The sequence below is a fragment of the Schistocerca nitens genome, chromosome 7 (assembly GCF_023898315.1).
Source record: "Schistocerca nitens isolate TAMUIC-IGC-003100 chromosome 7, iqSchNite1.1, whole genome shotgun sequence".
NCBI lineage: Eukaryota > Metazoa > Arthropoda > Insecta > Orthoptera > Acrididae > Schistocerca > Schistocerca nitens.
In genome coordinates, this window is record NC_064620.1 from 166835020 (window position 1) to 167411735 (window position 576716).

Below are 576716 nucleotides of genomic sequence, written 5' to 3' on the forward strand. Positions count from 1 at the left end.
TCGTTTTTAGACTTAATATATAGCGATCTACACATTGCGCTGCTCAAAATCTTCATATCTTTAATTATTAATTAATTATGGGCAATAAATGTTAATAATAATTCGCAAACAATGAAAACTATTGCAACTTAAGTGTATAGTATAATTTAACTAGTTTAAAATACGTGTGATGCCACCCAAAATATTATGTAGTGCCGTTCCTTAGGTCATGAATTTTCTATTAAATTTTATACACAATTTTCCCTCAAACTTTGTTTATTGCTCTTTACGGGCTTAATTATTTATGAATCTTAACATATGACTACGGCACTCGATCCGCTATGACGAAAAGTTTTTAATGAGTGCTTGCTCATCCCTGTAAGTTGTTATTTACTATTTTTATTAATCCTTCATTATTCGTGATATTAATCGATTATGAGGTTACTATAACTTTTGCATCTCGTGACTTGAAAAAAAGATCGATCTTTCGGAAGGTGAATATTCAAAAATGGTTCAAATGGCTCTGAGCACTATGGGACTCAACTGCTGAGGTTATTAGTCCCCTAGAACTTAGAACTAGTTAAACCTAACTAACCTAAGGACATCACAAACATCCATGCCCGAGGCAGGATTCGAACCTGCGACCGTAGCGGTCTTGCGGTTCCAGACTGCAGCGCCTTTAACCGCACGGCCACTTCGGCCGGCCGAAGGTGAATATTGCTGACCACAATCCACTGCCGCATCGCTCTTCACCGTAAGTTACATAGTTTTCGCATAATGCTCGAAAAACCAAACAATGCCCGGCGGCGGAGACATCCCACCGACACGTTGAACATCTCGCGGGGGCGCGCCACGCGCTTCCGCGAATCGCGCACCATGTCGCGCGCTTGCTCTCCACAAAGCAATCCTTGCATACTAGACCTATTCATCTAGTAACGGGGGTTGTACCGTCACACTCTGCAGTTCACATTTAAGTGCCGGGCAGAGGGTACTTCGCACTCGCTTCAGACTATTTCGCTGCCTTTCCACTTCTAACAGCGCATGGGAAATGAGCACTTCACTCTTTCTGTACGAGCTCTGATTTATCTTATTTTATTATTATGATACGTTGGCGACAGTAATATATTTTAACATTCAAAGGAGAAAGTTGGTGTTTGAAATTTCGTGAAAAGGTCACTCCGCAACGAAAGGTGCCTTGGTTTTAATAATTGCCATCACAACTAGCTTATCATATTCGAGACGCTCCCTTTGCTATTTCGCCACAATACCCAATGACCTGCCCTTATTTGAACTTTTTCGGTGTCTTCCGACAGTCCTATCCGGTAAGGATCCGATACAACACAGCACACCAATACTCTAGCAGTGGACGAATAATCATAATGTAGGCAGTGACTTTAATAGACCTGTTGCGTCTATTAAGTGTTCTTTCAATAGAACGTAATCTTTGGTTTGCCTTTCACGTGACATTATGTATGTGATCGTTCCATCTTTCTCGTAACTGTAATTCCTAGGTATTTGGTCGAATTCATAGACGTTAAATTTGTGTAATTTACTGTGTAATTGAAATTCAATGGACTTCTTTTTGTGCTCGTGTGGATGATCTCACTTTTGCTTAGTGAGAGACAACTGCCACTTTCAGTATCATTGAGACATTGTGTCTAAGTTATTTGCAATTCTGCTGACTTGTAAGACGGTAAATGACACCATCGTCTGCAAACAGTCTAAGAGGACTGCTCTGATTCTCCTAAATCGTTTATTTAGATAGCAGAAGAGGTCCTTTAACACTTTGTTGGGGTCGCCGTATGTCACTTCTGTTTTACTCGATAACTTTCCCTCCATTACTACATATTGTGACCATCCCGAGAGGAAAGTGGGCAATTGTATATGATTGCTAAGTATGGAGCTATTGTACCAACGTTCTCTGAAAGGAACCTTCTTGGAATGCTATATGGACCGGAAGGGTTCCCTTTATTAAGTGCTTTAAGCTGATTCGGTGCACCTAGAGATTAGATTAGATTAGTTTTTCGTTCCATAGATCCGTGCTGAGGAGATCCTCGTGGATGTGGAACATGTCAATTTATTTTTATTTTTTTATTTTTTTAAAGCTGAAATAACAATATTAATAGTATGAGTATATACAATACATCATTTTTTAGCTGAAATAACAATACTAATAGTATGAGTATACACAATACATCATTTGTTTCTATTAAAAAATTCGTCAATGGAGTAGAAGGAGTTGGCCACTAGTAAGTCTTTCAGGCTCCTTTTAAACTGATCTTTATTTGTAACTAAATTTTTAGTGTTTGCTGGCAAATTATTGAAGATGAGTGTTCCTGAGTAGTGGACCCCTTTTTGAACTAAAGTAAGTGCTTTTAAGTCCTTGTGCAGATCATTTTTGTTCCTGGTATTGTATGTATGAACTAAGCTGTTTGTTGGAAAAAAGAGATATATTATTTAGGACAAATTTCATTAAGGAGTAAGTATACTGAGAGTCAGTAGTTAGTATACCAGTTCTTTGAAGAGGTTTCTACAGGACGTCCGTGAATTTACTCCACAGATTATACGTATTACACGCTTTTGGACTCTGAAAACTTTTGTTTGACTTAAAGAGTTACCCCAAAATATTATACCATATGATATTATGGAATGAAAGTAGGCAAAATATGCAAGCTTTTTCATTTTTATGTCGCCTATATCTGCTAACACTCGAATTGCAAATACAGATTTGTTTAGGCCTTTCTGCAGTTCTGTGGTGTGCTCCTCCAAACTGAATTTATTATCAAGTTGTAATCCCAGGAATTTGATACTGTCAACCTCTTCTATCTTCTCTTCTTCATACTTTATGCATATACTGGGTGGAAACCTGTTAGAGGTTCTGAATTGCATACAGTGAGTCTTTTCGAAGTTTAATGTCTACTCCTAAGTTACTAATGTTGGCAGTTGTTCACAATATTTACTTCTTCTTTGGTGAAGAAATTTTTGGCAACTGTGTTTGAAAACTGTTGTTCCCATATATCTTACCAAGCGCGTTTATACCCCTTCTGTTCCGAGGAATAGCTTCCCTTTGTGCTGACGTTCAGCAGGAAATGCTGTCTCACCAACACCAGCGACGCTGCGCTTCTGAAGCGCCTGCGGTATACCCCCGTTTAGCCTCCGAGCTTACCGACAACTTTCTCCCGCTTGCCCCGTAAACGCCGGACCGGGGAATTAATTTCGTCTCCCGACGCAGCGCCGCCCACCAGCTGCCACGGCTCCCGCGGCCTGCCTACTGCCGTAACCGTTACTACGGCGAGATGTTTCGCGTTTTTAGGTTCTTGTTGCTCCTGTCAAAATCGTAAAGAACCCAACTGTTTCTTCCGGATAACCACCGCCGGGAATATATTTCACGTTGCGCCAAGGCAGGCTGGTCAGTTTCTTTTTAAAACAGGGGGGCCTGCAATATGACGAAGTTTAATGTTTCTTGAAGGCTCTCGTAAGTTACCGCATCCGACTACAACTGAACGAGCTCCGGCCACCAAAGACGCTTATATTTATTATGCAGTTCACAAAAACAAACATTATGAACTGTCAGCCACTTCTTCTTTGTGAATATGGTTCTTCGGAGTATGTCAACTAATTTCGATAAACATGAAGGGAAGTTCTTTACCAGCCAAAAGATACCAACTCGGTTCACGATCTTCACATCAGTCATGTGTCACATTCATGCTTGTTCTTATAACGCATCAAAACACTTAGATTTAGTTCTCCTTGACTCTCTTTTGAGCATTTTGCCTCCCCCCCCCCCTCCTGCGGGACTTAAAGCTTTGAAAGAGATCTTTTCCAATTCTGAGATACACTTTGCTCAAAGTAGCTAATTAAAACTTCATTGGTCAAGCATACCGAAATACATGATTGTAATTAAGTGGCGCGTCAATAATTAATAACAGTAATAACAAGGACGTTTAATTACATTACCTAAAAAAAGATGTACTGCTTGAGAAGTGCAGACCTTTTTCATACACAGGGTAAGGCCAATCTGTATACAGCACCTGATCAAAAGTATGTGAGCACCCCTATGTAATACGGAATTGTCAACTATATATGAAGAGAGATAGGCTGCCAATATAAAAGGCGGCAGAGGGAGTTGTGATGTCAGTAGATAAAACGTAACAATAAAATGTTAAAAATCATTTAAAAGCTAAGCTCGCACAAAATATTTTTTATTCAAGACAGCCGGTTTCAACAGTTTTAGCTGTCATTTTCAAGTCTTAAAAATTTGTTTTGGTAGTCAAACATGTTCGTTTTATGCTGACCTCATGCACCTTATGAAAGTTTGTCATCGCTAATATATTTAAAAAAACGCACAGGACCATGTCCATACACGTATACATAGTGCTCCATTTGACATCTTGTGTATGAGGTCAGGAAAATGAACATGTTTTAGTACAAAAAAAAATGTTTAAGACCGGAAAATTTTACTGCTAATACTGTTGAAACCGGTTGACTGAGTAAAAGCTATTTTGTGCGATCCTTGCTTTTGAATGGTTTGTAACAATTGAAACTCATAATGAGTCGGTCACGAGAGCTCAGTGACTTAGAAAGTGGACTAGGATGTCACCTGAGTAACAGATACATCATGGACATTTAAAGTATTCTGAAGCTGCTCAAGTCGATTTATGATGATATGTTTGTGAAGTACTCGAAGAACAGCTACAGATAAACCAAGACAATGTGAACCTCGTGTAATGACGGTCAAGGGCCGCTGAGCATTCCGTAGGACGGTTATAAAATATCACATAAAATCAGCGGAAAAACTAAAAAAAAGGTGTTAGAAGGGATGTAATCTTTCATTCCGACTAGTCAATCTGTACACTGAACAAGCAAAGAAACAATGATGGAAATAAAAGAAAGATTGGGGAGTGGAATTAAAATTCAGGGTGAAAGGACATACGATTCGTTGTTGACATTGCTATCCTGAGTGGAAGTGAAGAATAATTACATGATCTGCTGAATGGAATGAAGTTTGATGAGTACAGAATATGGATTGAGAGTAAATCGAAGAAAGAAGAAAGTAATGAGAAGTCACAGAAATGAGAACAGCGAGAAACTGAACATCAGTATTGATGGTCCTGAAGTAGACAAAGTTAGGGAATCCTGCTACCTAGGCGACAAAATAACCAACGACGGACGGAGCAGACTAACACTTTCGAAAGAGCATTCCTGGCCAAGGGAAGTCTATTAGTATCAAACATAGACCTTAATTTCAGGAAGAAATTTCTTCGAATGTACGTTTTGGGCACAGCATGTATGGTAGTGAAACATGGAGTATGGGAATACCGGAACAGAAGAGAATCGAAGCATTTGAGATGTGCTACAAACGAATATTGAAAATAAGGTGGATTAAGACGGTAAGGAATATGGAAATTCTGCGCAGAATCGGAGAGGAAATGCATATCTGGAAAAGACTGACAAGGAGAAGGGACAGGATGATAGGACATCTGTAAAGCAACAGGGAATGACTTCCACGGTACTAGAGGGAGCTGTAGAGGGCAAAAATTGCAGAGGAAGACAGAGGTTGGGATACATCCAGCAAAGAATTAAGGACATACGTTTCAAGTGCTACTCTGAGACGAAGAAGTTGGCACAGGAGAGGAATTCGTGACGGGTCGCGTGAAATCAGTCTGATGACTAAAAAAAGTCAATTGAACTGACTGTTTCTTTTGCTTAGTTCTTTAATAGAAAATAAATCCGCACGCATCTTCGGGGCTCCTACCTGGTTGCCGGGACCGGCGGCGAAACGTCAGAATGGCTGCGGGTGGAATGCAACCATACACGACAAACAGCTTACTATGAAACAGAGAGCTAGCTGTATATGTACATCATGTGGCCTTTAGAAACTGGCAACGTTGCAAATTTGGCAGGTGGAAATATTTTAAACATTCAGTGGCACGACGAAACAAGAAAGCGTCCATGAGTTACAATGATTTTAACCAGTAATTAAAATTTTTCACCATCCGTAAAAACAAACTCATCTGCTTACAACACCAAAACGACTGCTTCAAGAAGATAATTAAATCTCTGATGGACGACGCACTTAAAACTGTAGCAACAACTTGCGATTCCTCAGTTTTTGTCGGTCGGCACACACTCACCTACACACACACGCACACGACACAAGATAGCATAAACACAAGTAACTAATGGACAAAATATTCAAAACCAACGTTGATAGATCACACGCAGTAAGTATACTCCAGTTATTAAAGTTACTGGTTTCAGTTCCCTGACGAACAGGTTTCAGGCGTCGACTGTGATAAACACCCTGAGCCAGATGCAGTAGTTTCCCCCGTTCCAGGGGAAGCATATAGGCCTGTAAGTTCTGGGCATTCACAGAGGATGGGGTTACTGGCAGGTGACAGCTCCAACATCAGGCGTGTAACGGGGCTCCTTAGGGATATAGCTGCCGATGAGTGGAAGGAATCCAGTGGGCACCGTGTGTGGATACCGGGAGGTGTCATCCTAGATGCGGAACAGACGCTTTCGGGTGCCATGATGTGCACAGGGTGCAGCCAGCTCCAGGTGGTGGCTCAAGTCGCTACTAACGAGGTGTGTCGCTTTGCCGCGCAGGGTAGCCGATCGGTTTAGGGCGTCTTGTCAAGGTTCGCGCGGCTTCTCCGTCGGAGGTTAGAGTCGTCCCTCGGGCATGGGTATGTGTGTTGTCGTCAGCGTAAGTTAGATTAAGCAGTGTGTAAGTTTCCAATTTGTGTCGCTTTGGATCGGAAGAGATTGCTTCCATTTCTTAAGCTGGTGTATTAACGATGTGCTCTTGCTTCACATGTGTACTAACGGCGAATATACGAATGTCTGATATGCTTATTTCTTTTTCGTATCATTGTGTAGATCCATGAAACATTGAGCGAAATACCTTTTAGTGGCAACTTGTTCGGTAGATGTGTTGCTTCTAACATTTTGTATTTTATAATTATTTTTGTTTTCCTTTTTTCGCACTTCTTATTATATGATATCGTACTCATTTACTACTTGAGATTTCAAGACTCAGAGGGGCATTATTTTCTGGTTATGTTTTATAGTGGCGTTCAATAAAAATGGTTATCGAGAAATAAATTCAGAACCATAAGAAAATACATTAGAAGCATCAAGTTCCTAAATAGTTTTAACGGTTAACTAGACTTTATTGAGCGTGCCAGGGATATGGAGAAATGGTGTTTCTCTAGTCTGATACCTAACAAAATACCAATTGATGTAACACTCTCGTGTGCTGCAGATTGTTAAACTCGCATGGAAAGGTAATTTTAGGATGTCTTGAGGTTAACTGGAGAAATTCACCTGTGACTGCTCTAGTCGTAAGCTCAGTGTCTGCTGATACCGGCCGGCATAAGTCTAATGCATAATTAGAAATTATATGTGGTCTTAATTAATTCCATAAAATTTTTTAATGTACATTCTTAAATTAGATCAGAGACATACACACATCAAAAAAAGGTTTGCATCACCCCGGTTACCAGAACTGCTGAAGATAAACGTTGACTGTGGATATTGTATCACAGACACAGTATCTTTGACTATTCAGAGATGTCACGAAACCCGCCCAGAGATGTAAACAACCACGCATGAGCAGCGCCTATTAGAAGGAGGGGGTCCGACAGCCGATCAGTTCCAGTCATTTCACCAGAAAGTCGGTACACGGCTCGTGTTGTCGATCATGTCCGCATTGTTACTTTGTGTCACGAAGGGCACTTAACAAGAGAAGTGTCCAGGTGTCTCTGAGTGAACCAAAGCGATGTTGTTCGGACATGGAGGAGATACAGAGAGGAACTGTCGATGACATGCCTCGCTCAGGGCTACTACTGCAATGGATGACCGCTACCTACGGATTATTGTTCGGAGGAACCCTGACAACAATGCCACCGTGTTGAATAATGCTTTGAGTGCAGCCACAGGACGTCGTGTTTCAATCAAACTTTGCGCAGTAGGCTGCACGATACGCCACTTCACACCCGAGGTCCATGGCGAGGTCCATCTTTGTAACCACGACACCATGCAGTGCGGTACATATGGGCCCAGCAACATGCCGAATGGACCGCTCAGGATTGGTATCTCGTTCTCTTCTCCGATGAGTGTCGCATATGCATTCAAGCAGACAATCGTTGGAGGCGTGTTTGGAGGGAACCCAGTCAGGCTGAACGCCTTAGACACACTGTCCAACGAATGCAGCAAGTTAAAGGTTCGCTGATGTTTTGGTGTGGCGTTATGCGGGGCCGACATTCGCCCCTGGTGGTAATGGAAGGCGCCATAATGGCTGTACGATACGTGAATGCCAATCTCCAAACAACAGTGCAACCATATCGACAGCATATTGGCGAGGCATTCGTCTTCATGGACGGCAATTCTCGCCCCCATCACGCACATCTTGTAAATGACTTCCTTCAGGATAACGACAGCGCTCGACTAGAGTAGCCAGCATGTTCTCCAGACATGAACCCTATCGAATATGCCTGTGATAGATTGAAAAGGGCTATTTATGGATGACGTGACCCACCAACCGCTCTGAGGGATCTATGCTGAATCGCCGTTGAGGAGTGGGACAATTTGCATCACCAGTGCCTTGATGAACTTGTATACAGTATGCCACGACAAATACAGGCATGAATCAATGCAAGATGACGTGCTACTGGGTATTAGAGGTACTGGTGTGTGCAGCAGTTTGTACCACCACCACTGAAGGTCTTGCTATATGGTGGTACAACATGCAATGTTTGGTTTTCATGAGCAATAATAAGGGCGGAAGTTATGTTGACCTCTATTCCAATTTTCTGGACAGGTTCCGGAACTCTCGGAACCGAGGTGATGCAAAACTTTTTTAGATGTGCGTATAATGCTGCCCTTTAAGTAACAGCGAAGACTATTCTGGAATTGTGATACACCTTTCGATTTTGTTCTGTAGGAGTTAGCACGGTTTGCCAACGGCACTGAAAGGCAAACGTTACTTATCGTCACAAATTTCGGAAAACAGGTAATGATGACACGAAGTGCTGTAAAATTGTTCTAAGATTTTCGGAGTGTAGTATAACAAAACATTATCCTCTTCTTCGTGTACTCTTTACTAGAAGAGGACTGCGTAATGAACTTCCTTCATAGTATTGAACTTCTCTTTAGCAACCCCAACAATCCCCGGTGAACATGATGTCCTTTAAAATATTACTATCAGTGGTTATGCTCTTTCGTACCATGAAGCTAGGCGGGAGCCGATCAGTTTCGTGCCTGATGGTAAGTCCGTCAGGTTCACGTGGTTATATTGAGAAACAGACCATTCTACTACGAGGAGGACTTCACTTACCACACTCGACCACACAAAAAAATTTATGTGTGGCATAAGGAAACCGTTACATGATATTCATAATGATCCGTACCTCTAAGAGATCATATTTAAAGATCTACACCACTGGCGATTAAAATTGCTACACCAAGAAGAAATGCAGATGATAAACGGGTATTCATTATGCAAATATAATACTAAAACTAACATGTGATTACATTTTCACGCAATTTGGGTGCATAGATCCTGAGAAATCAGTACCCAGAACAACCACCTCTGGCCGTAATAACGGCCTTGATACTCCTGGGCATTGAGTCAAACAGTGCTTGGATGGGGTGTACAGGTACAGATGTCCATGCAGCTTCAACACGATACCACAGTTCATCAAGAGTAATGACTGGGGTATTGTGACGAACCAGTTGCTCGGCCTTCATTGACCAGACGTTTTCAATTGGTGAGAGATCTGGAGAATGTGCTGGACAGGGCAGCAGTCGAAAATTTTCTGTATCCAGAAAGGCCCGTACAGGACCAGCAACTTGCGGTCGTGCATTATCCTGCTGAAATGTAGGGTTTCGCAGGGATCGAATGAAGGGTGGAGCGATGGGTTGTAACACATCTGAAATGTAACGTCTACTGTTCAAGAGGTGACCGAGACGTGTAACCAATGGCACCCTATACCATCACACCGGGTGATACGCCAGTATGGCGATGACGAATACACGCTTACAATGTGAGTTCACCGCGATGTCGCCAAACACGGATGGGACCATCATGATTCTGTAAACAGAACCTGGATTCATCCGAAAAAACGACGTTTTGCCATTCGTGCAACCAGGTTTGTCGTTGAGTACACAATCGCAGGCGCTCCTGTCTGTGATGCAGCGTCAAAGGTACCCGCAGCCATGGTCTCCGACCTGATAGTCCATACTGCTGCAAACGTCGTCGAACTGTTCGTGCAGATGGTTGTTGTCTTGCAAACGTTCCCATCTGTTGAGTCAGGGATCGAGACGTGGCTGCACGATCCGTTACAGCCATGCGGATAAGATGCCTGTCATGTCGACTGCTAGTGATACGAGGCTGTTGGGATCCAGCACGGCATTCCGTACTACCCTCCTGAACCCACCGATTCTATATTTTGCTAACAGTCATTGTATCTCGACCAACGTGAGCAACAATGTCGCGATACGATAAACCTCAATCGCGATAGGCTACAAACCGACTTTCTCCTCTTCACACGAGGCATCACAACAACGTTGCACAAGGCAACGCCGGTCAACTGCTGTTTGTGTATGAGAAATCGGTTGGAAACTTTCCTCATGTCAACACGTTTTAGGTGTCGCCACCGGCGCCAACCTTGTGTGAATGCTCTGAAAAGCTAATCATTTGCATATGAGAGCATCTTCTTCCTGTCGGTTAAATTTCACGTCTGTAACACGTCATCTTCGTTGTGTAGCAATTTTAATTGCCAGTAGTGTATAATGTTATGTAATCCAATCACGAGGTACATTAATCCGGTCCAACCTCCTAGATCAGGAACTACTGGCGCAAGTTTATGTCGCCTTGTCGACGGTGCCAGTTCTTCTCAAATTTCCTGCTTATGACTTCCTTTCTAAAAACTAAGTTAAAATCTTCTAATATCACCTTCACACTGATTTGTCAATAATTCCTTTTAGGAACAGGCTACCTCTAACGGCCCTACTGTTCTTTGCCAGTGGGGGCATAAGCACTGACCATCAGCAGCTCTTGCGTTTGTACCGCCACCGCTGCGGTCTGGTAGTTTACCTCGTCCTTTTGTCAGTATGGCAATGTCGGCTGCACGGATGTCATCAGCGGTTGTCTAGTTATTTATTGATGTTAGTTATCTCCATTTCTTGTATCTTTACAATATTCACATCAGCCATATTTAAATACGGTAGGAGGCTCTCTAGTTTGACCGGTGATGTGATTGATGTTCAGTCGCTCATCTTCCTTATTTTTTATTATTCTTGGTTCTTCATTGTAGTCTTCGGTTTCATCTATGTTAAACGTCAAGGTGTGACGGCTTTCTGTAGGTGGTTGCGCATTTTCTGTAAGTGTGGTTTTAGTCATATTAAAAGTTCAATAACTCTACGCGTTCCCGAGCGTTGCATCGATACATTTCCTCCGTCTCGTATTCTTTTCCGACAGCTTGTCTTGCCCATTGGATCGTTGTACTGTTCTTTGTGTCTTGTGCAAGTAACGTTGGGGTCGTTGCGCTATTGATCGGTCCCTCTTGCATACAGACTCGGTGGGGCTGCGGCTCTTCACATTCTCTACATGTGCGTAAAGCAATTAATTATTCCTTGTGAGTCTGCCCGTGAAAGGGAACTCTGATTTTTCCGTGCCGGTCAGACTCGAAGATAGGGTGCTTATAGGTGATCTATCGACCAGTGAACCACCAAACGCAATGAGTGCATTGTCTTCTTTTACCATAATAAATAAGTGTATGCGCCTGTTAAGGACGATTTTGATATTTTTCGTGTCTATGTTAAATGTTTATTGCCAGACCACAACTCCTCTTAATTTTGTATGACTATTCCATATCTTGCACAGCTTTTAAAATGCGACTTTTCTAAGAACTAATCCTGTGTAACTGACGGTAACTTCACCACTGAGCCATTAAAGGCAGGATACACCGACTATAACTATGACCAAGCCTGACAAAGAGTAGGTTGATAGCCATTTCGAACGGGTGCTTCCCCCTTCAACTCGATTCGTGTCGTGACGTCACGGCCCCGATACAGCCACGCCGTGAGACTATCAGTCACTGTATATCGTAAATTGATTAGTACCAACGCCCTGAAAGCAAACTCAAAAGACATACAAGATGATTTTTATTTAGTTATTTATCTCAAACTCTTACACTTACGATACGTTAATCAGATATTTCAATATTTTGGTTATATTTATTTAACTTGGTCTTGACAAGTTCTGCAATTCGATTGCAGTTTACGCTATAGACAAACGTAGTTTATGTTCCAGCGACTCATTCCACCCTGCATTACGTTGAGGAGATTTAATATACTTCATTGAATGAAATGTACTTTCAAAAATGTATGTTGACCAGAAAAAAGATTTTATTTGAAGAGCGAAGTCGCTGATTTTTGGGTACCAATCTTGTGGCAGAATTAAAAAATTTTTTCATCTCTTTTTGTTCCTAATGATCTATTTTGTAACCTAAAAGCTTCTAATTTTCAGTGGATTACTAAACAAAATAATATCTTGCACTAAGCACTTACAATCTTTGAAAAGACTGTGAAACTCATTAAAGACATCACCAATAATTGAAGTAAATCAGGAAAATTTTAGTTCCGTGTATTCTGTCTTCACTTCACATCAACTCGGGAAATAACACAAATTTCCTTTGTTTACTTGCAACTTTAACCATGTAAATTTACGCCGGAATCCGTAAACATATCACAAGTATTACACTCCTTTCCTTCTAAATGTAGATTCAAATTATTTGAATGATTTGTAAAATCTATTAGAAATTCTCATTCTGATAAAGAAGTAAATCATTCAGCTCATCTTATAATTCCGTAATAAAAGATTTTATGTATCTATTCAAATACCTGAAATTTGTATACTGTAACTGGGCTTCCTCTTTTGATGCTAATCAATTGTCAGGATGACCATTACTGCAAAGGGGCATTTGATTTTAAGGCATTATTTAGGCTGAAAAACACTACATAAATTACTTTTTCTCTCTTAACAACATGTGGGCAGGGTGGGTTCCTCCTTGGCTGGGGTATGAGGTAGAATGAAACAGCATTTTACATTAGATAACTTTTATTGAAAGTTTTGTACAACGGTTTCCTTACTGGATTGTTCTAGCTGGGAGAGCGGCAGCTGCGTCGTCTATGAAGCCTTCTGCTGTGGTAGCGGCGGCGTCTGATTACGCCCGGCGGTATGCATCTCGTGTCGCCATTTCGCCCAGTTGACTGGAGACGCACCCCATGCGGTGGCCCGTTTAATTATTAAGAACGAAGTCGTGAATCGTATAGCGATACCTTGGATGTGGCGCCCCAGTGTTTCTCTACGCTATGCGGCCGCGTGTGTCGTGCGTCGGCCAGCGGAGCGGCGCGGCGGGGGAAGGCCAGTGTCCCGGACTCGAACAACGGACTCCCGCTTGCCAGTCTTCGGCTGTCAGATCTTCATCCCAGCTCACAGGTGACTGCTGATGTGAGGCCGTCTCCTTCCCGTCCTCACGAGTCACCCGGGTACGTAAAAATCAGTCTTCAAATACCTTCTATCTTCTGTCTTCTGGCATCGAGGCTGCTGCTTGCTATTCCATTACAGAGGCGGACTTGGTGCGTCGGTGTATGATGTAGTCTCTTCTTGCATGATGTTCTTCAGCACCGAAACCGAACTGAAAACTACTGCTGTCGGGCCCACTGCGTCTCGCGTATTTATTCCCTGGAAGTGAATGACTTCTAGGTCATTGCCTCTTCTGTCACGTTGAAAAGTTTCTCGAAGAATCTTCTTAACGTCGGTCATTGGTTCTTAGAATGTAGGCGAGGACCTTTGATCACACGTGACAATTGAGAAACATGTGAGCCGGTTGGGCGGTGCCCTGACGGCTGAATCGACAGCTCTTGGAATGTAGGCGAGGGCCTTTGATCAAATGTGACAACTGAGAAACACGTGAGGTGGTCGGGCGATGCCCAGACGGCTGAATCGACAGCGTACGCTTATGTGGGGAGGGCGATGGCTTCTCCTAAACGTGCTGACTTGCAAGCGGTCATTGCCTCAGCTGTTCTGCCTTCTGTTTCCCATTGTGTAGCTCTTCTAATCTAAACTAAGTTTTTAATTTATTTTCTAATTTCTACTTCACTTCACATTGATTTCACTAATTTATTTACCTATCCTAAGTACCACTCAACATTCCTCCACTCGCCAGAGAAATTCGCCCTAGAATTTACAGCTCAACATTCCTCCACTCTTCACACGGCAAAAGCACTAACACAAGCAATGAAAATTCTCGACTCAGATGATTACACGTGCTTCACATTATGTGTGTTTAAAATAATTTATCACTTTACTGAAGCACTGTATGCCTATGAATCACAGTTTATATATGTATGATATAAAATTATATAATATAATAAGTGTAACAAATCTTGATGACAATGAATAAACAAAAATAGATTTTTCACTTAGAAAATTACATAGCAACACGTGTTTAATCAACCCTATATAAATCAAGAATATCTATTCTACAATATTGTTTATTTTAACATGAGACTGTTTAATCAAGACTGAAGTACAATAAACAAAATTAATACAGTAATGCTCAAAAGTAACCACTGAAGTACACCAGTTAAGAGTGTGGTAGCCAGTTAACAGGGATTTGATGAAGTGGTGTATTATTATTTGGGCTATTTTTTCGTCTTAAATAACACAAAAGTGTACAAAGCAGAAACACCAACACAAAGGTTCCAGATATACCCGTTCCTAGCATTATAATTTTAGTTTTGTGTTCACTTTTTAACTTTAAGACATGTTACATTATAACATTGGCATCAATTTTGCCTTGCTGTGAGTTTATGAACATATCTAATGACTTCTGAAGGGAACTGTCAAGGGAGTTATTGAGGCAGGATAGGTTTTGTGTAGGAAATGCTTGCATGGCATTATAGGGAAGGATGAATTAACATTAGTTGTACCAGTGATCTACGTTCAACTATTTTTTCTTGAAAAAAACCTATTATCACTTATTAATTATTTACATTTGTATAGTATCCACAGTCTACTATGATTCAACTAGGACATTAGCACCCTTGGTCGAAGATTGTATGGTGCCATGTCTGTATGTTGTGCTGGCGTGGCCACTCTTTATCCTTTTTGGGCACTTCCTCCACCTTTCGGAAAAGCAGACACTATTGTTTAAGGAATTACCTCTGGAACGCCCTTAAAGAGTTTTAAACGACTTGCATGGACAATAGTAGTTCTAGTGGGCAATTGCAATTTAACGTTGACTGGTGACATGATCTCAATAATTTGATAAGGACCTCTGTAGTTTGCTACAAATATCTTTATTTTTCCTTTCGGAATGTATGGGGTTGACAGCATCACCCACTGACCGATTTTGTAATTTGGATATTTAGCTTGGGCATTACCTAATCTTTCCTGTCGTTCCAAAGTCTTTGTATTAGATTTTTGAACCTTTTTCCATACATCCTTCATCATTTGACGGAAATCTTTTCTGTTTCTCCGACTTTTCCGTTTTTCTGCCTCATTACATCAAAAGGGGACGTCATTTTTCTCCCACAGACCACTTAATAAGGTGACATGCCAGTTGCTTAATGCGTTTTGGCGTTGTATACCGACACGATTATTGGTAAATACGTATCCCAATTAGAATGTTGTTCGTTAATGTAATAACTAAGCATCTTGCCAATTGTCCGATGAACTCTTTCCGTGCGTCCGTTGCACTGAGGGTGTAACGGAGTTGTGCGTAATTTACGTATTTTTAGTAAGTGGCATAGCTGTTCCATTAATACAGACATAAAATTAGATCCCTGATCTGTGATAATAGCTTCAGGTACGCCAAATTTAAGTATGCAGTTGTTAACTAAAGCTTTGGCAACTGTATTTGCTTGCTGATCTGGGAGAATCACCATAGCTAGCTAGAGTGAAAAGTGATCTATAATCGTACGTACATACTTATTACCAGCAGGTGTTTTATGAAATGGTCCGTAGAGGTCCATTCCACAGATTTGAAATGGGCATGAAGACTCGGGAAGTCTCTGTAAGGGTATTTTTAAACGAGAAAGTTCAGCTCGTTGTGCGCATGCAATGCAATTACGAACGTACTGTGCAACATCCTGATTTCTGGTTTGCCACCAAAATCGCTCTGCTACGCGTCTTTCGGTTGTCCGCTGTCCACCGTGTCCTGCAAGGATATGATCGTGGGCCTCTGCCATTATTTCTTGTCTAAGGTGTTGGGAAACAACAATGCGCGGTCCAAGTTTTGTTTTAAGGCATAATACACCATCTTCAAAGCAAAATTGTTTTTGAGTTGCGTATTTTTTGCATTCTGTATCCTCATCTTGTGCCTTTCTCCAGTCCTCAGTATCTCGGCCTGTTGCTTCCAAAAGTGCTATTTTCCGACTTAGGCAATCTGAATTCGTGTGTTTTTGGCCTGGTTTATGGATACTTCGAAATCCATTTCGGTAAGACATAGGGCCCAACGGGAGAGACGACTAGATGGATCCTTTAACCCAAGCAGCCATTTTAGAGCTGCGTGGTCTGTAATAACCTGGAATTTCCTACCATACAAGTAGCATTTAAAGTATTTGATGCCATAAATAACACTTAACGATTCTTTCTCCGTTGTGGAATAATTTCTTTCTGTCGTTGTTAGTTGTCTCTAAGCATAGGCTATGGGGTGTTCAGCACCATTAATATTCTAGCTCAAAACAACTCCTACTGAATGACCACTTGCGTCACAGGATAAAATAAATTCTTTATTATAATCTGGGTAGGCTAATATTGGACTGTGTGTTAACTTATCTTTAAGGGTTTGAAATGCTGATTCACAATCTTCAGACCAATGAAATTTTGCACCCTTTTTCAATAACTGGGTTAAGTGTAGTTGATTTAGCCTTCTGGTTGGGGAAATCTTGCGGCAGTGGGCCCTTTGCAGCGGTGTCACCTAGGTGGAACACCAGCTAAGTTCTACAGTTTGCTGTCTGAGGTCGATTTTAGCGTGATGTTTATTCAGGAAATCCAGCGCTAGGATCGCGTCGTACCCGTCAGTTACCTTTGTTACCACTCCTACATCTTCTTGATATTGTACACCATGAATATAGAAAATCAATGATGTACATCCTAATGACTTCACTATACCTCCTCCTACCCCACTCAGTCTATACCTTGGAGGGTCATATTTCTTTTCTCCAATGCTATCATTACTCACTATTGATACGTTTGCGCCTGTATCCACCAGTATCCTTGCCTCTTTATCCTATATGGTAGCAGATAACCAGCATTCCGCCTTCACATTCGCCTTAATGGCATGAAATTTTATTCGGAACGCCTGGTGGCGGCTCCGACATTCCCGTTTGAGTTCAACTGATTTAAATCTCCAGAAACTTTCTTAGACCTGCATTCCTTGAATGTGTGACCTGTTCTTTGACAATTAGTGCATTGAGGTTGTCTGCAGTTTTTTGCTATATGTCCCTGTTGATCGCACCTAGAACATCGTACTCCTGCTGAAAATACATTTCGCTTCTCCTTGTATCTGGTGGCAATGTCTATTTCTTCGAAAGCTGTCTTCACAGATACAGCTTCCGCTAAATTTTTAGGAAACTCTGCCCTGACACGATGGGATGTTTCAGGAGGTAACCCACGTAAAAATGTGTCCAGAGCTCTATCTTCTGCCTCTTGTAAAACAACTTTATTTGCTTCATCACTAGTTGTCAACTGATAGGTGTTAATATTAACTTTTCGAACCCTATCTACAAAGCTTTCTAATGACTCGTTTTGCCTCTGAGTGATAGTGTTTAATTTTACCCTATAAAATCTACAGCTGTTCTGTTTTTGAAAACGTTTAAGTAATCCTTTCTTCAATTCCTCAAATGTTGGAGGATTCCGTAATTCTTCATGGTATAATACGTGTGCTTTAGCCTCTCCTATCACACTTAACTTTGTCATTTGTAAGAGCTGTTCATCTGACCATGATCCTAACTTTGTAGCTGCTACTAAATCATCAAAAAAGGCTGTTATGTCCTCGCCAGGTTTACCTGAAAAAGGAGTTACCGAGGTTGCTGCTCAGGAATCTAGGGTGGGAGGGATTGAACCGGTTTGTCTAAACTCACACAACTGTTTAAATAATGTATTATTATCATTTTTAAGCTGTGCTATTTGATTAAGTAATCTCTGAATAGCTTCCTCAGTAGAAACCGCTTGTGGTGCTGACTCTGACTTTGTACGATTTCGTGTCATCATTTTACAAACTATTAGTTACACTGAATTAAAAAGATGTTTCAATATTTTCGACAAACTCTTAAAATTATGAGAGAAAATACACTTCTAAATAAAGAAAATATTACGACTGCTATGCAAACTTCTGTCCTTTCACACATTAAACAATACTAACTGTGGACCTTTAGTGACTGTCATTCACACCTCATATTGAACCAAGGGTTTTTTCTCTAACACCAAATGTAACTGGGTGCTCTCTTTTGATGCTAGTCAATTGTCAGATTGAGCACTACTGCAAAGGGGCATTTGATTCTAAAGGTTTATGTCAGGTTGAAAAACACTAAATAAATTACTTTTTCTCCCTTAACAACATGTGGGCAGGGTGGGTCCTTCCTTGGCTCGGGTATGAGATAGAATGAAACAGCATTTTACATTAGATAACTTTTATTGAAAGTTTTGTACAACGGTTTCCTTACTGCATTGTTCTGGCTGGGAGAGCGGCAGCTGCGTCGTCTATGAAGCCTTCTGCTGTGGCAGCGGCGGCGTCTGATTACGCCTGGCGGTGTGTATCTCGTGTCGCCGTCTCGCCCAGTTGACTGGAGACGCGCATCGTGCTGTGGCCCGTTTAATTATTAAGAACGAAGTCGTGAATCGGATGGCGATACCTTGGATGTGGTGTCCCAGTGTTTCTCTACGCTATGCGGCCGCGTGTGTCGTGCGTCGGCCAGCGGAGCGGCGCGGCGGGGGAAGGCCAGTGTCCCGGACTCGAACAACGGACTCCAGTTTGCGAGCTTTCGGCTGTCAGATCTTCATCCCACCTCACAGGTGACTGCTGATGTGAGGCCGTCTCCTTCCCGTCCTCACAAGTCACCCGGGTACGTAAAAGTCAGTCTTCAAATACCTTCTTGCTTCTGTCTTGTGGCGGCGAGGCTGCTGCTTGCTATTCCATTACAGAGGCGGACTTGGTGTTTCTGTGTACGATGTAGTCTCTTCCTGCATGATGGTCTTCAGCACCGAAACCGAACTGAAAGCTACTCCTGTCGGGCCCACTGCGTCTCGCATATTTATTCATTTCAGTTCACTGGAGGTGAATGACTTCTCGGTCATTGCCTCTTCTGTCATGTTGAAAAGTTTCTCGAACAATCTTCTTAACGTCGGTCATTAGCTCTTGGAATGTAGGCGAGGGCGTTTGATCACATGTGACAACTGAGAAACACGTGAGCTGGTCGGGCGATGCCCAGACGGCTGAATCGACAGCGTCCGCTTATGTGGGGAGGGCGATGGCTTCTCCTAAACGTGCTGACTTGCAAGCGATCATTTCCTCAGCTGTTCTGCCCGCTGCTTCCCATTGTGTAGCTCTTCTAAACTAAACTAAGTTTTTCATTTATTTTCTAATTTCTACTTCACTTCACATTGATTTCACTAATTTATTTACCTATCTTAAGTACCACTCAACAATACTAAGTGCAAAAAAGGAATTAAACATTTTTGTGCATTCAAAACACTAATTTTGAAGTGAAGAAGTGCCTCCGGATTCCGAGTCAGCTTCTTCGAAAATTTTTTTAAAACTTTCAAAGAGATAGTGAGTGATTTCCTCATCGTATTTTACTCATATTTTTCGTTGTATCTTTCATTGCGTACAGCAGTCTGACTATTCCCAAATAGTGCTTCCTGATGAATACTGTAAAGAAATATTAAACTATTCGTCTTTTCTTAACTCACCAACATAAACCATTTTTGTTACCGACCACAGATCGTGCACTATCGACGCAAAATGCAGAGCGTTTTTTAAAACCACCAAGTTCGCCAACGCATTATTAACTGCATTAAAAATATCAAAACCTGTTGTTATGAGCATCAGAACAAACGCGAGTAACTCTTCTTGTGCAGAAAATTCGCCCATTATTAAGTGAAAAACGTGATGATTAAGATCTATTCCATCAGTACTTTCACCTATACACAAAAATAATACCAACAGTTTGCAGTTAAACTGTTGTTTGTTTGCTACGCTGCGGCCCATATCATGAATTCAATGTTACATGGCAAAGCAGCTGTTTTAAAGTGTATGGCAGCATCACCGAGACAAAGTGCTTTTGTCAGTTCGCTTGCAGATTATTTCACAAATAAGCCGCCCCTGAATAATTTCTGAGATCCTGTTAATTTTAATCATGAGACACACGAAACTGCTAAACTATTTTCCTTAATATTTGGTGGTCCAGGCAACTCTTGTAGCTCTTTGTCTAAGTTACCGTCACGAGAGTAACGCCTGTGTATTGTTTCACGGAGTGAAGGGAGATGTCTAGCTAGATTACTACCTGTGCCTTCAGTTAAGCATTTTTACATAATAAACATTGAGGGTTTTCATCGGAACTGAATGCAAAAGAGTACTTACTCTCCCGCTCCCCCCGAAAAGGAAAAAGCTTTTCAGTATTCTTTTTTTTTCGATATTCTTAAGAACCGTAGTAGAAAAATAGCTGCAGAAATAACAAGGATCAAAACTAGAATGATAGCCAGATGATAAAAGTGTGGTACAGTGGCGGGAAAGATCAACTACTCCTGAAGAGATATAACATTTCATCGGTGTTCAGGCACCCAGCAAAAATTCTTCAGCTCATGAGACCTGTGAAGGACGATCTAGGACTTAGAACGCCTGGAGTGTACAAGGTACCATGTCAGTGTAGCTGTTACTACGTCGGCCAAACAGTACGCACTGTGGAGCAACGCCGGATGGAACACGAGAGGTGCTTACGCCTACGCATCCAGAAAAATCAGCCGTGGCGGAACACGCCTTAGAAAATGGACACCGAATTCTATTCGACGAAACATCTGTCGTTATGAAGACGAACGGATTTTGGGATAGCGTCATAAAAGAAGCTATTCAAATAAAAACCTCTGAAAACACCATCAACAAGGACGGCGGTTTGCACCTCAGCACAGCCTGGGACCCGGCTATCGCGATGTTAAAACGGGAGTGACGAAGGCGGGATGAGGACATTACCATATATGGTGAGGAAGAGAGCACCAGTGACGTCACAGCCAGCACTGCGGCTATATAACGACGCGGCCACGGCGACACAGCAGTCAGTCTTTCCACTTGACAATGACCGGGGAGAGCTCGGTCGAAAGCTCGTGGGATTTTAGCCGCCTGACGCGTCTGGAAGCCCGAGAAGATTTTATTAAATTTTATTAATTTTATAGTAGGCACTGAACTAAAAGCGCCTATGACAATAGAAGACCAAGACACACCCCCAGGCTACGCGCCGTTAATGCCCCCTAGGCAGCGGGCACGTAGGCCGCGGCCGCCGACGACCGAGCTGAATCTCAGTACCTCAGTACGTCGTATAGGGACTCAGTGCAGCTCAATACGTCGCTTTGTGCTCTGGTCTTCCACAGTGGTAATCATCACCTCGCACCTTAGCTAGCTGTGAGGGAACGTCAGCATTGTGTATAGTTGTGATAGGGACACGGAGAAGATTCAAGAATCAGTACATGATATTTGATTGCTGTTGACCATATAACTTCAGATTGGACATCATTGAAGCTAAGTACTCAACTGGTTCCTGTAATAAAGTGTATTTCAACCACGCGTGCATTTTGTGTTGCAGTTAGAGGAAACCGTGCAACCTCTTATTATACCACCCTCTCCTCATCCAGTCAGGAACCAGAAAACATTAAAAGAGGGCACAGCCCCAAAAAGTTGCGACGAGTCTGATTAATACTGAGTTGTGCGCGGCTGGTGGTCATTCCGTTTATTGTTCGTCATCTTGTTTTTGTGGTTCTGTCGCCTCGTTTTTCTTTTAATTCGATTTACTGGTGTCACTAGATTGCTGGTTTGCTTGCCCATGAGTGACAGCAGCAACGCTTCTCGATAAGGGCACTGTCGTACCATCTCTGGAGCGACCGCTAGTATTTACGGGTTGTCGTGTGTCTGGAGTTCAGTCGGGATGGAGCGCCAGTGAGGTGGGGACAGCCAGTACTTGCTCACTGTTGGCTACACACATGAACTGTCCAACAGAAGGAGATTGGATCGGGAACGACCGCTGGTTGGTCGTCTAATTAGGTGACGTGTATTTGGTCATTTGACCATTTCTGGGCCTCGTCAGTTGGTCGTCTTGCCGGACATTGGTTGGTTCCTTCCTTGTGCAGAGATATCAGGTGGGCATTGGGCAAGTGTTCCCTTTGCTTGGTTGAGTCCCAGCCAGTGTCTCCGGGTCGCCATGTCTCCGAGTTTCAGACGGAGATCCAGTTGAGTTGGGCTGGAGCTGCAGTGAGCTCCGTACAGCCAACACTCGCCCGGCCGTTGCCGACACTCGTAACTTGAGTGGGGACGACCTTGGTTGGTCGTTCGGTTGGTCGTCTCATTGAACGACGTGAATTTAGTCGCCGACTGCTTATGGAAACTTTCTGTGTGTGTGACTTGTCATTTCTCCTTGTTGTTCCATGGTGATTGGTTTTAAGGTTGTCAGAGTTCTTGGTGAAAGTGTTTACATGGAACTGAGTGTAGCTTCTGTGATTTCTGCTGAGCAGATGAATGCTTTCTGCGTACTGGAGTAGGCAGTTTGTGGGTTGCGACAGGGCAGCGAGGAAGTCTCCGCAGCGTAAGGTCAGGCCGGGGCCACGGGCGGTGTGCACAGGCGGTCGGAGTTGTGTGGCACTGGCTATGAGAGCTGCAAAGTTCGTTCCCCATCGAACCAGCATACTGGAGTTGAGAAATCAATGAACTTGTTATGAAATCTCAGCTGCTGTGACATCTCTTCGTTGATCTCTGGTTGTTGCTTCCTGGGCTCTTCCTGCAAGCAGCAACATGATGGTGTGCTGGAGTCGGCAAAATTTTGCAGCTGTCTTCCTGTATGATGTTTAACTTTTGAAATGATTAAAAATTATTAGTGAATTGCACCAGCGGTATGTTCTGCCTTGTGGCCGTTAACGTTCCGGTTACCTGCCCTGGTCGTTGGCGTAGTTTTGCAGCAGTGTTTTTTCCTCACTGTGTTGATGCTGGCCGGCACGGCATGTAGCTCGACAGCCTGATGTTGTTCTCCCTTTTTCTTTGAATGGTTGTTTTGCCTTGACTGTGTTTAGACGCCAATTATTAATACATAGTCCTGCTTCGATTCTCGTATTCGCTGATATTTTGGTTGTGTCATTGGTCGGGTGGAAGGGAATTGATTAGGTTGTTGGTTGGTTCTTCAGCCGTCCCTAGGTCGTGCTGCCTCCCGATTATTTCGTGTTACGCTTGGCTGCCTGTCTCACCTGTTGTTAGAGTTTCCTCCCCAGGCCGACCCTTGGAACACTTCTGAGCAGTACTGTTCTGTTGTTTGTGATTGTAATTTCCCTTTGTCGCAAGTACTGTGCCAGGCCTTCAGCAGTGTATTAATTTGTCTGTTCTATGTTCAGTATATGGCCTTAAGCCGAACCTTATGTGAAGTATTTTACATTAGGCCTTCAGCCATGTTTTATTTAAAATTCTTGTTTGCTCTGAATTTAGGCCTTCAGCTGCGTTTGTTTTAAAATTTGTGGCTTCCAGCCGTAATGTATAAATTTCTGTCTGTAAGGTTTCTCTTTAATTATCTTGAATTCTTAAAATGGCCTTCAGCCTTATTGTGTAAATGCTTATCTTAACGTTTGTCTTTAATTACTTTGAATAATTGTTTGGGCCTTCAGCCATTAAGATATTTCAAGTTTTCTTAAGATGGTTTTCTGTTGTATTGTGTAAGTCCTTGTCTTTAAAGGTTGCCTTTTATTATGTTGAAATATTATTGGGCCTTCAGCCGAGGAAATAATTCAAATTTTCCTTAATATGGCTTGTAGCAGAAATTGGTAAATGCTTGCCTTTTAAAGAATTTCCTTGTAGATCTGAAATATTATTCGAACTTTTAGGTGAGAAGATATTTTCATTTTACTTAAGTAAGGCCTGCAGCCATTTGTCTAAATTCTTGTGCCTTAAAGGGAATTACTTAAGGATTTTTTAATTTTACTTAAGTAAAGCTTTCAGCCGTTTCTCTAAATCTTTGTGTTTTAAAAGGAATTATTTAAACCTTGTTATTGAGAAGTTTCTTCGGCCCTCAGCCGTGAATTGATCCTTGTTGTTTTAAAGAAAAAACTGTGCATTGTGTTTTCCAGAAATAAAGTTCTTTGTTCTTGTGTAACTAACAGTAACTGATCTTGGCCCCTTTCCACAACCCGATCCTTTCTGTTCTGCGAACCCAGATTTCAAATACGTTTTGTTCGCTTTTCATGTGTTCTCGGTTGCAGCAGGGGAGCTGTCGTTACAGTGATTCTGTTTGATAATTTGTTCTTGTTGTTACAGGAGGAGAGCACCAGAACTCATTTATTTCTGTTTTCAGAGGCTCTGCAAATTGCTTTTTTTATTTGAATTTTCATATTTTGCTGTAATATTCAGTCGGAATGGCTACCCCACTCCCTGCCATTGCGCCTCAGCCGCAGACTGCTCCTGCTCTGGAACTAAATCAGATTTTTCGGTTTCAGAGTCTGAAAACTGCCACATTTCTGTCTTCTGTTCAGAAACTGATTGCCGCACAAGCTGCGTCACTTCCCTGTGTAGCGTGCATATAGTCCGCCGCCGACGACGACCGGGCTCACTCAACCTCTCAATTTCAGTACCTCAGTACATCGTATCGGGACTCAGTTCGCATTGCACCTCAACAAGTCGCACTGTGCTCTGGTCTTCCACAGTGACAGTCATCGCCTGTCGCCTTAGCAAGCTGTGAGGGAACGTTAGTCATTGTATATAGTTGTGATACGGACATGGACAAGATTCAAGAATTATTACATGTTATTTGATTGCTGTTAACCACAGAACTTCAGATTAGACAGCATTGAAGACAAGTACTCATTTGATTCCTGTAATAAAGTGTATTTTAACCACGTGCGCATTTCGTGTTGTAGTGAGAGGAAACCGAACACCATCTCCTCACCCAACCAGGAACCACAAAACATTACAAGAGGGCACAGCCACAACATTAGCGACCTTGGCTACAGAGGGGGGTACCCTTTATATCGTTGTTGTTGTTGTTGTGGCCTTCAGTCCTGAGGCTGGTTTGATGCAGCTCTCCATGCTACTCTATCCTGTGCAAGCTTCTTCATCTCCCAGTACCTACTGCAACCTACATCCTTCTGAATCTGCTTAGTGTATTCAACTCTTGGTCTCCCTCTACGATTTTTACCCTCCACGCTGCCCTCCAGTGCTAAATTTGTGATCCCTTGATGCCTCAGAACATGTCCTACCAACCGGTCCCTTCTTCTTGTCAAGTTGTGCCACAAACTCCTCTTCTCCCCAATTCTATTCATTAGTTATGTGATCTACCCATCTAATCTTCAGCATTCTTCTGTAGCACCACATTTCGAAAGCTTCTATTCTCTTCTTGTCCAAACTATTTATCGTCCATGTTTCACTTCCATACAAATACTTTCAGGAACGACTTCCTGACGTTTAAATCTATACTCGATGTTAACAAATTTCTCTTCTTCAGAAACGCTTTCCTTGCCATTGCCAGTCTACATTTTATATCCTCTTTACTTCGACCATCATCAGTTATTTTGCTCCACAAATAGCAAAACTCCTTTACTACTTTAAGTGTCTCATTTCCTAATCTAATTCCCTCAGCATCACCCGACTTAATTCGACTACATTCCACTATTCTCGTTTTGCTTTTGTTGATGTTCATCTTATATCCTCCTTTCAAGACACTGTCCATTCCGTTCAACTGCTCTTCCAAGTCCTTTGCTGTCTCTGACAGAATTACAATGTCATCGGCGAACCTCAAAGTTTTTATTTCTTCTCCATGTATTTTAATACCTACTCCAAATTTTTCTTTTGTTTCCTTTACTGCTTGCTCAATATATAGATTGAATAATATCGGTGAGAGTCTACAACCCTGTCTCACTCCCTTCCCAACCACTGCTTCCCTTTCATGCCCCTCGACTCATATAAATGCCATCTGGTTTCTGTACAAATTGTAAATAGCCTTTCGCTCCCTGTATTTTACCCCTGCCACCTATAGAATTTGAAAGAGAGTATTCCAGTCAACATTGTCAAAAGCTTTCTCTAAGTCTACAAATGCTAGAAACGTAGGTTTACCTTTCCTTAATCTAGTTTCTAAGATAAGTCGTAAGGTCAGTATTGCCTCATGGTTGCAACATTTCTACGGAATCCAAACTGATCTTCCCTGAGGTCGGCTTCTACCAGTTTTTCCATTCGTCTGTAAATAATTCGCGTTAGTATTTTGCAGCTGTGACTTATTAAACTGATGGTTCGGTAATTTTCACATCTGTCAACACCTGCTTTCTTTGGGATTGGAATTATTATATTCTTCTTGAAGTCTGAGGGTATTTCTCCTGTTTCATACATCTTGCTCACCAGATGGTAGAGTTTTGACAGGGCTGTCTCTCCCAAGGCTATCAGTAGTTCTAATGGAATGTTGTCTACTCCCGGGGCCCTGTTTCGACTAAGGTCTTTCAGTGCTCTGTCAAACTCTTCACGCAGTAACATATCTCCCATTTCATCTTCATCTACATCCTCTTCCATTTCCATAATATTGCCCTGAAGTAGATTGCCCTTGTATAGACAATCTATATACTCCTTCCACCTTTCTGCTTTCCCTTCTTTGCTTAGAACTGGGTTTCCATCTGAGCTCTTGATATTCATGCAAGTGGTTCTCTTTTCTCCAAAGGTCTCTTTAATTTTGCTGTAGGCAGTATCTATCTTACCCCTAGTGAGATAAGCCTCTACATCCTTACATTTGTCCTCTAGCCATCCCTGCTTAGCCATTTTGTACTTCCTGTCGATTTCATTGTTGATACGTTTGTATTCTTTTTTGCCTGCTTCATTTACTGCATTTTTATATTTTCTCCTTTCATCAATTAAATTCAATATTTCTTCTGTTACCCAAGGATTTCTACTAGCCCTCGTCTTTTTACCTACTTGATCGTCTGCTGCCTTCACTACTTCATCCCTCACTGATACCCATTCTTCTTCTACTGTATTTCTTTCCCCCCTTCCTGTCAATTGTTCCCTTATGCTCTCCCTGAAACTCTGCACAACCTCTGGTTTAGACAGTTTATCCAGGTCCCATCACCTTAAATTCCCACCTTTTTGCAGTTTTTTCTTTATATCAGCTGAATTAAATTCAATGCATTGGAATAGCTGGAAATTACATGAAACTGTTTTAGTGGAAACCGTTCACAAGTGGAGGACCTGCAATATATCGTGACAAATGAAAATTTCGAACTCGAGCCTTAATCTTCTGCTTATTAGGAGCAGTCGCCTCAACTCTTACGCATTTGAGTTGCATGCCCACTGATTTCATCCCCACTGACTGCATTCATTTCATTTCACTGAATTTAATCCAACTGAAGACCTTCTGTAATAAAACAATCCGCAAGTTTAGGACGACCTTGTATTTAGCCCTTAGGAAAAATGATGAAAAGTCCCTCATAAATGTAATCAGACATCTTACCTATTCATTCTTCTTTGACGAATATTGTAATGCACAACGTGTACTGTGATGATGTGATAAAATTTGCCCTCGGGGGAGAAATACTCGAGACTTCATTGTGTCAGGCGTCATTTGTCTTCAGAACAGAGGAGGAACCATGCATTTAAACTCAGCCACAGGGTCATTCTCGGCTACTGACCTATTCCTCTATTTACCTACCTCTCAGCCACTGTTCAGAGGGAAGTAAATACTGATCTTTACTTTAGCGACCTCTTTCACGACCGGATACACTTTCGTGACAGAAAAGACACTGTAAGACAGCCGCCGAAGAGCTGGTTGAGCTGAGCGAACTGGACATTGTGCAAGCATCTAAACAGTTTTGAATGTAACATCCATACCCAAAACCTGTTAATACGTTAGAAGGCTGACAGCACTGTGATGGAACGATCCCCAAATGCCGCTCTGCAATCAGAGAGAATCGTAAGTTCAGGGTCATCCATCGGTAGATGATAGTTGAGTCTCCATAGAGATTTGACGCGTAATCAAACACAGAAATAGTAACGAAATTAATGTATTGGAGAAATATTTGGCAAAACATACGTAACAGGAACTGAATTACTCAAGTCAGAGCTACACCATAGGAAGCACTGAACTGGACCCTAGCCATGGCCGAATGTTTTCTGAATATCAGACCACGAAAAAGCTTCTACTGGGACGGGCCTGGCCGGATAGTTTAGCGTCTTAGCACGCTGTTTGTGGGATTCTGACAGGAGAGCCTGCCCTATATCGAATCCACCTCGCGGGTTATTGATGAGGTTTGGTGAGCCTTTAAGACAACACTGGTCTTATGGTTTGATTTGGAAGACTACAGACTACTCCAAATTTAAACCCTGACAGTAATGGCATTAACTTGTAAGCCTCCCATATGTGTACCTGGCCATGCGTCTTCTGTATTAAATTTGTCCTCTGACAGTCGTTGCTATTGCTGGCCTGCATTAGAGGTTATCACTTTTTATCAGAACTTTAAATAAAAACTGAATGCCGGCCAGCCTGTATGTAGTTTTTCGGTTGTTAACTTCATCCAGGTGGATAAGTACCGGGCTGGTACCCATGTCCCGCCTGAGATACACTACGGTCTACTCAACCACTTCTAAAACGTTCACACACTCGAACATCAGATTTATGCTAGACACAGACAGATGGGGGTATACTGTTCCCATCCGAGGAAGTGGTGCGGTCAGGAAGGATACCTGACCATCCATTGTCACTAAAATTGCTTCAACCTATAAAACAGCTCGGATAACTTCCTCTACCTCGCTCGCGTTTGTGTAATAATTACAACAAAAATAATTTTGTAGGCACAGAAGGCCGAATTAAAAGTTAATGTATTAAAGAGCCGTTTCTTTTTCTATGCAGTTCTGACAAAGACGATTTCTCGTGGTGACTGTTTAATAGTTTTCTTCGATGTAGTTCACAAACTGCAACATCTTCCAACTCTTCACGCTAATTAAGGCCGTAGAAGTATGGTTCTTACCTAATACGCTTGTAATCAAAAAGCGATTCCGGTAGCCGGAGTCGGAGGTTTTTGTCAGTCCTGCTCCCCTAACACATATTTGTTTTTACTAACTAAGAAGTCAAACACGAATTTTCACAGATTCAGCTTTAAAAATATCTTCAAAAAATTTTCATCCCCTATTTCACCCCTTCAGAGGTTGAATTTCCCAAAACACTGAAACATATATTTTATTTCTAATCGAGAAGCCAAATATAAATACTGAATTTTTCAAAACTGGGTAACATTTCTTTATTTCCAACCGAGAAGCCATATACAAATTTTCAAAGATTTTACTTCAAAAATGCACCTCATGAAGTTTTCATCCCGTATTTCACCCCCTAGGGGTTGAATTCCGAAACATGCTAAAATATGAACTTTTTGTTTCCGGCTGAGAAGCTTCAAAATTATCTTAGTAGCAACATAAGTTCGAAAGGACTTTCACTCCTTGTTTACCCCTTACGGATGCAAGCAAATCCTGCAGTATAAGGTCAAAATCCTGTTCAAATTTCAAATATCTATCTATAGCGGTGTGGTCTGGACGATGATGAATCAGTTAGGCCATTTTCTTTTATATATAGAGAAGATGCCAATCCAGACTGGGGAAAGGCGAAAAAGAAGAGATCCTATTGCGACCGTTGTAGCTTGAGTAAGCGTGGATAAGTGAAATGATCGACTTTCGTCATTCGTAAATTATTGTTATAGCCTACCCAACCGTTAATTTGCATGGGTACTAAGATAGTGTCAGCTTAAATCATAAACTCCTGTCAACAGGACGCAAACAAATCGGAAAAGCTATATTCTCTTAGGGAGCTTGTACGAACCTAAGAAAAATGGAAAGTACACTACTGGCCATTAAAATTGCTACACCAAGAAGAAATGCAGATGTTAAACGGGTATTCATTGGACAAATATATTATACTAGAACTGACATGTGATTACAATTTCACGCAATTTGGGTGCATAGATCCTGAGAAAATAGTACCCAGAACAACCACCTCTGGCCGTAATAACGGCCTTGATACGCCTGGGTATTGAGTCAAACAGAGCTTGGATGGCGTGTACAGGTACAGCTGCCCATGCAGCTTCAACACGATACCACAGTTCATCAAGAGTAGTGAGTGGCGTATTGTGACGAGCCAGTTGCTCGGCCTCCACTGACCATACGTTTTCAATTGGTGAGAGATCTGGAGAATGTGCTGGCCAGAACAGCAGTCGAACTTCGTGATGCAGTAAAGAGAACCTGGATTCATCCGAAAAAATGACATTTTGCCATTCGTGCACCCAGGTTCGTTGTTGACTACACCATCGCTGGCGCTCCTATCTGTGATGCAGCGTCAAGGGTAACCGCAGCCATTGTCTCCGAGCTGATAGTCCATGCTGCTGCAAACGTCGTCCAACTGTTCGTGCAGATGGTTGTTGTCTTGCAAACGTCCCCATCTGTTGACTCAGGGATCGAGACGTGGCTGCACGATCCGTTACAGCCATGCGGATAAGATGCCTGTCATCTCGACTGCTAGCGATAGGAGGCCGTTGGGATCCAGCACGGCGTTCCGTATTACCCTCCTGAACCTACCGATTTCATATTTGCTAACAGTCATTGGATCTCGACCAACGCGAGCAGCAATGTCGCGATACGATAAACCACAATCGCGATAGGCTACAATCCGACCTCTACCAAAGTCGGAAACGTGATGGTACGCATTTCTCCTCCTTACACGAGGCACCACAACAACGTTTCACCAGGCAACGCCGGTCAACTGCTGTTTGTGTATGAGAAATCGGTTGGAAACTTTCCTCATGTCAGCACATTGGTGTCGCCACCGGCGCCAACCTTGTGTGAATGCTCTGAAAAGCTATCATTTGCATATCACAGCATCTTCTTCCTGTCGGTCAAATTTCCCGTCTGTAGCACGTCATCTTCGTGGTGTAGCAATTCTAATGGCCAGTAGTGTAAGTTAACTACCGAAGCTTATCGAGAACAAGTTTCGAAGTCTATATATTCCCATCATAACAGAATAATTACATCAAGGTATTCGGGTCGTATATGAACAGAGCATTATAGGGCTTCTTCACCGTTTCGCACAGCTGTGTTTAGCCTTTACAAGTACAGTATTGCTCACAGCTGTGCCCTAGTTTACCTGAGACAAATAGAAGAATTAGGTTCAGTTTCGACTGGGCGAAGCAGTTGCTGCAGTTTTACTTTCCATCTGTCATCTGCAGACCCCCGTGTATTTTTCTCCCTCTAATACAATCATTAACGCGGCCACTTGTCCCGCTCGTGCTGTTTCCACGGTCAGTAATGGGCGGAGGGGGCGCACCACAAATTGAAAATTACGGAGGACCCGGTTATCGGTCGCCTCGGCGCGGCGGCCTGCCGTGGGCCGGCGACCGGTCCGCCCCCAGTAATTACCGATGTCCAGCCGAAAAGAAAGACGGCGGCCTCAGCCCTGAGCTCGAATATTTAACCGCCAAATTGCCTGACGCGCCGAGCATTCTGAATCGCTCGCATGTCTGACAGGGCGGATAAATTGCTCTGGAATCGCTTTCTCGAATTAAGACACGAATGGCGTGCAGGTGAAATCGGTAATTTGCAGCTTCAGTGGACACGCACTCTGCAAATATTCGGGAACTCTCTGGAAGCATAGTGAGCGACGTCAGTAAGAGATGGGATGAGGTTTCACAGCAACGCTTTGTGGTATGTCGATAGCAACGAAATGTAGTACGAGACAGTGCTATCTGAAGGGTAACGGGGGGGGGGAATGAAGTGCCCGCAAAAAAGGGAAGGGGAGAATAGGAAATGAAACTCAACGCGTCGAAAGGGTATGTGATGTTGTTCGAGTGATTATTCAATGGAGTCAGATTTACAAAGAATATGTTCGCATAACCCCACTATCAGTATGGGACTGCACCCCCTCTGACCTAGATGTAAGCACTGATCCTGTTGGGATGCCTGTCGTAAGGTGGTCGTATCCTCGCCTGAGGCAAGCTGGCTAAAAACTACGGCAGTTGACCATGTCATGAATGGTTTTATGTGGAAATCCCAAACTGTAGCCGTGTTTCTCGATTTGGAGAAGGCCTACGACACCTGCCGGAGAACTGGTATCCTCTGTACTCTTTACACGTGTAGCAGCCGTGACCGCCTTCCCTGATTCCTTCAGGAATTTTTAAAAGACCGAGTTTTCAAGGTACGTGTGGGTTCTCCCTTGCCGGATACCTTTATCCAGGAAATCGGTGTGCCTCAGGGTTCCGTCCTGGGCGTTGTCCTCTTTGCTATCGCCATTAACCCTATAACGGCCTGTCTGCCGCCAGGCATTTCCGGCTCCCCTTTTCTTGACGATTTTTCCATCTATTGTAGTTCTCCAAGGACCTGTCTCACTGAGCGGCGTCTTCAGTGATGTCCTGATCGTCTTTACTCCTAGAACATCGACAACGGCTTTCGTTTTTCCACTGACAAAACCGTCTGTATGAATTTCTGGCGGCACAAATCGTTTCTCCCACCATCTTTACATCTTGGGCCTGTTGCTCAAAATGGTTCAAATGGCTCTAAGCACTATGAGACTTAACATCTGAGGTCATCAGTCCCCTAGACTTAGAACTAATTAAACCTGACTAACTTAAGGACATCACACACATCCATGCCCGAGGCAGGATTCGAACCTGCGACCGTAGCAGCCGCTTGGTTCCGGACTGAAACGCCTAGAACCACTCGACCACAGCGGCCGGTTGGGCCTGTTGCTCTTCCGTTTGTTTAAATTACGAAATTCCTGGGGCTCATACTCGATAGTGTCGTGGTCCTCCCATGTGTCTTACCTGGCAGCCCACTGTACGCGGTCCCTCAGTATCCGATGTGTCCTCAATGGTACTTCCTGGGTTGCCGATCGAACCACCCTCCATCGTTTGTACCGGTTCCTTGTCCATCCGAAACTCGACTTTGGGTGGTTTCTTTATGCGTCCGCACGTCCTTCCCTCTTACGCCCTCTCAACACTATCCACCATCATGGTATCCGTTTGGCCATTGGTGCCTGTTACACTAGCCTGGTTGAGTGTCTGTATGCTGAAGCTGGTGAACTACCACAGTCCTACCGCCGTGACAGCAGGTGTGCATGCCATTTGTCTACCTTGCGTAGCCACCCATCCTATGCCTCCTTCCTTTGATCGCCAGTATGGGGCGCGTCCCTCTTTTCTGTTACCTCCCGGAGTCCGCTTTCGGCACTTGCTACGGCTTAACTTCACACTACCTGCTAATTTTCCCGGTGGGTGTAAACCCTTCACCACCGACCCGCATCGTGAAGCGGCCTGTGTTAACCTTGACCTTCATTCGCTTCCTAAGGACACTACTCCAGCCTCGCTCTATCACCTTCAGTTTCACGACCTTCACATGGAACTTTGCGATAGTACCATTGTGTACAGTGGTGGCTCTCGGAATGACCGTGGTGATGGTTGTGCCTTCGCCATTGGCGCTCATGTCTTTCGATATCGGCTTCCGGCACACTGCTCAGTATTTACAATCGAGCTCTTCGCCTTGTATCAGGCCACGGAGTACATCCGACGACACAGACTTTTCACTTGTGTCCTCTGCTCATACTCTCTCATCGCCCTTCAAACTCTATGTGAGCTGTACACCGCCCATCCCTTAGTGCAACGGGTCCAGGAAAACTGTCACTTGCTCACTCTTGGTGGGCCACTGTGATGTTTACACGGTTTCCTGGTCGCGTCGGTCTGCCAGGAAACGAGGCTGCTGACGCTGCTGCCAAGGTTGCAGTCCTCGTTCCTCAGCCCACTGGTTCCTATATTCCCTGCAGTGATTTCTGTGTTGCCGCCTGTCAAGAGGTGGTGTCCCTTTGGCATCGCCAATGGTCCTCCGTTCACGGGAATAAGCTCCGGCTTATTCAGCCTCTACCAGCGGCTTTGACGATCTCCTCTCGGCCCTCCCGCCGGGAGGAGGTCATTTTAACTAGGCTGCATATTGGGCACTGCCTTTTAGCCATCGTCATTTGATAGGTGGCGCTACCCCGCCACTTTGTACACATTGCGCCCAATTTTTAACTGTCCGCCACTTCCTGCCGGAATGCCTATTTTTTAATCGTTTACGTTCCCGCTTGGGTTTTCCGTCTGAGTTATCGGCCGTTTTGGCAAATAACGCGTGGGCTGTTGATCGCGTTTGTTGGTACTTTTTATCCCCCAAATGAATATGGTGAAGGCCATCTAATTTTTTTCTTGGACCTCCCTTTCTGTATGGTCTCTTTTTTAGCCCTTTCTCCACGTCCCTGTTTCTCGTTGTCTGCTGTCAAATGGGACTGACATAATATGTCCGTTTTTTTACTCCTCTCTGTCTTCGTGTTCTATAGCTTTCACTTGGGCACGTGTAACCCCTGTTATTTTTGCGCCCTAAAGCGAAACAACAACAACGTAAAAACTACTGTAACTGGTCGTTAATATCCGGGTTACTGGCACTAGGGCAGAGTTGCCGCCGACGTCTAAGCTGGTCCCACATACTTTTTTATCAGGGAGGGATCTGGGGATCTTACTGGCCACAGGAGCAATTAAACATCATGTACGAAGTTATGTACAACATGTGGACGAGCAAGCGTTGAAAAATCCTACCAAGATACTCTATCATGAGAAGTAGCACATGAAGATGCTGGATGTACGTGACGTACCGTTGTACCGTCAGAGTTCTTCCAGTCGCCACCGACCGTGACGAGAAGTCATACTGAACGGCTCCCCACGCCGCTATGACTTTACAAAACTTGTGAAGAATGGGACTTCGCCTCAGATCGCAGCCATACTCGCTGTCGTCACCGGGGGATAATGCAGAACAGCGATTTGTAGCTGAACATTACACGACACTTTTCTTCAGCAAGCCATGTTTCCCAGTCATGGCACCAGTCCAAATGCTGTAGTTTGTGTTGTGGTACTAACGGCAGCCTGCGCGTGGAATGGTAATTCCCTAGTCTGGCTGTTGCTAGCTTCCGACTAATTGTTTGGGATGACACAGAATTTCGCAGTGAGACCAACTTGTTCTCGAGTGTCAGGGTCAGACCTGACGGGATTACGATGTTCTTTGTGCACAACACGTCGATTGTCCATTGTTGTGGTCAGATGTGTTCCACCGGAACCTTAACAAGTTTGTCTGTCTTCACGTTTCCATGCAGTCCAACATTGGGCCATTGTCGCATTCGAATGTCCCACAAATAGGCATACTGTACGATTCGACAAGCCGACCAAATGGATACACTCAGTGAGCCACTTTCCAACTCTGTCTGGTGATAATAACGCTGTCTCACACGACTACCTGGCACCTCCGTGTCCTTCAGAGCGATCACTCAACATCTGACGCTTTTCACACCCGGTTATAAACCCTACAAGGCCTGGTAACAACAATAAACACTAGCAATACTAGTGATGTCACAGACATTTATAACTCTGTTCATTTACATAACCGCCGATGGTGTGTAAGTATACGAAGTTCATTCACATCCTACCATGTAATCTGGATGCGTCACTTTTATTTGTTAGGTCGTGTACCTATACCTTGTAGTCGGGTTTACCGATAAATCAGGTATATGTACAGTATTTAACAATCATTTTTGGAGCATCGCTGGTGAATTAAATAAAAATTTAGTTTCTACAGACATAACTCTCTTGGCAAATGCGTTTCCGAGATTGAGGTCTGAAATACTCCACAGTGGTAAAGACAAGGGGGAGATTGAGTCAATAATTAAATCACAGGAGACTAAGGACTCCCATGGATATGATGGAGTGCCTAGCAGAATATTAAAGTGCTGTGCTGCACATGTTAGCCCTATACTTACCCATATTTGTAATTTTTCCTTTTGGAATGGTCAGTTTTCTGAACGATTAAAGTACTCAGTAGTAAAGCCGCTTTATAAAAAGGGAGAAATGGATAATGTAATTAATTTTAGACCTATTTCTATGCCATCAGTGTTTGCTATAGTTATCGAAGAGGCAGTTTATGTAAGGATGATTGATCATTTTATATCATATAATTTGCCCTCAGATGTACAGTTCGGCTTTAGAAGTCGTTTAACAACTCAAAATGCTATATTATATTTCCTCTCTGAGGTACTGGATGGGTTAAACAAAAGGTTTCGAACGCTAGGCATATTTTTTGATTTAACTAAGGCGTTTGATTGTGTTGATCACAAAATATTGCTCCAGAAGTTGGACCATTACAGAATACAGGTAGTAGCTCACAATTGGTTCACCGCTTACTTAAACAATAGACAGCAAAAGATCATTATTCACAGTGTTGAGAATGGCTGTGACGTGGGATCTGAGTGGCGTACGGTCAAATAGGGGGTGCTCCAGGGATCAGTGTTGGGGCCACTCCTGTTCCTTATTTATAAAAACGATATGCCCTTTAGTATTACAGGTAACTATAAAATATTTTTGCTTGCTGATGACACTAGCTTAGTAGTAAAGGATGTTGTGTGCGACATTAGGTCGGTTTCAAATAGTGAAGTTCATGACATAAATTCATAGCTTCTAGAATATATAGATAAATCACAATAAGACTCAGTTTTTAGAGTTTCTAACACACAATTCAACAAAACCCGACGTTTTAATTTCACAGAATGGGCATATGTGTAGTGAAACTGAACAGTTCAAATTTCTAGATCTTCAGATACATAGTAAACTGTCGTGGTGTCGTGGAAAGCCCACGTTCAGGATCTTGTTCAAAGACTTAATACTACCATTTTTACTATTCGAACGGTATCTGAAGTAAGTGATCGTTCGACATGAAAATTAGTCTACTTTGCTTATTTCCATTCCCTTATGTCGTGTGGTATTATATTTTGGCATATCTCTTCTCATTCTAAAGGAATGTCTTTGGCTCAGAAACGGGAGGTTCGGGCAATAAGTGGTGTCGAGCCCTGTTCACTAGTCTGGGTATTCTGACATTGGCCTCTCAATATACATATTCTTTTCTGCCGTTTCTTGTTAACAATATCAGCTTATTCCCAAGAATAAGCAGCTTTCACTCAGTTAATACTCGGCAGAAATATAACCTGCATTTAAATCGGACTTCCTCAACTCTTGTGCAGAAAGCTGTGCGGTATACTGCTGCATCCATTTTCTGTAAGCTACCACAAGAATTCAAAAATCGTAGCAGCAATCAACGCGCTTCCAAATCGAAACTGAAGAGTTTCGTCATAGGTCACTTCTTCTATTCTTTTGAGGAGTTCCTTGAAAAATTAAGCTTATGTTATATTGTCGATTGGGTTTACTTAAACTAGTTGCTTGACTTTTTGGGTTCATAAACATTTTATTTTTGTCTGTTATTACTTTTATGTTGTAATCTCATGCACTGACACGTTCCATGACCTTGGAGATTTGCCCCTCAATTTGGTCCTACGGAACTTGAAGTGTAAATATAATATAAAAAAGCGGAAGTGCCCTCAAAAGACTCTCAAATCTAAGCCCCCATGAACATACGTAACTCGTGACAGTTGGTTGTCGAGTGTTTCAAGTCTACGAATCCATTTTATGTTTGAGGATATTTATCTTTGTAAATAAGAAATCAAAACTTTGAGTTATACATGTTTGTTACTGTTCAGTTCAACGAAAAAATACCTTCCATATGGATTAGTAAATATTGCAACATATTTAATGAAATCAAAAAATCAGAAAGACTGGCATAATTAACTCAGCACTCTCCCAAACTGTTCTCACAACTGCCAATGTTCAGCCGACGCTGCTTCTCTTACTCTGGCGGTTTGTGACGTCATTCTTATGGCGCCAAATAAGGCCTTCGTCAGAATCACGACATGTCTTGTAATTTTAAGCTATGCTGATGGCCAGCTATGTGGATAATTCAGTGCCCTTAAATGACCTTCGGAGTCTCTCACAAACTACTGGTTCTGTTCACATGCAAATCGTGTTGATAATATACTGATTAAACTGGCTTGAAAGGGGATTGGAACGGCTAAAGAAAGCGAAAGAAGGAAAGAACGTCGGCCGGCCGCTGTGGCCGAGCGGTTCTAGGTGCTTCAGTCAGGAACCGCACACCTGCTATGTTCGCATGTTCGAATCCTGCCTTGGGCATGGATGTGAGTGATGTCCTTAGGTTAGTTAGGTTTAAGTAGTTCTAAGTCTAGGGAACTGATGACCTTAGATGTTAAGTCTCATAGTGCTTAGAGCCTTTTGAACAATTTTTTTGAAGAAAGTTGCCGTAAATAAGAGTTTCTTGTGGCTACCAGTCTTTTGTTTTTTAAGTAGTGGGCAAAAATGTCTCTTATGTTAAATCAGAATCAACTTTCATCACGTAAAAATGATAGGTTATGCTTTAAAAAGAAGTTTTCATCTGAAGAAATCGGTATGGAATAAATGGAGAGGTCGGGAAGTCATCTCGGGTTTGTGAAAAGATCGAGTTCAATAAAATTATATCACCGTAAGATTGTTGTTTATGCTACATGCTTTCAAGGTTCCCTTATTGTGTTAGCATATCACCTTATAAATCTCAGTTTAGAGAGAGTAATTTATCACCCAAACTGAGCATGACTTTGGGAACCAAGGAGTATTATCATAACCGCTGAAGATAAACAGTACTCTGGTCGCTGTGCAGTTTGAATCATTATGGTCGATACTCTGAACAGTGAATGATGGGTATAACTTCATAAATCTGTGAGAGCCTTACGTACGTCCTACATGACAAAATATGGACCGGACACGGTACTTAGGCCTTCGGGTGCAATATTGTTGTAACTGATCTGTTCCGTAAGTCAACTTCACAGAATATTCCATAGAGACCAGAAATATCCGGGTCCACGTCATCCCCTTCCTTTTTCACATAGCTGCGTCATATACAATTCCATTCTAATGGACTTGTTGGCTGAAGTTGGTAGCGCTCGGCTTAAGTCTCATCTCCCTTTGGTTTTATAGAAATGATCTTTACACGGGATTCGATTGTATTTCATATTTTTAGACGTGAAAGATATTAGTTTTGAAAGCTATGCCTCTCCTCATACACTTAGTCAGCTTTCGGGTGAAGTCTAATACAAATTTATGTTTAAGTCACTCCTACAACACGTGCAGAACGAGTCTCACCTCCGATATTTATCTTGTTCTCATACCTTGCAATTTTCTTTGGTCCACCTGATTCTTAATTCATAAAATTATAGTAGGTATGTCAAATGTTTATTAGAGACTGGCAAGTGTTCAGTTCTGTCAAAGGCTAGCAATAACATCCTAATTCCTTGCATACTTTCAAGAGCAGCTGTGCCCAGCGAAAATGTCACTCCTATTGGCACAAGCAAGATAGCTGTACTGAAAAACATACGGCTAAACAATAATTTAGAGTTATTAGTCATTTTTACTTATCAAACTCTATTGGTTATGCTTCCCAGTTGTAATATTAATGAAAAAAATAAATACCTTCAACTATTAAGCTACGGAAGCAGCGTTGATACGGCGTGGTCATATTTACTTCTCACGTGGAGACTAAATGGGAAAGAAATTATTCGAGGATCACATTTCATTCGCAGTTCCATTATTGATGTTAGCAAAAATATGTAGAAGAGGAAACAGATGAGCCATACACCCCGGGAGACGTATGTGACAGAATGACCCAAGGTAAACATGTGGAACACATTGTACTGCACACGTAGAAGTAACGGCCAACAGCACCACTTACATATTCTTGAAAAAACAAAAACAAAAATGACTTCCAGGGTTATAAAAAGCAGGGCGCTTGATTTCTTAGAGCACTGGATCGTGAAGTCTGCTGCCCTCGTAAATTAAGAGAACAAGGCCCCAAGGAATTTTAAACGTTTCTGCTTCTTAAGAAAGTGAAAGTTAAAAAACCAGAAGACGGACGATGGAATGGGTGTCGAATGAGAGATTAATTCTGTTCCAATATTCAATTTTTACCTGTTGGTCCATTAAGCTATGTTACGGAATCAGTGAGAACGCTAGTTATGAATTATTAATTAAGACAGTGGTTTACGTAAGACGGGAAGGAGAAGACGCTACAGTAGGGGAAGCATGTCTAGGGATATGCGGACAAGGAAACTTGCAGACATTTAAGATTTTCGGACACAACAGACTTCCGAAGAAATTTACCCTTTATGTTGTCCGAAGGGATGGTTGCCCTGTCCCCTTCAGCCCCTGTACATAAAAATAATAGTGAACCATTGGCTGTTTTCTGAAATTGCAGTCTTATCTACCATGTTAGGTAAGTCGTAAAGATCATTAAGCTCACAGAACAGCTACTAAAACGACATGGTGGCGTTTAACATGAAAAAGGACTAATTGTTTTTGTAGTGGACTGACAAGGCAGCCAGTCAACAGTGACGGGTAGCCGAAAGGGCACACGTACACGCACGCCGACTGGCGCGAAGTCTGGAACAGGATTCGTGATGAATGTGATAAAGAAAAGAACGTAGCTACTAGAACACTTAACTTTTATATCGTCCTTTGGTATACAGAATTCTTGATGATACAAGTGAGACTATCTTGAGATACATGCAATGGTACAAATGGCGCCTTGATAGGTCGTAGCCATTAACTTAGCTGAAGGCTATTCTAACTGTCTCTCGGCAAATGAGAGAAAGGCTTCGTCAGTGTAGTCGCTAGCAACGTCGTCGTACAACTGGGGCGAGTGCTAGTACGTCTCTCGAGACCTGCCTTGTGGTGGCGCTCGGTCTGCGATCCTGACAGTGGCGACACGCGGGTCCGACATGTACTAATGGACCGCGGCCGATTTAAGCTACCACCTAGCAAGTGTGGTGTCTGGCGGTGACACCACAGTTTTCTAGTCTATAAACGAGCAGAAAACGTTGTTTGGCTGCAGTATGTCTGAAACCACATTATATGCTGCCATGCGCGCCCTTGTACTACTCATTTAAAACAGAAAAATGAACTCACTCCTCAAAATGAGTTTTTTGAATAGTATTTTAATACAAAATCCTTAGGTAACATAATTTCTGCAATATTAATTACATTTTAAACGTCGATTTAGATGCTTATGAAACGCATGTAGGAAGTACATGATAGTTTGGAACTGTATGTGTGTTAACTAGTGATGTAATTACATTCAGAAGCTGCAGGGCGCTTCCACATAACTGTTGTAGACGATGTAAAGAGCTATTCACAAGTATCTACGGGTTTTAGAATATGGCTACATGAAAACTACTTGACGTACAGAAGATAGACACATGTCAGAGCATCTTGGATTGCGAATATTGTGTAGAGAATCTCTTCAAGTTCTTAACTCATATTACAGGTGCTCAGTATAGGCTGCTCTAGTGATGCGGCAAACACAACATGATAATGAACAGGCCGTGGTCGATAGCAACGACTGATTTAATTATCCTCCCATACAATGTTTCCAAATCAAGTGACAGCGGAGGCAGGAACTCACGATCATTGACATAACCCCACAATAAGAAATCACTTGGTGTCAGGTCAGGTGAATGTGGGTACCATGACGGGAAGTACGTCCATTCCTTCTCTGAGGCAGTTTGCCATTGACGTTGTGAGAGTAGACCTGAGCCTTGAACATAACTCTATGGATGTCAGAATGATCCGCATCGTTTGGACAGACCAGTAGTCAGATAACTCCCCGTGGACTCATAGTCATTTAATAAAAGGCGTCGCATAACGGATGACTGATAGGACAGGGGTGACCCTAGTAAACATGAAATATTGGTGTTGTACCTCACAAAAGATGACAGAAAGGGTGATCACCGAACTATGAAAAGAGACAGTGGTCCACGTTATTCTTGTTTATTACAATGTTCCCTGCTAACATACATGAATAACAAATTATTACAGGATCTGTTCGATCATAAGAAATTTAGAGACTAAGAAAATTGATACTTGTTGACATCGAGTAGTATTTATCAATACTTGAATGTCCTAGTAAGGACTGGACAGCTTAAGTATATGTGGGAAAACCATAATCTATGCATGAATTAACATTAAAAAGCTACATATGCAAATAACATTGCTAATTGAGTCATAAATGAACCTTGAGTCACTCGAGGAAAGCATTAGATTCGGGCAATGTACCTAACCCTAACAACGCACCTACACTAGCACTGTAATTATCATTCCCTGATTGTCCAAGATGCTATTTCTCACCATATTCCTCTCTAGGTGAGCAGAGCCTGCAACATATCAGCTCTGTTCTCTCTCATACTGTGGGCAGAAATGCTCTCCTCATGAATCCCAGGCTAAGTGTTTCCGCAGTATCCCAAACCAAAGTGCGTTCTCCACTAGCACAGAATTCCTTCTCCTCTCTACAAGTCCGAAACAATTCCTGTTCAGCAATTTTTGTCAACAAGACAACTCTCTCCCCTCTTAGCCAAAGTTTTACAGCAGTGTTTCAATCGTTACACTCAAACGGGTACCAGTTGTAACAGACACATGTCTATATTTCTAGAACAATTGTAGTTACTCCCCCACTCCTCAGCTAAGTGCTGTGCTTCAACCAATACGCTCGGCTCCATTTTTGCATTTTTCGAAAATTGGCGTCCTGACTTCTCCTATTCAGCTGTTTTTTCTAGAATAACCAACGAAGAGGATTCTTACAATTTTTCAGGCCGAAAGTTATTCGCCCTGTGGAAAACGGAGGCGCGGAAAGTCAGTTTATCGGCTCACAAAGAGGTAAGAACCCTTGTCTACAATGCAGGTCCTTTGCTTCTCACAGAACGCTGAGGTCTGTCATTGACTTCCCTTGGCCCGGCGTTCTTAACGTTCTAATCGGCACAAAACAAGGTTCCTCTAAATGCATTTTGGGTGGATGGCACTGCTTATAAAAACTGTGTCTCTGCACGACTTCAGGTGTTCGTTACACCCCATATCAGCACGAACCCGACTCTTGGTCGACGGCTGCTATTTCCCCTCACTGGTCAGTTCCTCCCATCCCCTCACACTTTGAAAGGTGAACTGCAACTGCTGGGAGAGGGAAGGGGGGAGGGGGAGGGGGGACGGAGGGTTAGGGACTTTGACCAGATAACAAGTCACTGCCTAGGCTACAGTACCCAGCCTAGCTCACCACGTACCCAGGTAAACTACGAGAATACTGCATGCAAAATAGCCACTCTAGGAAAGGGAAGGAACTAGCTGAAAGTAGACAGTTTAATTCTGGCTATTACTGACAATATTAATTACAAGGGCTATTTTATTAATTGTTTGGAACTAGGATAAAGCTGGAAATAATTTTAAATAAATTGCGGGCAACACATGTGACGTGCCAGTTCAGTAATTGACAAATGCATTTCAAAGTAATCATGAATGCCTGAAAGAAATTGTGGTGGAGCACTATCTTGTTGCAAAACGAAACCTAAATTGCCTTGCTGTGTGGCATAAGTCATTGTTGTAGCGTGTGCAGGTACACAAAATCCGCCTGTTCTCTCCGCAAAGAGAAATGGTCTAAAAGCTTTTAAAGAGGACATGGCAGGAATGTGATAAACAAATTCGTGTGGATGTTCTGTGGCCCAGACACGCACTTAATGACAATTCACCTTTTCAGAGACATGAAACGTGGCTTCGCATCTGAAAACCACCTTTTGTGAAAAACCGTCTTCCTCCATTAGCTACTGCAACTCATTGCAAAGGTCAGAACGAAGCTGATTGTCTCAAGTAGTGAGCAAACGTAACAACTGCAGGCGGTACAGCCCCGCACGCAGATGTTTGTGTAGACCGCGCCAGGCCGAACGAGTTGGCGTGGTGGTTAGCACACTGCACTCGCATTCGGGAGGACGACGAGTCAAACCCACGTCCGGTTATCCTGATTCAGGTTTTCCGTGATTTCCCTAAATAGCTTCAGGCTTATGCTGGGATGGTTCCTTTGAAAGAGCACGGCCAACTTCTTTCCCCATCCTTCTCTAAACCAATGGGACCGATGTGGGACCAATGACCTCGCTATTTGGTTTCCGCCCTAAAATCAACCATCTAGCCAGAATGCGTCAGGCCGTTGACTGCGGTATCTGCAGTGCTTTGCTCGTATTTGTCGTGGATTTCTTCGGGCTGCTCACGAATGCACACGCTCCGCCTCCGCTGACGTTCACAGCCGTGTCACGTAACTTGTTGTGCCACCCATGAATTGCTTTGTCTATTGTAGCTTTTGCCTGATATCTGACAACACGTCATCACTTAACCGTCATAACTGGCTTTCATTTAACGTATTAAAGGACACGAAACGCATGCTTCGCTCCTGTACCCGCCATGTTCTGCAGAGATAGGCACTCAGCTCCTGAACTGATCCAAAGAGCCAGATATTTCTAAAGAGTGGTTAATGGGTCATTCGGAAAAAATGAATGGTAGCTAATCTGATTTTAAAATGCGTTTCTGGTGGCTGTAATGCGCGGGAAGAAAATTTTGTGCTAGGCTGCTGCAATGGCGCCCCACGTCACATCCTTAAGAAAACATTTCCCAAGTTACAAGAAATGTGTTATGGACCACGTGTAATTACAAACCTTATTAGTAGATGAGGCTTTTCTCATTCATAAAAACAGAAAATAAATAAAGTTCCATTTTTTTACCAAATTTGTCTGTTGGGCAGCCATTTCAATAGTAATGCCTATTATGAAAATATGAAAGTGAGCACAACACAACACCCAGTCTGTGAACGGGAAAAAAATCAACTTTGCTGGGTACTGAACCTGGGAACTTTCACTTCGTAATTTGCTGTTCTTTATATATATATGAACGATCTGGAAGACAATCTGATCAGCCGTCTTATGTTGTTTGCAGATGACGCTGTCGTTTATCGACTAATAAAGTCATCAGAAGAACACAACAAATTGCAAAACAATTTAGAAAAGACGTCTGAATGGTGCGAAAATTGGCAGTTGACCCTAAATAACGAAAAGTGTGAGGTCATTCACATAAGTTCCAAAAGGAATTCGTTAAACTTTGATTACACGATAAATCAGTCTAAGCTAAAAGCCATAAATTCAACTAAATACCTAGGTATTACAATTACAAACAACTTAAATTGGAAGGACCACATAGAAAATGTTGTGGGGAAGGCTAACCAAAGACTTTGTTTTATTGGCAGTACACTTAGAAAATGTAACGGGTCTACTAAGGAGACTGCCTACACGACGCTTGTCCGACCTCTTTTAGAATACTGCTGCGCGGTGTGGGATCCTTACCAGACGGGACTGACGGAGTACATCGAAAAAGTCCGAAGAAGGGCAGCACGTTTTAGATTATCGCGAAATATGGGAGAGAGTGTCATAGGAATGATACAGGATTTGGGCTGGACATCATTAAAAGAAAGGTGTTTTTCGTTGCGACGGAATCTTCTCACGAAATTCCAGTCACCAACTTTCTCCTCAGAATGCGAAAATGTTTTGTTGACACCGACCTACATAGGGAGAAACGATCACCACGATAAAATAAGGGAAATCAGAGCTCGCACGGAAAGATATAGGTGTTCATTCTTTCCACGTGCTGTACGAGATTGGAATAATAGAGAATTGTGAAGGTGGTTCGATGAATCCTCTGCCAGGCGCTTAAATGTGATTTGCAGCATGTCCATGTAGATGTAGATGTAATTCGTGTCGCTGACCACACAGCTACCGAAACAAGGGAAAGTCGAGGTCTTCAGAACGTTACATTAATGCATAAAACACTTGCAGCATTTTTCTATTATTAATTTCGAAATAATATTTCAAATCAATAAACGTTTTCATGCTTTCGAATGGTTACTTCTTATTCTTTGACGTAGCAACACTCGTAATGTGTTGACAGCGATCATAAAAGCTGTGGCCTTCGACCAGCGCGTGGTCGGACTGGGTCGCAAAGCGATCCAGGCATCACTTCCCTCCCAATAGCTCAGCGTTTCCCCATCACTCTCACCGATCAGACTGGTAGGCTGTCCCACTAGCTCACTGCTCCGCACCACTCTCAGGGAACAGATTGCAAGGTGTCTCACAAGCTCACTGCTCTCCACAATTCTTAAGGTTCGTGTTGGAAACTAGCTCACTGCTCCCCACCAAGGTAACTAGCTCACGCGGACGAAATCGCACGGAGCAGACAACACGGCGACTTGAACAGTCACTGTTCTCTGCGCTCTAAGGACACTTAAAGAGCTTTCAACTCGCTTTCATGACTGAACACGTCTCCTTAACGTCTTGTACCCTTATTTGATCTATTCTAATCGTCATCTTCTTATCTTGTGTTTTCTTGTTGTGTGAGTGTTCTTGTTGGGTGTACTATTATGTTTTCTTCTATGTCTGTTGCATTTACAGTTGCTTTTCTTGGTATGTCGGTAGCCTTTATGCACTTTTCAATTACTTTGGGTGGATAGGATTGTAAGTAGGCTGTTTAGGTTTTTATGTTGGTAACGTCACGTAGCGCTCTGTATGAAAATCACTGGCTGTGCTGTGTGCAGTCTGTGGCTGCTTGACGTTGTTGGAATATTCGCTATTGTAGTGTTGGGTAGTTGGATGTGAACAGCGCGTAGCGTTGCGCAGTTGGAGGTGAACCGCCAGCAGTGGTGGATGTGGAGAGAGAGATCGCGGAATTTTGAGAGCGGACGATCTGGACGTGTATCCATCAGAAAGAGTAAATTTGTAATACTGGATATCATATATATGATGACTTTTGAACATTACTAAGGTAAATACATTGTTTGTTCTCTATCAAAATCTTTCATTTGCTAACTATACCTATCAGTAGTTAGTGCCTTCAGTAGTTAGAATCTTTTATTTAGCTGGCAGTATTGGGCCTCGCTGTATTGCAGTAGTTCGAGTAACGAAGATTTTTGTGAGGTAAGTGATTCATGAAAGGTATAGGTTATTGTTAGTCAGGGCCATTCTTTTAAAGGTTTATTGAAAGTCAGACTGCGTTGCGCTAAAAAATATTGCGTGTTTAGTGTTGATCAGAATAAGTAAAGAGAGAAATGTCTGAGTACTTTCAGTTCTGCTCAGCTGTTTGAAAATCAAATAACGTAAGGGGTTAACCAGTACAGTAATTGATAAAATTTTCTAAGGGTACGTTTCAGGATACTAAATATAACGGTTATTTTACATACTTGATACTACATGTATACAGGTTGTCTGAGGAGGAATGCTGAATATTAGGAGATATGACAGGATCGTTAATTTGAAGCAAAAAAAATAAATATGGACATTTGCCCTATTCCAAATGGTTTCTGAGACGAAACATATACTATGTGATCAAAAGTATCCGGACACCAGGCCGAAATTGAGTTACAAGTTCGTGGCGCCCTCCATCGGTAATTCTGGAATTCAGTATTGGGTTGGCACGACCTTAGCCTTTATGACAGCTTCCACTCTCGCAGGCATACGTTCGATCAGATGCTGAAAGGTTTCTTGGGGAATGGCAGCCCATTCTTCACGGAGTGCTGCACTGAGGAGAGGTATCGATGTCGGTCGGTGAGGCGTGGAAAGAAGTCGGCGTTCCAGAACATCCCAAAGGTGCATAGGATTCAGGTCAGGAATCTGTGCAGGCCAGTCCATTACAGGGATGTTATTGAAGTGTAACCAATCCGCCACAGGCCGTGCAATATGAACAGGTGATCGATCGTGTTGAAAGATGCAATCGCCATCCCCGAATTACTCTTCAACAGTGGGAAGCAAGAAGGTGCTTAAAACATTGATGTAGTCCTGTGCTGTGATAGTACCACGCAAAAACAACAAGGGGTGCAAGCTCCATCCACTAAAAACATGACTACACCATAACACCACCACCTCCGAATTTTACTGTTGACAATACACATGCTGGCAGATGATGTTCGCCAGGCATTCACGATACCCACACACTGCCATCGGATAACCACAATGTGTACCGTGATTCGTCGCTCCACACACTGTTTTTCCACTGTTCAAGCGTCCAATATTTATGCTGCTTACACCAAGCGAGGCGTCGTTTGGCATTTACCGGCGTCATTTGTGGCGTATGAGCAGCCGCTATACCATGAAATCCAAGTTTTCCCACCTTTCGCCTAACTGTCGTAGTGCTTGCAGTGGATCCTGATGCAGTCTGGAATTCCTGTGTGATGGTCTGGATAGATGTCTACGTATTACACATTACGACCCTCTTCAACTGCCGGCGGTCTCTGTCGGTCAACAGACGAGGTCGCCCTGTACGCTTTTGTGCTGTAAGTGTCCTTTCACGTTTCCACTTGACCATCACATCGGAAACAGTGGACCTAGGGATGTTTAGGCGTGTGGAAATATCGTGTACAGTGACACCCCATCACATGACCACATTGGAAGTCTGAGTTCTTTGGAGCGCCCCATTCTGCTCTCTCATGATGTCTAATGACTGCTAAGGTCGCTGAAATGGAGTACCTAGCAGTAGGTGGCAGCACAATGCACCTAATAGGAAAAACGTATGTTTTTTGGGTGTGGGGATACTTTTGTTCACATTGTGAACTTCAAGTTACTTTTGTATGTTTCTTCTTGAATAACACGAAATTCGCCGCCTCTAGCGAAAATTTGTCGCAGCACAAAATTAAACTACATTAAATTTCTTTTAATATGGTCCTATTCATTTTTTTCTGAAGGCTTTTAGGTTGCGTGAAGAAAGCGAGAGAATATGGAAACTCTTGCACAATGCTCAGGCATGGAGGTGTACGTAAGCCAGTTTGAAGTAGTTTTGCGAGTTGATAGATCACGTGTCCTATATCAAATTATTCGTCTGGAATTCGTCCACACTACAATGGTATATGTACTGAATAATAAAGAAAATAAGTAACAATGTATATTAAGTATGTTCTGTCTTGGAAACCAGTCAGAAGAGTGCATATGTCAGCATGACATTTTTTGCTTCAGATGATCCTTCCTGTCATATAGCTGAATATTGACCATTCATTCTGGGGCAACCTGCATATTATGTTTAATTTTTTATCTGTTCATTTAACCTGAACAGATTAATGCCCTCAGGAATCTTCTTACAGCAGACCAGAGTTTTATATGTAATTACAAAACTTATCAAAATCACAGTTAGTTAAAAAAATCATAATATTTTAAAAATGATATCGCTTCTTCTTCTTTCTGCATGTAGTAGGCATTTGCTTGTTACGCCCTCTTGGCTGAAATTGTTGATTTTCCTCGGGCTTCCTAATCATCTTCTGCCCACTGGGTAATAATTATTACCAATGTTAGTAATCTGTCGTCTTCCATTCTTTTGACATAAACATTCTTTGATTTGGTCATTTACGTTTTTCACTCTCAATTCTTTTCTGATGTCTACATTCACTCTCCCCGCAGACAAAATGTACCCAGCTACTCTTCTTAGCAATCGGATCTCTAGTGCTTGTATTCTGATGGGAATGAGTGTTTCCATTGTGTTGTCCAGGAAAGAGCTTCAAGGCCTAGGGAGGAGTAGTTATTGTGAGCAGTAGTGGATCAACAATAAGGTTAAGTGTTTGGACTGCGACGCTTTCATGTGTAGTAAATGCTGAGCTGAAGGATTTTTCGACAGCATTGTCAGCTGTAGAAATAATTTTTCGCAACTACCGTCATCTACCTCTGCGAAATAATCAGTAAGTCTATGTTGTGTTTACGGTTCACTGAAGGTTAGCGTTAAAGTCAAATACTGGTTTAGTTCCTTGGTTGAGACAATCGGATCAGCTGCAGCTTGTACTTTGCGTACTCTTCCCCAGATCACACAATCTTTTCCATAGAGCATCTGGTCTTTCTTTAGATAAATGTATTGGCATGTCTTAGTTATAGTTTCTCTCAGTTTGATTGATTATTTTTGCTTTCTGTATGTAATCAATTTTATTTTCAAGGGTAGGACGTATTTTGTGAGTCCGATGGGCAATGACTCTGACATACAGTACTGGCCATTAAAATTGCTACACCACGAAGACGACGTGCTACAGACGCGGAATTTCACCGACAGGAAGAAGATGCTGTGATATGCAAATGATTAGCTTTTCAGAGCATTCACACAAGGCTGGCGCCGGTGGCGACACCTACCACGTGCTGACATGAGGAAAGTTTCCAACCCATTTCACATACACAAACAGCAGTTGACCGACGTTGCCTGGTGAAACGTTGTTGTGATGCCTCGTGTAAAATTCGTACCATTACGTTTCCGACTATGATAAAGGCCGGATTGTAGCCTATCGCGATTGCGATTTATCGTATCAGGACATTGCTGCTCACGTTGGTCTAGATCCAATGACTGTTAGCAGAATATGGAATCGGTGGATTCAGGAGGGTAATACGGAACGCCGTGCTGGATCACAACAGCCTCATATCACTAGCAGTCGAGATGACAGGCATCTTATCCGCATGGCTGTAACGGATCGTGCAGCCACGTCTCGAACCCTGAGTCAACAGATGGGGACGTTTGCAAGACAACAACCATCTGCACGAACAGTTGGACGACGTTTGCAGCAGCATGGACTATCAGCTCGGAGACCATGGCTACGGTTACCCTTGACGCTGCATCACAGACAGGAGCGCCTGCGATGGTGTACTTAACGACGAACGTGGGTGCACGAATGGCAAAACGTCATTTTTTCGGATGAATCCAGGTTCGGTTTACAGAATCATAATGGTCGCATCCGTGTTTGGCAACATCGCAATGAACGCACATTGGAAGCGTGTATTCGTCATCGCCATACTGGCGTATCGCCCTGTGTGATGGTATGGGGTGCCATTGGTTACACGTCTCGGTCACATCTTGTTCGCATTGACGGCACTTTGAACTGTGGACGTTACATTTCAGATGTGTTACGACACGTGGCTCTACCCTTCATTCGATCCCTGCGAAACCCTACATTTCAGCAGGATAATGCACGACCGCATGTTGCTGGTCCTGTACGGGCCTTTCTGGATACGGAAAATGTTCGACTGCTGCCCTGGCCAACACATTCTCCAGATATCTCACCAACTGAAAACGTCTGGTCAATGGTGGCGGAGCAATTGCTCGTCACAATACGCCAGTCACTACTCTTGAAGCTGCGTGGGCAGCTGTACCTGTACACGCCATCCAAGCTCTGTTTGACTTAATGCCCAGGCGTATCAAGGCCGTTATTATGGCCAGAGGTGGTTGTTCTGGGTACTAATTTCTCCGGATCTATGCACCCAAATTGCGTGAAAATGTAATCACATGTCAGTTCTAGTATAAAATATTTGTCCAATGAATACCCGTTTATCATTTGCATTTCTTCTCGGTGTAGCAAATTCAAGAGCCAGTAGTGTACATGGGCTGTTTTACCTCTTCCATTAGCCCAGGTGCACGTTTTCCCTTCAGGTTTGCAGTCTTTGGGGGAGCACGTTTCTTAGGTAACAAAGTTATGTTAGCAATGATGTTGTGAGCTGATATTCCAGGTACGAATTTCTTTGCTAGTGGATTTCGTGGCAAATATATGACTATACGCTGCACTGTGGGTAGTTGCAAGCTGAAATACTGTTGCATTTGAAGAAGAAACTAAACGCTTGAATTTCACGGTGAAGGGGCAGAATATTTATATTAGTTTTCCTAGCATTATTTGTGTGGTCGTGAGTCGAATCGAATTTTGAAAGTTCAGTTTTGAAAAAGGCGATCCTGCCTATTTTCGGAGGTCTGTAGGGGACACACACATTATGCAAAAATTTTTAAGGGGTTTGATATTTACGAACATATATTTGTCTTCAGTACGAGACTTTCACTCTGCAGCGGAATGTGCGCTGATATGAAACTTCCTGACAAATTAAAACTGAGACTCGGTCCGGCACACAGTTTTAATCTGTTAGGATATTATATATTTGTCTTGTTTTTGTTTGTCTTCATTAATATTGGATGTGAGTAGTTTGGTCGTTAATTAGTTAAAGTGTTTGTTTGCCACTAGTCCACCTCTTCATTGTTACTTATGTGATGTCTACAATCAGGGAACCGGAGAGTAGGCTCGGCTTGAGCCAGGTGTCCAAGTTCCTTAGAAGAAAGACATGGATGTAGATATTCTGAAATATTCGGCGGAGTTCGTCGAAATGAGTTGAAAGTGATGGCCAACTAGGTTCTACAGTAACAATACAAACACGCTGGTAGAAACGGTGGCTTCATGAGCTGACAAGTGCGTAGCTCCTAAAGCGCAGACTTTAGAGTTCAATTGTTTTGCTTTTTTCCAGCCTTTATCCCCAATAGTATCCTGTCCTCTCTTGTTCAGGCGCTTTGTAGCCCAAATTCGGATATCACATTATTCAAAATTTTTATCTTTCAGCAGTGAAATCCTCGCATATTGTCAGACTTGTCTTTGCGAGTATCTTGATCACTATGACTGTTTCAGACCTCGTATGTGATTCAAACTTCACGATTATGGCTCTAGGTTTCGTTGATCACAACTTCCTACATCCTACTCTAGGAGTATAACTTCTGATTATGTAATGTGCTGCATGTATATTTGTTCTCACTTTAAGCTTTAAGCTCTACATTTAAAATGGACATGTTAATAGGAAATGTTTTAATTTTACCAGTGTACTTCAGTGCTGCACAACAATATGTTATCCACATTGCCTTCGCCTAGAAGAATTACGAGCGATATTCGTTACCATTTTACCAAAATGGAAGAAAAAGGAAAATTCCGCTACCGTCATGACTTCTGGTTCACCATCAGTCCTGAAGAGACATCTAAACTCCAAGCACCCTACAGTACCCCTGGAACCAGGTGAGTCAGGAAACCGATCAAGATCACCATCAAACGATGCAGAAATTCGAGAAATAATTTCTCGTGAACTGTCCTCACTGACGTCCGCTTCCACCTCGGGTGAAGGTATCCTCCCAAAAAGGCAAATTGAGTCTCAAGAACTATGCAGCCAATCAGTGTAGTCAGGTTCTGGATTAAGTCCTGACTTCCTATGTGATGCCCTCACCCTCAACTGCTTTTCATTTACAGCAACCAATAAGTAATTTATTTAAAATTACAAAGTCATTCACATTTAGTAAATTTAGATGTACAGCTTTTAAAAATCATTTCCGGTAAAAATCGAAAATTTTGCGGCCACCGACAAGGCAGTCTACCGTACGTCTGATGCGTGTGCCGTACACCTGATGCGTGGACGAGTGTAAGTAACATTAGTCTGAGAAGAGTGATCTAAAGTCATACCTTTCACAGTGCTCACAATTCGAAGACAGACAGACTGCAGAAAACACCTCAAACTGGGTAAAGTCTGTTATCCCAAATACAATATCAATTTTAAAATCACTTCCATAATAACAGAAAATGCGTCAAATACGAAATTAACTGCAAAAATTTTAAAACTTACACATATCCCATGCTTTACACGTTCTTTAAATCCCACTGCACAGCACGCAATTCAGAAGTCCATACAGAAAACCGTTGTAGAGTTAAAATGCGTTGTTGTGTTTCTTAAGGAGGAACCCTTTGCTTTAAGAAAACTTGCTGAAATCGGAGAAAATTTAAAAAAATACCGACTGAAATTGAAACAAGATGTCTCAAACAGATGGAACTACTTACGAAATGCTGAAAAAGGTTACTTTAAATAAAGATCCCATAGTTTCTTAGCTGGAAAGTCGATCACCTTAAACTTAAAAGCTACAGACTGGGAGATAATGGAACAGACTTTACAGATTTTGAAAGTTTTTGGTAAGGTAGCCGAAAAGGTGCGCTCACAGAAAACAGCCTCGGTTTCAATAAAAAAAAAATCTTGCCAAGATTAATGGAATAGCAACTATAGCCTTTTAAAGACAAAAATGAAGAATGTCCTCAAAAAACAAAGTCGCTGGCTGATAATTTGCTTGAAGGGTTATTAGAGTGGTTTGGTGTTAACTCTCCAGCAACGAAATGATTTGTCAGGCAACAATACTGGACGCCTGATTCAAGGACAAGGATTTTCAGATGACAAAATATTTCAGGACGGCTACATGAAGGCTATTGCATAAATGAAAGCGTTGGATGTTCAATAAGAAGGAAAAATGATCTCATGCCTCAACAAGTTACCAACGTTACACGTTAGACTTCTTCAATCCGGTAGGAGTTCAGTGAAACTATTAGTCAACTTATAGTACGTCACAACCCGGAAAATGAAGCAGTTGTAGAATTGGACAAATATTTAGCGGAGGGATATTTGCCTAGAAACAGCGATCCTTTAAACTGGTGGGAAACAAAAAGAAAAAAAAAAAAATGCTGTCGGGGGCGCTGTATCAGTTGGTTCAAAAGGTATTGTATATCACAGCAACATCAGTGGCATGTGAAGGAAGATTTTCAAAAAGCAGGACAAATATGCACTGAGAAAAGAAAGAGACTCACATCGTTTGAAATGGGTCAGATTTTATTCATAAATTACAATAATGATTAATCTTTCTTTTATGGGAACATGTATAGTAACACTGACTGTAAATGATGATTGCAGATACACTTAAATTACAGTTGTTATAATTCTTATATTGTCTTTTTCCAATAAAAATATCAAAATATAAGAATCTGTCTTCATTCTTAAAATTTTTCCACTTGATAAAAAATATTTAGGTTTTTCTTGTAATATTTATAACTTTAGCAGTAGACGAAATTAAAAACTCTTGTATCTGAAAATTAATAGGGACATAACACAAAATCATTGCTCCTCTTCATATATTATTTCAGAATAGGACCAAATGAGATACGTATACAGGTTTAATGACATGAATTAAAAGGCAATGTACCTTCCTTTTACTTATTTTTGTGAGTGAATGGTGAGTAGTGAGTCATAAAAAAGAACTAGTTCATTCCAGTAAGTTACCAATTGTGATCCAATCTCTGAAAAATAACAGTTTTGCCCATATCTAGTGTTCTGACATGCCTATCCCCTAGCGGTGTCCTCTGCAACCACGTTATGGCGTGTATTACGAACCGAAAAGTGGAGATATGCTCAGTTAACTGATAAGTACAAAACCGTAATTCTGTTTATCTGAAAGCTTACTCTATAAATCTTCCTGTTCTTGGCGAGAAAACGCTATTGCAATCCACTGTACGAAAGTGCACATTAATATGCTCATAGTATTTGCTATCATTACAGCACTCAACATTGTTTTGATTGATTGTATTGAATAAATCATTGTAACTGTCCGTTTAATTGGTAAAACAGTTTCCACTTAAAACTGAGTTTCAAAGAAGATATTTTCTATAATTAATAACTATAGGGACGAACAGAATCTTCGTTATTACCAACGCTGCAACCGAAACAGTGTGCTGACACTGAAAGAAGCTGACTCAAATTGCATTTGCAATACATTTCTCCGTAGCGTGAGGCGGTTTCATGGTGGAACATAAACAACAGACAAGCAACGTTTCAAATACTTTTTAACCAGAGTGATGAAGGCTGCATGCAATAAACGTCGAAACATGCTGATTCTCTTTGCTGCACACGATTGTCCTTAAATGGTGCTGCCTTGACAAGTTTTCATTTTTTTTCCAGCCATTTTTGTATATGATGCAAAAAATAGTGACATCAGTTATATAATCTCAACTAGTATTTCGTTACAGATGTTGATGCCGACAAGAAATTTTGCAGCAGTTGTTGCCTTTACGAATTCGGACGTCATGGTCGTTTACGCACATGGATGCTAAATTGTTTGATTTTGTCTGTATAAGCAGTAAATAGTCGAAGTCTATTACGTTTGTTTCGTTCATCGTGTGCAGTGAAGTCTACTTTGTATCTGTCTGACTTAGGTTGTGAAGCAAGGAATGAAGAAAGGTGGGAAGATTCCAGCTTAAGATCCCAGTCGCGATGAGGTCGAAGTTCGTATTTGGTGAAGTATAGGAAAGGAAATCGGCCGTTTCCTTTCAAAGGAACCATTCCAGCATTAACCTTAATAGATTTTGGAAAATTGAAGGGTTCCTAATTCTAAACGCTGGTCGGTGATTTAAACCTCAGTGCAGCGCCTACCAACTGCCCACTTCTCACTCGGCTTAAGTGACTAAGGACAACAAATACTTGATGATACAAACTGGTAGCGAACTGGATACATATCAGCAAGTGACCGTGTTTTCAACTCGGTTTCTTTGAATGCGAAAACGTTGGTTATTTCATTTCACATCGTGAGGCGCTCACATGCTATGTCACTGAACCGGAATGCATGCGCACCACGTTGTTGACGATGAGCTGGAAGATCGTGGTCGTTGATGTCGCACTGGTCGTTGATATCCCTTGTTCAGATCAGTGTGAATATTTCACATTTTTCCAATCTTGTCATTACATACAGTGCCTGCCACAAATATTCAGCCACCTATCTTTTTTGAAGTTGTCAATTGTTACACCATTGGAAATAGCAACAGAAAATAGTACGGATACAGAACGAAATGGCTAAGCATCACAGGCGTATATTTCAAGCATTTAATTTCAACAGGCTAAGCGTTCCATACCTTAAGATTACACAATGCCGACGGGACGCCATGTTATCTCCTGTCTGTATGTGGTACAGAATGGCATGGAGTCAGCGTACACTTTCATAACTCCGGATCCGTATCGTGGAGTACCTTTTTCTCAGTGGAATAGCTCCCCAGTTGGCATCACAAGTCTCTCGTTCCAAGAGAAATTCCCTGAAGGTACCGGGCATTGAACAGCTCTGTCCTCCACACATCTGAACGTTATAAAATATAAGATATAACGTTATAAGATGCGCAAATGAAAACAACATTATAGATGAAGTGCGGAACTACAAAAGTCCATTTCAGTAGTGCATCAAGCTGTCTTTTTGTAAATGCACTGGGTGATTGTCTGATGCAATCAGCGCTGCGTTTTCTCTGGTTACGATATACTGTTGCTGTCTGCACAAGACATCGGACGACCGAGAAAGGCGACCATTTATTGTTCTTGATTTTAATGGAATAAATAGGTGTGCTGGCAAGAAAGGAACAACTTGTAGCACGTAAATATGCTTCTCAGTGTTACGACAATTTTATGTCCACAAATTGTATGGTATAGGAGAGAAACGACATTATTCCTTGTTTAAAAAACGATCTGCATGAGGGGCTGAATGAACATCAGAGGTGCAATTTGTTCGGATAATGATCTGATGAGCAAAACTCTCGTAGAACAGCGCCGGTTGTTGTATAAAACAATCGAAAAGTTTCTGCTAAGCCTGAGGTCAATCCAAATGGAAGTACACTCCTGGAAATTGAAATAAGAACACCGTGAATTCATTGTCCCAGGAAGGGGAAACTTTATTGACACATTCCTGGGGTCAGATACATCACATGATCACACTGACAGAACCACAGGCACATAGACACAGGCAACAGAGCATGCACAATGTCGGCACTAGTACAGTGTATATCCACCTTTCGCAGCAATGCAGGCTGCTATTCTCCCATGGAGACGATCGTAGAGATGCTGGATGTAGTCCTGTGGAACGGCTTGCCATGCCATTTCCACCTGGCGCCTCAGTTGGACCAGCGTTCGTGCTGGACGTGCAGACCGCGTGAGACGACGCTTCATCCAGTCCCAAACATGCTCAATGGGGGACAGATCCGGAGATCTTGCTGGCCAGGGTAGTTGACTTACACCTTCTAGAGCACGTTGGGTGGCACGGGATACATGCGGACGTGCATTGTCCTGTTGGAACAGCAAGTTCCCTTGCCGGTCTAGGAATGGTAGAACGATGGGTTCGATGACGGTTTGGTGTACCGTGCACTATTCAGTGTCCCCTCGACGATCACCAGTGGTGTACGGCCAGTGTAGGAGATCGCTCCCACACCATGATGCCGGGTGTTGGCCCTGTGTGCCTCGGTCGTATGCAGTCCTGATTGTGGCGCTCACCTGCACGGCGCCAAACACGCATACGACCATCATTGGCACCAAGGCAGAAGCGACTCTCATCGCTGAAGACGACACGTCTCCATTCGTCCCTCCATTCACGCCTGTCGCGACACCACTGGAGGCGGGCTGCACGATGTTGGGGCGTGAGCGGAAGACGGCCTAACGGTGTGCGGGACCGTAGCCCAGCTTCATGGAGACGGTTGCGAATGGTCCTCGCCGATACCCCAGGAGCAACAGTGTCCCTAATTTGCTGGGAAGTGGCGGTGCGGTCCCCTACGGCACTGCGTAGGATCCTACGGTCTTGGCGTGCATCCGTGCGTCGCTGCGGTCCGGTCCCAGGTCGACGGGCACGTGCACCTTCCGCCGACCACTGGCGACAACATCGATGTACTGTGGAGACCTCACGCCCCACGTGTTGAGCAATTCGGCGGTACGTCCACCCGGCCTCCCGCATGCCCACTATACGCCCTCGCTCAAAGTCCGTCAACTGCACATACGGTTCACGTCCACGCTGTCGCGGCATGCTACCAGTGTTAAAGACTGCGATGGAGCTCCGTATGCCACGGCAAACTGGCTGACACTGACGGCGGCGGTGCACAAATGCTGCGCAGCTAGCGCCATTCGACGGCCAACACCGCGGTTCCTGGTGTGTCCGCTGTGCCGTGCGTGTGATCATTGCTTGTACAGCCCTCTCGCAGTGTCCGGAGCAAGTATGGTGGGTCTGACACACCGGTGTCAATGTGTTCTTTTTTCCATTTCCAGGAGTGTATGTTTTCTGGTCTAAGACGGTTAATTGTAAATGTGATCTGGCAAGTCAAAATCAGAAAACTCAAAATAATGCCGCAAGGGGCACACGATAAAAGCAGAGCGTTAGATCGTGCTGCTAGCTGGGCGGGCTTAATGGTAGATACTAATATTCGCATCTAGTTTCAGGATCACGTGCCATGTCACATGACTGTTTGTCATAATGAGCAGGTAGATAGCTTCCGATATTTCATTACTTAGAACAAGAAGTTATTTGAGTTTTCCATACCTCGTTAAGACGTTTTAATTTCCTGCTCGTATTATGGTTGTGCTGAGAAAAGATGTCACATTGTGTCCCAGTAAGACAAGAGACGGACGAACTGAGCAAAATCTGTGACCGCAAGAGAATTGGTTGATCTTGGCCACCGTAGTTATAGGTATTATGACTAGAAATGGTGAACAAAGGTGGTCCCGGTTCGGATACATGTAAAGGAGGTTTCGGTATTTCACACAGGTATTGGCCGAATTTGAAAGTCTTAGATGCTGTCGTAATCTACTCATTAACAGCTACAATCTTATGTTACCTTTTTAACACAATAATTCAAGTGTTACAAACAGAAACTGTGTGAATGACTTGAGGCAGCATAACTAATGGCGCACAAATTACCCGGACTATATTCATCCGGTATTGGAAGATGAGAGCACTTAGCGACTTCCAGCAAATATTACACTTTATTTTAAACCTTTACGAAATTTTTTCTCTCTGACGTCCCTCCTCCCGCACAAACATACACACACACACACACACACACACACACACACACAATAATAGAAGGAAAAATGGTTTCTTTCTTACAGAATTTTCGCTACTGATGCAATAGAACTTAAACATCGAGCATGACGTTTCAGTTTATTATTTCTTTACTAATAACTCTATTTGTAACACTTTTTATGTCGAATCTGCATATACCACTGAATGTAACTGCAAAATTTTATCACTGCACTACCCATAGTTCGGGAGGTACGAAGTTTTGTACGTGTGACTTAGAGTTATTAAAGAATTGGGGGTGGTGGTTCATTGGAATTCGCTGTCAAGCTAAATTTTGGTGGATTAAATTGCTTTCTATTGCATTCAAATATTTCTGTCTTGGGCAGATGCAATTTTCAAGCTTGTATTGTATTGTATTGTATTTTAACCGGGGACCTAAAAACGACGGAGAGGCTCCGTCCCCGCTGCAGCCGCAGTGGTCCACAACCCCACGACGACTACCGCAGTCCACTTTATCCCTCCGCTGCCCCACACCGAACCCAGGGTTATTGTCCGGTTCGGCCCCGCCACCGGTGCACCCCCCCCCCCCCCCCCCCCGGGAACGTCTCACACCAACGAGTGTAACCCCTATGTTTGCGTGGTAGAGTAATGGTGGTGCACGCGTACGTGGAGAACTTGTTTGCGCAGCAATCGCCGACATAGTGTAACTGAGGCGGAATGAGGGGAACCAGTCCGCATTCGCCGAGGCAGATGGAAAACCGCCTAAAAACCATCCACAGACTGGCCGGTTCACCGGACCTCGCCACAAATCTGCCGGGCGGATTTCTGCCGGGGACCAAGCGCTCCTTCCCGCCCGGAAAGAGTGCATTAGACCGCACGGCCAACCGGGCGGGCCAATTTTTAAGCTTAGTCTGATGCAATACTGAAACTTAGTGAGATGCTATATCAGTCTCAGATGTAATATAAAATATTGGTTGAATATATTTGAATATTCGACGTCAGCTTCACGACTTGAACACAAAACAACTTCAGTATGACGAAAAGGACGCGCTACTGGATGCTAAGTAAGAAAAAGATTGAGTTTCAACATCCAGTCGATGACTGAGCCATAATAAACTGTGCTCGAGCTCGGAAAGTGGCGCTGTCCTTTTCGAAACAAAACTGTACAGAGCTAAAACTTGACAACAACGGGTCGTTGTGATTGAACTGATACATAGCCTCGCCTCATAAGCGACTTGTGCTTCTGTAATCACTAGTTCTGTTAATCTACAAGCGTCACTGCAGAGACTTAACAGGTAAATGACATTAATGGATGTTAGAACAGTTACATATCCGAATTTTAGAATCTTTTTTCTTCAGTTTTAACGCTTTTTCGACAGGGAACCAGCAACTTCATGAAATTCCTTGAAGCATGCAAAGATACACACACGCCTTTTACGTAGTCAAATTTGATTTTGACTTGATAAGAGGCGTGTGTGGATCGCGGCGTTCATTTTCCAAATTTGTATAAAGTATGTGTTGCACTTTGCTGTTTATTTTTAAGACCAGGCACTGTCAGTGCAGCCTCAGTAGCCCAGACTCGAAAATGAACCTGTAAGGTTCGGAACTTATCGCCTAATACGAATACTGCGGCTATTGACAGATTCCTTAATAAACGCTTTAAAAATCATTTCTAGTCGGTTGTAGACCTTCTATCTGGAGCTTCATTTTAGTAGACACAAAACTTATAAGTATTAAGCGTTCAACAAGATATTCGTCCCGTTACGTATTCGTCCCTTTATGTATTATTACATGCAAAAAAGCTTTTCTGTAACTCTGAAAGCTTTTGAAGCATTGGAAGGGAGAAGGGGCAAGACGGAGACAGAGAGTGGGTGAGGGAGCGATTTCCAACATACCGATCCAGAAGTTGCAGCCATCTCGCTCGGCTGGTTTCCGTGAAGTGCCGCCCTGCTGGATACGTGACGCATATCTTCTGTGGCCTTGTCGCTGCCGCCTCCGAAGTTAACGATATAGGCACCACTTATTGTCCTTTTTATTTACTGGAATTTACTGGCGCGAAAACTCGTTGATAGGCGACAGTCTAATTTTAGTCTTAATAAGGCGCGTGCCGCTGAAGAACACGTAAAAAGCAATCTGTACGAGCAACAAAACGACAAGCGCCAAGCAGTTGTTATAAAGAGTTAGTAGAGTCCGGCAAGGAGTAGAAAGCGATACAAAAGGAGCAATCAGGACTGCGCGTGATGCTTGCTCGTATATCTTTGGGGCTTCTCTGATGCGTGCGGACTGTTTCATGTTGCCGAATCGTGCATCGCGGAGTGATAATAAAGGACCATATGTCCTCGCAGTCCGTCTCCGTAGCAGAGCTGATAAGAGCGTGTGGCTGCTATGCCGAGGACCTAGGTTTAGTTCCCGATGCAACAAGGGATATTTCCTTAGTCGCAGAACTGAAGTGTGATGCACTCATAAGTAAACCTACCCAAGGGATACACTTCGATTCTGTTCGGCTTTCAAAATGTTGTAGTGTAGAGCAAAATAAGAGACACACAATTTTTATATGTGCACTTACGAGGTGAAACAACCGCTTGACAAAAAATGAGTTTAATATATCTGAATAAGTACCTTTGTAACGGTGACAGAATTTAAGAAAGAGAAAAGATTTCAAATAAAAGTTCTGTTGTTTTTAATGTACGTTACAACGGTGCACCAAGATTTGTCGAAAACCTCATTCCCTTCTAAATCCATTGTCGGTGGTGGTTTGCTGTCGATTCTGATAAGAATAACCCTATCACTGAACCGTTCGCAGTAACTCACTCTCTGCCCTACCTTCCTATTCATAACGAACCCTACTCCCTTTACACTATTTTCTGCTGCTGTTGATATTACTCATCTGACCAGAAATCCTAGTCTTCTTTCCATTTCACTTCGCTGACACCTACTATATCTAGATTGAGCCTTTGCATTTCCCTTTTCAGATTTTCTAGCTTCAGTGCCACATTCCAGCTTCTGACTCGTAGATTTGATTTCGTTGATTATTCAATGTTTTTCTCATGGTCACTACTTCTTTGGCAGTCCCCTCCCGGCGATCCAAATGGGGCTATTCCGGAATCTTTTGCCAATGGAGCGGTCATCATGATACTATTCCAATTACGTCTGCATCCTCATGCCGTTGATCATTGCTGAGTCTTCCGTCTTTAGGAGCACTTTGCCACCACAATAGCAAGAGAGTGTCCTGAGTCTCTGTCCGCTCCTCCGCCCTCGTTGACAAGACCGTTGGTAGAATGGTAATGACTTCTTAAGCCGGATAATTAATCAAAATTTATGGGTGACGGGTTTCGAACCCGGGACCAAGGACGTTTTGAGTATCAGTCAAAGGCACTACCCCTAGACCACAGGTCATAGCAATACTTACACACTTCCAAAGTATCTCTGTCTGCCTTATTATTTCCTATCTAATCGCCTTTGTCACTATTAACCATACTAACTGCCATAACTTCCATCCCACTAAAAGCATGCCCAAAGGTTCTGGCTTCTCTGCGACCCCTTTTATGTCCTATATAATAGCGGTATGACCAAACCACCGTCGCTAGTCCACCTTCTCCAGTATGCTGATGACACCACTTTCCTAGTCCTCTACTCAGCACGGTAAAAATTCCTACAATACCACCAAAGCTACCTTCACCAGTTTACGACCAGGTGCAACCAATGCCTCCTCAAGATCAACCCCTTCAAAATCCAGGCAATAATTATAAGAAGCACCATCAGTTTGCACCTCCATTACTTCTGCCTTACCATTTACAACAATCCTAGCCAGTTAACTAATACACTAAAATATCTTGGAGTACCTTAGACTTGGAACTGACATGGAAACTTCACCTACTAGCCATTTAAAGGAAAGCCCACAACAGAATCAAGCTACCTGAACTGTTCACTGGCCGAACTTGGGAACGGCACCTCTTCAATCCTCCAAGCCTACAGAAGCTTGATCCAACCCATCCTCTACTATACAAATGTTATATGGATATCCGTTCCACCAAAGTCTAATCAGTCCCTTCAAATCATTGAACGTCATACACTCCTGGATATCAGCTACGCCTGTGTCTTATCGGTCCCTATAAATCCTTGAAACATCATACACTCTGCATTCCTTTCCATATCCGTTTACCCTTCCCATCTTGGATCCTCTGCCATCTCATCAAACTCTCATCCCTTCTCATCCACATTGAACACCACCGTATATCCTACTCTAATAACCCAATTTTTCCAATTTTATCACCAATCCTAGAAGGCTGCCACTCCTTTAACAATATCTCCCATCATACCTACACCTACACACGCTCCATGTTCTATCCCCACGCCCCTTTAATCGAGTCCTTCTCCCAGGCAAAGAAATTCACTCCCATATTGATCTATCCTTCCCATCTAATCCACTTCATATTGGGGCTCCCATCTCCCTCTTCATTCTTCTTATCTTCCGTCCCTTCCATTGGGCCCTGCCCACTCGCCAGATGCGCCTCACCTTCTGTCTTCCCACTATTCACCTCAATACATATGTATATCTCCATAGTTACTACCCAAAGGACCCCCTACGTTTCACCTCACACTGCTCAGCACGTAGAGCACATTTTTCCCCTGTCCAAATCCTTTTCTCCTAGTTCAGGTACTTCAGCTTTTTTAAGTGAACATGCAGTACTTTTTTTAAAAGTACGTCACCATTTCTTTAATGTGTTTTATATACTTTTAGTTTTTTATTTTAGAGCTTTGATTTTAATTTAAACGACAGAGAAGATCAATGATCTTAGTGATTTATGCAAGAGACATCGAAATTCATCCGTTTTATATATATTTTAAAGCCATCTGTAAACTTTTCACCTTTTAATAATTTTTGCTTTGTCTTTTGTTTATACACTGAGAGCAACAAAAAAATCACAACAGCGAGAAGGAGTTGCGCAACATAAACTATAGTTGGTAGGAGTTTTTATAAATCTGAAAGATGATATCTAATCAGATTTGGCCCAGTCGCCTGAGAGTGGCGCTATTGACGGAACTATGAGGATGTAAATCAGGTTTGCGTACTGTAAAGATCGTGAGCATTAGTTACATTTGAGACTGGACGTGGTGATTTGATGTTAGTCAAGAATGTCTTTAAGGCGACAAACAGGTAATTACCAACGCCTCACTGAGTTACAATGAGGTCGTGTAATAGGGCTACGAGAAGCTGAACACTCCTTCTGCGATATTGCTGAAATAGTTGTCAGGAATGTAAGCACTGTACATGATTGCTGGCAGCGGTAGTCACGAGAATGTACGGTCGTAAGAAGACCGGGCCCTGGACGGCCAAGTGGCACTACCGAGAGTAGTGCATATGGCTATAGTGCATCGTAGTGCATCTGCAGCAACTATTTGAGCAGCATTTGGACCACAGTGACACAACGAACTGTTACAAATCGGTTACTTCAAGGACAGCTCCGAGCAAGACGCCCTGTAGCGTGCATTCCACTGATCCAAGAAAAATGGTTCAAATGGCTCTGAGCACTACAGGACTTAACATCTGAGGTCATCAGTCACCTAGAACTTAGAACTACTTAAACATAACCAACCTAAGGGCATGACACACATCTATGCCCGAGGCAGGATTCGAACCTGCGACCGTAGCGGTCGCGCCGTTCTGGACTGAAGCGCCTAGAACCGCTCGGTCACTCCGGCCGGCCCCACTGATTCCAAACCACTGCTATGTGCATCTTCAGTGGTGTGAAGCGAGAGTTCATTGGAAGGCAGGGTGGAGGTCTGTTGCGTTTTACGGTGAAAGCTGGTTCTACCTAGAGGTAAGCGAAGGCCGAGTGTTGGTTAGAAGGAGGCCAGTTGAGGACCTGCACCCACCCTTCCTCAGTGCTAAACCCTCAGGTTCTACACCTGGAGTTATGGTCTGCTGTGAGATTAAGTATTACGGCAGGAGCCCTGTCAAGGTTATACCACGCACCCAGACTGCAAAACTGTACGTCATTCTACGACCTGTGTTGCTGCCATCCATGAACAGCATTCCATGGGGTACTTTTCAGAAGGATAACGCTCGCCCACATACCGCTGTTGTCGTCCAACATGCTCTACAGACTGTCGAAATGTTGCCTTGTTCTGCCGATCACCATATCTTGTCTCCAATCGATCACGTATGGGACATCATCGGAAGACAACTCCAGCGCCATCCACAAACAGCAGTAACCGTCTCTGTATTGACAGACCAAGTGCAAAAATGTGTTCAAATGTGTGTGAATTCCTAAGGGACCAAAGTGCTTAGGTCACCGGTCCCTAGACTTGCACACTACTTAAACTAACTTATTCTGAGAACAACACACACACCCATGACCGAGGGAGGACTCGAACCTCGGCGGGAGGGGCCGCGCAGTCTGTGACATGGCGCCTCAAACCGCGTGGCCACTCCGCGCGGCCAAGTGCAATTGGCAGGGAATTTCGCTGGTATTCGGCACCTGCACAACACAATGCATGCACATTTGCGTTCAACATTCTGGCGACTACACTTTTTATTAGTGTGCCAGCATTTCACATTTGCAGTGGCTTATCTCGCTCTTACATTAACCTTTGCTCCTGCCGGCCGCGGTGGCCATGCGGTTCTGGGCGCGTCAGTCCGGAACCGCGCGACTGCTACGGTCGCAGGTTCGAATCCTGCCTCGGGCGTGGATGTGTGTGATGTCCTTAGGTTAGTTAGGTTTAACTAGTTCTAAGTTCTAGGGGACTGATGACCTAAGATGTTAAGTCCCATAGTGCTCAGAGCCATTTGAACCATTTGAACCTTTGCTCCTGAAACTTGAATAGTAGAGAAATATATTGATTTTTTCCAGTCATTATATTTTTTATTTTTGGAGGTTCTATTTTAATTTAAACGACAAAGAAGATCAACGATATTAGTGATTTATGTAAGTGCCAATGAAATTCATCCTTCATATAGCTTTTAAAAACATCCATAAAATTATCATCTTTTAATCGTATTGTTTTGTCTGTTGTTTATATTTTTAAAGCTTTTGGCTGAAGACCGGAAAGTTGTGCCACTGACAGCTCATATGGTAGGAGGAGGATGGAAAAGCAGAGAAAAAATAATGAGCTCTGTTGGTTGGGTAACACGAGGGAAATGTGAAGTGCCGACGGGAGGCGATGAATACGGAGGCGTCATTAGGTGCGAAGAACAAATGGGGAAAAAATTTAAATGTCGGTTGTGTCTTAGCAGTCGAAGAGAAGAATAGGCAAGACGGGCTTGTTGATGCCATCTTACTTGCGCAGCAAGGGAGGCGCCATGACGCGCTGAGGTGACGTGCCTGAGCTCCTGCTGGCGCGGCCACAGGTAGGAGTCAGCGTGATTCACGGGACTATTTTGTGCGTGCTGTGCTTATTGTGCGCAACGGAGCCCTGTGGGCGCCGCCGGTGGAGGCGCCGCGCGCAACATCGCTGCCCACAGACGTGGTGTGGCCGGGCCCACCCACACGAGCAAGACGAGGCGGCTGGCGCCAATGCCGCACCGCTGCTTACGTCGTATGCCCCGCGTAGGAAACACGCGAATGGAAACACATCTGAAAACCATCGAAGAAGCGAGAACATTGCTTTCCTACCATTCTTGCTTGATGTCATGTGATAACAGCTTGATCAGCAGTACAGAGTGAAAAGGATTCATCCGATTTGACTCGACTACATCTTCTACTCGACTGAATGTCATAATAAACAAACTGGATTCAGGAAACGGAGAAGTTGTGGTGACAAAGGATTTATATTACGACAAACTTTGTGGAACCACTGTCTGCCTTCATAGTTGAGTGGTCATCATACTGATTGCCACATGGTTGACGCGTGTTCGATTCCCGGTACTACCAGGAAACGGGGAGCGAATTGCACTCAGCCTCGTGATGTCAGTTGAGGAACTATCTGATCGAGCATCAGCGACTCCAAGTCAAGAAAACTGACAACAGCTGGGAGAGTTCTCTGCTGACACCTACGCCTCTCCTACCGCATCCAGTGGTGCCACTGGTGGAGGATGACACCGCTGTGTGTCGGTACCGTTGTCCCACCAGGGCCAGGTGGCGATGTTTACGTTTGCGTATATGAAAACACAGCGATTACAATAAAGACTTTTTTAAAATTTATTTATTTATTTATTTACACGTCAAGTTCCGTAGAAACAAATTGAGGAGCAAATCTCCAAGGTCGTGGAACGTGTCAGTACATGAACTTTCAACATAAAAGTAATAACAGATAAAAAATAAATGTTCCTGAAACTGAAAAAAAATCAGTCCGTAAGTTTAAGTAAACGCTATCAGCAATACAATAAGAATCAGCTTAATTTTTCAAGGAACTCCTCGACAGAATAGGAGTGACCCATGAGGAAATTTTTCAGTTTCGATTTGAAAGTGCGTGGATCACTGCTAAGATAATAATAAACCATCGGTTCCGAGCAGTTCTGCTCCGAAGAGTGGGCTACCAGAGCGATCAGGACGCTCAACGGCTTGGTTCAAATGGTCAATTTTCACCTAATAAATAGGTGGAGCCCCTCCACGCCCACACCGGCATGATGGCCAGCTCGAAAGGTCTACTGCCATCACTGCATAAGGCTTAGTATTCACTAAAGTGAGGTGTCGCAGGTTGTGGGTACTGTGATGTTTGCGTACGTCAGGTTAAGGTTAACCATTTATACGCGCTCATCTGGAGATAGATTCGGTAGAAAGTCGAAGGGTAGAGGTTTGAAGGCCAGAGGGGAAAAAGTGCCAAGGCAAGCGCCAAGGGAAAAAAACCTCTGCGATAATTAGGTTCGGGTAGTAAGAGCTGCGATAGGTCATGCAAGGATGAGTTAAGTTAGAAGCGGATATCACGCTAGCGGATACCATGTCAAGCCATATATTTGTTATAAGAGATCAGTTCGTGAACGTGATGCAGCACGGTGTGCTGCGGTTAAGCTGTGAGAGCCCCCTGCAGCGCTGCGTCAGTGGGCGGGGGAAGGCCCAGGTCGCCCATTGGTGTGTGGTGGGCGAGCTTCAAAGCCTAGCGCTCGGAGATGTGCGGTCGCATAGCGGCACCTCACTCGATGGTTGCGCTGGCAGGTTCAGTGAGGGCCGCGGCTGGGTCTTCCCTGTGTTGCGGACGACGTAGTTCAGGCCCTTGAGCGTCTTGATCGGTCTGGCAGCCCATTCGTCGGAGCAGAGCTACTCGGAAACGATGGGCTTCGGCGTTCCTCCGGCGGCACACGTGTTCTTCTTCGGCGTGTCCGTCGCGCGGTAGTTTTCCTCCTGCTGCTCCATGAGGGAAGCGGCAGCAAGTGTCTTATGTTCACCTGTGGCGTCGGCAGAGATGTTGTGCGTCAGCTGCGGGCGCAACTGCCGCAGTTGGTTGCTTGCCTCCTCCGTCTCTGCAGACAGGCTGGCCTTAAAAGCTGTCCCATCTGCGTCCATGGCGGCTTTGAAGGCCGCAATCGCCTCCTCCCTCGCGGCCGCCAGCATGGCGCGCATGCCCTGCACTTGCGGCGCCTGCTGTGCAACTGCCGGCGGCCGGTCGCCCGCGCCACTCTCACTAGCGCGGTATTCCGGCCGCCTGCAGGCAGTGGGAGCTGTCTTCATGCCTTTCGGTTGGTTCTTCGTTCGGCGGCGCTTGCGGCGCCGTCGCCGTGTCTTCTCGGTTTGCACCTTGTTTCCAGCGCAGCCGTCGCTTGCGAAAGCCGGGCAGCCACGTCAGTTTACCACATGTGGCGCGCCGCAGCGAGCACTGGTTGGCGCCTCTTCTCGTCGTCCGTCACCAGCGAGGGTGTCGTGAGCACCGGCTTACTTTACGCACCGCGGCGAGTTGCGGCAGTATTTAGCCACACGCCCTTCAGCTTGGCACCTGAAGCACTGTGGCTTAGGGTCCATGCCTAAGGGACGAGCTTCGACGGTCACAGGGAAGCCTAGGAGCTTTCTCATCCCGAAGACGTCTTTGCCATCCGTCACAGTTTCCACTACAACGATGTACAGCGGCGGCCTCTTCTTATTCGCCCGGTTGTGCAGCTTAGTATTTGCACCCCGGAATCCAGCACGTGACAGATCCTCTTCGATCGTCTTCTCATCACATATCCAAGGCACACCCCTGATAAGAGCCTTGGAGTGCTTGTCACACCCCTTCATTAACAGCGAAGACTACGTTTTTCCCAACAACTCGGGCAGAGCTCTTTGCACGAACCCCAATTACAAAAATGGTTCAAATGGCTCTGAGCACTATGGGACTCAACTGCTGAGGTTATTAGTCCCCTAGAACTTAGAACTAGTTAAACCTAACTAACCTAAGGACATCACAAACATCCATGCCCGAGGCAGGATTCGAACCTGCGACCGTAGCGGTCTTGCGGTTCCAGACTGCAGCGCCTTTAACCGCACGGCCACTTCGGCCGGCCACCCCAATTACAGGTGGCCATTCAGACGACTAGGTATTGCCGCCTAGAATGCCGCCCAGACATTCACAATAAAACGTACTTGATGGTGTGACTTTACTACAGCGTCAGGGTTTTCCTCATCCCACACATGGCCATCAGTGCTGTTCGAAATACCATCACGATCAAATGAAGCCTCGTTAGTAAACAGCACGATCTGGAAGAAATCTGGTCGATCAATCCATTATTTGAGCAACCGCTGACACGATGAGACCCTTGGTGCAAAGTCAGTCACAAGCACTGCATGGACTCGTTGTGGGTGATATGGGTGTAATTGTCGTTCGTGGATTACTCGCCACACATTAGTTTATGCAGCGCCCATTTCACGTGCAATACGACGAGTAGTTGTTGTGGGGTCCGCTGCAACACGTAACAGCACCTTCTCTTCAAACTCGGGTGTGAGAGTGCTACTCATGTTCCCAGGTCCCTCATCTCTTCTTTCCACTGAACCAGTCTTCCACATTCGTCGATCGAGTGAAATAAACACTCGTTGTGAAGAATGACGCCTGTTAGGAAATCGTTCCCTGTATGGCGTTTCAGCAGTGAGAGCATTGCAACTTACTTCCCCACGCACAAGGTACATGTCAGTGAGTCCTGTGAAACTGTACCGGTACTGTTACTTCTTATTGTACTGTACTTCTCTGAATATCACTGAGTAATGAATGGGTCTGTCGTTGATTCATAGCATGTTCTGTCATGAGATAATGCAAATATGATACAACAGAGCCATGTTATGGACAAGAAAACAAAACCTGCATTGTAATCAGGCTCGTCCTCCTTGTTCCCTTGCAGGAAATAAGGAATGTAAAAGCAAATAAACCACACAGTACTCGTAAACTTGTGCGAATGTTAGTTGTAAATAAGCTGGAAAACAGACAGTAATGCTAGACAAAGCAGCAGACAAGTCTTCTTCCATATCTCCTTAAACTCTCCAACCCCAGCTTCCCGCTACGGTCGCAGGTTCGAATCCTGCCTCGGGCATGGATGTGTGTGTGATTTCCTTAGGTTAGTTAGGTTTAAGTAGTTCTGTGTTCTAGGGGACTGATGACCTCAACAGTTAAGTCCCATAGTGCTCAGAGCCATTTTTGAACCTAGCTTTCCTGCTTCAAATTCTTCAGTGGAACATTATCTATGTACTGTTACATTTTGCACGCTCTTACGGAAACAACCTGTGTATCTTATTTAGTCATTAGTCTTCAGACTGGTATGACTCGTCATCCCAGAGTATTACCCCCAGCCTACCACCTCCATTATTTTATGGATCAAATGTCTTTTATTCCAGTCTTTGATCATAATATCAATTATTTTGACGATGACCGTTTTCAGTCAGTAATGACCATCCTCAGATCTACAATATAAAAATATATACACCTAGTGAGCAGTGTGTCTTTCAACGCAATACAGCATTACGTATCACAATATACTATCATACAGCCAGGGAAATGTACAGATAAAATACAGTAAAACGTACCTTTTCTACAACATGTCCTAAAGTGATAAGGCCGTAATGGCATCGTCAAAACATATAAATGTACTCAGCACAGCATCGTCACATAGATCTAAAACAAGGTGTAGAATAGGCCACATCGTCCACACAATCATTTTTGCAACTGGTTACTGAAGTACAGTAGCTACCAGAAATATGTTTGGCTACATCCTACATAGATGTCGCTACTGAGGGCTTGGATGTAGTCATCATTTACGTAAGAAACATAATCTGATGAAAACACATTAGGGCAAATACATGTAGCAGACTTTTAAATATTGATAACTATTATAGAAACCAATTGTGGATGCAGTAAAAGACGAATACGGTTACCCATATAAAATTATTAAAAGGAAATATATAAAGATAATAGGTCTGACACTTTTATGGTGAATTTACGATCAAAAACTAATATTCGTATTACGTTGCCTGTAGCAACCTATAAATTACCTATGAAAGATAAAATGTCTGTATGACAGCTGAAGAAAAGACAGATCAATTATCTGGATGCATTCCAGTCTCTGTCTTCCTCTGCAGTTTGCACCCTCTACAGCTTCCTCTAGTAACCTGGAGATTATTACCTGTTGCCTTAACAGATGTCCTATGACCCTGTCCCTTCTTCTTGTCAGTATTTCCCACATATTCCTTTCCTTGCCGATTCTTCGGAGAACCTCCTCGTTACTTACCTCATCAGTTCACCTAATTTTCAACATTCTTCTGTAGCACCACATCCCAAATGCTTCGATTCTCCTATTTTCCCGTTTTCCCAAAGTCCTTGTTTCACTACCATACGATGCTGTGCTACAAAAGCATTCTCAGAAATTTCTTCCTCAAATTGAGGCCATTGATGTACACAATGCCGAAATTGTACAACAATCGAAGATTACACAGGCGATTTTCACCAACAAGCTGTATAACAATTATGCTACTTGCAGACGATGAAGTTTTAATCTCGAACGGTGAAGATGGACTACCGAGAGAGTCTGTGGACTATACAAAATCTGTCTATAACACGTCATGCTAACGGACAAAGAAAACCTAGTTCAAAATGACAAAATTGAAAAGTTCAATTACCTAAGCGGTACGACCAGAAGATCTCTTGAAAGGAAAGAAACTCAAGTTAATGTAAATAATAATTTTTAATATCTTTTATACAGCTTATGTAGCAGCACGTGACATGCAGGATATAGACCAGTGGCTGACCAGTGTTTTTAAACTCCGGCCGACTACTCTGCAACAACTTCAGGCCGGCCGTGGTGGCCAAGCGGTTAAAGGCGCTACAGTCTGGAACCGCGCGACCGCTACGGTCGCAGGTTCGAATCCTGCCTCGGGCATGGATGTGTGTGATATCCTTAGGTTAGTTAGGTTTAAGTAGTTCTAAGTTCTAGGGGACTGATGACCTTAGAAGTTAAGTCCCATAGTGCTCAGAGCCATTTGAACCATTTGAACCAACAACTTCCGCTTTCATAGTATTTCCACTGGCTTTTGTTTACACACTTGCTGGACTCTGACTTGCTTAGCAGCTGGTATTGGGAAATGATAGCTTCACTATAGCCGGCCGCGGTGACTGATCGGTTCTTCAGTCCGGAACCGAGTGACTGTTACGGTCGCACGTTCGAATCCTGCCTCGGGCATGGATGTGTGTGATGTCCTTAGGATAGTTAGCTTTAAGAAGTTCTAAGTTCTAGGGCACTGATTACCTCAGCTGTTAAGTCCCATAGTGCACAGAGACATTTGAACCATTTTTGAGCTTCACTATGTGTAATCTACCTATGCGTGTGTTTTGTCTGATGAAGAGGGAGTATTTCCTGCTACCACAGTTTACTGCCTTTGCTTGGATAGCACAACATGCTTCAGATCACAGTGTTGTAGACATGTAGGCTCCTAAAGCGATGCAATCCTCTTACTATGCGATTTAACAGTTTTATTATATAGTGAGTGTTTTTCTGAATAATTATTAGTCGGAGCTCCAAATCTGTGTCACGCCGAGGCTAATACACTACTGGCCACTAAAACTGCTACACCAAGAAGAAATGCAGATGATAAACGAGTATTCATTGGACAAATATATTTTAGTAGAACTGACATGTGATTACATTTTCACGCAATTTGGGTGCAAAGATCCAGAGAAATCAGTACCGAGAACAACCACTTCTGACCGTAATAACGGCCTTGATACGCCTGGGCATTGAGTCAAACAGAGCTTGGATGGCGTGTACAAGTACAGCTGCCGATGCAGCTTCAACACGATACCACAGTTCATCAAGAGTAGTGACTGGCGTATTATGACTAGCCAGTTGCTCGGCCACCATTGACCAGACGTTTTCAATTGGTGAGAGATCTGGAGAATGTGCTGGCCAGGGCAGCAGTCGAACATTTTCTGTATCCACAAAGGCCCGTACAGGACCAGCAACATGCGGTCGTGCATTATCCTGCTGAAATGTAGGGTTTCGCAGGGATCGAATGAAGGGTAGAGCCACGGGTCGTAACACATCTGAAATCTAACTTCCACTGTTCAAAGTGACGTCAATGCGAACAAGAGGTGACCGAGACGTGTAACCAATGGCACCCCATTCCATCACGCCGGGTGATACGCCAGTATGGCGATGACGAATACACGCATCTAATGTGCTTTCACCGCCATGTCGCCAAACACGGATGCGACCATCATGATGCTGTAAACAGAACTTGGATTCATCCGAAAAAATGACGTTTTGCCATTCATGCACCCAGGTTCGTCGTTGAGTACACCATCGCAGGGGCTCCTGTCTGTGATGCAGCGTCAAGGGTAACCGCATCCATGGTCTCCGAGCTGATAGTCCGTGCTGCTGGAAACGTTGTCGAACTGTTCGTGCAGATGGTTGTTGTCTTGCAAACGTCCCCATCTGTTGACTCAGGGATTGAGACGCGGCTGCACGATCCGTTACAGCCATGCGGATAAGATGCCTGTCATCTCGACTGCTAGTGATACGAGGCCGTTGGGATCCATCACGGCGTTCCGTATTACCCGCCTGAACCCACCGATTCCATATTCTGCTAACAGTCATTGGATTTCTACCAACGCGAGCAGCAATGTCGCGATACGACAAACCGCAATCGCGATAGGCTACAATCCGACCTTTATCAAAGTCGGAAACGTGATGGTACGCATTTCTCCTCCTTACACGAGGCATCAAACAACGTTTCACCAGGAACCGCCGGTCAACTGCTGTTTGTGTATGAGAAATCGGTTGGAAACTTTCCTCATGTCAGCACGTTGTAGGTGTCGCCACCGGCGCCGAAGTTGTGTGAATGTTCTGAAAAGCTAATCATTTGCAGATCACAGCATCTTCTTCCTGTCAGCTAAATTTCGCGTCTTCAGCACGTCATCTTCGTGGTGTAGCAATTAAATTGCCAGTAGTGTAATATGTAAAAAGGAGAAGAGTCTTGCAACACGGACACTGAGAAACGCAGGGGATTTCTTCAGTGCACACAACAGCACCTTTCCGTGCGAAGTGAGTCTCATATGTATCTATTGTGCGCAGGTGACTGTAAGGTGTTCTGTTTAGTGTGCTGTCATGTGTGTGGAATGAGAAGGGAAGCGGTGCCAACACATAGCCTACACCTTTCGCATTTCACCAAGAGCACTGTCGGGATTAAGGTCCACATCTGCCCGACGGAACGCCATCATTTGTGTTACATGCGCTCGCTTCGTGAGACACGGTGCGGAGGTTCAAAATTTCATCCAGGATATTGACGCAAACTCTTGTGATCATGAACTTAACGCCATCACCCAAATATTTGCGGTGAAAATTAATTCCGCCGCCAGGAATGGAACCAGCATGCGTTAGCGATCGGAATCACCCTGGCTGCGGTGCTAGACAATAAAGGTATTTTAGTATGTTTTTTAGATGGATTGGACGGTTTTAAATGATCTGTTAAAAGTCGCTAGGGCAGCAACTATTGGTGATTCATCTTGTGTGTTTTACACGGCTTACTTCAACCAAAAGAAAGTTTATATTTTTCTACTACTATTCATTTTACTACAGTAATTAGGGTTACGATATCAGTACTTCAGCGTCACGGCGACGAAAGAACTTAAAATGATTCATTAAAATTAAAGAAATTGAACAACGTAGTTGATGGAGCTGTTCAGAATGAAATGAGTGAGAGTAGTCTTGATAAAAGATGTGCTGCTTCTGATAAATGCCGAAGTGTGGATTGCGGTTATGCTGGAAAATAAGTAAAATCGGTATGTGGATGTTAGGCGTTTGACCTGGATCATGTGAGAGTGTTTTTTACGAGTTTTGTGTTGATATTAGGAGCGTCCATATTTACGAAAAGGGAGTCGATGCTAATGGGGCGTTGTTACGCAGAGATATTAGAAAAGACATTAGAGAGACAATTTTGACGTTGCTGTTGATAACTGAAGCAATAGTTGAGAAAATTTCAGACTCGTTCACAGGATCTGTCGGCCTCGAAAGAGTGTTCGACGATGTAAAATGAATCAAGATGGTCGCAATTCACAAGAAAGTAGATGATAGCTATAGGGAAAGACTGGTAATATACAATATGTACGAGAAAAAGATGGAAAAGTAAGTATGGAAGACAAAGAACGAAGAGCTCAGATTAGAAAGAATATAAGACGGGAATTTAATCCTTCGCCCTTAATGATCAACCCGCGCACTGAAGAAGCTAAAACAGAAATAAAAGAAAGGTTCAAGAATGAGATTAAAATTCTGGGTGGAAGAATATCAATAATATTAGGCTCTGATTTTGCTATCTTCAGTTAACGAGAGCAAGAATCGTAGGACCTCCTGAATGGAATAAAAGTAATGAGGAGTAGCAGAAATACACTCCTGGAAATTGAAATAAGAACACCGTGAATTCATTGTCCCAGGAAGGGGAAACTTTATTGACACATTCCTGGGGTCAGATACATCACATGATCACACTGACAGAACCACAGCCACATAGACACAGGCAACAGAGCATGCACAATGTCGGCACTAGTACAGTGTATATCCACCTTTCGCAGCAATGCAGGCTGCTATTCTCCCATGGAGACGATCGTAGAGATTCTGGATGTAGTCCTGTGGAACGGCTTGCCATGCCATTTCCACCTGGCGCCTCAGTTGGACCAGCGTTCGTGCTGGACGTGCAGACCGCGTGAGACGACGCTTCATCCAGTCCCAAACATGCTCAATGGGGGACAGATCCGGAGATCTTGCTGGCCAGGGTAGTTGACTTACACCTTCTAGAGCACGTTGGGTGGCACGGGATACATGCGGACGTGCATTGTCCTGTTGGAACAGCAAGTTCCCTTGCCGGTCTAGGAATGGTAGAACGATGGGTTCGATGACGGTTTGGTTGTACCGTGCACTATTCAGTGTCCCCTCGACGATCACCAGTGGTGTACGGCCAGTGTAGGAGATCGCTCCCCACACCATGATGCCGGGTGTTGGCCCTGTGTGCCTCGGTCGTATGCAGTCCTGATTGTGGCGCTCACCTGCACGGCGCCAAACACGCATACGACCATCATTGGCACCAAGGCAGAAGCGACTCTCATCATTGAAGACGACACGTCTCCATTCGTCCCTCCATTCACGCCTGTCGCGACACCACTGGAGGCGGGCTGCACGATGTTGGGGCGTGAGCGGAAGACGGCCTAACGGTGTGCGGGACCGTAGCCCAGCTTCATGGAGACGGTTGCGAATGGTCCTCGCCGATACCCCAGGAGCAACAGTGTCCCTAATTTGCTGGGAAGTGGCGGTGCGGTCCCCTACGGCACTGCGTAGGATCCTACGGTCTTGGCGTGCATCCGTGCGTCGCTGCGGTCCGGTCCCAGGTCGACGGGCACGTGCACCTTCCGCCGACCACTGGCGACAACATCGATGTACTGTGGAGACCTCACGCCCCACGTGTTGAGCAATTCGGCGGTACGTCCACCCGGCCTCCCGCATGCCCACTATACGCCCTCGCTCAAAGTCCGTCAACTGCACATACGGTTCACGTCCACGCTGTCGCGGCATGCTACCAGTGTTAAAGACTGCGATGGAGCTCCGTATGCCACGGCAAACTGGCTGACACTGACGGCGGCGGTGCACAAATGCTGCGCAGCTAGCGCCATTCGACGGCCAACACCGCGGTTCCTGGTGTGTCCGCTGTGCCGTGCGTGTGATCATTGCTTGTACAGCCCTCTCGCAGTGTCCGGAGCAAGTATGGTGGGTCTGACACACCGGTGTCAATGTGTTCTTTTTTCCATTTCCAGGAGTGTAGGTTTAGCAATAAACTTAACATCAAAAAGTGGTCATGAAATAGACAAAAGTGTGAGAATTATGCTACCTGGAAAGCAAGATGCATTACGGATGAATCAAGGAAGACATAAAAGGTGGTGAAATCAAAGATTGCAATATAAATTGAGAATATACATTGACGGGCAAAAACTTTATGAACCCTTCTTGAGATCTTGTTTGCTCGTCTTTGGAACGAAATTCATGACTGATTCTACGTATCAGGGATCCAACAGTTTGTTGGTAGGTCTGTGGACCAATGTGGCATTAGATAGCTACGCACAGATCATGTAACTTGCGTAAACAACGGGCCAGTGACTTGCATGCGCGGTGATGCCTTCCGATAGCGACTCAGCTGGGTTCAATAGGATTTACGTAAGGCGAATTTGGTCGCCGAGACATCAACGTGACTTTACTATAATGCTCCTCAAACCACTACAGCACAGTTATGGCTCCGAGGCACGGACAATTATACTGCTGAAAGATGACATTGCTTTCGCGGAAGACCCCAAACATGGAGGGATTAGGTGGTTCGCAGCTGCCAGCGTGTCTTCGATTATTACCACAGGTCCCATGCAAGCGCAGTAGAATGTCTCTCGTGGTATAATGTTGGTCCCACTGTCCTTCGTCCATGGCACGCTGCACGTTTCGAGCCGCCGTTCACCTCGATGACGGCGTTTGTGTTGACGAACATCGAAGAAGTGTAGCAAGAAAGGGAAACTACCCGAAGAACCGATACGTTTCCAATGATTGACGGTCGAACCCTTATGGTCCCGTGCCTACTGCAATTGTAACTGACGATGTCGTTGGGTCAGCAGTAAATACACAAGAGTTGTCTGCTGCGGAGCTCCATGTTCAACAATGAACGATGAACGGTGTGCTCCGAAACAATTGTGCTTGCACCAGCATTGTGCTCTTTCGAAAGAGATGCCACAGATCACCATCTATCGTACTCTACAGAGCAGACAAGTCTCCGAACCCCACGTTCTGTGAATAGTCGTGGACGTTCAAACATTTAGCGCTGTTGCGTGCCAACCTCGTATAGGGCAGTATAAGGGGTAAAATTTTCAAAGTCTTATAGCGAAGCAATCTCGCTACATTTCGGCTATGTCGACGAGGCGACTGCAATGAAAACATTACGTCACCGAGACTGGGTCATTGCAAAACACAACATCGGCGTTTCTGGCGAGCCACGCAGCAGATTACAGGAGAACGTAGTCGGTCAGAGCAGCCAAACAGGATCACTTGACCTTCATTATGTTGTAAAAGAAAGGCCAAGGTCAATGCAAACGGTATGAAGAACTTTTACGAACAAGTTCGATACTACAATGAACTCGCTAAACAAGCACGGCAGAAGGAAAACCGCTGACACCTTCCTAATAGCAAGACCTCTGCGGTCATGACGAACGGTGTCGGGTAAACATTAGCCACTGCTTCACTCCATTAGTACCCCAGCAGTTTAGCTCGTAAGGCAGTCGGGCAGACGAATTGAAGGCGTACATGTTCGCACTCGATTCCCTGATCGCAGCGAAGCTACGTCTGACAGAGGTCTGTTGTAGATTTCCTGTACGCTACAGACAACAGCCGCTACTGGGAGAAATGGCTACCTCGCCATATAATCACCAGTGTAGGCGCTGAAGATATCACCACAGTCTGCCTCTCTCGCAGATGAGAGGGCCTGGAGGTTGTTCCACAACCTTCCCACTAGGATGAGGACACCAGCGTTCCTGACATTCCGGTGGACTGAATAGGGCCCACCTGGATGGCAGACCAATATTGTCGAACTTCACAGCTACACAGCAACATTCATCACTGTACGACGGATGACGAAGGGGTGAGCGGGAGGGAACAGAGCACCTCTCAAGTCGTTTGTCTAAGTACAGAACACGCGCCGCCGGCACTCACTGCCGCGGCGTCGCGGTACACCAGGTGCGGGGGCTACCGCAAGCGGCGAACTGCCAGCGCAGCAGCCGGCTGGAACAAAGTGTGCCTTGATCGGGTTGAAGGCCGCGGCCATTGACAGACGATGCCAACCACGAGAGAGGACGCTACTTGTATTTTTATGGAAATAAATAACTAATCCTGAATCTTCTCCCACTTCGCATACGAGCGATCACAGATCACTACCATCCTTCCGAGGAAAACTGACAAGGAGTGGACTGCGAGAGTTTCTCCAGACACAGAAGCAACTCTACGTACGCCCTTCCACTAGTCGCCTCTTGCAACGCACAATGGTAACTTCACTATCCTTTTACCTCCTCCCGTTGATGTTCACTACAATAGCACGTAAATTTTCGACCAGCTTCACAGATTTCGAGATAGTCGTTCACAAGGTCTGCGTAATATTAATCTGCCCTTTGTCAAAGTCGCTTAACTCAATGGATTTCCCCATTTGCAGCTCATATCTTCGCTAGGATGATCCTCCGTCCGTGTCTGTTCCGCTTACGTACTTTTGGTACCATGTCACGTGCCCGCAAGGCCACCAGGCGGCACCCAACGTCGTGGTGGGCAGTGGTCGTAATGTATTCGATTATCAGTGTAGTCAACAAATATGGTGGACGTTGGCTGCAAATGCTTGTCTGGGATGAAGATATTTGCACAGGAAACCAATCAGGAAAAAGAAAAAAGAAAGGGAAGGAAAGAAAGAACTGTACGTGGTTTGAAGTAAACGTTTGTCCAGAGAGTCCTGCATTCGGAAGCGGTATTTCGTTACAGTTAGCTTCAGACAGAGCGTTAAATCAGTTGAGTTGTGTGAAAGGAGGAACAGGTTAGTACAAGTGCACCAGTAGCCGGCGTTTAGTGAGGAGTGACGAGATGAAGAGATTTCCCGGCTCACAGTTTCTGGGAGGAATGAATGTGCCATGTGCAGAAGGCGATGTGCAGTGCATAATATTCAGGGAATTACAGTGAGTGAAAGAGTTTCGGGTTACAGTAAATTCAAGAAAGATGTAGGTAGATCGGATAAGGTTTTCGTAGGATACGAGTATTGGTGGAGAGATGCAATAATCATAAAGGATTGTTATTAATTTTAGTAGTTTTGTAATGCAGTGTGTTCGTTGTCTTCGACAGTTAGTGAGCCTTCCAAGAAGGTTTAATGTTGGTTATGTCACAGTTAGTTTTGTGTATTTGAAGTTGTACAGGACAATATAGGTGATGAAATAGAAGTTAGATGGATAGGTAGAGAGAATAGGCAGGTAGTTTGTTCAGACGCAGTTTGCATGCATTTTAATGTGCATGTCAACAGCTACAACGAGACGTAAAATTGTTAAGTTGCATTCAAGAGACCTTTCACAAGAGTGAAACGGTGGATGGGGGAGACGGAAGCGGTTCGCTCTGAATTACTCATGCAATTACTAAAATGCCGTTTGTTCCTTCATTAAGAAGGTCAGGTATATGTACAAACATTCCATTGCATGTCGTAAATTCCGATCCCCTTAGTAAAATTTATCTTCCTCTACCGCATACCGTCAACTAACAGAAGTGTTTTTAGTTTGGATAGAGGAAGATGGAGTGAAAGCAAGGAGAAGTGATAGGCTTACAAAATGTGAATCCATCTATTCCATATAGAACAGTGAAATACCATACAACATGATTCAAAAGTGTTTGCAAACCTCAGGATACAGAGTCGATGCTGTGCTACTTCTTCAGGTGCTGGGAAATGAGATAGTTGAGGAAGTGATCAGTGGAAGAGTGTGCGAGGCGCAAAGATTAAGTAGTGTTTTTTGACACTTTAATTCTAAGGAATCTGCATGCGGTTTGATCACCCACTCAACTCCCCCTTTCTAACTACATTACAACAACTAAATAGCAAGGATAAATACAGGCGGAAACAATTAGTGAAGTGACCCTGTAAATGACAGTTACAAAGAGTTGCAGACAAGCGATAGTTTAATTAAATTATAAAGTAATTACTTTCCTTAGCAGTCATTAATCAGTATAGGTGGATAAAATGATTTATTGAGCTAAGGACATGGAAAAATACACTATACATTACAATAAATGTTCATAGTAAGGGATCAAAGATTGAAATATTTAGTAGAAAATTTTGGTGGTATTTTCGACACCGAAAACACGTACTACTTGTAAAGTGTCAGGCAAATCCAACACCTTCTATGAAAACCCTGACATGATAAGCAAATCCAGTAGTATGTCCGAATAAATCGTGACATTAAATTAACCAAAGTAATACGAGTAACGAGTGAGCAAATGGAATACCACAGCCTAACACAAGAATGCCTAAATGCATGTCATACCTTCCCACCATTCCGAGGGGGAAACGAGAACAGAAGCCGAGAGCAGAACCGTGTTAAGCTGAAGTCCCTACGATAAGGTACGGACACCCACGTCGCCAGCTAACCGCTAGGACCACACCCCAGTCGCAAGTTTTAGCGTGAGACTTTTTCGCGTCTCTGTTACGTCAGGACCACCCCCCCCCCCCAGCCCATGTTAAAGGATAGAGCCCTCCAGAAGCACAGTATAGATCTTACGATAACACCAAAAGGACCACACCAGCTGCAAGTTTTAGCATGAGACTTTTTCGCGTCTCTGTTACGTTGCAAACCTTAAAAACATTGCCCCACCACGAAAAGTATAACGTTCCTCATTGGATGGACAGAATTTTTGTAGGTGGAGCTTAAGGTTAACATTGAGACCCTGATTGGTCAGATGAAAACACAGCCAGATAGTTTTTTTAAACCAACATCGGTAAATTGTAGTAAGGAGAGGTTAGGAGGGAGTTGCTTCCGAGATGGCGAGGTGAGCGGAGCTGTGCTGCCCGCCACCTCCTGACGAACACCGACAAGGTAATGAACGCACGCGATGCCGCATAACAGCGCATAAAGCTTCACTCAGAACTGCAGAAGTCTCATCTGCTACACCCCCTTTTTGCGTAATACTAGTGTTGATCGTCAATTAAAGCTCATGGTGTTCACATTTGCCACTTGAAGTAAAAATCTGAAACGCGATGATTTTCTGTTATATAGTTACTGAGAAGCCACATCAGTCACTGTAATTTACGACAAGTTAGATAAGTAATTAAAGATAATTGAGGGTCACTGTAGACCATTTTAATAGTTTTCTCTTTTGTGAAACTTAATTTAAACCTAGATTATAGATGTGATACGGCATAGGTCATCCTTCGATCCATTGTAGAACTTGGAAACCCATTCAGGGAATATTCGTTCACAGTTTAGTTGAACGCAGTTGGTTTTTACCATCCTGTATTAAAACATTTCCTTTTATCAATAGTGCAATTTATAAACAATGTTTTGTGAGTAGAATAAAATTTCCGCCGGCCGCTGTGGTCTAGCGGTTCTAGGCGCTCAGTCAGAAACCGCGCGACTGCTATGGTCGCAGGTTCGAATCCTGCCTCGGGCATGGATGTGTGTGATGTCCTTAGTTTAGTTAGGTTTAAGTAGTTCTAAGTTCTAGGGGACTTATGACCACAGCTGTTGAGTCCCATAGTGCTCAGTGCCATTTGAACCAATAAAATTTCCAATGGTAAACATAACTGCTTTTTCGACGTTATTTTACCAACTAACTAAAAATAGGAAAGCCTTGAACCCCTTCCACTAAATTTAGTTAGTATTAAGATTCTTTTACAGCGAGTGCAGTGGAGCTGACGCTGAAATCATTAAGTATTTGGTTATATCATCGCTAGTCTCACTGAACTCTTCTGAACTCTACATGTCATATGTGGTCTGACGTCTCCTTACCAGCAACAGGTCCCAGGTTCAAACTAGTCAATTCCCTAAAAAACACACTCAGAGCGTCGTTGCGTGAAAGTGGTATGGAGACACGATATAGAACAAACAGACACCACGCAGAATGTTAGAGAATGGCGACCCTGCCAGGATGGTAAAATACCATGATTGAAGGTCGACCACATGCCTAACTAGGTCAGAAAAATATCCTGTTGAAAAATTTTCGTAGTAAAAAATTTTTTTTCTTAAGTTATTCATAGTCGAAAACAGTAGATGCAGCGATAGATAGTAAAAGTATTCAATAGAAAGTGAGTCTGGCAGAGACAATAGCATAATTAAGTTATGAATTTTAATATTGTTAGAATTAAGTTTTCTCTCCAATGCAAGCGTACAGGTGGCAGATACATCGTTGACAAGTTGGTTCAGACCCAACAAGTAAGTGAATGGATTGTCAAGTCGTGTGTGCAAAAAGTTTATGAAACGCGTGAGATCGTATGAGCGCATGTTGACTCGAAGTAGGGCGCGTGAATTGCTTTTAAAACAGAAAATAAGGGATTCGGAAAGATTAGCAATGGCTGGTCGAGACCTTGACCGAATTGAGGTAGAGACCCAACATGAAGATGGACAGAGAATAGAGGCCAGTACAACAGACGATGCAGTATCGCGAGAAATAGGACATATAACGCACCATAACGAGGATAATGTACGTCAAGGCATAGAAAACGTAAGCCATCATACGACAGAGGAGCAGGAAAGTAGAGAGACAGTCGATGACGATTCTAACTTGCGTCTTGAATACGTAGAACCCATAGTTCAAGTAATCAGAGCTCCCTCACCACAGAGTACAAGGAATGCGAGCAGAAACGTGTCACAGCACAGTTCAATGCAATCGGTTGCAAACCAACAATTGGGCGAAAACACAGAGCGTAGGACGACGGAAGAAAACGCAATAGGACCCACCAATCTGGCAGAATTATTACAATTAATGACGGAAACCATGACAAGACAAAATAAAGAAATTGCGAATCAAATTAAAATTCGGAATGCAGAAATGACGAAACAAAATGCAGAAACCACGAGACAAATGTGTGCGATTAAAGAACAAAACAAAAAAATTCAGTTACACCTAAGCCATATTGAAGACGAGGCAAAAGAATCTCGAGAAGTGATAGGAAACTTAATAAGTTACAATCAATTGAGAACAGACATTGACAAGCTACAAGTGGACGTACAAACATTGCGTGATGACACTCAGGACGAGATCAAAACATTACGTAACAACACCCAGGGAGAAGTCAAGAAACTAGAGAAACAGATAAACGAAATTACTAGACAAGCAGCAGGTACAGCGCGTGAAATTGTTGAAAACAGTGTGTTACACAAACGTATCACAAAAGCAGCGCTGAAAAGATATGATAACCGCATAGTAAAATAGAAGTGCAAACGAAGCGACCATTTCAGAAATTGCGAACAGAGTTGTTGCAAACCATTGAAGAGCGTAGTGAACAGGATCGAACAAGCACAGAGTCTGCAACCATATCCGTATCTGTAACAGCACCGGAAAAACAAGCAGTTAACGAAGATATTACAAAAAAATGGTTCAAATGGCTCTGAGCACTATGGGACTTAACATCCATGGTCATCAGTCCTCTAGAACTTAGAACTACTTAAACCTGACTAAACTAAGGACAACACACAACACCCAGCCATCACGAGGCAGAGAAAATCCCTGACCCCGCCGGAAATCGAACCCGGGAACCCGGGCGTGGGAAGCGAGAACTCTACCGCACGACCACGGGATGCGGGCAAGATATTACACATTTGCGATTCCAATCACAGGCGGAAAGTAACATACGTGAAATCAGACAGCCTGCACAGCAACAAACACGTTTCGAAATTCTTGATGAACAAACGTCTTCACAAACACATGCGGAACCACAAATGTATGTTTCAAGACAGTTTGGATCGTGCAATGAAGCAGCAAGGTTAGCCAGACACGATACCGAACCAATACCTGAGAATGGAAAGCCAGGTCGCGAAGAATACAGTGCAATGCATTCAGCTACACGTTCACAACCGATGGAAGAAAATTGTTGCGTACCACTCCAACGATACTACGCGTGGGTAGGCGAAAGTTACAGTGGACAATATCCAATGGATCTATCACAACTGGAGAGAACGACGGGAGAAATGATCAGAAACAAAAGTGGCGAAGAATCGCGTATTTCATATGGAACTATGACGAAGTACGACAACGATCATTTCCTCACAGTCAGAAAATTTCAATACTTTCGAGAAAGAAACTCATTACATCCACGAACCTTATTGATCAATTCCGAGTAGGATTACCAGAACACTGGACGCTAGCACACAAATTAGACTTTATATGTGCACACATGTCAGGAACAGTTACAGAAACCATGCAGAATGTTGCAACGACATGCCGATCGTACGAAGATTTCAGAGAGAAGTTTCTCTCACGATATTGGTCCAGCGAAGCACAGAACAGAGTGAAGCACGAATTATTACAGAACCCATATTTTGAAAATTCAGGAGAGAAGAGTCCCGTGAAATTTTTCGAATTAATGGCAAAGAAAAATCAATGCTTAGATGTACCATACAGTGACGGAGAGATGATTAAATTATGCGCGATGAAGCTACCATTGAAATACCAGCAATGATTAGTAGGTCGCGGAGGCAATGACGTCGAAGCATTTAAAGGTATTCTAAGGGAACTAGAGTTCATATTTTCGGAAGATGACGCAAGAAAAAGATGAAACGCACGTGAAAACGAAAGCAAAATGCAGTGGAATCCACAAGACACAGTACGAAGAAACAATAATTACGAACCACGTGATAACTTCGCACCAAGAAACGACAATAGATTTCAACAAAGAGCCGGTTTTGGATTTAGAAGAGAATATGGCAATAACTATAATTCACCCAGGAACGGAACAAACTATCACAGAAGGAATAACGACAACCGGAACGGGTACTGGAGAACCGATAGACCGACAAATTATCAACAAAGAAACCACTATCAACAAGCTGAACAAGAAAAGAGAATACAGATAGAAGAGGTGGAGGTAAGACCACCAAACCCCGATAAACGTTCGAATTGGCAGCTAAGCGCCCATGCCAAAGAGAATGACGCACCGACCCAGGACAATTGCAGCACCTTGAACAGAGAAGTAAAAATCTTATCACGAGAAGAGAAGAAGGAAGAAACAAATCCGCAGGGACCAGATGAAAACGAAGACAAGAAAATAACAATATCGTGTTGAGACGAAATTAATTGTGAGAATACTGACGAGGAAGATGAATTACCAGAGGTATGCACGACGAATGTAGGCGGAAAGGACGAAGTAATGAGTATTGCAGAACTATTTGAGATGGAAACCAGGGAAAGCGAATTCAATGAGGATAATGCGCAGTCGACGGAAGTTGAAAATAAGTTACGAGTGGGCACACAGCCCAACGTATATAATGAAGGAAGTTATGAAGCGATAATTAGAGCATTTAGATGAGATTATGTGGAAGTAGCGACGAAGAAGGAGAAGATAGACGAGGATGAGGAAAAAGTAATGTTGAAGAAAGCGTAAATGTAGGAAGAAATAGAGAAGAGGAAATAAAAGAGAGAGAAGTAGCAGTCGAAGCTTATCCTACAGAAAGTTCGAATTCCCAAGGGAAATTCCTAAAAAAACTCATGCATGATTCAGTGGAGGATTCGTTGATGCAAGAAGAAGAAGAAGAAGAACAGAACCAACCCTTTCAAATTCAACCAATTGTGAAGGCCATGGTAAAGCATATCCCAGTCAATATTGTAATTGATAGCGGAAGTGAACTGACTGCGATCTAAGAAAATTTATTCATGCAGTGTAATGCCAATGAGGAATTGCTAGTTCTGAAAACACGTTAGATTAAAGTAAGAGGTCCTATTAGAAACAATGCTGCGGAAGTTACGAGACAAACAAGGTTAACTCTTTCGTGTCAAGGTCAAAAGATCGAAGCCAACTTCGTGATTATACCTAAACTAACTGTAGATTTGATTATAGGTGCAGATTTTTTAAATGAGAGACGAGCGATAACAGATATGGGGAAAGGTAGCGTAACATTCGGGAATGTCACACTTCTCTTTGAGCAAAAACTAAAATTAGAAGAAATACCAATTATAAACAAACAATTAAGAATGACGTGAGATAAAGAGGATGAAGAATTAGAATGGTATGCACAAAAGGGGGAATCGCCTCAACTCATATTAGAAGTCCATAAAGAAATCGACGAAAAATTGCAAGAATTTCAAGGTATTTCGTAACACAGTAAAAGAGAATTAGAGGGTATTTTACGAGATAAAGCAGAGGTATTTTTACCTAAGACTGGCAGTATTAAACACTTTCAGTACAAGTTTGAAGTAAAACAGCACAAACCATTTAGAGTGCCACCCTATACAATCCCATTAAGCTACAGGAATAAAGTATTCCAGGAGATATCTAAAATGTTACATGACCATATTATTGAACCAGCTACCTCCACATATAACAGCCCACTCTATATTGTACAAAAACGAGATGGGAGCATCAGGTTAGTGCTTGATTCCAGACAGATCAACACAATCATAATCACTGAGACAGATCACCCAGAAAAATTAGAGGAACTGATACAAAACTTCCACAGTGCTAAGATATTTTCATCAATTGATTTACGGAGTAGTTTCTGGCAAATAGAATTGGCCCCAGAATGTAGAAAATTTACAGCATTTATCGTATTCGGTAGATGTTACCAGTTTAAACGATTGCCATTTGGTTTAAACATATCATCAGCAGCGTTTATTAGGGGATTTAATACTATACTCAGTCCTGAAATTTTACAAAAAATTACTTGTTATGTTGATGAGGTGATTATAGCAGAACCCTCTTGGGAACATCACAACGACACATTAAATCAGTTTTTACAGATAATGAAAGAGCATGGGGTCACAGTAAATATAACAAAATCCAAATTTGGAAGGCGAGAGGTCAAATTTCTAGGACACACAATTTCCGAGAAGGGGGTAATGCCCGACCCAGAAAAACTAACGGCAATCAAAGAATTCTGTACTCCATATAATAAGAAAACTCTCAGAGGATTTCTAGGTCTCACCGGATTCTATAAAAAATTTATTTGGATCGACTCTCTCGCAACACCACGCCTATGTGCATTGACTGGAAAAAACACGCCATGGGTATGGGATCAACTAGCCAATGAAGAATTTTTAAAAGTGAAAAACGCACTAACAACAGCACCGATTTTAGCACATCCTGATCTAACACAAAATTTTTGTATGGCCACTGATAGCGCGAAAACAGGTTTAGGAGTTGTTTTATTCCAAGAATATGGACAGGCAGGGCTAATATCATATAGAAGAATTGCATTTGCCAGTCGGTTACTCACAAAAAGCGAGAAAAACTATTCAGTCACGGAGCTGGAAGCACTGGCCATTGTATGGGGCTTCCAACGTTTTCGATACTTTCTATTCGGAAGAAAAACAAAAGTATACACTAACCACAAAGCATTAGAATTTCTGTTATCCGCCAAAGTAACTCATGGGAGGTTAGCCAGATATATGTTAATACTACAAGAATTTGACTTCACTATTACACACAGACCAGGACCAGCGAATGTATTAGCAGATGCTTTATCACGATGTCCACAGGGTGCATCCAATAACATAGGTTTGGAAGCAGCAGGAGACCAGTTTACAATGTACTATATGAAACAAGTACCTTTCGAAAACTACGTTACGACAGCATTGAAAAACATAGACAAAGAACAGGACAAGGATCCCGAAATACTAGGAATCAAACACCAGTGGAGAAGTAAGGCTTTTCCAGACATTCGACAGCACTATCTCGTAAAAAACAATGTTTTATTTTTTAGACGAAATGTTGCAATGAATGAATGGTTAATTTATGTCCCAGATGAACTAATTAATAAGTACATATGGTATACACATTTAAGTAATGGCCACTTTGGATCAAAGAAATGCTTTTTAAAAATAAAACAAACAAGCCATTTTCCTAATATGGAAAGACGAATTAGAACAGTATTAGTCAAATGCAAAAAATGTATGAGGGCTAAACACGTCACTTTCCAAACCAAACCACCTATGTTTCCAATAATCCCTAAAAGATTAAAACAAATAGCTGCAACAGATCTGATGGGGCCCCTCCCACGCACAAAAAATACATATATTTTCATATTTGTCGTTTTGGAACTTACTTCTAAATATGTTACCTTGACACCATTAAAACGGGCAACAGGTCATACCATAAGTAAAGCATTTAGATAAGATTTTCTCAGACAAGTAGGTCGAGTGGAACGAATAATTTCGGATAATGGCCCACAATACAAATCAGTGCAATGGCAGAACACGTTAAAACAACACAAAATAAAACCCATCTACATATCTAAGTACAAACCTAGTGTAAATCCAGCAGAACGATCTATGAAGGACATAGGCACTTTATGCCGATTATATGCAGGCAAAAGACACAACACTTGGGATATATACCTTAAAGATTTTCAAGAAGTAACAAATAAAATGCCACATAGCACTACACTACTACCTTCAATTACTGTACTTAAAAATATTGAACCCCCAAACACAACCAGAGAAAATGTTAGATTTCCTATTGTACCACGTAGACAGCACTCTCCAACATCAGAAAGGCAGCCATTAAAAGAAAAGAAAGAGGAGATAGAACAGCAATTAAAAGAACATTCTCAGTAGGCCAGAAAGTATTTGTAAAAACACACCATCTCTCCAGCATACATGAACACAAAATACATAAGTTTTACACTGCATACAAAGGACCTGTCATAATTAGCCAAATTGCTCATGATAATGCTGTGGAACTAATGAACCCAAAAACAGGGAAAACCTTAGGACTTCACCATGTGAGCCATATCAAAAAGTTTGAAGATTAATTTTTTCACAAGTAAATAATTAGCAAAATTTTCAAGTTTATGTTGCAGATAAGATCGTCAGGAGAAAGAAGAATGAAGAGAGAGGAAGGTGGGAAAAAGAAAGTAGTTTCAATAAAAACAAAAACAAAAATAACACCAATAGTACCATAGATTAAGATGGGATAAAGCGTAGATAGTCTAACAGTATGAAATACTAAAATGCTATACACCACGACCCTACACAAAAATAAAAACAAATTTGAGGTCTTGTATAAGTTAAGACTCAAAATATCTTAGAATTGTAACATGGAAAGGGCGCCGAAATTTGTAAAGCTTTTTAAAAAAGCGTAAAACAATGTTGATACTAGACATATGTTAGATGATTATAAGTAAAACTTTTTGTAAGAACCATTGTAAAAACTCCAGCAAGGACGAGATGCAACAAACCACAAGAGAGAACCATGAGAGAAGTATCAAGAAAGAAAAGGACGTAATTAGCAAGACACGATTCCTACAAGGCAGAAGCGTCGAGAGAAAGGAAAGGACAGCAAGACCAACAGAAGGCCCTTGTATTGAAAGTGGGTAATAAATCTGCCTGCTAGGCGGATCCCTGCTGGGATGGAACACGGAGCCGCACAGTGGAGGAGCCCTGCAGAGATGTGCCGCGACGCTGAACGCTGGAAGGGTCTCCGAGCGCCCCGACTCGGCGGAGTGACCAGAAAACGGCCTGACGAGAAGACGGCTTGGGCAAGCAACCACTGGCAAAAAATATGTGTTAAAGTCACACTACTGCTATTAAACAGCACGCTGATGCACGAAACTGAAGAAAACTTCCACAAAGTAAAAATGATATGTCCAAACAATTTATCAAACTGTTACTAAGAGGAGAACTTCAAAGCAACTAGTTATCAATAAATATTTCCATATCCTGCCCATAGAAGAACCAAGAAGCAAGTAAGAAGCAGAGAAAAAGCAGGAAGAGCAGAAGTTGAAGATTCACAAGATTGAGACCAAGAAAGAAGATGGGTGAAGAATAGACGACATACCTTCCCAAATGCCTATCCTATTGTAAACTAGTTGTCTGCAAAGTATTACAACGAAAAACGACCGCTTTCAGCGACACATAACGATGACTTTCACACATACAAAGCCAGTAAACCACGAGATTCTGCACTCACAGCTCCATTCCATTATGAGACCTCCACAACAGCAACACACACTTGCAAAGCCAACAAGGAACGATGAACGAAGCTGTACATATAATACTTGCCCACATCCATCTCGCTCAAGTCCATCACCTTCGTGCAAAAAACATTCGCCAACCTCAAGCTTAAACATTCATAAGATTGTGTGAATGTGTGAAATCAAATTATGTGATGTAGGAATTGTGGAAAAGAAACATGTGAAAAACTAAACAAGTTAAGCACACCAGACAGCTAATAAACTACAAAATAACAGTCATTGACTATGGACTTAAGTAAAAAATAGACTATCGATAAAAATAAGTCATTAGTTCTGAAATGGACAGTATATAAAGAACAAAAGTAAGGCATAATAAACACTAAAACTATATACCACTTATTTTCTCCTCATAAAAATAAGAGAATAACTATATTTTACTTGTTTTCTCCTTATAAAAACAAAGAATAAAAACTTATCTTGTTGGAGGTTTTCCCTTTTTTTTAAACATTTGTACCATTTGTTAGGATAATATCTGAATACTTGTGTATGTATATTTATTTGTCAAAGCAATTCTTGGAAATAATTCTTATTTGTTAGTGTAACAATGTTGAAATGAGTGTCTAGAAACAAAAACATTTTACTTGTACATGATATTCAGAAAATGTGCTAGGAATAGATTTTTCTTAATTACTACATTTATAAAAAAAATATATTTCTAAGAAAATCGATGTGAAAGACTCCTTACTTTCGATAACAAACTTCTTAAAAAAACTTCACACTTAAATAAAGAAAGAAAATAATTAAAAATTAATAATAGCATAAATATATTCTTCTCTTGTCATTTTTGAGAATAATGTGGAAGAATATAAAAATATAAATTAGTAATACAAACTAGCATAGAACCAGAATAACGTGGCTGAACAGTAGGCAACAAAATTTAGATAAAGGAATAATTTTTGACTGACTTAGACAACGACTCAATCATTGCCTAAATTCAGTGCAAAAATTAAGGTCGAAAGGTGGTGATATGTAAGGTGTCAGGCAAATCCAACACCTTCCATGAAAACCCTGACATGATAAGCAAATCCAGTAGTATGTCACATAGCTCCGAATAAATCGTGACATTAAATTAACCAAAGTAATACGAGTAACGAGTGAGCCAATGGAATACCACAGACTAACACACGAATGCCTAAATGCATGTCATACCTTCCCACCGTGAGACAGATGCAGTTCCGAGGGAAGAAACGAGAACAGAAGCCGAGTTAAGCTGAAGGACCTACGATAAGGGACGGACACCCACGTCGCCAGCTAACCGCTAGGACCACACCCCAGCCGCAAGTTTTAGCGTGAGACTTTTTTGCGTCTCTGTTACGTCAGGACCACCCCCCAGCCCATGTTAAAAGATAGAGCCTTCCAGAAGAACAGTATAGATCTTACGATAACACCGAAAGGACCACACCAGCTGCAAGTTTTAGCGTGAGACTTTTTCGCGTCTCTGTTTCGTTGCAAACTTTAAAAACATTGCCCCACCACGAAAAGTATAACGTTTCTCATTGGATGGACAGAATTTTTGTAGGCGGAGCTTAAGGTTAACATTGAGACCCTGATTGGTCAGATGAAAACACAGCCAGATAGTTTTTTTTAAAACCAACTTCGGTAAATTGTAGTAAGGAGAAGTTAGGAGAGAGTTGCTTCTGAGACGGCGAGGTGAGCGGAGCTGTGCTGCCCGGCGCCCCCTGACGAACACCGACAAGGTAATGAACACACGCGATGCCGCATAACAGCGCATAAAGCTTCACTCAGAACTGCAGAAGTCTCATCTGCTACACCCCCTTTTTGCGTAATACTAGTGTTGATCGTCAATTAAAGCTCATGGTGTTCACATTTGCCACTTGAAGTAAAAATCTGAAACGCGATGATTTTCTGTTATATAGTTACTGAGAAGCCACATCAGTCACTGTAATTTACGACAAGTTAGATAAGTAATTTAAGATAATTGAGGGTCACTGTAGACCATTTTAATAGTTTTCTCTTTTGTGAAACTTAATTTAAACCTGGATTATAGATGTGATACGGCATAGGTCATCCTTCGATCCATTGTAGAACTTGGAAACCCATTCAGGGAATATTCGTTCACATTTTTGTTGAACGCAGTTGGTTTTTACCATCCTGTATTAAAACATTTCCTTTTATCAATAGTGCAATTTATAAACAATGTTTTGTGAGTAGAATAAAATTTCCAATGGTAAACTTAACTGCTTTTTCGACGTTATTTTACCAACTAACAAAAAATAGGAAAGCCTTGAACCCCTTCGACTAAATTTAGTTAGTATTAAGATTCTTTTACAGGGAGTGCAGTGGAGCTGACGCTGAAATCATTAAGTATTTGGTTATATCATCGCTAGTCTCACTGAACTCTTCTGAACTCTACATGTCATATGTGGTCTGACGTCTCCTTACCAGCAACAGGTCCCAGGTTCAAACTAGACAATTCCCTAAAAAACACGCTCAGAGCGTCGTTGCGCGAAAGTGGTAGGGAGACACGATATAGAACAGACACCACGCAGAATGTTAGATACTGAGGGCTTCAGTGCAAAAACTTTTACCAAACTCCCGCAGTGCCGGAGCAGACAAGATACTTTAACACAAGCGTTTTCAGTAGTACGAAGTTGGCAAGCAGCAGAGAGGTGGTGCAGTCGTTGAGATCAGCTCCGCCAGAGCTTCTAATATGCTCCAGGCGCGATAAACAAACCGACACAAATTATGTCCGTCCTGGTAACCGAGACACTGCACTCGTTACCTCGCGATAAAGTGGCTCCAGGGGAAGACACAGAGAAGAACACCTAAAACGAAATCTTGCACCTGGACATTACCAAGGCTAGATCCAGAATGAGACTCGGCCCCTAATGCGCAATGATCTCACCCTTTCCAACTTGTGCCATCCGTGACCAATACAACTTTCGGAAGTTCCCAATCTACGGCGGCAGCGGCAACATGCGCCAATTGTAAGATTCAAGGTGCAGTGGAAAATTCCGCTAAACTGGCGAGCGACATGTATCCATGACCCGTCATTTTAAGGGCGAGGTTCTCTGACGTTACAGAGCGTCATTGTGGGCTGCCCAATCGAATTCCTACACCTATGCCGGAGCCCTTCCCACCGCTATATACATACGACAAAAATTTCATCGAACTGCCAGCGCCAGAGTGTCGCACTCAGTGGGCCGTCTAGCATCCTCTTCTGTGAAGACCAGAACACATTATTCGCTGGTGGTCTCTACCAAGTTAGGCCGACACGCAAGACTGTGGTAAAGTGATTACACCAGTTCTGGGCTGTCGCCTTACCAGTCACGTCACAGTGTGTACTATAGCCGCTATTGCCCGCGAATCCTAAAGAACTCGCAGAGATGTCGCCTGAGAGTTAGCTGGTCTCTACTTTTACTGGCCCCCGCAGGTATCCCGACTCTGCCATAGACCATCGGAATGAAGGCTAACAGTATAACAAAGAAAACATACAGAGTCCCACACCAAGGTTGGTTAGAGTTCTCATTACTATTTGAAATAACCGGAATGAAATTATTTGGCTTCCTGCCATAGAGAAATAGTATAAATGATGATAAAGATTGCAAAAATGAGAGGAGAAAAACAAGAAAAGTCATGCAAAAGGCGCGTCGCCTCCCAAGTGCTTGGGACAGAAGCCACTCTGGGTGGTGTTACGTTGGAAGATATCGCTACTGCGTATCAGATCTTAGTCGTAGCTGTCTCGACAGGCGATCAGAGGTTGCGCAGGGATGTCCCATCAGATAGGAAATACGGTGAGCTTCTGCTAAAGAAAAGAACCCAAGCATGTCTGCAAAGTTGGATCATGGAGAGAATACACATCAGATGGTGTGCGGCCACGTTGGCACGAGTTGTGCAGCGATATATCTGTTCAAAGTAGTACTGTGCTATCCTAACTAGCACACTTTTTTCAATAAGAGCGATCAAATTTAATTTAAAAACGGAATGGTTAACTTGCATGACACTGTGAATACTATACCTATAGCTGAGTGAGTTGTTCGATCTACGTATGGATTATATTAGGGACTGAAAAAATAGTAAACTCAGTATACTTGTAAACTGAGTAATTCCAAGAACCTTATACATCATAATGCATCTAATAAGAAAGTTATAATGAAGATTCTCTGTGTTTGAGAGGCCATGTGTCACAGATATACGTGGTCAAGAAGGTTCATATAGTGATATGTGTACCTCGCAGGTAAATATGTCTGGTAAGGCTGTCTGTGGAGAATATTAAGCTGAGTCAAAACACAACAAACTGTAAGTAAAATTAAACAATATTAAAATAAAGTTGTCAAAATTATCGGACGTCTTGCAAGGTTTAGGGGCCGTTCAATGGTGTTAAATATTTGATAAGATTCGAGAATCTCTCAGATGACAGATGTTGCGCTAATGGGTCCATACAAAATGGTTTCAGTGGGGGGTTTCTAGGGTTCCGGGAATAAAAAGATCATGGATGTATCTGGGGCCTAAGGACAGAAATTATTGTACTTGTAGAAACAGAGGATGTTCTTTCTGGTGGTGGTAGATTACGAGGGTTGTTCGGAAAGTAAGGAACGATCGGTCGCGAAATGGAAACCAGAGTGAAAATCAAAACTGTTTTCTTTGCAAATTTAACTACACCTTCCAGGTACTTCTCTACATAGCCGCTACGGTTTAGACATTTGTTGGAGCGTTATACCAAATTTCCAACTCCATAGTCATAGAAATCAGCCACCTGTGCTTTCTGATAATTCTCTACGCTGGTCTATAGCGCGTAGCCTGCGCCGAAGTGTAGCCGGCACAGTAGCTAAGCGTGCTTGGTCAGAGGGTTAGCTACCCTCTGCTATAAAAAAACTGAGTGGACGGATCAACAAAGAACCTGAACTGCTGTCATCGGAAGTCCACCATGAACAAATTCATCGACCAATATAAAGCAAAATGAGATAAAAAAAAGTGTTATCTTCGTATCCAGCGTTTCACTGAACAGAAATGATGCTCAGGACGAGCCAATTAGTGCTGTGTTGTGGGTAATCGAACACTTACCATCGAAAACACTGCAGGAGCGTCTTCACTGCCCCTGCAGAGTACGGCTGAGAATTGCCACGAAGAAGGAAGTGCGTGGCAGTTGTGTTAGGTGGGCTGCATTGATTAAGGTGAAGCCTCTCAGCGGGCCCTTCGTGGGAGACATTGTTGTTCTAGGCACCTTTACTCGCTCACAGTGTGCTCACAACCTAAAAGAGCGTTTTGATGCGATCGACGGGCATACTAGAGACACTGCCCAAAACGTCTGTGAAAAGCCTCTTCTGATTTTCTACATCTACATCTACATTTATACTCCGCAAGCCACGCAACGGTGTTTGGCGGAGGGCACTTTAAGTGCCACTGTCATTACCTCCCTTTTCTGTTCCAGTCGCGTATGGTTCGCGGGAAGAACGACTGTCTGAAAGCCTCCGTGCGCGCTCGAATCTCTCTAATTTTACATTCGTGATCTCCTCGGGAGGTATAAGTAGGGGGAAGCAATATATTCGATACCTCATCCAGAAACGCACCCTCTCGAAATCTGGGGAGCAAGCTACACCGCGATGCAGAGCGCCTCTCTTGCAGAGTCTGCCACTTGAGTTTGCTAAACATCTCCGCAACGCTATCACGGTTTCCAAATAACCCTGTGACGAAACGCGCCGCTCTTCTTTGGATCTTCTCTATTTCATCCGTCAACCCGATCTGGTACGGATCCCACACTGATGAGCAATACTCAAGTATAGGTCGAACGAGTGTTTTGTAAGCCAGCTCCTTTGTTGATGGACTACATATTCTAAGGACTCTCCCAATGAATCTCAACCTGGTACCCACCTTACCAACAATTAATTTTATATGATCATTCCACTTCAAATCGTTCCGCACGCATACTCCCAGATATTTTACAGAAGTAACGGCTACCAGTGTTTGTTCCGCTATCATATAATCATACAATAAAGGATCCTTCTTTCTATGTATTCGCAATACATTACATTTGTCTATGTTAAGGGTCAGTTGCCACTCCCTGCACCAAGTGCCTATCCGCTGCAGATCTTCCTGCATTTCACTACAATTTTCTAATGCTGCAACTTCTCTGTACACTACGGCATCATCCGCGAAAAGCCACATGGAACTTCCGACACTATCTACTAGGTCATTTATATATATTGTGACAGTGGTTTCCATTTCGCGACCGATCGTTCCTCACTTTCCGAATAGCCCTCGTATAACATCATGAGTAAGATTTGTGTTTTTTGGTGAGAAAAGTTCTGAAACTTTTAGCTGCGGTGAGTTTTAATGGTGCTTTGTTACCTGGAGAAAGTGTGGAAGACACGAAGTTAAGTTGTGTATTAGCGAACGTAGCGAATGAAAGAATCAAAGATTATTGTCAGTAATTTTTCCGGATTGAATGTCTGTGGTAAAAGAAAATCTATTCAGAGGTTCTCCTGGTTCCGCTGAGTCTGGTATCGTTAAGACTCCGCGGGCCAGGAGCACTTCTGAAATGTCCAGCGGAGCTATGGACGAAATGCGATAAACGGAAATGTTTCATGGACTGCGCACATACAACCTAGAAGACTCACCAGAAACAAATACTTGTGGTCGTGAAAGCCTTCGTCGCACAATTAAACATTAAGTTACTTAGACTGTGTTGAACCATGCTGCTCCAGTGGTAGTGATAAGCAGCCCAGCGTGTGCCGACAGAACTGCAGCTTTGCGCCGGCAGACGCAGCGATGAAAGAGCCCATATAAGCCACATGCGGCCGCAGCAGTTTGCGGCGCGCGCCGCGATGCTATCAAAACACTTAGGGCGGCCCTAACCGCAGAAACACTTCATTAATCACGCGGCACGGGCGGAATGCGGCGGGTGCCCGCGGGCGGCCCGCTAATTGCATCTGCCGCCGCGCAGGGGTCGCGACCCGCCGCCAGGCCCTCAGCACGTGAGCCCAGCTGCAGGGACGCGCGGAGGTGGCTCTTCTGCCAGCTGATCCTCTCCCCGGGAAACTGCTCGACACTAGCGGAAACTGAAGGGCTACACCACTAATAGCTGGACCAAACGCTACCAAACATACTACAGTAGTTCCGAGAAGAAATGCAGATGATGAACGGTTATTCATTGGACAAATATTTTATACTAGAACTGACATGTGATTACATTTTCACGCAATTTAGGTGCATAGATCCTAAGAAATCAGTACCCAGAACAACGACCTCTGGCCGTAATAACGGCCTTGATACGCCTGGGCATTGAGTCAGAGCTTGGATGGCGTGTACAGGTACAGGTGTACAGCTTCAACACGACACCACAGTTCATCAAGAGTGACTGGAGTATTGTGACGAGCCAGTTGCTCGGCCACCAGTGACCAGACGTTTTCAATTGGTGAGAGATCTGAACAATAACTGCTGTTTGTGTATGAGAAATCGATTGGAAACTTTCCTCATGTCAGCATGAAGTAGGTGTCACCACCAGCGCCAATGTGTGAATGCTCTGAAAAGTTAATCATTTACATATCACAGCATCTTCTTCCTGTCGGTTAAATTTCGTGTCTGTAGCACGTCATCTACGTGGTGTAGCATTTTAATGGCTAGTAGTGTAGAACACAGAGCGTTTCAGAAACAATGACCTGACTTAGGACGGTAATAATTACGAAACATGAGAGGTGCCGGCAAGGAAATGTGTATTGTTTGAGTGGGCGTGGCCAATAGTTTTAGGAAATCGCCGTCAGACGTCAGTCGATGCCTCTCCTCAGTTTGCAGTCAGTCAGAAGTAAGGTGGTGTCGAGTCAACAGAAGGCGTTTTGTGTGCTGCAGTCTGCAAAGAGTGAGTCAGAGATTCCGGTCCAGCTTGCTTTTCGTCGGATTTTTGGCACTGATCCGGCTACACCCAAAAACATTCGTCGTTGGTATCGCCAATTTGAAGAGGCAAGTTGTTTGTACAAATGTAAGAATACATTTCCAACTTGCGCTTCTGATGATGTGGCAAACGCTTGAGCAGAGTCCACGGATCTCTACTCACGACGCAAGCAGAGAATTGGCAACGCTACATGCGACTGGCCCGCGTGTGTTAATTAATTTTTTGGTCTACACTCATGCTCATAAATTAAAGATAATGCTGATACATGGTGAAACAACGCTCTGGCGGGCGGTTTGCGGGCTTAAATCACCTCGGGGTATGACCTTGCGTTGCATTTGACCTGCGGTCGTCGCACGGTGGCACTGGCAGCAGTCCACATACGCAGAGGTGTGTTGGTGCATGTCAGCGTACGGTGCAGTGAGTAAGTATGCAGACGTTTTCCGACGTGATAATGGTGACTGTGTCTTGAAAATGGCTCAAAGAACGCATATTGATGACTTTATGAGGGGTAGAATACTAGGGCAACTGGAGGCTGTTCAAACACAGCAGGTCATAGCACGGGCCCTCCGTGTGCCACAAAGTGTGATCTGAAGATTATAGTAACGGTTCCAGCAGACAGCAAACGTGTCCAGACGCTACAGTACGGGACGTCAATAGTGAACAACACCACAATAAGACCGATATCTCACCAACAGTGCCCGCAGACGGCCACGGTAGGTATCCTTACCACAGCCACTGGAACAGCTGTCACCAGACACACAGTCAACAGACGACCGAACAGACATGGTTTATTCGCCCAGAGACCTGCAAGGTGTATTTCACTGAACCCTGGTCACAGGAGAGCCCGTAAAGCCTGGTGTCAAGAACACAGTACCTGAGCATTGGAACAGTGGTCCCAGGTTACGTTCACAGACGAGTCCAGGTATAGTCTGAACAGTGATTCTCGCCGGGTTTTCATCTAGCGTGAACCATGAACCAGATACCAATCCCTTAATGTCTTTGAAAGGGACCTGTATGGAGGTCGTGGTTTGATGGTGTGGGGTGGGATTATGATTGGTGCACGTACACCCCTGCATGTCTTTGACAGAGGAACTGTAACAGGTCAGGTGTATCGGGACGTCATTTTGCACCAGTCCGCCTTTTCAGGGGTGCAGTGGGTCCCACCTTCCTCCTGATGGATGATAATGCACTGCCCCACCGAGCTGCCATCGTGGAGGAGTACCTTGAAACAGAATTTATCAGGGGAATGGAGCGGCCTGCCTTTTCTCCAGACCTAAACCCCTTCGAGCACGTCTGGGGTGCTCTTGGTCGACGTCCTCAAACCCCTACGACACTTCGGGAGCTCCGACAGGCACTGGTGCAAGAATGGGAGGCTATACCCCAGCAGCTGCTCGACCACCTGATCCAGAGTATGCCAACCCGTTGTGCGGCCTGTGTATGTGTGCATGGCGATCATATCCCATATTGATGTCGGGGTACATGCGTAGGAAACAGTGGCGTTTTGTAGCACATGTGTTTCGGGACGGTTTTCTCAACTTATCACCAATACCGTGGACTTACAGATCTGTGTCGTGTGTGTTTCATATGTGCCTATGCTATTAGCGCCAGTTTTGTGTAGTGCCACGATGTGTGGCACCACATTGTGCAATTATCCTTAATTTATGAGCATGAGTGTATAAACAATACAGACTACAACTAGTGCAAAATTTTTGGGTTGGTGATAAAAGGATAGGTTTTGACTTCAGCAGTGCTCTGCTGGAGAATATGGAAGATGGTACATTTTTACAACGGTTAATTTTCAGTGATGAAGCAACATTTCGTGTTACCGCAAAGTAAACTGACGTGTCCATATGAGGACGCCAGAACTCTCGTGACGTTATTGAGCACGAAAGAGACCCATCTAAAGTGAACGTTTGTTGTGCCATTTCTCATGGAAAACTGTGCGGTACGTTCTCTTTTTAGGAAAACAGAGAGATTGGCTTGAGCTGTCGTCATGACTTTATTTTGCAACAGGATGAAGCTCCAGTACACTGGCACGACAACGTACGTCAGTTTCTCAATGACACTCTGCCTCAACTCTGGATAGTGCCCACGGGACCCCGACACACTGCCCTGCATTCTTGAGCTCCAAGATCTCCTTACATGACACCAAGCGATTTTTTCTTGTAGGGATATGTGAAGAAAGGGGTATGCATCTCCCCTTCACCACGTGACGTAGAGGAAGTGAAGAACGTAATAACAACCACCATAACTTCTGTAAAAGCAGATATACTGCGCAAAGTTTATCATGAATTTAGGTATGGAATAGGTGTTGTTCGTGCTGCTGCTGGTGGACACGTAGAACGTTTGTAATATCGTAGCTATAACTTTAAGATTTTTTTGAGTATTTTGCAATTCATCTCATGTTTGTAGTACGTTTTATCAATAAATATGAGTTTTGAAATCAGGTTATTCTTTTCGAAACACGCTGTAAATTGTCAACAAAATTCTTCTGGGCTCGAGGCCGCATTGTCATCTGTAAAATTCCGACGTTTCGGCGACTGTTGCAAGGCCCCTTCCTCAGGGTGTACTGCTAACTGCTAAATGAGCACTAGTTTGCATACTTATATACTAATGAGGAGTGCTGTCATTGGATGTGAGGGTGAGGAAAAATGGTACATTGACATCCCTACATCTCTCCAGGAACGCAAGATCATTCAGCAGTTTACCTCTTTTCAGTCTCAGTGATTCGAGCTGCCTGATGTTTGCGTAGATCTCCTGCCCGTACAGGTTCGTTAAATGTAAACGTAGGCTTCCGCAGCCGTTGTCACAGTCAATAAAATTCTTCGGGGTTTGAGGCAGCATTGTCATCTGTAAAATTACCACGTTTCGGTGACTGTTGCTAGGCGCCTTCCTCAGGGTGCCAATGAACCCTTCCTCCTCACCCTCACATCCAATGACAGCACTCCTCCGTAGTATACAAACTAGTGCTCATTCAGTAGTTGGCAGTACACCCTGAGAAAGGCGCCTTGCAACAGTCGCCGAAACGTCTGAATTTTACAGATGATAAAGCGGCCTCAAACCAAGAAGAATTTTATTGACTGTGACAACGGCCGTCGAAGCCTACGTTTACAAGCTGTACAGTGATAGCAGTGTGTCTTACATACTAAAATTTTTCGGGCGAAGATCGAAACACAGCACACCCAAAGTACAAGCAAGTGCAGTTTACTGCTATTTTTAGAACTTTGAGGAAGGTTGAATAATGGGTACCAGGGGTATGAGACAATTGTTCTGAATGACTGCAGAGTAGTGACTGTGGAGCGAATGGCGATAGCAACAAGAGTAGGCAGGCAAGTATGCTACACCACGAGAAGACAGTGGGATTGTTCGTCTGTGTCTCACGAATAGAGAGATGACAAGCGCTTTTGGAACAGATTACTGGAAGCTGGCTTGAGATCTCGAGTCGTCATCCGTCGTTTACTGCTGACACCATAGCACAGAAAACTGAGGCTCACGTAGTGTAGAGTTGATAAAAATGGGGACTCTCAGTGTCATTTTATTGTGTCCAGCGATGAACGTGGCTTCTGTTCATGGCGTTATATCTAAGCCCATATGGTGAAAGGTCACAGGAAGCAGAGACCCTCGAGGCTCATTTAACTCTGCCTCCTGGAATCATGATGTGGGATTGATTTGGTAATTATGGAAGGAGGCTCAATCGTTGCCAGTATATGGTAAGAATGGTAAACCCAGATTTCATGACCATCATGTCCACTCTACATATGCCTTGAGGAATGTACAGAATCTTGGATGGGCTGCCAGATACACTGGGTTGTCACCCACAAACCATGTCTCTTATGTGATGGGAAGACGTACACTTTCATACCGGCTTTTAGAGAGAAATCTTCATGAAACGCCCCAAAATGTTTTTCAAGCATGTCAATAAACACCTCACGATGACAGTAATAGGTTGTTTGCTTCCATGCCATAGCGTATCTGAAAGAGGATGATTGAGCAATGCCTCTGAAAATGTACTGTCAGTCACGTTATATTCTTATTTATATTTTAATACAAGAGCGTATTCATCCTTCTTGGTGATTATTGCTGCTGATGATGATTACGATGAATGTGTTTTCCCAGTGGAATGAAAGTTAATCATTTAATTATCCTTATGTTATATAATTCACCATAAATTTTAATAAATACCGAACTAGATCCTCATGAAGTAACACCTTCCATATACACTATGTGATCAAAAGTATCCGAACACCTGGCTGAAAGTGACTTACAAGTTCGTGGGGTCCTCCATCGGTAATGCTGGAATTCACTACAGTGTTGGTCCACCCTTAGCCATGATGACAGCTTCCACTTTCACAGCCATAAATTCAGGCAGGTGCTGGAAGGTTTTTTGGGGAATGGCAGCCCGTTCTTCACGGAGTGCTGCACTGAAGAGAGGTAGCGATATCGGTCGGTGAGGCCTGGCACGAAGTCGGCGTTCCGAAACGTCCCAAAGGTGTTCTATAAGATTCAGGTCAGGACTCTGTGCAGGCCAGTCCATTATAGGGATGTTATTGTCGTGTAATCACTCCGTCACAGGCCGTGCATTATGAATAGGTGCTCGACCGTGTTGAAAGATGCAATGGCCAGAAGGTGTTTAAAACATCAGTGCAGGCCTGTACTGTGACAATGACACGCGAAACAACAAGGGCTGCAAGCCCCCTCGATGAAAAACACGACTAAACCACAACACCACCACCTCCGAATGTTACTGCTGGCACTACACACGCTGGCAGATGACGTTCACCGAGCATTCCCTATACCCGCACCCTGCCATCGGATCGCCACATTGTGAGTCATCACTTCACACAACGTTTTACCACTGTTCAATCATCCAATGTTTACACTCCTTTCACCAAGCGAGGAGTCGTTTGGCATTTACTGGCGTGATGTGTAGCTTATGAGTAGCTGCTCCACCATGAAATCCAATTTTTCTCACCTCCTGCCTAACTGTGATAGTACTTACAGTGGATCCTGATGCAGTCTGGAATTCGGGTGTCATGGTCTGGATAGATGTGTGCCTATTACACATTACGACCCTCTTCAACTGTCGGCGGTCTCTGTCAGTCAAAAGACGAGGTCGGCCTGTACGCTTTTGTGCTGTACGTGTTCCTTCACGTTTCCACTTCACTATGACATCGGAAACAGTGGACCGCGGGATGTTTAGGAATGTGGAAATCTCGAGTACAGACGTATGACACAAGTGATACCCAATCACATGAGCACTTCAAAGTCCGTGAGTTCCGCGGAGCACCCCATTCTCCTCTCTCATGATGTATAATGACTACTGAGGGCACAGATGTGGAATACCTGGCAGTAGGTAACAGCACAATGAATCTAATATGAAAAACGTATGTATTTGGAGGTATACGGATACTTTTGATCGTATAGTGTACGTCAGAGTAGTTCTACAAAAATGTTTAAGTTCCGAATATGGTGATGATCTTGGGTGTCCTGGGCCCAAGGCTCAAACTAAGCCACTAAGGACTGGTGGCCCAGCCTCCTGGTAAAAGTCACTTTCATTCTGCCAGTGGCTTTGTCAAAGAGAGCGGAAGAACAGACAGAGTTTCAGGGCGACTTCTTGTACTTGGGAATTGGAACTGCCTCTAAAAGGCGGAAGAATCAGAAACGATCAATAGCACGATGATCCAGAAGGCAATGGAAACCATTGCATTCAAGGTACACAATTTGTACCCACAGGAAATGTGGCCTGTAAGTGAAAAAGTGTCGTGATGGCAAAAGATTCCGGACTAGTCGCCGATTCGGATCTGCAGAAGGGAATTGCCAAGGGGGAGGTAATAGTGAGAAAAGATTTAGTAGCCAATGAAAGGATAAAATACTACAGGTAGGAGCATGGAAAGTCAGATGTTTAAAAGTGGTGGGGAAGATAGAACATCTGAGGAAGGAAATGCAAAGGCCTAGTCTAGAAACTTTGATGCCTCCTCCGGTGGCCACTTTTGCTGACTCCCAGAGACAGCAGGTCAGGACGAGGGGAAACTCGCATCTTATTCAGCGGGCAGGAGAGACGCACATATGGGGGCATTCTGCAACCGCTTGGGGATCAGAGTGACGGATTCCCTAGAATCGCTTAAAGAATGGACACACCTTACAAAGGGCCTGGTGCACAGCGAGAAAAGTGCAGGTATTTGTGGACTCCTGCAGGCACTCAGAGCGTAGACAGAAAAGCTCCAGGTATGCTTACTTGGAGACGTGTGAAACTACTGGCTGCCAGTAGCCGTTTCCACCTGCCTTGAAAAGCAGGAGATATGCCTGTAATTGGTGGACCCCTGCAGGCTCTGAGACAGAGCGTAGACACAAGCGCCAGGAATTCACACAGGAAGGCATCTGAAATAATGGAAATCAGAAAGCAGCCAGCTTGCTTATAAAATGTTTTCGGGACGTCAACAGATTCGTACACAAGCACAAACCTGAGACTGTCGATACCTCATGCAGAGACAACCGTTAAGAAGAAGTGTCGTGTGGCTGCTACCACATTAACTAAGGAACGCGGAAAATCATCGGAACGACGTGCTGGGTTGATACTAAAGCTGAATACGGTGTCGACAGTGAACGTGTTGGAGAAAAGCCATTTCCCGAGTCATACACCAGCTAACGCACGGAATACTGTAGTCCAACGCCCTCCGTAACATTGGAGAGCCTTGGCAAGACTGAGGATTTAAGAGGGGGGAAATTGAGATGGGCTGTGGTGTGCATTGGAGTCTGAGTTAGCGAGCTCATTCCACTATGATTGTCTATGTAGCTGTGTTAGCCACAGTGCTAGGGTGGTGTAGCTGATAGCACATCTGCGTCTCAAGCAGGACACCTGGGTTGTAGTCCTGGTCATGGCTCAAATTTTAAATCATTACTTCAGCTTCTATCCTTATTGAAGACAAAGTTGAGACTTAACATGTCTCTAGGAATTGTAATTAGATCAGACGTATAGATTACCTACAACTGTGACAAAGGATTTCCCCGTTAGGTACTAAGCTGGGCTTCTATTCCAGTAACAGGGAGCCTCGGCAATACTGACGATTTAAGAAAGGCAAAATTGAGATGGGCTGAGATGTGAATTAACTAGGGAATTCCGTGCAGTCCCTATACCAGGGTGGTGTAGTGTGTAGCATATCTGCCTTGTAAACAGGAGACCTGGATTCAAGTCAGGGTTTGGTACAAATTTTAAATTATTACTTCAGCTTCTATCCTCTTCGAAGATGGGACTCAATATGTCTCCAGAAAATGTAATAACGAATTTAGTTCAGTTTAATGTTTCTGACTGTTCATTCGTTTCCACACACATTAGGTACGAATTCAATGTTCGGTTCTGGAGTGAGGGAAGGGGCGAGAGGGCACAGTGAGTGATATTTCCCCTCTCCCCATGTCAAATTTATCTTTCAGTCACTACCATAACTTTTAGGATGCCGCAGATGCCTATGGCTATAATAAGAATAACAGTATGATAATTTACGTAATAATAATTTGCTTATACAAGCACGTACATTGCGTATCACCACATACATTGCGTCAATAAAACTTTCAAGAAATTCCATTTCAGAGAACTGCATCATATGAAAATCATTCTTCGAAAATTAAGAGAAGTACTCACGTTATTGTTTAAAGTACTGTAATAGCATCAAACTCTCACGATTTTGGCAAGACCAAAATTTACACAATATAAAATAATTTTTTTGAAGTACATCGTCTTTACGCCAGTCACTGTTATAAGTTTTTATTACACAATTGCAATTTCGGCCTTGGGCCAATATCAAGTGCTGGTGTTATGGCTTTAAGCCATGTCAACGTAATGTAAGCTGATACATTTGTATTACGTTGACATGGCTTAAAGCCGTAATATCAGCACTTGATAATGGCCTAAGACCGAAATTGCAATAGTGTAATAAAGACTTATAACAGTCACTGGCGAAAAGGTGATGTCCTTCAAAAAAATGTTATGACTGTGATTCCCAGCAAAAACAAGTTTATTCAATATACACTCCTGGAAATGGAAAAAAGAACACATTGACACCGGTGTGTCAGACCCACCATACTTGCTCCGGACACTGCGAGAGGGCTGTACAAGCAATGATCACACGCACGGCACAGCGGACACACCAGGAACCGCGGTGTTGGCCGTCGAATGGCGCTAGCTGCGCAGCATTTGTGCACCGCCGCCGTCAGTGTCAGCCAGTTTGCCGTGGCATACGGAGCTCCATCGCAGTCTTTAACACTGGTAGCATGCCGCGACAGCGTGGACGTGAACCGTATGTGCAGTTGACGGACTTTGAGCGAGGGCGTATAGTGGGCATGCGGGAGGCCGGGTGGACGTACCGCCGAATTGCTCAACACGTGGGGCGTGAGGTCTCCACAGTACATCGATGTTGTCGCCAGTGGTCGGCGGAAGGTGCACGTGCCCGTCGACCTGGGACCGGACCGCAGCGACGCACGGATGCACGCCAAGACCGTAGGATCCTACGCAGTGCCGTAGGGGACCGCACCGCCACTTCCCAGCAAATTAGGGACACTGTTGCTCCTGGGGTATCGGCGAGGACCATTCGCAACCGTCTCCATGAAGCTGGGCTACGGTCCCGCACACCGTTAGGCCGTCTTCCGCTCACGCCCCAACATCGTGCAGCCCGCCTCCAGTGGTGTCGCGACAGGCGTGAATGGAGGGACGAATGGAGACGTGTCGTCTTCAGCGATGAGAGTCGCTTCTGCCTTGGTGCCAATGATGGTCGTATGCGTGTTTGGTGCCGTGCAGGTGAGCGCCACAATCAGGACTGCATACGACCGAGGCACACAGGGCCAACACCCGGCATCATGGTGTGGGGAGCGATCTCCTACACTGGCCGTACACCACTGGTGATCGTCGAGGGGACACTGAATAGTGCACGGTACATCCAAACCGTCATCGAACCCATCGTTCTACCATTCCTAGACCGGCAAGGGAACTTGCTGTTCCAACAGGACAATGCACGTCCGCATGTATCCCGTGCCACCCAACGTGCTCTAGAAGGTGTAAGTCAACTACCCTGGCCAGCAAGATCTCCGGATCTGTCCCCCATTGAGCATGTTTGGGACTGGATGAAGCGTCGTCTCACGCGGTCTGCACGTCCAGCACGAACTCTGGTCCAACTGAGGCACCAGGTGTAAATGGCATGGCAAGCCGTTCCACAGGACTACATCCAGCATCTCTACGATCGTCTCCATGGGAGAATAGCAGTCTGCATTGCTGCGAAAGGTGGATATACACTGTACTAGTGCCGACATTGTGCATGCTCTGTTGCCTGTGTCTATGTGCCTGTGGTTCTGTCAGTGTGATCATGTGATGTATCTGACCCCAGGAATGTGTCAATAAAGTTTCCCCTTCCTGGGACAATGAATTCACGGTGTTCTTATTTCAATTTCCGGGAGTGTATAATCAAACTGAACGTTCGCTATTATGAACATATCACTTAACAGTAGAATTATGAACGCAAGTCTGCACAATATAATTACATGAGCTTGTAAATGAAGCAAATACTAATATTTCGTCATTTCTGTCTACGTTCCGGATGTCAATCTTTCTGCAGTTTTTTTCTTCGTGGGTCGCGGGCTCTTTCCCTTTCTGTCTTTCCTTAATCAACTTACTATGGTTTGCCGCTTCTGTTTGTGGATTCACGTACCGTTTCGGATTTGTTGTTGCCAGCAGGTACAGTCAGCCTTTCAACAGGTGCCTCTACGTGCCTAGAGTGTCCTCTGCAGGCAGCCCCATCAAGTGGGAGACGAAACTGAAAAGTAACTTGTAATTTTCTAGAATTCCTTGCCATTTTCAAGACACTTAGTTTTTCTCCTACATTATTCTCCAAAAATTAGCTGAGATATTTGGAAGCTTATGAATCATCGACCTTTCCGAGATGGAGCTGCTGGCATGCGTCAACGATACTGATAGGTGTTCTGTAGGTGCAACAATAACGGAAAGGTATCTGTGGACAGGCCAGATTATGCTATGGTACCTGAAGAGGGGCATCTGCCTTTTAGGTAGCTGCAAGAGCAACAGTCTGGACGACTGACTGAACGGCCTTGTAATACAACCCAATATGGTCTTGCTATTTTAGAACTGCGAACGGCTAAGACCAAGGGGAAACTACAAACGTCATACTTCTCGAGGACATATAGCTGCTGTGGCCGAGCGGTTCTAGGCACTTCAGTCCGGAACCGCGTTGCTGCTATGGTCGCAGGTTCGAATCCTGCCTCGGGCGTCGATGTGTGTGATGTCCTTAGGTTATTTAGGTTTAAGTAGTTCGAAGTCTAGGGGACTGATGACCTCAGATGTTAAGTCCCATTGACCTTAGAGCCATTTGAAGCATTTTTTTTTACATATAGCTCTGCCATATGGCTTCATAGTGATGGCATCGTAATGGATAAAATGTTCCGGAGGTAAAATAGTCTCCCTTTCGGATCTGCGGGTGGGGTCAACTCAGGAGGGCATCGTGATCAAGGAAAAGAAAACTAGCATTTTCCGGATTGGAGCATAGGATATGTAGTGTTTTAATCGTGTAGGTAAGTCAGAGAATTAAAGAAGAAAAATTAACTTTCCTATTTTACTTCTCCAGGACATAAATTATTACGGTACTGGTAGAGCATTAACAACACACTGAAGTTAATTACATAAAAAGTGTCAGTCGCAGAGAAAATTCAGTAACAAAGAGAGAGTAATAATAATAAAAATACAACGATTAGTATGTGCAACAAAAGTTATTTTAAAAATAAAGACAGGAACAAAAAAGGCAGACAGTAAGATATTATAAAACAAGTATTTGGCCATTTTTGACTGCTGTATCTTTAGCTGCAGCAAGATCATCGGTAGTACATGTATCCAGAATATTCGTGCAGACTAGCACATGTCGTCGTTCCTGTCGGTTGGCACAATGGCAAATGTCCTAGGGCTGACTCTGCATCATGACACCCCAGTTCTCAATCTCCTCAGTGGCCAAGTCATATAAGGCAGTATGAGCCTCCGGATGGTTTTCCTTTGACATTAATTTTGTGTGCTTCAGGCAATGAATCTCGTCAAAATTCCACTCAGCAAGTTCCGGGAGATGAATGGATTGCTGTACTTTGCTACACGAATCCCTTTCTTGATCTTAGTCTAAGACGTTGAGGACCGTGTCCAAACAAGGGACGTCTAAGATCAGTTTCCTCTTTGTTCTTATCCATTTCTGAAGTTCCTTTCCCTCAAGTACTTGGTGATCTATACGCATAAAAATGGTTCAAATGGCTCTGAGCACTATGGGACTCAACTGCTGAGGTTATTAGTCCCCTAGAACTTAGAACTAGTTAAACCTAACTAACCTAAGGACATCACAAACATCCATGCCCGAGGCAGGATTCGAACCTGCGACCGTAGCGGTCTTTCGGTTCCAGACTGCAGCGCCTTTAACCGCACGGCCACTTCGGCCGGCGATCTATACGCATAGTTTTGTACAGTTTACTGACAGAAGTCTGTCACATTGCGTCCAGTCTCGTTCAAACCAGTATCGACCTGTTCAGCATGTAGCGTTTGCAGAAGCTTGCCAAACTGGTGCAGAATATTCTGCTATGGAGAAACATAGTGCCTGACCAGATGTTCGAAACACTTTCGGCTGAGCACCGCATGTGGTTCCTGTAAGTTTACGGACGATGTCGTTCTGTGGAGATACTTTGAGCTTTATGTCTTCACAGTGAGCTTTGAACGTAAGGGAATGGTCTGTCTTTACTCAAACGTATTCGGGTGTGTCATAGTGAAGTATCTGTTTGGTTCAAATGGCTCTGAGCACTATGGGACTTAACTTCCGAGGTCATCAGTCCCGTAGAACTAAGAACTACTTAAACCTAACTAACCTAAGGACATCACACACATCCATTCCCGAGGCAGGATTCGAACGTGCGACTCTAGAGGTCGCGCGGCTCCAGACTGTAGCGCCTAGAACCGCTCGACCACCCCGGCCGGCGAAGTATTTGTTCTCCTCTCCAAGTAATGTTCAGTTTTCTTTTAGCTTCCTTGCTTGTTAGGTGAAATACGCGAACTCGTGTCTTTCCAGATATGGCTTCACATGATTATCTTGGCACTTAGCCAGATCTTTGAAAGCTCTTGTCCGTTTTATCTCTATCTCGTCAAAGGTTTTGCCCTGGGCAGCCTATCACTGCACTGCTTCATCAGCATAAATATAAGCTTTAGTTCCAGAGCTGTCTAGTTGGAAATGGATTGGCGGAAGTTAGATATAGTGAGAATTAGTGAAGTGCTGTGGCAGGGAGAAAAGTGAAACGTTGAGAGCGAGTAACTGGGAGACCAAGAAAATATTTATATTATAGAAATATTTTTATGCCAGTATGTCACCAAAGCAACGAAAACAGCACGAGTTTATTGGCATGAGGCTTATAAATAAATACAACAAACGTCCCAAAACATATTTAAATAATTTATAATCTTGATAACTTCGTGCAGTAACTGGCCATGTTTGGTAACGGCAACATACAAAAGGCAATTGTCATGAATCGCGGAAATGAGTAAAAGATATGTAATAATAAATATTTTCCGTACGGGAAGGAGCGCCTGGTCCCCGGCACGAATCCGCCCGGCGGATTTGTGTCGAGGTCCGGTAAACCGACCAGTCTGTGGATGGTTTTTAGGCGGTTTTCCATCTGCCTCGGCGAATGCGCGCTGGTTCCCCTTATTCCGCCTCAGTTACACTATGTCGGCGATTGCTGCGCAAACAAGTTCTCCACGTACGCGTACACCACCATTACTCTACCACGCGAACATAGGGGTTACACTCGTCTGGTGTGAGATGTTCCCTGTGGGGTCCACCAGGGGCCGAACCGAACAGTAACCCTGGGTTCGGTGTGGGGCGGCGGAGGGGTGAAGTGGACTGCGGTAGTCGTCGTGGGGTTGTGGACCACTGCGGCTGTGGCGAGGACGGAGCCTCTCCGTCGTTTCTAGGTCCCCAGTTAACATACAATACAATACAATAATAAATATATGAAAATAGACTACTACAGATTACATAAAAATCATGTAGAAACAGAGTACTCCTCAGAGCTCATAATAAACATAAATAAAAATCTAATAATATTAAAACTATTAATATTTAAGAACTGTCTAATAGCAATAATTACGTTGACAGAATAGCACAATTAACTTACACATACAAAACACACCTTAAATGCTATGGAAGTCATTCACAACCCCTTTTATCACTCTGGATGAGGAGCAAATACCGTGAGAACACAGCCAGAGACGGACCGCACTACCACAACACTACAGTTAAATTAAGCCGAGCAAGTTACATGAAAGTTAGTTAAATTTCGTCTTGTGGTCAACGAAGCACACCAGCCACTCGGTGTGGTACACAGGCAACTGGTGTCATGTGTTATACCATTATTCTTAACAGCTAACTGTCTTCGGTGGTCCGCAGGTGGTCACCAACAGCTAGTTCCTCAGCTGCACCTGTTCTTGGTCTCTAAGTAGTCCGACCATTCGGACTGCAGCAAGTCTCCTCATAGTGCGGGACAAAGAGTGTGTCTCTCAGAGGACTAGTTTGAGCAGCTTGACGCACTGTTGCCGCTAAGCGAGCTCCCCCTCTACTGCGCAGCTTCAGCAATAAGATTCCAAGGCACATAGGGAGCGATCCTCGCTGTGTGTGTGTGTGTGTGTTTTGCTTATCTGATCACCTTTGTCGATTTGCACTTCTGTAGTGTAGAATACGTGTAAAGTGTTTGTGCAAATTATTGATTGCTTCAGCCAGCGAGGGTTTGGTCACATAACTGGGTTCTTGAGCCTGGTGTTGTTTAATTTTGTTTTCTTCTCATGGGTGGATTTGCAGGACTGATAATCTTTCTACGTCTTAACGTCTTGGTTTATGGAGCGTCGAACACTATTGATTTGGAAATTTTGCACTCGTGTCTTGGTGCGCAGTCAACTGTCCCTACTGAACCTATTTGGTTGGCGTTCTATTTCTCTGGGCGTGTTGAGCTCGTTGCTCGACTTTGTGGCCTTGTTTTTCACTTTATCTGAAGTATTTATCGCCGAGTATGCTGTGAAGATCTCTGTTTCTCATCCACCAGAGGGATTCTGTGACGCAACGTCAACAGCGACGTAGAAGAGAAGCAAGTTCTTGTAGTTTGTCTCGCAAGTTGTTACCCATGGCGCTGATAGGTATAATGACGTTGACACTAGTATGACGTGGTAAAATTGTAGTTTTGTGCGCGGATTCAGATCTGTGGTCTTGTTGAATGAGAGTAGTGCGCTTTTCATGCTTAGTCCAGGGTCTTTCTCTCTCAAGTGCGTATTGTGAGCAGCAGCTTCTTGTCAAGATGAACGCCTACGTATTTGACTGTGTTGGACCATGGAATTGGTTGACCAGAGTATGGGGGTTTGTCATCGATTATAGGTCTCTTCTTCGTAAATATGACAGCCTTCGCATTGTTTGGGTTCACCTGTATTTTGTTGTTATGAACCCACTGCTCCATGACATATAGTTGGCGTTGCATTCTCGTTAGAAGTTGTATAAAGGCACATTTGCATGCCGTGCGTGAATTTCCTCGGAAACGCGAAATCTTAATTAAATAATTAATCTCTGACAAATAAATAAAGCCTATGGCACAGAACTGCAGCGCTATGTCGCTGATAAAACAAAATACAATTAGGACACTCTTATGTTTGATTAAGAAGAAGGAGGTCTTGTACAACAACTAGTGCGGGAAGCACGTTTATTTTATTAACTGGCACACCGCCATATTTGATGTTATATAAGAACACTGCGAGTTGCAATCTTACTAGGCACTCGATTCTGTAAAGAATTTATATTTATGAAAGTAAGTAGAATTATTTAACTGTAGGCTTATTCGTTGAATATAACTGATTTAACTAACTGTGTAAACTTTTTATGTTTAGTAGACAGTCACCTCTGTACGACGTATTGACAAGGCTGGCAAATTATTCTAATATTGAGATTTTGAGTCCGCACCTACCGCGGCAGTCTTTGGAAACGATTTAAATACGAAGTCCGATTATTTGAATCACATTTCACGGTCAACTATGAATAACATTGCATTTACGAAAAAGCCATTGTCAAGCGTCTGATACCAAATAATTAAACGTCCACGTTCCAGATAAGCAAATATTAATTACAACCAATCACTATCATACATATACAATAATTAATATTTTATTTATTTTATTTATTTTATATTGGCGACTGCGTGTCGGACTTGTTATTTTGTCATTGGTTACATTGTTCTCTTTGTTTCATGTGAAAAATCAACTTTCTGGACCTGGACGTGAATGTACGAGAAATAACAAAAATCTGAAGATATTTTCCAATTCTAAAATTTTGCGGGAAGACGCAACGAAGCTTCCAGCAAAATAAGGTAAGACGCAGCATCTTTGTATTCGCAGGCTTGACCAGACGCATAATTCAGTGTATTAGCTCTTCAGTAGATTCTGTAGTATTTCTTTCGCGCGTAGCAGTTTTCAGTGATCAATTTCATTCTCAGTGCTTTTCCTTAAACAATAACTTCTGCAACAATACCAATACACGAGTGTACAATATGGCCGACTTCTGTACGATACGTTGTAACATGGCCAGCACCCATTAAGAATAATCCGATATTCAGTTTACATTTTTAAATTAACAAACAGCCTTTGTTGCTACGAGCGATTCATGTTCAACTGCATTTTATTTTAAAACCAGTGTCAAACTTTATTTTCTTGAAGCATACCATACGTGTGGCATGGTCATAACTAGAAAACAATACGCAAAGATGGAACAGCAAAGACATACTATTCAGACGCAATCCGACTCGGACGAGAGACAAATGTTAGAAAATGACTTTACGACAGCAACCGGTAGTGACGATTCATCAAATATTGACGCAAGTGTTAACGGAAATTTTGACAATAGGCCGTCCACCACAAAAATTTCAAAGTCTCAGTCAGAGCCCATGTTAATACATGACGTCACGTCTAATGACGCGGCGGGGGCAGAGACCTTGCAAACAGTAAACATTGCCAACATGTTACAAATGCTAATGAAACAAAACGCAGAAAATATGGCAACCCTAAGGATGCAGAACGCGGAAAACCTGACAACCTTAAAAACACAAAATGAACAGTTAAAGACACAAAATGACGAAATTAAATCTAACCTCATAGCAATCAAGGCATGTAATGACACTTTATGTAAACGTGTGGAACTTATAGACGCCACACTGACCAAACAGATGACTGAACTCAGTACGAAATTTTCCAAGCTTAATACGAGACAAGAAAAGACTACAAATGACGTGGCACTTTTACAGACACAAGTAAAAAACCTTAATGTCACGTGTGAAGCTCTTACTGAACAAATTCAAACATATCCTTCAGTACATGACAACCTTGAAGAACGAATTACTGACGTGCAGAATAAATTTGGCGATGTTGAACAACAACTGTCTGACAGATTACAATCTGATGCCACAGCTCATTTTCAAAACATTAATAAAGAATTTCATGATTGGGTAGAGAGCAAAGACAAACATTTTGATAGATGCATACGTGAAAATTTACCAACAATTGTGCACGACTCCGTGGCGGAATACATCACTAATAACAAACAGCTGATTAGTGACGCGGTACAATCCGTCACTGCACCCATGAGACAATTCACCGATCAACCACAGTCTGAATGTAACGAAAATATCAGTCAAAATGTACAGTTCAGAAACCAACATACATTCGAGTATGACGCACACATACCGCACACGACAAACACACAAGAACAAAACACACCACGACTACAACACATACCACGACGTGCAAACACAAACACAAGCTATTATCATGGTAAACCACAGCAACATTATCGGAATTACTCGCCATCTGAACATTACAGTAATTACAGTGGAACAAATCCATATCATAATGCAAAGGAAGAAGAAAGCTTAATAAAACACAGGCAATTTCAGACTTTTATCCCAGAAAAACGAACCATTCATCCGGTGATTTTTCTTAAATCTTTTAGTAACGCATTTCCACGCACTTGGAGTGACCGGAAAAAGATTTCATATATTGTCGGTTACATCCAAGGCGATGCAGCTGTCTGGGCATACGTATGTACCACGTACAGTGAGTTTGAGCGTGCCTTTCTGAACAAATTCTGGTCGCAATCCGCCCAGGAGCGACTCAGAAGACAAATTTTAGAACCTGAAACTTTTAACAGTAAAAATGGTAACTTACGCAGATATTTTGAAAAATACTTGAACATGGGACATTTTTTGGACGAACCAGTCGCAACACGTGATATACTCCGTGCGTTGAAGGCCAAATTGCCTTTCAACATTAAAAAAAACCCCTTACATATTCCGGATGACGATCCAGATTATTTTTTAACGGCTTTAGATTCAGTTGACATGTCACTAGAAGATCAGCGCTTCGCGCGGCAAAACAGCAGTCACAATGTTTATACTAGTGGTATGCAAAACATGCAGGCTTGCCAACTCAATTCTGGCGCGCCCACAGTTGGATACGCGGTACAGCAAAAACAGCAAACTCACATGCCGTCTCAATACGGAAATCAAAATCAACACGCGTATTCCAATACAAACAACAGTTACAACAGTAATAACACTTCATGCGGCAATCCATACAAAAGGCACCGCGGTAATAACAACAACGGTAACAACGGATACAAATGTAACAACAAAAACACAAATAGAAATAGAAATAATAATAACTACGAGCCAAGACAGCATCAAGGCTGGACTCGTAGCGATCAATACTTTCATTCAAACACTGCTATACCACAGCAGCCACCAGGACAAAATTGCAAAAGTTTGCAAAAGTTTGGAGATCACAACAGGCAATATCCGAATGTGAATATAATAGAAGTGACACCTGATACACAACCTCAATCTCTGTCAGTACCTAATATAAATGCTAACCCAACAAACTAGAAACAGTCACTTCTATGCCCCGGATCGTGGCTGAAGAATTCTTGGGGGGCGACTTCAATGTTAATCAGTTATTTGACACCACCATTGAACAACAAAATATTGATTTGCCTAATAATTCTAAACAAAAACTACCTGTTTTATTTATAAGATACAACCACAATGAGAATATATCAGATGAACTTTTGCAAGACAGTACACAATGTCGTTCAAACACAAATGAAATTGTTTTAGCCTCTACTACTGGTGTAGTAGGTGGGATTCCAACTACTATTATCTTAGATACAGGTGCAGCTGTGAGCGTTTTGTCTTTTAATTTCTATAAAAAGATGTGTGAATTGGAGCCTGTGCCTGAGTTTCCCGCCCAAAACTGTAAAATAACTACTGCTCTAGGTAATAAGTCATGTAGGGTTAAGAAGCAAGTTTTTGTAAACATTAAAATAGGCAATGGAACCGTAAAATGGCCATTCCTGGTTGTACAAAACCTTGTGACAAATTGCATATTAGGATTAGATATTATGAGCGAGAAGGACTGCATTATAGACTACTCCAAAGCTAAATGTATTTTAAATGATAAAGGCAGTGTAATTATTATTGATTTGGACAGGAGAACTCTAAAGCACAACAAACGCTGTACAGGGTACAAGGTTCAGTAAGTACTTGACAATGACATTCAAGACATGCAAACACACTCATTTGACACAGAGCTAATGGACTTGAAAACATTGCTTGATCATAACATAAATGAAGCTACAGCTCTCAGTGTACATGAACATATGAAACTACAGGAAGTGTTATCCAAATATTTACAAGTTTTTACCAAACGATTAGGTGTTATCAACACGTATGTGTACAAGATTGAAGTTAAGCCTCACAAGATCTTCTACCACAACACATAACGTACTGTTATCTCAACGACCTGCTGTGTGGCAAGAACTAAAACAAATGTTAGACTGGAAGGTCATTGAACCATCCACCTCACCTTACTGTAGTCCTCTACTTGTTGTCAAAATACCAAATGGTAGCATTAGGCTAGTGTTAGACGCACGAGCAATTAATGAAATAATTTTACCAGTTCACACAAAAGCCCTGGATACCGTGCTTGGCGATGATTTAGTTGAGACAGTCACACACTATGTAGATGATATACTGATAGCTACACAGTCTTGGAATGAACACGTTGTCACACTTCAAAGAATTTTAGAAAAATTTGCACAAGCTGGAGTCACAGCCAATCTTAGAAAATCAAAATTTGGTTGCAGTGAGATAAAATATTTAGGACATATCATTAATTCACAGAGCATACTTCCTGATCCCAGTAAATTAGATGCTATCAGAAACTTTTCTAGCCCTCGAACAAAAAAGCAGTTAAAATCTTTCCTTGGGCTATGTTAATTTTTCAGACGTTTTTTACCACAACCACTTTTGAACAGTAAACATCTGTTAAATCTACTCAGAAAGAATCAAGTTTGGATCTGGTCGGAACAGTGCCAGAATGACTTTAATACAATTAAACATGCTTTAGTGAATGCAAACATTTTGAGCCATCCAGATTTCAATTTAGATTTTTGTATGACTTGTGACGCTTCATGTACTGGCTTGGGCTGTTGCTTATTTCAAGTTGTAAAGAATAAAGAAAAGGAACAGATAAGAATTATTGGGTTTGCAAGTCGTACTCTAACTAAATGTGAGCGTACATACTCCACTACTGAGTTAGAAACACTTTCCATAGTCTGGGCATTCAAGAAATTCAATTATTATTTGTTTGTCAAACATACAGTAATTTATACCGATCACCAGGACCTGACATTTTTGTTAACTTGTAAACTTGCACATCCTAGACTATCATGATGGGCAGATACTCTTCAGAACTACTCTTTTCAAATTAAGTACATAAAAGGTAAGGACAACACCATTGCCGACGCTTTGTCTAGACTTCCACAAGGTATGAATGAAACTAACAGTGACTTAGAAAATATAAATGACTACAGGATTCTCTTAATACAAGACAAACAGTATCACCAATATTATATTGATATGTGCAGAAACATGGCTAAATTACAGAAATCTGATCCTCACTGGTATAAGATAATAACATTACTGGTAGAAAAACACAATCATCCTTTGACTAAGTATTACAAGTTACACAATGATGTGTTATTTTATCGCCGACATCCAAATGCTACTAACTGGTGTGTATGCATTCCCAAAGTGTCTGAACGTAATTTGATTTGGCACACACACTTAGTTTGGGGTCATTATGGGACGAAAAAATGTTTGGCAAAGCTCAGCACATACTGTTATTTTAGCAATATGAGAAGAAAAATTTACAGGGAACTGAAAACATGTGTCATATGTCAAAAATCAAAACCTCAGAATTTATCCACAAAAACAGATTTACATTCTATTTTACCGAGTAAACCCCTGGAAATTCTGTGTACTGACATCAGTGGACCGCATCCAGCAAGCTCTGGAGGCGTCAAATATATCTTAGCTTTTTACGATATATTTTCTAAACACGTAAAACTTTATGCTTTAAAATCCGCCACTGCAAATGGTATAATACGAAGATTCTCAAGTGATTACCTGACGCACGTGAGAAAACCAAAAGCAATTCTGTCAGATAATGCAGCATACTACTCTGGGTACAAATGGAGAAATTTCTTGAAGGACAATAACATTAAAAGTATATTTATTTCAAGGTTTAGTCGACAATGTAACGCAACTGAGAGACTTTTTCGAGAACTAAACCGATTCATGAGGACCTATATTTCATCAAAACATACTAATTGGGTGTCCTACCTAAGTCTTTTCGAAGACGTACACAATAACTTAAATATTTACAATACAAATTACACACCTAACGAGATCATGTTCAATTGCAAACAGAACGATCAAAGGATAGAACCATTACCTAAGTTGTCAGACAAGGAAATCACACCTGAACAGAAAATAAAAGAAGTATTGACTACACTGACGCATCACGCACAGATACGAAACAAACATCACACAAACATAATAAAAAGACAACAAAAATTCAAGGTAGGAATGCTTGTACTACTTCGTACTCATCATAAATCTGTAGCACTCAAACGACGCATTGCTAAGTGGCGTCTGCTATATGAAGGACCTTATATAATTGTTAACATACCGCATCCTGGTGCGTATCTGTTACAACATCCTAGAACTAACAAAATTATTGGGCTATACGCACACCGAGATCTTAGAGCATTTCATGCTTAATAATGTCAAAGTCATACCCATGAAAACATTGCTAAGCCACTCGCAAAACTCTGTTTGCTACAACACAGATAATAAGTAGTATAGAAATTTTCATTTCAGCTGTACCAGTGACGCAGTTGAAGACAGAAGAACTTTTCTTTCAACGCCGCGGCACTACCAAGAAGACTGAATATTAAGGTAAAATTTATGATTACGTAGCAGTGAATGATATATTAATTTTTCACGGAACATATGTGACTGTAGGTCACATATGACACCTGACGAACCAACAGACATCATCTGTGAAGCGATCTTTTACTTCGAGAAATAGATTAGACGCACATCTCTCAGCAAGAAAAGCATCTACCAGTAGCCAAGGCCACACGGACACTATAAACACACTCACAAAACGCGAGGAATCTAACAGTTTTCCTTCTCTTATTATTTTGAATATTTATTGAGTAGTGAAAACGCCTGGTCTTGCCTACTGATGTAATGAATGTTGTGTCTAACCTATCTTAATTTCAGATGACATCACAAAAAACATCGATAAAATCCCAGCAAAACCGTTAAAGAGAACGTAAATATCTGCAATTCATGTAATCAAATGTGACACAATGTAATAATTTATAGCTATGTAATGATGATGTAAACATGTTTATGTGTAACTGTAATATGTTTATGCTAAGAAAATATGTGACATGTATATGTATGATTACTTATGTTTTTTTAAAAAAATGATGTATAATGTAACTGTTACTATGTGAAAATTTGAACCATAACGAGTGCCAAAATGTGAAAAACTTAAAAAAAAAAATAACGTAGTGAACCACTGTTCACGGACATTAACGTACATCACTAAGTCCGCAACTACGCAGAAACCTATGTGAAAGAAACTGTTAATGCCATTCATCATGCATCGTACCTTTGTAAACGCGATGAACGATTTCTTTGATAAGTAACTACGAACGTTTAGGTGAGCTATATTCAGCAAAAAACTGAAAATGTGAAGTGCGTAATTTGTGCATCGTCTAGTGACATTACTACAGTACCTAACTTCAAGATGTGAAACGTCCCCTTTTAACAATTTATACATGACTGTGCTTAAACTGACACACAATATTTTTTAGCGCAACGCAATCTGACTTTCAAAAATCCATACAAAAGAATGGCACTGACTAACATTAACCTATACGTTTCACAAATCACTTACCTCACAAAAATCTTGGTTACTCGAGCTACTGCAATACAGTAAGCACCACTACTGCCAGCTAAATAAAAGATTCAAACTATGGAAGGCACTAACTACTGATAGGGATAGTCAGCAAATGAAAGATATTAATAGAGAACAAACAATGTATTTACCTTGATATCACATATATATATATATATATATATATATATATATATATATATATATATATATATATATATATAGCAGTTCATGACAAATTTCAAAATTCCGCCATCTCTCTCCCCACATCCACCACTGCTAGCGGCTCACCTCCAACTGCGCAACGCTATGCGCTGTTCACAGCCAGCTGCCTAACACTACAATGGCGAGTATTACAACAATGCAAAGCAGCCACAGACTGCACACAGCACAGCCAGTGATTTTCATACAGAGGTGGCATTACCAATAAAAAAACCTAAACAGCCTACTTACATAGCCCCCATGCTACCCACAAAAAATTTTACAAATTGTTTTGGGCACTGGGCAATACATATTTGTTAAAATTTTTCATAATCGTAATTACAATAACAAAGAAATCAAATGCACACACTTATTGATACAATGTTGGTCAAAAGCTAAAATTTTCTCACAGTCCATAAAGATAGTCCTGATATTCAACATAATAGTAATTACAGTTTTTTTTCACAAAGTCTCATTAGTAAAAGAAGTTGCACACAGAAGTAGTGGATTTCCATGCAGTCTTGAAGAAGTAGTGTTGTCCTTCCAACGGAAAGACAGTGCTGACTCTTGACATGCTGACAGGTAATGGACCACAACAGAGCAAACCCACAGCGGAGTCAATCGAAGTTTTGAAGAATATCGTTTGGTAGGTCATCACAGAGCAGACCCACTGCAGTCCTGGTAGAGATTACGGTATTGGTGGGCCACCAGAGGTGCAGACCCACTGCAGTCCTTGTGGAAATAATGGTATTGATGGATCATCAAAGATGTAGACCCACTGTAGTCCTTGTAGAGATAATGGTACTGGTGGGTCATCAAAGATGCAGACCCACTGTAGTCCTTGTAGAGATAATGGTACTGGTGGGTCATCAAAAATGCAGACCCACTGTAGTCCTTGTAGAGATGGCCAGCAGCCACCTGTTGTGACCGTGCAGGTGCACAATCACCATTGAAGAGTCTTGCGGATAATATAGCAAGTCCATAACCACCACTTGTGAACTCACAAAGTTTTTGGAATTGTCCTTAGAACCAGCAATGCTGTTATCCAGTCCCTTGCTGAATTATTAACACACATGCAAACACTAACAGTCCCTACTTCTCACATATTGTCCATATACTATGACCAACAGAAACGTGTGCAGTGAAATGTAACTTACAAGTTAATAATATGATGAACTGGTGTCAATTACAATTTTATAACATAAGAATACAATTACAAAGGTACAAAATACATCATTAAAGAACATAACAATACAGATAACATTTGAAGTACAGGCTTGACAACAGAATAGAAATAAACATATACATCAGTGTTACAGGAATTATGACATAAGTACATACATGAAAGATCAGAATAACTTTTGAAACAGCAACTTTACACATGAGCATTAAAACAAAACAGAATAAATAGTGTCTAAACATCTTTACAAAGAAAATAACATATTATCAGAAAATTCTACAACATAACTCTTATTAGCTAAACACATTAAGACAGGAAAAACACAAATACACATAGTGTAATAACACAAAAATAAAGGACAGGGTTTGTTTTCAGTGTAGTATTTTGCAAACAAAACTTTCTTTACTTCTCGGAGATCTCCCTTCGTTCTTCATTATTTCCAAAAAGTCCTATCTATACCTGCTTACAGTACTTTTTTGTATAACTTCTCAATGCATTTCTTCCAATTCATCGCAACACAGTCTCTTATATAGTCTACCCCCTCTTAAGCTAACTTAAATCTACTGAGCTCAGATACTAAACTAAGGAACGAGGCAATGCAGCAGCACAAAACAATTAACACAAACAGCAATGATAAAAAATGGAAATTTGCAAAGCAAGCTACAGTAAATCTAAATTACCAAGCAATTCACATTACAACTAAGAGAGGAAGGCATGGTAAAAATATCCTTCACTGTGACAATCGTGAATGACCGATCGCATTCTTACAGCTGGTTCATTCTCCAAGTAGCCACACATAAATTCTAACCTGTGCTCCAATGACCAGTTGGGAGGAAAACAATGAGAGAATTGATGGAGCCATGCTTGTGGATGAATGTCGTTGCCAGAATTCTTGAATGTTTTGAATTTACGTGTAGTAATGAACAGCTTATAGTCAAAATCATCATGTCGGCAAGTCGCATGTCGGTCATTGTTACGTCGTTTCGGCGGTTCCATCTCAAAATTCGATGTACCTTGCCAATTTCTTTCATAATTTCCAAAGTGCCCTGTGTTGTTATTTTGAGTCTGTTCCGTATTTCTATGTCCCTCTACCCGTACTGGAGCACGAGTGTCCTCTGAAATATGTAATTCTTGTATTACTTGTGCCAAATGATCTTGTACTTCCCGGATTTCTCTTTTGTACTGTGTATTGATTTGATTTTGATTTTGTTTGAATTTTCTAATTTGTTCATACTCTTCTGTGTCAGTGAAGGCTACAGGTCCTGTGTCATTCAGATCATCATCTACCTTTGTAGATAAGTTAGTGACCTGATCCGAAAGTTCGGCTACTTTCTCCGATAGTGAGCACATTTCCTCAGTGTGTTTTTCTGAACCAAGTTTCAGAGTGTCCATTTTTGTTGAAATCGAATCTACTGTGTCCTTCAAGTTTTCCTGAGTTTTTCCAAGTTGCGTAACCGAATCGGTAGATGCAACTGAGTCATATTTAGCTTGCAAGGTCTCATGATTTTCATGAACAGTAGTTTGCAGTTCTTTTATGTTCGCTTCGTGATTCTGTAGTGCATTTTCATGACGCGAAAAAATAGGTTGGAAATGCTCACAAATTTGTGTTTTTACGTCATTACAGACTTTTTGACATTTCGATTCAATGTGATGTAACTCAGTAGTTAAATCCTCACGTGTTTGTTCAAGAGTTTGCTCCAATGAGTCTAACTTTTGAAGATTTTGCTCCATTGCGTCTAACTTTTTAAGATTTTGTTCCATTGTGTCTAACTTTTGAAGCTTTTGCTGTGTTTGTCTCTGATTTTGTTCCACTGTGTCTAACTTTCGAAGATTTTGTCCCATTTGTTGCATTAATTGCAATAATAATGTATTAGTGTCTGGAATCTGTTTCTCTATGCTTTTTTGCAGTGCATTTTCACCGGCAACATTCACATTTTGACAAGCAGAAAATGTGTCTTGACTCATTTGAGAAAACGGTGAGGACCCAAAACCTGAGTCTACAATATTTGCAAAATTGTGTCCTGTCATTCCCGATTCCTGAGAACTGTTGCCGACCGATCGATCGATAATGCTTCCCTCTTCACTAATTGTTTCACTGTCCACGCCATTTTTTGCCACCCGCTCCATTTCCCTATGCACAGTTACCAAATTACTACTTTGAATGTCTGTTAATTCATTACACGGTGGCGCTAACACACTGCTTTCGTCTTCGCTGTCATTTCTCAATTTACTTTGGAGCCTAGTGTTACGTTTTTCACACGCCATTATTGTCACAATATTTCACACGATAACACAGAAAAACACAATTTGAAGGGCAAAAATAGGGGAACACATTAACATAGCACTGAAAATAATATCTAGTTTATTGCAGCTGCGAAATACTTGGTGCAAATCTACATGCGTGCCACACCTGTTTTACTGTACAACAATGAAAGACTGCAACTACAAAGGAGATTCTCTCTACAATTACGCGCTAGCAATAAACAAAATCTACACTAATTACACAAACTACAAGAAAAAATCAGAAGATTCCAGTGAGGTATCCTGGCAGGGTCGCCATATGAAACGTCCCCTTTTAACAATTTATACATGACTGTGCTTAAACTGACACACAATATTTTAGCAAATGAAAGATATTAATAGAGAACAAACAATGTATTTACCTTGATATCATATATATATATACAACAATGCAAAGCAGCCACAGACTGCACACAGCACAGCCAGTGATTTTCATACAGAGGTGGCGTTACCAATAAAAAAACCTAAACAGCCTACTTACAGATGTTAACAGGATTAAATGGTCACAACGTGCCTGTCCAGAAAACAACACGACGAGTGGAAGAATTTTGGTTGGAACTTCAGGGAATGGAATGTTCTCGAAATGTGACGGACACATTTACCTGGACTGTCCAAGGATCGTCGCCAGCTATGTGCCGTCCGAGGTTCTGCAACCAAGCTTCCACGGAATATCGAAAACGAACTGCATATGGACCAATTACTCGACGGGTCACGTCTGATCTGTAATAAACAATGCTTTTTGTCACAACGAACTGCATCACAACGACTATAATGGAAATAGGAAATGGACAGGCTTATGTATCAATTACGTTGTCATACAGCGACGTTACTGTGATCAAAAAACTTTACCACGACGACACTAACCTGTGAAAAATTATTGTGCAGCAGATGAATATGAACTGTAATAACGACACGATGTGTATACGTCAACGCACCTGAAACAAAAAGACATTTTTCTTTGAAGCATTTCAATGCAATACTATGTAACTAAGAACATTCAACAATCTAAAGTTGTACTGTATTATAACAAATATTGTAATTTTAAAACTAAGTTACCTGTCATAGAATGTACTCTTCATATGTTATCTTGGTGGAATATTTCCTTTATGCAACGACTAAGAAACGCGCGTGCACACGAACAATATGAACTGCAATATTGTGCCGCGTGACCTAAATTTACGATATAATGGCAGTGCCGGAGTCACACAGACGCTTCTGCGCATGCGCGCACTCTATTTTGCCAACATAAGAACTTTTACGGCGCATGTGCGTCATTCAAATTTTGTATATAATATACTGTATAATGTATGTCATGTAAATAGTTGTAGATAACTTAGATTTTCTTGTGCCTTTAGGTGAATTGCTCGCCTGCAGGTGTGTCCTTTCGCCTCGCAATTCAGGGGACAATATAAAGGCACATTTGCATGCCGTGCGTGAGTTTCCTCGGAAACGCGAAATCTTAATTAAATAATTAATCTCTGACAAATAAATAAAGTCTATGGCACAGAACTGCAGCCCTATGTCGCTGATAAAACAAAATACAATTAGGACACTCTTATGTTTGATTAAGAAGGAGGAGGTCTTGTACAATAACTGGTGCAGGAAGCACATATATATTATTAACTGGCACACCGCCATATTTGAAGTTATATAAGAACACTGCGAGTTGTAATCTTACTAGGCACTCGATTCTGTAAAGAATTTATATTTATGAAAGTAAGTAGAATTATTTAACTGTAGGCTTATTCGTTGAATATATCTGATTTAACTAACTGTGTAAACTTTTTTATGTTTAGTAGACAGTCACCTCTGTACGATGTATTGACATGGCTGGCAAATTATTCTAATATTGAGATTTAGATTTTGAGTCCGCACCTACCGCAGCAGTCTTTGGAAACGATTTAAATACGAAGTCCGATTATTTGAATCACATTTCACGGTCAACTACGAATAACATTGCGTTATGAAAAAGCCATTGTCAAGCGTCTGATACCATGTAATTAAACGTCCACGTTCCAGATAAGCAAATATTAATTACAACCAATCACTATCATACATATACAATAATTAATATTTTATTTTATTTTATTTATTTTATAGTTGGTCGGACTTCTTTCCAGTGACTAGGGAAACACTGACACCTGTGGTTCATTGGGGGTTTCATTAATACATATGTTAAAAAGCAGGGGCGAGATTACTGAACCTTGCTGAATTCCCTCGGCGACAGGTCGTGTTGTTGAGTTACGGTCGTTGATCCGGACATATAGGCTTCAGTCCTTGAGAAAGTTGTTGAGTATCTGGGAGGAACAATCGTGTTTCGTCGTAACTTGATTATTTGGCTTTGGCACCAAAATTTACTATAGGCAGGAAAACCCTGACGCTTGAGTTATTCTTACTGAAATTGTTCTGTACCTTTTCGGTTATTTGCAGTAATTGTAATTCTGGTGTTAACTTTTTCTGAAACCCAAATTGTTCAGTTCGTATAACGCCGTGAATGATAAGTCCATGAATCCATCTTAATATTACTCTCTCAAGTACTTTTCCCAACATTGGGAGTAGGCTTATCGGTCAGCAGTTTACCAGTTAGGAGAGGTTCTGGAACCCAAAAGAAATTATTCTACTTTAGCATACTTCTAAGAGAAGTGCGTGAAGTTCAATGTCCAGAGCTACTTAGACTCATTTCCTGTCAAAATATTTGCTTCCAGTAAGTACTGACACTATAATTCATGAACTGCATTACTCTTTATACTTAATCGAGAACATGAACACATACAAAATTAAAATTCATTCTGGAAATAAACACAAAAGTTATTCATGTAGACAAAACAGTTTACAATCAGCATCAGCTCTCCTTCTGTGGTTCTGCTGAAAACAAACATCAATACACTCACTTATCCAACTAAACCTACCTGCACCTAAGAACTCAATGAAATAAAATCTTTTTAATATATACTGGACTAATTCTAACTTTCACTTTGCGTAGTACTTTTTAATATCATTGTGAGGGTAGAGTCCCTTCACCTTTTCCGTCACTGGATAGGCCAATAGATTTGTACCAGAATGTGGAATCCTTATTATTTCAAACGGTCCAACAAATAACGATTGCCGTTTCTTGTTCCTCTTCAGTGGATGAGTGTGCAACAACACTCTATCCCCTATAGCAAAAGTTTGTTCTTTCTTTAACTTATTCTCATATTTCATCTTTCTCTTTCTGGCCTTTTCGGCCATGTTCACTAAAGCCAACGTAATTTTTTCTTCCCAAGAGGGCTTATCATGTGGCACCTTTGGTAGACTGTTCACTCACTCATTGCTTTCTTCCTTTTGAAACATCAATTCCTCTGGTTTATGTACATCTAACAGCAGACTGCAATATGAACTGACCAATGGTTCTATGAGATCCCATTTTATCATCCTGTTTATTTCCTCACTTAATGATTTATTCAATTTCAATGGAATTGGATAGAATTGATTACAATATGTCTCATGAGGAAACACCTCCAAATGGCACGTAAATCCCGTAGTAATTCCTGGCCTTTCTTCAAAAACTGGGATATATTTCTCCAAAAATCCAGCAACTGATAATTTTGTTCGTTTTCCAATCCATCAGATTCCTTTGCCGTTTCATCCACTTGTTCTGCTAACCCGACTATCTTGTTTTCCTTTACCTCTTCTGCACGTTTACATCTCTTTTCTTTCCTAACGAGCTTAATACCATGCCCAGGACAGTAATTTTCAATGCTCCAGTCATCCCTGATCAAATCAACTTGTGCCATTTCCCCATTATCACAAAAACTAACTCTACCGGGCGAGAAGTCTATTTTTAAGTCCTTCTCCCTCATAGTCTCTAGTCCGATGATACAGTCTTCTATTAATTTCTGAATTACTACGAACACGCATCTTATAGCTGTATTTCCTATTCTTACATCTAGAAAAGTTTGTATCCGGACTGGTTGCGAGCGGGTACCTAAAGCTTTAATGATCTTACAGTTTCGTATCAGCAACGCCGGTAATTCTGTCTTCTGGGATAGCCGTTTAAATAAATTGTTTTAGACCGCATTTATGAAAGCTTGAGGAGTGTCTCAGATCGGCAAAGAAGAAAAGGGACCCCACTTGCATTGTCGGGGATATACCACACACGATCTACATGTGCTAAAGCTTGTGTTAGAATGGCCGGACGAGCAATCAACACTAGAATCACATAACTAAGCAGCATTGCAGGTTGTGACAGGTGGAGAAATCGGACGTGACAGATCACATTCTGTGTAAGACCGACCATATAGTAAAATTCACCACCGTGGGAGTTCTTGCTGTGGAGAAACGGTATCACACCCACTTGTTTATTTCTATAAATAAAGAAACACGAGTATCGAGAATAAAAATTACTATCCCCAGATATTGAATAATAAAATAAACGAAAAGAATAAGAAGCAGTTAAACCAGTAGGAAAAAATTAAGAAAAATATTAAACAATTAATCCATCTTAAACAAACCATTTCAAGAATCAAGTCCTTTGAATAAAAACCTGCCAAAAAAGGTATACCACACAAAGATAAACTAGAAACTTTTAAACAAACAGAAGTTAAAGGTATAAAATTAACAATTGAGCCTATAAAACGAATATCCTGAGAATCCTTTAAATTATGAATTATTGAAACTGCACACATAAATAATAATGCCTTAAATAAAGCATGAGGTAATAAATGAAAAAATGCAAGTTTTGGATAACCTATAGCCATAATTCTCATTATTAAACCAAGTTGTCTTAAAGTAGAAAGAGCAATAATCTTTTTAAAACAAATTCAAAATTACCACCCAAACCAGCCATAAATATAGTTATACAGCCAATTAAAAGTAAAAATCAACCCCAATTATAAGTATCTAATATTGGTCTCAAACGAATTAATAAATAAAACACAGCAGTAACAAGAGTAGAAGAATGAACTAAAGGAGAAACAGGAGTAGGAGCAGCCATAGCAGCAGGAAGTCAAGAAGAAAAGGGAATTTGAGCTCTCTTAGTTATAGCTGCCAAAACAATTAATATAGTAATAAGCTTTATTTCAAAAGAATTAGAAATAAAATCATAATAATAAATATAATTCCAACCATCAAAATTTAACATTCAAGCAATAGAAATTAAAATAGCAACATCAGCAATACGATTATAAAGTGCAGTTAATATACCGGCACTGTAAGATTTTACATTTTGATAATAAATAACTAAACAATAAGAAACCAAACCCAAACCATCTCATTCTAACAAAATTCTAATCAAACTAGGACTAATAATTAAAAACACTATAGAAAGAATAAATATTAAAGCAATAACAATAAAACGATTTATATTCTTTTCTCCCAATATATAATCCTCTCTATAATAAGTCAGCAAAGAAGAAATATATATATAACAAAATACATAAAAATAAGAGACATACAATCCATAATTAATGTTATAACAACCATAGAACCATTCAAATTAAAAAGTTCTCATTCAACAAAAACTCTATAATCAATTATTGCATAATAAATCCCTTAAATAAAAATTATAGTTCTAGAAAAAAAAAGAAAAAACCTCGAAGAACAAATAGAAAACAAATTCACAGCCTAAGATGAAAAACTTCATATCATTGAATCCACAAAACAATATTTTAAATTAAAAAACTTAACCAATTTAAACAATGAAATACTCCCCCTTTAAACATAGAATATTTAAAAGCAATCAATGCAAACGTAAAAGATGATATTCACAAAAATAACCAAGAGCAGTGTAAACTCCAGAATAATAATTTCCATGCTGAGAATAAGAATATATGTATAAAGTTTAAACTGCCCTAAAAAAGATAAAAAAATTAAAGGAAAAAATCTAAAAGAAGATCAAGACATAATTCTATTTAATAATCTAAGTTCACCTACCAAATTTAATGATGGATGGGCAACTATATTTGATGATCTTAAAAGAAATCACCATAAAGCCTTTCTAGGTATAAAATTAATTATACCCTTGTTAATTAATAATCATCATCCACCTAAACATTTATAAATAATTTTAAATAAACAAAACAATCCAGAAGAACATAAACCATGACCAACCATTAAAGAAAGAGAACCTATACAACCTCATCAATTTATAGATATCAATCCACCGATAACCATTCTTATGTGAGCAACAGATGAATATGCAATTAAAGACCTTAAATCAACCTGACAAAAACAAATAAATCTAACAATAACCCCACCAGATAAGCCTAAAGATAATCAAAAATAATTAAACTTTAAACCCAAATAAGAATTAACCTTTATAACACAAAACTACCATAACCACCTAACTTCAATAAAAAAACCAGCAAGAATTATTCTATCTGAAATAGGGGCCTCTACATGAGCCTTAGGAAGCCATAAAAGAACCAAAAATATTGGCATCTTAACTAAACAAGCAAAATTATAAATACATAAGACATAAAATAATAAGAACCAAAATCAACCAATAAAGGGAAATATAAAGTGTTAGAAAATTCATAAACCTTAAATAAAACCAACAATAAAGGTAATCTAGCAACCAAGGTATAAAAAATTAAATAAACACCAGCCTGTAAACGAACAGGCTGGTAACCTCAACCCAAAATCATAAGTAAAGTAGAAAGTAATCTAGCCTCAAAAAAATATAAAAAGGAAGATGAATCAATCTAGCAATGAATAATAAAGCATAATCATAAAAATTAAAACCACAAAAAATTAGAATGATAAGAACTTAAATAAACTGAACCTCTAGCAGTAAATATTAAAGAACAAATTCAAAAACTTAACAAATTTAAACTAAAAGAAAAATAGTCAATACCAAAATAATATCTAATTATATTCAAATGAGCATATGAATAAACACAAATCATAAAAACAAAACTCGACAGTAACATTAAAGAATGAACCACCACCAACAATTATCCAGCATACAAACTGGGACCAAAAGAATAGTTATAAATAAATACTTTAACATAAAGATAAACCAAAAGAATTAAAAAATCATTACCATGAGACCCAATTATTGAAACCAAAATAGAATGACCCAAAGCACCTTCACAAACAGAAAAACTAAAAAAATGACAGGAAACAATAATCATAATCAAACTCAATATGAAAAAAATAATTAATAAAAACAAAGAAAGCACAATATACTCTCAGAAGAATCATCAATAAATGTTTACATTTAGAAGAAAAAACATAAACACCAGCAAAATAAACCAACAAAGAAGTAAAAAAAGAGAATATAAATATTAGTTTAAATAGTTTAAAAAAACACAGGTCCTGTAAACCGGAAATAAGTGTAGCCCCTAGTTTTCAAACTTTAGATGTGGAAAAGCTTCCATCATTGGTCCCCAAAACCGAATTTTAAATAAACTAACCCCTGAAATTACTAAAATAATAATTATATCACAATCAAATGTAATGAATATTAATTTTATTAAATTAAGACACCCAATATCAATAATGCTTTTCGTTATCCTACAAACGTTTTTAGTTGGATTAATAACAGGAACAATAATGGAAAGATACTTATTATCATTTTTTTAAACTTTTCCTGGTGGTATATTAGTTCTATTTATTTATATTACAAGAATTGCATCAAACGAAATATTTCAACTTAAATCAATTACCATAATTATTACCTTAACAATATGAGTATTCATTATATTGACATTAATTATCCTAGATATAACAATATATATAGACTTCTTCAAAAATACTGAAACTACAAACATTGATAATTCAATCAATTATCAAGAAATGACAACATCTTTAGAAAAATTATATAATAGACCAACATTCATTATTAGTATAATGATAATAATTTATTTATTTTTAGCACTATTAGCAGTAGTTAAAATCACTAATATTAACCATGGACCTATTCGTAAAATAAGTTAATTTACTAATGAATAAACCCTTATGATTAAGCCATCCTTTAATTAAAATTATTAACAACTCTTTAGTTGATTTACCTGCACCAACAAATATTTCATTTTGTTAAAATTTTGGGTCCCTGCTACGGGTATGCTTGGTAATTCAAATCGTACCTGGACTATTTTTAGCTTTATATTATACATCAAATATTGAAATAGCATTTGGTAGTGTAGTACACAACTGCCGAGACGTAAATAATGGTTGAATTATTAGAACTTTCATCCAAATGGAGCATCTATATTTTATTTGCATGTAGGACGAGGTATTTACTATGGATCTTATATATACAAACACACCTGAATAATTGGTATTGTAATTCTATTGTTAGTTATAGCAACTACATTTATAGGATACATTTTACCTTGAGGTCAAATGTCATTTTGAGGTGTGACAGTAATTACTAATTCAATATCAGCAATTCCATACTTAGGAACAGATTTAGTTCATCAAAACAAGACATGGTTGTCTCACTGGGAGGTCCGCGATCGTTCATTAAGTAAAATATGGCGTTTCAGTCTTCGATCGCTATTCTTTATTCTCAATAACCGGTTTCGGGCTAGCTGCCCATCTTCAGATGGGCAGCTAGCCCGAAACCGGTTGTTGAGAATAAAGAATAGCGATCGAAGACTGAAACGCCATATTTTACAGATTTAGTTCAATGAGTGTGAGGAGGATTTGCTGTTGATAACGCAACATTAAATCGGTTTTTTATATTTCATTTTGTATTACCATTTATTATTGCAGCTATGGCAGCAATTCATTTATTCTTTCTTCATCAAACAGGATCTAATAACCTGTTAGAACTAAATGGAGGTATCGAAAAAATTCCATTTCACCCATACTTTACTTTGAAGGATTCTCTTACATTTGCATTATTAACATCGTTATTAATTATACTATGTTTAATTAATCCTTACCTCCTTGGAGAGCCAGATAATTTTGTACCCGCTAATCCATTAGTAACACCAGATCATATACAATTAGAATGATAAGTCTTATTTGCATATGCAATTCTACAGTCAATTCCTAATACGTTAGGAGGTGTTATTGCACTATTTTAATCAATTACAATCTCAATAATTTTAGCATTTTATAATAAAACACCATTCCGAGGTATCCAATTCTATTCTATTAAACAGATTTTATTTTGAATCATAGTAGTTGTTGTATGTTTATTAACATGAATTGGTAAATGACCAGTTGAAGAGCCTTACATTAGAACAGGACAAATCTAAACAATTATCTGCTTTATATATTTCATAATTAATGTCCATGTTGCAACCGCATGAGTTAAACTAATTACGGAGTAATAAGTTAATTAGCTTAGGAAAAGCATATGTTTTGAAAAGTTTAACACTTCTATTAACTTTTCTTAAAAAATTTAACTAAATAAATGAGATAAATAAAATCTTTAAACCAATAAAGAAAATAAAAAATTCAAATATAAAGGTAAAAACTTTTTCAAGCCAAGTATATTAATTTATCTTAACAGAACTGTGTTAAAGTACCCGGAACTCAAATAAAGCCAAAGGATATAATAACAAGCTTAATCAAAAATATAAAAGAATAAAAATCAACACCTAAAAAAATTAAAGCTTATAATATTCTGATAAAAACAATTCTAGTATATTCAGATATAAAAATTAAAGTAAACCCACCTGCACCATATTCAATAACTAACTGAGATTCACCTTCAGCAAAATTAAAAGGCGTACGGTTAGTTCAGCCAAACAAGAACCAAAACAAGCTGAAGCTAAAGGGAAAGAAATAATAATAAATCAACAATAAAACTGATAATTTATAAAATCAAACATGTTAAAGCTACCAATTAAAATAATTAATGATAATAAAATCAAAGCCAAACTAACTTCATATGAAATTGTTTGAGCAACAGAACGAAATGAACCCAATAAAGAATAATTTGAATTAGAAGATTAACCAGCGATTATAACAGTATAAACACCTAATCTACTGCTACATAAAGAAAACAAAACCCCATAAGAAAAAGTACATATATAATTTAAGTAATGGAAAATTACTCAAACAGCCAAAGAAATCATTAAATTAAAAACAGGAGAAAACTAATAAAGTAAATAATTGCATATAATAGGAATTGGCTGCTCCTTACAAATCAACATAATGGCATCACTAAAGGGTTGTGGGATTATTTCAAATCCTACTTTATTTGGATCTTTACGAATCTGAATATAACCTAAAACCTTACACTCCAATAAATTTAGAAAAGCAACACTAATTAAAACACAAATAGCTAATAAAAGAAAATTTAAAATAAACATAAATAAATCATAAAGTAACAACACTATTTGTAGAAAAAATGTACATAAATGAATTCTAAATTCAACACATTAATCTGTCAAAATAGTAAATTAATTAGTATTAATCAATAAAATAAAAAATATATTAACCGTATGGTTCTTTCGTACTAATATGGATTAATAGTCTTTGGATAGAAACTGACCAGGCTCACACTGGTCTGAACTCAGATCATGTAAGAATTTAAAGGTTGAACAGACCTATTCACTCGGCTCCGGCACCCATAATTTTTCTAAATCCAACATCGAGGTCGCAATCTGCTTTGTCGATATGAGCTCTCAAAAACAATAACGCTGTTATCCCTAAGGTAACTTAATCTTATGATCATAAATTATGGATCAAAACAACAAACATAAATCAGTGATATAATAATGAAGAGTTTATTTATTCATCATGTCACCACAACAAAACATCATCATTAAATATAGAAAGATAAACAAAAAACTGTATAAAAATAAATTGTTAATCTCTATAGGGTCTTCTCGTCCTAAAGAAGAATTTAAGCCTTTTGAGTCAAAAGTTCATTTCAAAAATTTATTAAGAGACAGTTGATTTCTCGTTAAGCCATTCATTCCAGCCACTAATTAAGAGTCTAATTATAATATTACCTTTGCTTGGACAAAATACCGCTGCTCTTTAAAAATCCGCTCAGTGAGCAGGCCAGAGCTCAAAATATTTTCAATATGCCTAGTTCCTTATAGTAAGTTTTCAAGGTAAAAATGTTATACAAATAAATATACTAATTCTATCATTATTACAAAAATTTAAAATTAAATTAATTATCTTACTAAAGTCAAAATATAAAATAATGAACTAAAACGTAATCTCAAAGATAGCTGGTTTAAAGCTTACTATTATATTTCTAAAACAAATTATTGGTTATTAACTTCAAAGCTTATCCCTTAAAGAATAAATAAGTTAATATTTATACTTAAAAAAGTAAATAAGAACAATTAACTTAAAGAAATGAAATTTTTTCTTAAGAAACTAGATATCTTAGGAAACAATTAAAATCTGATTTCTATGAATAATTTAATAATTTTAATACATTAACTACAAATTATTTATAAATCAACCTAAATCGAGACAAGTAAAATAAATACTAAAATTTTGATAAACCCTGATACAAAAGGTAAAATAAATATAATCTACTCTAAAAAATTTAAAATAATATTTGATAAAACATTTACATTACCAATACACTATAATTTAAAAAATCAATTCTATAAAATATACTAAGACAAAATCCAACAAAATTATGTATATTAAATAATTACATAAACAGAAAATAAATATAATAAAATAAATAGTCAAGATATCCAGATTTGCACAGAAAAATTTTCAGTGTAAGTGAAACACTTTATTAATAAGTTATATCTTGAACCTCTTCCTAGATACAATTTCCAGTACATCTACTATGTTACGACATATCTCATCTAAATTGAAGCTACCTTAAAATAATCAAAATAGAATAAACAATAATAAGAGTGATGGGCGATGTGTACACACCTCAGAGCCAATATCAGTTAAATTAAATAAATTAAATTACTGTCAAATCCACCTTCATTAACAGTATTTCAGCATTAAATCTGTTATAAACAAAAATCTATTGTAAACCACCTCCTCTAAACTATAACCTGCACCTTGACCTGAAATATTTTATAATTACAAATCTTGAGAATTATAGCTCTAAAAAGATTCTCTGATAACGGAGATATTCAAACAAATAAATTAAGTAGAGTAAATTGCGTATTATCAGTCACGGACTACGTTCCTATGAATAGAATGAGATACCCCCAAATTCTTTGGATTTAAAGGCCTTAACTAATAGTACCCTGGTAAATATAATTAACATTAAAATAATAGGGTATCTAATCGTAGTTTATTATTTAAATTTCACACATTCATAAAAAGAGCTACAAATAAATTTTAACATTTCACCTTACAAATTTATATTTAACTCTAATAATATAAACAACTGTTTTAACCAATAATATTCACTTGTATCAATCATATAAGCGCAGCTGCTGACACGAATTATGCCGATACTAAATCAGTTGCTAAATCCAAAATCACTTGATAATTAAAGCAAATTACTGCAAAAGAACACTTAGTTTAACAAATCTTACATATAATACAAAGAAAAAGTGAATAAACAAGCCAGAATAAAGCTTTTAAGAACAAAAAATTAGAAATCTAAAAGTTAATCAAACTAAGAAAAAATGAAACATTGAAATATTTAAAGAAAAAGAAAGGAAAAACCACAAACACTAACAAAAAAAGAGAAACACACCCCCGGATGACCACAACATGTTCCCTATTATATATAAATAAAGATTAATATAGATCATGTATACCAATAAATGTATTAAATTCTTTCTTATTTAACCTTTCTTTTCACTAATAATAAAGAAAGATTAAATAATATAATAAATATATTGTATACAATCATGTAAATTAATGTAATATGTTATTAATATAAAATTAACTTTGTATTAAGTTAACTTAATTATCTAATAATTAAACAATCTAATTATAGATAATTTATTAATTATATTTTTAAAATGAAAATAATTATTTATATTAATATAATATTTTAATATTTAAAGTTATTAATTTTTATTATATCCTATTACAATAATATTAAATATTAATTTACATATTATTAAATATATTATAACATGATAACTATTTTATGCTAAAAACATAAGTAGCTACAATCCTCAGTAAATAAATGTATTAAAATAATCACTTAATAATAATAAAACAAACTTCAAGGTATTGAAATATAATTAAATGTAATGTACTAATATATATTAAGCAAAAAAAAGAACCAAATCGAGGCAGATTAATTCAAAATAATCAAAATAATACGCAACCCAATTTGAAAAAAAACTTTTAATTCGTATATTAAATAATGACGTGCCTGACTAAAGGGTTACCTTGATAGAATAAATTAAGTAAGTAAAAATTACCTTCATTAAACAAATTTACATAAGACAGAATTAAACTACCACCTTTAGTATAAAAAACTAATGTACATCATACACCTTAATGTAAAAAGGTAAGCTAAACAAGCTAATGGTTTCATATCCCATTCATAGAGGTATCAATTCTCTACTTTTTAATGACCAACAACTCTACAAAACTTCTCTTCCTATAAACATTAATGATAGGAACGATCCTGTCCATTTCATCAGATTCCTGATTTGGAGTTTGAATAGGAGTTGAGATCAACTTACTTTCATTTATTCCGCTTCTAAGAAAAAATAAAAATATAATAATAATTGAGTCATCAATTAAATATTTTATTGTCCAAACAATAGTATCGACATTACTATAATTTTCAATTTTGTTGATTCAAATAAAGTATCCAATAGGGTGAGAAACAGAATTGATTACATCATTCTGATTAGTTCCTTCTTTACTTTTGATTTTGGGATTGAGGTTACCAGCCTGAACGTTTACAGGCTGGTGTTTAATTAATTTTTTATACTTTGGTAGTTAGATTACCTTCATTGTTGATTTTATTTAATGTTTATGATTTTTCTAACACTTTAAATTTCCATTTATTGGTTGATTTTGGTTCTTATTATTTTATGTGTTATGTATTTATAATTTTAGCTTTTTTAGTTAAGATGCCAATATTTTTGTTCATTTATGGCTTCCTAACGCTCATGTAGAGGCCCCTATTTCAGGTAGAATAATTATTGCTGGTGTTTTATTGAAATTACGTGGTTATGGTATTTTTCGTGTTATAAAGGTTATTTCTTATTTGGGTTTAAAGTTTAATTTCTTATGATTATATTTAGGTTTATCTGGTGGGGTTATTGTTAGATTTATTTGTTTTCATCAGGTTGATTTAAAGTCTTTAATTGCATATTCATCTGTTGCACATATGAGAATGGTTATTGGTGGATTGATAACTATAAATTGATGAGGTTGTATAAGTTCTCTTTCTTTAATAGTTGGTCATGGTTTATGTTCTTCTGGATTCTTTGGTTTGTCTAATAATATTTATGAATGTTTAGGTAGACGAAGATTATTAATTAACAAGGGTATAATTAATTTTATACCTAGAAAGGATTTATGGTGATTTCTTTTAAGATCATCAAATATAGCTGCCTCTCTGTCATTAAATTTGGTAGGTGAACTTAGATTATTAAATAGAATTATGTCTTGATCTTCTTTTAGATTTTTTGCTTTAATTTTTTTTATCTTTTTTTAGGGCTGTTTATACTTTATAGATATATATTCTTATTCTCAGCATGGAAATTACTATTCTGGGGTTTATACTTGTTCTCTTTGTTATTTTCGTGATTATCATCTTTTACTTTTGCATTGATTGCCTGTAAATATTTTATGTTTAAAGGGCGAGTATTTCTTTGTTTAAATTGTTTAAGGATTTTAATTTAAAATATTGTTTTGTGGAATCAATGATATAAAGTTTTTCATATTAGGCTGTGAATTTAATTTCTATTTGATCTTTGAGTTTTTTTCTTTACTTTTCTAGAACTATAATTTTTATTTAAGGGATTTATTATTTAATAATTGATTATAGAGTTGTTGTTGAATGAGAACTATTTAATTTGAATGGTTCTATGGTTGTTATAACATTAATTATGGTTGAATGTCTCTTATTTTTATGTGTTTTGTTATATATATTTTCTCTTTGCTGACTTACTATAGAGAGGATTATATATCGGGAGAAAAGAATATAAATCGTTTTATTATTATTGCTTTAATATTTATGCTTTCTATAGTGTTTTTAATTATTAGTCCCAGTTTGATTAGAATTTTGTTAGAATGAGATGGTTTGGGTTTGGTTTCTTATTGTTTAGTTATTTATTATCAAAATGTAAAATCTTACAGTGCCGGTATATTAACTGCACTTTATAATCGTATTGCTGATGTTGCTATTTTAATTTCTATTGCTTGAATGTTAAATTTTGATGGTTGGAATTATATTTATTATTATGATTTTATTTCTAATTCTTTTGAAATAAAGCTTATTACTATATTAATTGTTTTGGCAGCTATAACTAAGAGAGCTCAAATTCCCTTTTCTTCTTGACTTCCTGCTGCTATGGCTGCTCCTGCTCCTGTTTCTCCTTTAGTTCATTCTTCTACTCTTGTTACTGCTGGGTTTTATTTATTAATTCGTTTCAGACCAATATTAGATACTTATAATTGTGGTTGATTTTTACTTTTAATTGGCTGTATAACTATATTTATGGCTGGTTTGGGTGTTAATTTTGAATTTGATTTAAAGAAGATTATTGCTCTTTCTACTTTAAGACAACTTGGTTTAATAATGAGAATTTTGGCTATAGGTTATCCAAAACTTGCATCAAGATTTACCTTTTAACTTTGAATTTTTGAATGTTTATTTTAGTGATGTTGTTTTTCATGTACTTAAATAGCTTAGAATTGGAGCATCACACTCAAGGTGTCAAGGAAGTATTTTTAATTTTAGGTATTTATAAATATAGATATTTTATTTTTACAGCTAAATGTAACTATATAAATTTTAGAAATGTTAACGAGTTTAACCACTAATATAAAAAGTTAGCAGCTTTCATATTGGCTTTACATTTGCTTAATTGGAGCTTTATAGTTCAATTATATTATTAACAGCAATACACCTCTTTTTGGCTTCAGTTAATAAGAATAAGGGTTTTTTATTTACCAATCTTCAAGGTCGAAACTGACTGCATTATTTCGCTTCTTATTCTATTTAAGGTTGATTGATTATATCAATACTTTTTGAATGCAACCCAAATGTTATAGTTAACTACAACCATCTATTCGGCTCATTGTAAGGCTCCTTGATCTCATTCATGGTACAGTCCGCATAATAGGACTAGAATAAAAATATTGTTGATACTGTCCAGATTATAATGTCTCAAGTTTTGAAAATAATTACAATGGGATGAATTAGTGCAACTTCTACATCAAACATTAGAAAATTACTGCGATTAGGAAGAATCATAGGGATAATGGTATTCTTGCTGATCTTTTTGGGTCAAATCCACATTCAAATGGGGATCTTTTTTCTTGCTCATTGATTAACTTCTTTGATAATGTTGTTGCAAGGATTATAACAATTATTGGAATAACAAATCTAATAAAAACTCTTGTAGATAGAATTAGGATTGCTTTTCTTGATTAATATCAAGCATTCTGATTGAAAGTCAAATGTACTATTTATACTAGAAAAACAATTATCTACCTCATCAATAAATAGAAATACAATAATCATACTATGTCTACAAAGTGTCAGTATCATGCTGCTGTTTCAAATCTAATGTGGTGTCTTGGTGAGAATTGATTTATTGAGTGTCAAAGTAGACATGTTGTTAAGAAGATTGTTCCAATAATTACGTGGAGACAATGGAACCCTGTTGCAACAAAGAATGTTGATCCATATACTGCATCTGCAATAGTAAAAGGTCCTTCCCAATATTCATATGCTTGAAGTATTGTAAAATATAACCCTAATAATACTGTAAAAAATACTCCTTGTAATGCGTGAGTATGATTAGATTCTATTAAACTATGATGTGCTCATGTTACAGTTACTCCTGAGGCTAAAAGAATAGCTTTATTAAGTAACAGAATTTGTATAGGATTAAAAGATTGAATTCCTATTGGAGGTAATAATATTCCTAGCTTAATTGTTGGTGCTAGTCGTCTTCTAAAGAAGGCTCAGAAGAATGAAACAAAGAATAATACTTCTGATGCAATAAATAGGATTATTCCTCATTGTAATCCAATTGATACAAATCCTGTATGTAGTCCTCGATATGTTCCTTCTCGTACTATGTCTTGGCCTCATTGGATTATGGTTAATAAGGTAATTCCGAATCCAATTATAAATAAGTTAATGTTAAATAGGTGGAATCATTTTGCTAATCCTGATACTAGGACTATTGCTCCAATTGCTCCTGTTAGTGGTAAAGGTCTATAGTCTACTAAGTGGAATAGGTGATTTGAGTAAGTTGTTAACATAGGTTGAACATACTTTCTAGAATATAAAATCTTAAAATTGAGAAAACATAAGCTTGAATTATAGCCACAGCTGATTCTAGAATTAATGGAAATATTTGTCCAATAATTAGTAGTGAGATTAAGTTTATTGCTATAGAGGGTCCTGTGTTTCCTAGTAAGGTTAATAGTAAGTGTCCTGCAATTGTATTTGCTGCTAGTTGTACAGCTAGTGTACCTGGTCAAATGACATTTCTAATTGTTTCAATTAATACTATAAATGATATTAATGCAGGTGGAGTTCATTGTGGAACAAGGTGTGTAAATATGTGATTAGTATGATTAATCCATCCAAATAATATGAATCTTAGTCATATACATATGGCGATTCCAAATGTTAATGCTAAATGTCTTGTTCTAGTAAAGATGTAAGGGAATAATCCTATGAAATTATTGAATAGTATTATAATGAAAATAGAGATAAAGATGAATGTTGTTCCATTAAATGATTTTGGTCCTAGTAGTGTTTTGAATTCATTGTGTAAGGTTAAGTTTAGTTTATTTCAGATAATATTAATTTGTTATGGTGTGAGTCAGAACATTGATGGGATTAATAATAGTCATAAAAATGATCTAGTTCAATTTAATGATAAATTGAAGATGTTAGTTGATGGATCAAATGTTTAGATAAATTTGTTATCATTTTCAATTTAAGTTTTTTATCTCAATTGTTCTTTATCTGCTCTTTTAATCAGGTTAGGTTTAAATGAGAAAAAGTTTATTTGATTAAATAGGGTTAAGGTAGCTGAAAATATAATGAATAGGGAGAATCATATGAGAGGGTATATTTGAGGGATTTAGATTTAATCTCCCTATCAGAAGTAGTCGTTAATTTACTATTGTTTGGTTTAAGAGACCATTACTTACTTTCAGTCATCTGATGTTTCAAGGTGTACTAATTGTTTAGTTATTTTAGATTGACACTCTAATGTTATATATGTCAACTAACTCCTTAGATTATCTTAGATAATCACTTGATAAATAAATTTACTGAAGTTCTTTCAATTACAATTGGTATAAATCTGTGGTTTGCTCCACAGATTTCTGGCCATTGCCCGAAGAATAATCCAGGTCGGTTTATTGTAAATGTTCCTTGATTTAGTCGACCTGGTGTTGCATCACTTTTAACCCCTAGAGCAGGAACTGCTCATGAGTGAAGAACATCTGATGCTCTTGTTAATAATCGTACTTCTGTATTTATTGGTAGAATTGTTCGGTTATCTACGTCTAGAAGTCGAAATCCATCATTTTCTAGATCTTGTTCTGGTGTTATGTAAGTGTCGAATTCTATGTCTATAAAGTCTGAATATTCATATCTTCAGCATCATTGTCGTCCAATGGTTTTGATTGTAATTATTGCGTCTACTTAATCATCAAGTAAGTATAATAGTCGTAATGATGGTAAAGCAATAACAGTTAGGGCAATTGTTGATAATGCTGTGCAGATTGTTTCAAGTAAATGTCCATGAAGCATGTTTCGGTCTGTATAGGCAATAAATAAATATAACTTAGGGCATAACCAACAATTACTGTAATTAATACGACCATAGTATGATCATGAAAGAATGATAGTTGCTCCATTAATGGTGCAGCCCCCTCTTGAAGAGATAAATTTGATCATGTTGCCATTTTAATGTTTTTCTAATAAAAGGTCAAACCTTTATTTGTAGAGCTTAAATCTACTGCACTAATCTGCCATATTAGAATCTAGAGATTAATGGTAATTCTGAGTAACTGTGTTCTGCAGGTGGGTTATTTTGTATCATTCTGTTGATCTTCTTATATTAGCTCTAAATATAATTGCTCGGTTTGTAACCATTCTTTCTCATATGATTACAATGAACATGATAATTCCTACAATAGAAATTGTAGATCCAATTCTTGATACTACATTTCATGATGTATATGCATCTGGGTAGTCTGAATATCGTCGAGGTATTCCTGCTAACCCTAAGAGGTGCTGAGGGAAAAATGTTAAGTTTACTCCAATAAATATAATTGCAAACTGGATTTTTAATCATGTATTGTTGATTGTTAATCCTGTAAATAGTGGGTATCATTGAATAACACCTCTTATAATTGCGAATACTGCTCCTATAGATAATACATTGTGGAAGTGGGCTACTACATAATATGTATCATGGAATACAATATTAAGTGATGAATTTGCTAATACTAATCCTGTTAATCCACCAATTGTTAGTTGGAAAATAAATCCTAGAGCTCATAATAATGGTGGATTAAACTCAAATTTAGTTCCATATAGTGTAGCTAGTCATCTGAATATCTTAATTTCTGTAGGTACAGCAATAATTATTGTTGCTGATGTGAAGTATGCCCGTGTGTCAACATCCATTCCTACTGTGAATATATGATGTGCTCATACAATAAATCCTATTAATCCAATTGACAACATGGCGTAAATTATACCTAATGTTCCAAATGATTCAATTTTTTCTCTTTCTTGACATACAATGTGTGAAATAATTCCAAATCCAGGTAAAATTAAAATGTAAACTTCTGGGTGCCCAAAGAATCAGAATAGGTGTTTGTATAGAATTGGGTCCCCTCCCGCAGGGCCAAAGAATGATGTACTTAGATTTCGATCTTTTAATAATATGTTAATACCTCCTGCTAAAACTGGAAGTGAAAGAAGGAGAAGAAAGGCTGTAATAGCTACAGATCAAACAAATAAGGGTGTTTGATCTAAAGTCATGCTTTCTGATCGTATATTAATTGCTGTTGTAATGAAGTTTGCTGCACCAAGAATAGATGATACACCTGCTAAGTGGAGTGAAAAAATAGCTAGATCTACAGATGCATCCCTGTGTGCAGTAGCTCCTGCTACAGGGGGTAAACTGTTCATCCTGTACCAGTACCATTACCTACTATAGAAGATGTAAGAAGAAGGGTTAATGAAGGTGGTAGCAATCAAAAACTTGTATTATCTATTCGTGGGAATGCTATATTTGGTGCACCAAATACTAATGGTACATGTCAGTTACCAAATCCACCAATTATAATAGGTATTACTATAAAGAAAATTATTACAAATGCGTGGGCTGTAATAATAACATTATAAATCTGGTCATCTCCAATTAGAGATCCTGGTTGACCAAGCTCAGCACGAATAAGTATTCTTACTGATGTTCCCACTAATCCTGCTGATGCTCCAAATAGAAAGTATAAAGTACCAATGTCCTTATGGTTTGTTGAGAATAATCATTTTTGTGGTAAGATGGCTGAATTTTAGGTGGTAGACTGTAAATCTACTTATGAGATATTTTCTCTCTTACCATATATTTGGTCTTATATTCAATTATGATTCTAGACTGCAATTCTAGAGGTGTAAATTTTTACTAAGGCCTAAGAGATTATTCTTTCAATTACAACTTTGAAGGTTGTTAGTTTAATTAACTTAAGTCCTTAGTATAATGAGATTAAGGTTGATGTAGAAATCAACCCTATTGTTGAAATTATTACGGTTATAGGAATAATAATTCTTGATTTTTGAGACTTTATCTTTATAGATCATGAATTTTCTGTATATGACATAATTAAGGCTGAGAATCAAATGCACATGTAATAATAAAGTGTAACTGTGGTTAATACAACTATAATAGTTATGATAGTTATATGTTGTTCTCTATTAATGATTGTATTACAATTCATTTTGGTAGAAATCCAAGAAATGGTGGTAAACCACCTAGAGGTAGGAGAGATATGAATATTATGAATTTAATTTCGGTTTTATATTTCTGGCTGAATAAATCTGCTTCATGAAGAATAGATTTATTTGCTTGAATAATAAAACCATGATTATTCTTAGTAATGAGTAAATATTAAAGTATAGTTCTCAGATGTTTTCTCTGACTGTTACGGATCTAATTATTCACCCTAAATGTCTAATTGAAGAATATGATAGAAGTTGGCGTAGAGATGTTTGATTTAAACCTCCTATTGGTCCAATAATGATTCTTAAGATGATAATGGTTCAAATGAAAGTTCTTAGTTGAATACAACATGATAATACCATTATTGGAGCAATTTTTTGTGATGTTATTAATGTTAGTTATTTCATCTCGAAGCTCCTATTACTTCTGGAAATCAGAAACGAAAAGGTGCAGCTCCAATCTTTAATAATAATATAGATCTGATTACTCCAATAAATATAATTGTAAACTGGATTTTTAATCACGTATTGCTTATAGTTAATCCTGTAAATAGTGGGTATTGTTGCTGGAGTTGCAGCGAACGACCGTTGCACATAGCAAGGCGAGAACAGCAGCAAAAATGACCATGGAAAGGCCCTCGGACGTTGGTGCGCCAGGTACATGCCGTCTGTGGCCGCAAACTCGACTCCAATCCACCATCAGCAGTGGAGGATGAAGCTTTGACAATGCCACCCACTCGTGCTGGCGAAACGTCAGAAAAATCAAACAAACGTCACAGAAGAACCTGAGACAGAAGGCAACAGGTAGTTTGTCAGCTTGAATATATTATCGGTAGTCAGAATAGACACGAAGTTAACACTCACAGAGCAGTATAAGTTTACTTGCCAACTAGCAATGCAAATGATAAAGATATTGAAAGAATGTATGAAGATCGAAAGAAACTATTCAGATAGTTAAGGGAGGCGAAAATTTAATTGTGCTGGCAGACTGAAATTCGACAGTATGTAAAAATAAAGAAGGAAAAATTGTAGAAAACCGGGTGAGAATAGGAATGCAAAAGGAAGCCACCTGACAGAATTTTGCACAGAACATAATATAATCGTCAAATGATGAAAGAAGGTTGTATACATGGAAGAGACTTGGAGACACTGGAAGGTTTCAGGCTGATTACATAAAGGTAAGACAGAGGTTTTGCAACCAGATTTCAAACTACAAAATATTTCCAGGGGGAGGATGTGGACCCTCACCATAGTTTGTTGGATACGAACTGCAGATTAAAGGTGGAGAGACTGCAAAAGGTTGGGAATTTAAGGAGACTGCACCTGGACAAACTGAACCAATCACTGGTTGTTGAGAGTTTCAGAGGGGGCATTGTGTAACTTTAGACTGAAAGACGGAAAAGGAACACAACAGAAGACGAATGGGTAGCTTTGAAAGGTGGTGAAGGCAAAAAAAGGATCACATAAATAAAAGGACTAGGATTATCAGAGATCTTGGATAAGACAGGAGATATTGAACTTAACTGACGAAAGGAGAAAATATAAAAGTGCAGCAAGTAATAATACACTCCTGGATATGGAAAAAAGAACACATTGACACCGGTGTGTCAGACCCACCATACTTGCTCCGGACACTGCGAGAGGGCTGTACAAGCAATGATCACACGCACGGCACAGCGGACACACCAGGAACCGCGGTGTTGGCCGTCGAATGGCGCTAGCTGCGCAGCATTTGTGCACCGCCGCCGTCAGTGTCAGCCGGTTTGCCGTGGCATACGGAGCTCCATCGCAGTCTTTAACACTGGTAGCATGCCGCGACAGCGTGGACGTGAACCGTATGTGCAGTTGACGGACTTTGAGCGAGGGCGTATAGTGGGCATGCGGGAGGCCGGGTGGACGTACCGCCGAATTGCTCAACACGTGGGGCGTGAGGTCTCCACAGTACATCGATGTTGTCGCCAGTGGTCGGCGGAAGGTGCACGTGCCCGTCGACCTGGGACCGGACCGCAGCGACGCACGGATGCACGCCAAGACCGTAGGATCCTACGCAGTGCCGTAGGGGACCGCACCGCCACTTCCCAGCAAATTAGGGACACTGTTGCTCCTGGGGTATCGGCGAGGACCATTCGCAACCGTCTCCATGAAGCTGGGCTACGGTCCCGCACACCGTTAGGCCGTCTTCCGCTCACGCCCCAACATCGTGCAGCCCGCCTCCAGTGGTGTCGCGACAGGCGTGAATGGAGGGACGAATGGAGACGTGTCGTCTTCAGCGATGAGAGTCGCTTCTGCCTTGGTGCCAATTATGGTCGTATGCGTGTTTGGCGCCGTGCAGGTGAGCGCCACAATCAGGACTGCATACGACCGAGGCACACAGGGCCAACACCCGGCATCATGGTGTGGGGAGCAATCTCCTACACTGGCCGTACACCACTGGTGATCGTCGAGGGGACACTGAATAGTGCACGGTACATCCAAACCGTCATCGAACCCATCGTTCTACCATTCCTAGACCGGCAAGGGAACTTGCTGTTCCAACAGGACAATGCACGTCCGCATGTATCCCGTGCCACCCAACGTGCTCTAGAAGGTGTAAGTCAACTACCCTGGCCAGCAAGATCTCCGGATCTGTCCCCCATTGAGCATGTTTGGGACTGGATGAAGCGTCGTCTCACGCGGTCTGCACGTCCAGCACGAACGCTGGTCCAACTGAGGCGCCAGGTGGAAATGGCATGGCAAGCCGTTCCACAGGACTACATCCAGCATCTCTACGATCGTCTCGATGGGAGAATAGCAGCCTGCATTGCTGCGAAAGGTGGATATACGCTGTACTAGTGCCGACATTGTGCATGCTCTGTTGCCTGAGTCTATGTGCCTGTGGTTCTGTCAGTGTGATCATGTGATGTATCTGACCCCAGGAATGAGTCAATAAAGTTTCCCCTTCCTGGGACAATGAATTCACGGTGTTCTTATTTCAATTTCCAGGAGTGTATATAATAATCCTGTGGCTTACTGACCTGATGCAAGTATTTCAACTGGACGACACTTCGGCGAGTAGTGTGTCCCTAGCCAACCCCACCTATCCAAAAGGGGAGGAGGCACTTACACTTCATTGTGGAATCCGAACCACGTGTCGTTTCTAGCGACTCTTCATCGAATTGATATTTGAAAGCTTGGTTAAAATAAAAATTGAATAATCGAGTCTGGCTGGGGTTCAGTCCCATGACGTCTTAGTTTCCAGACGCTTTACCGTTAGAGCACCAGTGTGGACATACAGCAGCTGAAGTAAGAGTAAGGGAATACAGACGTCTAACGCTGAAAGTTACAGGAACACAAAACGGCTAGATAGCAATGGCAAAGCTGTAGGAAGATGCATAACTATTAAAAGATAGACGTCACCTACCGGCCAATTAAAGAGGCCTTTGGAGATGAGAAAAGCAAGTGTATGAATATTAAGAGCTGGAGGAAGTACTGTATGATATTTCCATATAGAGGAAATAATCTTTATTACAAAATTACGGAAAGACAAGAGACAGTAAAAATGGTTCAAATGGCTCTGAGCACTATGGGACTTAACATCTGAGGTCATCAGTCGCCTAGAACTTAGAACTTCTTAAACCTAACTGACCTAAGGTCATCATACACATCCATGCCCAAGGCAGAATTAGATCCTGCGACTGTAGCAGTCGCGCGGCTCCGGACGAAGCGCCTACAACCGCTCGGCCACAAAGGCGGGCCAAGAGACAGAGGATGAATATGAGATACAAGTTATGATACAGCTAGAAGGTTTTGGCAGAGCGCAGAAAGGCATGAGAAGAAACTAGGGCCCTTGAATAGACGGTATTCCCTCAGAATTACTGTAGTCCTTGCGAGAGACAGTCAACACAAAACTATTTCTCATGGTGTACAAGATAAATTAAATAGGGGAAATACCTTCAGATTCAAGAAGAATATAGTGCTTCCAGTTTCTAAGAAAGCCGGTCCTGAAACCTAACCAATCAGTTTAATAAGTTATGTTTGCAAAATAATGACACTAATCATGTACAGAACAATGGAGAAACTGATGGAAGGCGACCTAGGAGAAGATCAATTTGGGTTCTGGAGAAATGCAAGAATACTTGAGGCAAAGTCTCATGTTAAGTAGAAGAAAGGCAAACTTATTTTTATAACATTTCAAGCTTTAGAGAAAACTTTTGACAATGTTGGGTGGACTACACTCTAAAAAGGCTGAATCCATCAGGGATAAAATACAGAGAGTGAAAGATTATTTTTTATTTGTAAGGAAATCAGACTGCAGTTATAGTCAAAGGACATGAAAGGGAAGCAGTGGTTGAGAAGGGAGGGAGACAGGGTTGCAGACTATCCCTCGTGTTACTCAGTCTGTACTTAAATTTGAAACTTCCAGGCAGATTAAAACTGTGTGCTGGACCGAGTCTCGAACTCGGGACCTTTGCTTTTCGCGGGAAAGTGCTCTACCAACTGAGCTACCCTAGCACGACTCACGCCCCGTCCTCACAGCTTTACTTCTTCCAGTACGGGGAAGGACGGGGCGTAAGTCGTGCTTGGGTAGCTCAGTTGGTAGAGCACTTGCCTGTGAAAGGCAAACGTCCCAAGTTCGAGTCTCGGTCCGGCACACAGTTTTAATCTGCCAGGAAGTTTCATATCGGCGCACGCTCCGCTGCAGAGTGAAAATCTCATTCTGTACTTAAATTTGTCTGCATTGTAGCCTTGTACAGACTTGAAACTTGGAAGATATGCAGTAGAGACATGAAGATAAAAATGTTTTTGGAATGAGGTGCCACAGAAGAATGCTGAAGATGTAATGGGCAGATAGAATAACTAATGAGGAGGTAATAAATCGAATAAGGTGAAAAATTACGTTACAATTTGATTAGAAGAAGAGGTTGGTTGATATGACACATACTGAGGCATTAAGGAGTAGTCAGTTTGGTAATGGTGGAAAGCAGGGAGTGGGGCGTGGGGTGGGGTGGGGGGGCAGCATGGAAAACGAATCGCAGAGGAGGGAGGGAGGGAGGTCTCTGCATGAATACAATAAGCAGCTTCAAACCAATCTAGGCTGCAGCTATGAAGAGATTTGTACAGAACAGACTTGCGTGGAAGAACTGCGTCCACCCATTTTCGATCTGAAGATTACGACAAAAGCAAACACTTTTACTGAATTTTTTCTTTGGTGGGGGGGGGGGAGACTGGTGGCCGAGGGGGAGGAGGAGGAGAGGGGAAGAACGTCTATATCCCCGAGAGAAGTGCAGAATTGACAGTTTGACAGTATTCACCATTAGGCTGTAGATGTAGCTCCATGAACCAGCTGCACGGTTTCTCTGTGTATTGTTCATGTTTTCAGTTCGTCTTCGCTCATTTAACTGGAACTTTACAGTTGATTGCTCTACCTTCTAAAATAAACCGAGAAATGGTGCTTGAATTTATCGAATAAAAAAAATCACCATGGAATCAGTCTTTAATGGAATATGTGGGCAAAATTATGCTGTTTATGATGAATTACTGGAATTACTGATCATATACACGAAACAGATTTATATGCCTATGTGGAGATAATCATTTAATTTAAGATTTTAGAATGATCCCTGGAATATTCATTGTGTTATTGTTTTTTTTAAGACATAGTATTAGCTTGTTCATTTACTTAGCAGTGTGTAAGAACGCTTATACTCCGAAAAGTTCGATGCTTTTCGAATAAGGTGCCACAGAAAAGTGCTGAAGACGAAATGGGCAGATAGAATAACTAAAATAACTAATGAGCAGGCACTAAAACGAATAGGGTGAAAAATTACGTTACAGCTGCACGGTTTTTCTGTGCATTGTTCATGTGTTCAGTTCATCTTCGCTCATTTAACTGGAACTTTATAGTTGATTGCTCTACGTTCTAAAATAAACCTAGAAATGGTTCTTGAATTTATCGAATTCCAATATATACCAAGAGGTCTGCAAAATGCACGTCAGTCTCGCCAAATTATCACAAAACGTAAAAATATTTTAATTTAATTACTTGAATATAATCTTTCAAGGCATATATACTTGCTTCACAAGTTTCCATAACAATTTTGCTTATTGTGTTTGCTGATGTTACAGCTCTAAACCTCAAACATTTCATTGAGATAGCTGCTGTCAGAAACATCAGTCACTCTTTCCGGATATGAATTAAGTTTGGCATGTAAATTATAAAAATAGCCATAAATGAAAGTAATGTGATTTGTACAGTAGCTAATCCTATTCTCTGGCTAACAAATTCAGAAACTGAGTCCACAATGATCCAAAATACCTTGTTATTTGTTTACTTATTTATTTTCGCAAACTAGTTTCGGCGACAAATATCGCCATCATCAGTCTGGTTTTTAAATCTAAAACATGCCGAAAATAGCATAGTTATACGAACACAGTAACATATTATTACGTTTTTACTGTTCGTTTTTGAAATATAGTTTTCTATGGATATTTTCATACTAACCTTGTTTATTGTATGTTATGCACGTTTTTTACGAATTATTCTCGCTGTTTGTGGCATATTTTCTGTGCTTGTTTTCTGTTGCCTTTTTTTTCTCAGTGTAAATCATGTCATCTTCAACAAATAGTAAAAGGTGACTTAGTTTGTCAGCAGTATACACTTCTGGGTGCGGTAGTGTTGTGGAATCCAGTTTTCGTGTGTACTGGGCTATTAATTAGTTATTCGTGTACTCACGTTCGTTGGACGGCATGTAGCTGATTCTGTACACAGGAAAAACAAAACTTTCGCACTTTGTTTATGATCAAGAAACATTACGCCATCTTGGTGTTCGCTTGTGTCGCGAGAGGTGTATCGCTTGTTGAGAGAAGGCTATGAAAACTGTAGCGGGAATTCGACGAATTCTGTTCCTTATTTACGTCTCTGTGTATGTGTATGATGGTTCTTTTGCGTGTGTGTGCTTTCTGTTCTGTGTCCTTGGTCAGTTCTCTCAGAGCGGTAAAGAGTTTGTTGTTGGAAAGTGTTGTTTTTTCATTTATTACATTTTTCCCTTCCACTACAATCTTTTGTATGTAGTAATTTTCTTCAGTTGTAAGTAGTCGATATAGACTGTTGCTGTTTTTCAGAATGTGTAGATCGTTTTCGATATTAGTGGGGTTTTGGTTTTTGTTCATTAGATGTTCTGCGAAAGCTGAATGTGCGAAAGAACAGCAGCTTCTTGAGAACGGCCCAAAATACAATTTGAACACCCACATAACACGTAAGACCATAAAAAATCTCATTACTGAGACTGAATACGTAATAGGACAACATGAAAAAACTAACACACCAGACTTCAACCCAGGCCTAACAAGAGAACTAGTGGCAGAGGGAATGAAACAAATCATCAGAAAGAACAAACCGTGCATAAACACAAATAACAACGTCTGATGAGAAATCTGTAAACAGTATATGCTCTCATCAGAAAGGCGGACAAAGGGAAGGCTCTAATCTTAATAACAGAGGCAGGATATGTTAAGAAAACAGAAAGATTTCTTGCAGAGAATGAAATAAACAAGCTAACCTGTGATCCAACATAAATATACCAAAGAAACGTTAAGATTATCTTAAAAACCATGACACACACTTTGACACAGAACCAGACAAAAGGAATGACCCAAAAAACCCTAAAGCTCCACTCTTAACAAGCCTGCTAAAGGTCCACAAACCTCTCATCCCAGTCAGGCCAGCGATGGACTTCAGAAAAGCCCAATCTTACCCACTAGGGAGGAAATGTATACTCAAACAACAGAAGCCTCAAAAACACAGGAGACATAACAGAGAAAATTAAGACTGTGAACATCCTCCCCAACAGCAAAACTGGTATCTTTTGACATTACACCCATGCACACAAACATATGCGCAGAAGAAACTATAAACATTATAGAATAACAGCTAAAATGCAAGAAATTCTCAGACATAAAAATAAATGAAATCTCATCTATTCTTAGACTTATCACAGAACAAAACTACTTCACTTTCAACAACCACTCCTATTTGCAGCAAGAGGGGGTACCCATGGGGTCCCCCATCAGTGGAACATTAGCCAAGAATTTCTTGGACAATACAGAGAACGCAATACTCAATAACATTGTAAAAGAAGTAGGGTACAAAATAATCTACTGGCACCGATATGTGGATGATATAATCTATCTTGTAGATGAGAGAAATAACAGTATAGAAGAGCTGCAAAGTAACATCAACACAGTACACCCACAAATCCACTTCAAATTGGAAATAGAAAAAAACAAGAATCTAAATTATTGGTTCTCAGAATCACAAGAAACATCCACCAACATGAATTCTCCATCTACTGAAAACCCACATTCACAAGCACTGTTATCCACAGCTCATCCATCCACCGAACAGTGCATAAATGTGCCAGTTTCAAAACCATGCTCCACAGGATACACGGAACACCTCTTAAACCAGAAAACTAAGCACAGGAACTAAATATAACCAAACAAATTGCTGTTGAAAACGACTACAAAACAGACATCATAAACATACTCAACAAAGAGACATCATAAATATACTCAACAACTAGGTAAAAATGAAACATAAAAATAGCGGCCATCCGCTCAAGAGCACAACCGAAGGATCTGAAAATCCAGAGGCGGTACACACAGACAACACAGCAGACCACACCACACCGTCGAAAAAGTGACAGATGGTACACTCTAACATACAATAACAAAATATCACATAGAATCTGAAACATCTTGAAAAATCCAAGGGGTCCCAATAACATTCCGAACAAAAAACAACACAGTTTAGAGATGGCTAAGACCAGTCAGGAAACGAATTCAGAAACGCTATAATATACACTCCTGGAAATTGAAATAAGAACACCGTGAATTCATTGTCCCAGGAAGGGGAAACTTTATTGACTCATTCCTGGGGTCAGATACATCACATGATCACACTGACAGAACCACAGGCACATAGACTCAGGCAACAGAGCATGCACAATGTCGGCACTAGTACAGCGTATATCCACCTTTCGCAGCAATGCAGGCTGCTATTCTCCCATCGAGACGATTGTAGAGATGCTGGATGTAGTCCTGTGGAACGGCTTGCCATGCCATTTCCACCTGGCGCCTCAGTTGGACCAGCGTTCGTGCTGGACGTGCAGACCGCGTGAGACGACGCTTCATCCAGTCCCAAACATGCTCAATGGGGGACAGATCCGGAGATCTTGCTGGCCAGGGTAGTTGACTTACACCTTCTAGAGCACGTTGGGTGGCACGGGATACATGCGGACGTGCATTGTCCTGTTGGAACAGCAAGTTCCCTTGCCGGTCTAGGAATGGTAGAACGATGGGTTCGATGACGGTTTGGATGTACCGTGCACTATTCAGTGTCCCCTCGACGATCACCAGTGGTGTACGGCCAGTGTAGGAGATCGCTCCCCACACCATGATGCCGGGTGTTGGCCCTGTGTGCCTCGGTCGTATGCAGCCCTGATTGTGGCGCTCACCTGCACGGCGCCAGACACGCATACGACCATAATTGGCACCAAGGCAGAAGCGACTCTCATCGCTGAAGACGACACGTCTCCATTCGTCCCTCCATTCACGCCTGTCGCGACACCACTGGAGGCGGGCTGCACGATGTTGGGGCGTGAGCGGAAGACGGCCTAACGGTGTGCGGGACCGTAGCCCAGCTTCATGGAGACGGTTGCGAATGGTCCTCGCCGATACCCCAGGAGCAACAGTGTCCCTAATTTGCTGGGAAGTGGCGGTGCGGTCCCCTACGGCACTGCGTAGGATCCTACGGTCTTGGCGTGCATCCGTGCGTCGCTGCGGTCCGGTCCCAGGTCGACGGGCACGTGCACCTTTCGCCGACCACTGGCGACAACATCGATGTACTGTGGAGACCTCACGCCCCACGTGTTGAGCAATTCGGCGGTACGTCCACCCGGCCTCCCGCATGCCCACTATACGCCCTCGCTCAAAGTCCGTCAACTGCACATACGGTTCACGTCCACGTTGTCGCGGCATGCTATCAGTGTTAAAGACTGCGATGGAGCTCCGTATGTCACGGCAAACTGGCTGACACTGACGGCGGCGGTGCACAAATGCTGCGCAGCTAGCGCCATTCGACGGCCAACACCGCGGTTCCTGGTGTGTCCGCTGTGCCGTGCGTGTGATCATTGCTTGTACAGCCCTCTCGCAGTGTCCGGAGCAAGTATGGTGGGTCTGACACACCGGTGTCAATGTATTCTTTTTTCCATTTCCAGGAGTGTATAAACTCACTTGCAACTCCGTTCAGGACCAATACAGATGAAAAACAAGCAGAAACGTCCGAACGAGGTACACAGAGCAAATGAGAGCTCTAAAGAGTGACAGCACACATTCAACTTTCGCAGAACATCTAATGAACAAAAACCATAACCCCACTAATATCGAAAACGATCTACACATTTTGATAAACATCGTCTATACCGACTACTAACAAATGGTTCAAATGACTCTGAGCACTATGGTACTTAACATCTGAGGTCATCAGTCCCCTAGAACTTAGAACTACTTAAACCTAACTAACCTAAGGACATCACACACATTCATGCCCGAGGCAGGATTCGAACTTGCGTCAGTAGCGGTCGCACGGTTGCAGACTGAAACGCCACACCCGCTGGTGACTACTAATAATAGAAGAAAATTACTGCATACAAAAGGTTATAGTGGAAGGGGAAAATGTAATAAACGAAAACAGAACACTTTGCAACCACATACACTTTACCGCTCTGAGAGAACTGACCAAGGACACGGAACAGAAAGCACACACACGCCACAGAACCACTTCCGCATCACACAGTGACATAAATAAGGAACAGAGGTCGTCTTAATTCCCGCTACAGTTTTCATAGCTATTTCGCAACAAGCGATACTTCTCTCGCGACACACGCGGACAGCAAGATGGCGTAATGTTGCTTGATCATAAACAAAGTGAGAAAGTTTTGTTTTTCTATGTACAGAATCAGCTACATGCCGTCCAACGAACGTGAGTACACGAGTAACTAATTAATAGCCCAGTACACACGAAAACTGGATTCCACAACACTACCGCAACCTGAAGTGTATATTCCTGACATACTAAGTTCAACTTTTAGTATTTGTTGCAGATGACATGATTTAGGCTAAGAAAAAATGGCAACAGAAAAAAGCACAGAAAATATGCCACAAACAGCGAGAATAATTCTTAAAAACATGCCATAACATACAATAAATAAGGTAGTATGAAAGTATCCATAGAAAACTATATTTCAAAAAACGAACAGTAAAAGTGTAATAATGTGTTTCTGTTTTTGTATAACTATGCTATTTTCTGCATGTTTTAGATTTTAAAAAAACCGACTGATAATGGTAGTATTTGTCGCCAAAACTAGTTTGGGAAAATAAATAAATAAAAAAGGCGGACTCAATTGATGATATTGTTGTTTTTCTGTGCAACCACATACCAAATGGAAGAGTTCCAAGACAAGGTTATTCATTCTCTGGCTGTAAGTACCTTGCATCAAGAGTAATTAGTTCCACCTGCAACCCAGTACAGAAAATGATTCTACTAACCAATGGGGAGACTTCAACCACGGTAGAGCCCAGTGATCAATCCAGGTTTTCAAATCGTACAGCTGTTAGTATTTACACGGCAGCTATGTCAGTGGGCCGCTTTGTGTGGAAAGATAATGTCCTCGCCAAACCACACACTAGAGAATGTCTGTAAACCTTGAGAATACAATTTCTTGGAAAAGAAGTCATACAAAGACGGACTGACTGTGGAATCACGATACAGAATGGAGATCTGTATAGAAATACGATCAGCTTGTAAAATGCTGTGAGCATTTGACTGTTGGCACTGTTCATCCGTGTCGCCCAAAATTTTCGTCTCTGGCTACTATACCGTGAGTGAATCTCTCGGAGGACCTACCACTACGTGCGAATTCCTGGGACACCAGTATGCTAGCCAGGTGAAAGGATAACCAGCAGACAGGGAATTCAGCTTCTTGGAGTCGGGAGCGACTAGTTAGTTCAGCGCCAGTAGCTTACTGCTCCTTCTCTCTCTCTTTTCTTTTCTTTTTTTTTTTAACTCGATATCTGACGGCAGCTGAAAGGTAAATAATTAAATGTAAATAATTAACAACAGTAAAAAAGAAAAACTGATGAAACAAAGTGCCTTAGAAGACTGCCACTGATTGAAAGGCATGCAAAATATTGAACAATACATTTTGATAATTTAAAGGAAAAGATAGCGGCACATTATAACAATATTAATGATCAACAAGTGTGTTGTGACACAGAGATGAAGAAATGCATAACAGACTTGTTCGATATGCCGTGTAAACTGCTGCAGTTTAGTTAAACAGTGTTAACTGTTCTGGCATCCCAGATTTAAGAAATATAACAAATAGAATAGCAACAACAGAGATACAAATGTTCAGCACCTAAGTGTAAATAACAATACAGATAAAATGTACACTATTATGAAGCGACTGTTAATACAGTTCCCAGTGCTACGTTATTACTATGTAGAATGATGGCACTCGTAGGAAACACTAATTTCAAACGATGTAACTATTGCAAAAACGACTGTCAGTGCCTCTCCCATTTTTCACATGCTAAGAGAATGTGACTGGTGTCACCTTCTGCAGTGTAGTCACAGAACGGAGTTTGAGTAATTGCAGTGCGGTGACAGTGCATCTAAGACCGTCCGTGCGGTGAAGGTGCATCTAAAACTGTCCGTCATTCGATAGCAGCCGTCGAGCAGGCGAACATCGTGAAACTGAAGTTGGCGTGGAATAATTGGGTGAACACAGGCGTAATATCGTATCTTCCGCTGAAGAACTGAGATGCGCTCCAGTTCTCTTGCCAGTGCTGAAAGGCTTTCTGTGTAGGCAGAGAGTAAATAAAGTCGTGGTCTTCAGTGCGAAGGCTGGTAGCGCAGTTCTCCATGTTACTCTATCCCGTTCCATCCTCTTAGTCTCCGAACAAGTACTACAACCTACATCCTTCTGAGCCTGCTTACTATCTCTGTATCCCTCTATACAATTTTTATCCCCACGCTTTCCTCCAACACTAAACTGGTGATCCCTTGTTGTCTCAGAATGTGTTCTGTCAATCGATCCGTTCTTTCAGTCAAGTTGTACTACAAATTTCCTGTGTCCCCAATTCTCTTCAGCATCTCTTCATTACCTATGAGATCTGTCTATCTAATCTTCAGCATTCTTTTGTAGCACCATATTCCAAAGGCCTCTACTCCTGTCTAATGTTTATCGTCCATGTTTCACTTACATACAGGGCTACACTCCAGGGAAATGCCTTCAGAAAATTATTCCTACCACGTAAATCTATATTCGATGTTAACAAATTACTCTTCTTCAATCTACATTTTATATCCTCTCTACTTCATCCGTCATCATTTATTTTGCTACCCAAACTCTAAAACTCTTGTGCTACTTTTAGTCTGTTATTTCATAATGTAAATCCCTCAGCATCGCCTGGTTTTACAACTGGTGGTGCTCATTTGGTAGCCTGCTTTCGAGACGCTGCCCATTCGTTCAACTCCTCTTCCAAGTCCTTTCGTGTTCCTGACAGAATCACAGTGTAATCGGAAAATCTCAAAGTTTTAATTTCTTCTCCCTGAATTTAATTCTTAATCCAATTTTTTCATTGGTTACCATTACTGCTTGCTCAATGTAGAGATTGAATAACATCGGGGATAAGCTACAACCCTGTCTCACTCCCTTCTCAACCACCGCTTGCTTTTCATGCCCCTCGACGCTTGTAAATAATTCCTGTACAAGCTGTAAATAGCCTTTCGCTTCCAGTGTCTTACCTCTACCCCCTTCACAGTTCCAAAGAGAGTATTCCACTCAAAACTGCCAAAAGCTTTCTTTAAGACTACTAATGCTATAAACATTACATTGCCTCTCTTAACCTATCTTCTCTTGTGTTACTGCCTCAACCTATCTTCTTGCATGTTGCTATCTTTCTCCAGAATCCAAACTGGTCTTCAGCCCTGTCGGCTCTTAGCACTTTTTCCATTCTTCTGTAAAGAATTCGTGTTAGTATTTTGCAACCACGACTTACTGATAGTTCGGGAATTATTTCACCTGTCAGCAACTGGTTTCTTTGGGACTGAAATTACTACATTCTTCTTGAAGTCTCAGATTATTTCGCCTATTTCGTGTATCTTGCACACAAGATGGAATATCTTCTTCATGGTTGGCTCTCCCAAGGCTATCAGTAGGTCATATGGAATGTCGTCTACTCCTTGTTTTGACTTAGGTCTTTCAGTGCACCATAAAGTTTTTATCATAGTATCATATCTCTTATCTCTATCTATGTACTCTTTCCCAAGTATAAAATACGTTCAAGTTTATCTCCGAGCCGTGGTAAGAATTTGCTGTTTTGAAGAGCGCGCCGCAGAGCGTAGTGTGAAACAGTCGCCCTCCGTTTTTGGCGGTGGCGCCGCTGTGGCATTCGCAGCTTTGGTGTCTCCCCCCGGTGGGAAAGGGTAAAAGTTGCCTGTTCACGTGCATTTAAGGGGCGCTATGAGCTCGCCAGTTGGTCAGTCTGGGTGAGTCTGGAGTCAGTCTGGGGTCAGTCTCTCGTCCACAGCTTGCTAGTCTGTCTCTCGTCCAAATTTGTGGCGCAGTGACAGAACTCAACGAGTGGTCGCCCGGTCGGGGGCTTAGTTCCTGCATCTGAGTCTGCGCGTCAAGCCGCCAGTCTGCTCGAGTTGCTCAGGCAACGGTCATTGGCGGTTGGATCGATCGGTTGGTCGGTCGCGCACTGAGATACAAGATGACTTGTCCGTCTTGAGCGTCGGCGCATGTGAGGTCGCTACATGAGTCCAGTGGGCTGCACCGTATAGCGAGGGGTAGTGGCTTCGCGGCCGACACGAGAGCAACAGGAGTCAACCCACGACATCGTTCTGGCCGGTGCGAGCTGCGACGCCGTGAGACAGGAGATTGAAGCGCCTTCCTGCGTCCGTTGAAGCGGCTGGCAGCGGACGGTTCGGGTGAGCGTTTTGGGGGTGCTGCGCCAGGTCTTCGCCAGATATCGAAGTTTATTAGAAGTTGAGTGATTGGTGATATGTTGTTTCATTTACTAGTTAAAATCTACTTGTTTTCTTGCCGAGGTCACCAGCCGCTTGTTTTGGGGTCGTCCCAACACTCTTCCCCGTTTTCCCACCCGCGGGAAGATGGTTATTTATGAGTTGGGTGGTCCGTTTTTCCGTTGTTTAGTAGGGGCGGGTTAGAGCAACCTGCGGTTCGGGTTGTTCGGTAATCTCCCTATCAATCTGCCGTACGTTAATTAGTGCCTCTGTCATGTTTGTCGGATTCGGTGTGTTAACGAATTTTGTTTGAAGTGTAACGGCCTAATTCCTGAAATATATTTTTACCTTGCCTATCATCTTGAGAGGCGGTATATGTGTACTGTAGAGCATGTTTGGCCATCCTTGTGTACTTTTATGTAAGATCGCATTTCATGGGCTTTTAGTTAAATGGTCATTTTAGTATATAAAGTTGCAACTCTTCCACCGTAAGACTTTTCTTAGAAGTTAAAATCAAGTTGCACCTTCGGTAGCAAGCTAATCTTTTAATTTTAGTGTTTTGTACCATTTCCATTCCTCCTCCGGGGTGCGTAGTTTGTGAGCTTGTGTGAATTGTTAAAACTTTTACTTTAAGATAATCTGATGTGTTGCAGATTTGATCTTTGTAGTCTTTCAGAGGGTGTTGTGAGCGGTCGTGACTATGGCCGTGTCAAAAGGGAGCGGCAAGGTTCTCAGCCCAAAAGCTCATAAACTCAAAAATTTGTTTCTTTCTGCCTCTGAATAAATTGTAACCTGATATTTAGAGGATGCTTTCTGCTTATAATTTTAAATCTGTTTCTTAAAAAAAAGCTTTTAGGAATAAAATTCCCATTCATTAAATGCAATTTTCATCAGTTACTCCCTGGCAACAACTTCCACCCTCACATAAGTAGGGGGACAAGGGGGGTGTCAGGGCACTCTGCATTTTTTCCAAATTTATTCAAGACGGCGGCATGTAGACTTGGCAACAGCGCATGACGTCATCGAAGAGGGCGGCTTTTGGCGGGAAAATAGGCCAATTGTGCTACGTCCACTAACCTAACCTCAAGAAAAAATGGCTGGAAGTTTGAATTTTGGCGGGAAAATAGAAAATTCTCCTATGACCACTAACCTAAGAGTCCAGAAGAAAAAATGGCGGGAAGTTGGAATTCTAACAGGATAATGCATGCAAAAACCGTACTTATCATTATTATTATTGATAATCATTTATTAACATTCATTATCATTTATTATTATTTATTACCATTTATTAATATTTATTACCATATATTATTATTTATTATTATTGACCTGCCTCCACTAGAAAATTCCCTGCAAATTCAAATTCCATCACAATAATGGCTGCAAAACCGTACTTTTGTTTATTATTATTCATTAACATTTATTAACATCTACTATCATTAATTCTCATTTATTATCATTCATTATCATTTGTAATTATTATAATTATTATTATAATTTATTATTATAGGCATACCTTCACTAGAAAATTGCTCCAAATTCAAATTCCAACACGATAATGTCTCGAAAACTGTACTTCTATTTATTATTATCATTTATTATTTGTAGAAGATGTCCGATTTTTTCGGCGAGAAAGCCATTTTCCTTACATCCACAACAAAAATCTATCACAAGTTCAAATCCCGACACCATAATTGATCACACGTACGAACTTTCTCCATTACTTATCTTTTTTCACTGGTAGCCTATCATAATCGCGTCAAATAATAAACTGCACTTAAAGTAACGTAAGTCACATCCTTTGATTTTGCAGGGAGGAAGGGACTGAAGACTTTATTTCAAGCAGTACGGTCATCTCGTGTTCTCCAACACAGTCAGCACACACATCTTTGATATCGCAATGCAGTCGCCATGACGTCCGTGCTGCAACTGAATTAGTTCAAATCCTCGCCACCCCCTGGCCAGCACATGGAGACACTGCCGATGCCTGTCACATGGGGCGGCCGGCCACTCACGCTGGACTGCCGGTACGCTGGGAGCGAACCCAGGGATCGCTCCCACGTGGTAAACATGTTTTCGCTGGACACGCTGGAACTTGCCGAGTTTGACGTCACAGCGGTCCCTTGTCCGCTCACCACGTGTATTCGTCGCCTCCGCACGTTTCCCGCCAAAATTGTTTGCCTCGGAGGTGAATCACACAACGGTCGGCCGTTCCCTGTCACACTTTTGGCTCCAAAGTTGTTTTCCTGGGCACGTTCAAACCTGTCGATGGCGACTGCTCACCATCCACCATGTGTCCTTCTGTGAACAAGAACGCAGTGCTACACTTTTCGTGGCAAAGTTTGCTCGACAGTGGATTCTGCCATGACTATATAACAGCACGTTTGGTCCGCACTAGAACGCTCGCTAATTGACTCTCTCTCTCGCATGCCTAATAACTGTACAATCGGTGCGCCGCCGCCACGCTTACGTCACACACCCTCCATACACACGACGGACATAGTTTTCTGTAAATACCTAATTCCGTTTCTTTTTTAATCATATTAAATAATTCAATTTATAATTTCATATACGTATGCAAAGGTGTTCAACAACCTAATTTCAACTACTTTCGAGGACCAGAAAGCCACCTCTCCCTAGGAACCAGCGTCGAGTTTGAATTCTGGCAGTAAAGAAAGGTCACTTCTGCTTCCTCTACCAACCTAACAAAATTGTTGGGTAGAAAGGGCACTTGTACTAACCTTAGCCACCCAACCGCCACTTCCTCCTACGAACCAGCGCCAAGTTAGAAATCTGCAAGTAAACAAAGCTCACTTGCGCTCCTGCCACCAACCTCAGAAAATTGTTGCAAACGAAGCTCATCACCAGTAAACTAAGCCACCAGCACTCAACCTCTTCCTACACATTTCGGGTAAAAGGATTCACCCTGCACTAGGCCCATGGATGGAGGAATCAATTTACTTTATTTAGGAATGGAGTGTATGAATCAAACCGACATGTACCACACCATGCAGACCTGCAAAACACACCTACATAACTCATTTATAATGCTCTAGACATACGCTTGCTAATTGTACAGTCTACAGACAAGCGAACCGCTCGTAAATAATGCAAACCATTTACGTCCAAATAGCAAAACAACTCCTATTTTTCGGAAATAATTTCAGTCCATAGGCTGATGGAAGGTGGAAAGAGTGTACTTTATTTATTTGGGACATATCTCTTTGAAACTTTTGCATCTCATAGGTTTCAATATGTAAGGCTGACATAAGGCAGTTTCTGAACTCCAGTAGTGCACTGCACGTGGCACACGCCACACCCACCAAGGTATTCATTCCAATCCAGACCTCGAACTCTTCTACAGATCACTCACAGTCTGATCAGATTGCAGTTTTTGCGCAAAAAACACTCAGACTACGCTGTGCTGCTCGGGCAAGTAAGGAAGGGTTGCACTCTATTTATTTGGAGCCCTTTTATTTAGTCGTGGAATATATTTGTCACAAAACACTCGCACTGATCCGACTGTGGTCATCTAACACAGGCCACAAACACGTAAACAACTCCTAATTTTACCACACAATAGCAAACAGCTCTTAAATAATGCAGTACACAATATCGGCAGACGAGCTCTGTACTCTTAAACTCTTCAAATAAAGCAAAGCATAGTGCACAGACATGCTCACAAAATAGTGCAACAGACGCGCCGAAACACCCCCAGCTGCCAAACCGACCAAAAGTCTCTGCTCGGCCTCCCCCAAACATGACCTCAACACAGTTGCATTCGCACCTAACACCGGAGAAATTAATATCGCCTATGCGCCTTGGACCAGCCTTCACGTCTATTGTCAGAATAGCTCATAGCTCATTGACAAACGCAATTAACACGGCAGTGAAAACATTTACTACTCCCAATCAACCGAGATGGTGACGGAAAACCAATCACTCTGATCTGCGCTGCAGGCGCGTGTAATCATTGATAACACTCTATTTATTTTTGGAACAACTTGTTTAACCATAGAGTATATCTGCCACGCTATCGCAAAACACCCACCCAGATGTGTCCTCGGCCATGTTGCACAGCCCACTGACACGTACACAATCATAATTTCACTACACACTATAGCAAACTGCTACTAAATAATTCCTCACACAGATGTGTACAGACGCTCAGTACTCGTAAAGTATCCTAATAACGCATAGCAGAGCCTGCAGATCCGCTCGCAAAATAACTCAGCAGACGTGCACAGGTAGCCTGGACACCGCACCCTGCCCACAGGATCGTGAAATCACCCATACGTCTGATTTCAGACCTCCCACAGCCCCTCCGCAAGCGTGAGTTGGCGCAGTCACCGTGCTCGTCAGCGGTCAAAGCACACACATACGTCCGTCCAGGACCGCGATCCGTCACAATCCCGAGCCGCGACCACCGAACGTGGGTGAAAGTCAACTTTGTATCAATGTAGCATAATTCCAAAGTGTAGCCTCCATACGCTAGACACATCATAGCAGCACATGTCTTTACCTCTTATGACACTGTAGCACACTGCACATTGCTCCTCACACGACATTACACGGCCCTTTAACTAAACATAATTACACATCCCTGCTCTCGCCTCGTCGCGTGACCAGACATCTAAAACCTCCTCAATATTATTCTTACTTTGCAACACTTTTTTTTTAAAAAAAAAATATCTAATTTACACCTCCCACCGCACCTAAACTCACACCCGTCCCACCATCAACACACGCAAACGTCTTCCACCCTATCTTGACACTCATATATCACCCCACAATCTATGTCCATCGATCAATTTACCATTCTCATCCCCTCATTTCGAATTACAACCGTAGCCTCTATCCAAACACCAATCAACTCATCTTTCTCACACTTTCAACAGTAAAATTAATTTTACACACACCCAGAAATACCAAACCCAATTAATGACTCAAATTTTTATAAAGAGCATCAAGCACATATGACACTTACACCAATATTCAAAGCATGGTCCATATTTACCACCTCCACCTTGAATTAAATATTATTGCCATTGCCGCAACATTCTTCCAGCGCTCGATTTGTACCTACTTTTCCGCTCTTAACTGTTGTCACTAGCGGTCGAATATCACTATCTATATGTTGCATAAATTTCCATATTAAAAAAATCTCGCCCCGCCGTTTAGAGACTCCTATATCCGAACACATAGCATCATTCAACAACTATCACTTGCTCTTATCTAATAATTCATCCATCAGGTCGGGGAGGGGGGGGGGGAGGGGAAGTTCATCCATTTCTTTCTTTCTTTCAGCAACAGACAGCTATTTCATACAGTGGTAGCTAAATTGCGCTATCAACTTAACATCACCATTCGCCAAACATATCTTCAAATTCGTAAACACACTTAGTCAATTACACAGTGGTCCAGCTGAGGACATGACCATCAATATTACAGTTCTTAATCCAATAACCACCGAAACAAGTACTAAATGCTCAAACTAATCCCATAGCGCCTTACAAAGCGAGTGTCCGAGCGCCGCCGGCGGCATGTCAAAGCCACATTACTGTCCATCTGAACAGCCGTCCACTCAGCCCCAGGACCAGAATGCTGAAGTGAGCTCTCCCTATACCTGCTCTCCAGCTATTATCTAACGACATGCAGTGCACAAATGGATTCCTGAATAGCGAAGATCTCTATCACCCCCTTGCATCTCCAACAGGACATGTAAACTGTGTTCCCCCCAGCCAGCAAACCCGACATCATTCACCCTTAACTGACAATTTCCACAAACAAATCTTAAACACTCGCATATATAAAACCATTTTCACTACTGCCAAAACTCACTTAATAATAAAAAAAAGCATTCTCCCTTCCTAAACATAGATGAGTATTCATTTATCTTCACCCATCTGATCACTGCAATTTAAGTCAGAGAAAGACATATCTACTACCTTCTGCTACCCGTCTATAAACAGAAAGTCTCAGTTACTACAACAGGACCGTGTTTTGACCATTCGCTGGAAATGCGCGAATGTTGTATGTCTCAAACTAGGTACAAGTACAACAGATCCTCAACACCCTATCATCTTTATCCTCTACCATCTAACAGTGAAAAAGTCACGAAGGCACCAATGCGATCCACCTCCAGCACAGACAAACGGAATTCACAATACTCAACCAGAATAACTCAGAGTGCGACCATCCAAGAATTCCTAACAGCTCGCCAAGTCCGACACCTAAAATTACAGATGCCTATATGAACAAGGTCATATTAAATATACACACGCTGCAGAGACCCCTTTAAAGTTTGATCACCCATACTCTAAGCGAATGAGAAGCTGCGTCTGGCCCTTGTTCAAACAGTGTTTTCTAACACGCTTTTGCACACTGCCCAGCATTTCGTTTTTCTGCCCCGACTTCGCAGTCAGTGTCTGATTATAAACGGACATTAACACGGACTGATGCACGGACTCTCACAGGAAACTATACCTTGCACCTTGTAAATCATATTCTTACAGTCGATAGCATAACATTTCATGATTTTAAATAAAGGACAGCCACAACACAAGGAAACGAGAAGAGCCTGCTGGCGTTGTAGCGACTTCCCTCGAAAGTGATTGACCACATCTACATTTAAACTCGTATGTCGCAGTGACCGAATAGTTCATAACTCCGTGTTCCATTTCTAGTGATTGGTCACTTCTGCACACAAGTTTGGGATGACCGTTTTTGGTGCTAGCAACCCCAGAAGTTGCGGTCCATCAACCAAAATTTGTCCCCCAATTCAAGCAAGCATTGTCAGTCAATCATTATGTCGTACCCAATGCACAGATGCGATGGATAAGACACCACCGACCTACTGTAATATTACCCATCACAGCTGATATCGCGAAAAATTTTACAGTAAGTCCAACACTGGCCAATCATGTGACAGCTTGTTTTCTTAATTTCAGTATCATAGCTAAACCACACATCCTCTACTTTGCAAGTATCATTGCGAACATTCATAGATGACTGCTCAGCACGTCCATTCATACTTAATTCTCGAACACATAAAGACTATCAAATTATACCAGAAAACGCTATACATATTTCTAAGACCTCGCGCATAGTACTCGATCAATCTCTCTGCGTATGGCGGTCACAGAGCTATCTAGTGCTCTTACGTTAAAAGACCATCCTCACCTCGGCATTGACCTACCTACCCTGCAACATCGCTACCCAATTATTCCTCAACCAAGCAGACGAATACAGCTACACTCCACCTCTCTTGACTGAATAGATCTTTCCTAGTCCTAACGCCTCCAAGTGCACCACATTTCTCGAAATGTAACCAAGTCTTGGAGCTTAGCACACCTTATCGCTCTAGAGTAACAGATCTCAAAGTGACTTAATTTTATATCATACAGTTAAGAAGAACAAGAGCGGTGCGATATTTATACACAACGTATTCGATACATTGTTAAGTAAATCATCCAATCTATCATGTGTTAAGTATTTTTCTGGAGTCCATGATCGCTGCATCGAAGGTTCCGGTAGGAGAGAGAGAGAGAGAGAGAGAGAGAACATAAACACACTCCTAAGACTAGAACGTTCAGCACTTAAAAACGGGTAATAACCTTAGATCGCTTACTTTTCTGTCCTGTCCGACATACATCCTTCTCCCCGGTCACCCTACGCTGAGCTATCTCTATCCCAATCGTAAAACCTTTCCTTTCTATAATACGAGCCCTTCCGCGAGGTGTGCACGTACATAGGGATACAGAAAACAGAGCAAGCGCTCTCCGAATGTGGAGGTGACTGGATACGCCTTGGTTACATTAAGAGGCAATTTTGGAACACGGAACAATAACTTATGTACGGTCGCATGGATGTATCTGACATAAAATCGAAAGAAATGCGAAAACTTATTAGCGCATAGATATAAAGTAACCTAATATGCACCGAAATGCGGTGAAAATGAGAACATACTTACATCTTCTGGTTCGCTGGGGTGAATTTGTACATGTAATCAAGTATGTGGCAACAAGAGGAATGTAGGAAAACGATGACATCGAAGCGAGTGGAATAAGGAAGGCAGTCAATTTTATCTCGTTGAGTTCCTATTATAGTGTATGTCTACTGAGGTAGCAGTGATACACCGGAGTTGAATACTGTATCTGATGCTTTTCAGGAGGACAGAGAATCATTCACGTCTAAACTTACATCAGTGTTAAATGATAACAGAGGGTGTGCGGGATGATCGATTGAAACAGAGCTGCAACTAGGTACGATTCAAATGTTGACTCATTTATTGTAGAGAAGGACAAGTTGCTGAAGGTAGATTTTTTTCCAGTATTCTATTTGCATGCTTTAGTCACGTGATATAGCCAACGTTCTAGTCGTATGTGGCTACGTGTTCGGTATGTGGTTTAAATCACTGTATACTTGCGATCGTTAACGGTGACCCCGTCGGTCTTCAGAGGACTTCCATCTCATGTGTGATGAAAGTTGACACATTCCTCTAAACGCACTTCCATTTACGCGATCCTCACCCTATCGCATGCTTGGGGTAAAATCGAGACTTCAGCGTCACAACTAAGTTAGCTGTGGGTGTTGTGAGGGGCTGTAATCGTTGTGTACACACTTACACGACAGACGGGTGTTTACAGAGTTGGTGAAGGGATGACTTGAATTTTCACATGTTGGACGCTGCTGTTGTGCATATCTGATTGCTTGTAGGATGTACCGGCTGTTAATAACTATGAGTTTTATATAGACCTGATGGAGTGATAGTATTATTTCTGACTCATGATCTGGTGTGATCATTGGGCACTAGATGTGTCCGCAGGGCTATATTGGGCTCGTATCATAGAAAGGAAAGTTTTACGATTGGGGTAGAGATAGCTCAGCGTAGGGTGACCGGGGAGAAGGTCTGACAAGACGGAAAAGTAAGCGATCTAAGGGTATTGCCCGTTTTTAAGTGCTGAACGTTCTAGTCTTAGGAGTGTGTGTGTGTTTATGTTTTCTCTCTCTCTCTCTCTCTCTCTCTCTCTCTCTCTCTCTCTCTCTCTATGTCTCTCTATGTCTCTCTCTCTCTCCTACCGGAACCTTCGATGCAGCGATCATGGACTCCAGAAAAATACTTAACACATGATAGATTGGATGATTTACTTAACAATGTATCGAATACGTTGTGTATAAATATCGCACCGCTCTTGTTCTTCTTAACTGTATGATATAAAATTAAGTCACTTTGAGATCTGTTACTCTAGAGCGATAAGGTGTGCTAAGCTCCAAGACTTGGTTACATTTCGAGAAATGTGGTGCACTTGGAGGCGTTAGGACTAGGAAAGATCTATTCAGTCAAGAGAGGTGGAGTGTAGCTGTATTCGTCTGCTCGGTCGAGGAATAATTGGGTAGCGATGTTGCAGGGTAGGTAGGTCGATGCCGAAGTGAGGATGGTCTTTTAACGTAAGAGGACTAGATAGCTCTGTGACCGCCATACGCAGAGAGATTGATCGAGTACTATGCGCGAGGTCTTAGAAATATGTATAGCGTTTTCTGGTATAATTTGATAGTCTTTATGTGTTCGAGAATTAAGTGTGAATGGACGTGCTGAGCAGTCATCTATGAATGTTCACAATGATACTTGCAAAGTAGAGGATGTATGGTTTAGCTATGATACTGAAATTAAGAAAACAAGCTGTCACATGATTGGCCAGTGTTGGACTTCCTGTAAAATTTTTCGCGATGTCAGCTGTGATGGATAATATTACAACAGATCGGTGGTGTCTTATCCGTCGCATCTGTACATTGGGTACGACATAATGATTGACTGTCAATGCTTGCTTGAGTTGGGGGACAAATTTTGGTTGATAGACCACAACTTCTGGGGTTGCTAGCACCAAAAATGGTCATCCCAAACTTGTGTGCAGAAGTGACCAATCACTAGAAATGGAACACAGAGTTATAAACTATTCGGTCACTGCGACATTGAGTTTAAATGTAGAGGTGGTCAATCACTTTCGAGGGAAGTCGCTACAACGCCAGCAGGCTCTTCTCGTTTCCTTGTGTTGTGACTGTCCCTTATTTAAAATCATTAAATGTTATGCTATCAACTGTAAGAATATGATTTACGAGGTGCAAGGTATAGGTTCCTGTGAGAGGCCATGCATCAGTCCGTGTTAATGTCTGTTTATAATCAGACACTGACCTCGAAGTCAGGGCAGAAAGACGAAATGCTGGGCAGTGTGCAAAAGTGAGTTAGAAAACACTGTTTGAACAAAGGCCAGAGGCAGCTTCTCATTCACTTAGAGTTGGGTGATCCAACTTTAAAGGGGTCTCTGCAGCGTGTGTATATTTAATATGACCTTGTTCATATAGGCATCTGTAGTTTGAGGTGTCGGACTTGGCGAGCTGTTAGGAATTCTTGGATGGTCGCACTCTGAGTTATTCTGGTTGAGTATTGAGAATTCCGTTTGTCTGCACTGGACGTGGACTGCATTGGTGCCTTCATGACTTTTTCACTGTTTGAAGGTAGAGGATAAAGATGATAAGGTGTTGAGGATCTGTTGCACTTGTACCTAGTTTGAGGCATACAACATTCGAGCATTTCCGGCGAATGGTCAAAACAAGGTCCTGTTGTAGTAACTGAGATCGTTCTGTAAGAAACAAAGAACGGGGTGACCTTGCCCACAGACCTGATGGAAGAGTTATTAGATAAGAGCAAGTGATAGTTGAATGATGCTATGTGTTCGGATATACGAGTCTCTAAACGGCAAGGCGAGATTTTTTTATTGTGGAAATTTATGCAACATATAGATAGTGATATTCGACCGCTAGCGACAACAGTTAAGAGCGGAAAAATAGGTACAAATCGAGCGCTGGTAGAATGTTGCAGCAATGGTAATAATATTTAATTCATGGTGGAGGTGGTAAATATGGACCATGCTTTGAATATTGGTGTAAGTGTCGTATGTGCTTGATGATCTGTATAAAAGTTTGAGTCTTTAATTGGGTTTGGTATTTCTGGTTGTGTGTAAAATTAATTTTACTGTTGAAAGTGCGAGAAAGATGAGTTGATTGGCGTTTAGAAAGAGGCTACGTTTGTAATTCGAAAAGAGGGGATGAGAATGGTAAATTGATCGATGGACATGGTTTGTGGGGTGATATATGAGTGTCAAGATAGGTATGAAGACGTTTGCGTATGTTGATGGTGGGACGGGTGTGAGTTTAGGTGCAGTGGGAGGTGTAAATTGGATCTTATTTAAAAAAAAAATGTTGTAAAGTAAGAATAAAATTGAGAAGGTATTAGATGTCTGGTCACACGACGAGGCGAGAGCAGGGATATGTAGTTATGTTTAGTTAAAGGGCTGTGTAATGTCGTGTGAGGAGCAATGCGCAGTGTGCTACAGTGTCATAGGAGGTAAAGACATGTGCTGCTATGATGTGTCTAGCGTATGGAGGCTGCGATTTGGAATTATGCTACGTTGATACAAAGTTGACTTTCACCCACGTTCGGTGGTCGCGGCTCGGGATTGTGACGGATCGCGGTCCTGGACGGACGTATGTGTGTGCTTTGACCGCTGACGACCACGTTGACTGCGCCAACTCACGCTTGCGGAGGGGCTGTGGGAGGTCTGAAATCAGACGTATGGGTGATTTCACGATCCTGTGGGCAGGGTGCGGTGTCCAGGCTACCTGTGCACGTCTGATGAGTTATTTTGCGAGTGGATCTAGAGGCTCTGCTATGCGTTATTAGGATAGTGTACGAGTACTGAGCGTCTGTACACATCTGTGTGAGGAATTATTTAGTACTAGTTTGCTATAGTGTGTACTAAAATTATGATTGGGTGCGTGTCAGTTGGCTGTGCAACATGGCCCAGGACACATCTGGGTGGGTGTTTTGTGATAGCGTGGTAGATATACTGTATCTACATCTACATCTACATCCTTACTCCGCAAGCCACCTGACGGTGTGTGGCGGAGGGCACCCTGAGTACCTCTATCGGTTCTCCCTTCTATTCCAGTCTCGTATTGTTCGTGGAAAGAAGGATTGTCTGTATGCTTCTGTGTGGGCTCTAATCTCTCTGATTTTATCCTCATTGTCTCTTCGCGAGATATGCATAGGAGGGAGCAATATACTGCTGGACTCTTCGGTGAAGGTATGTTCTCGAAACTTTAACAAAAGCCCGTACCGAACTACTGAGCGTCTCTCCTGCAGAGTCTTCCACTGGAGTTTATCCATCATCTCCGTAACACTTTCGCGATTACTAAATGATCCTGTAACGAAGCGCGCTGCTCTCCGTTGGATCTTCTCTATCTCTTCTATCAACCCTATCTGGTACGGATCCCACACCACTGGGCATTATTCAAGCATTGGGCGAACAAGCGTACTGTAACGTACTTCCTTTGTTTTCGGATTGTATTTCCTTAGGATTCTTCCAATGAATCTCAGTCTGGCATCTGCTTTACCGACGATCAACTTAATATGATCATTCCGTTTTAAATCACTCCCGTACTCCCAGATAATTTATGGAATTAACTGCTTCCAGTTGCTGACCTGCTATTTTGCTGCTAAATGATAAAGGATCCATCTTTCTATGTATTCGCAGCACATTACACTTGTTTACATTGAGATTCAATTGCCATTCCCTGCACCATGCGTCAATTCGCTGCAGATCCTCCTGCATTTCAGTACAATTTTCCATTGTTACAACCTCTCGATACACCACAGCATCATCTGCAAAAAGCCTCAGTGAACTTCCGATGTCATCCACCAGGTCATTTATGTATATTGTGAACAGCAACGGTCCTATGACACTCCCCTGTGGCACACATGAAATCACTCTTGCTTCGGAAGACTTCTCTCCATTTAGAATGACATGCTGCGTTCTGTTATCTAGGAACTCCTCAATCCAATCACACAATTGGTCTGATAGTCCATATGCTCTTACTTTGTTCATTAAACGACTGTGGGGAACTGTATCGAACGCCTTGCGGAAGTCAAGAAACACGGCATCTACCTGGGAACCCGTGTCTATGGCCCTCTGAGTCTCGTGGACGAATAGCGCGAGCTGGGTTTCACACGACCGTCATTTTAGAAACCCATGCTGATTCCTACAGAGTAGATCTCTAGTCTACAGGAAAGGCATTATACTCGAACATAATACGTGTTCCCAAATTCTACAACTGATCGACGTCAGAGATATATGTCTATAGTTCTGCACATCTGTTCGACGTCCCTTCTTGAAAACGGGGATGACCTGTCCCCTTTTCCAATCCTTTGGAACACTGCGCTATTCTAGAGGCCTACGGTACACCGCTGCAAGAAGGGGGGCAAGTTCCTTCGCATACTCTGTGTAAAATAGAACTGGTATCCCATCAGGTCCAGCGGCCTTTCCTCTTTTGAGCGATTTTAATTGTTTCTCTATCCCTCTGTCGTCTATTTCGATATCTACCATTTTGTCATCTGTGCGACAATCTAGAGAAGGAACTACAGTGCAGTCTTCCTCTGTGAAACAGCTTTGGAAAAAGACAGTTAGTATTTCGGCCTTTAGTCTGTCATCCTCTGTTTCAGTACCACTTTGGTCACAGAGTGTCGGGACATTTTGTTTTGATCCACCTACCGCTTTGACATAAGATCAGAATTTCTTAGGATTTTCTGCCAAGTCAGTACATAGAACTTTACTTTCGAATTCATTGAACGCCTCTCGCATAGCCCTCCTCACACTACATTTTGTAACGTTTTAGCTTTTATTTTTGCTATGATGAACGGTGCTAATGCTAGCCAATGAAAGCGGGTTGAAAGCTGTGATCTGTCTGAGGAAGTTAACCGTGGATTACTGGGCAACTGTTTCATCAGGTATCTAGTCCAGGTTTACCAAATTCCCAAACAGACTAACATTAATGATAATCTTTTAATAGTCATACAACAACCGGTAATATATATATATATAAAAAGGAGAATTTAAATAAAAAGAAAGAAATCAGTTTATATCTGGAAATTTATTTTTAAGATTGGTCATGAAATTTAAGCATATTAAATTTTATTCGTAACAAGCTGGTGCCTTATTTAGGATGGTGCAAATCTTACGGAACACATCAAATTGGGAGTCTGCATACAACACTGCATTCATAAAACAACACACAAAGAACGTTGAAACGCATGCAAGAGAAAGTTAACCACTACAAACAGATTCAAATTTTTACCCAAAGAAATTACGTTCGTAGCACAATCCTGTCCGTCATGTAATTACCACACACTGGTATACTAAATTCATATTAACTCTTTGTGAAATCTTCGCGAAAAGAATAGCTGAGGGCTACTTTGATGATTACACCACATGCTTCACGAGGTCAACTTGGTTTACACAAAGCGTATAACTCCACAATAATTTTGATAATTAAAATAAATTAGATCGAAAAGCAAATTACAAAAGAAAAACCTCGAACTGGTTACTAACGTCTTACTGTTAACCTGACGGGTCAAACAGTTATATAAGCACGTGGTACTGGTCTCACAAAGTACACCCCACGTGGGTTGAACATAAAGAAAAGTTGCTATATTGAAAATATTGCCAAGACGAGACGTTATAATCACACAAGCATTCGCATTTAAGATTGATCTTAGTTAGAGTTACCGACTAACACGTGGTTCCACTTTACTCATAAAGTAGTGACAAAGCAACTACCGTAAAATAATATGAACTTCACACGAGAATTACACTACGCTGCAATTTAAGATAACCTTAGATATTTTAGAGCTAACCCGAAATAAAGGTGATTAAATTCTCAATTAGGCTGAACTTAACAAATCCATTGTCCTACGGACTTAGCAGACACGCGCTTAGCCAGAGATCTTACCATTTCAGACGCTCGCCACCGCCAGACTGCAACTGCCTACTACCGAGCATGCTTCCTGAGGGTGGCTCATAAAGACAAACGGAAGGGGCCAGAGGGGCAGCTTCCTATACCAACATGACAACAGACGGCCAGGAGCATACTAAGAATAGAAACGTCTCTGCTTTTAGAAAGCGTAGCTACCTGTTCCGACGTTGATCCTACTGTTCTCTAGCAGACAGCCTTGTCTGCTACCCTCAAGCATGCAACTACAAACACATTGATCATTCATCCTCTCACACAGAAGGGAAAGGGGATGACAGTATCTTATCATATACAGTATATAACAGAAAGCGGATGTAGGTTCCGTATGAGACTGTGTGACATGAATTACATATAAACTGTGTTTTAAAGTGTAGTAGTGTGACAGATCGTTCTTGTTTACGTGTAAAAGTAACATGTTCCACTACTCAGTCTCCTCCCAGATAGTCAGAAACGCCACAGTAAATTTAGAAGAGGAATTTATTCCATAAATGACAGCAGATTCAAGAAATCAAACATGAAAGGAATCCAACAGAGACCTTTCATAACCCCAACGCTCCGGGAAAAGACTGTGCAGGGAATTTTCTGGCCATGCTAGGACATTCCCAAGCAGGCTTCTCACACCCTACTTAAACCAAAAGTGTAAAGAAAAGGCAAAAGGTCACCAGCTACTTGCTAAAACACAATAATTTCAACAAATCTTTAAAATCTACTAATTTCAAACAGAAAAAAAAGAACACAATCTGTGACACCTATTTAAAAAATAGTGTAGACCTAATTCGGTCAGCAAGTAAAAACAATGGTTCCTGTGTCATTAATATGAAAACAATTGCTGGTTGTTACCCTTATGGAGTTCACCAGTATTGGCTCATTGCAAGAGCCAACTGATGACAGGAAAATTGATGACTGTTTATTAACAAGTAAAATTTATGAAAATAGTAAAGGTGCCACAGCAATTAAAAAAAGAACGTGAAATAACGTCAGTATTATAAAGCAGAACATTACAATGCACAATCCCCAAGAGCAAAAAAATGATAAGAGTAAAAAAACATGTTTTACAAAGTGGTTATCGCAAAAAAAATTCTATATCTTATAAAACTAATAATTTGTAGAATTAACATAACTATGTGGCATTAATTTAATCACTCTACTATATTTCAGTTAGTTAGCAAACAATGAGCACTGTGTCATTATACTGAAAATACAATTGCCTGCATCTCGTGGTCGTGCGGTAGCGTTCTCGCTTCCCACGCCCGGGTTCCCGGGTTCGATTCCCGGCGGGGTCAGGGATTTTCTCTGCCTCGTGATGGCTGGGTGTTGTGTGCTGTCCTTAGGTTAGTTAGGTTTAAGTAGTTCTAAGTTCTAGGGGACTGATGACCATAGATGTTAAGTCCCATAGTGCTCAGAGCCATTTGAAAATACAATTAATTATGTGATTGTTACCCTTAAGGGGTTCCTCACTATAAATATGCCCCATGCAAAAGCTAATCGATCACAGTCCAATGACTGATAAACGAAGCAATGCCACTTGAATGAATTTACAAAACAAAATAACACAAATCTAATACATCACACAAGAACAAAAATTGATCAATAAAACAGTACAACAGTCAACATCTAATAAAAACACCAATAAATAAAACACCTGCAAAATACAAGAGTCAAAGTCTAAAAAAAAATAGAACACCAGCAAAATATAAGAGTCAGAGTTTAATAAACACCAATAAATCGAGTCCCTGCAAAACACACGAGTCAAAGTTTTTGTGACAGAAACACACGTATATGCATTGAACTAAGAACCGTATAATCACTGTTCACTGATACACTCACTAGTTCTACTGTTCCGAGGCACAATATAAGGGGTGGGGGAGGGGGGTTCGTCGCCGCAGCTGTCAGTAGGAATTTTGTCCATCTGTTGCGTGTGATCCCGCCGTCTCTGCCCTCTCATGAAGTTTCTCTTGGTGGTCTGTGTCACGTACATCTCGATTTGGTTCCATGTTTGTGTTGTGAAATTTGTGCGGTATCCTCGATTGACACGCCAGGTTGATATTCTTGGGCAAGGATGACACTTAATGGCTCTTCTTTGTGTCACCCTTAGCGACCAGAGAACATCGAACCATGATTTACTGTCGCTTGACAGTAGGCATCCGTCAGGAAATGTTGATAGGCGTCGTTGAAGTCTGCCAGTTTCTCTGGACAGTACCTGTCAAAAAGGCTCCACGCCCCTTGTGTTGTTTCTCCGCGGCCGTCTCGTCACGGTCACGTGCGTGTGGTGCGTTGCCAGCAGATGGATTTCCGCGCGGTGGACCGCTCGCCCATCTCAGGTCATCGCCTTGAGGAAGGGTCGCCCGGGGCGGCCGCCCATTAGCTCCAGGTACAAGGGAAAGTGTTTGCCGCGTGCTCTTCTTTTGTGGTCGACCGCGCTCCCGAAGTGGCCCGGTTGACAGCGTCCCCCGCTGGGAAACCCGCCAGTTTACAACTAGTCTGGCTGCTCCCGCTGTCTCGTAAGAGTTTAGCCGGTTCGCTTTCACGTTTTCAACTGCATTCACAGAAAATTTTTTTATCGTAGTTATGTGATTACACAATGTCATACATAATACCACTTAGTATTGTCTTTCACAATTTTTAAGAACAAATGTGAGACTTAATTTTTTTTAATAAAAAAAATTAGATGAATCAACAATATAAAATAAAATTTAAATGACTTGACAATGTAAAAAAAATAAAAGTGAAATGACTTGACAATGTAAAAAATTAAAATTAAATGAACTGACAATATAATATTTAAATCCACATCACTAATGTGGTTCACTTACGTTTTAATAAATCAAGTGCTACTTATTAATTCACTAAAATGAATAGGATTATCCCTTGTGCAAGTATAGGTCAGGACAGCATAGGGTTCACATGTTATTTACACATACACACATGCACACCTGTTGTCTATTCTACATACTAACTACCCATAAACATGCATTACTCATAATTCTACTTCTATCCACTACTAGTTAAGCCAACAAGCTACTTCAATGCTATTTCAACACCGTGTATATACCAATACAACAATGTTCTAATTCGTCCTCTTCTTGACGCTCGCGGCATACGTCTTGTCACATGATAAATATGGAGAAACTTTCCTTAAACATACACAGTAAAAAGAACAACGGTCATTTACACGCCAAAACATTTATACCAGTTCACACACCTGAAAAGAGACTCACAATTATACATTTATCATACTCATATATTCACACGCAAAACAGTAAGAAAATTTCATCTAAAATTACGTTATCACAAGAATTAATCACACAGATGGCTCTGAGAACGGTAAAGATGTCTGTACTATACAGGTTATACTACATTTTCTTACCCATTTTGCTGCGATTTCGTTCCTTCTTTAAGTTACCTTTTGCTTCCAAATCAGTTATTTCGCCTGTGGTGGTTATTCTGGATTCATTTCTCATGAATGGCAAAATTGTGGTCACCTCTATTCTGTAAAACAGTATCATCTTAACATATTGAACTTCCAACAGACACAAAAGATTCGAATCCTCCTGTAGTTTAAATGACAAATGTTTTGCTTCATCCTTATTACCTTAAACCAAGCTTTCCTTCGATCCTATAATCAAAATTATTTAATCATCCTCTACCTTCAAGAGGGAAACTTCCTCAGTACAAATCATATAGGCTGCAGTGCATCCCGCACCAGCGAAAACAGTAAGCTGTAATGCTCACAGCATCAGCAAAACACATAAACGTCGCTTTTCTGGGACAAGTATTAACGCAGAATAATTTTTCAGGCTTTGGCTCAACATCAATCAAGACTACAAAAAGGATCCACATTTCCGTTTGTAAGTAGGCTGTTTAGGTTTTTTTTATTGGTAACGCCACCTCTGTATAGAAAATCACTGGCTGTGCGGTGTGCAGTCTGTGGCTGCTTTGCATTGTTGTAATACTCGCCACTGTAGTGCTAGGCAGCTGGCTGTGATTAGCGCGTAGCGTTGCGCAGTTGGAGGTGAGCCGCCAGCAGTGGTGGACGTGGGGAGAGAGATGGCGGAGTTTTGAAATTTGTCATGAACTGCTATATTTATATATGATGATATCAAGGTAAATACATTGTTTGTTCTCTATTAATATCTTTCATTTGCTAACTATCCCTATCAGTAGTTAGTGCCTTCAGTAGTTTGAATCTTTTATTTAGCTGGCAGTAGTGGCGCTCGCTGTATTGCAGTAGCTTGAGCAGCGAAGATTTTTGTGAGGTAAGTGATTTGTGAAAGGTATAGTTTAATGTTAGTCAGGGCCATTCTTTTGTAGGGAATTTTGAAAGTCAGATTGCGTTGCGCTATAAATATTGTGTGTCAGTTTAAGCACAGTCATTGTATATAATTGTTCAAAGGGGACGTTTCATATGTCGACCCATAGCCTAGGATACCTCACTGGAATCTTCTGATTTTTTCTTGTAGTTTGTGTAATTAGTGTAGATTTTGTTTATTGCTAGCGCGTAATTGTAGAGAGAATCTCCTTTGTAGTTGCAGTCTTTCATTGTTGTACAGTAAAACAGTTGTGGCATGCATGTAGATTTGCACCAAGTATTTCGCAGCTGCAATTAACTAGATATTATTTTCAGTGCTATGTTAATGTGTTCTCTTGTTTTTGCTCTTCAAATTGTGCTTTTCTGTGTTGTCGTGTGAAATATTGTGACAATAATGGCGTGTGAAAAACGTAACACTAGGCTCCAAAGCAAACTGAGAAATAATAGTGACGACGAGCGTAGCTTGCCAGCACCACTGTGTAATGAATTAACAGACGTTCAAAGTAGTAATTTGGTAACTGTGCATAGGGAAATGGAGCGGGCTGCAAACAATGGCGTAGGCAGTGAAACAATTAGTGAGCAGGGAAGCATTATCGATCGATCGGTCGGCAATAGCTCGGCTCAGGAATCCGAAATGACACGACACGATCTCGCAAATACTGTAGATTCAGGTTTTGGATCCTCACCGTTTTCTCAAATAAGTCAAGACACATTTTCTGCTTGTCAAAATGTGAATGTTTCCGGTGCAAATTCACTGCCGAAAAGCACTGAGGAACATGTTCCAGACACCAGTGCATTGTTATTACAATTAATACAACAAATGGGACAAACACAACAAAAGCTTCAAAAGTTAGACACAATGGAACAATACCAGAGACAAACACAGCAAAAGCTTGAAAAATTAGACACAATGGAACAATACCAGAGACAAACACAGCAACAGTTAGACACAATGGATCAAAATCTTCAAAAGTTAGACACAGTGGAACAAAATCTTAAAAAGTTAGACACCACACTTGAACAAACACGTGACGATTTAACTACTGAGTTACATAACATTGAATCGAAATGTCAAAAAGTCTGTAATGACGTAAAAACTCAAATTTGTGAGCATTTCCAACCTATTTTTTCGCGTCATGAAAATGCATTACAGAATCACGAAGCAGCCATAAAAGAACTGCAAACCATTGTTCATGAAAATCATGAGACCTTGTGGGCTAAAATTGACTCAGTTGCATCTACCGATTCAGTTACGCAACTTGCAAAAACTCAGGAAAACTTGAAGGACACAGTAGATTCGATTTCAACACAAATGGACACTCTGAAACTTGGTTCAGAAAAACACACTGAGGAAATGTGCTCACTATCGGAGAAAGTAGCCGAACTTTCGGATCAGGTCACTAACTTATCTACAAAGGTAGATGATGATCTGAATGACACAACACCTGTAGCCCTCACTGACACTGAAGAGTACGAACAAATTAGAAAATTCAAACAAAATCAAAATCAAATCAATACACAGTACAAAAGAGAAATCCGGGAAGTACAAGATCAGTTGGCACAAGTAGTACAAGAATTACGTATTTCAGAGGACACTCGCGCTCCAACACGGGAAGAGGAACTTAGAAATACGGAAAATCCACAAAATAATAACATAGGGCATTTCGGAAATTATGAAAGAAATTGGCAATGTGCACCGAATTTTGAGATGGAACCGCCGACACGACGTAACAATGACCGATATGCTACTCGCTGACACGATGATTTTGACTATAAGCTGTTCATTACTACACGTAAATTCAAAACATTTAAGAATTCTGCCAACGACATTCATCCACAAGCGTGGCTTCATCAATTCTCTCATTGTTTTCCTCCCAACTGGTCGTTAGAACACAGATTAGAATTTATGTGTGGCTATTTAGAGAATGAACCAGCTGTAAGAATGCGTTCGGTCATTCACGATTGTCATAGTGAAGGAGAATTTTACCATGCCTTCCTCTCAGCATATTGGTCTCAAGCCACACAACACCGAGTAAAACATGGCATCATAATGATGAAACATTTCGAACAATCTGAATTCTCCAGTCTTGTCAAATATTTTGAAGACATGTTGCACAAGAACCAGTACCTGTAAAACCCATACAGCCCCTCAGAACTCATCCGCATTTGCTTAATCAAATTACCTGAACATTTACGACATATTATTTTGGCAGGACGTTGCAAAGACGACATTGAAGCATTTCAAGGACTCTTACAAGAACTGGAAATTGACACTGACAATCGCGGAACGCACGAGCACAACAATTACAGATCACATCCGTCGCAATTCCGCGATGAAAGAAATAATAACTGGACGCGACAAGGCTATTCTCACAACACAAATCGTGACCAAAACAGACACCATCCGTATGACAACCGTTGGCAGAGTAGTAATAATTACAGGGAAAGATCACCTCTCCGCGGTAATGATTATCACAGAGACAATCAGGGGAACAGACAATATGGAAACCAAAACAGTTATTATTACGGGAGACAGAATAACTTTAGACGCAACGGTCCAGCGCACAGTTACGATTCAGGGAGAAATTCTCCACCACATGACCGACAAGAAAGAAACTATGGCATCTACCGACATGACGACAGACGATATGATCGTAACGACAGACCTGAATTGCATCAGAACTGGCGTGATTCAAACAGAGCAGGGCCCTCTCGAGGAGGTGAATTTGTAGAAGTTAGGTCTCCAAATCCCAATAACGACGCGCACCAACAAAGAGACAGACAATGACTCGCACCGCAGGCTGCCACATGCGCCGGCTGGCTCAGAGAAAAATAACATAGACGCTAACCTTGAAAAAAATTCCAGTATTCTTTACCGACATACACCGCATGACAATTGCATTCAAGTTCAAACTCTGAGTACTATGAAGAGTAAAGAATTTCACCACACTTCACATATAAAACCGTTTATTGAAAGATAATCTGCTTTTTGACTTTGTCTTTGCTATATAACTTTTCACTTTACATTACTAGTATGCTTTGTAAGACTTAAGAAACTGTTAACATGCAACAATGATTTGAAGTTAAATATCCAGTCAAGAACCAAGAGCACTTATTTAAACAGAAATTACGAATGCATTATTATAGTGAACAGATGACACAGTGTTATTGTGTGTGTACATTTTTGCTTGTTAGTTGCACGATTACATAACGAATATAAGGCTTACATATTTAGAACATATACTGCTAATGAGATTTTAATCCAACATTTTGTTTTACTTAAAAAAACATTCTGGATTTAAAGTGTTTTCTGAGAGATACCAGATGACACAGAGGTTAGTTTATGTGACAGCTACACGATTTTTATCACGACGCTACTAATGAGTGACAATTTACAATGTTGCTTTTGCGGTGTATCTGTTTTATATCTGCACAATTTTTCTGAATTCTTCTGGAAAGAAAAACATGTTTTAGTAGTAACTTTTGTGGTATAGCAACAATGAGACAGCCTTTTTCGTGGCACAACAATATGTTACAGTACAGTACTTTCTTCATCACAACAATAAGCGTAATAACTACGATATCTATACACAAAGCATTTCACTTTTGTTTATCATTAGGTAAGTACATTGACTTCTGCAGAACTTAACTTTCGGAGGACGATAACTACGAGACTTTCACAGAGGTTATCTTACAACATGACGCACAGTTTAGCGCTACAGTACACGTATTTGAGTGATTAATTTCGCACTTAAGACATTTATTTTTTTAAGATATTTCAAGTACAATGATACAAGGGTTTTCCGTGATACATTTCATTCCATTGCTGTAATCTGTAACTTCCGAGGGTATAATTACATTAATCCTCAGGGGGGTACACGCTTACTTTGTGTACCATGTGTGTGGCAACCACAAGGAACCCTAGCTAATATGGTATTTGCTTATACAACTTTACACATCGGTACCATATTTCTCTAACACACAATTACATAGCTATCTGATCATTTAACTGAGAGATCAACTTTTTTACTACATCAGTGACAGATGTTTACGTAATTACACAGTTGGATAACTTCACACTTATGAAATTGTATTTTGTCTGTACTTTGTGAACCGTTCATATTTTTTCGGAACCATTGTGATACTATGAGAGCTTTGAACGATGTATTTGATATGAGATCATGATATTTAAAGTACGTTTGAGGTAGATGACACTATTGAAATGAGCAGAGAATTTTTTTTAGGTTTTAAAATACTCAGGAAGCTACGACGATTTTGAGAGTTGACTGAGGTGTTATGATGTTATTTTTATGACGACGATGTGTATTATGCTGCTGAGGTATGTTTATGGTCAAGAAGCTGATGCTATATGAGGAATTTGATTATGCTACATGTCTGTTATGAGGAAATATTGAAGAAGTGTCGACGAATATGTATATGTGTAATAAGGTAAGGAGTAATGAATTAGGGACTCTGCTTTGTGGAAAAGGATGTTGGAAACCAAGAATCGTATTTTAGAATTATGAAATGTGTGTAAATGCGTGAATGTATCACAATGCCGGCGAAAATTTTTTAGACACTGTTATATTCATAAGATTTTGTTTCTACACATTTGTAACCAAATTCTCAACCTGTGAATTTTTTTTTTTATGAGACTGTCACTGTAGCGAAAACTGCTGTCGTCAATATTTCGGTATGAAAGGTAAGTGACCGTGACGTAATTCGTTGTGAGCGGCCAGGTGTGCCAGCCGCCTTGAGAAAAAGCCATTAGGTGGTAGAAAAAAAAGGGGGAGGCCATTATCCTCGCTATTGACATTCCTTTGTAGAAAGCATCGTAAATACGACATGCTAATAATAACTTGGAAACATTTTTACATCTGCACACCTGATTATGACAAGCGTCTTTCTACGAGAGTTGAGAGATTTTCTGTACTACCTTATGAAATGCCCTATGGCTAATGAATGATGTTTCATGCCTTCCTTTGTACATATTTACTCATTTTGTTTAATATCTAGTTTCTAGCTGCACTGCAGCATTGGTTAAAATAAAATTTAATATATGTACTAATGTAGTTATTTTATGCCTACAGATCGAGTCAATAAGAAATTTATGATCTACTTCCAAGAAAACGAGGGCACATAAATAGACATTTCTCTTCACAGGAATTGCATAAATAATTTCTTTACGATTTGGTAACTTATCTGCTAGTGTAAGTTCTCGTGATGCATCACTTAGTGTTAAGATGTGACATAGGTATTAGATATGGCCATTTTTAGTGTAATACTTTTTCTGCTTGAACTTTGTCATGTTTAGGTATAAGTTATGCTGTTTGCCAGGCATAGTGCTACTGAATTTTAATTTGTGTTACTCTGCTAAGCCAGATTTATTTTTCTTGTTTGCTGCACATTGCCTTACATTAGTTGCCGGCCGAAGTGGCCGTGCGGTTAAAGGCGCTGCAGTCTGGAACCGCAAGACCGCTACGGTCGCAGGTTCGAATCCTGCCTCGGGCATGGATGTTTGTGATGTCTTTAGGTTAGTTAGGTTTAACTAGTTCTAAGTTCTAGGGGACTAATGACCTCAGCAGTTGAGTCCCATAGTGCTCAGAGCCATTTGAACCTTACATTAGTTGTAATATTGCAATTGCTTCGCTAATTTCTAAAATGCTGCTTGCTTTGCAAATCTGCACTTTTTTGTCATTGCTGTTTGCGTTAATTGTTTTATGTGCTGCTGCATTGCCTCGTCCCTTAGTTTAGCATCTGAGCTCAGTAGATTTAAGTTAGCTTAAGAGGGGGTAGACTATATAAGAAACTAACTATGATGAATTGGAAGCAATGCATTGACAAGGTATATAAAAAAAGATTTGGGCCAAAATGAGTATTGTACAATGAGAAATAATTATTTTGAAAGAAATATGAATAGAATACAGGAAGGAGGTTTAGATAGGACTTTTTGGCAATGATGATGAATGAAGGGAGATCTCCAAGAAGTAAAGAAAGTTTTGTTTGCAAAATACTGCAGTAAAACAAACCCTGTCCTTTCCTTGTATTATTCCGCTATGTGTTTGTGTACCCTTGTGTATTTGTTTTCTTCCTGTCTCTGTGTAGTTTCATAGAATTTTTTCTTCTTCTAATACTAAGCTACATTCACTATGATGAGGAATACTGTTATCCTCAAATATAATTGGCATTAATAATATGTTATTTTCTTTGTAAAGGTGTTTAGACATTATTTATTCTGTTCTGTTTTAATGCTCATGTGTAAAGTTGATGTTTCAAAAGTTATTCTGATCTTTTATGTATGTACTCATGTCATAATTCCTGTAACACTGACGTATATGTTATTTCGATTCTTTTTTAAAGCCTGTATTACAAATGTTCTCTGTATTGTTATGTTCTTTAATGATGTATTTTGTACCTTTGTAATTGTATTCTCATGTTATAAAATTGTAATTGTCACCAGTTCATCATATTATTAACTTGTAAGTTACATTTCACTGCACACGTTTCTGTTGGTCATAGTATATGGACAATATGTGAGAAGTAGGGACTGTTAGTGTTTGCACGTGTGTTAATAATTCAGCAAGGGACTGGTTAACAGCATTGCTGGTTCTAAGGACAATTCCAACAACTTTGTGAGTGCACAAGTGGTGGTTATGGACTTGCTATATTATCCGCAAGACTCTTCAATGGTGATTGTGCACCTGCACAGTCACAACAGATGGCTGCTGGCCATCTCTACAAGGACTGCAGTGGGTCTGCACCTCTGGTGGCCCACCAGTACCATTATCTCTACAAGGACTACAATGGGTCTGCGTCTTTGCTGACTCACCAGTACCATTATCTCTACAAGGACTACAGTGGGTCTGCGTCTTTGCTGACTCACCAGTACCATTATTTCTACAAGGACTGCAGTGGGTCTGCACCTCTGGTGGCCCACCAATACCGTAATCTCTACCAGGACTACAGTGGGTCTGCTCTGTGATGACCTACCCACCAATACTCTTCAAAATTTCGACTGACTCCGCTGTGGGTTTACTCTGTTGTGGCCCATTACCTGTCTGCATGTAAAGTCAGCACTGTCTTTTCGTTGGAAGGACAACAATACTTCTTCAATACTGCATGGAAATCCACTACTTCTGTGTGCATTTTCTTTTACTGCTCAGACTTTGAGAAAAAGACTGATATTTTACTGTGATGAACGATTAGGACTGTCTTTATGGACTGTGAGAAAATTTTAGCTTTTGACCAACATTGTATCAATAAGTGTGTGCATTTGATTTCTTTGTTATTGTAATTATGAAAAATTTTTTCAAATCTGTATTGGGCACTGCCCAAACCAATTTGTAAAATTTTTTGTGGGGAGCATAGGGGCTATGTAAGTAGGCTGTTTAGGTTTTTTTATTGGTAACGCCACCTCTGTATAGAAAATCACTGGCTGTGCGGTGTGCAGTCTGTGGCTGCTTTGCATTGTTGTAATACTCGCCATTGTAGTGCTAGGCAGCTGGCTGTGAACAGCGCGTAGCGTTGCGCAGTTGGAGGTGAGCCGCCAGCAGTGGTGGACGTGGGGAGAGAGATGGCGGAGTTTTGAAATTTGTCATGAACTGCTATATTTATATATGATGATATCAAGGTAAATACATTGTTTGTTCTCTATTAATATCTTTCATTTGCTAACTATCCCTATCAGTAGTTAGTGCCTTCAGTAGTTTGAATCTTTTATTTAGCTGGCAGTAGTGGCGCTCGCTGTATTGCAGTAGCTTGAGCAGCGAAGATTTTTGTGAGGTAAGTGATTTGTGAAAGGTATAGTTTAATGTTAGTCAGGGCCATTCTTTTGTAGGGAATTTTGAAAGTCAGATTGCGTTGCGCTATAAATATTGTGTGTCAGTTTAAGCACAGTCATTGTATAAATTTTTCTAAGGGGACGTTTCACGTTCCCTTCTCCATTTGCTGGAAAACTGCTCGTATTTGACTGCCACAATAATATTTCAGGGCCACGTAAATTACACAAACCACAATTCTTCTTTCACCTTGAAGGGAATCAATATACTTACGAAATCCACAGACAGCACTTTACGTACTCAGCTATAAAGAACAAAAAAGACATATATCATCAATATTAACATATCATCGCATATTGGGAAGCCAATGGTTAAACAATCGTATTATCGCATCCTGTTTTCAAGATTCCAGACTTACTCATTCCTTTCTCAGAGTTCTCCTATCTTAAAATATTCATACAGCACGCATACTATAGTAAGAGATCCTCATTTATACTGACAGATATAGAATAGTAATAGATAGATAGTAGCACTGAAAGCAGAAAATCAGAAACATGGCTACTAACAGCTGGGGACCTGGGTTTGCCTGACCCATAATACCCACAGATCGGATATTCCCCTGAGTTTTTGCACTAATTCAGCAACGATCTTGCTTCTCTCAGGAGCGACTCTTTTCAATTCACACAAAAAAAAACATAAACAGCATTTCACTCGTTCACAAAGAAACCTTTTATCTTCACGTTTGACTCAAACTAAATCCTAATTGCACAAGGAAAAAAAATTAAAACATCACTTCAATCAATCACATAGAAATATCTTTATCATTAATTTTTTTACCAACATAATATTCAAAATGCATACGCCACAAATTTAAACTAATCAATTCATTCTCCTCTCTATAAATCCTATGTACTCATTTGCCATGTCGCTCAATTGTTCCGATTTGGCGCCTTCTGGGCTGATCATTTGTCATTGCCGGTTTCGTTCATTTCCATTTACTGGATTATGTCTAGGGTTGGCCGGCCGAATTTCAACATCATGTGGGGCTCCGCCTACAATCCTACTCCCACCGTGTTCATCATACTAGCGATGCTGGTTGCCGTACCTGTTGCGTTCACGATCTTGTCCACGTCCTCGATCATTTCTGTTGTTCCACCTGTGCTCGCGAGTGTTACCCCTGTTTCTATACGGCCGGTCCCGATTATTGTTCCGTTCGCGTCGCGACGACCGGTCACGCCGTTGATTAGTACTACGGCCACGACTGCAATCGCGCTGCTGTGCCCCGTAATAACTTTGTGTCTGATTAGGCGGGCATTCTGCTGTATTATATTCCAGCTCTTGGAGAAGTGTTTCAAACGTCTCCACGTCCTCTTTGCATCGTCCCGCAAGAATGACGTGGCGCAAGTGCATCGGCAATTTGGTGATGCATATCCTAATTAGTTCCGCAGGCCCGTATGGGTCGTATAAAAATTGATTTTCCTGCAGCATGTGATCGAATAGGCGTGCAGGGCTGCCGAAACCAGACTGGTTCAGCTCGTGAATCGCTAAACTGTTGTCCGCTATTGTGTTGCTAACGGACGTGGGACAATGCGTTTCCGCCTCTTGGACCCTCGAGAGTACCTGCTGGTGCTCCCTTTGGCATTCTTCTCTCAGTGCTTGGAAATTTCTAAGTAGCTGTTCTTCGCTCTCTTTAGATTCGGCATCGCCACTCCGCTTGCCCTGTTCTACGGCTTGCAGACGGTCATCGATTTGTTCAAATGTACGGCCTAATTCTTATATCGATTTTTCTGATTTCTGCGTCATTTGTTAGCCTAGCTCGCGGATCGATTTTTCAAATGTATGCATCATTTGTTCGCCTAGCTCGCGGATCGATTTTTCAAATTTCTGTGCGTTTTCTTTACTTTGTTGCAATAAGGCTTTCATGAGTTCTGCCAAATCAATTTGGTTGGTTGGAGGCAAATTAATTTCTGGCTCTGATGTGAGCCCGTTCGTGCTGTTTTGCATTTTGTCTGAAGTATTCTCCATTGCATTTTCGGAACCGCCCGACGCGTTAATATTGGAAATCAAATTATCCCCTTGGTCCATGTTGCTTAAGTTGTCGGACTGCTTACTTTTAGCTTGGTTACGTGTTTGCATTAGTGCAATTTATACCCAGTACTCAACACACTAATCACATTAAATGTGTCCCCCAAAAATTACGACAGTCACACGAAAGATACCCAACCTAGTACACACTTTTTCACACGCAAAACAAATTTTTATCTTTGATCGAAACAGTGGAATTTACAATCGAGAAAAAACACACACACATATAAAACACACAAATATAGAAAACAAAACAAGACAAACAACGCAACGCCGATCAACAACGCCGTGAATCTCTTGAAAGTCTGCTCAGAAACAACGCAGAAGTTGTTTGAGCGCTGTAAGGAAAAAAAAATTAAGATTATAACATGCTCGCAATCTAACGTTTCAGAGATTCCAGAGTCTAGCGGAATCACAGAACAGGGTCGTCATGTGTAACGTTGTAGCTTTTATTTTTGGTATGCTGAAATCGGTGCTAATAGCGAATGAAACCGGGTTGAAAGCTGTGATCTGTCTGAGGAAGTTAACCGTGGATTACTGGGCAACTGTTTCATCAGGTATCTAGTCCAGGTTTACCAAATTCCCAAACAGACTAACATTAATGATAATCTTTTAATAGTCATACAACAACCGGTAATATATATATATAAAGGAGAATTTAAATAAAAAGAAAGAAATCAGTTTATATTTGGAAATTTATTTTTAAGATTGGTCATGAAATTTCAGCATATTAAATTTTATTCGTAACAAGCTGGTGCCTTATTTAGGATGGTGAAAATCTTACGGAACACATCAAATATGGAGCCAAGATTGGGAGTCTGCATACAACACTGCATTCATAAAACAACACACAAAGAACGTTGAAACGCATGCAAGAGAAAGTTAACCACTACAAACAATTTCAAATTTTTACCCAAAGAAATTACGTTCGTAGCACAATCCTGTCCGTCATGTAATTACCACACACTGGTATACTAAATTCATATTAACTCTTTGTGAAATCTTCGCGAAAAGAATAGCTGAGGGCTACTTTGATGATTACACCACATGCTTCACGAGGTCAACTTGGTTTACACAAAGCGTATAACTCCACAATAATTTTGATAATTAAAATAAATTAGATCGAAAAGCAAATTACAAAAGAAAAACCTCGAACTGGTTACTAACGTCTTACTGTTAACCTGACGGGTCAAACAGTTATATAAGCACGTGGTACTGGTCTCACAAAGTACACCCCACGTGGGTTGAACATAAAGAAAAGTTGCTATATTGAAAATATTGTCAAGACGAGACGTTATAATCACACAAGCATTTGCATTTAAGATTGATCTTAGTTAGAGTTACTGACCAACACGTGGTTCCACTTTACTCATAAAGTAGTGACTAAGCAACTACCGTAAAATAATATGAACTTCACACGAGAATTACACTACGCTGCAATTTAAGATAACCTTAGATATTTTAGAGCTAACCCGAAATAAAGGTGATTAAATTCTCAGTTAGGCTGAACTTAACAAATCCATTGTCCTACGGACTTAGCAGACACGCGCTTAGCCGGAGATCTTACCATTTCAGACGCTCGCCACCGCCAGACTGCAACTGCCTACTACCGAGCGTGCTTCCTGAGGGTGGCTCACAAAGACAAACGGAAGGGGCCAGAGGGGCAGCTTCCTATACCAACATGACAACAGACGGCCAGGACCATACTAACAATAGAAACCTCTCTGCTTTAAGAAAGCGTAGCTACCTGTTCCGACGTTGGTCCTACTGTTCTCTAGCAGACAGCCTTGTCTGCTACCCTCAAGCATGAAACTACAAACACATTTGATCATTCATCCTCTCACACAGAAGGGAAAGGGGATGACAGTATCTTATCATATACAGTATATAACAGAAAGCGGATGTAGGTTCCGTATGAGACTGTGTGACATGAACTACATATAAACTGTGTTTTAAAGTGTAGTAGTGTGACAGATCGTTCTTGTTTACGTGTAAAAGTAACACGTTCCACTACTCAGTCTCCTCCCAGATAGTCAGAAACGCCACAGTAAATTTAGAAGAGGAATTTATTCCATAAATGACAACAGATTTAAGAAATCAAACATGAAAGGAATCCAACAGAGACCTTTCAGTTTCACTTCGCGTAATTTTTGTTTGTCTGCAAGGCTTTGGCTATGTTTATGTTTGATGTAAATTTCCCTTTGCTTCCGCAGCAGTTTTCTAACTCGGTTGTTGTACCACGGTTGCTCTTTTCCATCTCTTACGATCTTGCTTGGCACATACTCATCTAACGCATATTGTACTATGGTTTTGAACTTTGTCCACTGATCCTCAACACTATCTGTACTTGAGACAAAACTTTTGTGTTGAGCCGTCAGGTACTCTGTAATCTGCTCTTTGTCACTTTTGCTAAACAGAAAAATCTTCCTACCTTTTTTAATATTTCTATTTACGGCTGAAATCATCGATGCCGTAACCGCTTTATGATCGCTGATTCCCTGTTCTGCGTTAACTGTTTCAAATAGTTCGGGTCTGTTTGTCACCAGAAGGTTTAATATGTTATCGCCACGAGTCGGTTCTCTGTTTAACTGCTCAAGGTAGTTTTCAGATAAAGCACTTTAAAAAATTTCACTGGATTCTTTGTCCCTGCCACCCGTTATGAACGTTTGAGTCTCCCAGTCTATATCCGGCAAATTAAAATCTCCACCCAGAACTATAACTTGGTGGGGAAATCTACTCGAAATATTTTTCAAACTATCCTTCAGGTGCTCAGCCACAACAGCTGCTGAGCCAGGGGGCCTATAAAGACATCCAATTACCATGTCTGAGCCTGCTTTAACCGTGTCCTGCGCCCAAATCATTTCACATTTCGGATCTCTGTCAATTTCCTTCGATACTATTGCACTTCTTATCGCTATAAACACGCCTCCCCCTTCACTGTCCAGCCTGTCTCTGCGGTATACATTCCACTCTGAGTTTAGGATTTCATTACTGTTTACGTCTGGTTTCAGCCAACTTTCTGTCCCTAGTACTATATGGGCGTTGTGACCGTTTATTAATGAGAGCAGTATGGTTAAATAAATTGTTCGAAAAAATAAGTAGAGTGTTATCAATGATTACACGCGCCTGCAGCGCAGATCAGAGTGATTGGTTTTCCGTCACCATCTCGGTTGATTGCGAGTAGTACATGTTTTCCCGGCCGCGTTAATTGCGTTTGTCAACGAGCTATGAGCTACTCTGACAATAGACGTGAAGGCTGGTCCAAGGCGCATAGGCGATACCAATTTCTCCAGTGTTTGGTGTGAATGCGACTGTGTTGAGGTCATGTTTGGGGGAGGCCGAGCAGATACTTTTGGTCGGTTTGGCAGCTGGGGGTGTTTGGGCGCGTCTGTTGCACTATTTTGCGAACATGTCTGTGCTCTGTGCGTTGCTTTATTTGGAGAGTTTAAGAGTACATAGCTCGTCTGCCGATATTGTGTACTGCATTATTTAATAGCTGTTTGCTATTGTGTGGTGAAGTTAGGAGTTGGTTACGTGTTTGTGGCCTGTGTCAGATGACCACAGTCGGATTAGTGCGAATGTTTTGTGACAAATATGCTCCACGACTAAATAAAAGGGCTCCAAAAAAATAGAGTGCAGCCCTTCCTTACTTGCCCGAGAAGTACAATGCAGTCTGGAATCTAGTCAGACTGTGTATGAGTCAACAAATAACTGGACAAATTTATCTGTAGAGGATTTAGAGGTCTGGATTGGAATGAATACCTTGGTGGGTGTGGTGTGTGCCACGTGCAGTGCACTACTGGAGCTCAGAAACTGCCTTATGTCAGCCTTACATATTGAAACCTATGAGATCCAAAAGTTTCAAAAAGATATGTCCCAAATAAATAAAGTACATTCTTTCCACCTTCCATCAGCCTATGGACTGAAATTATTTCCGAAAATTAGGAGTTGTTTTGCTATTTGGACGTAAATGGTTTGCATTATTTACGAGCGGTTCGCATGTCTGTAGGCTGTACTATGAGTTGTTTTCATCTGTTTAGAATTAACAAGCTTGTGTCTAGAGCATTATAAATGAGTTATGTAGGTGTGTTTTGCAGGTCTGTATGGTGTGGAACATGTCGGTGTGATATATACACTCTATTCCTATATAAAGTAAATTGGTTCCTCCATCCATGGGCCTAGTGCAGGGTGAGTCCTTTTACCTGAAACGTGTAGGAAGAGGTTGAGTGCTGGTGGCTTAGTTTACTGTTGATGAGCTTCGTTTGCAACAATTTTCTGAGGTTAGTGGCAGGAGCGCAAGTGAGCTTTGTTTACTGGCAGATTTCAAACTTGGCGCTGGTTCGTAGGAGGAAGTGGCGGTCGGGTGGCTAAGGTTAGTACAATTGCCCTTTCTTCCAAACAGTTTTGTTAGGTTGGTAGAGAAAGCAGAAGTGACCTTTCTTTACTGCCAGAATTCAAACTCGACGCTGGTTCCTAGGGAGATGTGGCTGTCTGGTCCTCGAAAAGTAGTTGAAATTAGGTAGTTGAACACCTTTGCATACGTATATGAAATTATAAATTGAATTATTTAATATGATTAAAAAAGAAACGGAATTAGTTATTTACAGAAGACTATGTCCGTCGTGTGTATGGAGGGTGTGTGACGTAAGCGTGGCGGCGGCGCAGCGATTGTACAGTTATTACGCGTGCGAGAGAGAGAGTCAATTAGCGAGCGTTCTAGTTCGGACCAGACGTGCTGTTATATAGACATGGCGGATTCCACTGTCGAGCAAACTTTGCCACAAAAAGTGTAGCACTGCGTTCTTGTTCACAGAAGGACACATGGTGGATGGTGAGCGGTCGCTATCGACAGGTTTGAACGTGCCCAGGAAAACAACTTTTGCGCCAAAAGTGTGGCAGGGAACGGCCGACCGTTGTGCGATTGATCTCCGAGGCAAACAATTTTGGCGGGAAACGTGCGGAGGCGACGAATACACGTGTTGAGCGGACAAGGGACCGCTGTGACGTCAAACTCGGCAAGTTTCAGCGTGTCCAGCGAAAACATGTTTACCATGTGGGAGCGATCGCTGGGCTGGCCCCCATGGTACCAGCAGTCTAGCGCGAGTATCTGGCTGCCTCACGTAACAGGCGTCGGCAGTGTCTCCTTGCGCAGGCCAGGGGGTAGCGAGGATTTGAACTAATTCAGTTGCAGCACGGACGTCATGGCGACTGCATTGCGATATCAAAGATGTGTGTGCTGACTGTGTTGGAGAACAAGTGATGACCGTACTGCTTGAAATAAAGTCTTCAGTCCCTTCCCCCCTGCAATATCAAAGGGTGTGACTTACCTTACTATAAGTGCAGTTTATTATTTGATGCGATTATGATAGGCTACCAGTGAAAAAAGATAAGTGACGAAGAACGTTCGTTCGTGTGATCAATTATGGTGTTGGTATTTGAACTTGTGATAGATTTTTTTATGGATGTAAGGAAAATTGCTTTCTCGCCGAAAAAATCGGACATCTTCTATAAATAATAAATGATAATAATAAATAGAAGTACAGTTTTCGAGACTTTATGGTGTCGGAATTTGAATTTGGAGTAATTTTCTGGTGGAGATAGGCCTATAATAAAAAATAATAATAATAAATGATAATGAATGATAATAAATGATAATGAATGATAATAAATAATAATAAATGATAATGAATGTTAATAAATGATAATCTGTTGTGTTGGCAGAAGAGCCAACACTGTGTTACGAATGGAGGCCGATGTGCACGCGTTTTAGCCCACGCAGACTGGTGTGAGGAGGGAAGAACTATACTGACGTGAGGTCTGGAACGTGACAAGGAATTAGAATTCAGAAAGCGGACGTAATTAGTTTGACACTTTAATCCATCAATGATGACCGTCGCTCTTGACGGTACATGAGTAACAATATTATCTGTTCAGAAGACATAGTAACTGAATATGGCGCCTTGCTAGGTCGTAGCAAATGACGTAGCTGAAGGCTATGCTAAACTGTCGTCTCTGCAAATGAGAGCGTATGTGAGCAGTGAACCATCGCTAGCAAACTCGGCTGTACAACTGGGGCGAGTGCTAGGGAGTCTCTTTAGATTAGACCTGCCGTGTGGCGCGGCTCGGTCTGCAATCACTGATAGTGGCGACATGCTTGTCCAACGTATCCTAACGGACCATGGCTGATTTAAAAGCTACCACCTAGCAAGTGTGGTGTCTGGTGGTGACACCATATAATCAATAATAATAAATATAAGTACGGTTTTTGCATACATTATCCTGTTGGAATTCAAACTTCCCGCCATTTTATCTTCTGGAGGCTTAGGTTAGTGGACATAGCACAATTGGTCTATTTTCCCGCCAAAATTCAAACTTCGCGCCATTTTTTCTTGAGGTTAGGTTAGGATGACGTCATGTGCTGTTGCCAAGTCTACATGCCGCCATTTTGGATGTCGTCATCGACGCAATCTCGAATAAATTTGGCAACAATGCAGAGTGCCCTGACACCCCCCTTGTCCCCCTACTCACATAGTGTGATTAAATGTGTTAATGTTTTTGATGAATCGCTAGTAAATAAAGTAAATTCTTAAGAAAAGGTTTTGAAAGTAAATTCACGGTTCACTCTCCCTTGTATACTTCTTCCATAAACTTCTTCCACCATAGTACTGGTTTTCCATGTGAGCTCTTGATATATTGATACAGCTGCTTCTCCTCTCTCCAAGGCCTCTTTAATTTTCCTGTAGGCAATGTCCATATTTCCACTTCTGAAATATAGCTGCAAATCCTTATATTTGTTCTCTAGCCAATCCCGCTTAGACAGTTGACACTTCCTATCAATCTCATTTTTGGGACGTATTTGTGACATTTCTGGCAATGTACGTTTAGAGCACAGCATTGTATGGTAGTGAAACATGGACTGTGGGGAAACCAGAGCAGAAGAGAAGCGAAGCACTTGAAATGTGCTGTTACAGATGAATGTTGAAAATTAGCTGGGCTGATAAGGTAAACAATGAAAACGTTCTGCGCAAAATCAGAGAGGAAAGTAATACAGGGTGTTTCAAAAATGACCGGTATATTTGAAACGGCAATAAAAACTAAACGAGCAGCGATAGAAATACACCGTTTGTTGCAATATGCTTGGGACAACAGTACATTTTCAGGCGGACAAACTTTCGAAATTACAGTAGTTACAATTTTCAACAACAGATGGCGCTGCAAGTGATGTGAAAGATATAGAAGACAACGCAGTCTGTGGGTGCGCCATTCTGTACGTCGTCTTTCTGCTGTAAGCGTGTGCTGTTCACAACGTGCAAGTGTGCTGTAGACAACATGGTTTATTCCTTAGAACAGAGGATATTTCTGGTGTTGGAATTCCACCGCCTAGAACACAGTGTTGTTGCAACAAGACGAAGTTTTCAACGGAGGTTTAATGTAACCAAAGGACCGAAAAGCGATACAATAAAGGATCTGTTTGAAAAATTTCAACGGACTGGGAACGTGACGGATGAACGTGCTGGAAAGGTAGGGCGACCGCGTACGGCAACCACAGAGGGCAACGCGCAGCTAGTGCAGCAGGTGATCCAACAGCGGCCTCGGGTTTCCGTTCGCTGTGTTGCAGCTGCGGTCCAAATGACGCCAACGTCCACGTATCATCTCATGCGCCAGAGTTTACACCTCTATCCATACAAAATTCAAATGCGGCAACCCCTCAGCGCCGCTACCATTGCTGCACGAGAGACATTCGCTAACGATATAGTGCTCAGAATTGATGACGGCGATATGCATGTGGGCAGCATTTGGTTTACTGACGAAGCTTATTTTTACCTGAACGGCTTCGTCAATAAACAGAACTGGCGCATATGGCGAACCGAAAAGCCCCATGTTGCAGTCCCATCGTCCCTGCATCCTCAAAAAGTACTGGTCTGGGCCGCCATTTCTTCCAAAGGAATCATTGGCCCATTTTTCAGAACCGAAACGATTACTGCATCACGCTATCTGGACATTCTTCGTGAATTTGTGGCGGTACAAACTGCCTTAGACGACACTGTGAACACCTCGTGGTTTATGCAAGATGGTGCCCGGCCACATCGCACGGCCGACGTCTTTAATTTCCTGAATGAATATTACAATGATCGTGTGATTGCTTTGGGCTATCCGAAACATACAGGAGGCGGCGTGGATTGGCCTCCCTATTCACAGACATGAACCCCTGTGACTTCTTTCTGTGGGGACACTTGAAAGACCAGGTGTACCGCCAGAATCCAGAAACAATTGAACAGCTGAAGCAGTACATCTCATCTGCATGTGAAGCCATTCCGCCAGACACGTTGTCAAAGGTTTCGGGTAATTTCATTCAGAGACTACGCCATATTATTGCTACGCATGGTGGATATGTGGAAAATATCGTACTATAGAGTTTCCCAGACCGCAGCGCCATCTGTTGTTGAAAATTGTAACTACTGTAATTTCGAAAGTTTGTCTGCCTGAAAATGTACTGTTGTCCCAAGCATATTGCAACAAACGGTGTATTTCTATCGCTGCTCGTTTAGTTTTTATTGCCGTTTCAAATATACCGGTCATTTTTGAAACACCCTGTATGTGGAAAACACTGACAAGGGAAAGGGACAGGATGATAGGACATCTGTTAAGAGATCGGGGAATGTCTTCCATGGTACTAGAGGAAGCTGTAGAGGGCAAACACTGTAGAGGAAGACGGAGATTGGAGTACACCCAATAAATAATTGAAGGCATATGTTGTAAGTGCTACTCTGAGATGATGAGGTTGGCACAAGAGAGGATTTCGTCACCGGACGCATCAAACCAATCAGAAGACTGATGACTCTAAAAATCACATTTCGCCTACTACATTTGCTACATTTTCATATTTGCCCTTTCATAAGTTACATTCAGTATTTTTTAGAACAATGTTTCTTGGAAACTGTGATCAATAGTTAGAAAAACATTTTTAAATGAAAACACTAGGGTCGCTTTTAAGTTGTTAACTTAAAATTTATTAATTAGATGACCAGTTTCGATCGTGGTACAATCATAATGAAACCATTAAAATTCCATGATGACGGCTGGAGAGAATGGAGAGCAGCAGCCCGTTTTGTAGCGACGATAAACACTGCTCAGTATAGTTTATTTTAAATTTGCTGTGATATATAAAGATTTATACATGGCCTTGTCTTTTTACCTATTTGGTCTTCTGCTGCCTTCACTATTTCATCTCTCAAAGTTATGCATTCGTCTTCTACTGAATTCCTTTCCCCTATTCTAGTAAATTCTAGCCTAATGTACCCTCTGAATCTCTCTACAACCCCTCATTCTTTAAGCTTGTCCTGACTACATCTACTTTATTTCCTACCCATTTTTAAAAATTTCTTCAGTTTTAGTCGACTATTAATAACCAATACACTATGGTCAGAGTCCACATCTGCCCCTGGAAATGTCTTCCTTTTATTCTTCATTCAGTGTGATCCAGGCCATAGGACTGTCTCAGCTTCTAAGTACCCAGCCATCTTTTTCTTGACTTTCCTACAGCTCGTGTACCTATAGGTCTGAAATTTAAGGATTGCTTTGTAGTCTTGAATCTACCATTCTTCGTATATGTTATAGCCATCTTTGTCTATTAGACTTGATCTCATTTATGGCATATATCCCAAGCTCTGCTCTTATATCTTCGTTTCGAGTCTACCTAATCTTGTACATATCTAAATCCCTCTTAGAAATTTTATTTCTACCGCTTGGATTCTACTTCCTTGCTTTTTAGTGGTTGTCCAAGTTTCATTTCCAAACAACAATGTGGTGGCGGCAATTACCTTGTAAAACTTGATTTTTGTGTCTTTTCTTACTTTTTATTCCTCAATGTTCTATTGACTGTTCTGCATATCTTTTAATATTCTGCAGTTTGTTGTCAAGTCCATTATATTTTGGTAGCTTATGGTATTTCCCAGTTAACTGAAATGACTAACCTGTTCAATGGTTTTGTTTCCTATTATGATCTTAGTCTTCAGTGGTTGTTTTCTTTTTGGAATGGATATTTTCATACTATATTCTTTAGAAGTCTCGCTATCCTGTAGAATGCAAGATTGTCTGCAAAAAGCAGAGTATTAAAAAGTATGTCACGTGGTAGTCTCAGATCCGGATCACCTTGTTTCCAAATTTCAATCATATAGTCAATGTATAATTAAAAAGCGTGGGTGATAAGCTTCACCCTTGTCGAACCCCTTGGTTTATCGGTATGTCTTTTGATGTAACATGATTTGTCTTTATTCTTATTTTTGTACCTCTGTATAGGTTTTCTATCACCTTTTCTTTTGGCTGATGATATCCTTATGTTCTATAAGATTTTCGTCTCTAGCTGGTTGAAGATTATCTCTAAGTCTACAAATGCGGTGTGTGTTTCTCTGGTGATCTCTCTTTGTCTTTCTGTAATTTGTCTGAACGTGAAACAGGATCTTACTGTTTTGAAACCAATTTGTTCTTCAGATAACAGATTGTCAGCAATAATTTGCAGACCTTGATTTATTATCTCGGCGAAAATCTTACACACTCTGTGCGCTAACATTATGCCATGATAGTTATTCCATTCATTTTGTTTACCTGTTTTATAGATTTATCAGACATCTGAAACTGTCGATGGTTTTGGGATCTGGCGTCTTTGTCAATACATATCGTATAAGTGAAGAAGTCTAAGCTTTAAAAATAATGCTCCGTATTTAAATAAGTTGGCACTTATGCCGTCAGGGTCTGTTGCTTTCCATTCTTTTGTTCTATTCGGGGCCTCGTTTAGTTCTTGGATATTAATGAGAGTGCTGTCATATGTTGTGTCCATTTCAGGAGGCTGCTCTTCCTATTCTTGGTTTTCTTCACACCAGAGCTGTTTATAATGTGCAGTCCATTTATATTCCGGAATTATGTTTAGGACTGTCGTCCTTTTTCAGTTTTATTTAAATGCTTAATCTCCTTGTAAGTTATGGATGTCGTGCTCAATTCTACTGACGAAGTTATTCGACGATTCTTCATTCGTTTTCCTAACAATGGCCTTTACTTTAATTCTTTTTTTCTTTATATTCTGTTTTCACGTGTAAATACATCTGACATGCTCGTTTATTTTCCTCAACTGTTTTTGGGATACCTTCGATCCATACTCGAAGATTTTTCTTACTTTTTTTCTTGTTCTTTTCTCCTAGTGAATCATTTTCTGCCTTTTCAATGCCTAGTTTTATATTTGGATATTCGGTTTCTGAACTGTCACTTGTGTTTGTCTGGTTTACGCAGAGAGTCACTATGTTCTGGTATAGATGTTTTATGCTCTCATTCTGCAGTAGACAGACGTTAAATCCGTCTTCCCGTCTTGTCTCAATTATTTTTATCTTCTTTCATCTAGCGTGCGTTGTTATTTCTGCTACTAGGTAGTAGTCCCAGTAAATGGCACTACCTCTGAAAACACCAACATGCTGAACTTGCTGCGATCACATGATCCATTGATTTCTGTCACCTAGATGTTTTATGCTCTCATTCTGCAGTAGACAGACGTTAAATCCGTCTTCCCTTCTTGTCTCAATTATTTTTTTCTTTCATCTAGCGTGCGTTGTTATTTCTGCTACTAGGTAGTAGTCCCAGTAAATGACACTACCTCTGAAAACACCAACACGCTGAACTTGCTTGCGATCACATGATCCATTGATTTCTGTCACCTAGTGTATTTATGCATGTCTCTCTTCCTAAAAACAAATAGTAATTTCTAGTCCGTTACCTGAGGAAAAATGTATAAAACACTGTACATTATCCTTTATGTGTTGATCGCCAAATGTTACCACTGTCAGAGGTACTGGATTGTTATTCTGGCACTGAAAACTCCACAGATTAATAGGTGGTCCGTGGTCCATCTGGTTGTTTTTATCTCCTTTTTGTAGGATTTCATTAAAAACCTCAGTCCTTTTTTTCCATCTTCAGGAGTGTACATTTCAAGCACAGTTGGATGCCTCCGATCACCGAATATTTCTAACCAAGGAGCTTTCGTTGTAGTTGTCTGGCCAGGTCGCTTGTTGCTAAATTTATTGATTTTGTGCCACATTAGTTTACATAGTAAATAAAGAGCAAAAGTTTATCTAACTTAGCGTCTTTTCTAGACTTAGGATTTTCTTAACCTGTAGGTATATTCTCTTGTAGTTCAGAAAATAATCGAAATTTCATTATTGCGATAATCACCTCTTCAGCTCTTGTAGGTTTCCACCAAACAGAATTCCCGACGACAATAACTTCTTTCTTCCGAGGAATGGAAGCACACGCTGCGTCGTTAACGGCATCACGTAGCGTCTTGTAGGCTGTCTGCGGCTGTAATGAGCAGCTGATGCACAGGATCTATTCTTCTAGTTTCTAGTACAAAGTGGCCAGGGCACTTCTTCAGTGTTCTACGGCGTGGAGGAAGGGAAAAAAAACAAAAAATACACTACTAGCCATTAAAATTGATACACCATGAAGACGACGTGCTAAAAACGCGAAATTTAACCGACAGAAAGAAGTTGCTCTGATATGCAAACGATTAGCTTTTCAGAGCATTCACAGAAGGTTTGCGCCGGTGGCGACACCTACAACGTGCTGACATCAGGAAAGTTTCCAACCGATTTCTCATACACAATCAGCAGTTGACCGGCATTGCCTTGTGAAACGTTGTTTTCATGCCTCGTGCAAGAAGGAGAAATGCGTACCATCACGTTTCGGACTTCGATAAAGGTCGGATTGCAGCCTATCGCGATTACGGTTTATCGTACCGCGACATTGCTGCTCACATTGGTCGAGATCCAATGACTGTTAGCAGAATATGGAATCGGTGGGTTCAGGAGGGTAATACGGAACGCCGTGCTGGATCCCAACGGCCTCGTATCACTAGCAGTCGAGATGACAGGCATCTTATCCGCATGGCTGTAACGGATCGTGCAGCCACGTCTCGATCCCTGAGTCAACAGATGGGGACGTTTGCAAGACAACAACCACCTGCACCAACAGTTCGACGACGTTTGCAGCAGCACGGATTATCAGCTCGGAGACCATGGCTGTGGTTACCTTTGACGCTGCATCACAGACAGGAGCGCCTTCGATGGTGTACTCAACGACGAACCTGGGTGCACGAATGGCAAAACGACATTTTTTCGTATGAATCCAGGTTCTGTTTACAGCATCATGATGGTCGCATACGTGTTTGGCGACAACGCAATGAGCGCACATTGGAAACGTCTATTCGTCATCGCCATACTGGCGTATCAGCCGGCGTGATGGTATGGGTTGTCATTGGTTACAAGTGCCTGTTACCTCTTGTTCACATTGGCGGCACTTTGAACAGTGGACGTTACATTTCAGATGTGTGGCTCTACCCTTCATTCAATCTCTGCGAAACCCTACATTTCAGCAGGGTAATGCACGACCGCATGTTGCCTGTCCTGTACGGGCCTTTCTGGATACAGAAATTGTTCGACTGCTACCCTGGCAAGCACATTCTCCAGATCTCTCACCAACTGGAAACGTCTCGTCAATGGTGGCCGAGCAACTGGCTCGTCACAATACGCCAGTCACAACTCTTGATGAACTGTGGTATCGTGTTGAAGCTGCATGGGCAGCTGTACCTGTAGACGCCATCCAAGCTCTGTTTGACTCAATGCTCAGGTGTATCAAGGCCGTTATTACGACCAGAGGTGGTTAATCTGGATAGTGATTTCTCAGGATCTATGCATCCAAACTGCGTGAATATGTAATCACATGTCAGTTCTAGTATAATATATTTGTCCAATGAATACCCGTTTATCATCTGCATTTCTTCTTGGTGTAGCAATTTTAATGGCCAGTAGTGTAAAACACGCGAATGAAACTCATATGAGCTGAGATTGTTAACTCAACTGGCTAGTGATAAAACCCTAACGAGTCCATTTTGAAGCACTATTTGTCGAAAAAGTGAATCAGCAGAGCAATGTCTGATGCCAAAAGCTGATCTGTTTTGATAATTTGCCGAGAGCATGTTAGGCAATCCACTATTTGGAATAATTAGGCTGTTGTCATCCATGGCCTACAAGAAAAGCCACTCCATTCGAGTTCGTAACGATACATCCCGAAGCCTGATGATGAGCAGCATACTGCTGCAGGTTGTAGAAATTACTTTGGCGTGTGGGTGTCCGACTGCAGTACACCTTGGCGGTGGTACACTAATTATTTGGTGGAACCAACTTGTTCTGGTTGGAAGCTACTATCGATAACGAGACGTAAGCTGTTTAATGGAGTTGTCTGAAGTACTGCTTTGGATTCTGTAGCGGGAAGGCTTGTAAACCGTGGTGATACAGAGTTCATTAGTAGGCGTAATCGCTCTTGCTTGAGTATCTATAGAAGGTACATTTACGAGTACTCTCTGGAAAGCAATCACAACCTTATTAAGATAGCGACGCCAGCTTTGCCGTCTCGTTGATCCTGTCGTACCAGCTCGTAACCTCGGAGGTGGATGTTAACACTGGATTTGAGCCAAGTTTCACTCAAAGCAACTGCAGAAGAACTGTTCTAGGGATGTTTTCTCCGAAAACCTTCTCGATTAGCTAGAACAGAACGAAAGTTCCACTGGAAAACAGAAACAGACATCGCTGTTGTTTAGAAAATTGTCTCCTATTTCGTTATTTTTAAACTTCCCTGTTTAGAATCACTAATCTAGTGACTCCTGTGAATGACTAGCAACAAATGTAAAGATACCTTATATTTCCTTGGATATGTTTGACATCTGACAGTTCGACCAGTTCTCCCGCTTTTGTTTATTCGATGGTCCTCTAATGTCATGGATAAGATTCTCAATAACTGAACTGCTGGCGTGATTCGGTGGATTTTTGGTACATGTGATGACATTTCCCCCTGATAAACCGAATGTGGCTTATGGACGTGATGATACCATCGATCAGTATGTGTTTCCTGTTGAGCCGGGAACATGGCTAGAGGTTCATGAGTCGGAGTGATGTGGGTCATAAGAAATGGGTACGTTTTTGCCCGTTTATACATTTTTATCTTATTTTCAGGTAAGCAAACGAAGCAAACTGAACAAAATGCAAATGTTATAGTTTTTAGGCCTAAAATACACTCCTGGAAATTGAAATAAGAACACCGTGAATTCATTGTCCCAGGAAGGGGAAACTTTATTGACACATTCCTGGGGTCAGATACATCACATGATCACACTGACAGAACCACAGGCACATAGACACAGGCAACAGAGCATGCACAATGTCGGCACTAGTACAGTGTATATCCACCTTTCGCAGCAATGCAGGCTGCTATTCTCCCATGGAGACGATCGTAGAGATGCTGGATGTAGTCCTGTGGAACGGCTTGCCATGCCATTTCCACCTGGCGCCTCAGTTGGACCAGCGTTCGTGCTGGACGTGCAGACCGCGTGAGACGACGCTTCATCCAGTCCCAAACATGCTCAATGGGGGACAGATCCGGAGATCTTGCTGGCCAGGGTAGTTGACTTACACCTTCTAGAGCACGTTGGGTGGCACGGGATACATGCGGACGTGCATTGTCCTGTTGGAACAGCAAGTTCCCTTGCCGGTCTAGGAATGGTAGAACGATGGGTTCGATGACGGTTTGGATGTACCGTGCACTATTCAGTGTCCCCTCGACGATCACCAGTTGTGTACGGCCAGTGTAGGAGATCGCTCCCCACACCATGATGCCGGGTGTTGGCCCTGTGTGCCTCGGTCGTATGCAGTCCTGATTGTGGCGCTCACCTGCACGGCGCCAAACACGCATACGACCATCATTGGCACCAAGGCAGAAGCGACTCTCATCGCTGAAGACGACACGTCTCCATTCGTCCCTACGGCCAGTGTAGGAGATCGCTCCCCACACCATGATGCCGGGTGTTGGCCCTATGTGCCTCGGTCGTATGCAGTCCTGATTGTGGCGCTCACCTGCACGGCGCCAAACACGCATACGACCATCATTGGCACCAAGGCAGAAGCGACTCTCATCGCTGAAGACGACACGTCTCCATTCGTCCCTCCATTCACGCCTGTCGCGACACCACTGGAGGCGGGCTGCACGTTGTTGGGGCGTGAGCGGAAGACGGCCTAACGGTGTGCGCGACCGTAGCCCAGCTTCATGGAGACGGTTGCGAATGGTCCTCGCCGATACCCCAGGAGCAACAGTGTCCCTAGTTTGCTGGGAAGTGGCGGTGCGGTCCCCTACGGCACTGCGTAGGATCCTACGGTCTTGGCGTGCATCCGTGCGTCGCTGCGGTCCGGTCCCAGGTCGACGGGCACGTGCACCTTCCGCCGACCACTGGCGACAACATCGATGTACTGTGGAGACCTCACGCCCCACGTGTTGAGCAATTCGGCGGTACGTCCACCCGGCCTCCCGCATGCCCACTATACGCCCTCGCTCAAAGTCCGTCAACTGCACATACGGTTTACGTCCACGCTGTCGCGGCATGCTATCAGTGTTAAAGACTGCGATGGAGCTCCGTATGCCACGGCAAACTGGCTGACACTGACGGCGGCGGTGCACAAATGCTGCGCAGCTAGCGCCATTCGACGGCCAACACCGCGGTTCCTGGTGTGTCCGCTGTGCCGTGCGTGTGATCATTGCTTGTACAGCCCTCTCGCAGTGTCCGGAGCAAGTATGGTGGGTCTGACACACCGGTGTCAATGTGTTCTTTTTTCCATTTCCAGGAGTGTAGATAAACGATCATGAAATTTGTGTGGCATTTTATAGAAATAAGTTCGACCCACATACGTTTCGAAACACCTCTGAATAAAATGAAAAAAAAATATGATTTGTATAAGACGGAGTTTAAAAAAAATCCGAATTTAATTATTTAACGTTTAGCAGTGGTGTGGTTCTTGTGATCCTCCCATGACCGGTGCCAATAACAGACGTTCGTCTCGGAGGCGGATTCTGTTGTGCGATTTCGGTGGTGGGTGGCTGGTGACGACATAGATACGACGCTAGCGCAAGAACGGTCTAACGTACACACTCTCGCTTCTGTGCAGTGAGACGTTGTTGTTCGTGATATTTCCTCTCCGCTTGACAGAATAGACAACACAAGTCTTTCAGTGTCGTAAATTAACAATTAGAGCATTTTACGACGTTGTGGAAGTCTATGACTGAATTGTAAGCAACTGAAACACTGAATGTGAGGGGGAACATACGTTTCCGCTTGTCATCGTAATTCACATAAATAGACATTTTCTGGGAGAGTATGTGATTTGAACTTTAGCTTACAGACTAGATGTCGGCAAATCTGTTCTGACCCATTAATGTTAACGTTGTTTGTATACCACCTAAGATTTAACATTTCTTTTCACAGGTTATTTCCTGCTTGATTTCATAATCTACACTCCTGGAAATTGAAATAAGAACACCGTGAATTCATTGTCCCAGGAAGGGGAAACTTTATTGACACATTCCTGGGGTCAGATACATCACATGATCACACTGACAGAACCACAGGCACATAGACACAGGCAACAGAGCATGCACAATGTCGGCACTAGTACAGTGTATATCCACATTTCGCAGCAATGCAGGCTGCTATTCTCCCATGGAGACGATCGTAGAGATGCTGGATGTAGTCCTGTGGAACGGCTTGCCATGCCATTTCCACCTGGCGCCTCAGTTGGACCAGCGTTCGTGCTGGACGTGCAGACCGCGTGAGACGACGCTTCATCCAGTCCCAAACATGCTCAATGGGGGACAGATCCGGAGATCTTGCTGGCCAGGGTAGTTGACTTACACGTTCTAGAGTACGTTGGGTGGCACGGGATACATGCGGACGTGCATTGTCCTGTTGGAACAGCAAGTTCCCTTGCCGGTCTAGGAATGGTAGAACGATGGGTTCGATGACGGTTTGGATGTACCATGCACTATTCAGTGTCCCCTCGACGATCACCAGTGGTGTACGGCCAGTGTAGGAGATCGCTCCCCACACCATGATGCCGGGTGTTGGCCCTGTGTGCCTCGGTCGTATGCAGTCCTGATTGTGGCGCTCACCTGCACGGCGCCAAACACGCATACGACTATCATTGGCACCAAGGCAGAAGCGACTCTCATCGCTGAAGACGACACGTCTCCATTCGTCCCTCCATTCACGTCTGTCGCGACACCACTGGAGGCGGGCTGCACGATGTTGGGGCGTGAGCGGAAGACGGCCTAACGGTGTGCGGGACCGTAGCCCAGCTTCACGGAGACGGTTGCGAATGGTCCTCGCCGATACCCCAGGAGAAACAGTGTCCCTAATTTGCTGGGAAGTGGCGGTGCGGTCCCCTACGGCACTGCGTAGGATCCTACGGTCTTGGCGTGTATCCGTGCGTCGCTGCGGTCCGGTCCCAGGTCGACGGGCACGTGCACCTTCCGCCGACCACTGGCGACAACATCGATGTACTGTGGAGACCTCACGCCCCACGTGTTGAGCAATTCGGCGGTACGTCCACCCGGCCTCCCGCATGCCCACTATACACCCTCGCTCAAAGTCCGTCAACTGCACATACGGTTCACGTCCACGCTGTCGCGGCATGCTACCAGTGTTAAAGACTGCGATGGAGTTCCGTATGCCACGGCAAACTGGCTGACACTGACAGCGGCGGTGCACAAATGCTGCGCAGCTAGCGCCATTCGACGGCCAACACCGCGGTTCCTGGTGTGTCCGCTGTGCCGTGCGTGTGATCATTGCTTGTACAGCCCTCTCGCAGTGTCCGGAGCAAGTATGGTAGGTCTGACACACCGGTGTCAATGTGTTCTTTTTTCCATTTCCAGGAGTGTATTAGTGAGACGTCGGCCTTCTTAATGACTCTTTGCCTTTTACTAATGAAAGGGGGCAGCCTCCTAAGATTTTCAGGGAAAAGCTGTAGATCCACTAAACTATTTGCTACAGATCCCGAATGTATCTCCACCTGAATTCCACTTCTTCCAGTATTTCTTCATAAGAACAGTTTCACGGTATAGCATCTTGCCGAGAGCCAGAGGATTAAGTCTATCAATGTCAGAATCCCAGCTTTATACAAACACATAGTGATATGCTTCATTTACCACTGCGCCTTTATTCCCTTTGCTCAAGTTCTCATTGCACTTCGGAACATTTATCTCAGAAATATGCGTGGGAGGGGGGGTGGGAGGGAAGGGAGGAGGGTGGAGAGAGCAAGAACCAATTTCAGCGGCGCCTGTAACACTTTGCTGAGTTGCTGGTTCGCTGCTAGCAGTCTGTAATTGTGGAAATGAGATGATATGACCATCTTGGTATCTCGTTTCTTGTGGTACTCAATCTTCGGTGTATTCTTGTATTTGTTTCTTGCCATTGTCGTGAAATCTGCTGTCGACGGTAGCTCTTGCTTTACAGTGGTGTTGCGCACTAATGCCACAAGACATGTAAAGTCTTGGTGATTTATCCACGTCATATCGTCATCTTGTGATTGGTCTGCTGATGGATAACAGGCACGCAAATCTGTCCCTAGAGCGCTACCTGAGTCAGGTGGTTGGCCTAAGTCCATCTCCATGTCGTTTCTAGGCTTGCGCTGTCACAGCTGTGCACTGCCTGCCAAGAGAAGAAAAGCATCTCGAAGGAAACGAAATGAAACTTGACGGGTGAGAGGGTGTATGATGATATTTTATCGATTACAATTTCGAGCCGAATTTAGAATCAACTGAGAGTGTAAGCCCACTTATCATTGTGACTGGTACCCTCTCTGGTCTTGATGAGTGAAGGGGAAAAGAAGCTGAAGATTGAAATTGAAGGTTGTGTTGGGGAAGGAACTGGATTTGTGTAGTCGGTTGGTTGGTTGGTTGGTTGAGGTTTAAGGGACCAAACAGCAAGGTCATCAGTCCCTTGTTTCAAATGTGGTCCATTCCACTAATGTGACATCTCAGGAAAGTCAGAACAATAAAAGGGAAAAGGCTAAAAACGTAATAGGGCAGTCATGTTGTCAATGGTAAAAACAAAATCAGGGAAGTCAGCAAGAGAACGAACCCAACGCTATGCTGAAGCCGCATAGGGAAGACCACCTGTGACTTAAAAGGTGCAACCGCTAGAATGTAGAAGTAAAAAAAGGGTAAAAACAGAGTAAAAGGGGAAGAAAAGAGGATCTCCGTCAGGGAGGTAAATCGGGAATCTCCGAACACGGCTAACAGTGGGAGACACCCAAACACTCACCGCCCTGCCTCAACACCAGAGAGAGATTAAAAACCTTAAAACTGAGAATAAAAACCACTTTCCCAGAGGAAACCGAGAACCAGAGAGATCATCCGGGAATCGTCAGCCAACATCAAAGGTAAAGTGTGGGGGAGTCTGTACTTAACACGCAGAGCCAAAAGAAGGGGGCATTCAACCAAAATGTGGGCTACTGCCTGGAAGGCTCCACAACCAGGGGAGTAGCCTCCCAAGAATTGGCCCATGACTGTGCGAAGTGGGATTTGATGTGAAGCCGTAAATCCGCTGCAGGGGGGGTTACAGAAAATGGGGGGTAAGTGACTGCTCCCCCAGCCAAACGATCAGCGAGCTCATTACCCGGGATACCCACATGGCCAGGGACCCAAAGGAAGTCAATGGAAGAAGCAGCACGGTGAATATCAGCGAGATGGTCATGGATGGCAGAGACCAAGGGATGGCGCGAAAAACACTGGTCAATAGCAAGATGGCCACTCATCGAGTCCGTACATAACAAAACGCGGTTGTGTTGGGACTGTTTAATAAAGGTAAGGGCCTGGGAAATTGCCATCAATTCCGCAGTAAACACCCCACATGTAGGTGGCAGCAGATGATTTTCCGTTCCAACAGAGGACGTGAAGGCATACCCCACATGATCAGCAGATTTAGAGCCGTCAGTGTAAAAAACAACAGCATCCCGAAACTCCCATACAATTTGGCGGAAAAAGGAACGGAACACCACCGGGGGGATGGAATCTTTCGGACCTCGGCGGAGATCCATCCGAATTCGAGGCCGAGGAACTAACCAAGGGGAGGGGGTGGAGGGGAGGGAGCCAGGAAGACGATACAAAGAAGGAAGCTGAAAATCACGGCAAATAGACGCAAGGCGGAGCCCAACCGGTAAACCCGCCCGAGGGCGGGAGTCGGGTGGGCGACAAAAATGGCTCTGAGCACTATGGGATTTAACTTCTGAGGTCATCAGTCCCCTAGAACTTAGAACTACTTAAACCTAACTAACCTAAGGACATCACACACATCCATGCCCGAGGCAGGATTCGAACCTGCGACCGTAGCGGTCGGTCTGTTCCAGACTGTAGCGCCTAGAACCGCTCGGCCAGGGTTGGCGACGTCCATGGTCTGGGAACAGGACAGAATAGGAAGGATGAGTGGGAGAGGAACGGATAGCGAGTGCATAAGACACCAGAAGCTGGGACCGCCGAACAGAAAGGGGGGGGGGGGGATAACAGCTTCAACCAGGAGACTATCAACAGGTCTAGTAGGGAAGGCACTGGTGGCCAAACGGATACCACGATGGTGGACTGGATCCTGCACGTGCAGTGTGGAAGGAGCAGCTGAAACATAAACTTGACAACCATAGTCGAAGCGAGACAGAACTAGAGCACAATAAAGACGGTGAAGGAGGGAACGGTCCGCACCCCAAGAGGAGTTGGCAAGGAAGCGAAGGACAATGAGTTTACGGAAACATTCTACCTTCAGAAGTCTGATATGGGGCAGCCAAGTGAGCTTGTCGTCGAAAAGAAGACCCAGGAAACGAAACTGTGGGACCACAGGCAATCGTTGTGTATCGAGATAGAGCTCTGGATCAGGGTGGATCGTAGTACGGCGACAGAAGTGGACCACCCGCGATTTCGAAGGAGAAAATTGAAACCTGTGTGAGAGGGTCCATGCAGAGGCACGTCGTATAGCTCCCTAGAGCTGCCGTTCTGCAGATGCCATCGAGGAGGAACTAACCCAAATACAGAAATCATCCAAATACAGGGCAGGGGCGACCAAAGGACCGACAGAGGCCACAAGTCCATCGATAGCAATGAGGAAAAGAAGGACACTCAAGACAGAACCCTGTGGGATGCCCGTCTCCTGGGTCCATGGAGAACTAAAAACAGTACCAACTCGAACTCTGAATGACCGATGGAACAGGAACTGGCGGATAAAAATCGGGAGTGGGCCCCGAAGACCCCACTGATGAAGGGTAAGTAAGATGTGATGGCGCCAGGCCATGTCATATAGGCCTTGCGAAGGTCAAAAAACACTGCAACCAAATGGCGGCGCTGGGAAAAAAGCCTGCCGAACTGCGGATTCCAAGCGAAGTAAATGATCGATTGGAGACCGTCCCTCTCAAAAACCACACTGGTAAGGAGACAATAGATCCCGAGATTCGAGGACCCAATTCAGCCAACGGGCTACCATCCGTTCAAGTAACTTACAAACAACATTGGTCAAACTAATTGGCCAATAGCTGTCAACAGATTGGGGGTTCTTACCAGGCTTAAGGACAGGAACCACGATGCTATCCCTCCACTGAGAAGGGAAGTCACCCTGGAGCCAGATACGGTTAAACACCCGAAAAAGATGTTGCCGTTGTGGAACACTGAGATGTTGAAGCAGTTGGTTATGAACGGAATCTGGGCCAGGGGCTGTATCATGAGAAGAAGATAGAGCAGAAATAAATTCCCATTCAGTAAAAGGTTCGTTGTAAGATTCTGACTCACAAGGGGTAAAACATAAGGTGGAAGCTTCAGCCCGCTGTTTCTGGTGAAGGAAAGCAGCTGGATAGGAGGCTGATGCTGATGCCACTGCAAAATTGGTAGCAAGATGTTCTGCAAGAACTAATGGGTCTGTACAAAGGCTATCTGGGAGGTGAAGGCCTGAGCGAGTGGACTGCCGATGGCAACCTTGGAGAGAGCGAAGTGTAGCCCATACCCGTGACAGAGGGACAGTAGAACCAATGGAAGAAACGAATCGTTCCCAACATATCCGCTTGCTCTGTTTGATTAAATAACGGGCTTTGGCGCGTAGGCGTTTAAAGGTAGTAAGGCTGGCTACGGATGGGTGCCTCTTAAAGTGTTGCAAAGCTCGACAGCGATCACGGATGGCAATGGCCGTACTCCACCACGGGACTTGCCGGCGACGAAATGGTCCAGATGAGCGCAGGACAGCAAGGTTAGCAGTGCGAACAATCGCGCCAGGCACGTCACGTAGGACGTCATCAATACAACCTGACAAAGAGGGAGAAAACACGACCTGTGCAGTGTATAGAGGCCAATCGGCACGTTGGAAAGACCAACGAGGTAACCTGTCCATCGGGGAGCGGGAAGGGAGCGAGATAATCAACGGGAAATGGTCACTATCACAAAGGTCGTCGTGTGGCGACCAGTGTATGGAAGGGAGGAGAGAGGGAGAAGAGAGAGAAAGATCAATGAAGAAAAGGTACCATGACCGGCGGGGAGCCATCATTAAGAAGGCACAAGTCGTGGTCTGTAATAAACTAGTCTATAAGAAGACCTCGTCTAGATGTAAAGGCACTGCCCCACAAGGGATGATGAGCATTAAAATCCCCAAGGAGGAGGAAGGGAGGAGGAAGTTGCTGAAGAAGGGCAGTTAAGGCAGCAGGTGTAAGAGTCCTGTCAGGAGGGAGATAAAGATTGCAAACTGTGACCACAGAGTCTAGGTGGACCCTAACAGTAACCGCTTCCAATGTAGTTTGAAGAGGAATCCACATGCTAGCAATGTCTGTACGGACCAACGTACAAACGCCACCAGAAGCCCGCAGGGGTCCGACCCGATTTCGACAGAAAACACGGAACCCTTGGAGGGTCGGTGAGTGAGCATCAGTAAAATGAGATTCCTGGAGAACCACACAAGCTGCAGAGTAAGACGAAAGAAGGGATTTGAATTCCGGAAGGTGACGATAGTATCCATTACAATTCCATTGGAGAATCACAGAGCGATGATTTAAATGGGGGCTGAACACGCTAAAGCCAGTCATACCGCCGGGTCCCCACCCGTCACCGACAAGGAGGGGGCGACATCCATGAACGACAGGTCAGAATCCGGTTGTGAGGTCAGGGAAGGGACCTCCAGTGACACCAGAGGTTCTTTGTCCCGGGACTTATGTTTCTTCTTCCTTTCAGGCTGAGATCGAGGAGGGCTGTGTGGCATAAAGGAGCCAGCTGCAGCAAGATCAGGAACAGAAAGAGACCGTTCAACCTGGGGGCCGACAGACCGCGGCTCTCGCGGTCGTCTCACAGCAGCAGACCTTTGGCCTGGAAGGTGCCGGGAAGGGGCATCCCGGGAGAGGCGCCCTTGACCGGCAGACGCCGAGGGAGTGGGACACTTCTCCGGCTGGGGAGGGGGAGCAGCGCCCAGAGGAGGTGTGGGAGCCGCAGGGGAGGGGGGAGGAGAGGGGTCTGGGATGGGGGTAAGGAAGGGGGAGGAAGGGGTGAAGATGTAACCAAGGCGTAACTAGATGTCATGGACACAGGGTGAAGACGTGTATATTTCTTATGGGCCTCTGTGTAGGTTAAATGATCGAGAGGGGCCTGTGAACAGCAGGAAGACATGTGTCCAAAACGCAAGCACTTAAAACACCTCATAGGAGGTGGGATGTACGGCTTCACATCACATCGATAAACCATAATCTTAACTTTCTCAGGGAGGGTATCCCCCTTCAAAGGCCAGGATAAAGGCACCAGTATCAATGCGATTGTCTTTAGGACCCTTCTGAACACGCCGAACAAAGCGAAAACCCCGCCGTCCGAGATTGTCCCGAAGTTCCTCATCAATTTGAAGGATGAGGTCCCTGTGAAAAATCACACCTTGTACCATATTTAGAGACTGGTGGGGGGTAATGGACACAGGAATTAGGCCAAGATGGGTACAGGCACGAAGGGCCGCAAATTGGGCAGCTGAAGCAGTTTTGATCAGCAACGAACCCGACCGCATCTTGCTCAGGGAGTCCACTTCACCAAACTTGTCTTCAATGTGTTCCACAAAGAATAAAGGTTTGGTATTGGTGAAAGTATCTCCATCAGTCCTGGTGCAAATTAGATAACGGGGGAAAGGTTTCGTCCCTAGCCGACGGGCCTGACCCTCTTCCCAGGCGGTAGCCATGGAAGGGAAGGCCGAAGGGGCAAGAGAAGCAGCACTTGAGGAATCAGTTCCACGCAGAGAGACGGCCGCAGAAGAACAGCCAGAGTTCTGGACCCGTATGCGTTTCATTTGCATAGCGTCCACCCACTCCGATCAGGGGCTCTCCTCATGGGCGCCACCCAGCCACAGCAAGGGCCGTCTGGCACGGCAGCCATTGCTGGGAGTTCTGATGCTCCAGGATGACGAGAAACCACTCCAAGGCATGCATGAGGAGGTCACAGCTCAGGTATCATAAGTGTGATCCCTGTGTGTTCAGGGGGCTCAACCAAAAGGGTACATAGCGGCCCCACCACACGGGTTGGCTACCGTGCTGGCTATGCACCCTAGCATCAGACAACGACATGAAAGAAAATGTGGAATGTACTAGGAGGGCGCACGTCGGAGACACTAGGTAAGGTGCTCTTCTCCAAATGGCTCACACTACGGAGGAGAAATTTTGTAATGGAGGTCAAACCCCAGAGGGGGACCAAGGAATGCCAAAAGGAGGAGATGATTACGCGACAAAGCCGAATTATAAAACCAACAGAACCAGGAGCATAGCGGGGGCCAACATAAGCAAGGGCCGGCCGAAGTGGCCGTGCGGTTAAAGGCGCTGCAGTCTGGAACCGCAAGACCGCTACGGTCGCAGGTTCGAATCCTGCCTCGGGCATGGATGTTTGTGATGTCCTTAGGTTAGTTAGGTTTAACTAGTTCTAAGTTCTAGGGGACTAATGACCTCAGCAGTTGAGTCCCATAGTGCTCAGAGCCATTTGACCAGCCATAAGCAAGGACACCAAGAGAGGGAGAGGAGAGGGCGACGGGAAAGGAGCAAGGAGGGGAAAAGAGGGGAAGGGAAAGGAAATGCAGCCCTGGAGAGAAAGAAGGGTGCAATAGCTCGGGGCCCCGTGCTCGCCACGCACGTATCCACAAAAGAGTTGTGGACCCCCTGGGGGGTTGCGTAGTCGGAGCAGCAATGTTACCCATAGTCCTGCGATGGTGTAATGGGATAACGCCACCACTCGGAAAGTTTGACAAGTTTACTGCTGGAGTCCTCCCTTATGCCCCACTGACGACGCAAGACATACCCCCCCCCCCCCCACCCTTCTACTACTTTGGGAACCTTTACGTTGAACACAGTTACGTGCGCATCGCAGTACCACCTACGAAACAGGCTTCGGCGCGGGATGTATATCGCGTCCTACAGCAGAGGCGCCCACCAAACATCGTGGAGGCCAGAAACCCTCAAGTTACTTGTAAGGTGGTGTGGCGGACGATACACTCGGTTACGTTCGATACAGACGTCCCATCCACGTGATACATCACTGTCAACGGTGAACAGATCACCAGATCGCGCCTCCACAGGATAAATATGGTGGACTCACCTCTATGTGCAGACTGCCGAACACCGGAGACGGACGAGCACCGCCTCACATGTGGCGCAGTAGAAGACGTATGGCGCTTGGTGCAACAAATTTTTTCGTATTTTCTATGGCTGACTCCGGAACACATCACATTTCAGCTTCTACTATTTCCAGATGAACAGTATTTGCCGCTCGTCGAAACCAAAGCACTGACATGGGTCCATAGGCATGGGGTACACTACTTATTTCACGGTGGACCCATAGACGTATTGGACTTCAGCAACTACCTACAAGAACGTCATTGCAAAACATGGATAATATTTTTCTAATTACTTAGGGAGTGCCCTACGTGACCCTCCACCCAGCTGGATCATCAGCGGGTAGGAGAAGATGCCCATTGACTGAGCTGACACGAACATGTCCGATTACCGGTGGAATAACATACGACATGCCTGGATGATGAAGCGTCAGGAGGTTAGCGACACACCCTTCTGCATCGTGTACGAAGCACAATTTTCTTTTCCCCATATACAGGGTGAGTCACCAACTATTGCCACCAAGAATAACTCCGAAAGTATGATAGGAGCTGAAAAGTTTGTGGGCGACTATAATGCATGGGACAACAGGGGCCATAATATGACGTTAGTTTTTTGTTCCTAAGTGGGGTCGCTTCAGATATCTGGTCAATTTTGTTTTTTTAAATGGAATGTTATAGCTTGATACTTATTATCTGATAGCGGCTATCGAGGCGAGTCCAGTGATGCTAACAGTAATGTCTTTGAAGGAAACGACGGTAACAAAGGTGGCATGAACGTCCATTTACACAAGGTGTTCGAAGTGATGACCATTGGTATCAATGCAGTGCTGCAATCTTCTTATCATGGATTGAGTGGTATTCCTTACAACATCGGTACTTATCGAAGCACATGCTCTGACAATTCTCTCTCGCATATCTTCAGATTTAGTTGGAACGTCTTTATAAACAATTTCTTTTACGAATCCCCACAAAAAAAATCCAGAGGCGTCTATCGAACGAGCCGGCCACGACACATCTCCTCCGCGTCCAATCTAATGATTTGGGAATTGCCTCTGCAGCTCATTTCTAGCCATCAGCGAAAAATGTGCCGGATACCCTTCGTGTTGATACCACATTCTGTTCCCTGTTCCTAAAGGTATTTCTTCTAATAACAGACCTAATGTTTCTTGCAGGAATGTGGTGTACTTCCCACCATTAAGATTTCCTTCGATGAAATAGGGGCCTAGAATTCTGTGCTCCAGAATCCCACACCATATATCCACCGACCACGGTTTTTGGTGTGCAACTTGCCGCAGCCAACATGGATTTTCAGTTGCCCAATAATACACGTTATGCAAATTAACATTTCCGTGGTTCGTGAATGTAGCCTCGTCAGAAAATAAAATCAAATTAATAAATATGTCATCCCTCTGAAACTGATGTTGAGCCCGTCGTCAGAATTCAATGCGACGCATAAAATCCTACCAGTTAGTTCTTGGTGGAGACTGATATGGTAAGGATGATATTTATGGCGATGTAGAACAGAAACAACACTACTCTGGCTCATGCCAGATTCCTTTGCAATCTGACGCGAACTAAAACAAGGATCTCGAACCACAGTGGTGAAAGTACCAATTTCGGTTTCCTCGTTAGTGTCTTTCCTTTGCCGGATATGTTTCCGATGCGTTAAAAATCCAGATGTTCTCAATTTATCATACACAAATTCAAATGTACGACGTGTAGGGTGAGTACGTCTATATGTCACTGAAAGTCGTTGGCATTCTATAAATGAGAAGCATATCTATTTGTTCTTCCAAGGAATACGTCATTCACATTCACTTGATTCGACTAGTTTTACCGTTCCTATTAGTGTTGTACTGCGAAACCGTCGAATGGTGTGTACATGTCAATGGCACGTTAGATGGATACGCAGTATTCGGCGAATATTTACTATTTGCACGATATACGGGAGAATTGTCAAAACATGTGCTTCGATAAGTGCTGATGTGATAAGGAGTACCACTCAGTCCGTGATAAGAAGAATGCAGCACTGCATTGATACCAATTGTCATCACTTCGAAAACCTTCTGTAAACGGACGTTCGTGACACCTTTGTGACCTTCGTTGACCTTCAAAGACATTACTGTTACACATCATTGGATTCGTCTCGATAGCCGCAATTAGAAACAAGCACCAAACAATGGTAGCCCGTTTAAAAAAGGAAAGTAGACCTTCATATCTCTGATGTGACTCCACCTAGCAACAAGAAACCAATGTCATGTTATGTTCCCCGTTGTCCCATGCAACATTTGTCCCACACACTTTTCAGCTACCACCATACTTTCGGAGTTATTCTAGATGGAATAGTTCGTGACTCACCCCGTATATTATCTCGGTGTAGGAAACGACGGAGATATTTGTTTTGTTTACTCAGAACAGGATGTGGTGCTGGGTGCGGTGTGCTATAAAGTAAATACAAATTACAAATATATTTAAAAGTAAATAAATAAATAAAAATAAGCAAAAATAAAAAATACAAAAATCTCCCACACCTGATTTCCCCTCACCATCCCTGATACCTTGACGGTCGAGGGGGACACTGTGGCCAGGCCTTGGGTTACGACCCCTGACACTCTTTCCTCCCCGCCCTCCCTTCCATGCCTCACTCCGCGAAAAGAAAAATGGTTAGCATTCCTGCCTAGTAAGCAAGGACACCTGCGTTCAAGTCTTGCTGGTGGCACAAATTTTAATTTATTTTTTCAGCATCCACCATTATCGTGATCTGATTCAGTTGGTATGGGTGTCATAAAAACGATGTCTTCTGTCCTGAGGCAAGCTGGCCACAACTGGTTTAATAGATATTCTAAATATCAGCACTGAGATCGAGTTGACGTCGATGATAGTCGAACACATGTTCTGTACGGGACTTGTCTTGGCATCTTGTTGGCCACACAAGTACCTCAGAATCACGTAGACAGTTCATAGAGACATGTCACTACGGTATTGTTGCGTGTGTGGAAACATATGAGGACGCAGGATGTCAGAGTTCCCTCATACCCCATGGCTCCCCATACCATGGTGCTAAGAGTAACATCGTAGTGCCATTACAAAACGTTGGAAGAACAGTATCTACCATTACGTCGTTGTCATACACGCCGACAATGATCATAAGTAGTGTAGAACCGCCATTCGTCAATTAACAGAATGCAACATCATTGTTGAGCAGTCCACACTTTGCAGTCACTCCAAACGCAGCCCCAAAGTTGTGTTGACAGCAGGCCTACGGACGGGACAGTAATTCCATAGTCGGGCTGCCGCTAATCTTCGACCAACAATGCGGGATGACGCAGAACATTGCACGAGGCCTTGTTCTTAGACAGCAGAGTGAACGGGGTTATGATGTACCTGGTGTACAATAAGGAGTTCCCACCATGGGGCAGCCAGACCTGGTTGACCGGGCCCTTGACGACGAATATCCCTGCCCTCAAATTCCAAAGCAGTCCAACATCGTCATTTGCTGAGAACGCAGTACGCTGTACCTGGTGTACAATAAGGCGTTTCTACTTTGTGGCGGCCGGACCTGGTTGGCAGGACCCTTGACGACGAATATCCCTGCCCTCAAGATACAAAGCAGTCCAACATCGTCATTTGCCGATAACGCTGTACGCTGTACCTGCTGTAAAATAAGGCGTTTCCACCATGTGTCGGCCAGACCTGGTTGACCGGACATTTGACGACGAATATCCCTGCCATCAAGTTCCAAAGCAGTCCAACATCGTCCTTTGCTGAGAACGCTGTATGTTGTACCTGGTGTATAATAAGGCGTTTCTACCTTGTGGCGGCCAGACCTGGTTGGCCGGTCCCTTGACGACGAATATCCCTGCCCTCAAGTTCCAAAGCAGTCCAACATCGTCATTTGCTGCGAACGCTGTACACTGTAACTGGTGTACAATTAGGCGTTTCTACCTTTTGGCAGTCGGACCTGGTTAGCCAGACCCTTGACGACGAATATCCCTGCCCTCAAGTTCCAAAGCAGTCCAACACGCTCATTTGCTGATAACGCTATACGCTGTAACTGGTGTACAATAAGGCGTTTCTACCTTCTGGCGGCTGGACCTGGTTGGCGGATTCATGACGACAAATATCCCTGCCCTCAAGTTCCAAAGCAGTCCAACATCGTCATTTGCTGAGAACGCTGTATGCTGTACCTGGTGTACAATAAGGCGTTTCCACCTTGTGGCGGCCAGACCTAGTTGACAGGACACTTGAATACGAATTTCCCTGCCCTCAAGTTCCAAAGCAGTCGAACATCATCAATTGCTGAAAACACTGTACACTGTACCTGGTGTACAATAAGGCGTTTATTCCTTGTGGCAGCCGGACCTGGTTGGCAGGACCCTTGACGACGAATAACCCTGCCCTCAAGTTCAAAAGCAGTCCAACATTGTCATTTGCTGAGAACGCTGTACACTGTACCTGGTGTACAATAAGGCGTTTCCACCTTGTGGAGGCCAAACCTGGTTGACCGGACCTTTGACGACGAAGATCCCTGCCCTCAAGTGCCAAATCAGTCCAACATCATCATTTGCTAAGAACACTGTACGCTGTACGTGGTGTAAAATAAGGCGTTTCTACCTTGTGGCTGCTGGACCTGGTTGGCCGGACCGTTGACGACGAATATCCCTGCCCTCAAGTTCCAAAGCAGTCCAACATCGTCATTTGCTGCGAACGCTGTACACTGTAACTGGTGTACAATTAGGCGTTTCTACCTTTTGGCAGTCGGACCTGGTTAGCCAGACCCTTGACGACGAATATCCCTGCCCTCAAGTTCCAAAGCAGTCCAACACGCTCATTTGCTGATAACGCTATACGCTGTAACTGGTGTACAATAAGGCGTTTCTACCTTCTGGCGGCTGGACCTGGTTGGCGGATTCATAACGACAAATATCCCTGCCCTCAAGTTCCAAAGCAGTCCAACATCGTCATTTGCTGAGAACGCTGTATGCTGTACCTGGTGTACAATAAGGCGTTTCCACCTTGTGGCGGCCAGACCTTGTTGACAGGACACTTGAATACGAATTTCCCTGCCCTCAAGTTCCAAAGCAGTCGAACATCATCAATTGCTGAAAACACTGTACACTGTACCTGGTGTACACTAAGGCGTTTATTCCTTGTGGCAGCCGGACCTGGTTGGCCCGACCCTTGACGACGAATAACCCTGCCCTCAAGTTCCAAAGCAGTCCAACATTGTCATTTGCTGAGAACGCTGTACACTGTACCTGGTGTACAATAAGGCGTTTCCACCTTGTGGAGGCCAAACCTGGTTGACCGGACCTTTGACGACGAAGATCCCTGCCCTCAAGTGCCAAAGCAGTCCAACATCATCATTTGCTAAGAACACTGTACGCTGTACGTGGTGTAAAATAAGGCGTTTCTACCTTGTTGCTTTCGAACCTGGTTGGCCGGACCCTTGACGACGAATACCCCAGCCCTCAAGTTAGAAAGCAGTCCAACATCGTCATTTGCTGAGAATGCTGTACGCTGTACCTCATGTACAATAAGGCGTTTCCACCCTGTGGCAGCTAGACCTGGTTGACCAGACCCATGACGACGAATATCCCTCCCGTCAAGTGCCAAAGCACTCCAACATCATCATTTGCTGACAACGCTGACCATTGTACCTGGTGTACAATAAGGCGTTTCCACCTTGTGACAGCCAGACCTGGTTGACTGGACCCATGATGACGAATATCCCTGCCCTCAAGTTCCAATGCAGTACAACATCATCATTTGCTGGCAACGCTGTACGTTGTACCTGGTGTACAATAAGGCGTTTCTACCTTGTAGCGGCCGGACCTGGTTGGCATGACCCTTGACGACGAATATCGCTGCCCTCAAATTCCAAAGCAGTCCAACATCGTCTTTTGCTGAGAATGCTGTATGCTGTTTCTGTTGTACAAAAAGCGTTTCTACCTTTTGGCGGCCGGACCTGGTTGGCCGGACACTTGACGACGATTATCCCTGCCCTCAAGTTCTATAGCAGTCCACCATCGTCATTTGCTGATAGCGCTATACGCTGTACCTGGTGTACAATAATGCGTTTCCACCTTGTAGCGGCTAGACCTGGTTGACCGGACCCTTGACGACGAATATCCCTGCCCTCAAGTTCCGAAGCAGTCCAACATCGTCATCTACTGAGAATGGTGTACGATGTACCTGGTGTACAATAAGGCGTTTCCACCTTGTGGCGGCCGGACCTGGTTGGCCGGACCCTTCACGACATATATCCCTGCCCTCAAGTTCCAAAGCAGTCCAACATCGTCATTTGCTGAGAATGCTGTATGTTGTACCTGGTGTGTAATAAGGCGTTTACACCTTGTGGCGGCCAGACCTGGTTGACTGGACCCTTGACGACGAATATCCCTGCCCTCAAGTTCCAAAGCAGTCCAACATCGTCATTTGCTGATAACGCTGTACGCTGTACCTGGTGTACAATAAGGCGTTTATACCTTTTGGCGGCCGGACCTTGTTGGCCGGACCCTTGACGACGAATATCCCTGCCCTCAAGTTCCAAAGCAGTCCAACATCGTCATTTGCTGAGAAAGCTGTACGTTGTACCTGGTGTACAATAAGGCGTTTACACCTTGTGGCGGCCAGACCTGGTTGACTGGACCCTTGACGACTAATATCCCTGCCCTCAAGTTCCAAAGCAGTCCATCATCGTCATTTGCTTATAACGCTGTACGCTGTACCTGGTGTACAATAAGGCGTTTTACCTTTTGGCGACCGGACCTTGTTGGCCGGACCCTTGACAACGAATATTCCTGCCCTCAAGTTCCCAAGCAGTCCAACATCGTATTTTGCTCATAACGCTGTCTCCCACAAGTATGCAGCATTTCTGTATCCTTCGCATCCGACGCTGCATGCATGATTGCATGGTTTTTTGAATGGAAGCAGTGTAAGGCAGGAGTTGTTTGGTAGGTTGATTTGGTAGGGGAGGAGGGCGGGGGGAAACCCAACAGTGACGTCATCAGTCCCATCGGATTAGGGAAGGATGGGGAAGGAAGTCGGCCGTGCCCTTCTAGGGAGCTACCCCTGAATCTGGCTGAGGATTTTTAGGGAAATCACGGAAAACCTAAATTAGGATGGCCGGAAGGATGTTTGAACCGTCGTCCTCCTTCATGTGTCGCCATTACCTCCCGCTTATATATCCTACCAGGCCTGGTAACACTAAACGCGAACACTACTGGACTCTGGTATCCGTTTTATCTGTCACAGAGAATTGCAACGCTAATCGTTTACGCATTCACCGAAGGAGTGCATGTGTGTGCAAAGCGTGTGCGAAGTTTGCCATCTGACCATGTCTTCTGGGTGCTTCTACTTTTCTTCAGATAGTGTTTATTCCACCTGTAAACACTATTTACTTAAACTTGAAAGAAGTCGGATACGTGAAGTCGCTACTGGAACACTGACTGTTGCGTGACACTGAAGGAAGTAGCTCTACAGTCGACAACCGCCTAGCTGGACTGCTTCTTACACCTACCAAATAACAAGGACCTTGCAAACCACCTGCTCTTACGACCTTTTACTAAGGGGCAAAAGTCTGCTCATCTTTAGCATCTGTAGATAGATTGAAGATGAAGAATAGTGAAATACAACCAAATAACACGAGCATGGAAAATATGAAGACCGAATAGACTTGAAAACGGTACATGTATTTTATTACAAACGATCACCGTTGTGGGAAGGTTTAGGCTTTTTTGTTAACAAGTAAATTAAGTACTGTGTTACAGATATTAAAAGAATCTGAAGCAAGTAACCAATATTTACAAAAAATTGACACAGTATATTTCAAGGAAATCGTTTGAATCTAGGCACCAATGTGCTCACACTGTAACGAAGGGATGTTTCAGACGAAAACAAATAAAAAGAATTGGACTTGGCAAAGAAAGAGCGAACCAAAAATATAGCAAATGTACTTCACCTAATAACCAACTGTGTAACTAGCCCGATTCATTTTCGAATTGTAAGCAATCATTGACTCATCAGGTGCAGATTGAACATCCTGAACTGACCTAAACTGTGTTCGGTGTAATTGATCGTAAATAGGAAAAACTTCCCTTCAGGGACTCACACCTAGTGAGTACGTGGCTGGCGACCACGGGGTCCCGAGCTGAGTACTGGCATTGCTTCCACTTACTTATGCCAGGCTCCTCACTTTTATCTTTCCTATTTGGCCACCCTCGGCCAACTCTTGTTCTTTTCCGACCCTGACGCTATTAGGTTTCGAGGGCTAGGGGTCTTCCATTTCCAACCTATACTTCTACTGAGCCGAATATCTCCCGGGATAAGGAGATTACCTTCTATCAAGTGCCAACGGCCTTCTAGGAGGGCGGATGAGCGGCTAGGAGGAAGGGCACTCTCTTGCCATTGGGGTGGGAAACTGCTCCTAAAGGCGGAGGAGCCACAAGGTGGCCAACGGCATAGAATGGAGAAGGCAACGGGAAACCACTCCATTAAAGACCCGGGCGTGTATCCCAAGTATCAACAGCTTATGATGGAAAGCTCTTTGGTTGAATTCTCCGGGGGTAAAATAGTCCCCCATTCGGATCTCCGGGCAGGGACAACTAAAGAGATACCAAAATCCAAAAGCATTAATGTAAGAAGGATAGCAACATGGAACGTCAACTCTCTTCTTAAATGTGGTAAACTTGAAAATGGAAATGAAACGAATGGATATTGATGTACTGGGAGTCTCAGAAATGAGATGGCCAAACGCTGGCGACTTTTGGTCAGGGGATTACAGAATCATACACACTGGAACAGCACAAGACAGTCCCGGGATTGCAGGAGTGGGAATTATCCTCAATAAAGAGATGGGGTTAAGAGTAAAAGGATTTGTTCAACATAGTGAGAGGATAATTTATGTCCGATTGGAAACTAAACCAAGAGACACAATCATAATCCAAGTATACATGCCAACTACGAGGCACGAGGATGATGAAATCGACATGATGTATGACCACCTTGAAGAAGTAATTGGCAGAATTAAAGGAGCTGAAAACCTTGTCATCATGGGAGATATGAATGCCGTTGTTGGGGAAGGTAAAGAAGAGGAAGTGGCAGGGAGTTTTGGATTAGGATTAAGAAATGAAAGAGGGGATAAACTTGTAGAATTCTGCCAAAGAAATAAACTTTGCATTACAAATACCTTCTTCAATCATCATCCAAGAAGAAGATATACTTGGAAAATGCCTGGTGACATTAACAGATACCAAATTGACTTCATATTAGTGAAGCAAAGATTTAAAAACCAAGTTAAGGACAGCAGATCATATCCAGGCTGTGATGTGGAAAGTGACCACATACTCGTTATGATGACGACTGAACTAAAATTCAAGAACATTAAAAGAAGAAGTACATGTAAATGGGATTTGACAAACCTGAAAAACGAAAATACACTGAAGCACTATCAACTAGAAACAGACAAGAAAACAAATACACAGGGCTGCAATGACATCCAAAGCAGCTAGGAAAAAATAAAAACTGGTATTTTAGAAGCAGCAGAAGAAGTAATAGGAAAAGAAAGGACAGAGAAAAGGAAGGAATGGATCACTAATGACCTACTAAATATGATGGAAGAAAGAAGGAAATAAAAAAATTCTGTGAAGAAGGAAGACCTAGAGAAATACAAGAATCTGAAAAACAGAATCAACAGAGAGGCAAAACCAGCAAGAGAAAAATACCTTGATGATCTCTGTATTTCAGTTGAGGACAACATGAGCAAGGGAAATATCGACAAGGCCTATAAATGTGTGAGACATTGCTTTGGAGACAGAAGAAACAAATGTAGGGCTGTGATGGATGAAAATGGCAATATGTTGGATGACGATGATGAAGTTGCAAGAAGATGGAAAAAAATATATAGGAAAACTGTACAGCGGACCAGACCTGTCTGAAAACATCATGGAAGAAGAAACAGAAGTAGATGCACACAACATAGGTGAACCTATATTAAAGGTAGAGTTTGAACTAGCTCTGAAAAAATTGAAAAACAACAAATCGCCTGGTATACACAATATCCCAGCCGAACCTCTGAAATCTGGAGGAGCAAAACTGAATCAGGAGTTGTATAATCTTGTTTTCAACATGTACGAGCAGGGTAAAATTCCTACAGACTTTGAGAAAAACATTATGGTCCCCATTCCAAAGAAGGCAAATGCTACAAGATGTGAAAATTATAGGACACTCAGCCTAGTTACTCACGCCTCTAAAATATTAACCTCAATTATCCTAAAACGCATAGAACAAAAAGTCGAAGCTACACTCTCCGAAGACCAGATTGGATTCCGGAAAGATAGAGGAACCAGAGAAGCAATATTTGCTCTAAAACTAATAATAGAGAAACGACTAGATAAGAACCTGAAAACATACATAGATTTCGTAGATGTAGAGAAAGCCTTTGATAATGTTAAATGGGATAAGATGTTTGAGGTACTCAAAAAAGTAGGAATAGACCATAAAGATAGAAAAATGATATGGAACCTGTACAAAAACGAGACAGCAGTTATCCGTGGACGGACAAAACAAGAAGAGGTGCAGATACGGAAAGGTGTCCGGCAAGGTTGCGCACTATCCCCTGTTATCTTTAACGTATACATTGAAGAGGCGCTGAAAAAAGTAAGGGAAAATTCACAGACAGGTGTAGTAATTCATGGCCAACGAATAGATATGATAAGATATGCCGATGATATAGCTGTCCTGGCTGAAAGTGAAGAAGATCTTGTAGTCCTACTGAATAGAATGGATAAAGTTATGGGTGAAGAATATAATATGAGAATTAATAAAGCTAAAACAAAAGTAATGGCATGCGACAAAGAAGATCAAGTGAAAGTCCAAGTTCATGTAGGCAATGAACTGCTTGAACAAGTTGATAAATTTACTTATCTGGGCAGTAATATTACCAGGGATGGAAGGAGCAAGGCAGAAGTGAGAAGTAGAATAGCTCAAGCAAAGGCTGCTTTTAACAAGAAGAAAATCATATTAACATCTAAGAGCATCAGCCTTGAAACCAGGAAAAGATTTTTGAAATCATATGTGTGGAGTGTGGCATGCTATGGGTGTGAAACATGGACTCTCGGGACAGAGGAACAGCAGAAGCTAAATTCTTTTGAAATGTGGTGCTATAGACGCATGCTCAAAATAAAAGGGATCGACAAGGTCACAAACGAAGTCGTTCTGGAAAGATCAGGTGAGAAGAGAAGCTTCTGGAGTTTCATTGTTCAAAGAAGAGTGCAATTTACAGGCCATCTATTAAGACATAAAGGACTCCTGAACACAATCATGGATATGTCGAGGGAAAAATACCAAGAAGAAGACCACGACTGCTTACATGGATCAAATCGTGAAAGATGTGGGATGTAACACCTATAAAGAAATGAAGAGAAAAGCTGAAAGACGCACAGAATGGAGACAAGCTGCCATTGTAGCTGTTGCAAACCAATCCTTGAATTGACCACTACAGAAGAAGAAAAGGAAAAACTTGACTTAAGTGCGGCGAGTTATTAATGCCAAGAGTAGTATAAACTGCCTGCGAGAATTGGACGTTCTGTGCTACGGACGCATCTCTGGAATAAGTAACCAAAGATGAATATTTAAGGACTCTGTGTGAAGCGATTACAGAGATCGGACGTGTTTTATGTTGGAGAGATTTTGCTATTGTTGAGCGTCGCTATTAAGCTACATTTTGAATGTTTCATTAGTCGATGGCACAATAAACAAATTGAAGAAAATAATACGCATTCAAGGAGTGTATTTATCAATTTATAAGAGATTTGACAAACATTCTTCAGATATCACGTGACGCAGATCGATCGGAGGTGCATTGTTGAATGATAGTCCCAGCCTGCATCTTTTCACGGTCAATATTCTTCGAGATAATATCTCAGAAGCAATAAACTTTTCGTTGATAAAAAATTTAAGACATATCAAACCATACGAATCATAAAACATGGTACCTAGCTGTGCCTAACGATCTTCGTGGCGAAATAAACATTTTAGAGATTTCACGTGGAGCAGTTCCGACGAGGAATATCAGCGAGATCGACGCTGCGGGACATATATCTAGCTCTCCTGTGGTATTTAAAACCAAAGCCTTATTTTCTTTAGCTTTTAAAAGACTGCAGCTACAACCTAAATAAAACCACGGAGATCATAACTAAAAATACATAAAACAAATAAGAAGCAGAGAATTTTCGTAAGCAAATTTCTGAAATATATAAGTAAATTGATTAAAATATAGTAAATTACGTAGCTCCAAAAAGACGTGAGGCAACAACTTGATAAGAGGAAGAACATAAAACAATAAGAGCACGAAGAAAACAAAAGGCAAGCGACCGTTTGTCTGTCGTTACATTTCACCAGTTCAGATTAGAGACGACACAGTATTTAAAACAAAACATGTTGAAAATTTGTATGAAAAATCAATGTAGTCAAAGTACCGAATACAAATACAAGTAGCTAGAAATGAAAGTAACAACATTGTGAAAGTAATTGGAGAAAGGGGAGGAAGCTATTCGTGCTATGAAAAGATAATATGTTCTTTCAATAGAATTGGTTAAAGCTGGGGGCGAGAATAATTCAAAATAAACATAAAAAGTGGTTTCAGAACTTTTGTGAAAGAAGACAAGAGTAGGAACAATGTTGTATTTTCTCTACGTCAGAAGAAATGAAGCAGAAAAGACAAAGTAATATGAACCTGCCAGCTCCATTTTCGTAACGTGTGAGATACTAAACGCATTGCCACGAACATATACTGAAGAGCCAAAGAAACTGATACACCTGCCTAATACCGTGTAGCACCCCACGAGCACGCAGAAGTGCCGCAACACGACGTGGCATTGACTCGACTAATGTCGGAAGTAGTGCTAGGGGAATTACCATGAATTCTGCAGGTCCACAAATCCGCTAAGAGTACGAGGGGGTGTACTTCTCTTCTGAACAGCACGTTGCAAGACATCAAAAATATGCTCAATAATGTTCATGTCTGGGAAGTTTTGTGGCCAGCTGAAGTGTTTAAACTCAGAAGAGTGTTCCTGGAGCACATCTGTAGCATTTCTGGACGTGTGGGGTGTTCTACTGTCCTGCTGGAATTACCCAAGTCCTTCAGAGTGTACAATGGACATGAATGGATGCAGGTGAGCTGACAGGATGATTACGTACGTGTCACCTGTCAGTGTCGTATCTAGACGTATCAGGGGTCCTTTATCACTCCAAATGCACACGACCCACACTATTACAGAGCCTCCACCAGCTTGGACAATCCCCTATTGACATACATGGTCTACGGATTCATGAGGTTTTCTACATACCCGTACACGTCCATCAGCTCGAAACAGCTTTGAAACAAGACTCGTCCGACCAGGCAACACGTTTCCGGTCATCAACACTCCAATGTCGGTGTTGAAGGGCCCAGGCGAGGTGTAAAGCGAGTGTGCCTTCGGCTCCGAAAGCCCATATCGATGATGTTTCGTTGACTGATTCACACGGTGGCTCTTATTGATGGGCCAGCATTGAAATCTGCAGCAATTTGTGGAGGGGCTGCACTTCTGTCACATTGACCAATTCTCTTCAGTCGTCTTTGGTCTATTTCTTGTAGGATCTTTTTCCGGACGCAGGATTGTCAGAGATTTTATATTTCACCGTCTTCCTGATATTGACATTACAGGCCTGAAATGGCCATATGGGAAAATCTCCAGTTCATCGCTACCTCGGAGATGCTGTGTCCCATCGCTCGTGCACCGACTATAACACCATGTCCAAACTCAACAAAATATTGACAATCCGCCATTGCAGCAGGAATAACCGATCTAACAATGGCGCCAGGCACTTGTTGTCTTATACAGGGTGAGTCACCTTACATTACCGCTGGATATATTTCGTAAACCACATCAAATACTGACGAATCGATTCCACAGACCGAACGTGAGGAGAGGGGCTAGTGTAACTGGTTAATACAAACCATAAAAAAAATGCACGGAAGTATGTTTTTTAACACAAACCTACGTTTTTTTAAATGGAACCCCGTTAGTTTTGTTAGCATATCTGAACATATAAACAAATACGTAATCATTGCCGTTTGTTGCATTGTAAAATGTTTATTACATGCGGAGATATTGTAACCTAAATTTGACGCTTGAGTACCACTCCTCCGCTGTTCGATCGTGTGTATCGGAGAGCACCGAATTACGTAGGGATCCAAAGGGAACAGTGATGGACCTTAGGTACAGAAGAGACTGGAACAGCACATTACGTCCACATGCTAACACCTTTTTGTTGGTCTTTTTCACTGACGCACATGTACATTACCACGAGGGGTGAGGTACACGTACACATGTGGTTTCCGTTTTCAATTACGGAGTGGAATAGAGTGTGTCCCGACATGTCAGGCCAATAGATGTTCAATGTGGTGGCCATCATTTGCTGCACACAATTGCAATCTCTGGCGTAATGAATGTCGTACACGCCACAGTACATCTGGTGTAATGTCGCCGCAGGCTGCCACAATACGTTGTTTCATATCCTCTGGGTTTGTAGGCACATTACGGTACACATTCTCCTTTAACGTACCCCACAGAAAGAAGTCCAGAGGTGTAAGATCAGGAGAACGGGCTGGCCAATTTATGCGTCCTCCACGTCCTATGAAACGCCCGTCGAACATCCTGTCAAGGGTCAGCCTAGTGTTAATTGCGGAATGTGCAGGTGCACCATCATGCTGATACCACATACGTCGACGCGTTTCCAGTGGGACATTTTCGAGCAACGTTGGCAGATCATTCTGTAGAAACGCGATGTATGTTGCAGCTGTTTGGGCCCCTGCAATGAAGTGAGGACCAATGAGGTGGTCGCCAATGATTCCGCACCATACATTTACAGTCCACGGTCGTTGTCGCTCTACCTGTCTGAGCCAGCGAGGATTGTCCACGGACCAGTAATGCATGTTCCGTAGATTCACTGCCCCGTGGTTTGTGAAACCCGCTTTATCGGTAAACAAGTAGAACTGCAACGCATTCTCTGTTAATGCCCATTGACAGAATTGCACTCGATGATTAAAGTCATCACCATGTAATTGCTGATGTAGCGACACATGAAACGGGTGAAAGCGGTGACGATGCAGTATACGCATGACACTACTTTGACTCAGACCACCGGCTATCGCAATGTCCCGTGTACTCATGTGTGGGTTCATGGCAACAGCAGCTAACACACCAACTGCACGCGCTTCTCCTGTGACGGGCCTGTTACGGACCCGTTTGCGTGCTACGACCATACCTGTTGCATACAGTGGGCGGTAGATGTTTTGCAATGTGCGGCACGTTGGATGCTCTCTGTCCGGGTACCGTTCTGCATACACCCTGCAGGCTTCAGCTGCATTTCGTCGACACTCGCCATAGATGAGTATCATCTCCGCCTTTTCAGAGTTCGAATACACCATGGTCACAGTTCCTACAACACTACACTATCACAGACGTCTGGTAACACGGTGTACTACAGTTGGTCTGCGTGCGGAGACGAATGCAGAATAACAATAGCAGCAAGCGCTACAAGCGGACACTGAGACAGCTAGACCAGACCACAACAGTGCACTACAGCCACACTCGTAAACACGGTCGTCATCGTAAACATGTCCCTGCAGATGCTGCTCGCCGACCGTGGCCCGTGTTTGTTACAACACGCAACTGAACGTCGGAGGTTTCAAGCGTCAACTTTAGGTTACAATATCTCCGCATGTAATTAACATTTTACAATGCAACAAACGGCACTGATTACGTATTTGTTTATATGTTCAGATGTGCTAACAAAACTAACCTGGTTCCATTTTAAAAAACGTAGGTTTGTGTTAAAAACATACTTCCGTGCAGTTTTGTATGGTTTGTATTAAACAATTACACTAGCCCCTCTCCTCACGTTCGGTCAGTGGAATCGGTTCGTCAGTATTTGATGTGGTTTACGAAATATATCCAGCAGTAACATTAGGTGACTCGCGGTGTATAGGCGTTGCCGACCGCAGCGCCGTATTCTACCTGTTTACATTGTAAGATGGCAAGAACTATTCCCCTTACATGAAGTCATTAAAGATCACCGAACTCACGTTGAGTGAACAGTAGGGCTGAACAAAAATGACTGACAAGGCACAATGCATCTTGTAGAGGGTATAGTATGGACGTATTGAAATAATTAATGTTGAGTTATGGTTTTAAAGTAATTCACGCGACATGAAAACTTTGTGGAAACGCGTCGATTTACTGGAGGCTAGTTTATCCCAAGGAAGTATTCAGAGTTGACCGTGGCCGGGCTGGGGAGTGGCGAAGGGAAGCGACAATAGGCAGCTTAGGGCGGCTCAAGCTCTGAGAAAGCGGTAACGGGGCGTGGCCTCCAGTTGCCTTAAGATGAGTTACAGTGAGGGGGTGGTTGATCCAATGCTGGTGTATCGGGAAGCAGATGGAGAACTTGTACGCCTGTTGATAAATGTCCGTCGTCCCGTTTTCAGTGAAGCATGCGAGAAAGCCGCACAAAGCTGCAGTGGAGCGGTCAACAGAGGCCAAAATATGCGTGTTTGTGACTATAGCAAGTTCAGGCTGAATTCACGGTTCGCAGAGTCTGAAGTATATCAGGAGAAGAGCGACAGAATGAAATACGCCGGCCTCTGATGGGAATATAGGACCAAGGAATTTGAAATACTCTCCTAGGAGTCAGAATTGCGGAAAAATTGGTGTTTTGTGCAGACGCTAACCTTGATGGGTGGCCTGGGAGGAGCTAAATAGCAGAAGTTGAGAGGAAAGGAAATTTTGTGGGAATTTGTTCACTTCCCAGAGCAGGCATTGGTCGGCACTAGGAATCGACGCATACTTAACGCGACTTGCGCTGCAATTGGCGTAAGTGATTTTGCTGGAGGGGAAACCGAGGCAAAGAGCAGACTGGGAGAAGTCTCCATAGGGTTCTTCCGTTCCCAGCTTGCCTAAATTGCGGACGTGGCGTTCTTTACTCAGCTCGCCTGAGAGAGAGTGAGCATCTCTGCATTTTAGGACTTAGCAAACAGAACGATTGAGCTTAGAAAGTTTTGGTTCAGCTATGTACTGAGCAAGATAGCTAGGAGTGACTAGACGAGCGCAGCCTTGCAGCACCATGTGGCCGGCCGACGTCCTCACAATGGCGCTGAATTCGGTGATATTGCACCCGCTCCAGCTTGAATTAGGCCACTGATTAATTTGTTGGATCACGACAGCAAAGTTTCCACAAGGGTTTCATGGGCCGTGTACTGTAGAATTCTTCTCGCACTTTGCATTACGCCTGGGTCAGTCGATAGGAATTAATTTTGATTTATCACGCTTTACTCCACATGAACGTAATTTATTACCACTGGCTGTTAGGAGAGTCATTTAATGTGATGATTGAATGTCGGGAGTTAAAATAAATTTGTGCTAATCTACTGCATCTGTTTTCAATCAAGTAGTTGAAATACCAAGTCACTTTCTTAATTAATTTTATGTTCAACATTTGCATCTGGTGTTCAGTAGCTGAATGTAACATCAATGTGCACCCCTTTTTAATTAAAAGTGATCAATTCTGAATCAATTAATGTCAACACTGCCACCACAGTTCAATCAGGAGTCACAGGGCCTTATTACTTTCTTTGGGTTATCCGATATTGCGGCAGTTTTGCACTCTCTGTTGATTTGTTAGTCAATTAGCTGGGGTGAACACACACCAAAACCAGGTAAGTGACAGGTGGGGTGTTACAACATATTTCCGTAATGGAATACCAGTTTCATTGGCGCTTCAGTGCATAAACAGCACTGGATTTGAATCAGGTAAACGATGCAGCTGACTTTATTAATGACTATTACTGAATGGAGATTTTGGAAATAGTAATCCCTGTGATAAAACGCCCTGTGAGTTACTACACTCCTGGAAATGGAAAAAAGAACACATTGACACCGGTGTGTCAGACCCACCATACTTGCTCCGGACACTGCGAGAGGGCTCTACAAGCAATGATCACACGCACGGCACAGCGCACACACCAGGAACCGCGGTGTTGGCCGTCGAATGGCGCTAGCTGCGCAGCATTTGTGCACCGCCGCCGTCAGTGTCAGCCAGTTTGCCGTGGCATACGGAGCTCCATCGCACTCTTTAACACTGGTAGCATGCCGCGACAGCGTGGACGTGAACCGTATGTGCAGTTTACGGACTTTGAGCGAGGGCGTATAGTGGGCATGCGGGAGGCCGGGTGGACGTACCGCCGAATTGCTCAACACGTGGGGCGTGAGGTCTCCACAGTACATCGATGTTGTCGCCAGTGGTCGGCGGAAGGTGCACGTGCCCGTCGACCTGGGACCGGACCGCAGCGACGCACGGATGCACGCCAAGACCGTAGGATCCTACGCAGTGCCGTAGGGGACCGCACCGCCACTTCCCAGCAAATTAGGGACACTGTTGCTCCTGGGGTATCGGCGAGGACCATTCGCAACCGTCTCCATGAAGCTGGGCTACGGTCCCGCACACCGTTAGGCCGTCTTCCGCTCACGCCCCAACATCGTGCAGCCCGCCTCCAGTGGTGTCGCGACAGGCGTGAATGGAGGGACGAATGGAGACGTGTCGTCTTCAGCAATGAGAGTCGCTTCTGCCTTGGTGCCAATGATGGTCGTATGCGTGTTTGGCGCCGTGCAGGTGAGCGCCACAATCAGGACTGCATACGACCGAGGCACACAGGGCCAACACCCGGCATCATGGTGTGGGGAGCGATCTCCTACACTGGCCGTACACCACTGGTGATCGTCGAGGGGACACTGAATAGTGCACGGTACATCCAAACCGTCATCGAACCCATCGTTCTACCATTCCTAGACCGGCAAGGGAACTTGCTGTTCCAACAGGACAATGCACGTCCGCATGTATCCCGTGCCACCCAACGTGCTCTAGAAGGTGTAAGTCAACTACCCTGGCCAGCAAGATCTCCGGATCTCTCCCCCATTGAGCATGTTTGGGACTGGATGAAGCGTCGTCTTCACGTCCAGCACGAACGCTGGTCCAACTGAGGCGCCAGGTGGAAATGGCATGGCAAGCCGTTCCACAGGACTACATCCAGCATCTCTACGATCGTCTCCATGGGAGAATAGCAGCCTGCATTGCTGCGAAAGGTGGATATACACTGTACTAGTGCCGACATTGTGCATGCTCTGTTGCCTGTGTCTATGTGCCTGTGGTTCTGTCAGTGTGATCATGTGATGTATCTGACCCCAGGAATGTGTCAATAAAGTTTCCCCTTCCTGGGAAAATGAATTCACGGTGTTCTTATTTCAATTTCCAGGAGTGTATATTGTCTGGAAATTATTGACTTTTGAGAGTGCTTTTGATTCGGTTTCAACAGAAGCTGTACTTTCATCCGATGACAAATAAGACATTGGCCCGTGTTGTGTCAGAACAGTAAACAGCATATACGTCAATGCTACAGCTTCCTTTAGACCGCATCACAAATTGATGAAGTCAGACAAGTAGATTCTGTGTCATCAAAACTATTCTCTACAGCTTTAGAATATTTCAGTAAGAAGGCGGAGCAGGTGCTACTGAAACATACTTGAAATATCTTCACGCAGTTGACGCAGTATATGCCTCTAACGTAGATACACTTCAAAAACGCATAGAACATAGTAATACACCAAATTAGCAAGTATTCCAGAAAATCAATTATTGTTCCACAAAAATAATGTACGATCAGAGCATCGAAATCATTGTGTATATAGAAATAAACTGAAAAACAAAAATGGCTTGGAGTGCTATTGATACGCTAAATAGAGATTTTAAACAAAACATATGCTGTATGTGAAAAGAAACATTTACGACCGCTTTGTATTACCAGCTTTGACTTATGGCCGTGAAATACGAAAACGATTCAAAAACTAATGAGTAATCAGCAAGCTGCTGGTAAAGATATCATTAGAATTACCAGATGAAGCGAGGAAAGTAATGAATGAATCAGGGGAGAGAGAGAGGAGTGGAATACGTGATTATTGCACTGAGAATGAAATGCAGATGGGTGGAAAATGTAGGCAGGTGAATATATGGATGATGGATCGAGAACGATCTTTGCTTGTTTCAAAGGGATAAGAAATGATTGAGAAGATGACGTCAGAAAATACGCAGGAGCTACATGGGTTTGTATGCCCGAAGACCATAACGCGTGTAGAAGTCGGATGGTCTTCTGTTGACGGTGCCCCACTGCAGACTCCTAACTAAGGTACGAGCATATGGGATTGGTTCCCAAGTGTGTGAGTGGCTCGAAGACTTCTTAAGTAATAGACCTCAGTACGTTGTCCTCGATGGTCAGTGTTCATTGGAGGTGAGGGTATCATCTGCAGTGCCACAGGTAAGTGTGGTAGGTCCGCTGTTGTTTTCTATCTACAAAAATGATCTTTTGGATAGGGTGGATAACAATGTGCGGCTGTTTGCTGATGATACTGTGGTGTACGAGAAGATGTCGTCGTTGAGTGACTGTAGGAAGATACAAGATGACTTGGACAGGATTTGTGATTGGTGTAAAGAATGGCAGCTAAGTCTAAATATAGGTAAATGTAAATAAATGCAGATGAATAGGAAAAAGTGTTTTGGTTGGCAGGAGAGCCAACACTGTGTTACTAGAAGGAGGCTGAAAGGCACGCGTTTTAACTCACGCAGGCTGGCGTGAGGTCTAGAACAGGACAAGGAAGTTAGAATTCAGAAAAAACGGGCGTAGCTGCTGGAATACTTAACTTTAATCCGCTAATGAAGAACGTCGGTCTTGACGGTACATGAATCAATATCAATAGTAACTGATAATGGCGCCTTGCTAGGTCGTAGCAAATGACGTAGCTGAAGGCTATGCTAAACTATCGTCTCGGCAAATGAGAGCGTATTTTGTCAGTGAACCATCGCTAGCAAAGTCGGTTGCACAACTGGGGCGAGTGCTAGGAAGTCTCTCTAGACCTTCCGTGTGGCGGCGCTCGGTCTCCTATCACTGATAGTGGCGACACGCGGGTCCGACGTATACTAACGGACCGCGGCCGATTTAAAGGCTACCACCTAGCGAGTGTGGTGTCTGGCGGTGACACCACATTCCTCCCACGCAAATCGGCGTACGGTTGTGGCATAAGGCTTCCGCCCGCCGTGGGGAGGACCCTATGTTGACGCATGCGACGAGGTGGGGAGCCTAACAACAGGCGAGGCTGTTCCACCCCCACCCTGCCATTCGGACCACGGGGAGCTAGGAAACGCCTGAAAACCTGCTCCAGGGTGCACGCCAACATGCGGTGTATGCGCCCGCAGAGATACAGGAGGGGCCGAACGGTCGACCTCCATTGGGCCGGGGCACCTGACGGGCGAAGACGACATATGGTCCGGAGCAGGCAAGAGTTCCATGTCGGAGGACATCCGGTCACGGGAAGCGATCGGCAGCTTGTGACCCAGGGAGGCGCCCGGCGGTTGCAGCGACGCGTCCACTGCGGGCGTCACCGGCGGGAGAACAGGCGGCGGCGGCGGTGGCGGCGGCGCGTCGCCATGGGGCAAAACGGAAGGCAGCGTCAGTAACACCTGGGGCTGAGGCGAGCCAGTAGATGGGTCCCCAGGGTGCTGACCGGACGGCACCGTCGCTGAAAGCAGACGGCGAGCGGCAGATCCCATGCGACGACAGAGGCGCAGCTGGTTGAGATGCCGGCGCACCTCACCAGAGGCCCCCAAAACCAGATACATAGCGCGTCCGAGGCAGCGAAGAATGCGCCCTTCGAGCCAACGCCGTGAACCGCGGTAGTGACGATAGTAGACAACGTCGCCTGGAGCAAAAGCAGGTGTCTGCCGCTGCACAGGAACCTGATGCGGCGGATGTAGCAAAGACATCAAGGTTCGATGATGACGACCGTGGAGCAACTCAGCCGGCGAGTGACCATCTCCGGACTGAGAGCGATACGAGGACAAAAAGAGCAATAACGCGTCCTCCCGAGAATGCGACTCTTTTAACTTCAACATCTGTGACTTGAAAGTCCGGATCAATCGTTCAGCGGCACCATTTGACTGTGGCGAAAACGGCGCGGACGTCAGATGTTGAATACCATTGGCCTTGCAGAATGACTGAAATTCTGCGGAGATGAATTGTGGGCCATTGTCGGAAACAATAGTCTGTGGAAGACCTTCAATGCAAAAGATAGCAGATAACGCTTGGATGGTGGCAGATGACGTCGTGGAAGACATCCAGACAACAAAAAGAAAATTACTGAATGAATCTACCACAACCAACCATTGAGCATTCCAGAATGGACCAGCAAAATCGATGTGTAAGTGTTGCCAAGGGGAAGTGGCTTTTGGCCATGCAAATAATTTCCGCGGTGGGGCTGGTTGTTGTGCGGCACACACCATGCAAAAAGAGCACATATTCGTAATCGCAGCATCGATTCCGAACCAAGTACAGTGCTGACGAGCAAGTTGTTTCGTTCTCACTATACCCCAATGTCCTTGGTGGAGAAGCTGCAAGACAGAGGACTGTAACGAACGTGGGACGACCCTGGACTGATCATTATCAGAACGCAACAGCAAAACACCACGTCGAACAAAAAGTCTCTCCTTGTGAGCAAAAAATCGGCGAACCAACGGATCCCCGATCCGTGACTTTGACAAGGGCCATTGCGTAGCAACAAAACGCAGAACGGTAGCAAGGACAGGGTCGGCAGCTGTGGCAGTAGCTACAAGGCGAAAATCAATCGGAAACGATTCGACCACGGCATCGCTTTCCGAATCAATGAACATGCAAGCAAGTTCGGAGGAATCGAATGCTCTATCCTCAGCAACAGGCAAACGGGACAACGTATCGGCGTTTCCGTGCTTAGCAGTGGACCGATACAAGATATCGTAGCTGTACTGCGAGAGGAAAATAGACAAGCGAATGAATTTCTGCACTGTACGTGGAGGTACAGGCATGTTCGGATGAAAAAGCGATGTCAGAGGTTTGTGATCTGTGATGATGGTAAAGTGACGACCATACAAGAAATCATGAAACTTTGTAACACCAAATACGAGAGCCAATGCTTCTTTCTCGATCTGTGAATAATTTCTTTGCGCAGACGAGAGTAATGTGGACGCAAAAGCAATAGGGCGATCGTGCGATCCATCTTTGTGCGCAAGCACAGCACCGATCCCGAAATCAGATGCATCCACCATCAACAAAAGGGGCTTCTGGGGATCGAATGGCGTAAGGCAACTATTGGAAAGCAACGCCGATTTCAACTGGCGAAAGGCGCGTTCGCATTCCGTCGTCCAGACGAACGGAACACCTTTACGGCGTAAGCGATGAAGTGGAGCTGAAATGGAAGAGGCATGCGGCACATATGTATGATAATAGTTGATTTTTCCCAGCACACTCTGTAACTGCTTCAAATTCTGCGGCGAAGGCAAGTCTTGTATGGCACGGAGGTGCTCGGGACTAGGATGTATGCCTTGGGCATTGAGTACATGTCCCAGGTAGGGCAAGTCACGAGCAAAAAACACACATGTGTCCTTTCGCAAGCGAAGACCATTTTTTCGCAAGACCTGAAATAATGTTCTGAGATTGGCTAAACGTTCTTCTTCCATCTTTCCAGAGATCACAATATCGTCCAGATAGTTTGCTGCAGTAGGGACCGACGCACAAACAGTTTGTAGATATTGCTGAAACAGTGCAGGGGCGGATGCACAACCGAATGGCAGTCGTTTGAATCGATACAAACCAAGATGCGTGGTAACCACCAAAACGCGCTGGGATTCTTCGGCCACCGGTATTTGCAAGTACGCATGTGCTAGGTCCAACTTCGAAAAATATTTACCCGGGCACAGTTTGTCAAAAAGATCTTGCGGGCGGGGTAAAGGAAAAGTTGCAATCACTAGTTGTGGATTCACTGTTGCCTTGAAGTCCACACAAAGTCTCAATTTTCCTGAAGGTTTTGGCAAAATTACTAAGGGTGATGCCCAGAGAGAAGCCTGCACACGTTCAATTACACTTTGTGATTCCAAATCGTGTAATGTTTTTGCAACCTCATCAAGCAATGCGTGGGGAACATTGCGCGCTCTGAAAAATTTCGGTTGCACGTTTACTTTCAGGTCCAAATGTGCTTTATAGTTCTTAGCGCAACCGAGGTCCGGTGCAAAAATGTCTGCAAATTCTTCACATAGACGAGAAACACTGTCTGAAGGCACAGTCTGGTTTACTGATAGGACCTGATTTACGATAGACAAGTTAAACAACTGAAATAAATCGAAACCAAACAAGTTCACTGCAGAAGACGAACGATGGGCTTAAAATGACACAAGTTTTGTTTGTCCTTTGTATGTTGCAAGAAGGCTGCACTGTCCTAACACAGGGATCTTTTGACCTGAATAGTTAGTTAATGTAACATTTGCAGCATGCAACGGAGGTGTACCCAGCTGTTTGTACCGTGTCTTGATTGATCAGTGAAACTGCAGCTCCGGTATTGAGCTGGAATGGTATCACTTTGCCGTTAATGTCGAAGTCTACAAAAAGTTTGTCCTGCTGACGACAAGAGCGACTGTCTCGTGCAAAGTGAACTGACACTGGTACATAATCACTTGCGACTTGACGGGATTTCCGGCGATGTCGACGCACACTATTTGAGAGACGAACACAGTCACTGGTAGAGAGAGTGGCACTGAGCGGAGTGGAATGAACTACATGAATTTCCATGGGCGAAGTTTCACGAGCCTGAGTATCCTTGGTTCGAATGGTTGTGAGTTTCCGATCTGAGCTTTTTCTGGCAAACACTCTGAACATGTCGTTTTTTATTACAGAAAAAGCAAATAGCCTGGCGTGACAGGCAATTCTCACGCGAATGTCTAATAGCACACTGCGGGCATGATTTTAGCACTGCATTTGCGTGCCTGCGCGGCACACATGGCTGAGAGCCTAGCGGCAGCGGCGCAGCCAGGCGCGAGGGCTGTTTACTGTTTCGTGCAGCTCGCCCGGCGGGCCGGTTAACCTGACACACGGCTGGTGAAGTTTCAAATGATTCCTGAGCAAAGTCAAGTGTGTCCTGCCGATCCAATATGTCCATCACTTGTTGAAGGGAGGGATTGACTAGTTTCAAAATCTGTTTCCATATACGAACATCAGAAACGTTCTGTGCAATTGCATCACGTACCATAGTATCTGAATAAGGGAGTCCACATTGACACTCAAAAGCACAATCCCTAGTAAGGCCTTGCAAAGCTGCAACCCACTCCCGATTAGTCTGACCTGCCATACGTTTTGTACGAAAGAAGGTATACCTTTTCGCAACTACATTGACTGATTCTTTGGAATATGCATCTAACGCAGACAAAATTTCGTCGTAGGACAGAGTTGCTACGTCGCATCGGGGAAATAATTTGACTATCACACGGTACGTGGTCACCCCTACTGAGGACAACAAAAAAGGCTGCCGCTCGTTACCTTGAATTCTGTAGGCGGCGAGATGGAATCCAAATTGGCGTGACCACTCCGTCCAGCTTTCCAGTGCAGCATCAAAAGGTCGAAAAGTCAGTGCAACAGCGTGTTGTGGCTGCGTTAGCGGTCGAGCGACGGCAGCCGCATCGTTTTGCAGTGCCCGTTGACCCTGGACGAGCTGTCCAAGGGCATCCAGTAAGGCCTGTGTCTGCTGATTCTGTAAGCGATAAAATTCGGACAGCACATCTGGAGATTGTGGCGAAGCCATTACACAAGTAAATCAGGGCAATATCGATAAGAACGCGGTTGTGCCTCGTCGCCAATGTTTTGGTTGGCAGGAGAGCCAACACCGTGTTACTAGAAGGAGGCCGAAAGGCACGCGTTTTAGCTCACGCAGGCTGGCGTGAGGTCTAGAACAGGACAAGGAAATTAGAATTCAGAAAAAACGGACGTAGCTGCTGGAATACTTAACTTTAATCCGCTAATGAAGAACGTCGGTCTTGACGGTACATGAATCAATATCAATAGTAACTGATAATGGCGCCTTGCTAGGTCGTAGCAAATGACGTAGCTGAAGGCTATGCTAAACTATCGTCTCGGCAAATGAGAGCGTATTTTGTCAGTGAACCATCGCTAGCAAAGTCGGTTGTACAACTGGGGCGTGTGCTAGGAAGTCTCTCTAGACCTGCCGTGTGGCGGCGCTCGGTCTGCAATCACTGATAGTGGCGACACGCGGCTCCGACGTATACTAACGGACCGCGGCCGATTTAAAGGCTACCACCTAGCAAGTCTGGTGTCTGGCGGTGACACCACAAAAAGAATTCCGTAATGTTTGAATACTCCATTAGTAGTGTAGCGCTTGATACAGTCACGTCGATGAAATATTTGTGCGTAAACTGCAGAGCAATATGAAGTGGGACATGCATGTAATGGCAGTTGTGGGAAAGGCGGATAGTCATCTTCGGTTCATTGGTAGAATTTTGGGAAGGTGTGGTTCATCTGTAAAAGAGACCGCTTATAAAACACTAATACGACCTATTCTTGAGTACTGCTCGAACGTTTGGGATCCCTATCAGGTCGGATTGAGGGAGGACATAGAAGGCGGGCTGCTAGATTTGTTACTGGTAGGTTTGATCATCACGCGAGTGTTACGGAAATGCTTCAGGAACTCGGGTGGGAGTCTCTGGAGGAAAGGAGGCGTTCTTTTCGTGATCCGCTACTGAGGAAATTTAGAGAACCAGCATTTGAGGCTGACTGCAGTACAATTTTACTGCCGCCAACTTACATTTCGCGGAAAAACCACAAAGATAAGAGAGATTAAGGCTCGTACAGAGGCATATAGGCAGTCATTTTCCTCTCGTTCTGTTTGGGAGTGGAACAGGGAGAGAAGATGCTAGTTGTGGTACGAGGTACCCTCCGCCACGCACCGTATGGTGGACTGCGGAGTATGTATGTAGATGTAGATATGTAAACGATTGATCATGACGTTTGTGATAACGCTAGTTCGTTGTTACTATCGGGTAGTATCCCAGAGATTATTCATAGCACCAGAGGAGCACTGGGACGTACAGAGCACGGAACTCTGGGACGTCGGCAGTGGGGAGTGGGCACGTGCTGCACACATCGTCCCTGCTTTGATATCGTCGTCGGTACCGGTCAGGGCGCTCGTAAAGCGGCGGGCGGGATGACGCCAGCAAAACACGTGCGCGACATGTCGGCCACCTCAGCCGCAGTCGCTCCCCACTGTCTGACTACTGCTGTAACAACGGCGCCACGGTAAACCCGGCTTTTATTGCTATACGGCGTCATTGCACAGCGTCGACCTAAATTCATTCTGCTGTCAACAGTCCGCTTTCGCAATTCGGCAAACATCTTGCTTCTGGCTAACTGGGAAGGATATTACTGGCCTCAAAGGATGCGTTATACGACTATCAGTTTGGCTTTCGGAAAGGTAAAGCGAGGCTAAAGAAAAATCAGGACAAATTCGTAGGATCTGTTGACCTGTCAAACGTCCCCTTAGAAAAATTAATGAATTACTGTGCTGGTAAACCCCTTACGTTGTATGATTTTCAAACAGCAGAGCAAAACTGAACGTGCTCAGACATTTCTCTCTCTACTTATTCTGATCATCAATAAACTGAAACACAATATTGTTAGCGCAGCGCAATCTGACTTTCAATAATCCCTACAAAAGAATGGCCCTGACTAACAATAACCTATACCTTTCATGAATCACTTACCTCACAAAAATCTTCGTTACTGGAACTACTGCAATACAGCGAGCGCCAATACTGCCAGCTAAATAAATGACTCCAACTACTGAAGGCACTAACTACTGATAAGTATACTTGATAGGTATAGTTAGCAAATGAAAGATTTAGATAGAGAATAAACAATGTATTTACCTTAATAGTGTTCAAAAGTCATGATATATTACATCCAGTATTACAAATTTACTCTCTCTAATGGACACACGTCCAGATCATCCGCTCTCAAAACTCCGCCATCTCACTCCCCACATCCACCACTGCTGGCGGCTCACCTCCAACTGCGCAACGCTACGCGCTGTTCACATCCAACTGTCCAACACTACAATAGCGACTATTCCAACAATGCCAACCAGCCACAGACTTTACACAGCACAGTCAGTGATATTCATACAGAACAATACGTGGCGTTACCAACATAAAAACCTTAACAGCCTATTTACACCTGGAAAAAGCGTTCGAGAACGAAAACGCTTGCAAGCTTGCTACTCTCCTTTAGAATCTGTACTTTAATAAAAAATGTCAAGGTACTGTAAATCAGAACACAGGGATAATATGTGATCTAAATGAGAATAGATTTATTCAATCTTAACATAACAAGACAAAAAAAGACTAAAGAAACGTCACACAAACATGTTTCTTTCACAAACGCTTTCACTAACATGGGGTCTGTGGTGAACAAAGTGATCAGCTGGGAATCGACTCATGACACTAACCAGAACACTAATCGCTCTGCCGGCCGTGGTGGCCGTGCGGTTCTAGGCGCTTCAGTCGGGAACCGCGAGACTGCTACGGTCGCAGATTCGAATCCTGCCTCGGGCATGGTGTGTGATGTCCTTAGGTTAGTTAGGTTTAAGTAGTTCTAAGTTCTAGGGGACTGATGACCTCTGATGTTAAGTCCCATTGCGCTTAGAGTCATTTGAACCATTTTTGAACTAATCGCTCTATCTGACTTCAAACACGTGAATCCGGTGTATGGCACAACTACTGCTCCATAATCAAACATCTATACTCTACCATTCCAAAAAGATAGATATGGTTTGAATGAATAGGTTGCTGAGAAACATATATTGGAGCCCTACGCCATAGCAGCGAATACTTTACTCTCCTGCTGGTCAGGGGGGCACACCACGATGTGTTCAACGACTGAAGTCATGGATGGCCGCAATCTGTTATTAATGGCACGCGCCCAAATAATGCAAGTATGCGGTCTCGCCTTCGGTTAATAAATGCAGGTACTTTTCGATGAGCCTCTGAAACGCCGGTGGATTCCAGTGTGAAGGTGGATATGTTTGCTGGTCTGCCAAACCAATTTGATTTGGTGCCATGACTATGCATGATGAAATATGTGAAATGTTTAGATAGTTGACTCAAGGCACATAAGTACACCCATGCATCACTCATTGCGTGCGTGATGATAGAAGCAGTACCTCTGTCAGTTCAGAAGCTGACTGGCACAGGCTCTAAGTGGCACAGTAGCAAGGACACAAGTCTCACCGTTTAGGTAGAGACTTACAGTTCTTTACTAGCGAAGCGCCAGTACAAGAGTAATCTCTTCTCTTTCTGCCCACTTCCTCCTCAGCTCTGTAGCAAAGCACATTTACATCTTAGACTTCCCCCACTTAAGCACAAGCCAATCTCGAGCTGGAGCACGGCATTCGAAGCTGGGAGAGCGCCCTTTGCTCTGCATGCACCGATTTGACTAATCAGAGACTTTAAAGTTAATTGGGAGAAAAGGAAAAAAGATTCAGCTTCGCAGCCTCTTCCCTTCATGTTTACACTATGTCTTATGGTAACAACATAACCAGGATGGAACTACAGCCCTCCACAAAAAGCTTGTTATCTCCCTTGTTGTGTCCATTTCGAAGTTTCCAAAGAACGGCCATAAACTCTTTAAAAGAATCATGCTTTCACAAATACACTACTGGCCATTAAAATTGCTACACTAAGAATAAATGCAGATGATAAACAGGTATTCATTGGACAAATATATTATTCTATAACTGACATGTGATTACATATTCACGCAATTTCGGTGCATAGATCCTGAGAACTCAGTACCCAGAACAACCACCTCTGGCCATAATAACGGCCTTGATACGCCTGAGCATTGAGACAAACAGAGCTTGAATGGCGTGTACAGGTACAGCTGCCCATGCAGCTTTAACACGATACCACAGTTCACCAAGAGTAGTGACTGGCGTATTGTGACGAGCCAGTTGCTCGGCCATCATTGACCAGACGTTTTCAATTGGTGAGAGGTATGGAGAATTTGCTGGCCAGGGCAGCAGTCGAACATTTTCTGTATCCAGAAAGGCCCGTACAGGAGCTGCAATACGAGGTCGTGCATTATCCTGCTGTAATGTAGGGTTTCGCAGGGATCTAATGAAGGGTAGAGCCACGGGTCGTAACACTTCTGAAATGTAACGTCCACTGTTCAAAGTGCCGTCAATGCGAACAAGAGGTGACCCAGACGTGTAAACAATGGCACCCGATACCATCTCGCCGGCAGTATGGCGATGACGAATACACTCTTCTAATGTGCGTTCACCGCAATATCGCCAAACACGACCATCATGATGCTGTAAACAGAAACTGGACTCATCCGAAAAAATGACGTTTTGCCATTCGTGCACCCAGGTTCGTCGTTGAGTACACCATCGCAGACGCTCCTGTCTGTGATGCAGCGTCAAGGGTAACCGCAGCCATGGTGTCCGAGCTGATAGTCCATACTGCTGCAAGCGTAGTCGAACTGTTCGTGCAGATGGTTGTTGTCTTGCAAACGTCCCCATTTGCTGACTCAGGGATCGAGACGTGGCTGCACGATCCGTTACAGTCATACGGATAAGATGCCTGTCATCTCGACTGCTAGTGATACGAAGCCGTTGGGATCCAGTACGGCGTTCCGTATTACCCTCCTGAACCCACCGATTCCGTATTCTACTATCAGTCATTGGATATCGACCAACGCTTGCAGCAATCCGCATTTCTCCTTCTTACACGAGGCATCACACCAATGCTTCACCAGGCAACGCCGGTCAAATGTTGTTTGTGTATGAGAAATCGGTTGGAAAGTTTCCTCATGTCAGCACGTTGTAAGTGTCGCCGCTGGCGCCAACCTTGTGTGAATGCTCTGAAAAGCTAATCATTTGCATATCACAGCATCTGCTACCTGTCGGTTAGATTTCGCGTCTGTAGCACGTCATCAACGTGGTGTAGCAATTTTAATGGCCAGTATTGTATGTTTTGTAACAGAGTCTGGATGTCTGGGCGCCTGTGACCTGTCCCACAGAAATTTGCAGAACGCACACAGATGTCCTGTCGGCTTACTGCCTAACAAGGCCCCATCCTCTGCTTTATTGCCGGTCTACAATGCACTGGCCTTTCCATCGGCGACTTTTCGGTGCTAGTCAGTCTACCTGGACGTGGGTGCCTTCCGACTGGCGCCAACCAATGTGTCTGCACAATGAGTCCGCAGAACTTGGCTGTCCGGAAATGTTTCCAGCGAGGTTCCACAGAAAAAACGCGCTTCCCTCGGTCCACCGTCGCCGTGATTATACTGCAGTCGTTTAAATCGGCACCCTATTCCTTTGAACGGAGGTAAAACTTACGTTTATTCGTTCAAAATGGTTCAAATGGCTCTGAGCACTATGGGACTGAACATCTGTGGTCATCAGTTCTCTAGAACTTAGAACTACTTAAACCTAACTAACCTAAGGACAACACACACATCCACGCCCGAGGCAGGATTCGAACCTGCGACCGTAGCGGTCACGCGGTTCCAGACTGAAGCGCCTAGAACCGCACGGCCACACCGGCCGGCACGTTTATTCGTTCAAATGGTTCAAATGGCTCTGAGCACTATGGGACTTAACTTCTGAGGTCATCAGTCCGCTAGAACTTAGAACTACTTAAACCTAACTAACCTAAGGAGATCACACACATCCATGCCCGAGGCAGGATTCGAACCTGCGACCGTAGCGGTCGCGCGGTTCCAGACTGTAGCGCCTAGAACCGCTCGGCCACTCTGGCCGGCCGTTTATTCGTCCCCTAGAGCATGCAAGCAAGAGCATTAACTACCGCCCACCATTTCATCATGATGTATGAAGTCAAATCGCAATAAAGATCATATTGTCTAAGAACATGAAGCGACATAACACCGAATCAGAAGTGAGAGTGCCCTGCAGTCTCTCACACTTGTAATCCTTTTGACTGCTGACACTAGATTAAATAACTGATATAGAAAACACTGTAAAGGTACTTTTCAGTCACGTTTACCAACACAATAACGAAAGAATCACACCAGTCTGGCAAACAGAACACGCGAAATTACAAAATTCGCGTTCCTTTTGTAAGAAACCTAGTGCTACCGAAGAATGGTGAAAGGTAAGGGCGCAGATAAAATACAACATAAAGAAGAATGGTCGAGGAACGAAGCCTGTGGGAGACGTTTACCACAATAAGGGAAAAGTTAGAGGGATGTATCTTACGGTATTCAAGAACAATTTCCATGGTGCTAGAAGCAGCTCTAAAGGGGCAATATGCAGGGTGTTTCAAAATGAACATTCCGGTTTTAAGGCGTTGTAGCATTTATTACGTTCAACTTACAATTGTAAATAATACACCAAATGAAAAAGCAACTCAAACGGTTTTGTTTGTATACCTGTGCGCAACGGGAAGAGTATAGAATGACAAAGAGTGAGTGAGAAACCTGTTGAACGAGTGCGAGTCTTTCACGCTTAGCCCCAAGAAATATCCCCGCGGAAAGTTTACGGGCCTTTCTTTTTCGGTGAATCAACTGTAACTGCTGTTTCTTATGTTGATGTGCTACAGCTATGGCCCGTGCCTCAATGGGAATAAGCTGAACAACACATCTTTATTTGGGAGCAAGATGGTGCGGCGCCTCACTGACACAACTCAGTACGCGACTGGTTAAACGACGTTCTATCTGACCAGTGGATCGGGCGCAAGGGGCCCGTTGACACAGCATTTTATGCATGACCTCCACGTTCACACACTATCTGACGCGATCATGTGTATTTGCCTCCGATAACAGCTGATCTATCCAACTTTAAAAGCAGTGTTATTGTAACAGTTACTCTTGACACATTGATCAAGATTTCGGAACAACTCGCCTATCGACTCGATGTGCGATCGGTGTTCACACCGAATAATTGTAAGAAAAACTGTGTTTCTCTTTCATTTGGTGTATTATTTACAATTGTAAGGTAAAGGTAATACGTGATGCAAAGCCTTAAAACCCGTATATTCATTTTGAAACACCCTTCAGTAATACGATATCGCAGTTCCTGTGTTACTCAGAAGTGCTACGTAATGTTTCTTCGGACATGCATGCATGTTCGCCGGCCGGTGTGCCCGAGCGGTTCTAGGCGCATCAGTCTGGATCCATGCGACCGCTACGGTCGCAGGGTCGAATCCTGCCTCGGACATGGATGTGTGTGATGTCCTTAGGTTAGTTAGGTTTAAGTAGTTCTAAGTTCTAGGGGACTGATGACCTCAGATGTTAAGTCCCATAGTGCTCAGAGCCATTTGAACCATTTGAACCATGCATGTTCGAACGAACAGGCACTGCTATGACTACTGCCGTAATGAAATGTATGAGATGTATTAACTGTTGCCAATGTGGACAATCGTCAGCTGTCATTGACGGTGTATGGAAGTTTTAATCTCGCCGTGAGTTGTGCTGGTAAGGCAACCACCTGCGGTAAGAAGGAAATTCGGATTCGAATCCCTGTCCGGCACAAATTTCATCGTTTTTCATTCCATTACACATCTGATGGTCGTCCATATTCGCAACTGTGAATACGTATTACGAAAAAATTTTTTGTTTCAGACAATAATTAGAAAATGTAGAATTAATTATAGATGATGTTGTACGTAGTATTTACGCAGGAATGAAGATTAGCCCAAGACGAGAAAAAGGTGAAATACAACAAGAAGCCACTTTCAACACAATTTTGCTTAAGTGGTTGGTGTTCAGTGCGTTCGCGATTGTGTGGCCGTTATGGGTGAAGCAAAATCACAATGGGTCACGGTTGAGACGGGAAATGAGCGGTGGTCCCTCGGGGATATCTTGAAAATCCGCCAAGGAAAGAAAATTAGGGTTTCATGTCCAGTCAACTTCAAGCTCATTAGTGTAAGGCTCTGAGCACTATGGGACTCAGCTCATTAGTGTAAGATATAATACAAGCATGCTGCAGGCAACCGGTTCTGTCCTTTACAAAGGAACCGTCCCCGCAGTCGCCTTAATAAGGTTGAGTAAACCAAAGAAAACATTAAGGGGCTCCGGAACGCCCTATACTTGCAATGTTAAAATAACGCTTATAAATTACATCTTTCCTCACAAAATATTTGAGGTAGGAAGTTGAACTTTTTACAGATTATTTATTGGAATATGGGCTACAACTTAACACAGGGATTTTACAGAATTTTAGTTCAGTTATTAAAGATGATTTTTTTTCAATTGTAATGAAAATTCACAACATTTTTTTGCAATTTTTATTTATATATTCAAAAATATACAGTTTTTTGGGAAAAAGGCTGTGTTAAATTATGCAGAAGGTACTGTGTAACATTTACTGAAAGTTTGAAACAAATATGTTTGGAAGATCCTTAGAAAACATGTAATGAGTATGAGAAAATAAAAGTTTTGGGAATCGAGCGACAAAGATTGGATTAACTTTTTAGTGCATTCCAGGTCCATAGGATGGATTATCTTCATCCTCTGCAAACTCCTCCTCCAGATTCCTCTTGTTCCTCCTCCTGTTTACTCTTGCTTGTATTTCTAGACTCTTTACAGCCCTGTCTGCAGCCCGAAGGCGTTCCTTGTCTAAAGCAAGCATCGCTCGTACCATGTTAGAACCTATCTTCATTCCCATATTTCTAAATACCTTGCACCTTACAATGTTGCCAACATTTCTCCTTTTACAAAATTATTGAGGCTTTCGTGGCCACTTGTTGACAAACTGCCTATTGGCTTCTGTCTCGGGTTCTTCGGCCGACGTTCATCTAATGATTTTTCTGACGTTTCGCCAGCACGAGTGGCTGGCATTGTCAAAGCTTCACCCTCCATTGCCGGTGGTGAACTGGAGCCGAGCTCGCGGGCGCAGGCTATATGTACCTGGCGCGCCAACGTCCGAGGGCTTCTCCGCGCTCATTTCCGGTGCGGTTCTCCTCTTGCTACCTGCGACGGTCGTTCGCTGCAGTACGGGAAGCCAGGATCCGTTGACCTTAAGGCTTTCCTCTTTCTTGTTCAAACTGTTCGCGTGTTTTTGTATTTCTACAGCTTCTCTGAACAAGCGCGTGTGATAGTGCTTCTCTACAGCCAGAACTTCCGTGTCGGCGAATTTTATTACATGGTCGGTCTCATTCAGTGCGTGCTCTGCCACGGCCGATTTCTCCACCTGCCCCAACCTGCAATGTCGCTTATGCTCTTTGATCCTGGTGTTAATGGATCGTCCAGTCATTCCGACATAAACTTTTCCGCATGTGCATGGTATGCGGTATATTCCCGACATTGCAAGTGGGTCTCTTTTCTCCTTCGCCGATCTAAGACACTCTTTGATCTTCCTTGTCGGTTTGAAAATCGTCTTTACGCCATGTTTGCGCAATATACGGCCGATTCTGTCCGTCACTCTGGGAATGTATGGCAGAAAGGCCGTACCCGACAATTCTTTTTCCGGTTCCTTCCTTCGCCGAGGGTTGGGCTCTGTTACACTTCTAATATAATTTGTGGAGTAACCATTGCTCCTCAGGACAGTTTCCAGGTGTTGCATTTCTCGTTTGAGGTGTTGCGGCTCACATATTCGTCCTGCTCTCGTTACGAGCGTACTAATCATGCCTCTTTTCTGGCTCGGGTGGTGGTTTGACAGTTTGTGCAGGTATCGGTCCGTGTGAGTCGGTTTTCGATACACGCTGTGTCCCAGATCTTCGCCGTCCCTTGTGTCACAAGGGGGGGTGAAGCTTTGACAATGCCAGCCACTCGTGCTGGCGAAACGTCAGAAAAATCATTAGATGAACGTCGGCCGAAGAACCCGAGACAGAAGCCAATAGGCAGTTTGTCATTTCTCCTTTTCTTAAAAGCCTTCAGAGGATTTCTAATAACTTTACTTTTACTCATTATTATACTTCAACAAAACAGAGACTCAAGAAACAGAATTAATTACGAATATTTTCGAGATAACGACAGAGTAAATAAACATGAAACAATCGACAATCACACCAGCGATATATATTGAACCATCACAGGTTAGCCACAACACATACTTTATCTCACATCACTAAAATGTACCTGATGAACACGGACGTTAATAATAACACCATTTGACAGCAGTTGCACAGCGCCACAGTGGGTCACGCCCATGTAGAACACAGTTCAAAAAAAAATTTAAAAATAGTTGTAGTCTTCGGAATTGAATAAATTATATATCTATTAAAAGGTAATAGTCTGCAGATTCAGAAAACGCAAAAAAGTAAAAATTGAACTTTTCATGATTTTGAGTCTTTCCGGAGCCCCTTAAATTGCATGGCTGAACAGTGATCTGAACTTCGCTCCTATCGCGCGCCATGTAAGTGCTTTTGCCACTGTGCCACCTTGCTCAGTAAAATAGGAATACCGATGATAAAGGGGTATGTGAAAGCTGTTCTTTCCGAACAGGAGACCTGCGGCATTATTTCTGTGCCACCACATTCGGCAGCTGTGCCTCTTGTAGTTTAACGGTACAACATCTGCATCTACATCTGTGTGATTACTCTGCACTTCACACAGAACCACTTTCAGACCATTACATTTTCGAATAGTACTGGGGAGAAATTAAGACCTAAATCTGTCCGTGTGAGCTCTGACTTCTTATTTAGTTGCGATGATTTTTCTTCGTTATATAGGTAGGAGAATGCTGGTGATAGAAATGTCGTTAAAATATCTGGTCACAACGAAAAACGCCTTTGTTTTAATGACTGAAACCCCATCCCGATTTTCATATCCGTGACACACTCTGATCATGGACTGTGCGGCTGATCCCGGCGGAGGTTCGAGTCCTCCCTCAGGCATGGGTGTGTGTGTTCGTGATGACTGGGTGTTGTGTGATGTCCTTAGGTTAGTTAGGTTTAAGTAGTTCTAAGTTCTAGGGGACTGATGACCATAGCTGTTAAGTCCCATAGTGCTCAGAACCATTTGAACCATTTTTGTGTGTTCGTCCTTAGGATAATTTAGATTAAGTAGTGTGTAAGCTTAGGGACTGATGACCTTAGGAGTTAAGTCCCATAAGATTTCACACACATTTGAACATTTTTTGACACACTCTGAACTATCTCGCGCTAATACAAAACGGGCTTTCCTCCTTTGAACTTTTTCGATGTCCGCCTTCAATCCAATCTGGTAAGGATTCCATACTGCACAGCAATCCTCCTGAAGAGGTGAACAATTTAAAGGTTGACAGTCTAATAGATTTCTCGCATCTTCCAAGTTCAACTGAATCGACATCCTTTCAATTTGTGTGAATTTTCGTCCAACCGAAATTTAAGTGATTTTTTTAATCATGTGGAGGACCTCGATCAGTTTATTCTTCAGAATCAACTGCCACTTTTGCACTAATAAATAATCTTGTATAAATCTTTTCGATCTTCTGATAGCTTTATTACACGGAAAACGACAGCATCATCTCCAAACAATTTAAGGATGTCGCTCAAACGGCTTCCTGAGACTCTTATGCAGTTTAAGAACAGCAGAGGGTTTATAAAAATTCTTTGAGGAACATATTGAAAGCTGAAATACACATAACTGACGTTCCACAACAATTGTTACGGAATATCAGTACTGTGTATTTCTGCTTTTAATATGTTTATGTACATCCCTGCATGTGTGTGTATTGTATGTTGAACAGTGGACATAAAAACGACGGAGACGCTTCGTCCCGCGATAGCCCTCAGTGGTTTACAACCCCACGACAGGCCACAGCGGTCCACCCGCCCCACAGCCACCTCACACCAAACCCAGGGTTATTGTGCAGTCCGGCCCTCAGTGGATGCCCCCCCCCCCCCTCCTCCCAGAAACGTCACATACCAGACGAGTGTAACCTCAAATGTTTGCGTGGCAGAGTAATTATGGTGTACGCATACGTGGAGACAGAGTATGAGCAGCAATCGCCGACATAGGGTAACTGAGGCACAATAGGAGGAACCAGCCCGCATTCGCCGAGGCAGATGGAAAACCGCCTTAAAAAGCACCAACAGGCTGGCCGGCACGCCGAACCTCGACACTAATCCGCCGCACAGCGGTTCAGAACGGCCTAATCCCTGGCCAAAAGTCGAAAAGTGAGAATAATAATTCCAAAATTTCCTTAGGTTTTTGGGGTCGCTGATCACGAATTTGATATCAAAATTATGAAACTCAAAATGGCGGACAAAAAATGGCCGACTTTTTGGAAAAATAATCACTTTATCGGTCCGAAAATTTGCACCAATAGGTTTTCGATGTCGCTGATTACGAATTTGATATCAAATTTATGAAATTAAAATGGCGGACATTTTGTAAAAATAATCACTTCATCGGTTCGAAAATTTCCACCATGGGTTTTCGGAGTCGCTGATTACGAATTTGATATTAGATTCATGACAATTGAAATTCCAAAATGATAAAGAATTTTGTAGAACATGTAAATCTGTATTTTCTTTTACGTACATAATTCCATACAGTACATTGGAGTAATTGAAAATCATAATCTGGGTCAGATGGATCCGTCGTACATGTTTCGATTTCTGCTGAGGATAAGCTACTATTTGAGACATACTCTTCTGGTGTTTCCAGTAGAAGTTCTAGTACATCAGAAGGTAACGGTGCACTATTTTTCATTTTTGATTTTTGAAAATTATTTTATCAGTGGGTCCGAGGATGCAAGAAGCCGACGAAAAACGTCGACATTGTCTTCTCTCTCGTACATTTGAGAGAAAAATTTTCGCGGTACCGACGAATGTCCTTGTTTCTCGCTTCTTGAGCGTCCTAGGAAAGTTGTCCGATTGGAAAGACACTCATTTCAGTTATTGCGTAGCCATGAATTAAATCGGTATGTACCAATGTTGACATCGGGTCCCAGGAATATAGCTCAACATATCGTTTCGCGACGTCTAAGCAATAAACCCTGAACTTTTCGATATGTATAGCAAAACCGCCCGTCATTGTCTGCAAAATTACTTTGCAACTTGCTACGAATTTCTCGTCCAAATTCAAAATTTCTGCTGTTAAGGCAGAGTTGTCAGAAAAACGTCGGGCTGTATTGTCGTGGTTTTTACTGCCAAATCCTTGCTTAGACATATCGATATTTAAGCCTAGAGCAGCTTTAAATTTCTTTTTTATTTGCTCCTTACGATCTTCAACTACTTTCTTTTCATCCACTGATTGCGCCTGCCATTTACTCGTTCCGTCTTTCAGTTTACACGCAATATGGAGCATCCCTTCCACAAACCTTATCCACGCGTATAAGGAAGAAATTCCAAAATTTAGTTTCGAGCTATCACATTCTGTTTGTTCCACCAATTGTAAATTGTTGAAATCTTTAGACGTCAAATTACATAAATAACATCTTTGCGCAGGTTTAGTGTCAGTAATAGCATTTCTCACCTTTCCATCTATCATTGAAACGATAAGTCATATTTTACTTCAGCTTTAATACCCTACGATACTGTAGCGAAAGTGACGAGTGATCCTATCTGCCTATCAACGATAGTTTTTTCATCAGCAATTGACTGCACGGTTTCTTTCGAAAATTGAAATTTCAACGGTCTGCAGTAATGGGGTGAAGAAGGCCTTGGGTTCTTCCAAACGACAAGTTGCTGCTCAGATTTGTTGTCTGAAGCTAGCATTTGTAACGGAACCACGGAAGTAAAAAATACATGAGCGTCAGAGCTGTCGCTTTCGTCAAATTTTTGTTTATACTGCTGCGATGACGAACCATCGCATCTCCACTTCAAAATTAACTTCATGTTATTCGCGAAGGAACTGTCGAGTGTTTTCATGACATCAGATTGTACTTGAAGCAATCGAGCTGTATTACGGTCTAGTAAAGCCTGCTGTGATACTTCCGCACTTTTTTCCGTTATACGTATTGAACACACTAGTGGGTTACAACGAAATTTAGCAGCTAATGTTCAATGAAAACTGAGAGAAAACGACCTGTCGCTGTTTTCATTGGTTAATTCCCAGACCATATTGTACGTTTCTTTCGTCATTTTACCGCCTATTATCAGGTTTATGGCAACATCTGCGCTAATTTCTTTACGTAGTTGTCTATATTCTCGGCTCTAATTATATCATATACCGAAAATTCATTATCTATAAAGTCTCAAAAATCAAGAATTACTCTTCCTATAACCGTAATAATTTCAACAATAGGAGAATGCTAACTGATACCAATAGGCTCGCGTTGGAGAAGTGATTGTAATACCCTGGAGCACCTTTGCTGCAGCGTGTGATCCAGAAGCACGAAGATTTATTTCCGTTGCGAATGCCAATGCCCTTGGAGTTGTTGATCCCCGAAGATCATCGACTTTTCGTAGCTTACTCCGTTCGCTGGATAATGAAAAGTCCAATGAGGGTCTTCCAACTTTGTGGCTTTTATCCGATCCTGATGTATCAGAATTAGGAGCAGGTTCGTCCCTGTTTTTTCAATTCCGCATTCTACAACAAATTGCAATAACGTTAGCTCGAAAGTGAAAGAAAAAAAAACGATTAAATGAAAAATTTCACTGATACACTGGAACCTCGTTTATATTGACTCACGTTTAACCTGAGTCGCGTTTATGTTCACTTCCCACCTCTCGTTTATGTTGACCTCTTGTTCCCCCACCTCAGTAATCAACACACTGCAAAGCATAGCGGAATGCATTTGTGTTGGTGCGTAGAGGGAAAATGTGGGAGGAGAAAGTCATAGTGGTGGGAACCACTCCGAAGTCAACATAAACGCCAGATATACGTTTCGAGGCACTCAACATAAACAAGGTACCACTGTATAAGAAACAGGAAAATAGACAAACCGCAATAGCTCAAAAAATGGTTCAAATGGCTCTGAGCACTGTGGGACTTAACTGCTGAGGTCGTCAGTCCTCTAGAATTTAGAACTACTTAAACCTAACTAACCTCACACACACCCATGCTCGTGGGAGGATTCGAACCTGCGACCGTAGCGGTCGTGCGGTTCCAGACTGTCGCGCATAGAACCGCTCGGCCACAACAGTCGGTCCTGGTCAAGCCATGCTTGATGGCTGGCGTAAAAGCGCTCCAGATTTCTGCAGCTATCCTGCCATTTTTTCTTCATTATAAATAGGAGATTCCTTAAACATTTCCCATCATCAACTGAAATTGTGAAAGGACATCCTTCCGATTCAGTAAAATATTTTTCGAAAACTACTTGTTTGTCAAATTTTGAGCTCCATTCCTCACGTAGGGCCAAGAATATTTGTCTGCGTGTACTAATAATTTCGTTGCATGTATGTCATGTTAAAATTTAAAAAACTATATTATATACAGGGTGTTACAAAAAGGTACGGCCAAACTTTCAGGAAACATTCCTCACACATAAAGAAAGAAAATATGTTATGTGGAAATGTGTCCGGAAACGCTTACTTTCCATGTTAGAGCTCATTTTATTACTTCTCTTCAAATCACATTAATCGTGGAATGGAAACACACAGCAACAGAACGTACCAGCGTGACTTCAAACACTTTGTTACAGGAAATGTTCAAAATGTCCTCCGGTAGCGAGGATACATGCATCCACCCTCCGGCGCATGGAATCCCTAATGCGCTGATGCAGCCCTGGAGAATGGCGTATTGTATCACAGCCGTCCACAATACGAGCACGAAGAGTCTCTACATTTGGTACCGGGGTGGCGTAGACAAGAGCTTTCAAATGCCCCAATAAATGAAAGTCAAGAGGGTTGAGGTCAGGAGAGCGTGGAGGCCATGGAATTGGTCCGCCTCTACCAATCCATCGGTCACCGAATCTGTTGTTGAGAAGCGTACGAACACTTCGACTGAAATGTGCAGGAGCTCCATCGTGCATGAACCACATGTTGTGTCGTACTTGTAAAGGCACATGTTCTAGCAGCACAGGTAGAGTATCCCGTATGAAATCACGGCGGTGAATCGACGAAGTACAGTACATACTGACGAAACTAAAATGAGCTCTAACATGGAAATTAAGCGTTTCCGGACACATGTCCACATAACATCTTTTCTTTATTTGTGTGTGAGGAATGTTTCCTGAAAGTTTGGCCGTACCTTTTTGTAACAACCTGTAAATTGCACGTAACGTAAAAATATTATAAGCAATTCTACAGTCGTGAACTATCGATTAAAAAACTATATTATTATGTTTTACAAATTGTGCTTATTGTCAATGGACAATGTTTGAAATAATATTTGTAAACATATTTCTATATTTCTATAAAAATGGTCATTACGGTTGGAATTTTATTTAAAATCTTTATTCACAATGCTACATCGTTGTAATAATATACCGTACTTATCTCGACAATACTTTAGAAAGAGATAGAAAACATCTACGAAAAACCGTCCATACCTGGGACCTTTTAAGCCTTAGGTATAGACAGTTGAGGGGAGAATATCGCCATTAGTCACAGTGCGTAATGCTCCCGACAGCGTGCATGGTAACACTGAAATCGTTATTATTCAAAATGGGCAACTTTCGAGCAGCTATTTCTTGAAAATTTCATTAATAGATAGTTCAACAAATATGTCCCTGTCAATGCCAGCGTTAAAATATGTTAAAATTTTTTTGTATCGACACAAATGTATTTGTAAAGAACCGAAACAACATGATAATCACGACTACATTTAACATAACGTTTCATAAATAACAACAAACATTTTCGAAAATTGAAGTACATAAAATGTTTCTACATACCTTCATCACCATTTTCCATTTTCGAAAATAGGAATCGGACGCGCCGTTGTAAAATTCCTTATGATCTTCTGAAGCATTGTATAACTGGGCACTGAAGCGTCGCGCGTTTGTTTCTGCGAGAGGCAACTTACGACTGTCGCAGGAAGAAGTTATACAATATTCACATGGTTTAAAAATGGCCGGACGGAAGTTAAACATGAACCTCGTTCACGATGCTTTTCGATGTCTACTCTAGAGCATTTTCTGCGATTTCTTTGGTGAAGAATTTTCTGAAAATCCTGTTGCACAACTTACTTTTAGGGGCGGTGTATCGGTACCATTACCATGCTATGGCTCAGTGGAGGAGCTGATCGTGTCTTGCCGCCGGTGTCTTAACATACGACCTGAATCTCTCTGGACGTTCTATTAGATTTCCGTTTGAGAAATATTAAAAGCATCTCGTGACATGCGTGAACTGTGACAGGAAGGATATAGTTTGATTAAAATTGGTTGATATTAGATCTTGCCATGTGGCACTACAGCACTGCTACATGGCCTGTCAGGTGCTGGGCGGGCGACACAGGTGTGCAACTGCACCACTGTTAATCACTGTCGCTCTCTCGCGACAGTTACAGTCAACCGCTAAGGACCTCCTCGTAAACAGCTCGTCTCCTTGTCGCTGTATGTGCTCACGCTGTCCGCCCCGATAGCTGAGTGGCGCCGGTACGGCAGCTCAGGGTGTTCGGTCAGAGGGCTGCCTGCTCTCTGTAATAAAAAAAAAAACCGAGTCAAGGAATCAACGATCAACTTGATGGGTATCTTGTGACGTCCGTCCAGATCAAACGCAACGACCTATATCGACAAAAAACAGAAAGTGGTCAGCGTGACGGATTGCCGTCCTGCGGGCCCGGGTTCGATTCCCGGCTGGGTCGGGGATTTTCTACGCTCAGAGACTGGGTGTTGTGTTGTAGTCATCATCATTTCATCCCCATCCGGCGCGCAGGACGCCCAGTGTGGCGTCGAATGTAATAAGAGCTGCACCAAGGCGGCCGGACCTGCCGTGTAAGGGGCCTACCGGCCAATGACGCCAAACGCTCATTTCCATTTCCATTACGTGCTCACGCTAGCACTCTTTTAGACTGAAATAATTTTCTATTTGGAGAATTTCTGATTCCCACAATATTGTAAGAAGATTGACAGGAAATTGTCTATGGCAATACTAACATCATATACGACTTCGAATTCCGTCATGTATGAAACGTTCTAAATTTTTCATTCGTTTATAAAAAATTCTCTACCTGTTTTGTGTATGGTGGATTGAGTTCAAAAATGGTTCAAATGGCTCTGAGCACTATGGGACTCAATTGCTGAGGTCATTAGTCCCCTAGAACTTAGAACTAGTTAAACCTACCTAACCTAAGGACATCACAAACATCCATGCCCGAGGCAGGATTCGAACCTGCGACCGTAGCGGTCTTGCGGTTCCAGACTACAGCGCCTTTAACCGCACGGCCAGGTGGATTGAGGACTCTGCTGCACTGATGCCCTTCAGGTATGATCTCTTGTTGATATGACCCATGGATATTATAACCTATTTGATACTTTTACGACGTAATGACTGCTTCAGTGGTTCACGAGTCTTGCGTCGGATAATGTTCTTAAGGGGGGTAGGACGTCAAACGGGCCGACTTGGAGCAGGAGAGGCACCACAGGACATTATGATTTCCACTGTCTATACTTTTACAAATAAATCCATAAAACTTTAACAGCATGACCAGAAAGGATTCAAAATTCATACTCATAGCAGTGGAAGCTCAAAAACGTAACAAAACACATTTTTTTACATGTGAAATTTCATCATTTTTTTCACTTACTACTGGCTGCATTTGTTGCTATAGGTGCACTTTTCTTCCTAACAAGGGAACCTCCCCATCGCACCCCCCTCAGATTTAGTTATAAGTTGCCACAGTGGATAGACCTTGAAAAACTGAACACAGATAATCGAGAAAACAGGAAGAAGTTGTGTGGAACTATGAAAAAATAAGCAAAATATACAAACTGAGTAGTCCATGCGCAAGATAGGTAACATCAAGGACCGACAGAACACAGGAGCGCTGTGGTCCCGTGGTTAGCGTGAGCAGCTGCGGAACAAGAGGTTCTTGGTTCAAGTCTTCCTTCGAAGAAAAAGTTTAATTTTTTATTTTCAGTCAATTATCAACGTTCAGGCACTAACACATAAACAACTTCGCTTTCCAAAATTCCAGGACATGTTCAGATTTGCTTGGACATATGCAGGATTTGACGGTTTACACACGGAAAAATTTGAAAACGTAAAAAACATACGTTTTGACAGAGCACAGCGAAAAGTGTGCGAGTGTGAGACTTTTGGATTCATTTGTTGCAGTTTATGTGACAAACTCTTATGTTTTCATCACTTTTTTGGGAGTAATTATCACATCCACAAGAAAACCTAAATCGGGCAACGTAGAAGAATCTTTTTACCCATTCGCCAAGTGTACAAGTTAGGTGGGTCGACAACATATTCCTGTCATGTGACGCACATACCGTCACCAGTGTAGTATAGAGTATATCAGACGTGTTTTCCTGTGGAGGAATCGGTTGACCTATGACCTTGCGATCAAAAATTTTCGGTTCCCATTGGAGAGGCACGTCCTTTCGTCTACTAATCGCACGGTTTTGCGGTGCGGCCGCAAAACACAGACACTAAACTTATTACAGTGAACAGAGACGTCCATGAACGAATGGATAGATCGTAACTTTGCTCAAATAAAGAAAAATTTTTCGCTTGAGGAGAGACTTGAACCGGGGAACTTTCGTTCCGCAGCTGCTCACGCTAACCACGGGACCACGGCGCTTCTTACTTTGGAAAGTCCATGATGTTGCATATGTTCGTGTGGACTACTGAGTTTGTATATTTTGCTTATTTTTTTATAGTTCGACACAACTTCTTCCTGTTTTCTCGATTGATCTGTGTTCGGTTTTTCAAGGCCTATCCACTGTGCCAACTTATAACTAAATCTGAGGGGGGGTGCGATGGGGAGGTTCCCTTGTAAGTAAGAGAGATTCTGCGATGAATTTTGCACAGCATACAAACCATACTTACAGGTGTATGACACTCTAGAAGTTATTTAATTATTGAAAAAATGAATGAACTGTTAATTTTAAACTTCATGTTTAGAAAAAAGTCAAGTTTTATAGTTAATTATCTCAATTTTTTTCACAGTTTTTTAATAGGTTTGGAAAAAAAAATTGGTTCAAATGGCTCTGAGCACTATGGGACTCAACATCTTAGGTCATAAGTCACCTAGAACTTAGAACTACTTAAACCTAACTAACCTAAGAACATCACACACACCCATGCCCGAAGCAGGATTCGAACCTGCGACCGTAGCAGCCCCGCGGTTCCAGACTGCAGCGCCAGAACCGCTAGACCACCGCGGCCGGCAATAGGTTTGGAAAATTCTAGAGTTTCATACACCTGTAACTACTGTTTGTATGCTTTGAAAAATTCATCGAAGAATCTCGCTTACTTAGGAAGAAAAGTGTACCTATAGCAACAGATGCAGCCAGTAATAAGTGAAACAATGATGAAATTTCACATGTACAAAAGGTATTTTGCTACGTTTTTGAACTTCCACTGCGATGAGTGTGAGTCTTCAATTCTTCCTGGTCGTGGTGACAAAGTTTTATGAATTTATTTGTAAAAGTATAGACAGTAGAAATTAAAATGTCATGTGGTGACTCTCCTGCTCCAAGTCGGCCCGTTTGATATCCTACCCCCCTTAAGGCTTCACAGTATTTCAACGAGACTGCTGCTCGTTATCTTCTGGTGCTTACTGACGTGTTGCTGCATTATCACACCAAGATACGCGTAGGCTCCAGGGGGTGGGATATAATATCACTGCAGACAAATCATAGCCGAAGTTGTCATCCAGAGCCACAGTCTTCGCATGAGCGATGCTGAAAAAGCGCGGCGGCAAATCGTGGCCCAGCATGCAAGCGGACGTGTGTTGGCGCCCGGTTTAAGTGTCCTGGCTTTGACTGCCCGTCTGTGTTGACTCGTTGGATTCGTTACTTAGCCGTGCACAATGTCTCAGTACCGCCTGTGCTGGTTCCCATGCGTTGCTAAGTGAATTTCGTGTGTCTGTTAATCACGTCGTTCCTTGTACAGAGTGGTCAGAAACAGCCTGAAAAGCTCGTATGGTTGTTACAGGGTAGGTTTTTTAGAGAAATATCTATTCAAAAAATTTAATATGTTTCACCGATTCAGAGTTAATTAGCATTGAAGTTAGCCAGTCAGGCTGTTGCACACGGAAATTCATGCGATCCGCCAGAGGTGGTGTCGACAAACTTGTTCTTCGTTCGACTTGCAAAAATCAGAACAACAGAGCGATACGAAAATTGAACATCGGATAGTAGTAAGGTTCAAACCCGTGCCATAGGCAAAACAGTCTCGTGCGCTATCAACTTCGGTATGAGAACAACTTGAAACGTCCGCTTTTGAACAATTTTACAGGACTGTGCTTTAACTGACGCACAATATTTTTAGCGCAACGCAATCTGACTTAAAATAATCTCTACAAGAGAATGGCCCTGACTAACATTAACCTGTACTTTTCACAAATCACTTACCTCACAAAAATCTTGGTTACTCCCACTACTGCAATAAAGCTAGCGCCACTACTGCCAGCTAAATAAAAGATTCAAACTATGGAAGGCACTAACTACTGATAGGGATAGTTAGCAAATGAAAGATATTAATAGAGAACAACCAATGTATTTACCTCAATAGTCATAATATATATAGCAGTTCATGACAAATTTCAAAACTCCGCCATCTCTCTCCCCACATCCACCACTGCTGGCGGCTCACCTCCAACTGCGCAACGCTACGCGCTGTTCACAGCCAGCTGCCTAACACTACAATGGCGAGTATTACAACAATGCAAAGCAGCCACAGACTGCACACAGCACAGCCAGTGATTTTCATACAGAGGTGGCGTTACCAATAAAAAAACCTAAACAGCCTACTTACAAACTGACAATAATGGTATCGGGTGGGCCGCGTCGACATAACTCTTAGATAATAAACCACTGCGTTCGGTTCAAAAATGGTTCAAATGGCTCTGAGCACTATGGGACTTAACATCTATGGTCATCAGTCCCCTAGAACTTGGAACTACTTAAACCTAACTAACCTAAGGACATCACACAACACCCAGTCATTACGAGGTAGAGAAAATCCCTGACCCCGCCGGGAATCGAACCCGGGAACCCGGGCGCGGGAAGCGAGAACTGCGTTCGGTTGGGCGATGGCAGCTCGTAGCTCGTAGGTATATGTCAGCGTGAATTGGTTTACGGAACACACTGCGACCTAAGGAACCATCTTCTTTTCCACAGACGAAGGCACCAAAAAGGGTCTCCACTTTTCTCCACTTCAGTCATGCTCTGTTGGAGAGAATTAAGGTGCTCCAGAAATGAAGGAACAGTTCCTGTCCCATGTGGCCACTCCACATTTATACTTTTCGTTGCTGCCGTTAGCGCGTGTAGTTCGATAAACTTGCGAAACTGTTAAAAGAAGTCCCCTATTCTGCATTTCCCGGTCAAAGTATTCCCGGACATCACACACGAACTGACACGATTATCCCGTAAGTGAAATTCCCTGTCAGGTTTTATTTGTTGTCATGTATGTTTCTCGAACCCTCCTCCCCGTTACTTCCCATCCACTAAAGTTGACAATGTCTAGAACAGTCAGAGGACCTCAGTCGTTGACACTGTTGCTGCTGGCTGTGCAGCATTGCGTAATATGGATCTGGCGAGGGCATGTTTATGCCGTATGACGTCAACGTCAACCACTGAGGAAAGATTTACAAAAATTGGCTCTGAGCACTGTGGAACTTAACATCTGAGGTCATCAGTCGCCTAGAACTTAGAACTACTTAAACCTAACTGACCTATGGACATGACACACATCCAGGCCCGAGGCAGGATTCGAACCTGCGACCGTAGCGCCTAGAACCGCTCGGCCACACCGGCCTACTTAAATCTAAGTGACCTAAGGACATGACACACATCCAGGCCCGAGGCAGGATTCTAACCTGCGACCGTAGCGCCTAGAACCGCTCGGCCACACCGGCCGGCTTGGAGCTAATGTTAAAAATAGTGAGTAACGTAATAATATTATTTATTAATTATTTCTTATTTCTAGTAGTACCATATGGGGGATATAATTTATTCAGCTAGAGAAATATATCCACAGATATTTAATCAATAGAGTGTGTGTAGAACAAACAAATGGATTTATGTCAAATAATTATTATTTATGATGATTATGAAATAGTTAGAATGTGTTCTGAATAATACGAAATTTAGAAGAACATTGGCACAGTCTTCTGGCCTGAACTAGCTATCTACGGACACCGTTGTCATGGAGACGTCGTAGTAAGATGGCCAGTAAGTATCAAAGATGTATACCACGTACGCCATGTGGTACCATAACGACTGGGGTCGATCGCAGCTGTCAAAGATAATCAGAATGGTGTCTTCTATAATGGCGCCAGTATAATTTTTACAATAAGCTAACAGTTAAAAGTTATTCATAGTCGTAATACAGACATGTTTTACAAAAAAAAAAGAAAAAAAAACATTAGTACTAGGAAGCCAACAACGGTTATTTGTGGTGAAATTACGTGAACACATGACATCTGGTCACATAATAAAATGGCAATGCTAGTCATATTGTTTAACACAGAAAAATTTTTTCACAAGAAAACATAGAACTTGGAAGCCCATAAATCATTCTTTGTAGAGCATTTACGCCAGCCTATAAAATCTGGTACATTATGTAAATCGTTCCTCATTGGTTGAAGTTGACGCCCTCTCCAGATCTGTACAACGTAAGGCTGCAGAGCCAACAGCAGCAGTCGCAGCTATTGAGGCCTACTGACTGTTCTAGACATCATCAACTTCAGCTGATGGGTATCGACTCTTCGATTTTAATATGTATAAATTACTTCTTTATGTAACTAGAATGTTTTTTGTCTTTCACAGTGCATTTCTGTTCGCCCCCGGTAGCTGAGTGGACGCCGGCACGGTAGCTCGGCGTGTTCGGTCAGAGAGCTGGTTGGCCTCTGTAATAAAAAACTGAGTGGAAGGATCAACAAAACGAACTTGACCCGATGTCATGTGACGTCCGCAACGACCAAACACAACGATTAAAAAAAAAGTGATCAGCGCGACAGATTGTCAATCCTAAGGGCCCGGGTTCGATTCCTGGTTGCGTCGGAGATTTTCTCCGCTAAGGGACTGGGTGTTGTGTTGTCCTAATCATCATCATTTCATCCCCATCGTCGCGCAAGTCTCTGAAGTGGTGTCAAATCGAAAGATCTGCACCCGGCGAACGGTCTCCCCGACGGGAGGCCCTAGTCACACGACATTTATATTGTTAGTGCAGTTCTGAAGATGACCTAGGACTAGGCCGAAACCAGTCATTTTAAATAAAGTAACGATCTGGACCTAGACAGTTGTTTCACTAATTTTACATGGGGAGAGTTAACCCTGTATTTCAGCGTCTGCATAATTATTTAAGATTCGAAGGTTAAGTGTTTTTCATTTAAAGAAGGCATGGTTCATATTGGCAGCTAATAGTGCGGCAGTATCGACAGCATACAGTCGGAGACGAGTTTAAGTGCAAGTTTTTCCTAGAAACAATTTCGAAAATTCATCCTAGCCAACCATTAGCTCCATAATTCAGCGAACACTGCACTACGCTCCTCTATATACGAGCCACTTAAAGGAAGATCCTTTAACTTAAAGAACAGAGAAATATTCCTTATTGCGTAACAAGATCTGAAGGGAAGGGCAACGAATTTCTTCTCGGTTAGCGAGTGACACCTTGGCTGTTTTTAGAGCATCAAACAGGGAAGTGAATTCGTTGCTTACAGTTATACCTCACGGACTTCCAGTGGCTTAATGGCAGCTGCATTCGGAGGAGAAAACCGCATTCACCGCAAAGTGTGGAGTAGAGGCTTGCTGCAACTGCTTCCTCATTCTGCAGTGCCCGGGGGACCCACTGCCCTTCTCTAGAACCCCAGTGACCTACCTCCTGTGGTGAAACCAGACCACGGGCAAATATCTGGGTCCGCTCGTTCCTTAACAAGGTACACTACTGGCCATTAAAACTGCTACTCCAAGAAGAAATGCAGATGATAAACGGGTATTCATTGGCGAAATATATTATACTAGAACTGACATGTGATTACATTTTCACGCAATTTGGGTGCATAGATCCTGAGAAATCAGTACCCAGAACAACCACCTCTGGGCATAATAACGGCCTTGATACTCCTGAGCATTGAGACAAACAGAGCTTGAATGGCGTGTACAGGTACAGCTGCCCATGCAGCTTCAACACGATACCACAGTTCATAAAGAGTAGTGACTGGCGTATTGTGACAAGCCAGTTGCTCGTGAGAGATCAGCTGGTGAGAGATCTGCAGAATGTGCTGGCCAGGGCAGCAGTCGAACATTTTCTGTATCCAGAAAGGCCCGTACGGGACATGTAACATGAGGTCGTGCATTATTCTGCTGAAATGTAGGGTTTCGCATGGATCGAACGAAGGGTAGAGCCACGGGTCAGAACACACCTGAAATGTAACGTCCACTGCTCAAAGTGCCGTCAATGCGAACAACAGGTGACCGAGACGTGTAACCAATGGCGCCCCATATTTTCACGCCGGGTGATACGCCAGTATGGCGATGACGAATACACGCTTCCAATGTGCGTTCACAGCGATATCGCCAAACACGGATGCGACCATCATGATGCTGTAAACAGAAACTGGATTCATCCGAAAAAAATGACGTTTTGCCATTCGTGCACCCAGGTTCGTCGTCGAGTACACCATCGCAGGCGCTCCTGTCTGTGATGCAACGTCAAGGGTAACCGCAGCCATGGTCTCCGAGCTGATAGTCCATGCTGCTACAAACGTCGTCGAACTGTTCGTGTACATGGTTGTTGTCTTGCAAACGTCCCCATCTGTTGACTCAGGGATCGAGACGTGGCTGCACGATCCGTTACAGCCATGCAGATAAGTTGCCTGTCATCTCGACTTCTAGAGATACGAGGCCGTTGGGATCCAGCACGGCGTTCCGTATTACCCTCCTGAACCCACCGACTCCATACTCTGCTAACAGTCATTGGATCTCGACCAACGAGAGCAGCAGTGACTCGATACGACAAACTACAATCACGATAGGCTACAATCCGACCTTTATCAAAGCCGTAAACGTGATGGTACGCATTTCTCCTCCTTACACGAGGCATCACAACGACGTTTCACCAGGCAACACCTGTCAACTCCTGTTTGTGTATGAGAAATCGGCTGGAAACTTTCCTCATGTCAGCACGTTGTAGGTGTCGCCATCGACGCCAACCTTGTGTGAATGCTCTGAAAACCTAATCATTTGCATATCACAGCATCTTCTTCCTGTCAGTTAAATTTCGCTTCTGTAGCACGTCATCTAGGTGGTGTAGCAATTTTAATGGCCAGTAGTGTAATTTGAAACCTTCTTCCTCAAAAATACACATGTGACTCTCATAAGTTTTTGGACTAAGGTGATAGAGATGGCGTCGGAGGGTTCGAGCTTGATGGACTATAATTTCTGAGAGTAGTCTTCCCATCCTACGACTCGGACCTCGAGATCAGTGCGCCGTCCCCATGCAGCTTTCCCACGGTCCGGTTCGGTCTCCAATACAGCGCCGGCGATCCGTTTTTACAGTCGCCGTGGCCGGGCGCGGTGCGGCGTTGGTCCATTATCGGGCGCTCAGCCGCTCAGGCGCTTGCATAACGGCGCGCCGGCAGTAAAGCCGGCCGGGCCCCGCCCTCCAGCCACACTCCAGACTCCTCTCCAGACGGGCCGGCGCGGGTCGCGACACGCGTCGTAAAAGCCGCCTTCTCTTGTTTGTCGCGTGTGCGCGCCGTGTCGCACGCACGTGTCCGCCGCCGCCGAAGCGACTCGCTGGAAATCGGGACAATTACTGCGGAATTTCGCAGTGCGCTGCGAGCGGATTTTTTTGCCACTCTGTCGTCGCTGCTCTCTTGAAAGTAAAAGCTTCACTTCCTGCTAGATTGCGTGCTGTAGATCGTCACTGGCAAGTGCGCCTTCTACTTCACTATGTACCTTGCACTGACCCAAGGTTCAGTGCCGGCTATTCCAAACGAAATTTCATAGCATTCGGTTACGCGGGTTAATCGTTGAAATGTAACAGAGTTATATTCGTATTTATAATATTCGTATGGAAAAAAACTTTCAGTTACGATATCTTCTTCCCGTGGTCAGTTTTTGAGTAATTTTTTTATTTCATTTATTTATTTATTGTTCCGTGGGACCAAATTAAGGAGAAGTCTCCATGGTCATGGAACGAGTCAATACATGAAACTATAACACGATAGTAGAAACAGATTAAATGAAATATAAGGAACATATTCAGGCGACAAGTCGTAAGTTCATATAAAGAAAATCAACAATGTAACACTGGAATTTGCTTAATTTTTCAGCTCTTCCAGGAGTTCCTCGACAGAATAGGAGTGAGCCATGAGGAAACTCTTCAGTTTGGACTTAAAAGTATTTGGGCTACTGCTAAGATTTTTGAGATTTTGTGGTAGCTTATTGAAAATGGATGCAACAGAATACTGCACTCCTTTCTGCACAAGAGTCAAAGAAGTGCATTCCACATGCAGATTTGATTTCTGCCTAGTATTAACTGAGTGAAAACTGCTAACTCTTGGGAATAAGATAATGTTGCTAACAGCAAACGACATTAAAGAAAATATATACTGTGAGGGCAATGTCAGAATTCCCAGACTATTGAATAGGGTTAGACAAGAGGTTCTCGAACTTACACCACATATAGCTCGAACAGACAGTTTTGAGCCAAAAATACCCTTTTTGAATCAGAAGAATTACCCCAAAAAATAATACCATACGACATAAGCGTATGAAAACATGCGAAGTAGACTACTTTTCGTGTTGAACTGTCACTTATTTCACATACTGTTCTAATGGTAAATAAAGCAGCATTTAGTTTCTGAACAAGATCCTGAACATGGGCTTTCCACAACAGCTTATTATCTATCCGAACGCCTAGGAACTTGAACTGTTGCGCCTCGCTTATAATATGCCCATTCTGTCTGATCAACATATCGGTTCTTATTGAATTGTGAGTTAGAAACTGTAAAAACTGAGTCTTACTATGATTTAGCATCACATTATATTCCACAAGCCACGAACTTATTTCATGAACTACATGATTTGGTAGTGTTTCAATATTACACACAAGATCCTTCACTACCAAGTTGATGTCATCAGCAAACAGAAATAGTTTTGAATCACCTGTAACACTAGAAGGCATATCATTTATATAAATAAGAAACAGCAGTGGCCCCAGCGCCGACCCTTGCGGAACGCCCCACTTAACAGTGCCCCATTGGGATCACTACCACTCTCAATATTGCGGATAATTACCTTCTGCTTTCTGTTCTTAAAGTAAGAGGCGAACCAATTGTAAGCTACTCCCCTTACTCGATAATGGTCCAACTGCAGCAGTAATATTTTGAGGTCAACAGTCAAAAGCCTTCGTTAAATCAAAGAAAACACCTAGCGTTCGCAAACTTTTATTTAATCCGTCCAAAACCTCGCAGAGAAAAGAGAATATAGCATTTTCAGTTGTTAAACCAATTCTAAAACCAAACTGTACATTTGACAGCAAATTATGTGAATTTAAATGCTCCAGTAACATTGTATACACAGCCTTCTCGATAACTTTAGCAAACACCGATGGCGTAGAAATAGCTCTAAGATTGTCAACATTATCCCTATCTCCCTTTTTATAAAGTGGCTTCACTACAGACTACTTTAATCGGTCAGGAAACCGACCACTCCTAAAGGAAAAGTTACAGATATGGCTGAGTACCGGGCTAAAATACATAGAACAATACTTCATTTTCTGCTAGATACCCCGTCATATCCACGAGAGTTCTTGGTCTTTAGTGATTTAATTATTAACTCAATCTCCCTCTTGTCAGTATAATGGAGGAGCATTACAGGTAACAGTCTCGGAACACTTTTTTCTAAGAGCGCTATATGGTTCCCTGTTGGGACTAGGTTTCTATTTAGTTCACCTGCTATATTCAGAAAGTGATTATTAAATACTGTAAATATATGCGACTTATAACATGGACATTCCCACTACGTACTGATTCTATATCCTCGACCTGTCTCTACAGACCAGCCACTTCCTTTATGACTGACCATATGGTTTCAATATTATCCTCAGACTTAGCTATTCTATCTATGTTCAAGTTACCTGTGAGAATCCCGTGAAAGAGATTACCGTATTCCTACAGACAGGTAGATACGACGGTTTTAGATAATTGGGAATTTGTGGAAAAGTGTTATGGGACCAATATGCTGAGGTCATCGGTCCCTAAGATTACCCACTAATTAATCTAACTTAAACTAACTTGTGGTAAGGGCAACACACACACCCGGTTTTAGATAAAACTTTAAGTCACGATAACTTACGTTTTCGTGATCTGATTTTAAAACCTATGTGGTGCCCCAAACAATATGGTTTAAATGGCTCTGAGCACTATGCAACTTAACTTCTGATGTCATCAGTCGCCTAGAACTTAACTAATTAAACCTAACTAACCTAAGGACATCACACACATCCATGCCCGAGGCAGGATTCGAACCTGCGACCGTAGCGGTCGCTGGGTTCCAGACTGTAGCGCCTAGAACCCCACGGCCACTCCGGCCGGCCCCAAACAACAGTCAAGGCATTATAAAATTCATGTAGAAGCTTTGGAGATTAGCGTGTTCAAACAGACGGACAGAAGAAATGGTTTTAGTAAGACCTTAATTCACGATATATATATCGTGATCCGGTTTGGATGAAATTAAGTCTGTACGGTGTCTCAATCGATGCTCAAGTTACCTGCGAAAACGCCACGAAATTTCGTCTAGTAATTTTGGAGAAGCATATTTAAACAGTAACTATAGTTTTACAGATTTGTTATTATATCGATATGCAAGCGACGCTCTTGGTCGAAGGACTGCATGCATCCCTAAGTCCACCAGACGGAAAATTGATTACTTCCAGTGGCCGCTTGTGCTGTTGTGGTACGTATTCCCAGAAGCCATCTGGTACGACTTTATCTAGAGTATAAGGAGCCATGTTACATTTTTTTCCTATGCTATGGCACTGACTTGTTGTATGCCACCGTCGAGAATGTTGAAACATAAATGGATAGATAAAGTAATAGTTGAAGAAAGAAGCCTGAGGAAAAACTTACAGCTCAGTGTGACGTTGGTTACGAAGCCATCAACTATTAATTTGCTCCTGGAAGGAACAGTAGAAGGGATAATTGTAGCGTCAGAAAAGGATTAGATTATGGTTATAATAGTAATCACGTACAGAACAAAATATTAGCAGAAGGTAATAAAGAATGGGAGACAGCATCAAAGCAATCAAAAGACTGAATACCGAAAAAATGGCTGCTTCGGAAGGGAGACCACGTTGCCACTGACGCATACCCAATATCCTAACCAGTTATCGATGTTTGCATAGTTCTCTTCGTAGCTATACAGCTAGAACCCTAAAAAGCCATCCTTTGGCAACGCTGCCACTACACTTTAAGGCATTCACATAGTCTGTGTACCTCAGCCCTATTAAAAGGGCTACCTGCCTGCTCCATCCAGCACCTAACATTTTATGTGTCTCTTAGGTCCAATGTCAAGAAGTACAGTGGAGGTAGTGTAGTGATTCATAATGTTGAATTCGCGATAGTTTTCTAAAATAACCCAACAACATTCTCTGTAAAGAACATCTGCAGTTGGTTGCACATTAATCTTCACGACTCTTAAGTTTCGCTTGTTTCCTCACGTAATGTACACTGTAGCGCCAAAGAAACTGGTAAAGGCATGCGTATTCAAATATAGAGATACGTAAACAGGCAGAATACGGGACTGCAGTGGGCAACGCCTATATAACATAACAAGTATCTGGCACAGTTGTTAGATCGGTTACAGCTGCTACAATGGCAGGTTATCAAGATTTAAGTGAGTTTGAACGTGGTATTATAGTCAGCGAACGAGCAGTGGGATACAGCATCCCCGAGGAAGCGATGGAGAGGGGATTTCCCCTTACGACCATTTCACGAGTGAACTGTGAGTATCAGGAATTCGATAGAATATCATATCTCCGACATCACTGCGGCCGGAAAAAGATCTTGCAAGAACGGAACCAACGACGGCTGAAGAGAATCGTTCAATGTGACAGAAATGCAACCCTTCCGCAAATTGCTACACACTTCAATGCTGGGGCATGAACAAGTATCAGTGTGCGAACCATTCAACGAAACACCATCGATATGGGCTTTCGGAGCCGAAGGCCTACTCGTGTACTGTTGATGACTACATGACACAAAGCTTTACGCATCGTCTGGGCCCGTCAGCACCGACTTTGAATTACTGATGACTGGAAACATGTTGCCTGGTCTAACCATTCTCGTTTCAAGTTGTATCGAGCGGATAGTCGTGTACGGGTATCAATACAACCTCATGAATCCATGAACCCTGCATGTCAGCAGAGGACTGGTGGAGGTTACTCAGACAGGTGACACGTGCATAATGATCCTGTCTGATCACCTGCAGCCATTCATGTCCATTGTGCATTACGACGGACTTGGGCAAATCCAGCAGGACAATGCGACATCCCACAACTCCAGAATAGCTACAGAGTGGCTCCAAGAACACTATACTGGGTTTAAACACTTTTATTGGCCACCAAACTCCCCAGACATGAACATTATTGAGGATATCTTGGATGCCTTGCAACGTGCTATTCAGAAGAGATCTCCACCCCGTCGTCTCGTACGGATTTATGGACAGCCCTGCAGGATTCATGGTGTCAGTTTCCTCCAGCACTACTTCAGACATAAGACGAGTGCATGCCACGTCGTGTTGCGGCAGATGTACCAGTTTCTTTGGCTCTTCAGTGTATCATGCTGAGGCTCCATAACACACGAGTCAAAGCAGATAACTTGAAGGTCTTTGTAACCAGTCTTCCTCACAGCTATAAAGCACTCTCGCAGATTTTTTGCAACTAGTCTAATGCAACCATTACAGTTACAATGGTCATTCTTCTTAAGTAGTTATCTGGCAAACACTAGAGATCTTACTGCATATGTATGGGCTTTATGAAACAATATTCACCACTGCTGGAGGGGCTGAATACTTCCGTTGAAACGGAAGGCAAGAACACACAAACGCGTTTTTAAGCTTCGTTTTTTTAAGTTTACCTGTACTACCAAGCGAGATGGATCGACAGGAGGCGGAGGGTAGGTAGAGCTAGATGGGAATGTAGGTCGACTGGCGTGCGTGCCCAAACAGTCAGCGCACTTTGCGATTAACTCTGTGTCCGATGGCGCAGGGTGAACGCAACTCCCTAGCAAGCGGCAGATTCGAGGTTAGAGTCACGGACCGGCACACATTTTAACCCGTCGCCGCTGGTTCTGCATAATGCCCAGATGCAGTTGATATCATTAGCACCTTCCCTTTCCTTTCCTTGCAAATACATTTCTTCAAGATTTAATTGAGTGGAACAGCGATTACGCTTAAGAAATTATCCTTTCTGTGAATGTGACAGTGAGCTGTGACTTCCTGCGATGCTCTTGGCAGGATAGCTTCTCTGTCGAAGTTACGCGCTTTGCGGCGTCCTCGTAGGTTAGCGCACTCTATCTAGGACGGCCGCAGCTTGCCAGGTGAGACTCGGTCGGGGGCAGTGACGGAGACTCGGTCGGCAGCAGTGACAGAGGGAAGACAGCGCATGGAGCATCGCGAGTAGTCAGTCGGCGCTTGATGTCTTGCAGAGACGCACGGTGTTGACATTCCGGCTCCTGGGTCTGGCGACGAGCGGAACTGAGTGTGGAAGCAGTCACAGGTCAATATAGCCTCTGTTTAGGAGATATGTCTATCTCGAATCCTGAGTAGACCGCGGGAGTTTTCCCTGACGTGCATGTTAACAGCGAGCTCGTGCACTAACTTTAAATGGTGAGCCATTTTGTGGTGGAACCTTTGGATGTGATTGCTCCGTGTAAACACTTTGATTTTCGCTAGTCATTCCTTAAACACTTGGACATGGGTCCGGGATACTTGGTATTGCAAGTCCATGTATCTAGCTGTGGCCTGGTTCCGTTGCGTTTATCTTGATTTACAAGTGCGGCCGATATTCGGCGATTCCTTTTTTTTATGATTGTTAATAAGTTAAGTGGTCAGTTTTATGAATCAAAGTTTATTCTCTGTAGAAAACTTCGGCCACTAATTTAAATTTGAACTGGAAACTTCTTCGCTATTGGTGACTATAATAATGAAAATTTTGCGCCTTCAAACGGTGTTTTGGTATTTAAGATCGTGTGAGAATTGTCTGGTCATTATCACCTTGAGATAGTAGTGGTGTATAAATCTATCAAGTGAAATTTCAAGTCATTCGAGATTGTTTAATGAACTATTGCTTTCAGAATGAAATTTTCACTCTGCAGCGGAGTCTGCGCTGATTTTGAAACTGCCTGGCAGATTAAAAGTGTGTGCCGGACCGAGACTCGAACTAGGGACCTTTGCATTTCACGGGCAAGTGCTCCACCAACTGAGCTACCCAAGCACGACTCACGACCACTCCTCACAATCGTACTTCCACCAGTACCTCGTCTCTTACCTTCCAAACTTCACAGAAGTTCTCCCGCGAAATTTGCAGGACTAGCACTACTGGAAGAAAGGATATTGCGGAGACATGGCTTAGCCACAGCCTAGGGGGTGTTTCGAGAATGAAATCTGGAAGTGAAATTGTGAGGACGAGTCGTGAGTAGTGCTTGGGTAGCTCAGTTGGTAGAGCACTTGCCCGCGAAAGGCAAAGGTCCCGAGTTCGAGTCTTGGTCCGCCACACACTTTTAATCTGCCAGGAAGTTTCAAAACTATTGCTTTATAGTAACTGCGGTTGTCTCACTATAACATTTAACATCTCTTCCTAAATTTGGCGCTACCCAATGCTTGGCTGTTGGTTTTAGTATTTTAGTGAACTGTGTATTAATACTGAGTTTGTGTGTTCTAGAAACCGTTATTGGTGTATGCAGCCCCTCCTGCCTGTTGATGTCACTTGAGCTCTCGAGCACGGAATTCAGACGCGCGGCCGATGTGAACGCCAAACTTCGAGAATGTGCTGATTTCTACAAAGATCATTCAGGCTATCATAATATCATATTGCCGAATGTTTTCCTTAATAGTGTAACAGGTATGCGCTGCCTGCAATAGGCAAGGCATAGGAGAGTCTCCGACCAGAGAGCAGTATGTTGTTAGTTGTTACTTGTCGCTAGTCTGCAGTAGTCTGCGTGAGTCTGCGTGTGTCTGCGCTTGTCTGCAGTCTGCTCTGGTCGGGATTCTGGAGGTTGAGTATTATTGTATAAGGTAAAGAAGCAGCCTCGCACATATCTAGTAATGTATGTGAACTCTCATCCAATTTTTTAAAAAAAATGCCCTAACAATAATTTTTATAATATAAAGTAATTTTTAAAAAGCATTCATTTCAATTTAAAGAATTTATCCAATGCATAATCATTCCTTTCACGAATCACAAATGTATAGGCCAGCATTGCACGGAGCTGTGCCGAAAATTTTTTAGGTAAGAGCAGATATATTCGCCGTTTTTATTGAGGTAAGAATTTTTTGCTTTTTTATTCAGAATACAGGGCCGTGGTGCAGCGCTGCTGTCGTCCTAAAATTTACCACGTTACTGAATTTTTTTTTTATTTTGGGTTTATGAATTTTTCTGTTACGAACTTAACATTAAATGAGAAAAGAGTTTTGTGGGTACATCAAATGTGAATGCATTTCTGGACGGAGATTATAAATGGGTACCAATTTTGTTCATAGGTTACATTAAATAAGAATCACATTCATTATTCATTTTTTATTATTTTGTGGGGAGGTTACAATAATTAATTCACGTATTTATGAGTATCTTTGAAACCTAATAGCTTTTACAAATTTTTATTTTTCATATTCAGAAGGCCTGATAACTGACTTGAATTCACAACTAGTGAGCTCAGATCGGCAGTTATGTTCAGTTAGATTTGTGTAAAGTAATTTTTATTAATTTAAAGCTGGGGCCATAAGGGTGCTTCTCTTTTATTTTTTTTAAATTATTCTCATTGCTTTTATAGAATTGAATAATCGGTGTAGATCACGTAATTTGTAAATGCTAATTACTCCTTGTGTTGTTAGCAGTGCTCTGATTTAATTAACGTGCTAAAAATAAATTTTTATATCCTCAAATGGGGTTAGCACTCCACTCCATCAGCCCATGTGCCCTGCTTACCGATCCTATACCTTACCACAGAGTAACAATAGGAAGTGTAAATAACATTTTCTTTGCGTGTAGGCAGTTTCAGCTCTAGTAAACAGAACTCTTACAACAATTAACCATCATTATCAGTCATGATGTATTAAAATCACGAAAAGAATTAGTAATTTAAAAAAATTTTAAAGTACATAGAATCCTGGCCTCTAAATTCATAGAAAATCCATGGACTATCAGACCAATTGTGTGATTGGATTGAAGAGTTCCTAGATAAAAGAACGCAGCATGTCATTCTCAATGGAGAGAAGTCTTCCAAAGTAGGAATGATTTCAGGCGTGCCGCAGGGGAGTGTCGTAGGACCGTTGCTATTCACAATATACATAAATGACATTGTGGATAACATCGGAAGTTCACTGAGGCTTTTTGCGGATGATGCTGTAGTATATCGAGAGGTTGCAACAATGGAAAATTGTACTGAAATGCAGGAGGATCCACAACGAATTGACGCATGGTGCAGGGAATGGCAATTGAATCTCAATGTAGACAAGTGTAATGTGCTGCGAATATACAGAAAGTAAGATCGTTTATCATTTAGCTACAATATAGCAGGTCAGCAACTGGAAGCAGTTAATTCCATAAATTACTTTGGAGTAGACATCAGGAGTGATTTAAAATGGAATGATCATATAAAATTAATCGTCGGTAAAGCGGATGCCAGACTGAGATTCATTGGAAGAATCCTAAGGAAATGCAATCCGGAAACAAAGGAAGTAGGTTACATTACACTTGTCCGCCCACTGCTTGAATACTGCTCAATGGTGTGGGATCCGTACCAGATAGGGTTGATAGAAGAGATAGAGAAGATCCAACGGCGAGCAGCGCGCTTCGTTACAGGATCATTTAGTAATCGCGAAAGCGTTACGGAGATGATAGATAAACTCCAGTGGAAGACTCTGCAGGAGAGACGCTCAGTAGCGGTGTACGAGCTTTTGTTGAAGTTTCGAGAACATACCTTCACCGAGGAGTCAAGCAGTATATTGCTCCCTCCTACGTATATCTCGCGAAGAGACCATGAGGATAAAATCGGAGAGATCAGAGCCCACACAGAGGCATACCGACAATATTTCTTTCCACGAACAATACGAGACTGGAATAGAAGGGATAACCGATAAAGGTACTCAAAGTACCCTCCGCCATACACCGTCAGGTTGCTTGCGGAGTATGGATGTAGATGTGGATGTAGATGTAGAACGCTAGGAGAAGGCTGTATTGCCTAGAAGGCAAACCGGAATAAATAAATCAAAAGAACGACAAAAATGTGTCAGAGGAATGAACTGATCGTGTTGCGCCTTTCTCATTGGTGCATGCGATAGTAATGTTGAAAGATGGACAAGACATAAGCTGTGGTATTCAGAATCGGTTATTGCTTTCCATATCGCTAGTCTGGAATTTCATGACAGTCGCCTCAGAAAAACAGTCACTTACTTGCTCTTTTGGCAGCCGTTTCAGGACGGAGACTTGTGGCATCTGGCACGGTGCGACCGCTGACGCCACACCGGCGTCGCCGCCTCCTCGCGCGCAGGCGACAGTCCGGCTCGGCCGTGGTTTTAATGAGCCGCGGCCACCGGAATGCGCTCAGACGCGGCAGCGGCCCGAACACTCCGCATTCCCCGCGGGCCGCCCGGGTCTTCGCCGCGACCCCTGTCTTCCTAATTACCCAGCCACATTCCCGGCATTCGCCAAGCTTCGCAGTCGCCAACTATTTTACGACTTCTGAGCATAATTTCCACATTAGCTCTAAGTAAGCACACGGTAAAAAATATTAGTCATACCCAGCATACACACCTTTATCCTTAATAATGGCATCATCTCGGCTAATAACAGCCCAAAAATTTTTCGGGTGTGCCATATCTAACAGAATACAGTAACTGATGATTAGATACAGTGGACCTAATAAAAAAACTGGTTCAAATGGCTCTGGGCACTATGGGACTTAACATCTGTGGTCATTAGTCCCCTAGAACTTAGAACTACTTAAATCTAACTAACCTAAGGACAGCACACACATCCATGCCCGAGGCAGGATTCGAACCTGTGACCGTAGCGGTCGCGCGGTTCCAGACTGAAGCGTCTAGAACCGCTCGGCCACACCGGCCGGCTTGGAGCTAATAAACTCACGGTAATAGTTGCTACTGTTCATCTGCAGTTCCAAATAACCCTAAACATTTTCTATAGGATTGAGATCAGGGCATTTAGCTGGCCAGTCAAGGTGCGACAGGTTCAAAAATGGTTCAAATGGCTCTGAGCACTATGGGACTCAACTGCTGTGGTCATAAGTCCCCTAGAACTTAGAACTACTTAAACCTAACTAACCTAAGGACAGCACACAACACCCAGCCATCACGAGGCAGAGAAAATCCCTGACCCCGCCGGGAATCGAACCCGGGAACCCGGGCGTGGGAAGCGAGAACGCTACCGCACGACCACGAGATGCGGGCAAGGTGCGACAGGGTGTTCGAGAGTCCACCTAAACAGGGATGCAAATGTGTAGGCCTGCGAACACGGCTTTTGTCGTCTTTGAGAGATGGGAGCGTCTACAGCATACTCATCATCAAGATGTAGCAGAAAGGACAAGACTTGGTCACAGAGAATGTTAAAGTAAACATCCTGGTTCACTGGAAAATGGCTCTAAGCACTATAGCACTTAACATCTGAGGTCATCAGTCCCCTAGACTTAGAACTACTTAAACCTATCTAATCTAAGGACATCACACACATCCATGCCCGAGGCAGGATTCGATCCTGCGACCGTAGCAGCAGCGCAGTTCCGGACTGAAGCGCCTAGAACCGCTCGGCCACAGTGGCCGGCGGTTCACTGTACCCTAAGCGAAAGACTCAAGTTGTGAAACAAGAAATCGTAAAAAGTCACAGAACAATGTCCAGCATGAACTACAATTCCCACATACTGCGGGTTTAACCCACATTGGGTTTTTCATCATGTGGACAGTGGCATAATCGCGAGTTGTCAGCCGACACTACATGCCTCTCCCGTTTGTGTGTTGCCTGTCTCAATCAGAAGGCCTAGATTTACGTGGCATTATGAGAAAAAGCTTTTAGCTAGGTTCCCTGAATTGTGTCAGTCATGCCAGGAATGATCCGTTTCATATGTCATTGCCACGACACTGAGGTTGCTAAAGTCATGGGGTACCTCCTAATATCGTGTTGGATCTCTTTTTCCCCCGGCAGAGTGCTGAAACTCAACATGGCATGAACTCAGCAAGTCTTTGGAAGTCCGCTGCAGAAGCAATAAGCCATGCTGCTTCTATAGCCCTCCATAATTGCGAAAGTATTACCGGTGCAGAATTTTCTGCATGAACTGACCTCTCGATTCTGTTCCATAAATGCCTGATGGGATTCACGTCGGGCGATCTGTGTGGTCAATCCCGAACAACTGTCGCCAAGCGAATGGTGCATTGCTATCCATAAAAATACCATCGTTGTTTGGGGAACATGAACGGCAACGGCCTTGCCGCAGTGGATACGCCGGTTCCTTTGAGATCACCGAAGTTCAGCGCTGTCGGGCGTGGTCGGCGCTCGGATGGGTGACCATCCAGGCCACCATGCGCTGTTGCCACTTTTCGGAGTGCACTCAGCCTCGTTATGCCAATTGAGGAGCTACTCGACCGAATAGTAGCGGCTTCGGTCAAGAATACCATCATTACGACCGGGAGTGCGGTACGCTGACCCCACGCCCCTCCTATCCGCATCCTCCCCTGAGGATGACACGGCGGTCGGATGGTCCCGATGGGCCACTTGTGGCCTGTAGAGGGAGTGGTTTTTTTTTGGGGAACATGAGGACCATGAATGGCTGCAAATGAAGCAGCCGAACGTAAGCATTTTTCGTCAGTGCCTGATTGGTTCATTTGGCCAAGAGGAAATAATCCATTCTATGTAAACACAGCCTATGGAGCGACCACCAGCTTCTACAGAGCCTTGTTTACAGTTTGGGCCATTTTCGTGGGGTCTGCGCCACACTCAAACCCTACAATCAGCTCTTATGAACTGAAATCGAGTTTGGTCTGACCAGGCCATGGTTTTCCTATGTCTAGGGCACACACTGTGTTTTGTGTTTAGCAAAGGCACTCGCATCGGTCGTCTGCTGCCGTAGCCATTAAAGCCAGATTTCTCCGCGATGTCTTAACGGAACGTTCGTCATACGTTCCACATTGATTTCTGCACTTATTTCATGCAGTGTTGCTTCTTTGTTAGCACTGACACTCTACACAAACGCCACTGCTCTCGGTGGTTATGTGAAGGCCGTAAGCCGCTGCTTTGTCTGTGGTGAGAAGTAATGCATGAAATTTGGCATAAGAAATGGAATTTCCGGTGCCTCTAGCCGCAACTACCATCCCGCGTACGAAGTCTGTTAGTTCTCGTCTTGCGGCCACAATCACGTCGGGAACCTTTCCACATGGGTCACGTGGGTACAAATAACAGCTCCTTCAATGCACTGCCCTTTTATACCTAATGTACGAGATACTACTGCCATCTGTAAACTTGCATACCGCTATCCCATGACTTTTTTCACCTCAGTGTATACCAGTTTATCAAAAATTCAAATTACGGTTCTCCCATTTGACAGATATCTGTATTGTTAAGACGGTGCTACGGTCGGCAACGCCTATATAAGACAACGGGTGCCTGGCGCTGTTGGTTAGCTCGGTTACTGCTGCTACAAAGACAGGTTATCAAGATTTAAGTGAGTTTGAACGTCGTGTTATAGTCGGCGCATGAGCGATGGGACACGGCATCTCCGAGGTAGCGATAAAGTGGGTATTTTTCCGTATGACCATATCAGGAATCCGGTAAAACATCGATAAGGTTACTGGCTTTGGGACATGTGCTGTCTGATTCAAGACGTTATGGAAATTCTATCAGTTCTGTTTCCTCTTTGTTGCCCGTGTGGAAGAAAGACTGTGTCTCGGTACCGGTAGCTATTCGTCGGAGTGTGCATCAATCAAAGTAAGACCTACCATAACTGTTCCTGTCAGACGCTTTAGTATTCTCTTCCTTTTCTTGCGCTGTGCACTGTTGGGTTCATTTCAGTGTTAATATTCAGCCCAATGTATTAGAAATAAATTCTTGTTCCTTGTGCTTGAGTCCTGGAATAGATAACCAAGACGTCCCATACCACTCACGACGCACGTCAAGCAACTAAGATAAATGTGACTTAAATTTGCATCTGTGTAATTTGTTTACCCTGTTTTATATGAGATATTAGTTAATTAGTTAGATAACTATTTTATACTTCAAATTCTGTAAAACTTGTCCCGCCCGTGAAATGGGGTTTTGACGTGCGATGTTTTTGTTTCGGGTGGTGGGGCGGGTTCTGGTCAATTAATGATTTTCGTACTTAGTGGAGGTCAATCTTTCCCATTCTTTACCTGCCTAAGCTTTAGGGAGGGGTTTAATTCCTCAAGCTAGCTTTAGGCCAGAGCGGCTCCATTAGGATTCCTTTGATCTTATGTACAGTTTTATATAGCTTAGAGAGTAACTTATTGTAGTCGAGTTTATTAAGTGGGTTTTACACGGCCAATGTGATCCCAAAGTGATGGTTTGTAAGAGCAATTTGTAACCCCTTTTATATGCTAAATTTTTCAGGGTGAAACAGAATGGTGTTAGAAGCCTATATTTATATATTTATGATATATTTAAATTCATCATGCTATTTCCATGATTTAATGTACACTGCTGGCCACCGTAAATGCAACACCCTGAAGGGAGCATCCGAATCAAGTGAAATTTACACCATGGGTTTGCAGCGATGAGATATGCAATTGATTAGAATTTCAGCGCAGACGCACATCACGCGCGCCTGTGGCGCCACCTCATAGCGCCATTTAAGGCTTGGCGATTTCGACGAGTGTACGTTCGGCACGTGTGTTTACGTTGTGGTTGTTTCACAAGACGATCAGTTATGCCTCGTAGACAACAGCGAACATCTTTTGATCAAGTATCCGAGTTCGACAGAGGAAGGATAGTGGCTTACCGAGATTGAGGATTATCATACAGAGAAATCGCTAGTCGTGTTGGACGAAACCAAACAACTGTAATGCGGATATGTGACCGTTGGATGCAGGAGGGTACGACGGACCGACGTGGTCGATCGCATTCACCTCGGTGCACCACTGCACGTGCTGATAGGCACATTGTGCACATGGCAGTGACGGATCGCTCAGTGACATCCCGAACCATAGCACAGCACATTGCGTCTGTAACGCATCATCCAGTGTCTGCGCGTACCATTCGACGCCGTTTACAGCAGAGTGGTCTGTCCGCAAGACGTCCATTGCTTCGTCTACCATTGACGCAGAACCACAGACGTCTCCGTCGCCAAAGGTGTGATGACAGACGGATGTGGACGGCAGAATGGAATGACGCTGTCTTTACTGGCGAGGCACGCTTCTGTCTGCAGCACCACGATGGTCGGATTCGAGTGTGGAGACGCCGTGTAGAGAGGATGCTGGACAGCTGCATTATGCACCGCCACACTTGTCTTGCACCGGGTATTATGGTATGGGGCGGTATTGGATATTACTCTCGCACGCCTCTAGTACGCATTGCCGGTACTTTAAATAGCCGGCGCTACATATCCGAGGTGCTGGAGCCAGTTGTCCTTCCTTACCTTCAGGGCTCGGCCACAGCCATATTTCAACAGGATAATGCGCGACCACACGTGGCACGCATTGTCCAAAGGTTCTTCGTCAATAACCAGATTGAACTGCTTCCCTGGCCGGCTCGTTCTCCGGATCTTTCGCCGATAGAAAACATGTGGTCCATGGTTGCTCAACGAGTGACCCAGATTACATCCCCAGCTGCCACACCAGATGATCTTTGGCAACGTGTGGAAGCTGCTTGGGCTGCTGTACCCCAGGAACACATCCAACGTCTCTTTGACTCAATGCCGAGACGTGTGGCAGCGGTGATCTCCAACAATGGCGGCTACTCTGGCTACTGATTCTGGCAGGAACCACATGTCACAGACGTCTGTAAACGTAATCATTTGATACTTGGTCAACATGTTATCTGCAAAATAAATTTTGTTATGCTACCTCTTGTCTTTCTTGTTGTTGCATTTACGGTGGCCAGCAGTGTATATGTCCCTTTCAATGGGTGCTAGATTTATCCTGTCTCATTTAGTGTTTAAGTAAGCCCTCTGAAATGTCACTCTCAAATTAAACTAACTTACCCAGCTTCCTGTAACATGTGAATTTGCTTAGTTCTCTGTTTTCTACGATTTATCTCTTCGAAAAGTGTTTCAGTGTTGTAATGTATACCAGTCAAATCTGAACCATGCTGCTCTGCAGTTTAACTGTTTATTCCCTAATTTTCATGGAATTTAAATTTTCTAAACTTGCAAGCCTTAATCTGTTTTCTGTAAATTGTTGCCAGTATAGCTGTGACCTACCTAATCAATTGCAATACGTAATTTTTGGCATTTTAACTGGTTGTGTTGCAATAAATGCAAACTCAAAGTGAAGCTTGTGGGTGATTCATATTCCCCGGTTCCTCATCCTCGGTAATCCTAGAATTACATTTTTATTTAAAGTTTGTGTTAAGATTTTTCGGTGAGTTACTGGGAGAAAAAAAAAGGAGGTGCTTCACAATCCTTCCAGAAATTGCAGCAGCTTTCAATTCTGGGCCATCAGTAAGTGTCAGGGTACGAACCATTCAACGAAACGTCATCGATATGGGCTATCGGAGTCGAAGGCTCACTCGTGTACCGTTGATGAGTACACGACACAAAGCTTTACGCCTCGCCTGGGCCCGTGAACACCGACATTGGATTGCTGATGACTGGAAACATGTTGCCTGGTCGAAAGAGTCTCGTTTCAAATTATATCGAACGGATAGTCGTGTACGGGTATGGAGACAACCTGATGAATCCATGAACATTGTCAGCAAAGGACTGTTCAAACTGGTGGAGGTTCTGTAATGGTGTGGGGTGTATGCAGTTGGAGTGATGTGGGACCCTGATACTTCTAGACACGACTGACAAGTGACACTGACGTAAGCATCCAGTCTGATCACCTGCAGCCATTCATGTCCACTATGCATTTCGACGGACTTGGACAATTCCAGCAGGATAACGCGACATCCCACACATCCAGAATTGCTCTATTTAAACACTTCCTCTGGCTACCAAACTCCAGAGACATAAACACTATTGAGCATATCTGGGATGCCTTGCAAGATGCTGTTCCGAAGAGATCTTCACCGCCGGCTGGGGTGGCCGAGCGGTTCTAGGCGCTACAGTCTGGAAATTCGCGACCGCAACGGTCGCAGGTTCGAATCCTGCCTCGGGCATGGGTGTGTGTGATGTCCTTAGGTTAGTTAGGTTTAAGTAGTTCTAACTTCTAGGGGACTGATGACCTCACAAGGGAACCTCCCCATCGCACCCCCCTCAGATTTAGTTGTAAATTGACACAATGGATACGCCTTGAAAAACTGAACACAGATCAATCGAGAAAACAGGAAGAAGTTGTGTGGAACTATGAAAAAATAAGCAAAATATACAAACTGAGTAGTCCATGTGCAAGATAGGCAACATAAAGGACTATGATACCTGATGAGCACCGTGGTCTCATGGTTAGAGTGAACAACTGCGGAACGAAAGGTCCTTGGTTCGAGTCCTCCGTCGAGTGAAAATTTTACTTTCTTTATTTTCGCAAAGTTACGATCTGTCTGTTCATTCATTGACGTCTCTGTTCACTGTAATAAGTTTAATGTCTGTGCTTTGCGACCGCACCGCAAAACCGTGCGATTAGTAGACGAAAGGACGTGCCTCTCCAATAGGAACAGAAAACATTTGATCGCAAGGTCATAGGTCAACCGATTCCTCCACAGGAAAACACGTCTGATATATTCTTTACGACACTGGTGACGGCATATGCGTCACATGACAGGAATATGTTGTCGACCCACCTAACCTGCACACTTGGCGAATGGGTAAAAAGATTCTTCTACCTTGCCCGATTTAGGTTTTCTTGTGGATGTGGTAATCACTCCAAAAAAAAGTGATGAAAACATAAGAGTTTGTCACATAAACTGCATCAAATGAATGCAACAGTTTCAGAGTCGCACAGTTTTCCCTGTGCTCTGTCAAAACATATGTTTTTTACGTTTTCAAATGTTTCCGTGCGTAGACCGTCAAATTCTGTATATGTCCAAGCAAATCTGAACCTGTCCTGGAATTTTGGAGAGCGAAGTTGATTATGTGTGAGTGCCTGAACTTTGATAATTATCTGAAAATAAAAAATTAAAATTTTCACCGGAGAGAAAATTTGAACAGCTGCTCACGCTAACCACGGGACCACGGCGTTCGTAACCTAACACCCTTCTAGATGTTGCCTACCTTGCACATGGACTACTCAGTTTGTATATTTTGCTTATTTTTTTCATAGTTCCACACAACTTCTTCCTGTTATCTCGATTGATCTGGGTTCAGTTTTTCAAGGCCTATCCCTGTGCCAACTTATAACTAAATCTGAGAGGGGTGCGATGGGGAGGTTCCCTTGTTAGAAGTTAAGTCCCATAGTGCTCAGAGCCATTTGAACCATTTGATGGTGCGCAAAAAGAAAATCTTACTAATTACTTTTGTAACACATCTCGTGACGTAACACTACGCTCTCGAGCGCATTGCAAGTTGTGCGGTATGAGCAGGCGCTCCCGCTGCACAGTAGGCGGCAGAGGTCGGGCGCCGGCGAACACGTGCCGGCAGCGGCAGCCGCCTGGGACAGACGGGCCGGCATTCCTGCCTGAGCGACAAACTGCGAGGCGCGAGCAACAGCCCGGCCCGGCCCGGGACCGTCCAGCCGCGCCGACTTGCGCAACAGCCCCGCGCCGCGCCGCGCCGTGCCGTGCAAACTCGTCCCCCGCGCTCTGGCGCGCCGCTGCCGACGCCGGAGCCACCGACAATAAAGTGCGCGCCGCTGTCCCGCGCCACCTCAGCTCCGAGGCACGCACCGGGACGATCTGAAATAAGGCTAACGAGCGTAGTACCCTCAAATGAAGACACGTAATTTTTGGCCCGTTTCTATTTTTTAAGCGTGACACTGCAGCAAAAGTGCCGATTCCTTTACCCTCCGTTCCTCGCGTTGATGACACTCGCAGTGGCGGCTGCTACGTAAGAGCACAAGACGACGTGAACATCGAAATTTTTGTCGACTTGCTCATTTATTGTTATTTTTCTCTGAATGGTATTAAACGTTGTAAGTAGCCTGTTTAGGTTTTTATATTGGTAACGCCACGTAGCGCTCTGTATGAAAATCATTGGCTGTGCTGTGTGCAGTCTGTGGCTGGTTCGCATTGTTGTAATATTCGCAATTGTAGTGTTGGGCAGTTGTATGTGAACAGCGCGTAGCGTTGCGCATTTGGTCTTGAGCCGCCAGCAGTGGTGGATGTGGGGAGAGAGATGGCGGAGTTTTGAGAGCGGATGATCTGGAGGTGTCTCCATCAGAGACAGTAAATTTTTAAGACTGGATGTCATGAACTGATATATATATATATATATATATATATATATATATATATATATATATATATATACGACTTTTCAACACTATTAAGGTAAATACATTGTTTGTTCTCTATCAAAATCTTCCATTTGCTAACTATGCCTATCAGTAGGAAGCGACTTCTGTAGTTGGAATCTTTTATTTAGCTGGCAGTATTGGCGCTCGCTGTATTGCAGTAGTTCTAGTAACGAAGATTTTTGTGAAGTAAGTGATTCACGAAAGGTATAGGTTATTGTTAGTCAGGGCCATTCTTTTGTAGGGATTTTTGAAAGTCAGATTGCGTTGCGCTAAAAATATTGTGTCTCAGTTTAGTGTTGATCTTAATAAGTAAAGAGAGAAATGTATCTACACGTTCAGTTTTGCTCAGCTGTTTGAAAATCAAATAACATAAGGGGTTTATCAGCACAATCATTCATAAATTTTTCTAAGGGGAGGTTTCAACGTAATATAGATACGGTAATCTGAAAAAATGGTTCAAATGGCTCTGAACACTATGGGACTTAACTTCTGAGGTCATCAGTCCCCTAGAACTAACCTAAGGACATCACACACATCCATGCCCGAGACTGTAGCGCCTAGAACCGCTCGGGCACTCCGGCCGGCTGGTAATCTGAAATATGTGTTACTAAATCTACCGCGCTATGCTACATTGCTACTCCTCTAGACTACGTGAAAGATGGCGTCATGGTGGCGAGCACACCTTCAGTTGTGCACGTGTTAAGGAGCTTTTGTGCATGCGCAACTGGCGTGGCGTAATTACCTTACGGACCAATACACACATCAAAAAAAGTTTTGCATTACCCCAGTTCCCAGAACTCCTGAAGACAGACCTTTACAGAGTATATTATATCACAAACACAGTATCTTTGACTGTTCAGAGAAGACACTAAACCCGCCGAAAGATGTGAAAAACCATTAATGAGCAGCGCCTATTTGACGGAGGGGGTCCGACAGCCGATCAGTTACAGGCATCCCACCAGGAAGGAGGTACACGGCTTGTGTAGTCTGTAGTTCAACCATGCGCAGACGGTCAATACCACGGTTCGGTCGCGTTCGCATTGTTACTTTGGGCCAGGAAGGGCTCTCAACAAGGGAAGTGTCCAGGCGCCTCGGAGTGAACCAAAGCGATGTTGTTCGGACGTGGAGGAGATACAGAGAGACAGGAACTGTCGATGACATGCCTCGCTCAGGCTGCCCAAGGGCTACTACTGTATTGGATGACCAATACCTACGGATTATGGCTCATAGGAACCCTGACAGCAACGCCACCATGTTGAATAAAGCTTTTCGCGCAGCCACAGGACGTCGTGTTACGACTCAAACAGTGCGCAATAGGCCGCATGATGCGGAACTTCACTCCCGACGACCAAGGCTAGGTCCATATTTGCAACCACGACACCACGCAGCACGGTACAGATGGGCCCAACAACTGCTGAATGGACCGCTCAGGACTGCCATCACGTTCTCTTCACCGGTGAGTGTCGCATATGCCTTCAACCAGACAATAGTCGGGGACGTGTTTGGAGGCAACCCGGTCAGGCTGAACGCCTTAGATACACTAACCAGCGAGTGGAACAAGGTGGAGGTTCCCTGCTGTTTTGGGGTGGCATTATGCGGGGCAGACGTACTCCGCTGGTGGTCATGGAAAGCGCTGTAACGGCTCTACAATACATGAATGCCATACTCCGACCGGTAGTGCAAACATATCGGCAGCATATTGGCGAGGCACTCGTCTTCATGGGCGAAAATTGCCCCCCCCCCCAATCGTGCACATCTTCATTCGGAATAGCGACATCGCTCGACTAGAGTGGCCAGCCTGTTTTCCAGACATGAACCATATCGAACATGCCTGGGATAGGTTGATAAGGCTGTTTATGGACGGCGCGACCCACCAACCACTCTGAGGTATCTACGCCGAATCGCCGCTGAGGTGTGGGACAATCTGGACCAACAGTGCCTTGATGAACTTGTGGATAGTATGCCAGGACGAATACAGGCATGCTTCAATGCAGAGGACGTGCTGCTGGGTATTAGAGGCACTGGTATCAACAGCAGTTTGCACCACCACCTCTGAAGGTCTTGCTGTACGGTGGTACAACATGCAATGTGTGGTTTCTATGAGCAATAAAAAGGGCAGAAATGATGTTTATGTTAATCTCTATTCCAATTTTCTGTGCAGGTTCCGAAACTCTCGGAACCGAGGTGATGCAAAACTTTTTTGATGTTTGTACTTATGCTTTATATGAACGCAGTTATACAGGGTGATTCAAAAAGAATACCACAACTTTAGGAATTTAAAACTCTGCAACGACAAAAGGCAGAGCTAAGCACTATCTGTCGGCGAATTAGGGGAGCTATAAAGTTTCATTTAGTTGTACGTTTGTTCGCTTGAGGCGCTGTTGACTAGGCGTCAGCGTCAGTTGATGCTAAGATGGCGACCGCTCAACAGAAAGCTTTTTGTGTTATTGAGTACGGCAGAAGTGAATCGACGACAGTTGTTCAGCGTGCATTTCGAACGAAGTATGGTGTCAAACCTCCTGATAGGTGGTGTATTAAACGTTGGTATAAACAGTTTACAGAGAATGGGTGTTTGTGCAAAGGGAAAAGTTCTGGACGGCCGAGAACGAGTGATGAAAATGTAGCACGCATCCAGCAAGCATTTGTTCGCAGCCCAGGAAAATCGACTCGCAGAGCTAGCAGAGAGCTGCAAATTCCACAATCAACTGTATGGAGAGTCCTACGAAAAAGGTTAGTTATGAAACCTTATCGTCTGAAATTGGTTCAAGCACTGTCTGCAGCTGATAAGATTAAAAGAATCGATTTCTGTGATTTTATCCTTGCTCAAATGGAAACAGATGAATCTTTCGTTTCAAAGATTGTGTTTAGTGATGAAGCAACTTTCCACACTAACGGGAAAGTCAACCGTCACAATGTCTGTATATGGGGCACTGAGAATCCGCGGGAAACAACTCAGTATGAACGTGACTCGCCTAAGGTGAACATTTTCTGTGCCATTTCAGCCAATAAAGTTTTTGGTCCCTTTTTCTTCGAAGGTGCTACTGTAACTGGACTACAGTATCTGGAGATGTTAGAGAATTGGCTGTTTCCTCAGCTCGAACAAGAAGCACAACAATTCATATTTCAGCAGGATGGAGCGCCACCACATTGTCACTTATCTGCAGCCCGTGACAGAGCACTTCATCACTGGCTTCCAAGAAGCCCTGATCTTACCCCCTGCGATTTTTTCTTATGGGGGTATATTAAGGATATGGTGTTTCGGCCACCTCTCCCAGCCACCATTGATGATTTGAAACGAGAAATAACAGCAGCTATCCAAACTGTTACGCCTGATATGCTACAGAGAGTGTGGAACGAGTTGGAGTATCGGGTTCATATTGATCGTGTGTCTGGAGGGGGCCATATTGAACATCTCTGAACTTGTTTTTGAGTGAAAAAAAAACCTTTTTAAATACTCTTTGTAATGATGTATAACAGAAGGTTATATTATGTTTCTTTCATTAAATACACATTTTTAAAGTTGTGGTATTGTTTTTGAATCACCCTGTATAATTTATTCGCCTATATGGCTAATGGATACACTTTCTTTGGTGTGGATGCACAAGTACGTCCTACCTGCTGCGGGACTCTCTGAGTAGCGAGCATGGAGGAAATGGACAGGGACTGTGAGTAGGTGCCGCTCGGTGGGGATGTGAATCGCCCGTGAAGCGTGCCCAGAAAATCCGTGCAGTTGCGCGCTGTGTCCGCGGTTCGAATCCTGGTCTGGTACTCATTTTCGCTCGCCGCCACTGGTACCGCATAATGCCCAGATGCAGCTGACATCAGTACTCCCTTCCCTTTACTTTCTTTTCTCCCCCTCCGCCTTCAGTTTACACATACGGTTGGTTGGCTGGTTGATTTGTGGAGGGGGAGGGTCGGCGGGGGTGGTGGGGGTGGAGGGGAGGGGACAAGACAGAGAATCATCAGTCCCATCGCATTAGGGGAGGAAGTCGACCGTGCTCTTTCAAAGGAGCCATACCAGTATTTTCCTGAAGTGACTCACCTAAATCAGGATGACCGGACGCACGATTGAACAGGTCAGAGTGCTAAGTGCCGCGCCTCCTCGCTCGGTACGGTTCACGGCGTTCACAGCTAGCCTCCACCACTCCACTGAAAGTTTTCATGAATGCAACCAGGTGGCAGCACACTGGAGCAGACTTTTATCCTCTTTCGCTTAGCATACATCCCTCTGGACAGTACCAAATTCCTCAGGTATGGCAATCCACTCACTATGTAGTAAAATTAGATCGGAAAGCAATGTGTGTCCTACTGACAGAAAAATCTAATTTTATGGGATTCTGAATGAGAAGTAGTGTATTAAATTTTGTATCTTATCATAGAGTAATCCATTTGAGGTGCTGAGAATCATAAAGCACATCATCGCCGACTGTGAGACAGTAGCATGGTTCTGACAACTGTCAATCTTATAGTGGGTCAGGTTTATTTGTAGTGCAGGCTCACATCGTACACATATGAATATTCTTGAAAATCCGTCTCACTATTTTCTGTGATATTAACGTAAATGTAGGATCGAAGACGGTTGCCTTCAGTCCTTACGGTTCTAAGCGCCTCATTTGTATTTTAGTTAAGTGCCAATGTTGATAGACAGTGATACTTGAAAAATAGTTCAAATGGCTCTGAGTACTATGGGACTTAACTGCTGCGGTCATCAGTCCCCTAGAACTTAGAACTACTTAAACCTAACTAACCTAAGGACATCACACACATCCATGCCCGAAGTAGGATTCGAACCTGCGACCGTAGCGGTCGCGCGGTTCCAGACTGTAGCGCCTAGAACCGCTCGGCCACTCCGGCCGGCAGTGATACTTGAACTTAATCATTTCAAAAAAGGGCAATTTATATTTGGAGTTGGTACTTTATTGTTCAGGAGTAGGCTTTCTTGTGCAGTGTCAGTATAAACTCTGTTGAATCTGCTTCAAATGCTAACAGAAAAGAAAATTACCCAGGAAAAGTTAACCACAAAGGAACTAGGATCTCCGAGACCAGGTCTGTTGACTGACAAAGTGATGAAATCAAATAAGCGTGGCTATAATGGAACTTTTAACAAGACATGTATAATAAGCGTAAGTTGTTCTGTGGGTGCAACGTAAGAATGTCTGATTTACACCCAGGAATTTAATTCGTTAACTAATACATGTATCAGGGATCCTGTAAATTTGTCCGAAAAAAAAAGCACAAGAACTCCCACTTACGCAAAAATGCGAAACAGGGGCGAGAGAAGGCTTAAACATTATTTAGTTCTTGCTCTAAGCTGTACTTCGTTGTATACAGAACAATAACAATTCTTTCTTTTTTCGGGCAAGTTATGTGTATTAATATTATTATTGTTATTACTGCTATTATTATTACTAGCGGTGACCGTAGTTGTACAAATATGTGATAAGCATAACTGTTATGCAGATATTATTTATTCTTGGATGAAAACATAGTATTCATTATTGCAACATGTACTAATATTTACATCAACGAAGTTAGTGGTAACTTTTCTAGTGAAAGGGATGCTATAGAAAGAAATGTTACAGAGATCACAGTTTCATTGGTTTGTAATATCTGCGTGGATATCAGAAAAACAGTTTATTAAAAGTTGTGGGATAACTCAAAGGGCAACGGACTTGAATCACGCTACTTGTGTTTGTGTGAAAACAGATTCAGGTTGCACTTATGATTTCTGAGGTTTGATAGTATCCTTGATAGAGGCGTTCACACAGAGCATGACAAATTGGCTGTTGACAGAGAGGCATTGGAACTATTTACGAACAGTTGCTAAAATATGTATATCAGTTGGCGTATACTTTACTGTGTTTGTGTATTAAATGTATTAATTTACATTTAAATAAAACACTTCTAAAATCACTCTCACACACCGTTCAAAATATCTAAATACCCTTGGTAAGCTGTGGATGACATCTGTCATCCACGCGAGTGACCGTGTCAGGAAATATCGCATGAATAACGGAGGGTTAAGTGAGGACAAATACAGGATGTGGTAAATAAAAGTGGCCCAAATGACAGAGTTCAAGGGTGCAAAGAAACACTGCAGAGGAAAGGAAATAAAGTACTGGTGTGACTATGACAGATGTTGAAAGTGACCACCATTTATCTCATGCCACTTTTGAGCCCTGATCAGCAAGCTGCTGAAGACAGATCGAAGCATGATTGCTGGAATTGGTGCAACTCATCCGAAATGTTCTGCAGCAGTTCTTGAAGACTATGAGGGTTGTTGCGGTACACCTGAGAGTTGAGGGATCCGCCCAGAAAGTAATCGCACACTGACAGATCAGGTGACCTGTGTGGCTAGCTAGGGCAGCGACCAGACTGACCTCTGCTGACAACTCTCTCAGGCGTGAAGATTGTGAAAATGTGCTCCAAGGTTCATCCGGATGTAGGGCCAGTTGCTCCATCTTGTTAGAAGTAACTGTATGTCTTTTCCAACTCCGCTAATGCTCAAAATGCTGGCAATGTAACACGCCGAAGTCAGCTTCTGATGAAAGAAGATGGGACAAATAATGCAGCTTGCACAACCTTCTACATCTACATCTGTGTCGATACTCTACAAATCATATTAAGTGTGTGGCAGAAGGTTCATCGAACCACCTTCACAATTCTCTATTATTCCAGTCGCATATAGCTTTCTTTCCGTGCTATATCTTTCAGTGCGAGCTCTGATTTCCCTTATTTTATCATGGTGATCTTTTCTCCCTATGTAGGCCTGCGTCATCAAAATATTTTATCGTTCGGAGGAGAAAACTGGTAACTGGAACTTAGTGAGAAGATTCCTAGGCAATGGAAAACGCCTATGTTTTAATGATGTCCATCCAAAACCCTGTATTATTTCAGTGACACTCTCTCCCCTATTCAGTCTGCAACCGCGCGACCGCTACGGTCGCAGGTTCGAATCCTGCCTCGGGCATGGATGTGTGTGATGTCCTTAGGTTAGTTAGGTTTAAGTAGTTCTGAGTTCTAGGGGACTGATGACCTCAGATGTTGTCTCATAGTGCTCAGAGCCATTTGAACCATCTCTCCCCTATTTCGCGATAATACAAAACGTGCTGCCCTTTTTTAAACTTTTTCGATGTACTCCGTCAGTCCCGTCTGGAAATGATCCCATATCGCGGAGCAGTATACTAAAAGAGGATGGTCAAGCATTGTGTAGGCAGTCTCCTTAGTGGCTCTGAGCACTATGGGACTCAACTGCTGAGGTCATTAGTCCCCTAGAACTTAGAACTAGTTAAACCTAACTAACCTAAGGACATCACAAACATCCATGCCCGAGGCAGGATTCGAACCTGCGACCGTAGTGGTCTCGCGGTTCCAGGCTGCAGCGCCTTTAACCGCTCGGCCACTTCGGCCGGCTGCAGTCTCCTTAGTAGATCTGTTACATTCCTAAGTGTCCTATCAATAAAACGCAGTCTTTGGTTAGTCTCCCCCACAACATTTTTGATGTATACTTTCCAATTTAAGTTGTTCGTAGTTGTATGATCATGCAATGGTGTTTCGTGGAAGTTAAGCAGAATTCTACGCTGCCCGGAACCTGTGATTCTGTGAATTGACGTAACCACTCAGGCTTCATCAGACATAAAGAACAGATCCACGTCGAAGTCATTCATTTTTATCTCAGTGAACAGCCACTCGCAAAACTGGAGGCTCCGAGGAGCGTCTGCTGGTTTTAAAGCGTGAACAACAAACACTTGGCAGGGATGCTTGTTCAGGCCCAGGTGGAGTACCGTCCGCATGATAAATGTGATATGCCGCTCTCTTGCGAGGGGTGTGGTGTTGATTTGGTAGGACTCTGAAGCATTTTCTGGAGAACTGAAGTAACACTCTCTGCTTCATGGGCGCGCTTCGGAATGTTTTTGTTCAAAACAGATCCTGCCTGACGTCATTTTTGGACTAAGCGTTGCATGGCACTCTTTGGTATCACTGTAACACCATTAAACTTCTCAGTAACCACCTGACCACATAGTTTCCAATACTTTGCTGTCATGTAACATTCCACAACGAACACTTGCTGCTCCATCGTCCCCTTTGCACAGCTCCTCTCGCACTGACACAGCCGGCACTACGCTCTGAACCGGTGTGGACCAAGCGGCGGGTATACACATGGTGTGCACGTCACATGGTGTGGTTATATGCATACTTGTACATTCACGTCCAGATCTTAATCAGGCTTATTACCAGATACCCTTAACAGAGGAATCTAAGCATTTCACTGCCTTCGTCAAGGATTGGAATTTATATGAGTTTAAATGGGCTCCATTTGGCTTGTCAACCGGTGCAGCAGTTTTATCCTGTTAATTGGATAAAATGTTAAGTAATTTAAAGTTTAATTGTATCTTCAATTATTTGGACGATTTGGTCATATTTAGTGATTCATTTGAAGAGCATTTAGAGCACATGCGGAAGGTACCATCCAGGTTCAGCGATGCAGGGCTGACTGTGAAACCCTCAAAGATAGCCTTGGCCACCATCGGACGCTGCTACACTTGCTATGCCCACCGCAGCATTCAGCACCGACAATGGTCCGCAAGTACCGCTCGATCTTGTTCTTTTCAGGGTTTATGGCAACCGTGGGCGTTGGTAAAGAGGCGTGATCCAGCAACCAATTTGCTCTTCTACGTATTTGATTGCAGGTCCCGATGGTTTGCAGCGCCGCCACCAGAACCCACTTCCCTCGTGTCATTCACTCAATGATAATGATGCTTTTCTTCCCCCATATTCATGGCCTCACGAGATCTTGTGCCTTCGCAGCCGTCCGCTGGTGCCACGAGGGCACCCCAGGAGGAGTGGATGGACGATGCGCCCTCGCCGTCGCCGTCATCCCCCTAGGACACGTCCTCAGGCCTGGATGTATGCCCAGCAACAGTTTTCCGGATGATGTTCCCGTTGGCTCACAAGTCAGAAGGCGGGGTACGGTCGGGCAGAGCACACCATCCTCCTCATCTACGGCTCCTGGCTCATCTCTACGTCCAGTGTCCTGCCTCCCTCCCCTTTGTCGTTCGCAGCCTCACTGCACGACAACGGTGCAGCATTTCTGGAGGGGGGGGGGGGGAGGATGTCTTGGCGTATACTGTCGCCAGCACTCCAGACTCCAGTCGGCAGAGACGCTGCCAGAAGATCGAAAGGCACAAGCTACGCGCCTATCAGGAGAGAGGCCAAATACAGACTCACAAGCAACGCGGCGCCAACGACCTATCGACCGGTAGTATTTAGATCGCCCCCGCAGGCCGCAGCCATCTCAGTCATCCAGTGAGTCACCGAGTCGAGTCTTCAGTTGCAGCCTAGTCACTTGGAGTCGCCGACAGGGTCTCAGTCTCAGGCAGCACATAGCGACCAGAGGAGTGTGCATAGCGCAACTTGTACTGCACCAGCAGTGAGGCTAACGTGAATTATTACGGAAGAGGTTGTACCACAACACATGACCTAGCTTAAGTAACTTCATGTTCTTGTCAATAAAGAACCCTGTTAATATGTGTGTGCAGTTTGTGTTAGAGAAAGAGTATACCAACCACCAAACAACATCCTCTCCTTGCTTCTCAAGGTACAAGCCTACAGTGCCGTTGAGGCGACACTAAACTACCCCCACAGTTCCTCTCTCCAGATGGTAAGTCGTATGTGTGCCAAGTTTGCATTAAATTAGACTGGCTGGTAACAGCTGTCCACATGTCACCCGAGAAACGCGTAAACATTGATCGACAAATAATGACGAGTAACACCGTCTAGCGCTTAAACTTTCTCATGACATGTGGCCAATCTATCACCTCTGGAATGACACTGGTTGTTTGGCTGGAAACTTATTCTTCAAGAATGCAACCTTCCCGTATAAATGAAAAAAATATAAAGTAATGATGTGTAACCTTCCCGAACAGAAAATAAGAAATAAAATAATTAAATTTGGATTATTAAATTCTGATGTATGAAAACTGTTAAATCTTAACTCATGAAAAACATAAATTTTGACGTAAGCAGCGCCACGCCATGGCCCTGTGAAATTAATCTGAATCTGTCTGTGAGAAATAAACTGAAAAATTCTTACCTCGTGATGGTGTCGCCGGATAACGCTGCCTATATATCAACATTTGTCTGAGATCTGAATTACCTGAAAAACTGACTTTACTCAGTGACACAGCTGCACAGCTGGCCGTCTGATTACTAAAGAACACATGATATGATCTGACAAAAATTCTGGAATATTTTAATTCAGTTAAATGACTGGATCGGGACCGGCAATGACTTAAGGGGAAATTATACTTTTAGTTGACTGGTAAAAAAAATATATTCTGAAATTTTTTTACGTTATTTATAAAGATCTTCAATCGGGAAAATTGAATGTATTACAAATCTGGGTCAACTGGTGCTGACGAATCACAAAAGAAAAGATTGAAATAAATTCATATTAACATCTCAGACAAGTGACTTAACTATGCGCCTGTACTGAAACACGTGTCTTGCGGGGAGTGTGGGAAGGGGTAGGAGGCTTCATAACACAGCGAATTTAAACATCAGAGATCCTTTACAGTTTTGCGGTCTTAATCGTTAATTTATGGCAGTGTACTTCTTCTGTGGTATAAAGTTAACTTCAGTCATATGTATATTTCTTTGTGGTGAAATCTCTACCGGAGTCGGTGTATGTTTACAAGCATTTTGTGAAAGAGCAAAACAGAGGTTAATAATCGTGTAGACTATGAGATAATTACAGACTGACCACAAGCTCACGAAGGAAAGGGGGGTAGATAGCAATTACACACCCTCCCCCGTTTTCAAAGAAATCATTCCGGTATTTTCTTTAAGCGATTTAAGGAAAACACGAGAACCTAAATCCTATCGACCACCCGGCTATTTCAACCACCCTCGTCTCAAATGCGGGCGCAGTGTCTTAACTGCTCGGTTGCGTATACCAGTTATACCCCTTACCCATATCTCAGTCGCTACGACATTACACCGTTGTCGGCCGAAAAACACAGAGTGAAAAGGCAAACTACAATATTTCGACAAATTGGTGTGAACAGTCTCATTCCTGGTCTGCGATGTACCCCAAATAATGTTGCGAGTAGACGCGAACGTTACGCTTTCCTTAAAGCCATCCATTTACAGCGATTAAAATGTCTACACTACTGGCCATTAAAATTGTTACACCAAGAAGAAATGCAGATGATAAACGAGTATTCATTGGACAAATGTATTATACTAGAACTCACATGTGATTACATTTTTACACAATTTGGGTGCATAGATCCTGAGAAATCAGTACCCAGAACAACCACCTCTGGCCGTAATAACGGCCTTGATACGCCTGGGCTTTGAGTCAAACAGAGCTTGGATGGCGTGTACAGGTACAGCTGCCCATGCAGCTTCAACACGATACCACAGTTCGTCAAGAGTAGTGACTGGCGTATTGTGACGAGCCAGTTGCTCGGCCACCATTGACCAGACGTTTTCAGTTGGTGAGAGATCTGGAGAATGAGCTGGCCAGGGCAGCAGTGGAACATTTTCTGTATCCAGAAAGGCCCACACAGGACCTGCAACAAGCGGTCGTGCATTATCCTCCTGAAATGTAGGGTTTCGGAGGGATCGAATGAAGGGTAGAGCCACTGGTCGTAACACATCTGCAATGTAACGTCCACTGTTCAAAGTGTCGTCAATGCGAAGAAGAGGTGACCGAGACGTATAATTAATGGCACCCCATACCATCACGCCGGGTAATACGCCAGTATGGCGATGACGAATACACGCTTCCAATTTGCGTTCACCGCGATGTCGCCAGACACGGATGCGACCATCATGGTGCTGTAAACAGAACCTGGCTTCAACGAAATAATGACGTTTTGCCATTCGTGTACCCAGGTTCGTCGTTGAGTACACCATCGCAGGCGCTCCTGTCTCTGATGCAGCGTCAGGGGTAACCGCAGCCATGGTCTCCGAGCTGATAGTCAATGCTGCTGCAAACGTCGTCGAACTGTTCGTGCACATGGTTGTTGTCTCAGGGATCGAGACGTGGCTACACGATCCGCTACAGCCATGCAGATAAGATGCCTGTCATCTCGACTGCTAGAGATACGAGGCCGTTGGAATCCAGCACGGCGTTCCGTATTACCCTCCTGAACCCACCGATTCCATATTCTGCTAACAGTCACTGGATCTGGACGAACGCGAGCAGCAATGTCGCGATACGATAAACCGCAATCGCGATAGGATACAATCCGACCTTTATCAAAGTCGGAAACGTGAAGGTACGCATTTCTCCTCCTTACACGAGGAATCACAACAACTTTTCACCAGGCAACGCCGGTCAACTGCTGTTTGAGTATGAGAAATCGGTTGGAAACTTTCCTCACGTCAGCACGTTGTAGGTGTCGCCACCGGCGCCAACCTTATGTGAATGCTCTGAAAAGCTAATCATTTGCATATCACAGCATTTTCTTCCTGTCGGTTAAATTTCGCATCTGTGGCACGTCATCTTCCTGGTGTAGCAATTTTAATGGCCAGTAGTGTATTTTGTTGTCCCGACTCTGCACGAATATCTCTGAATGATTTTTCCCGTTTTTTTCGTCTTTAGCGTAGTTATGTGCTACTGTTGATCCATCCCTTGGGTAGGAACCTTAAGTTGACCGGTCTTCTTGGTCATTCTTAGGAAGTTTGTGCTGTATGTTTGCGCAGCGTTTCACTCCTTCCATTCTCTCTGGTTCCATCACCAATAAAATACTAGATAACATTCGACAGACACTAATTATCGTCACACATGCGAAACAGTTGTACCAAGGACACTACATGCGCAGTTCGTGAAACAAACGTGCTTCTGTGAATGCAGAACAAAACACAAATAGGTAGATGAGCCAGTTCTTTAAGGCGTCCAAGCCAACAATGTCATTGTATTTACTTTTCTTTGCATCTAATTTGGAAGTTTTAATTATGTCGAATAAAATATCAATCTGCCTAGGATGTCAATTTTCAATTTCCGTACAAAACTGTAGATAGTGGGAAACTGGCAATAAATAAGAAAACGCTATTTCGCCGGCCGACAAAAGAAGTGGTTCTGTTGTGATGTATAGTAAATCTACATTTATGCTGGTGTAATTCAACATTTAATGGGCGACGACAGTTTATGGTTTTGAGCAGTGACTAGTGAAATGAGTGAGTACGTCGTAAAACGGTTTTTGCCGTGACGAAAAATTAACGGTTTGCGGTGCTACCAGCTCAGAAGGGGCCATTGCACGCAGCTGCCGTCGTTTCTTTACGACGCTTTCAGTATTTCAGCACACTTCCTGCGAGCGCTAGTAAGGAACTCTGTGTACGGACTTGACTGTTTAAAGACGCTTTGAGCTTCGTTTTAGAAACAGCGTGGCTATAAAAGCTGGAACTTTCTGTGGGGGAAAAATGTGAAGCCGTATAACTAAATAAGACAACACGAAAACTGTGTACATCCATAAGAGACAAACAAATTATTTTGACAGCGAAGTTGTCTCACAGCAGCGTGGCAGCTCGGGAGAGACACGTGGGCGTATTTTACTTAAACATGCGGTAATTTAGCCGGTGCTGCATGACTTACAGCTGTTCCTAACATTTCCCTCTCTGCGGGATGCCGCTGCTAGGTGGACATCATTAGCAGAGAGTGAGCGACTCCGGTATAACAGCAGAGTCCGCGGTGAAACTTCACAAAGGGCCGACGGGGAAATCTAAGATGGCGGAACAGTTGAACTGTGAGTCAGTGTCCAATATGATTTCTTTTTAAATCAAAACATGGGGCTAGGGAGGTAGATGGGTGAAGATGAGTGATCAGTTTTTATTGTCGAAACACATTTGCTCTTAATCATACACGTACAGACGTTGGCAACATCTACCCCTGGGCGGCCCATTGTAAACATTACTCGAATCCGCAGCAGCTGATGTCTCGCCAAGCTGCGAGACAGACAGAGAGAGAGAGAGAGAGAGAGAGAGAGAGACGTGAAACAAAGTGATGGCATCGGGAGATCAGAATCGAGATCAAGCCATGTCACTAAATGCTGATACGATTCCCTTTCCCGCAAATTTACGATTCTAATTCATTTTTACCTATATTAGTTCAAGGCTGCAACTGTACTTCAGTTTACCTAGTTTCATTCAACCATAATGAATGAAAACGGACATAAGTAATGACTCAATTGAGCGTGTTTTTCGTAACAAAATTGCATACGGATATTCCACAGAAGATATTTCACAGCAGATACAATTATGAAAGCACTGAACTTTCGTCTGTTCCATCGACACGAATACTGTCCCATCATATTCACCACGAGCTTGATTATTTCAGAATAGAGTGAAGAATCGCGCGTGGGGATTCTGTACCACCTGTGTTATACCAGCAGACCCATGGACGTCTTTAGCCGCCAAAACTGGATAAAAAAACAACAGAACGTACCTACCCAGCTTCCCTGCTAATAACATTTTACTCTTTGCTTCTAGAGCAGATGAACGTGAAACGTCAACAAAGACTTAATAGAGCGAACTTTATAAAAGACATCACATTTACGCCAGTGACTGTAACACTTTCTTTATTTCACGATTGCAATTTCGGCCTTAGGCCATTATCAAGTGCAGATTTTTGTGGCTTTAAGCCATGTCAACTTAAAATTAGCTGACACATTTACATGTCGTTGTCATTACCATTAAATACATTCATGACGCTGTTACATATTGCGAGCACACATATCCATATGTCATAAAACAACGTAGTCTATAGACACTCATGTTCGTTAGCCCATCAATAGTCACTTGTGCACTCCAGCAGTGGAGCAAGCTAATTAACAGAGCGAGTTTGGCCAAAAATGAAGTATGGTTAGGTAAAATAATATATAATCAGCACAAAAAATGAATAACAGAAATTAACATAGTCAAAGATCCAATAAAAAGGTTTTCGTATTTGGCGCATTTCAATATAACGACTGGGAGAATAACAAAAGCATGAAAAAATGGGGTGGAGTGCTGCTAGTAAACTAAACAGAATTTACAAAACTAAATTTCTGATGTGTCTGAAACCAAAATTTTAGTATCACTGTGTGTTACCGAGTTTGACATGGACTTTAAGTGAAAAACGAAAAGCCGAAAATTACTATTTCGTTAATTTAGTCACAGCAATGAACTAATGAATGCGTTTACCGGTTCCGGCCGGTTCCAGCCATCTTCGGGTGCTTTCTGCTTTGTTACGGCTTCAGTTTCGTCGCCGTGCTTCAACATTATGACGCTACCGTTTTACTTTAAATATTTTAGTGTTGAGGCAGCCATATACGGCGACTAAATTTAAGCGTTACGCTTTAATCAAACAGGAAGGACCAAAAATGGTAACCGCATGCATTAAATCGCAGCTGTGACAAAGAACTTATCAAATATTATTCTCCAATCTTTGCTATAACTCTCCATACATATTTGTCTGACATTTCAGCGTTTCTCTGGGAACAACGGAGAGTCGAATAATGGGACTTACTAGTAGAGGCAGGACAACAAATAAAGCAGAAAACTAAGTTGGAGTGGAAGAAGTAGTTATGATTACAAATAGAATGAAATAACTGTTATCAGGATATGTACCTAGGGGAAAAATGGTAAATAGACCAAGAATGAACATTGTTGGTTTCCAACAGGTAAAAAACTTAAGAGATGTAAGATGAGTCTATGACATTTAATGAAATGCATGAGCAGTGTGACTGTTTATAGTGAAGGCAGTAATACGAGTAAAAATTTATAGTAGGTCTTTATCCAGCATTGAACGTCAAATGACTGGCGAAGATGACGACAAGCGTCGGTAATGGACAACATCTTCACAAGGCTCAAGGGTTAGATTGGAGACGCATGTCGCACTGATTGATCTAGAGAAAGCATACTATAGTGTACATACCAACGAATTGTGGAAAAGTTGAAAGATATAGTATTAGATAAAAGACTGCAAAAGCTTTTATGCAATTATAAGAAAGTAACACAGCGAGATTAAGGATTGGGAATAGTACGACAGAAGAATTCGTGGCACATGTCTGTGGCAGGGATATGGGCTGTCATCGACCCTCCGTAAGCTCTATCTAGGAGCAGTCCTGCATATTTGACTCCCAGGTTATGGGAGTGACAGTAGGGGACAGCAAGATATTTAGCCTGTACTTTGCAGATGACAAGATTTTACTAGCAGAAGATGAAGATGATCTAAGCTATATGACAGGAAAGCTTCAAGAGGAACAGAACAAGGCTGGCCTGAAGTAGAACATGAAGAAATCGCAGTGCTTCACTGTTCGAACGGAGAAAGTAAATAATGTGGAGATAGATGGAGAAGTAATTGTAGGTGCGGGAAAGGCAAAATATCTTGGGGTATTATTTAACAAACAGGACACAAGCAGTGGTGAAATTATTAGGATGAGTTGTAACAAGAGCAATAAACTTTGTTCTGAGGAACAAAACAATAAGAACAACAACGATGAAGGGAATGTATAAGTATACAGTCTAGAAAAAAATGGTTCAAATGGCTCTGAGCACTATGGAACTTAACATCTATGGTCATCAGTCCCCTAGAACTTAGAACTACTTAAACCTAACCAACCTAAGGACTGCACACAACACCCAGTCATCACGAGGCAGAGAAAATCCCTGACCCCGCCGGGAATCGAACCCGGGAACCCGGGCGCGGGAAGCGAGAACGCTACCGCACGACCACGAGCTGTGGACTATACAGTCTTGAGTGCGGTTCTGAACGGAGCAGACGCCTGGGACGTTAGAAAAAAAAAAATCATAAGAAACGATGTAATCCGACAAAGAATGAAAATGGATAGGGTTATCTGTAACGACATCCAACAAAAACAGCTGATGTGGTTTGGCCAAGTGAACAGGATGATGGTAGACAGGATACAAAATAGGATACTACGACGAATATCATCCCAGCGGCAGAAGACTGGTCACCTACGACGCAACTGGCAAAGCGATGTGGAGGAGGCAGCGCAGCCAAGGAATATGAATGCCGCGGAAAGTCAACACAGAAGAAGATGGCGACTGGGGGCGGAGAAGCGGCGCGGCGTCAGCCGTAGATAATCCGCGAGAAGATTGCATTCGACACTGTCATACGGGTCCAACACTTTGCATGGTGCTATGGGGCGCCACTGAATACACATCACTATCAGCTCTAAGGTTTTTAGATGTGTTTCGCTATTTGGGGAGCAAAATAACTGATGATGGTCAAAACAGAGAGGATATAAAATGTAGACTGGCAATGGCAAGGAAAGCGTTTCTGAAGAATTTGTTAACATCGAGCATAGATTTAAGTGTCAGGAAAACTTTTCTGAAAGTATTTGTATGGAGTGTAGCCGTGTATGGAAGTGAAATATGGGCGATAAGTAGTTTACACAAGAAGAGAATAGAAGCTTTCGAAATGTGCTGCTACAGAAGAATGCTAAAGATTAGAAGGGTAGATCAAGTAACTAATGAGGAGGTGCTGATTAGAATTGGGGAGAAGAGGAATTTGTTGCGTAACTTGACTCGAAGAAGGGATTGGTTGGTAGGACACGTTCTGAGGCATCAAGGGATCACCAGTTTAGTACTGGAGGGCAGTGTGGAGGGTAAAAATCGTAGAGGGGGATACGTTCTGAGGCATCAAGGGGTCACCAATTTAATATTGGAGAGAACCGCGGAGGGTAAAAATCGTAGACGGAGACCGAGAGATGAATACACTAAGCATATTCAGAAGAGCGTAGGTTGCAGGAGTCACTCGGAGATGAAGAAGCCTGCACAGGGTAAAGTAGCATGGAGAGCTGCATCAATCAGTCTCTTTACTGAAGACCACAACAGTAGCAACAACAACAACAACAGCTCTAGGTTCGAAAAGCTCGTGATTTGGACAGAGAGCGTAACATTTTTGACATATTAAGGTCGGTGGCTGTGCCATATCTTTGAGATCTGCATGATGCTACAATTTAACGAGATAACACAAGACCAGTTGTTACTTATGCTGTCTTGACCTAGCTCGACAGAGATGGCGTTCGAATGTTCTTCTGGCCAGAACTTTCTCCAGATTTCTTATACGGTGTAAACAAGTGGTTGTGGGTTGCAGGGAGATTATCACGCCACCACTCGCCATCCGCTACCATTGGCGAACTCTGCCATGAGCTGAATAAACATGAAATGATGTATTCTTATTTGTCATCCAGGCTCAGTTCGACTGGTTTCCAGCAAGATAAGAGACACTGTTATTGCCAGCTGAGCGAGTTCTGTGTGCTAAATTTTGCACCCCTTATACTCCCAAATCACCTACAAATTTAATCAAAAATGGTTCAAATGGCTCTGAGCACTATGGGACTTAACATATGAGGTCATCAGTCCCCTAGAACTTGGAACTACTTAAACCTAACTAACCTAAGGACATCACACACATCCATGCCCGAGGCAGGATTCTAACCTGCGACCGTAGCGGTCACGCTGTTCCAGACTGAAGCGCCTGGAATCGCTCGGCCACCCCGGCCGGCAAAAATTTAATAACATATTCGTCTAATTACTCTGTACACGCCATATAAATAACTTTTTGGTAGCGTTTTCTTTCCTCGTGTTGCAGAATTAGTGGCCAACGGTGTGAATCGTGAACAAGCCTGTGTGCTCACTTACGTTGCGGACGCCCGGTAGCTTCTGTAAACAGTCGGATATCAGCAGGCTTTGGGAATGGAGCTGCTTATTAAATCTCAAATTTAGATGACAGATATCATTTGCGTGGGGTCTTGTCATAATCACTGAGGCATCACTGTCATCAGCGACGAGGAGTGTAGTGAAGACATGAAGGACTGCTGTGAAAATTACCGGTTGCCGGTTTCTGGGCAGTAAATGTAACGGTAGCCGCCCGTGGGGCACGCCGTGGAATCCTTCACCACAGATGGACGCCTGGCCACAATCTGACATCTCCGCCGGGAAGCGCTGCTTTAATATTAGGGGCCGGCGCGGACCTGCAGGCGTCCGATGCCATTGATATCCCAGCGAGAGGCGCAATTTATCATGTCCAATGTGATGCCGGGCAGGCAGCTGGGAAAAGTCGTGTCCCTGTAATACACACGCAGCTCTCGCGGTCGCCGCGCTCCCACACTGAATACTCGGAAGCGTGCGAAGCGAGAGGCCACGCGGACAGCACAGGTTCCTCTGAGATATCGAGAAAGAAAGGCAGCGCCTCACGGTGGAACGCCAAAGATCGGGCGACGGCAGCACGCGCATCCTCATAAATAATATTGCTGTGTGTATGTGTGGTTGCCTAATGTCATCTCCACATTAGAATTCTCACTCCTGTAAAATATTAAAATGCCCTTGCCATTGACAATCTACACCGATGGATTTCCATAAAATGAAATATCGTGTTGTGTTTGTTTTGTAAATAAAACAGGATGAGACAAATAATGAACTCACAATGGTCTTTAAAAGCACAGTTTGCAAACAAACAGCTGTAACCAGTGACAAAGGAATAATAGTGCATGACAAAGAAGAAGGAGAAATATGGCGAACAGTGTGAAAAGAAAAAGTTCGGATTATGAAATTGTAATTACGTTTCGGAAATGAAATGGTAGTGCGACCTCCACAGATTCCAACAACTATCCCACTGAAGCTGCCTTAGAGCAAGAAACAGGCGAAACGCGTCTGGGTAAAATAAATTACAGTTGCAGTAAGGAAAGGTGGTTTTGTATACAGAACAAATGTTTCTGTGCTTGCTGCGGAGGATGGTCAAGCCAAGAAACTTGTTATCGTGTTGTGGTTTTAGTTAACTTCATTTTAACACATCAAACCAATCGTTTCTATCAGCTGCTTCTAGAATGAACACAGCTTGATACCGTAAATTATTTACTGTCGGAAAACACACAGAGTGCAAAGAATTGTATAAATATGAAGCACACATTGTCGGATTTTGCCCTACACGTAATTCCGAGATTGGCAGAACATATGTTTTACTTTCTTTAGACCGCCTCCATTATTAGATGGATACAAAGTTAGTTGATACTGATTAGTAATGAGAAACAGAAGCCTACAGCCTGGCTGGCACTTCCAGAAGCAAACTCAGTAGTCAGGCAAATGGAATACAACACATTTACTGTGAGTGTTTCCCTAGCTTCCGAACCAGAGTGCGCATATCACCTATCGAAGTATGGACAGCAGGTGTACTGCACTGATGAACTCCTAGTTGGGCCGTTGGCTTCTGTGGAGATGATGTACCCCCAATTCTATGGATATACGGTGAACACAGTGTGCCGTCCGCAAACTCCTGGGGCCGAAATTACCTCAGTACAAGATAGAACATGAGTCAAGATTTCTGTTTGTTCACTATCCAGGAACAGAATTTTGACTCAAGCACTTCACTGTGTGTCAAACTCCACAGAGAGCTAAAGAATTATCACTCGAGTAAACAGAATAACAACCCTGTTCGCAGAGAAACGACTTCACCTTCACCTTGTGTCGCAAGCGAGGCTTTTCAAAATCTACGCGTCAGATTCTCTCTGTGAAACGTCCCCTTTTGAACAATTTTACACGACTGTCCTTAACCTGACACACAATATTTTTTAGCGCAACGCAATCTGACTTTCAACACACAATGTTTTGTTAGCGCAACGCAATCTGACTTTCAAAATTCTCTACAAGAGGATGGCCCTGACTAACTATACCTTTCACAAATCACTTACCTCACAAAAATCTTCGCTGCTCAAGCTACTGCAATACAGCGAGCGCCACTACTGCCAGCTAAATAAAAGATTCAAACTATGGAAGGCACTAACTACTGATAGGGATAGTTAGCAAATGAAAGATATTAATAGAGAACAAACAATGTATTTACCTTGATATCATGACAAATTACAAAACTCCGCCATCTCTCTCCCCACATCCACCACTGCTGGCGGCTCACCTCCAACTGCCCAGCGCTACGCGCTGTTCACAGCCAGCTGCCTAACACTACAATGGTTGAGTATTACAACAATGCAAAGCAGCCACAGACTGCACACGGCACAGCCGGTGATTTTCATACTGAGGTGGCGTTACCAATAAAAAAACCTAAACAGCCTACTTACATAGCCCCCATGCTCCCCACAAAAAATTTTACAAATTGGGTTGGGCAGTGGGCAATACATATTTGTTAAAATTTTTCATAATCGTAATTACAATAACAAATAAATCAAATGCACACACTTATTGATACAATGTTGGTCAAAAGCTAAAATTTTCTCACAGTCCCTAAAGACAGTCCTGATCATTCATCACATTGCAGTGTTTTTCTCAAAGTCTGAGCAGTAAAAGACAATGCACACAGACGTAGTGGATTTCCATGCAGTCTTGAAGAAGTAGTGTTGTCCTTCCAACGGAAAGACAGTGCTGACTCTTGACATGCTGACAGGTAATGGGCCACAACAGAGCAAACCCACAACAGAGTCAGTCGAAGTTTTGAAGAGTATTGGTGTGTAGGTCATCACAGAGCAGACCCACTGTAGTCCTGGTAGAGATTACGGTATTGGTGGGTCACCAGAGGTGCAGACCCACTGTAGTCCTTGTAGAGATGGCTAGCAGCCATCTGTTATGACTGTGCAGGTACACAATCACCATTGAAGAGTCTTGCGGATAATATAGCAAGTCCATAACCACCACTTGTGCACTCACAAAGTTTTTGGAATTGTCCTTAGAACCAGCAATGCTGTTATCCAGTCCCTTGCTGAATTATTAACACACGTGCAAACACTAACAGTCCCTACTTGTCACATATTGTCCATATATTATGACCAACAAAAACGTGTGCAGTGAAATGTAACTTACAAGTTACTTAATTTGATGACCTGGTGTCAATTACAATTTTATAACATAAGAATACAATAACAACGGTATAAAATACATCATTAAAAACATAATAATACAGATAACATTTGTAGGAATAGGGGCTTTACAAAAGAATAGAAATAAACAAATACATCAGTGTTACAAAAATAATGACATAAGTACATACATAAAGATCAGAATAACTTTTGGAATATCAACTTCCACATGAGCATTAAAACAAAACAGAACAAATACTGTTTAAACATGTTTACAAAGTAAATATTATGGTATTAGAAAAATTCTACAACATAGGTCTTATCAGATAAACAACTAAAGACAGGAAGTACACAAATACACAAGGGAACACAAACACATATTGGGATAACACAAGGAAAGGACAGGGTTTCTTTTACTGCAGTATCTTGCGAACAAAACTTTTTTTGTTCTTGGAGATCTCCCTTCGTTCCTCATTATTTCCAAAAGTCCTATCTGTACCTCTTTTCTGTATTCCAACCATAATTCTTTCAAAATAAATATGGCTCATTGTACAATACTCATTTTGGCCCTATCTGTTTCTTGCGGCTTCTCAATGCATTTCTTCCAATTCATCATAGTTAGTTTCTTATATAGTCTACCCCCTCTTAAGCTAACTTAAATCTACTGAGCTCAGATATATATACCAAGGGACGAGGCAATGCAGCATCACATAAAACAATAAACATCAATGACAAATATTTCAAACTGGCAAAGCAAGCTACAGTAAATCTAAATTACCAAGCAATTCAACATTACAACTAATATGAGGCAATGCGCAGCAAACAATAAAATAATCATTAGTAAAACTGGCTTAACAGCGTAATACAAAATCAAATTCAGTAACATTATGCCTGGCAAACAGCAGAAGCAAAAGCAATAAATTATATCTAAACATGACAACGCTCAAGCAGAAAAATATTACAGTAAAGACAACAATGCAGATAAGGGAAATGTATAATCACATCTTAATGTCTATGTAATTAAAGTGGTGCACCACAACAACTTATTGTAAAAAAAATATTACCATGTACTGCATGGGGGCTCAATTAAATGGAATGCAAATAATTTTAATTTTTGCTTTAGTAGCTGTCTGTTCGGTTACGAAGTCTCGTAACGGTTGGCCCTGACTAGTATTATTACGCTATCTGACTGCATAGAACAATAACAAAGAATGAAATGGAAATTTTCATTAACACAATTAATTAATTAAGTCCCCAGCAACTATAAAACCTACGAAACCAAAGCACAAGTGTAACTGTTCTGTGTGTGGAAGTATGACTCAACGTACGCATCTGGCACGGTTCTTCTTCAACAACACAAGAAATTTTAAATATCATTTATACTGAATTAATTAAAGAAAATAGAAATACCATAATTACTCAAGAAAACCAGAATTGCACTCTAATCCAAGAACACAAGCCAGATGCTTTGTTGACTGAACCTGTAATGACGCATTATTTAAAACATGGAAATAATGAAAAATAAATCAAGTTTCGTACCTTCATATATTGACCAAAATCACTCTCATAATTACAATGTATCTCCACACCGACTCGCTATTACCACATCTCAACAAGAACTTTTCAGTATCACATCTCAGCAAGCACTCCCTACTAGCACATCTCAACACGAACTGACTGCTACCAGTCCTCGACAAGCACTGACTACCACGACATCTCAACACACACTCTGCCAGTGGAGGCGGCTAACAATGCTCTCTAGCGATCTCTGGCGCTGTGGCTCAGTGTAGCCACCTTTCATATGCCCTTCCTCCACGGCTAGAATTTGATGGTATTTTTGCCAGCATTGGTGGTGAAAATACCACCAAATTCGTCAAAAAAAATACAGACAAAAATAAAAGATAATATTAATGCGTAAATATCATATAACTAGATAAAATTTTGGCTTTGCACTGACCTTTCAATAACCTATTATATAGAATACAGTAAGCAATACAAATTCTTTCATACATGTGACTTTACATAATAGTTTACACAAGTATTATGTGGTTAAACAATTCAATCAATAGCGTCAGCAATGACGAATATGTGCAAGTAAGAGTCTCATAATTTTTCACTAACAGTAATACACAAAAAATCAGTTTATACAAAAATTCACATAAACGCTTTCCATAGCTCAAGAATAAGCAGTTGACAGTTCCAGCAGTAGCACCCAGCAATGGTCAACAGGTGCAAATACCAACAAGTAACATTTTTTCAATAGAAGCAGTCCATCAGTGGCACCCGCAATGTTGATCAGGTGCACACATCAACAGGTGACTTCATTTCAGTAGAAGCAATCCATCCGTGGCACCAGCAATGTTGATCAGGTGCACTCAGCAACAGGTGACTTCATTTCAGTAGAAGCAATCCATCAGTGGCACCCAGCAATGTTTAGCAGGTGCAGACATCAACAGGTGACATCTTTTCAGTAGAAGCAGTCCATCAGTGGTACCCAGTAATGTTGACCAGGTGCAGACATCAACAAGTAACACCATTTCAGTAGAAGCAGTCCATCAGTGGCACCAGCAATGTTGATCAGGTGCACACAGCAACAGGTGACTTCATTTCAGTAGAAGCAGTCCATTAGTGGCACCCAGCAATGTTGAGTAGGTGCAGACACCAACAGGTAACACCATTTCAGTAGAAGCAGGCCATCAGTGGTACCCAGCAATGTTGAGCAGGTACACACAGCAACAAGTTACATTTCTCAGTAGAAGCAGTTCCATAAAATACACTGTCACTGATCACACTGTTCATCAGAGTTTATAAGCAGAAATTAAACATGTCCTAGTGGCACCAATATTGTAGAAAAGGTACAAGTAACAGTCCATATTTTTTTTTTTTTTTACAATCACTGATTACACAGTTCATCAGCAGAAATTAAACAAGTCCTTGTGGCACCAATCATGTAGAAAAGGTCCAAGTAACAGTCCATATTATTCACCATAACTACTGAGACAGTTCAGTCATGAACAATAGTTTGAATGCACATACAATTTCTTTAACAAATTATTATCAATGCTCTTACACTAAACATACAAATCATAATAAACACACAAATGATATCAGATAATTGTCCTATTAACTATTACAATACACAAATACCAGTAAACCTATAATATTTATGGGTGTCAGTGCAAGCCACTACCAACAAATAAAATAATATTTAGGAGATAGGTTGGGATCACTTCTCTGGGATTATAAAAGGAAAACACACAAAACACACTCTCATCTTTCATCCACATTAGTGCTATTGTGTAGTTGAATAGTGTTAACTGTGTAAATGCAATTCTGTCAAAAGTTGATGTTCATCATGTGTATCAAGTAGTAGTGGCAGCAATGTATAACAGTCAATAATAGTTAGTCAACGTCATAGTCATCATGTCTAGACCAATGTTTGCCAAGCCAGATCAAATTGTACTGTTGCTGAACAACTGTCAGTGAGCCAAGATATGCAAATACTTCCTCTCTTTAAAAAAAAGTGTATACTGCTTATTGATTTAACAAAGTGTGTGTGTAGGCAATCTTCTTTCTACTTTAGTGTTCTAGTCTGCCATCTTCATCCTCCTTGTTCCATATAAACCAACAAAAACAATATGCTCCTCATTTACTTTACCTCTTATCCACCAAAACTCCAATAATCATTAGCATCACAACATCTCAATACTTCACTAATACCTTTTCAATACGTCGATCATCAATATCATTTACCTTACCTTTTGTCCACGAAAACTCCAATAATCATCTACTTCACCTAATCTCAATACCTCAATAATACGTCGATACATATAAACCTCAGCACCAATATCATTTCGCTTCCATAGCAACACTTTCCTCTAGTCAGTCTCCTCGAACAAGTACAGATAAAAACCTAATGCAAACCTCATCATCCCATACAATCCGAAGACACAGTGTCCACACACAACCTCTGTGTAATCCATCTGACACAAATTTTCTACTCATTATAAATTATAAGATACATTTTGGTTCCTTGTCCATCATTAAATAAAAGAAATGCATACATGACCTCTAACAGACTTAGTTCGAATAACTCTCAGTAATTAAGTACGATTACGGAGTGTGAATGATCATAATATTTCACAGTGTGTACACCACTTCAAGAATCATAGCAGAAGCAAACATGTGGAGTATTTTTTGTGTCAAGTGTCACCTCCTATTTCAATTGCTCACGAAAAATGCAGTGTAATACTGTCAATGGTCTAAACCTAGTTTTGGTATGTCATGTCGTTAGCTTCTTTCCTATTAGCATAAATTTATACAGCTTCCATAAAACCTCAGCTCATGTGACTTCTATGACTTTCTTGTACTAATGTCGTTCGTAGAATTACTGCAGTTCATTTTCTTATCTTAAAAATATAAGGCACTGAGCGTAAGCAAAACATGCAATAGCGAGTAAATATACCAGTAGAGAACAGAATGTCAACAAGTGGATGCAGCACAATCCCTATAACAAGGCTCTGCCAAGCGAACAATCTACAATTAATACCACAGTGTAACCTAAACTCTATGTTCGTACACTGTACATCAGCATTGCTATATTCTAAATTGAAGAGTAGTTATGACAACAAAACAGAAATGTGTAAATATGCAATCCATACGCACAGCGGCAAACATGCCTTACACAATAAACAGGTCATTAGCATCACATTGACATAAGCAAATAAATGTTCATATGTAATCTTAATAAGTACACATGAAGGCGCAAGCAGACAAATCACAAAGTATAACTTACATATAACTACAGTCAGCACAATTAATCAGGTGACAATTATAATTTAAATAAATAAGCACAGCAGGCACATAATAAAAAAATATGACATCAATGAAAAAGCAGTGCAGCCAAGCGATGCATAATATATACAAATAATAACACTGTTCATTAATCAATAATTGTCAAAATCAGTAAATGTACACAAGCACGTCGCTTCACAAGTAAATTCATAGAACATGAAATTTAGCACAAAGTATGAGTCACGTAATCGCGAGCAGCAAATTACATCTAAAGTACGTACCTAAGTGGAATTATGTTACCTGAAAAATAAACTCAATTAACCGTTACCTTTTTTTTGTCTATTACTTTCTTCTTCGAAATGACATTCTTCCTGAAAATTTTCTCCAAAGCAAGTCGTCTTAACGTCGGACACGCACAGAATTTACCTGAAGGTCTTAAATACTTTATACAACCGTATCCTGAAAAATACTGAACGTTAATAACATAATTTATGAGGTCACCATAGCTTTATACTGAATTTAATCCGAGAAATTAAACTGTGTATTTATTTACGTCTGTCAGTGCATTCGCACTGAGCGCTCGATCAGCTGTAGGCGCGTGACGTAGGAAGTGATTGTTTGCGGTCAACGACTGCCTTGTGCGGCGCGCAGACTGACTGTTGCTTTGAGTATGTGCCGCCGACAAAGACAGCGCGGTATCCTTGTACTCTCTCTATGTTTACGTATAGCTATTAGTTTCTCACAAGTATGTCATTCCACAAAAATTTTAACGTTTGATATATGATGTATTCCTTTAGAGCGTCGAGATTTAACAGTTTCTACTTCAACAGTGTTATCATGAATAATTTTGCGAACTCTATATGGACCGTTATAAAGCAGAAAAAATTTGCGACACAAGCCTTTTCCTTTATGAGACAAACGATGAGACTTAATTAACACCTTCTGACCAACTGACAAGATTTTTAAACGACCAGGACGCTTAGCTGATTTCTCTCTTCTAGCAGCTGCAGATGCAATATTTTGCAGAGCCAGGTTCACAACTTCAGAATGCCGCAGTTTCCGTGAAGGCGGAAAAGGAACGATTTCAGAAATGCGATTTGTTGGTACTTTATTTTTTAATATCAATAGAGGCGGTAAAGAAGTTGAGTCATTAGGAAGTTCATTCAGAATGTTTTGAAAAATATGAAGATACTGATCCCAAGTTCTGTGATTCTGATGACAATAAAGACGGCACAATTTATTGATTTCCTTCATCCATCTCTCTGAAGCATTAGACTGAGGGTGAAAAAGTGAAATGAAGATTGGTTTAATTTTCCGACGCCGTAGAGTACGAAGCTCAGTTTTAGAGCGAAACTGTGATCCATTATCTGATATAACCTTATCAACATGACCAACTTCTTTAAGAAAATGTTTGATGAAAGCATTAGATACTGAACGAGCTGTTGCCTTGCGTAAAGGTGTAAAACACACATATTTTGATGTCAATTCCACTGCTACGAAAATGTACGCAAAACCATTAGTAGAACGAACCACTGGACCGAACAAATCGACTGCAGCCATGTCCTTTAATTTCGCTGGAATGATAGGAAACAACGGTGCTCTGTGAGAAACTGTTGGCGGCTTAGCCTGCTGACATAATTTGCATTTGGCAAGAACAGATCGAATACGTTTTTCCATATTATTGAAGTAGCAATTTTCCCGTAATTTATGAAAGCATTTTCTGGGACCAAAGTGCGCATAACTGAAATGTGTGTACCAAATCAATTTATTGACCCACTCATCAGGAATACAAACTAACCAAACAGAGTTTTCGACCGATTTTCGTTTAAAAAGAATATCATTGCGAACTAAATAATGCTGTCTAATCGCTACGCTCTCCTTTCTCCTCCACTTCTCCTTAATGTCCTTCCAGATTGGATCCTTATTTTGCTCCTTAGCGATGTCCTGGAGCGAAGATGAAATAAAGTTCTCAAACGCAACACCTTGAATATACATCAAACAATAATGGTTTTCTTGGCAGTCCTCTTCAGCACTTTGTTTCAAACCCATAGGTGCACGTGATAAAGCATCAGCAACAATATTTGAAGAACCCTGTATGTAAACAATACTAAAATAAAATTCCTGTAGGTACAACGCCCATCGTGACAATCTGCCATGAGTTAATTTTGTCGACATAAGAAATTCCAGAGCTCGATGATCGGTGTAAACCTTAGTATGTCTGCCAAACAAAAATGTGCGAAATTTTGTGAAAGCCCATACAACAGCCAAAGCTTCAAGTTCCGTAATCGAATAATTCTTCTCTGATTTAGAGAGAACACGACTTCCAAATGCAATAGTCTTCTGTACTACAACGCCGTTTTCTTCTATCTCTTGAAATAAATGTGCACCTAGGCCTTTGTATGATGAGTCCGTCGCCAAACAAAAATCTTTAGATAAATCCGGATGTGAAAGAAGTGGAGCAGCAACTAAAGCATCACGAAGTTGTTCAAATTCTGACTGAGCTTCCTCATCCCAACACCAATTAGAATTTTTTCCAGATAATTCACATAAACGAGGTGTGGCCAAATTGTCCAATCTAACAAAGCGTCTAAGAAAATTACAGACACCAAGGAAACTACGAACATCACGTTTTGCGGTAGGAACAGCATAATTATGAATAGCGTCTAGTTTCTCTGGATCAGGGAGAATACCTTCTGTAGAAATAATGTGACCGAGAAATTTCACCTGAGAACGACCAAATTCTGATTTTTCCAAGTTCACTGTCATGCCAACTCGTGCAAAAATACGTAATAATGAATCCAAAATTTTGTTGTGCTCACTCCAAGAACGTTTAGCAATAAGAATGTCGTCAACATAAGAAGTAATATTGTCACGAAGATAAACAGGTAAAATTTCATTTAAACTACGAATGAATGCTGCTGAAGATACAGTAAGTCCAAACGGTAATTTCCGAAACTGGTAACAGTTACCAAAGGCTAAAAAAGCAGTATATTTTCTACAATCAGGGTGGAGTTCTATTTGCCAAAAACTTGCGCGCATATCAATCGTGGATAAAACTTTAATTCCATGGAAATGTTGAAGAAGTTCATCTAAATTTTGTGGACGGTCAGTTTCAGGAATAATAATATTATTTATCTGTCTGGAATCCAGAACCAAACGAATTGACCCATCCTTTTTAAGAACAACGTGTAATGGGCTGGTATAAGGGCTGACTGCTGGCTCAATAATCCCCTGATCTAACATGTATTGAAGTTCATTCTTAACCTTGTCTCTGTAAGCCAAAGGAATAGCGTACGTTTTCCCGCGAAATGGTGTGTGTTCTTTAACTTTAAATAAATATTGTAAGCCTTGTATAGTTCCTGTGTGATGACTAAACACTGTAGCATGTGAAGTCAAAATATGGTGCAGCTCTTCTTTTGCAACGTCATCTGGCACTTCAGCTTTCTTAACCTTTTCATTAATTAATTCTTCGCTACTAATTATATCCTCCATCGCGTCTCTGTATCTATTGTCATTGCCATGAATGAACACATTGTCGTCATAATGCTCAGCGAAAACATCAGAAGTAAGAAACCTTAAACATTTTGTATCTGATTCAGATCTTGCTAAACACTCGAAAAATTTCAAACATTTCGGCATTCCGGCAACAGTCAAATTCACACTTCCTTCTTTAAAGTTCAAAATTGCCTTATGTGCGTTAAGAAACTCCATACCTAATATAATTTGTGTACTGAGTAATGGAACAATAATAAAATTAGCAGACAATTCGTATCCTTGACAAATGAAATTTAGGTTGGTCTGTTGTTTAACTTCCACACCTTTTCCAGAAATCGCTCCTCGAATTGTAGTTTTAGAAATAGGTAACACAGGACAGGCAATAGTTCTTTCACATATACGAAAAACTGATTCACTAATGACGTTCAATGGGCTCCCAGAATCTAAAACTGCAGTGAACTTATTCTTACCCACACATACTTAAATAACAGGATGTAAAAATGTATCTATATTATTTTCCTTTTCATCTAGCAAAATGTCTCTCATGTCTTCCAGGCGTACGTAGTGTAAAGTCGTAGTGTCATTACTTTCTGAACCGTCTATATTGCTGCCAGAAGCCGAAGCTGCTAGTCATTGTCGATTGTTTGCGTCACGTCTTTGATTATTCCCGACATTTCGCGGATCAATTTCTACTATTTCCACTTGTCTCTCTGAATTTCTGTCACGCGGAGGATGCCAATTAGGTCCTTCCTGTCTGTTAGATGCAAATTCTTGGTTGTGTCTGTTATTAAAATTTCTGTTTTCCTGTCTGTCTGCATAACTACTTCTTGTATAATTTCGACTGTCACTTCTGAAATTATTGTTAGACCTACTACCCTGGTTATTTCTGTAGTAAGAGTTTCTATTATTGTATGAAAAATTTCTGTCTTGATGATACCGATTACTGTTTCCGTATGATTGATCATTCCGGTACGAATTACCGTTATTATAATTGTCTGTGTAATTTCTGTTAGAACGTCTGTTATTGTCATAAGGCTGGTATCTATTGTCCTGTCTGTTACGTCTGTCATTCTCAAAGTTACCCATATAACGCCCGTTCCGATCACTATCCCTTTTCTCTGAAAATGTATCGTAATTACTGTTACTGAAAAAGTTACAAGAAGTCCCGTCGTCGTTGTCATACTCAAGTTCTTGTAACAAAGTCTTAAAAGTCTCGATGTCGTCTTTACATCTTCCAGCTAAAGCAATTTGTCTTATGGATTGTGGCAGCTTAGTTAAACAAATGCGAATTAATTCAGTCGGGCTATAAGGGTTGGAAAGGAACTGATTCTTTCGAATCATGTCTTCAAAATATTCCGCTGGCGTGCGGAACTCAGACTGTTTGAAATTACGCTGCATAATAAGACTGTGTTTGACTCTGTCTTGCGTGTTTTCGGACCAATATGCCGATAGAAATGCATGATAAAAATCATTCAGATTATTACAATCTCTAATGAGTGCGCGCATCCGCGTCGCCGGTTCATTTTCTAAATATCCACACATAAATTCCAGTTTGTGACTTAGTGGCCAATTTGGTGGGAGTGCGTACATAAATTGATCTAACCATGCACATGGATGTATGTCATTCTTAGAATTGCGGAAGATCTTAAATTTCCGAACAGTCAAAAAGTGTTTATAGTCAAAGTTTTCGCCTCGTGGCGACAAAGACCTACCGCGTCTGTCCCAGTCCCAATGTCGATTATTGTCAAGTTCGCGCGCCTGGCGCTCTCTTGTTGCATCCCGTAAATGAAACAAATTATTTTCTTCAAACCCCTCTGCTATCTGTGATTCCAAATTTCTTTCGCTGTCTTTTCCTACAATTTCCCCTTCAATTTGTTTGACTTGCTTTCGTAATGCCTCAACTTCCCTTTTAACACGTTCATTAAATTTTCCCTGATTTTCAACATGCTTATTTATGTTCTGGTACTCTTCGGTTTCTGCAAATGGTAATGGAGCTGTATCATCCGAATCTCTTCCCCCATGTAAACTAAGACTTGTCAATTTATCTGAAATCTCTTCAACTCTTTCCGATAAGTCACCTATTTTTTCTTTCTGTTTATTTCTTCCGTAAGTGTCGCGACTCGGGTTTCAGTGTTGACACATTTGGTAGTTAACTGTTCATATTGTTGTGTTAGATTATTTATTCTGTCATTTGGTACGGATTCCTCGATTCTCTCAAATATCTCATCCTTATCGTGTGCACATTGTAAATTTAACTCTGAAAATTTCTGTACTATCACGCGATCTCTCTCCTCCTGTTCTCTATCCTGTTCCCTTTGTCTAATCTCTACTGCAATTAATCTATTATTGTGAGAATTCAAAATCGGTTGTACTTCTTCTCTGATTTCTTTCTTTAATTCATCTTTCATGTTTTTGAAACAAGTCCCTATTCGTGAATCTAACCGTGTTTCCGTTGTTTCCATCTCTGTTTTAATTTCAGATCGTAACTGTGATCCCACTGTTTTTAATTCAGATCCCAAAGTTCCCATCTCTGTTTTAATTGTTCCAATCTCTGTTTTAATTGTTCCTATTTGTGAGTCAAACCGTGTTTCCATTCGTGCTCCCAAATTTAATATAGCACTCATCAACTGCTCCATATCTTCTGTCGCTAATCTCGTATTCTGTAAATTTTCTGATTGAGAAGAATTTTGAAATGGTTCCGGACTATTTTCCCGACTTATTACATTGTTTTCCACTTCATTATCCATCATACTGTTTTCCTCTGTTGGCGAGTTCGCCATGTTAACAATTTCGTCATTCTCACTGTCCATCATTTTTGCCTTTTTCATCGACCGCGTAATCATTTACAAAACATACAAACTCGTCACTATATGAAAATTACACACAATGAAACTTTATCTCCAACAATACTATTCACACGAAATGTTTCCCTCAAACACGATTAATCGAACAATTGAAATAATTGCACTAATTGTCAAACCCGTAGACAAGACAACAGAAATGAAATTTTGCAAAATAAATACCATTAGAAGAATGACAATTACCAAATCTACACATCCAATATAGACTACAATTACTAAACTACAAATTACTACAACAATACTACTGTCTACACAATCAGAAGAATTCCAAGGGACGATCCGAAGCAACGGTCGCCACGTGCATGGGGGCTCAATTAAATGGAATGCAAATAATTTTAATTTTTGCTTTAGTAGCTGTCTGTTCGGTTACGAAGTCTCGTAACGGTTGGCCCTGACTAGTATTATTACGCTATCTGACTGCATAGAACAATAACAAAGAATGAAATGGAAATTTTCATTAACACAATTAATTAATTAAGTCCCCAGCAACTATAAAACCTACGAAACCAAAGCACAAGTGTAACTGTTCTGTGTGTGGAAGTATGACTCAACGTACGCATCTGGCACGGTTCTTCTTCAACAACACAAGAAATTTTAAATATCATTTATACTGAATTAATTAAAGAAAATAGAAATACCATAATTACTCAAGAAAACCAGAATTGCACTCTAATCCAAGAACACAAGCCAGATGCTTTGTTGACTGAACCTGTAATGACGCATTATTTAAAACATGGAAATAATGAAAAATAAATCAAGTTTCGTACCTTCATATATTGACCAAAATCACTCTCATAATTACAATGTATCTCCACACCGACTCGCTATTACCACATCTCAACAAGAACTTTTCAGTATCACATCTCAGCAAGCACTCCCTACTAGCACATCTCAACACGAACTGACTGCTACCAGTCCTCGACAAGCACTGACTACCACGACATCTCAACACACACTCTGCCAGTGGAGGCGGCTAACAATGCTCTCTAGCGATCTCTGGCGCTGTGGCTCAGTGTAGCCACCTTTCAGTACTTGAAAAGAAAATTATGTGTGCAGTAACTGTTACTAGTCCCTTCTTATTGTTCTTTCCATTCCAAGAGCTCCTTTTTCGAAGAATGTGGGTCATAAAGTAATTATTTAATAGATCTGTTGACAGAAAGTGTTCACATTAGCAAATGATTTTTTTTTTTTTTTATGAAACCAATGCTGCAACACAGCTGGAAACTAGATATCAAATGAAATAAGCAACTATGTACAAAGTAAAGCATAAAATAATCATTCAGTAGTCATGTGACATTTCATAAGTTAGAAATTCTCTCAACTCTCGTAGAAAGACGCTTGTCGTAATCAGGTGTGCAGATGTAAAAATATTTCTCGTCATTTCATTAGGCATTTCTGTCGCCATATGGCATTTCTCTCAACTAGCACGACAATAGCCGTGAAATGTTGCGATGCTTTCTACAAAGGAACGTCAAGCGAGGATAATGGCCCCCCCCCTTTTTTTTTTCTCCACCTAATGGCTGTTTCTCCAGGTGGCTGGCACAGGTGGCCGCTCACAAAGAATTACGTCTCGGTCACTTACCTCTCATCCCGGAATATTTACGACAGCAGTTTTCGCTATAGTGACTCATATAAAAATATTTCACAGGTCAAGAATTTGGATTACAAATCTGTAGAAACAAAATCCTATAAATATAACAGCGTCCAAAAAAAAATTTTCGTCGGCATTGTGATACATTCACGCATTTACACACATTTCATAATTCTAAAATACGATTCTTGGTTTCCAACATCCTTTTCCACAAAGCAGAGTCCCTAAATCACTATTCATTACTCCTTACCTTATTACACATATATATATCGTCGACACATAATCAAATTCCTCATATAGCATCAGCTTCTTGACCATAAACATACCTCAGCAGCATAATACACATCGTCGTCGTAATAATAACATCATAAAACCTCAGTCAAATCTCAAAAACGTCGTAGCTTTCTGCAATAATTTCAAACCCTAAAAAATTCTCTGCTCATGTCAAAAGTGTCATTTGCCTCAAACGTACTTTAAAATCATGATCCCATACCAAATACATCATTCAAAGCTCTCATAGTATCACAATGGTTCCAAAAAAAAATATGAACAGTTCACAAAGTACAGACAAAATACAATTTCATACGTGTGAAGTTATTCAACTGTGTAATTACGTAAACATCTGTCACTAATGCAGTAAAAAAAATGTTTGTTTCTCTCAGGTAAATAATCAGATAGCTGTGTAATACTGTGTTGGAGAAATATGATGTGTAAAGTTGTATAAGCAAATACCATATTAGCTAGGGTTCCTTGTGGTTGCCACACACATGGTACACAAAGTAAGCGTGTACCCCCCTGAGGATAAATGTAATTATACCCTCAGGTGTTACAAATTACAGCAATGGAATGAAATGTATGACGGAAAACTTTCTTTGCAATTTAAAAATCTTAAAAAATAAATGTTTGAAGTACAAAATTAATCACTCAAATACGTGTCCTGTAGCGCTAAACTGTGCGTCATGTTGTAAGATAATCTCTGTGGAAGTGTCGTAGTTATCGTCCTCCGAAAGCTAAGTTCTGCAGAAGTCAATGTACTTACCTGATGATACACAAAAGTGAAATGCTTTGCGTATAGATATCTTAGTTATTACGCTTATTGTTGTGATGAAGAAAGTATTGTGCTGTAACGTATTGTTGTGCTACGGAAAAGGCTGTCTCCTTGTAGCTATACCACAAAAGTTACTACTAAAACATGTTTTACTTTCCAGAAGAATTCAGAAAAACTGTGCAGATATAAAACAGATACACCGCAAAAGCAACAAGGTGAATTGTGTCACACATTAGTAGCGTCGTGATATAGTCGTGTAGCTGTCAAATAGACTAACCACTGTGTCACCTGGTATCTCTCAGAAAGCACCTTGAATCCATAATGTATTTGCAAGTAAACCAATATGTTGCATTAAAAAAAAGCAGATTATCTTTCAATAAACGGTTTTACATGTGAAGTGTGGTGAAATCCTTTACTCTTCATGGTACTCAGAGTTTGAACTTGAATGCAATTATCATGCGGTATGCGTCGGTAAAGAATACTGGAATTTTTCTCAAGGTTAGCGCCTGTGTTATTTTTCTCAAGCCCAGCCGGCGCAGGTGGCTGCCCGCGGTGCGAGTCATTGTCTGCCTCTTTGTTGGCGCGCGTCGTTACTGGGATTAGGAGACCTAACTTCTACAAATTCGCCTTGCCGAGAGGGCCCAGCTCTGTTAGAATCCCGCCAGTTCTGACGCAATTCAGGTCTGTCGTTACAAATATATCGTCTGTCGTCATGTCGGTAGTTTACATGGTTTCTTGATTGTCGGTCATGTGGTGGAGAATTTCTCCCTGAATCGTAACTACGCGCTGAACTGTTGCGTCTGAAATTATTCTGTCTCCCTTGATAATAATAGTTCTGGTTACCATATTGTCTGTTTCTATGGTTATCTCTGTCATATTCATTACTACGGAAATGCGATCTTTCTCTGTAACTATTATTCTGCCAGCGGTTGTCATAAGGGTGGTGTCTGTTTTGGTTACGATTTATGTTGTGAGAATAGCCTTGTCGTGTCCAGTTATAATTTCTTTCGTCGCGGAATTGCGACGGATGTGATCTGTAATTGTTGTGCTCGTGCGTTCCGCGATTGTCAGTGTCAATTTCTAGTTCTTGTAAGAGTCCTTGAAATGCTTCAATGTCGTCTTTGCAACGTCCTGCCAAAATAATATGTCGCAAATGTTCAGGCAGTTTGATTAAGCAAATGCGGATGAGTTGTGAGGGGCTGTATGGGTTTGACAGGTACTGATTCTTGTGCAACATGTCTTCAAAATATTTCACAAGACTGGAGAATTCAGATTGTTCGAAATGTTTCATCATTATGATGCCATGTTTTACTCGGTCTTGTGTGGCTTGAGACCAATATGCTGAGAGGAAGGCATGGTAAAATTCTCCTTCACTATGACAATCGTGAATGACCGAACGCATTCTTACAGCTGGTTCATTCTCTAAATAGCCACACATAAATTCTAATCTGTGTTCTAACGACCAGTTAGGGGGAAAACAATGAGAGAATTGATGGAGCCACGCTTGTGGATGAATGTCGTTGGCAGAATTTTTAAACGTTTTGAATTTACGTGTAGTAATGAACAGCTTATAGTCAAAGTCATCATGTCGGCGAGTCGCATATCGGTCATTATTACGTCGTTTCGGCGGTTCCATCTCAAATTTCGGTGTGCCTTGCCAATTTCTGTCATAATTTCCGAAGTGTCCTGTGTTATTATTTTGTGGCTGTTCCATATTGCTAAGTCCCTCTTCCCGTATTGGGGCGCGAGTGTCCTCCGAAATACGTAATTCTTGTACTACCTGTGTCAGCTGATCTTGTACTTCGCGGATTTCTCTTTGGTGTTGCGTATTAATTTGATTCTGATTTTGTTTGAATTTCCTAATTTGTTCGCACTCTTCTGTGTCATTAAAGACTACCGGTTTTGTGTCATTCAGATTATCATCTACCTTCGTAGATAAATTATTTAGCTGATCCGAAAGTTCAACTACTTTCTCTGATAATGTACTAATTTCCTCCATGTGTCTTTCTACTGTGTCTTTTAAGTTTTCCTGAGTTTTTGCAAGTTGCGTAACCGAATCGGTAGATGCAACTGAGTCAAATTTAGCTTGCAAGGTCTCATGATTTTCATGAACAGTAGTTTGCAGTTCTTTTATGGCTACTTCGTGATTCTGTAGTGCATTTTCATGCCGCGAAAAAATAGGTTGGAAATGCTCACAAATTTGTGTTTTTACGTCGTTACAGACTTTTTGACATTTCGATTCAATGTGATGTAACTCATTAGTTAAATCCTCACGTGTTTGTTCAAGAGTTTGCTCCAATGAGTCTAACTTTTGAAGCTGTTGCTGTGTTTGACTCTGATTTTGTTCCATTTGTTTCTGATTTTGTTCCATTTGTTTCTGATTTTGTTCGATTGTGTCTAATTTTTGAAGATTTTGTCCCATTTGTTTCTGATTTTGTTCGAGCGTTGTGTCTAACTTTTGAAGCTTTTGTTGTGTTTGTCCCATTTGTTGTATTAATTGTAATAACAATGCACTGGTGTCTGGAACATGTTCCTCAGTGCTTTTCGGCAGTGAATTTGCACCGGAAACATTCACATTTTGACAAGCAGAAAATGTGTCTTGACTCATTTGAGAAAACGGTGAGGACCCAAATCCTGAATTCACAGCATTTGCGAGATTGTTTCCTGTCGTTTCGGATTCCTGAGGCGAGCTGTCGCCAACCGATCGATCGATAATGCTTCCCTGTTCTCTAATTGTTTCGCTGTCTACACCATTGTTTGCAGCCCGCTCCATCTCCCTATGCACAGCTACCAAATTATTACTTTGAACATCTGTTAATTCATTACACAGTGGTGCTGGCAAGCTACGCTCGTCGTCACTATTATTTCTCAGTTTGCTTTGGAGCCTAGTGTTACGTTTTTCACACGCCATTATTGTCACAGTATTTCACACGACAACACAGAAAAACACAATTTGAAGAGCAAAAATAAGAAAACACATTAACATAGCACTGAAAATAATATCTAGTTAATTGCAAGCGCAGCTGCGAAATACTTGCTGCAAATCTACATGCATGCCACAACTGTTTTACTGTACAACAATGAAAAACTACAACTACAAAGGAAATTCTCTCTATAATTACGCGCTAGCAATAAACAAAATCTACACTAATTACACAAACTACAAGGAAAAAATCATTCCAGTGAGGTATCCTCGGCTAAGGGTCGACATATGAAACGTCCCCTTTCAATAATAGTACACTACTGTGCTTAACCTGACACACAATATTTTTTAGCGCAACGCAATCTGACTTTCAACACACAATGTTTTGTTAGCGCAACGCAATCTGACTTTCAAAATTCTCTACAAGAGAATGGCCCTGACTAACATTAAACTATACCTTTCACAAATCACTTACCTCACAAAAATCTTCGCTGCTCAAGCTACTGCAATACAGCGAGCGCCACTACTGCCAGCTAAATAAAAGATTCATACTATGGAAGGCACTAACTACTGATAGGGATAGTTAGCAAATGAAAGATATTAATAGAGAACAAACAATGTATTTACCTTGATATCATGACAAATTACAAAACTCCGCCATCTCTCTCCCCACATCCACCACTGCTGGCGGCTCACCTCCAACTGCCCAGCGCTACGCGCTGTTCACAGCCAGCTGCCTAACACTACAATGGTTGAGTATTACAACAATGCAAAGCAGCCACAGACTGCACACGGCACAGCCGGTGATTTTCATACTGAGGTGGCGTTACCAATAAAAAAACCTAAACAGCCTACTTACATCTGTTGTGCCAGCGATGTCTCCAGTCGACCTAATAAGGAAAGTGATTTCGACCGATTCCTCCACGCCATAACCCACTCCGTTCCTCACATATGGTGTCTACATTTGCGCTCACGCGAAAAATCCCATTGGCCATTACAAAAACTTTACCTCCCACTACATTTGTTATTAATATGGTAGCCAGTCACCTGAAGTTCATAGTCTTTTCAGAAGATTTCCTGGGAGGTTCCTACGTCCTTAACACTCCACCAATCAAATACGCATCTCTGCTTTTCAGAGTTTCCCGTGATAAGATTCCTCAGAAGTCAGAGTTCAAAATGGTTCAAATGGCTCTGAGCACTATGGGACTCAACTGCTGAGGTCATTAGTCCCCTAGAACTTAGAACTAGTTAAACCGAACTAACCTAAGGACATCACAAACATCCATGCCCGAGGCAGGATTCGAACCTGCGACCGTAGCGGTCTTGCGGTTCCAGACTGCAGCGCCTTTAACCGCACGGCCACTTCGGCCGGCAGTCAGAGTCGAACTATCGTTTGTGTCCCCGCATATTCCTTCATACTAAAAGGATGTATTTTCACCTAGTTCCGCCTCTGACACTCTCTCTCCGGGTCTACTGTTCTGATACTTTTTCCGTTGCACCAGATTGCAATCTCCTGTCTACATCTTACAGGGTTTCTGCAGCCGCCAGCCTTATAAACCCCCGCCACCTCGCTATGCTCTCTCTGTCTCTCTCTGTCTCTCTCTCTCAGGGCAGTAAATGTCCACCCTGTAGAACATAACAACTTTTTTCCCAGTCCCTCCTTAGTCGATAGTGGTTTCTGAGGTATGTGTGGCCCCTGACTTGCTCAGCTCTAATTAACTCCCAGACATACAGTACTGCAGAAATTGATTGTACATCGTGCTGGCTAATATCAGCTAATGAAATGATTAATAATATGATTGTACATGATAAACAAAGAGCTACTGTAAATATAAATCGAAAAGAATGTACGTAAGATTACATTTATGGTGCCATAACCTTGCGCCCTTACTGTGTTTAAACAGAGACACCCATGAAAGCCTTTTCTTTTTGTAAAAGACCAAAAATGTTCGTTAGTTAGTTCTGCTGTAACTTCGATTTACCTCCCTCAAACTGCGTCAATTTCCAGTTCACTGCAAGTCTGTGAATGTCACTCTGTTTGTCTCGCCTTTAGTATCCACTTACTGTCTCCCAAAAACATTATTTATTTGCTAAAGGTACTGACAACCCTAAAATTGCTAGAATACATGCCTAAATAAGCCAGTAAGCTCAGGAAGAATGGGAAAGAGAATGAAACGTTTCCAAAATAAGCAAGGAAGAGTGCATGGCTTTATACAATGTAAGACAAAAAAAGGTGCTCTGCGAATTAATTATCAGATTGGGGCAGAAATTGGTAGATGTGATGTACATATACAAACAAATAGTTACAGTTTCAGCAAAAGTGGATGATTTAAAAGGCGTTATAAATCGAGGAAGTCAATAACCCTCCCATAATGCTCTATACATTCTCAGCTGGTGAGCGATCTAGCCATCTTGCTGACCAAGGTTTTGTTTGGAAAGCACGAAGAGAAGCAGTAGAAACTCTGTTAGTATGCAGGCAGGCATTATCTTGCTGAAATGTAAGCGCAGGATGGCTTGCTATGAAGGGTAACAAAATGGGGTGTAAAATATCGGCGACGTACCGCTGTGCTGTAAGTGTGACAACCAAAAGGGTTCTGCTGCGAAAGAAATGTCTCCCCAAACCATAACTTCCGGTTGTCGGGCCAATGACGGGCGACACCCAGGTTGGTATCCCACCGCTGTCTCGGCGTGTCCAGAAACGTCTTTAGCCTGGAATCTGGTTGACTGAAGAGAATTCTACCCCAGTGATGACACCCGCTTCGAACTGAGCCCAAATGCTCAACGAACAATGAGTTTTGCTGTACAACACATTTTACTGCCAATCTGGTAACCACGCAGAATGTGTCAGCAAAGCTGTCGAAATTATTTAGACACCAGTTCCGAGAAATATAATTGACAACAAAAATGGAAAACATTAATGTAGGTTGATTCTTACAAAGAAGAAGACACCAACTAGCCAGTATTAAGAATGTTATTTATTTAAGTAAATAGCGCCGTAACCGGTTTCGAACTAAAAAGTTCATCATCAGACGGCTGTTCACAAGATTTACAAGATTCACTTCACATCATCGTCAGTTTTCGATTTTTATTCTTCCATTGTAAAAAAAATGGCTCTGAGCACTATGGGACTCAACTGCTGAGGGCATTAGTCCCCTAGAACTTAGAACTAGTTAAACCTAACTAACCTAAGGACATCACAAACATCCATGCCCGAGGCAGGATTCGAACCTGCGGCCGTAGCGGTCTTGCGGTTCCAGACTGCAGCGCCTTTAACCGCACGGCCACTTCGGCCGGCCTTCCATTGTAGCGAAATATTCTTGGTGTGTTGTTGCCCTATGGTAGAAAACAGTGTTAGAAGCGCCCTATGTGAACATAACTAACCTCCAAACGATGAAATACAGAGTAAACAAATATGTGAGATTAAGTGGCTATAGTACTCACATCGAAAATTCCTCGCAGTTTTGTTGCGAAATTGCAGGATTGTTCTTTTGAAATATTGCAAAATATATGCAGCACTTATATGATTTGTATATCACCATATTGTTCAAAACGCCACACACACACACACACACACACACACACACACACACACACACACACACACCAAAAAGTATTTGTCACATTTGAAGTTGACACAACGGTTGCAGTTTTACAAAGACAACAGTGCCAGAGATGTTCTCTCTCAGAGACATTACAATATACAGATTGCTTTGATTTCACAGTATGACTGTTTTTAAAGAATAGACATAACATAATGAAAATTGAAACACAAAGATAAACCTTACATTATGAGCATATAATATTGCAGATGAAGTTGACACATGTAGTAACCAGCTAGTGTGAATGCTACTCACATGGTATTATGTAAATACTGTGCTATATACAGGCAGCAACGTGAGATAAAATGAATAAAATGACAGTAACAATTATATTAATATCATATGCCGCACTGAAATTTTGAATCAAGTATAGTTGCAATAATGTGTGAATAAGCAGGCAGCTATATATCGGTGTATTGTGAGCAGTAAAGCAATACATAAATAAATAGCAGTATTAATAGTGTCTGGTTGCTGTCTTCTTCTTTGTAAGAATCAACCTACATTAATTGTTCACAGCCACGGACTCACCATGTCAGTTTTAGACAAAATAGCAAAATGGAAAAGTGTGAGTACGGGTTTTCAAATGTGGTTAGCAGGTACTATTTTAGCAACGTAGTGCCACTCATCTGAATGTGTCGAAATGGGTGCCTGGCACGCTGGCGTCTAATAATCAGTCACTGACTGGATCTGTACAGCTGTTGGTAGATGTGATGTACATATACATAAAAATGGTTACAGTTTCAGCAAAATTGGATGATTTAAAAGGCTTCAAAAACTGAGGAAGTCAATAACCCTCCCATAATGGTCCATATATTCCCCACTGGTGAGAGATATTGCTGGCCAAGGTATTGTTGGGGAAAACACGAAGAAAAGTAGTAGAAACTCTCGTCGTTTGCAGGAAAGCATTATCTTGCTGAAATGTAAGCCCAGGATTTCTTGCAATGGGCAACAAGATCGGGTGTAGAATGAGAGAGGCTTGAGACAGACATGTGAAATTACCCAACACAGGTATGCGGGTGGAACCAAGGGAGTTTGCGAACTCTACGGTCTTAGAGCAATCTTTACCATTTCATTCACGCCACTGTCATTGTCATAATCTCCCCCCCCCCCCCCCCCCCACTTATAATGCCAGAAGAGGGTGCGAAACAGGAGGGCTGAAAAAGAATAAGCACTCTATGTTGCTTCAGATCATGTTCAATTATCGCCGAATAGTTTTGAGAGATCGACGCTGTGCATTATAGAAAAAAATTGCGGTCGCGGTACACCCAAAAGGGATGCCATCGCGTCCACTAGTGTTGCAGGCCCACAACGTCCTTGGAGAGGGGTTGAATCCTCATGGAACTCAAGGGTGTCAGCAGCGTAAAATGACTGATGAACGTCGTCCTGTTCCGTTCTGTTCTTTTCGACCGCGAACTCTGGGAATCAATGCACGAAGGAAAGAGGTGGTCTCGTTGACGCCTTTTGTGCTACCTTTTGAGGCCTTTTTGTGTCGATTATGAACAGAGGTGTGTCTGGAATGTTTTCCACGACCACCCATAAGAAAACCGTGTGATTTCAACACTGGATATCGCTATTCTGATCTCTATCATACAGGCGTCAAGAGAAGGGGTGACATGTCGGTAAGAGGGTATGTGACGACCTTCCCATTGAGTGACGCGTCCACGGTGCCGCTGGGCAGGATTGTGGTGAAACATGGTGCCAATGTGATATCATTAACCCACCTTACAGCTCACATGAACTGAAATGTAACCTTTTCCGCATGTGTCGACACCATGCTGATAAAAGCGTCGCCGAGAGCGAAGGCGACGTTGCCTAGAATCACGCTTTTGGTTGGCTCTGAGCACTAAGGGACTTAACATCTGAGGTCATCAGTCCCCTAGAACTTAGAACTACTTAAACCTAACTAACCTAAGGACATCACACACATCCATACCCGAGGCAGGATTCGAACCTGCAGCCGTAGCAGTCGCATGGTTCCGGAGTGAAGAATCACGCTTTTGCATCATTACAGAGGAAGACTGTAGGCACCTTTAGTAGAATTTCAAACTTCCGTGTCGGAATGGGACGCAGTTTCGGGGTTTCGAAAAAGTGATCCTTTAATTGTGTTGGGCAGTGTATTTGACATGCCTTATGTCGCTAAAGTCCTCTTCGGAAATTCTTTAAGGTCACAGAAGAAATTAAATAGTTGTATTAGAAATATTGGCGTCATAATTCATCAGGTACAAAAGTTGAAGTTGACTTGCGTTCGTCATAAATTTAGGGACACTGTCAGCTTTAGCTTAGTGGAAACTGCACCTCCTTTCGGCTACTCGTCTTAGATGTATCTGCGTTGGCCTGCCTTAGCTTTCTCAACCTGCAGATTGCTACGGTGGACAAGTTGTGTGTGCTGCGCCATCTCCACATATGTACTCCGTGGAGTTGTTATTGTCAACCCATGTGAGCAGTTTAGCTTACGAGATTCAAACTGGCCCACGCATGCACGCATCTGTCGTGCGTTGTAGTTTGGATGTGGATAGTGTCATCTGGGGTTACGAAACACTCGTAGTTTATTTACTTTGTTAATAAATTTCGATTCTTGCAGATATCGAGAAACTGTATTGAAGCAAAGTACCACAAAATCAGCGCCTGTCTTATAGTCTCATCAACGAAGGGGCATTCGATCATCATCTGGCCCGTGTCAGAAATTTTCGGCGCACACTAGAAAGATGACACCGAGAAGTGTCATTTCATGATCTTTCCTTCGTGGAGGACCACAGTTCTGTAGAGTTTTTTGAAAGAAATTTCTGCCATTTGACTATTTATTTTACACAATCATGGTTTCGGCTTTACAGCCATTCTCAAGACCATCCGTTAGACCAGAAATATGTTATTTTGACGATGACATGTCACAGACAGGTCAGGTGTGTTTTAACATTTCAACATGCTATAAAAGCAAAATCATGATCGTGTAAAATAAGTGAACAATCAACAATCAATTGGCGGATATCTTTTTAATTATTTTTATTTTTTTAAATAATTTCACTTGACTGTCTCATGCCTCTACATCCTACTTCACAACATTGACTCCTCATATTATCAGTACTGCCACTCAGCATTTTTACTCATTTAGAATAAAATTACAAGTAAATCACTACTCTTAGCTGCGTACAGGCGTTGATATACGGAACTGGGACAGGTGAAAATGTGGCCCCCGACCGGGACTCGAGCCCGGGACCTTCTGCTTACGTGGCAGATGCTCTATCCATCTTTTTTCTTTTTCTTTTTTTTTCATTTTGTTCGGTATTGTTTGTTGTGTTTGGTCTGGGCAGACGTCACAAGACTTCCGTTCAAGTTGATCGTTGATTCCTTTGCTCAGTTTTTTATTACAGAGGGCTAGCAGCCCCCTGACCGAATACGCTTAGCTACCGTGCCGGCTTGAAAATGTGTGCCCCGACTGGCACTCGAACCCGGGGATCTCCTGCTTACATGGCAGATGCTCTATCCATCTGAGCCACCGAGGACAGAGAGGATAGAGCGACTGCAGGAACTTATCTCTGGCACGCCTCCCGTGAGACCCACATTTTCAACTTATTGTCCCGCATTATATTCATAGCGCCGCTGCCCATTATACTCATTACTCGCGGCTTTTTGCCGATTCCCGTAAGAGTTCGGGCACTGTTTGTGCGTCCGCACAGAAGAAGATGGTCAAATGGCAGGTGAGCCTTAACTATATGTATATATGAATATGGTATCTGTTCTTTTGGACATGTCCGAAAGAACAGATACCATCTCCATTTTGAATAATAATCAATATCGTTGTTTCATGGTTTTACGTTTTTTGTGGTTATACATTTTGGTGCATGCTCTGCAAGCTACTGTACAATGCCTCACTGACGGTAACTTGTGCTAACAAAAAATTGTTCAAATGGCTCTGAGCACTATGGGACTTAACTGGTGAGGTCATCAGTCCCCTAGAACTTAGAACTACTTAAACCTAACTAACCTAAGGACATCACAAACATCCATGCCCGAGGCAGGATTCGAACCTGCGACCGTAGCGATCGAGCGGTTGCAGACTGTAGCGCCTAGAACCGCTCGGCCACCCCGGCCGGCCTTGTGCTAACAATGTCGGTTTTCTGAGCTATTGCTTTCGCATATTGAGCCAGGGAAAAGATCTGTTTCTTATTCTCATGCTCATTACGCGGGTATATGACACTGTCAGCATCCTCTACGAATACAGGGTCTCTAAATTTACAGGGTTTCGCGAGAACTACATTGTCTTTCTTCCGAGGATCCCCTTTATGTTCTCCAATCATTTCCGATGCACTTCCGTATGGGCCGTACCGACGCGATCGATCCTCTGTGTATCTCTGAATTCGTTAAATGTCTATAGTTATCCCTACTTGATAAGGCCTAGCACGATACCGTAGAATTGGTCGGACTAACGTCTTGTAAATGATTTCCTATACAGTAAAAGAACACTCCAAATTCGTCTTGCTTAATACTGGTTTACCGTGTCCTATAATATATCATTTTTAATAATTTATTGACCCTAATTACTTACACGATGTGAGGTCGTCAAGATGCTCACCACCTTTCTTCTAATCAGATTGTACTGGATTCTTTCCCGTTTCTGTAGAAATCCATCCACATTCCAAGAGAGCTGACATTCATTGTACCAACTACAAATTTTCTCCAAACTTTTTGCATTTCCATACGATGGTCTAACTACGACGCTTTCGTGAACACAACAGAACTGTCTGCGCATAGTCTCTCAGTGGTGCTTTTTAATCGTTTGGAAAACTATTGTTATCATTGAAACTTCCTGGCAGATTAAAACTGTGTGTCAGACCGTGACTCGAACTCGGGACCTTTCGCGGGCAAGTGCTATATCAACCGATCTACCCAAGCACGAATGGTTCAAATGGCTCTGAGCACTATGGGACTCAACTGCTGAGGTTGTTAGTCCCCTAGAACTTAGAACTAGTTAAACCTAACTAACCTAAGGACATCACAAACATCCATGCCCGAGGCAGGATTCGAACCTGCGACCGTAGCGGTCTTGCGGTTCCAGACTGCAGCGCCTTTAACCGCACGGCCACTTCGGCCGGCTTTTTATTAGGACAACACAACACCCAGTCCCTGAGCGGAGAAAATCTCCGACCCAGCCGGGAATCGAACCCGGGCCCTTTGGATTGACAGTCTGCCGTGCTGACCACTCAGCTACCGGGGGCGGACCCCAAGCACGACTCACGGCCCGTGCTCAGAGCTTTAGTTCTGCCAGTACCTCGTCTCCTACCTTCCAAAGTAAAGCTGTGAGGACGGGGCGTGAGTCGTGCTTGGGTAGCTCAGTGATGCCGGCACGGTAGCTCAGCGTGTTCGGTCAGAGGGTTAGCTGCCCTCTGTAATAACAAAACTGAATGAATGGATCAATAACGAACTTCAACGGGCGTCAGGTTACGTCCGCCACGAACAATTGAAACAAACATTAACGAACAAAATGAGATTACAAAAAAAGAGTGGTAAAGCACTTGCCCGCGAAAGGCAAAGGTCCCGAATTCGAGTCTCGGTCTGGCACACAGTTTTAACCAGCCAGTAAGTTTCATATCAGCGCACACTCTGCTGCAGAGTGGAAATCTCATTCTGGAAAAATCCCCCAGGCCGTGGCTAAGCCATGTCTCCACAATATCCTTTCTTTCAGGAGTGCTATTTCTGCAAGGTTCGCAGGAGAACATCTTTAAAGTTTGGAAGGTAGGAGACGAGGTACTGGCAGAAGTAAAGCTGTGAGGACGAGAGCGTGAGTCGTGCCTGGGCAGTTCTGTGGGCAGTTGGGCTTTGGCTGTGCTGCGGTGAGGACGCGCTGTTTGTGTTCCTGCCGCGGAGCGAGCGCTCGTGTTGTTTACATCGTACTCGGCGGTTTTGCGCGTGCCGTTCTCAGCTTATAGATCACTATGGCCCACCAGTACAGAAAATCGACGCTCAAATTTACGTTCCGCAACGAATTTGCACGGCCCAAAGCACTCGAAGTCGAACGATTTCTACGAGAAGAAGTTAAAATCCCGGCGACCGACATTCTCGACATTCACTTGTCCATTGTGAGCAGTATCGTATGTGTCAAGATCATCAACGACGCAACATGTGAACGGATCCTTCGGGAAACGAAACAGGGCCTCCGTTTCTGCCATGCTGATGGCAATGTGGGGACTGTGCTCGTCGATTATTCTGGCATGGGACTTCGCACGATCAGACTTTTCGAACTTCCTTTCGAACTACCGGCGGAGGACGTCGTGACAGCGCTGCGCCCCTACGGCAGGGTGCATGATTATATTGAGGAAAAATGGACGCAATTCCAGACATATCCTGTGCTGAACGGAGTCCGCCAGGTCCGAATAGAACTTAAAAAACATGTACCTTCATATCTGAATATCAGTGGCTGCCGTGCCATCGTCATCTACGACGGGCAACCGAAGACCTGCTCTGATTGTGGGAAGGAGGGACAGCAACCACTTCACCACGACAGCCGACATCCACGTTGGGTCGCGGCTCTATGCTCCAATGCAGGGCGATGATGACTCACCCGTTCCACAAGCTACGGATTCAACTCCGATGCCGCCGCCCCCGTCGACGGATAACAACATACATGACGATAGCATGGCCGTAGACTCGCTTATTGTGCCTACGGCTGCCTTTGTGCCGGAACGTCGTGAATCTTTGCCATCGTCTGACACAGAAGGACACACCAGGAAGCAACGCTCTCCGAAGCGACGGAAGCGGAGGCGTAGAGCAACTTCCGAACGGGATGCGACACAGCCTCCAGAGGACGACGACTCCACCTTCAATGACGACGCTACCACAGAGGCAGCCGCCATTTGCTGCAGTGTGGCACCACCGAACGGAACTGAGGACAAACCACATGTATCTACAGTGGCAAAATCGGATGCCGATACGCAGGATAGATGTTGCCCACCACCTTCTGGAGTGCAAGCACCCATGCCGTGTCCTGAGGAAGCTAGGGAAACCGATCTGGCTTTGAGTTCCCCGACGTGGGCGGACGACCACGACGACGACGGCACCATGCAAGTTAACGCCAACAAGGCCCACGCCATTGGCGCCGGCTCTCTAGAAAGGACTGCAGGTGAGGTCTGGGGGGATGCGGAGGTGTCAATACAGTCAGAAGCGTCATAGGTAATTCCAGTCTTAATGGATAACTTAGCACCTGCGGTTCGGCAACAAGCTTATCGTATCGCCACGATTAGCCTCAACACGATACGAACGGCAGTGAAGATCCAGTTGCTGCGTGAGATGCTTCGTTCTTCGGATGTTGACATTGCCCTGTTGCAAGAAGTGTATATAGCGGCCCTCCCTGTTTTCTACGGTTATGTGACATATATGTCACCGGCGGACCTAAATGGCAGCGGTACGGCAATACTAGTGCGCGACGGAATTGCCATCGAAGAAGTGACTTACCTTCCGTCAGGAAGGGGGCTGGCGATCACAGCACTGGGCACGCGCGTCATTAACATTTACGCGCCATCAGGAACTGACCAACGCCGTGAACGATCGCTGTTCTACTCCGAGGATATCGCCCCTCTCTTTATCAGTCGCTTCGATCAATATATCTTCGGCGGCGACTTTAACTGTGTGCTCCACCCCAAAGACCAAGTCCCTCATTTCTCGGCTTGTCAAGAACTTCGGCTCCTGGTTCGTGATATGCTTCTCACCGACACGTGGGAGACAGTGCACGTTGACCGTCCCGGGCCGACATATCTTACTAGTCACTCAGCCAGTCGCCTAGACCGCATTTATGTCTCACGAGCTCTAGCGCCGGGAGTACTGGACGCCGAACTTTGGCCGCTTGCCTTCTCCGATCATAGCGCTTTCATATGCACACTCACTCTACAGCAGCAGCGGATATGGCGCAGCCGAGGACCCTGGAAGCTGAATGTGGCACATCTTCAAGACCCGGAATGCCGTCAGACTATCGCCAACACAGGGATGGATTGCGAACGTCGTCTTCCCCCATACCCTTCGACTCTAGCACGGTGGGTGGAATGTGCCAAACCAGCGTTTCGGCGTGTGCTAACACAGTTCGGAAAAGATATCGCAGCGTGGCATCGTCACACATTGGACTTTTATTACACGATGCTCCGCGAACTCGCCAGCCAACTACCATCTCCAAACCGACAAATGGAAAGCCGCCGAATTAAAGGTAAAATATTGTCGCTTACGAGGAAACGTTTGGAGGGGGTCGTCGTGCGATCGCGACGTCAAGACCGAGAGGAAGGAGAAAACCCGTCTATGCATCACATCGTGCTCGACAGCCGCCGACGCCGACAGCAGTTGATCACGGATCTCATATTGCCAGGTGGTAGGGTCGTAATGACTCATGCGGCGGTTACAGAAGCCTTTGTAGAGGTGAATATAGAGGAAGCGGATGGGCACGACATACTGCAGCACGTGTAGCACACCATCGACGATGCAGTAGCGGCGACGCTGTTAGCTGGACTTACACGGGACGACATCGAGGACGCGCTTAACAAGGGAGCACTCAACAAATCTCCTGGGCCAGACGGACTGCCGCTCGAGTTTTATCGGACTTTCTGCGATCTAATGATGCCCCGATGGATCACCATGTACCAAGAACTGATGACCCCGGTTCCCACGTGCCACCTGGATTCGTGGAAGGTCTCCTCATACCGATACACAAGCCTTCCAGAGGTCGGACGGTCGAGGACTACAGGCCAATTACAATGCTCAACGCGGACTATAAAATCTTCGCCCGACTACTTGCCAGCCGCATAAAGAAGGTTCTGCCCCTACTCCTCTCCATGGAGCAAACGACACAGGGCGGAGTGACCAACATGCAAACGGCAACCAGCGAATGCAGGGATTTAATAGCTATCGCCACATTCTGTCGCCTTCGAGCTGCTCTGATCTCCATTGATTTCGACCACGCCTTCGACAGATTTCACCACAAGTTCCTTCTGTCCGTTATGGCCCGCATGGGCTTCCCGCCTAACTTTCTCGACATCTTTCAGCGCCTTTTCCGTGGAGCTGCATCCCGTGTACTGGTGAATGGACGGATTGCGGGTCCCTTTCCGATCCGACGGTCAGTTCGCCAAGGATTCCCACTCTCCATGATCCTTTACGCGATCGCACTCGAACCACTTGTCGGAGGGTTGAAAAACAGGCTCTCGGGCATGTCATTGAGGGATCAACATTTCACTGCAGGATATATGCTGATGACCTTCTGTTACTTGTCCGATCTGGTGACGAGGTACGCTCGGTGATACAATGGATCAATCGCTATGGATTGGCAGCGGGCAGCCTCATGAATGTGGCCAAGTCGGCAGCGATGCCCATTGGGAGAGGTCTACAGGAGGACGTTTTAGCCCCACTCCCACTAGTCAACAAGATCCGGTTCTTGGGCATAACATTCACACAGGATGTGCGCCGCACGGCTGTCATGAACTATGCACGATTACTACAGGCAATATGCACAGAAGTTCGCCGGAACCTACTTCGACAGATGGACCTCCTACAGCGTGTGGAATACCTCAACCTTCACGTGGCGACTAAGATGATCCACATGGCTCAGGTCCTACCGATATCGACAGCAACGGCACACAGACTGCAAGTAGCGTTTTGGATATTACCTTACCGCCGGACACCTATTCAAAGTCCGCTACGAAACACTCACCCTCCCCCCGCGTGATGGCGGACTGGGACTTATAAATGTACGAGCGAGAGCTACAGCGTTATGCTTGTGCACAATGATGAAATTGTGGACCCACAAAGATGCTTCCCTTACGGGACATCTGTTAGAGGAATTGCTGCCGGCGTCTCTTCTCCCACCTGTCACGATTGCGCACAAAAATGGTTCAAATGGCTCTGAGCACTATGGGACTCAACTGCTGTGGTCATCAGTCCCCTAGAACTTAGAACTACTTAAACCTAACTAACCTAAGGACATCACACACATCCATGCCCGAGGCAGGATTCGAACCTGCGACCGTAGCAGTCGCACGGTTCCGGACTGCGCGCCTAGAACCGCGAGACCACCGCGGCCGGCCGATTGCGCACATTACACCCTCACTCTCGCACCTCTCGGCATTTATTCTTGAGTATAGTTACGTGCACCCAGACTTCCCCAACACTCGCACTCCCAAGGCGAGAGACGTTTACAGGCTGCTGCTAAGGTCCATCCCTCGCAATACGATTGAGAGGAAAAGCCCGAACACCCTATGGCCTGCAGTGTGGAGAGCGGTTCAGAAGCCGTTCCTCCCCACGCGGGTACGAGCCGCGTGGTACCAGGTGGTAAACGGGAAGGTTGTAACATGACAAAGGCTGCACGCTATTGGGATGACGGATTCCCCCCTTTGCCCACGTTGCCACCACGTGGATACTGACGAACACCGCTTAACATGTGGATCGGCGTTAGAGGTATGGCTGCTAGTGCAGAAGATCCTCGCCTGCTACCTACGTATCGCGCCTCGCACAATTGAGCCACGGCTGCTCCTTTGTCCAGAGGATAGTTATTTCCCACCTGCGAAGACTCACGCTCTCACACGGTTTAAAGGCATGTACATATACTACCTCTTTCGAGATGATGAGAAAATGGTACTTGATTACTGGCAATTTCTCCAGGACAGTCATAGCACACTTGAGTGTAAACCCCGATACCGACAACTATTTGCGAACTATTTGCGCAGTGTCTTCTATAACCTCCCTCACAGTTGGGGAGTACCAGGCAGAGGATGAGCGCCGTCATGGATCTCCACACGCTGCGAGAAGTTTTATCAATTTGGAACATTTAATCTGTACGCAGATGAGACATGCACATTGAATGGCGTGCGGGATTTGGTTACATTTTTCTTTCTTTATTATCTATCATCGTACTATAAGTTTCGAATTCTATTTCATAGTTTAGAAGGAACTCTTGTTCTGTTGTTGCTAATGATGTACATTCTACTTTTGTTTGTCGTAACTGAACGACGCCTTTTTCCATATTAAAAAAAAAAAGTTGGTAGAGAAAAATTTACAATTACAACAAAAAAATAAAAAAGCGATCTAGGGCAAAAAAATAAATAAAAAAAGAAAAAATGGTAAGGGGACCGCTCGTGATAAAGGGGAAATCCGGGTTCGAATAAAAAAAAAAAAGCGGTTAAGGCAACCACTCATGAGAAGCGGTAAATCCAGGTTAGAGTCCCGATTCGGCACAAATTTTCAACTTTCGCCATTGCGTTTCCGCAGTGCCCTGTGCGACTGAAAGTCACGAATTCCCATCCATCCATCCCTTCCCTTTCTCTACCCATTCCGTATTTGATGCAGCCAAGCCATTAATGCTTATTTTGCCTTGTGCAGCGTGCCAGGAGTTTAAGTGTGGATGCGTGGACGCAAAACGGTTAGTCTGTACTGACAGACGCAGTCCGCTTAATGGTGCAGTACAGCCTTGCAGAACACATAGGGTTGCACAGTATGTGACGTGTTTGTGAGAAGACTGTTCGATGCAGAGAAAAAACAACCAACACACTCATGTGTGTACACATCAAGGTACCATCAACAAAACTTTCTGCACTTATACTACACCTTACACCCAATATATGTATACTGCTGTGTTTCTGACCGTTACTTGCTGGAAGGTACTCCGTACCACTGTTATCCGTTCCGTTCTCTGTCCCATCCGTGTAAGGGGCGAGGTAAGAATGTATGCGACCACACAAACTCTAATATTCCTCATTATGTCCTTACGTGCCTTCCGCGAAATACGCACTAAAGCCAGTAGAAGTCTTCAAAATATATCAGAAATATAGTTCCAACAAAAAAGAAAAAAACAAGAAATAAAAAAAATGTGGTAGAGCACTTGCACGCGAAAGGCAAAGGTCCCGAGTTCGAGTTTCGGTCTGGTACACAGTTTTAATCTGCCAGTAAGTTTCATAACAGCGCACACTCCGGTGTAGAGTGGAAATCTCATTCTGGATTGTTATCATTGTTTTGTGATATTATGCTGTCTGTCAGACCCAATAAGATGTGTGCAGTTTCTTATTGCCGAATACATCTACGATTACTGACTCTAGAAATCATACTTACGCATGTGGCAGACTATCCCTCGACCGTTCCACTTTCGAATAGCCTGTGGGAAAAATGGACACCTAAATTTTCACTGTTATCTCTGATTTTTATTTTTCACCGATGGTCATTCCCCATACTTTGGTCGGAGAGAACAAAATGTTTCTTTTATTACGATAATGCCAAACGAATAGCCCTTCTTTGAATTTCTTGACGTATTTCGTCAATCCAATCTTATGCGTATCCCACACCCGGCAGCAGTACTGCAGATGAGGGCAGACAAGGGGTCTTTTTTTTTATTTGAAAACTATTAAAATCTTTTAAACAGCATTCAGTAGCCACATTAGTTGCTAGTAGGTCTTTTATTGCAGGACCATACGCAACTGGTTTCGCGATAATTTAGCCACATCCTCAGATATATACGTCTACGAAAAAATATAATACGAATTCAAATGTTCAATAACGGTAAAAATAAGACAATTAACAAGAACGAAAGGAGAACAAGCACTCACATAACTAATTTAATATTGGCTTGTTAAAAATACACAGTCTCCCAACGTTCGAATAGCGTTCGAATTGCTAGAACCACCTATATAGGATGGTTACAAATGAAACATCAAAAATTTCAATGGATAGCAGTCGCAGGCAGTGTGCCTAAGCAAAGTGAGCCGCGGGTATGGATCTACACTGCCTGCGCCTGCTACCCGTTGGAATTTTTGATGTTTCATCTTGTAACCATATTTATGATGTTCTGGGAATTCGAGCACCAGCTCTTTGGCAGAATTGTTCACGTCGATGTCATGGTGTAGGTCACCTTCTGGTAATGCAGGAAAATCGCACTCTCTCGCTAGGCGCTGCAAATCTGCTTTGCTATAGATAAAAAAAAATAATTCGAACACCAGAACGCTATCCGAAAGTTGGGACATCGAATGTTTTTAACGAACCAGAGTTCAGTTAGATATGTTAGTATTTGTTCCGCTATCTTTCTGCTTAATTGCCTCATTTTTACCGTTATTATAACTTTTAATTGAAATAGTATTTTTTTCATAGCTGAGGATGCGATTAAATGATTTCGAAAGCTATTGTCTATGATTCTGTGAGAGATGGGGCCCCTCCACGCCCGCACCAACGTGTAGACCAGACCAAAAGTTCTACTGTCACCTCCGTCGACATGTTAGTTATCTAATAGGTGGATCACAGGATGCTGGGCTGTGATATTATCCGTGCGTCTGGGTAAGACTACGCATTAACACGGTCCATCAGGTGATAGATAGTGGACGAAACGCGAATGAGGGTAGTAATTTGAAGAGCAGAGGGAAAAAAGTGCCAAGGCTCAAACCTCTGCGACAGTGGGATGGGTAGTAAGAGCAGTAGTGGCTTACTAGCTGCGATAGTTCATGGAAGGTTAGTATGGGTGTCATGCATCATTACCGTGGCAAGCGATGGCGATGTATCCGTTTCCTGCAGCCGCTGCATTCCTGGAACAATCAAGGTCGTTATATGGTAGTGGGAGATCGGCCATAGGGGGGTGTGGAGCTTGTCTGCATGCAGTGTACGGTACGGCTTCCCTGCGTAGTGCCAGTTATTCTGTAACAAAGCAACTAATAACAGCTAATGCGGGTGCCAAAACCTTTTTGGGAGATTTTAATGCTTTAAAAAAAATTTAAAATATTTCCATTACTTACCTAAGTTGTCGGTAGCCAAACGGTAAAATCAAGTTTGTAGTAAACTCTTCTAGATAGCACACTTGACTCGCATTCGGGAGGACGACTGTTCAAACCCGCGTCCGGCCACTCAGATTAAGGTTTGCCTTTGTTTCCCCAAATCGCACCAGGCGAACTCAGGGATGGTCCCTTTGAAAGGTTCAAATGGCTCTGAGCACTATGGGACTTAACTGCTGTGGTCATCAGTCCCCTGGAACTTACAAGGGCACCTCCCCATCGCACCCCCCTCAGATTTAGTTATAAGTTGGCGTAGTGGATAGGCCTTGAAAAACTGAACACAGATCAATCGAGAAAACAGGAAGAAGTTATGTGGAACTATGAAAAAAATAAGCAAAATATACAATCTGAGTAGTCCATGCGCAAGGTAGGCAACATCTAGGAGAGTCTGAGCTCAGGAGCGCCGTGGTCCCGTGGTTAGCGTGAGCAGCTGCGGAACGAGAGGTCCTGGGTTTAAGTCTTCCCTCTAGAGAAAAGTTTAATGTTTTATTTTCAGACAATTATCTGTCCGTCCGTCCATCCGATGCGAGGTAACTGCGCCGTAGTGTGGGGACGCTACACCTAAACAAACATCGAAACACACGACGTCAGTCGACTACAGCGCACAGAAGAGAGAGTATTCCTGCTAACGAGGCTCCCTGGCTGGCAGTTGACTGTTCGCTATTTTGGACGAGAGTGCATTAAATACGTGAGATGGTTCAAATGGTTCAAATGGCTCTGAGCAGTATGGGACTCAACTGCTGTGGTCATAAGTCCCCTAGAACTTAGAACTACTTAAACCTACCTAACCTAAGGACATCACACACATCCATGCCCGAGGCAGGATTCGAACCTGCGACCGTAGCAGTCGCACGGTTCCGGACTGCGCGCCTAGAACCGCGAGACCACCGCGGCCGGCATACGTGAGATGTATTCCGTGGGCAATATGGATCCAGCAAAACACTGACACTAAACTTATGACAGTGAACAGAGACGTCAGTGAACGAACGGACAGATCATAACTTTGCGAAAATAAAGAAAGTAAACTTTTCACTCGATGGAAGACTTGAACCAAGGACCTCTCGTTCCGCAGCTGCTCACGCTAACCACGGGACTATTTCTTTTTTTTTAAATCTCATTTTGTTCGTTATAGTTTGTTGCAATTGTTCGTGGCTGACGTCCCCTGACGCCCGTTGAAGTTCGTTATTGATCCATTCACTCAGTTTTTTATTACAGAGGGCAGCTAACCCTCTGACCGAACACGCTGAGCTATCGTGCCGGCGTACTACAGCGCTCCTGAGCTAACACTATCCTTAATATTACCTATCTTGCGCATGGACTACTCAGTTTGTATATTTTGCTTATTTTTTCATAGTTCTACACATTCCTGTTTTCTCGATTGATCTGTGGTCAGTTTTTCAATGCCTATCCACTGTGCCAACTTATAACTAAATGTGAGGGGGGTGCGATGGGAAGGTCTCCTTGTTAGAACTATTTAAACCTGACTAACCTAAAGACATCACACACATCCACGCCCGAAGCAGGATTCGAACCTGCGACCGTAGCGGTCGCGCGGTTCCAGACTGTAGCACCTAGAACCACTCGGCCACTACGGCTGGCCCCTTTGAAAGGACACGATCGATTGCCTTCCCCTTCCCTGACACAATCCGAACTTGTGCCCCGTGTCTAATGACCACAATGTCTACGGGACGTTGAACTCATCATCCTTCGTTCTAGTATACTATCTGCATCTTCTAATAAGGGGAAGGCCTCAGACACGGCCAACCGATTCGGCTCAAATGAGACAGGTCGCTTGTGTACAACCTAAAACGAAGGAATCTAAGATATTTTGGGCCAACAACCCCGCGTTTTTGAGAAAAATCACCCATAAAGGTAATGACGAGGAATCGACTCAAAATTGGCGGGATCGATAGATAATTGTAAATAGAGCATTTTTCACCATCAGGTGTGGGACCCGAAAACGTATACTTTTCCAGAAATCGAGGTAAGAAACTTTTACAGCTGTCCCTTCTGTACCCACATGGTAAACGATTTTCGCCGCCAGCACCGATAGCCCAACGGCCAAGGTAACTGCCTGAGAATCGGAGAACTCGGGTTAGAATCTCGAAGAAACTGTATTCATTCACAAAACGTATTTCATTCGGCGCTTTAACGACGGAAAAATCACTACATGTATCCGCGATGTTCGCGGCAGCCTGATGACGGAAAACAACTCTTTCCGATTGACTTCTAAAAGGCTCATGCTGGACACCTTCACGCTTCCAGGTTCAGAACTACAATATGACGAAGGGGCAACTTGGACAACATAACTCTCCCCGCGTGCATTCTGTCACGTGCCTCGCTGTAAACAAGTGTCGCGCGGTTGGCTATTTGTGGTCCCTCGTGAGGAATTCGCAGCAATCTTACTCGGAGTTGTTTTCATGTGACAAGGCTTGAAAGTTTCATACTTTACTAACTCACGGCGTTTGGGAAATTAGTTTGCCTACCTTATTATTATCATTCCTTATTGATTTACTTACCTTATTAAACCTCCTATCCCTATCAATTGAGATATGGGAAAACACAAACGAAAGGAATGACATCCACTAGGTTTCTTCGTGATTCGAACCCGGGTTTTACGATTCCGAGCCACATACCTCGTCCGTTGCGCTATCGGTGCTGTCGGCGAAAAGCGTTTACCATGTGGGTACAGAAGAGGCAGTTGTAAAAGTTTCTTTCCTTGATTTCTGGAAAAGTTTACGTTTGCGGACCCCATACCTGATGATGAAAAATGCTCTATTTAGGATTATCTATCGATCCCTCCAATTCTGAGTCGATTGCTCGTCATAACTTCTGGAGTGATTTTCTCAAAATTTCGGGGGTGTTGACCCAAAATATTTTAGATTCCTTCGTTTTAGGTTGTATACAAGAGACCTGCCAAATTTGAGCCGAATCGGTTGGCCGTGTCTGAGGCCTTCCCCTTGTAAGTCTTCTGCCAATAAAACACACTTTCTGAGTGATGACTGCAATCTTTGCGACACTCCCGCGCCAGTGAATAAGCTCACGGCGCGTTGAGCCTGGACGTACTTCTCCACCAGCAGCTGGACGCAGTGTATTCGTGCTGGGTCACGCAGGGCTGCTCTCGGATCGCGGAATGCGTCCTGCGGCGCCGCTCAGCGCAGCACCGAGCGGTCGGGCTGTCAGGGCGGCGAGACGGCCGGGGCACGCGCACGCAGCGCCGCCTGTCGTGAGGCGCACGCACGCCGCACGCGGGTCGCGACCCTGCGTCACGCGGCACGCACGCGCGTCTGGCTCGTTAGCTGCCGCTCACGTCGCCAGCACACGCCCGCCATCGCCGTTTACTCGCCTCGCGGCCAACAGCGGCGGACGACGGTGGCAAGTCTCCAACACCGACTCAAAGGGAGGCCTCGGCGCTTGTTCGTGACGTCACATCAGCTAGGCACGGCGAACACCAGGTCTGTTGCAGCATACTCATAATGGTGGTGTCTCCCTCCCTGACACAGGGAAATGTGAAACTATTGGCGCTAGTTGACCGACACACATTGTTCTGAGAGATTTCTGCAATCAATTAATTGTGCAGTTCATTACACTTCTTAACAAATAGTGTACTCCTGAACTTAAATTTCCACCTGTTTTAAGGATTGACATACAAAAACAACTTCATGGTCCAGCAGCAACAGAACTCGTGCTTCTTTACCTTATTTGTAAATCTGAGGAAATTACGTTTGTACTGGGTTGCTTTTACAAGAAACTGTGAACATATTGGTGCTCTTCTTTAGGTATCTTGGTTGACTATGGGGTGAGGAGCACTGAATGTTAATGAAATATATTGCGATTGTACACATTGGGGGAGGGGGTGGGGGACAGAAGAAGAGGCAAAAGAGAGATACTTGTTTCATCAAATAAATTTTTTTATCATATAAAGTTTCTCCTTTCAGTTGCAAGAGGGGAATATTTATATTTTCTAACGTGCATGTTTAAAAAAGTTTAAGCTCAGCCGTATTTTCGATGTATAAAGCTATTTTGTTTCTTGTTTAGAATTCCTTTCGTTGAAAACGACTGTAATCTAATGACTGGCAACAGTTGGACATTTACACATGTAAATTAGCTCACATTTCCAGTGACGATGTCAAACGAAAATAAATAAATAAATAAAAGAAACGAGTTCATTGTAAGGGGGTTGGGGTAAGTTTCGATAACAAAATGGATCAAGTAAATATAGTTACTTGAATCTAAGATTTCCGAAGCTTTCATTGGGGCAAAGCGTCTTCTCATATTGATCTACGTTTGTTGCGACAGGATTCAGTAATACCGAACTATGATCTTCATTTGTAGCTTTACGATAGTAAGAAAATGTTTCATCTAAATAAAACTGTAGAATCCACAACAATACCAAACATTTTGTCTAAAAATAAGAGATTTATACTGATAAGCACGCCCAGGCATTTCTACCTGCAACAGACCTGGCATTCGCCGTGCCTAGCTGAAGTGACGTCACCAACAAGTGCCGAGGCCTTCCTTTGAGACGGTGTTGCAGTCTCCCACTCTCCATAGCTCATTGAAGTGTGACGTGACAACGGCCCATTCCAAGCTATCCCTCCCGAAATACCTACTCCGAACTCCTTATACCGCCGTCCCCCCGCTGATGTAATGGAGTGTTTGTGTTGACCGTGTAACCGCCACACAAAAAGTATAACCTCGCAACAGTAAAATAAAATAAATAATTATATCATTAGCATTCAGTGTAACCTCCCCACTAATAAATTTCGTAACGTACCAATAATAAAAATGTGACTAACCTCCCAAATTAAAAGATCTGACTAATATACAACCTTTCAATAATTAACTGTGAATTTGAACTGGCAACTTTTGGACGTCAGCAGTGCTGCGTCATGGCCCTGAAAGATCATTCTGAATAAATTGAAAATTCTTACTTCAATAAGGTCGCCGGATAACGCGTATACAGAGTGAAAAGTATTTAAACCGACAAACTCTGGGTGGTTGTAGGGGACATCAAAACAAATATTTTTCCCTAATGTCATATTTTCCTATGATGAGTATTTAAACCGGTAGAGGAACTCTGCTCTGGGTGGATAATCAACTGGTTCCAGGTTGTGGACACACTGTAAGTGAAATGGACGTAATAATTGCTCTCGAAGGACTGTTCTTACATTCGTCTGATTCGTACCGATGTAACGTGCAATTGCACGAGTGCTGATTGAAAGATCCCGCTCCACATGCTGCAAGACAGCTTCCTCAAATTGCAGCGCTCTTACCGTGCGACGGCGTCCCTGTCCAGGTAATCTGCTAAATGACCCGGTCTCAAGGAGACGTTGGTACACAGCAGCAAAGGTCGTATGGTGCGGGATACGGTGATTAGGATACTGTTGTTGACAAACCCTTTGTGCAGCTCGTCCGTTGTGGTGCGCTACGTAGTACACACCAACCATATCCGTGTACTCACTCCAGGTGTATCGCTCCTTTAGCAAACAGAGACAATGCACTACTACACTGGTGGACAGCAGTTGCCTACAACTGAAGACCGTAAGACGCCCTCTAAGAACTGAAGAGCGTAATACGCCCTCCACCGGTTTAAATAATCCTCATACGAAAAAATGACATTAGGAAAAAATATTTGTTTTGATTTTCGCTGCAACCTCCCAAAGTTTGTCGCTTTAAATACCTTTCACCCTGTATCTCTGCTCCTATAAGAAATTTTTCTGGCACAGCTCAAAAAAATGGCTCTCGGGACTATGGGACCCAACTTCTGAGAACATTAGTCCCCTAGAACTTAGAACTAGTTAAACCTAACTAAGGACAGCACACACATCCATGCCCGAGGCAGGATTCGAATCTGCGACTGTAGCGGCCTCGCCGTTCCAGACTGCAGCGCCTAGAACCGCACGGCCACTTCGGCCGGCGGCACAGCTCAGTTCAACGCTGGGCGATAGATTTGTCATGTATAAAAAGAACCAACTGATTTTTCTTTACAATATTCGGGATGACCATGGATTGGAGGAATCGGTAAATTCTTTAAATTGAGATGAATGATTGTCAAAAGTTAATTTATATAAGAAAGATTATTATTAAGAGATTTTTTAAAAACATTTACATTGGTCTTGATATAACAATAGTACATATGTGCGAGGCTGCTTTTACCTTATACTACATCGCGCAGGCACCGCCACCGCTCCCCACGACCGGCCCAGCCATCTCGATACACAAGACTGCTAGCAACTACTTACTCTTATGCCACACAGTTCCTACTACAGCCAACGCTGCTCTATGGTCTGAGATTATCTTATAACTTACATATCGCAGGCAGCGCGTGAGCAATCCATCGAAATTACATCTGCTCGAGTGCGCTAGCAATAAATTCCTTAGTCATGGACCTCTTACAACCGCTACGCTGACACCAACGACGCAGCACGGCCACTTCTCCCTTCAAAGTGGAGTGCCTGGGGAGCTGTGGGAAGGGATTTCCAGTACTGCGGCGAGTTTACTCAGGAATAACATTTTTTATTGACTGATGCTTCCACACAGGCAATCGATATGTGTTCCAGGGCCAGCTGGAGTGGCCGAGCAGTTCTAGGCACTTCAGTCTCGAACCGCGCGACCGCTGCGGTCCCAGGTTCGAATCGTGCCTCGGGCGTGGATGTGTGTGATAGGTTGGTTAGGTTTAAGTAATTCTAAGTTATAGGGGACGGATGACCTCAGCAGTTAAGTCCCATAGTGCTGAGAGCCATTTGAATCATTTGTGTTCCAAGAGCTGGCCATGGGAGGTTGAGGTAGTACAACGTTGAGACAGAATAACGACAGCTGCCGGCCATGATGGCTTTGCTGACTCAAGACGTGTGTCCACTCTGCTATATCCTGTGCTTAAGCTCGACTGGCTCACACTGCTCACGTCAGAACCAGGACTCTCTAAGGCTGGCCGCAGAGTCTGGCGATGGTCCCCAACGAGAGGCTCTGCTTCAGTAGTACCAGTTCAAAGCCTGCTACAATTGCGAGGTGCCGGGACTAGCAGTGTATTTGACACTAAATTCTTCTTGAATCTACATATGTAAATGATGCTCTAAGCCCCCCCCCCCCTCTATTCTAACTCCGACTTTTGCTGTTGCACAAGGATAAAAAAAACACGCGAACTGACTCTAATCAACCCTGCCAGTAGAGTAGAAGAGAGTTTGGCACCTGCAATAATTTAATTTGATAAATAAGTTAAATAAACGAAGGTTTCATTAACATAGTGGGAAATGATGGGTTGCTCTACCGATTAACAGAATGAAAGTTCTGTCCAAAATAACAATATGATTTATTAAGACTAAACACAAAATAATAAACAAAAACACATGAATTCTAATTTATAATACATCAAACTGGCTAAAATTGGATACACAAACAGACGCTGTGAAGGTGAAGTTGTCCCTAAACTAGATTGTGAGGTTTATGACGAAGTGGTATGTGGAGCCAATTCCTTGCCACTCAAATCATAAGAGAGACACACAGCTAACCCAACATTAATTGCTGCTACTCAAGACAGAACAAAGTTAGAAAAAGACGAACAGGCACGCTCTGCTGAGCTCTGATTGACTAGGAAAATCCCTATCTGCCGGTGCTGCGGACATACATTACCAAACTGTCTTCTTGACTGCCAGAACACGATCTCGCGTATCGGCGGCGATGGCTGGTTGCTTCGACGTTCTCGACCGAAAAGCGAGAGCCGACTACTTGAGCACCCGTACAGGCCGAACACAGAACATTCCCGCCCCCACGACAGTGGCCGTGGTTAAACGTTCCAATCAGCAACTCGAAAACCGGCGGAAAATTCCACTCCATTGCCGGAGCACTACCATTCCACCAATGGAGATTCTTGGCGCCAATTTCTGCGCTGATTTTGCTACGTCACGGAGCTATGCCCTGAGCAAGCCAATCACAGTTACTATTTTGCAGAAAGCGCGGGAATTTTCCCGCCACAACTGCCTGGGTACACAAGTCATTCCGACGCCTCGCTGGTAGCCCGCCAGAAAGTGTTTTCGCTAAGTTTCTGCGAAGTAACGGAACCTCTAGCCCAGCCGCTACTTCAGGCCACTGCGGGCGTGCCTCTTGACAATGTCGGCGTCTGGAAAGCATTCACTCGACTGCCTCCCACCCGTCGGCTTAACCCTCTCGAGATCAGTGGAGCCCGCCTGTCACCGGACCACCTGGGTGACGAGAGACGCTGCGTGGGAAGTCCGCGTGTGAAGGAATGGCAACTTTCCACCGCATGCAATTAGAGAGGAGACTCGTAAGATAGAAATATGAGAGGGGGCTCATGCCACCTCTCACAATCAGAGCTAGCTCATAATGTTTAGACGCCTTCGTGTATCTGATAGTGCTGCTTGATGGAGCCCTATTAGCTGCTCAGCTTCGCATCCTAATGATCACTTTTGTTAAGGCTTCGTCAAATAATTGCATTGACTGATGGAATGGCACTGTTGGCTCAACTGGAGTGTATATACTGGTAAGCCAGAACACTAAGATCCCCAACCTACTGTCTATATAAACTCGTCCAGGCGATAGCAGCGTCACCTCGCGAGGAATGACTGCTAGTCAGACACACGCTCGATGCATTTAGCATCAGTGAGCTTACTGTCCGTTGTAGACTGGCGAAGGCACGCGATCTGTCTGTGTTTGACCGAGGGCAGATCGTCGTGGCTCAGAGGCTTGGCATGAGCATTTCGGTAAGTGCGTGACTTGTCAGATGTTCGACGAGTGCTGCGTAATTGTCTTCAGCAACTGGCGAAACCAAGGTAAAGCCAGGATAAATTGTCACTCTGCAGCTGAGTGTGCGCTGATATGAAACTTCCTGGAGGATTAAAACCGTGTGCCGAACAGAGACTCGAACTCGGGACTTTTGCCTTTCGCGGGCGAGTGCTCTACCAATTGCGCTATCCAAACTCGACCACAGCCCGTCTTCCCAGCTTTAATTCTCTCAGTACCTCGTCTCCTACCTTCCAAACTTCGCAGAAACTCTCCTACGAACCTTACAAAACTTGCAGTCATGCAGGAAAGGATATTGCAGACACATGGCTGTGGGTCACGAAGGGATGAGAAGTGACTCGTGCGAGTCAGTCAACCAATAGCTCTGACAGAACTACGTGGACGAGCGTAGCAGGAGAGGCATAACGTGTCCTAAGACAGTTTTCGCCATCTGCCCGATAGTCTGGACGCCATAGTCATCTCCTGCATTTCGTGAATGCAGGCCACTCCACGTACTAATATGGGTGTTTCTGCGTGGACCGATACCTGGTACCTCAGAACCGTTTGTGCTATTGATCTGTAAATGGAATCATTTCATGTCGCATTCGGGAGGACGACGGTTCAATCCCGCGACCGGCCATCCTGATTTAGGTTTTCCGTGATTTCCCTAAATCGCTCCAGGAAAATGCCGGGATGGTTCCTTTGAAAGGGCACGGCCGACTTCCTTCCTCGTCCTTCCCTAATCCGATGAGACCGATGACCTCGCTGTCTGGTCTCCTCCTCCAAACAACCCAACCCAACCCATTTCATGTAATCTATATTCTCTGTTGCAACAATAAACCCTGACTGAACTGGAAACCACAAAGGGTGTGCAATTTTTTTTTATTGAACAGCAGGGGCGAAGGCTGCATCTATGCGATGCGCCCTTTTTAATCCAAGAACTTCGTTTCGGTCTTAATTCTTAATATATTACCAATCCTTTCCTATAGCTTACTCCTATTTTTCCCAGAATTTCGGACCTCTTGCCCAATTTGACATTGTCGATTGCTTATTCTGTGTCGACAAATTCTATGAGTGTGCCTTGATTTTTCCGCAGACTTACTTTCATTATCAAGCGCAATGTCAGAACTGCCTCTCAGCTGTCTTCACCTTTACTTAAGCCAAACTAATCTTCATCTAACAGATCTTCAACTTTCTTTTCCATTCTTCTATACATTATCATTGTCAGCATCTTGGATGCAGGAAATGTTAATCTGATTTCACCATAGTTTTCGCACCTATCTGCCTTGCTATCTTCGAAATTATGTGGACTCTATTTTTCCGAAAGTTTGATGGTACAGTACATCGCTAGTCTCATACATTCTACACTCCAAATTGAGTAGTCGTTTGGTTCCATTTCCCCAAGTGGCCCCAAGCACTATGTGACGTCATCAGTCCCTAGACTTAGAACCACTTAAACCTAACTAACTAACCTAAGGACATCACATCCACGCCCGAGGTAGGATTCGAAACTGCGACCGTAGCAGCAGCGGGGTTCCGCCATTTCCCCCAACAATGTTAGAAATTCTGTTGGACTAGTATCTATCCCTTTTGCTTTATTTCATCATTGACCCATATTGGATCTCTTGTGTTTTCCATATCGACTCCAGTTTCTTCTTCCACCAAGTCATTAGACAAGTCCTTCCCGTTAAAATGGGCTTCAATGCACTCTTTCCACTTGTCCGCTCTTTCCTTTGCATTTAGCAGTGGGATTGGTTTAGTCCAGGAAGTGGTCATGTTGAGTCGACCCATGTTTGTAGAATGTAAGAACGATGTATTTTTGGTGGTGACGGCCTTGAGTCAAGAAAAAGGAGACAGTAGTGTAGCACTATGGGGGGTCAAGTGGAGACAGACATTACGAGGGAAGAGCTCAAGGAAGCGATTCTGGACACTTCTACGTTTGTGCTGGCAGAAGACAGACCTGTCTGTGGTAACGTGCGTGATTCGGACGTATAGGAGATAGATTCTGGGCGGGAAACAGCAAGTACGAAACTTTAACTATGAGGACACTTTTTGGTTAGATATTGAAGGGAACACTTGGATGCTTGTTCTAGAAGAAGACAGAACTGTCATCTGAAGATAAGCCTATCGGCTCGCAACTGGTAACGGCGCTATTTCTGTAAATAAATAGCATTTTTAATGTCGGCTGGTTTTTGTTTTCTTTGTACGAATCGATTTGTATGAAGCTTTCTTTTTTGCACTAAGAACCAGTCCGCTTCCTTGTGTGGCAGTGGGGGCGTTCTTAATAAAGTACTTCCTGATTCGCGTAATTATTTTATGCTATGATACGGTGAGCAGCGTAATTCTGTGATATCAGAAAAACTTCACAATATTTTGGATGTAAATCAGTTACGTAGAAACAAAGATATATTGTGTTTTCATTCTCCTGACACATGTAAGTTTTGGCAGTTAGAATGTTATCCATTTTCGCTTTTCAACTGTACAAGCAGACTTCACAATGGAAGTTACACAGTATTCAACATGGGAATCACACAGGCAACCTGTTTCAAATAACTATTTGTTATGTTGATCTGGGTTTCGAAATCTCTAAGGATTTCATCAGCCAAAGCTGGAACATGTTAGTTTTAATTTTTGAGCTGATTTTTTTTCTTTTTTTTTTTTTTTTTTGAGTCATCAGATGCGGAATTCCTTTCCTGTGCCAAACTCTTCATATCAGAGAGAGTAGCACTTGCAACCTACGTCCTCAATTATTTGCTGGATGTATTCCATTTCTGCTCTAAGCTTTGACCATTGCCCTCTCGCAATGTAACTTTACGGTTACTTACAATTTCACTGTGATGAAGACATCCTTAGAGGTGTCAAAACCTAGGTCAATGTAGCAAACAGTTATTTGCAAGTGGCTAGCTGTGTGATACTTATGTTGAAACTTATATACCGTTGCTAAGAGACAGCCATGTTTAAAACTGTTACACAGTATTATGTTAGGCCAAGTAAATTTTATGGACTTCTGCTCTATGCTTCAAAGTGACAGCGATATTTGACGCTATTTTTCGGCAGACTCACCGAGTCTCTATAAACAAGAGTCGGGATGTACAACCAGTCGTTCAATTTCTCGGCGACAGAAATCCGCTCCTTGGTCACGGAGTCGTTCGAGAACCACCCTGTTCTTCCTCCCCCCCCCCCCCCCCCCAGATGTTCATACATCTTGCCGAAAAGATGTAAATCGCATGGTGCAAGACCTGGACTGTTTGACTGAAATGGCTCTCAACACTATTGGACCTAACTTCTGACGTCATCAGTCCCCTAGAACTTAGAACTACTTAAACCTAACTAACCTAAGGACATCACACAAAGCTATGCCCGAGGCAGGATTCGAACCTGCGACCGTAGCGGTCGCGCGGTTCCAGACTGTAGCGCCTAGAACCGCTCAGCCACTCGGGTCGGCTGGACTGTTTGGAAGATCAGTATTACCCGCCTCTGATCGGCCCTGGTAAAATTGTTGGCGCCATTTCACTAAGTCTGGATGCGGCATTGCATTTGATCCATATACCGTCAGAATTTCACGGAGAATTTGTGCGAAATTTAGACGTTCTGCCCACAAGGGAGGAAGATTATGCTTAACGTCTCGTCGACATCGAGGTCTTTAGATACGGAGCATAAGCTCGGTATGCGGGAAGGATGGGGAAAGTAATCGTGTGTGGCCTTTCAAACGGACAATCCCGGCACTTGTCTGGAGAGTTTCAGGGAAATCACGGAAAACCTAAATCTGGATGGCCGGACGCGGGTTTGAACCGTTAGCCTCCCGAATGCGAGTCAAGTGTGCTGACCACTGCACCACATCTCTAGGTCACTTTGCACACAACAATCCCACTGTACCTCGTACTTCAATACCTCGGAGTACTTTTCCAGTTACCGCGCCATTTAACTCGCAAGCTGTGGTACACTATTTGTCCGTACCGCAGCGGTACGCGTCTGCAGGAAACCCGGAACACATACGCTCTTCTGGCATTGCGCCCCTGCTGTGACGCAATTATCTTAGAATGGGACGGCATATGTAACTTAGTTTCTGAAGTCCCTGCCTAGATGCCCTGATGCTGTTCACGGCGGAAAATTCCTATAGCAACGATTAAATCATACCGGTGTATTTCAACCAAAGGTAGAAAGGTTACGCTTAACATATATTCAACGAATATATGATTAGAGATGGAGTACAGTCTGAGACTGGGGGAAAACGGCAAAAGGAATGGACTGCGTTCTTTCAGGGGGACCATTCAACTTCAGCTGTTTGGGGAAGTCACGCAAACGTGAATCTGAAATGCTGGACAGGGATGTGAACCGCTGCCTTCCCGAACACTAGTAAATTGAGACTGGGCAACGTCGGTCTGTGTTTTACTCGATACCCCAGTGTGTGAGAAGGCAGTGTAGCTGTTCAGTGGCCGGATGGGGCGCGATGCGAAGTGCCAAACACGCTGGAAGCGACCGGGCGCGCCTCGGCGCGCCGTGGCAGCGTCCCGGCCTGGACCGACCAGTTTTGTGCAAGTTCAAGGCCCCAGTGACACCGACAGCCAGCCTGCTCCATGCATCAAGGGGACGCGCCGCTGCGCCTGAAACCTGTTCCCGCTGGAAAACCGACGCCAGCGACGCCTCGCCTGGCGCTGCAATCACACAGTCGCGTTTGCAGTTACGCGGGGCATCCTGACCTACAAGGTGCGTCCGAAGAACCCAGCGGATGGACTTTCCAACAGTACCACCTACCGGCAGAACAAGTGCCCTGAGGTTAACTTTTCTGGTGCGATCGAACGAACATAGTGTGCGTGAAGAATTGTGCTTCAGTACAACAGGAAACATTTTTATAAAATTTATCGAGCCTATCAGTTTACGTGTACCCTTCCGTAGTTGGCTCCAACAGATCATTCAGACACCGTCTTTTTACCACGTAGCGTTGTAATGGGGATATTTTTACGAATTTATGATACAAAATACAAGAGGTATCTGGGAAGCAACATCTGTTTTCAGAATCAGATTTTCACTCTGCAGTGGAGTCTGCGCTGATTCCAAACTTCCTGGCAGATTAAAACTGTGTGCCGGACGGAGTCTCGAACTCGGGACCTTTACCTTTTACGGGCAAGTGCTCTGCCAACTGAGCTACCCAAGCACGACTCACAACCCGTCCTCTCAGCTTCAGTTCTGCCCGTACCTCGTCTCCTACCTTCCAAACATCACAGAAGCACTTCTGCGAACCTTGCAGAACTAGCCGTCCTGGAAGAAACGATATTGCGGAGACATGGCTTGGCCACAGCATGGGGGATATTTCCAGAATGAGATTTTCACTCTGCAGCGGAGTGTGCGCTGATATGAAACTTCCTGGCAGATTAAATCTGTGTGCCGGACAGAGTCTCGAACTCGAGACCTTTACCTTTTACGGGCAAGTGCTCTGCCAACTGAGCTACCCAAGCACGACACACAACCCGTCCTCTCAGCTTCAGTTCTGCCCGTACCTCGTCTCCTACCTTCCAAACATCACAGAAGCACTTCTGCGAACCTTGCAGAACTAGCCGTCCTGGAAGAAACGATATTGCGGAGACATGGCTTGGCCACAGCATGGGGGATATTTCCAGAATGAGATTTTCACTCTGCAGCGGAGTGTGCGCTGATATGACTTCCTGGCAGATTAAATCTGTGTGCCGGACAGAGTCTCGAACTCGGGACCTTTACCTTTTACGGGCAAGTGCTCTGCCAACTGAGCTACCCAAGCACGACTCACAACCCGTCCTCTCAGCTTCAGTTCTGCCCGTACCTCGTCTCCTACCTTCCAAACATCACAGAAGCACTTCTGCGAACCTTGCAGAACTAGCCGTCCTGGAAGAAACGATATTGCGGAGACATGGCTTGGCCACAGCATGGGGGATATTTCCAGAATGAGATTTTCACTCTGCAGCGGAGTGTGCGCTGATATGAAACTTCCTGGCAGATTAAATCTGTGTGCCGGACAGAGTCTCGAACTCGGTACCTTCGCCTTTCGCAGGCAAGTGCTCTACCAACTGAGCTACCACAGAAGCTCTTCTGCGAAGCAGTTTCAAATCAGCGCACACTCCTCTGCAGAGTGAAAATCTCATTCTGGAAACATCCCCTAGGCTGTGGTCAAGCCATGACTCCGCAATATCCTTTCTTCCAGGAGGGCTAGTCCTGCACGGTTCGCAGAAGAGCTTCTGTGAAGTTTGGAAGGTAGGAGACGAGGTACTGGCAGAACTGAAGCTGTGAGGACGGGTCGTGAGTCGTGCTTGGGTAGCTCAGTTGGTAGAGCACTTGCCCGCGAAAGGCAAAGGTCCCGAATTCGAGACTCCGTCCGGCACACAGTTTTAATCTGCCAGGAAGTTTCAACATCTGTTTTTATGTAGCATGATTAGCACAGAACCAGGTGTCGGAGGCGGGTAACAGGACACTCAGTGCTCTGACTTAAGCATTAGATCGGTGTGCTTACAGCTCAGTAGATTGTAAAAGTTTTTGCACCTACAGCAGCAGTTTCGAATAAGCATTGCCATCGAAAATCTACTTTATAACACAGCTTTTAGCGGCAAAAAATCAGAACTGTAGACATTAATTACGAAAATTGTGCTGTGCCCTACCCACGAAATGTGATGATGTTTTATTCGTCAATTGAGTCTTATATAGGAGGGAATGGGCTAATCCTCGTGATGATGAGAGAAGTGGCCGTCCGCCTGTTGTCAGTGACGAACTGGGTCGGAAAGGTGAAGAACAAATACGTTAAAACAGGTATTTGATGATATCTCACTTGTGTGACTACGTTCTGTTAATTTCCCGGAGTTTTACATGAAACTGTGACTAAACAATTAGGATACTGCAAGTTCTACGTTTGTTTGCCATTAGCCAAACTCTTCCAAACGACTGCTACAGTTTATAGTGTGCTTCATCACTCCAAATCACTCATATCCTATTATCCACCATCGAATGGTGTTGCTCTTTTCACCGCTTGAAGTACTGCGTAACACTGACTACAAAAATGTGTGGTTTATGAGGAGCTGTTCGACCGTTTTATTCTTTTTAACTTCCAATGCTCAGTCGGGGTGCTAGCTGGATTTCTGGTAGCAGTTTGGAACTCACGAGTGATTTCTTCTGCTGATGTTACGTGACTTTGTACAACCATACTAGCTTGATAGTCCAGCGATATATGAGGTGTGTCTGGTACTGGTTAGCTGTGGCTGTTTCTTCGCGTTTCCTCTAAAAAATGGCATCACCGTCAGTGTAGTAGGACAGCCTTAGAAGGGTTGAAATGTTTCTGGTGGGTTTGTTACTCAGGTGATATCCAATAACAAGACCGAAGTCACTGAGCTTCCCTGACGGATCCATTCTGCTGTTACTGCGGTTTTAATGACATCAGGATACTCCCTGGCTCCTTTTATAGAGCATGTCTGCCTCTTGTGACATCTGGTGGACAATTCTGCATTACATGCAGGTGTTCGCATATTTTTATCATATAGTGTAGTTTGTTTTTGGTCACAATGTGCTAAACAGAATCGTGACAGCGACACGAAATGGATTTCCTGTGCTAATACAGAGATAAAACTGTAATCAATGGTGAAGGGCCAAATAAGTTCGTTCTACAAAACAAAACAAAGATGTCATACTGTGACAGTCAGGAAGATTATTACTACGTTTTCTGGGATGTTAAATTAATCTTGTTTGTATGTTTTATAAGACGTGGAAGTGAAACTACAGACCTATTAAGACTACTTGATAGTCACTTGCCACTACAGTGTTGCAATATCGGCCGGTGGTTACTGCTCGGTAATACGTGACACACATACAAGGCAGGTCACGTCACAAATGATGTTAATATGTAACGTGGAGCAATGTTGGAAGTGGCCGCTGTGAGGTATGTCGGAAATCCGAGATGCTTTGTCGAGAGCTGATTTTGAGTGACCAATGACTGAAACGCGGTAGACGACGCCTTTTTGTAACGCTGAATTTAAAATCGTGTCCTAAGCTGTCCACAACCTCCTGATGTGCATTGTATTCGAGAATACGGAGATCAACTTTCTCCGGCAAAACTAAAATCACTATCGCGCTGTTCAAGCCGATTGAGGCTAGTCTGTACAAGCAAACTGAAGACACAAAAAATTTAGTTTCAGTGCAAAAAAACAAACTGTAGTTTCTCGCTGTCATTGGTTACCCGAACTATTCCCGCACTGGCTACACGAGCTGCCGCGTTGCCAACCGATGAGTAGTCCTGGTTGGCTACGGTTGCGGATTACAATCGATACAGATTCCAGTGTGTATGTGTGTGTGTGTGTGTGTGTGTGTGTGTGTGTGTGTGTGTGTGTGTGGTTTGAGGTTTTCGGGCGCTAAACAGCGTGGTCATCAGCGCCCAAACGCATAGAAACAGGAACACATGCGGTGAAGGGACGAAGACGGACAGCGAACAAGGAGAACGGCTAAAAGACATAGACCTAACGGAGTTCCAAATCCTCACATACAGAGGCAAAACAAGAGGAGAAGGAACGCACTAAAAAAGGAAAGAAAACACAAGGAAAGGAGAACAGAAATCGAAGTGAAACAAGTAGGTAATCGTGACTGGCGGACCTCTTACCTAAAACTTGGGTGAGCCAGTCACCCAACAGCACATTAAAATCCTCTCCCTAAAATCCGAGACAACAAATTGGACAGGACACAAAACCGTAAGACCTTAACCACAGTCGTTGCGTCGTCTTGCAAAATAGAGGGCAAATCCGGTGGCAAGGAAACCACCGCCCTCTGGCCAGAGAATAAAAGACAGTCAAGTAAAATGTGGCGGACAGTAATCTGGACACCACAAGCACTGAAGATTGGGGGGGGGGGGGGGGGGGGGGGTCCTCCCGCGGGAGTAAAAAACCATGCGTTAAGGGACTGTGCCCGGTGCGGAGACGAGTGAGGAGAACCTCATCCCGCCTGCAGGACTGGTAGGACGTACGCCATGGCCGCGTGGTAGCCTTGACCAGACGCAGCTTATTTTCACCGACTGCCAGCCACTCCTCTTCCCATTGACGCATAACACGAAAATGCAAAAGGGAGGTAACAGCATGGAGGGGGACGACAAATTCAACAACGTGAGGGAGGGAACGTGCATCTTTGGCAGCCACATCCGCCAGTTCGTTTCCCCTAATACCCACGTGCCCCGGCACCCAGCAGAAAGAAACCTCCTTCCCCTGCCGTTGCAGGTGGAGTAGGGCATCTTGGATGATCTGGACGACCGTATCCGCTGGGTACAAGTGTTGCATGGTGTGAAGGGCACTCAGGGAGTCAGAACAGATGAGAAACTTAAGACTGGGAACACATCTCATCTGCTCCAATGCCCGCAAGATCGCAAACAATTCGGCATCAAAGATGGTAAACGCCGCAGGAAGCCGTAACTTGACGACTCGATCAGGGAAATCAACAGCACAACCAACAGAGTCCCCCTGTTTAGAGCCATCCGTAAATACTGGTACATGGTCGGGATGCTGGTTTAAAATATAGTAAAACAAGGAGGTAAAAACAAACGCATGAGTGCAGCTCCTCCGGTACTCTGACAAGTCTAAAAGGACGCTGGGCTTCTTGAACAACCAGGGAGGCAGGCGGGTAAAACCCTGGAGTTGGGATGCCACACGCTCCACACCAAGGGACTCAAGTAAATGCTTGGCACGAATCCCAAATGGTCTCGTTGCCCTGGGATGACTGGAAAAGAGACGTTCCATAGGCGGTCGGGCAACGGTAGGGTACGCAGGGGAGGTAGGACAGGCAAGGAATTGACACACCCGTCGCACCATGAGGAGTTTCCGCCGGATGGCGAGCGGCGGTTCCCCTGCCTCAGCACATAAGCTGGGGATGGGACTGGTACGGAAGGCACCAGTGGCCAGCTTGACACCCTCATGGTTTACTGCGTCAAGAATCTTCAGATCTGACCCATACACGGTGCATCCATAGTCAAGACGCGATCGGACGAAAGCCCTATAAAACTGCAGCAGACGCGACCGATCTGCTCCCCAGGACCGATGGCTCAGACACTTCAAAATATTCAGTGCCTTCAGGGCCCGCACCTTGAGGTCTTTAAGGTGCGGCAACCAAAAGTGAGGCCCAGGAACCTCACAGTGTCGCTAAAAGGAAGAATGGTGTCCCTCAGACGCAATTCACGGGAGGTAAAAAGACGTCGAGAACGATTAAAATGAACACACACACATTTGTCTGCAGAAAAGGTAAAACCCGTCTTCGCAGTCCATGCCTCTAATCGCTTTATCGTAAGCTGCAACTGCCGACTAGCAGTAACAAGACCGGAGGAAGAACAGAAAACAACAAAATCGCCCACAAACAAGGAGCATTGGGCAGGACTCCGGATAGTGAACGTGATACTGTTAATGGCGACGGCAAAGAGGGTGACACTTAAAACGCTTATCTGAGGAACACCATTCTCCTACACGTACAAATCAGATAGCACATAACCAAACCGATATCGAAAGAGGCGATGGGAAAGAAAGGACCGAATGAAGATGGGGAGATGGCCACGAAAGCCCCACTGATGGAGTTGAGGATAAGGCGGCGCCAAGTAGTGTCATACGCCTTATTAATGTCAAAGAATACACCTAGACAATGCTGGTTACTTAGGATGGCGGCCTCAAGCAGGGTCCAGTTGTCTATAGTTGAACGACATCTCCCAAAGCCACACTGAGAGTGGCTAAGGAGCTGCCTGGTCTCGAGCAGCCAAACCAGGCGACGGTTGACCATGCGTTCCAACGTCTTCCCGACACAGCTCGTCAAAGCAATACTCCGATAACTACTGGAAAGCGTTCGGTGCTTCCCCGGTTTGAGGAGGGGAATCAAAATCGCCTCCCTCCACGAGTCAGGGAACGTGCCGGATAACCATATCACATTAAAAGAATTCAGGAGAACTTCCTTGGATGGCAGCAACAAATGCTACAGCATGCTGTACCGGATTTGATCATGACCGGGCGCAGGTTCATGAGCCACAGACAGCGCCGAATCCAGTTCCCACATTGTGAAGGGGCAGTTGTAGGGTTCAGAATTTGGAGAACGGAAGACCAAGTGACCCCTCTCGATGGCAGTGCGGTAACGGCAGAAATATGGATCACAGTTATTAGTGGCGGTAGATTCCGCAAAATGCATGGCCAGTGTCTGGGCAATGTCTCTCGGCGCCGTGAGGAGACATCCCTGATGCAGCAATGCCGTGACAGGTAGTTGGCTGCGTTTCCCGGAAATCCTACTGATGGCTTCCCATACTTTCGTAGAACTAGTGGAGCGGGAGATGGAGTTCAAGAACGATTGCCATGACCGTCGTTTGCTCTCTTTAATCACTCGCAGCGCTTTGGCCCTTGCCACCCCAAAGGCCGCAAGATATTCAGCTGAGGGACGGCACTTGAAGCGGCGCAGAGCTGCACGGCGGGCTCGGCAGATTCCAGACGAAGAAAGAATGAGAGGAAGAAAAATAAAAGGTAATAAAAAAGTAACTACGATAATGAAAATGAGGTGGCAGAGAAATAGAAGTGAAAATGACTCATTTAAAGGAATTAAATGAATAAAAATAATAATGTAACTATTTTGATTAGATTTATAAATAATAAAAATTTAATGTAGTTGACGACCTTCGAACCTACGATCTTCCACACAGCAGATTTATACACTAACCATTAAGTTTGTTGCTTATGACTGTGGTGACCCAGTCGCAATGACGAATTGCGGCCTTAATAAATTCTCCTTCACGCAGAATATCTAATGTAAGCCGATCTTCGTAACTGAGATAACTGTATACGTGAGGCTAAATCGCGTCTTGTGCGGAAGTATCTAGCAGTGTTTGATTAGTGCTGTGTATGAACACGCATATTTCATGTGCATGTGTTTGTGTGTTTTGTTCCTGGTGTGGTTATGGTTCAAATGGCTCTGAGCACTATGAGACTTAACTTCTTAGGTCATCAGTCCCCTAGAACTTAGAACTACTTAAACCTAACTAACCTATGGACATCATACACATCCATACCTGAGGCAGGATTCGAACCTGCGACCGTAGCGGTCGCGCGGCTCCCAACTGTAGCGCCTAGAACCGCTCAGCCATACCGTTCGGCGGTGTGGTTATCATGTGTGATGAAATACAAAACCGCCATACCCATGGTTCCGAATTCAAACTCACCAAGAAAGAGCGTCGTACAAGTATTTGGAGCTGCACTGACCAATTGTTGTTGCAATTCGGCAAGGGCGAACGTTTCGGACGTGATGTTGAGAGTTCTGATTGGAGGAAACGAGCTGGAACGCGTGAAATGCCACCTATATAGTAATTTCAATCAGGCTATATTTGTGGAGCTTACTGTAAGAAAATAAGGAAACTGAGAAGAATGGTTCAAATGGCTCTGAGCTCTATGGGACTTAACATCTGAGGTCATCAGTCCCTTATAACTTAGAACTACTTAAACCTAACTAACCTAAGGACATCACACACATCCATGCCCGAGGCAGGATTCGAACCTGCGACCGTAGCGGTCGCGCGCTTCCAGACTGAAGCGCGTAGAACCGCTCGGCCACACTGGCCGGCAAACTGAGAAGAGCAATTAAAATATATGATGCAGTATTTTGATACAGGTATCATAATTTTACAGTACAATGGTCCTCCACATCTTGACCGGAAAGCACAAGCAATCGCCGTTTGAGATTCTCGGCCACTTATTGGTTCCAGTGATTTCCATCTCTTCGAACACATGGATAAGCGGCTACATTTTCAATGCTTTTGAGCGGTGCGCACGCCCTGATATTGATTCTGATACTCTTTGAACCTCTTTCGTTTCGTTGCTAAGTCACAGCTTCTCTGGTGTCTCCCGTTGCAGCAACTCGAGGAGGATGTTTAAAGGGCGGTCACAGTTCGCGGCTGGGTTGCCTGCTCAGGGACCGCTGACTGGAAGTCGAGTGGAGGTGGACAGAGCCGTGGCTTGCACCAACATGTTGTGGTGGGCTGCTCCCTGTGGTTGGGTCGCAAGTTTTTACTTCGCGGACTGAGCCTCCGCCTACTGGAGAGCCACGGCCTTAGTCTATCTGCGGGATAATGAGGCCCCACGCTGCAGTTCCTTCGGCAAGTTACTTTGGCTGGTGGATGTGGAAACCTACTTCGTCAACATGTTTGGCGGGCCTTGATATGTTAGTGGCGGTTTGCAAGACAAACTGCTACTATATCACCATTAAGTGTCGTCCGTCGTTTTTGTCCTATCATTCTTTTAGCCGTAGATGGTCCGATGCACTGAAAGTATGTAACGCCGGAAATGCATATCCTCCTATTTCCATCTATTGCACTGCAAATTTTTTCCCTTATTTTGTTACCTGAAGATATAAAATTTCTGTGTCTTTGTACATTGTAATTGTTTAACTATTTGCATATATATGCATTTATGTCGATGTATAATTGGTTTGTTTTGTGAATGTTATTTGTATTTATACGCTGCGTCTGGCCTAGGGAAAACTATGCTATCGAACGAATACATCGATAGGTCGTGTGGAGAACCAAAGTGTTTAGGATCTTTGGTAGTGTTAACTCTGTCGCGTGGAGCGCGGGCAGAGGGGGGTCTGGCGGGAATAGGTCGGCGGACCAGGTGTGTTGTGTGACGCTCCCGCGAGTTGCCGCGCTTTCGGGGTTTGGCAGCATGTAATTGCTCTCGACTTGCTATGATAGTTTCTGACACGGTGTCGCGGACGGGAAGCATTAGCTGGCGCACATCAAGAGCCCGTTTCGCCTGTTGACCGTGTCGAGAAGAAGGCGCGCCAACATCCAGTTTCTGCAAACAGCGAAGGCCGACAATGAGTGACTGTCGCCACATCCTCGATCGACGGCTTCAAACCTTCAATCAACCAACAAGGAAGACTGGAAGCACGTAAAGTTTTAGAACTGTATGACAGACCTCAGGTTTTCAAACTGTTCTATTTGCATAACTAAAATTACAGCAACTTAGCATGAACATTTGTTGCTCATTGTCCCAACTGCATTACCAAGGAAGGTCCCTTCCTTTTCCGGAATGAACCCGAGTGTTGTTGAAATTCAAACGCCAGCATTAAAGTAATATCATTTCATTTCAATGCTTTAATTTCAAAGTTCAGTTAAAGTATTCATAGCTGGCTACAATGTTTAGATTACACAAGCACAAATTAAGAGTGCGGTTTTTGTTACCATATTTTAGCTTACCTGTGACTGCAGCTCAGCTTGGTACGTACTAAATTTTACTTTTGTTAATTGTTCAGAATCATTTAATTCAAGTTCAAAGTTAAATCTCTTATTTCTAAATTGCGTAGGTTCAAGTAGCTTTTGAAATGATTGTTGAGGTAGCCCAAGACTAACCTTATTTTACCGAATTTCGTAGTGCTTCAGAAACAAAGCTCACTATTAATTTCAGTCACTAAATTAACTTTCAATTTTCCGGTTTTATTAATTCTTTTGCTGAATTAAGTCAGAGTGTAGCGAAATGTATTACTTCTGACGAACATTCAGTTTTCACACAACACGTGTCAACCTTCAGATGCCAAGCTTTTAGTGCTAATTATATGTGCATTAATCTTTCGTTTCCAGTTATTATCGTAGTTGTCCATAGGACTGGCGACCGTAATTTTCCCCAAATCTCAAATATCTAATTAACGCCAGTTAATTGTTAACGTAACGACCGCACATTTACTTTCATTATTAACTTTACCCCTTTTCAAAATTAATTTCCACCAGTTTCATTTGCATTTTTCCTTTCATTTAGATGTAACCCTTTCCTCCCTCTTTACCGACAAATTAACTTCGGTGAGGATTGCTTTTCCCAAATTTCCATTAGGTGCACGCGGTTTAATTTTTCACTGTTTTTAAGGTCGATAAGTGAGTGGGAGGTTACAGGTGGCGACCTGGTGACAGGACAATCTTCAGATTTGAGGTTGTTCTGGACACGAATTTGGTATGGTGAATATCTCGTAACAAAGTATTGGTTACGAACAGGACGTTACGTCAGCGAGATTAAGTAGTGGGAGTAATCCTAATTTTATCTGAGATTTGCATTTGTATTGAAAATTATTAAAATGAATGAAGGCAACAATTACCAAAATTTTGTATACTTGGATACGGAACAATCGGTCGAACAGTGGGAAACGCGCTCCGCGGTACCCATTGTTCAGGGGCAGGCGGCTAGCATGAAAGACGCGACCGCCGAAACGCAACAAAGAGCAGAAATGGAATTCCAAACTTTAGAAAATGTTTCGGAATCGGAAGTGAAAATCAAATCTGAACCCCTTGATGACGAATACGGGGGGACAATTAAAGAGGAAGCCGTTACGGAAGTAAAACCGGTAGTTTCCGGGAATTTAACTGATTTATTGAATGTTTTGATTAACGAAATCAAGAGTCAATCGGCAGAAATTAAAGCTCAGACTGCCAAGCAAGAAGCTCAGTCTGCCAAGCAAGAAGCTTAGTCTGAAAAAATTGAACGGAAGCTGGACAATCAGAACAAAGCTATTAATGTTGTTAACGAAAATGTTGGAGTTGTTAACCCAAAAGTTGATAAAATCAAAGAAGATATTGTTGTGATTAATACCGAAATCGGTAATCTTAAACAGGAAATGATAGGCGTTCAGGCGGAAATTGCGAGCATAAATACTCGTTTTTATTCCGAAATTAGCAGAATCGAGAAAAGTGTAGGAGAAGTAGTTGCTCCGATCATCGAGAATAAGGTGACGGAACAAATTCAATTAGTGAAAAAAGAGAATCAAAAGAAGGTGGAAACTTTAAAGGCTTTAGTATCCAAAGTAGATACCAAAGTGAGGAAGCAGGCTAATACCTGCGAAGAGAAGAAGAGGGAAGTGGAAACGCTTACCCAGATCATGAACTAATGAGAGAAAAATTAATGCGGTTATTGACGTGTTGGCTGGTGATGCCAAGCGTTGGGGCTTAAACCTCAACATTACGAACCTGACTTTTGACGAGTTTAAAAATTTGTTTCTGGCTGAATACTGGTCAGAGCAAAAATAACAAAGTGTCTGGCGCGATTTTGTCGTATCGAGGCCTTTCGATGCGAATTCGCGCGGCTCGATGAAGGAGTTTTGTGAGGGCTGGATCCACAAGTTGGAATATTTGCGTGATCGCCGCACGGAATCCGAAATAGTGTGGGAACTCTACAAGAAGCTTCCAGATGATACAAAACGCTACGTAGGAAGCAATTACAGAAGAATCAATGATTTCCTGGAAAGAGTTGAGGACGAGGACAATTCGCGCAATAATCGCGACAGTGTAGAGGCGGTGGTAACATCAACGGGTACCACAACAACCACAACAACGATAACCATGGGAATAATGCATATCGCAACCATGGCAGCAATAACAATAATGGTTCGGACCGTAATAACAATCGATACAATGCAAATAATAACAGGAATGACGGAAACCATTATCATACTAACGTGATACGGGCTTCGCAGAATAGTAATAATGCCAGAGGGTGTGATCAGCCGCCTCAGCAGCATCCGGGAAGCGGATCTGCTGGGACGAGACAGGGAAACCATTAGCCGCGCCGGTGAGGGGCCGACCGGGCGTGGAGAAATTTTGGCGGCCCAATAACAGTAGAAAACCGAGGTGTCGTCGTTATGAAAATTCCGTATGGAATAATCAACGGCGGGAGAGTGTGCCAGTGTTAGGAGAAAGGAGTGCGCCAACAAGTAGTAGATCAGCTGTAGACACGGCGGTAGAAAATACATTCACTGTCAGTGAGAACAATTTAAGTAGTGTTCCGGAAATCGATTATAAAGTGGCAGCTGTAACACCCACAGCGGAACTGGAGATTGAGTTTAAGAATGATTCGCAAGTGTTGAGAGAAGATCGGATGTCGGATAACACGTCCGTCAGCAAGCGAGGGGATGCAGAGAGGGACGAGGTCTGGTTAAGGCAGTTCGGTCGCTTATACGACGAACTAAGAGATTATAGGGGCATGTATGGGAGAAGTGTTTATGGGGAGCGCGTGCAGGATTTGCCGCGTCTCGTCCCGCAGGAAGATAGTGTGTGTGAAGTGATAGAAAGTTCTGGCCCTAACCGGCAGACTTTACCAGAAATAGTTGATGCTAATGGGGAGCATGAGCAATATTCGTCGTGTTTCGTCCCGCAGGAGTTAGATGTTGATGTAGTAACGGAAAGTTCTCGCCCTGACCGGCAGACTTTACCGAAAGTTATAGTGGTAGAAGTGGCCGACCCATCCGACGCAAAACTCCAGTTTAAACATTGCGAAAGTATTAAGGAGAAAGATTACTTGAATTTTAGTGATAGCCGGACACGATTGGTAGAAAAGCACGCAGATTACAGCGTGTATGAGGTTAGAGCTGACGTTATACGGTCAGACGGTAGCAGTGTGGGTTGCGCAGATCCAGAGGAAGTAATTTCAGATACTACTGGGCACATTCCTCCAGGTAGATTGGAAGATGAGATCAGTCTGGCCAAAGAGGAATCAACGAAGGTGACAATTAGTGAATTGATAGCAAAGCAACACTCACTAGTTGACGAGTTACAGGAAAAGGTTTCGGTATTGAAGGCGAAGCTACAGACTAAGCCTCAGGACAAACGTGTTGAAATTAAAACTGTATGTGAACAAAGGCTGAAAAAGCCGCCAGATAAGCCGGATTTAGGATCAAAGCCGGATGGTTTTTTCTGGAATGACCTGGATATAGACGAAGATTTACTGTGGGAAAATAAAGAAACAGTCGAGGACAAGTGTAGACAGATAGTAGTGTCTGTTAATATGCACGACCTACAACTAAACGTGTTGATTGACACCGGTGCAGAATTGAGTGCTGTGTCTGGGAAATTATTTGAGTTACTGAAAGACAGACCTGACATCGTAGTTATGCCAGTAACAGGAGTGAAAATTATCGGTGCTACTGGGAAGGCCAGTAAACCGGTCACAAAAATGATTTTTGTCAACTTCGAGATATGTGGGGCACGATTTGAACAAGAGTTTGTCGTCGTGCCAGACTTAACTACGGAAGTAATTATAGGGTTAGATTGGCTATTAAAGTACCGTGCAGTGATTAATTGCGAAAGCAAAACTTTGACATGTACGTCACAAGGTAAAACAATAGTAGTTAGTTTTGACGAGGCAGGAGACGGTGTGCATAGGCAATACCAGCCTATACACATTGTTAACTGGCCGGATGATATTGATGTAGGTATGAATTTGAACTACTGTAATGTGAGGAATCTCGGCATTGACAATAGTGTAGAAAGTGAATTGGAAAGTATTGTAGACGGTGTGTCAAACGTAACACACGAACAAAGACGAGGCCTGTATGAAGTGATAATGAGGAATAAGAGTGTGTTTTCAGACAAACCGGGCTTGTGGAAGGATATAAATGCAAGTTGCATGTAATTCCGGACGAACCATTCTTCGTGAGACCGTATGCTATACCGCTGTCCAAAAAGGAAGCAGTGCAACGGGAGATAGATAAGATGATCGAATGGGGAGTGACTGAAAGAAGTACGAGTCCATACAATAACGGTTTGGTCATTGTAGCAAAACGGGATGGTAGTGTGCGTATTGTGATTGACGCACGCACGTTGAATAGGGCCGTTCAACGCGAAACAGACAGACCAGAGAGTATGGAGGAGATTTTGCAACGTTTTCATGACGTTAAGTTGAAACGTCCCCTTTTGACAATTATACACAGGACTGTGCTTAACCTGACACACAATATTTTTTAGCGCAACGCAATCTGACTTTCAACACACAATGTTTTGTTAGCGCAACGCAATCTGACTTTCAAAATTCTCTACAAGAGAATGGCCCTGACTAACATTAAACTATACCTTTCACAAATCACTTACCTCACAAAAATCTTCGCTGCTCAAGCTACTGCAATACAGCGAGCGCCACTACTGCCAGCTAAATAAAAGATTCAAACTATGGAAGGCACTAACTACTGATAGGGATAGTTAGCAAATGAAAGATATTAATAGAGAACAAACAATGTATTTACCTTGATATCATGACAAATTACAAAACTCCGCCATCTCTCTCCCCACATCCACCACTGCTGGCGGCTCACCTCCAACTGCCCAACGCTACGCGCTGTTCACAGCCAGCTGCCTAACACTACAATGGCGAGTATTACAACAATGCAAAGCAGCCACAGACTGCACACGGCACAGCCGGTGATTTTCATACTGAGGTGGCGTTACCAAAAAAAAAACCTAAACAGCGTACTTACATAGCCCCCATGCTCCCCACAAAAAATTTTACAAATTTTGTTGGGCAGTGGGCAACACATATTTGTTAAAATTTTTCATAATCGTAATTAAAATAACAAAGAAATCAAATGCACACACTTATTGATACAATGTTGGTCAAAAGCTAAAATTTTTTCTCACAGTCCATAAAGACAGTCCTGATCATTCATCACATTGCAGTGTTTTTCTCAAAGTCTGAGCAGTAAAAGAAAATGCACACGGAAGTAGTGGATTTCCATGCAGTCTTGAAGAAGTAGTGTTGCCCTTCCAACGGAAAGACAGTGCTGACTCTTGACATGCTGACAGGTAATGGGCCACAACAGAGCAAACCCACAGCGGAGTCAGTCGAAGTTTTGAAGAGTATTGGTGGGTAGGTCATCACAGAGCAGACCCACTGTAGTCCTGGTAGAGATTATGGGATTGGTGGGCCACCAGAGGTGTAGACCCACTGCAGTCCTTGTAGAAATAATGGTACTGGTGAGTCATCAAAGGTGTAGACCCACTGTAGTCCTTGTAGAAATAATAGTATTGGTGGGCCACCAGAGGTGCAGACCCACTGTAGTCCTTGTAGAAATGACGGTACTGGTGGGCCACCAGAGGTGCAGACCCACTGTAGTCCTTGTAGAGATGGCCAGCAACCATCTGTTGTGACTGTGCAGGTGCACAATCACCATCGAAGAGTCTTGCGGATAATGTAGCAAGTCCATAACCACCACTTGTGCACTCACAAAGTTTTTGGAATTGTCCTCAGAACCAGCAATGCTGTTATCCAGTCCCTTGCTGAATCATTAAATCACATGCAAACACTATCACTCCCTACTTCTCACATATTGTCCATATACTATGACCAACAGAAACGTGTGCAGTGAAATGTAACTTACAAGTTACTTAATTTGATGACCTGGTGTCAATTACAATTTTATAACATAAGAATACAATTACAAGGGTACAGAAAACATCATTAAAAACATAATAGTAGAGATAACATTCGTAGTAATAGGGGCTTTACAAAAGAATAGAAATAAACATATACATCAGTGTTACAAAAATAATGACATAAGTACATACATAAAGATCAGAATAACTTTTGGAATATCAACTTCCACATGAGCATTAAAACAAAACAGAACAAATACTGTATAAACATCTTTACAAAGTAAATAACATGGTATTAGAAAAATTCTACAACATAGGTCTTATCAGATAAACAACTAAAGACAGGAAGTACACAAATACACAAGGGAACACAAACACATAGTGGGATAACACAAGGAAAGGACAGGGTTTCTTTTACTGCAGTATGTTGCAAACAAAAACTTTCTTTACTTTTCGGAGATCTCCCTTCGTTCCTCACTATTTCCAAAAAGTCCTATCTATACCTCCTTCCTGTATTCTATTCATATTTCTTTCAAAATAATTATTTCTCAGTGCAAAATACTCATTTTTGCCATATCTGTTTCTTGTGGCTTCTCAGTGCATTTCTTCCAATTCATCATAGTTAGTTTCTTATGTAGTCTACCCCCTCTTAAGCTAACTTATATCTACTGAGCTCAGATGCTAAACTAAGGGACGAGGCAATGCAGCATCACATAAAACAATTAATATAAACAACAATAAAAAAACGCAGATTTGCGAAGCAAGCAGCATTAAGAAATTAGCAAAGCAATTGTAATATTACAACTAATCTAAGGCAATGTGCAACAAATAATAACAAGAAATCATTAGTAAAACTGGCTTAACAGAATAATACAAAGTCAAATTCAATAACACTATGCCTGGCAAACAGCAGCAACTGATACCTAAACATGACATAGCTCAAGCAGAAAAAATAGTACACTAAAGATAACAATGCAGATAAGGGAAATGTATAATCACATCTTAATGTCTAAGTAATTAAAGTGGTGCACCACAAAAACCAATTCTACAAAAAAATTACTAAGTACTAGAAAAGAAAATTATGTATGCAGTTCCTGTGATTAGTCCCTTCTTATTGTTCTTTCCTTTCCAAGTGCTCCTTTTTTTTTTTAAGAATGTGGATTACAAAATTATTATTTAATAGATCTGTAGACAGAAAATATTTAAATTAGTACATCTATAAAATTTTATTTTAACCAGTGCTGCAGTGCAGCTAGAAACTAGATATTAAATGAAATAAGCAACTATGTACAAAGCAAAGCATAAAAATATCATTCAGTAGTCATGAGGTATTTCATAAGTTAGTAGAAAAATCTCTCAACTAGAGAGACAGTAGTCATAATCAGGTGTATAGACATAAAAATATTTCTCGTCATTTCATTAGGCATCCAGTGTAATCATATGTTTTCAAGTTCGACCGTGTCGTTTTTACGATGCTTTCTACAAAGGAATGTCAGAAGCGAGGTTAATAGCTTCCCCCTTTTTTTTTTCTACCTGTGCCGCTGGAAGGCTAATGGCTTTTTTTTTTCGGGCGGCTGTCGCCCAGGTGGGTGCCCGCGACGCATTACGTGCAGGTGGTCACTGAACTTTCTTACCGAAATATTTACGACAGCAGTTTCCGCTACGACAGTCTCACATAAAAATATTTCACAGGTCAAGAATTAGCGTTGCAAATCTGTAGAAACAAAATCTTATTGATATAACAGTGTCCAAAAAAATTTTCGTCGGCATTGTGATACATTCACGCATTTACACACATTTCACAACTCTTAAAGTACGATTCTTGGTTTCCAACAACCTTTATCACAAATCAGAGTCCCTAAATCACTATTCATTACTCCTTACCTTATTACACATATACAAATTCGTCGACGCTTCTTCAATATTTCCTGTTAATGAATACGTAGCATAATCAAATAACTCATATAGCATCAGCTTCTTGACCATAAACATACCTCAGCAGCATAATACACATCGTCGTCGTAAAAATAACATCATAACACCTCAGTCAAATCTCAAAATCGTCGTAGCTTCCTCCAATAATTTCAAAACCTAGAAAAATTCTCTGCTCATTTCAGTAGTGTCATCTACCTCAAATGTACTTTAAAATCATGCTCCCTTACCAAATATATCATTCAAAGCTCTCATAGTATCACAATGGGTCCAAAAAAATATGAACAGTTCACAAAGTATAAACAAAATACAATTTCGTAAGTGTGAAGTTATCCAACTGTGTAATTACGTAAACATCTGTCACTGATGTAGTAAAAAGAATGTTTGTTTCTCTGTCAAATAATCAGATAGCAGTGTAATTTATGTGTTAGAGAAATATGGTACCGATGTGTAAAGTTGTATAAGCAAATACCATATTAGCTAGGGCTCCTTGTGCTCGCCAAACACATGGTACACAAAGTAAGCGTGTACCCCCCTGAGGATTAATGTAATTATACCCTCAGGTGTTACAAATTACAGCAATGGAATGAAATGTATCACGGAAAACTTTCTTTGTAATTCAAAAATCTTAAAAAATAAATGTTTTAAGTACAAAATTAATCACTCAAATACGTGTCCTGTAGCGCTAAATGTGCGTCTTGTTGCAACATAATCTCTGTGGCAATGTCGTAGTTATCGTCTTCCGAAAGCTAAGTTCTGCAGAAGTCAATGTACTTACCTCATGATAAACAAAAGTGAAATGCTTTGCGTATAGATATCTTAGTTATTACGCTTATTGCCGTGATGAGGAAAGTACTGTACTGTAACGTATTGTTGTGCTACGAAAAAGGCTGTCTCATTGTTGCTATACCACAAAAGTTACTACTAAAACATGTTTTAATTTCTTGAATAATGCCGAAAAACTGTGCAGATATAAAACAGATACACCGCAAAAGCAACATTGTAAATTGTCACTCATTAGTAACGTCGTGATAAAATCCTGTAGCTGTCACATAAACTAACCACTGTGTCATCTAGTATCTCTCAGAAAGCACTTTAAATCCAGAATGTATTTTCAAATAAACCAAAATGTTGCATTAAAATCTCAAGTTAAAAAAAGCACATTATCTCTCAATAAACGGTGTTACATGTGAAATGTGGTGTAAACCTTTGCTCTTCCTAGTACGCAGAGTTTCAACTTTAATGCAATTATCAAGTGGTATACGTCGGTAAAGAATACTGGAATTTTTCTCAAGGTTAGCGTCTGTGTTATTTTTCTCGGAGCCAGCGGGCGCACGCGGCTGCCTGCTGTGCGAGTCATTGTCTGTTTCTTTGCTGGCGCGCGTCGTTATTCGGATTAGGAGACCGAACTTCTACAAATTCGCCTTGCCGAGAGGGCCCAGCTCTGTTTGAATCCCGCCAGTTCTGATGCAATTCAGGTCTGTCGTTACGATCACATCGTCTGTCGTCATGTCGGTAGTTTCTGTGGTTTCTTTCTTGTCGGTTAAGTGGTGGAGAATTTCTCCCTGAATCGTAACTGCGCGCTGGACCGTTGCGTCTAAAGTTATTCTGTCCCTCGTAATAATAATTGTTTTGGTTCCCATATTGTCTGTTTCTCTGATTGTCTCTGTGATAGTCATTACCGCGGAGAGGTGATCTTTCCCTGTAATTATTACTACTCTGCCAACGGTTGTTATACGGGTGGTGTCTGTTTCGGTCACGATTTGTGTTGTGAGAATAGCCTTGTCGCCCAGTTATTATTTCTTTCATCGCGGAATTGCGACGGATGTGATCTGTAATTGTTGTGCTCGTGCGTTCCGCGATTGTCAGTGTCAATTTCTAGTTCTTGTAAGAGTCCTTGAAATGCTTCAATGTCGTCTTTGCAACGTCCTGCCAAAATAATATGTCGCAAATGTTCAGGCAGTTTGATTAAGCAAATGCGGATGAGTTCTGAGGGGCTGTATGGGTTTGACAGGTACTGATTCTTGTGCAACATGTCTTCAAAATATTTCACAAGACTGGAGAATTCAGATTGTTCGAAATGTTTCATCATTATGATGCCATGTTTTACTCAGTCTTGTGTGGCTTGAGACCAATATGCTGAGAGGAAGGCATGGTAAAATTCTCCTTCACTATGACAATCGTGAATGACCGAACGCATTCTTACAGCTGGTTCATTCTCTAAATAGCCACACATAAATTCTAATCTGTGTTCTAATGACCAGTTAGGGGGAAAACAATGAGAGAATTGATGGAGCCACGCTTGTGGATGAATGTCGTTGGCAGAATTTTTAAACGTTTTGAATTTACGTGTAGTAATGAACAGCTTATAGTCAAAGTCATCATGTCGGCGAGTCGCATATCGGTCATTGTTACGTCGTGTCGGCGGTTCCATCTCAAAATTCGGTGTGCCTTGCCAATTTCTTTCATAATTTCCGAAGTGTCCTGTGTTATTATTTTGTGGTTGTTCCGTATTTCTATGTCCCTCTTCCCGTACTGGAGCGCGAGTGTCCTCTGAAATACGTAATTCTTGTATTACCTGTGTCAGCTGATCTTGTACTTCGCGGATTTCTCTTTTGTGTTGCGTATTAATTTGATTTTGATTTTGTTTGAATTTTCTAATTTGTTCATACTCTTCTGTGTCAGTGAAGGCTACAGGTCTTGTGTCATTCAGATCATCATCTACCTTTGTAGATAAGTTAGTGACCTGATCCGAAAGTTCGCCTACTTTCTCCGATAGTGAACACATTTCCTCCGTGTGTTTTTCTGAACCAAGTTTCAGAGTGTCCATTTGTGTTGAAATCAAATCTACTGTGTCCTTCAAGTTTTCCTGAGTTTTTGCAAGTTGCATAACCGAATCGGTAGATGCAACTGAGTCAAATTTAGCTTGCAAGGTCTCATGATTTTCATGAACAGTAGTTTGCAGTTCTTTTATGGCTGCTTCGTGATTCTGTAGTGCATTTTCATGACGCGAAAAAATAGGTTGGAAATGCTCACAAATTTGTGTTTTTACGTCATTACAGACTTTTTGACATTTCGATTCAATGTTATGTAACTCAGTAGTTAAATCCTCACGTGTTTGTTCAAGAGTTTGCTCCAATGAGTCTAACTTTTGAAGATTTTGTTCCATTGCGTCTAACTGTTGCTGTGTTTGACTCTGATTTTGTTCCATTTGTTTCTGATTTTGCTCAATTGTGTCTAATTTTTGAAGCTTTTGCTGTGTTTGTCCCATTTGTTGTATTAATTGTAATAACAATGCATTGGTGTCTGAAACATGTTCCTCAGTGGTTTTCGGCAGTGAATTTGCACCGGAAACATTCACATTTTGACAAGCAGAAAATGTTTCTTGACTTATTTGAGAAAACGGTGAGGATCCAAAACCTGAATCTACAGTATTTGCGAGATCGTGTCCTGTCATTTCGGATTCCTGAGGCGAGCTGTTGCCGACCGACCGATCGATAATGCTTCCCTGCTCACTGATTGTTTCACTGTCTACGCCATTGTTTGCAGCCCGCTCCATTTCCCTATGCACAGCTACCAAATTATTACTTTGAACATCTGTTAATTCATTACACAGTGGTGCTGGCAAGCTACGCTTGTCGTCACTATTATTTCTCAGTTTGCTTTGGAGCCTAGTGTTACGTTTTTCACACGCCATTATTGTCACAGTATTTCACACGACAACACAGAAAAACACAATTTGAAGAGCAAAAATAAGAAAACACATTAACATAGCACTGAAAATAATATCTAGTTAATTGCAAGCGCAGCTGCGAAATACTTGCTGCAAATCTACATGCATGCCACAACTGTTTTACTGTACAACAATGAAAAACTACAACTACAAAGGAAATTCTCTCTATAATTACGCGCTAGCAATAAACAAAATCTACACTAATTACACAAACTACAAGGAAAAAATCAGAAGATTCCAGTGAGGTATCCTCGGCTAAGGGTCGACATATGAAACGTCCCCTTTTGACAATTATACACAGGACTGTGCTTAACCTGACACACAATATTTTTTAGCGCAACGCAATCTGACTTTCAACACACAATGTTTTGTTAGCGCAACGCAATCTGACTTTCAAAATTCTCTACAAGAGAATGGCCCTGACTAACATTAAACTATACCTTTCACAAATCACTTACCTCACAAAAATCTTCGCTGCTCAAGCTACTGCAATACAGCGAGCGCCACTACTGCCAGCTAAATAAAAGATTCAAACTATGGAGGGCACTAACTACTGATAGGGATAGTTAGCAAATGAAAGATATTAATAGAGAACAAACAATGTATTTACCTTGATATCATGACAAATTACAAAACTCCGCCATCTCTCTCCCCACATCCACCACTGCTGGCGGCTCACCTCCAACTGCCCAACGCTACGCGCTGTTCACAGCCAGCTGCCTAACACTACAATGGCGAGTATTACAACAATGCAAAGCAGCCACAGACTGCACACGGCACAGCCGGTGATTTTCATACTGAGGTGGCGTTACCAATAAAAAAACCTAAACAGCCTACTTACAAAGTTCATGACTAGCCTCGATCTGACGGCTAGTTACTGGCAAATAGAACTCGAAGAAGAATCTAGGCCATACACCGTCTTCTTGTTTGCGGGCAGGTGTTATCAGTATAGAGTACTGCCGTTTGGACTTAATATATCTGTGTCCGTATTCATCAGGGCCTTAGATAAAGTGCTAGGACCGGCCTTGAGTTCAAGATTAACTGTATATGTTGACGACCTATTGTTAGCCAATGCCACTTGGCATGACCATTGTGACCTGTTAGATGAAGTTTTTAGAGCATTGCGCCGTAGCGGAATGACTCTACAGCTAAAGAAATGCGAATTTGTGAAGCAGGAACTGAAATTTTTAGGGCATGTAATTACCACTGCTGGTATTACGAAGGACCCAGAGAAACTAGAGGCAATAAGGAATTGTCCTCCACCCAAGTCTAGGAAACAATTAAAAAGTGTTCTAGGGCTCACAGGATTTTATAGAAAATTTGTAAAAGGACAAGTGTTTAATGATGAAAATTTGAATAACCTCTTACGCAAAAATGTTTCGTTTGTGTGGACTGACGGGTGTAAGGCCGCTTTCGAGAGATTAAAAGACGAGTTGTTAAGATCTAACATACTATTTCATCCTGATTTATCGCTACTTTCCATCTGGGAACGGATTCGTCGAATTATGGGGTGGGGGTAGAACTGTTCCAAGAAGTTGGTAAAAGAGAGGACAAGGAACACCGGACGATAGCGTTCGCGAGTCGAACTTTATCAAAAAGTGAGCGAAACTACACGATTTCTGAGAAAGAGTGTCTCGCTATCGTGTGGGGATTCAAGAAGTTCAAGGGTTACCTATGGGACCGTAAGGTTTATTCATACGGACCATAAGGCGCTCACTTATCTGAAGAATTGTACACTACTTCACGAAAGACTGACTAGGTGGTCGCTGTATTTACAGCAATTCAACTATGACATCTGTTGCGTAAAAGGGACCGACAATTGCGTAGCGGATGCGCTGTCGCGGTTGCCCTAGTCTAATCAGGATGTATTGAAAGATGAGTCAGATGGAGTTGTCAAATTATACTATTTTAAAGAAGTTGAGGGATGTAAATTAGTAGTGAACATCTTTAAGAATCTACGTCGTCATCAGAACAAGGACGGTTGTTTAAATATGGTGAAAACCCGATATGACGAAAGGAGTCCAGAAGGAGAGAAATTAAGAAAGTATTACAAGATTTACGATCATATCTTGTACATACGTAAGGGTGAAGATAGTAATATTTGGCGGGTATGCTGGCCCACCAAATACGTCACGGAAATAATAGACTACTACCATTTGGCGTATTGTCACTGTGGACCAAAGAAATGTACGGAAAAACTGAGTGAAGTAGTGCATTTTAACAACATGTTAAAACGCGTTACTGACAGAGTGAAAACTTGCGATTTATGTCAGAAGGTGATGGTTACCAACTGTAGGAGTCGTGGTCCTATGCAAAGTATAAGGTCTAACGACACCTTTGAATTACTGTGCGTGGACTTGTACGGACCTTTGCCCAAGTCATCAGGAAACTTTGCCTACATTTTAGTAGTGCTAGAAGCTTTTTCCAAGTTCATCAAACTATACCCGATTAGGAAAGCTACAGCCAAAGCGGTCTATTGCAAGTTTGTGAACGATTATTTTGTTCATATTGGTAAGCCCAAGGCGATTCTATCAGACAAGGGGGCACAATTTACTTCTAAGTTGTGGAATGAAGGCATGGAAAGTAATGGGGTCGAGGTGATCCATATTTCAGCTTATTGTCCGGCTGGGAATCCCGCTGAGAGGTATATGCGCGAGCTAGGCCGACTTTGCCGTACCTATTACCATCACAACCATAGGGCATGGGGCAAATATGTAGCAGTATTTGAGAGAATTATGAACACCTTGAGACATGAGTCTACGGGATTTTCTCTAGAGGAAATCCTGCTAGATGACAGAAGTAAAAGTTTAGTGGAAGAGATAATCAAATTCCCTCCACGGATTGACGTTAGTATTGGTGTGACAAAAGATCGTTTGCGAGAAATAATGAAGCTAAAAGCCGATGCTCGCATACGTCGTCATGACGCTAAAGCGCGTTTTGCTAAGTTTGCAATCGGAGACTTAGTACTTGTAAAAGCTCATGAGAAATCGAGCGAGATAGACAATGAAATCTCTAAATTTAAGTTTGTTTATAATGGACCATATAAAGTCATTGGAATACCTCATACAAAAGCTTATTGCTTAGAGTATCCAAGCTCTAGAAAACTATTAGGTATACGGAACATTGTAGACTTGAAATTGTACCAACCTAGGACCGATTAATACCACACAATGGGTAATTTGAACAGTATGTAAATATAGAGTGTAAGATTTAAGGTTTTCTAGATTGCCATGCTTTTGCCTGACCAAGAGGACACTAAAGAAGTTGTAAATAATAAGTAATTAATTTTGACTAAGTGATTTAAGAGGAATTGATTAATAATCAATTGAAAAATCCAAGCTGCTAGTTTAAGTTTTCAGCTGAGTCACAGTAGATTAAAGAGTGTAAATATGATTTTGAACTAGCTGTAAGATTTCATAAATATGTGACTTACTAGTCACTGCCGATGTACTTAGACGCTGTTTTAAGTTTCAGGCTAGTACATGCGTATGATGATGGACAGTGTTGAGTTATCCACTGTGATAGTGTTAACGGACTCCTTGAGATTACTTGGGAGTGAGTTTTTCCTAAAGAATTCAGTGAAACGAACGTTCTGGAAGTGCCGTTACATGGGCGATTGAGATCAAGCGTGCCGCACAGGCGGGCGCAACAATACTGGCGAGGCGGAGTCGCTGTCGGCTCTTGTGCCGCTTTCGGCTCTTGTGCCGCTGTCAGCATTCTTTGTATTTGCGGGTACGGAAGGCGGAGTTGTTTTTATTCCAGGACAGCTGATGTGAAATAATTCTGCTGTTAATATTTATGTTTTTGTCGATCTGCTGCATATTATTTTCTTGTTTAGCGTTAAGTGGACTCTCAAGGCGAGAGTATTAATTATGGAAAGGTTATATAAAATGTGTATTTCATGTAATTAATTATTAATTTGGCTATTATGATATACCTGCTTTTTATGACCATGTACTCCGATTAATTTTGTAAATAGTATTCCATTTCTTGATACTGTTACGAATTTTGATTTTTTGGATAGCTAAACCATTTTCTATGTTTTCTATGAATTTTAATATGTTGTCAACCTGTTTTCTTTTGTGTAAGATGACAGAGTGGAATAAGATTAGGAGTTCAAATGGCTCTAAGCACTATGGGACTTAACATCTGAGGTCATCAGTCCCCTAGAACTTAGAACTACTTAAACCTAACTAACCTAAGGACATCACACACATCCACGCCCGAGGCAGGATTCGAACCTGCGACCGCAGCATCCGCATGATTCCAGACTGAAGCGCCTAGAACCGCTCGGCCAAAGATTAGGAGTGTCTCCACTCAATTATTATGGTCTAAAAATTGGTTTATGGTTAATTAGCGTAATGCTAAATTTTCTTGATGTTTTGAGCATATGCATTTCCGCTGTTTTTTTTTTTTTTTTCTTTTTGGGACATTTTCTGAGTCTGTTTAGGTTACACGAACATCCTCAGACAATGTTGGGCACATGTAACGCCGGAAATCCATATCCTCCTATTTCCATCTATTGCACTGCAAATTTTTTTCCTTATTTTGTTACCTGAAGATATAAAATTTATGTGTCTTTGTATATTTAATAGTTTTACTATTTGTATATATATGCATTTATGTCGATGTATAATTGGTTTGTTTTGTGAATATTATTTGTATTTATACGCTGCGTCTGGCCTAGGGAAAACTATGCTATCGAACGAATACATCGATAGGTCGTGTGGAGAACCAAAGTGTTTAGGATCTTTGGTAGTGTTAACTCTGTCGCGTGGAGAGCGGGCAGAGGGGGGTCTGACAGAAATAGGTCGGCGGAGCAGGTGTGTTGTGTGATGCTCCCGCGAGTTGCCGCGCTTTCGGGGTTTGGCAGCATGTAATTGCGCTCGACTTGCTATGATAGTTTCTGACACGGTGTCGCGGACGGGAAGCATTAGCTGGCGCACATCAAGAGCCCGTTTCGCCTGGTGACCGTGTCGAGAAGAAGGCGCGTCAACATCCAGCTTCTGCAAAGAGCGACGGCCGACAATGAGTGACTGTCGCCACCTCCTCGATCGACAGCTTCAAATCTTCAATCAACCAATAAGGAAGACTGGAAGCTCGTAAAGTTTTAGAGCTGTATGACAGACCTCAGCTTTTCAAACTGTTCCATTTGCATAACTAAAATTACAGCAACTTAGCATGAACATTTGTTGCTCATTGTCCCAACTGCATTACCAAGGAAGGTCCCTTCCTTTTCCGGAATGAACCCGAGTGTTGTTGAAATTCAAACGCCAGCATTAAAGTAATATCATTTCATTTCAATGCTTTAATTTCAAAGTTCAGTTAAAGTATTCATAGCTGGCTACAATGTTTAGATTACACAAGCACAAATTAAGAGTGCGGTTTTTGTTACCATATTTTAGCTTACCTGTGACTGCAGCTCAGCTTGGTACGTACTAAATTTTACTATTGTTAATTGTTCAGAATCATTTCATTCAAGTTCAAAGTTAAATCTCTTATTTCTAAATTGCGTAGGTTCAAGTAGCTTTTGAAATGATTGTTGAGGTAGCCCAAGACTAACCTTATTTTACCGAATTTCGTAGTGCTTCAGAAACAAAGCTCACTATTAATTTCAGTCACTAAATTAACTTTCAATTTTCCGGTTTTATTAATTCTTTTGCTGAATTAAGTCAGAGTGTAGCGAAATGTATTACTTCTGACGAACATTCAGTTTTCACACAACACGTGTCAACCTTCAGATGCCAAGCTTTTAGTGCTAATTATATGTGCATTAATCTTTCGTTTCCAGTTATTATCGTAGTTGTCCATAGGACTGGCGACCGTAATTTTCCCCAAATCTCAAATATCTAATTAACGCCAGTTAATTGTTAACGTAACGACCGCACATTTACTTTCATTATTAACTTTACCCCTTTTCAAAATTAATTTCCACCAGTTTCATTTGCATTTTTCCTTTCATTTAGATGTAACCCTTTCCTCCCTCTTTACCGACAAATTAACTTCGGTGAGGATTGCTTTTCCCAAATTTCCATTAGGTGCACGCGGTTTAATTTTTCACTGTCATTAAGGTCGATAAGTGAGTGGGAGGTTACCAGTAGAACAAGAACCTGAACGTCATTAAGCGTGACGTCCAGGTTTCGGCGTAGATAACTACACCTTCTTCAGAACAACAATAAAACCCACAAGTGCCAAAAAAGACCTTTGTCAATGATTAAAAGAACACCATAGCTATAGCTATACATTTATAAACGAAAAAGAAAAGGAAACACAAACAGTACATATGTACCAAGTCAAAACCAGTACTTAATGGTGTACGCTCCACCTCACACCGGCCTATGTTCGATGGGCCATGACCCGCCATAAACTGCAGCTACAAACGGTCGCTCACTTACAAGCCTGATCCGCTATTTAAGCACATGCGCACGACAAGGGAAGTTACTTGAATGCGCATGCGCATACGAAGTTTATAGATGGGTCGGGGCTAAATAGCCCATATATTCCCAACCGTGCATCAACGTATATCAGAAAATGAAATGGATAGAACAAGGGACGAGCTAAGTAGGAGATGAAACCTAAAAAGAACCGCACACGGTTGCTTATGCGAGTAAAGGAACTTATATATTACGATACCTATGACAACAGGAGGAACTCTTAAAGACTATACCTAAAGCCAGTAGTTAGCCCGGCGAGGGGTGAGGTGGGGGGGGGGGGGGCTGAGGGGACGTAATCTAAAGACGTCGTGGTAATGAAGATATAGGGATAAAACGTGAGGTGTTCAACGAGCTAAAATCACCTGCAGGCTAAAATACCTTCATCGTAAAAGGAAAATGAGGATAAAAAGAAAGAAGATGAACAGCTTGACCAACCGCGCCCGCCAATCAGCGCGCGCATGTGATAATCCCCAGATCATCAGATTTACAAGTATGTAGAACAAAGTAAAGGCGCGAAACCTTCAAAAAAAATTTCTATTTCTTAGTAGGAGATGGTCATTGAGGATATTTTCTTTAACATGTTGCAGATGCTCGAAGATCTGCATTTCTTCCAAAACATCCAGTTTTAAGCCCTTAACCTCGGCATGAAGTAACTCGATATTATCTGGAGAGCTCGGCGCATGAGCCGTTTGCACAAGGTGTTCCGCATAAGTAGAGCCCTTAGCACCGTCATCGCTTCTAGTAGGAATATGCTCTTTGTACCTGAGACCCAGAGGGTCTTTTTCTCTGAAGTATATACTTTTGCTCTAATTCGATGTGATTTCGGGGGGAGGCCTGTGCGGTCTTTCACTTGCTGCCTCATTTGCATTCTCAGTGGATATTTTAGAATACATACTCCTTCTGCACTGTGTTCACGAAAGCAGGAAGTAATGCCTTTTTGTGATTTCCAAGTTTGTTAGATTGTGCAACGTCCTCTTCTATTAGTGAAAATTATATTTCGCTGTAATTTTCGCTTGCCATACACCTGAGGTGACTAAAGGCATGGGATAGCGATATGCACATATACAGATGACGGTTTTCTCTGCCTCGTGATGACTGGGTGTTGTGTGCTGTCCTTAGGTTAGTTAGGTTTAAGTAGTTCTAAGTTCTAGGGAACTGATGACTATAGATGTTAAGTCCCATAGTGCTCAGAGCCATTTGAACCATTTGAACAGATGACGGTAGCATCGCGTACACATGGTACAAAAGGGCAAGGTAATCAGGTGATTCATGTGATAACGTTTCCGAAGTTATTATGGCCGCACCACGCGAATTACCACACACTGAGTTCGGAATGCTGGTTGGAGTTAGAAGTAGGAACATTCCATTTGAGAAATCATTAGAAAACTCAATAGTTCGAGATCCACGGTGTCAAGAGAGTGCCTCCGAGAATACCAAATTTCAGGCACTACCTCTCACTGTGGACAACGCAGTGACCAACGTCTTTCACTTAACGATCGAGGGCAGCGTCGCTAGCGTAGATTTGTCAGTGGTAACAGACAAGCAGTACTGCGTGAAATAACACCAAAAATCAATATGGGACGTACGACGAACGAGTATGTTAGGACAGTGAAGCGAAATCTGGCGTTCATGGTCTACGTCAGCGACGACCGACTCTAGTGTCTTTGCTAACAGCACAAAATCGCCTTCAACACAGTTACTAATGAACGGGAAGACTAAAGGTCGGAGTACACGGGAGCAACTGGAACGAACTCCAGGATGCGAGAACCATAACCACAGTGAACAATTCACTTTGGATGAACTAGACTCTGCCACCTCCACCTTGAAATCGAACAAAGCTGTTAGCACCGAAGACATCAAAGTAGAACAGATCAAGAAGTTCGGCTGTACCACTCTGCATTGGCTGCTTGGAATGTTTAATGAATATGTATCAAGGTTATATATTCCCAAGATCTGGAGGAAAGCTCGTATGGTTGCACTACTTTAGCCTGGTAAGGAACCAAACGACCCTAAAAACTTTCGCCCAGTATCACTGTAATGCCACTGTTTCATGGTCTTCGAGCGTCTTATCCTTAACCCAATTAGAGGCGTCCTCGAAGAAAAGTTCATCCCTGAACAAGCTGGCTTTCGACCTGGAACGTCATGCTGCAGTCAGATACTGAACCTCACTAAACACATCGAAGATTAACATCCTCCGCAGCAACCATATAAATACTTGTTTTGTACATAAAACTGCCTTTTCCTGCCGCTAGTTACTTTATTTATCCCATACGCGTTTCGCCTTTTCCTGTTCTAAGGAAAGATCAGTGGGATCTATAAAGATACAGTTTTGTTAGTTTTAGATTATTAAACAATTCACTTCACAATTTTTTTTGTAAAAAAGTAATTACTAACATTTCCTCACATCTGATCTGGAGGTCGCACTACAACTTTCATCACTGCCATACAATCACAACTTTGTGCTCTGGCCTTCCTCACTCTGTTCACCATGTTTCTCACTCTTTTTTGTGGTGTACTATTGTTCTTTTCTCACTCGATACAACTATTTCGTCGTACACTGTTTTTCGCAACGTAAATATTGCGATACATTACGTGTTTCATCCTCTTTGGTGTGTTTACCTATTTGTTGGCAACCTAACGAAGTATATGTTCGACACTAACTTCTATTTATGATGTTTATACCGTGTATGTGTATGAGTGAGAGTGAGAGGGGAGGGGGGGAATAGAGCCGAGGAGGGTTTTTTTAGGGAGGGGGGGGGGCTGTACTAGCTGTTAGAGAGTGGTTGAAAACGTTGGTGACAGCTGATTTGACCATGGACCTTGCCGTTGGTGGGGAGGCTTGCGTGCCTCAGCGATACAGCTGGCCGTACCGTAGGTGCAACCACAACGGAGGGGTATCTGTTGAGAGGCCAGACAAACGTGTGGATCCTGAAGAGGGGCAGCAGCCTTTTCAGTAGTTGCAGGGGCAACAGTCTGGATGATTGACTGATCTGGCCTTGTAACATTAACCAAAATGGCCTTGCTGTGCTGGTACTGCGAACGGCTGAAAGCAAGGGGAAACTACAGCCGTAATTTTTCCCGAGGACATGCAGCTTTACTGTATGATTAAATGATGATGGCGTCCTCTTGGGTAAAATATTCCGGAGGTGAAATAGTCCCCCATTCGGATCTCCGGGCGGGGACTACTCAAGAGGACGTCCTTATCAGGAGAAAGAAAACTGGCATTCTACGGATCGGAGCGTGGAATGTCAGATCCCTTAATCAGGCAGGTTGGTTAGAAAATTTAAAAAGGGAAATGGATAGGTTAAAGTTAGATATAGTGGGAATTAGTGAAGTTCGGTGGCGGGAGGAACAAGACTTTTGGTCAGGTGATTACAGGGTTATAAATACAAAATCAAATAGGGGTAATGCAGGAGTAGGTTTAATAATGAATAAAAAAATAGGAGTGCGGGTTAGCTACTACAAACAGCATAGTGAACGCATTATTGTGGCCAAGATAGACACAGAGCCCATGCCTACTACAGTAGCACAAGTTTATATGCCAACTAGCTCTGCACATGATGAAGAAATTGATGAAATGTATGACGAGATAAAAGAAATTATTCAGGTAGTGAAGGGAGACGAAAATTTAATAGTCATGGGAGACTGGAATTCGTCAGTAGGAAAAGGGAGAGAAGGAAACATAGTAGGTGAATATGGATTGGGGGGAAGAACTGAAAGAGGAAGCCGCCTTGTAGAATTTTGCACAGAGCATAACTTAATCATAGCTAACACTTGGTTCAAGAATCATAAAAGAAGGTTGTATACCTGGAAGAATCCTGGAGATACTAAAAGGTATCAGATAGATTATATAATGGTAAGACTGAGATTTAGGAACCAGGTTTTAAATTGTAAGACATTTCCAGGGGCAGATGTGGATTCTGGCCACAATCTATTGGTAATGAACTACAGATTGAAACTGAAGAAACTGCAAAAAGGTGGGAATTTAAGGAGATGGGACCTGGATAAACTGAAAGAACCAGAGGTTGTAGAGAGTTTCAGGGAGAGCATAAGGGAACAATTGACAGGAATGGGGGAAAGAAATACAGTAGAAGAAGAATGGGTAGCTCTTAGGGATGAAGTAGTGAAGGCAGCAGAGGATCAAGTAGGTAAAAAGACGAGGGCTAATAGAAATCCTTGGGTAACAGAAGAAATATTGAATTTAATTGATGAAAGGAAAAAATATAAAAATGCAGTAAATGAAGCAGGCAAAAAGGAAATACAAACGTCTCAAAAATGAGATCGACAGGAAGTGCAAAATGGCTAAGCAGGGATGGCTAGAGGACAAATGTAAGGATTTAGAGGCTTGTCTCACCAGGGGTAAGATAGATACTGCCTACAGGAAAATTAAAGAGACCTTTGGAGAGAAGAGAACCACTTGTATGAATATCAAGAGCTCATATGGCAACCCAGTTCTAAGCAAAGAAGGGAAGGCAGAAAGGTGGAAGGAGTATATAGAGGGTTTATACAAGGGCGATGTACCTGAGGACAATATTATGGAAATGGAAGAGGATGTAGATGAAGATGAAATGGGAGATATGATACTGCGTGAAGAGTTTGACAGAGCACTGAAAGACCTGAGTCGAAACAAGGCCTCGGGAGTAGACAACATTCCATTAGAACTACTGATGGCCTTGGGAGAGCCAGTCATGACAAAACTCTACCATCTGGTGAGCAAGATGTATGAGACAGGCGAAATACCCACAGACTTCAAGAAGAATATAATAATTCCAATCCCAAAGAATGCAGGTGTTTACAGATGTGAAAATTACCGAACTATCAGTTTCATAAGTCACAGCTGCAAAATACTAACGCAAATTCTTTACAGACGAATGGAAAAACTGGTAGAAGCGGACCTCGGGGAGAGATCAGTTTGGATTCCGTATAAATGTTGGAACACGTGAGGCAGTACTAACCTTACGACTTATCTTAGAAGAAAAATTAAGAAAAGGCAAACCTACGTTTCTAGCATTTGTAGACTTAGAGAAAGCTTTTGACAACGTTAACTGGAATACTCTCTTTCAAATTCTGAAGGTGGCAGGGGTAAAATACAGGGAGCGAAAGGCTATTTACAATTTGTACAGAAACCAGATGGCAGTTATAAGAGTCGAGGGGCATGAAAGGGAAGCAGTGGTTGGGAAAGGAGTGAGACAGGGTTGTAGCCTCTCCCCGATGTTATTCAATCTGTATATTGAGCAAGCAGTAAAGGAAACAAAAGAAAATTCGGAGTAGGTATTAAAATTCATGGAGAAGAAGTAAAAACTTTGAGGTTCGCCGATGACATTGTAATTCTGTCAGAGACAGCAAAGGACTTGGAAGAGCAGTTGATCGGAATGGACAGTGTCTTGAAAGGAGGATATAAAATGAACATCAACAAAAGCAAAACGAGGATAATGGAATGTAGTCAAATTAAATCGGGTGATGCTGCGGGGATTAGATTAGGAAATGAGACACTTAAAGTAGTAAAGGAGTTTTGCTATTTAGGGAGCAAAATAACTGATGATGGTCGAAGTAGAGAGGATATAAAATGTAGACTGGAAATGGCAAGGAAAGCGTTTCTGAAGAAGAGAAATTTGTTAACATCGAGTATAGATTTAAGTGTCAGGAAGTCGTTTCTGAAAGTATTTGTATGGAGTGTAGCCATGTATGGAAGTGAAACATGGACGATAACCAGTTTGGACAAGAAGAGAGTAGAAGCTTTCGAAATGTGGTGCTACAGAAGAATGCTGAAGATAAGGTGGGTAGTTCACGTAACTAATGAGGAGGTATTGAATAGGATTGGGGAGAAGAGAAGTTTGTGGCACAACTTGACTAGAAGAAGGGATCAGTTGGTGGGACATGTTTTGAGGCATCAAGGGATCACAAAATTAGCATTGGAGGGCAGCATGGAGGGTAAAAATCGTAGAGGGGGACAAAGAGATCAACACACTAAGCAGATTCAGAAGGATGTAGGTTGCAGTAGGTACTGGGAGATGAAGAAGCTTGCACAGGATAGAGTAGCATGGAGAGCTGCATCAAACCAGTCTCAGGACTGAAGACCACAACAACAACAACAACATTCTGTGGAGGGGTTCATGGATGAGTGAGTGTAAAGATGTTGGTTTCTATTATTATTATATTGGACAGTATTATTATATTAATCCTTTTTGTGAACGTTATTGTATTATTTTATCTGTTAGTGTAAATAATGATCGAAGATGGTTCCGAACAGGGTAAGATAACACGGATTGCCTTTGTCGACCTAACAGCTGCATACGACACTATCAACCACAGGAAGTTGTTGAGGAAAATTTACCAACTCACCAAGGATTACCAACTAACATCCCTCATTGGTACTCTCCTGCAGAACAGAAGATTCCAAGTCTCTCTCCATGGTAAGAAGAGCAGATGGCGCATACAAAAGAATGGCTTACCTCAAGGCAAAGTGCTAGCCCCTGTGCTCTTCAATGTTTACACTAAAGACCAGCTCATAGCGGAAAATTCCAGGCTTTTCATCTATGCTGACGATACTGCAGTGGCTGCTCAAGGAAAGACGTTTGAAGAAGTAGAGGAAAAGTTGACTTCTGCGCTAGATACGGTCGGCTTCAACTACAAAGCCAATAATCTGAAGCCAAATCCCAACAAGGGTGTGCGCATTTCACTTGAAGAATAGAGAAGCTCGGCGGGAACTGGACCTTACATGGCAAGGCAAACGACTGGAGCATTGTTCAGCACCAGTATATCTGAGTGTTATCCTTGACCGAACTCTAGCATTCAAGAAACATTTGCCATAACACCAGGCTGAAAGTTAGTTCATGGAGTAACATCTTGAGGAAGCTCACATCCACTGCCTGGGGAGCAAGTCCTCCCGTCCTGAGAATTTTGGGTCTTGCTTTGTGTGTGTCCGCTGCAGAGTATGCTTCACCTGTGTGGAGTACATCCAGTCACACCAAACAGGTTGATATTGCAATCAATGAGAGCGTCCAAATCTTGTCGGGATGTATGACGCCAACTCCAGTCGATAAAGTCTACCCGATTGTTGGAATAGCTGCCCCGACTATTGGAAGGGCTGTTGCTGTTGAGGCTGTTGCTGTTGATGTAGAGAGGGCTAAGCAAACTTATGATCCCCGACATCCACTGCATGATAATCAGGCTGTAGTCCATCGACTGAAGTCGAGAAAGAGCTTCATTGCCAGGACTCAACCACTAGAGGGAACACCAGAGTCTAACCGCATCACCAATTGGAAGAGCAAGCTACCACCTGATATCCCTGTAAAAGAAGAGCTAGCTCCAGGAAATGACTTGCCCTACTCTATCTGGAGATAGCTCAATCGTCGTAGGGTGGGCGTTTCTCTTTGCAAGACCAACATGCCAAAAATGGGGCTTTCTTTCAGCTGATGGAGTTACATCCTGCGAATGCAGAACAACACAAGACCCGGCCCACCTGCTAACTTGTCCTCAACTTCAACAAGCCTGCACCACATAGGACCTGATCGAGGGAAACAACAAGGCCATCTGAGTTGCTACCTTCTAGAAATGCTGACCGGACACCGAAATGAAATGAATTAATCACCTGCAACGACTCTCCTGGGCTCATGACTGTATCGGTTGGGCCCTAGACGACTGGAAAATCGTGGCTTGGTCGGATGAGTTCCGATTGCAGTTGGTAAGAGCTGACGGTACGTTCGAGTGTGGCATAGATCTCACGAACCAATGGGCCCAAGTTGTTAACAAGGCCCTGTCCCTGTGTTAGGTGGTGGTGGCTCCAGAATGGCGTGGGCTATGTTTACTTGGAATAGACTTAGTCGTCTTGTCTACCTGAACCGATCGTTGACTGGAGATGATTACATTCGACTACTTGTACATAATTTTCGGTGATTTCGTGGACTTCATGTTTCCAAACAAGTCACTGCGCCACAAATGTTCGCGATTGGCTTGAAGAACATTCTGAACAATTAGAGTGAATGATTCGGTCCCCCAGTTCGCTCGAAATGAATCCCATCGAACATTCGTGGGACATAATCGAGAGATCAGTTCGTGCCCAACATCCTGCACCTGCGACACTTTCGTACTTATGAACGGCTGTAGAGGCAGAATGGCTCAATATTTGTGTACGGTACTTACAACGACTTATTGAGTCCATGTCACACCGTGCTGCTGCACTACTCCCGGCAAAAGGAAGTCCGACAAGAAGGTACACCTTGACTTTTGCCGTCTCACTGGATGATAAATCTAATTTGTATTCTATTTGTACAAGAACCTGTTCTGAATCGAGCTACCACATGGGCTGCTAAAAGTAACGCTTTTTTCAATAATAGAAAATTTAAGTTCTATTACAGCATTCTGGTCCGTCAATTTCACGGAAATGCGTAATGGACGTTTCATTAAAATATTTTATTAGCATTCTGCCCTGTCTGCTTCAGAGACGTATATACTCCATGTCTCACTGTCTGCTTCACAGGCGTCACACCATCATAGGAAATAACTATATTTACTGTTTATTTCAGTAACTGTTGCTAAAAATCTTTCTTCTAATTCTTGTACATTTATTAAGTCTAAAGATTTGTTTTCGGTTTGCGGATCGTTGTAATCAAAATTTTGTCCTTTGTGACGAATCAATTTTGATGCTGTAAGATAATTCCCTGTGGTAAATAGATATTTTTTTGAAACTTCCTGGCAGATTAAAACTGTGTGCCAGACCGAGACTCGAACTCGGGACCTTTGCCTTTCGCGGGCAGTTCGAGTCTCGGTCTGGCACACAGTTTTAAACTGCCAGGAAGTTTCATATCAGCGCACACTCCGCTGCAGAGTGAAAATCTCATTCTGGAGATATTTTTTCAATAATTTTATTTACGCTCGGCACCTTACTACTCCTTGATCCAGCTCCGTACCATTTTGCCTTTGATTGTGACGAAATACCTCAAGATACAATGATAGGACAGTTCCAGTCTCAGCCATAAAACTGAATGTGATTAGACGGAGAACTAATATAACGGGTCTAGGTTTCAAAGTTTTTATTAAATTTGCTGTAAGATATCAGTATTACGTAAATAGTCTAACTGAAGCTAATTTCCTGATAGGTTGCTTAATAATAACAAAAAAAATCTAAAGAGAATAATAATAAGAACGAATAAAAAATTAAGTAGATAAAATACGAGATTTATGCCCCAAACATAACGCAGACACAGGCTTTCTTAGGTTGTCAGAGTAACTTTAAACTTAATTAATCTTTGACTCTGTATCGGTTAGGGAAAATTCGACTTACAGTACCCTCTGTACTACTTGTGTGGGATTTATGTTGCCTACGTAAAACGCAATGGTTTTCAGGGATTTTGTGGCTTGCCTGTTGTTTAGTTACATAATATACGTTATGTACGAAAATTGTGCACTGCGACAGATGTGTTGTATAACAACTGAATCTAGCATTAATAACAATAAGACGTGTATCAATTTCAATTACCAACAGTAATACAAGATAAAAAATTAGAATGGAAATAACTCTTCAAGATATATTTGATAAAATTTTCTTGAGCTTTCAGCCGCTTCAAGTTGGTTCAAAGCCACGAGCTTTTGACAATATCCGATGAGTTCTAGAACGAAAGCTCGTGGATTTTAAACAACTTGATGTGGCTGGAAGCTCGAGAGAATCTTATCAGTACATATTGCCGCCAAACTATGCATCCATATAATAACATGTTTGTTCAATATATTAGGTAACATTACTTGTATTTACAGTATAGAGCATGCCAAAACTAGTTTTCGTTAAAAAATGGGAAAACTGCAGCGAGGGTAAAACGTGTTTGTGGAAATGCACGAGAACGAAGACGAGAACAAAAAATCAGTTATTAGAGATTGCAAGGATAAATTAGGACAGTGTTGATACCATTATCTACAAAGATTTACGTAACAGTAAGACCTGCGCTCGATAAGTGGCACATAATTTGACTGATGAGACGAAAAAATCGGATGGGAATTAGCAGATATTTCTTGTGCGATAGTGTTCATAGTGAAACGTCTTAATAATTTTTTTTTTACTTAAATAGAAATCACTGAGAAGGTGAAACTTCTACGTTATTTGATTCTGAAACTGCTGTATGCTTACTGAAAGTTCTTAAGCTGTTGAGTGAGATTGAATACTAGTGTGACTTTAGTATTCTTTATCATTTCAACACTGACCCCCAAATATTATATTCTAGCGCAACGCAATCTGACTGCTCAAAAATGATAGCCTGACTTCAAATAATTAATACAAAGGAATAGCCCTGAATAAGAAGCAATCCTAACAATAACCTATACTTTACATAATTCACTTACCTCACAAAAATCTTCATTACCCGAACTACTGCAATACAGCAAACGCCAATACAGCCAGCTAAATAAAAGATTCTAATTACTGAAGGCTCTAACTACTAATAGGCACATGGTTAGCAAACGAAAGATTTTGTTGTAAAGCAAACAATATATTTTTTTACCTTAATAATGTGACAACCAGTTCGAAAATTATATAATCGTCCGTGACATCCAGTTGCAAACATTATATAATCTTGAATAATATTCAGTCTCCAAGTCGGACACGTCCAAATCGTCCGCTTTCTCTAATACTTTAAACCTCTAACCTCCATCAATGCTAACTATTCACTTCCAGCCTCCACCAGTGCTGGTTGTTCAGCTCCAACTGCTAGTCCGACCAGCCACAGAGAGTCTCTTACAGACCTGCCACAGCGCAGTCAGAGATTTAATACAGAGCGCTACACAGCGCTGCCAACATACGAACACATAAACAGCCTACTTACAATAGTTTCTACTCTGTCCAGTTACATTGATGTGATCACCTGTCTAAAGCCTCGATAACCATCTTTTGCTACGCAGACCGCAGCAAGACGTGCAGGAGGAGCGTTATTGAGGTTCTGGATGGTATAGACAGGGATGTAGAGCTGCGCCAACTCCAGTGTCGCGGCCAGCTGCACAAGATTTCTGGCCTGAGGACCCATGGCGTATACTGACCCATCGAGGTGGTCCCACAGATTCTAGATTGGGTTTAAATCCGGGGAGTTTGGTGCCCTTCGAAACACACACATATATACTGCGAGGTGTGTGACATTTTGCATTATCTTGTTGCTAGTTGCCACCGTACCGAGGAAAAACAAACAACATGTTGGGGTGGATAAGGTCTCCAAGGATAGATGCATACTTGTGTTGACCCTTTGTGCCTCCCAGAATGACGAGATCACCCGGGAAATACCACGAACACACGCCTTACATTCCAACGGAGCATAAGCGTGATTCATATGAAAAGGAGGCCTGCCGCCACTCAAATGACGTTCAGTAGAGGTATTGGAGTCCAAATTCGATACATCGTCGCCGACAAACAGCATTTAGCATTGGTGCACTTACCAGGCGCCTGCTGCCGCGGCCCGTAAACGGCAACGTTCGCTGGACGGTAGAGATGGGTAGTTTGCGAACGATCGGTTTCAAAGGAACGGTTCACCAAGATGATCGAAAGGACCGAGGAACGAATTCCAAGGAACGATCGGTTCATAGTTCACTTCGGTCGCGGCAGTCTACTTATAGTTCCCGGGAACGGGGAACCATCGATTCTTAGTTCACTAGTTCACTTCGGTCGCGAAGGTCACTTCGGCAGTTCTCGTTCCAGCCTCGGTCGCGTGCTCGTCTCAGTCTCGGTCTCCCTCGGCCGCACTCGTCGTTCTTCGCATGACCACCTGTCTCAGTTCCACTTCCGACTGCTCCTAGTTGTTCAGTATGCAGTTGTTCGTTTCGTTCACTGCGCTCGCCTATTTTACATGTGTTCCAAACTGTTCTTGCACTTGGTTCTGGCTATTCAGCGTCTACGACCGGTAATCAAAAAGTATTTTATAGTTACGTAAATTACATAAAAATTACGTTGTATGTAATAGGTACGTCTTTTCAGGTAACAAAAGGGCATATCAGCTCTCTTCATTATATCGATGAACAGCAGAAGACATAGCAAGGCAAGTTTTTTTGTTATTCATACATTTTTTGGTTTCATCGACTTGATTTAGCAGCTAACTTTCGATAATTTGCTTAATTTTTAGTGTAAGAAAATTCATATAAAACGATTTTCATGTATCTTTCACATACAAAACATTACATTTAGGAAGGCTCTAATTATTTTTAAGTTTGGTTGTTTACAACGTAGCGCAGCTATGTAGTGGAAGCCGAAACGAAGAATTTTATACAAGACACTTGTGGTCCATTAAGTTGGGAAACAGCCACCAACAGGTTTACATGACTACATGAGCTATAGCCCATGCCCGTCGCGTGAGATTTTCATGTTCTCTTCTCCAGCTCTCTACACATCGTCATCGATTGTTTAGCAATTGTTGCTTGCATTAGCTTGTTATTTCTTCACTGCCTAATTATTACATGTTTGTCTGTTTGTTGTATCTGCTCCTAACGGACAACACATCGTCCGTAATTGGCGAGCAATCTGTACTCGGGGCCGGTTTTCCGTGCGCCACCCTATATTATTTCCCTGCGATCAGCCACACAAGGCTACGGTTGGCTAAACGACAGGTTCTGCAGAATCACAGAAATTACTGCTAAAAGTGTGTAAGAATTCTGTACTGAATAAAAACTCTATACCCCAGGGGGTAGGCAAGTGCCCCGTCTTGGTGCCCTCCATCCTTCAGTCACCTACACTACTAGTTCTGTTTTTCGTAAGAACCATATACCAAGCACAAATGAACGTTGAAAGAGTAAAAATGAACGGTTCCCAAAAATGAACGATCAGCAGTGAACGAGTTCCAAGGATGAACGAGTTTGCCCATCTCTACTGGACGGTCGTTTGGGAGACACTGTCGGTAGCCCCTAGGTTCATCTGTCTGGTTGTTTGCTCAACTGTTGTACGTCAGTCTCGTTCACCAGTACATATCTCTGTAGCCATTGTTCACCCTGTCATCAACAGACCATGGTGCACCACACGTGAATCGGCGTCGGTTTTGGATAACGCCGTTTTGCCAAGCACCGTATACTTTAATCACAGTGAACAGTTTAGAAACTTAAATTTTCGGGAATACTTCCTGTTGTAACTGCGACCAGAAAGGTTGCAGGCTGGTCGTGGACGAAAACACAGCGAGACCGAATGGGAGCAGCCCGCAAACAAACAAGGTGGACTGCGGGCTTCCACAAGTAAAAAATGATGTGATGGTGCCGTGTGGCCCTCAACTACGTACCCTCAGACTCACAGTTCAACTATTAAAAGTTTTGGCTGGTTTCATTGTCTAGGGGCTCGGATACGTAGTTGCCGCATTAAAAGTCAAATACTGCTGAGTCTACAGCATACAACGTGAACAGACACATGAATCAAATGGTCGAAGGTTCCTATCACACGGCAATTGCGAATTTTGAACGTACATAGATATTTACAAATGAAAGATTGCAATGAAATAAATTCTGCAGGTACTATTTTAACGACTTTAAATGATGAGTACGATAGCAGAAATACCTTTAAGAATGCCCTATATTACTGTAAAACACTTATTGTTGTCGGTGATACAGCAATTAAATAAAATATAAGTTGAATAACAGGGAAACAACAGATTCATACTTCAGATAATTACACTACTGGCCATTAAAATTGCTACACCACGGAGATGACGTGCTACAGACGAGAAATTTAACCGACAGGAAGAAGATGCTGTGATATGCAAATGATTAGCTTTTCAGAGCATTCACACAAGGTTGACACCGGTTGTGACACCTACAACGTGCTGACACGAGGAAAGGTTCCAACCGATTTCTCATACACAAACAGCAATTGACCAGCGTTGCCTGTTGAAACGTTGTTGTGATACCTCGTGTGAGGAGGAGAAATGCGAACCATCACGTTTCCGACTTTGATATCGGTCGGATTGTAGCCTACCTCGATTGCGGTTTATCGTATCGCGACATTGCTGCTAGCGTTGGTCGAGATCCAATTACTGTTAGCAGAATATGGAATCGGTGTGTTCAGGAGGGTAATACGGAACGCCGTGCTGGATCCCAACGGCCTCGTATCACTAGCAGTCGAGATGACAGGCATCTTATCCGCATGGCTGTAACGGATCGTACAGCCACGTCTCGATCCCTGAGTCAACAGATGGGGACGTTTGCGCGACAACAACCATCTGCACGAACAGTTCATCATCTGCATTTCTTCTTGGTGTAGCAATTTTAATGGCAAGTAGTGTAGATCTAAACGGTCAGTAAAACCTACTGAGTGTGACTTCTGACTGTCCTGGAAAACGTAGGTAACGTTTTGTCATTAACGAGCGGTATAGCTCCTCAAGCATGTTCTTTATACTGAAAAGTTTACCTTTAGGTATGAAGTAGCTGTTCTCAATGCACACATGTCTAAATTCAATTAAACTAGCTATTGTTGCAATAACGCATGATCAATAAGGCGATAAGCAATGAGTTTATAAAAGTATAGTGGTTTCATTGTTTTTGCTATTGCTATAATAAGAGGTATAAATATTTCGTCTCTGTTACATCTGACTGTAACTGATATGAATATTCGAAAACTAGCACGTTAAATATTGCGTTGAGAGTTTTGAAGTGCTTACACATACGTCACCTGCCGGACTTTCATTCGCGAACAACAGACAACGGTGCAAAAAACAACTCGAGTGTAAAAATGCCCTGATAATCACAAGATGTCATCAGTTTCACACGTGTATAATCATTACTTCTCTTTGCTTTCCAGCCCTTCGAAGGAAAACTAGGAAGTGAATGCTACGTGAAGATCGGTGTAGTGCATTACAGTTTGAATCCTAATTTTTGTACATGGATAGTCGATCTGTAGAAGTAAAGGCTCAGTCTAAAACCTCACATTGTTCTAAGCAGATCTGTGTAGCCCTAAATCTACCTGATCCCTTTCCACACACACACTGATTGTGCGGGTACTGTACTCTATTTATGTGTACCAAAATCATTCGAGGGCCTGTAGCTACATCTGACACATATACAGACTCCATTCTATCATTTGTCAGGGGAAGTTTAACTCACTTTTAAATATACCGCACACGGACGTTATGTTGGTAGATCACGGCACATTAGCATCGAAAGCGGTAGAGGTATCTTTCATTCAAACTTCTTAATGTGATTCTTTTGTCCTATTATTATCGCTGAAGGTTATGCTAAATAAATCTTTCTCTTAAATAGCCTTTAGTATACATTTCCTCAGTTATTTATATTTCATAAAACAAGGTTTTTTTGTTAGCATTTTTCGTTTGTCAGCGGATTAGGTTCCTTCTAGTAACGGAAGACACATTGCCGACATTACTCTTTTAACAAATGGTAGTAATTTATCTAGCCGTGACAACAGGACACCAGCGAAGCGTTTCGAGAGGTTTCTGCAGAACAGTCAAAGTGCTAAAGAAAGAAACCGTGAATGCTGTGAGCATCAGTTTGGTATACAGGGTATTTTTTTGTACCGTGTAAGTAGTTGGATCGTTTCCTTTGTTCACGATAATTTTTATTTGCGTATATAACTTCTGTCAAATTTATCAGATGCCTGAGAGACACACTGTTATACATGGTGTTTCCGTAAGAGCGTGTAAAAATTTAGCAGGTCATAGAGGCTGCTCCACTGAAGAATTTCAGGACGGGAGCTTGGGGTCGGGGAAGCCAGCTTAAGGAGATAACAGGAATAAAATCACAGAACTGTGTACTCTTTTATTTACATTAGTTACAGTTGAATGCAAATACACTACTGGCCATTAAAATTGCTACAACAAGAAGAAATGCAGATGATAAACGGGTATTCATTGGACAAACATATTATACTAGAACTGACACGTAATTCCATTTTCACAAAATTTGGGTGCACAGATTCTGAGAAATCAGTACCCAGAACAACCACCTCTGGCCGTAATAACGGCCTTGATACTCCTGGGCATTGAGTCAAACAGAGCTTGGGTGGCGTGTACAGGTACAGCTGCCCATGCAGCTTCAACACGATACCACAGTTCATCGAGAGTAGTGACTGCCGTACTGTGACAAGCCAGTTGCTCGGTCACCATTGACCAGACGTTTTCAGTTGGTGAGAGATCTGGAGAATGAGATGGCCACGGCAGCAGTCGAACATTTTCTGTATCCAGACCTGCAACATGCGGTTGTGCATTATCCGGCTGAAATGTAGGGTTTCGCAGGTATCGATTGAAGGGTAGAGCCACGGGTCGTAACACATCCGAAATGTAACGTCCACTGTTCCAAGTGCCGTCAATGCGAGCAAAAGGTGACCGAAACGTGTAACCAATGGCACCCCGTACCATCACGCCGGGTGACACGCCATTATGACGATGACGAATACACGCTTCCAAAGTGTGTTCACCGCGATGTCGCCAAACACAGATGCGACCATCATGATGCTGTAAACAGAACATGGAGTCATGCGAAAAAATGACGTTTTGCCATTCGTGCACCCTGGTTCGTCGTTGAATACACCATCGCAGGCGCTCCAGTCTGTTCAAAAATTGTTCAAATGGTTCTGAGCACTATGGGACTTAACATCTGTGGTCATCACTCCCCTAGAACTTAGAAGTACTTAAACCTAACTAACCTAAGGACATCACGCACTTCCATGCCCGAGGCAGGATTCGAACCTGCAACCGTAGCGGTCGAGCGGTTCCAGATTGAAGCGCCTAGAACTTCACGGCCACACCTGCCGGCGCTCCTGTCTGTGATGCAGCATCAAGGGTAACCGCAGCCATGGTCTGTCTGTCATCTCGACTGTTAGAGATACGAGGCCGTTGGGATCCAGCACGGTGTTCCGTATTACCCCCTGAAACCACCGATTCCATATTCTGCTAACAGTCATTGGATCTCGACCAACGCGAGCAGCAATGTCGCAATGCTATAAACCGCAGTCGCGATAGGCTACAATCCGACCTTTATCAAAGTCGGAAACGTGATGGTACGCGTTTCTCCTCCCTACAAGAGGCATCACAACAACGTTTCAACAGGCAACGCGGGTCAACTGCTGTCTGTGTATGAGAAATCAGTTGGAAACTTTCCTCATGTCAGCACGTTGTAGGTGTCACCACCGGTGCCAACCTTGTGTGAATGCGCTGAAAAGCTAATCATTTGCATATCACAGCATCTTCTTCCTGTCGGTTAAATTTCTCGTCTGTAGCACGTCATCTCCGTGGCGTAGCAATTTTAATGGCCAGTAGTGTACCATCACAGACACAATGAACGTACCATTTGTGCTGTATCTTACAAAATGTGCTGAAACCGTCCGCCAGCAACCTCAGCACAAGCATGACATCGGAGAAAAAGATTCTGACGCACCCCGACAAAGATTCCTGATGTATTTCGTATCACATCACAGGCAGATATTCGGGTCTCATACACAAATGACTTTACATATCCCCGTAGGAAATAATCAAGGGGATTCAGGTCAGGTAACCCCGAAGGATAAGGAATAGGACCTCCCTTCCAATCCAGCGACCAGGAAACTCATCACTGAAATGGTTGAGGACATCCGCACTGACGTGAGGCGGTGCATCGTCATATTGCATCCACATTCTCTCACGGAAAAAAAAAAAAAAACTGCTTCGTTACTTCCTGGTAATCAGGTAATAGTTGTAAATAAGCTGGGAAACAGTAATGTTAGACAAAGCGGTAGACACGATTACTTTCATATCCGCTTAAGATGGCTTCTGCAACCGCCGGTGCCCTAATATTGCTCAGTGGGGCATTTTCTATGACACGTTACATATTTGCACGCACTTACAGAAACACCCTGTGTAATACGTTACAACAAACTGAAAGATAAGAAAGAAAATATTTAAAAAAACTACACCGTAAATATAAAAACGAGAACTTTACTGAAAATAAAACCGAATGATAATAATAAATATGAGGTACAATAATTCATTTCATTTCATAATTTTTAGTAGTATGGAAATGGAAGGCATCGACCTCTGTGTAACCTTTCAGATATTTTCGTGGAATGATTTTGGAGAAATCCGAAAATCCTGAATCACGATGGCCGGATGGGATAAATATATCTCCATTCTATTTACATAAATAACTTTCCTCGTTTACAAACAGAGTTTAGTCATTTACAATTATAACAAAAAGGTAACGAAGTCTTGATTAAACCTTTATTCACATTGTTGAGCACTGTTACGCTCATTTTAGCATGTCAATAATAGCCTACAACTCTTGTGGAAGCCTATTGGAAACTTCCTGCACCCTTTCTAGACAGTAATAAGGTCCTGACTGCATCAAAAATGCACTACTGGCCATTAAAATGCTACACCACGAAGATGATGTGCTACAGACTCGTATCACGAGCAGTCGAGATGATAGAGTTCTTATCCGCATGGCTGTAACGGATAGTGCAGCCACGTCTCGATCCCTGAGTCAACAGATCGGGACGTTTGCAAGACAACAACCATCTGCACGAACAGTTCGACGACGTTTGCAGCAGCATGGACCATCAGCTCGGTGACCATGGCTGCGGTTACCCTTGACGCTGCATCACAGACCGGAGGGCCTGCGATGGTGTACTCAACGACGAACCTTGGTGCACGAATAGCAAAACGTCATTTTTTCGGATGAATCCACGTTCTGTTTACAGCATCATGATGGTCGCATCCGTGTTTGCCGACATCGCGGTGAACGCACAGTGCGTTCACATTGGGAGCGTTTATTCGTCATCCCCATACTGGCGTATCACCCGGCGTGATGGTGTGGGGTGCCACGTCTCGGTCACATCTTGTTCGCATTGACGGCACTTTGAACAGTGGACGATACATTTAAAATGTGTTACGACCCGTGGCTCTACCCTTCATTCGATCCCTGCGAAACCCTACATTTCAGCAAGATAATGCACGACCGCATGTTGCAGTTGCTGTACGGGCCTTTCTGGATACAGAAAATGTTCGACTGCTGCCCTGGTCAGCACATTCTCCAGATCTCTCACCAATCGAAAACGTCTGGTCAATGGTAGCCGAGCAACTGGCTCGTCACAATACGCCAGTCACTACTCTCGATGAACTGTGGTATCGTGTTGAAGCTGCATGGGCAGCTGTACCTGTACACGCCACCCAAGCTCTGTTTGACTCAATGCCCAGGCGTATCAAGGCCGTTATTACGGCCAGAGGTGGTTGTTCTGGGTACTGATTTCTCAGGATCAATGCACCCAAATTGCGTGAAATTGTCTAATCAGTAGGCATTAATTTCTCATCTCAGCCCCCTCCTACCACCCCCGTAAGCTATCATTCAATCACTACTTGTAATTACTATATTTTTCGGGATTGCATGAAGGTACCTGCGATATCGTCATAGTTCAGCATGTAATGACTGAAATAGATCTTTTCCCGTATCGTCTTTTACCCAGTTACTTACTCATGGCTGTGTGTCTTCCCGTAGCCTTATCCTCAAAGCCAGGCCACGCAGGTCATTGGAACCCACCATTTCCCAAGCCAGCAAACCTCACACCCGCTACGGCACCGTTACAAATGTAAAAACGAGTGTCGGTGTCAGCGCAACTGCAGACCAAAGGCTGTGGCTTTATCTGTCAATATCACCGAATGCCTTCTCCACCTCGTCACAACAAAATCTCTAACGCTTCCACTGTACCTTATATTGTGCTTCTACTACCTTATATTGTGCTTCTACTTCGTGACGTAGCATGTGAAAGTTGCTGGATTTGGATGGGTTACTCCTGTAACTGAAATATCAGATCTGATGATGGTTCTGAATGAACCGAAACCGGTCATATGAATAAAAAATTTGCAATCAAGACGGATTTTAAGTAACTTCTACTTCGTGATATGTCACAATGTGTCTTTCCTATACTGTGTAGAAAAAGTACGTTAAAAGGACAGCACAAGAAATGAAGCATTAGGATTTATCACTAGGTCGATGATGTGGTCAGTATAGCTGAAGGACATATTCGGAACGCAAGAAGATTGGGAAGGATATAGGTCGCGTGGTTTTGAAAGGAGTGATCACAGTCTGGAAGTATAGAAAACCAAAATATGGCTTACAAAATTATACTACACCCGTTTTTCTCGAATGTGAGTCTTGTACTTTACCACTGCGTCATCACCCTCTCAGACCTGTCTTCCCACCCCTTTCCCCCACTTCCCGGTGCTAGATAAACTGTAAGAGTACTACGAAGAATCAAAAAGAAGAGAAATTTTCAGAAAACCTAAACTGGACAAGGAGACATGTTTATATATCACGTGCTCAGCCATCGACATGTAGTTGACTCTAGACACTCATTAGGTATACTACATCTCCCGAAAGACCACAGAAGATGCTTCATAAATAAAAGTGAAACGCATCGGGTGAAAAATGCTCTTTCACTGTAGTAAGCTCAAGACGGAAAAAACAATTACTGGACAAGCAGAATTTCGTCTCTAAAATAAAGATGAGTGTCATTTCCTTTTCATTTATGTGGGGTTTCACTTATTCTTCAAATATTCCTCACGGAAGTTTAAGTGGGGGTAATTCCTTTGAAATTGACACGGATGGTTCTCTGGCTCGTTTGTATTCTATCCCAGCTTTTGTTCCATCTCTATTGAGCACGTCGGCGGCGGTATATTAAACCCAAATCTTTCCTTAATACAGAAATACCAACATTTTAACATCAGTATACACAGAGACCACCAGTACCGCTGTTTCCTTTCTTGCTAACCTGAGGGGAATTATTTTGTTAGGTTTTTCTTCATGTATGTATACATTTGAAGAAAGCTGAGGCAACTTCTATCGTTATGCAGTAGTTTAGTCAACATAATCAACGAGTAAATTTTGCGAAATTTTCTACAAAGTGTATCAAAGTTAATCGCAGTTAGAAATGAATTACAGTGTAACGAAAAGGCATCAAGAGACATATCTCTTCATTCAACTGATGTTTGTGGACAGTCATCATAGGTGTAATGAAACCGAAAAACATCCGTCTGTATAGGTAACCTTCTAACGTAAAACAAAAATTAGGATTCAAGTTTCGGTTAACATAGTTACACTTTTGCTATGGTTCACAGATATGTGAGGGCCCCGAAGAATTCTTAAATAACAGAACACAGTATGAGTGGCCCAGGGAAGTATGATAGGAGCGCTGTTGTTCTCTATATATACATAAATGATTTGGATGTGGGCAGCAATCTGCGGGTGTTTACTGATGATGCCGTGGTGTACGGTAAGGTGTCGAAGTTGAGTGACTGTAGGAAGATACAAGACGACTTAGACAAAATTTCCAGTTAGTGTGATGAATGGCAGCTAGCCTTAAATGTGGAAAAACGTACGTTAATGTGGATGACTAGGAAAGACAAACCTGTAACGTTCGGATACAGTATTACCAGTGTCCTCCTTGACACAGCTAAGTTGTGTAAATATCTGGGCGCGACGTAGCAAATCGATATGAGATGGGACGAGCATGTGAAAACTCTGGTAGGAAAGGCAAATGTTCGACTTCGGTTTATTGCGAGAATTTTTGGAAAGAGTGGTTCACCTGTGAAAGAGACAGCTTATAGCTAGCTGGTGCGACCTATTCTTGAGTACTGCTCAAATGTTTGGGATCCGTAGCAGGTCGGATTGAAGGAAGACATCGAAGTAACTCAGAGGCGGGCGGCTTGATTAGTTACCTATAGGTTCGATCACCACATAAGGGTTACGGAGACACTTCCGGAACTCAAATGCGAATCCCTTGAGGGATGGCGATGTTCTTTTCGAGAAACACTGTTGAGGAAATTTAGAGAACCTGCGTTTGAAGCTGACTGCTAAATGATTCTAGCGTCACCAACATGTACTGCGCATAGGGACCACATTAAACACGAGAAATTATTGCTTATACGAAGGCTTACAGACAGTAATTCTTCCCTCGCTCTATTTTCGAGTGGAACTGGAGTCTAAATGACGAGTAGTGGTACAGGGTACCCCCCCCCCCTCCCCACGCACCATACGGTGGCTTCCGGAGTATCTATGTACATGTAGATGTAGATGTGGTCTCCTACAATGCAGTCGTGTAATAATGTATGCCCTATTCCGAAAACTTTTTACTAGCCAATCGTAAATGTTCAAATGGCTCTGAGCACTATGCGACTTAACTTCTGAGGTCATCAGTCGCCTAGAACTTAGAACTAATTAAACCTAACTAACCGAAGGACATCACACACATCCATGCCCGAGGCAGGATTCGAACCTGCGACCGTAGCGGTCACGCGGTTCCAGACTGAAGCGCCTTTAACCGCACGGCCACACGGGCCGGCGATCGTAAATGTCATTCCGGTATTTGTCAATGCGTATCGACAAATGCGAGAATCCTTGCATGTCTCTCGTTGGCATAGTCGCAGTAGACGTACTGTGTTGTTGCCTTTCTACGTATGCCCATTCTGAAGTTTCAGGTGTGTATTTGTACCGTGTCGATGACCATGACCCATGATTTTGTAATGGCATGTTGTGTTTTTGTGGATGACCATAAAACTAAAGGGAGGGAAACAGTGCAACTCCTAGCACAAAGGGGTATCAGAGGTTGACCACCATCAACAGTGTCCCATGCTCTTACTCCCCGAGGCGCTGGGGAGAAATGTGAGATTTAACTCAGAACGTTTATATACTGTCTGGATGCTATACAGGCGATGTAATTTTCTGTCTGGAAATGGATCGTAATTCTCTGCCTCATGATAGAGGACTATTGCAATATCCAGTGTTTCCGTCATTTAGCATTAACATTTGCAATCTCTCTGCCTATATGACTAAGATTTATATTATTTGGATGAATCAATCATCCTCAGCTGTCGAGGGTTTTCTTTTTTTAATGTACCCAGACTGGCGCAACGTCCTGTTGTTAGGAATAATGTAGCTCGGCAAGCATGTAAATGCTTTCTTTTCGTTCTTCAGTCATACGGATTCATACAAGTAAAATAGACAACTACAAGAGTTGTGAAGGTTGCTGACGATATTAGCGTGTTGTACGTGCACCGTAACATTCCTAAGTGCGACGAAAGAATAATTTTTAACTGTAGATTAGTCTGTGAAATCTTCAATCACGTAGAAAAACACAACCAGAGATTAACCAGGTCAGTTTGGTCATGCTCTTCGATTAATGGAAAGGCAGTGAAGGAAGGGAGAGAGAAAAGGCCTGCACATTTTGCCTATCTCCCCGAGTGGGTTTTACATTTTTGTGGAAGCAGCTCATTCAGCTTCCTAGTTAGACTTTCTGGGTTTGAAAATGCTAATAACATTTCAAACTGGACAAAATAATTTGCGAGATTATAGACAGAGGCACTCCGAGATGGCTTTTCCGTGTATCGTTTATCACTGGCCGAGATAATTAGCTGAGCTGTATAATTAGCTGCATACGTTAGTGAATGTCGGAACGGGTCGCCATAGAAAAGCAAGCCGAGACTATATCACGCAGCTGTCAATTACTGCAAGGGTCTCGAAACCCTCTGGCTTCTCCTAAAAATCCTTCGTTCAAGCGTAACACGATACATTCTTCTATAAACTCATTTTAATAAAGCCTTTGAAACTCCGATTTCGATTAGTTTGGCTCTCCTGAAGGTTAAGTGTTTATTCATCAGAATACGACTCATATGACATCATTGGTTTCTTATGGAAAGATTTCCACAATAGCAAAATTCACATTTCAATTACGTAGTGGAACCAATCACCATCTAACAGTCTTTATTCTGTCGAGGGAAAAATGTAACAAATTTACTTAAGAGACCGCCTACAGTACGCTTGTCCGTCCTCTTTTAGAATACTGCAGCGCGGTGTGGGATCCTTACCAGATACGATTGATGGAGTACATCGAGAAAGTTCAAAGAAGGGCAGCACGTTTTGTATTATGGCGAAATACGGAAGAGAGTGTCACTAAAATGGTACTGGATTTGGGGTGGACATCATCAAAACAAAGGCGTTTTCCATTGCGGCGGAATCTTCTCCCGAAATATCAATCACCGACTTTCTCAAAAATGGTTCAAATGGCTCTGAGCACTATGGGACTTAACATCTGAGGTCATCAGTCCCCTAGAACTTAAAACTACTTAAACCTAACTAACCTAAGGACATCACACATCCATTCCCGAGGCAGGATTCGAACCTGCGACCGTAGCAGTCGCGCGGTTCCGGACTCAAGCGCCTAGAACCGCTCGGCCACAACGGCCGGCCCCGACTTTCTCCTTTGAACGTGAAAATATTTTGTTGAGGGCGACCTACATAGGGAGAAACGAACATGATAATAAAACAAGGGAAAGATGTAGTTGTCTACGCACACCCACCCTATCAGTCTGAGCTCCCGGCAAGCGTAATTCAGTTTTCTTGTTTTATCAATGATGAGAAACCCATACTGCGAGTGTGTGAGTGACAACAGCCGGCCGATGTGGCCGAACGATTCTAGGAGCTTCAGTCTGGAACCGCGCGACTGCTACGGCCGCAGGTTCGAATCCTGCCTCGGTCATGGATGGGTGTGTTGTGGTGTCACCGCCAGACACCACACTTGCTAGGCGGTAGCCTTTAAATCGGCCGCGGTCCGGTAGTATACGTCGGACCCACGTGTCACTATCAGTGATTGCAGACCGAGCGCCGCCACACGGCAGGTCTAGAGAGGCTTCCTAGCACTCGCCCCAGTTGTACAGCCGACTTTGTTAGCGATGGTTCATTGACAAAATACGCTCTCATTTGCCGAGACGATAGTTAGCATAGCCTTCAGCTACGTCATTTGCTACGACCTAGCAAGGCGCCATTATCATTTGCTATTTATCTTGTGATGCATTTACCGTCAGACCGACGTTCACCAATAATGGATTAAAGTTAAGTATTCCAGAAGCTACGTACATTATTTGCTAGTATCCATTACTTGACCTGTTCCAGACCTCACGCCAGCCTGCGTGAGCTTAACGCGTGCCTTTCGGCTTCCTCTCATTGTGGGTTGGCGCTCTGGCCAATCCACAACATATGTTGTCCTTAGGTTAGTTAGGTTTAAGTAATTCTAAGTTCTAGGGGACTGATGAACTCAGATGTTAAGTCCCATAGTGCTCAGAACCATTTGAACCATTTTTTGAGTGACAACAATTTGCACATATCTTTACAAAATTACTGAACGACATATCAGCTTCTAAATGCGCGTGGTAAATGTGTTTTAAATTAAGATTTTCCTGTTTGAATGCCATAATTAGGTTTGCATTATCCGTCACCAGCTGTTTTGGGATTCTGGAATATGTCTGACTTAGATAAAATACCTCAACAGCCATATTGCAACCAAAACAGAAATATCGTCGAATTTGGTCTTGGGTTTCCAGAACAACATCTGCAAATATGAACACTGTGTTTGGTATTACTTTTTCTTGCGGTGGAGGGATATCACTGCTCTCACTGAATGTCATATACGTCACACCATCTACACACTGCTGTATCTCTTGTAATTGGGCTCCTTATAGATGTGTTACCAGCGACATGAGAACATTTGTCTTGCTGCAGTTGGATGGACCTACAATTATTGCGCGTATGCTGTTGGGAAGAAGTACGCCATTCTTCTTCCGATCTTCTTGCACGCCGTCACAGCTCCAGTCGCTTACAGCAAAGTGTTGATGGTTCACCCACTCTGCCATGATATCGCCTGCGTCAGGTACTGGCGTGCAACAGGCTTTTACAGAGAATTTAATTTTCTGCTGTTGCATGTTTACAGTGAAAATACTGGTAGCAACAGCTTTAGTACTTGCAATATAATGAGAGGTAATAATTAAAACACGTGCATGGCTATATAGACTTTTATTCAGTAGACACACAAAGGGTGTACGACATCAACAGGTTCTTTATCTTACACTGGTACAGAATATAGAAAATAAAGCCTTCTTGATAGCACAGAATTCAGCATATATTCCTCTCAAAGTTATCGGTAGTACGTAATTTCTGTTGGCACCATATTGGCCCACTGTTCGAAGTCATCTGCATGCACACTGTTTGTATGGAGATACTTTGCAATGTCCCAATACACAGCTTTAGCCGTACGGGGTAGCCACGCTGTCTGAGGCGTCTTGTCACAGTCCGGCCGGCTCCCGCCGTCGAAGGTTCGAGTCCTCCCTCGGGCATGGGCGTGTGTGTTGTCATTAGCATAAGTTACTTTAAGTAGTGCGTAAGCTTAGGGACCGATGACCTCAGCAGCTTGGTCGCATAAGACCCTACCACAAATTTCCAAATTTCACAGCTTTAACATAAGCCAGCCAATTATTCAGTCATTCCAACACAATGTAAATTATTCGCCTAAAGGTCTGAAAATGTATCGTGAAATATTGTTTTTGACCGATCTGCGTAAGAATTCAAAAGCCAGAACAATGTGAAATACAAATCCATTACAAAACCTGTATTGGATGGTGAAAAAATAGTAGTGGTGATGGTATTGATATTCAGTATAAAAGAGTGAGCAATCGACTCCAGCACTATATATATTACGACGATCTCAATGAGCTAGTAGATTTGGCTATGACTGCTCATGGCACCAGTTGTCGCTAGTAATACAATTAATTCGAATGAGGTTGTTTCAGTAATTTCTGAGTTTGCAGACAGAGTTATCATCGAATAAGTATGGAGTGTTGTAGATGAATGGACGTATCACCTAATTTCACATGGAGTGCAGAGACATTGTACACCGTTGTAATGGACAGAGTTAGAGAAGCACAGCAAATGTCTGAAGGAGGACGGCTCGGATGATACTCGATGGTCAATTGCTGCTTGATGTAGGCTTCTGCACGGACAGCTCATCCATTTCCATTTCCGTAAACCGCTCTTTAACACTTTTAGCTGCATTCTCGATCTCTATCACAACACATCAGTCTCTGTGTGCGGATGCCTCTACATGTAAACGCTTCGAATTACTAGAAGTTAAAATTATACACTGAAGTAAAAATTAGTGGAGCACATGACTGATCTGTTATCTTCTCATCCACTAAATCCTCACTTAGTCCATGCAGTATCACTGGAATATTCTACAACGGCCTATATGATGGCGTCCAGTACCTACCCGTGTCATGCTGAGTAGGATGTCTGGTGCTTTTCAGCCAGTCAGGGGCTGGCAGGGTGTCATCAACCGACAATAACAGCTCAGTGTCCTGCTCCAACAAGCTGACCAGGTGCGCAACAAGATCCCAGGGTGCTGCCACTGCTGTGGGGCCCAAAGGGCTGGACATGTCGTTGCTGCAGACTGCGACAAGCTAGAGGACGTCGCATCCACTGATGAGCAAAGAAGAAAAACAGTTAAAAGCGGTAATAGCAGCACAAAGACTTCAACTTTGTCGGCCGATGTGGCCAAGCGGTTCTAGGCGCTTCAGTCTGGAACCACGCGGCTGCTGCGGTCGCAGGTTCGAATCCTGTCTCGGGCATGGATGTGTGTGATGTCCTTAGGTTAGTTAGGTTTAAGTAGTTCTAAGTTCTAGGGGACTGATGACCTCAGCAGTTAAGTCCCCTAGTGCTCAGAGCCATTTGAACCATTTTTGAACTTCATCCTCCTCACACAACAGTAAACACAAGCATTAAGCAGGGGGTACTTTCTCTTCTGCTGCTTCTTCCTATTCTGCTGCTCTTATGGCTGGGCAGCGCTGGACGATCACGGCTGTCGCTTCATCCTGACATCAACTGAGGCTGCAGAGCTGCCGCGCCCGCTTTATACCCCAATGTGATCGGATGCTGTGTTCCTATTGGCTATGGCCAATGTCAAGGGCCTCTGGTGGCATAATTATGAAACAGACCAGTTTCTTGGACCTCTGTATCAGAGGCAATGTCTCTTGTGAGGTGGAAAACTGCTGTGCATTTCAGAAATGGAAGACAGTTATAACAGCAGCATTGGTCTGCCTGACTTGAAGAATGCATGTTAATACCCTTCTGCTGCATAGCCATTATTATTTCTCTTCTACTTCAGACACTCGTCCAACAAAACTCCTTTCCATTCTGCATGTAGGAGGCTACGGGTGCAGTCCTCGGTTGTATGCTAACAGGCAACGTGGCTGTTAAACTCCTCCCAGTCAGACAGCAGCACCTCTTCAATAGAACACATTCCACCCTGCAGCAAGGATGGCAAGCGAGTGATGATAAAATGAGAGAACATTTTCGTGGAAAGGGAAGTGGATGGAGATGTGCAGTTGAAGCTCTTCAGTGGCTTATATCACATATACGAATATGCTTCCACTGAAGCAGATTAGCATCAACTACCCAACTCTTCCGTTTGTAAAGACTGAATGCTTCATATGGAATATCTTGGCAGTCTGCACATGATCTTGAGCATGTATTGGTTGCAACATGTATATTGGTTCAATCCTTCAGCATTGTAATTGTTTTGGACTGGAACGCAAGAGCAGAGAAGACTGTGAGACGATGTCAGCCAATAGCACGCTGACTAGGACAGCACAACGACAGTAGCAGCCCCTATACAAATGGTTCAAATGGCTCTGAGCACTATGCGACTTAACTTCTGAGATCATCAGTCGTCTAGAACTTAGAACTAATTAAACCTAACTAACCTAAGGACATCACACACATCCATGCCCGAGGCAGGATTCGAACCAGCGACCGTAGCGGTCGCTCGGTTCCAGACTGTAGCACCTAGAACCGCACGGCCACTCCGGCCGGCTAGCCCCTATACAAAGAGAATGTAAGCGCTGCTCCGCGAGGCCTCGGCCGCAGTAGAAGAGCCACACTAGAATACGAGCTGTATTGCAACGATTTAGCCGTGACTTGTGATCTATATTACTTGCTTCCATGGAAGTTGTGTATATCGAAGGACATTGATTATTTGCATGTCGCCAATTGCTTGCGACACCTCTTACAAGGGAACCTCCCCATCGCACCCCCCTCAGATTTAGTTATAAGTTGGCACAGTGGATAGGCCTTGAAAAGCTGAACACAGATCAATCGAGAAAACAGGAAGAAGTTGTGTGGAACTATGAAAAAATAAGCAAAATATACAAACTGAGTAGTCCATGGGTAACATAGGCAACATTAAGAGTGACGTGAGCACAGGAGCGTCGTGGTCCCGTGGTTAGCGTGAGCAGCTGCGGAACGAGAGGTCCTTGGTTCAAGTCTTCCTTCGAGTGAATATTTTTTTATTTTCAGACAATTATCAAAGGTCAGGCACTCACACATAATCAACTTCGCTCTCCGAAATTCTAGGACATGTTCAGATTTGCTTGGACATATGCAGGATTTGACGGTCTACGCACGCAAAAATTTGAAAACGTTAAAAACATATGTTTTGACAGAGCACAGAGAAAACTGTGCGACTGTGAAACTGTTGCATTCATTTGTTGCAGTTTATGTGACACACTCTTATGTTTTCATCATTTTTTTGAAAATGATTATCACATCCACAAGAAAACCTAAATCGGGCAAGGTAGAAGAATCTTTTTACCCATTCGCCAAGTGTGCAAGTTAGGTGGGTCGACAACATATTCGTCATGTGACGCACATGCCGTCACTAGTGTCGTATAGAATATATCAGACGTGTTTTCCTGTGGAGGAATCGGTTGACCTATGACCTTGCGATCAAATATTTTCGGTTCCCATTGGAGAGGCACGTCCTTTTGTCTACTAATCGTACGGTTTTGCGGTGTGGTCGCAACACACAGATGCTAAACTTATTACAGTGAACAGATACATCAATGAACGAAAGGACAGATCGTAACTTTGCAAAAATAAAGTAAGTAAAATTTCCGCTCGAGGGAAGACTTGAACCAAGGACCTCTCGCTCCGCATCTGCTCACGCTAACCACGGGACCACGGCCCTCCTGTGCTTAAATCACTCTTAATGTTGCCTATGTTACCCATGGACCACTCAGTTTGTCTATTTTGCTTATTTTTTCATAGTTCCACACAACTTCTTCCTGTTTTCTCGATTGATCTGTGTTCAGTTTTTCAAGGCCTATCCACTGTGCCAAATTAGAACTAAATCTGAGGGGGGTGCGATGGGGAGGTTCCCTTGTTAGTAAAAAGGCCAAGTTAAGTATTGTCAATTTTATTTACTGTAATAAACTCCATTAACAAGATTTGCTTGAATCGTTGTCTAGCTATCCGAGAAAACAGTTTCCTTGAGCAACGTTTATTAAACGAGTGGGCAGGATCCTACATTGCCGACGTGTTATAAGAAGAACCCAGTACCTGGCGGCCAGAGAATTTTCTTTTGTGTTTTGCTGGCACCTTAATTCTCTCTTGTCTTTTCTTTGCAGAGGTGCTTACTTGCGGGGTCAGTCTTTTATCTTGTTTTTTCTAAGCAGTGTTTTCGGGTTGCTGTTGCAGAAAATTTTCTTTGCTTTTGTATTTATTTTTCTTGCATGCCTTGTCTGTTTCTTGCATTTGCCTCTTCCAACATGCCCACCCCACCTGTACCACCCATTGCTCAGGCGCCACAGCCACCTGTGTTAGATGCAACACAACTAATGCAGACGTTTCAGTTCCAGACTCAGCAAATATGTACACTGCTCAACATGGTGCAGCAGCTACTGATCAATTCTGCACGCCTGACGGAACAAGCACCAGTTACAGCAACATCTACAGCTGTACCGCCTTTTCGGCAGTTTCGTGAATAAGAAGAGGACGCCCACATAATTGCCCACATAATTGCTCACAACGTACCAGGTTTTAAAGCCATTACTTTCTCTCGACAGTAGGAAGTGCAGTGTCCAGACTAATCCAGAAACTGTTCCCTAACGCCACTCCGAGTGAACGTCCGTATAAACAGGTTGTAGATTCGTTAACTAGCTGTTATGACCAACAAGTGAATGTGGTAGCAGCAAGGTATCAATTCTTTAACTGTAAGAAACAGTTGGAACAAACTTATCAAGAGTGGATAACAGATTTACAGTGTATGATGAGGACACGCAAATTCAAATGTGCTTGTGGTGCTTTATATCCAGATTTATGTTGCGTGATGAAATCGTGTACAATGTACCTCATGTCAAACTCAGAGAACAGATTTTGAAACAGTAAGATCTATCATTTCAAAAGGTAGTGCAAATACTAGATCAGTAAAATTCAGGTGTCCTGTCTGCTGATAAATCTGAGCAGCCAACAATTTGCTGTGTTGAGTCCCTTGTTTGCGACTGGCCCATTCTGCAGGGACAGCTTGTGCTCGCGACGCCAAGTAAACAATGCACCACGCCACATAAGCAGCTCACTCAACAGGCGGCTACATAGGCGAGCAGAATTAAGCCTTGCCCTCGCTGTTATTTATGGCACAAATGCCAAGACAACCCCTCCCGACAAGCCCAGTGCTATGCTTGTTGCAGGAAAGGATATGTACAATCTGTATTTTTGCAACGGAACAAACATACAAATTCTGTCCACTCACAAAAATCTGGTCACAAGGCCAAAGTCATTAATGCAGTATATTCAAAGTTTGCAACTGCCATTAGCAAAACTGGCAAGCATGCAGTTTCTTCGGTGATATGCCAGTCCAACAAACGTTTTGTTCATTTACTTCTTTGCGGGAAATGTGGCAAATTTCAGTTGGACATGAGTGCCTCTGTCACATTGCTAAATCGTCACACATATGAACCGTTAGGCTACCCTTGCCTGTCTAAAACTAGCGTGCAACTAATGGCTTATAATGGACCAGACATTCCCATTCTCGGAAAATATACTTTGCCTGCCATGTATCGCTCACATACACAAACAGTGACTTTTACGGTGCTACAATCACGCGATTTTGCGAACATATTTGGTCTTGATTCATTTCATTTGCTTAGCTTTAACATTCAGGACAATATGTTGTCAGTGTCTGCATTCCATGCACAAGAAAGTGTAGCTGGCTTGCTAAAATGGTTCCCAGAAATGTTTTCTGAAGGTTTAGGGAAGGCTAAAAATTTTGTTTCACGTATTACTCTGAAAGACAAAGCTCAGCCGAAATTTTGCCTCGTTCCTGGTAATGTGACAGAACTGCAGTCAGTCTTAGGGAAAATGAACTATTATATTCGGTTCGTACCAAATACTGCACAAATCGCAGCTATATTGCATTGCTTGCGTTGCAAGAAAGTCCCCTTTGTTTGGACAGATGAGTGCCAAGTGACGGATGATTATTTCACTTTGATCCTGACAAATCAGTTGTATTGCAAGTTGACACTTCCTGTTATGGAATCTCTGCAGTGTTTCACACAGAATTGGTGATAAAGACAGGCCTATAGCTTTTGCATCAAAAGTGTTGTTCAAAGCTCAGTGTAACTATTCCCACATTGAGAAAGAGGCTTTGGTTATTATGTATGGTGTCGTCAAATACCACCACTATTGGTATGGCAGAAAATTCTATTTAGTAACGAATCACAAGCCTTTGCAGTCATTGTTTCATCCGATGAAACCGGTTCCTGCGTGAACTGCCCAAAAATCGCAAAATTGCTGTTGTCTCAATACTAGTACGAGATGATGTATCGTCCAATGGGTAAATACCGTCATTCGGACGCACATTCAGGTCTTCTGATAGGCCCTAATACAGACTTTTCTCCTTCTGCTGCATCTCGTTGTCACATAGAAGCTCAGGGTTTTGTATTGCTTCAATCTTTTCTGCTGAACTATAGAAAAATTGCACAGGCTACGCAAGCTGATTCAGATTTGAACGTACTTTCACACATCAATGCCTCATTCCTTACACAGCATACAGAACTCTGTAATGTTCTGATACTTTGCACGTTGGCATAGCCTAGCTATATAGAAGGCTGCGATTCTTGTCCAAAATGACAGTTCGAAAATGTTCAAAGGTGTATGAAATCTTATGGGACTTAACTGATAAGGTCATCAGTCCCTAAGCTTACACACTACTTAAACTAAATTATCCTAAGGACAAACACACACTCATGCCCGAGGGAGGACTCGAACCTCTGCCGGGATCAGCCGCACAGTCCTTGACTGCAGCGCCCGAGACCGCTCGCCTAATCCCGCGCAGCAAAAAGACAGTGGACAGTGTCCTTGGTGTAGTAACTGTAATACTGCTTTAGGGAAAGCAGTATTACAGTTACTACACCAAGGACACTGGGGAATTGTTCGTACAAAACAGTTAGGGCGTCGACACTGTACTTGGTGGGGTGTGGACATCCAAATAGAACAGATGACGTTACAGTGTCATGCATGTGCGGAAAATCATTCCCATCTGCCACAAAAATTTTCTACTTGGCCTATCAAAATTGTACCAGTGCCACCATTATCCCACTACTCATATTATCCTCTGCCTATAGGCGTCACTGGATGTGGATATGAAGGGGCATGTGTCAGTACACTGCTCTCCTGGCCATTGTAAACTCTCGTGGTGCGACGCATAGGCAACAAAATTTGAAGATTATGCCCCTACTCTATACCCCTTCTGCTGCTCTTTCCAGAGTGAAGCAAAACAATAAAATCGTGCAACTATAGGGTTTCCTACTATGTGAAGAACACCAAGGCCCATTTTATAGCCTTAACCAACAGTGAGATACAAAAAAATTATTTCTCTTAATTTTAGTAAGTTTTAAATTGATCATTCAGGCAGAGGCATAGCAACTAGGTTGGCTGAAAACGAATGCAGCTGGAAGTTGCACAATTATGGCTCCACATTTGCTGAGCATTTACTGAGTGAGGGCCACAGCAACCACCCACAGTCCCATGTTCTTCACATAGCAAACAAAGGCCAAAAGCACGACCTGTTGGAAGCCCTGGAAAACATATGGTCCACACACTTGATTTAATGTGAAACGACCAAACCCAGCTCACTACTTCCTCTCTTCTAAACATCACAAAACTCACGCAGTTTTCTAGTGCTTGCCACATTGTATGTTCCTTTATTTCCTCCATTTTTTGTGTTTATTTATTGTACTGTGTTTGCCTATGTACTCCATACATTCTATTGTTACTGTTGTTAAGTCTGTCTTTTAATCTTATTTCTGTATCGCTTTACATATGTATTACTTCTGCAAGCTATTCTTTAGCACTCTTCACAAGTATTTTATTGGAACTGTTAATTTTAATTCTTATATAGGGATGATTTTTCTTGTTTTACTCGCTTTGTATTTATGTACTGTTCCTTTTTTAACTTTTTAATTGCATTATCGCTGCACCGTCAAAAATGACATGAGCTCTGATCATACCTCACTTTAGATGAGTAACACTTACAAATATTGTACATTCTTTGGGAAAATTATTAAAGTTTCATGATGGTCCTGTTAAGCTGAAAACTGGTTAACTAAATAGATTAATCCTGTATAATATGCACAAAAATCTACTTTTGTAGATTTTTACATTTACTTAAAGATTGCACTGCGCCTTCTTCCGACGCAATATATTATCAAAACGTATATTCCGCGATTTTATTAGTTAGCAGCTGTTTTCGTCTGTGGGAGTTTCTGTGGATGACGCCTAATTGCAGTGAATACACGCTAGTATGTGACAGAGGATTCATAGAATCCCTTCTGACTATTTCTCGACCATTCCAACAACGTTTGTTGAAATAATGGTGTAAGTCTTGTATTGCTGCACAGCTGTAATCAACATTAGAAACAATTACGAAGCGAAACAGATAGAACACCTTACGAAATATCACGGATCTACTTACAAAGAAATAAAGACAGTAATTGAAGCAGAAACAAAACGAACTTTATACTCTTGTTTCCATCTCTACACTGTCGGACACACTAACAATAAACATGAGACTTAGATTTTTAGAAACGACAGTAATGATAACCAATCAAAACATGAACCCATCGGAAGCTTGGACTCGTTCGACAATATGTGTTATACAGGCTTTGCAAAACGACCTTAACCGAAAATATTTACAAGAACTCGAAACAAAGAGCAAATGATAACATAAAGCTGTAAACAAGTAACAGAAAGAGAAAAAAAGTGAATGTTCCACATACATATGTATAACTGCATACAGATGCAATACAAACCCAATAATTTCATTGTGTATAGGTCCACAGCCGGAGGATTGTTATTGAAGACTGAAACCACATTAGCACCCTCAACTCATCAAAATTTTTAAGCTACGTCAAAATGGCTTTAGTATGGAAGAAAAACTAGTGCCACAATCAACAAAGGGTGTTTACTGTAGTCTGGAAACGCGATTTTGAAGAACAGGTACACAACTTGACCAATATTAATCCAGGATATTTAGGAAAAAAGATTGAGTATCCACCAGTTATAATTTGGGATTTGCGGATACTGAGAATACATTTTCGTATTTCAAGAGAGATTGAATTTAGCTGCATGAATTTTGGTGGGAGAAGCCACAGGAAGTACGTGTAACCACTCTTTTTTCAAGAGGAGGTTAAAACTCTACCTATTAACGTCTGCGTAACTTTGCTCTGTTTTCCTTCTGTTCAACAGTAAAACAATATCTCTGTCGTATTGTAAACTATACACGCTTTTCTCGTCCCTAAATACCTGTTCTTTTTTTTTCCTTACATCTTACCTGCTAAACGTGTCCTATTATTCCCCGCTCTTTCTCTGATCCGTCAACTTCTCCTACACATGTGATTGGTTCTGCACTGTTTCTATATATTTTTGTTAGGTGTCATTGCTTACATTCGATAAGAACATAATGAGGAAATTACTTACCACGGTGTTAATAAGACTGACATTTCTTAAATTTCTCATATTAATTACTAGATTTGTTATCATATTTATCTATATAAATAAAAATATAGAAGTTCATTTGCCAAAACCGTAAATCCCCGAAAGTCTTTCAGCGATTGCTTTGAAATATTGAAATAACGTTGCATTTGAATACACGCGTTTATTTATATACTTCTGTGTGTTATATAAATAATACACTGAGCGAAAACCATTTTAAAAAATTATGGGCGGTTTCACGGCACATCGAAACAAATATTTTTCTGTAATGTTGTTCTTTCCTCTGAAGTTTTTTTAAACCAGTAGAGGGAGTTTTCTCTTCACCAGAATTAAACAAACAAGTTTCAGTTCTTTACTACCAAGGGACAACAGTATTAACGCAACACAATTACTTCAGTTACAGAAGAAGTTCGAAGTTCCTCCACTGAGGTCTAAACAGAGGAACACCGGTGGGTCATGTTTTGTCTGGCACAGTCAAAGACTGTAGAAGTGTAATTAATTCGTACTGCTGTTGCTATCCCGGCAACATGTCTCATCACACAAACTTGTTCAGAGGGGTCAAATATGGAATGGAGTAGGCCATGGTATAGGACCACAACTGCCACTCCACTTTTCTGGAAATTGGCGGTGCAAGATCGAAGCACAGGACGACTGAAATGTTCTGACGCCCCGTGACACTGGAGCCACATACGTCGTCTTGTGGCGGTTGGTATGTCATATAGAAACTAAACTCAGGCAGTGCTCTGGCGAGGAAACGGTAATAATGTTGTTGTTGTTGTTGTGGTCTTCAGTCCTGAGACTGGTTTGACGCAGCTCTCCATGCTACTCTATCCTGTGCAAGCTTCTTCATCTCCCAGTACCTACTGCAACCTACATCCTTCTGAATCTGCTTAGTGTATTCATCTCTTGGTCTTCCTCTACGATTTTTACCCTCTACACTACCCTCTAATGCTAAATTTGTGATCCCCTGATGCCTCAGAACATGTCCTACCAACCGGTCCCTTCTTCTTGTAAAGTTGTGAGCAATAATGTGCTTCATTTAATAACTCAGGTAAGATATATAGGCCAGTTAAACATTCGCCAACAACACCTGCCTAAACGTTCATGTAGAACTCGCAATTGATGTGCGCGAGTTAATGTGGCGTGAGTTATTAACCGTTCGTAAAACATGCGAAATGTGGAGGTTGAAGACCCCATCACGCCCGAACGTTGATTCCTCTGTAAACAGCACAGAGGACGGAAACGTAGGATGAAATTGACACTGTTCGAGGTACCACTACGAAAACTGTGCTCTGAGTGGATAATCATCCGGCTCCAGGTTGCGCATACGTTGTAAGTCAAATAGATTAACAATTGCTCATGAAGGACGTTTCTTAAGTTCTTCTAATACGTCCCTAAGTTACGCACAATTGCAAAAAAAATGCTGACAGGTAACTATGACATCACAGAAAAACGTTTGTTTTGGTGTCCGTTGCAACCTCCCAGAGTATGTCGGTTTAAATAATTTTCACCCTGTCCGAGAAGTTCTTCATCGGTTTGATTTTTACACAATACTCTGATGAACATTCAGACGGACACAGGCTACATATTTTATATATACTGAAACGTTGCTAGCAAACAGGAGAGTTGTATTTATGGCTTGTCAGCTTATAACTAGAATACTACTACAGAATCTGAATTTGCAGTAGCAATAAAGTACATTCAAGGTCAGAGAGAAGGGAAAGGGGAAAGAGGAGATGGACGGAGGTGTGCAGGAGGGAAAGGACATAAAAAGTGGAAAGGAGAATATGTACAGGGAGGGGAGGGCAGGAGGAGATGGAGAGAGAGGGGGAGGAGGAGATGGACAGAGAAAGGAGGTGATAGAGAGGGTGGAAGGACGATAAGATGGACAAAGAGAAGGGAGAAGGAAATGGAGAGAGATAGGGGGAAAAGGAGGAGGAGATAAAGAGGTGAAGGAGGAAATGGACAGAGATAGGGGGAGAGGGAGGAGGACATTGACAAAGAGATGGGGAGGACGAAACAGAGATGAGGAGGAAGGAGATTAGGGCATATATCCAATTCCCATACATACGAGGGGGGACCCAAAAGTAACCAGAATCGTAATGCTGCACATCGTGTACTTGTAGCAGGCTGCGCCGCCAGAGTGTTGTAGTAGGAGCTCTGCTGAGTCATTCTGCCACACGGCGTCACCCAACAGTGAGAAGTGTGGTTTCTTTGGCAGTTCTTTGAGTGTGCGTACAGTGCAGACGTGACACGAGGAAATGGCTAGTTCTTACGAACAACGTGCGGCAGTTAAGTTTTGTTTCTTGCTCGGCAAGAACGCAGCAGATACTGTTGCGATGATTCAGACAGACTACAAAGACCATGCTCTTAGTAAAACGCAAGCGTACGAATGGTTTTCTCGGTTTAAAAAGGGAGAAATGGTGGTTGAAGATCAGCCCCGTTCCGGTCGACCTTCAACTGCTCGAAGCCAAGACAACATCGACAAAATCCGTGATATCAGTGAAGATCGACGTAGGACAATCGACCAACTCGAGAAACTTGTCAGGGTTGTCCTGGAGCTCAATTCAGCGCATCTTAGCCATCGATTTGGGGATGCGAAGAGTGGCAGCAAAATTCGTGCCGAAGCTTCTTACCAGAGATCAAAGGGATCATCGCGTTCAAGCCTGTTTCGAAATGTAGGACGCGTTCAAAGATGATCCACATTTTTTTCAACAAAATCATTACAGGTGCTGAGTCATGGTGCTATGGGTACGATCCAGAAAGTAAACAACAGTCATCACAATGGAAGTCACCTGGCTCATCTCGACCAAAAAAAGCTCGACAAGTGAAATCGAATGTGAAAATGATGCTGATCTGTTTTTTTGACATCAAATGGATCGTACACTCTGAATTTGTCCCTGAAAACCAGACAGTAAACCAACAATTCTGTTCGGAGGTTATGAAACGGCTTCGCAGAAGTTTGTCGCGAAAACGTGGGGGATTCTGGCGTGCGGTTCCGGCATCACTACAACGCCCCGCGCACACAGCTCTCAGCGTTCGCCAGTTTTTGGCCTCAACGGCGCCCTATTCGCCGGATTTAGCACCCTCAGACTTCTTCCTATTCCTGAGGATGAAAAGAAACTTGTGAGGAAAGCGTTTTGCGGATGTGGAAGACGTAAAACGCAATGTCATGAAAGTGCTAGCAGGTATCAAAGAGGACGAATTTAAAAGGTGCTTCGTACACCGGAATGAACGTTTGGACAAGTGTATTAATGCTAATGGAGAGTACTTCGAAGGAGATTAAGGTTGTATTTGAAAACAATAAAGTATATGCTTTCTAGAAAGAAATTCCGGTTATTTTTGGGTCCCCCCTCGTATTAGGAACGTCTGCTTTCTCTTTTCTTTCTTTTCCAATTTATTCAAATTGACCAACACTAACACGTTGCCGGGAAAAGCTAGCTGGGTGATTGCAGTATTATTTTGTTACTGTTGTTTAAGTATAACAAAATATTGACTCAGTAAGGATAAGTGTTTAGACGTATGAGTGGATATAGCGGTTATAAGCTTTCCGTCTGAGATAAATGCATAAATGAATAAACAGTGAATAAAGTTGAGATAATGTGAGTGGATCTAGTGTGGTAAATGACAGTTTCACTTAATCCCTTTGATCGTGAAACACGATTCCTGAGTTGGGCTGAGGCCAGCCGGAGTCAGACGGTCAGCTCTGCGAGGCCCGGCCCTAAATCAGAGCCTTCGACAGGTCCAGACGCTCTGGGAAATACGGCGGAGAGCTGCGCCGACCGCGGTGTAACTCCTGTGATGTCATCGCTCGTCCTGCCTGCAACCGCCAACGGCGAGCGACCCTGACTCCCTGGACAAGCCCTCCTCACCTTACCCACCCCCTGTATCGCTCCCATTCATCCTTATGCTAAACGAGATACCGACCGCACTATTTCTGCAATTAGGCAGCACGCGATCTACTGTCCAGTGCTAAGCTTTCCATTAAGTCACATCTATAAATACTGTGCGTCAGTTGGCAAAATTCCTCTCGACTAGTAAAGCGCTGACACTCGTAATTTATGTATCCTGTGAAGCTAATTGGCCAAGATACAAAAGCAAGAGCACGATTCTGGGAAGGAAATTACATGTCACCGTACTAAATTTACCCGTTGACTGCATGCATTGGTACCCCTATGCCGACATACACTGGCATCTCGAGTGAATTCGTTTAATATATGAAACAGTAAAAACCTCGTGAAAAATTGTTCATTAGACTTATGAGCAACAAGACAATACACAAATGAATTATAGCTCTCTCAGCGACGGTCGACGCAAAGAGACATTAAATATCGGAAACCACACAAACCGTAAACTAAAACCTAATTTTTTTTGTTTAGTCTACAAATCTTCCTATCGACTGATGGTTATAACGACTCTGAAGTAAAACTTGTACAAATAAAAGAAATAGTGCAATAAAAATGGAAGAGATCTCTCAGATATTGCGGTATCAGGTGCTATCCGCTCGGCCGCACTTTCAAATACGTGCACCGTCAGTTAGACCGCCGCGCCGTGTTTCCTACAGCCGCCCCCACTTCACGAGGGCGCTGCCACGAAAGATTATGACGCTGCCAAAGAGGTGCAAGCATCCCCAGTGGCGGGTGTACTTAAGTTCGAACATTTATGAATGCACTGAGCCCAGTTTATGTGTTCACCAGTCGAGTAACATTCACAAACTTTCTTAGTGGCCAGGGCTCGTGATTTAGTGAATTGTTATTATGCTGAAGACAGACTGACGTTTGTAAGTATGGGTATGTGTATGTATTTCAACATTCAAAGCTACTGTAAGCAACTGCCGCTGCAATTACAGCAACAAAGTAATGTAATATTTTTACTGTTTGATATTAGATGTATAATAAATTTATATCTGGATTCTGTCTTCATGAACAGCATCCTTCCTCCTGTATCCACTAAAAAACTACTCACCGTACAAAGAAGAGCAGCTCGTTTTGTATCATCGCGAAGTAGGGGAGATAGTGCCGCAGACATGATACGTGAATTGGATTGGTAATCATTCAAACAAAGGCGTTTTTCGTTGCAACTAGATCTCAATAAACTTCAGTCACCAGTTTTCTCCACCAATTGCGGAAACATTCTGTTGGCACTCATCTACATAGGGAGAAATGATCATCACGACAAAATAAGAGAAATTATGGCTCGCTCCGAAAAATTTAAGTGCTCATTTCTCCTGCGCGCCGTTCGAGAGAGGAACGGTAGACAGACAGCTTGAAGGTGGTTCATTGAACCCTCTGCCAGACACTTTATTGTGAATAGCAGAGTAATCACGTAGATGTAGCAAGTTATAACAGATATGAAGTCTCGACCTTTAAATTTCTTTCTGTCTAGTCTAAACCTAGCTACATAAACGAATAAAATGTTGAACAAATCTTTGATTGAGGAAGAAAACAAAAATACAGATTAAAAGCAAAACGGCGAAATGATTTTGATTCACACTATCAAATAAAACGGCTAAAAAAAGTATATAAATATTTGTTATACACTGCATTACATTTAAAATTAAGAAAAAATACTACTTAGAAACCATTTTCTCCGTTTTTCAAACAAATAAACATTGATATTTTGAATATTATTGGCAATAGATATTCTACAATTCGTTAGAAATGCATGGTCCTTTCATTTATTATTTGTTTCCTATAATTATTGTGTCATCATCTTTGTCAGTATGCTTTGTTTGAAAATTGGGCGAGAATTACCTTAACTTTCCCTAAAAGTCAGATTTTTCCCAGATTTATGTTTAATTTCCACATAATTACTGTCTGTTATTATTATATTATCGCGTAATATAATTTTTGAGCTATATGTATTAATATCAAAAAGTTTATTCCTAAAAAAAGGAATAAGCAGTTTAGTCGATTCACAGAATAGCTGTGTCAAAACTCTCAATCCATTCTAGTATAGTTTAACTTAAGGAAAAAAAAGCACAGGAAAGACAGGCTATCCTCCCATTGGAAGCAACACCCAAAAGGAAATACTATGGCTCATTTCCAGAAGGAAATAAGACATTTCATAAAGAAGTCACTGAAACTGTGTGTTTAAGGAGATCAAGCTATGCTATTTTAGTACTTAAGTTGTGCACTTTAGTATCTTGACAGTCTGATCAACTTCCCTCACACTATGTTTATAGAAGATATGGCCTTCATAGTAGAGAAATGAGTGAACCGACTTTGTCCTATTTAAATGACAATGAATTAGTTGACATTATGATTAGTTTAATCATAATGTATAAAGCCACAGACAGTTATCTCTTTATCAGACATTTGAAAGACTGTTTAGGAGGATTAAACTTTAACATCAGTTCGACGATAAAATGTACAGAAGATAATTAACATACAGGATAGCTGGAAGTAGCGCTGTGCCATCTAACGTGGTCATGGAGTGGAGGGAGGGGTTCTATTGACTGGTAGTCGATTGAGCTGAATGATTTTTTGTTTAAATCTTTAGCAGAAAACTAAGTTTGCTTGTGTTTTTATGATGACTCTGGCGCTAATAACACGCAACTGCAGAATGACTGCAGGTGGAATGCAGCCAGACCCTAAAAACAGTTTATTCTGAAACAGACAGGCGTAAATAATCTGGCCTTTCCGTACTTATACACTTCTTACGGCAAAGTTGCAAATTTGACAGGTGAATTATTTTAAACGTTCATGTTACCATAAAGGAATAAAATGTAGATGAACTGCAGCGAGTTGAAAACTTAGTTTCAAGTTTTCCGTATCCTTGAAGAGAAACATATCCCTAACACACGTAATACCAAATGCCTTCAATAACATAATTAAAATTTCTGATGGACGGCGTCCTTAAGCTGTAAAACGAATCCACAAGCTTTCGAAAACTCGGCTATCAACACTCACCACCACACACACAAAAGCAAACACAATGTAAAACTGCACAAACAGATAATCAATACCAGTAACTACTGGACAAAGCAATCGATATCAAAGTTGGTTAAATGGCTCAAATGGCTCTGAGCACTATGGGACTCAACTGCTGACGTCATTAGTCCCCTAGAACTTAGAACTAGTTAAACCTAACTAACCTAAGGACATCACAAACATCCATGCCCGAGGCAGGATTCGAACCTGCGGCCGTAGCGGTCGCGCGGTTCCAGACTGAAGCGCCTTTAACCGCACGGCCACTTCGGCCGGCCAAAGTTGGTTAGGTCACACACAATAGCTCTGCATTGTCTCCAGTTATTAACGTAACTGTTAACGCCATCCACCACAACCGTTCGCTAACCTATGAAGTTACTTCTATTGCGCGGATTAGATGATAGGTAACTTAGTACTAATTATCACTAAGAAGGCGGCAACAGCCATTAACATGAAATTTTTCTTAAGCTGTCAGGTACTAACCCGTTTATTATGAAGGAAGGAAGGAAGGAAGATTTGGATTTAACGTCCGGTCGATACCGAGGTCATTGGACAAGGATTTATTCTGAGGTAGCATTTCACGCGATGCTAAATATACCTTACCTAACGCTGAGAAGTAGCTTCTGTCTTCCCACACAAGGATTAGTGAGAGTCGTTTAATTCTTAAAGTACGACTTTACTTTGGAACCAGACAGTGAGTGGTCAATTTACTATCGCCATTTGTCGCTGGCAAACAGTTTGTACTAATGCGCCTGCTAAGATCCAGTTAGAATTAAAAAGGGGGAATATACCGCACTAACTAACACACAGAATGATTCAGCTGTCCCTACTTATGGGTATTACGAAACGCCCAATAACTTTAAATACGACAGGCAACGTTTTCATATTATCTCGCTCCATTTTCATATTCTCTCGCTCCCTACACAAAAAGTGAACAAGATCTTTTTGTAGGAAATTTAATGCTCTTAAATTCTGTACTGGGATACGTTCACACTAGAGGGCCTAGTTCTCCCACTATTCAAGAAACATGCACCAAAGTGACCTTCAAATGCGGTTCCCCCCAACAACTCGAAAATCGTGGTCCACAACGAAAACATAACCCTGTACAAAATTTAACTACATTAAATTTCCTACAAAAAGATCACGTTAATTTTTTTCTCCTGCAGCACTAACAGTCTGCACACAGCAAGCGAGAGAAAATGAATATCTTATATGTGGTTTTTGAAGGCGTTGCGGGCTGCATAAAATCCATAGGTATGGGCAGATGAATCACCATGTATGCAGGGCCGGCTAACCAACCCTCACAGGCTGACAAGGACGAAATGACTGAAATTGACCAAACACTCACAGCCAAGCAAACGACATGAACAAATTTCCACCCACAGATATGCAATCACATTGTTGCAAATTCTCACCACAGACGAAATTAAACAAAAACAAAAAAAAGGAATCGAGCCAAAGAAACAATATACATAAAATAGACTCAAAGCAATTCCTCTCAGACATGGTTCTCACAATGGGCCTTGCACAGAAAATAGCTAACAATCGGATCAGTACATACATTGTGCTGCTAACTTAAAGGCTTTAATTATGACATTCCCTCTCTTCATTTATTAACAGTCTGTACAGAGCTCACAGCCACGGCAGGAGATGAATAAAATCACTTTCTGATGCCAATGGCCGTATTTCAAAGGTGTCAGTCAACAGCAGAAAATGCAAGTTAACTGACAAATGCTATTAGCAACTGACCTTCCAGGTGGTTTTCATGCCATAATGAAAGTATTTGGCCATAACACCAAACTCACGCAATTGTGGAAAGAACACCACCAAGTAAAACTCGATTTTCCAAGACTTGCTATCACTGAGCTCCAGAAAACGCATTCACGTGCACATAGCCCACCTTCGTATGGATGTCAGCTAGTCTGTTGCTAACATAGAGGCAAGCTCTAAACAAGGTGGCTGACTTTGCCTGATGCATAGGCTCAAGGCAGACTGCAGCAACCAACAGACTCCTGAGGAGAGTCCGTTCAGAATATCTTGGCTGGTAGATGCACGGACAGCAGGGCATGCGTGGGGAGAGCGGTAGTGGTGGGGGCTGAGGACAAGCGCTGTAAGGGATTTGCCAAGCGCTGAAGGGTAAGTGTCACTCTAAAATGAAGCCCACACTCTCATTTCTTTGTAAATATTAAGTGTGGCCAGTCCACAGTCACACTCGCATGGTGAACATTCAAAAAGATCTGTCACCTATACTTTAGTTTGAATGAAATTACAATGAAATCTGGACCTTTAGCTGCTTACAGGCGTTGGTAATATCAACGAGGACAGTTGAAAATGTGGGCTCCAACTGGGATTCAAACGCAGGATCTCCTGCTTACGAGGCAGACGCTCTATGCGACTGAGCCATCGAGGACACAGAGTACAGTATGACTGCAGGGACTTATCTCTGTCACGCTCCCCGTGGGACCCACATTTCCAACTTACTGTCAACACACTACCGTTGTAGTGCCATGCCCACTACACTCATTACTCGCGGCAGTCAATCTATTGATTCCCGTAGGAGTGAGCAATGTGAGTGCATCCGCACTGAAGTATATCACTGGCTGGTAAGCCTTATCTATATGAAGATGGTATCTGTTCTTTTGGACATGTCCAAGCGAATTTAGAGTAAAACCTACATATTTCTCTAGTTGCCATCTTAAAATTTGTTTCTTTTGCCAAAACACAGCGAATTTTACACAGTATCACTTCACTAACATGTTGTGTAGACGCAGTTGTGAGAGATTTCTGAAATAGTGCTTTATTAAGTTTATTAAGTCAGGAACTGAGGAAAAGCAAGGTCAGTACCTTACGTCAAAGCACGTCCTCAATACAAAATATGCGTGTAATGTTTACACTTATGTCGTTCCAAAACAGATAGCATTCTAGTTTCATGAGCTATTCATAGCCCTTAAAAATAAGTCTTTCACCAAAAAAAGCCTGTAGTTTGCAGACTAACACGGTAGATAATTAAGTTTTGCATAATAACCATGTGTAAAAATACTCTCTTCTTCGTCTGCTATCATTCGCCAAAATCTGATTTTGATATCTGAAACCGTTTATGAATTATGGGGAATGTTGTGGTTATTTCATTCTAGCTTTATCGCTGGCGAGACGCAAGAGCAAACGAGTGTGCTATGTCAGATCAATTTTCTCGACATTGATGACAAATAGATACCTCCACCCAAGTCTAAAGAAAAATTTCAACATGTTTGCTAAATTTCATGCACAGCAACATATTATGTAATATGCATCTAACGCAAAATCATAGCGACCCCTATTCTTCATTGTGAACTTTCTCGAATTTTTCGCAGTCTTACTACCACGTAAATGTCACAATAACCTTGACCATTAACGAAATAATGGGCATGTCATAATGATCTTGAGATGTAAAGCTACAAGTAAGGCAAAAACGAAATTTTTTCCCGAAAAGTTTCAGTAAAATATTTTGAGAAAGGTTGCAGGTCGTTCACCTCGATTCTGTCATCGCCGACCGGCTGAAAGGTGGCAGACAGTGTTGGCCACTCCGAGACAAATGAATGAATTCGCCCAGCACTTTGGACGAAAACTGGTCACTGTGCATTAGCCATCTAGCCACAGTATCCTGCATGGACTCCACATACTGAACGCTGACCTTCACTCAGCGTTGTACAGACGCCGCCAGAGCACTCGTCCACTTGCAACAACGACAGGAAACCAATCAGCACGACCGGGTAGTTATAATTAACGTGCAGTTACTGATACTGCAAATATTGTGAGGCAGCGAAACTTGGTAGATATTTTAATGCCACCAGATGCTGATCATGTGCTGTACAGCATTACGTCGACGTATCTGGTGCTCAAATTGAGCAAACTGTGTATGTGGCGGTTGTTAATATCAACTTTATGCCTTTTCACTTGTTTCATCATTTTCATCCATGCCCCATTCCTAAACAGTCACATGTAGAAACGTTTCTGTGTGTCTTCCTTGCAATCACAGCGCCAGATTTGCACCTGGTGGCCAAAACTGAAAATAATTTTTTTATAGCGTAACTCTGTTCCGCATTAACGCATTAGAATAATCTACCAAATTTTGGCAGCATAACCGGCCGGAGTGGCCGAGCGGTTCTAGGCGCTAAAGTCTGGAACCGCTCGACCGTTACGGTCGAATCCTGCCTCGGGCATGGATGTGTGTGATGTCCTTAGGTTGGTTAGGTTTAAGTAGTTCTATGTTCTACGGGACTGATGACCTGAGAAGTTAAGTCCCATAGTGCTCAGAGCCATTTGAACCTTTTTTTTTTTTTTGGCAGCATACGATAATTGCAGCCCGCAATGGAGCTCTGTGAGTAGCTGCACTTTAATTTTAGCCTCCTAGTTCATGAATGTCACGCCTCATATCAGCATTTAAATGCGAAAGTATGTTTCTCTGCCAACGTGGCTGGTGATACTGGCTGATATCAATGATGACAATGAGCACTTAGCTCACGGATAATCAGATGTTTAACGAAAAAGTGGAGGGAAAAGTTTGTATCAATATGAGACAAAAAATGATTCATTTTACAGTTGCGAATCCGTCAGCTACACATGCGACATCATTTTCGTTTGATTATTTATGAAACTTTGTGATAATCGTATTATTCGAATGACATCTGACACTTCACAATTATCTAGCACTCCACTAGAGTCTCCTCTGGTTCCTCAACTGGCCATCAAGATCTTATTTTCCTTTTTTCCAAAAATATCTAAAGACCAAGACCAGGATGGTTCTTCATGAAATTGTATTGGCTAATTTTCGGGACTCGTTTCACAGTCCATAACACAGCTGCAGAGTTCAATATGCGTACCAGACAAAATTTTATTGCACATTCTCTTGGCCACATAGTGAGAAGGTTGAGCTAGACCAACGTCTTGTCCTGTCCGTGATGAAGTACCTCTCCTTGACTGAGCTTAGGAAACACGTGGGGTAGGTTTACTCGAGAAAGATTTTAATTCTTCACAACTCTCCAGATATGTAGAACTCTCCAAACTGAAGCCATAGGTATTGCCAAGAATGTTTTTGTGAACCATTCGTAAAACGTAGCAGCTTCGATTACGTAAATGTACTCGATATGACAAACTAAGTATGACACATTTCATGGAAACAAAGTACTTCAGGATGTAAAGTTTTCTTCACATATCAAATAGCACACCTAAGTATTTCCCATTATTTTTCATTCATCCCACATAGGAAGACGAAATGCAACTAGAAGGCGGATAACCGCGAAGAAACCTTCAATAACAGAAGAAATATTTCAACTGATCGACGAAAGAAGGAAGTACAAAAATCTTCAGAAAAGATAGGAACACAGCATTCCAAGTCACTTAAGAATGAAATAAACAGAAGGTGCAGAGAAACCGAGGTAAAACCCCTGAAAAAAAATCTAGAACTCGAAAAAGGGATGGTTGTAAGGAGGACAGATTCAGCATGTACAAAATCAAAGCAGCCTTCAGCGAAATTAGAAGTAAAGGGGCAACATTAAGCGTGTAAGAGGAAATCCATTGATAAACACAGAGAGGAGAGGGGGTACGTCGAAAGAGCACAAACAAGGTCTGTCTGATGGCGAGGACTTAAATCGTGAAAGAACAAGAAACAGTAATCGCTATCGAAGAAACAGGCGATCAAGTATTAGAGTTACAATCTATCAGAATCTTCTTAAGGACATGCGTATAAATAAGACAGAGGCTATATGTAACATTTCTTCTGAATTTCTAATATTATTCTCAAAAATAGCGATCAACCGACTATTGAATTTGGTGTGTAGACTGAAAGTACACCATCGAACTTCCGGAAAAATGTCATCCACACAAGCAAGAGCAGGAAATGCAAGACCGCAGAATCAGCTTAACGGATCATGCATCGGAGTTACTAAAAATAATAGTGTATGGAAGAATGAAAAAGAAAATTCAGGGTCTGTTAGATGAAGACTGATGTGGCCTTAGGAAAGGTGAAGGCAGTTCTGACGTTGCGTTTGGTAATAGGAGCAGCACTTTAAAAAAAATCAAGGTACTTTTATTGCATATGTACAAGGGTTGGAACTTTAGTAATGGCAACTACTTATTTACAGCTCGTACAAAATTGATACGTGTTTTTCAGAGTTTTACTGACCGTCAAAGTACTCACCAGCGTAGTGTATAACCCGTTGCCAGCGATGTGGAAGTCGTAGGATACTCTTTGCAGTGCCAGTTGTGTTGACAGTTCGAGAGGCGCCATCTATTGCCCGAAGAATTTGTAGCAGTTCTGAAGCGAATGCCGTGAAGTGTTTCCTTCAGTTTAGAAATCGAGTTGAACTCACGAGAGCTTACGTCTTGGGAGTGCTGTGGGTCGTATAGCACTTAGCAACCCCATCAGTCAAACAAATCAGTAACAGCTTGCACTGTACGTGCTTGAGCATTGTATTGCAAAATGATGGTCAGGTCCTGCAGAAAGTGTCATCACTTCTGTCTCTATGCTATCTCTATGCTATTCATTTCTGGAACACAACCTACGACCAGCTTCGAGACTGAAATGCTGACACTTTCTGCAGGACCTGACCATCATTTGGCAAGACAATGCTCAAGCACGTGCAGTGCAAGCTGTTTCTGATTTGTTTGACTGATGGGGCTGCTAAGTGCAATACCAACTACTGCACTCCCAGACTTAAAGCCTCGTAAGTTCAACTCGATTTCTAAACTGAAGGAAACACTTCACGGTATTCGCTTCAGAACTGCTACAAATTCGTCGGGCATTAGACCGCGCCACTCGAACTGTCAACACAACTGACACTGCTAAGAGAATCCTACGGCATCCACATCGCTGGCAGAGGGTTACACACAATGCTGGTGTCTACTTTGAAGATCAGTAAGACTCTGAAACGCGTATCTTTCTTGTACGAACTGTAAATAAATAGTTGCCACTATTAAAGTTCCAATCCTCGTAGATTCAAAACATAGTGCAAGATTTTAGAAGTTCAGAGAAAAAAGGAATAAGCTATACCGTAGTAAGAAATATGTACAAAAACGAAGAAGGAAGAATGGAAGACCTAGAACGAAGTGTTCGGATTGAAATGGATGTATGACAGGCATGCGTTCTTTCGTCCTTACTCTTCAGTCTATAGATCGAAGAAGCAATGACGGATTTAAAAGAAGGTTCAGGACTGGGATTAAAATTCAAGGGTATAGGCTGTCAACTATAAAATTCTCTGACATTGCTATCCTCAGTGACAGTGAAGAAGATTAACAGGGCCTGTTATATAGAATGAACGATCTAATGATTACAGGAAATTGATTAATCGATTGAGAGAAAACCAAAGCAGAAAGTAATAAGCAGCAGCAGACGTAACATAAAAACTGGTGACCATAAAATTGACGAAGTTGCAGAAGTCCGCTACATTCCTTAAAAAAATAAAAAATAAAAAAAATAAAAGAAGAAAAACATAATGGACGAAGCAAGGAGGACATAAGAACCACAGTAGCACTGAGAAAGAGTACATTTCTGACCAAATAAGACTACAACTATCAAACGTCGGTTTTCTGAAAACGTAATTTCTGGAAATGTCCGCTGGACCACAATATTCGGTAGTAGTGAAACATAGACTGTGCGGAAATAGGGAATGAAGCGAATCGAAGCGTTCGATGACATGTGATGCAGTACAAATATAATAGGCTAATAAGATTAGCAATGAGGAGGTTCTCGACAGAATCGCCGAGAGGAGGGACATGTGGAAAAAATTGGCTAGAAGGAGGAGTAGGATGACAGGAAATATCTTCAGACGTCAGAGAATAACTTCCATGGTACTTGACGCTGTAGATGCAGGGGAGGAAAGAAACTGGACTGTGTCTAGCAAATAATTAAGGACGTTGGATGCAAGTACTACTCTTCTACTCAAAAATGCTATGAAATGGAACACCTACAGCCGTCCTTGCGATATTATTTATTATATGGGTACCAATTTCGGTGCTTCAGTACATCATCTTCACGTCTTAGCTGACGCTGAGGGGTTAACTACAATAGTATAGACGATTCCATCAGTGGGCAACATCTATGAACCGGTTTTGCGGAGACTACCTGTTACAACGAAATTGTGTCTGCAACCGTCAAATACCAACTCTTCTCAGAGAGGTCAGTGGCGGGTCAGAAGAATAATGGGAAAAAAAGCACCTAGTTTAACTATACGCCTGTCTCAAATGTGAAGATCGTGAAATGTCAGTGACTCAACTGAAGGCGCTTGCTTTAAATGTGAAACATCATACAAATGAAGCTAGGTAATGACCAGTAGTACCTTCGGTGTAGTGAAATTTCCTTTAACTCACAGCTGGTATGCAGCCCAGTCTGTTCACTGCCTCCAAGAGGTTTCCGCAGGGTCAGACGTCGAAGCCCGCAATAGCCAGTACTGAGCGTGGAGAGACGTGAGGCAAGGGCGGATGATGGCGTCATTATGCAGCAGTGACAGCGCACGTATACTAACGAGCTCTCTGCCGACCGCCCTACTGCGACATTATTCGTGGAAGTGGGCCCCTGTGGCTGCCGATGGCGTGACGTCACGCCTCGACCGAGCAAGCGGAGTCCTGCCGTGTGTCAACAGCAGCGGTGGGCGGCTGTATGGCGGCTCATGACTAATTGTCGACCACCTGTCACGCTAGTGGGCCGACCTGTCAGTTGCGACCACCGACGCTGGAGGAGGACCATATGCAGACATCTACTAATGAGTCCAACAGAACCCTGACATGACACCCAGCTCTCGTCTCAGGCGGCTAACTATTCACCTCAAAGCCCCGCAGGGGCCACAGCAGGCTTCTGAGTCAGCAACCTGAAGGCACGTCAGAGTTCTGCCAAATGTATTTTACTATTGTGTCGCCAAGACGACACATTAACGACCACGTGACGAGTGCCAAAAGATATCCTTCGGTGCTTATTATAGATCTGTGCATGCTGCATCTGTGGCAGGCCTACTCTGTTTCAATCCCACCGTTCCAGGAAGAGTACTCCGCCCAAAGTATTGGTTCTAACGCGTGTAAAAGACATTCTGCAAGAAATCTGGAACGTAGGAGACCAAGTACTGGGGGATGTACAGCTGTGAGGAGAGGCCGTGAGTCGTGTTTGTATAGCTCAGTCGGTAGAGCATTTTCCCGCTAAAGAGAAAGGTCCCGAGATCGAGCCTCAGTCCGGCACGCAGTTATAACCTTCAGGAAGTCAGCGCACACTCCTCTGCTGAGTGAAAATTTCGTTTAAATCGTCTTACCATTCAAGAAAGGAGCTGAAAACACGTCAGCCAAACGAAGCCTTGAATGTACTTTGTTAAATTATGAGTTGACTTTTCTCATACATTTTCTCATACACGCTTTCTATTTTCGTAGCATTTTCATGAACCTTTAGAATTTATGGTCTATAGTGTTGATAAGTTGCATGCCCTCGGGAAAAATTACGGCTGTTCGCAGTACCAGCACAGCAAGGCCGTTTTGGTTATTGTTACAAGGCCAGATCAGTCAATCATCCAGACTGTTGCCCTTGCAACTACTGAAAAGGCTGCTGCCCCTCTTCAGGAACCACACGTTTGTCTGGCCTCTCAACAGATACCCCTCCGTTGTGGTTGCACCTACGGTACGGCTATCTGTATCACTGAGGCACGCAAGCCTCCCCACCAACGGCAAGGTCCATGGTTCATGGGGGGGGGGGGGGAGCTTTTGACAATGTTGACTGAAATACTCTCTTTCAAATTCTAAAGGTGGCAGGGATAAAATACAGGGAGCGAAAGGCTATTTACAATTTGTACAGAAACCAGATGGCAGTTATAAGAGTCGAGGGACATGAAAGGGAAGCAGTGGTTGGGAAGGGAGTAAGACAGGGTTGTAGCCTCTCCCCGATGTTATTCAATCTGTATATTGAGCAAGCAGTAAAGGAAACAAAAGAAAAATTCGGAGTAGGTATTAAAATCGATGGAGAAGAAATAAAAACTTTGAGGTTCGCCGATGACATTGTAATTCTGTCAGAGACAGCAAAGGACCTGGAAGAGCAGTTGAACGGAATGGATGGTGTCTTGAAGGGAGGATATAAGATGAACATCAACAAAAGCAAAACGAGGATAATGGAATGTAGTCGAATTAAGTCGGGTGATGTTGAGGGTATTAGATTAGGAAATGAGACACTTAAAGTAGTAAAGGAATTTTGCTATTTGGGGAGCAAAATAACTGATGATGGTCGAAGTAGAGAGGATATAAAATGTAAACTGGCAATGGCAAGGAAAGCGTTTCTGAAGAAGAGAAATTTGTTAACATCGAGTATAGATTTAAGTGTCAGGAAGTCATCTCTGAAAGTATTTGTATGGAGTGTAGCCATGTATGGAAGTGAAACATGGACGGTAAATAGTTTGGACAAGAAGAGAATAGAAGATTTCGAAATGTGGTGCTACAGAAGAATGCTGAAGATTAGATGGGTAGATCACATAACTAATGAGGAGGTAATCAATAGGATTGGGGAGAAGAGGAGTTTGTGGCACAACTTGACCAGAAGAAGGGATCGGTTGGTAGGACATGTTCTGAGGCATCAAGGGATCACCAATTTAGTATTGGAGGGCAGCGTGGAGGGTAAAAATCGTGGAGGGAGACCAAGAGAAGAATACACTAAGCAGATTCAGAAGCATGTAGGTTGCAGTAGGTACTGGGAGATGAAGAAGCTTGCACAGGATAGAGTAGCATGGAGAGCTGCATCAAACCAGTGTCAGGACTGAAGACCACAACAACAACAGTGGTGATAAACCGTGAATTCTGCCATCACAGTGCGAGCGTTTTCGAGAATACTGTGCTCCTTTCAATCGTAATGTGATTTACAAGAGGTGGACAAAAATAGCTCTTTACAAGCTATTGCACAATTCACTGTGACGTTTTCGAATTCACACTTCCGTGATCACTTGCATCAACGCAATGTAGATTCTTCAAAGACCACTTCATTTACGGGTCGCCGACCTCAAAGATCTGCAACGGCCGGGTATGGTTGGATACCGGGAGATTTCAGGTGTGCCCGACGGAGTCGGTTTTGTACCCGAAAGCTTATATTCGCCCATATCTGCCCCATTTAATACCCGATACCCGACTCAGACCCATATTATTTTGTGGTTGTGTTCATTTGCCTCTAATCGCAAGAAGTTGTGCAAATCAATTAGAATGGCATTAGAAACGCACGTAACATTTACGAATCACGAAAAAAATAAATAATAAAACTCGAAAACAGATACGAAAAAATTTCAGGATACTGTACAGGGTAAACAGAGCTATATGTTTTACATGAGACGTATTTTTAATTAATCAGGACAGCTAATCACTTTGCGATTTTTATTACGTGCAAAGTTGTAATTAATACACAAAAGACTACAACGCAACACTTACACAATTAGGGGAACTCGGGGCAGAACGGGATAGCGGGGCACAATGGGAAATTGCTCTTTTCTAGACTACAGAGTGCTGCAACCTGTTGTATGGGCATGTAACTACTTCTCCGAATGAAAGGGAAGTTAGGGCAGCCATTTTTATTTAGTTTGTAGTACGAGATCTAAATGAATTGTTGTCCGTCACGTTACCGCTTGCGTTGTTCTAACGTTTGGTGAATTTCAACGCCAGGTAAGCTGTTAATTGTTAATTGTATAACCTAAAATGACACATTCCCTTAAAGTGCATGGCGTTTGTTGCGTTTAAATACGTCAGTTATTACACTCCATAAAAGTTGTTAACCTCAAAAGTGTTCTTGGGGCGGAACGGGACGGGGCAGAATGGGATAGTGTCCCGTTCTGACCCGTCATATTTTGATGCAAGTAGAGAGCCAACTGTGTTCTCTTTTCTTTCCCCCTTGCTGTTCCAGATGGTGCTAAAGTACATGAAAAAGACTGATAGACAGCAATGGGACGTAAAAGCGATGGAAATGGCAGTTTCAGCCGCTTCATCTTCCCAAATGGGATTTTTAAAAGCATCAAAGCAGTTCAACGTACCGAAATCAACGTTTGAAAGATATGTGCGTAAAGCTACCAATAATCCTGACTACATAAATGACAAATCAGATACGAAATTTAAAAAAGTGTTCACTGCACAACAAGAACATGAGCTGGTAACATATCTCAAGTCAATAGAAAGCAGACGTTTTGGTCTAACAATGAAAGATCTCAGATCACTAGCCTATCAACTAGCCGAAAGAAATGGCTTACCACAGGATTTATTACGAGGCACCCCACACTGTCTATTCGCAAGCCAGAAAATACTTCTGGAGCTCGAACAATGGGACTCAACAAAGCAGCAGTTTCACAGTTTAACTCTCCCAACCAGCTATGTTCGCCGAACAACTCATCTTTCCAGATATCACTCGAGGCTGTCATTCCAATTCCACTAATCTGTCAAAATACTTGGTGGACTACAAGGCGAAAAGAAAAAAACCGTCGTATTAACAGATTCTCCTCAGAAGAAGGAACTGCAGAATGCTGTCGCACGTAAAGTGGGCCTACAGAAAGGAGGAGGGTGCACAAATATGAACAATGTCAGGACAGAGACGTCAGGTGCAATGCAACTTAAGGCAAAAATATCAAAACAGAGGACATGAAAGACCTTAAGAAAAATAAAAGGAAGAAGATGATGGAGAAGAGAGAATCAGAGAGAGAGAGGATGCTGAGTGTCTCTCTGTGGGGACTTCGACTCCGTTTCTAATGAGAGCTGGGTCGTATGACAGAGGTGTTTCAAGTGGGCACACAATGCATGTGCTGGCATAGACAGTGAAGGTGAAGAGGAAATGCTGAGTTGTGACTATTTTAGAGAGGACTAGTAGTTAGCGGTTTGGTGGTTATTAACCACTGTACATTAAAATATTTTCTTATTTTGAAGAACGACTTTTTAATTGTTTAAATTACACATTCCTTAGTCTGAATTGTCTTTTATACAACATTTTGTCATAGTTTAATACGATATTCGTAATTCAAATTCAACGTTTATGCAATAATTTAACATAAAATAACCTTATCCCATTCTGCCCCGTAGGTGGGGCGGAACGGGAAATATGCAAGTCTTTTTTTGAAAAATTGTAAAAAATGGGAAATGTATTGTTTTAAGTGATTTTAAAATAAGGTACATTAGGTTACACTACAAGGTGATTTTTTTGTAACTTTAAGAAGTGTTTCCTTGTGTTCCCTTATTTTATACAAATTGTTAAACATTAAGTATCCCGTTCTGCCCCGAGTTCCCCTACTTCCTACCTCAGCGTTTTCTAAATTACAGATTGTCAAGGGAATGGAATCAGCTCTCTGCATTTTTAAATAACAATTAAGGAACAAAAGTTTATCATCATGTTCCGGATTTATTCGTGATATTTTTTCTGAGTAATGTCACCCGCCACACTAAATTTCCTTTCACATGCAATACTAGTAGCAAGAATAGCAAAAATATTTTTTGCTGCTAGTGATAGTTGTGGGGGTATTGGGAATTTTGTTTCCAGCAGTCAGGCAGGAACAGTCGTCAAAGTATGGTGTGTCAATTATTTGATACACAGACGCATCGTCATAGCTCTGCGCGTCACTGACTTCGTCACGCCACGTGTCGTAATCAGTTGTCGTCCTCTTCAATTCTCTGTTCCTTCCCTTGTCTCGTGGCTTCTTTTCGACTGCACTTTCTGGAATTATCCTAGAAGGATCTGTAGCAGCTGATCGTACTTCTTCCTTATTTGCTGTACAGGAAAACATCCTGATATTTCTGAAAGGGGGAGTGAGGAACTTGGCGAAGCCGTGATTTATTCCAAGATTAACTCTGTGACGCATGTACTGCGAAGCTCTCGTTGCCAGTTTTTTTCATTATTTTAAACTCGTCCACGCTCCTGAGAATGCCGGACTAGTTTTGCATTATTCACCCGTAACTTAGGAGGTAATGCTGTAGTTTAGGACATTTGATGCAGTTAGGCTGTTTCATTGTGAAACATTTTTAAAAAACGTATCATATTTGTGAGTCTATTCCATCTCTTTCTACAGTTTTGTTGTTTTGCTGCAATATGTCCTTAATCTACTATAATTGAGACCAGACTGAATCAAAAATGCTTCCTTTTGAGTTCCAAAGTGTGTCACTTCCCTGGTGCAGATACTTATCTAATTTTGACTTCAGCCCATCACTTTTCATGTATAATACTAAATTTTCGCAAACTGATATTTGTTCAATAAATTAACCACAGTTTTCTGGCAACGAATGATCTGTATGGAATGTGTGGCGTAAGACTGTCACCAGTATATGGGTATAACATGACTGTCCTTTGCACCCCATTAAGGCACTGACTACGTTAGACCTCTGATCCGTCACCAAAACTAGCTTCGACAAGTATTCTTCGTCTGTTACGAGTAGGGAAAATTGAAGAAGCAGCTCCTGTAAAATAGATTCTCCCATATTGAGCTCGTCTGCAAAGTTTTGAGTAAAAAATGCTCTGTTCGTAAGGGGCAACTCCTCATTAATATCAAAAGAAAATCTTAAATAAAAAATTTTGCCACCAGGCATCAAATAATAAAATAAACTAAAAGAATAAGAAGCTGTTAAACCACTAGAAAAAGAAATAAAGGAAAAAAGTCAAACAATTAATTCATCTTAAACAAACAAGCTCAAAAATTCAATCCTTCGAATGAAATCTAGCCTGAAAAGGCATATAACACAAAGACAAACTAGAAACGTTAAAATAAACAAAAGTGAAAGGTATAAAATTTACAGTGGAACCCATAAAACGAATGTCCTGAGAATTCTTTAAATTGTGAATTATTGAATCTGCATATATACGCCCTAAATAATGCATGAGCCACTGAATGAAAAAAATGGATAACCCATTGCCAAAATTATTATTATCAAACCAAGTTGTCTTAAGGTAGAAAGAGTAACCTTTTTTTTTCAAAACAAACAAAAGTAGACCGCAACCAAGCCATTAATATCGTTATACAATCAATAAGCCTCGCGGGATTAGCCGAGCAGTCTAGGGCGCTGCAGTCATCGACTGTGAGGCTGGTCCCGGCGGAGGTTCGAGTCCCCCCTCAGGCATGGGTGTGTATGTTTGTCCTTAGGATAATATAGGTTAAGTAGTGTGTAAGCTTAGGAACTGATGACCGTAGCAGTTAAGTCCCATAAGATTTCACACACATTTGAACATTTTTGAACAATCCATAAACAATAACAACCAAGCACAATTATAAGTATCCATTACTGTACTAGAACGAATTAATGAATGTAACCTATTTTTCTAAAGTGATCTGTCCACATATCTCTGCTGTCTGAACACGCCGTCTGACTGCTGAAATAATTTCCGGAATGACGGTCATTCTCGTAATTCCTCCAGTTTTGGGGGGTGCTCGAGCAACTGTCGTAAGGTGAGTTCTTTGCCGTTTACCATTCCGACAGTTGCTCCCACGATGACAGACTCCTGGATGAGTTTAATGAAGTTCCATAGCTTGGAATGGACGCACGTTTAGTGCCTCATAGTGCACAGTGGATTTCTTGAAACGGTCGTGCGCGTCCGGTGGTGCAGACACAAAACTGAAAAAGGAGTAAGGGGTTTAGAATTACCGACGGTAATATTCGTCGAGAAATGCAAGTGACCAATGATAAGGAACAATACCATGAAAATAAGATTGAGCTAAGACAGTATTTATAAAGCTAATTGACGCCTCATTTTTCCTGTTTTTAACATACTAGTCTTCTGTTGTCTTCGCAGAATTTCCAATCAACGCGCCTAATCAAATTCCTGTTTCCTTATGATGACTTGTACTATAATATGAGCTTACTTTGCATATACTGAACAAATCCCGGATTATTTAGTATCTAAAATTTGTCCCAAACTTGTTTTTTGCCCTTGGTCTTGGGTTTTGGTAGTTGATAACTGCCAATTCCGTATTTGCTTTTTTACATCTTCCACTTGCGAAAAGGATAACTTAGCCATCGCTTTTCACAGAGTCAACAGTATAAGTATCCAAACATTTAAAATTCCAGTTCGCGACAAATAATCAATGGAACTACACCAACGCTGACAACGATGTAACACTAGTAATTTGCTGAGCTGCGCGTGAAAAGCATCATAAATGCACTATGGAGCCTGTGTCCATTATAGACCCGCTAGACCCGCAAACACCCGAGAGATACGACTCTTCGGCGCAGTAGGGCGCACTGTTGTGAGTCAACATTCACTGATCAGCCAGAACATTCCCACCACTTACCTAATATCGACGTAAAAACGTCCAGGCGATAGCAGCGTCCCCCGTCGAGTAATGATCAGTTGTCAGACAAGCGCACGGTGTATTAGGTATCAGTGAGTGTGCTGTCATTGTGTATAATGGGGAAGAGACGCGACCTATATGAGTTTGACCGACGGCTGATGGTGATGGTTCAAATGGCTCTGAGCACTATGGGACTTGACTTCTGAGGTCATCAGTCCCCTAGAACTTAGAACTACTTAAGCCTAACTAACCTAAGGACATCACACATATCCATGCTCGAGGCAGGATTCGAACCTGCGACCGTAGCGGTCGCGCGGTTCCAGACTGTAGCGCCTAGAACCACTCGGCCACTCCGGCCGGCGATGGTGATGGCCCAGAGGCTCGGCACGAGCATTTCGAAAACTCTATGGCCTGTCGCGTGTTCGAAGAGTGCTCTGGTGAGTGTCTTCAGCAGTTGGCGAAACCAATGTGAAACCAAGTTCAGACGTCGTTGGGTTGGGCGGCCACCCCTCATTACCGATGTCCGTCGTCGCAGGCTGAGCAGACTGGGAAACTGGACAGGTGGCGAACTATGGCAGAACTAAAATCAAAGTTTAATGCTGGGCTAACTACAAGTGGGTCTGAACACAAAGTGCATCGAACATTCCTAAGGAAGGCCCTCTCCAGCCGATGACCCATGCATGTGCCAGTGTTAACAACACGACATCGGCTACTACGACTGAAATGGGCGCATGACCATCGGCACTGGACGTTGGCACAGTGGCAGGGTGTTGCACGGTCTGATAACTCCGGAGACCTTCGTCATCATGCCGATGGCAGGGCGCGAATCCGTCGTCTTCCAGGAGAACAGCTCCTTGACACCTGTACTGCGAGACAGCGACAATCTGGGGCCGCTACAATATACTCTGGGGAATATTCACGTTGGCATCCATGGGTCCAGAGCAGCTCGTGCAAGGGACCATGACGGCCAAGCTTGGTTGCAGACTGCATCCTTCCCTTCTTGACGATCATGTTTTCCGAAGGCAGCGGATTTTTCAGCAAGATAATGCGCCATGATAAGGCCATGATGGTGATGGAGTGGTTCGGGGAACACAGTGGCAAGTTCCAAGTGATATGCTGGCCTTCCAGCTCTCCAGATGTGTACCTGATCGAACACATCAGGGATATGGTTGAACGTGGCGTCAGAGCTCATCGTCCCCCTTCCCGGAATTTGCGGGAATTATGTGACTTTAGTGTATAGATGTGGCGCCAACTCTGTTATCCTTACCAAAGGTGGACGTACTGGCTCTTAGGTGAGCGGTGCGCGACTCGCCTTCGTGCCGTTTATTGCTTGACAGATTGTCTTTGCGGTGCCGCCGTCTCGTTTCTTATTTGATTTACTGGTGTCACTAAGTTGCTGGTTTACTTGCCCGTGAGTGGCAGCAGCAGTGCTTATCGATAAGTGCACAGTCATACTATTTCTGGAGCGACCGCTAGTATTTCCGACTCGTGGTCTATCGGAGGTCGGTAGGCACTGAGCGCCAGTGAGTTCCGGACACCCAGTACTCGCCAACCGCTAGGAACACACATGCACTGTCCGACGGAAGGAGACCGGAGCGGGAGCGACCGTTGGTTGGTCGTTCGGTGGGGGTTGTCTCATCGGGCGACGTGTATTTTGTCTTTTGACCGTTTCTGGACCTCGTGAGTTGGTCATCTTGCCGGACTTGGGTCAGTTCCTTCCTTGTGCAGAGATGTCGCGTGGCCAATAGGCAAGTGTTCCCTCTGCATGGCTGGGTCCGAGCCAATGTCTCCGCGTGTCCGAGCTGAGTCGGGATGTAGCTCCAATGAGGTCTGCACAGCCAGTACTCACGCGACCGCTGGCGTCACGCACGCACTGTCCGACGCAAGCAGAATTGAGCAGAGACGACCGTTGGTTGGTCTTTCGGTCGGTCGTTTCATCGAACACGTGTATTTGGTCGCCGACCGCTTATGGAAACTCTGTGTGTGTGTGTGTGTGTGTGTGTGTGTGTGTGTGTGGCTTGTCATTTCTCCTTGTTGTTCCACGGTGACTGGTTTTAGGATTGTCGGAGATCTTGGTGCAAGTGTTTATTGGGTGTGTAGCTTCTGTGATTTACACTGAGCAGTTATGAACTCTGTTGCGTACTGGAGTAGGCAGTCGGTCGGGTTGGGTGGAAGGGAATTGATTAGGTTGCTGGTTGGCTCTTCAACCGTCCCGAGGTCGTGCTGCCACCCGATTAATTAGTGTTACGATTGGCTGCCTGTCTCACCTAACCCGTTGTTAGAGTTTCCTCCCCAGGCCGACTATTCGAACACTTCTGAACACCACTGTTCTGCTGTTTGTGATTGTGATTTTCTTTTGTTGCAAGTACTGTGCCAGGGCTTCAGCCGTGTATTAACTTCGTCTGTTCTATGTTCAGTATATGGGCTTCAGTGGAACCTTATGTGAAGTATTTTAAGATTAGGCCTTCAGTCGTGTTTTATTTAAAATTCTTGTTTGCTCTGTATTTAGGCCCTCAGGGTCGTTTGTTTTAAGATCTGTGGCTTTCAGCCGTAATGTGTAAATTCCTGTCTGTGAGGTTTCTCTTTAATGATCTTGAATTCTTAAAATGGCATTCAGCTGTACTGTTTGTCTTTAATTATTTTGAATAATTGTTTTGGCCTTCAGCCATCAATGTATTTCAAGTTTTCTTAAGATGGTTTTCTGTTGTACTGTGTAAACGCTTGTCTTTAAAGGTTGCCTTTTATTATGTTGAAAAATTATTGGACTTTCAACCAAGGAATTAATTTAAATTTTCCTTATACGGCTTTTGGCTGAGATTTCTAAATGCTTGCCTTTTAAAGAATTTCCTTTGCTGACCTGAAATATTATTTGGGCCTTTAGTCGAGAATATATTTTAATTTTATTTACGTAAGGCCTTCAGCCGTTTCTCTAAATTCTTGTGTTTTAAAAGGAATTATTTAAACTTTATTATTGAGAAGTTACTTGGGCCCTCAGCCGTGAATTGATCCTTGTTGTCTTAAAGAGAAAACTGTGCATTGGTTTTCGAGAAATAAAGTTGTGTGTTCTTGTGTAACTAACAGTAACTGATCTTGGCCACTTTCCACAACCTGATCCGCTCTGTCCTGTGAAACCCAGATTTCATTAGGTTGGTGCTGATAGTTTTTCTGGCTGACCAGTGTAGAGACAGAAGCGGCGGGCTGCATAGGTTGTGGCGTACCCGACCCTACCCGCCCGTTGCAGGCCGATCTCAGTTGCCATCTCTCCATGTATAGAGTACCTCGTCTAGCCGGGATGGCAACATACTGCCATGCGGATGAGTGCCTCGTGAAGTCTTCCTTGACCTTCCTGCTGCAGCTGCAGTATCGTCCAAAATGCTCCAGGTTGACTCGTTCCCCAGTGCTGCTCTAGGATCTAGTGTCTTTAATGCCTGAAGACCATTAACCGCTGTGTCTTAGATAGATATGTATTAACGAGGACGGTAAAACATGAAGAATAACCAGTAGTGCTACAGCAACTGAGCAGCGTTACTGCATAGCAGTAGCAGTCAACTCGGGCCAGAGCAGTACTGCTGCTGCTGGGGTACTGGTTATGCGTCGTGTTTTATTCTCGCTGTGAGCATGTATCGATAAGGCCCGCCCCGTTGGCTGTCCGGTCTAACGCACGGTTTTTCGGACGGAAAGGCGCGCCTGGTCCCCGGCACGAATCCGCCCAGCAGACTTGTGTCGAGGTCTGGTGAGCCAGCCAGTCTGTGGATGGTTTTTAGGCGGTTTTCCATCTGCCTCGGCGAATGCGGTCTGGTTCCTCTTATTGCGCCTCAGCTACACTATGTAGGCGATTGCCGCGCAAACAAGTTCTCCACGTACACCACCATTACTCTGCAATGCAAACATAGGGGTTACACTCGTCTGGTGTGAGACGTTCCCTGCGAGGGGCCACTGGGGGCCGAACCGCACAATAACCCTGAAAGATTGGTCCGGTGTGGGGCGGCGGAAGGGTGGACTTCGGTAGTCGTCGTGGGGTTGTGGACCACTGCGGCTGCAGCGGGGGGGACGCAGCTTCTCCGTCGTTTCTAGGCCCCCGGTTAACATACAACACATTGTAGCGATAAAACGAATATTGGAATATACTAATCTGGAACCGCTGTATCAAATGTGCATGTAAAGTCCCGCATTAAAAGTTGCTTTATTTGTAACGGGAAACAAACCGATGCTTTCTATCGACGCATGGCGTCGCATGACAGACGTGATAAACACCATTTATTTGTACTGACATCAGCTACACATAGCAAAAACGAAGTTGCTAATATCTGTCGAAAGAGGAGAGAAAATGCGCCTGACCATTTTTCGGAGGAGTTTCCTTTACAACTTTCAATCCCTTCACGGGGCGGCTGTTTGAGACTGGATCAGCGTAAAGCCCCACTCTAGCCAGCAAAATCGCAGGGATCTGAGAGTGGGAAATGAAGGTTCTCAATTTGAAGTTCTTGGGAGGAGTTTATTATTTCCAGCCTTGCAACCAAGGAAAACCTCAGGACAGTTTCCTGCCGGAACTGCGGGAATGGTGCTTTTTGTAATTTCTTTATGAAGCAATGAACAGTGTGCGAGACTGTTAATCTTATATTGTGGCTAAAAGATTAAGGTCTATGACTTGAGCAACATGTTTTGTACACCTCCTTTGTGTGTTCTGAAAGCACGCCGTTTAATTGCGAGATAACGTTTTTGTACCTGCACAGACATTAAATGAAGCTAAATACAGTATTAACATGACTGCGCAACATGATACACAATTTGCTGCCGCAGAAGGTTGAAACACGTATGTTGTGCGGCAGCGATGCTGAGACATTGTAGAATCTCTGACCAGAGCAGTTGCGCTCGACTCGCAGTAGCGAGCAGTCAGTCAGTCTGCAGTAGTCAGTCCTCAGTAGTGCTTGGAGTCGGTTGCTAGCAGTAGCGGAGAGCAGTCGGCGGGCGTCGGCATCGCAATGGTCGAGATTCAGGACGAGGTATAATTTATTTAAATAAATAATCATGCAGCTTTGTGCTCATCAGATAATGTAACGAACAGTCATTGTAATTTAACTTTCAAAAATCGCCCCCAATAATAATTTTGATTTAAAAGCAATTTTAGAGACAATCATTCAAATTTCCTTCCATTTCCTTTTAACAAAGATTTTTAAAAGGTACTTCCAATGCTTTTCATGCAAGCGCCAGAGAACAATAAGAGCAGAATTTTGACATGCAGTTTTAATAAGGTAAGAAATTTATTCTGAATTCGCACAGGGCAAACACCGACTTTTCGGTTGAATTGAGTTTAGGTTATCACTGTAGTTTCATTGTCATGAGATTATCGTTCATTATTTTATGGGAACTTGTACTTGAGTCAGATAGCGAGCTTTCATTTAATTGTCTTTGCCATTAATATTCTTGTGGGGAGTTTACACTTAGCTGTGGCTCCATTACTAATAAAGATAGTCTTTCAAAATTTTTGCGGGGAGGTTACACTTGGCGACACCCGGTCCAGGATCGTATTTCGTAGAGAATCTTTTGAAAAACAGTCAGATATCTGCTCTTATTTGCTTAAATATAATTATAATTTGGCGCAACGCTTTTACTAATTTGTGACCTTCTCTCCTTAGATCATCGGCAATTCGTTGCTCTGTTGTATTTTGTTTGTTGCTTTTGCATTGTGCTTATTTGTTTTGTGAATATTTTGTGACTATTGTGAAAATGCCGCGAAAGACTGTGAATAGTGTATCGCGAGGTATTTTGAATGAAATTGCCGACTTAAACATGACCGATAGCAATTGTGACGCGCAGAGTAGTAGTGACAATGCTGCGTTCACTAACAGTCAATGCTTTCCAACCACTAATGATGACTTTTGTCTTAATGATGAACAAACGAACTCGATTGTGTCTTCTGTTGATTTGACGACAATTGATGACGCGGGGAGCTCTACTGTAATGAGCGCTGCCCAGCATAACACACCCGGTTTGGAAAATTCAAGTAACGTACAGACAAAATTTTCGAATGAAAATGTTCAGTGTACCCAAAGTACGCCGGATTTATTTAATTCCGAAATAGTGTCTGACAGTGTACATCCGACTGACAAACCTTTTTGTACATCTCAGAATAACCAAATGGTTACGGAAAGCGAGACAATTCCAGATCCACCATTAAACAGCACGGAGAATAGAGTAGGTAATAATGGATTGGAACAATTTATGGCAAGATTGCTACAACAACACAGTCAAAATCTTATACAACACTTTAAAGAAGATAACAAACAACTTAGTGAACAGGTCAGACAACAGAGTGAAGATTTCAAACAACTTAGGGAACAGAACAAACAAGATAATGAAAATCTCAAACAACACTTAAATGAAAAATTAGACGACAATTCCAGACAGTTAAGCGAACAAATTAGAGCCGTTGCCGCGCAGTGTCATGACACTAAGGAACAGTTACGCGAGGAAATTGAGGCTTATTCAAGAAAAAGTAGCGAAGAAATTAGATCGGTTGCTCAAGAATTAAGGGATATGCAAACAACTACAACAGAAACACTTAGAGCGGAAATTAGCGCAGTCGCTAAACAATGCTCTGAAAAAGCTACACAATTACGGGACGAATTTAAAGCAATGACAACAGAACTTTCACACACAATGGATGAAAAGATTGACGCGAAATTCGAACAACAGAACAATCAAATTAACGAACGTCTTAGTGTTCACATACAAAACAGTGATACGCGTTTTCGTAAATTTATTGATGATCAGAATAAAGTAAAACGCCAGGTAATGGAAACTATCACTGCACAGAGACAAGAGGACAAACGTAAAATGTTTGCGAAAGCAAAAACATACGTAGACAATAATATTGCTACAGTGTCCGACGAAATTAATTCTATCAAACAGTTGAACGCGGAATTACGTGATGAAATTTCTGATCTTAAATCAAAAACAGATACACACGCAGTAGATATTCAGGCAGTGACAGACAGATTTGAAGAATTAGAAATAACACAGGATTCCGATGTCGTCAAAGCTGACGTTAAAAAACTGAACGAAACTACACGTAAATTGCAAAACCAGATTAATGCCACTGACACTAAAACCGATGATCAGACAAAAATACTGACTGAAAAATATGATGAATTGGCCAGTCGTATTGATGCTATGGAAAGTAATAATGACAGCAAATCAGACGATACTTCACCGGTTTCATTTAACCAAACACCTGAATTTCAAAATTTACAGCAGACAATTAATGAGATTGATTCATCTAATAACACGTTGCGTAGAAAATTATCAAATTTACAGCAGGAGGTAACAGAGATGAAAAATATTTCAGTTAATAACACATCACAACAGACGCCACCTTGCGAACATTTGTCAGACTCGCGCAACGCGTATCATTTGGGTAATCTACAGAGAGTACGGGACTTGGATTCCGAACAACCACAGTTCAACAGATTCTCTTACAATCCTGATCCTGTTCCATCATACAGAGATGATAATTTCGATTACAAACATTTTCTGTCAGTAAGAAAATTTAAAGTGTTTAAAAACGACAGAACACAGATTCACCCGCTAGATTGGATCCAACAATTTAGCTTTGCTTTTCCACCGACTTGGCCTGTAACGCACAAACTGGAATTTATTTGTAGCTTTTTGGAAGGCGAACCGGCAACTCGTATGAGACCGATCGCGAGACAATGTTATTCAGTAGAGGAATTTCAGAATGCTTTTCTGTCAGCGTACTGGTCGAAGACGACACAGCGCGGAATTAAAGATCAGCTAATTAGCTTACCAAATTATGAAAACACAAATTTTCCCAGTGTGACGCAATTTTTTGAGCATATGGTCCAACAAAATCAGTATTTAAGTGAACCGTATAGTGAATCTGCACTCATTCAATTATGTATCTCTAAATTACCACGATCATTAAGAGTGTCACTTCTAACAGGTCAACAAAAGGAAAACATTTCGGCATTCAGGGATCTATTGCAGCTTTTAGAAGTGCAGCAATCTGATTATTCCTTTGTAAACAAAAATTTTTCATATAACAACCAGGGTCAGCAGGCTTACAGTAATTATGATCAGGCATGTAATTTCAATAGGAAAAGTAACAGACGCTTTAGGAATGACAACCACCAAAACTTTAATAACAGGCAAAATTCTCATTATCAATATAATCAAAATATTCAGCAACAGGAACCACCTTTTAGTAACAATAGACGATTTCCACCACAACAGCATGAAAACCAGCCGGTTAGAATACCTAACCAACAATGGAATGCACAAGGTCAACCAGGCTTTAATGTTTCGCCGCGTGCACGTATAGTCCCTGATACAACAAATGGTAACGCACGGCAGCAAGGAAATAACTACGTGCAGAGAAGACAGTATTTCAATTCCTATCGCAATGCACCGTATAGGAATGACTATCACGACAGACGTAAAAATGACGAGCACAATTATCAACGTACATATAATAACAGTCGATCTTACCAACAGCAAAATCATCCACAAGAACCTATTCTCATGAATGAACCCGACAGTAGGTATCATCCAGAGCGTAACACGTCTGGAAGAAGTAATAGGACAGTTCAAATTGTAGAAATGCCACAACATCCTCGTGATGATAGTAATAACACGTCAGATAGAATCTGACTAGATACTGTACGGGACGCATCTTCCAATAACACAAGCACTACTTTTGACACGCAAAATGTTGTTCACGAGAATGTAATTACTTTTGACGATATCAGAGACACTCTTTTACAGGAAAGACCAGTTGTTCAGAAAACCATTTCACATCCTGTCATCGAAATTAAAATTGGTTCATCGAAATTTTCAGCAGTAATTGATTCTGGCTCACCTATGTCGGTTATTAATGAAGAAACTTTTAACGAGTGTAACAAAGAGAACACCTATCCCACATTACCTTTAGGCAGAACGAAAGTGAAAGGAGCGGTATCGAGTAAAGGAGTGGACGTAAAATTACAGACGCATTTATCATTTTGTATTGGAGGTCATACTTTTCATTCAAATTTTTGGATTGTTCCTTTATTGACAACAGACGTAATTTTAGGTACTAATTTTCTCGTACAACACGACGCAGTGGTTGATTTCCAAAATTCTTATTTAATGTTAAAAGATGAAAATGTGCAATTAGCTTTAGAATTTCAACATTCACTATCTGCAGAAGAACAAACAATTAACTGCACAGAGGTCATTTCAGCAACACGTAACATAAACTGTAATTCCGCATTGTTCACCGACACGTACGTACATAACTATAACACTCCAGACGAAACTGACTACGACGTAATGCAAATGATTTCTGATAAAGTTAAACAAAGCAGTGCAAATACAGACGACGAACGAACGCAATTACATAAAATTCTTTTACAACAAGCTCCAGTTTTCGACAACATTCCTGGTACTATGTCCGGCTTTATGTACGAATTTCAAGTCAAACAGCACGACACATTTAAAGCAAAGCATTATCCCATTCCATATATCCACAGAGAACAAGTTAAAAAAGAATTGCAGGATATGCTCGATCAAGGAATTATTGAACCAGCAGTTAGTCCGTACATAAACCCGCTGCATATTGTTAAGAAAAAAGATGGCTCACTTCGCCTTGTACTTGATTCACGTCACATTAATGACATTATTATTAATGAAACAGATCGACCACAGACATTAGAGGAACTTCTACAAAAATTTCATGGTACTGCTATTTATTCTACACTAGATTTAAAATCGGGATTTTGGCAAATTCAACTTCATCCAAATTGCAGAAAATATACAGCTTTTCTCTGTTTTGGTGACTGTTATCAATTTTGTAAATTACCGTTCGGCTTAACTATTTCTTCTGCTGCTTTTATTCGCGGTTTGAACATAATACTTCCGACAGAACTGAAAGACAGAATTACGACGTACGTAGACGACATTCTTATTGCAGAAGCTAACTGGTCTGAACATAATCTGATTTTAGAACGACTATTGCAAACTTTCCATGCACAAGGACTCACAGTTAACCTCAGTAAATCGCATTTTGGTAAAACTTCTATAAAATTTCTTGGACACGTAATTTCAGCAGAAGGCATTGCGCCTGATCCGGAAAAACTTCAAGCTCTACGTGACATTACTGTTCCTACGACGAAGAAACAATTACGCAGTTTTTTGGGCTTAATTAACTTTTTTCGTAAATTTATTCATCACTCTGCTTTAGACACGCCTAGATTATGCCAATTAACAGGTAAAAACACTATTTGGTCATGGGATAAGCAAGCACATTCTGAATTCGTGAACCTGAAACATGCTTTGTTGAATGCTCCACTTTTATCGCACCCAGATCTTACCAGAAATTTTTCTATTGCCACCGACAGTTCCAACACAGCTTTAGGCGTACATATTTTTCAGGAAATTGAAGAAGATGGCTCAATAGTAATTAAAAACATCGCATTTGCAAGCCGCATTTTGTCACCTGCTGAACGAAATTATTCCGTCACAGAATTGGAAACATTATGTGTTGTTTGGGCTTTTACGAGATTTCGGCATTTTCTTTATGGCAGACACACCACCGTTTACACAGACCACAGAGCGATACAATTTTTACTTTCAGCTAAATTCACACACGACAGACTAAGCAGATGGAAGCTATATTTACAGGAATTTAATTTTACGATTGTTCACATTCCCGGCACACAAAATGTTATAGCAGACGCATTATCCCGTTCTCTCAGCAACAATCAGCAAGACATAGCAACCAACTTCTGCAAAGCAAATTTCAGTGTTATGTACATTCAGCAAGTTGCATTTGAAAATTTTATTTCATCGTCATTACAAGACATAGCACGAGAGCAGAATAAAGACAATGTGTGGAAACAAATTAAACACCTTTGGCAAGATAAGAAAAATGTTACGATTAGGAACCACTACGCTGTACGCAATGACATTCTGTTTCGCCGTTCTCATCCAGACAGCAACAATTGGTTATTATGCATTCCTGACGAACTGGTTAACAAATTAATCTGGTACACTCATTTAAGTTACGCACATTACGGAGCAAGAAAATGTTTTCTTATATTGAGACAGAACTGTTATTTTACAAACATGGAAAAACGTATACGACGAGTTTTAGCGTCATGTAAAATTTGCCAGAAAGCTAAGTCAGACACCACTTCACACATTCCTCCATTATATCCCATTGTACCTGTTAAATTAAGACATATGGCCGCAGTAGACATTTTTGGTCCAATTCCGAGAACTAATAGAGGTTTTTGCTACATCTTTGTCGCTGTTGAACTCACTTCAAAATTTGTTACCTTCACTCCGTTACGCAAAGCTACTGCTAAAACTGTTTCGAAAGCATTTGTAAAGCATTTCTTATTTCATGTAGGGCATGTGATGAAAGTAATTTCTGACAATGGATCACAATTTCGTTCTGTCATATGGACACGCATGTTACGAGCTAGAAACATTTCTCCGATTTATATATCCAAGTACCACGCCTCTTCGAACCCTTGTGAACGACTAATGAAAGAAATTGGTAAACTGTGTAGAATATACTGCCACAAAAGACATGTTAATTGGGACACACACGTACACTCATTTCAAGATGTAATTAATTCCATTCCAAATGAATCCACTATGCTACCTCCGTCTGTTATACTGAAAAACGTTGAACCACCAAACAAAATCAAAGAATTAGTAACATTTCCTACATCTCGTCGATTACGACACCACGAAATAATTGACATTGCGCTGAACAACATCAAACGTGCCGCAGAGCGCCGGAGAAGACAGCAAAAACAGGTTTGTAGACACCGAGACTTTCACGTTGGACAGAAGATATTAGTACGTACACACTATTTATCCAGCAAATTAAAAGGTAAGTGCAGTAAATTTGAACTTCTATACGCAGGTCCATATCGGATTCGCAGCATTCCTCACCCCAATGTTGTACACGTCGAAACTCTGAGAACCAGAAAATCGAAAGGCAACCATCATGTGTCAAACATTAAACCCTTTATCGAATGAAACCACTTTACGATGTAACATGCTATGAGGCCGTTTACACATTTTATGACCACTTATGCAATTATATTCACATGACTAATTACTGATGATTATCGTATTTTTTCTTGGCAAGTGCCCGGCAAGGTAAGGTTAGCAGGTCGCTCTTCTTGTCGTTACACATCAGACCGTGCATATTTTCCAGATGAACTTACACATTTTGTGACCACTTATGCAATTACATTTATGTGACTACCTATTGATGATTATCGTATTTTTTTCTTGGCAAGTGCCCGGCAAGGTAAGGTTAGCAGGTCGCTTTTCTTGTCGTTACACATCAGACCGTGCATTTTTTCAGATGAACTTACGCATTTTATGAATAATTATGCAATTCTCTATAATGACGCATTAATTTTATCAAATTCTCTCTCCATTGAAGTCTTTAATTATCGCATCTATTAACTACACTACATATAAGCTGAACACAACGAATGTCACATTTTGTCTTTCTTATGTATGTACGATGTTTTCATGTTTTGTTTATATGCATTGTGAACTAGTTAAGGTATAACACACACCATTTGACTTTGACATTTTGCCTTGTGATATCTCAACATCGTGACTGTTTTACATTTTCCTTTTTTGCTGCTGCATTACGATATTCTCTGTACACTTTTTGCCTTTAAACACTGTCTATGCTTTGAGATATTACGTTTTCTGTCATGTTATGTTGTATGCTTAATTGAGTCACCATTAACCAGTCACTATTTAATGGGTATATGATTTAAATGCAAGACATTAATCTTTGTTCATCAATTTCAGAAATAAATGATGCGTACAGGAAATGAATTAAACAGAAGTGGGAATTTCACCTATGGAATAAACGAAAGAAGATGCAATAAGCTAATGAGGACGAGTAAATGGATCAGAATTAACAAGCATTAACCAGAATATATTATACACATCGCAGAATAGCAGTCTTAACTAATTTTTTCTTTCAGAATACAAAGCGATTGATGCAAGCTGTCAGACAGAACTACACATTTTAGTTTTAAGTGATGAAATATGCTAGGGATTAGGAATAGTTGTGTGATGAATAATGAAATGATTTTTGCAGATGATAATGAATGCTGATAATGAACAATGATGAAGAATATGGTACTATGAATAATGAAGTTTTTGTTTACAGGTGATGATAATGATGGAGTTATGATGATATGAATAATGAAGTTTTTCTTTACAGATGAGGATAATGTTGAAGTTATGTATTTATGCTATGTAGTTATTTAAGTATTTGTTGCAGTTTACTTTGACAGCAGGTGTTATATTGCGTAGTAGGATGACTGAAGGTTTTGGAAAGGACAGCTATGGAACACATTTTTTATACACATTTCACTACCTGTTAATTCGAAGTTCACTACTTTTCAGCATAGTCTGCGTTTCTTCTTTCAGCTCAATAATCCATTTTGTATTTTTCTTTCAGGAGAAGCTTTTTATGATACTTACTAAACTTGTTACTTATTATACCTGTTCTAGTACTTGCATTTTTTTTTACCCACTTGTGTCTATCATTTATAAATGTGATAACCTTGCTACAGCTGACTCATGACGAATGACGTTACACAATCTTTTCATTTATAGGAACAACCTAGAAGCAATTTTTTCTCTTATTTCTTCTTGCTTTCCCTTATAATTACCCAAAGCAATGCATTGCTAGCAGAAAAAACAAAATGTATTAACAGTCCCAGATAATGTCACTAGTTTATGATAATTCTGAATAACACTGATCAGCTCTGAATAGTATGTCACTTGAATAATGACTTCTTAATGATACCAAAACATAATTGCCACTATCTATTGTAATGAGAGTACTTATTATGCCCATGCTTATTAATGCTACTAATGTTTTATACTATTCAATACTTGCTGGCCACTGAGTGCCCATAATTAATGTAACTTATAATGCCCATGCTTATTAATGCTATGACTGTAATTAACTGATTTTTCTAATAATGATTTCTTAATGATATGAATAATACTGAATGATGAATAATGTTTTATACTATTCAATACTTGCTGGCCACTGAGTGCCCATAATTAATGTAATTACTTATTATGCCCATGATTATTAAGGCTATGACTGTAATTAACTGATTTTTAATAATGATTTCTTAATGATATGAAGAATACTGAATGATGAATAATGTTTTATACTATTCAATACTTGCTGGCCACTGAGTGCCCATAATTAATGTAACTTATAATGCCCATGCTTATTAATGCTATGACTGTAATTAACTGATTTTTCTAATAATGATTTCTTAATGATATGAATAATACTGAATGATGACTAATGTTTTATACTATTCAATACTTGCTGGCCACTGAGTGCCTATAATTAAGACTTTTTATGAACATGTTCTGTAATATTAAAATACATGGTACAGAAATGTTCAATGACTACAGTATGGATACCGCAAACTACTTATGTAATCACTAATCAAGACTTGTGTGTTAGTTAATGTCCTTCACCTTCTGACCTAACTACCTGAAATTATTGTAACATCCATTTGTCTTGTCCATCCTCATTATCATGGAGCACTATATTTGGTTTTTGCACTAATTCTACGTTGGTGTGCCTCTTAAGAGCGTGGTGTTGACACGACATGCTGTCCACCACCGTAAGCGATGAAGACGTTATTCTGGTCCCACTGTTTGGTGTACCTGGTATACTGCCAAATGATAGTATGGAATACTACTACGACGTTTGACTGTCTTGATACGCTGATAAATACTTCTGGGAACGGAACTGCAGATTGTATCACTTAGTTGTGATTCTGTGGAAAGATATGGACTTTCAGTGCAGCTATGTGCAAACTAAAGTGCTACAACCATGATGCAATCCTTCCTTTCCTATCCTAATAGTGAAAATCATTTTTACTAACACCATTTATGTTCATGGCCTATACATTTTTCTCGATTTGTTGAACTCTAGTGCGAGTACACTTGTGTCACTTGTCGACATGATTTTTGCCATTTGTTGTCAAAATACTAAAGACATTTTCGATTTGTTTTGAAGTGCAGTATGTGTGCACTCTTGTCATCTATATTGTATATACTTTTTGTGATTTGATGATTTTTTCTACTCTTGCGTTTATTTGTTATAAAAATGTTCAAAAGTTTTCAGTGCATGTGCACTTATGTGAATATGTTTTCAACTGAACTACAGTGCCTGTGCACTCTTCTCAATTTTCGATATGATTTGTGTTCATTCTGTATACCTTTTATGATTTATGTCATTTGTTACTCTTGTATATACATTTCGTCTTTTACTGATATGTTCTCCACTGCAGTGCATGTGCACTCATGACACTTGTCAACATGATTTTTTTTGCCTGTTATGAAACTGCTAAAGAATTTTTCAGTGTGTGTACACTTTGTTATCTGTCAAATAATTTGTATATACATTTTTCCTGATTTGTTTTGTACTTATATTTTGTCTTGTCTGTAATGTTTTGTAATCGGTGCATGCGCACAACATTTAATTCATGTGATACATCTAAATATTTTGTAAATGTTAATTAATTAAAAGAAAAATTTGTTACGATGGCAAGTCCAAATGACTCACCATCGCTGCCAAATTTTTGCCCCCCCAGTGGAGGGTTATGAAACACGTATGTTGTGCGGCAGCGATGCTGAGACATTGTAGAATCTCTGACCAGAGCAGTTGCGCTCGACTCGCAGTAGCGAGCAGTCAGTCAGTCTGCAGTAGTCAGTCCTCAGTAGTGCTTGGAGTCGGTTGCTAGCAGTAGCGGAGAGCAGTCGGCGGGCGTCGGCATCGCAATGGTCGAGATTCAGGACGAGGTATAATTTATTTAAATAAATAATCATGCAGCTTTGTGCTCATCAGATAATGTAACGAACAGTCATTGTAATTTAACTTTCAAAAATCGCCCCCAATAATAATTTTGATTTAAAAGCAATTTTAGAGACAATCATTCAAATTTCCTTCCATTTCCTTTTAACAAAGATTTTTAAAAGGTACTTCCAATGCTTTTCATGCAAGCGCCAGAGAACAATAAGAGCAGAATTTTGACATGCAGTTTTAATAAGGTAAGAAATTTATTCTGAATTCGCACAGGGCAAACACCGACTTTTCGGTTGAATTGAGTTTAGGTTATCACTGTAGTTTCATTGTCATGAGATTATCGTTCATTATTTTATGGGAACTTGTACTTGAGTCAGATAGCGAGCTTTCATTTAATTGTCTTTGCCATTAATATTCTTGTGGGGAGTTTACACTTAGCTGTGGCTCCATTACTAATAAAGATAGTCTTTCAAAATTTTTGCGGGGAGGTTACAAGGTACGTAAGTTCGATTTTCCATTTTTTTTCAGTTAATCCCTATTCAGGTATTCCACCATTACCCCTATTCATTCTTGTTTGTTTTATTGTTTCTTTTTTAATTTTTATTCACATTTTCCATATGGAAGTGCCACAGAAACACACGTGCTTATACTAAATTTCACTTCCTTTCAAACACTGGTCAGTACGAAGAGATATTTCTAAACATCTGCTAGGTGACATACTTGGTAAATTTCTCCCAGCTGTAATAGATCTCCAAGAGTTCCTCCATTCAATAGGCTCTCAACTGAGTAGGCTTCTCTACTGACAGAAATCGTAAGGCACTGCAGTTGTCGTACAGAAATGACAGTCACAGTGCTTAATGCTATTGCTAAATGTCTTCGTGAATTGATAAGCAGAAACTACAAAGAGAAAAATCGAGCAAGAAAAGATGGAGAGACTTAATACCACGCTTGTTGCCCGATGACTGTTACATTTCTTCAATGGGATCTTTAATGAACAAGCTATGAAGAAAGAGGAGAACGTGAATAAATGCAGGAAGAATTCTCAGTAAAGCTACGCATGATTCCCTCGTATAAGAATCTCTTAGGAGCAATACGCTATCTGGTACAATTCTGTTCTCGGTCTTGAGTAATGGTGCCTTAGGGAAATCTCAGAGACTCTTATGATTCTGCTATACTTCATAATTTTATGCTACCTCTGTTTCCCATGCGGCTTACGACTGTTTTTCTCTCTTGCGCTGTATATGTTTCTGCATTTGTCGTACACAAGCATAACGTATCAGTCTCTGAAATTCATTAATAATTTGTATCGTTGTGTTCTTGTGCTTATTGACCTCGATTCTGAGACTGATTTGATGCAAATCACCACGCTACTCTATTCTGAAGAAAACTGAGTATGTGTTAAATGAGGATCAGTTTGACTTTAGGAAAGGTAAAGGCATCAGACAGGCAGTTCTGACGTTGCGGTTGTTAATGGATTCAAGACTAAAGAAAAATCAAGATACGTTAATAGGATTTTTTGATCTGGAAAAAGCGTTCGACAATCTCAAATGGTGCAAGATGTTCGAAATTCTGAGGGAAACTAGGGTACGCTGTAGGGAGAGGCGGGTAATATACAACATGTACAAGAGCCAAGACGGAATAAGAAGAGTGGAAGACCAATCGCGAAGTGCTCGGATTAAAAAAGGTGTAAGACAGAGAAGTGGTCCTTCGCTCCTACTGTTCAGTCTATACATTTAAGAAGCAATGATGGGAATAAAGTTTAGAGACTGGAATTAAAATTCAAGGTGAAAGGATACTAGTGATAAGGTTTGTTGGCGACATTGCTATCCTCGGTGAAAGTGAAGAAGTATCACATGAATGGAATGGACAGTCGAATGAATAAAGAATATGGATTGAGAGTAAATCGAAGAAAAACGAAAGTAATGAGAAGTGAGAAGAGCGAGAAAATTAACATCAGGATTGATGGTCACGAAATAAAAAAGCTAGAACCCGCCCAGCTAGCGGCGCGGTCTAACTTGCTGTTTCCCCAGTGGGAAGGCTTGCTTGTCCCCGGCACGAATCCGCCCGGCGGATTAGTGTCGAGGTCCTGTGTGCCGGCCAGCCAGTGGACGGTTTTTCAGGTGGTTTTCCGTCTGCCTCGGGGAATGCGGGCTGGTTCCCCTTATCCCGCCTCAGTTACACTATGTCGGCGATTGCTGGGCAAACAGTGTCTCCACGTAGGCATACACCATAATTGCTCTACCACGCAAACATTTGGGGTTACACTCGTCTGGTATGAGACGCTTCTGGGGTGTCGGGGGGGGGGGGGGGGGGGGGGTCCACTGGGGGCCGAACGACACAATAACACTGTGTTCGGTATGGGGCGGCGGTGGGGTGGGTGGACTGCTGTGGCCTGTTGTGGGCCTGTGAACCACTGAGGGCTACGGCGGGACGAAGCCTCTCAGTCGTTTCTAGGTCCCCAGTTCAACAGACAGTGCACCCATACACACACAAATGAAGTTAAAGAATTCTACTAGCTACGCAGCAAAATAACTAATGGCAGACGGAGCAGGGAGGACAGCAAAAGTAGACTAGCACTGGCAAAGAGAGCATTCCTGGCCAAGAGAAGTCTACTAGTATCAAACATAGGCCCTAATTTGAGCAAGCTATTTCTGAGAATCTACGTTTGGAGTTCAGCATTGCATGGTAGTGAAACATGGACTATGGAAAAACCGCGAAAGAAGGGAATCCAAGCGTTTGAGATGTGGCGCTACAGACAATTGTTGAAAATTTGGTGGTGTATTAAGCTAAGGTAAGGAATGAGGAGCTTGTGCGGAGAAGCGGAGAAGAAAGGACTATATGGAAAAGGCTGACAAGAAGGGACAGAAAAATAGGACTTGTGTTAAGACATCAGGGAATGACTTCAACGCTAATAGAGAGAGTTGTAGAGAACAAAAACTGTAGAAGAAGACAGGGATTGGAATACACCCAGCAAATAGTTGACGACGTAGGACGTAGGTTGCAAGTGCTACTCTGAAATGAAGAAGTTGGGACGAGAGAGGAATTCGTGACGGCCCACATCAAGCCAGTCAGAAGACTGGTGACCCAAATAAGAAAGAAATGGTCTATCCTGCGCGAGCCTCGCCGTCTCTGCATTACTATTTCAGCTATATTCATTTGAACCTGTTTAGTGTATTCAAATCTTGGTCTTCCTCTACAATTTTTATTCCCAAACGCTCTTCAGTTATCAACAAGACGATATCTGCATGCCTATGAATAGGTTTCTTCTTTTTGTCAGGTTTTGCTACAAATTTCTTTTTTCCCTAGTTAGATTTTCTATCTCATCGTTAGTTACTCAATCTACCTACTTAATTTCAAACATCCTTACGTAATGCCGCGTTCCAAAAGTTTCTGTTCTCTTCTTGTATGAACTGCCTATTGTCCAAGTTTCACTTTCGTACAGGGCTGCACTCGTGACGAATACCTTCAGAAAATACTTACTCGAAATTAAATTTACATTCGATGTTAACATATATGAAGAGTTTATCGTCCACTGTGTAAGTTAATGATATACACTCTGAGGAAAAAATGGGATAAGACAAATCTTCGCCGGTCATCAGGGCCTGGAATCTCATTGACGGTAGAATTGCCATCAGTGATGAGTCGTGCTTCGGACTGAGCCCCGATGACCAGTGAATACGTGTCTGGAGACATCCAGGGCAGCGCTGGGATACTAACTTGACTGTCGGTCGCCAAACGGCCCGACAATCAAGACCTGTGGTTGTCATGCGTGACACACTTACAACACAGCGATACGTCGACGATTTTGTACGCCGTCTTTTGTTGCCCTTCGTGGCAAACCATCCTGGGCTTACATTTCAGGAAGATAATGCCCTTCTGCACACAGCAAGAGTTTCAATACAGAACACGAGGTGATACGGGTCAGGTCTTGATTGTTGCCGGCATGGCTTTTGTCGTGGAATACTACCTCACCTGACAAAACATTAGTCATTGCTTTGGTCATGGAACAGGGTAGGCTGCGTAAAAGTGGTATTAGGCGGTCAGGGCAGTAAAGCGGTGTGTATGTGGCAGTCGGTTGTAAGGAATCAGTGCAGTAAGGTGTGTCGAAGACATAACAGTATCCCAGATTGGATATATTGTATTTAATGTGCTCATATCCACAATGTAAATGAATTTTCCCGACTAGTTGGTGCATCGACGGCAGGGATTCCTAAACTTTTCCCCTGATGAAACTCTTTGAGAATCCTGGTACTCTGATGAAGCACTTCGTTCAGTTTTAAGGTTAATAATTTTGTAACGTTGTTTTGTAGGGCGGGCAAACCACAGCCGAACTTCATTTTTTCAAAGAAAATTCCGCACTGGCTGTATGAATGATTTTTATTAAATCTGCGACCGGTTTCGCACCACTTATCGGTGCATCCTCAGGAAATCTGTACAAGAAGTAATATAATAAGAGCTCATATAAACTATTCGATCCCCCAATTCTGAGGTGTACATTAAACTTTTAAATGGTCAGTTTTTTGAATGAAACAAGAAAGTACTCACATATGTTATTTATAACATAGTAAAGTTGAACATTGCCCCGAAGCCACTCCCCACCATTCACGTCCAATAGACTGTCATCTGGTGAAAGCGGTAGTTTTAAAAAACTTCAGTTTTAAAATATAACTAATAACAAAGAAATCACAATGAAATTTTTAAAAAATAATTAGAATTGTTAGTATGTCGAAAAATGTCTTGTCATTAATAGTTTTCCGCGGAGCACCCAATCCCTTTCAGCAGAACACTAGTGTTTCAAGGAACAGAGTTTGGGAAAAATTGATCTACGGGGACTGTCCTACGTGGATATAAGGGATGGTGTACCAGTTGCAGCCATGTAATCCGGAGTAAGAACAATGGCCGCAAAACGATCCTAATCGATAGGGACCTGAGACGACTCTCACGCCTTTGAAAGGTGGCTGTCTTTGGTTCAGCTTTCGTTTCTTACTCTGTGATGCTACCTAATTATCCAACATTAATTGCACAGAAACCCTTTCTGTGTCCGCTCGCTTATTCAGAGAAAGCGCAGGGTATATATATAATGTGCCAATCGGCATCCTTCCCATATCCCCTCCGTTTCCCTACATAATCTCTTCAAAGTGCGAATCTGCGAATACTTGTTATATAAGCCGGTCGGGGAAGCAAAGACATTCTTGTGTATTTTGAGCCGTGTAGCACCAATGTTGATGGCTTTCCACAGAGATAGTGTTACGGGGTCCAAAAGTAGAAAAGCGTATTATATAACCGGAAGTTTTGCACTAAAACCTGCACTACCAATTTTAAACGGAAATAGTCACTGGGTATTTTCTGTCTTTTATTAAGAATCAGTTAAAGTTAGCTTTTAGATAAATCAAAATTCAACGGGCTTAAATTAATAACCTCACTAAACAGCGTTATTATTTCGCACTTATGACAACAATTAAGAACTGAATTTTCTCAATCGCTCAGTCTTCTGCCTAAGTTAATCTGTGTCAAAATAAAAAGTTCTTCGTTAAGCAAAATAAACAATTATCTATTCTTCTAGAACGGAAAACTAAAAGATATGCATTAACTTTGGTAATTTCAGTTAGATTTGTAAAAAATTAACAAAAATATGTAGTTAAGTATTAGTATGTCTCATACGAAACCACTTTATCAAGTAAGTTATTTTTCTTGTGAGTCATCTCGTGGAAATCTTGACAGGATAATTTTAAATTCTACAATACTATCTTTGTGACTGAATCGGTATGCACTTTATTGTACGTTGCGAGTTTATGAAAAAGAACTCACTTTCCACGTCGAAATTATGGCCTAGATTACTCCGCCAAATTCAATAATTACGAATAAAATTCTTCGCTATGATGTAATTTGAAATAAGCTGTGAACTTTTCATGTGTCAAAATCGTTTTAAAGTTTTCATTTTTTTTTCTTTGTTCTACGAATTTCGCGAAGTTACGCCACTGAGAAAGAAGTTTCTACCATTCAACTTCTTTCTAAACTCTAGACTAGCATTCTTTGGTACATTTACATGGCGTATCATATTTAATGGCATAAAGTTATACAGTTAAAAGTACACGATACAAGAAACAAAACAAAAATCCAGTAAACATGGGCTGTAAAATGCGTACATGAAGCGTTATGAACACTTCTTCACCTTCGATACTCAGAAAAAAATCTCTTCTATTGCAAGTTCTTTGCTTAATATATTTTGAGAGTTGGTAGAATGGACCAAAACAAGAAGAAAAGTCCAGTAAATATGGGCCCTAAAATGCCTACCTTAGGAGCTCTCACCACGTTTTCAGTAGAAGAGATGTGTTTCACAAGTAGCGAAGATGAACAAGGGCTCATGTGCCTCAAGGTATGCTCTTTAGAGCCCATCTTTAATGGAAATTTCTTCTTCTTTCCCTCCATACCACCTCCTCTCAGGATACAGAAAACAGAGAGCTTCCAACAGAAGAAATTGACTTCACAGTACCAAAGGAGAAGTACCCATAGTTCTTGAGGTATGCAGTTTAGAGCCCGTATTTACTGCACTTTTTATGCTTCTGGTGTCGTGTACTTCCAACTCTGTGTGTTTGCGCTGTTGGTTATGATACACCCTGTACATACCCTTATATTGTTTCTTCTGGTTCCCTCTTATACTTATCCTTCGCACTTAATTCATTAGTTTCGAACACGTCTTATTTGAGCGTTCTCTGCTTAATCGCTAAAAATCCAAGAAACGCTGGACAGGAAGGACTTGTATATACACTATGTGATCAAAAGTATCCGGACACTCCCAAAAACATATTTTTTTCATACCACGTGCATTGTGCTGCTACCTACTGCCAGGTAATCCATATCAGCGACCTCAGTAATCTTTAGGCATCGTGAGAGAGCAGAATGGGGTGCTCCACGGAACTCACGAACTTTGAACGTGGTCAGATGATTGGGTGTCAGTTGCGTCATGTGTCTGTACGCGAGATTTCCACACTCCCAAACATCCCTAGGTCCACTGTTTCCGATGTGATAGTGAAGTGGAAACGTGAAGCGACACGTAGAGCACAAAAGCGTACTGGCCGACCTCGTCTGTTGACTGACAGAGGCCGCCGGTTTTTGAAGAGGGTTGTAATGTGTAATAGGTAGACATTTATCCATACCATCACACAGGAATTTCAAACTGCATCAGGATACACTGCAAGTACTATGAGAGTTAGGCGCGAGGTGAGAAAACTTGGATTTCATGGTCGAGCGGCTGCTCACAAACCACATCTAACGCCGGTAAATGCCAAACGACGCCTCGCTTGGTGTGAGGAGCGTAAACATTGGACGATTGAACAATGGAGAAACGTTGGGTGGACTGAAGAATCACGGTACACAATGTGGCTATCCGATGGCAGCGTGTGGGTATGGCGAATGCCCGGTAACGTCAACTGCCAGTGTGTGTAGTGTCAACAGTAAAATTCGAAGGCGGTGGTGTTCTGGTGTGGTCGTGTTTTTCATGGAGGGGGGCTTGCACCCCTTGTTGTTGTGCGTGGCACTATCACAGCACAGGCCTACATTGATGTTTTAAGCCCTATCTTACTTCCCACTGTTGAAGAGCAATTCGGGGATGGTGACTGCATCTTTCAACGTGTTCGAGCACCTGTTCATAATGCACGGCATGTGGCGGAGTGGTTACACGACAATAACACCTCTGTAATGGACTGGCCTGCTCAGAGTCCTAACCTGAATCCTATAGAACACCTTTGGGATGTTTAGGAGCGCCGACTTTGTGCCAGGCCTCATCGACCGACATCGATACCTCCGCTCAGTGCAGCACTCTGTGAAGAATGGGCTGCCATTCCCGAAGAAACCTTCCAGCACCTTATTGAACGATTGCTTGCGAGAGTGGAAGCTGTCATAAAGGCTAAAGGTGGGCCAACACTATAATGAATTCCATCATTACCGATGTAGGGCGCCACGAACTTGTAAGTCATTTTCAATCAGGTGTCCGGATACTTTTGATCACATAGTGTATGTGACCGTACAGGACCATAAAAAGACGGGCATATCCGACTGAAGCCGGACGATTGGCACCCCTACCGACAGAAGTCTAGCAAAGATAAATTTTTTTAGCAAAAATATTACGCCGGTTTTCCGTAAGAAAAGATGGCAAAAATAGGCACCCGCACTATCTTAGTGCCACGTTTGCGTGGAGTCAGACTGAATCACTGAAAGCGTTCCGTTGCTTTACTTAACACTGAGATTATTTTTTATGAATAGTTCTGATCAGCTGGCTTTGCACACACAATAGACGAGGACAAGACACAAATATGCAAACTGCTTTTTCCTTGCCATCATTGAGTTGGGACAAGTACCGTAAGTCCATAATATAAGGCAGCTTGCTTGTATGCTCAATATAGGTTCGGTTAAAGACCTACAATGACACAGACGTGTAGACAGCTTGCATCCCGTCAGTCGGTTTCAAATCCGACAGGAAAGGCTGGGTTCAATGAATTCACGTGCAAATCAAACTAACGTCTTTGCGAGTAACATTTCGAAGAGAACTACATATAATCGACGTTAGGAGTGGAGTACCTCGTAGTTCGGCGTTGCTCACAGTTGCACCTCACAGCTACATTTAAAGCTCCACGTCTTCTTCGCCGGCCGAAGTGGCCGTGCGGTTAAAGGCGCTGCAGTCTGGAACCGCAAGACCGCTACGGTCGCAGGTTCGAATCCTGCCTCGGGCATGGATGTTTGTGATGTCCTTAGGTTAGTTAGGTTTAACTAGTTCTAAGTTCTAGGGGACTAATGACCTCAGCAGTTGAGTCCCATAGTGCTCAGAGCCATTTGAACCATTTTTTTTCTTCACTTCTTCAATGGGTCAAACAATACAAAAACTGGTGACGAGCTTACGAGAGCAGTGTAGCGTGGTGTGGCGAGTCGCGATTTTGCTCATTTTCAGAACTTGCAAAGTATCTAAGCCGCAGTGTAGGGAGGATTTAGTTCAGGCCGGAGGTGGTTCTTTGAGGTTTTGAGAGCTTTTTCCGTTCCTCGACTGGGCACAACTCTTTCGGGTTGCCATGAACATGGACTAAGATGATTATTTCGACGTTCTTGCTAATCAACTGTCGCCTTTTCTTCTACATCTTCATGATGAATACATCCTTGGAGACTCCAATCTGCAAAGAGAAAACGGTCATGTTCACAGGACTATAGATAAATACCGTTTGACGAACACTCAGCCACTCTGTGGTCCCTCAACTAACCGTCTAAATCACACACCCTTCAGCCCACAGAAAATGTCCAGGACGGTCCTTAGCAGCGGGTGAAATGGAGCTATGAGCAAACGCACACTCTGGTAGCTCTAAAGCGTGTAATCATCAATGAGCGACTTCCGCTGGATAATGGCGTACCTGAAAGAAACTTGTGGACCTCTTCCTCGTCGAACTGGGCCACTGTCAAGTTAAGAGGCGATGTTATACTTTGTTAGCGTCATATTTCCTGCGGATGACTAATTTTTTGTTACGTGTACATACATAGGGGTAACACCTCACGGTTGGTTGTCTCCATTCTAAGACTATCTCTGCTTCAATGTTGTACTGCAGACGGTGAAAGGTTCATGTAAAGGAAAAGCCACCTACTTCGGATGATGCAGAAATATTTTATATACTAATCTGACTTCCCTTATAGAAGAATCTTAGAGAAACGGATTGTCTGCCACTCATGTTATGAAGAAATTTTGTTTATAAAAATAGTTTTTCGACTGTACTTGTAATGTATCGATTTACTCAGACAATTTTCCATAGTCTACATCTACATTTATACTCCGCAAGCCACCCAACGGTGTGTGGCAGAGGGCACTTTACGTGCCACTGTCACAACCTCCTTTTCCTGTTCCAGTCGCGTATGGTTCGCGGGAAGAACGACTGACGTAAAGCCTCCGTGCGCGCTCGAATCTCTCTAATTTTACATTCGTGATCTTCTCGGGAGGTATAAGTAGGGGGAAGCAATATATTCGATACCTCATCCAGAAACTCACCCTCTCGAAACCCGGACAGCAAGCTACACCGCGATGCAGAGCGCATCTCTTGCAAAGTTTGCCACTTGAGTTTGCTAAACAACTCCGTAACGCTATCACACTTAGCAAATAACCCTGTGACGAAACGCGCCGCTCTTCTTTGGATCTTCCCTATTTCCTCTGTCAACCCGACCTGGTACGGATTCCACACTGATGAGCAATACTCGAGTATAGGTCGAACGAGTGTTTTGTAAGCCACCTACTTTGTTGATGGACTACATTTTCTAAGGACTCTCCCAATGAATCTCAACCTGGCACCCGCCTTACCAACAATTAATTTTATATGATCATTCCACTTCAAATCGTTCCGTATGCATACTCCCACGTATTTTATAGAAGTAACTGCTACCAGTGTTTGTTCCGCTATCATATTATCATACAATAAAGGATCCTTCTTTCAATGTATTCGCAATACATTACATTTGTCTATGTTAATGGTCAGTTTCCACTCACTGCACCAAGTGCCTATCCGCAGCAGATCTTCCTGCATTTCGCTGCAATTTTCTAATGCTGTAACTTCGCTGTATACTACAGTATCATCCGATAAAAGCCTCATGGAACTTCCGACACTATGTACTAGGTCATTTATGTTGTTGTTAATGTGGTCTTCAGTCCTGAGACTGGTTTGATGCAGCTCTCCATGCTACTCTATCCTGTGCAAGCTTCTTCATCTCCCAGTACCTACTGCAGCCTACATCCTTCTGAATCTGTTTAGTGTATTCATCTATTGGTCTCTCTCTACGATTTTTACCCTCCACGCTGCCCTCCAGTACCAAATTGGTGATCCCTTGATGCCTCAGAACATGTCCTACTAACCGATCCCTTCTTCTAGTCAAGTTGTGCCACAAATTCCTCTTCTCCCAATTTTATTCAATACCTCCTCATTAGTTATGTGATCCACCCATCTAATCTTCAGCATTCTTCTGTAGCACCACGTTTCGAAAGCTTCTATCCTCTTCTTGTCTAAACTATTTATCGTACCAGTACCAAATTGGTGATCCCTTGATGCCTCAGAACATGTCCTACTAACCGATCTCTTCTTCTAGTCAAGTTGTGCCACAAATTCCTCTTCTCCCCAATTTTATTCAATAGCTCCTCATTAGTTATGTAATCTACCCATCTAATCTTCAGCATTATTCTGTAGCACCATATTTCGAAAGCTTCTATCCTCTTCTTGTCTAAACTATTTATCGTCCATGTTTCACTTCCATACATGGCTACACTCCATACAAATACCTTCAGAAACGACTTCCTGACACTTGAATCAATACTCGATGTTAACAAATTTCTCTTCTTCCGAAACGCTTTCCTTGCCATTGCCAGTCTACATTTTATATCCTCTCTACTTCGACCATCATCAGTTATTTTGCTCCCCATATAGCAAAACTCCTTTACTACTTTAAGTGTCTCATTTCCTAATCTAATTCCCTCAGCATCACCCGACTTAATTCGACTACAATCCATTATCCTCATTTTGCTTTTGTTGATGTTCATCTTATACCCTCCTTTCAAGACATGGTCCATTCCGTTCAACTGCTCTTCCAAGTCCTTTGCTGTCTCTGACAGAATTACAATGTCATCGACAAACCTCGAAGTTTTTATTTCTTCTCCATGGATTTTAATACCTACTCCGAACTTTTGTTTTGTTCCCTTTACTGCTTGCTCAATATACAGACTAAATAGAATCGGGGATAGGCTACAACCCTGTCTCACTCCCTTCCCAACCGCTTCTTCCCTTTCATGACCCTCGACTCTTATAACTGCCATCTGCTTTCTGTACAAATTGTAAATAGCATTTCGGTCCTTGTATTTTACCCCGGGCACCTTCTGAATTTGAAAGAGTGTATTTCAGTCAACATTGTCAAAATCTTTCTCTAAGTCTACAAATGCTAGAAACGTAGATTTGCCTTTCCTTAATCTATTTTCTAAGATAAGTCGTAGGGTCAGTTATGCCTCTCATGTTCCAACATTCCTACGGAATCCAAACTGATCTTCCCTGACGTCAGCTTCTCCCAGTTTTTCCATTCGTCTGTAAAGAATTCGCGTTAGTATTTTGCAGCTGTGACTTATTAAACTGATAGTTCGGTAATTTTCACATCTGTCAACACCTGTATTCTTTGGGATTGGAATTACTATATTCTTCTTGAAGTCTGAGGGAATTTCGCCTGTCTTATACATCTTGCTCACCAGATGGTAGAGTTTTGTTAGGCCTGGCTCTCCCAAGGCTGTCAGTAGTTCTAATGGAATGTTGTCTACTCCCGGGGCCTTGTTTCGACTTAGGTCTTTCAGTACTCTGTCAAACTCTACACGCAGTATCATATCTCCCATTTCATCTTCATCTACCTCCTCTTCCATTTCCATAACATTGTCCTCAAGAACATCGCCTCTGTATACATCCTCTATATACTCCTTCCACCTTTCTGCTTTCCCTTCTTTGCTTAGAACTGGGTTTCCATCTGAGCTCTTGATATTCATGCAAGTGGTTCTCTTTTCTCCAAAGGTCTCTTTAATTTTGCTGTAGGCAGTAACTATCTTACCCCTCGTGAGATAAACCTCTACATCCTTACATTTGTCCTCTAGCCATCCCTGCTTAGTCATTTTGCACTTCCTGTCGATCTCATTTTTGAGACGTTTGTATTCCTTTTTGCCTGCTTCACTTACTGCATTTTTGTATTTTCTCCTTTCATCAATTAAATTCAGTATCTCTTCTGTTACCCAAGGGTTTCTACTAGCCCTCGTGTTTTTACCTACTTGATCCTCTGCTGCCTTCACTATTTCATTCCTCAAATCTACCCATTCTTCTTCTACTGTATTTCTTTCCCCCATTCCTATCAATTGTTCCCTTATTCTCTCCCTGAAACTCTGTACAACCTCTGGTTCTTTCAGTTTATCCAGGTCCCATCTACTTAAATTCCCACCCTTTTGCAGTTTCTTCAGTTTTAATCTACAGTTCATAACCAGTAGATTGTGGTCAGAGTCCATACCTGCCCCTGGAAATGTCTTACAATTTAAAATCTGGTTCCTAAATCTCTGTCTTACCATTATATAATCTATCTGAAACCTTTTAGTATCTCCAGGGTTCTTCCATGTATACAACCTTCTTTTATGTTTCTTGAACCAAGTGTTAGCTATGATTATGCTCTGTGCAAAATTCTACCAGGCGGCTTCCTCTTTCATTTCTTAGCCCAAAACCATATTCACCTACTACGTTTCCTTCTCTTCCTTTTCCTACTGTCGAATTCCAGTCACCCATGACTATTAAATTTTCGTCTCCCTTCACTACCTGAATAATTTCTTTTATCTCAGCATACATTCCATCAGTTTCTTCCATCATCTGCAGAGCTAGTTGGCATATAAACTTGTACTACTGTAGTAGGCGTGGGCTTCGTGTCTATCTTGGCTACAGTAATGCGTTCACTATGCTGTTTGTAGTAGCTTACCTGCACTCCTATTTTTTTATTCATTATTAACCCTTCTCCTGCATTACCCCTATTTGATTTTGTATTTATAACACTGTATTCACCCGACCAAAAGTCTTGTTCCTCCTGCCACCGAATTTCACTAATTCCCATTATATCTATCTTTAACCTATCCATTTCCCTTTTTAGATTTTCTAACCTACCTGCCCGATTAAGTGATCTGACATTCCACGCTCCGATCCGTAGAACGCCAGTTTTCTTTCTCTTGATAACGACGTCCTCTTGATTAGTCCCCGCCCGGAGATCCGAATGGGGGACTATTTTACCTCCGGAATATTTTACCCAAGAGGACGCCATCATCATTTAATCATGCAGTAAAGCTGCATGCCCTCGGGAAAAATTACGGCTGTAGTTTCCCCTTGCTTTCAGCCGTTCGCAGTACCACAACAGCAAGTCCGTTTTGGTTAGTGTTACAGGGCCAGATCAGTCAATCATCAAGACTGTTGCCCCTGGAACTACTGAAAAGGCTGCTGCCCCTCTTCAGGATCCACACGTTTGTCTGGCCTCTCAACAGATACCCCTCCGTTGTGGTTGCACCTACGGTACGGCTATCTGTATCGTTGAGGCCCGCAAGCCTGCCCACCAACGGCAAGGTCCATGGTTCATGGGGGGAGGTCATTTATATATATATTGTGAAAAGCAATTGTCCCATAACACTCCCCTGTAACACGCCAGAGGTTACTTTCACGTCTGTAGACGTCTCTCCATTTAGAACAACGTGCTGTGTTCTGTTTGCTAAAAACTCTTCAATCCAGCCAAACAGCTGGTCTGATATTGCGTAGGCTCTTACTTTGTTTATCAGGCGACAGTGCGGAAGTGTATCGTACGCCTTCCGGAAGTCAAGGAAAATGGCATCTACCTGGGAGCCTGTGTCTAATATTTTCCGAAGTTTATCAGCCACTTGTGTAACAGATTGACTGCAAAGGCTTTTACTTCCCTAGATACACTGTAAAGCTTGGACACATGAAAGGATACATTGTCTCTGAGTATTAAGAAAAGCATTGTCGAGAGGAACAGCGCGTGGTGGTCAGAACAGGACAAGACGGGAGAACGTGTCGTAGTCGAGTTTTGGCCGTAATGTGACGGTAATTTGGTTGGCTTAGCGGAAGAGCTGTGAGTCAGAGCAAGTGGTTTCCTTTAGAAAATGAGAAATTTTGAGCAGTCGAGAATACCTAAGAACTGGAATATTATTAGAGGAAAGATTTTTGGAATTTAATTTTGGTTCAGAAACAACCCAGCTACTAAAAGGTATGTGTTGCATTTGCCGGCCGGAGTGGCAGAGCGGTTCTAGGCGCTTCAGTGTGGACCCGCGCGACCGCTACGGTCGCAGGTTCGAATCCTGCCTCGGGCATGGATGCGTGTGATGTCCTTAGGTTAGTTAGGTTTAAATAGTTCTAAGTTCTAGGGGACTGATGACCCCAAATGTTAAGTCCCATAGTGGTCAGAGCCATTTGAGCCATTTGTTGCAATGCTTTACAAGCATTTATTGATGATTGTAAATAGTAAATTTTCGCTGTTCAGTGATTTCGGGTGTTGCGGAAAGGAGACGATTTATCAGTCATTTGTCCAATGTGTTCGTAAGTTCCATCCACTTCTGTAGTTAAAAGGAGATTTTGAGTTAAAAATTTTAAAATAAAACTCATAGCAAATTTATACTTCACTAGGTTTGAAAAGAATGAGTAATTATATTAAAAAGGAGTTTAAGTGTTAAATTTTCAGTTTTAAGAAAATTAAATAAGCTCTTATTTCATTTTATTTTTACTTATAATCATGTTCTACTTTTTGTTAATGGTGCAAATGGCTCTGAGCACAATGGGACTTAACTTCTAAGGGCATCAGTCCCCTAGAACTTAGAACTACTTAAACCTAACTGACCTAAGGACATCACACACATCCATGCCCGAGGCAGGATTCGAACCTGCGATCGTAGCTACCTTTTGTTAAAGGACATACCTTTTGACTACAATGAGTACTATGAACATTGTTAGAAAACGAACAGGACGAAGAGTGGACAGGTTGTTTTCTTTCTTGCAACGAAGCGCATTTCTCTTGCAGCTTATTAGGCGCAAAAGCATTGCCATTTCCAACTACATTGATACAGAACAGAACGCAGCGTCCGTTGTAGGTAAGACATTATCAGGGCCAAGGTACAGAACTCACCTAGGAGGAGAGTTCCTTGTTGCGGGCAGGGAAATACACTAGACGCGAACGCATTCTCGACATGTAATGTATAGACACTGCGAGTGAGCATCTCCGCGACAAATTTAGTTTCATTTAATACTGACAATTTTCAAAGTTCCTTTCATTAGAAATTCCCAAGTTACATAATTTTTATTTTATTATATACTTTCCAAAATGTTCTATCTTTCAATATTTTTGATGAGATTCTTTCAGTCCAGCTCTATTGTGTGTTCTTCCCTAACAGCACAGTTCTTAGTGCTGACTGAAGAATGTTTTAGACATTTTTTTCGTTTTACGTAGAAGGTACGCTGTAGCTGCTGTTAATAAAACCGCACCAGATGCGGGCCCGCTATTTCTTTCTCTGCGGATTACGTGGAATCATGCATACGACAGCTGCGCAAGGCTTAGCCCGCTTAGTGCGGCTGTCGCTCGCTGCAGACCACACCGCCGAGGTTATCGTTTCGGAAGCCAGCCCGCCACCGCGCTTTGGGCCGAAGCCCCGCCAGATACCCGCCCGGGCGTACTGCCTGACACTGGCCAGGCGGCTCGCCTGTAACTCACACCGTGACGTCACAGCTCGGGGCGGCCGACCACACAGCGAGCGCGGCAATTAGACCGCGGTGCGGACCTTGACCTTTCGCGGGTCACCGCTTGGTCACCGGTTCGACGCCGGTCGGTGCCCGCGTCGCGTGGCACGCGGCGCATTCCGGTAACCAAGGACGGCTGCTACTCAGGCTGATGCAGACCGTATTGACCCGACTGCCAAAAGACTGCATTACCTAAAGTACAGTGTTTTACATTTATTTATCTTTATTGCTTCACCGCCTAGATAACAAAATGGACCTTCCACACATTGCATTTTGAAACAAGGTGTGTTCTGGTTTCTTAAAGTACCTAACATGTAGGTCACTAGACCTAGTTACCATTTGGCAGAGGATTGAATCAGCGGTGTGTGCTGCACCAGAGTTACAAGGGAAACTCTCCATCTCACCCTTGCCCCCCACCCCCCATCCCTCGCAACATGGCCCAGTGGACAGCTAGTCAAAAACGGAAAAACGGAAAGAAGCTGTACTGAACTGTGAAAAAAGAAGCAAAATAGAAATAGTGAACGTTGCAAGCTCAAGATGTCCAACATCTAGCATTTTTCTACCTACGGCGTCATGATTGTGTGGTGACGGTGTTGGACTGCGAAAGGCGAGAAGGGTGAGAAAATCTCGTTCGTGCCAAAAATTTTTTCACAAACTTTTGAACTTGTCGTCAGGTCGTTGGCGTATATTTTCTCCTTCTGCAAAAAATGGTTCAAATGGCCCTGAGCAGTATGCGACTTAACTTCTCAGGTCATCAGTCGCCTAGAACTTAGAACTACTTAAACCTAACTAACCTAAGGACATCACATACATCCATGCCCGAGGCTCAAAATGGCTCTGAGCACTATGCGACTTAACTTCTGAGGTCATCAGTCGCCTACAACTTAGAACTAATTAAACCTAACTAACCTAAGGACATCACACACATCCATGCCCGAGGCAGGATTCGAACCTGCGACCGTAGCGGTCGCGTGGTTCCGGACTGAGCGCCTAGAACAGCTAGACCACCGCGGCCGGCTCTCCTTCTGCAGTCTAGGCAATTGTCGTACTATACACTGTTTATAGAATACGTCAAATAGCAATAATATATTACAGTCGCAAGTAAATGTGATGAACAGTGAGAGCAGGCGAGACGCCGCATCGACCTTTCATAGAAATGAAAACAACAAATAAGCGGGTGTGAACTATGATACAACAAAGGAATTCTTTTCTATCCCGCCTAGAAGGAGGTGCGTGGGTCTGCTCCTACAAACTGAACGGCAGGACGAATGTAGGAAGCGAGTAGGACCACCTGGGGTAAAAATCCCGGTACTGCCAGTAAATTTTACTATATCTCAGCAGTCTAGAATATGTCAGTACATAATTTGGTACTGTGGAGCATGTAGGAGCGAAGCCGGATGTATCAAAGTTAACACAGGCAAAATCTGTAGTGGCTCGCCCACAATGTTGCTTGGCCGTCTGCTCGTGAACAAATGGGCTGAATGTGGAGCGGCGCTCGTCGAGCTCCACAGAGTCGGCTAGAGGGCGCTGTGGTCGGCGTTGTTCGTCAGCTCTCGTAGTGCCAACCTACGAGAACGCACCTATGTTGTGGCATGGTAGCCATCGATACCACAAATTCAAAAGCCAAAACATCAAAAACGGAACGCAAGAGTCATAACATGTGGCACTTCTGTAGAACAAATACGAGGTACGTAGGCCTACGTCTGGAGGTCCCTTTCTTACTACTCATCGCTGTTGCAAACCTACGTTACACCACGACACAGACACAAATCTAAATAAATGAACCTACATGTCAATAACCGGACGGACAGTTCATATTTTGTGAAAAAAATAGGGGATGAGCGAGATTTTAACAACGAACTCACACTTCGCATTTCAAAAATGTGACCACGTAACCACGACGCCATGGCTAATGCTCGATGTTGCACTTCTTGAGCTTAGACCGTTCGCTGTTTCTGTTTTGCTACTTTTTTCCACATTTCGGTACAGCTTCTTCCTGTTTTCATGCTTGACCTGTGTTCAGTTTTTGACGATCTATTCACTGGCCGATCTTCTGACTAAATCTGAAGGGGGTACGATGGGGAGGTTTAGTTTCTTCTAATGTACTTGTAACGCCGGAAATGCATATCCTCCTATTTCCATCTGTTGTACTGTAAGTTTTTTCCTTAATTTGTTACCTGAATATATGACATTTATGTGCCTTTATATATTGTAATTGTTTTACTATTTGTATATATATATATATATATATATATATATATATATATATATATATATATATGCATTTATGTCGGTGTATAATTGGTTTGTTTCGTAAATATTATTTGTATTTTTACGCTGGGTCTTGCCTAGGGAAAACTGCTATCGAACGATTACATCGATAGGTCGTGTGAAGAATCAAAGTGTGTAGGATCTTTGGCAGTTGGAGTCTGGCTGGAGTAGCGAGTGGAGCAGGTGTGTGGTGTGACGCTCCCGCGAGTTGCCGCGCTTTCGGGGTTTAGCAGCATGGAATTGCGCTCGACTTGCGATGATAGTTTCTGACATGGTGTCGCGGACGGGAAGCATTAGCTGGCGCACATCAAGAGCCCGTTTCGTCTGGTGACCGTGTTGAGAAGAACGCGCGCCAACATCCAGCTTCTGCAACAGCGACGGCCGACAATGAGTGACTGTCGCCACCTCCTCGATCGACGGCTTCAAACCTTCAATCAACTAACAAGGAAGACCAAAAGCACGTAAAGTTTCAGAACTGTATGGCAGACCTCAGCTTTTCACATTGTTCCATGTGCCTCGCAAAATTACAGCAACTTAGCATGAACCTTTGTTGCTCATTGTCCCAATTGCATTACCAAGCAGGGTCCCTTCCTTTTCCGAAATGAAACCGAGTGTCGTTGAAATTCAGACGCCAGCATTAAAGTACTATCATTGCATTTCATTACTTTAGTTTCCAAGTGCAGTTAAAGCACAGCTGGCTACAATAGTTAGATTACACAAGCACAAATTAAGAGTGCGAGTTTTGTTAGCATATTTTAGCTTACCTGTGACTGCAGCTCAGCTTGGTACGTACTAAATTTTATTATTGTTAATTATTCAGAATCATTTAATTCAAGTTCAAAGTTAAATCTCTTGTTTCTAAATTGCGTAGAGTCAAGTTGCTTTTGAAATGATTGTTGAGGTAGTCCAAGGCTAACCGTATTCTGCTGGATTTCGATGTGCTTCAGAAAGAAAGCTCACTATTAACTTCAGTCACTAAATTAACTTTCGATTTTCCGGTTTTATTAATTCTTTTGCTAAATTAAGTCAGAGTGTAGCGAAATTTATTACTTCTGACAAACTTTCAGTTTTCACACTACACGTGTCAACCTTCAGTTGCCACGCTTCTAGTGCTAATTATATGTGTAATAACCTTTCTTTTTCAGTTACTATAGTAATTGTCCTTAGGACAGGCGACCGTGATTTCCCCCAAATCTCAAATATCTAATTACCGCTAGTTAATTGTTGACGTAACGGCCGCACATTTACTTTCTTTATTAACTTTACCCCTTTTCAAAATTAATTTCCACCAGTTTCATTTGCATTTTTCCTTTCGTTTAGATGTAACCCTTTCCTCCCTCTTTACCGACAGATTAACTTCGGTGACGATTGCTTTCCCAAATTTCCCATTAGGTACACGCGGTTTAATTTTTCACTGTCATTAAGGTCGATAAGTGAGGGGGAGGTTACATACTGATCTTCAAACTTCTTTGTTCAAGAGCCAGTACTGACGCATGTGTACCGATCGTATTATTAACTGGTAAGCTGTAGAAACTAATTTTAATGTCATGAGCTCCCAGCAGAGGAGGAAGGGATTAGTATTAAAGGTCCCGTCCACAACAAGGTCGTCAGAGACAGAGTACAAGCTCAGATGAGGGAAGTTTCAAATGGTTCAAATGGCTCTGAGCATTATGGGACTTAACATCTGAGGTCATCAGTCCCCTAGAACAGAACTACTTAAACCTAACTAACCTAAGGACATCACATCACACACATCCATGCCCAAGGCAGGACTCGAACCTGCGACCGTAGTGGTGTGAAGCACCTAGAACCGCTCCGCCACACCGGCCGGGGGTTAGGGAAGTATGTGGAAGGAAATGGGCTGTGCCGTTTTAAAGGAACCCTTCTGGCATTTGCATTTGCCTGAAGAGAGTTAGGGAAACCCCCGGAAAACCTAAATGAGGATGCGTGGACGAGGGTTTGGACACGTCGTCCTCCGGAACACACCCAACAGATTGCAGTCAGCGATAAGTCTGCCACCTGTCTCCGGGTACTGTTCATTAAGAGTGCATCATTCGTAGCAACACTGCAAGTCGACTGACATCTTTATTAGACTTCCACGACTCTCACCGACCCCAGGTTATGGAGTATCGTGATGAATACAGGGGTTAGCCACCACAAGGCAGTTGCTGCTAGGTTCAATACCGTAACACCTACAAACATAAAAAAGAAACACAAAAAACATCTATTTAAAAAAAGCTGATAAAAATGCTCTTAACGCCTTTTTAGTACACAGCCTCCACTCCTTCCGATCTTATCACTTAACCGTAGAAAGAATGTGGAATGATTTCAAAGAGACAGTATCGATGGAAACTGAGAGATATATGCCCCATAAATTAATAAGTAATGGTACTGATCCCCCAAGGTAGACAAAACGGGTCAGATCGCTGTTGCAGAAGCAACGAAAAAAGCATGCCAAATTTAGAAGAACGCCAAATCCCCAAGATTGCAAAGTTTTGCAGAAGTTCGAAATATAGCGCGTATTTCAATGCGAGATTCTTTTAATAATTTCCACAACGAAATTCTGCCTCGGAATCTAGCAGAAAACCCAAAGACGTTCTGCTCATACATAAAGCACACCAGTGGCAAGACGCAATCAATACCTTCACTGCGCGATAGCAACGGTAAAGTCACTGATGACAGTGCCACTAAAGCAGAGTTACTAAACACGGTTTTCCGAAACTCTTTCACCAAAGAAGTAGAAGTAAATATACCTGAATTCCAATGAAGAACAACTGCCAAGATGAGAAACATAGAAGTAGATATCCTCGGTTTATCAAAGCAGCTTAAATCACTTAATAAAGGCATGGCCTCCCGTCCATATTGTATACCGGTCAGGTTCCTTTCGGAGTATGCTTATACAATAGTTCCATATTAGGCAATTATATACAACCGCTCGCTCACAGACAGTTCCGTACCTAAAGACTGGAAAATTGCTTAAGTCACATGAGTACCCAAAAAGGGAAATAGCAGTAATTCGCTGAATTACAGGACCATACCTCTAACGTTGATTTGCCGTAGGGTTTTGGAACATGTACTGTAGTCGAACATTGTGAATTACCTGGAAGAAAACGATTTATTGACGCATAGTCAGCACGGATTCAGAAAACGTCGTTCTTGTGAAGCACAAGTAGCTCTTTATACTCATGAAATAATGAGTGATATCGACAGGGGATGTAAGATTGATTCCATATTTCTTTTAGATTTCCAGAAGGTTCGCGACACAGTTCCTCACAAGCATCATCTAACCTAACTGCGTGCCTAAGGAATATCGCCTCAGTTGTGCCACTGGATTCGTTATTTCCTGTCAGAAATGTCACAGTTCGTAGTAACAGACGGAAAGTCATCGAGTAAAACAGAATTAATACCCGGCGTTCCCCAAGGAAGTGTTATAGGCCATCTATTGTTCTTCATCTATATTAACGACATAGGAGACAATGTGAGTAGCCCTATTACATTGTTTGCAGATGATGCTGTCATTAACCGTCTTGTAAAGTCATCAGATGACCAAAACGAATTGCAAAATGATTTAAATAAGGTATTTCTATAGTGAGAAAAGTGGTAACTGACCCTGAATAAAGAAACGTGTGAAGTTATTCACGTGAGTACTAAAAGAAGTCCGCTAAATTTCGATTACACGGTAAGTCACACAAATCTTAAGGCTATAAATTCAACTAAATACTTAGGGATTACAATTAGAAATAAAGTAAATTGGAACGATCACATAGATAATGTTGCGGGTAGAGCAAACCAAAGACTGCGATTCACTGGCACAGCACTTAGAAGGTGCAACAGGTCTACTAAAGAGAATGCTTACACCACGCTTGTCCGTCTTATTCTGGAGTATTGGTGTGCGGTATGGGATCCGCATCTGGTGTGACTGACGGATGAGATCGAAAAGGCTCAAAGAAGGGCTGCACGTTTTGTACTATCGCGAAATAGGGGAGATAGTGTCACAGACATGATACGTGAATTGGAGTGGCAACCATTAAAACAAAGGCGTTTTTCGTTGCGACGGGATCTTCTCATGAAATTTCAATCATCAGTTTTCTCCCCCGGTTGCGAAAACATTCTGTTGGCACCCACTTTCATCGGGAGAAATGATCATCACGATAAAATAAGAGAAATCAGGGCTCGCACAGAAAAATGTAAGTGGTCGTTTTCCCGCGCGCCGTTCGTGACTGGAACGGGCCAGGCACTTTATTGTGAATAGCGGAGTTATCACGTAGCTGTAGATGTAGATGCAGTTTATGACACTATAATTGCTTGTTGAAGTGTTATTGTGTTGTCTATGTAATCGGATAATTAATTGATCAATAACAGTGAATGTATATTTAAATGCTTCGTGTAATATGACACATGATTACTAATGTCCACAAAACGTTTTTAATGTCATTTCTCTACTGCTCGTTGTGTTGTATTACAACAGCCTTAATTAATTTAATGTTCTTTGCTTCATGTACAGCGGCTGGACACAAATAGGGAATCACTACAAACGCAACACATCACCATACCTAATGGTGCTTAGAAAAACCGTTCGCATTCAAAACAGTACCCAGGCATCTCGGAAAACAGGTGCTTCATGGCTTTCAAGGCATTATAACATTCTTCATATAAGATACTGGCAAATTCAGATAACGATTATTGAGTTGAATAGCGCTCGTGCACGCTTCTCTCCAAATTAGACCACAAAAATTGAGGTCTGGTGGCCAGGGGACTTGAGACGATTCACCCCCGTGCTCACAAAGCAGTCGTGGACGATGTGAGCACGGCATCACCTTTGGGGAACCATCATTGTATCATGGTATTGAACTGATCAGCGATAATGGTGACACAATTCTTGGCAGTAACGCCACCGTGCAGAGTAACTTCGAATACCACGATACGCCTGCCCAAATCATCACCTAATCCCCACCACGTTTCTCTGTCGCGACGTAATCTCGGTCAGAAGTTGGGAACATTGTGAAAGAAGACTCATTCTACCAAATGACTTTCTACCATTGCTCCATAGTCCGGGTTTTAATGCTTCGGCACCAGGTTCTCCTGTTACAGGCATTTTCATCATTAATGATTGGTTCAGGAATTCCTGCTCGTTCTGCACTTCTCCGATTACGGAACTCGGTTAGTGTTGTCTTGGTGCTGAGAGTGCTCGCGAGAGCGACATTCAGTTCAGAAGTGAATTTTGTAACAGTGACTTTTGCTTTAGTGACTAGCGCAGCACCAGCCCTCGAAAGGCAAAGATCATGAGTTCGAGTCTTGATTCAGCATACAGTTTTAATCTGTTAGGCAGTTCCGTATAAGCGCACACTGTTGTGACTTTTGCATCTGTCGTCCACCAAATTCTTTTCACAATCCTCTTCAGTGGATGTGTGTCTCAATCGCTCCACACACACATTCGTCCGAGTTGTGGCTTAGCTAATTGTGTTTTCCCGCTTTCCCTGTGTGCGGTATAAATCTTCAATGCGATACCTCTAGATACACTAAACACTCAGACTGTTTTGTTACGGAACACCCACTATACGAGCAACAACCTGCCCACGTTCGAATTCATTTATCTCCCAAATCGTGCACTCACAACGACTCATACCACTCTTCGCACTACAACTGACACTTCGAACATATTGAGGACACTGCACAGACGACGTCCGTCGTCAAATACAAAAGCACAACTTTGGCTAACATTTGCATTTGCTTTCAAGCATGCATTTCTCACAGAGTTCTCATATTTTTGTTCGACCCTTGTAAGTACCGCATTTAAAGATAGCAGTCTTTATAATGCACATTCACGAATCCTAATTTATACCGCAGGAGATGATCAGTACGAATCGCAAAAGACCGCGAATTGTCGGCACTGGAAGACAAAGAAAAAAATTCCCCCTCTCCCAGAACCGCACTGCCCACACTTCCTATCGCTCTGCCTGTGAGGTAAGCTGCCAGCTTTTAAGCACATTAAAATATTACTATATCTGTATTTTTATTAGTTACAGACCAGAAAAGCACACTCTTAAGGTGACAATAGTGTTAGTTGACGTTTTAGATTCGGTTGATAATTGGTAGACGCTGCTGAGAACTGCGAGCCGCACGAATACCTGATTCGGGCCACATGCTGCCCGCTGGCCGTAGTTTGGCGACCACTGTTATAAGGCTAGCTACAAACTATTGCAACAACTGCGTAGGCTTCCGCAGGCATATTCAGTGAACATGATAGCCGGCCGCAATGGCCGAGCGGTTCTAGGCGCTTCAGTCTGGAACCGCGCGACTGCTACGGTCGGATGTTCGAATCCTGCCTCGGGCACGGATGTTTGTGATGTCCTTAGGTTAGATTTAAGTAGTTCTAATTTCTAGGGGACTGATAACCTCAGATGTTAATTCCCATAGTGCTCAGAGCTATTTGAACCTTTTTTGATAGTTTTCTGCATATAGTACAGCGTTACTCTGTGTAAACTTACGAACGAAAGTTTCGGCCGCGGTTATAGTGGCCTTCTTCTGGGTCTATTGGTGTATTTTAGATGTCCACATTTGTACTTTGTCATAACTGGTCTACTGAGCATTACATTACGACACAGTATTAAAAATTGATACAATTTGTCTCTTGTGGCGGAAGGCGTGGGATTTTTTACTGTAATAGGTTCCTGTGATGCAGAGAATGGGTATGTGCTGTTTTCTGTTGCCTATGATAGTGTCTAATGGTAGTCAACAGCGAATCAGGTGTGGCGTTTCCCTCTTGCTAGACGTTGTCCGTGCGTCGGTTGTTACTCGCTGGTAACGCTTGTTTCTCATGTTGCTTGCTGCGGCCAGTTGGGCTCTGATGGCAGACAGACAGGATTGTGAAGACAGTAGTCTCTCTTCTCACCGCACTGGTAAACTTCGTCGACGGGTTATTGACCAGCCCATCTCGTACAGAGGCCGCACGATACAGAATGTGGTAGGCTGCACCAAGCATATGGTAAACCTCTGCGCACCTCAAGCGTGTACAAAATGTAATGTGAATGTCTACATTGGCCAAACCGACAGGCCATAGTAACTCGCATACGGGAAACGACTGCTATATTCGAGTTGGGCAGCACAAAAAATCTGCAGTGGCCGAATACCAGAAAGAATGTGGCAAGAAAATAAAATTTAACGCCACCTTGTCAGGCAACCTGGGACGGTGAAACACAAAATTAGAGACGCCATCGAAACATTAAAACACTATGACATGAACAGAGACGCTGGCCTTGCACCACGCTGGCTACCGGCCATCAGAACCTAACTAGCCACACTAACGGCACGAGACGCAAACATGGCCGCGCACTCTAGGAAAACAAGAACACGTGGGAAACAAGAACTTACGCCCCATTCACCGATGACTATCAATGGTGGCAAATATCGTAAGAGGAAATAGAAATCAGCAGAGCCGCACTCCCCACACCCTAGGAACCTATTACATTAAAGTTTCCCACTCCTTTCGTCACAGGAGACATATATCAACTCCTTAAAATGTAACGTAGTGTCGTACCCAGTACAGCGGTTATTGTATAATATGTAAGTGGCGTTGGACAACAAAAATACACCAGAAGACCCAGAAGAATGCCACTGTAACGGTGGCCGAAGCGTTGGTCTCAGATGATACTCTTCTGCAACATGACGCGGTAGGATACCCAGAAAAACAACAAACTGTTACGAATTTGTTCATTAAAACTCTTCATTAAAACCACCCTTTACCTAATACTACAAACTAACTTTTCTTGTTCTGCTGTGCATCAAGTATTAGGCCTTTGCTTGTGCCCATCTCTTCCTTGGTCATCCCAGACTTCTGCAACCTACAGGTGAGACACCCTGCTAAAACCGCAGGACAGGACAGGTAAACTGTGGAAAGGGGTCAAAATAAGCGGCTGTCAGTTTCATTCGAACATACAACTTTATTTATTTGACCAAGAAAATTAAAAAAAAACAACACAGCATTAATTTTTGGAACTTAATAACCGGCTGAATACGCCATACAATCTCATCGGCTGAAAGCCAATAACTTGAAACTCGAACCAAAATCAGAAATTTAAAAGACAGAAGGTCTTATCTTAAATCAGTTCTTTCAATTAGGCTCAAGGCCCAAACGATCTCACCACCTTAAGAGCAAAACAATTTAAATTTTGACAAAAATCGGCTGAAGACCCATTAAATTAAAATTTTAAAAGGCAAAGGCCTTATCTCAAAACAGTTCTTTAATTAGACTGAAGGCCCAAACAATTTGACACCTTAAGAGTAAAACAACTTTAATTCAAAATCGGCTGAAGGCCCATCACTTAAGACTCAACAAAATTAAATTTTTAAAAAGGCCAAAGGCCTTACTTAAAACAGTTCTTTAAATTAGCCTGATGACCCAAACAATCTTATGCCTTAATGGGAAAACAACCTTAATTTACAAATCGGCTAGAAGCCATACAAGTACAAACAACAAGAACAAATAAGAAAAGGCAGTACACCCAACGGCGCTCAGAAGTTTCCGAGGGTCGACCTGGAATTCAAACACAAACGCTCGCTTAGGTGAGACAGGCAGTCGGCACAACCGTTCTCGATACGACGACAACCCAACCGACAGACACCCAACGGACCCACCGACAAGATAACTTCCGCTCCACCCGACCAGCACAGAACAGTGAGTTCAATGGAGCAACGTAGAAAGTATTCGCACCCACAACCAATTATAAATTGAGCTGTCAAACTACACACCGTGCTGGACAGCGACAACACGATAAAGAAAATACACTGCCTGAATTTACGTCAACGGCTAAGGCAGGTAACCGGAACATTAACGGCCACAAGGCAGAAGATTCCGCTGGAGCACTTCAATTCAAAATAATCAAGTACAGTTAAACTCCACCGGAGGGTGGGTAAAATTTGCCAACTTGAAAACACACGTTGTTGCTCGCGGGAATGTCCCACAGCCAACAATGAAATCTAAACGACACAGTGTGAACATTCGTGACTTGCAGGTAGGTTAAGTCAAAGCGATACTTTCGTGTCCAGGATCGGTGAGCCACGGACCTCGTAGCAATGGGAACAGCACCACACCATCCCACCGCGCGTAGACGCCTCCATCGGCCCCGGCCAAACTACGCGCCGCGGAGATTACTTCGCTACTCCACGCGAACCCACCAACTGCTCGCACACAGCACAGCCGGAAACTATGAGCGCCAGGCCAAAGATAGTACAAGGTGCGAATATCGATACAAAGCGCTGCTGCCACTAGTGGAAAGATAGAATAACAGCATAATCGCGATAACCACGGGAGACTAAGCACAGAAAAGCAACCAAGGTTTAGTCCAACGCATAACATAAGCCAGCCACGGCTCAAGCGGATTATGCCCCATCGGTCCAAAAAGTTTAGAGACTGGATTAATAAGATACTAATAGGCTAGAACTTGGGTTTTAATCACTAGAATCTGGGCTTTAATGCTTCAGGTGCTCTACATACTCTACCCCACTTGAGTACAACTCACACATCACATTGGCTTGTATGTCGGCTGTAGTCAATGCGTTCACCGTTCATGGGAATTTCTACAATTTGTCGTTTTGTGATAGGTTCGAAATGATTGCACAAAGTCTCGTCACCCGTGATGACTTTTTCCAGAAAAGAAGTGTCCATGTTTTCCATTTCAATCAAGATACGGCAAGCGTCAACACGTCGTAGTTTTTATTCAAGAGTCAAGATGTGCGGCATAAACGTTGCACACACCTTTCGCTTCTTCAAAACAATGTGGAAAATATCTTGAACACTTCATTCAGAGATTACAATTTATGACATAGAAACGTTGACACATCACAGTGGCACGTCAACTAGAAAACGCGGCCTTTTCACAACCCACTGGTCGAGTGCACATCTGTCAGTTCAGTCTGCCACTGTAGTTGCTGCACTTAATTCGCTTGTACCCCAGTACTAAAATCAGTCTCTGAACTTTCTGAACGAGCACTGTAATTTCTGACTTTATAAGGTAGTCTGCCAGCATTCGTTCTTTGATGATACTATCTCCAATTTCTTCTGTTACCTTCAGTTTTGTTTCTTACTTCTTCCGCTAAAAATGCCAGCTTGGCTAGCCGCGTGGTTTAACGCGCTGCTTCCCGAGCAGAAAGGCATGCCGGTCCCTGGCACGCATCCACCCGGCGGATTAGTGTCGAGGTCCAGTGTGCCATTCAGCCTGTGGATGGTTTTTAAGGCGGTTTTCCATCTACGTTGGCAAATGCGGGCTGGTTGCCTTATTCTGCCTCAGTTACACTGTGTCGTCAATTGCTGGACAAACACCGTTTCTACATACGCATACTCCATAATTATTCCACCATGCAAACTTTTTGGGGTTACACTGGTCTGGTATGAAACATTCCCAGGGGGGAGGGGTGTGGGGTGGTCCACTGGTGGCCGAACCGCGCAATAACCCTGGGTTTGGTGTGGGGCGCGATGGGGTGGATGGACTGCCATGGCCTGTTGTGGGGTTGTGAACCACTGAGGGTTACGGTGGGACGAAGCCTCACAGTCGTTTCTAGGCCCCTGGATTAATACATATATACGTTAAAAATGTTTATTTCCTTCCCTATATCGTTGCTGATTATAAATCTGACCAGTATGGTCTAACATTCCATAGCCCTAACAAATTTCTTGTCGCTTGAAAATGACCCATAAAATCTTCACCTATTTATTGTTCCACCTACATTTTCAAACCGTGCTACTTTCTTGCATATATCTTTGTCATTCTCCTATGTGATATCACATCCCAGAGAAATAAAACAGCTACTGCGCTACCAATGTACTACGATAATGATGGAAGCTGAAGAGACGAATTAAAATTTGTGCTATGGCTGGAACTTGAACCCTGGTCTCCTTGCTTACCACACACGAGTGCTAGACAGAACATCGTGCCACCACTATATGTTAAGTAGCTGCACAGACTACTCTAGTCCAATGTCCTCCCTAACACTTCAGTTCACATCTTCAGCTTATTTTCCTCTTCTTAGATCGTCGCTATTGCCGAGGCTCCCATCGATACTAGAATAGCATCCAAGCATTGGATACAATGGGGAAGTCTTGCCTGTAATGGCTACCACTCCTGCCTAGCAACCAGTTCGCCGGTGGCCGGCGTAGAGGTAAGTTCAAAATGGTTCAAATGGCTCTGAACACTATGGGACTTAACTTCTGAGGTCATCAGTCGCCTAGAACTTAGAACTACTTAAACCTAACTTACCTAAGGACATCACACACATCCATGCCCGAGGCAGGATTCGAACCTGCGACCGTAGCGGTCGCTCGGTTCCAGACTGTAGCGCCTAGAACCGCACGGCCACTCTAGCCGGCGTGGAGGTAAGAAGTAGTGTGGTGTGCGCTGCGCCATCTGTGCTTTGGTGTGGTAAGTCTTGTGCTTGCTGCAGCTTACTGCTCTGTTTATAAAACACTTCGAGAAGTAATGAGTAGTATGCAGTGATGGCCCAACCAGGTCGAAAAGGTACATTGAAACTTACCTTTGATACTCGATATGCTCGTTGTTACTACTACAGCTAACCGACGGTAACACATATCACACTGCCGATATTAAATAGTCCAGATGCAGTAATCTGATAGAAATGCGTGTGTGAGGTCCATTGCATTGTTCACCATTAATACTCAATGAAGTACGAATATAAAGTCACCTATCATTCTGCCTTTTGCGATATTAACTCAAACTGTTTAACACTCCCAAATAATCCGTCACTGCACTGTTCTAATATGTTGTTTTAGACAATGTCCAACACATGAGTTGCTCTATTGTAAATCCAAACTTGAATCATGCACCAAGAACTTAACTCACCTGTATGCACAGATCTATCCTCTAGTGGGTCCAACACTCATCTGCCCTAACAATACTCGAGGCCGAGCATTTATACTCTTCCTACAACGTACTACTGGTTATAATAATACAAAACATAATTTATAATACGAAATAGTTTAGCAACATTGTCAAACACTATAATATTCCCTACTTTTATAGAACAAGTTTAAGACATTTTTAAACACATAAAAATCACATTAATATTGATACTGCAGAAATAAGAATTCTAACAATGCTAAACGATCAGTTATCTATATTTTGTTAACTAGGCTCGATATTTAATTCCTACCATTAATAGATAATGAGAACGAAATACATTATAAGGTACAAAGGATGTTGTAACTACTATTGTTTGGTATTGCTATTATTCTTCTAAAAGCCTTTCTCCTATTATAGAAAAATAATTGAATTTCATTATAGCTGGAGATATAAGAGTATTGATCTAATAATACATAATGTAGGGATGGTAACCATAAGCCTGGAATTTTACAATATGACTTCTCGTTTGATTCTCTTGTGTTGATGGCCTGTGTGAATGTCGCCATTTTGAAATTTACTGCGTATTGTTTGACACTCTGTTCCATACCAACACATCTAGTGTGAATTGACTTTAACGGAGTGTTCCAATTAACTGATGTTTTCCTAAGTTATTTTCTTTTTTATATTGTTCTGTAAGTTATGTCCCTTAGAAAAATTTTATTATGACCATGAATCCTCTCTTTGTGTGGTGTGGATGAGTAATTTACAACGTAGAGGACAGGAGCCGCGGGAAAAATTTTTCAACGTGGGTTAATAATGTACAGGAAACACTGAACAGGTTTCAGTGACCACATGTGGTTTATTGTGTATCTTTTGTAGCAGGTACACAGCAGTATGTGAATAATTTCTTCTAAATATTTATATTTACACACGCTACCACATGTATAAGGAGCATTCAAAAAGAAACGAGCCGGAGGCATAATTACAGAAACCAGAACCTGTACGTTAGAAGTATTGACCCTGGCTGTTGAGACACTTGCCTCACTTTGACACAAGGCGGTGAGTGGCTGTCTCATAAAACTGGCGGAGCTGCAATGTTAACCAGTTCCGCATACACAGCTGGACGTTGTCGTCCGAGGTGAATCGTTTGCCCCTCAGAGTCTTTCTAAGGGAACAAAAAAATGGCGTAATCACAGGGAGAGAGGTCCGAACTGTATAGAGGGTAGCCGAGAACATCCCATTTGAATTTCTGCCGGAGTGCCGCGACTGTGTTGGCCGTATGAGGCTTTGCATTGTCATAGAGCAGGATGATCCCACGGCTGAGATTGCCTGGTCGTTTTGTTTTGATCACTTGACGAAGGGTGGTCAAGGTTTGCGAGTAACGCTGGGCATTCACTGTTGTCCTGTGCTGCAAGTCGTGAATCATAAGGGGGCCATCTTGGTCAAAGGAGAACGTCAGCATAACCTTTCCTGGTCTCGTGTGGATGTCCTTGGCTTTTTTGGTGATGGTGATCCTGGATGCTTCCAATGGAGACGTTGTCATTTTGATTCTGGTTCGAAGTGATGTCACCATGACTCATCTCCAGCCACCACTATCGATGAGCAAGACAGGGGGCCATTCGGCATGCTTCCTGGTGTGGTTGAAGACTGTGGGGCACCCACTGGGCACACAGTTTCCTCATGTGAAGTAGTTCCTTCATGATGGTGTAAACACTTCCGACGCTCAATCCGGCCACGGCGGCTATGGCTTTCACAGCCACTCGGCAGTCCTGAGTAATGAGTGGTTCAAATGGCTCTGAGCACTATGGGACTCAACTGCTGAGGTCATTAGTCCCCTAGAACTTAGAACTAGTTAAACCTAACTAACCTAAGGACATCACAAACATCCATGCCCGAGGCAGGATTCGAACCTGCTACCGTAGCGGTCTTGCGGTTCCAGACTGCAGCGCCTTTAACCGCACGGCCACTTCGGCCGGCAGTAATGAGTGCATCCACTAGCTGGACGATGTCATCAGTAATGCAGTGTGGTGCTCCAGACCGTGCATCATCGGCTAACGGCAACCGTCCTTCCCTGAAGCGCTTGTGCCACGCCTTGACCCTTGCGAGGGACATGCAGTGTTCGCCGAAAACTTGTGACAAAAAATGGTTCAAATGGCTCTGAACACTTTGGGACAACTTCTGAGGTCATCAGTCCCCTAGAACCTAGAACTACTTAAACCTAACTAACCTAAGGACATCACACAGCGCACTCGCAGTCGAGCAGCCGACCCGAGCGGAACGCTGCTCTCTGCACCTGGCGTAGCTGCCCGCTGATAGCTCCTCGGAGTGGTCTCTAATAAGCTGCAACTGGCGTAGCTGCCGGTGACGCTCTACTGAGCGGCACGAACCCGCGCAAGCCGCTTAACGCTTTCGGGCGCTAAATGGCAAGAGTTTCGGCTCAACTCCCTGCAACTTCGGTTGCAAACCTCCTGCCTGAGGCAGGATTCGAACCTGCCACCGTCGCGGTCGCACGGTTCCAGACTGTAGCGCCTAGGACCGCTCGGCCACCCCGGCCGGCAAAAACTTGTGACATTCGTCGATGAATGTCCGTTCCTCCTACTCCTTCCGCTATCAGAAAACGAACAACACGTCTTTGCTCTTCTTTTGACTCCTCCGTGTCACAGTTTGCAAAGCGACTGGCCGGGTAGGAAGAGTGAGGCATGCTGGTGCTAGCTCTGTATGGTCACGTGACCTGCATGCATGCCCTCTAGCAACGGGCTGTGAACCTCCACGCTCTGGTCAGAGCCACACCTCGTTACACACGCCACGATATTACCCACCTGTCACCGGTTTGTGCATTCCAGACGCAGTACATACGGTGATATTGCTAATTGCTTCGGCTTATTGGAGCTATAAAGCTAAACAGCTCTGATCACATAAATTTTATTTCCACTGAGGTTGCACACCACCCTAGATCATCTTTGAAAGTAGTGTCCTCTAGTGTTTGGTACGTAGGTGATTTCGCGTTATTTATACTAGATCGGGTAACCATAAAAAGGGGCAGATTTTGGAAATTGATCAATCGTATTAGTTAGGAAATTCATTTGTATCTCTTTATGTACATTGGACATTGATATATAAACAGTTGTAACATAAAGGGGTTTTAATCTACAATAAATGTATAAGCAAAAACACCATTTATCATTTTATAGTTACTAGTTCCCTTAATCATCCATTTATGTTTATGTTGTAATTTATATATTAAGGAGCAAGGATTAGGAGATATCATCAATAAGAGATCCTAAGATCTGCTTCAGGGGGTAGTCAGTCAGGGCCAAATCTTCATTTAGCGTTCAGTATTTTCCGTTGCGCACATTCATTTTGCACCCGCCTGGAGTAGCATCTTGGAATGCAGATCATCAAATTACACATACCTCTGTTAACAAATCCTAAAATAATTACAGAAATCGAATATCTAACTAGATTTTTTTATTAAAACAGTTTACAAACATTTAGGGGTTACTCAACAATTACAAGAGAAATAATTCGTGGAGTGAATCAGCTGTCTACCTACAATGTCTTAAAAATGGATTAAAACAGTCTTGAGCGAAATAAAGTATTTGCAGTATTAATCGGTTTCGCTCAGAATGTGACCGTCTTCAGACCATTTATACCATGATGGCAGGAGGTGGTGGCAAAGGGAGCAGGTATTGTGGCTCCGAGCATTTGACGTTCGTGGAGCCACGAAACCTGCTCGATTCACCACCAAAGTCTACCATCATTGTATAAATGGTCTGAAGATAATCCTTAGCACTGTAAATAAATATTTTACTGCGGTCAGGACTCATTTTAATCCATTTCTGCATAGGAATTGTCGGCAACAAAGACTGATAGAGGAAAAAGTGGAAGGAGTGGTAGGAATAACTAGAAACAGAAATGCAACGGCAGATGACATTAGAGAAGGACAAATATAGAAGCAGATGAAGGAAGATGCTCGAACAGGACGTACTGAAGAGCATCCATTAAATCCTTGCATAAGACATGCAACTTTTTCATATGTTTTCTGCCATTGTAAGTGTTTCACCTTTACTGTAATGTGACAAAGATGCATGAAAGTGCTGCACGAGTAGGGGATAAGATCCTTTACCTTGTGTTTAACGCAATTTGTGGTGCGCTTGGTAGTCAGTCAGTTGTGCAGCACTAGGGCCTTGTTATTAGAGGTATAGTAGCGAGCAATTGAACTTTAGAGAATGAGATCTGATAGAATGAAATTTTCACTCTGCAGCGGTGTGCGCTGATATGAAACTTCCTGGCAGATTGCAACTGCGTGCCGGTCCGAGACTCGAACTCGGGACCTTTGCCTTTCGCGGGGAAGTGCAATACCGACTTTTTTTCGTTATATTTAGTAGTAGTGGACGTCAAATGATATCCGTTGAAGTTCGTTGTTGATCCCTTAACTCAGTTTTTTTTATTACTATTATTACAGAGACCAGCCCAGCTCCCTGACAGAACACGTTAAGCTACCGTGCCAGCACCGACTGAGCTACCCGACTCACGACCCGCCCTCACAGCTTTGCTTCCGTCAGTACATCGCCTCCTACCTCCCAGACTTCACAGAGGCTCTCCTGCAGAATTTGCAAGACTATCGCTCCTCAAAGAAACGATATTGCGAAGACGTGGCTGACCCAAAGCCCACCCCACACATTTCCATAATGAAATTTTCACTGCGCGCTGACATGAAACTTACTCGCAGATTAGAACTATATGGCGGACCTTGACTGGAACTCGGAACCTCTGTGTTTCGCGGGGAAGGGCTCTACTAACTGTGCTACCCAAGCACGACACACGACCCCCACTCCCCCTCACACCATTTCCTCCGCTAGTACCTCGCCTCTTACATTCCAAACTTCACAGAAGCTTCCTGCAAGACTAGCACTCTGAAGAAAGGCTATTGCAGGGATATGGCTTAGACACAGCCTAAGGTATGTTTCCAGAATGAAATTTTCATTCTGCAGCGGAGTGTGCGCTGATACGTTTCGCAGGAGACTTTCTGTGAAAATTGGAAGGTAGGAGGCAAGGTATGGCGGAAGTACAGCTGTGAGGGCAGATTCTGAGTCGTTCTTGGGTAGGTTGTTTGGTAGAGCACTTGCCTACAAAAGGCAAAGATCCGGAGTTAAAGTCTCGGTCTAGCACACAGTTTTAATCTGCCACGAAGTCACATATGATAATTTGTGAATCTGAGAGAAATTATCTGGAATACCTTATGGAGATGAAAACTTGTTTCTAAAGATATTTTCTTGACTGTATGGATGGATAAGATGTTTGGAGGAATATTTCAAGGTAGTCATGCAAGCGTAAGAGTGAAATGTTTGTTGATTAGAACTATTAATTGAAAGAAATTTTTGCCCCTTATATAACTAATAATATTCGTGGTTAAATTTGATTTCTTGGTTTTCATTATGTCACAAATAACACAGTTGCTTTAAATGTCTGTCATTTTTGTAATGAAAAATTGTTAGAGCCTTCTCATGATATACAGTCTTTTTTGACAATAATCAGAGTTTGATTTTTCAGGATCACTTTTTTTCAAAGCAAAACTCTCCTCCATAGTTCTTAGTAAAGTTTTAAAGATTTTGTAGTGTTTGCATTGCACCTTGCGACACACGCAACCACAGATTGTTTCCCACAAGGAAAGAAAAATTTAGTGTTAAGTAGGTTACTATTCTTTAACTGCTGCATTTTGTGATTTCAATTTGCTTCCGAGAATGTCAGTACACGGCACAGAAAATAGCATACTGAGCAAGAGGTAACTTACTTTTTGTTATGCCAAATCTCACTTTTCATTCTTGCGAGCAACAGTACGTAGTCAGTATATTTACAGCGAACAGTGAAGGTAATCTTAAACAGTTATTTTCTTCTGAGTTGGGCAGTATTATATTTTGTGGATATTTCAGGTCAGGCATAGCACTTCACGTACATAACTTTTATGAGGTACTTTAGTATTGCGTTTCAGTTGAATAATTTTAACTGAGTACCCACCGAGCGAGTGGCGCCGTGGTTAGCACACTGGACTCGCATTCGGTAGGACGACGGTTCAATCCCGCGTCCGACCATCCTGATTTGGGTTTTCCGTGATTTCCCTAAATCGCTCCAGGCAAATGCCGGGATGGTTCCTTTGAAAGGGCACGGCCGACTTCCTTCCACGTCCTTCCCTAATCCGATGAGACCGATGACGTCGCTGTTTGGTCTCTTTCCCCTAACAATACAATATAATCCAACTGATTACCCAGTTAGTTTCTTTTGGGGTTCTGTTAGATTCATTTTCATTACTTCAAATTCGGCGTATCACTAACAAAGTTTTGTTTCACGACATTGTTCACAAGCGCAGTACAGGGATAACCAACAGTCAGTATCGCTCAGTAACTGAATGCGACATCTAACGCACACATTATGCACGGAGAAAGTTTTTGAAAATGAATATCCAGTATTTTATATACAGGGTGAGAAGTATTTAAACCGACAAACTCTGGAAGGTTGAAGGGGACATCAAAATAAATATTTTTCCCTAATGTCATTTTTTCCTACAAGGATTATTTAAACCGTTAGGGGCCGTATTACGCTCTTCAGTTGTAGGCAACTGCTGTCCACCAGTGTAGTAGTGCATTGTCTCTGTTTACTAATGGAGCGATACACCTGGAGTGAGTACACTGATATGGTTGGTGCGTACTACTTAGCGCACCACAACGGACGAGCTGCACAGCGGGTTTATCAACAACCATATCCTAATCGCCGTATCCCGCATCATACGACCTTTGATTCTGTGTACCAACGTCTGCGTGAGACCAGGTCATTTAGCAGATTACCTGGACAGGGATGCCGTCGCACGGTAAGAAAGCTGCAATTTGAGGAAGCTGTCGTGCAGCATGTGGAGCGGGATCCTGCAATCAGATCTCGTGCAATTGCACGTCACATGGAGACGAATCAGACGAATGTAAGAACAGTCCTTCGAGAGCAATTGTTACGTCCATTTCACTTACAGCGTGTCCACAACCTGGAACCAGTTGATTATCCACCTAGAGCACAGTTTTCCCAGTGGTACCTGGAACAGTGTGAAATGCATCGTAAATTTCCATCCTCTGTGTTATTTACCGATGAAGCAACGTTCGGGTGTGATGGAGTCTTCAACATCCACAATTTGCATGTTTGGAGTGAGGATAACCCACATGCCACAGTTACTAGCGCTCATCAAGTGTGGTTCTTCGTTAATGTGTGGGTTGGTGTTGTTGGAGACTGTTAAATTGGGCCGTATCTGCTACCTAGTTGTTGTCTCTTGGTCATAAAAAAATTGAAAAGTGTTTATTGGTTTAATTAATTTGCCGCCAGAGAAATCTTCCTCTACCGGTTTAAATACTCCTCACAGGAAAAAATGACATTAGGGAAAAATATTTGTTTTGATGTCCCCTACAACCTCCCAGAGTTTGTCGGTTTAAATACAATTCACCCTGTAGAGATAAAGTTCATAGAAAACTTATGGACAGCTACTTTAAAGAAGAAGTACTGCTTTACATGTCACAGTATTATTGATTTCGGGTTGGAAAATAAAGGGACATTACAAGTTCTGTTTCATCGGAAAGGTCTCTATGAATGTGCACAGGCTGTAAGTTGGTCAGGACGTTGCGCTGCTGATGAAAATCGCTTAGCTTTTGCTTACGCAGAATGGCAGACGCCACAACAGGGCTCCAGTTTTATGCGATTGTTAGATACGCACGCTAGAAACGTCTGGCTCGTGTGATGCTTGCAGCACGTACAAGCTCCGCAGCAGGATCGGAATAAAACGGGTTGGCCCTCTGGAGTAATGCGAGTACGTAGACCCTCGTGCACCCGTCTGGAGGCATTGGCCCCTGCTGGAACTGGATCTGAACGCGGGCGATGAATCAAGAAATTAGCGATTCAGTGGTGGCAGCGTGCCCGCCGCTGCCCGGCGGATTAGCCCGGCCGCAACTTGTCCGCGGGTTCTGGCATATATACGGCGCTGCCGCCGGCCGACACGCCGATTCGGCAAAATTAGGTCTGCGTCGCCATTTGTTCACATCGAAATGCTACCGTAATTAAGGTGGAACTCACGAGTGAGAGCGATCAATTACCGCAAAGATTTTATATCGCTCGATTACTTTTTTCCAAGACATCACTTCTGAATGAGCAGGCAAATTTACGTTCCTAAAGAAGTTTCGTTGAACTGGAGAAATACGGCGGACTAGTCGAATTCGAACATTTAATTGCTACAAACGTTCTCGCGGGAACATTCTGAACGGTGTCATGCGGCTACCAACAAACATGAGAATTTAACAGATACAGCGTAACATTAAACACAAACGAGACGGACGATTTTTTTCTGTGATGAGGAAACTGTACTTAATTATTATTATTAAAAAATTAAATCATTATGCTTTTACTTATTGTAAAGACTATTGAAAGGTGGTTACACTGAGTCACAGCGCCAGAGATTGCGCCAAAGATTATTATTCCACCGCCTCCACTGGAGCAGTAGTATTTCAGAGGATGTCGAGTGCAGTTGTTGTTCTGTTGGGCGAGAGAGTAAATGCTGTTCGATTGCTGTAATATATAGATGGAAGATGTTGCAATTATCACAGTGTATTTGAGAAAGGGAGATGGCTTTTGATTTATGAAGCTGGTGTAATGGAAAATTTTCGTCAATATATATTGAGGTAAAAAAGTATTACAGATTTCTTTAACGACAATGCCTCTTGGTCACAGCTACAGTCAACAAAGCATCTGGCTCGTGTTCATGTATTAGAGTTGTAATTCTGGTTACTATGTGCAATTATAGTATTTCTGGTTTTTCAATTAGTTCATTGTAAATGGTGTTTAAAATATTTTGTCGTTTTGAGAAAGAACCGAGCCAGATACATGTACGTTGACTCACACTACCACACACAGAACAGCTACACTTGTGCTTTGTTGTTTCGTAGCTTTTATAGTTGCAGGGGACTTAATTAATCAATTGTGTTAATGGAAATTCCTTGTCATTCTTTATTTTTATTTTATGCAGTCAGATTGCGTGCTAATACTAGTTAGTTACAAAGTCTCGTAATCGGTCACACAGCTACTACAATTATTGCATCTTTTTCTTTTTAATTAAGCCCCCATGAACAATCTACAAATATTAATTTTTGCTCTGCAGCTTCTAACAATAACACCACTTGCAAAGTAGGTTAGAAATCAGATTGATAATGTTGCTCACGCAGCATGTGTTCGCTTTATCGGGCAACAACAAAGTTATTGACTGTGGATGGTATCGTCATTAATTTGGGAAATTATCTTGAATGGATTCCGACGTAGATTTCGGCGAAGTTGTTATGGCTCATCTTGTTGATTCTAGGGTGATTCCGCTTTGACTGCTAGAAGGTCCAGATCTGTATTTTAGCAATATTTGAAGACCTAACAAATATGTTTTTCAGGAAATTCTTAATGATTAAACAATCCCAGATCAGAACAATGATATGGTAGAAATAATTTTTGACTTGGTGTTCACGATCCACGTTCTTATTAAACTTCTTATAAATTCACATATACTTCTCCTTAATTATCACATCATCAAGAAAACAGTTTTGTATCAATCTTCATATATTTAATTTCCACTTTAACCAAGCACAAGACTTGACTGTTCTTTTACAAAGCGAAATAACAACTTAACTTCTGCAAAGTGAAACAAAGACTGCTCTGTGCGCATTCGCGCCAAAACGGTTACAAGTAAGTTAAAGATTATGACAGTCTGACAGAAATGAATACACACAAGAACCATATCACTGTAATATATCGATACATCGGAGTACCTATACAGTCATAAAACCAAATGTGAATATTGTTACAAAAATATGTCTGTTACTTCGCAGAAAAGTAGAACGATATTACTGGTATCGAGAACTGGGCTTGGAGTGCAGTAATTGTCACGTAAATAAAGAACCATTACAAGCTGGGGGCTGTTTTGAAACATCCAGGCAAATAAAAGTAGTGTGCCAGACCAACACATCGTACTAATCTGCCAAAAAGTTTTCCATTATACACTGACGGAAAAAGTAGCAAAACGAAAGAATAACTACATTTCTAGAACACATTTGTCTAGGTAACATATTCAAGTCATTAGCATTGCAGCATCACACGTTAATTTACGTGTGAGATAAGCCACTGGTAATGTGAAATACTGATGCATTAATAACCGATGTAACCACCGTTATCTCCCGGGTTAGATTCCCGTCGGGGTCAGGGATTTTCTCTGCCTCATGATGGCTGGGTGTTGTGTGTTGTCCTTAGGTTAGTTGGGTTTAAATAGTTCTAAGTTCCAGGGGACTGATGACCATAGATGTTAAGTCTCATAGTGCTCAGAGCCATTTTTAACCACCGTTATCTTAAAGCAAGCATGCAGACGTGCGTGCTTTGTGCTGTACATGTGCCAGATGTTAGTTTATGGGACCAGTTTCACGGCTGCTGCACTTTGTTAGTCAATACAGGGACGGTTAATGCTGGTTGTGGATGACGCTGGAGTTATCGTTCGATGATGTCCCATATGTGCTCGACTGGAGACTGATTTGGTGATCGAGCAGGCCACGCAACACTTCGACACTCTGTAGAGCATGTTGGATTACAGTAGCAGTATGTAGGTTGTAAGTAGGCTGTTTATGATTTCTTATTGGCCACGTTACGTAGCGCTCTGTATGAAAATCACTGGCTGTGCTGTGTGCAGTCTGTGGCTAGTTTGCATTGTTGTCTGCCATTGTAGTGTTGGGCAGCTGGATGTTAACAGCGCGTAGCGTTACACAGTTGGAGGTGAGCCGCCAGCAGTGGTGGATGTGGGGAGAGAGATGGCGGAGTTGTGAAATTTGTAAGACTGGATGTCATGAACTGCTATATACATTATCACTTTTGAACACTATTGAGGTAAATACATTGTTTGTTCTCTATCACAATCTTTCATTTGCTAACTATGCCTTTCAGTAGTTAGTGCCTTCTGTAGTTTGAATCTTTTATTTAGCTGGCAGTAGTGGCGCTCGCTGTATTGCAGTAGTTCGAGTAACGAAGAGTTTTGTGAGGTAAGTGATTTGTGAAAGGTATAGGTTAATGTTAGTCAGGGCGATTCTTTTGTAGGGATTTTTGAAAGTCAGATTGCGTTGCGCTAAAAATATTGTGTGTCAGTTTAAGCACAGTCATTTATAATTTTTCAAAGGGGACGTTTCATATGTCGACCCTTAGCCGAGGATACCTCACTGGAATCTTCTGATTTTTTCACGTAGTTTGTGTAATTAGTGTAGATTTTGTTTATTGCTAGCGCGTAATTGTAGAGAGAATTTCCTTTGTAGTTGTAGGTTTTCATTCTTGTTCAGTAAAACAGTTGTGGCATGCATGTAGATTGGCTCCAAGTATTTCGCAGCTGCGCTTGCAATTAACGAGATATCATTTTCAATGCTATGTTAATGTATTTTCTTATTTTGCTCTTCAAATTGTGCTTTTCTGTGTCGTCGTGTGAAATATTATGACAATAATGGCGTGTGAAAAACGTAATACTAGGCTCCAAAGTAAACTGAGAAATGACAGTGAAGACGAAAGCAGTGTGTTAGCGCCACCGTGTAATAAATTAACTAATGTTCAAAGTAGTAATTTGGTAACTGTGCATAGGGAAATGGAGCGGGCGGCAAACCATGGTGTAGACAGTGAAACAATTAGTGAACAGGGAAGCATTATCGATCGATCGGTCGGCAACAGCCCGCCTCAGGAATCGGGAATGACAGGACACAATTTTGTAACTATTCCAGTTTCAGGTTTTGGGTCCTCACCGTTTTCTCAAAGATGTCAAGACACATTTTCTGCTTGTCAAAATGTGAATGTTGCCGGTGCAACTTCACTGCCGAAAAGCACTGAGGAACATGTTTCAGACACCAGTGCATTGTTATTACAGTTAATGCACAAATGGGACAAAATCTTCAAAAGTTAGACACAATGGAACAAAATCTTCAAAAGTTAGACACAACGCTTGAACAAAATCAGAAACAAATGGGACAAAATCTTCAAAAGTTAGACACAATGGAACAAAATCTTCAAAAGTTAGACACGATGGAAGTAAATCTTCGAAAGTTAGATACCACAGTTGAACAAACACGTGAAGGTTTAACTGCTGAGTTACTTAAAATCGAATCGAAATGTCAAAAAGTCTGTAATGATGTAAAAACACAAATTTGTGTGCATTTCCAACCTATTTCTTCGCGTCATGAAAATGCATTACAGAATCACGAAGCAGCCATAAAAGAACTACAAACTATTGTTCATGAAAATCACGACACCTTGCAAGCTAAAATTGACTCAGTTACATCTACCGATTCGGTTACGCAACTTGAAAAAACTCAGGAAAACTTAAAGGACACAGTAGATACTCTGAAAATTGGTTCAGAAAGACACATGGAGGAAATTAGTTCATTATCAGAGAAAGTAGTTGAACTTTCGGATCAGCTAAATAATTTATCTACGAAGGTAGATGATAATCTGAATGACACAAAACCGGTAGTCTTTAATACACAGAAGAGTGCGAACAAATTAGGAAATTCAAACAAAATCAGAATCAGATTAATACGCAACACCAAAGAGAAATCCGGGAAGTACAAGATCAGTTGACACAGGTAATACAGGAATTACATATTTTAGAAGCCACTCGTGCTCCAATACAGGAAGAGGGACATAGAAATACGGAACAGCCATAAAATAATAACTCGGGACACTTCGGAAATTATGAAAGAATTTGGCAAGGTACACCGAATTTTGAGATGCAACCGCCGAAACGACGTAACAATGACCGACATGCGACTCGCCGACATGATGATTTTGACTATAAGCTGTTCATTACTACACGTAAATTCAAAACATTTAAGAATTCTGGCAACGACATTCATCCACATGCATGGCTCCATCAATTCTCTCATTGTGTTCCTCCCAACTGGTCATTAGAGCACAGATTAGAATTTATGTGTGGCTATTTAGAGAATGAACCAGCTGTAAGAATGCGATCGGTCATTCACGATTGCCACAGTGAAGGAGAATTTTATCATTCCTTCCTCTCAGCATATTGGTCCCAAGCTACACAAGACCGAATAAAACATAGCATCATAATGATGAGACACTTTGAACAATCTGAATTTTCCAGTCTTGTGAAATATTTTGAAGACATGTTGCACAAGAATCAGTACCTGTCAAACCCATACAGACCCTCAGAACTCATCCGCATTTGCTTAATCAAATTGCCTGATCATTTACGACATATTATTTTGGCAGGACGTTGCAAAGACGACATTGAAGCTATTCAGGGACTCTTACAAGAATTAGAAACTGACACTGACAATTGCGGAACGCGAAAACAGGAACACAACAATTACAGGTCACATCCGTCGCAATTCCGCGATGAAAGAAATAATAACTGGACACGACAAGGCTATTCTCACAACACAAATCGTGACCAAAACAGACACCACCCGTATGACAACCGTTGGCAGAGTAGTAATAATTACAGGGAAAGATCACCTCTCTGCGGTAGTGACTATCACAGAGACAATCAGAGAAACAGACAATTTGGGAACCAAAATAATTATTATCAAGGGCGACACAATAACTTTAGATGCAACGGTCCAGCGCGCAGTTACGATTCAGGGAGAAATTGTCCACCACGTGACCGACAAGAAAGAAACTATGGAATCTACCGACATGACAACAGATGATATGATCGTAACGACAGAGCTGAATTGCATCAGAACTGGCGGGATTCAAACAGAGCAGGGCCCTCTCGACCAGGTGAATTTGTAGAAGTTAGGTCTCCAAATCCCAATAACGACGCGCGCCAACAAAGAGACAATAGGTAATGACTCATACCGCTGGCAGCCACAAAACGTACTTCTGAAACTGACGACGCAGCTGCCGTAGCTAGCAATTACGTAAAAATGGAAGACATTAGGGACATCTTACTCCAGGAACACGACGTAAAACATAACAACATTGCATATCCTGTGATTCACATTACAGTAAATGACATAAAATTTACGGCAGTATTTGACACTGGCAGTCCCATTTCAGTAATTAGTGAAACAGCCTTTAGCAAATGCAACAAATCGAACGATTGTCCCACACTTCCCTTACGTAAGATTAAATTACAAGGTGCAATCTTTGGAAAAAGTGTAGATGTACGCCCCAAACCAACTTAGAATTCTTTTGTCAAAGCCACAGCTTCTATATGAACTTTCTTATTGTTCCATTACTGTCGACGGAAATTATATTGGGAGTAGACTTTTTGAATGAATACAAAGTAATCTTAAACTTTCACGATGCTGAAATAAGTTTAGAGAAAGAAGGTAGGTCAATAGCTTTGAAATTTGAAGATTGGCTCTCAAACCATGACGAGGAAATTAATCGGCTTTACCTTCTGTTAGACAAGTACTGACAGGGATGATATCGACGGCATATTTGAAACTAATGTGTCAATTCAGAATAAAATTCAAACAATTGAGAATTGTAATGACACTGATAGGCAGGACCTTTTTGAGATTTTACAAGCACATTCCACAGTTTTTACTCACAAAACAGGAACAATTAAGGGATTTCAATACCAATTTCGTGTTCGTGAGCATACTAAATTTTGTGTTAGACCATACGTAATTCCAGTACATTATAGGGACCGTGTTAGAACAGAAATACAATCTATGCTTGACGAAGGCATTATTGAGCCTGCAGTAAGCTCATACAACAATCCATTACATGTTGTTGAGAAGAAAAATGGATCGATCAGACTTGTCTTAGATTCGAGACAAATCAATACTATCATCATTCCTGAAACAGACAGGCCGCAAACGATGGAAGAACTTCTTCAAAATTTGAATGGCGTAAAAGTGTTGTCTTCTATTGATCTCAGATCCAGCTTTTATCAGATCGACCTTCATCCAGAATGTAGAAAATACACAGCTTTCCTTTGTTTCGGCGTTTGTTATCAGTTTCGGAAACTTCCTTTTGGTTTGAACATTTCTTCGGCAGCATTCATTCGCGGGCTAAATTCCATATTACCTGAGTTCTTAAAACGTCACATCACCTTATATGTGGACGATATTCTGATAGCAGAAGCCTCATGGGAGCAACACAATCGCATCCTCAACAGCGTGTTACATATTTTTGCAGAATCTGGAATTACAGTTAACTTGGAAAAGTCTGAATTCGGTAGCACAAAGGTGAAGTTTTTGGGACATATTATTTCTTCTGAAGGCATTCAGCCGGATCCTGAAAAGTTAGAAGCAATCAGAGCCATTCCAGTTCCATCCACAAAAAAACAAATCCGCAGTTTTCTAGGTCTCGTAAATTTTTACCGTCGTTTTCTGAATATGCAAATTCTAGTTACACCAAAACTTTGTTCTCTCACTGGAAAAAATACTATTTGGAACTGGGACGAACAAGCACAGTTGGAATTCAATTCTTTGAAAGAAGCGTTACTTAACGCGCCAATACTAGCTCATCCAGATTTGTCACAAGATTTCTGCCTTAGCACAGATTCTTCTAAAGTCGGTCTTGGTGCCCATTTATTTCAAGAAGCCATAGAAAATGACACTACTGTTCAGAAAACCATTGCTTTTGCTAGCCGAGTGCTAACAAAATCTGAAAAAAATTATTCCGTTACTGAATTAGAAGCTTTAGCTATCGTTTGGGCATTTAACAAATTCCGTTTCTTTCTTTCTCGTAAACACGTAAAAGTATACAGTGATCATCGTGCATAACAATTTCTTATGTCTTCAAAATTAAATCATGACAGGTTAAAACGTTGGGCATTGTTTCTGCAAGAATTCCACTTCACAATAGTCTACATTCCCGGCAAGGAGAACATTGTTGCGGACGCACTGTCATGCGCACCGGCTGGGCTTGAGAAAAGTAACACAGAAAGCAACCTCGAGAAAAATTTCAGTATTCTTTACATTCAGGAAGTCGCCTTTGAAAACTTCATCACCACATCTTTAAAGGACATTGCTCATGAGCAAGATAAAGATCCGATTTGGAAAGACATCAAAAGTAAATGGCATGAAAAGACGCACACTCAGATTCGGCATTATTATCTGGTTAGAAACAACATACTGTTCAAACGCTGCACTGTTGATGACAAGCTATGGGTACTTTGCATTCCAGATGATTTTGTTAATAAGCTCATTTGGTACATTCATTTCAGCTACGCACATTTTGGTCAACGAAAATGTTGTCATATTCTTCGGACGACTTGTTATTTTAACAATATGGAAAAGAGAATTCGAAGAGTCTTGTCTATTTGTAAACTTTGTCAAAAAGCTAAACCATCTACTGTCTCACATCGTGCTCCGTTGTTTCCTATAATTCCTTCTAAATTAAAAGAATTTGCTGCTGTTGATCTGTTGGGACCCCTTGTCAGAACATCGAATGGATTTCCGTACGTTCTAGTCGCTGTTGAACTTACTTCCAAATTTGTTTCTTTCACTCCGTTACGTAAAGCCACTGGACGGTCTGTATCCAACGCCTTTGTTAAAAATTTCTTACGTGAAGTTGGCCACGTTGCTAAAGTTATTTCAGATAACGGACCGCAATTCAGATCTGCTGTTTGGTCACGCATGCTTCGGAATCATAAAATCAAACCTGTTTTAATTTCATTGTACTCACCATACTGTAACCCCTCCGAACGGATTATGAAAGAAATCAATAAGCTTTGCAGACTTTATTGTCACAGAAAGCATCAGCATTGGGACAGATATTTACACTTATTTCAAAACGTGCTGAATGAAATGCCTTATCACTCCACTGCTTTACCACCTACTCTTGTACTGAAGAATGAAGAACCACCGAACAGAATCAGAGAGCTTGTTCCTTTTCCGAATACACGTAAACTTCGACACAAAGACATAATTGGGGACTAATGACCTCAGCAGTTGAGTCCCATGGTGCTCAGAGCCATTTTTGAACATAATTGATTTGGCTCTTAAAAATATAAAATCTGCAGCAGACAAAAGGAGAAAACTACACGGAAAAACTAATGCAAAGAAATTATATATTGGTCAGAAAGTTCTCATTAAAGCTCATTCATTGTCACATAAGAAGAAACACTTGCGTCACAAATTCTTTCTGGTTTACAATTGACCTTACAGAATCCGACGTATACCACATGATAATTGCGTTGAAGTTAAAACTCTGCGTACTAGGAAGAGTAAAGATTTACACCACATTTCACATGTAAAACCGTTTATTGAAAGATAATCTGCTTTTTAACTTTGTCTTTGCCATATAACTTTTTACTTTACATTACTAGTATGCTTTGTCAGACTTAGAATCTGTTAATATGCAACAATGTTTGAAGTTAAATATCCAGTCAAAAACCAAGAGAACTTATTTAAACAGAAATTACGAATGCATTGTTATTGTGAACAGACGACACAGTGTTATTGTGTGTGTACATTCTTGCTTGTTAGTTGCACGATTACGTAACGACTATAAGGCTCACATACTTAGAACATTTACCAGTACTGCTAATGAGATTTTAATGCAACATTTTGGTTTACTTGAAAATACATTCTGGATTTAAAGTACTTTCTGTGAGATACCAGATGACACAGTGGTTAGTTTATGTGACAGCTACACGGTTTTATCACGACGCTACTAATGAGTGACAATTTACAATGTTGCTTTTGCGGTGTTTCTGTTTTATATCTCCACAGTTTTTCTGAATTATTCTGGAAAGTAAAACATGTTTTAGTAGTAACTTTTGTGGTATAGCTACAATGAGACAGCCTTTTTCGTAGCACAACAATACGTCACATTATAGTACTTTCTTGATCACGGTAAGGTACGTAATAACTACGATATCTATACGCAAAGCATTTCACTTTCGTTTATGATGAGGTAAGTACATTGACTTCAGCAGAACTTTGCTTACAGAGGACGATAACTACGACACTTCCACAGAGATTATCTTACAACAAGGCACACAGTTTAGCGCTACAGTACATGTTTGTGAGTAATTAATTTTGTGCTTAAAACATTTATTTTTAAAGATTTTTGAATTAAAAAGATACAAAGGTTTTCCGTGATACATTTCATTCCATTGCTGTAATCTGTAACACCCAAGAGTATAATTACATTAATCCTCGGGGTGGTACACGCTTACTTTGTGTACCATGTGTTTGGCAAGCACAAGGAGCCCTAGCTAAGATGGTATTTGCTTATACAACTTTACATATCGGTACCATATTTCTCTAACACATAAATTACACAGCTATCTGATCATTTGACTGGGAGAGACAAACATTTATTTTACTACATCTGTGACAGATGTTTACGTAATTACACAGTTGGATAACTTCACACTTATGAAATTGTATTTTGTCTGCACTTTGTGATCTGTTCATATTTTTTCGGAACCATTGTGATACTATGAGAGCTTTGAATGATATATTTGATATGGAATCATGATTATTATAGTACGTTTGAGGTAGATGACACGATTTAAATGAGCAGAGAATTTTTTTTAAGTTTTGAAATTATTGCAGAAAGGTACGACGTTTTTGAGATTTGACTGAGGTGTTATGATGTTATTTTTACGACGGCGATGTGTATTATGCTGGTGAGGTATGTTTATGAACAATAAGCTGATGCTATATGAGAAATTTGATTATGCTATGTATTTATTATGATGAAATATTGAAGAAGTGTCGACGAATATGTATATGTGTAATAAGGTAAGGAATAATGAGTAGTGGTTAGGGACTCTGACTTGTGAAAAAGGATGTTGGAAACCAAGAATCGTACTTTAAGAGTTATGAAATGTGTGTATATGCGTAATGTATCACAATGCCGGCAAAACGTTTTTGGACGCTGTTATATTTATAGGATTTTGTTTCTACATATTCGTAACGCAAATTCTCGACCTCTGAAATTTTTTTTTATATGAGACTGTCACTGTAGCGCAAACTGCTGTCGTAAATATTTCGGTAAGGAAGCTAAGTGACCCAGGTGGCGCCCACGTGTGCCAGTCGCCTGGAGAAAAAGCCATTAGTGTGTGCCTTTCAGAGGCACAGGTGGAGAAAAAACGGAGGCCATTATCCTCGCTATTGATATTCCTTTGTAGAAAGCATCGCAAATACGACACGCTCATTACTTGGAAAGATACTTACATCTGCACACCTGATTATGACAAGCGTCTTTCTACGAGAGTTGAGAGAATTTCTACTAACTTATGAAATGCCACATGACTATTTAATGATATTTTTATGCTTTGCTTTTCATAGTTGTTTATTTCATTTGATATCTAGTTTCCAGCTGTGTTGCAGCATTGGTTTTATAAAAGAAACTTAAATGCATTTGCTAATGTGAACACTTTCTGCCAACAGATCTATTAAATAATTATTTTATGATCCACATTCTTCGAAAAAGGAGCTCTTGGAATGGAAAGAACAATAAGAAGGGACTAATAACAGTAACTGCATATATAATTTTCTTTTCAAGTACTTGGCAATTTTTTGTAGAATTAGATTTTGTGGTGCACCATTTTGATTACATAGACATTAAAATGTGATTATACATTTCCCTTATCTGCATTGTTGTCTTTAGTGTGATATTTTTTCTGCTTGAGCTTTGTCATGTTCAGGTATAAGTTACTTCATTTGCTGATGCTGTTTGCTAGGCATAATGTTACTGAATTTGACTTTGTATTACTCTATTAAGCCAGTTTTACTACGGATTTATTTTTATTGTTTGCTGCACATTGCCTTATATTAGTTGTAATATTGCAATTGCTCTGCTAATTTATTTTGTACTGCTGCATTGCCTCATCCCTTAGTATATATATCTGAGCTCAGTAGATTTAAGTTAGCTTAAGAAGGGGTAGACTATATAAGAAACTAACTATGGAGAATAGGGAAAGAATGCATTGAGAAGTAATATGAAAAAGATTTGGGCCAAAATGAGTATTGTACACTGAGAAATAATTATTTTGAAAGAAATATGAATAAAATACAGAAAGCAGGTATAGATAAGACTTTTTGGGAATAATGATGAATGAAGGGAGATCTCCAAGAAGTAAAAATAGTATTGTTTGGAAAATACTGCCGTAAAACAAACCCTGTCCTTTCCTTGTATTATTCCGCTATGTGTTTGTGTACCCCTGTATATTGGTGTTTTTCCTGTCTTTATGTGTTTAGCTGATAAGACTTATGTTGTAGAATTTTTCTAATAATACGTTATTATCTTTGTAAAGATATTAAGACATTATTTATTCAGTTCTGTTTTAATGCTCATGTGTGAAGGTGATGTTTCAAAAGCTATTCTGATCTTTTATGTATTTACTTATATCATAATTCGTGTAACACTGCTGTATGTGTTATTTCGATTCTTTTGTAAAGCCCTTACTACAAATGCTATCTGTATTGTTTGGTACTTTAATGAAGTATTTTGTACCTTTGTAATTGTATTCTTATGTTATAAAATTGTAATTGACACCAGTTCATCAAATTAAGCAACTTGTAAGTTCCATTTCACTGCATACGTTTCTGTTTGTCATAGTATATGGACAATATGTGAGAAGTAGGGACTGTTAGTGTTTGCACGTGTGTTAATAATTCAGCAAGGGACTGGTTAACAGCATTGCTGGTTCTAAGGACAATTAGATAAAAACTTTGTGAGTGCACTAGTGGTGGTTTATGGACTTGCTATATTCTCTGCAAGACTCTTCGATGATGATTGTGCGCCTGCACAGTCGCAACGGATGGCTGCTAGCCATCCCTACAAGGACTACAGTGGGTCTGCACCTCTGGTGGCCCACCAATACCCTAATCTCTACCAGCACTGCAGTGAGTCTGCTCTGTGACGACCTACCTACCAATATTCTTCAAAACTTCGACTGACTCTGTGGTGGGTTTGCTCTGTTGTGGACCATTACCTGTCTGCATGTCGAGAGTCAGCACTGTCTTTCCGTTGGAAGGACAACACTACTTCTTCAAGACTGCATGGATATCCACTACTTCCGTGTGCATTTTCTTTTACTGCTCAGCCTTTGAGAAAAACACTGCAATTTTACTGTGATGAATGATCGGGACTGTCTTTATGGACTGTGAGAAAATTTTAGCTGTTGATCAACATTGTATCAATAAGTGTGTGCATTTGATATATTTGTTATTGTAATTATGAAAAATTTTATCAAATCATTATCGGCCACTGACCAAAACAATTTGTAAAATTTTTTGTGGGGAGCATGGGGGCTATGTAAGTAGGCTGTTTATGTGTTCTTATAGGCAACGTTACGTAGCGCTGTAATATATCGATACATCGGAGTACCTATACAGTCATAAAACCAAATGTGAATATTGTTACAAAAATATGTCTGTTACTTCGCAGAAAAGTAGAACGATATTACTGGTATCGAAAACTGGGCTTGGAGTGCCGTAATTGTTACGTAAATAAAGAACTATTACAAGCTGGGGGCTGGTTTGAAATATCCAGGCAAATAAAAGTAGTGTGCCAGACCAACACGTCGTACTAATCTTCCAAAAAGTTTTCCATTATACACTGACGGAAACAGTAGCAAAACGAAAGAATAACTACATTTCTAGAACACATTTGTCTAGGTAACATATTCAAATCATTAGCATTGCAGCATCACACGTTAATTTACGTGTGAGATAAGCCACTGGTAATGTGAAATACTGATGCATTAATAACCGATGTAACCACCGTTATCTCCCGGGTTAGATTCCCGTCGGGGTCAGGGATTTTCTCTGCCTCATGATGGCTGGGTGTTGTGTGTTGTCCTTAGGTTAGTTGGGTTTAAGTAGTTCTAAGTTCTAGGGGACTGATGACCATAGATGTTAAGTCCCATAGTGCTCAGAGCCATTTTTTAACCACCGTTATCTTAAAGCAAGCATGCAGACGTGCGTGCTTTGTGCTGTACATGTGCCAGATGTTAGTTTATGGGACCAGTTTCACGGCTGCTGCACTTTGTTAGTCAATACAGGGACGGTTAATGCTGGTTGTGGATGACGCTGGAGTTATCGTTCGATGATGTCCCATATGTGCTCGACTGGAGACTGATTTGGTGATCGAGCAGGCCACGCAACACTTCGACACTCTGTAGAGCATGTTGGATTACAGTAGCAGTATGTAGGTTGTAAGTAGGCTGTTTATGTTTTCTTATTGGCATCGTTATGTAGCGCTCTCTATGAAAATCACTGGCTGTGCTGTGTACAGTCTGTGGCTAGTTTGCATTGTTGTCTGCCATTGTAGTGTTGGGCAGCTGGATGTTAACAGCGCGTAGCGTTGCACAGTTGGAGGTGAGCCACCAGCAGTGGTGGATGTGGGGAGAGAGATGGCGGAGTTGTGAAATTTGTAAGACTGGATGTCATGAACTGCTATATACATTATCACTTTTGAACACTATTGAGGTAAATACATTGTTTGTTCTCTATCACAATCTTTCATTTGCTAACTATGCCTTTCAGTAGTTAGTGCCTTCTGTAGTTTGAATCTTTTATTTAGCTGGCAGTAGTGGCGCTCGCTGTATTGCAGTAGTTCGAGTAACGAAGATTTTTGTGAGGTAAGTGATTTGTGAAAGGTATAGGTTAATGTTAGTCAGGGCGATTCTTTTGTAGGGATTTTTGAAAGTCAGATTGCGTTGCGCTAAAAATATTGTGTGTCAGTTTAAGCACAGTCATTTATAATTTTTCAAAGGGGACGTTTCAAGGTCACCGTTATCTTGTTAGAAAACACTCCTTCGAATGCTCTTTACAAATGGCAGCACAACAGGTCAAATACTAGATTGATGTACAAATTTTCAGTCACGGTGCATGGGATAACCACGGCAGTGCTCCTGGTGTCACGAAATTTCAACCCCGATCCTAACTCCAGATGTAGGTTCAAATGGTTCAAATGGCTCTGAGCACTATGGGACTCAACTGCTGAGGTCATTAGTCCCCTAGAACTTAGAACTAGTTAAACCTAACTAACCTAAGGACATCACAAACATCCATGCCCGAGGCAGGATTCGAACCTGCGACCGTAGCGGTCTTGCGGTTCCAGACTGCAGCGCCTTTAACCGCACGGCCACTTCGGCCGGCTCCAGATGTAGGTCCCCTGTGTCTGTCACACAGACAGGTTGGTTGCAGACCATCAACTGGCCTCCTCCTAACAACCACATGGCTATCACTGGCACCGAGGTAGAAACAGATTTCATCAGAAAAAAAAAAAAAAAAACCTTTGCCCTTCCCTCCAGTGAGCTCGCGCTTTACGCTACTGAAATGGTAAATGGTAGTGGTTTGGGGTCAGTGGAATGCACGCTACGGAGCGTCTAGCTCGTAGCTATCCTTGAAGTAACCGATTTCTATCAGTTCGTTGTGTCACTATAGTGCCAACTAGTGCTCAAAATGCTGCTGCAGTTGCAGTGCGATGAGCTGAGGCGTATGAGAACACGTGCCATGGCCGTCCGGAGACCGGTCTTCTTGCTGTCAGGGAAGGAAGCGAGCGTCGACCAATGATCTTGTTCACCGATTCGAGAATATTGTCTACGACGTACAACTCAGAAAAAGCGACAAGCAATAGTGTCATCAGGTATTGTCCTTCTTCGTGACAGCTCTCGGGGTGCCATGGCCGTCCGGAGACCGGTCTTCTTGCTGTCAGGGAAGGAAGCGAGCGTCGACCAATGATCTTGTTCACCGATTCGAGAATATTGTCTACGACGTACAACTCAGAAAAAGTGACAAGCAATAGTGTCATCAGGTATTGTCCTTCTTCGTGACAGCTCTCGGCGTGCCATGGCCGTCCGGAGACCGGTCTTCTTGCTGTCAGGGAAGGAAGCGAGCGTCGACCAATGATCTTGTTCACCGATTCGAGAATATTGTCTACGACGTACAACTCAGAAAAAGCGACAAGCAATAGTGTCATCAGGTATTGTCCTTCTTCGTGACAGCTCTCGGCCGCACATTGCAACTGCAGCAAAGACACTCCTGCACCACTTTCTGTGGGAAGTGTTTGAGCAGCCACCGTATGGGCAGTACTTCGCTACCTCTGATTTTCGTCTTCCTGTTCATATGAAACGCTGGCTGTGAGGAGAGAATTTTGACACAGACAACTAACTGCAGACCAGAGTAGAGAATTGGCGAAAAGCACAGGCGGCTGCATTCTATGACGAGGGTATTGGAAAGTTGGTACCAATAGCTAAGTCGGGACGGTAGTTTTGTAGAGAAGTAGTTGGAAAGTGTAGCTGAATGTAGCAAATAAAACATTTTTGATTTTCACTCTGGTTCCATTTCGTGTCGGATCGGTTCTTGAAACAAAAACAAAAAAAGAACGAATAAAATAGCTTTCGTATATTGAAGTTCGTCAATTGATTTTAGAAACTTCATGCTGTCAAGAGACTGGATTGTGAGAAACAACTACACAATTCTTCCGAGGGCAATTATGCACCCATTATAAGAATGCTTGCAATTTTGGAAACTAAAAATTAAATTAAATTGCATTCTAAAATTTATTCACTTTCAAAGTGCAAACTTGTAATATCATATGTTGTGAGTTAGGAAATTATTTTTCATGTATAAATACATCTGAAGTTTCTAGTTTTGTGTTGACGGAAACAGCATATTACCTCCATCGCTCCACTTGTTTTCAGGTGAAAGTTTGAAATATCACAAGTCAAAGTTAGTCGCGAAATATATTTGGTCCTGAGTAGTCTTATCTGAAGCGTTTTTAGACTAGACGTTATCATGAAGTAATATTGTTCAAGTCACAATATTCAGTTTCATGCTGATTAATTTTTCTTCACTTAAAACCAAAACTTCATAACGTTTAAAGTTAATAGTATCTGTTCTTTTAAAGTAAAACGCAATGACGAACAGTCATAGAGATATGTGAGCTGTCTGCGCGTAGCAGATCGCATTTTGATCACACTCTTTGGCTTGCCTGTTTTACGCTCACTGCAAAATGATTTGAGGTAGAGTTGGTCCTCCTGGACTGGAGACCAATTGTCTTTCAACTAACCTGATACTACTCTTAAGTGCCTTCCGTCCAAAGTTATTAACGTGCAGCAGTACAAACAATGTGCTGGCTCGTGTTCTTACATACACTCCTGTTGTTTTCAGTTAACTGAAAAATGAAAATCCGATGGAGCTTTGCACAGATGTGTTAGACAGTGTCTCTAGTATGCCTGTCGGTTGCATCACACCGCTCTTTTCAGTTCTGAGCGCATGGTGAACACATAAAGATGCGTAGAAAATAGTGTCTCCCGCCAAGCATAAAGTCCTGGTGAGTGATTTCGCCTGATGTTATGCATCCCACATAACAGAACTATCATATGGTTTCTACTTTGTGACAATTCTCGGTCGCAATCTGGAGGGGCAATGAAGACGCTCCTGCAGCATTTACGATGGGAAGTGTTCGATCACCCGCACTGCAGCCTGTAATTGGCTCCTTCTGTGTTTCATCTCTGCTCACATTAACTACTGGCTATGAAGACAACATTTTCGCACAGACAACAAGCTATAGATGAGCGTAGAGAATTGGCGGGAAGCACAGGCGGCTACCTTGTATGATGACGGTACTGGAAAGTTGGTACAACGCTACGACAAATGTCTATGTCGGAGTGGTGACTACGTAGAGCAGTGGCTGGAAGCTGTAGCTAAATGCTGGAATTCGATTACTCGATAAATCGTACAATTCTCAAGGCTGTCAATTCAACTAAGTACCTGGGTGTTAAAATTACGAACAACTTCAGTTGGAAAGACCACATAGATAATATTGTGGGGAAGGCGTGCCAAAGGTTGCGTTTCATTGGCAGGACACTTAGAAGATGCAACAAGTCCACTAAAGAGACAGCTTACACTACACTCGTTCGTCCTCTGTTAGAATATTGCTGCGCGGTGTGGGATCCTTACAAGGTGGTATTGACGGAGGACATCGAAAGGGTGCAAAAAAAGGGCAGCTCGTTTTGTATTATCTCGTAGTAGGGGAGAGAGTGTGGCAGATAAGATACGCGAATTGGGATGGAAGTCATTACAGCAAAGACGTTTTTCGTCGCGGCGAGATCTATTTACGAAATTTCAGTCACCAACTTTCTCTTCCGAATGCGAAAATATTTTGTTGAGCCCAACCTACATAGGTAGGAATGATCATCAAAATAAAATAAGAGAAATCAGAGCTCTAACAGAAAGGTTTAGGTGTTCGTTTTTCCCGCGCGCTGTTCGGGAGTGGAATGATAGAGAGATAGTATGATTGTGGTTCGACGAACCCTCTGCCAAGCGCTTAAATGTGAATTGCAGAGTAGTCATGTAGATGTAGATGTTGCAGATCAAATAATTCTGATTATCACAGTGGTTTCCATTTCGCGATCAATCGGAACTTACTTTATGGACAGCCCTCGTATGTACATATATTGTTCCACATCACCTCCTAAACCACTGGACCGATTTCAACGAAACTTGGTACACATATCACGTAGTGTCTGGAAATAATCACTGCGAGGCTAAGAACCACCCACCTATCAAAGGGATGGGGGTGGAGGTGAGAAGGCAGTGTAGTCCACAACACGAAAATACTCGTTCACAATTTGAGAATGAGGATAAGTACAGGATTGCAACAAACTTTACACATAATTTCGAACCTTTATGAAACGGTTTCTCAGTGACTAATGCCACAAAATGATGAAAGGAAAAAAGTTTGCCGCTTACTACAATTTCGCTGTTCTAAAACTTATTTAATACTATCTGTATTCGTGACACATTTTGTAGACAACATATACTACTGAATGCACCAGAAAAATTACATCATTTTACGACAGTTAGCTCAGGATATATGGTGTCATAAATGCTGAGAAGCGTCAAAAACTCCCGCATCATGCAATACTTTTAAATTTATTACTTCTTTGCTAGTAACTCTATTAGCAAGACTTTTCACAGACAGTAGTGACATATACCACTGGATGTACTTGCAAAGCCGGCCGCGGTGGCCGAGCGGTTCTAGACGCTTCAGTCTGGAACCGCGCGACTGCTACGGTTGCAGGTTTGAATCCTTCCTCGGGTATGGATTTGTGTGGTGTCCTTAGGATAGTTAGGTTTGAGTAGTTCTATGTTCTAGGGGACTGATGACCTCAGCTGCTCAGTCCCATAGTTCTTAGAGCCATTTGTACTTGCAAAATTATATCATTGTATAACACGTAAATTTAATCTAAAGTATCCGGACACCTCGCTGAAAGTGACTTACAAGTTCTTGGCGCTCTCCATCGGTAATGCTAGGGCGGACAGCTCCTGGTTGTGTGCTCACGGTGTTGAACTGCGAAGGGGGAGATTGAACTCTCCCTCCTACTCCACAGTTTTTTTTTTTCACAAAAATAAGAATCGTCCGACAGGTCATTGACATGTCCGTTCGCTGTACTCAGATTTGTGTCTGTGTCGTAGTGTAACGTCCGTTTGCAATAGTGAGATGTAAGGAAGGAACCTCCAGAGGCACGTACCTTCTATTTGTTCTACCCAAGTGCCGTGTTCCGTTTCAGAAGTTTTGACCATTGAATTACTTTGTTGTAACATAGTTCACACCGGTTTATTTGTTGTTTTCATTTTTGTAAGAGGTCTATGCGGCATCTCGCCTGCTCTCACTGTTCACCACATTTACCTGCGACGGTAAATACTCATACCACACGACTCGCATTCTTAAAACATATGTATAGTATGACAATTGCCAAGTCTACAGAAAAACAGACACGCCAATGGTCGGACGGAAAATTCATAATTTTGTGAAAAATGAAAGGACACGAGGGAGATTTGAACACGGATCTCCTGCCTTGCAGTCCAAATCCGGGAGCACACAACCACGACGCTGTGGTTCTTACAATTCGTTCGATGTTGTACTTCTTGAGCTTGGATAGTTCACTGTTTCTGTTTTGCTTCTTTTTTCACAGTCCGGTACACTTTCTTCTTGTTTTCATGCTTGATCTGTGTTCAGTTTTTGACGGGCTATGCACTGGGCCATTTTGCCACTAAGTCTGAGGAAGATGCGATGGGGAGTTTCCCACGTAAGGGAAGCCGTGCGCATTTTCTCTCGCATTTCATCAGTTATTTGTAATTTCGTTTTTGCACTGTGTAGTTGGAGTCAGCGCAAAAAATTACTGCTCGTCACGTTTTCATGGTGATCGTCAACAGAAAGTATCGGTTTGTTTCCCATTACAAGCAAAACTATTTTTAAATAGAAATTAATTGTGCCCATTCGATAGATCGCTCCCACATTAGTCTAGTCCGATATTCATTTTATCGATATGTGTTAACAGAGGCAGTAAAATAGTAGGAATAAACAGCAGTCGAACGGCGACTCAGTAGCGCTGCATGTTTGTCGGGTGCAATCAGCGCGGGTCAGTGCAATGTCGTCGCTGCTGGAATAGCTGTTAATGCCTGTTAACACATGTGGACAAAACAAAAATCTGGAACCGCTCTATCAAATATATTTATCCGCTAAATTTTATTACAAAATATCTCAAGAAGTTCTTGACAGATTTTCTTCTAACTTCCTAATTTTCACACAATACTCTGATGAATATTCGGACGGACATATTAAGCACTTCTTGAGATTTTTGGTAGCAATTTTTTCTCTTATATATAAAATAGGCAAAGAAAACCTCGTAACTCCATCTGTCTGTGGAAGCTCGAAATTACAGTAACAAGTAACTCCATAGTCAGAGAGAGATTTGAAAGTGCATGCATTTCTCTGATCTGTCGATAAGTAGGCTTCTAGAATGAGATTTTCACTCTGCAGCGGAGTGTGCGCTGATATGAAACTTCCTGGCAGATTAAAACTGTGTGCCGGACCGAGACTCGAACTCGGGACCTTTGCCTTTCGCGGGCGGGTCCAGCAGACAGTTTTAATCTGCCAGGAAGTTTCATTTCAGTGCACACTCCGCTGCAGAGTGAAAATCTCATTCTGGAAACATCCCCCAGGCTGTGGCTAAGCCATGTCTCCCGCAATATCCTTTCTTTCACTAGTGCTAGTTTCCGCAGGGTTCGCAGGAGAACTTCTGTAAAGTTTGGAAGGTAGGAGACGAGATACTGGCAGAAGTAAAGCTGTGAGGAGGGGGCGTGAGTCGTGCTTGGGTAGCTCAGTTGGTAGAGCTCTTGCCCGCGAAAGGCAAAGGTCCGAAGTTCGAGTCTCGGTCCATCACACAGTTTTAATCTCCCAGAAAGTTTCACTAGGCTTCTACTTTACAGCAACTTCCTGTATCACTTTGTATTATTTTTTGAGGAGACATACTTGCTTCACCTGTAAAAGTTAACAAAATGAAGCTACGAGATTTTCATTGCCCACCATCGATATATTAAAAATAGGTATAAAAGAGCACGCACATATTCAAATACAACGTTATATTGAAGTTTAGAAGGTGTAGGTGAAGCACTACTGCAGATTTAAGATTTTGAACAAACGAAGATGAGGTTTTTGCTAACAACGAATCACTTTAATTATTATATGTATATTTATATACCAAAATGGCACTCCTGTAGATACATAAAAATATGCTAGTATTCTAATTCAACTCTCTGCCAAAAATTCAATGCAGTCGGTAAAGAAGTTTCAGAGATACACGATTTAGAGCGAATGAAAGTTTAAATTTTTATTTTTATTTATGTTTTAACACTCACTTCATTACGAAGTTTGATGTTTTTATCTTTGTTGTTGTTGTGGTCTTCAGTCCAGAGACTGATTTGATGCAGCTCTCCATGCTACTCTATCCTGTGCAAGCTTCTTCATCTCCCAGTAAAAAAAAAAAAAAAAAAAAAAAAAAAAAAAAAAAAAAAAAAAAAAAAAAGAAAGATGTGGGTGAAATCTTATGGGACTTATCTGCTATGGTCATCAGTCCCTAAGCTTAAACACTACTTAACCTAAATTATCCCAAGGACAAACACACACACCCATGCCCGAGGGAGGACTCGAATCTCCGCCGGGACCAGCCGCATCTCCCAGTACCTACTCCAGCCTACATCCTTCTGAATCTGTTTAGTGTATTCATCTCTTGGTCTCCATCTACGATTTTTACCCTCCGTCTTGTCTGTCTTTACGATCAGAAAATGCAGATCTGGAAAGTACTGCATTAATCGAACTCTCTATGCTGTTGCCGCTGGTGACCTAAGCGTCGCTTAGAGCGATGCTCCACTATAAGACACTGCTAAGAAATGCTATTTACACTTTTTGCCGCTACGCTGGTAACGACACACCTGTCTTCCACCACTGACGCACCCTTAGGTTTCAGCGCCTACCTGAATCCTCCCCAGTTCCCCGGCGCGGCGTCTCGATCTACCCGCTGCGCGGGCGCTGGTCTTTGGCAGCTGTTTAGCCGGCCACGTGGCTGCCAGATAAGGGGTCGCCCGCTAGTCGGCAGGCACGCAGGAATAATTAAGCAGCCCCTTATACGGCCAGGCGGCGACTCAGCGACCACGAAGCGTCCACTCCAGAGGAACGAGCCTTCCCACAGCCGCCAGTCGCCATCGCTTCCTCCTCCATTCCAGTACATCAGATCACCAAATGCGCAGGGAGACAACCGTCGACCTGGTCGGCTTGTCGTATTTCTTGGCTAAATGGCCAGTCTAATTCATTAATACTCAAGAGTCGTTATTTATGAGGCTATGAATATTCGCTTGTAGAAGCTTCCTATGGATTGGAATAATGGTTTAACTTCAGGAAACAACTATGAGATCACCTGCTATACCCGCAGGACAGGACAGATAGTTTAATTTGTGGAAAGGGGCCAAAATGAGTAGCTGTCAGTTGCGCTCGAACATACTACTTTATTGCTTTAAGGCTCGGTAACTTGAACAAATCTGCATTGGCACCCCATATTGCTGAAGAAAACCATTCAGTGGGAAACATTGAGGACAACTTAAATATTTTACATCTAGCAGAAAAAGGAGCCAATATGAATATATTAGTAGAAATAGAAATACACACACACACACAAAAACAGCACCCCAGACTATACTTCATGAACAAACAGAGTTAGCTGACACCCCTTTCCTGAAAAATTTCCAAAAATTATTTTACAGCAAATAATATTAGTACGCCTATCTGCAGATCAAGTAACAAATTTATATGTTACTATAATTGTCGTGTAATTAAATAATGCACTATTTTACCTATACATTACTATATATATATATATATATATATATATATATATATATATATATATATATATATATATACTCCTGGAAATGGAAAAAAGAACACATTGACACCGGTGTGTCAGACCCACCATACTTGCTCCGGACACTGCGAGAGCGCTGTACAAGCAATGATCACACGCACGGCACAGCGGACACACCAGGAACCGCGGTGTTGGCCGTCGAATGGCGCTAGCTGCGCAGCATTTGTGCACCGCCGCCGTCAGTGTCAGCCAGTTTGCCGTGGCATACGGAGCTCCATCGCAGTCTTTAACACTGGTAGCATGCCGCGACAGCGTGGACGTGAACCGTATGTGCAGTTGACGGACTTTGAGCGAGGGCGTATAGTGGGCATGCGGGAGGCCGGGTGGACGTACCGCCGAATTGCTCAACACGTGGGGCGTGAAGTCTCCACAGTACATCGATGTTGTCGCCAGTGGTCGGCGGAAGGTGCACGTGCCCGTCGACCTGGGACCGGACCGCAGCGACGCACGGATGCACGCCAAGACCGTAGGATCCTACGCAGTGCCGTAGGGGACCGCACCGCCACTTCCCAGCAAATTAGGGACACTGTTGCTCCTGGGGTATCGGCGAGGACCATTCGCAACCGTCTCCATGAAGCTGGGCTACGGTCCCGCACACCGTTAGGCCGTCTTCCGCTCACGCCCCAACATCGTGCAGCCCGCCTCCAGTGGTGTCGCGACAGGCGTGAATGGAGGGACGAATGGAGACGTGTCGTCTTCAGCGATGAGAGTCGCTTCTGCCTTGGTGCCAATGATGGTCGTATGCGTGTTTGGCGCCGTGCAGGTGAGCGCCACAATCAGGACTGCATACGACCGAGGCACACAGGGCCAACACCCGGCATCATGGTGTGGGGAGCGATCTCCTACACTGGCCGTACACCACTGGTGATCGTCGAGGGGACACTGAATAGTGCACGGTACATCCAAACCGTCATCGAACCCATCGTTCTACCATTCCTAGACCGGCAAGGGAACGTGCTGTTCCAACAGGACAATGCACGTCCGCATGTATCCCGTGCCACCCAACGTGCTCTAGAAGGTGTAAGTCAACTACCCTGGCCAGCAAGATCTCCGGATCTGTCCCCCATTGAGCATGTTTGGGACTGGATGAAGCGTCGTCTCACGCGGTCTGCACGTCCAGCACGAACGCTGGTCCAACTGAGGCGCCAGGTGGAAATGGCATGGCAAGCCGTTCCACAGGACTACATCCAGTATCTCTACGATCGTCTCCATGGGAGAATAGCAGCCTGCATTGCTGCGAAAGGTGGATATACACTGTACTAGTGCCGACATTGTGCATGCTCTGTTGCCTGTGTCTATGTGCCTGTGGTTCTGTCAGTGTGATCATGTGATGTATCTGACCCCAGGAATGTGTCAATAAAGTTTCCCCTTCCTGGGACAATGAATTCACGGTGTTCTTATTTCAATTTCCAGGAGTATATATATATATATATATATATATATATATATATACTCCTGGAAATTGAAATAAGAACACCGTGAATTCATTGTCCCAGGAAGGGGAAACTTTATTGACACATTCCTGGGGTCAGATACATCATATATATATATATATATATATATATATATATATATATATATATATATATATATATATATGTGTGTGTGTGTGTGTGTGTGTGTGTGTGTGTGTGTGTGTGTGTGTGTGTGTATGTATAAAAACAACTTTATAATTAATGTAACAATATCAACTCAAAAAATCAATGTCTCTGTACTAGCGCAAAAGGCATTACAGTTGCGTAAATGAATTTATGATCCTTTCCAAACATAGGACATCATCGTCAAATGTTACGATATATCATAGCATCTTTGATACTCATATGTTTGTAAGCTCTTTGTATGTATCAAAACATGTGGTGTGTGGTAGAAATCTTCTCAGCGACAAATCTAAAGCGTTCAGTGAAAAAAATTTACGTGTGCTACAATAAGAATGCAGTGGGAATGTATTCACATCTTTTGGACAAATGTTATCAAAACAAACATTCCAAACGGACATTCACGTAAGTCACATGCAACGAAAATCTGTAACGCAACAATCTGTGTGTGGCGTGTTTATAATTATGTATTATTTATTTATTAGGACAATTAATCTGTAAAAAATACACCACGTATCATAAAGAAAGCGTGTAAACCGTCTGAGGATGAATCACAACGATTCGAAACCGGTAACGGTACCCTTTGAATAAAGGAACTCAAAGTAAATTTGTGGCTAGTTGCTGTCCCAACACCATCAACATTTGTCTTCAAACAATAGCCACGGTCTCCATGATGTCATCATATGACAAAATTGCATACTACTTTATATATTTGACAAACATTACGAGAGTAAAGAAAACATTAAAAACAGAGCAAGCCAAACATTAATTTTAGAACTTGATTCTCGGCGAAATTCGCCATTCAGTCTCACGCCTTAAGGGCAAAACAACTTTAATTTTAAATTGGCTAGAAACCATACATAAACAAACAAGGGCAAATAAGAAAACGCTGCACATCAAATGGCGCTCAGAAGTTTCCAAGCGTCGGCCTGGAATTCAAACACTAACGCCCACTTAGGTGAGACAGGCAGTCGGCCCAACAATCCTCAACCGGACGGCAACCCAACCGCAGACAGTCAATGGACCAAGCGAAAGGATAACTTCCGTTCCACCTGACCCTCACACAACAGGGATTTCAATGGAACAACGCAAAAGGTACCGGCGCCCACAACAAATTACTCAGCTGTCAAACTACACGCCGTGCTGGACAACCACAACACGACGAGGAAAATACACTGCCTGAATTTACGTCAACGGCCAGGGCAGGTAACCGTTCCACAAGGCAGAAGATTCCCCTGGTGCACTTCACTTCAAAAATGATTAAGTTAAGTTAAACTGCACAGGAGGGCGGCTAGAATTTCGCCAACTTGAAAACACATTTTGTTGGTCGCGGGAATGTCCCAACAGCCTGCAACGAAAGTCAAACGACACAATGATAACGGTTGGGGCTGGCTGATAGATTAAGTAAAGACTCAACTTTCGTGTCCGGGAACGGTAAGCCACGAACCTCGTAGCAATGGGAACAGCAGCACAGACTACGACACCACATAGAGGCCGCTAGCAGGCCCAGCCAAACCATGCGCCGCGGAGATTTCCTCTCTGCTCCACGCCAACCGACCAACTACAAGGCCCGGGAACGGTGAAAGGACCAAATATACGTCGGCCGATGAGACGACCAACCGAACGACCAACCAACGGTCGTGCCGCTCCAATCTCCCTCAGTGGAACAGTTCATGTGTGTCGCCAGCGGTCGGCGAGCACTGGCTGTCGGCGCCTCACCGGCGCTCCGTCCCGACTTCACTGCTGCTGCGTGCCGACTGCACTGCTGGTCCGTCTCCAACTGACTGCCAGACACACGACGACCCAGAAATACTGTCGGTCGCTCCAGAGATGATACGACAGTGCACTTATCTATACGCGCTGCTGCTGTCACGGACAAGTACGGCAGGAAGTTAGTGAAGCCAGTAAATTGAATAAGAAAACGAGGCGGCGGTACCGTAATGAAAGATGACAAACAATTAATGCCATGAACACGAGCCGTGCACAGCTCCCACTATGTATTGTAAAATAGCGACCTGCCCCTTCTTCGCACGGGTGGCACTTAAGCATCTTATGGGTCGACTTATTTATAATAAGTACTGATACACACAAACCTTCCCCGTGGGTCTATATATGTATGGAGGAAAAAAGGTTCTATGAACAGTTGTGAAGAAATAGACGGTGTGCGCACAACAGCAAATCGTCCGGAGACACAATACTGACGTGCATCCCATCCACGTCCGTGGGATGCAGTGCCCACGTTCACACGTCGCGTCATCGTTTGCAGCACTCTTTCGCACGTTCCGGCCTTTCTCCGGAAAACGTCACAGCTGTCGTGAACACGCTGCTGAAGGGCGTTCATACCAGGAGCTAGTTTAGCATATTCAACTCTTTTCACATGCTCCCAGAGGTAATAATCGAGGGAGTTTATTCCTTTGATCCAGCAGGCCATGCTAAAAGGCCCCCGCGTCCTTCAGGACGTCTGGCGATATTGTTTTCAAGTGTCGGCAACCTGTAATGCACAAATTGAGTGGGCAGGAAGTCCAGATAGAGTCCTGCGTCGGGGCGTTGTGGAATAATAACCGGTCCAAGTGTATAGTCGCCAAGAACCCCTGCCCCTCACATTGATGCTGAGCCGATGCTGATGAGACACCTCAACCACTTCTCGAGGATTGTCTGTAGCCCACAGTGCGTTTCCGGGCACACTTTCATAGCAACTTCTTTCCTCCATTTCTAGTCAGGAAGTTTGTCGGCTTTATTAATGTACACCCTGTAGTTACAGGGTGAGTCACTAACTATTTCCACCTAGAATAACTCCGAAAGTATGATAGAGCTGAAACGTTTGTCGGATAAATGTTGCATGGGACAATGGGGACCATAATATGACGGTTGTTTGATGCTAGGTGGGGTCGCGACAGAGATATGAAGGTCAATTTTGTTTTAAGTGCGATGATATAGTTTGGTACTTATTTTCTGATAGTGGCTATCGAGACGAATCCAATGATGTGTAACAGTAATCTCTTTGAAGGTCAAAGAAGGTCACAAAGATGGCATGACTTATACGCTGAAAGATATCCTCAACGAACTCACTCTACACGTCGTACATTTAAATATGTTTATTATAAGTTGTCCGCCCCCGGTAGTTGAATGGTCAGCATGACGGATCGTCAATCCTCTGGGCCCGTGTTCGATTCCCGGCTGGGTCGGGGAATTTTCTCCGCCCAGGGACTGGGTGTTGTGCTGTCCCCATCATCATCCTATCATCCTCATCGAATTCAGGTCGCCAAAGTGGCGTCAAATTGAAAGACCAGCACCCGGCGAACGGTCTGCCCGGCGGGGCCCCTAGCCATACGATTAAATAAATAAAATAAAATATAAGTTGAGAACAACTGGAAAAGGAAAGTTACTAACGTGGACACGGATATTGGTACGCTTGTCACTGTGGTTCAAGATCCTTGTGTTACTTGGTGTCAAATCGCAAGGGAATCTGGCATGAGCCACAGTAGTGTTGTTCGTGTTCTGCATCGCCATAAATATCACCCTTACCATATCATTCTCCACCAAGAAATAACTGGTATGGATTGTATGCGTCGCATTGAATTCTGCCGATTCAGAGGTAGGACACATTGATTAATTTGATTTTATTTATGAAGAGGCTACATTCACGAGCAATGGAAATGTTAATTTGCATAACATGTATTATTGGGCAACCAAAATCCATGTCGGCTGCGGCAAGTTCCACACCAACAACCGTGGTCGGTGATGTATGGTGTGGGGTCTGGAGGACAGAATTACAGGCCCTTATTTCATCGAAGGAAATCTTTCCTGCAAGAAACATTAGATCTGTTACCTTTAGGAACAAGGTACAGAATGTGGTATCAACACAATTTTCGCTGATGGCTAGAAATGAATTGCAGAAACAATTCCCAAATCGTTGGATTGGACGCGAAGGAGATGTGTCGTGGCCGGTTCGTTTGCCAGACTTGACGCCTCTGGATTTTTTCTTGTGGGGATTCGTAAAAGACATTGTTTATAAAGACGTTTCTACTACACCTGAAGATATGCGAGAGAGAATTGTCAGAGCATGTGTTTCGATAAGTACCGATGTGATAAGGAATACCACTCAATCAATGATAAGAAGATTGCAGCACTGCATTGATGCCAATGATCATCACTTCTATAAATGGACGTTCATGCCAACTTTGCCACCTTCTTTGACCTTCAAATACGTTACTGTTACACATCATTGGATTCGTCTCGATAGCCGCTATCAGAAAATAAGTACCAAACTATAGCATCCTATTTAAAAAAAAAACAAAGTTGACCTTCACATCTCTGAAGCGACCCCACCTAGCAACAAAAAACCAACGTCATATTATGGACACCATTGTCACATACAACTTTTGTCCCACAAACTTGTCAGGTCCTATCATACTTTCGGGGCTATTCTTGGTAGCAACAGTTATTGACTCAACCCGTATATGAGTAAAACGACATAAAACTCCCTACAATTCTTGACATTAGGCATAATTTGAGTAGGCTACATGCCGGTACCTGGTTTTATCCGCTCCCTTTAAAAAAATGGTTCAAATGGCTCTGAGCACTATTGGACTCAACTGCTGAGGTCATAAGTCCCCTAGAACTTAGAACTACTTAAACCTAACTAACCTAAGGACAACACACACATCCATGCCCGAGGCAGGATTCGAACCTGCGACCGTAGCGGTCGCGCGGTTCCAGACTAGCGCCAGAACCGCTCGGCCACCAGCGGCCGGCCTCCGCTCCCTTTACTCCATCCATAACACCATAAATCCATTACAGCACTATGGACGCTCTCATCACAGTCACCCACACAACACACACACACACACACACACACACACACACACACGTGAACTTGGTAACAGGTCGCAGGAAGGCAATGGCAAACCATCTTCTCTAAGGCCTTGCCTAGAAAGAGGGTGCAGGATTGCTGCGTCTGGCCCCATGTTCTCATTCCCTGAGCGTGAAACTACTTCGACAGGCTAAGGAAAACTTCCTCGACGGGATAAGCTGTAATGGCCTTTGCCGACGTCGCTCGAGCTATCCCGAGCACGAACCACAGGTGGGACAGGGAAGAGGAAACGCTAGCGTACAAAATCGAACCTCCTGTGGTGGCACACCACACATGCTCTCCATCGCACACAACAAGTGGAACGCAAATAAGGTGATGCCGTACCACGTGGCCTCGGGAGCATCTGGATCGATAATACAGGTGACCATAAAGTATCGCCATCATCTCAGAAAGTTCTAACCTGTAAACTATTAGAGACAGAGCATCGTGATTTGTTGTAAAACGTTGAAGGAAGATGGAAGTTTGACGCTCTGTCGTACATTATATGAAGGGCTTATTTCAATACTGGTACAAGTCCATTTTTGTTCATCTTGAGATACAGAGTCCTAAAGTTAAATGAGCGCTGAAAAATCTGCAGTTGAAATACCAGAAATATTCAAGCATATGGCTTCTTGCTAGAGATGAACCTTTCTTTTTGTTTGGATCATTACTTTCAGAAGCACTATAGACAGAAAAGTTGAGGTAATGGACTTGTACCACTATTGTAATAAGCCCTCCGTATGCATCCCGCATGCCACCATATGATGCGTGCTGCAGATTATCTTGTACAACTGTTAGTCATTTCTTTCCTTTCCTCTGCTACTCGCAAATAGAGCGAGGAAAAAACGATTGTCTATATACCCATGCATGAGCTAATTTCTCATACCTTATCTCCGTGGTCCTTAGGCGAAATATCTGTTGGTGGCAGTAGAATCGTTCTGCAGTCAGCTTCAAATTCCGGTTCTCTAAAGTTTTTCAACTGTGTTCCTTGAAATGTCATCCTCCAGGGATTCAGTTTTGAGTTCCCGAAGCCCCTGAGTAATACTTGTACGTTGTTCGACTCTACTGGTAACAAATCAAGCAGCCCGCCTCTGAAATGCTTCGATTTAATCTCACCTGGTGCGGAACCCAAATACTCGAGCAGTACTCGAGAATAGGTATTACTAGCGTCCTATATTCAGTCTCCTTTGCAGACGAACCACACATTCCCAAAACTCTCCTAGTAAACGGAAGTCGTCCACTGGCCTTCCTTACCATAATCCTCACATTCTCGCTCCATTCCATATCGTTTTGCAACGATACGCCAAGATATTTAAACGACGTGACTGTGTGAGGCAGAACAGTACTAATACTGCAACCCAACATCACGGGTTTGTTTTTCCTACGTATCAGCAATGACTTACATTTTTATACATTTAGAGCTAACTACATTTAGAACCAACTAGAAATTTCGTTTAAGACATCTCGTATCCTCCTGCAGGCACTCAGCTTCAATTATTTCCACATGCTCGTACCTGGAACACTGTGTCAGATGCTTTTCGGATATCTAGAAATATTGAATCTGCCCGTTATCCTTCCATAGCACGCAGTACACCATGTGAGGAAAGGTGCTGATTCGTCGACATGAGTTCGTCTGTCTCTAAAAACTTTATTGTATTTGAAAAAACATATTGTAGATATCTGCAGTAAACAGATGTTAAGGATGGTGGTATGTAATTTTGCCGTCCGTTCTTTTACTCTTCTTGTATGCAGTAATCACTACGCTTTCCTCCATTCGCTTGGTTCTTTGCGGTGGGCGAGAGATTCACGATATATGCAAGCTAAGTACGAGGCCAATGCCGTTGAGTGCTCTTTGTAAAACCGAATTGGGATTCTACCCGGATCTGGCGACTTATTTGTTTTGAACTCTTTCAGTTGTTTCTCTGCGACAAGGATGCGTATTACCATGTCGTCCTTACTGGATTGTGGGCGATGGTGAGACGATGCTATGTTTGTACCATAGGCACGGAAATCCTTCGTGCCCTTTCAAAGGAAGCCACAATTTGCATACAATCATTGTGAGAAAAAGCTGCGATTGGGTGCGTTTGAACACTCAGAGATGTCTGGCCACACTTTTATTATTATTTCAATACGCCTTACGCGTTTAGGCATATTGAGTCATTATAAAAGGCAAATCCTTAGTGCCATTACTACGAGCCAGTAAAAACTTGTCCAAATGGACCCATAGTATCTATTCAACTTTTCTTCACAATAAGCAAGTCGAATTGCTTTTAATAATGACGTAATGTCGAAACGCATAAGGTGCATTGGAATAGTAAAAATGTCGTCAAGACATCTCAACATCTTTAAGCGCTTCTAAAGAAGCCATTCAGGCATTTGCGTTAAGCGAGTTTGGAAAATTACGGAAATCCGAAATTTGGATGGGTAGACATCTCCTCTAGAATGCCAGTCCAGTGGGCTAAACACTGTGCCACCATGCTCTGTTAAAATGTTCAGCAGTTCTCAAAATTTTTTCCCATTTTGTCAGAATGTATGCCACACACGTCGCTCACCAAGCGTCAGGTAAGCTTACATCTACATACAGGGTGGTCCATCTGAAGTTACGGATGAGATTATCTCGAAAACTATACATCGTGTAAAAGTAGTGGGTAAGACAAGTTCGCAAGCTCAAAGGGGGACATCAAATGATACTACACGTGACTTCCTGCCCCCGCCCCCTTGGGTGGGGCGGGGGCCAACTTTAAATCTTAAATCGAAACACCCATTTTTTATTGCAGATTCGAATTCTCCATAAAAAAGTAATCAAGTTTTGTCTGAAACATTTTTAAACCATTGACAGAAGGCGCTGATTTCGAGAAAAATGTTAGATTGGGGAATAACTCTGATTTATTTAGAGTTATCTGAGAAGGACGCATCAAATCGATATAAAATGTGCACCAGTTCTCTCGTTACGCCAAGTTAAGCTATTTTTGTACAAAATGTACTGTATCCTACTTTTAGCGTTACCCAGGAAAAACGACATGGACGTTGTAGAATGATGTTCCCATGGGGTGCTTCATTAGTGTGAGTCCCCTTGCCTCTCACAATTTGGGGTACTTAATTAATGAAATTAGCCACGAATAAATTGTTCAAAATTATCCCCATTTGCTTCAATGCATAAAGTCAATCGTCTGCGAAAGTTGTCCACTGTTGTTGAGCAGCACATCTCGTGGTATGGCTGCACACGCTCGTCGAATGCGTTGCTCCGTATCATTTCGGGTTGTGGGCTGTCTTCATAAACAATATTTTTTAAATAACCCCACAAGAAAAAATCAGGAGATGTTAGGTCTGGTGGACGTGGAGGCCACTGAATTGATCTACCGCGTCCTATCCACCAACCAGGGTACCGTGAATTTAAAACGTTCCGCACATAATGGGGAGCTGCTGCCTCCTGTTGGAACCACATTCGTTACCTAGTTTCTAAATCAACATCTTCCATTAGCTATTAGCTCCAACAAATCATCACGGAAAAGTTGTAAATAAGATTCCCCCGTAACATTTAGGTCAAAAAAATACGATCCTATCAAGTAACGGTTTAAAATTTAACACCAGACCATTAACGACCATTTTTGTTGCTTGTAAACGGGTCTGTGCCAGTGTTGATTGACAGGGGATCAGTAATGACAATCATGACGAATTATTTCGCCATTGTGTTTGTATGTGGCTTCAACGGTGAACATAATGAATCTAAAAAATCATTGTCACCTCTTATCATTTCCAAGACCCATTGGCAGAAATGCACGCATATTTGCATACCTTTTTGCGTTAATGCCTGTGTCAGTGTGATATGATGTGCATGATATTAATGTGCCTTCAAAATCCTCAAAACAATTGATTTCGGTATTCCAGTTTCTCTCTGAATCGCACGACTACTCATTTTGGGGTGCAGTTGAACACAGGCGAGAACGGTAAGGGTACGAGAATCATTTTCATTGTATTCGCGATGACGAGGTGTACTTTGCATGTATCCATTTCGAGCTCGTTGAGTAAAATTTCGAATAATGTTTTCGCTTGGATGTCGTCTATTTGGGAAACGATCCGGATACAATTGCACAGCTGCAGCGTAATTGTTATGGCATTCACTTAAAATTAACATCATATCAACAATCTCTGTAGGAGAGCCATGTTTCGCTAAAGTGCCGTCTGATCGCATTGCACCCACCTTTATACTGAGCCATAGTTCGCAGTATGGCCACGGAAGCGCCACAGTCGGGTGAGTAATAAAATTGTGAAGAGTTCCCTAACGAGATTTTAATACCATTACGCCTCTCTCCATCAAAAACTGTGGCGGGTAGGATACATTTTGTAACAAAATACCTTAATTTGGCGTAATGAAAGAATTGGTGTATATTTTGTATCGATTTGATGCGTCCTTCTCGGATCATTCTAAATAAATCAGAGTTCTACCCCAATTTTAATATTTCTCGATTTCAGCGGCATGTGTAAATGGTTTAAAAAATGTTTCAGACAAAACTTGATTACTTTTTTATAGAGAATCCGAATCTGCAATAAAAATGGGGGTTTTCATTTAAGATTTAAAAGTTGCCCCCCGCCCTACCCAAGGGGGCGGAGCTGGAGGTCACGTGTCGTATCATTTGATGTCCCCCTTTGAGCTTACGAACTATTTTTACCCGATGTATATTTTTCCAGATAATCTCATCCGAAACTTCAGATGGACCACGCTGTATATAAATACGCTGTATTATGTGGCGTTGCAAGTATCTTGATCGATAATATAGGATGACCATAAAGTATCTCTATCATTTCATAAATTTCTATATTGGAAACGATTAGAGGAACTGAAATCGGAAATCACCAGGATCAGGGAAATGACATGGCAGTGCTAGGACACTTTAACTAACGTAATTTGTCTTTGGACAGAAACATTTATTTTTACATATTTTATGCCATTACAAAGACGAAGGCTTTGAAAATGGTGAATAAGACAAGCATCTAATTACAGCAATAGTAATAACAAATAAATTCAAAAAATAAGAACTTAGCAATCTTGACCTTTTTAAAAATTTTAAATTAAGCGAATTTAAGTTAACCAGATAAATAGAATAATTATGATAGTTCTAGACAAATTTATTCAAGAGATTAGGCAGATCCTCAAAAGGTTTACACTAAAAAATTTACAGTCAACTTAGAACAAGAATACAATATGTATTAAGTATTTAAAGGAAAACTTCTTGTGCGAAGACAGTTAGTCAAAAGCCGCTTGGCTGACAGAAAAATTTCATTTATAATGCAAGTCAGATAACGTAAGATAGCTTGCGCACAGACAGCGAACCGAGCGACTGCAAATAAATACGAAGGAAATGCTCGAGAGAAGTGCACACGACCGCAAGTAAGCCAGGCCCGTGCGGCAAGAAGCCGCCGACTTGGAACACTCTCCCTGCAACTTAGTAAGTACTGTTAACAAGCAAGAAAGATAAGAGTCTGACTGGATTATACTACAGGTAAAAGTAAATTTATGGTTGAGCAATGATTCCCCCTATACAGCATTTCCAGTAAGTTAATACGCCCAAGGAAACAGGCTACGTTAACAAATAACTACAGAAAGGAAGCTGTAATTTCTTCCAGGAAGGAATACAATAACCAACTGGCTATGGGCTTACCCTTAGATGGAGCTCACAACATGCTTAAAAAGGCTGGCTGATACTAATACCACGGAGTTGTACTACTATCCGAACTGTATGATGTTATAAGCCGGCCGGAGTGGCTGAGCGGTTCTAGGCGCTACAGTCTGGAACCGCGCGATCGCTACGGTCGCAGGTTCGAATCCTGCCTCGGGTATGGATGTGTGTGATGTCCTTAGGTTAGTTAGGTTTAAGCAGTTCTAAGTTCTAGGGGACTGATGACCACAGCAGTTAAGTCCCATAGTGCTCAGAGCCATTTGAACCATTTTTGTATGATGTTATTGTCAATGTTCGTATAGCACAAGAAATAATTACGATGATTTTTGCTCAGTATCAATGGTAAACGCAGTTGTAAATGCAGAATACTCAATTCTACTAACACGTAATGATGCTCTCTGATATGAAAGGTTGCAAATTAGAAAGTGCAACCCCATTAAAGCCACCTTAATGGAGCTTTGCTATTTTCAATAAAAATAAATGCACTTTTCTTGGGCGCCTTGGCCCCGGACACTTCAGATTTCTGAGTGCTTGTCGTTATTAGAATATTAAGTCTCACGTACCTTTCGTCGTTTGCAGACGCGCAGTGCCGGTCTGCAACACGAAGCTGAAATGCTGTGTTAAAGTGCACCAAAATCTTGACGGTTATGTGAAAGGCTTTGATTGTTGTGTGAGTAATGTTAATTTCTTTTCAACTGCGAGTTTAAGCAGTCATGCAAGTTTATGTTTAGCGTATTAGACATGAAGTGTAGCAAAGCTAAATGTAGCGCACATTAAAATCCGACCAGCTTCATTGTTCTGTTAATGAGAAGAGACTCTGGGCTTTCTATACGGTTCGTATTGAAATCTTGTTATACAGCTGATTAAAATTCTTTGAAAGCTATTTTCTATTTACGTCTGAATTACAACTATTTTTATGTAGTGAATCGCGTGAGACCTGATCCGAGCTAACTGGTCCAGGCTAACACAAAAACTGTTTTTGCAATGAAATCTTAACTCACTTTCAAGTGAAACACTTAAGCAGATAATTCTCAGCGAGTGAGTTCCTATTTTTAAGCCATGTGGCGTAATGAAAACCTTAAAATTATGTTCTCGCTCGTAATGGCGTCTTTGAAACAAAATCAGCTCAGTATATGAAAACTGCAAATGATTCAGTAATAATTATGGGATGCTTTTCCCTACACTATTGAAAGGAAAACACAAGTTTACAAATTTATAGAATTAATTATTATTATCATAAGACCGCTTTTTCTTACATTATTCGTAATAAACACATACCATTCTCATCACGAATCGTCAATGACGTCCTTCTACAATCAAGAACAAAACGAAGAGTAGTTAGTTTTTTCTCTTTCTTCCTCGTTAAAACACTGTCTACTCAATTGTATCTTTGTTCACAGGTTATCCTTCAAATACATAGTTTTCGTATTAATAGTAATTTTCATTGTTCTTTTTCTATATCATTTTACAATATTTCACTGCAATAATCACAACACATAATCTTTATGGCTTTTATCAATATTTTCGTTACTACGATTGTTTTTATATCGTTGCACTAGTTTCGTAAATTTTCACAATAACGTCATGGGGATGGCACAGAGTCCACCACCAGCTAAAAAATCGTGAAAACAATTCTTGCATAAGAATTTTAAAGCAAATTCTTAAATGTAGATCAAGCATAGGCACCTGATGTGTCTATGCGTGACAACTGGACACATTACATAACTATAACAACATTAAGCAAGGCAAATTTTTTGAAAGAGAACGCTGGCTTGCGGATTAAGACAAGTCACTTCAAAACTACCCAGGGCAGACGGACAATACACAGTCTTAGAATCACAGAGCCAAATAGTAAGGCATGCATGATGATTCAATGAACATAACCAACATAAATATCCGTTCAAACCGCTTGAGGAGCGGGAAATCGGTCCACAGAGCTGAACAACTAGTTGCGCGCAACACAAGCGAACCAGACCTTTGCCTTCTGCCCAGTCCAGGCGAAGAAGAGCGAACGACAACAGGAAAAGACGTCGTGCCGATCCGCACCGCGTTTCCGTTGCCCCAAGCACTGCTGCTGCCCCCATCTCCACGCTGTGCGAAAACTACCCGCCAACTGCCTGCGCCATGCTCTTCGGAGACTTCTCTGTAAGCGCGACTCTAGCGGCCGCTTTTCAAGACTTCGGCGAGGTAGAGTTGGCCGCACAAGGGAGTGATCCGTGCCCCCTGGTGAGACGCGAGCTAAAAGTTATCGATAGTGAAATGAGCCGTCACGGCTCAGATGGAGCAGCGTGACTTGTAAAACGTTAAAGGAAAGAAGGAAGATTGTAGTTTAACGCCCCGACTACAGCGAGGTCATTAAGAGGTGGGGCACAAGCTTGTACATCTACATCTCCATACAGTCTCCACGAGCGACCAGACGGTGTGTTGCGGAAGGCACCCCCTACCACTACTAGTCATTTCCTTTCATATATATATATATATATATATATATATATATATATATATATATATATATATATAGTCTCCGTTCTTTCGGGCATATATATGTACAGGGTGTTTCAAAAATGACCGGTATATTTGAAACGGCAATAAAAACTAAACGAGCAGCGATAGAAATACACCGTTTGTTGCAATATGCTTGGGACAACAGTAAATTTTCAGGCAGACAAACTTTCGAAATTACAGTAGTTACAATTTTCAACAACAGATGGCGCTGCGGTCTGGGAAACTCTATAGTACGATATTTTCCACATATCCACCATGCGTAGCAATAATATGGCGTAGTCTCTGAATGAAATTACCCGAAACCTTTGACAACGTGTCTGGCGGAATGGCTTCACATGCAGATGAGATGTACTGCTTCAGCTGTTCAATTGTTTCTGGATTCTGGCGGTACACCTGGTCTTTCAAGTGTCCCCACAGAAAGAAGTCACAGGGGTTCATATCTGGCGAATAGGGAGGCCAATCCACGCCGCCTCCTGTATGTTTCGGATAGCCCAAAGCAATCACACGATCATCGAAATATTCATTCAGGAAATTAAAGACGTCGGCCGTGCGATGTGGCCGGGCACCATCTTGCATAAACCACGAGGTGTTCGCAGTGTCGTCTAAGGCAGTTTGTACCGCCACAAATTCACGAAGAATGTCCAGATAGCGTGATGCAGTAATCGTTTCGGATCTGAAAAATGGGCCAATGATTCCTTTGGAAGAAATGGCGGCCCAGACCAGTACTTTTTGAGGATGCAGGGACGATGGGACTGCAACATGAGGCTTTTCGGTTCCCCATATGCGCCAGTTCTGTTTATTGACGAAGCCGTCCAGGTAAAAATAAGCTTCGTCAGTAAACCAAATGTTGCCCATATGCATATCGCCGTCATCAATCCTGTGCACTATATCGTTAGCGAATGTCTCTCGTGCAGCAATGGTAGCGGCGCTGAGGGGTTGCCGCGTTTGAATTTTGTATGGATAGAGGTGTGAACTCTGGCGCATGCGACGATACGTGGACGCTGGCGTCATTTGGACCGCAGCTGCAACACGGCGAACGGAAACCCGAGGCCGCTGTTGGATCACCTGCTGCACTAGCTGCGCGTTGCCCTCTGTGGTTGCCCTACGCGGTCGCCCTACCTTTCCAGCACGTTCATCCGTCACGTTCCCAGTCCGTTGAAATTTTTCAAACAGATCCTTTATTGTATCGCTTTTCGGTACTTTGGTTACATTAAACCTCCGTTGAAAACTTCGTCTTGTTGCAACAACACTGTGTTCTAGGCGGTGGAATTCCAACACCAGAAAAATCCTCTGTTCTAAGGAATAAACCATGTTGTCTACAGCACACTTGCACATTGTGAACAGCACACGCTTACAGCAGAAAGACGACGTACAGAATGGCGCACCCACAGACTGCGTTGTCTTCTATATCTTTCACATCACTTGCAGCGCCATCTGTTGTTGAAAATTGTAACTACTGTAATTTCGAAAGTTTGTCCGCCTGAAAATGTACTGTTGTCCCAAGCATATTGCAACAAACGGTGTATTTCTATCGCTGCTCGTTTAGTTTTTATTGCCGTTTCAAATATACCGGTCATTTTTGAAACACCCTGTATATATGGTTAAGGCTCACCGGCCTTCTGTGCGGCTGCACAAACAGTTCCCGAACTCTTACGGGAATCGACAAAAAGCCGCGAGTAATGAGTATAATGGCCAGGGGCACTATGAATATAGTGCGGGACAATAAGTTGGGAATGTGGGTCTCACTGGAGGCGTGCCAGAGATAAGTCCCTGCAGTCGCATTATTCTCTGTGTCCTCCGTGGCTCAGCAGATGTGACACAACTAGAGATGGTACTTGCAAAATACTGTTCCGCATCAGGTGCGTGGATAAATGAAAACAAAAGTAAATTTCTAAATACAAAGCGGCTTGCTAACCTGCGCATTGAATGGGCGAACCATGTTAATGAACACAAAGCTCTTGGAACAACATTGACAGCTTCCCTTTTAAAAATGATAGCAATAAACTGGCGTGAGGTGGCAAGAAAAATCAAGGGAGCCTTGACTGAAAACGGTCGACGTTCCAGAGAATATTGTTTATCAACACGTATATTTTATCCAAGTCCTACTACATAGCACAGGTTCTCCCCATTGCATCAGTGGTGGTGAAGACGATCGTGTCCAGCTTAGCAACGTTATTGTGGAAAGAGAAATTGTTTCGAGTGCCCGTGAAGACAGCAGTTTTGGAGGCAAGCAATGAAGGAATGGGTCTAACCGACATCAAGTCTAAAGCGATGGCACTGAATGTCAAACGAACATGGAGCATAATGTGTAACGATCCAGGGCGCATTCCAGCAAAACTATACGACATTCTCAGGCCAGAAAGTGTAGAGCCGCCGATAAATATACAAAAAATAAGTTTTAAGTTAAAACACAATAGGGAGTGTTATCTTGAAATAAGCTATCTCAGCAAAAAGCTTTTAAACTCCACAAACGTTACAGCAAAGGCGATTTTAGCTAAAAGACGGAAACATGAAATGAAAACTAACATAGAAACTAAATCTGCTGGAATAGCTTGGAATGTGGTCTGGAAAAACATCAGCAGTGATGTTCTTTCGTCTGACGTGAGAACAGCGTGGTACAAGGTAGTCAATAACATCATCAGCACAAATGAGCGTCTCTTTGCCATCGATTTAAGTGACACTAACCTCTGCAGCAAATGCGACCTCGTTGATAGTGTGCCTCATCGTTACACATGTGGAGATCGGATTATCAACTGGAGGTGTAACAGGGAAAAAATTGCTCAAATAACAAGAACATCAGCAAACAATGTATCGACTAGCATTTTCTTCAGACCAGAAGAAAGTTATTACCCTCAGGCAAAAAATAAGGCAGTGATTTGGTTAATGGGCAAATATAAAAGTTACGTTTTTAACAATATTGGGAGTGATGAACATATTGAATACAAGACGTATATGGAAAATGAACTCGAAAAAACACTTAAGTATCAGAATCACAATAAGAAATATGGTAACATGCTCCGAATTGTCTTCAACAGAATGGGTATCGGTTAGGAACTGGATTCCTCGTAGAGAGGGGATGGGTTGGGTCACGTTTCCGACCCTAACCTCACCTGCAAGTCACACATGAAAAATAAATCAGTAGTACAGCAGATACAAGAATATGAAGACAAACATCTGGTGTCTGATGTAAAGGAAGATCTTGAACTCCCTAAGGATGCGTTTAGAAGGCTGGAACTGACAAAAATAACAAGGCAGTGAAGGACTTTGCGATGTCGCTGTTCGGGACTGCTCTTCTGTCCATGTAATTTACCCTGTAGGAACACACATCAAGGATTTACTGGATTATTAATTTGCGTCTGGGAAATGATGATGAGGAACCTCAGGCAGCAAAAAAAGAAAATGTGCATGCTGAACTGCTACCATTTCAAGGTGACAGTAAAGTTGCTAAATGTGTGCTACTGCTAAAGACTGAATATGATTCCTAATTCTTTGAATGCTTTACTTTCTGACTGCAATTATCTGTCGCCATATTTATGTCATTTCATTGTAGCCATTTCTGTTACTGTTTTTGTGGAATAAAAAAAAAGTTGGATAGAGCGTCTGCCATGTAAGCAGGAGATCCCGGGTTCGAGTCCCGGTCGTGGATAAAGCGATGGCACTGAATGTCAAACGAACATGGAGCATAATGTGTAACGATCCAGGGCGCATTCCAGCAAAACTATACGACATTCTCAACTGTCACCGTTGACTTACATCGGCACCTGTATGCAGCTAGGGGTATTCATTTCATTGTAATTTCCTTTCCTGTTGTACTCGCAAATAAAATGAGGGAAAACGGCTGTCTATACGTCTCCGCATGTGCCCTGATTTCTCGTATCTTATGTTTCTAGTCCTTAGCCAGATGTATGTTGGCGGCAGTAGAATCGTTCTGTAGATGCTGGTTTTCTAAATTTTCTCAGCAGCGTTCCTCGGAAAGAACGTTGCCTTCCCTCCACGGATTCGCATTTGAACTCCCTTAGCATCTACGTAACACTTAGGTCTTGTTCGAACCTACTGGTAACAAATCTAACTGCATACCTCTGAATTTCTCCAATGTCTCTCTTTAATCCGACATGGCGCGGATCCCAAACTCCCGATCAGTACTCAAGAGTACGTCGCTCTGGAGATCTAAATACGTTCGCCTTTACAGATGAAGCACCCTTTCCTAAATTTTTCCCAGTAAGTCGAAGTCGACCATTCGCCTTCTCTACCACAATCTTCATGTGCTCGTTCCATCTCATGCTGTTTTGCAACGTTACGCCCAGATATTTGAATAACGTGACCGTATCGAACAGTGTCTTGAAAGGAGGGTATAAGATGAACATCAACAAAAGCAAAACTAGGATAATGGAATGTTGTCGAATTAAGTCGGGTGATGCTGAGGGAATTAGATTAGGAAATGAGACACTTAAAGTAGTAAAGGAGTTTTGCTATTTGGGTAGCAAAATAACTCACCATGGTCGAAGTAGGATATAAAATGTAGACTGGCAATAGCAAGGAAAGCGTTTCTGAAGAAGAAAAATTTGTTAACATCGAGTGTAGATTTAAGTGTGAGGAAGTAGTTTCTGAAAGTATTTGTATGGAGTGTAGCCATGTATGGAAGTGAAACGTGGACGATAATTAGTTTACACAAGAAGAGAATAGAAGCTTTCGAAATGTGGTGCTACAGAAGAATGCTGAAGATTAGATGGGTAGCTCACATAACTAATGAGGAAGTATTGAATAGAATTGGGGAGAAGGGGAGCTTGTGGCACAGCTTGACTAGAAGAAGGGATCGGTTGGTAGGACATGTTCTGAGACATCAAGGGATCACCAATTTAGTATTGGAGGGCAGCGTGGAGGGTAAAAATCGTAGAGAAAGACCAAGAGATGAATACACTAAGCAGATTCGGAATGATGTAGGCTGCAGTAGGTACTGGGAGATGAAGAAGCTTGCACAGTAGATAGAGTAGCATGGAGAGCTCCATCAAACCAGTCTCAGGACTGAAGACCACAACAACAACAACAATCAAGTAGTACACTACTAATGCTGTATCCGAACATCACTGGTTTGTGTTTACTACTAATCCGCATTAACTTACATTTTGCTACATTTAGAGCAAACTAGTACAACTAGAAATTTTGTCTAAGTCATCTTGTATCCTCCTACAGTCACTCAACTTCGACACTGTCATCAGCCAACAAACGCAGATTGCTGCCCACTCTGTCCGCCAGATCATTTAAGTACACAGAAAATAATAGCGATCCTATCACACTTTCCTGGGGATCTTCAGAGGCATCAATTCGTTCAAATGGCTCTAAGCACTATGGAACTTATCATCTGAGGTCATCAGTCGCCTAGACTTAGAACTACTGAAACCTAACTAACCTAGGAACATCGCAGACCTCCATGCCCGAGGCATGATTCGAACCTGAGACCGTAGCAGCAGCGCGTTTTCGGACTGAAGCCCCTAGAACCGCTCTACCAGTAGGGCCGGCTCAGAGGTATCCTTGTCTCTAATGAATACGCGCTGTTCAGGACAACGTATTGTGTTTTCCTACTTGAGATGTTTTAGAGCCTTTCACATATCTGGAAACGTATTCCACATGCTCGCAGGACAGTGTCGCTGCGATGCTGGCGTCCTTTTTTTAAATCAAGGCGCTCTGGTGATCACCACCATCATGGTGATCACCAGTCATTACAGTTTGAAAGGCGTTGCACTGAGATTAGCCTGGCCCAAAATTACTCATGTACAGAGTAAACGATGATGTGTTATTTCCGACTCAGTCTCGTCTCGGAGACACATGGAAAAATCAGCAGACAAGCTTTTTTTATTTATAACTTAATTTCTCTGTAAAACAAGTTTAGTATTAGAACGTACCTCCAGACTAGCAAGGAGGTGTATGGACAATGTGACAAAACCTCAGTGCATCTGAAGACCTCATAATGGTTTGAAGACGAAATAACCTAGCACTTGTACATTTACATCCAGCTAGATACCGAGAATTCTTTCTTCATTCGAACACAAAGCAGAGAACGAAATGAAAGTCCATAAGCGAGTGGGATTGTAATGTGCTTGTCTAAGCAGTCATGTTTGATAAGGAGCTATAGTAGGGCAATAATCTGTCCAGCCCTATGTAGAGTAGTTCTGAAGTAACATTCTCATCATACACTATGGGAAAACCACAATACCTCTGCACAACTTCTGACATGGAGAGTCCCAAGACTACGTGATGGCCTGTAAACGTAGTTAGCGGCAAGTGAATTGAAATGAAGTAAACAAATTTAACGTATACAGGGTCATTCCATGATCATATACCAAACTCTCAAGGATGATGGAGATGGTTAAAAGTATCAACTTGAAGTAAGAGGCCATGGTCCGGAAACAAATGAAATTAACTAAACAAATTTAACGTATTGTAGCGGAATCACCGTTTAGGATAGGGAAAGTTAGTTTTGTGCAATATTCTGAGCACAAGTTACGGCCAGGTGCGGGTCGGATTGCAGTGAGTTACGCATACCAACAGTTGAGAAGTAGAATAGAGGCCACAGGGCCGTAAAATAGCTGAAAGAGTATACGCAGCGGTTTTGCATGTCGCAAATCACAGGCAGAAGGAGCCCACTGGCCAACCTGGAGTGTTATAACTACATGACGTGAAGTGACGCGTATGGCAAAACAAAGGTGTACAGCCACGTATAAATAGGTGCGGGTTTCTAACGAGATTCATTCAAGTGTGGCAGCTCTCCTGGACGGCGGGGCGTGTAACACCGCCAGATACACGCAGCAGCAGATTGGGCGCCAGCGTTCCAGTCGCTGGTTCGACCCTCTGAGGCTGATGCGGGGAATGTAGGCAGCAGATTCAGCTGCAGCTTGCAGGCGCTTGTCGCCGCCTCCTAAACCACGCCGGCGAGGGAACACAGTGCAGACTACCTTGCAGTTGTCAGAGAGCCGCTTGGCAGCTCCTCGGAGCGTCACTGAGGCAACAAGGACGAGGACAGCTGAGTCGGCAGCCGGCGCATCCTGACACCATCGGAACTCCGCGGCTGTCCAAGGCTGGCTCGACACAGCATTGCATTGCACGAACTGCTGGGGTGCTTCCTCAGCATTGCAGGGCCCTGTGAGGCAGAGTGAGGTGTACGATGGCACTGTAGTTGGAAACAATAAATCATTTGGAAAGCTCGGACGAATCTTAATATGGTGCCTTCTACCTCTTCCCACTACATTTGGACATCCTGATACATTCGGTGGCAGAAGTTTCCACTACAGTATACATGGTCATACCGTGATCATGTTACAAACTTTCAAGGATGATGGAGATAGTTAAATGTATCAATTTCAGGTAAGAGACTGTGGTCCAGAAACGACCCAGAAACGACCGAGTCAAAAGTTGTAAGAGAAAATTACCTCTGTCGATGGTATACATATACTGGTACTGTTGTAGTGCAGACTGCAGTGCAGGCAAGCGCAATGAGCACAAAGATGTAGAGGAGGTTCCAAGATCTGGAGCCCCACTTAACTTTGGACTGAGGGTTCGTGCACACCTGGATCAGTACCTCTCTGAAAAGTTGGTAGGCAGAGGAGGTACTGTTTCGTGGACAGCATACTCACCTGATCTGATCCCACGACTTCTTCTTGTAGGCCATGTGAAAGGTTTTGAATACTGGACACCTGCCGAGACTGGACCAGAATTCTGGCTGCCTGCGACACTTCATCTGTGCAACGATGCCATGCCTGCACTGACGCTGGAGTACACAATTTTGAACAACTGTTTTAGATGTAGCAGCTTGTGAAATTTGTGCAGATAAATGAAATTCGTTATTACTGTACTGCAGGCCTAGGAGTTTCAGTCTCTCCGACATCACATTTTATGCATCGTTACTAGTCCAGCAGCCGGCCGCGGTGGTCTAGCGGTTCTAGGCGCTCAGTCCGGAACCGCGCGACTGCTACGGTCGCAGGTTCGAATCATGCCTCGGGCATGGATGTGTGTGATGTCCTTAGGTTAGTTAGGTTTAAGTAGTTCTGAGTTCTTGGGGACTGATGACCACAGATGTTAAGTCACATAGTGCTCAGAGCCATTTGAACTAGTCCAGCAACAAGGCAAATTATAATGGGGTATTAGAGAGTGTTCAGCATGAATTCCATACATCGTGATCCGGATTCAGAAGTTGGATGCTTAAGTTTCAGTGCTGCGTGAGGCTGATGGTGGAACTTCAGCAGATTTTCCATAGTACCTTCCGACTTGTTACTTTCTGGACACATTTGCTCTTCTCCATCCTCCCTGAAAGTTTGTAATATCGTCACAGAATCACCCTGTATGCTTATAAAAATCATTCTACGTACACATTCCAAATGAAAAAAAAGAGTTTTCCATGTTTTTTACAGTTTATTGTAGAAATTACTAAACTTACACACCAATTAATTAATTTATAATGAATAAGGGGAACAACAGTTGGTACCTCTAGGATACGTAATATTCGGTGCAATAAACTGTTCTACCATCATCGTTATTCTGACCTGACATTTTAATAAAAATATGAATCAAATGCACATTCTCACTTAAATTCGCATCTGGAGCATCAAAAGCAGCACACAAGCAACAGTATGTCAATACTGTACTTGTACAGTACCTTGGAATAGCTCTCCTTCATTACTAAATTATCCTGTTGAAATCGCTTACCACGTTCGTCAAACCTGCTCCTCAGTTTTCAGGAAAGAACTAGCCTAGCTTTTCATAAAATAGCAACAGTTCACCCACAAGCTCCTTATTATTTTGGGTTCTCTTATTTCCTAAGAAACTGAAAGAAACGTTTTTAAAACTTTCCCAGGCACCCTTGTCATTACCACATAACATTTCCTCAAATTGCTTGTCTGTGAGTAGATTCGAATCAGTAGACCAACAAAGATACCCTCTTCGACATTTGATTCACCCAATAGTTGGAATTTTCCGTCAAGTGTTCAGACGTTTCGCTTTTTTGGCACAGTTTCTATAGAAAAAAATATACAAAATCCTTTGCAGAAAAACATAGAGACTAATAGTACAATCAAGCCCACTCCTCAGCAGTGATCGAAGTAAGGGACTGAACTAGTACGTGTGGTTTCATTCGAAAAGTGAGGTGCCAAAGCAAGGTTGGCACCTCGCAACGCCACTACAAGAAAAGACAGTCGCTGCAAGCCGCATTGACGAATGAGCGACAACGGCGTAGCCACGCCCAAAAACATTTCGCTGTACCACCGCATCTGCTGTTCTACATACGGCCGAGCACAGCTCTGCTCATCGCAGTTTGCAAGCACTGATGTAACAACTATAACGACTTCTGATACCAAATGTAACAATTGTGTTACTAAATGTGACACTTCTGTCACTAAATGTAACTGGGTTTTCTCTTTTGATGCAAGTCAATTGTCAGGATGAGCATTCTAAAGCATTCTGTCAGGGTGAAAATATTAAATAATTTAACTTTTCTCTCTTAACAACATGTGGGCAGGGTGGGTTCTTCCTTGGCTCGGGTATGAGGTCGAATGAAACATCATTTTTACATAAGATAACTTTTATTGAAGATTTGTACAACTGTATCTTACGGGATGTTCTGGTTCGGAGAGCGGCAGCTGTGTCGTTTGTGAAGTCTTCTGCTGCGGCAGCGGCGGCGGCGGCGGCGGCGGCGGCGGCGTCTGATTACGCGTAGCGGTGTGTATCTTGTGTCGCTGTCTCGCTCAGTTGACTGGAGAAGCGCAGCGCGAGGTGGCCCGTTTAATTATTGCGAGCGAAATCGTGCATCGGATGATATCTTGGGTGTCGCGTCCCAGTGTTTCTCTTCTCTAAGCGGCCGCGTGTGTTCTGCGTCGGCCAGCGGAGCGGTGCGGCGGGGGAAGGCCAGTGTGGCGGACTCGAACCACGGACTCCCGCTTGCCAGTCTTCGGCTGTCAGGTCTTCATCCCAGCTCACAGGTGACTACTGATGTGAGGCCGTCTCCTTCCCGTCCTCACGAGTCACCCGGGTATGTAAAAACCAGACTTCAAATACCTTTTAACTTCTGTTTCTGGCGCCGTGGCTGCTGCTTGCTATTCCATTACAGCGGCGGACTTGGTGCGTCTGTGCATGATGCAGTCTCTTCTTGCATGACGGTCTTCAGCACCGAAACTGACTGAAAACTTCTTCGTCTTCTTCGTCTCTTCTCTCCGTCTCCGTCTTCGTCTCCGTCTCCGTCTTCATCTGACTTCCTCTGGCTGGCCCACTGCGTCTCGTGTATTTATTCACTTCAGTTTACTGGAGGTGAACGACTTCACGGTCATTGCCTCGTCTGTCACGTTGAAAAGCTTCTCGAAGAATCTTCTTAACGTCGGTCGTTGGCTCTTGGAATGTAGGCGAGGGCCTTTGCTCACATACGACAACTGAGAAACACGTGAGCCGGTCGGGCGATGCCCTGACGGCTGAATCGACAGCGCCCGCTTATGTGGAAGTTGCTGACTCCACGGTCATTGTCTCTTCTGTTCTGCTGCTCGGCCCGCTGTTTGCGAGTATGTAACTCTCTAAACTAAACCAAGTTTTTCATTTATATTCTAATTTCTAGTTCACTTTGGTTTCACTAATTGATTTACTTAAGTACCACTCAACATTCCTCCACCCTTCGGAGAAATTCGCCCTCGAATTTACTACTCAACATTCCTCCACTCTTCACACGGCAAAAGTACAAGCAATGAAAACTCTCGACTTAGAAGATTACACACGCTTCACATTAAGTATGTGGAAAATACTCTATCACTTTACAAAAGCACTGTACGGTCATGAATCACATAGTTCTTACATAAATTTTTGTAATAAGTGTAACAAACCTTGATGACAATGAATAAACAAAAATAGATTATTCACTTAGAAAGTAACATAGAAACACCTGTTTAATGTACCCTATACTAATGCAAGAATATCTATTCTACAGTATTGTTTATTTTAACATGAGTCTGTATAATAAAGAATGAAGTACAATAAACAAAATTAATACACTAATGCTCAAAAGTAACTACTGAAGTACACCAGTTAAGAGTGTGGTATCCAGGTAACAGGGATTTGATGAAGTGGTATATTATTATTTGGCTTCTTTTTTCGTCTTAGATAAAAGAAAACTGTACAAAGTAGAAACACCAACACAAAGGTTCCAGATATACCCGTTCCTAAATTTATACTTTTACTTTTGTTTTCACTTTTTAACTTTAAAACATGTAGCATCATAACATTGCCATCAATTTTGCCTTGCTGTGAGTTTATGGACATATCTAATGACTTCAGAAGGGAACTGTCAAGGGAGTCATTGAGGTAGGATAGGTTTTATGTAGGAAATGCTTGCATGGCGTTTTCTGAAAAAAGCAAACAACATGGTTATGAACCTACCAATCTCGTAAAAACAAAAACAAAGAAATGAAGGAATACATTGTTAACTACAAGATCTACATGTTTCTACGTTCAAGTTTTCTTTCTTAATAAATAAACCATTATAATTTATTAATTATTTACATTTGTATATTATCCACAGTCTACTAAGATTCCACTAGGACATTCGTACTCTTGATCGAAGATTGTATGGTGCCATGTCTGTATGTTGTGCTGGCGTGGCCATTCGTTTTCCTTTACGGGAACTTCCTCCACCCTTCGGAAAAGCAGACACTATTGTTGAAGGAATTACTTCTGGAGCGCCCTTAAAAGGTTTTAAACGACTTGCATGGACAATGGTAGTTCGGGTGGGCAGTTGCAATTTAACGTTGACTGGTGACGTGATCTCAATAATTTGATAAGGACCTCTGTAGTTTGTTACAAATTTCTTCGTTTTTCCTCTCGCAATATAAGGAGTTGAAAGCATAACCCACTGACCGATTTTGTAATTTGGATATTTAGCTTGGGTATTACCTAATCTTTCCTGTCGTTCCAAAGCCTTTGTATTAGATTTTTGAACCTTTTTCCATACATCCTTCATCATTCGACTGAAATCTCTTACTGTTTCTTCGACTTTTCCGTTTTTCTGCCTGATTACATCAAAAGGGGACGGCATTTTTCTCCCATAGACCACTTCATAAGGTGACATGCCAGTTGCTTCATGCGTTTTAGCGTTGTATACCGACACGATTATTGGTAAATACGTATCCCAATTAGAATGTTGTTCGTTAATATAATAACTAAGCATCTTGCCAATTGTCCGATGAACTCTTTCTGTGCGTCCGTTGCACTGAGGGTGTAACGGAGTTGTGCGTAATTTGCGTACTTTTAGTAAGTGGCATAGCTGTTTCATTAATTCAGACATAAAATTAGATCCCTGATCTGTGATAATAGCTTCAGGTACGCCCAAGTTAAGTATCCAGTTGTTAACTAAAGCTTGGGCAACTGTATTTGCTTGTTGATCTGGGAGACTCACCATAGCTAGATAGCGTGAAAAGTGATCTATAATTGTAAGAACATACTTATTACCAGCAGGTGTTTTATGAAATGGCCCGTAGAGATCCACTCCGCAGATTTGATATGGACATGAAGCCTCGGGGACCCTCTGTAAGGGTATTTTTGAACGAGAAAGTTCAGCTCGTTGTGCGCACGCAATGCAATTACGAACGTACTGCGCAACATCCTGCTTTCTGCTTTGCCACCAAAATCGCTCTGCTACACGTCTTTCGATTGTCCGCTGTCCACCGTGTCCTGCAGGGATATGATCATGGGCCTCTGCCATTATCTCTTGTCTAAGGTGTAGGGGAACAACAATTCGCGGTCCAAGTTTTGTTTTACGGCATAATACACCATCTTCAAAGCAAAATTGTTTTTGAGTTGCGAATTTTTTGCATTCTGTATCCTGATCTTGTGCCTTTCTCCAGTCCTCAGTATCTCGGCCTGTTGCTTCCAAAAGTGCTATTTTCCGACTTAGACAATCTGCATTTGTGTGTTTTTTGCCTGGTTTATGGATAACTTCGAAATCCATTTCGGAAAGACATAGGGCCCAACGCGTGAGACGACTAGATGGATCCTTTAATCCAAGCAACCATTTTAAAGCTGCGTGGTCTGTAATGACTTTGAATTTCCTACCATACAAGTAGCATTTAAAGTATTTGATACCATAAATAACACTTAACAATTCTTTCTCCGTTGTGGAATAATTTCTTTCTGCCGTTGTTAGTTGTCTCGAAGCGTAGGCTATGGGGTGTTCCGTGCCATTAATATTCTGACTCAAAACAACTCCTACTGAATGACCACTTGCGTCACAGGATAAAATAAATTCTTTATTATAATCTGGGTAGGCTAATACTGGACTGTGTGTTAACTTATCTTTAAGGGTTTGAAATGCTGATTCACAATCTTCAGACCAATGAAATTTTGCACCCTTTTTCAATAATTGGGTTAAGGGTCGGGCAATTTCAGCAAAATTTTGAACATATTTCCGGTAGTACGATGCGAGACCAATGAAACTTTGTACTTCCTTAACGCGTTGTGGTGTCGGGAAGTCCTTAACTGCCGAAATTAATCGAGGATCTGTTTTAATTCCTTTTTCACTAATGACATGCCCTAGGTATGTAACCTCTGTCAATGCAAAAGTACATTTTTCCATATTTAATGTTAATTTAGCTTTTCTAAGTCTCTGAAAAACATTACGCAGACGCACAGCATGTTCATAAATGTCTTTGGAAAATACAATAATATCGTCTAGATATACACAACATTGCTGAGTTTTGAGTCCTCGCAATACTCCATCGAGCAGTCTTTGAAAAGTTGCTGGTGCATTTTTCAAACCGAAAGGCATTCTTTTAAATTGCCAGTGGCCTCCAGGGGTAGAAAATGCTGCTTTATGCCTATCTTCAGGTGCAACTTCCAATTGATGATATCCGCTACGTAGATCGATTGTTGAAAAGTATTTACTGTTACCCAAACTGTCAATGATATCGGTAATGTTTGGAAGAGGATAAACATCTGAGATAGTTTGTTTGTTAAGGTGTCTGTAGTCACAACAAAATCTATATCGTTTCGTACCGTCGGGGGACTTCTTTGGAATAATTACGATATTTGAATTATAAGGCGAATCAGAATATTCTATAATTCCATCTTTTAGATGCTGTTCTATAAATTCATCCAGTACTGGCTGTAAGTGATGCGCAACTCTATAAGGCTTCCTATAAACTGGGGGGCTATTTCCTGTTGGTATCCTATGCTGTGTGATATCTGTTGCTGGCAGTGGACCTTCTGCCTTAAATAAATCTTGAAACTCAACTAAAACTGCTTCTATCGTGTCTCTATCATTTCCTTTCAAATGCTCAATCTTCTGGCGTAATGCGGTTTTATAGGCGTCTGGTTTCTGACCATCATTAATATCTGACCAAATGAAATCTTCTTCTTCAAAAGTACTGACTGTAGCAACTAATGTTCCCTTATGCAACTCTTTGTCCTCCACTCCGAAATTGTCAATATGTACCGGTACTTTTCTTTCTCCTTCAACGTCTTGAACCCGTACAACACTTCTACGTACAAAACAATGTGATACATCTAATTCCTCATTTTCCTCTAAAGGCTCTATTAGACATACTGTATCTGTAGGTACTTCGGGGTCAACTGTCATCCAGAAAAGTTTTCCTGGGCCAGATGGTATCTGATCCCGCGAATCAACCTTCAAGGACGTTGCACGCAGTATAGTTGATTTCGCCTTCCGGTTAGGGAAATCTTGCGGCAGAGGGCCCTTTGCAGCGGTGTCACCTAGCTGAAACACTATTCCGCTAAGTTCTACAGTTTGCTGTCTGAGGTCGATTTTAGCGTGATGTTTATTCAGGAAATCCAATCCTAGGATCGCGTCGTACCCTTCAGTTACCTTTGTTACCACTTCTACATCTTCTTGAAATTGTACACCGTGGATATAGAAAGTCAATGATGTACATCCTAATGACTTCACTGTACCTCCTCCTACTCCACTCAATCTATACCTTGGAGGGTCATATTTCTTTTCTCCAATACATTCATTACTTACTATTGATACATTTGCGCCTGTATCCACTAGTATCCTTGCCTCTTTATCCTGTATGGTAGCAGATAACCAGCATTCCGCCTTCACATTAGCCTTAATGGCATGAAATTTTATTGGGGACGCCTGGCGGCGGTTCCGACATTCCCGTTGGAGTTTAACTGATTTCTATTTCCAAAAACTTTCTTAGACCTACATTCCTTGAATGTGTGACCTATTCTTTGACAATTAGTGCATTAAGGTTGTCTGCAGTTTTTTGCTATATGGCCCTGTCGATCGCACCTAAAACATCGTACTCCTGCTGAAAATACATTTCGCTTCTCCTTGTATCTGGTGGCAATGTCAATTTCTTCGAAAGCTGCCGCCACAGATACAGCTTCTGCTAAATTTTTAGGAAACTCTGCCCTGACACGACGGGACGTTTCAAGAGGTAACCCACGTAAAAATGTATCCAGAGCTCTATCTTCTGCCTCTTGTAAAATAACTTTATTTGCTTCATCACTAGTTGTCAACTGATAGGTGTTAATATTAACTTTTCTAATCCTATCTACAAAACTTTCTAACGACTCGTTTTGCCTCTGAGTGATAGTGTTTAATTTTTCCCTATAAAATCTACAGCTGTTCTGTTTTTGAAAATGTTTAAGCAATCCTTTCTTCAATTCCTCAAATGTTGGAGCATTCCGTAATTCTTCATGGTATAAGACGTGTGCTTTAGCCTCTCCTAGCAATCTTAACTTTGTCATTTGTAAGAGCTGTTCATCCGACCATGATCCTAACTTTGCAGCTGCTACTATATCATCAAAAAAGGCTGTTATGTCCTCGCCAGGTTTACCTGAAAAAGGAGTTACTAAGGCTGCTGCTGAGGAATCTAGGGTGGGAGGGATTGAACTGGTTTGCCTAACCTCACTCAACTGTTAAATAATGCATTATTATCACTTTTAAGCTGTTCTATCTGATTAACTAAGCTCTGAATAGCTTCCTCAGTAGAAACCGCTTGTGGTGCTGACTCTGACTTTGTACGATTTCGTGTCATCATTTTACAACTATTAGTTACACAATCTTACCACACTGAATAAAAAAGATGTTTAAATATTTTCGACAAACCCTTAAAATTATGAGAGAGAATACCCTTCAAAATAAAGAAAATATTACGACTGCTGTGCAAACCTCTATCCTTTCACACATTAAACAATACTAACTGTGAACCTTCAGTGACTGTCATTCACACCTCATATTGAGCCAAGGGTTTTTTCTCTGACACCAAATGTAACAACTATAACGACTTCTGATACCAAATGTAACAATTGTGTTACTAAATGTGACACTTCTGTCACTAAATGTAACTGGGTTTTCTCTTTTGATGCAAGTCAATTGTCAGGATGAGCATTCTAAAGCATTCTGTCAGGGTGAAAATATTAAATAATTTAACTTTTCTCTCTTAACAACATGTGGGCAGGGTGGGTTCTTCCTTGGCTCGGGTATGAGGTCGAATGAAACATCATTTTTACATAAGATAACTTTTATTGAAGATTTGTACAACTGTATCTTACGGGATGTTCTGGTTCGGAGAGCGGCAGCTGTGTCGTTTGTGAAGTCTTCTGCTGCGGCAGCGGCGGCGGCGGCGGCGGCGGCGGCGGCGGCGGCGTCTGATTACGCGTAGCGGTGTGTATCTTGTGTCGCTGTCTCGCTCAGTTGACTGGAGAAGCGCAGCGCGAGGTGGCCCGTTTAATTATTGCGAGCGAAATCGTGCATCGGATGATATCTTGGGTGTCGCGTCCCAGTGTTTCTCTTCTCTAAGCGGCCGCGTGTGTTCTGCGTCGGCCAGCGGAGCGGTGCGGCGGGGGAAGGCCAGTGTGGCGGACTCGAACCACGGACTCCCGCTTGCCAGTCTTCGGCTGTCAGGTCTTCATCCCAGCTCACAGGTGACTACTGATGTGAGGCCGTCTCCTTCCCGTCCTCACGAGTCACCCAGGTATGTAAAAACCAGACTTCAAATACCTTTTAACTTCTGTTTCTGGCGCCGCGGCTGCTGCTTGCTATTCCATTACAGCGGCGGACTTGGTGCGTCTGTGCATGATGCAGTCTCTTCTTGCATGACGGTCTTCAGCACCGAAACTGACTGAAAACTTCTTCGTCTCTTCTCTCCGTCTCCGTCTTCGTCTCCGTCTCCGTCTCCGTCTTCATCTGACTTCCTCTGGCTGGCCCACTGCGTCTCGCGTATTTATTCACTCAGTTTACTGGAGGTGAACGACTTCACGGTCATTGCCTCGTCTGTCACGTTGAAAAGCTTCTCGAAGAATCTTCTTAACGTCGGTCGTTGGCTCTTGGAATGTAGGCGAGGGCCTTTGCTCACATGCGACAACTGAGAAACACGTGAGCCGGTCGGGCGATGCCCTGACGGCTGAATCGACAGCGCCCGCTTATGTGGAAGTTGCTGACTCCACGGTCATTGTCTCTTCTGTTCTGCTGCTCGGCCCGCTGTTTGCGAGTATGTAACTCTCTAAACTAAACCAAGTTTTTCATTTATATTCTAATTTCTAGTTCACTTTGGTTTCACTAATTGATTTACTTAAGTACCACTCAACACTGAGTAAGTTGTATGACAACGTCGAAATTTTGCAACTACATCATCCTTTTGGGACTCGATAGTGAAGGAGGCAATTGAAATTCGCTTGACGACGAATTTAATTAATAGAGATAGTGGTTTCAATCTTGATAAATCATGGAATCCGGCACTTGCTGTAATAAACTCGCAAAGACGTCGTCACAGTGCAGCTCACAATGATACATCGATATGCCAACACAGATCAACTGCGGAGTCATAGATACAACTCGCGCATTATGCACGTCTCTCGCTCATTTGCATCTGTGGCCGCATGCGCAGTCGCGCGGTACACGAGTATAAAGGGACGAAGCGAGCACTGGAGCGGCAGTCTTGCGGCTCACTGTGAAGATGGCTGAACGTTATACAGCCGAAATATTATAAGAAGAAGGAGATTTCTTGCGGCTGGACACCCGAAACTTATCGGAATAGTGAGCTGTTGATAATGTCGGCTTCGTTATCTTACAGACATTTTTGACTAACATCAACCTACCATGCCCAGTCTCAAAGGTAACTAACTCCCACAACCTTTACAGTGCGTATTTAAAACAAATTCGATTTGCATCCTCATAGTGGTGCAACTGGCGTCATTCTTACGCGACTGGCGAGAAATCTGGATAGACGTCATTGTTCAGGTGTAGATACACGACCGCGAACTACGGTTTATCACGCACAGCTCCATGTCAGCGTTGAGATAATTTCCGGTGGTATATTTAAGCCGAGCCAAATTTGCGACTACCACGATTGTTCGCAACGCGGCTCGCGGCTGCTGGCTGTGGAGGGTGAGAAGCGGCTGGTGGACACTGGTGTGGCTACGTCCAGCGACATTCCGGCAGGTCACGCGCGAGATGCGAATCGTGCATCGATGCGATGCTAACAGCCAATTAGCGCGCGCGGCTACCGCAGCTGTCCGGCTCTCAGCCAATGCCCGCCGTTCGGCTACCGGACGACTCTCTTCATTACTCGCCACTGTTAGCGTCCAGCGAGCGGCCTTGGACAACCACTGTACAACTGATTGGCTACCAACCAAGAGGTACTAGTCCAGGTTGCAACGCGAAATTATGTTCCTCTTAGCTGAGTAACCGTGGAGTTATTACTCGACAAAGCTAATGCTATGAGATGCAATGTCGTTCTTGTCCAGTGAAGTTAACATTGGGGGAGTGAGACTACAGGCAAGTAAAACACAGTAGTTTTTCAACTCAGAACATATTTTTCCTCTAAAACAGCAAATGAGAAATCGTCCGGCTCTAGAGGGTGGTATTTAGATAAATGAAACGAACTATTGGAGGTAAACGACGAGAAAGATGGGGCTTGGAAGTACGGACATGAATGTAAAAACAGGGGCAGTGCGACAAAGTGTAAGTTTTTGGCATTGATGAAATCATGGTACTGGCTGCTGTAATGGTTCTTTATTTACGTGACCATTACGGCACTCCAACACCAGTTCTCGATACCAGTAATATCGCACTACTTTTCTGCGAAGTAACAGACATATTTTTGTAACAATATTCACATTTGGTTTTATTAATGTATAGGTACTACGATGTATCGATATATTACAGTGATATGGTTCTTCTGTGTATTCATTTCCGTGAGACTGTCATAATCTTTGACTTACTTGTAACCGTTTTGGCGCGAATGGTACAGAGACTTTGTTTCACTTTGCAGAAGTTAAGTTGTTATTTCGCTTTGTAAGAGAACAGTCAAGTCTTGTGTTTGGTTAAAGTGGAAATTAAATATATGAAGATTGATACAAAACTGTTTTCTTGATGATGTGACAATTAAGAAGAAGTATATGTGAATTTACAAGAAGTTTAATAAAAATGTGGATCGTGAACACCTAGTCAAAAATTATTTCTACCGTACCATTGTTCTGATCTGGGATTGTTTGATTATTAAGAATTTCCTGAAAAACGCATTTGTTAGGTCTTCAAATATTGCTAAAATATAGATCTGGACCTTCTAGCAGTCAAAGTGGAATACCCTAGAATCAACAAGAAGAGCCATAACAACTTCGACGAAATCTACGTGGGAATCCATTCAAGATAAGTGCCAAAATTAATGACTTTTTTACAGTGACTTCATTATTTCCATTCTGACGATACCATCCACAGTCAACAACTTTGTTAAAAGGTCCCGAGTTCGAGTCTCGGTCGGGCACACAGTTTTAATCTGCCAGGAAGTTTCATATCAGCGCACACTCCGCTACAGAGTGAAAATCTCATTCTGGAAACAAATTTGTTGTTGCCCGATAAAGCGAACATATGCTGCGTGAGCAACATTATTAATCTGACTTCTAACCTACTTTGCAAGTGGTGGTATTGTTAAACTGCCCATAGATCAATGTCCATAATCGTGTATTAAAAACGATCAGGGTAGTCACAAGCATACCATCGCGAAGTATTCTCACTAATACTGAACTGAATCATCAAAAGGATACTTACAAGGCGACGGGAGCCAGTTCATGATAAATAAATATGGCCGCAGTTCCCGCGCAACTATCAGCCACGAAGTGATGATAGCTTTAAAGATCTGCAACCGAGTGAAACTCGGAGAGTTGTTTTGTAAACGCGGAGCAGCGCAGCAGTGTGCCTCCTTCGAGGGAAAAGTTCCTACATCCAACTTTACAGGGGCTGCCGGTGAATACGGTTTTTGCGGCTTCCTGCCAGCAGGGCGCCCCGACCTCCTGGCGTTTAAGTTTGGATGACCTGTGGCGGTGCCAGTTCAACGAGCGGTGGCGAAACTAGTATTCCTACGCAACGGCGTGACGGCAGCCCAAATTTAAAAACGACCCCAAACTTGTTGGATTTTCGGCATCCTGTTTTTTTAAATTTATAAACGGACACGAAAAGTAATCCGCGCCCAAGCATTAGATGATCATCAACCCAGACAGATATTGGTGGGTTCTGAAGACAGGAAAACTGGCTTTCATGAGCAAACTGGGCTGATTAATTTTATCAACTTTTCATTTAACTAAGACATAGGCCCATGATTAACATCGTTAAAACCGTGGTTACGTATAATCCGTGGATGGCTAGCGGACAAATGTAAGGATGTAGAGGCTTATCTCACTAGGGGTAAGATAGATACTGCCAACAGGAAAATTAAAGAGACCTTTGGAGAAAGGAGAACCACTTGCATGAGTATCAAGAGCTTTGATGGAAACCAAGATCTAAGCAAAGAAGGGAAAGCAGAAAGGTGGAAGCAGTATATAGAGGGTCTATACAAGGGCGATGTACTTGAGGACAATATTATGGAAATGGAAGAGGATGTAGATGAAGATGAAATGGGAGATATGATACTGCGTGAAGAGTTTGACAGAGCACTGAAAGACCTGAGTCTAAACAAGGCCCCCGGAGTAGACAACATTCCATTAGAAATACTAACAGCCTTGGGAGAGCCAGTCCTGACAAAACTCTACCATCTGGTGACCACGATGTATGAGACAGGCGAAATACCCTCAGACTTCAAAAAGAATATAATAATTCCAATCCCAAAGAAAGCAGGTGTTGGCAGATGTGAAAATTACCGAACTATCAGTTTCATAAGTCACAGCTGCAAAATACTAACGCGAATTCATTACAGACGAATGGAAAAACTGATAGAAGCCGACATCGGGGAACATCAATTTGGATTCCGTAGAAATGTTGGAACACGTGAGGGAATACTTACCCTACGACTTATCTTAGAAGAAAGATTAAGGAAAGGCAAACCTACTTTTCTAGCATTTGTAGACTAAGAGAAAGCTTTTGACAATGTTGATTGGAATACTCTCTTTCAAATTCTGAAGGTGGCAGGGGTAAAATACAGGGAGCTAAATGCTATTTACAATTTGTACAGAAAGCAGATGGCAGTTATAAGAGAGGAGGGGTATGAAAGGGAAGCAGCGGTTGGGAAGCGAGTGAGACAGGGTTGTAGCCTCTCCCCGATATTATTCAATCTGTATATTGAGCAAGCAATAATGGAAACAAAAGAAAAATTCGGAGTAGGTATTAAAATCCATGGAGAAGAAATAAAAACTTTGAGGTTCGCCGATGACATTGTAATTCTGTCAGAGACAGCAAAGGACTTGGAAGAGCAGTTGAACGGATTGGACAGTGTCTTGAAAGGAGGTTATAAGATGAACATCAATAAAAGCAAAACTAGGATAATGGAATGTAGTCGAATTAAGTCGGGTGATGCTGAGGGAATTAGATTAGGAAATGAGACACTTAAAGTAGTAAAGGAGTTTTGCTATTTGGGGAGCAAAATAACTGATGATGGTCGAAGTAGAGAGGATATAAAATGTAGACTGTAAATGGGAAGGAAAGCGTTTCTGAAGAAGAGAAATTTGTTAACATCGAGTATAGATTTAAGTGTGAGGAAGTCGTTTCTGAAAGTATTTGTATGGAGTGTAGCCATGTATGGAAGCGAAACATGGACGATAAATAGTTTGGACAAGAAGAGAATAGAAGCTTTCGAAATGTGGTGCTACAGAAGAATGCTGAAGATTAGATGGGTAGATCACATAACTAATGAGGACGTATTGAATAGAATTGGGGAGAAGAGGAGTTTGTGGCACAACTTGACAAGAAGAAGGGACCGGTTGGTAGGACATGTTCTGAGGCATCAAGGGATCACAAATTTAGCATTGGAGGGCAGCGTGGAGGGTAAAAATCGTAGAGGGAGACCAAGAGATGAATACACTAAGCAGATTCAGAAGGATGTAGACTGCAGTAGGTACTGGGAGATGAAGCAGCTTGCACAGGATAGAGTAGCATGGAGAGCTGCATCAAACCAGTCTCAGGACTGAAGACCACAACAACAACAACAACAACAACAACAACGAATCCGTGATTGTTAATGTGACTGCTGTGTAATGAAACTCTCTTCATCTGTTTGGGACTGGACTGCAAAGGTGCTAAGGCTTCTTAACATGGGTTTTACGTCTCTGAAAAGACCCATGTTTATAGCGTGGAGAGACAATACGCAAAGTTATTGTCATGTAACAATTCTCAGGATTTGACAAGACGAAGCTGTGACAGGTTACAGTCATTTAAATCGTCTCTCTACAAGTAAAGGTGTGACACCCAAATTTGTGCGGATGAATAAGTTTGCCTTTAAATTCGTAAGATATATTGAAATATTTCTTGATTTTCGAAGGAGCAGAAGGCAGAGGTAAGAGATCGAGAAAGGGAAATTGCAGACTGTAAAAATTATGAAAGAATGTTTAGAAAACGTTGCCGGAAAACCGTCAGGCATCAAAATTAGTAACTTACCGTTTGCATTAAACGTCCTCTTTGGAGGTCATTGTTTCGAATTCCTTACAATCCCAACAAGTTACACTACTGGCCATTAAAATTGCTACCCCACGAAGATGACGTGCTACAGACGCGACAGGAAGAAGATGCTGTGATATGCAAATGATTAGCTTTTCAGAGTATTCGCATAAGGTTGGCGCCGGTGGCGACACCTACAACGTGCTGACATGATGAAAATTTCCAACTGATTTCTCATACACAAATACCAGTTGACCGGCGTGGCCTGGTGAAACGTTGTTGTAATGCCTCGTGTAAGGAGGAGAAATGCGTACCATCACGTTTCCGGCTTTGATAAAGGTCGGATTGTAGCCTATCGCGATTGCGGTTTGTCGTATCGAGACACTGCTGCTCGCGTTGGTCGAGATCCAATGACTGTTAGTAGAGTATGGAATCAGTGGGTTCAGGAGGGTAATACGGAACGCCGTGCTGGATACCAACGGCCTCGTATCACTAGCAGTCGAGATGACAGGCAACTTATCCGCATGGCTGTAACGGATCGTGCAGCCACGTCTCGATCCCTGAGTCAACAGATGGGGACGTTTGCAAGACAACAACCATCTGCACGAACAGCTCGACGACGTTTGCAGCAGCATGGACTATCAGCTCGGAGACCATGGCTGCGGTTACCCTTGACGCTGCATCACAGACAGGAGCGCCTGCGATGGTGTACTCAACGACGAACCTGGGTGCACGAATGGCAAAACGTCACTTTCTCGGATGAATCCAGGTTCTGTTTACAGCATCATGATGGTCGCATCCGTGTTTGGCGACATCGCGGTGAACGCACACTGGAAGCGTGTATTCGTCATCGCCATTCTGGCGTATCACCCGGCGTGATGGTATGGGGTGCCATTGGTTACACTTCTCGGTCACCTCTTGTTCGCATTGACGGCACTTTGAACGGTAGACGTTACATTTCAGATGTGTTACGACCCGTGGTTCTACCCTTCATTCGATCCCTGCGAAATCCTATATTTCAGCAGGATAATGCCCGACCGCATGTTGAAGGTCCTGTAGGGGCATTTCTGGATACAGAAAATGTTCGACTGCTGCCCTGGCCAGCACATTCTCCAGATCTCTCACCAATTGAAAACGTATGGTCAATGGTGGTCGAGCAACTGGCTCGTCACAGTACGCCAGTCACTACTCTTAATGAACTGTGGTATCGTATTGAAGCTGCATGTGCAGCTGTACCTGTAGACACCAGCCATGGCCTCCGAGCTGATAGTCCATGCTGCTGCAAACGTCGTCGAGCTGTTCGTGCAGATGGTTGTTGTCTTGCAAACGTCCCCATCTGTTGACTCAGGGATCGAGACGTGGCTGCACGATCCGTTACAGCCATGCGGATAAGATGCCTGTCATCTCGACTGCTAGTGATACGAGGCCGTTGGGATCCAGCACGGCGTTCCGTATTACCCTCCTGAACCCACCGATTCCATATTCTGCTAACAGTCATTGGATCTCGACCAACGCGAGCAGCAATGTCGCGATACGATAAACCGCAATCGCGATAGGCTACAATCCGTCCTTTATCAAAGTCGGAAACGTGATGGTACGCATTTCTCCTACTTACACGAGGCATCACAACAACATTTCACCAGGCAACGCCGGTCAACTGCTGTCTGTGTATGAGAAATCGGTTGGAAACTTTCCTCGTGTCAGCACGTTGTAGGTGTCACCACCGGCGCCAACCTTGTGTGAATGCTCTGAAAAGTTAGTCATTTGCATATCACAGCATCTTCTTCCTGTCGGTTAAATTTCGCGTCTGTAGCACGTCATCTTCGTGGTGTAGCACTTTTAATGGCCAGTAGTGTATATGATACTTACCAGACAGGATTGACGAAGGACATCGGAACCCTCAAAATAAGGGCAGCTTGTTTTGTATTATCGTGAAATAGGGAAGGGACTGTCGCGGATTTGCTACGCTAGTTGAGGTTGTAATCACTAAAACAGTGGCGTTTTTCTGTTGCAGCGAGATCTTTTCACAAAATTTCAGTCACCAACTTTCTTCTCCGATTGCGAAAATATTTTTGACACCCACCTACGTAGGAAAAAAATGATGATCGCAATAAAGTAAGAGAAACCATAGCACACAGAGAAAAAGTTAAGTGTTCGTTTTTCGCGCTCACTGTTCAAGAGTGGAAACCCAGAGAAACAGTCCGAAGATGGTTCGATGAACCCTCCGCCAGACACTTAAATGTGAATTGCAGAAACGTCATGTAGATGTAGATGAAGAAAAACGTTGTGCTTTGATTTAACAGGTAAACTTGCAACCTATCCACTGCTCCGTTAACGTGGATTACTTGCGCACGCTATAGTGAGCTACTTTTTTGAGTTTTTATATTTTGTGCAGACGTTCTGCATTTACATCCACCAGTGCTCACCGCGTATCCTCTTGACTAGCTAACAGTTTTTTAAAACGTTCGCAGTGGAGAGGACTGTGGGGCCCAATTAGCGCGGCTAGGGACTACTGCTCTCAAATGCCTTTTTCTCATACTCGCTAACGAGTTTGCAAGGAATTGCTCTCAGTGGCTGGCTATATGCGTTACCCACATTCCCCCAACACGTCACTTTAATCTCTGGAACAACTCAATCGCGGTGAGCACCGGAATGAGGGGTCGCCGCACAAAACCTGTGAGAGACAAGGCTGTCACTTCACGAGTGTGTTTGGCGATGCGCTCATAAATCTGACACGTACTCAGGAAACAGGTATCTGCAGGACCTGTTTCCTCACTCGTGGTCACAACACAGGGAAATTTACAGCAAAGCTGTACGAACTGGAACTATGAAAAATGTTTTATTTCGTTCAACGCCGACCAAGGAGCGGATGTTTGACAAAGAAATTTGCCAAACAGCCGTGCAGATTGAGAAGATATTTTATTTTGTTTTGGCTACCAGTTTCGGCAGTTCAATATGCCATCTTCACGCCCCTTATGCACCTCTCAAAAATTATTGGCTTTGGCATACTGGGTACGTCTGTTCCTGGATGTTATAAATTGTCAAGTGCTTCTACATCTACATCTACATCTAAATCGATACTCTGCAGATCACGTTTAACTGCCTGGCAGAGGGTTCATCGAATCACCATCACAACTCTCTATTATTCCAATCTCGTATAGCGCGCGGAAAGAACGAACACCTATATCTTTCCGTACCAGCTCTGATTTCCCTTATTTTATCGTGGTGGTCGTTTTTCCCTATGTAGGTCAGTGTCAACAAAGTATTTTCGCATTCGGAGGAGAAAGTTGGTGATTATCTCATGAGAAGATTCCGTCGCAACGAAAAACGCCTTTCTTTTAATGATGTCCAGCCGGCTGGAGTTGCCGAGCGGTTCTAGGCGCTTCAGTCTGGAACCGCGCCACCGCTACGGTCGCAGGTTCGAATCCTGCCTCGGGCATGGATGTGTGTGATGTCCTTAGGTTACTTAGGTTTAAGTAGTTCTAAGTTCTAGGGGACTGATGACCTCGGCAGTTGAGTCCCATAGTGCTCAGAGCCATTTGAACCATTTTTTTTAATGATGTCCAGCCCAAATCCTGTATCATTTCAATGACACTCTCACCCATATTTCGCGATAATACAAAAAGTGCGGACCTTCTTTGAACTTTTTCGATGTACTCCGTCAGTCCTATCTGGTAAGGATCCCAACCCGCGCAGCAGTATTCTAAGAGAGGACGGACAAGCGTAGTGTGGGTAGTCTCAATAGTAGGTCTGTCACGTTTTCCAAGTGTCCTACCAATAAAACGCAGTCTATGTGTTCCTTCCAATTTAAGGTGTTCGTAATTGTAATTCGTAGGTATTTTGTTGAATTTACGGCCTTTATATTTGACTGATTTATCGTGTAACCGAAGTTAAACAAATTCCTTTTAGCATTCATGTGGATGACCTCACACTTTTCGTTATTTAGGGTCAACTGCCAATTTTTGCACCAATCAGATATCTTTCCTAAATCGTTTTGCAATTTGTTTTGATCTTCTGATGACTGTATTAGTAGATGAAAGACAGCGTCATTTGCAAACAACCGAAGACGGCTGCTCAGATTTTCTTCCAAATCGTTTATATCGATAAGGAACAACAAAGGGCCTATACTACGAACTGTGACCTCTCTGACAGGAAGTCACAAATCTAGTCACATAACTGAGACGATATTACATAAGCACACAATGTCACTACAAGCCGCTTGTGTGTTACGGTGTCAAAAGCCTTCTGGAAATCCAGAAATACGGAATTAATCTGAAATACTTTGTCAACAGCACTCAACACTTCATGCGAATGAAGAGCTAGTTGTGTTTCACAAGAACGATATTTTCTAAACCCATATGTCAATAGACCGTTTTCTTCGAGGTAATTCTTTATGTACGAACACAATATACGACTATGGTCCAGAATCCTGCTGCATATCGACTTCAGATGCAGTCAAGTCTTCGAAGGTAGCAGTTGAGAATTCATGACATCCAGAAACAGAAGGCCCCAGTATGCCAATATCGATAATTTTTTAGAGGTGCATTTGGGGCCTGAATATTGAATTGAAATGGTAAAGAAAACAAAATAAAGTAACTTTTCAATTTGCACCGTTATTTGGCGAATTTCTTTGGTAAATATTTGACAGTCGCTGTCCACACTGGATCAACAGAAAAGGAGCGGATGGGTTGAAAGATGACATTGTTACCCTCTGTGAGCCAAAGAACAACTACAAGACGTACTGCCTGAGAATGTCATGTCTCCATAGTGCCTGAGGTCCTCATTCCTAGTGCTCCTGGTAAACGATGCTTTGACGCTATTCGCCTGGTGTTGTCAGAAGTGTCTTCGCTTACTCTCATAACGACAACAGCTATCTTACTCTCAAAACCTGAACTTTCGTAACGAAACCAGCTCCTTATGCAACCAACGAATTTTACCGAAATGCTATGTCTAGAAATTCCCATTTATGTCCGCTAATCATCTCCAAAATAAATTTGTATGGCTTAACAGGATGACCACGTGATGAAGGTTCACAAATTTGAAATTGTTTTTACCAGAACTTTGTCTCTTTATGGTCTTTTTCACACTCTCCAAATTTTTATCATGAGAAATTCGTTTTGTGCTTTCTATTTTCAGGTGTATTCAACATCGAATAATTGTCTTCCACGATAATCTTTGCTGTTAAGGTAAGATTTGACGTTTTATTTTTTTCTTTTCCCTCCCTCTTAACATATTGGTTTACATTTATATCTAGAAATCTTGTGACTAACCTGTGACAACGTCATTTCAACGCTCAGTTGTTTGCCATGTGCGTATTCTTTGCAAGTTTGTTTCCCCGGTTGCTGAAGTCGGCATGTCATTATGGACTATGCTATCGCTCAGGAGGTGGTACAGCGCCGTTTCAATAGCATACTCTGTTAAGGATTTAGCTACTTGAAATCTTGTTGCTTGTTTGAAAGTGGATGTTGCTACCAACAAAGCTACGTTTATCACTGTAATAACTTATAAATCTAGCAAGCCCACTAGAGACGTTACGTGTTGTACTCCTCATTTATTGCACTCAGTGTAATTTTATAATTGACGACTATATCTAAATTTACGGTAGTGACATCATGTGGCTGAGAGACTGGTCGAAAGCGTTCTTTATCTAGCTGAACGTTTATTCATTTCTGCAGAAGACTGAGCAAAAATGCTCTATTTCTGAAGTCAAACTATTTTGGTCTGACAAAGCTGCTGCGCCCTTCGGACCAATAAAACTTCATAACTTCATTCTTCTCTAATGGATGATGACACCTGCTGGCGTCCATGTATAAATCAATGTGGTAGTTACATACGGCGTCGTCAGAGAAGGATAAAGCGATCAAATATACATTTTTTTCTAATTTAAAATTTGATATTTTAATGAATTGCGTCATGTAGGCAGCAGTAAAGAAATTATGTTTCAAAAAATCAATGTGTACTGGTTTGCGGTACATCCTGTGGCCAAAGAACACGTATGCTCTCCTTTTCACCAGCACATCCAGAAATGCCAAGCGACCATCCTTCTCAAATTCCACGGTGAATTTTATATTCAGGCGGCATAAGTTAACATTTTGTAAAAACTCGTAGAACTTTTCCCTGCCATGAATCCACGTCACAAAGATTGTATCTGCAACCTGAAGAAGCATGAGAGTTTTCATATAACCGACTCCAATTCTTCCTCCTGAGATGTCACCATGAAGAACATCCTGCATTTCCAGCGTGTGTGGTGATTGTTTAAATCCCCCTCGTAGAAGGCTGGGTGGAGCAGTAGAGGTAGAAGCAACCTGGGACTCTACTGCTGAAATTCTGCGCACTTCAGCACTTGGAATAGTCTGCTCTACTGCAGAATATATCATTCAAAAGCACACACACACAAATGCTCGACGCACAGCTGAATAACACACTACGAATTGTCAGTGGCACGTTGAGATTATCCCCCCATCGATTGGCTGCAGATATTCAGCCGCATTCGGCCCCCTGGTCTCCGAGGAAAAGTAGCTCTTCTCCGTGAGTTTCAACGCATACAAGGCAAGTCGCAGCTCCCTAACCATCAAGACACGGTTAGCCTAGAAAGGCTTCGATCACGAAAAGTATCCATGAAAATAGCCAATGTCAACCAACTTAGCTGACTCATGGGAACGAGGCTGGACAGACGGTTGCCTTCCACACTTCCAGAACATGTTTTGCATAAGAAGGAAGCCCTCTGCCTTCCACCAGTCGAGCGGAATACGAACGAAGATTAAAACAATACTCACTAATCATGGCAGAGGCGCGGACTTTCTTTATGGAATGCGTAAGGTTCAAAAAATGGTTCAAATGGCTCTGAGCACTATGGGACTCAACTTCTGAGGTCATTAGTCCCCTAGAACCTAGAACTAGTTAAACTTAACTAACCTAAGGACATCACACACATCAATGCCCGAGGCAGGATTCGAACCTGCGACCGTAGCGGTCTCGGGGTTCCAGACTGCAGCGCCTAGAACCGCACGGCCACTTCGGCCGGCGAATGCGTAAGGCTCCATCTCCATAATACAACTGTAGAGCAGTCAGATAAACCGTTCGCCACATTCTTACAAAATGTCCCAGCAGGGCATATTGCGAATCTTTCAATAATTTTTTTATGCCAACGAACGGCGCAGTTGATTATATTAAAAATTTTAATATCTGTTTGGAAATTTCATTTGCTACAGTTTGTATTTGATTTAATATTGTGCTTAAAACATCCTATGATAAACAAATTCTTCATGAACAAATGCAACCATTGGGGACAGGGGACTGCCCATAGCTACTCCTGCCTACTCGTAATATTTGCGTCCGCCGGCCGGTGTGGCCGAGCGGTTCTAGGCGCTTCAGTCTGGAACCGTGCGACCGCTACGGTCGCAGGTTCGAATCCTGCTACGAGCATGGATGTGTGAGATGTCCTTAGGTTAAAGTAGTTCTAAGTTCTAGGGGACTGATGACCTCAGATGCTAAGTTCCATAGTGCTCAGAGCCAATATCTGCCTCCATAGAGGAAGCTGTAAGTACATGCCAGAACAGGTCCGTAAGGGCACCGTGAAATATCTCTGCCATCAATTCCAGTGAGCCTTTCAGCTGTACGAGGGTTGCCTAGAAAGTAATGCATCGCATTTTTTTCTTCAACGATTCTTTATTGAACATAATGAGAATAACAAACACGAAAGATTGGTGTTTTATCTACACACCCTATTTTCCACGTAGTCTCCATCCCGTTCTGTGGCCTCCGTCCAGCACGAAACAAGGGTTTGTATGCCCTGTCGGTACAATCTTTGTCCTAGTGGCGGAGCCAGTACTTCACTGTGTGAACCACCTCCTCATCGGCCTCAAAATGTCTTCCACGAATGGCATCCTTTCATGGCCCAAGCAAGTAGATGTCCGAGTGGACTAGGTCAGGGATGTAGGGTGGATAGTCTCCCAGACCGCTGCAAATCGTGGAGTTCCACCGAACCGCCTTCTGATGAACTTACCCTCTGTGCCCAGCGACTAACTGTACTTCTGTCGACAGCTGGTGTTTCATAGACTTTGCACAAGCGTTTGTGAATATTCCCCACTGTTTGTTTCTCTGCAGTGAGAAATGTAATGACGGCACGTTGCTTGTAACGCACATCACTTGTAGACGCCATTTTGAAACTGTCCTGCAGCTACGCTACATGTCGAAAGTGACGGAAACTTGGTGCGCTCACTCAGGAGATTTCAAATAATACATACATAACGTTTCGCATTCGTAGCATTGTTTTCGGCTGAGAAAACAAATGCGGTGCATTACTTTCTGGCCAACCCTCGTACCTTGCTTCGAATCTCACTTGATACCGAATGTAACAGTACTTACGTATGCAGCAAATTTACGAGGGCGTGCTGGAAAGTAGTGCCTCCTAATTTTGTATGTGAAGCTTGTTAAATAAAACAAACATTCTATATCTCTTTTCTTTACGTCTACATACCTGTTTATCAACGTAGTGACCGCGTCAACACACACATTACTCCAAACGAGAGTAGTTTGTTGATACCGTCATTCTAGAACGTTTGACTGACGGAGCCACAACTTCACCTCTGGTTGCACCACATCACTATCAAACTGAAGTCCTCGAAGGTGCTCTTTAAGTTCTGTAGAGAGCTAAAAATCGGACGCGGCCAAGTTGGGACAGTATGGAGGATGATCGATGACAGTAAACCCAAGGCAGATGCCGCAGCCCTCGTGTGCAGTACGAGATTGTCATGCTGCAGTAGAGTGTGCTCCAAGTGTAGACGAACTCTTCGAATTCGAAACACGATTACAGCCCGCTGTTTCTCACGCACCGACATAGTTGCGGTACACATCACCGTAAGTTAAACAGTGCTACAGAAATTCTGGATAGGTCACTCAATGAAATGTCATCAGTTGGTTCAAAAATGGTTCAAATGGCTCTGAGCACTATGGGACTTAAAATCTGAGGTTAACAGTCCCCTAGAACTTAGAAATACTTAAACCTAACTAACCTAAGGACATCACACACATCCATGCGCGAGGCAGGATTCGAACCTGCGACCGTAGCCGTCGCGCGGTTCCAGACTGTAGCGCCTAGAACCGCTCGGCCAACCCGGCCGGCATCAGTTGGTGAGCAAATAACTTTAATATAACGCTTTTTGGGTTTACCCATCACAAGATATTCAAATACATCACATTCTTCTGATGAACTGAAAGTACATGTTGAGTACATCATCAGCCTGCCTGTGACTGTTATGTACTCAACATGTAATTTCAGTTCATCTAAACAACGCGATGTATTTGAGAGTCTTATGATGGCTAAACACGAAACGTATCATAGGAAATTCATTTGTTCATCAACTGATGTCATTTCATTGATCGACCTATTCATCATTTCTTCAGTACTGTTTAACTCATTCATTATGGTCGCATGCTTCCTACACGGCTTTCTGTCGCACCTTCAACAAACCGCGATGTTACACGCTACAATTCGGAGTCGTCCAGCGGCAGAGGACTGCACATATGTGCATGAAGCAAAAAAAATGGTTCAAATGGCTCTGAGTACTATGGGACTTAACTTCTGAGGTCATCAGTCCCCTAGAACTTAGGACTTCTTAAACCTAAGGACTACTAACCTAAGGACATCACACACATCCATGCCCGAGTCAGGATTCGAACCTGCGACCGTAGCTGTCGGGCGGTTCCAGACTGTAGCGCCTAGAACCGCTCGGCCACCCCGGCCGGCCATGAAGCACAAAGATGTAGAATGTTAATAACGTTTGTTTTATTTAAGAAGCTTCAAGAGTTTTAACATCAAAATTTTCGAGGGCATGACATTTCAGCGCTCCCTCGTATGTGCTTCTCTACCTACCAGAGATCACCGAAAGTATCATTTCGAGACCACAAACCGTTCATGAAAAGAAGTCCTCAGTGAATGACGTATAGTCTCTTTTCATGGTTCTGTTAATCTTAGAAATGTTGGCGTTGTCATCAAGTTCGTTTCTTCAGCTGAGACTATAGTAAATTATACTTGCAGTGATGCAGTTGGGAAAATTCCGTGTTCAACAGCGTTTCACACTTCAAAATCCTGTTAGTTGTATATATATAGAAAGAGAGAGAGGGGGGGGGGGGAGGGGGCGGGAAGGGCGGGAGGAAGGACGGAAAAATGTTCATGGCTGCCTGAATATCCCTTAATATTGCCACTAACGTAGCCATACACTCCGAAGAATTTGACGTGTAACACTGCAACCATATTGAAAACATCTGAAGCTAGGCCATAATGGGGGAAACTTGCAGTAGGCTGGAAGCCACTACATTACAATGCGCGGTAAATCCTCACGTAAATTCTTCCCGCATATAATCAGAATGCGCTACCACACAATGAACGGTCCTCCGCAACTGCCTACAACTGCGGGTGAAGCTGGCAGCTGACCATCTCCACACGATACAGTCGTCTGGCGCGCGGGACAAATTGACGTCCATTTGGCGCTTGCGGCGAGGCGGTTTTAGCACAGTGGCGGCGCAGCGGGGCACGGCTGATGGCTTTACAGTCAATTCCGGCCAATTGCGGGCGCGCTACTCCGATTTACGACACCTGCCGAGGAGCGCGAGTCTCGCTAACCGCAAACTACTGCCTGCCGCACTGCGGTCTCACAAGAGCTGATCGCGGCTGATTTGTTCGCCGCGCCACGCGCACAATTCATCCGGAATCAAACTGTCCATTACATGCAGCTCTGCGGAGTTTAAACTAACTAAAGGATTCAGCTGTCTTACTAAAGATATGACGGGCTTGCTATACGGCACTACTGGCCATTAAAATTGCTGGGCGGCATGCAACAAACGTCAAATTGGTATGAAGTGTGGATGTCCAGATGATTAGCATTTTAGCGTAATCACCCGAAGTAGGTTGGTGTACTGCCATATTTATATGATAAAAAGTATCCGAACAACTATTAGTGGACGCTAATACGGGTTATGTTCACCCCTCGCCTTTCTGACTGCAGGAGGCACTTTCAATGAAATGTCTGAATATCCTTAATGAGGTGTCTGAATATCTGTGGAGGACTGGCAGTCCATTCTTCCTCAAGAACAAAAATCAGAAATGGTAGTGATGGACGCTGCGATCTGGAGTGATATCAACTTTCCAATTCATCCCAAATGTCAGTTACAGGAATGTTACAGATCACTATCGTCGGCTTGTAGTAGAATTTTGGAACACATGCTGTGCTCGACCGTTATGAATTACCTCGAAGGAAATGGTTTATTCAGAAATGGTCAGTAGGTACTGATTCAGAAAATATCGTGCTACAGACGGGGGATGTCAATCTGATTTCATATTTTTAGATTTCCAGAAGACTTTCCACAGGGTTCCTCAGAAGCGTCTTCTAATCAAATTGCGTACCTATGGAGCAGCGCCTCAGTCGTGCGACTGGATTCGTGTTCCTTTCAGAAAAGTCACAGTTCACAGTAATTGACGAAGAGATATCGTGTAAAACAGAAGTAATATCTGGCGTTCCCCGAGGAAGTACGAGGGCTATTCCGAAAGTAAGGTCCGATCGGTCACGAAATGGAAACGACTATGAAAATCCGATAAAGCTTTGCACAGATGTGTTGGGTAGTGTCTCTAGTATAACCCCAGTTAGCATCACGTCGCTCTTCTCATTTCTGAGCTCGCAGTGAGTGCGTAAAGATGTCTAGAAAATAGTGTCTGCCGCCAAGTACGGGGGCCTGGTGAGAAATTTCCCCTGAAGCTATGCAGCTAACATTACATAACTGTCGTGCTGTTTCGTCTTCAAGACAATTCTCAGCCGCATTCTGCAGGGGCAATGAAGATGCTCCTGCATCGTTTTCAAATGGAAATGTGAGATTACCCACAATACAGCCCGTAATTGTCTCCCTCTGAGTTTCAGCTCAGGTCACATGAACCGCTGGTTATGAAGACAACATTTCGGCACAAGACAACGAGCCGTAGGCCAGCGTAGAGAATTGGCGGAGAGCAGTGGCGGCTGCCTTCTATAGCGAGGGTATGGGAAAGTTGGTACAACGCTACGATACACGTCTAAGTCGGGGCGGCGACTATGGAGATAAGTAGCTGCAAGGTGTATCTAACTGTTGCAAATAAAACATTTTTGATATTTACCGTGGTTTCCATTTCGCGACCTATCTGACCTTACTTTCGGAATAGCCCTCGTATTATAGGCCCTCTGCCGTTCCTGACCACATAAACGACATAGACGAAAATCTGTGCGGGCATAGTAGATCTCTGCAGATGACGCTGTCAATTACCGTCTTGTAATGTCATCAGATGATCAGAAACAATTGCTAAATGATTTACACGATACATATGTATGATGCGAAAGTGGCGACTGACTCTCAATTATGAAAAGTGTGAAGTCGTCCATATGAGTACTAAAGGAAACCCAAAATAAATCACACAAACCTGAGTTCTGTAAGTTCAGTTAAATGCTTACGGATTACAATTAAGAATAATTCAAACTGGAAAGATCAGATATATAACGCTGTAGGCAAATCAAACCACAAATTACGATTTATTGGCAAAAAGTGCAACAGTTTTGTTAAAGAGACTGCTTACACCACGCTTGTACGTCCTCTTCTGTAGTATTTCTGTGTTGTGTGGGATCCATATCATATGGGACTGACGGAGTATATCGAAAACGTCCAAAGGAGGACAGCTCATTTTGTGGTATCATGAAATATGGGGGAGAATGCCACGGACCAGGTAAGTGAATGGGGGTGGCAATCATTGAAACAAAGGTTTTTTCGTTTCCGTGTGATCTTCTCGTGAAATTTCAGTCACCAACTTTCTCCTCCGGTTGCGAAAATATTGTGTTGACGCCAAACTTCATAGGGAAAAATGATCATCGTGATAAAATAAGCGCAATCATAGCTCGCACTGAAAGATTTGAGTGCTCGTTTTTCCCGCGTGCCGTTCGAGAGTGTAACTGTAGAGAAATAGCTTGAAGGTGGTTTGATGAAACTTCTGCCAGCCACTTAACTGTGAATTGCACGGTAATAATGTAGATGTGGATGTTATTGTCCATAACTGTTGCCTCACAGGCACTGCTTTCGGTAATAATGCAGATGTGGATGTTATTGTCCATAACTGTTGCCTCACAGGCACTGCTTTATAACAGGATGCAGTGTAAAACTGTTACATCCATAGTCTCCGAAATGTTCTTCCACTGTACGCAGTACACAATATTTTAAAGTCCTTCGACATTTAGCATTTCCTTACGCATAATAAGGAGACCGCAATATACCCACGAAAAGCAATCCTGTACCAAACACCACTGCTTCCGTATTTCACTACTGGCACTACACATGATGTCAGCTAATGTTGTCCAGGCATTCGCCAAACAGAAACCCTTCCATCAAACTACCACAGCATACAGCAAGATTTATCACTCCAAATCACTCTTTTCCAGATATCTACTATGCACTGATGTTGTTCTTTACGCAAAGTAAAGCGTCGCGTAAAATGTGTTACAGATGAGCAGCTGCTGGACCACTGTACTCCATTCCTTTCAACTCGTGACACACAGTCAGAGTGCTAGCTGCACTGCTGTTAGCAATTTCGAAATCATGGGAAAATTCTTCCGCTAATGTTATGCACTTCTTATGACCGTCCTCCGCAATGCATGACGGGCTCTGTCTGTCAGTTCGTAAGGTGTGCCTGGTCTTAGTTTAGCTTTGGTTGTTTCTTCTTGTTTCCACATCGCACTCACAGCACCAACAGTCGGCTTGGGTACCTTTAGACCGATGGAAACCTCGTCGATGGATTTGTTACTCATGTGATATCCAATGATTAGTACATATTGGAAGTCACAGCTCTACTGACCGACTCATTGTGCTGTCGCTGCTTCTTTACTGAGAATATAACGCTCCATGCCTCTTTTTATACTAACCAGCAGAGTCGATTCCAGGATTTTGGTCGGAGGGAGGAGGGCTAAGGTCTAGAAATTTGGTATTGTCATACCATCTTCAAATTCTCTAGTGTAAACGAAGGCGTTTTCTTAATCTATTATAATACCGACTACAATAGCGAGAAAATTTTCGATACTGCTAAGTCTGAAACCTATGTTGCAAAGAACTTCTCCCTCTTTCTCTCTCCATAAGATATAGTGGGACTTTTCCACTCATTTCACACTACATAAAATGACACAAAATCTTTTTAAAAAATCTGCCATTGTGATACAATTATGATATATTAGTTGTGAATACATTCCACTATATGAAAGGCGTAAATTCCTTTTCACGAACGTAGTATTAAACAAACATCTGAAGAAGGCAGAAATTACAAGACGTAAAAGTGATGGGGTGTTACACACAGTCAAGAGGCTGTTCTGCCCAGCATATTTCAGAGTCAAAATCACAAGCATTTACCATGTGGTGTCACCGCCAGACACCACACTTGCTAGGTGGTAGCCTTTAAATCGGCCGCGGTCCGTTAGTATACGTCGGACCCGCGTGTCGCCACTATCAGAGATTGCACACCGAGCGCCGCCACACGGCAGGTCTAGAGACACTTCCTAGCACTCGCCCCAGTTGTACAGCCGACTTTGCTAGCGATGGTTCACTGACAAAATACGCTCTCATTTGCCGAGACGATAGTTAGCATAGCCTTCAGCTACGTCATTTGCTACGACCTAGCAAGGCGCCATTACCAGTTACTATTGATGCTGTAAAACATGTACCGTCAAGAGCGATGTTCACCATTTATGGATTAAAGTTAAGTATTCCAGCAGCTACGTACGTTTTTTGCTAGTCTAATTTCTGTTCCAGACCTCACGCCAGCCTGCGTGAGCTAAACGCGTGCCTTTCGGCTTCCTCTATTCATACGGGTTGGCCCTCTTGCCAATCCACAACATACCACAAGTGAACCGTTTTCGTCTTTTTACACCCACACACCCTCTTCTGTGAGAGCAGTAGCCCCTTAGTCCCTCCTCACCCCTCGATCCTCCACTGCTGGTGGGACCACTTCTCATGGGAAGTGGTCGATTCCACGTTACGTATCACTGTCTGGATTCTGTTGATCAGACTGAGCTGTGCACAGCTCGTGTTCATCCCATTAATTGTTTGTCATCTTCTATTACGATAGTGCAGCCTCGTTTTCTTATTCCATTTACTGGCGCCACTAACTTCCTACCTTACTTGCCCATTAGTGGCAGCAGGAGCGTTATCGATAAGCGCACTATCGAACCATCTCTGGAGCGACTGATAGTATTTCCGGGTCGTTGTGTGTCGGGTAGTTCGTGAGTGGGAGTGGCACCAGCCAGGCTGTCGCGACGGAGCAGCAGTCACGGACGGACCAGCAGTCCAGTCGGTCGGTTGGCGTGGAGCAGGAAGCAAGCCCCCCATCGCGCGGAGTCGGGCTGGAGCCGCTGGCGGCGTGCGCGCGTGGTTGGAGTGTGAGGTGCTGCTTGCGAGTGCTACGAATTTTGTCACCCACTGGTCTGGGACATGAAAGTTGAGTCATCGCTTAACTTACTATCGAGCGTCAACTGTTTACATTTCTTCGTTTGATCCTGGATGTCGCTTTTGGGACATTCCGACGAGCAACAACGTCTGAGTATTTAAGTCGTCTAAGATTCCAGCCACCTACCTGTAAAATTTAACTTAATTCATTTCCTGTTATTGAAGTTCACCAGCGGTATCTTGTGTCTTGTGGCCGTTGACGATCTGGTTACCTGTCCTGGTCGTTGGCGTAATTTTAGGCAGTGTATTTTCCTCGTTGTGTTGTTGCTGTCCAGCGCGGCGTGAAGTTCGTCAGTTGAGGTGTTGTTGGCCATTGTGGGCGCCAATATTTTGTGTCGTGTATTGAAATCTTGTGGTCGTTTTGCTGGTTGTGTGGAGCGGAACTGATTTGGTTGATTGGTCAGTTGGCTGGCTGTCGGTTGGGTTACCTCCAGATTAAGTAGTCGTTGGACAGGCTGCCTGTCTCACCTAAGCGGGCGTTAGTGTTACAATCCCAGGCTGACCCTTGTAAACTTCTGATTATCGTTGCTTGTATGTTAAGTAGTAGATTCCCTGTTTGGAGTTTAGTTATTTGGCTGATGTGTGGCCTTCAGTCGAGTATTAATATCTCTTACATTAATGTCCTTGTCTTGCCCTTAAGTCATGAGATGGTTATTCTTTATGTTAAATGAATTGTTTTAACATACAGCCTTCTGCCCTTTAAAATTGAAACTCTTCTTTCTAGGGCTTAATCCGTTAAATTATTTGTTGGGGAACGGCCTCAGCTGATTTTTAATATCTGTTAAATTAATCTTCTTCTCTTGCCCTTAAGGCATAAGTTTGTTATGCTTCTGAATTGGGCCTTCAGCCCAATTTGCATGAAATGTTTTGAGATAAGGACTTCTGCCTTTTGATTGAAACTCCTCTTATTGCTTAATATCCAACCTCCAACCTAGTTCCATTAAAATTAAATTGCTAAGTTAAATTGCTAAGGCATTCACCCGATTACATTGAAGATTTAGAAAATATTCTTGGGTGGAACCTCCAGAAGAACCTTGTATTTCAATTTTGCTTAAGCCTTGTGTCTCGGATTTTGAATGTGGCCTTCAGCCGATCTAAAGTTAATTAAATGAGGTCGGTTAAAGTTTTGAGTGTTTTGCGTTCATGTTGTAATATTGTGAGTTGATAAATAAAGTTTTTATGTTGAGTACAACTGACAGGAACTCATTTTGGCCCCTTTCCACAACCTAATCCGCTCTGTGCTGCTAGCCCAAGCATTTCACAGACAGTGTATACTATTATATTCTGTACATGAGAAAAGATTGTTCAGCGGGTATCTAATTCAGGAATAGCAAAATAATGTTGGTTATTAATGAGAAGATCGTGTTATGCACAGCGTAAGAAGTAGAAGCGCCTACGAGCCTACATCGCAAATCGACAGCGGCCTGATCGTGGCCTATTCCTACTGCCTTTCTGCGACATTACTGCTGACTTTGATCATGATACCATGAATGTTATGTGAACATGGAATAGATGGGCTAAGAAGCTCAAATTCTACGCTTTATTGGATCTTAAAGGTCCTTCCGGTATAAGCGCCCTACTGGAGCAGACATACACTGATGAGCCAAAACATTATGAGAACCAGCTTATTACACAGCTGGCCATGAAAATTGCTACACCAAGAAGAAATGCAGATGATAAACGGGTATTCATTGGACAAATACATTAAACCAGAATTGACATGTGATTACATTTTCAACCAATTTGGATTCATAGTTCCTGACAA